Source organism: Bos taurus, chromosome 5, assembly GCF_002263795.3.
Source record: "Bos taurus isolate L1 Dominette 01449 registration number 42190680 breed Hereford chromosome 5, ARS-UCD2.0, whole genome shotgun sequence".
Taxonomy (NCBI): domain Eukaryota; kingdom Metazoa; phylum Chordata; class Mammalia; order Artiodactyla; family Bovidae; genus Bos; species Bos taurus.
Window position 1 is genome coordinate 56,744,198 of NC_037332.1, and position 544,656 is coordinate 57,288,853.

General features: G+C 45.1%; 28 protein-coding genes, 4 long non-coding RNA genes, 7 other non-coding genes and 1 pseudogene across 114 annotated transcripts; 21 read left to right on the forward strand and 19 right to left on the reverse strand.

Annotated features, from left to right (window-relative positions):
- Nucleotides 1-11,843: 11,843 nt before the first annotated feature.
- On the reverse strand, nucleotides 11,844-16,522 carry LOC784846 (cytohesin-2-like; annotated as a pseudogene).
- Nucleotides 16,523-16,615: 93 nt separating this feature from the next.
- Nucleotides 16,616-37,998, forward strand: PTGES3 (prostaglandin E synthase 3). 2 transcript variants are annotated; one of them, NM_001007806.2, is given in 8 exon segments: nucleotides 16,736-16,932; nucleotides 31,735-31,848; nucleotides 31,996-32,065; nucleotides 32,617-32,715; nucleotides 34,182-34,271; nucleotides 35,657-35,719; nucleotides 36,582-36,606; nucleotides 36,838-37,998. In NM_001007806.2, coding segments are annotated over 8 exon segments (483 nt in total). In that variant the 5' UTR covers nucleotides 16,736-16,930; the 3' UTR covers nucleotides 36,858-37,998.
- Nucleotides 37,999-45,443: 7,445 nt separating this feature from the next.
- Nucleotides 45,444-50,817, forward strand: ATP5F1B (ATP synthase F1 subunit beta). Its single transcript, NM_175796.3, has 10 exons — nucleotides 45,444-45,589; nucleotides 46,055-46,237; nucleotides 46,480-46,654; nucleotides 47,171-47,292; nucleotides 47,538-47,722; nucleotides 48,225-48,383; nucleotides 48,474-48,596; nucleotides 49,212-49,424; nucleotides 49,805-50,006; nucleotides 50,555-50,817. Exons 1-10 carry the CDS (start codon nucleotides 45,463-45,465, stop codon nucleotides 50,650-50,652), a joined length of 1,587 nt encoding a protein of 528 aa, NP_786990.1. The 5' UTR covers nucleotides 45,444-45,462; the 3' UTR covers nucleotides 50,653-50,817.
- Nucleotides 46,304-46,378, forward strand: LOC112446861 (small nucleolar RNA SNORD59). Its single transcript, XR_003034947.1, has one exon. It is a non-coding gene; the product is annotated as a small nucleolar RNA SNORD59 (small nucleolar RNA).
- Nucleotides 47,106-57,437, reverse strand: LOC112446708 (uncharacterized). 3 transcript variants are annotated; one of them, XR_009494537.1, is made up of 4 exons: nucleotides 55,392-57,437; nucleotides 53,710-54,967; nucleotides 52,007-52,115; nucleotides 47,106-47,440 (listed from the first exon to the last, which is right to left on the reverse strand). It is a non-coding gene; the product is annotated as an uncharacterized lncRNA (long non-coding RNA). The 3 variants fall into 3 exon arrangements; XR_009494538.1 differs by having other exon boundaries at nucleotides 54,879-54,967; nucleotides 55,392-56,145; XR_009494536.1 differs by having other exon boundaries at nucleotides 52,007-54,967.
- On the forward strand, nucleotides 47,380-47,445 carry MIR677 (microRNA mir-677). Its single transcript, NR_030902.1, has one exon. It is a non-coding gene; the product is annotated as a microRNA mir-677 (primary transcript).
- On the forward strand, nucleotides 52,563-87,551 carry BAZ2A (bromodomain adjacent to zinc finger domain 2A). Of its 7 annotated transcripts, none has more exons than XM_059886249.1 (30): nucleotides 52,563-52,729; nucleotides 57,434-57,517; nucleotides 68,430-68,567; nucleotides 70,160-70,753; nucleotides 71,619-71,804; nucleotides 72,283-72,501; nucleotides 72,947-73,396; nucleotides 73,542-73,602; nucleotides 74,861-74,969; nucleotides 75,140-75,241; nucleotides 75,407-75,617; nucleotides 76,895-76,995; nucleotides 77,271-77,336; nucleotides 77,517-77,750; nucleotides 77,886-78,140; nucleotides 79,070-79,284; nucleotides 79,573-79,647; nucleotides 79,796-80,021; nucleotides 80,122-80,181; nucleotides 80,379-80,523; nucleotides 81,050-81,702; nucleotides 81,864-82,086; nucleotides 82,189-82,344; nucleotides 82,457-82,608; nucleotides 82,796-83,085; nucleotides 83,181-83,313; nucleotides 83,419-83,565; nucleotides 84,190-84,416; nucleotides 84,531-84,674; nucleotides 84,762-87,544. In XM_059886249.1, the coding sequence occupies exons 3-30, from the start codon at nucleotides 68,432-68,434 to the stop codon at nucleotides 84,925-84,927; spliced, it is 5,736 nt and encodes a 1,911-aa protein (XP_059742232.1). In that variant the 5' UTR covers nucleotides 52,563-52,729; nucleotides 57,434-57,517; nucleotides 68,430-68,431; the 3' UTR covers nucleotides 84,928-87,544. The 7 variants fall into 7 exon arrangements, with proteins under 7 accessions (XP_059742232.1, XP_059742231.1, XP_024847341.2 ...); XM_059886250.1 differs by lacking the exons at nucleotides 52,563-52,729; nucleotides 57,434-57,517 and adding exons at nucleotides 57,954-58,145; nucleotides 63,733-64,159; XM_059886248.1 differs by lacking the exon at nucleotides 57,434-57,517.
- Nucleotides 87,552-87,943: 392 nt separating this feature from the next.
- Nucleotides 87,944-166,150, reverse strand: RBMS2 (RNA binding motif single stranded interacting protein 2). Of its 10 annotated transcripts, none has more exons than XM_059886243.1 (18): nucleotides 165,879-166,150; nucleotides 161,985-162,089; nucleotides 149,797-149,864; nucleotides 146,252-149,026; nucleotides 145,360-145,446; nucleotides 113,882-114,048; nucleotides 109,225-109,283; nucleotides 108,294-108,385; nucleotides 106,717-106,874; nucleotides 100,730-100,809; nucleotides 100,489-100,598; nucleotides 99,993-100,039; nucleotides 99,743-99,836; nucleotides 94,725-94,802; nucleotides 94,274-94,384; nucleotides 93,595-93,675; nucleotides 93,096-93,181; nucleotides 87,944-92,987 (listed from the first exon to the last, which is right to left on the reverse strand). In XM_059886243.1, exons 5-17 carry the CDS (start codon nucleotides 145,423-145,425, stop codon nucleotides 93,101-93,103), a joined length of 1,224 nt encoding a protein of 407 aa, XP_059742226.1. In that variant the 5' UTR covers nucleotides 145,426-145,446; nucleotides 146,252-149,026; nucleotides 149,797-149,864; nucleotides 161,985-162,089; nucleotides 165,879-166,150; the 3' UTR covers nucleotides 87,944-92,987; nucleotides 93,096-93,100. The 10 variants fall into 10 exon arrangements, with proteins under 10 accessions (XP_059742226.1, XP_059742225.1, XP_059742228.1 ...); XM_059886242.1 differs by having other exon boundaries at nucleotides 161,985-164,743; XM_059886245.1 differs by lacking the exon at nucleotides 161,985-162,089.
- Nucleotides 166,151-166,552: 402 nt separating this feature from the next.
- Nucleotides 166,553-179,114, forward strand: GLS2 (glutaminase 2). 8 transcript variants are annotated; one of them, XM_005206656.5, is made up of 18 exons: nucleotides 166,553-167,023; nucleotides 170,463-170,562; nucleotides 170,988-171,109; nucleotides 171,673-171,802; nucleotides 172,333-172,412; nucleotides 172,497-172,660; nucleotides 173,182-173,240; nucleotides 174,518-174,550; nucleotides 174,837-174,895; nucleotides 175,444-175,510; nucleotides 175,636-175,686; nucleotides 175,894-176,070; nucleotides 176,757-176,888; nucleotides 177,003-177,095; nucleotides 177,287-177,348; nucleotides 177,866-177,942; nucleotides 178,235-178,298; nucleotides 178,450-179,112. In XM_005206656.5, exons 1-18 carry the CDS (start codon nucleotides 166,911-166,913, stop codon nucleotides 178,604-178,606), a joined length of 1,740 nt encoding a protein of 579 aa, XP_005206713.1. In that variant the 5' UTR covers nucleotides 166,553-166,910; the 3' UTR covers nucleotides 178,607-179,112. The 8 variants fall into 8 exon arrangements, with proteins under 8 accessions (XP_005206713.1, XP_005206712.1, XP_005206714.1 ...); XM_005206655.5 differs by having other exon boundaries at nucleotides 166,553-166,778; NM_001192274.1 differs by having other exon boundaries at nucleotides 166,597-166,694; nucleotides 178,450-179,114.
- Nucleotides 179,081-181,158, reverse strand: SPRYD4 (SPRY domain containing 4). Its single transcript, NM_001076173.1, has 2 exons — nucleotides 181,043-181,158; nucleotides 179,081-180,706 (listed from the first exon to the last, which is right to left on the reverse strand). Exons 1-2 carry the CDS (start codon nucleotides 181,125-181,127, stop codon nucleotides 180,168-180,170), a joined length of 624 nt encoding a protein of 207 aa, NP_001069641.1. The 5' UTR covers nucleotides 181,128-181,158; the 3' UTR covers nucleotides 179,081-180,167.
- MIP (major intrinsic protein of lens fiber) lies at nucleotides 181,140-194,732 on the forward strand. Of its 3 annotated transcripts, none has more exons than XM_059886088.1 (5): nucleotides 181,140-181,259; nucleotides 190,067-190,297; nucleotides 190,761-190,925; nucleotides 191,328-191,408; nucleotides 192,942-194,732. In XM_059886088.1, exons 1-5 carry the CDS (start codon nucleotides 181,140-181,142, stop codon nucleotides 193,125-193,127), a joined length of 783 nt encoding a protein of 260 aa, XP_059742071.1. In that variant the 3' UTR covers nucleotides 193,128-194,732.
- Nucleotides 194,733-194,858: 126 nt separating this feature from the next.
- Nucleotides 194,859-220,156, forward strand: TIMELESS (timeless circadian regulator). 3 transcript variants are annotated; one of them, XM_024991788.2, is made up of 30 exons: nucleotides 194,859-194,957; nucleotides 195,178-195,315; nucleotides 206,334-206,470; nucleotides 206,624-206,777; nucleotides 207,085-207,199; nucleotides 207,294-207,356; nucleotides 207,663-207,764; nucleotides 207,936-208,091; nucleotides 208,337-208,470; nucleotides 208,679-208,766; nucleotides 209,057-209,233; nucleotides 209,597-209,814; nucleotides 210,062-210,165; nucleotides 210,308-210,477; nucleotides 212,221-212,355; nucleotides 212,463-212,614; nucleotides 213,541-213,638; nucleotides 213,730-213,850; nucleotides 213,959-214,160; nucleotides 214,430-214,575; nucleotides 215,194-215,279; nucleotides 215,372-215,489; nucleotides 215,578-215,660; nucleotides 216,790-216,932; nucleotides 217,144-217,318; nucleotides 217,400-217,468; nucleotides 217,589-217,707; nucleotides 218,884-219,145; nucleotides 219,275-219,367; nucleotides 219,520-220,156. In XM_024991788.2, the coding sequence occupies exons 3-30, from the start codon at nucleotides 206,386-206,388 to the stop codon at nucleotides 219,591-219,593; spliced, it is 3,642 nt and encodes a 1,213-aa protein (XP_024847556.1). In that variant the 5' UTR covers nucleotides 194,859-194,957; nucleotides 195,178-195,315; nucleotides 206,334-206,385; the 3' UTR covers nucleotides 219,594-220,156. The 3 variants fall into 3 exon arrangements, with proteins under 3 accessions (XP_024847556.1, XP_010803488.1, NP_001095541.2); XM_010805186.4 differs by lacking the exon at nucleotides 195,178-195,315; NM_001102071.2 differs by having other exon boundaries at nucleotides 194,871-195,315.
- Nucleotides 220,157-235,359: 15,203 nt separating this feature from the next.
- On the forward strand, nucleotides 235,360-250,377 carry APOF (apolipoprotein F). Of its 3 annotated transcripts, none has more exons than NM_001128502.2 (2): nucleotides 235,360-235,436; nucleotides 248,730-250,377. In NM_001128502.2, the coding sequence occupies exon 2, from the start codon at nucleotides 248,768-248,770 to the stop codon at nucleotides 249,689-249,691; it is 924 nt and encodes a 307-aa protein (NP_001121974.1). In that variant the 5' UTR covers nucleotides 235,360-235,436; nucleotides 248,730-248,767; the 3' UTR covers nucleotides 249,692-250,377. The 3 variants fall into 3 exon arrangements, with proteins under 3 accessions (NP_001121974.1, XP_015326608.1, XP_005206716.1); XM_015471122.3 differs by lacking the exon at nucleotides 235,360-235,436 and adding an exon at nucleotides 248,398-248,635; XM_005206659.5 differs by lacking the exon at nucleotides 235,360-235,436 and adding an exon at nucleotides 248,398-248,500.
- On the forward strand, nucleotides 235,437-236,678 carry APON (apolipoprotein N; the record flags this gene model as incomplete). Its single annotated transcript, NM_001003907.1, is given in 1 exon segment — nucleotides 235,437-236,678. A coding segment is annotated over 1 exon segment (765 nt). The 5' UTR covers nucleotides 235,437-235,607.
- A 294-nt stretch (nucleotides 250,378-250,671) lies between the features above and the next one.
- STAT2 (signal transducer and activator of transcription 2) lies at nucleotides 250,672-266,435 on the forward strand. 3 transcript variants are annotated; one of them, XM_059886296.1, is made up of 24 exons: nucleotides 250,672-250,900; nucleotides 253,714-253,857; nucleotides 254,007-254,160; nucleotides 254,506-254,601; nucleotides 254,776-254,865; nucleotides 254,957-255,032; nucleotides 255,452-255,537; nucleotides 255,701-255,849; nucleotides 258,711-258,869; nucleotides 258,975-259,067; nucleotides 259,284-259,343; nucleotides 259,702-259,722; nucleotides 259,941-260,034; nucleotides 260,416-260,463; nucleotides 260,544-260,627; nucleotides 260,774-260,872; nucleotides 260,974-261,109; nucleotides 261,231-261,283; nucleotides 261,409-261,503; nucleotides 262,119-262,255; nucleotides 262,428-262,610; nucleotides 262,851-262,908; nucleotides 263,714-264,042; nucleotides 264,326-266,435. In XM_059886296.1, exons 2-24 carry the CDS (start codon nucleotides 253,727-253,729, stop codon nucleotides 264,466-264,468), a joined length of 2,574 nt encoding a protein of 857 aa, XP_059742279.1. In that variant the 5' UTR covers nucleotides 250,672-250,900; nucleotides 253,714-253,726; the 3' UTR covers nucleotides 264,469-266,435. The 3 variants fall into 3 exon arrangements, with proteins under 3 accessions (XP_059742279.1, XP_059742281.1, NP_001192618.1); NM_001205689.1 differs by lacking the exon at nucleotides 250,672-250,900 and having other exon boundaries at nucleotides 253,727-253,857; nucleotides 264,326-265,651; XM_059886298.1 differs by lacking the exons at nucleotides 260,416-260,463; nucleotides 260,544-260,627.
- On the reverse strand, nucleotides 265,191-298,178 carry IL23A (interleukin 23 subunit alpha). 5 transcript variants are annotated; one of them, XM_059886293.1, is made up of 6 exons: nucleotides 297,434-298,178; nucleotides 296,218-296,280; nucleotides 266,885-272,114; nucleotides 266,564-266,665; nucleotides 265,775-265,921; nucleotides 265,198-265,661 (listed from the first exon to the last, which is right to left on the reverse strand). In XM_059886293.1, exons 3-6 carry the CDS (start codon nucleotides 267,050-267,052, stop codon nucleotides 265,500-265,502), a joined length of 579 nt encoding a protein of 192 aa, XP_059742276.1. In that variant the 5' UTR covers nucleotides 267,053-272,114; nucleotides 296,218-296,280; nucleotides 297,434-298,178; the 3' UTR covers nucleotides 265,198-265,499. The 5 variants fall into 5 exon arrangements, with proteins under 5 accessions (NP_001192617.1, XP_059742276.1, XP_059742277.1 ...); XM_059886294.1 differs by having other exon boundaries at nucleotides 266,885-270,813; nucleotides 272,042-272,114; nucleotides 296,218-298,178; XM_024991618.2 differs by having other exon boundaries at nucleotides 266,885-267,410; nucleotides 270,223-272,114; nucleotides 296,218-298,178.
- Nucleotides 269,568-269,638, reverse strand: MIR2432 (microRNA mir-2432). Its single transcript, NR_030900.1, has one exon. It is a non-coding gene; the product is annotated as a microRNA mir-2432 (primary transcript).
- PAN2 (poly(A) specific ribonuclease subunit PAN2) lies at nucleotides 270,785-284,687 on the forward strand. 6 transcript variants are annotated; one of them, XM_015471118.3, is made up of 26 exons: nucleotides 270,785-270,931; nucleotides 271,585-271,987; nucleotides 274,668-274,837; nucleotides 274,949-275,069; nucleotides 275,210-275,287; nucleotides 275,882-276,149; nucleotides 276,564-276,906; nucleotides 277,106-277,202; nucleotides 278,046-278,165; nucleotides 278,378-278,497; nucleotides 278,772-278,900; nucleotides 279,029-279,228; nucleotides 279,325-279,461; nucleotides 279,600-279,706; nucleotides 279,921-280,019; nucleotides 280,137-280,210; nucleotides 280,317-280,464; nucleotides 280,906-281,058; nucleotides 281,178-281,237; nucleotides 281,461-281,551; nucleotides 282,117-282,274; nucleotides 282,371-282,514; nucleotides 282,645-282,824; nucleotides 282,950-283,043; nucleotides 283,320-283,517; nucleotides 284,017-284,687. In XM_015471118.3, exons 2-26 carry the CDS (start codon nucleotides 271,706-271,708, stop codon nucleotides 284,049-284,051), a joined length of 3,606 nt encoding a protein of 1,201 aa, XP_015326604.1. In that variant the 5' UTR covers nucleotides 270,785-270,931; nucleotides 271,585-271,705; the 3' UTR covers nucleotides 284,052-284,687. The 6 variants fall into 6 exon arrangements, with proteins under 6 accessions (XP_015326604.1, XP_024847764.1, XP_005206705.1 ...); XM_024991996.2 differs by having other exon boundaries at nucleotides 279,328-279,461; XM_005206648.5 differs by having other exon boundaries at nucleotides 279,328-279,461; nucleotides 280,906-281,049.
- Nucleotides 280,519-280,592, forward strand: TRNAE-UUC (transfer RNA glutamic acid (anticodon UUC)). Its single transcript has one exon. It is a non-coding gene; the product is annotated as a tRNA-Glu (tRNA).
- CNPY2 (canopy FGF signaling regulator 2) lies at nucleotides 286,896-289,908 on the forward strand. Its single transcript, NM_001075267.2, has 6 exons — nucleotides 286,896-286,971; nucleotides 287,596-287,708; nucleotides 287,853-287,968; nucleotides 288,759-288,962; nucleotides 289,124-289,220; nucleotides 289,746-289,908. The coding sequence occupies exons 2-6, from the start codon at nucleotides 287,621-287,623 to the stop codon at nucleotides 289,787-289,789; spliced, it is 549 nt and encodes a 182-aa protein (NP_001068735.1). The 5' UTR covers nucleotides 286,896-286,971; nucleotides 287,596-287,620; the 3' UTR covers nucleotides 289,790-289,908.
- Nucleotides 287,030-287,095, forward strand: MIR12054 (microRNA mir-12054). Its single transcript, NR_162430.1, has one exon. It is a non-coding gene; the product is annotated as a microRNA mir-12054 (primary transcript).
- On the forward strand, nucleotides 297,974-320,811 carry CS (citrate synthase). Of its 2 annotated transcripts, none has more exon segments than NM_001044721.1 (11): nucleotides 297,974-298,126; nucleotides 308,760-308,810; nucleotides 309,439-309,546; nucleotides 310,254-310,319; nucleotides 310,636-310,767; nucleotides 311,399-311,587; nucleotides 317,249-317,448; nucleotides 318,140-318,269; nucleotides 318,387-318,488; nucleotides 318,689-318,898; nucleotides 319,203-320,809. In NM_001044721.1, coding segments are annotated over 11 exon segments (1,401 nt in total). In that variant the 5' UTR covers nucleotides 297,974-298,084; the 3' UTR covers nucleotides 319,374-320,809.
- A 722-nt stretch (nucleotides 320,812-321,533) lies between these two features.
- COQ10A (coenzyme Q10A) lies at nucleotides 321,534-324,916 on the reverse strand. The gene is made up of 5 exons (NM_001076130.2): nucleotides 324,620-324,916; nucleotides 323,912-324,058; nucleotides 322,938-323,130; nucleotides 322,606-322,707; nucleotides 321,534-322,334 (listed from the first exon to the last, which is right to left on the reverse strand). Exons 1-5 carry the CDS (start codon nucleotides 324,739-324,741, stop codon nucleotides 322,167-322,169), a joined length of 732 nt encoding a protein of 243 aa, NP_001069598.1. The 5' UTR covers nucleotides 324,742-324,916; the 3' UTR covers nucleotides 321,534-322,166.
- A 5,773-nt stretch (nucleotides 324,917-330,689) lies between these two features.
- ANKRD52 (ankyrin repeat domain 52) lies at nucleotides 330,690-342,534 on the forward strand. Of its 3 annotated transcripts, XM_005206618.5 has the most exons (29): nucleotides 330,690-330,824; nucleotides 331,144-331,227; nucleotides 331,682-331,760; nucleotides 331,952-332,022; nucleotides 333,054-333,254; nucleotides 333,760-333,847; nucleotides 333,963-334,105; nucleotides 334,405-334,617; nucleotides 334,869-334,947; nucleotides 335,202-335,316; nucleotides 335,425-335,507; nucleotides 335,616-335,733; nucleotides 335,962-336,030; nucleotides 336,228-336,368; nucleotides 336,449-336,529; nucleotides 337,642-337,753; nucleotides 337,959-338,030; nucleotides 338,279-338,480; nucleotides 338,728-338,815; nucleotides 338,892-339,009; nucleotides 339,730-339,949; nucleotides 340,127-340,214; nucleotides 340,323-340,406; nucleotides 340,510-340,655; nucleotides 340,873-340,955; nucleotides 341,156-341,238; nucleotides 341,438-341,529; nucleotides 341,614-341,681; nucleotides 341,936-342,025. In XM_005206618.5, the coding sequence occupies exons 1-28, from the start codon at nucleotides 330,798-330,800 to the stop codon at nucleotides 341,670-341,672; spliced, it is 3,039 nt and encodes a 1,012-aa protein (XP_005206675.1). In that variant the 5' UTR covers nucleotides 330,690-330,797; the 3' UTR covers nucleotides 341,673-341,681; nucleotides 341,936-342,025. The 3 variants fall into 3 exon arrangements, with proteins under 3 accessions (XP_005206675.1, XP_010803487.1, NP_001179459.1); XM_010805185.3 differs by having other exon boundaries at nucleotides 341,614-342,029; NM_001192530.1 differs by lacking the exon at nucleotides 341,614-341,681 and having other exon boundaries at nucleotides 330,798-330,824; nucleotides 341,936-342,534.
- Nucleotides 331,409-331,485, reverse strand: MIR2433 (microRNA mir-2433). The gene has a single exon (NR_030903.1). It is a non-coding gene; the product is annotated as a microRNA mir-2433 (primary transcript).
- A 4,972-nt stretch (nucleotides 342,535-347,506) lies between the features above and the next one.
- On the reverse strand, nucleotides 347,507-352,847 carry SLC39A5 (solute carrier family 39 member 5). Of its 7 annotated transcripts, XM_024991628.2 has the most exons (12): nucleotides 352,779-352,847; nucleotides 352,227-352,319; nucleotides 351,361-351,718; nucleotides 350,973-351,156; nucleotides 350,007-350,169; nucleotides 349,654-349,823; nucleotides 349,314-349,454; nucleotides 348,842-348,938; nucleotides 348,592-348,762; nucleotides 348,334-348,414; nucleotides 348,018-348,208; nucleotides 347,507-347,767 (listed from the first exon to the last, which is right to left on the reverse strand). In XM_024991628.2, the coding sequence occupies exons 3-12, from the start codon at nucleotides 351,642-351,644 to the stop codon at nucleotides 347,624-347,626; spliced, it is 1,626 nt and encodes a 541-aa protein (XP_024847396.1). In that variant the 5' UTR covers nucleotides 351,645-351,718; nucleotides 352,227-352,319; nucleotides 352,779-352,847; the 3' UTR covers nucleotides 347,507-347,623. The 7 variants fall into 7 exon arrangements, with proteins under 7 accessions (XP_024847396.1, NP_001030274.2, XP_059742291.1 ...); NM_001035102.2 differs by lacking the exon at nucleotides 352,227-352,319 and having other exon boundaries at nucleotides 352,779-352,841; XM_059886308.1 differs by lacking the exon at nucleotides 352,227-352,319 and having other exon boundaries at nucleotides 348,147-348,208; nucleotides 352,779-352,834.
- Nucleotides 352,848-353,013: 166 nt separating this feature from the next.
- Nucleotides 353,014-359,159, reverse strand: NABP2 (nucleic acid binding protein 2). 6 transcript variants are annotated; one of them, NM_001101151.1, is made up of 8 exons: nucleotides 358,932-359,143; nucleotides 358,583-358,669; nucleotides 356,859-356,960; nucleotides 356,347-356,485; nucleotides 356,200-356,271; nucleotides 355,960-356,041; nucleotides 355,802-355,865; nucleotides 353,016-353,532 (listed from the first exon to the last, which is right to left on the reverse strand). In NM_001101151.1, the coding sequence occupies exons 3-8, from the start codon at nucleotides 356,935-356,937 to the stop codon at nucleotides 353,333-353,335; spliced, it is 636 nt and encodes a 211-aa protein (NP_001094621.1). In that variant the 5' UTR covers nucleotides 356,938-356,960; nucleotides 358,583-358,669; nucleotides 358,932-359,143; the 3' UTR covers nucleotides 353,016-353,332. The 6 variants fall into 6 exon arrangements, with proteins under 6 accessions (XP_005206696.1, XP_005206698.1, XP_005206697.1 ...); XM_005206639.4 differs by lacking the exon at nucleotides 358,583-358,669 and having other exon boundaries at nucleotides 353,014-353,532; nucleotides 358,932-359,159; XM_005206641.4 differs by lacking the exons at nucleotides 358,583-358,669; nucleotides 358,932-359,143 and adding an exon at nucleotides 357,346-358,576 and having other exon boundaries at nucleotides 353,014-353,532.
- A 136-nt stretch (nucleotides 359,160-359,295) lies between these two features.
- Nucleotides 359,296-388,817, forward strand: RNF41 (ring finger protein 41). Of its 5 annotated transcripts, none has more exons than XM_059886697.1 (8): nucleotides 359,296-359,463; nucleotides 361,987-362,171; nucleotides 368,143-368,428; nucleotides 378,907-379,019; nucleotides 382,578-382,849; nucleotides 383,547-383,682; nucleotides 384,052-384,155; nucleotides 384,906-388,817. In XM_059886697.1, exons 4-8 carry the CDS (start codon nucleotides 378,930-378,932, stop codon nucleotides 385,255-385,257), a joined length of 954 nt encoding a protein of 317 aa, XP_059742680.1. In that variant the 5' UTR covers nucleotides 359,296-359,463; nucleotides 361,987-362,171; nucleotides 368,143-368,428; nucleotides 378,907-378,929; the 3' UTR covers nucleotides 385,258-388,817.
- A 6,844-nt stretch (nucleotides 388,818-395,661) lies between these two features.
- Nucleotides 395,662-396,807, reverse strand: LOC112446710 (uncharacterized). The gene is made up of 2 exons (XR_003034763.2): nucleotides 396,005-396,807; nucleotides 395,662-395,871 (listed from the first exon to the last, which is right to left on the reverse strand). It is a non-coding gene; the product is annotated as an uncharacterized lncRNA (long non-coding RNA).
- On the reverse strand, nucleotides 395,893-395,974 carry TRNAS-CGA (transfer RNA serine (anticodon CGA)). The gene has a single exon. It is a non-coding gene; the product is annotated as a tRNA-Ser (tRNA).
- A 28-nt stretch (nucleotides 396,808-396,835) lies between the features above and the next one.
- Nucleotides 396,836-417,589, forward strand: SMARCC2 (SWI/SNF related, matrix associated, actin dependent regulator of chromatin subfamily c member 2). 11 transcript variants are annotated; one of them, XM_024991551.2, is made up of 30 exons: nucleotides 396,837-396,972; nucleotides 398,995-399,114; nucleotides 399,741-399,826; nucleotides 400,285-400,366; nucleotides 400,467-400,559; nucleotides 401,156-401,225; nucleotides 401,456-401,525; nucleotides 402,253-402,328; nucleotides 402,495-402,626; nucleotides 402,730-402,845; nucleotides 404,098-404,222; nucleotides 405,430-405,489; nucleotides 405,647-405,684; nucleotides 405,948-406,078; nucleotides 406,361-406,432; nucleotides 408,217-408,330; nucleotides 408,746-408,899; nucleotides 409,561-409,653; nucleotides 409,882-410,001; nucleotides 410,092-410,154; nucleotides 410,498-410,756; nucleotides 410,995-411,156; nucleotides 411,425-411,489; nucleotides 411,719-411,854; nucleotides 411,929-412,095; nucleotides 412,770-412,904; nucleotides 413,921-414,302; nucleotides 414,633-414,716; nucleotides 414,990-415,055; nucleotides 415,608-416,980. In XM_024991551.2, exons 1-30 carry the CDS (start codon nucleotides 396,862-396,864, stop codon nucleotides 415,682-415,684), a joined length of 3,459 nt encoding a protein of 1,152 aa, XP_024847319.1. In that variant the 5' UTR covers nucleotides 396,837-396,861; the 3' UTR covers nucleotides 415,685-416,980. The 11 variants fall into 11 exon arrangements, with proteins under 11 accessions (NP_001165695.2, XP_024847319.1, XP_024847314.1 ...); XM_024991546.2 differs by having other exon boundaries at nucleotides 409,885-410,001; NM_001172224.2 differs by lacking the exon at nucleotides 414,990-415,055 and having other exon boundaries at nucleotides 396,836-396,972; nucleotides 415,608-417,589.
- Nucleotides 417,590-417,670: 81 nt separating this feature from the next.
- On the reverse strand, nucleotides 417,671-420,803 carry MYL6 (myosin light chain 6). Of its 2 annotated transcripts, NM_175780.1 has the most exons (7): nucleotides 420,756-420,788; nucleotides 420,459-420,486; nucleotides 419,454-419,597; nucleotides 419,082-419,255; nucleotides 418,913-418,990; nucleotides 418,564-418,608; nucleotides 417,672-417,860 (listed from the first exon to the last, which is right to left on the reverse strand). In NM_175780.1, the coding sequence occupies exons 1-6, from the start codon at nucleotides 420,756-420,758 to the stop codon at nucleotides 418,580-418,582; spliced, it is 456 nt and encodes a 151-aa protein (NP_786974.1). In that variant the 5' UTR covers nucleotides 420,759-420,788; the 3' UTR covers nucleotides 417,672-417,860; nucleotides 418,564-418,579. The 2 variants fall into 2 exon arrangements, with proteins under 2 accessions (XP_005206559.1, NP_786974.1); XM_005206502.5 differs by lacking the exon at nucleotides 418,564-418,608 and having other exon boundaries at nucleotides 417,671-417,860; nucleotides 420,756-420,803.
- Nucleotides 420,804-421,122: 319 nt separating this feature from the next.
- On the reverse strand, nucleotides 421,123-425,264 carry MYL6B (myosin light chain 6B). 2 transcript variants are annotated; one of them, XM_005206579.5, is made up of 8 exons: nucleotides 425,159-425,264; nucleotides 423,637-423,865; nucleotides 422,895-422,922; nucleotides 422,537-422,680; nucleotides 422,151-422,324; nucleotides 421,548-421,625; nucleotides 421,357-421,394; nucleotides 421,123-421,219 (listed from the first exon to the last, which is right to left on the reverse strand). In XM_005206579.5, exons 2-7 carry the CDS (start codon nucleotides 423,817-423,819, stop codon nucleotides 421,366-421,368), a joined length of 636 nt encoding a protein of 211 aa, XP_005206636.1. In that variant the 5' UTR covers nucleotides 423,820-423,865; nucleotides 425,159-425,264; the 3' UTR covers nucleotides 421,123-421,219; nucleotides 421,357-421,365. The 2 variants fall into 2 exon arrangements, with proteins under 2 accessions (XP_005206636.1, NP_001069181.1); NM_001075713.1 differs by lacking the exon at nucleotides 425,159-425,264 and having other exon boundaries at nucleotides 423,637-423,828.
- Nucleotides 425,265-435,746: 10,482 nt separating this feature from the next.
- Nucleotides 435,747-449,807, reverse strand: ESYT1 (extended synaptotagmin 1). The gene is made up of 31 exons (NM_001077943.1): nucleotides 449,305-449,807; nucleotides 447,655-447,696; nucleotides 447,349-447,483; nucleotides 447,168-447,241; nucleotides 446,979-447,051; nucleotides 446,734-446,823; nucleotides 446,474-446,529; nucleotides 445,753-445,876; nucleotides 445,489-445,665; nucleotides 445,287-445,369; nucleotides 444,947-444,995; nucleotides 444,731-444,817; nucleotides 444,536-444,628; nucleotides 444,236-444,307; nucleotides 443,972-444,058; nucleotides 442,685-442,834; nucleotides 442,040-442,192; nucleotides 441,728-441,904; nucleotides 441,490-441,572; nucleotides 441,317-441,365; nucleotides 440,890-440,979; nucleotides 440,663-440,758; nucleotides 440,339-440,410; nucleotides 440,154-440,240; nucleotides 438,142-438,282; nucleotides 437,912-438,063; nucleotides 437,707-437,805; nucleotides 437,491-437,622; nucleotides 437,308-437,413; nucleotides 436,901-436,950; nucleotides 435,747-436,727 (listed from the first exon to the last, which is right to left on the reverse strand). Exons 1-31 carry the CDS (start codon nucleotides 449,704-449,706, stop codon nucleotides 436,688-436,690), a joined length of 3,321 nt encoding a protein of 1,106 aa, NP_001071411.1. The 5' UTR covers nucleotides 449,707-449,807; the 3' UTR covers nucleotides 435,747-436,687.
- Nucleotides 449,481-457,066, forward strand: LOC101903253 (uncharacterized). 2 transcript variants are annotated; one of them, XR_003034765.2, is made up of 3 exons: nucleotides 449,481-449,570; nucleotides 451,475-455,142; nucleotides 456,150-457,066. It is a non-coding gene; the product is annotated as an uncharacterized lncRNA (long non-coding RNA). The 2 variants fall into 2 exon arrangements; XR_009494540.1 differs by lacking the exon at nucleotides 449,481-449,570 and adding an exon at nucleotides 449,858-450,000.
- Nucleotides 453,716-461,004, reverse strand: ZC3H10 (zinc finger CCCH-type containing 10). Of its 2 annotated transcripts, XM_024991513.2 has the most exons (6): nucleotides 460,978-461,004; nucleotides 460,839-460,863; nucleotides 460,095-460,117; nucleotides 458,983-459,829; nucleotides 458,136-458,199; nucleotides 453,716-456,678 (listed from the first exon to the last, which is right to left on the reverse strand). In XM_024991513.2, exon 6 carries the CDS (start codon nucleotides 456,621-456,623, stop codon nucleotides 455,316-455,318), a length of 1,308 nt encoding a protein of 435 aa, XP_024847281.1. In that variant the 5' UTR covers nucleotides 456,624-456,678; nucleotides 458,136-458,199; nucleotides 458,983-459,829; nucleotides 460,095-460,117; nucleotides 460,839-460,863; nucleotides 460,978-461,004; the 3' UTR covers nucleotides 453,716-455,315. The 2 variants fall into 2 exon arrangements, with proteins under 2 accessions (XP_024847281.1, NP_001091462.1); NM_001097993.1 differs by lacking the exons at nucleotides 460,095-460,117; nucleotides 460,839-460,863; nucleotides 460,978-461,004 and having other exon boundaries at nucleotides 458,983-459,051.
- PA2G4 (proliferation-associated 2G4) lies at nucleotides 459,488-470,604 on the reverse strand. 2 transcript variants are annotated; one of them, XM_059886650.1, is made up of 15 exons: nucleotides 470,356-470,568; nucleotides 468,440-468,568; nucleotides 468,082-468,187; nucleotides 467,920-467,989; nucleotides 467,573-467,665; nucleotides 466,066-466,129; nucleotides 465,743-465,821; nucleotides 465,483-465,561; nucleotides 465,265-465,398; nucleotides 464,885-464,979; nucleotides 464,654-464,781; nucleotides 464,445-464,498; nucleotides 460,839-464,231; nucleotides 460,095-460,117; nucleotides 459,488-459,829 (listed from the first exon to the last, which is right to left on the reverse strand). In XM_059886650.1, the coding sequence occupies exons 1-13, from the start codon at nucleotides 470,441-470,443 to the stop codon at nucleotides 464,166-464,168; spliced, it is 1,185 nt and encodes a 394-aa protein (XP_059742633.1). In that variant the 5' UTR covers nucleotides 470,444-470,568; the 3' UTR covers nucleotides 459,488-459,829; nucleotides 460,095-460,117; nucleotides 460,839-464,165. The 2 variants fall into 2 exon arrangements, with proteins under 2 accessions (XP_059742633.1, NP_001029871.1); NM_001034699.1 differs by lacking the exons at nucleotides 459,488-459,829; nucleotides 460,095-460,117 and having other exon boundaries at nucleotides 463,899-464,231; nucleotides 470,356-470,604.
- A 981-nt stretch (nucleotides 470,605-471,585) lies between these two features.
- On the reverse strand, nucleotides 471,586-492,540 carry ERBB3 (erb-b2 receptor tyrosine kinase 3). Its single transcript, NM_001103105.1, has 28 exons — nucleotides 492,332-492,540; nucleotides 488,761-488,912; nucleotides 488,056-488,242; nucleotides 487,228-487,353; nucleotides 486,552-486,617; nucleotides 486,266-486,384; nucleotides 486,016-486,157; nucleotides 483,967-484,080; nucleotides 483,754-483,874; nucleotides 481,512-481,585; nucleotides 481,246-481,336; nucleotides 480,607-480,812; nucleotides 480,152-480,281; nucleotides 479,855-479,945; nucleotides 479,477-479,631; nucleotides 479,025-479,078; nucleotides 478,542-478,683; nucleotides 477,726-477,845; nucleotides 476,567-476,665; nucleotides 476,188-476,373; nucleotides 475,866-476,021; nucleotides 475,541-475,616; nucleotides 475,223-475,369; nucleotides 474,802-474,899; nucleotides 474,523-474,711; nucleotides 474,297-474,368; nucleotides 473,578-473,872; nucleotides 471,586-473,392 (listed from the first exon to the last, which is right to left on the reverse strand). Exons 1-28 carry the CDS (start codon nucleotides 492,411-492,413, stop codon nucleotides 472,872-472,874), a joined length of 4,011 nt encoding a protein of 1,336 aa, NP_001096575.1. The 5' UTR covers nucleotides 492,414-492,540; the 3' UTR covers nucleotides 471,586-472,871.
- Nucleotides 474,894-478,788, forward strand: LOC132345300 (uncharacterized). The gene is made up of 2 exons (XR_009494541.1): nucleotides 474,894-475,213; nucleotides 475,742-478,788. It is a non-coding gene; the product is annotated as an uncharacterized lncRNA (long non-coding RNA).
- Nucleotides 492,541-535,597: 43,057 nt separating the features above from the next.
- Nucleotides 535,598-538,657, reverse strand: RPS26 (ribosomal protein S26). Its single transcript, NM_001015561.2, has 4 exons — nucleotides 538,650-538,657; nucleotides 538,209-538,386; nucleotides 537,302-537,432; nucleotides 535,598-536,551 (listed from the first exon to the last, which is right to left on the reverse strand). Exons 1-4 carry the CDS (start codon nucleotides 538,650-538,652, stop codon nucleotides 536,516-536,518), a joined length of 348 nt encoding a protein of 115 aa, NP_001015561.1. The 5' UTR covers nucleotides 538,653-538,657; the 3' UTR covers nucleotides 535,598-536,515.
- Between the last annotated feature and the right edge of the window lie 5,999 nt (nucleotides 538,658-544,656).

The window sequence follows — 544,656 nt, forward strand, 5'->3', positions numbered from 1 at the left end:
ACACAATACAGATAACTAGAAGTCATAAGAACAGTGAAGGTTCTGAGTTGCTCAGTTGTTTAAAACTCTGTGACCCCATGGACTGCAACATGCCAAGCTTCCCTGTCCACCCAACTCCCAGAGCTTGCTCAAACTCATGTCTATTGAATTGATGCCATTCATCCATCACGTCCTCTGTCATCCACTTCTGCCTTCAATCTTTTTAAGCATCAGGGTGTTTTCTAATGAATCAGTTCTTCCTATCAGGTGGCCAAAGTGTTGAAGCTTCAGCATCAAATCAGTCTTTTTAATGAATATTCAAGACTGATTTCCTTTAGGATTGACTGATTTGATCTTGCAGTCCAAGAAACTCAAGAGCCTTTTCCAATACCACAGTTCAAAAGCATCAATTTTTCGACACTCAGCTTTCTTTATGGTCCAACTCTGAACGTCCATACATGACTGACTACTGGGAAAGCCATAGCTTTGACGAGATAGACCTTTGTCGGCAAAGTAATGTCTTTGCTTTTTAATATGCTGTCTAGGTTTGTCATAGCTTTTCTTTCAAACAGCAAGCATCTTTTCCATTTCCTGGCTGCCGTCACCATCTGCAATGATTTTGTAGCCTAAGAAAAAGTCATGTGTTTCCAGTGTTTCCCCATCTTTTTGCCATGAAATAATGGGACCGGATGCCATGATCTTAGTTTTTTGAATGTTGAGTTTTAAGCCAGCTTTTGCACTCGGCTCTCTCACTTTCATCTAGAAGCTCTTTAGTTATTAGGAAGTGGTTTGGGGGAGAGCAGAGGGCTAAAATTTGAAAATAGGAAGGCTACATTTTTTAAAAAATTAGATGCTGTGGTATGTTTTGGGAACTAAAGTTTAAATCCGTTTACTAGTCTCAGTTCCTTTGAGAAAGTAGGCATTATTTTAGGAGTTGGGATTAAGGACCAAAAGAGGTTAAATGACTTCCCCAAAGACTGTGGTAGGCTATCCTAGAGAAGCACAGATTGACTTTCTGGCTGAGAATAATGATCTGCTTCTATTTCTCTGGAGTAAAACAATCATTAAATGAACAGAAGTCTCAAGAGGCTGAATTCTGCCAAGTCTGAGTCAGGTAATAATTATTTCAGGAAGAAATTAGGGATATTAACTCCCATTTCCTCACCCTTCCCTCTCTACAGAGAACAAACTGCCAGTTCTTGGTTATATTTTTAGAGAAGTATCTTATTCAAGGCTATTACTGCCACTGATAACTGTAGTGTATTCCCATTTCAAACTATTGCTACCCTTTATATCATGTATTACAGGCATTTGTTGTTTAGTTGCAAGTCGTGTCTGACTTTTGTGACCCTGTGGACTTCACCCACCAGATTCCTCAGTTCATAGGATTTCCCAGGCAAGAATACCAGAACAGGTTGCCATTTCCTACTCAAGGGAATCTTGCCAACCCAGGGATCAAACCCATGTCTGTTGCTTTGCAGATGGATTTTTTTTTACCACTGAGTTACCAGGGAAGCATTACTTTACTAGCATGTGAGATGAGTGCAATTGTGCAGTAGTTTGAGCATTCTTTGGCATTGCCTTTCTTTGGGATTGGAATGAAAACTGACCTTTTCCAGTCCTGTGGCCATTGCTGAGTTTTCCAAATTTGCTGACATATTGAGTACTTTCACAGCATTATCTTTCAGGATTTGAAATAGCTCAACTGGAATTCGATCACCTCCACTAGCTTTGTTCATAGTGATGCTTCCTAAGGCCCACTTTACTTCACATACCAGGATATCTGGAATATGATCACTGGTGAGTGATCACACCATTGTGATTATCTGGGTCATGAAGCTGATTTTAGAAAAGGCAGAGGAACCAGAGATCAAATTTCCAACATTCGCTGGTTCATTGAAAAAGCAAGAGAGTTCCAGAAAAACATCTATTTCTGCTATATTGACTATGCCAACACCTTTGACTGTGTGGATCACAATAAACTGTGGAAAATTCTTAGAGATGGGAATACCAGACCACCTGACCTGCCTCCTGAGAAATCTGTATGCAGGTCAGGAAGCAACAGTTATAACTGGGCCTGGAACAACAGACTGGTTCCAAATAGGGAAAGGAGTATGTCAAGGCTGTATATTGTCACCCTACTTACTTAACATATGCAGAGTACATCATGAGAAACGCTGGGCTGGAAGAAGCACAAGCTGGAATCAAGATTGCCAAGAGAAATATCAATAACCTCAAATATGCAGATGACACCACCTTTTTGGCAGAAAGTGAAGAACTAAAGAGCCTCTTGATGAAAGTGAAAGAGGAGAGTGAAAAAGTTGGCTTAAAGCCCAGCATTCAGAAAACCAAGATCATGGCATCTCGTCCCATCACTTCATGGCAAATAGATGGGGAAACTGGAAACAGTGGCTGACTTTATTTTTCTGGGCTCCAAAATCACTGCAGATGGTGACTGCAGCCATGAAATTAAAAGATGCTTACTTCTTGGAAGGGAAGCTATGACCAACCTAGATAGCATATTCAAAAGCAGAGACATTACTTTGCCAGCAAAGGTCTGTCTAGTCAAGGCTATGGTTTTTCCAGTGGTCATGTATGGATGTGAGAGTTGGACTATAAAGAAAGCTGAGTGCTGAAGAATTGATGCTTTTGAACTGTGGTGTTGGAGAAGACTTGAGAGTCCCTTGAACTGCAAGGACATCCAACCAGTCTGTCCTAAAGGAGATCAGTCCTGGGAGTTCATTGGAAGGACTGATGTTGAAGCTGAAACTCCCAATACTTTGGCCACCTGATGCAAAGAGCTGACTCACTGGAAAAGACCCTGATGCTGGGAAAGATTGACGGCAGGAGGAGAAGGGGACAACGGAGGATGAGATGGTTGGATGGCATCCCTGACTCAATGGACATGCGTTGGGGTGGACTCCAGGACTTGGTGATGGACAGGGAGACTTGGTGTACTGTAGTTTATGGAGTCGCAGAGTCAGACACGACTGCTCGACTGAACTGACTGAACTGAACTACCAGCGAAACCCAGAAAAGAAGAAGGGGTAGTAAGGCAAAAAGGCTGATCTCTGGCATACCTCAAAGATATTGTGGGTTCAGTTCCATACTACCACACAATACAGTAAGTCATGATTTTTTTTTTCTAGTGCATATAAAAGTTATGTAGGACTTACCAGGTTTTTTTTTTTTTTTAACTGGTGGAAGTCTTGATGGCTACCGACTGATCAGGTGGGAGTTTCTGAAGATTGAGAGTAACTTTTTTTTTTTTTTTAATGGCCATGCCATTTGGTTCAAAGTCAGTGTGTAGGATCTTAATTCTGGACCAGGGGTAGAACCCTGGGTCTTAGCAGTGAGAGCTTGGTATCCCAACCACTAGACCACCAAGGAATTTAAGACAATAGTGAAGTTTGCCATATCGATTGACTTTTCCTTTCAAGAACAATTTCTGCAATGCTGGTTTTTTTAAGTTGTTGTTTTGTTTTGTTTTGTTTTTAACATTTATTTTACTATTTATTTGGTTGTGCCAGCAACTTGGGATCTTGAATCTTTGTTGCTGCCAGCAAACTCAGTTGTGGCATATAGGATCTAGTTACCCAACCAGGGATCAAACCTTGGCCACCTGCATTGGGAGCATGGAGTCCCAGCCACTGGACCACCAGGGAAGTCCCTGCAATGCTGTTTGATAGTGTTTTTACCCACAGAAGAACTTCTGTCAAAATTGAAGTCACTCTTAACAAACCCTGCTACTGCCATATCAACTAAGTTTATGTAATATTCTAAATTCTTTGTCATCATACCAATAATCTTCACAGCATCTTCACCAAGAGTAGATTCCATTTCAAGAAACTACTTTGTTCATCCATAAAAATCAACTCATCCATTCAAGTTTTATCATGAGATTGCAGCAATTCAGTTATATCTTTTTTTTTTTAATTCAGTTATATCTTAAGGTTCCACTTCTAATTTCTAGTTCTCTTCCTATTTCCACATCAGCAGTTACTTCCTCCACTGAAATCTTGAACCCCCTAAGTTATTCGGGAGTGCTAGAATGAACTTCTTCCAAACTCTTAATACTGATGTTTTGATCCCTTGAATCACTAATGTTCATGGCTTCTAGAATGGTGCATCTTATCCAGAAGGTTTTCAATTTACTTTGCCTAGATTTATCAGAGAAATCATCATGGCAGCCTTACGAAATATATTTCTTTCTTAAGTCATAGGACTTGAAATTACTTCTTGATTGCTGAACTGCATCAGGGATATGTTCAAAAACAACATTAATTTCACTGTACATCTTTCAGGGCTCTTGGATGACCAGGTGCATTGTTGATGAGCCATAATATTTTGAAAGGAATCCTTATTTCTAACAGTTAAGTCTCAACAGTGGGCTTAAAATATTCAGTAAACCCTGTTGTAAGCAGATATGCTATTATTACCCAGACTGTATTGTCCCAATTACAGAGCAAAGGCAGCATAGACTTAGCATTTTTAAAAGCCCTACGATTTTCAGAATGGTTGATAAATGAGCACTGGCTTCAATTTAGAGTCACCAGCTGCACTATCCCCTAATGAGAAAGTCAGCTTGTCCACTGAAGCTTTTCAGCCAGGTATTGACCTTTCTACCTATGAAAGTCCTGAATAGTCTCTTTACTGAAATCTGTTGTGTAGTGTAGCCATTTTTATTAATTATATAAGCTAGATTTTCCGGATAACTTGCTGCAGCTTCTACACAACACTTGTTTGATCTTGCAGTTTTATGTCATGGCTTACTTCCTTGTATCTCATGAACCAACTTTACCAGCTTTTCCTTCTGCAGCTTTTACCAGATTTTCCTTCTGCAGCTTCCTCACCTCTCTACTGTCATCAAATCTAAGACAGCTGGGGCCTTGTTCCGGATTAGGCTTCTGTTTAAGGGAATGTTGTGACTGGCTTGATCTTCTATACAAACCACTAGAAATTCTCTTTATCAGCAATAAGACTGTTTCGCTTTCCCTTGTGTGTTGCTGAAGTAGCACTTTTAATTTACTTCAAGAAATTTTTTGTTGCATTCACAACTTGGTCAATTGTTTGGTGTAATTTAGACCTAGTTTCAGCCTATCTCTGCTTTTGACATGGCTTCCTCACTAAGTTTAATCATTTCTAGCTCTTGTTTTAAAATGAGAGATGTGAGTCTCTTCCTTTCACTTGAACACTTAGAGGCCATTGTTTGGTTATTAATTAGTCCTAATTTCAGTATCCTTGTGTCTCAGGAAATAGAGAAGCTTGAGGGGAGAGAAGAGAGAGAGATGGCTGGTCAGTGGTCGAGTTCACCATCTTATACAGGCATGGTTAATGATGTCCTAAAACAATTACAGTGGTAACATCAAAGATCACAGATCACCATAAAAAACATAGTAATTTTAAAGTTTGAAATATTGTGAGAGTTACCAAAATGTGAGATAGACATGAAGGGAGCAAGTGCTGTTGGCAAAATGGCACTCATAGACACTCGACGCAGGGTTGCCACAAACCTTCAACTTGTAAAAAACACGGTGTCTGCAAAGCAAATAAAATTAGGAATGCCTATAATTCCTTCGATCATTTTTTATCTACTACCCTTAAAATGTACAACTAACCTCCTCTGCTACCGAATGATTAAATTTTTAGTTCTCAAATTAGGGGATGTATAGTTTCGATAAACCTTTTAAAGAGGAATTGTTCCTTCCTATTCTCAAACTGATTAAATACTTATGTTCAAATACTCAATAGGCCACATATCAGTGAAATCTCAAGTAATATCTGCTTCCATCTGTAACAGTAGACCTAATACTCCCAAAACATATTTAGGATGGTTAGAAGCATTTGATAAGGATTTGAAATTGGCACAGGTTATTTACTAAATCACCCTTCTGATTTAAAATAAAAAGTAAAAGTATTTTCCTGGTGTTACAGTGGATAAGAACCTGCCTGCCAGTGCAGGGGACAGGGGTTTGATCCCTGGTCCAGGAAGATTCCACATGCCATGGAGCAACTAAGTCCATGTGCTGCAACTACTGAGCCCACACACAGCAATAAGAGAAGCCACTGCAATGAGAAGCCCACACCATTGCAAAAAAAAGTAGCCCCTACTCACTGAAGCTAGAGAAAGTCTGTGCTCAGCAACAAAGACCCAGCACAATCAAAAATACATATAATAAAAATAAAAAATGAGGACCTTCCTGGTGGCACAGTGGATGAGAGTCCTCCTGCCAATGCAGGGGACACAGGTTCAATCCCTGGTCCTGGAGGGTTCCACGCACCCCATGTGCCACAGCTACTGAGCCCACATGCTATAGCAACTGAAGACTACATGCCTAGAGCCTGTGCTCTGCAGCAAGAGGCCACTGCAATGAGAAGCCCAGGCACTACAACTAGAGAAAGCCTGAACGTAGCAACGAAGACCCAATGCAATCAAAGGTAAAAATAAACATTTTTTTTTTAATGAAAAATGAAAAGCTTCCTAATGGGCCAGTTTATTTACTTAGCTAGGATTCACATTACAGCCATTCACTTAAATTTTTTTCTTTATTTTTGACTGCGCTGGGTCTTCACTTCTACACGGGCTTTTCTCTAGTTGCCAGAGCAGGAGCTACTCTAGCTGCGGTTCGCAGGCAGAAGCCATTGCAGTGGCTTCTCATGATGCAGAGCACTGGCTCTAGGGTATATGGGCTCAGTAGTTGTGGCTCAGGGGCTTAGTGGGATCTTCCCTGATCAAGGATTGAACCTGTGTCTCCTGCACTGGCAGGCCAATTCTTCACCACTGAGCCACAAGGGAAGCCCCATTCACTTAAAAATTGATTCTTTTATTTTGCTTTTTTAGGCCATGCTGTGCAGCATTTGGGCTCTTTGTTCCCCAATCTGGGATCAAACTCATGACCCCCTGCATTGGGAGATACACTCTTAACCACTGGGCCGATAGGGAAATCCCCAAAATTGATTTTTTAAATTCCTATACATGAGTTCCTATTCTTAACATACATTTATAATATGCCAAAAAAGTTAGTGTTCTGCAAATTTAAAACTTTAAATAAAATTGTATTGTATATTACATATCTTCATGTAAATTGCTTTTCAACTTACTTTCCAAGATTTATCTATGATGATAGATGTATTCATTCCCTTCCCAGTCCCCTGTTGTCTTCCTTTTATCTCTACTTCTCCAGGAACTGTTTCTCATCCAGGGCTGCTGCTGCTGCTGCTAAGTCGCTTCAGTCGTGTCCAATTCTGTGCAACCACATAGACGGAAGCCCACCAGGCTCCCCCGTCCCTGGGATTCTCCAGGCAAGAACACTGGAGTGGGTTGCCATTTCCTTCTCCAACTCATCCAGGGCACCTAGTTGCTAAGTCCAGTGGACGGACACTTCATGCATGGCTGCATTTGTCTTTCTTCAAATTAGCTTTCTTAACATTATCTAGCCTGTCAAAATTTTCCCTTATGTATTTCCTGCTAATACAGTTAATGAATGACACAGCTATTCATTCAGTCATGTTTAAAAAAAACAGGAATTCCCAGGTGGTCCAGTAGTTAGGACACTACATCCTCACTGCCGAGGGCATGGGCTCAATTCCTGGTTGGGGAACTAACATCCTGCAAGCCACGCAATGCAGCCAAAAAGTAATTTTAAAAAAGCAACTTGGTCTTTGCAACAAATTGTGTCAGGAAAACTAGATATCCACATGCAAAAGAATGAAGCTGGACCCTTATTTTACCCCATATACAAAAATTAACTACAAGGAATTCCCTGGCAGTCTCGTGGTTAAGAGTCAGCACTCTCACTGCTCTGAGCCTAGGTTCGGTCCCCTGGTCAGGGAACTAAGATCCCACAAGCCTCATGGTGTGGCCAAAAATATATATAAAAAATAAACAATAACTACAAATGGATCAAAGACCTAAATGTAAGACCTAAAATGATAGAACTCTCAGATTTTAAAATGGGGAAATCTTCATGGTCTTGGATTTGGCAATGATTTATTAGACAACAAAAGCACAAGCAACAAAAGAAGGAATTAGATAAATTAGATTTCACAAAAATTTAAAATTTCTATCAAAGGACATAAATCAACAGGGTAAAAAGACAACTCAGAAGTTGGGGAAAAGTACCTGCAAATGACAATTTTGCGGTTATAATAGGTTAATATCTACAATGTACAAATAACTACAACTTAGTGGGCAAAGGACTTGAATAGACATTTCTCCAAAGAGGTTATTCAAATAGCCAATAAGCACATGAAAAGATGCTCAACATCACAAATCATTAGGGAAATGCAAATCAAAACTGCAGTGAGATACCACCTCACAAGCATTAGAATGGCTACCATCAAAAAATAAAATAGATGACAAGTGTTGGTGAGGATGTGAAGAATGGAAACACCTGTAATCTGTTCATGGTACTATATAGTACTTCAACTGCTACAGAAAATGGTATGGCAATTCTCAAAAAATCAAAAATAGAATTACTATGTGATCTAGCAGGTCCACTCTGGGTATATACTCCAGTCAATGCAAGGGTAATAATACACCCATGCAGCATTATTCACAATAGTCAAAATGAAGAAACAACCTAAATGTCCCTTGGAGATGAAGGAAAAAGCAAAATGTAGCATATACGTATAATGGAATATTATTCTGCCTTAAAAGGAAGAAAGTCTGATACATGCTATAAGAGTAAACCTCGACATTAAGCTAAGTGAAATAAGCCAGTCAAAAAAGACAAATATTAATGCATATGATTTCACTTATATGAAATACCTAGATTAGTCAAACTCACAAAAACAGAAAACAAAACGGTGGTTGCCAGAGGTTGGGGGAGAAACGAAGGGAGAATTCGTGTTTAATGGGTACAGAAGTTCAGGTGGGGAATATGAAAAAGTTCTGGAGATGGATGGTGGTAATGTTGCAAAATGACAAGAGCATAATCCCACTGAACTGTACATTTTAAAAAATGATTAAAAAAGTAAATTTTATCTTGGGTTATTTTTTTTAAAGAAAAGCCTTGTCATCCTAACCTTGTCACAGTTTCCTGTTGATGTAGGTTGCTTACATGTCTTGGCTACTGTAAACAGTGCTGCTATGAACACTAGGGTGCGTGTATTTTTTTTAAACAATCATTCTTCTAAAAATTTTATTATTTTTGGCTGTGCTGATCTTCATTGCTACATGTGGGCTTTCTCTAGTTGGAGCAAGTGGGAGCTACTCTTTGCTGTGGTGCATGAGCTTCTCTCGCTGCAGAGCACAGGCTCTAGAGTGCATGGGCTCAGTAGCTGTAGCACACAGGCTTAGCACATGTGGCCTGTGGGATCTTCCCAGACTAGGGAATTAGATAACTAGGGATGAACCCATGTCCCCTACATTGGCAGTCATTTTTTTAAAATAATACTTTTGTTATTTATGGCTGTGCTGGGTCTTCATTACTGCACATGGGCTTTCTCTATTGTGAGGTGACAATTAGCAATACTGAGCATCTTTCCATGTGCCTGTGGACCATCTGTATGTCTTCTTTGGGGAATGTCTGTTTAGTTTTCTGCCCATTGTTTTGACTGGGTTGTTTTTTTGATACTGAGTTGTATGAGCTGTTTGTGTATTTTGGAATTTAACCCCTTGTTGGCAGCATAATTTGTAATATTACAGTTGTGGTGAGTGGAACTCTTTGTTGTGTATGAGCTTCTCATTGCAGTGGCTTCTCTTTTGAGGAGAACAGGCTCTAGGCACAAGGATTTCAATAGTTGCCACACACAGGCTCAGAGGTTGCAGCTCATAATCTCAGTAGTTGTGGCGCTTGGGCTTAGTTGCTCTGCGGCATGTGGAATCTTCCCCAACCAGGGTTTGAAATTGTCTCTTGCATTGGCAGGCAGATTCTTTACTACTGAGCCGCCAAGGAGGCCCTTAGGTTAATTTTTGATTGAGTACTCTGACATGAATATTACTTTGTTGGATTCTGGATATTTTTGTATTTCTATAAACATTCTTGAGATTTTTTTCTGAGGTGCAGTTAAATTACTTGCAAACAGTTTGATTCTTTCAGGTCTTACTTTTAACTTTGTTAGATGAGGCCAGGGCAGAGTTTGGTCTAGGGCTAATTTTTTCCCAGTACTGAGCCAAACTCTTCTAAGTACACTTACTCAATCATTTATGAGGTTTTCAACTAGTAGGAATAAGCATTATTCCTGATCTTATCTTACATTCAAAGATTGCTCTCTTTGTTTCAGGTGGTTCTTTCCCCACTCTAAAGGTTCTTTCCTCACGTATATGCACTAAACAATACTAAGGAAAAGACCTAAGAGGGAACCCTTAAAGATTTCTAGAAATCTCTCAGTGTGTATCTCTCTCTTTTCTGATACTTTATCCCATGATACCTTGGCCTCCATCTCCTTTCAGTTCAATTCAGTCACTCAGTGTGTCCTACTCTTTGTGACCCCCTATACTGCAGCACTCCAGGCTTCCCTGTCCATCACTATCTCCCAGAGCTTGCTCAAACTCATGTCCATCAAGGCGGTGATGCCATCCAACCATCTCATCCTCTGTCGTCCCCTTCTGCTCATGCCTTCAATCTTTCCCAACATGAGGGTCTTTTCCAATAAGTCAGTTCTTTGCATCAGGTGGGCAAAGTATTGGAGCTTCAGCTTCAGCATCAGTCCTTCCAATGAATATCCAGGACCGGTTTCCTTTAGGATGGACTGGTTTGATCTCCTTGCAGTCCAAGGGACTCTCAAGAGTCTTTTCCAACACCATAGTTCAAAAGCATCAGTTCTCAAAAGCATCAATTTACTCATTCACCTCCTTTACTCAAGGTAATGGCCAGGCTCCTCCTAGATTCTTCCTCCTTGTGCCATGACCTGGAACTTCTCTCTAGGCATTAAACGGAGACAATCTTAGGGTTCACTTCATTGGTCTGTCATTTTTAAGTAATCACTAGCCTTTGTTACCTGATGTTCAATGTCTTGAAAACAATCGTTTCATATATAGTCTAGTATGATTAGATTAGATCCCTGTTACTTTATGTTGGCCAGAGCAGTAGTCCTAGCACTTTTATGGCATAGCTCCTTCCTCATCAGCAGTCTATGGTGGTTTCCCAGGTGCCTATTGCTAAAACAGAGAAAAGATATTGATTTCTATATGTTTCTACACCTTTATAAGATATGTCTTTGAGTGGAAATGGGGAGTAAGGCTGTTGGGGCTGGTTATTTTTTCATAACATACAGGATTGAATGACTCTTTAAACCACATTCTTCTGTAATTTTGATTAAAATTACACAATAAATGGTAATGGGGCATCCCAACTAGTTTATGATTTAAACATTGCTGTAGTGTTTTACCATTTAAGATAATATTTGCAATTTGTTTGGATATAACATAGCTTTTGTTTAAATTGTTTCCTTGAATTTTTATTTACTTAGATTTATTATTTATATTGTTATGCATAAACACTGACTTGTGAAAAGTTTTTCAGCTTTCATTAATAATAATCCTAATACAATCATAATAAATTATAGTAATTGGTTTCCTTAATATTAAACCACTCCTGCATTCCAAAAATAATCTTGAGTTAGTTGTAGAGTATTATTCTTTTGCACACTGATGGATTCTCTTTGCTAATGTGTTATTTAGAATAACCACCCCACCAAGTAGGAACTCTCCTACTTTTTTGTTTATTGTTTGATGTTTAAATAATTAATGATTACTAACTGCATGTTGATTACAAATCAGAGCAAGGTGCTAGGATGAACAGTTTTCTAAATAGGGCACCAGGATCCACAGTTGCAGGGCCCAGTCAGCCACTGGGTTAGGCAGTTCTGTACTAAATAATGGAGTGGGTACAAAGGGGCAGGGCTCTTAATGGTTTTTGTTAACAGAAATCCACTTCTAAAAAAAAAAAAAAAAAAGAAATCCACTTCTTCCTTGCCGCCAACAACTCTGGAAGGGGCCCATGTTCACAGCTGCCTGGATGGACTGGATCCACTGGTCCATTCCTGCACAGGGCCAAGATCAAGCACACCACGTGGCTTCCCTCAGCCATCCAACCATCTGCCTCTGTTTCACAGGCTTTGATGAACTGCTTCTTGTTATTGCGAATATAAAGCTCAAAGTAGTTACATTTCTGGCTGTCACCTATCTTTCTGATGCTCAGATTCTTCAGGGGCATGACTCCTCTGGACTCCTTATTCATCATATACTCAAAATAGTAGAGGCAATTGTCTCTGAGGATTAACCAGTGCTGCTTCCACATTTTCACCTGGCCCACTTCCCCCACCCCAGTTTAAGGAGTCAGCGTCAGGGCACTGGTTGAAGAATTTCAGATTATCATTCCTGATCATCCTCAGGCTCTTGAAGGGCTCATTTTGGGTGTGGTCCTAGAAGTTCCAGATCAGCTCCTTAGGCAGGTCCCACCCTACTTGTGCTGGTTCATAGCCACAAAGTGCTCCAGGCCTGGCTTGTTCCAGATGTTGGGACTGTAAAGGCTGGTGTTCAGTATTATCTCTGGTGAAGGACAGTACATAGCAGGCATCTGTGGACTGGATAATCCCAGGGTGGCATCTGCAGTATCCACAGGCAAAGGCTTCCATCATCTGATCAATCCTCTAGCCCTCTCTGGGGACACAGTAAGCTCCATAGAAATTGCCTGAGGGCCTCACCAGTCATGCAGATCCATGAAGGTATGGAGCATTGGTAGGTTCAGGTCTTCCCTCTCCCCTAAGTAGTCCCCGTGACTGTCTTGTTCAGGCCCTTGCCCTTGAACAGGAAACAGAAATTGACCCCTTGGGGGTGTGTACTGGAGAAGTTTGTTCTCCACCAAGAACTTAATCCCCCTTCTTGGGGTCCTTGTTGAAGTTCTTTCTAACTATTGCCATGTTCTGATCCTATTGCAAGGACTCACTGCCCTCAGTGGCCTCCAGGCACCCTTGCTCATGGCTTCATTGAGCTCCTACCACAGGTGGTGGATCTCCAGCAGCAGCTTCTGCGTCAACAATGAGACATTCTCCAGCTCCATCTGCTCCTTAGGACTTTGGTCTGGGTGCTCATAGACACTGTCCTCCATGGCTGCCAAGTCCCCTCAGGCAGGGCTGGATCCAACTTCACCTGTGGGCTCAGATCAGCCAGTCAAATATCTTGAGGGCTGCTGTCACTGTCTAAACAAGAAGAAAGTAAACAAAAAACAAAAGGAGTAGCAGGATAGTAGAGAAACTGGAATAGCTGCCTCCTAATAAAAAGAACAGGTTCCTGACATTGTTTAGGAGGTGGTGATCAAAACCATCCCCAAGGAAAAGAAATGCAAAAAGGCAAAGGGGTTGTCTGAGGAAGCCTCACAAATATCTGAGAAAAGAAAAGAAGCAAAGGCAAAGGAGAAAAGGAAAGATATACCCATCTGAATGCAGAGTTCTAAAGTAGCAAGGACAGACAAGAAAGTCTTCCTCAGTGATCAATGCAAAGAAATAGAGGAAAACAATAGAACAGGAAAGATTAGAAGTCTCTTCAAGAAAATTAGAGACACGAAGGGAACACTTCATGCAAAGATGGGCACAATAAAGGACACAAATGGTATGGACCTAACAGAAGCAGAAGATATTAAGAAGAGGTGGCAATAATACACAGAAGAACTATACAAAAAAATCCTAATAACCCAGATAACTATGATGGTGTGATCACTCACTTAGAGCCAGACATCCTGGAATGAGAAGTCAAGTGCATCTTAGGAAGCATCTCTATGAACAAAGCTAGTGGAGGTGATGGAATTCCAGTTGAGCTATTTCAAATCCTAAAAGATGATACTGTGGAAGTGCTGAACTCACTATGCCAGCAAATTTGGAAAACTCAGCAGTGGCCACAGGACTGGAAAAGGTCAGTTTTCAGTCCAATCCCAAAGAAAGGCAATGCCAAAGAATGCTCAAACTACAGCACAGTTGCACTCATCTCACATGCTAGTAAAGTAATGCTCAAAATTCTCCAAGCTTCAACAGTACATGAATTGAGAACTTCCAGATATTCAGGCTGGATTTAGAAAAGGCAGTGGAACCAGAGATCAAATTGCCAACATCCACTGGATCATGGAAAAAGCAAGAGAGTTCCAGAAAAACATCTATTTCTGCTTTATTGACTACACTAAGGCCTTTGACTGTGTGGATCACAATAAACTGTGGAAAATTCTGAAAGAGATGGGAATACCAGACCACCTGACCTGCCTCTTGAGAAATCTGTATGCAGGTCAGGAAGCAACAGGTAGAACTGGACATGGAACAACAGACTGGTTCCAAATAGGAAAAGGAGTTCGTCAAGGCTGTATATTGTCACCCTGCTTATTTAACTTATATGCAGAGTACATCATGAGAAACGCTGGACTGGAAGAAACACAAGCTGGAATCAAGATTGCTGGGAGAAATATCAATATCCTCAGATATGCAGATGACACCACCCTTATGGCAGAAAGTGAAGAGGAACTCAAAAGCCTCTTGATGAAAGTCAAAGGGGAGAGTGAAAAAGTTGACTTAAAGCTCAACATTCAGAAAACAAAGATCATGGCATCCGGTCCCATCACTTCATGGGAAATAGATGGGGAAACAGTGGAAACAGTGTCAGACTTTATTTTGGGGGGCTCCAAAATCACTGCAGATGGTGAGTACAGCCATGAAATTAAAAGACGCTTACTCCTTGGAAGGAAAGTTATGACCAACTTGGATAGCATATTCAAAAGCAGAGACATTACTTTGCCAACAAAGGTCCATCTAGTCAAGGTTATGGTTTTTCCTGTGGTCATGTATGGATGTGACATTTGGACTGTGAAGAAGGCTGAGCGCCAAAGAATTGATGCTTTTGAACTGTGGTGTTGGAGAAGACTCTTGAGAGTCCCTTGCACTGCAAGGACATCCAACCAGTTCATTCTGGAGATCAGCCCAGGGATTTCTTTGGAGGGAATGATGCTGAAGCTGAAACTCCAGTACTTTGGCCACTTCATGCGAAGAGTTGACTCATTGGAAAAGACTCTGATGCTGGGAGGGATTGGGGGCAGGAGGAGAAGGGGACAACAGAGGATGAGATGGCTGGATGGCATCACTGTCTCGATGGAGGTGAGTCTGAGTGAACTCCAGGAGTTGGTGATGGACAGGGAGGCCTGGCGTGCTGTGATTCATGGGATCGGAGAGAGTCGGACACGACTGAGCGACTGAACTGAACTGAAGGGGATTTGAGGGACTATTTATTTGTGGGCATAAAAGAATTCAAATAAGGTGGCATGTTAAAACTGGACAGTGTCCCACAGAGCAATAAAACTCTAAACTTTGGGGTTACCTTCTCATCAGTCAGAAATTTGCAACTCAAGTAACTTCACAATATTTGAGTTCTAATTACATAACAAGTAGCAAAGTTAAACACAGGTACCTTCTCTTAGAGATTCATCCTTGGGCAGAGGTTAAACCATGTGCCGGAGTCAACTGAAAGGTCATTCATGCCTCCATTCATTTCCATGTTTTAGATCATCTTTTTTCATAAGGCCTCTCCTAACCCTTCCAGTCAATATCGTCCTCTCCTTTTATGCATCCATTGTATTTTGTACTTCCATTATAGGACTCAAATATCTTGACTTGCGCGCGTACTCCGTTTTCCCCAACAAGTACTAGGCTCCGTAGAATCATAGTATATGAGAGCTGGCGTTTAACTTCCCCTTTTACCGAGATTCGAGCATTGGATCCAATCTCTGTAGCTCCCAACATCTGCCTTGCACAGAATAGACACTAAGTCCTCAATGCTAAACATGCAAGCCCCCAAACACTTAAGTCGATTGCACTTTCCTTAAATTTTATCTGCTAATGAGCGGTGCACTGGTGTATGTCTCCCCTTGCTCCAGGGTTAAGTGACCTTCTAGAGTAGACAAAACGAACTGTGTTGATTGTTCACCAATGCTCTAGATCCTAAACCAGTGCCTTATACAAACCCGCAGTTCCACAAAAAACTGTTGGAAAAAGATGGGAGGGGGGCCTATCCCCCAACTGATGCACCTGCAGACAGGAGTGTCCTAATCTCTCCATTCCTACAAACTTAAACGGCTAATAACCTTCCTGTCTCACCTACAGCACTAATTTCTCAAACAAGGTGCAAATGCCGGGCCCAAAGGGTAAAAAAATGTTCCCCCTCAAAAGACCTCAAATTTTCTCTGCCTCTTTACAGGATCTCCAACCCTCAGAAAGATGGCGAGGTGGACCCAGGCCCTTAATTCAGAAGTTAGCCCTTCTCCGCAAATATGAACAGCAGAGGCTTCTGCGGTGCAGTCTCCTCAGCGGACTGGTTTACTCTCTTTAAGGGTAACCGAACCTCCACTTCACTTTCCGAGACTCTGGGCTCCGCACCCTTCGCCTCGGCCTTTCTCCCGCGGTCAACGCGGCCGTTTTTCTGGGAGAGAGTCCGAGGCGCGTGGCGCGGCGGTTAGACTGCCAACGGTTTTCCACCGCTAGGGTGGAGCGCGGGAGGAGCGGCGGGAACCAGTCCGGCCAGAGGCTGCGGACGTAGGGCGGAGCCAGCGCCGGGAAGGATCGCGAAGGAGCTGGGAGGCCCCGCCCTTTCCGTAGATATCTCTAGAAAGCCGCGCAGGACCCCGAAAACAAAGAGTGCGCACGCGCGGCGGCTAGGCCCGGGCATTTTGCTGCGTCACCAGCCGCCGCCCGGCCTCACCACCCCTCGCTCGCACGCACGCACGTTCATTCTCCGTCCTCGCGCCCCTTTTCCTACACTTTCCTCTTCTCTCCGACCGGAGGAGTCGCTCTCCCCGCGCGGTGCATTCTGGGGAGCCAGGTCGAGCCCGCCGCCGCCGTCGCTTGAGGAAAGCGAGAAGAGGCCGCGACTGGGGAGAAGACGCCGGAGTCGCCACCGGAGAGGAGTCGCCTGCCCAGGAGCTGCCGCCGGAGAGGCCCGCCAACCCGTTCGCCCGTCCCCCTGCCCCGTTTCACGATGTGAGTGCGATACCCCGCCGAGAGAAGGTCGTCCGGGAGGGAGGCCGAGGCCGCGCGGGGGGCTGCCGGGAAGCCGTCCCTTCCCCTCCCCCTCTTTCGGCACCCTCGGCTTTCGTCCTCGGTGGAAATCGTTCTTGCCTGGGGGTGGGAGGTTCATTATCCTAGTTCCGGTTACCGTTGGCTGGTGGAGGACATTTTTCCTCCGATGTCCGCTTTCCCCACCTCTAAACTGGCCTTTGGCTTGCTTGTGCCGGAAATCCCACTTACCCCCCATCGGCCGGGCGGGCCGCTCCTAACTCTCGGTAACTTAGCCGTAGGCCTTAATCTCCCGTGAGCTTTTGACCACGCGGGCGCCCTGGAGGCGTGGACCCTCGTGGGCCTCTGCTCCGCTCCAGGGGCAGTTTGCCCCTGTCGCTCTGTGATGCTGGGACTAGGCCCGGGGCCAAGTGCACCTGCGGTGGGTGCTACCACGAGGCTGCTGGAGCTCGTCGTAGAGCACCACGCGGCCCTCCCCCGCGAGCGACAGGTACTTCTAGGCGACTGGAGGGAGGCCATACCTTCTTCGCAACTTAATTTCCCTCTCGGGTGTCGTGATTGCTTGAGTATGGTCTTTCCAGACTTCCTCCTGACTCCAGTCTCGCTAAGGGAGTGAAGGTTGCCAAAACTCAATCGTGTCCCTGGCAGCGAGGAATTACCATTGAGCGGGGAGTTCTGCACGTGTTGGAGTCGAGAAATACTTGTGGACATTTTCTGTGTTCTATGTTAAACTTTAGGCGAGCTTTCGTTATCCTAGCTTAATTTAAGGATGAAACAGGTATGTCACTACTTTGGCTCAAATTTGTTTATGTGAGGTGACTAGATACTTTAGAAATTTTATGATACAGGGAAACCTTGATGATTTTAACCAAATGAGAATTCTTGGCACCGCCACTTTCAGCCTGTAAATTTTTCTCAGGGAAAGCTTTACCTTTTCAGATGTGAGAGTTTTTTGGCACTAAATGCTTCCTAAAAATTGCATATGGAGAGCAATTGAGGGCAACAGTTTTTATTCCTGGAAAAAATAATGCACTTTCAAGGGTTTTCTTAATAATGATTTTGAGGTGAGTATAGTTAGACATCTAAATGGATATGGAAAAAAACACCAGAGCTAGTTAACGATGGAAAATAAGCCTTGAGAAGAACGCGTGTATTATTGTAAATGTTAGAATTTGAAAGGATTCCTCCACCCCCAAAAGTATATAATAGATTTTAATCTACGTAGTTTGTGCTTTTACTCTTAAGAAATCCGTATTCCAGATAATGTACAAGGATTGTCAATTTTTAAAACTGTGAGAACATGAATCCTCACGTAAGGCATTACCAACTTTTAATAGGTTAAATGTAGCCAAGCAAATCTTTTCACGAAGAAATAGTACGTTGAATATGGTTTGAAATAGAAGCACTCTGGGAGGTCACATGAAATAGTTAAATAGGTAAGAGATATTAAGTATTTGTATTATAAATAAAGAACTCGGGAAAAGTGTAACAATCACTATTTCTAAAAGCAGTCTGTCTATAGTTAAGAATGCTACTTTCAAAATGAGTGTTTTGAAGAGTCCAGGTAAATCTCATTCGTTGTAAGATAACTCCATATATACCCTCTAGCAAGTTCTCTAGGAGATCTTATTAATGACTGAATGAATTTACAAGATGAGTATTATGAGTCAGTTACTTGAGTTGGAAACGACTTTTTAGTAAGAGTCCTAGGAAGAATCTTGGCTGATGAGGGTTCATTTTGTTGATGTCTGCTGGAAACATTGTTTTAGTTGTGGAGAAAGACGTTTTTGCCGGACATCTCAAGGGTTTAGGGTCTGCTTTTTATCACTTCTTAGCTCTTCAGTCGTCATTCCCTAGATAAATTTCTTTCAAGTTTTTAAACTTTTGTCTAGTAGTTTATATAGAAGTGAAGTCGCTCAGTCGTGTCCGACTCTCGGACTGTAGCCTACCAGGATTCTCCAGAACGGGAGTGGGTTGCTCTTTCCTTCTCCAAGGGATCTTCCCGACCCAGAGATCGAATCCAAGTCTCCCGCGTTGTAGGCAGACGCTTTACCGTCTGAGCCACCAGGGAAGTCATTCTCCTACCTTAGAGAATGCTGAAATTGAGGACCTCTCCTCTGTTTAAGACCCACACAAATCCCCCGCAGAGGGTGCTACTTTACTTTTTCTTTTTTAAGCTATTGTAGTTGGTTTTAAGTTGAACCTGTTAAGAGATGGCGTAAAATGTTTAGATTTGAGCTATTTGAAGTCATTCTTTCCAGTGTCTTTTACTTAAATTGTTACACTGTCCAGAAACTTACTGTTACTATTGTTACCGTTGGTTAACATCGTACTTACTTTGCCATCATTCAGCTTTGTAAGATTATTCCCAAAATAAAATCCATCTGTTTTCAATCTCCAAAACAAATGGTAATAATGACCATACAGCATATGGTTAATGTCTATAAGCTAAGAGTAACTGATGATGGCTTTTGTTCAGTGTTGATTTCCTAACCACTGTAACCTGGCAACTGGATTTTCTTTTCGTTTTTTTTTTCTGTGTTTGCACTAGAAGGCAGTAGAAGCAAAGTGACAGGTGACTTGAGTGCAGACCAGTATGTATTGTTAAGATTTTCCTGTTGAATTGTGTTTAAAGATCTTCTAGAAGCTGTATCATTGTGGAGTCATAGGTGGTTAGTGATAATTGCATCCCAGGAAAAAATACCTTTGTAATATCAACTGTTTAGAATCAGTCTAGTTCTGAAACACTAAATTGAAAATTGCTGTATCTAGTGTATTTTAAAGTGTTATTATTTGCTGTGTAGATTGGCAGTGATAGATTTTACATTTACAAGCTGACTTCCCCAGAACACCTTTGAACTTCTGGTTTTCCAGGAAGATGCCAATTCACCTGTGTTCTATTCCAGAGCCAAATAAAACGTTTTTTTTGTGGATTGTCTATGCAATAGTTGATCTTCTCATGTACCCATAGTTGATTGCTAGAAAGGGTTTATGTCAGGGCTCTTTCCACCTCACTATGCTTAATTGTCTTTGTTTACTGAAAGGATGTAAGTCACAGAGGTGTTTTTTTAAATTTTGAGTATTATTACAAGGTTTAGTTCTTCAACTATGATTTGAACCTAGAATTTCTGACAGAAATTTTTTTTCCCCTACCTTATGAAAAGGGAGAATAATTGTCCAAGTGGTCCTTGTATTTCCAATAAGGAAATGGCAACCCACTCCATTATTCTTGCCTGGAGAATCCCATGGACAGAGGAGCCTGCTGGGCTACAGTCCATGGGGTCGCAAAGAGTCGGACACGACTGAGCGACTTCACGATCACTAAACATGTCTGTAGCTCAGTTTTATTATCTAATATAACTGCTTCTATTAAAACCTTGCCACTTCCTGAGATATGAGGCTCTGAAATCTGTAATGGACGCAATGAGAGAGTGACCCTGCTTCAGTTTTATTTATATGAAGGAAAATTAAACATTGTACCTGGTTTGACAATGTTAAAAGGGTATGTGCACAAAAGTGGGAAAGTCATAGAGTTGCTTGGAAGTAAGGCACTAAGTTGGGGCGGGAATAGTGTATTTAAGAACATATTCACTTTTATATTTTAAAGTAGTAATTACCAAAGAAAGGAACTAGCACAAAGGTTCATTGACCCCTTGGTGTCTTGGTAGTGTTTCTGTTTTTGTTGTTAACTGTTCTGGGTTGGTTAGTTTTTTAATGGTGCTGCTAGACAGCCAAATGGCGTAACCTAGCAGTTCTATTTATTAGGTAGTTGGATCCAAACAACTTAAATGCTTTGTCCTAACAACCTCCTAACTCTTTGGAAAACTAATACACATAAATTGCAAGAAAAATGTAGTTTCTTGAATAACTATGGTTATTAATGGAAGGTGTCTGCTTTTTGGGCACTCTATCACTTGTTATACCTTGAAATCAGATTGGATACTTCCATCTCAATTCCGCATTGATTTTTTTGTTTGTTTGTGTTTGGTTTGTTGTGTTATTTTGTTAGTTTTAAATTAGAACAGCCTCCAGAAATCCAGCTTTGCAAAGATGAAACTTAGTGGAGAAGAAGGATATAGTGCAATAATCTACTGTTGAAACTGAGCTGCTTGGTATCTTGACTGAAGCTGAGTATCGCTGAATTCCTTTTAAATTTGAAATCTCCTGTGACAGCTCTGTAAATTCTCCCATAGAGCTGTGATCCACCTTGGCACCCAGTTTGGAAATCATTGGACTTACATGTATATTCAGATCACTTTTCCAGAAAGTTTTACATAGTAGTGCAACTGACATACAGAAGATCTGAAAATATGAGAAGGATATCTGGGTTTCTGTGAGCAAAGAATATGTGAAAGAGAGTTTGGTTTTAGATGTTTACAGGCAGGACTTTTGATAATACTTAACTAACTGGAACTGCTTTTTTTATTTTTTAGCAGAATATTCATGTTTCCATATCATTCCTCACTTGATACAAACTGAAATAGATTACCAGTTTCTTTTTTTGTAAATGATAGGCCAGTTTCCAGACTTAAAGTGTCAGTTATTCTGAACTTCTGTGACATCGTTTTTAAACTTTTTTTCTGTTTTCTCCTTAAAAAAAAATTTTTTTTCCTTTAAAAATTTTTTTTATTTTTAATGTTTGTTTATTTGTTTGGCTGTGCCTGGTCTTAGTTCCAGCATGTGGGATCTAGTTCCCTGATCAGGGATGATAGAACCTGGGCCCCTTTGATTGGGAGCGTGGAGTCTTAGCCTCTGGACCACAGGGAAGTCCCTATAATTTTTCTAGATGTTTAAAAATAGTCTAGGTATATTAAAAATGAGTGATTCTAGTCTTTAAGAAGCTTTCCATTTACTAGAAATGTTTAGTTTATCCTCTAAACATAGAGTATATTTACTCCATTAAGTTCTACTTTAAAAAAATTTTAGTCTTCTGATTACTATTGTTGTATCTTAGAATTCAAAGTGATCTTTTAATTCAAACATCATGTTCCATTAAAAATGAACTCATAGAGGACTGTCATTACTTCTGAATAAAGTATGTGAGGCTGTATGTCATAATGTATCTTACAGTTAAATACACAGATGAGTTACCTTTCAAAGTGCTACCCAACACAAGTATCTTATGGTGTATCACATATTTATGCTTTAAGAAAGATAAACCATAACTAGTAATGGATCTGAACCATCTACACCCATGTTTCATAGAAGACTTTTGGGCTAAATGTCATCCAACTTGAATGTGAGTTTCTTAAAGGCACAGGATTTTATCTCTGGACAGTTGTATCTAGACAGTTCCTGGTATTGTGCTCAATAAATACTTGTTTATTGAATAATATTCAAATTCTAGTCAGAATGGCTGCGATCCAAAAGTCTACAAATAATAAATGCTGGAGAGGGTGTGGAGAAAAGGGAACCCTCTTACACTGTTGGTGGGAATGCAAACTAGTACAGCCACTATGGAGAACAGTGTGGAGATTCCTTAAAAAACTGGAAATAGAACTGCTTTATGATCCAGCAATCCCACTGCTGGGCATACACACTGAGGAAACCAGAAGGGAAAGAGACACGTGTACCCCAATGTTCATCGCAGCACTGTTTATAATAGCCAGGACATGGAAGCAACCTAGATGTCCATCAGCAGATGAATGGATAAGAAAGCTGTGGTACATATACACAATGGAGTATTACTCAGCCATTCAAAAGAATACATTTGAATCAGTTCTAATGAGGTGGATGAAACTGGAGCCTATTATACAGAGTGAAGTAAGCCAGAAGGAAAAACATAAATACAGTATACTAACGCATATATATGGAATTTAGAAAGATGGTAACAATAACCTGGTGTACAAGACAGCAAAAGAGACTGATGTATGGAACAGTCTTATGGACTCTGTGGGAGAGGGAGAGGGTAGGAAGTTTTGGGAGAGTGACATTGAAACATGTAGAATATTATGTAAGAAACGAGTTGCCAGTCCAGGTTCGATGCGCGATACTGGATGCTTGGGGCTGGTGCACTGGGACGACCCAGAGGGATGGTGTGGGGAGGGAGGAGGGAGGAGGGTTCAGGATGGGGAACACATGTATGCCTGTGGCGGATTCATTTTGATATTTGGCAAAACTAATACAATTATGTAAAGTTTAAAAATAAAATTTAAAAAAAAATAAAATAAATCTCTTAGCTGTAAGGCTTGACTATGAGGTTCTTGACAGTGAAGGTTGGGACTAACTCAGATCTTCTACAGCTGGTCCTGTGTTCTGCTATATCACATCTTTGGTCAAATTCAGCTATATATCATATAGATTGAAAAGTAGATTGCTGGTCAGTAGTTGAAAGGTAAAGTTGGTGAGAGTCATCTATAGCTTTAGATTCTGTTAACTGAGACTTTGCTGTATTTGGGGAAATCTGGAAAAGAAGTACCACCAAATGAGTATATATCCTCAAATTACATTTGACTTGTTTGTGAGCCCTTTATTAGGGAAATGTTTATTTTGGGAATATTTATTAGTTATAATTTGATCAGACTGATCTTTCTCTTAATTAATTGAGTGGTATTACCATAGATTCTCTTTTAAGAGATTCTGCCCTTTTCTTCTCCCCTCCAATTTTTTTTTACATCCAAAGAAATTGGCCTTTCGGTAAAAAAGTAATACTTTAACTTTTTATGCTTGATTAATTTCTATATGTGCCCATCAGTTGAAGATAAAACCTAATACATTTTTTAATTTCTTATTTATTTTTATCTGTGCTGGGTCTTTGTTGCTGCATGGGTTTTTGTCTAGTTGCTACCAGTGGGAGGGTTGCTACCTAGTTGCAGTGCCCGAGGTTTTCCTTGCAGTGGCTTCACTTGTTGGGGAGCTTGGGCTCTAGGACACGTGGGCTTCATTAGTGGCACAAGGGCTCAGTAGTTGCGACTCTCAAGCTCTGGAGCACAGACTCAATAGAGTCTGCACAGGCTTAGTTGCTCTGTGGCACATGGGATCTTCCCAGACCAGGGATCGAACCCATTGGCAGGCAGATTCTTTACCACTGAGCCACAAGGGAAGCCCAGATTTATCTTTTCAAAATGTACTTACTACTTTGGCTGTGCCAGGTTTCAGTTGTGGCCACTTTGTGTCTTCAGTTTTCGTTGTGGCATGCAGGATCTTTAGTTGAGATGTGCGGTATCTAGTTCCCTGACTGGGAATTGAACCTGGGTCCCCTGCATTGGGAGCATGGACCACCAGGGAAGTCCCAAAACACATTTAACAATATTTGTTTTATCACAAAGATTCTTGTCATTTAGCATGTGCTCATATCACATTTTTCAAGCCCTTTAAGTACTTTTACAAAAGTAGAACATTTTTTGTTTTGTTTTTTGGCCAATCTGTACCGCATGCAGGATCCTGACCAAGGAAAGAACCCATGACCCCTGCATTGGGAAAATGGCATCTTAACCACTGGACCACTAGGGGAAGTCAGTGGTGCGTCCATTTTTTTTAAAGGGAGAAGTGCCCTTGCCTCAGAGCTCAGTGGTAAGAATTCGCCTGCAATGCAGGAGATGTGAGTTCTATCTCTAGGTTGGGAAGATCTTCTGAAGTAGAAAATGGCAACCCACTCTGATATTCTTGAATGGAAAATCATGAACAGAGGAGCCTGGTGGGCTGCAGTCTGTGGGGTTGCTAAAAAGTCTAGACATGATTGAGCAGCTAAGCAACATATGAATACTTAACAGCTGATTCATGTTGTAAGATAGAAACCAACACAACATTGTAAAGAATCATTCTCCAATTTAAAATAAGGAGAGAAGTGCTTATTGTTTTCATACAAACCATAGTTAAGATGCACCAGATTCTAGTATGTTAAAAGTAGTATTTGGGAACAAATGTGGTTTCCACTCTGTCATTCATTCTAAGACAAACTAAGAAATTTTAGTCAAAACTACAGAGGAGAATTTTAGGTAATGCAAATTTTAATTGCTCGAATTGACATAGCCCTAAATATTGAACTTGAAAATACTTGTCAGAAGAACTTGGAATGTCCCACTTCAGGGATTTTGGGTGGTGTTGTAATTAGTGACTTATTCACATAATGTATAGAGAGATGAAAAAAGTTTTGCATCTATGTTAGTATTAAAAAATGGATTAACAGACCTGAACGGTAGTGCGGGATTTTGCCAGGGTTTGTATAAGACTAGAGATAAATCCAACATAATTTAGATGGTAGAGTTTAAAATCAGCCTTTCTCTGGGTTAATAGGAAAAAGGGTGATGTGATATGATCCTCACAGAAGACAAAAAGGAATTTCATAAACACTTGGTTTGCCTTTCAAGTGAGTGAGTATGTGTGTCTGTTACTATTTAGGTTAAGGGTAGGATTTCCTCTCGTATTTTCTGATGGTTTAGATCGGGGTCACTTGGTAACTATTAGACTTTACAGGCCATAAGCATGAGTATCCCTGTCTCACATTCTTATTTTTGGAACTCTTAAATATTACAAAAGTTAGAACTTCCCTGGTGGCACAGTGGATAAGAATCCACCTGCCAGTGCAGGGGACATAGGTTCAGTCCCTGGTCCAGGAAGAATCCACATGCTGTGGAACAACTAAGCCTGTGCACCACAACTGCTGAGCCCATGCTCTGCAACAAAGAGTAGTCTCGCTCACCACAACTAGAGAAAGCCTGCACAAAGCAATGAAGACCCAGCACAACCAAAAATAAATAATAATTTATTCACATATATATGCATATGTATATATACATACACCAAATGGCTCCTGGGCCAACCTCTGATTTGGATCATTTGAGTTTGCTTGTATTATCTGGTAAATGATCGTATTAGTTTGTTAGGGCTGCCATAGCAAAGTACTAGAGGATGTGTGATTTAAACAGTAAAAATTTTTTCCTTACAATTCCGGAGGGTGGTTAGTTCAAGATCAAGGCGTCAGAAAGGTTGGTTTCTTTTGAAGCCTCTGCTGGGCTTGCAGATGGCCTTGATCTGTCTTCACAGGGTCTTCCCTTAAATGGTTCTAATCTTTTGTAAAAAATTAATTTATTTTTAAAATTAATTTTATTGAAGTACAGTGCGGTGTTTGTTTCTGCTGTACAGCACAGTGAATCAGTTACGTATACATATATCCTCTCTTTAGATTTCCTTTCCATTTAGGTCACCACAGTTCCCTGTGCTATTCAAAAGGTTCTCATTAGTTGTCAGTTTTATATATAGTAGTGTGTATATGTCAGTCCTAATCTCTCACTTCTTCCCACTCTTCCCTTCCCTGCTTGGTAACCATAAATTTGTTCTCTACATCTGACTCTCTCTGTGTTGTAAATAAGTTCTTGTGTACCATTTTTCTAGATTCCATATATAAGCGATATTATATGATACTTGTCTTTCTCTTTCTGACTTCCCTCTGTATGACAAACTCTAGGTCCATTCATGTCTCTACAAATGGTGTTATTCATTCCTTTCTACAACTGAGAGTAATATTTCATTGTATATACCTATCATATTTTCTTCACCCGTTCCTCTATGTATGGACATTTAGGTTGCTTCATTGTAGCTATTCTGATCTCTTATAAGGACATGAGTCATACTGCATTATGGCCCACTCTAAGACCTCATTTTATGTTAAAGACCCCGTCTCCAAATACAGTCACATGAGGTTTAGGACTTAACATAGGAATTTGGGGGTTTAGGACTTAAACATAGGAATTTGGGACACAATTCAGGCCATAACAATGATGTAAATCTAGATTACTGAATGTGAATTCAAGGAAAGAAGAAAGATCCTCCCAGATTCCATTGTCCTTGATATGAACAGAAACCGAAGAGTTTATGCACTTGGTTTTTGATAGAGCCGCCAGGTCACCAGTGGTGCTCCTCCTCCATTACTATAGGTTCTTAATGCATAACTCCACTTGAAGAAGGTACTGCTAAGTCACTTCAGTCATGTCCAACTCTGTGACCCCATAGACGCAGCCCAACAGGCTCCCCCATCCCTGGGATTTTCCAGGCAAGAACACAGGAGTGGGTTGCCATTTCCTTCTCCAATGCATGAAAGTGAAAAGTGAAAGTGAAGTCGCTCAGTCCGACTCTTAGCAACTTCATGGACTGCAGCCTACCAGGCTCCTCTGTCCATGGGATTTTCCAGGCAAGAGTACTGGAGTGGGGTTCCATTGCCTTCTCCGTGAAGAAGGTAAACACTCTACTTTAACATGGTAAACGGTGCTGTTAACTATTTCAGATTACGTTGTTCAATTGGCTGGAAAAGCGTGTTTACCAGTATTGAAATAGCCATTGGTAAACATGCTGGGAGAAGAATTCTCGTTAATCAGGTTAATTCAACATTGTAAGTCAACTTGGGCCAATAAAAATTCATTTTTTTTAAAAAATCTGGGTATTTGTTTTTAGCGATACTACTCCCCCCTCACCCCCCAAAACAGGAAAGAGAGAATACTACAATGAATTCTTCAGAAACCCATTATTCAGTCTCAACCTTTATCAGTACAGGGTTATTCTTATTTTATCTACCCCCCTCCCTTTTCCCCAGTGGATTTTATATTGAAGAAAATCCCAGACATGTTCCTTTAAATAAGGAATATCTGCAGTTTAGGTACCTTTGACAACAGGCAATTCTGTTTACCAAAACAACGATTACTAAAACTTGAGAATAAGTGACAATTGGACAATAAATCCTAGACACATTTTCTGGGCTGTAGCTATTGCAGTCTTTGTTGTTTTGTGTCTTAATTGAATGGAAAAGATTGATTTTTCTTTTTAAATAACACAGTTTCACAATTAGACTATGTTGCTCTAAAGAAACAAACCATTCTGTGTCAAAACCATTTAATATCATTTTTCTAAAGTGTGAAAATAATAAACCCATCTACCCATAGCAGTTTGAACGTTTAGCAGGTCATTGCCACGTAGCTTTCTCTCTCCTCCTTTCCTTTCCTTAATTAATTTAAAGCAAGCCTCACGTACTTCTCTTTTAATCGAGTGGAGTTTTTTTTTTTTCCTTTTGTAAAGCAGTGCCTTTCACACCTAACAAAACGAGCTTTCACGTTTTCTAATACTCTGTCCATATCTAGGACAGGTTTCCGTGGTTTTGGGAATCTTTTTTATATTCAGTTTGAATTGAGATGCATACCAGATTTACAAATTGTGCTTGTTCAATAGTTCTTAGGTCTCTTTTAATCTAGAACAGTTAGGTTCTAGATTGGAATGAATCATGTTGATCAAATCAGAAGGTAAATGTCTGGTTGTCCCACTTTTGGTGATGCTGAGATCATAAATTCTTTATCTGCTCTTCATCTAATCATTACTCATGGTCCTATTTATTGATGAATACTGCCAAATCAGTATAAAAATTGAAAAATGGTGATTTTATTTTATTTTTTGTTTTTGCTCCTCACGTTTTATTCCATACCAGAGCTAGAATTCTGTAAGGAAGCTTCCTTCAGGAAATGGTCCTATTCAGGTATCATGAATAAAGATTCATAAAGGGGACTTCCCTGGTGGTCCAGTGGTAAAGAATCTCTGCCAATGCAGAGGACGTAGGTTCTATTGCTGATCTGGAAAGAGTCCACATGCCACAGGGCAGCTAAGCTTGTGTGTCAGAACTGCTGAGCCTGCATTCCACTAGAGCCAGAAGTGGAGCCTGCACACCCTAGAACTTGCACTCTGCAACAAGAGAAGTCTGAGCACTGCAACTAGAGAAAGCCTGAGAGCAACAGTGAAGACCCAGTGCAGCCAAAAATAAAATGTAAATGGATAAACAAAATTTAAACATTCATAAAGGGAAAACAGGATAGATGCCTGTTCTTTCTTCTTAGTTGCCTTTTTGTAAAGAATTGGAGCTGTATCTCATCTTCTGGTGATCTAGAATTGTGGATAGTTTTTTAATATAAATTTGGAGTATTTATAGTCAGTGTATTTGGATCAATTTGCAATCATTCTTTCAAATTGTCACTGGCCAAGGAGAGAAACTTTTTTTGCCTCCAGTGGGCAAAACATTGTTTTTATTTTTATTTATTTAAATTTTGGCTGTGCTGGGTCTTCGTTGTAGCATGTGGCCTCTTTGCTGTATGCAGGCTTCTTATTGGCAGAGCCCTGGGCTCAGTAATTGCAGTTAGTGGGCTTAGTTTCCCTGAGTCATATGGGATCTTAGTTTTCCAGCCAGGGCTCAACCCAAGTCCCCTTCAAAGGGAGATTCTCAACCACTGGATCATAGAGAAGTTCCAACATAATATTGACCAAAGAGGTATTAATTTGTTTAATTGTTTAGTTCCTAAGTCATGTTTGACTCTTTGGACCACCATGGATTGTAGCCTGCCAGGCTCTGTCCATGGGATTTCCCAGGCAAGAATACTAAAGTGGGTTGTCAATTCCCTATTCAGGGCATCTTCCTAGCCCTGGGATCGAACCTGTGTCTCCTGCATTGGCAGGCAGGTTCGTTACCACTGAGCCATCTGGGAAGCCCAAACATTTGTTACCCAAACATTATTGACCAGAGATGTTAAATATTCACTTATATAACAAATTTCCAGCCACTGGTGTTTTTGCAAAAATTCCCTAGGCAATAATGAGTTAACAAGTACTAAATATTTTCCTTTAAAGAGCAAACATGGGGGGAATTCCTTCTCAGTCCAGGGATTAGGACTGCTGGTGCTTTCATTGTTGGAGGCCCATTTGATCTCTGGTTGGGAAACTAAGATCCCACAAGCTGCATAGAAAAGGCCAAACATATTACCACATATTGAGAAAGCTGTTTTGCCAAGGAAATGAACTAGAGGTAATGTGTGGCCTATTGGAACCTATTAATAAACTCCTAAATCATTTATTTTATGTACATTGACATGGTAACATTAGAAGTTGTGATTTTTATTTTTTTTAGTCCACAGAAGTTTGGTTCTTTTTCAAAGTGAAGTCGCTTAGTCGTGTCCGACTGTTTGCAACCCCACGGACTGTAGTCTACCAGGATTCTTCGTCCGTGGGATTTTCCAGGCAAGAGTACTGGAGTGGGTTGCCATTGTCTTCTCCAGGGGGTCTTCCTGACCCAGGGATCGAACCTAGGTCTCCCACCTTGTAGGCAGACGCTTTACTGTCAGACCCACCAGGGAAGTCATAGACATTTTTCAAAGACGTTTTTAAATCCCACCCCAGTCTGCCAGTAGATGCCTAAAGAAATGATTTGTTGGTATTTCGGCTTTGGAAATCGCTCTTTATAATTTTTTTTTTTTTTAATATTTATTTGCCTGTGCTGGGTCTTAGTTGTGGCATGTGGGCTCCCTAGTTGCGGCTTGTGGAATCTAGTTCCCTGACCAGGGATCGGACCTGATCTCCTGCATGGGGAGCTTGGAGTCTCAGCCAGTGGACCACCAGGGAAGTCCCACCATTTATAACTTTTAATTTCAGAGCTGATACCAGTGTTCCAGAGTAGTGTGTGGCAACTAGTTTAACCATTACACAAGTGTAACCATTGTGTAAAAATATTAATGAGCTGTGGCTGTAACATTTTAGAACTTGAAACGGTTACACCTTAGGATTGGGAATTTTGGAAGCAAACAATTCGTTTGTGTTGAGTTGATTAATGAGTACTGTTTGACAATATAACTAATTTGTTTAAAAGTTCTGATTTGAAGTTTTGGGTTTATAGAAAAGTTTAAAAAATACAAATAATTCCTGTAACTTTGATTTTTAGGTGATCAAAGTGGGACATACTTATTGTTAAAAAGTAATTGCACCCAAAATGCAAAATAAATGGTTTTTTAAATAATTGTAACAGTTGAGATTGATATGGCTCTATTTCCTTTCTTTTCTCTTTCTGGCTCATGCTTTAGAGGCAAGTGCTGTTAATCTACCTGTTCTTCGTGTGCGCATGCCTGTGTGTGTGTGTGTGTGTGTGTGTGAGAATTCTTGGAATTTTATGAGTGTGTATTTATCGAAGTAACCTGTCTTGGTCTTGAAGATAACAAAGAAAAATTTTATTTATCACATGTAATCTTGTGTGTGTGTGCACTCAGTATTGTCTGACTCTCTGTGACCCCATGGACTGTAGCCCACCAGGATTCTCTGTCCATGGGATTTTCCAGGCAGGAATACCGATTAGGTTGCCATTTCCTGTTTTAGGGGATCGTCCCTACCAAGGGATCAAACTCATGTCTCTTGCATCTCCTGCATTGGCAGGTGGATTCTTCACCATTAGCACCACCTGGGAAGCGCTTATAATCTTTACTGCCTGTTAATTAACCATATTTGACTGTATTTGCTTCTAGCAGATTTTTAGCTACATTCTAAAACATAATTTTTGATGGATGAGTAGAGCTTTAGGCAGAACTTTGAAATACTGTTATTTCTCATACTTCTAAAAAATTCCTCCCCCAGTGTCTTGAATTGTAAGTAGAAATGTTGCATACTGTATTTCATATGACAATGGATTAGTTCTTTTAAATCATGTGAAGTTGAATTTTTAAGAGCAGGGCTATAAAGAAGTAGCACACAAATTTTAACAGGGCTACCTAAATGGTTAACTCCATTGAACATTTTGGTCTTACGTTTTAAAATCCCTTCCTATGAGGGAACGGTATCATTGCATTTTAACCTGAAATGCACCTGTTAGGGGAAAAACATATTAATAGTTCACATTTGAAATTGTAATATACTCCCTCAAAATAATGCTCTGATGGAGAATAGAAGTATGTTACTTATATGCTAAATTTCGGAGGTTATGTAAATACCCACTTAGTGAACTTCAGCTTAACTTTGTCTAATTTTATCTCATTATAGGCAACCTGCTTCTGCAAAGTGGTACGATCGGAGGGACTATGTCTTCATTGAATTTTGTGTTGAAGACAGTAAAGATGTTAATGTAAATTTTGAAAAATCGAAACTTACATTCAGGTAAATTACCATTTTTATATCATTGGATGAAATACTTGTTTCAGACAGCTTGAATAGCTTTGGTTTGCTTGTTTTGTGTTTTCTCTGAAGTTATTACTAATCTTTACCTCTTTGAAGAAACTCATTTTCCCCCTTTTTTTTGTACAGTTGTCTTGGAGGAAGTGATAATTTTAAACATTTAAATGAAATTGATCTTTTTCACTGTATTGATCCAAATGTAAGTAGTTTTGAAACTTTAATCCCGAAAAAAATTTAAATTTAAATTGTGAGGAAATGGACATAATTTAAATACTCATTTTAGAGATAAATAATAATTCTTAACAGTTCAGAGGCTAAAATATAATTGTATGGTTTGCATTGTTTTCCATCTTGTAACTGCTTCTTTGCATATTATTTTTGTTGTTATCAATGTTTGGACTCAGGACAGTACTGTATTTTTTAACCTTTTTAAAATTGCAGTGTAGTTAATATAAGGATGGTACTCTTGATGCTTGTCTTATTTAAGCATAGATGTAGCTAAGTATGTCCTATGCTTACACCATGTTTACTAATTTTTTTTAAACTTTTTATGCTATTCACCTTGTTCAGGGGAGGCAAAGAAAATGATATTTTTGCTATTGGATAGCTTATGAAATCTTCAGTAGCCTAGGGGATGTTTCAGGGTGTAGGGAAAGAAATAAGGAGGAAAGAAATGACAACAAGCAACTTTGTATCCTATATTGATACTAGAGAGTTATAACAGTATGAAAACACTTATTTTTGTTATAGGATTCCAAGCATAAAAGAACAGACAGATCGATTTTATGTTGTTTACGAAAAGGAGAATCTGGCCAGTCATGGCCAAGGTTAACAAAAGAAAGGGCAAAGGTAGGTTTCTTTTCCTTGTTTTGAAAGTTAGGTATTTTTAAATAATTAAAGATAAGTGACATCAAACTCAAAAGTTTCTGCCCAGCAAAGAAAATCACTAAGATGAAAAGACAACCTACTTAATGGGAAAATATATTTACAAATCATGTATCTGATAAAAGGTTAATATCTAATGTATATGAGGAACTCCTACAATTCGGCAACAACAATCCAGTTAAAAAAGGGGCAGACATCTGCTATACTCCAATATAAAATAAAAATTAAACAACAGAGGAACAGGTAGAGCAGTTCCCTGGTGACCTAGTGATTAGGATTCCAGGCTTTCATTGCCTTGGCCCAGGTTCATCACTAATTATTAGAGAAATGCAAATTAAAACCACAATGAGATATCATCTTCTGTTAGAATGGCTGATGTCAAGAAGGCCAATAAGAAATGCTGTTGTTGCGATTATAAACTGGTTTAGCCACTATGGAAAATAGTATGGAGATTCTCAAAAAATTAATAAGAGTAGAACTACCATATGATCTAGGCATTCCAGTTCTGGGTATTTATCTGAAGAATATGAAAACACTACCTGGAAAAAATGTGTGCCATCTCTATTCATTGCAGCAGTATTTAAAATAACCAAAATATGGAAGCAGCCAAAATATCCATTGATGAATGAATGATAAACCGGTGTGTGTGTGTCTGTTCAGTGGATTAGTAGTTAGCCATTTTAAAAGAATGAAATCTTGCCATTTGCAGCAACATGGATGGACCTTGAGGGTAATAAGTAAAATGAGTCAGAAGGAAAAAGACAAACCTAATTTTAAAAAATACAACAAAACTAAAAGACACATACAGAGAACAGATTGATGATTACCAGCAGGGGAGGGGGAGTTGAAGGGGTAGGTAAGGGGTACAAGGAGTCAATTTTATAGTGACAGACAATAAGTGGACTTGGAAGGTAATCACTTTGTACTTGGAGATGTTGAGTGACAATGTTATACCCCTGGAACTGGTATTTTTAAAAATTGGTATGAGGAATCATAGTGTGTTTATTTCATGGCGTATTACTATTAAGGCCCTGTGTTCTATACGCTTTTCTCTACTTTGAAATGTATTAGTGTCAATACCGAGGGTGGTCAGAATAAGGTCAGTCACTAATTGATGCAGGCTCTTTTGCACTCAAGAGAAAGACTTAAAGGTATAAATTACTCAAATATCAGATGAGAGTATATCATGGTGGCATTTAAAAAATAGTAAGTTAATTATCTGAATTTGAATAGTTTCTATTAGTGAATTTTTTTAAAAAGGTTTCTGACAACTGAGACTTCATGAAACTATATTTACTAATATATATTGCATTTAACTTCTGATTTTTCTAGTCTATTCTTTTTTTGTGCTGATTCCATGCCTTGCTAGTGAGTATGAACCCCATAATTCAATAATCTAATCAGAGGGTGATATTTGTATTGATCTATAGCTTAATTGGCTTAGTGTGGACTTTAATAATTGGAAAGACTGGGAAGATGATTCCGATGAAGACATGTCTAATTTTGATCGTTTCTCTGAGGTAAGTTCTTTTAAATGCATTCTTCCACCTCCCTCTCAGTACACTTATTTCTAGTCAGTTTAATTTGGTTTTAAAGGCCTAGTGATATGTAAGGACCTGCATTACTTTAGTTTCAAGACTGGTTTTTTATGAGTTTATAAAAACTAGTATCAAGTTCTAAAGTTGATGTGTAAGGGAAAAAAATAAACTCTATGGTCAGTACAACACAGCTAATTTTTACTGTTTCTTTGGGGGGGGGGGAAAGAGTTAAAAAGTAAGTACCCAATTTCATGTATGCAGTTTCTTATTTACACATCTCTCACATGGCTCTGGTACCTTGATTTCAAAGGAGAGAAGGGAGAAATGATATTCATTGTCCTAAACTGTGCTACTCCTTACCTGTAGTAATTGGTCCCACCATTTACCCAGATGTGCACGTCACAACTTTTACCAATCTCCTAAGTAAACTCTTAAATGTATTCAGTTCTGCATCTGTTGCCATTGCATCTTGACATCTAGTATTGCACTTGGAGCCTTCTCAGTATTTTTCCTGCTCAAAGAAACTTAACCAGTATTTAATGTCTTCAGATGTAGGAAAACTCTTCACTAGTTACTCATATTATTTGAGAGTAGATGCTTAGGATTTTTATACTGAAAGGTTTTTGAGTCAGTATCTTTTTAAGACCCCTTCGAACTCTGAAGTTCAGGTAAGCATGTGTTTTTGAAGTTTCTTTTTTTTTTTTGAAGTTTCATATGAATTATTTAGTCTGCTTATTTATACCTCTTTACGTAATGCAGTTCTTATTATTGGGCCCAGTTTATTTTAAGTATGTAAGAGTATTTTACACAGCCTATATGTTTTCTTTCAAGGATTATGTTTATTTTCTGTTTTCAACTTAGTTACTGTTGTTTAGCTGAATTCAGTATTCAGGCCTTTTATACAAACTAATAAGCCCAAAGGACTTTTTTTTTTAAGTTACCATTGATTCTTCACAATATTTAAAACTACAATGAGAATACCATAATACACACGCCACTTAGTTGAACATACAAAACTTTACAACTAAAAATAATCCCATTTTTAGTCACCAGAGGTACCTGCTATTCAGGATTATGGTATTTAGTTTCTGCATCATACATATGTATCTTGTTGGCTGAATTTTAAAAATTTCACTTTTCTTCAATGAGAACTTACTCTTAACTTCCTACTATAGTTTCAGGATTTTATGTAATTACATAAAATCTACTTTTTCCAGAAAGGAAAGTACCTAACTAATCTATAGTTGAATTTTTTTTTAATTGGTGGAAATCTATGGCAGAGCTAAGGTTTATTCTGGAGTGTGCAACCTAATAATTAGGGCTTAATTTAACATCATTTTTAAAACTAATTTTTACACTTCGAATAGATGATGAACAACATGGGTGGTGATGAGGATGTAGATTTACCAGAAGTAGATGGAGCAGATGATGTAAGTCTATAAATTCTTTTCTATGTTTAATAAAATAGTAAGAAACAATGTATTTACAGGTTGTTTTATATAAATCAAGACTGCTTTTTTTTTTTGCCATTGGTTGGTTTTTTTCCTAAAAAATACTACAAGGAAAACCAATTCTTTTAGAAGTGTTCATTTTAGAGGGATGGATACTTACTAGGAAACAGGTGTCCCATGGATCATTATTAAAGGGACCAGATTTATAGTTCAGAATAATTATTGTACAGAGACATATGCCTTATTCAATTAACAGTTTAGGGAATATTTTGACAAAGTTAAACAGGTTTTAACAGCAGAATGGTCAGAGAGACATATAGTATACAGATGGATGTTGTGAATCTGTAAGGAGGATATAATGGTCCACTCTTCTCAACATTTTCCCACCTGGCATTCTGTTAACATCTTTAAGAAAGTTTTTCGATCTAGTTTGGAAAATATTTATTTAAATAGTTCAACAGTTAGGATTAGAGTTCATGGTCTTGTGTCATTCCAGTGGTCTTCATATTGAGCCATTTTTTTTTCTCTTGCATTAAATGCCAAGAGAGAAACCAATTTATAGAAAAATTCATTTTGATTAGTAGAAAGGAATTCAAAGGATGGGCTCAATTCCCTCCAAAAGGCACACATCTTATAGGAAGATATATCCTCAGCTGTACATACTGTTCATCTTAAATAAACCTGTTTTTAAGTCCATTGATAAGTTCATGAGATTAATGTAACCACATGTCTCTGCTACTTTGGTCAAAAGTATCGTGCTTCAACTTTAAGGCAGACTGTTCAGTTAGCAGAGAAACATTTTATCACAATTTGGTTGAAATTTTTATTTCTCTTTCTGCAGGATTCACAAGACAGTGATGATGAAAGTAAGTATCTTTGTAAAAATAGATCTACACAGAGACATTTCACATCAAAAACCAAATTCTCAAAATAGAGAAGTTACTTGTTTAAAATTCTTAGATCCGTGATTATGGAAGATATGTGATTATTTCTTTATGGCCTCTTAACAAATAGCTAAAGCAAAAATTTGAATGATTCAAAGTTGTTGGGTTATTATCCTCTTGTAATTTATACTTATCTTTAAAAATTCTTTTCAGAAATGCCAGATCTGGAGTAAGGAATGTTGTCATCGCTGGATTTTGAGAAAGAAAAATAACTTCTCTGCAAGATTTCGTAATTGAGAGAATTCCTGAGTTGATAGCTCTAAAGGCAGATGCTGTATTTGCCTCCTTTAACCCATTTTTCAACCTGTTTGTTTTTTTTAAGGCTTCACTAAGGGTTGATATGTACCATTGTATGGGGCAGTTTTAAGTCAGCTAAGGCAATAACCTTGTGCATGAACATTTCCCAGATTTCCATGATGCTGTTGAGGTCCTAAGCAATTGACACAGCAGTTGTGATAAATAAAAATCTCACCTAAGTCTCCTTTACTCATAACTTAGATACTGACATGATAGGAAGCTCTCTGGCTTAGGGAAAGTAACTAAATTTTAGATTTTAGAACATGGACTCAAAGTGGCTGAAAGAATTGGTTGATACTTTAAACTGGTAACATGTTATTCCTCTGGCATATCCTTCAGGATTGTTCCACTAAAGTTTTATTTTTCAAAAAATTTACTTCACATTATTGTATGTAAGTGATCACTTGTCAGTGTTCCAGATGTATCTTAGCTAAAACTAGTGAATGCCCTAACTTAGATGGTTTTGAAGCCTGTACATTTGGTATTGTTTGACCCTTAAACTTTTACATCTCTTAGCATGGAGGACGAAGAAAGGCTGTACATTGTTGCTTGAGAGTCTGTACATTTAGACCAAATTTGTATTTGCACTGTCAGTATGGCAAATGAGTGGAAAAAAATGTTAATACACTATTGGATTTTTTTATTCCTTTTTTTTTTTTTTGGATTCAGCTTGTACCTGGGCTGAAAACCTCAATTTATGTTCATGACAGTGAGGATTTTTTTTTAATGTCTACATTCTTTCTAATAAACTGTTGGAAGACTTCTTGGCTATCCTTTCAAGTGTCTGGTTTACTGTAATTTCATGTATTGCCATTTACTGGAATGGAGTTTTTATTTTTACTTGAGGAAGAATTTGGGAATATTCCTCTGGGGGAAACAAAGGCTTGCTATAATGTCACAGAAAACCTTTTAAAAGTGGATCTGTAATAGAAAATTGTAGATGCACTTTGCAACAGTTGGAAAAGAAAGTGTTGTGATTTGATTGAAATAAAACTAAATGTGTTGTCCTCCTCTAAATCTTTGAGCTTTCGCATTTTGGCACTTTTTATTCCTTCCAGCTTCTGTGTATTTGTCATAGCATAGAAATGCTTCATATTTCAGCACTTTCTCATGTCAGACACTAAGGACCTTTGTTACAGGCAGTGTTAAAGTGCTGGGGGCAGGGAATACAAAGATAAATCCTTTAGGTAACTGTATACTCGGGGAGCACATATCACAAGCTAAGCCTTGGGACAAATAGTGAAAAGAAACTTGGGAAATGGCAAATGTAGTAATAGGTATGGATAGAGTATTGTGGGGATTTAGAAGGAAAAACACAACCTTTTTTCTTTCCTTGTTAAGTATATAATTGTTCCAAATGATACTCAAAGCCATTTTCTTGAAATGGTACAAATAGAAAATCTTACTACTTAGAAAATCTTACTACTTAGAGACTGGGCAATCAACTCTTTTGTTACATTGGTCTTAGGAGACTGCAATTTTTCTTCAAAGCCTTAGTTTTTTCCACATTAGGTATATTTGGACTTCTGTCCTTCTAGAAGGTCTCCTTTCTCTGGAGCATGCCAGAGGTATCAGTATGATTAATAATATACTGCTTCATAGAAAAACTTTAAATTTTCAAAAAAAAAAAACCCTCTAGTTATATTCTCGCAAAGAATTCTTTCTGTATGTTCTGGAAGTTAGAGTCATTAATGATTTATTGACTTAATGCCAGCCATTGGGCTACAGCATTAAAATATAGCATGATGGATTTCTAATTTCATCCTATTAAGATTTTTTCAAACCTGCTTTGTACTCAAATAGTATAGTGGGATTTCAGTAATCCTTATTGCTGTCAGGTATGAAGGCCTCTCAGTGGTATCTGACCCCTCTTTAAGTTAGAAGGATATCATGCCAAAAGGTGAATTCACAGGCCAAAACTTAAGGACTATTTGGCCTTGCATTGCAAATCTGAACCGTGGCTACTTTTGCCTTAAAAGAGTCACTGGGGAGAGGATCATTTGGTGAATTTAAGCTTGGATGAGGGAGATGGCATCTCTTTATTACCATTTGGCTATTGTGACATGTGATAAAGATGGCTCTCTTCAACTTCCTGAACTGTGAAGTTAACTTTCTTCAAGGAAGAAAGGAAAGTGATTAGTTGCTACAGCTTATGTTTTATTTAGCCATTCAGTTCTGTGCAGGTTTTTTTTTCTATTTAGCAGGAGTTCTTTTGACGTGTGATAATGAACTTCACGTGTATGTGAATATCAGCTGCTGTTCCCCTTCGCTCTCCCAGTATTGTACTACCCTTGAGAACATAAAGGCTGGGGAGGATAGGGTAGACAGGTTTGTGTAAGGCCTACTCTTAACTCCCAAATTATTTTACTCTGATAGGCTTCCATACTTGATGATAGTCGGTAATCTCTTCAGGAACAGTGAAGGATGTATGTCACCACTAAGTATCCCACCCTGAGGACAGCCACCTGCTAAAGTGAAAACAAAATGTCAATTGCTTACAGCTTTTAGTGTCAGCCTGGATAATTTCATTGTTGATGTGAAGAACCTATCCAGACCTCTAGCTCAAATTTCTTTGCCTCAAGTCCAGTGACCTTGACTTCTCTACTTAGCAGCCCATTCCCATATCTCGTGATCACAGGTTTAGGAGGGATTGCTGTAAAGCTGTTTTCAGTACAATTAACAGCCTCTTGAGTTTACCTCCCTCCCTCAACCATATTTTTGTATTCTCACAAGTTTCATCTTGAAGCTCTAGTTCCTGTCCTGTACCTGTAGCCCTGTAGCTATAGACCCACTTCGGGTCTATGTGGATTCAGAAGTCCCAACTGGAAGATACGCCTTAGGATAGTAGGTGCATGTGGGGCCCAGAAAATTGCAATTTGATACTTAGACATGTGTGACCCCAGTGGTCCAGTGGCTAAAACACCATGCTTTGGATACACGGGGGGCAGTGGATTGATCCCTAGTCAAGGAACGAAGATGCCACATGCCACAAGGTGCAACCAAAATAGAGATGTAGTTTTTGGTTTTTTTTAAGTGTCCTGGCTACCAGCATCAGTTTCACCTAGGAGCTTGTTAGATATATAAATCCTGGGCCCCCAAATCTTCCAAATCAGAAACAGCTGTAGGGTCTTAGGCCCTCTAGCTGGTTCTGATGTGTGGTAAAGCTTGACAACTTCCTTTAGATCTAAAACAGATTCTGAATAAGTTGGTTCTGCTAAGATGGCAACCCCATCCAGTATGACTGATGAAATTGTTCTGTGTCTGTCCATTGTCTGATAGAGTCAGTGCCAGCTGCAAAGAACTATTGGAAATGTGGCTAGTGTGACTAAAAACTGAATTAATTTAATTTTAACATGTAATCCCATATAGCTAGTGATTACCATAGTAGATAATGTAGATTTAGATGATTCTGGGGCTGGTGGTTCCTGGCCCACTCACTGCAAAAAGTTCAAATTCTTACTAACGATACGGGGAAATTCTTCCAAGAATGATGCAAAATCTACAAGGTACAAAGGAGAGATCTAGAAAAACATAGGTAATCCCTGCTGGTCCAGTGGTTAGGATCCTGTGTTCTCACTGCCAGGCACCTGGGTTCACTCCCTAGTGGAGGAACTAAGGTTTCCCATCCCACAAGTCCTGTGGCACAATCAAAAATAAAATTTTTTAAATTAAATGAACATAACTTTAAACCAACATTTTGTTTCTTGTAATTTTAAAGAAGCAATAGATGGTATACTCATGTTTATAAGATTTCCTTTTTTTCCTTCAATACTGCATGTAATAGCCATTTAAAACAATCCAAATAACCATTAATGGAGTAAGTTATTACACATTTCTGTGCCATAAGGTGTAGCTACAACCAAAAAGGTAAACTGACACAAAGTTCTCAAAAACATAAAGATCAGAAACCTTATGTTTTCTGAAGTGTGCCTCCACTGAAGTTTTTTTAAAAGACAAGAATATATGTTTTATGGACATGGGATGGAATGAAAGTGAATGCATAGATGCAAAATATTTTTTAATGCTTATTTCTGGGAATGAGATTTGGGTAGTGATGAAAGGATTTATCCTGATCCTGTGTGCTTACAATTTGTTCATGTATTAACTTGCATTAAAAAAAAAAAAAAATTGTGGTCTGACAAGAGAATATTAGATTTTTGAGGTACAACTTGAGTAGGATACTTAAGTGGAATGTCAGTTCAAAACTAATTGGAATTGAAAAGATTAAAAAACTCTGAAGCCAGGGAATTGATTGGATTATTTTTGAAATCACCCAACATGATCGTCAAAAAATATGGTAGAGACAAAGTACTGAATGAATATGGGACTTGGCCACTATGAATGGCAGTTGAAATGAGTTTGTAAGGAATTCCCTGGCAGTCCAGTGTTTGGGACTATCCTTTCACTGCTCTGCGTTCAATCCCTAGTTAGGGAACTAAGATTCTGAAAGCTGCTGCTCAGCCAAAAGAAAAGTTCATGGTAAACACAATTTTCACCTTAAGATGAAATTCGTAAGGTTTCCAGTCATAAATTGAGAGGTTAGTTAATTTGAAATTAACTTCAGGTTCAGTCTTTGTGATCTCTCTCATCCCATGGAAAGTAACTTGTATTTTACATGAAATACTACCTGGGCTATCTAGAAATCAAGAAAGTAACAAGACCAAAATATGTCAAAACTCTAAAATGTGCTGTGTTTAGTTGTATCTGACTCTTTGTGACCCCATGGGCTGTAGCCTGCCAGGCTCCTCTGTCCATGGGGATTCTCCAGGCACGAATACTGGAGTGGGCTGCCATGCCCTCCTCCAGGGGATCATACCAACCCAGGGATTGAACCCAGGTCGCCCACGTTGCAGGCAGATTCTTTACTGTTTGAGCCACCAGGGAAGCCAAAGAATACTGGCTGCTGCTGCTAAGTTGCTTCAGTCGTTTCCGACTCTGTGCGACCCCATAGATGGCAGCCCACCAGGCTCCCCTGTCCCTGGGATTCTCCAGGCAAGAACACCGGAGTGGGTTGCCATTTCCTTCTCCAATGCATGAAAGTGAAAAGTGAAAGTGAAGTCGCTCAATCGTGTCCAACTCTTCGGGACCCCATGGACTGCAGCCTACCAGGCTCCTCTGTCCATGGGATTTTCCAGGCAAGAGTACTGGAGTGGGGTGCCATGGCCTTCTCCAGAAGATTACTGGAGTGAGTAGCATATCCCTTCTCCAGCAGAACTTCACCCAGGAATCAAATGGGTCTCCTGCATTGCAGGCGGATTTTAGACAGTATTATAAATTGAGCAGGTTATCTAATTTCAGACAGCAAAGGAGTTAGAAAAACTAAAAATTTACGAACGAGCATAGTGGAGAAATAGCTTTATATATCCACCTCGGTAACATTAAGAGCATTTAGCGTTGCATTGTGATACAAAGATTTGTTTAATGTAACCCAACTGCCCAAGGGAGAAGACAATGGAATGGCAACCCACTCCAGTACTCTTGCCTGGAAAATCCCATGGACGGAGGAGCCTGGTGGGCTGCAATCCATGGGGTCGCGAAGGGTCAGACATGACTGAGTGACTTCACTTTCACTTTTCACTTTCATGCATTGGAGAAAGAAATGGCAACCCACTCCAGTGTTCTTGCCTGGAGAATCCCAGGGATGGCAGAGCCTGGTGGGCTGCCGTCTATGGGATCACACAGAGTTGGACACGACTTAAGTGACTTAGCAGCAGCAGCAGCAGCAGCAACTGCCCAAAGAATAAAGTTTCCTGATAATATCCTAAATATGTAAAAACATTTCAAAAAGTGATGAGCCTCAGTTACCTGGAATTTTATGTTGAAATCTTTCCTTGGACACCTGGATTAAGTGAAGTGTCAGGTTAAATGTTTGATGGTTAATAAAAATTTTGGCCACAACCAAAAGTGATACAGAACCAAAGGATCTTAACACTAAGTCAATAGTAAGTAAAAATACTAGTCAACACAAATATGGTGCTGATTATGTGCCAGACATTTTTCTAAATGCTTCTTTCACATTTTAATCTATTTGATTTTTGAGACAACTCTATGAGATAATTCTCATCTCTTATAATGAGGAAGATGATATACAGAGATTTTAAACTTGCTCAATGATGTCTAGTAAGTGTAAAAAGATTTTAAACCCAGTCTGGTTCCAGGGGCAATACACTTTAAGTATCTTATCCTTTCTATAGAAACTTCAACTCTAATAGTTGAGAAAAGCAAGTGAAATGTATAGGTTCCTATTAAATGGGATGCTGCCCCGAGTAATCGGAAGAGCACAAGTTGCAAAACAAAACTGTATATCCTGCATGCAGCCCACTGAAATTCTTGACCCTGTATCACTGCAGAATGAATTCCTAGTTGCCAAACCCAACAAGTTCTTTTGAGCCCTTATTTTATAGCATAGTTATGTCATTGATAATATTGACCACTTTCTCCTTAATATTCTACTTGATTCTTGCATAGTGTATGTTCTTCAGTCTTCTCCTTATTCCTCTGCTATTTCCCAAGATGGTTTATTTTTTTCTACCTGCTCCATACACATTGCTGTTTTCTTGGGTTCTTTCCCTCTTACTAGGCAAGAGTACCTGTGTGGATGCTAAGTTGCTTTAGACGTGAACTTTTGGGACGCTATGGACTGTAATCCACCAGGTTCCTCTTTCCATGGGATTCTCCAGGCAAGAATACTGGAGTGGGTTGCCATGCCCTTCTTCAAGGAATCTTCCTGACCTAGGGATGCTACCCAGGTCTCTGGTCTGCTGCACTGGCAGGCAGGTTCTTTACTACTACTAGCGCCACCTGGGAAACCACAGGCACTTCAAATTAAACTTTCTCTAGTTCTCTTATGTTCCTGCTTTCTCCTTTTAAGTTCTTTGTAGTTCTTGCTACCAAACAGTAGAAAACCCAACTATCATGCAGAAAAATAAGAACTAATGTGTGCTGGTTGGAGAAAGTCTGGGGAAGTAGCTTCATGCTGACCTGCAGCCATGTTTGTCATTAGCCATGTTTGTTCTAATAGATTAGCAGCCATGTTTGTCATTAGCCATGTTTGTTCTAATAGATTAAGGGTTTCCTCCATCCAGCTCCCAAATACCTTAAAGTCAATACTACATTAAAGGATGTCCTATTTATTTTATGATTTTTCATAAATCATAAATGTGTTTTCATAAATGTGTTTTCATAAATCATAAATGTGTTCAAGGACCACACACTTACCTCTGCCCTGCTTCCACTCCCATCCAAGGCCCTGAGAACTGGTTCTTCTCTCTGTATTCATCTCTTTGCTAAGTCGCTTCAGTCCTGTCCGACTCTGTGCGACCCCAGAGATGACAGCCCACCAGGCTCCCCGGTCCCTGGGATTCTCCAGGCAAGAACACTGGAGTGGGTTGCCATTTCCTTCTCCAATGCATGAAAGTGAAAAGTGAAAGTGAAGTCGCTCAGTCGTGTCCAACTCTTCGGGACCCCATGGACTGCAGCCTACCAGGTTCCTCTGTCCATGGGATTTTCCAGGCAAGAGTACTGGAGTGGGGTGCCATTGCCTTCTCCATTCATCTCTTTACTCGCCTCTTTTTTCCCTTCCTCACCTGAAACCTTCCTCACCTGCAGTACCACAAAAGAAACATGCTGTGTAATACAAATATATAATGGAATAGTCTTCCTACTTTACCCTAGGAATTCTACGGATGTTTCCCAACAGGTCTGTCAACCTCTTCCACTTTAAAGGCAATTCCACCTACATTTCACATTTCTAGATGACCTAAATTTATCCCTTCCTCCATCTGTTTTACCCTGTACTAACCAAGACCTATCACACTTTATTGTATTTTTTGCTCATCTGTTTTTAAGTCTTATTTATCTTTGCCTCCTCAATGCCCAGCACACATTTTTTAAAAGACTGGTTTATATGAGTGTCTTTCATTGTAGCTTTAATTCTGTCCAGATTCCTGACCTGCTGAATTGTCTAAAAAATTCCAATCTCCCTGCTGCGGAAGAAAAACCGTTTGACTCTAGAGAAGACTCCTAACTAGCCCAGGTCAGTCAATGTTGCCTCATGAGGCTACCACTTCCATAAAACCGCCCTTGAGACTGTCACCTAGCTCAAGGTCCTATCTAAGGAGAGAGCCCAAGGACAGCCAAAGACAGCCCACCTGCTTCCGCACAGGAACTCGGCCCCTTTCCCAAACGCAGTTCCTCCAAGAGCTCTCTCCGACTGACATCCCTGTTGTCCAATTATGTTTCAAAGTTCTGAGGGTTGCACCGAGCCAGTCATTGTCCAATAAGAAAAGGAATTCAGATTAGCACGAATTTTGGCCAATGATTGAGAAGATGAGAGACTATTGGCCTATAGCAGCAGCGCCCAGAGTGATAAGCAGAAAAATTACCCAATGGCCGTGCCTACTGCAGAGTGGGTCTCGCCTCCAACTGCTGGCAGTTGGAGGCCAGACCGCTGCAGCGCTCAGTCTCCACCCGGGCTCCGCCATGTTGGGACTTGTGGGTCGTGTGGTTGCTGCCTCGGCCTCCGGGGCCTTGCGGGGACTCAGCCCTTCAGCGCCGCTACCGCAAGCCCAGCTTTTACTGCGGGCCGCTCCTGCAGCGCTCCAGCCTGGTAAGTGCCTTGCTCTAGCAGCTGGGTTCGCTTCTGTCGTCCCATGACCTTGAGCCTGGGGCCAATAGTTGCTCCGGCCTGAGGGATCTGTGGTGCTAGAAGGACGCCAGGGCTAGCGCCCTGCCCTCTAACGGCGGAAGAACAAGAACAGGGACAATGTAATTCCGTCTTATTTTGGAAGAGGGGCGCTGTGTGACGTAATAGTGCGAGCAGGTGCATTGACCTTCCCGTGAAATGGGGGCACTGCTCGCGCTCTCGAATAATGGAGTTTTGTGCATGAGGATGGGAAGATGGTGCAGGCTCGCGCTCCGTTTCCAGCGCGGCCCTCCCTCTGGACCCGCCTTCCGTGCAAGCGGAAGGGGGCCGGGCCTGGGCTGCGTTCACTAGTCCTTGTGAGTTAAGTCCGGGCGTCCGATGACCTTTAACTGTCCTAACCTCAACTTAAACATCTTTTTTGTCGGTTAGCCAGAGACTATGCCGCTCAAGCATCTCCATCGCCAAAGGCCGGCGCCACCACTGGGCGCATCGTGGCGGTCATTGGTGCAGTGGTGGACGTCCAGTTTGATGAGGGACTGCCTCCCATCCTAAATGCCCTGGAGGTGCAAGGCAGGGAGACCAGGCTGGTTTTGGAGGTGGCCCAGCATTTGGGTAAGTAGAATTTGTTAGGAATAGTAAAGATCTTGTTCGACCCAAATATCCCTCAAAACCAGGCTGTCTTCTATGATGATTTTATCAAAATGACTTTCGTTCTTCTGAGTTTGCTGAAGCCACATTTAGGTACTGAGAAGAAGTCTTGGTTGACTTAGTGTTTAATGCCAGCTACAACTTAATTAAATACCACGAAGCCAGTTTGTCCTTCTGTGTAATCCTGCAATGCTTATATCTGACAGGTGAGAGCACAGTAAGGACCATTGCTATGGATGGTACAGAAGGCTTGGTTAGAGGTCAGAAAGTCCTGGATTCTGGTGCACCAATCAGAATTCCTGTTGGCCCTGAGACCTTGGGTAGAATCATGAACGTCATTGGAGAACCTATTGATGAGAGGGGTCCCATCAAAACCAAGCAGTAAGTATTCCTGTTGTTGTATCTACACACAAAGGAACTTTTTCCTAGCAGTTTTATACATTAAGGTGGCACCATCTACTATAGCAGACTTTTTCTGCAGAGAATCCCTAAAATGCTGCTCTAGTCATTTCTTTAAACCACACAATGCAATTTCTTATGAAGAAAATGAATGATGCAGAAAATCTGATTATAAAAAAGAAAACTGAACTCCATAGGTTGATTATTTCAGTTCATCTTAATACCAGTGGTGTTTGTATTTCATATTGGTATGTGAAGAAGTGCTGTTTAGATTCTGTAAAAGGAAAACTTCATGACAGAGTTGTCAGGGAATGGGATTATTGCTTCCTGAGATAATGAAATTCCTTTTATTGGCAGAGTATTTGGGCTCGATGGTGGGTGGTAATTTGTCTAGAGTGTTATATAAAAGATGAGACTGAGTAAAGGGTTAGGCTTGAGAACTGAGAAGAACTTTTTAATAAGATGAATAGACACTGATCTTCTCATCTGCCTTTACAGATTTGCTGCTATTCATGCTGAGGCTCCTGAATTCGTGGAGATGAGTGTTGAACAAGAAATTCTGGTTACTGGTATTAAGGTTGTAGATCTGCTGGCTCCATATGCCAAGGGTGGCAAAATTGGTATGTTAAATGACAGGTAGATATTTTCCAAACCTAATGTGGGAAACAAATCCTACCATGTTATGAGTGGGTACTGAGATAACGTCCCTCACTGATGAGCAGCTTCTGACTTTCGTTCTTCTGAGTTTGCTGAAGCCAGATGCCATTTCTGAGAAGGGAAAAGATGGAAAGAAACAAAATTTTTTTTTGGAGTTTGCTTTTATGGAAATGAAATTCTTAATTTGTTTTTTCTCAACCTCATGTAGGGCTTTTTGGTGGTGCTGGAGTCGGCAAGACAGTACTGATCATGGAGTTAATCAACAATGTTGCCAAAGCCCATGGTGGTTACTCTGTGTTTGCTGGTGTTGGTGAAAGGACCCGTGAGGGCAATGACTTATACCATGAAATGATTGAGTCTGGTGTTATCAACTTAAAAGATGCTACCTCTAAGGTGAGCACTGAGCTGATGTCCGTGTAAGTAGTGTCAGGAAACTGTTGAAGTTGACTTGTTTTGTATTTTCATTTTATTGTCCTAGGACCTACAAAGGAAAGTTCTATCAGTATTTTCCCCTGTTTCTAATACACTCATGTACATTGCGTTTTCCTTTTTAATATTAGAAAACATTTCTTGGGTTTTTGTTTTTTTGATATATAGACCCATCATTTGAAAGCTAATTCTGGGGACATTAAACATGGTTCTTAATGTCTCAACCCTATTTTGTGCCTTTCACATATTTACAGTTTATTTCCTTCCTGCCAGAAGAATGCCTCAGTAGTAAAAGAACTTATCTTTTGTTTTGAACTGCAGCTCTAAAAGGAAAAGGAAATTTATGAACAAAAATCTAGACACCTGAGGAGGAGGGTTTTCTGGTAGTTTCTCTGATTTGGTGACCTTGGATAGATGACTTTCACACTCCTCTGCCAGGATTTCTGATTGTTTATAATTGCTGCAGGTAGCGCTGGTGTACGGTCAAATGAATGAACCACCTGGTGCTCGGGCCCGGGTTGCTCTGACTGGGCTGACTGTAGCTGAGTACTTCAGAGACCAAGAAGGTCAAGATGTGTTGCTGTTTATTGATAACATCTTTCGCTTCACCCAGGCTGGCTCAGAGGTAGGCTTGGGAGAATTTGGTTCATTTGACCTTTCTACGGAATGATGCGGATAAGGCTAGGGATATGGTTTTTCTTTTTTTTTTCCCCAGGTGTCTGCTTTATTGGGCAGAATCCCTTCTGCTGTGGGTTATCAGCCTACCCTGGCCACTGACATGGGTACCATGCAGGAAAGAATCACCACCACCAAAAAGGGATCTATCACCTCTGTACAGGTGAGAACAGTTAAATGGATGAAGGTCTAATTTGTGTAAAGGCATGTACAGAGGTATAAAATCTTGTTACTTTTTTAAGTAAGTACTGGAGCTTAATATTTAAAATTCTGTGTGTGCATGTTAAAGACGCTAAAAGATTAAGAAACCACTCATCTGAACTAATTGAAGGTGTATATGTAAATGTAGATCACAAAATAGTGGTTTCCAACCTGAAGAGAACTTTGAAGTGAGCTTTAAATATGTACTACACTGGCTACTACAATTTTCAAATATATGTAGATGGTATATATAGTAAAATGATCAAAAACTTTGTCTAAATTTTTTTAACTTTCATGATTCATTTTCCTGATATAGTAGGGCGAGTGTTTTGGTTTAGAGTTAAAAAGTGGGATGAAGAACAAAAGGAGTAACAATGAAAATTCTTCCATCACAGCTTGGAGGAACCAGATAATATGTAACCACTAATACTCTGCATTAGGAATGTAAGAGTCTCCTTTGGACTCTTGAATATTGAGAAGATAGAGTAACATAATGAGGAGGGGTCAGAAAGGGGGATGGTTTAAGTAGAATTACTTGGCTTCCTGCTGCTCTTAATGGGTTCTTGATTCACTTTAGGCTATCTATGTGCCTGCTGATGACTTGACGGATCCTGCCCCGGCCACTACCTTTGCCCATTTGGATGCTACCACTGTGTTGTCCCGTGCTATTGCTGAGCTGGGCATCTATCCAGCTGTGGATCCTTTGGACTCCACGTCTCGCATCATGGATCCCAACATTGTTGGCAGTGAGCATTATGATGTTGCCCGTGGGGTGCAAAAGATTCTGCAGGTGAGATCAGTGGCCATAAAGTCATAGAGGGAATTTGGGGACTATATTAGGACAAGATCTTCCTGGAAATTTGTGTGATTTGCTTTAGAGCAAGGAAAGAAGAGACTAGAATTCCTAGTGAGTGTTAATGAGGTCTCCTGAGTTTTCAGGTTTGGAGTTTTTTATAACAGCACCGGATAGATTCAGAGTAGGGGAAACAAGATACCAATCTTAGCTGAGGGCCCTCATGTAACTGATTTGTTTCAGTTAAGTGCAGTAAAGTGCTAAAATGCTCTATACAAAGCTCATTGTGAATATAAAGTTGTATTAACCCTTAAGTTTTGTCCAGATTTGAGGAATGTAAATATTTACTTGGCCTCTCTAATCTTGTTTTTTCATAGGACTACAAATCCCTCCAGGACATCATTGCTATCCTGGGTATGGATGAACTTTCTGAAGAAGATAAGTTAACTGTGTCTCGTGCACGGAAAATCCAGCGTTTCTTGTCTCAGCCATTCCAGGTGGCTGAGGTCTTTACTGGTCATTTGGGGAAGCTGGTACCCCTCAAGGAGACCATCAAAGGATTCCAGCAGATTTTGGCAGGTGAGATTTCCAGTATAAGGCTGAACATAAAGTGGCATAGAAGCTGAACTCCCTTAAATGCTGTGCTGTGTTCCTGTTCAAGGAACCATCAAGCAATATATATTGTGCCTAATTACATAATTTATATATGAAAATAAGTTATTCTCCGTCAATTTTCTTTGAAAATACCATCTGAGAGTGAGCCTTAGATTTAGTGAGTCTTAGTTTTCAGTGCCAGCTACTCTTCTAAGTGAATTATAACATCCTTATAAAGAAGGCATTATTATCCTATTTTACACATTAGGAAGCTTGAAGCGTGGAAAGTTTAACTGGCCCCATTATCATACAGCCAGAAAGAATTTGAACCTGAGTTATGTGACTCCAGACCATATATTCTTAATCTGTACTGTAGCATTTCTTGTAAATTGTGAGGCGAGTTTAAGAAAAGAACCTAAGATGACAGGATTTCATCACGTTCTGACTGGTGGCCTCAAGTGGTGAGGTATGTAACCACTGTAGAAGTTAATATCCTTCACTTCTCACCAGTTGGATTTTTTTTTTCCATATAGGTGAATATGACCATCTCCCAGAACAGGCCTTCTATATGGTGGGACCCATTGAAGAAGCTGTGGCAAAAGCTGATAAGTTGGCTGAAGAGCACTCATGAGGGGGTCCTTTTGGCAAATTAAGCACTCATCCTCCATGGTGTCCCTCTCCTCGCCCCTAATCCGGAAATCGCAGTTTTCTCTGTAGGCCACGTGAGGGCCTTGATTGAAGACATTGTGTTCTGTCTGAAGAATATTTAAGGTTTCCAATAAAATGTATATCCCTCAACATCTGTCTGTTTTTCTTGGTCCTGACAACACAGCCAGTACTGAAGTTTTTAATAGTATTTTAGAAAATGGGGTCATCCAAAAAGAAAAGCCATTGTCTTGCATTGTTGAATAGTTGAGTCTTGTGAAGGGGTTTCCTGGGAATGATGGGATCCTAATAGGGCCTCATTTTTGGCCCTTTTATGTCATTTTTCAAGTTGAGTTTTGCTTCTTAAATATGTAGTGCAGTCCTACTTTTTTAAAAAGCAAAAGAATTTTTAGAACATTTTGGGGAAAATGGGTTTAGAAATCACTGCTATTCTAAGAGAAGGCACAGATCAGTCAGTGAATTAAATTTTTTGGAAATGATGCATGTTCTGAGGGATTAAGACTGAGTCAAAAGGGCTGTCTTCTATTACCACCATTTTTTTCAGAAGGTGTCCCTGACTACTACCTCCTAACATATTCTGGGCAAGACTTGTATGTCTGATTCCTTGCGGCAATGCAGAATATAAAGTTCCTTAAGGCCTATTTTGAGGTTTGCTAAAATTCCTTAAGAAAATTGGGGAAAAAATGTTACAGGAAGAGTAATTTTCAGAGACTTCCCTGGTGGTCCAGCAGTTGACCCCTACCACTGTAGGGGGTGCAAGTTCTGTCCCAGGTTGGGGAACTAAGGTCCACATACCCTGTGGTGTGGCCAAAATAAATTGTTTTAAGAGGTAATTTTCAGGGTTGTTGGGCTTGAGTTTCTGAGCTAAATAATGGAATGTAGACAATCTTCCCTTCATTTTAGGCTTCATTTAGGCAAGGATTACAAGAACAGCCACCTAACAAGTGCCTGTTAAAGTGCAAGGTTGGATTTGGTGCCCCTTAGGTGTTCCCTTCGATATTTTTTTGTAGGCCCAGACCCAGACCCATCTGCCCTCTGGTGGTAGGACTGAAGGCTCTGCAAGAACTGATCTCACCATTTTGAAATCCATGAAGGCCATTTGCTGGGATATGGTTCTTTGCTAATGACTGTTTACATACCAGCTGGGGGTTTTGTCCTAAGGAGGAGGCTGAATCTATAAGCTCCACCCTGAGGCTTTCAAGTTGGGTAAAAGCAGGGCAGGATAAACTGAGATCCCAATTCAGAGGCCCCTGGGGGCTGAAGGTTGGGGAGGGGCCCTGGGAGAGGTGCCAGGGGTGGAGTAGGGGCCTTTAAGTTACCTCCCATCTGCCTCTGACGTCCTTGGCACCAGCCTGTCCTGTGTCGCGGTTTGGCCGGAAGGTGGAGCCCATGAGCCGCCTGTGCTCAGTAGTTTGCCTCTAGGAAAGCCTGGATTTGGGGAAATGCTGAGTTATGGGGGTGTGGGCACATCCTCTAGGTTTTGACTCTGGAATGGGTAAGAAGCTGACACAGAAGTCCCCGAGCTACGGGTCCACCCTCTCTGCTCTGTTTTCCCATGTTATCTAGATGCAGAAAGACCTAGGAACTGTGATTCTAAAGGTGGTTTCTCCCATACTTCTACCCCTCCCCCCACACATTTCTGTCTCTTAGCATTCATCGAGAACCTTCTCCTCACTAGCTGCAACTATTTATTTCCTTCCCCCTTCACCACTCCTGGTACCACGCCACTAGGGTGTCAACACAGATCTAACCTTCCTCCATATTTCTCCTGGTTCGGCCCTGTCCTCACCGCCTCCTCCCTCTCCACCCAGAGAAAGCCCCGCCCCTCCCTCCTCCCTCCCCACCCCAGTCTGTCACACAGGGACATCACCCTACAGCAGTTCAGGCTGTGGTTCGCAGGAAGCATACATTGGCTTTTTGATTCGTGCTAGTTCCCAGCTCATAGTTTGGGAGGATCTAACACCAGCCTGCACGTGAAGGGGGAACCAAGGACAGTGAGGAGCTGGTGGTCCCAGCCCTGGAGCCCTGCCAGCCTGACATGAGTAAGTATGAGGACCAGCCCCCGGGAAGGCCTGAGGGATGCCTACCTTCCTCCCTGGCTGACTCAGCAGGGGTGGGGCCTAACCTTTGCTCTTCTGGGGGGAGAAGGAGGGGAAACCAGACTATAGGGGCACAGGACTCAGCTGGTGAGGCTGCTGACCAAGGGATCGTCAGCGTTGGCAAGCACCAGCCTCAGGGAAGAGCCTGGACTGCCCCTTAAGTGGGGGCTTCCTCCCCGCCCCACTCCCGCCCCTTCAACCCCCCAGTCCCTTGTGCCTCCCCATTAAGCTGCTGGGATTCAAGAAATATTTTACAGCACTCATTGGTGGCCTCCCCTTTAAAGTAAAGCCCACTTCTGGTCACGTTGGAGAATTTTTAAGGTGCCTCTCCCTCTATTTTTTCCCAGGCCTTTTTAAGTCCCTGTCTTCTTTCCTCCCCCACCCCGACCCACCACCAGGTGGGGGCTGCACTGAGCAGCTGCTTCCTGTTGCCCCAGAGGTTGCTGCAAGGGTGGCGGTGGTTGGGGGAAAACTGAACTAGAATAAAGCCGATTCTCACGGTCCCACATCAGCTTCATCAGCGCAGCTACTGGCGGCCCCCCACGCTCCAGTCACTGAGAGACAGGGAGAGGCAAGACTGAGATTGAAAGGCCTAGGAGGTCTTTGCCCTCGTGGCTTCCTGATTCCAGAAGCTTTTACACTTGGGTAGTGCCGGGGGAAGGAGGCTGCGTCTCCCCGCAGCGGTAGGGCTTGAGCTTCCGAGGAGTTGAACCTGTTCACCTAGTAGGGCCGCTGTGCGTTACCCGCAGCAGGCTCGGCCGTGAGTTTCCTCTCGGACACCTCTCTATTCCTCCGGAGTCCTTGTGACTCTCACTGCCTTCCTGGCCCTCCTTTGTGAAGAGATCTCGGCCGGTGTCTCCCGGAGCGCGGGTAGAGCTATCCCAGGTCCTCCAGTTCTAACCCACCACCATCCCCCACTTCACCGCAGAAGTTTCTGTCTCTTCTTCCTGGGGATCTGTTCTCTTCCTCCATCTGGGATTCTTCCTGGTTCTGGCCCCTAGGAGACGCCAGCGGCTTCCCCCTCCCCCAGCGGATTCTTCGCGACAGCCCTACCCGAGCGCTTGTCCCTACCCCAGTAGCTCCTGCCCCTTTAAGTGCTACCTCCCCCCCCCCCGCCCCCCGCCCCGCCGGCGGCCCAGGGCTGGGGGAGGAGGCGCCGCCGCCGCCCGGCTCGGCCACCTGCGCTGCCGCTACCGCCCGGCCCTGCTCCAGGTGAGGCCTGGCACCTACGTCCGGTCCCGGAGTCCCCCGGCGGGCCGCCCCTGCAGTCTTCTACCCGGGATCCGCGCTGCCCGGGACTCAGGATCTGATCCTCCCGCTGCGGGAGCTGCCCTTCCTCTCTCCCCCGCACTATCTACTCGCGCATTTCTCCCCTGTCCTCTGCGACCGGAATCCGGAGGCGTCTCACGCCTTTCGGCCAACCTCTCCCGGGTACCCCTCCTATTCTGGACCCAGGATCTCCCCCTCCCCCGCGCCTTCCTCGCCAGAAAAATCTCCCTTGGTCTGGATATCGCTTCCTCCCCTGTGGAACCATCGCTTTCCCACGCCATCCTAACCTCCAATGGGAGGGGGAATAACCGTCACCCCAACTCCTCTCCTTCCCCGTAGTAAGGAGGGTAGGGGTTATCATAGCCTAGAGTCACTTTCAGGCCCTGCTCCGTTTAGCCATTCAAGTTCAACTAACTCTCATCTAAAGCTTTCCTGAAGCCCTCACCATACGTCATTTCTCCGAGACTTAGGGGGTGCGATCTCAGCACCAACCCAGGTGGGAAGGGCCCTTCTAAGCTTGGGGTGGGCCAGTGGTGCCTAAGACAGCTCTTACCCCAGAGCCAGGGAATGGTGGGGGGTGGCCACCCAGAATCTTGTGATTCTGGGCTTAAGGGGCTGTTGGAGAACAGTGGATGAAGGGCTAGGACTAAGTCTCTAAGGGTGTTGGGGGTGGTGAGGAAGGCCTGGGAAGCCCGGCCTTTTCTATTCAGATGCAAAAGAAGTCCTGAGGAAATTAGGTCTTTCCCCATCCTCTTCTGAGACCAGTTTGGATAAGCTCCTTGGAGAGTTTGAAAGAAGACTGCTGAATCTGAGGGGACCATACCAATTTGGAGAGAAGAGGGATGAGGTCCTTTTGATGGCGAGAATCTGGCCTCCCCAAAATGCGGGGGGAGAAGACTGTTTTCCATTAACCTGGAGAGGAGAGTGGGACAGGTTGGAATGGTTAACAGGTTGAAGGCTATCTCCCCACTAGACCCTATTAACATATGAACCCTTCAGCCAGTGAGAGCGAGGGAGGTCTTTAATATTGATAATTATCCTATCTCCATTAGAGAATTCCCCTCTGTCCAAATCCAGCTGGGACCTTAGCTCTGCCCCTTTTCTTCTTGCCCTCCCCATTCCCCGCTGTCCCCAACACACTCCAGAATGAAGGGACAGGGTATCTGGATTTGAGTCATGTTTCACAGGCTGAGAGGGAGCTGGGTGGGGATGGGAGATGAAGGAGAGGGTGGTCAGCAGTGGTGGTTGGGGTTGAATTCCAGGAGTGCCTGGACGGGGAGAGGGAGAGGTAGAGGGATGTAAACGAATCCGCCGTCTCTTGCTTTCTGTCTCTTACCCCTCTGAGCTCCAGCCCTCTGGCTCCTCAGTGGAGCCATGCACTATGGCAGCTGACCCCAGTCAGGGTGGTACAGCAGGAACACAGGGAGGGTGAGAAAGGGAGAGCAGGTGCTAATTTCTCCCTCCCCATTCTCTTTATTACCCGCCCACTGGCCTGGCTTGTTAGAGATTCAGAATATTCTCTAGCTACTCTTCTCACAAGTTGCTGAAAAAAATGACCATTTGCCCCTTCCTGTTTCTAGTAGCTTCCTAAAGAGAGATGGGGTAGGAATCGTCCACATCTGATAGGACTGAGGAATGTCTGGGGATCTAAAGGGTCAGTCTGCCCTCTGTCATCTGGATGTGGGGGAGAAGCACAGCTGCTCTTTGGGGTGGCTTCTGGCAAGAAGGAAACACCCAGCTGTTGGCATATTGACACCCCAGCCTCATCCTTACTCAAAGAGCAAGGAAGACCTCTGATTAGAAGGGACGAGGAGGGGTCTCATTCAAGGAGGAGGGTGATTGTAGTCTTTCTGAATCAGATGGGAAAGAATGGATCCTGCCTCACTTTCTTTTCTAATCCCGAGTAGCCCTTTCCTATCCAACACCCTTCTTCCCAACGGCTCCTGGCTGGGATAGTCCTAGGGGTTGCCCTGGAGACTAGGCCTGAGGCTCGGAAGGGGTGGGGGCAGTCAGTGGGGCACAAGAGTAACCGGCTCTTCCGGAGAGGAGTGGAGCCAGCGGGTGGGTGTGTGTGGGTGGGGGGGGGGAGGGGGCGTGGCTACACCCGTCTGACTGGAGCAGGCTCCTCCCCTGCCGCCCGCCTCCTACTGTCCTGCCCACTGATTGGGGGCGGGAGGTAGGAAGTTCGCCCTCATCTGCCCTGGAAAAGGAACAAGAGAAAAAGAAAAAGGATACCTAGCTCTCTCTCTTGTCCCTTTAGGAAGCCAGTTCCATGCCCTGAGCTCTCTTCTTCACTTGTCTTTATTTGGGGGATGGCGGAGGCATTCCTAGGCAGAAGTTTGCTGGGTCCTTCCTTTCACCAGAAGGGACCCTCCCTCTACCCTGAGTGTGATCCCTATTTACCCAGAGACTTGAAGTTAGTAGGCTTTTAGGGGTCTTGATTTTTTATTCAAGGTGACCCTATAAATTTGTTATTGAGTCGTGGAGGAGAAAAGGATTTTGATTTCTGTCTGCTCCTTCCTGCTGACAACCTATTTTTTTCAGGAGGAGAGACATCCTCCTAACCTCCTCAACCTGTCTCTGGCCTACACACTTTGAGCTTTGCTGAAGTTCACTTCCTTCTTAGCTTTTCTGAGCCATTTATTTGTTGTGGTGAATGAAGTCTGTCAAAACACAGGAAGAACTCACTTCTCTGTGGAGTAAGAAAATCCAATCTAGACTGATGGATTTGGTCCTGCCTTACTCTGGTCCCACCCAGTTTTCAGATCTTCTTCCTCCCCAGACTCCCAGAGGAAAAAAGTATTTGTTGACCCCCGCAACCTGCCAGAGTTTCATCATCCCCACTCTGAAACTGTTCCTCTTCCAGAGAATTCAGCCTGAGTTTTGCACAGTTAGGCAGTTGTTTGTAGAACTGCATTGCAATGAATTGAATAGGAATTATCTTGATGCCTGCAAAGTCTGTTGAGTTGCAAGGAAAAAAAAACCTGGTTTCTGGTCACATTTTATCCACTGTTTGACCTTGAATGAGTTGGTTACTCCCTTCAGGCCATAATTTCTTCATCTAACAAGAGAAGATTGAACTAGAAATTCTCTAAATTCTAACATCACATATGACATTGTTCTCCATTCTGGGCCTCTGCAATAGACGTTTTAGGTGATAGCTAATCTCTAGTGCTCTACTAGATTTTTCCTTCCTTCTCTCAGAAGTTTTCACATATAGCGCTATCAGAAAAAGTACTGGAACTATATAAAAAGTGGTGATTTGGGGCACCTTATTTGCTGGTCAGTTTTCCTGTTACTCCCCTGTCCCTCTGACCAGATTTAGGCTAGACTCTGGCCTTCCCTTTCTCGTCTCAAGTTTCCTTTTCTTACCCACAGGAATCTTCCTGACCCTCAGGGTCCTGCTGATGTCGCCGGGAAATTGGTGATACAGGCAGGACCGGGCTGCCATCCACGGGGCAGGTGAGTGGGCAGCAGATGGAGCTTGCCTTCTTCCACCTCTTTACCAGGATTGCATTTTTTCTAACCTTTCCGCTTCTGCACTTCCACTTTTCCACTACTTATCATGGGAAATAGCTGCCCCCGAAATGATCTCCCTCTCCTATCTCCCGCCCCGCCCCCCCTTAGGGGACTGGCACATGTCTTCGTCCTAGAAATTTGGTGTAGTCTTTGAGGTTAACCTTGGGTTCAGGGCACGCCTTTCAGTATGCTCAACGTGATGCGGGACTACCGCCCACAATGAAACAGTGCAGAGGTAGCTTACGGGTAAGCTAGGGTGACGCCGCGGCGCTAGGACCCAGATCCGGGTCAGGGAGCCGGGATGCCCGGCGCTAGGACCCGGCGGCGAAAGGCGGCTCTCTTGCGACCGCAGCTTCCCCGCCCCCTCCGGCTTCGGCTCACTCCTCCCCCGCCGGCCATGTTGGCTCCGCTCGGGCCCCGCGGTTGAGCCGCGTCCCCCTCCCCCTTCCCGGACCCCAGACCCCCTCCCCCGCGTTCCCCTCCCCTCCTGGCGCCCGGAGCGCGGCCATGTGAACCGCCCGTCCCCCGGGGAGAGACAAGCCCCGAGCCTGGCTGGACGCCGCCGCCTCAGGTCTGTTGGGAATGTGGCTGGGGGCCTGAGGGGAGGGAGCCCCGCTTTCATCCCAGGTTTCCCTCAGGGAACGGAGGCTCTGGAACCGCCTACAGCCTTGCGGGGAAGTCGTGGGGAGAGACGCCGACTTTCTAGTTAGGACCCAGCCCTGGGCGGGGGTCTTTCCGCCCAGGGGGCTGGAAGGAAAAGGGGGCTGGCCGGCCTGATGTAGACCCGGGATGGGGCGGCGGGGGCGGGAGCGAGAGGAGCTGTGGAGGCTCCCGGCGACGGCGGAGGCTGCGAGGAGGAGGCGGAGAAGCCTCCTGGCTGGTGGAGATGACTCCTGTGGGGGACTCAGGGTGGAATCCCCGGGAGGGGCTCCACCTCTTCAGAAGGGGTGGGGATTACCCGAGTGCGAAGGGTAGGTGAGGGGGTTCCCTGGACGGGTTACACACTCCGTTTGTGGGGGTTGGGGCGTTTTGGCAACGGTGAGTGGAGGTTAAGGGCTTTCCAGGGGTCTCGGGGTGTCTCCTTGGCGGAGTGGAGGGGTGGGTGCACGTTCTCTTGAGCTTGGCGAGCAGGAGCGAGCCCTGCTGGAGTGAAGCTGTGCTTGGCTTGGGGCCCTCGAGTCCAGGGAGAATCCCCCACTCCAAGGATGGGGGTTGGTAGGGCCGGTGCTGAGGCGTCCGGATTTGAGCTGGGCTTAGGGGCCGGAGGGAAGAATAAAGAGGGAACCCTTAACAAGCGGGATCCCTCTCTAAGGGGATCCCCATTTCCGTGGCAGAAAAGATGATCCCGCATTATCCCTTTCTTTCCTGAGGTCCCCAGTTTTCAGGGGAAGGCAGTGCCATCAGCAGTCATCCTTTGTAGGATTTGTTGGAGTGAGAGATTTGCATCCTTCGGGGGGCGATGCGGGGGGATAGCTTCCACCTCCATCTGTACACAAACAGCCCCTCCCCCAAGCCTCCCGCAGGAAGTGGCCGGGAAATGGCAGCTGTGCGTTTGCTGCTGCGTCTCTTGTTGTTTTGAAATGTCCATTTTAATCAGATTTGGTTTCAATTTCTGAGGCCTTCAGGCAAGCTTGGATCCTGCCAACCATGTGGTCTGAGAGTCCTTTCTTTCGACTTTTTTTTTTTTTTTCCTTTTTAGTAAACTTAATTTGTCAACTGAAAGTAGTCACTGCGGTTGCCTCACTGATCCCAATCCCCCCTCCAAAGCATCTCTGTCTCCTTGTGTGGATTTTTTTCTCCTGAGCTAGAGGTCATAGAAAATCAAACTCACTCATTCACCAGCAGGGCTACACTTTCAGTACAAGTGATGCAAATTCCCTGAGTGTAAAGAGCAGCCAGGAAGACTTGGGATCTTTTGTGGCATGAGAGTGGCTTTTGGAGATGTGTATATGAATATTAAATATATTCTTACATATGACAGTTGCTGTATTGCAGACCACTTGAGCAAGTGAGCTTGTGAAGAAGTTAATTCTGAGATGTGGAAGAAGAGGAGGGAAGGGGGAAGATTTAATTGAGTGGGATTTATGTGTTGGGGTAGGACTGATTTGCAGAGTGAGGGTGGTGGGCTTGTTCCTCAGTGGTGATTCTAGCCTAAGAATAAGTCCCTGTTGGAAGCCTGCTAGTTAACATCAGGGATGGTTTACCTTCTGCAGAAACAACTCATTAGGAGAGTTAGTTATCATATGACTTACGCCTCAGTTCATAAAAGACATTCTCTCTTATTACCCTTCATGGAGAGCGGTAACCTTTTCCCCTGTTCTATGCAAAGTCATGTGTCTGTGCGAAGATTTTCTTTTTCTCCCACCTGATAATCCCAGGAGATTTTTATTGCAGCGGACAGTGATGGACTCTGTACTATGCCCCCAGGCACTTAGTTAGACCCTGGATTTGGTTTGAGGTGAGTTGGCCACAGGATTTTATTTATATTTTGAGAGATGGAAGTATTGAGATCATTTGAACTACCCTGAAGATGGCTTAAGCCTAACATTTAAATAATCTTTTCAGTATTTTCCACCTGAATTGTAGATTCTTATATTAAAGGTCCAGGATAGGACCTGGTAGACATATATGATGATGTGACAGCGGCATCATCACTGTTAGGATAGCAGCATTGCTCTTTTTACTGGGGCTGTTGGAGTTGATATTCTGGAAACAGTAAAAACAAGTTCAGTGTCATTGTCCTTTTTTTTTGCCCCTCTGCTTGACTGGTTGGCTCCTTTGAGTTGCTTTCTGACAGGGTTGACTTGACACTGATTTTTAAGTTCCCGTTTCTTCAACCTTTGTTTACCTAGATTCGGGCCTGACAGAACAGTAAATTGGTTTTCCCTGTTGGAAATTAAAACAATAAAGGAAGGAGAAAGACTACTCCTGTTTCTTTGGACTCTTTAAGAGAAGTTGATTTTTGAGATAGCTGTGGCTTCATTCGATGTGATTGATCAGAAAACTGAATGAAGTAAAGCTTTCATGTCCTTTTTGTAAAATGGATGTATTTTTCTCTCAGAAGTGGATTTCTGAATATTGACTTTGTTGGTTTTTTTTTTTTTTTTTAAGTCTCTCTGTAGAGGAGAAAATTTGAGATGTAGAGAGAACTATGTGGGCCGACCTCAGAGTCAGTCAGAAATCTAGAATGCCCTGCGAGGCTCATCTTGCAGTCTTGTGGTTCTGGAATTGGGTGTTGCCAAGGGAGAAGCAAAGCTTGTTAGGGTTACTGTGTCTTGCTCCTGTTGACCTTTCTTCTCACCTCTGAAGAGGTCTGCTATATTCTTTTACTAAAATAATAAAATAGTTAAAATAATGTGGAAGTTATTCCAATAACTGGTATGCTGCTCAGTCTTGTGTGAGATGTGTACAGTAAGGCAGTAATGTCAGAAATTTTATTTCCTATGACATAGAGTGACTTATAAAACTCTTGAGGATTTTGTGGGGCAAGTAATCTTCTGGATTTGTTTCTTAGGATATGAATGTTCTCATATACCTCATAGCCCAAGATTATACTTTCTCAGCATTGTTGCACATGGGTCAGAGGGACCATTTTTCACCATCTTGTTGTTTTTCATAATTCTGATCTATAAAATTATAAATTTATAAAACCTGCTTCACTAAACGGGATCTTTACCCTGCCTTCCCAGCTCAGGTGTTTTTTTGTTTGTTTGTTTGTTTTTTGAAGAAAGGGGTGAAGTCTGACTGTTAGAGCTGAAATTGAGAAACAGAGCTTGAAAGGGAAATAACCTTGTTACAGCCTCTGGAGTGTGGCTTTTAATGTCCTGCAATTTTAAAGGCATTTCCAGTTCTCTGGTGAAGTGACCAGAGCAGTGGCAGAAACCTAGCCTAGATTGTTGGTATGTGGTTCCTTTATTCAGTCACCAAAGATTTTAAAACCTGCTGTATACCTTGAGTGTTCAGTTAAATCATTCTTCCCTGTTTCTAGGCCTTATTTTCTGCATGAGACATCTGTCTAAAATATGTCAAGATTTGGGGCCTTTCTTCCCTCTAGAAGAGTTACCTCTATGAACAATGAAACTGAATTTTTTGTGTTCCTACTATTCTCTGAGAATGGTAGGAGCAAAAAACCTATTCTATATTGGATGAGTAAATTGATAGTAACACGAAAAGATAGGTTTATTCATTCATTTGCTTAATCTACAGGTTCAACAAATATTTCCTTTCATTTTTTTATGTACTCAGCACTAAATTAAGTGCTGGAGATATAATGGTAGAACTAATACCTGGTTGATGCTGTAGAACCTACATGTGTGCTCAGTCGTCAGTCTTGTCTGATTCTTTGTGACCCCGTGGACTGTAGCCCGCCGGGCTCTCGAAGTTCATGGGGTTTTCCATGCAATACTGGAGTGGGTTGCCATTTCCTACTCCAGGGGATCTTCCCAACCCAGAGATTGAACCCATGACGAACTCTTGAACTGGCAGGTGGATTCTTTACCACTGCGCCACCTGGGCCCCCTAGACCCTACATGGTATAGAAGAAATAAGAACAGAGAACAATCATCTTTGTGTTCTGTGCAGCTTGGACATGGCAATTGTCTTTGAATAGCTTTCCTTAGTATAATAACCTTCCTTCTTTCATCTTCCTTCTGCCTCGCTGTCCTGACTAGAAAAGGGAGGTTAAGGAAAGGACATTATAAGAGAATGATCCTCAGTCAGTATGGCTATAGTCTGAGTCAGCATTCCAAGGGAAGTCAGTTACCAGTGCTGTCAAAATGGACTATCCTGACAGGAGAAGAAGGCATGTTGATTTTGTGGCTTGACACTTGTAACTCTATTGGTGGAGGAAGACAGCCTAGCCAGGGAAGGGGTTTTTAGATTTGAAAGGCAAGTCATCCTTGTTTGCAGCATCAGGCATTGGGAATAGTGAGAACTTTTGGATCTTCCCCAGAGAATAGGATAGGAATGGGAAATGAGGCTGCTTTTGTATTAGAGCAGAGTTTTTCAACCTTGAGCAAGAGCTAAATAATCCTTTGTTGTGGTGGGTTGTCTTGTGTATTACATGATCATTAGGAGCATCCCCAATGTCGATTTCTTAGATACCAATAGCATATACCTTTCTCCATAACTAAATGTCCCCTGGTTGGGAACCACTGTATTAGAGTATGGTGGGTGAATCCAGAGATATTCAGTGTTCAGAAATATCATAACATGCACCATTACAAATCTAAAATGTAGTCATATGATTTATTTACTATACTGCAAGATTTACATTCACCGTTTAGTAAAGACAGGTGTTTGAAATCTCTTCCTAGGCCCCCATATTAGAAATCTCTCTGGAATTTTAGCATTCTGTATGGGAAGAATGAAGCAAAAAGGTGCAGGCATTGCTCAAGGGTCCAGCTGGGTGGTGTTGATGTGTCTTGTTTGGGGGTAGGTAGCCTCAGAGGTCTGAGTGTTGGTGTTGGTCAGGGCACCTGCAACAGTGTTGAAATTTGCAATGTTTATTTCAATACTTTGTGCATTGTCAGCCTTTTTCTGTTAAAGCCGTGTCACAGGTCCACAGAGTAGTACCTCTTCAGTTGCAACTGAGAGAAAGAGCAGGCTGTTTGGCCATGTGGCAAGAGCTTTACTGCCTCAAGCTTAAGGGGCAGTGTCCCTCCTTTAACTCTTATAAATGAAGCTTAAAGGCTCTTAAGAGATCCATTTACATAGTACTGGGACTGGGCTGGGTGCTGGCCTGATTGTACTTCCTGGTCAGGAGAGATGTCTACTATTCTGGGAGTTGGGCACTAACTGATTTCCTTTTTTTATTTGGCCAAAATCCTGTTAGTTCAAAGGGAGACACTCTCCTTTGCTTTACTGTTCTCATTAGCTCTAGATGGGAAGACATGATTTACCTTCAGGCCTCATCGTGAAAATCATCTTGGGTAGAAAGGTTAAAATAAAATACCTCTGATTTTATTGCTGAGAGTACCTGCCCACATTTTCTTTGCATTCCTGTACTGTGGTGCCATATTTAAGTGACGTCTGAAATTAAAAGGCGCTTGCTCCTTGGAAGAAAAGCTATGACAAACCTAGACAGCATATTAAAAAGCAGAGACATCACTTTGCTGACACAAAGGCCCATATAGTCAAAGCTCTGGTTTTTCCAGTAGTTGTGTACGGATGTGAGAGTTGGACCGTAAAGAAGGCTGAGCAGCGAAGAATTGATGCTTTCGAGTTGTGGTACTGGAGAAGACTCTTGAGAGTCCTTTGGATAGCAGAGATCAAACCAGTCAATCCTAAAGGAAATCAACTCTGAATATTCATTGGAAGGACTGATGCTGAGGCTGAAGCTCCAAAACTTTGGCCACCTGATGCAAAGAGCCAACTCATTGGAAAAGACCCTGATGCTGGGAAAGATTGAAGGCAGGAGGAGAAGCAGGTGACAGAGGATGAGATGGTTGGATGGCGTCACTGACTCAATGGACATGAATTTGAACAAACTGGGAGATAGTGAAGGACAGGGAAGCCTGGCATGCTGCAGTCCATGGGGTTGCAAAGAGTTGGACACGATTGCGCGCTGAACCACAAAAGTATACAGTGAGTCTGGCTGGCAGGATCATCCCTGCTTTTGTAATATCTCTCATAGTAGTAAAATAGTAATGGTTTTAAAGTAACTTGTCAAGGTCACACAGCTAGTGGTAGTAGAGCTGGAATTAGTACCTAAAGCCCACTGTTGTTCCACTGATCTCACTGCACAGCACAGAGTATTTTATGTTTCTTTCTAGGAAGTTTCTTATAAATGAAGTGATTGTGGTACTGGTGACCCCTCAGTAGAGGCTGCTGGGGAAATAGACCTCAGGCACTAGATCACTTCTCATTCCTTTTACTTATCTGATTTCTATAAGCCATCCATTTATGCTTGCTGCTGCTGCTAAGTCGCTTCAGTAGTGTCCAACTCTGTGCGACCCTATAGACGGCAGCCCACCAGGCTCCTCTGTCCCTGGGATTCTCCAGGCAAGAATACTGGAGTGGGTTGCCATTTCCTTCTCCAATGCATGCATTCATGCTAAGTCACTTCAGTCATGTTCCACTTTGTGTGACCCTATGGACAGCAGCCCACTAGGTTCCTCTGTCCACAGGATTCTCTAGGCAAGAATACTGGAGTGGGTTGGCATTTCTTTCTCCCTGTTTATGCTTATTAGTATATAATTTGTGAGACAGGAAATGGTATACTGTCCCAGACTAGCAGAGATGAAAAAGTCACTAGTTTCCTCATGGATTCAAACAGAAAAAGGACAACTAACTGGCCTATCATTGAGTGGGAGAATATAGTCCAGCAGATATAGGAGAGAAGATGTGTGTCTCACACACCCCAGCAGATATGTGGCTGTGCATAAAACTGGAGGAGTGGAGAGGTGGGGATCAGATGAGATTGGCTGTCATCTGATTATCAAGCATAGCATTTCTAGACTTGTATAATGAATTACTGAATATCCTCTCTGTGATGTAAGTTTGTTTATAGCTTTGTTTATTATTATTTTGGCTGTACTACCTGGCTGGAGGGATCTTAGTTCCCCGACCAGGGATTGAACCCAGGCCCCAGTAGTGAAAGTACCGAGTCCTAACCACTAGACAAGCAGGGAATTCCCTGTGATGTACGCTTTCCCAGGTGGCTCAGAACCTGCCTGCCAATGCAGGAGATGTGGGTTTGATCCCTGGGAAAATCCCTGGAGAAGGAAATGGTAATCTACTCCAGTATTTCTGCCTGGGAAATCCCCTGATGAACCGAGGAGCCTGGTGCTATAGTCTACGGGATCGACAATCCATGGGGTCCCAAAGAGTTGGACATGACTTAGTGACTGAGCATGCATGCAACCTAGGAGATAGAGGATGAACTTTTCTTCCTTAATGTCTTTCATTTTGGAAGGATCACTATTCTCACAATGCTTATTTATCAGACTGTTAGTGCTAAGGAGTGGCCTTTAACTATAGGGAAATCTTGGAGGGCCCTGAGGTCTTCTCTGTAGGGACCCAGTTTCTTCATTGATGCCTAGCAAGTTTGGATCTGCTGCTTATTTTAGAATGAAGATGGAAATCCTGTATGGAAAATAAGTTTATCCTAAAAACTTTTCGTTCCTTAAATTGACAAAATACATTGGCTTTTATTTTTCAAATTCTAGTTAAAATTGATGAAGGTGGAGACAATTACAGTATTAAGCATGGAAAATCTTATAGCTATCATACCATATGCTATATTGGGTTTTTGTTTCATGCTCAGGTTCTTAGGTTCACCTAATGGTGGCCGATTTGTATTATCTAGCATGTTCAAGAATATGGTTCTTACAAACCTTGGGCAGTGGTCTTAAATATTCTTAACTAATTTATTCATTCTTTAAAAAGCTTTACTTCTGGTTATTTTATTTTTTTAAGAAGTTATTAAAAAAAAAACCTCACCTAGGGGACTTCACCCTGGTGGTCCAGTGGTTAAGACTCTGTGCTCCCAGATTTGACCCCTAGTCAGGGACCTAGATCCCACATGCACAACCGAATAAAAACAAAACAAAAACTGTAACCTAGGACTTCCCAGGTGGCACAGTGGATAAGATTCCATCTGCCTGTGCAGAGGACATGGGTTCAATCCTGGTCCAGGAAGATTGCACATGCTGCAGAGCAACTAAGCCCGTATGCCACAACTGTTGAAATCTGCGTGCTCTAGGGCCTGCAACAAAGAGTAGCCCCCACTCTCCGCAACTAGGGAAAGCCTTCTCGCACCAATGAAGACCCAGCACAGCCATAAATAAATAAAATTATATATTAAAAAACACACATAACCTAGGTCTGCTTATTATTTCATCTTGGGAGCTTGATAAATCTTTCTACCTGAATTCTTCTGTCCTTTTTCAAAATGTAGTAACCAGAGGAGTTGCTTTTTCTGTATCACAACAGATCATGTCTCTCACAGGTCAAATTAGTATGTGCTAGTATATCCTAAGAATCTGATTGATGTGTCAGACTTTGCCAATAATCCTAGCTTCTGTTTCCTATCTTTCTTCCTTTTTCTCTTTGCTCTATCAAAGGTAAATTTACTCTTTAAAAAAAAATTGTTTGTTTAATTTTTATGAAGATCTATTTATTTTCGGCTATACTGGGTCTTAGTTGCCACACACTGACTTTGTTCAGTTGCAGCGAGCGGTGGCTAGTCCTTGTTGTAGTGTGTGGGCTTCTCATGCGGTGGCTTCTCTTGTGGAGCACAGACTCTGGGGCGGTCACGCTCAGTAGTTATGGGGCACGGGCCAAGTTGCTCCACTGCATGTGGGTTCTTCCTAGACCAGGGGCCAAACCCATGTCCCCTGCATTGGCAGGCAGATTCTTAACCACTAAAGTTCCTCAAAATAATTTTATTTATTTATTTATTTATTTTTGGCTATGCTGGGTCTTTGTTGCTTCAAGGGCTTTTCTGTAGTTTTGTACAGAGGGGGCTACTCTGTAGTTGCAGTGTGCGGGCTTCTCATTTTGGTGCACAGGCTCTAGGGTTCATGGGTTTCAGTAATTTTGGCTCCCTGGCTCCAGAGCACAGGCTCAATAGTTGTGGCGCATGAGCTTAGTTGCTGTGTGGCATGTGAGTTCTTCCTGGACCCAGGATCGAACCCATGTCTCCTACAGTGACAGGCGGCTTCCTTACCACTGAGCCACCAGGGAAGCGCTAAAGATAAATTTATTCTAATCAGCATTCCTACTAGTATATCACCTCATATTCAGTAGAGGGTAAAGAACTTTTTAACCATATTTCTCCCCAATGAGCCACTGCATTTTACAGTTTAAGTACCTAGCAGTTCTCTCAGTGACCCTTTACATTTAAGCCACAAAACCAAAACATGGGGAAGTAGTCATAACAAAATACTGTTCTTTAGTTTTCCAGCTCTGACACTTTTCAGAGCTATGTTCTTGAGAGCGTAGGATTTCCCATGAAAAAGGAGTAGAAGTGTTACTTGATGATTTGAATTTTGCCATTATGATCAGCTTTCCTGAAATGTGTGCTTTTCAAATTCCTTTACTCAGGTAACTATACTGTCTTCTGATGTCTGAGGCTATAGATAGGATAACATGAAAATTAACTCAACTATAATAATACAACATGATATGTATTAAATATACGTTTTCTGCCAACATGTCCATGCTTTCCTGTCAAAAGATGGCTTTGGGAACCTTCTGTAGACCTTGAGAATGGGACTCTGACCTTAATTGAGGGGGAGAAAAAAGGATGGAGAATGTTTGATTGAGGGCTAATATCTTAACACAGAGGGGTAGCCTGGGCTGGGGGTTAAAAGGGTGGAGCTTATACTGGGGAAAGACTCCTCCAGGCAGCTATTTTGGTTTTTCTCCCTAACTCTTTGTATCTCTACAAGGCTGATTTTTAAAAAAATACTTTCTATAGGGTCATTGCCCAGATTGAACGTGAACGTGAAGTCACTCAGTCGTGTCCAACTCTTTGCGACCCGATGGACTGTAGCCAACCAGGCTCCTCTGTCCATGGGATTTTCCAGGCATTAGTACTCGAGTGGATTGCAATTTCCTTCTCCAAGGGATCTTCCTAACCCAGAAATCAAACCCGGGTCTCCCGCATTGTAGACAGACGCTTTACCGTCTGAGCCACCAGGGAAGTCTAGATTAGGAGTATATTTCCTCTTCCTCTTCTCTTTTTCTTCAACCCCTTTTCTCCCCACCACTCTGCCCTGTCCAGTACTTATATAGGAGAAGGGTAAGTAAAGTAGATGGAAGGGTGGGGGCATTACTTCTAGAATATTTCAGGTGACATAACCTTGTTTAACCGCTAGTATTTTTTTCCCCTTTCTCTCCCCTCCTACAGAAATGGAGGCAAACGACCATTTTAACTTTACTGGCCTTCCCCCTGCACCTGCTGCCTCAGGACTGAAACCCTCTCCCTCCTCAGGGGAGGGGCTCTACACTAACGGGTCTCCCATGAACTTCCCCCAGCAAGGGAAAAGTGAGTGTGAGGGCCATGTGGCCTGGGAGGGAGTGGGCTTCATTTCTTTATAGTAGATTGATGGGATCAGTGGGCTCGCCTCTGGGTTGGCTATTTCACAACAGCTCTCTTTTATGTCAGGTAGGAAGGGAGGAAGTGAATCCTCAGAACTCCAGCTGCTGGAGAGAAATCAAGCTTCTTAGAGCAAGTTCTAGGGGGTTTTGGAAGAAACACTGTTAGTTTTAAGGTTGGAAGAGATTAGAAGAATATACTGGCCTTTTCTTATTAGCTTGTTCTTCTGTTAGCCCTGTTCCCTGGCTACTGCCCCAAAGTGGTGAGGTGGCTACTGCTTCTGATAACCAGGTTGCACCCGTGAGAAAGAGATAAAGGGCCAGTCCTCTGAGAAACTGTTTTTAGAGGTTGGAGTAGCCGCCCCTAGGACTGGAGGTAGAGGGGTTGGGTGAGGGTTGGGATGTGTTTGCTTTTTAGTTTGTGCAGCGGAGAAGAGGGCGGATGCTTGAAGTGCCTGTATCACTTCCTGTCCTTGTGGATAGAAGAGAGGGACAGGGAGAGTTTTAAGTTTACCTACTTCCCCAGAGAGAAACATCTGTAATTCCAGACGGAAGTGCTGCTGCCAGGATCAGGTCTTTCCCTGGATTTGGCTTATCAGTTGCTCTCAGCAGTGGCTCTGCCAAGTACCTCTCTACTCTTGCCTTGGTTTCAGTCAGGTACTTTATGCTTGGAAGCAGGGGGAGCTCAAATGCGTCCCTGCTTCCTTGCAGCAGAAAAATACTGCCCCAGGCTTATGCTTAACCACCACTCCCTCCTCTCTTCAACCAGAGGGTTGCAGATAGAAACTCCCCCACCTCCCCTGAAGCTTCCTTAGTATTTTGGTTTCTTTTATTCGGTTGCCCTCCAGTCCAGAGGCTGCCATGGGTGTTGAAAGCTGAAGTCTGCAGTACTGGTCATGCAGAGATTCCCCTCGGTGCCTATTACCCTGTGGGGTACAGTGCCTATGGGGAGGGGCCAAGTCCAGTCTCTTCTGAGCTGGGATCTTGCTGCTGTGGTGACTGCAGATTCTATTCTTAGCCCAGCACAAAGTGCTGGATCTGCATGTGCCAGTGAGGTGGAGGCTGTCCCTTCTGGTGCCACCGTGGGGCCAAACAGGCACTGGGAAAGGCAGGGGGGCGGGGGAAGGGAAATGGAGAATTCAGTCATGCCACTCCAAGGGAAGAATTCCTCCAGGGAATGAGGGTGGGGAAGAATGCAAGTCACTGTAGGGATTCTGCAAACAGTTTCATTTAGAAAAGAAAAAAAAATTAAAAAGCCCTGAGCGTCAGCAGCAGCCATCTCCCTGCTGGTCGTTTCTGTAGTAGGCCGGGAGAGTTCCCCAACCCCCTACTCAGCAGCCTCAGCCGCAGTTGCTAAGCTTACATCCAGGAGCATCTGGGTTTGGTGTTCCCTGGAGACCAAAAAACTGTAAATATAGTAGAGGGGGAATCCCCCACCCCTTCACCTTTACTTTTTCTAGTCAGTGCTGTTCCTTTAGAAGAATTGGTATTGTTACTTGCATACATATCTGAAACTGACCCTTTTCCCTCCTTCTCTGCCAGGTTTGAATGGGGATGTGAATGTTAATGGCTTATCTACTGTATCTCACACTACTACTTCAGGGATTTTGAACTCTGCTCCCCACTCCTCCAGCACCTCACACCTCCATCACCCCAACGTGGCCTACGACTGTCTCTGGAACTACTCACAGTACCCATCTGCCAATCCTGGCAGCAACCTCAAGGACCCACCCCTTCTCTCCCAGTTCTCGGGGGGACAGTACCCACTCAACGGCATCCTTGGGGGCAGCCGGCAACCTTCATCCCCAAGTCACAACACTAACCTTCGGGCTGGGAGCCAAGAGTTCTGGGCCAACGGTACCCAGAGTCCCATGGGGCTTAACTTCGATTCACAGGAACTCTATGATTCCTTTCCCGACCAGAATTTTGAGGTGATGCCCAATGGACCCCCTAGTTTTTTCACCTCCCCACAGACTTCTCCTATGTTGGGATCCAGCATCCAGACCTTTGCACCCTCCCAGGAGGTAGGCAGCGGTATCCATCCTGATGAGGCAGCAGAAAAGGAACTTACTTCCGTCGTGACAGAGAATGGTGCTGGCTTAGTAGGCAGCCTGGAGCTGGAAGAAGAGCAGCCAGGTATAACTCATGTGGGTCCATGAGCTGGGTTGGGAGAGGGAAAATGGGGCTGTCGGGGGCAGTGGCTTTTTGAGGTGAGGAAAACTTGTCTTTCCAGCTCTCTGCAGTGGAGGCTGATTTGCATGTTGGTGATTAGCAGAGCCAAGTGGCTGGTGTTTTTGTGGCAGCAGCACCAGCTCGAGAGTGGGAGTGCAAATTATTTCAAGCTCATGCAGAGCTGCTGGCCTGGAGAGGGCAGGTGGGCGAGCCCGAAACAGCCCCAACAGACACCCTGCATCAAGAAAGGCTTCTTCTAAGATATAGGAAGGGGTTGGAGCATCAGCAAGAGGCAAAGAGGCCAATTTGATTTGACTGTGGCAGAGCCAGACTGGCTGCTAAAGTGGGCTGAGCCCTAAGTAGTGATTGGCACATGAAGGAGGGAAGGAATAGGCAGAGCATACCATTCTTGTCTACTCAGTCTCCTTTCTTTTTTGTTGTTCTTAGCATTGGTGCATGTGCAGTCCCTCTCATCTTTTCCCTCAGAATATAATTTGCTATTGATTGCAAGTACAAGGGATGACCACCCTGTAAAGTCACAGGATGTTTTCTCTAACACCTGTTCCCACTGAATGGGGGAAAATAGCTGAAAACATGATGGGTTCTTGTCTCAGACCCCACTCTTCTTTTCCCTTTTTATCTGCTGTAAGATCTTACACATCTTTGTTTAATCAAAGTTCTTGGTATTTTCGGTACCCAACATAGAACTGGCACCCATAAATGTTGAAAGAATGATCATCTGTCCCTCTAGCAAAGATTGCCTACTATAGCTGACTGAACCCATTGAAGGTACTGACTTTGACTTTTGCCTTCTCCTGGGGTATCCTAGAACTAAAGATGTGTGGCTACAACGGCTCCGTCCCTTCTGTGGAATCATTACACCAGGAGGTCTCAGTCTTGGTCCCTGATCCCACAGTGAGCTGCTTAGATGATCCTTCACATCTTCCTGATCAACTGGAAGACACTCCAATCCTCAGTGAAGTCTCTCTCGAGCCCTTCAACACTCTGGCACCGGGTAGGCTTGGAGATTGACTCCCTTCAACGTATCCATGCAGAGGGTAACTGACTTATACCACCTAGAAGAGATAGTAAGCCAGGGAAAGTATTTGGGAATTTGGCCCCTGGGGCCCCCAGATGATCCTGGCAGATCACAGTTTCATGCCACTGGCCTGACTGTGCCAATTGCACTCTGAGCTGAATTGGATCATTTCCCACGTTCTCTCCCAGTGTTCCTTTTGGCCAGGATCCCTGGATAGGGACTTCTTACAACACAGTTGGGCTATTTGGGTTCTCACTAACTGGAAAGAAAACATTACCTTTTACCACACTGTTTTATGATAGATACTAGAATTTGGTGTTGGTCTATGGGTTAATAGAACCATTGCCTTTCCTTCCCTAATACTAGAAAGAACCTTCACCCTGTAGGAACTAGAATTGGATATTTTCACACTAATATTTCTTAAATCTCACTTGCTGATTTTCTACCCCTAAAGAGCCAGTGAGTGGAGGACTCTACGGTATAGATGACACGGAGCTGATGGGTGCAGAGGACAAGCTGCCTCTGGAGGACAGCCCTGTGATATCTGCCCTTGATTGCCCTTCCCTCAATAATGCCACTGCCTTCAGTCTCCTGGCAGATGACAGTCAAACTTCAGCCTCTATTTTTGCCAGCCCCACCTCTCCACCTGTCCTCGGGGAGTCTGTTCTGCAAGGTGAGTGAGAAAAGCTAGACAAAGTCCTTGACCTAGGAAAAGGTGAAAGTACAGGCCTTAGGGCTGGGAGATCTATGAGAACACTTTGCTGGGAGCTAAGGGGTCATGGGATGGTGTATGGTGGGACTGAAAAAAGGCATTCTGACTTCTTCTCTGTGCCCAAAAGAACTTGTGGGGTAAGACTTGGAGTTTGCAGGAGAAAGGAACCCAGAGGCCTTTATTGGCTCCAGGTGAAAGGTATTCACACAGTGAGAGCAGCAGCAGTTTTGCCCTTTAACCTTCATGAATGATAGGGGAGGACAGCCAAAGGCTGCTTCTCTTTTTCCTATCCTAGGGGAAAGCCCTTGAAGTAACCTTGCTTAACTTAGTCCAGGTTTGTCTAAGTAGATTCTCTTATTTTATAGGGTCATTTTTCCTTTATCCATCCTGTCCCTTTGGATTCTAGATAATAGCTTTGACCTGAATAATGGTAGTGATGCAGAACAGGAAGAAATGGAGACTCAGGCTTCAGACTTCCCACCTCTGACCCAGCCAGCCCCTGACCAGTCATCCACTATTCAGCTACATCCAGCAACCTCGCCAGCAGTCTCACCAACAGCCTCCTCAGCAGTCTCCCTGCCAGTGTCTCCAGCAGCCTCTCCAGAAATTTCCCCAGCCATCTCCCCAGCAGCCTTCCCAGAGGTCTCTCCAGCTTCCTCAGCAGCCCTCCCACCAGTCTCCTCCGAAGTCTCCTTGACAGCCTCCCCAGTGACCTCCCCAAAAGCCTCCCCTGCAGCTTCCCCGGCAGCTGTCTTTCCGACAGTCTCCCCAGCAGACAAGGATATCAGCAGCGTACCTGAAACAATTGCTGACCTGGAAGACACCACTGTAGAAGGAGTCCCTCCCTCTGGTAGCGGTGAGTCTCTAGATTCTGTTCCACCCCTGACTGGTTCCAGGGAAATGTATCTGTCTCATTTAGCATTTAGCTCCTTCTCACTGACCTGTTGTTTCAGTATTTTGCTTGACCTCTTAACTTGGGTATCCCTGTCTTCCTCCCCCAGGTGATGTCCTGAGGAGACGTATTGCTACCCCAGAAGAAGTTCGTCTTCCCCTCCAACATGGGTAAATGCTCTAATTTGTTACATGCGTTGACCTTTGACACATTTAATGAATAATTCTAGGAAGAAGGGAAGGGAACTCTCATCTGAGATGGGGGAGGAATGGACTAGACAAGAATAGGTTAAAGGATAGTTATCTGCAATGATAATGTTTCTGGGCATGAGATTCTTAGGCTTTCTTTCTTCCTTTGTCGCGGTCTTCCTTCCCTCACCCATTCTTTCCTCATTTTGTGGCCACTTAGTTTTTTCCTCGAGGGGCTAGTGCTGTTATCTTTTCCAAATTCAGCTGGTGGGTCTGGGGTTCAGGTGTCCAAATGAGTTAATTTGTCCTATATGTTTGGAGAAGGAATAGCAGTGAATGGGGAGTGGCTTCATCCCCATGAATCAGGATTTTTTTTTTTTTTTAATGCACTCTAAGGGCAGGAACAGTATGTGACCAGAATGAACAAGCTAGCTAACACCAAGGGCTTTGTAGGAATAACTGCCTTCCTGATCTTCCCCACCCCCGCCCCTCTAGGCTACTTGTGGTCACCAAGTCTGAGTTCTGCTTTAAGTTTTGAGAGAAAGATAAGGCTTAGTCTTAGAATAATCTGTTGCTCAGAACACAGAGTTCCTTACTAAACCCTGGCCTCTACGGAGTCATTTCATGGAGTCGGCAGTGAGTGTGTTCTTCTGCTTGCCTCCCTACCCTCTGTCATTTCTGCCTTTATTCTGTTAGGTCTCTGCTGGAATCCCAGTAATTTGTCCTGAATGGCATTAGGGAGGGGGTTTCTGGCTGCTCCTCTGGCTGACTTTGGAAGGGGACGGGTGGAGGTCTTCCTGGGCTTGTGCAGTGTGGTGTGTTGCTTTCCCCTGAGGCACTGAGGGGCTTGAGGCTCAGGCCTGCCTTCTGGCCAAGCTTGTGTCTCAGAAAAAGTGAAAGTGAAGTCACTCAGTTGTGTCTGACTCTTTGCCACCCCATGGACTGCAGCCTACCAGGCTCCTCCATCCATGGGATTTTCCAGGCAAGAGTACTGGAGTGGGGTGCCATTTCCTTCTCCAGAGGATCTTCTTGACCCAGGGATTGAACCTGGGTCTCCTGCACTGTAGGCAGACACTTTACCGTCTGAGCCACCAGGGAAGTCTTGTGCCTCTGCATCCACATGCAGTTCCAGTGAGATAGGTGTGGGGAGGGCTATCTGCTTAGTGGGGTTGGCTTCTGGGTGGCTTAAGAGTGGGTAGGGGTGTGACCTGGCGGCAGGGCCCGTGTGTTTCTCTGGCAGATGGCGGAGAGAGGTGCGCATCAAGAAGGGCAGTCACCGATGGCAGGGGGAGACCTGGTATTACGGCCCTTGTGGGAAGAGGATGAAACAGTTCCCGGAAGTGATCAAGGTAATGGAGCTTTCGTGGACTCTTGTAGGAAAGCACAGACTCCTTTTTTGGGCCCAGTGGCAACAGTCTGGCATTGTCTGCTCTGAGGCTTGTTCTGCTTGTGTTATTGCTGGCCAGAGGGCATGGTAGGACTGTAACTTCACTGACGCCACTTTACCTCCTCCTTGTAGTACCTGAGCCGCAACGTGGTACACAATGTCCGTCGGGAGCACTTCAGCTTCAGTCCCCGTATGCCTGTTGGTGATTTCTTTGAAGAGAGAGACACACCAGAGGTGCACACCCAAGGGTTAAATACACTTTTTTAAATAGGAGGAGGGGTTGGTGTACAAGCTGCAGCTTCCTCATGGGATTTGGAGATTCTCAGGCATCCAATGGTTCAGAGGTTCTGGTGACTTGCATGAACTTCAATTGTAACAATGTCTTCCTTCTTACCTCAGGGCTTGCAGTGGGTACAGCTCTCAGCAGAGGAGATCCCATCCAGGATTCAGGCAATTACTGGGAAACGGGGCCGACCTCGAAACACTGAGAAGGCCAAGACCAAGGAAGTCCCCAAGGTGAAACGGGGCCGAGGTCGGCCACCCAAGGTCAAAATCACTGAGCTGTTGAATAAGACAGACACCCGCCTCCTAAAGAAACTGGAGGCCCAAGGTACCGTGATGTTTCTTAACTTGGGAATTCTTCTCAATCTCTGAGGTATCTGAAATGTTGATGAATTGGTTAATGCCTGGGTTTCCCAGGAGTGTGACTGACATCTGGATGGAATGAATCTGAATTACCTTCCCCTCTCTGGAAAGCAGCATCAGGGTCCTAGCACTTTTGTGGTGGTTTTTTTTTTTTTTTTTTAAAACAACCAGTTCCTTTCTTGAGTTTCTCTTTAGTGGAGTCTTGTGCGGGGAGGTGGGGGTGGTGTCCCAGGAATAATTATGAGAGGAGAAGGCTTTTCGTGTCCTTTCTTACCATCTTTTAGCTTCTTACTTATCTTACTGGTCTTGCTTGTCTTGTGTAAACATTCATTTGCCACCATCATAGAGGTTCAGAATTCATATCTGAATCCAAAAGATAATTGGTACTGCTTTAGTGGGATGGATAGGTAGGAAATGTCTATAATTTTTCAGTAAATATTGCACTTACCTTATATAGTATGAAGAATGTGAAAGAATTTGGAATCAAGTATCTCTTATTCAGAATTCCAGCTCTGCCAGATTCTGACTGTATGACCTGGAGCAAGTAAAGCCTCATAGTGGTTCATCTGCAGATAGTATCTAAACTTAGAGGGTTGCTGCACAGATGTAGTAGTGGTAGTATTTCTATGCCAGAATAGGATAGGTACTATCGTATCAAAAACATCAGTTCTAAAACACTGTTGTCTGCAGAATCACATCTCAATATAGTCTTCCAAAGGAGAAGAAATTCAGATATCTTAATGGAGCAAGACATAGGAGCTGAACATAGGCAATAACTGTGTCAGATTTGATAGGATTCTACTAAAGTGTCCATTATCTGGTCCCTTCCTTTCTGGCACATTTTTCCTTAATTGGTGCTTCCAACTCAAGACCACCTGCTTTCTCTGGCAGTTTTTCTGTTTCCTTGCTTAGTTCTAAAATCAGCCTGTCAGGCAGCCTGGGGGAGGGACAGTCTCTGAGGCTACTTTGCTGTTCTGGCCTCCAGGACCCTTTCTAAAGCCATCTAAATTCCAGAGGCTGGTGCTTCTGGGCACAAGATGCCATTTGTGTTACCTCCACAGGAGGTTCCTCTCGTACATTTTTTTCTCCCAGCGTTTTATGTATACTTTAAAAAAAAAAGACAGGCATCTAGTTTCTTCAGGGAGCTGTTTGGAGGCCAGCTTTGTGACCAGCGTGTGCTGGTCTGGATGCTGGAGATTGGTCTGCCTGCCTCACTCTTCATTTTTCTTTTTGCTCTCACAGAAACACTGAATGAGGAGGATAAAGCAAAGATGTGTAAAATCAAGAAGAAGATAAAGCAGAAGGTGCAGCGGGGAGAGTGTCAGACTACTAACCAAGGGCAGGTGAGGGACATCAGCAAGATTCCACAGCAGGTTCACTTCTCCTACAGCTGCTCTGTCTTCTTTTCTATCTCCCATGCCTGCCACCTGCCATTTAGAGAATTTGGCTTGTTCAAAAATAATGTGGACATCTCCAGGGTGAAAGAATTGATCCATTGCCAGCCTCTCATCCCATGTCTCAGCTCTTCTCCCCAGCATCCTTGTTTGTTTTTGAATCCTAGCCCAAGCAGTGATGCTTTCAGAGTTTGAGAAGAAATGACTTCCTTTATGGTTTACAGGCCAAAAACAAGAGGAAACAAGAGACCAAGAGCTTAAAGCAGAAGGAAGCCAAGAAGAAATCCAAGGTAGGTACTTATATGCACAGGCATAACTTTGAAGTCACCAAACTGATTTTGCAAGACATGTGAGTTGGTCATGTTTTATAGTCATGTTTCTGGGTATAAGGTGGGGAGGAGGGGACCAGGGAAGGGTGGTGATTTGAATCTTCATGGCACTCTTGATTCCTCTCTCTCTTGGGTGGGTAGGCTGAGAAGGAGAAGGTAAAAACAAAGCAGGAAAAACTGAAGGAAAAAGTCAAGAGGGAGAAGAAGGAGAAGGTAAAAATGAAGGAAAAGGAGGAGGTGGCCAAGACCAAGCCAACGGGTAAAGCAGATAAAGTGCTGGCCACACAGAGGCGCTTGGAGGAGCGGCAGAGGCAGCAGATGATCTTGGAGGAGATGAAGAAGCCCACAGAGGACATGTGTCTGACTGACCACCAGGTAGTGAGGGGAGAACAGCAGGTCCTGGAGGGGCCGCCCGTGAAGACACTTCTGTTACAGGAGGAGCCTCCTAGATACCCAGACTGTTGCCTTCCCATGTGTTTGACAGAACACCTACCACTTTTATCCCTACAGCCGCTGCCTGACTTCTCACGCATCCCTGGTCTGATCCTGCCTAGTGGGGCCTTCTCAGACTGCTTGACCATTGTGGAGTTCCTGCACAGCTTCGGCAAGGTGCTGGGCTTTGACCCTGCCAAAGATGTCCCTAGTCTGGGGGTCCTGCAGGAGGGGCTCCTGTGTCAAGGCGACAGCTTGGGCGAGGTGCAGGATCTCCTGGTGCGACTCCTGAGAGCAGCTCTCTGTGACCCTGGCCTGCCCTCCTATTGTCAGGTGAGGCCCTTCCTGGGGTCAGGGGCTTGGGATCCGTGCTTTTCTCAGTTTGGCTTTCTCTTTTGAGTTGAGCACATGAAAGCCCCTTCCAAAGTGATCAGGACAAGTAAAGGGAGATACACAAATGGTCCCCAAATAAGAGTGGTTTAACTTACAATTTTTCAACTCTACAGTGGTTCAAGAGTGATAGGCCTTCAGTAGAGGTACTTAAGGTTTTGATTTTGATCTTTTCCTGGACTGGAGAAATGCAATAGTACACTCTCAAGGTGCTGGGCAGCGAGTCAGCCATGCATGTCACTTTTGCAGCCATTCTGTTCCTCACTTTCAATACAGTATGCAGTAGATTGTGTGAGATATTCAGCATTTTATTAAGTGGATTTGTGTTAAATGATGATTTTGCCTTCCTCTAGGCTAATTTAAATGTTCTGAGCATGTTTAAAGTAGGGTTGGCTAAGCGGTCATGTTCTGTAGATTAGGTGTATTAAATGCATTTTCACAATATTTTCAGTTTATGATGGATTTTTTGGGACATGATCCCATCATAAATTGAGGAAGATATGCATACTACATGCTATGCCTGGTAATTTACTGCCTTTTTTCTTAGGTTATTTCTCATTGCTTTATGATTTTAGGTCCTGATTCTCCATTATTCTCTCTAGGGACAAGTGGAGGAAGATCTGTAGTTTCTTCCTATTTTTGTTTTCCTCTATTTTTTATTTTTCTTTCTGACCTCCCTCTGCTTTATTTTATTCATTTTCCTTTAATATACTTCTTTTCTTTTGTACCTGTCCTTTTTCTTCTCTCATCTTACCCTAGCAACTTTCCTTTTTCTATCTTAACTCTATAGTTCTCTCCTACTTTCCTACTCCAGATTGACTTGAGTTGCTCCTCTTTCTCTCTTAACTCCTATTATGTTCTCCTCCAAACAGTCCTTAAAGATCTTGGGGGAGAAGGTGTCCGAGATCCCACTAACAAGAGACAATGTGTCTGAGATCCTGCGCTGCTTCCTCATGGCATATGGAGTGGAGCCAGCCCTCTGTGACAGCCTGCGCACCCAGCCTTTTCAAGCCCAGCCACCCCAACAGAAGGCTGCTGTTCTGGCCTTCCTTGTGCATGAGCTCAATGGCTCCACCCTCATCATCAAGTGAGGGGCTGGGGTGGGGATGGTTATTATGTGCCTTGGTCAGACTGGGATAAGGGAGGGTTTAGCCATCTAGAAATCCTGGGTGATGTGTGTGTACTGCCATGCTCTGGGCATGCTGGGATGACCTGGGACTGAATCTGATTTTCCTTCCCTGGCGAGTCCGAGCCTTACTCTGCCATTCATCCAGTCTAGGTTCTAGGATGAAACTCCTTTTACCCTTGAACCTCCCTTCTTTTGTGTGTGTGTTGCCACTTCTCCCTCAAAATACTATTCCCTGTTTCCCTGCAGTGAGATTGACAAGACTCTAGAGAGTATGTCCAGCTACAGGAAAAACAAGTGGATTGTTGAAGGCAGGCTGCGGAGGTAAGGACAGGACAGAGGAGAGAAGGGGACAGGGTGAAGCATGCCCAGGACTTGTGTTTGGAACTTGGTGTCCTTAGCCCCTCTCCTGGGGTTGAGACCAGTCCAGGGCCCAGGATGGCTTAGATTAAAGGTGATCCTTTTGTGGCAGTATCATGTTCCTCACCACAGTTTCCCTTAAACTGTGTGTGTCAAGATTGAAAACTGCTTTGGCCAAGCGAACGGGGCGACCTGAGGTAGAGCTACAGGGGCCAGAGGAAGGCCTGGGGCGGAGGCGCAGTTCTCGGATCATGGAGGAGACCAGTGGCATGGAAGAGGAGGAAGAGGAAGAGACTGCAGCTGCTGTCCATGGCCGTAGGGGTCGAAGGGATGGAGAGGTACTAGCCCAGACCAAGGAAAGTGGGAGGTGGAAAACATTCTTTCTTTCTCTTGAATCTGATGATTTCCCTTTTTCTCGGTGTCTCGTTTCTTCTCCAGGTTGATATCACAGCATCTAGCATCCCAGAGCTAGAGCGCCAGATAGAAAAACTGAGCAAGGTACTGTGCTTCTAGCCTCCCAGGAGCTGGAGATAGGGGCTGGGTGGGAATTGGTTACCTTATGAGTTAGGCCTAGATGGTATCAATTTTATAGGGAAGCTGAGAGCCATGCCCTTCTCCCATATACTGGACGAAGTCACCAGTGTCACCCTGGAAGTGTGTTTTTCATTCATCTTCCTTTTCCACTGCCTACCCAGCGTCAGCTCTTCTTTCGAAAAAAGCTGCTTCACTCATCCCAGATGCTTCGAGCAGTCTCCTTGGGTCAGGACCGCTACAGACGCCGCTACTGGGTGTTGCCCTACTTGACTGGTATCTTTGTGGAAGGAACAGAGGGAAGCTTAGGTAGGTGTGTCGTAGGACCCTGGGTTGAGACCCAGCTCACAAAAGTTAAGCAATTCCTTTTCTCTACCTAGCATCTTGGGCTTTTTTGATTGTATGACAGTCAGTTTAGCATACTGTGGTTAAGAGCACAGTATGCTCTGGAGTAAGACTGCCTACCTTCTGCTCTGCCATTTACCAGCGATATGCTTCAGTTTTCATTTGTGAGATGGAATTAATAATAGAATGTATATGTCATAGGGCTATTGAGGGGATTAAAGTAACTTAATAGAATAATAACTTAGAATAACGTGTAACATAGCTGGTTCTCAATAAATGTTAGCTTATGTTTATGCTGATAATTACTTGGGAACATAGTTTTTCTTTTGCAGATACTATGCTGGTTGCCATATAAGAATTTTCCAGTGCAATCTCAAAAAGTGGGGGATTAAGTCCAAGAGAAAAAGAAAGTATATGTCCTGTGTTTGTACACCCTCTTTCTTTCCCATTATGTATCAGTGTGTCTTATGCTCTTCCCTTTGCTTTACAGTTCCTGAGGATGTGATAAAACAGGAAACTGACTCCTTAAAAGTGGCAACCCATTCAACAACCAGCCCAACCTCCTTCTCTCTGAAGAGGGAGTTAGCTGGCTCCAGCACCTCTGCCAGTTCTCCTGCCCGGGCCCGAGGCCGACCTCGGAAAACTAAGCCTGGCTCTATGCAGCCTAGGCACTTGAAATCTCATTCCAAGGGTCAAGGTTCAGAAGAGCCTCAGACCCAGCTTCAGCCTGAGACTCAGTCCCATCCTCAGCTTCAGGCTCATGCCCAGCCCCAGCTTCAGTCCCATCCTCACACTCATAATGGGTTCCTGGAGCCAGAAGGCTCCCCATTGTCTCTGGGTCAGAGCCAGCATGACCTCAGCCAGTCAGCCTTCCTGTCTTGGCTGAGCCAGACTCAGAACCATGGCTCCCTGCTGAGCAGCTCAGTCCTCACGCCTGATAGCAGTCCCGGAAAACTGGACCCAGCCCCATCACATGCCCCAGAGGAGCCAGAACCTGACGAGACAGAAGCCAGCCCTGATTCTCAAGCTCCCTGGTTTAATTTCTCAGCCCAGATGCCCTGCAATGCTGCCCCTACACCACCCCCTGCAGTTTCTGAGGACCAGCCCACTCTTTCCCCTCAGCTACCTGCTTCTTCCAAGCCAGTAAGTAGCCAGAATTAGTGGTATGCACTTATATTCATCTGGCCACAGGCTAGATTGCCTGGCTGTGGGCTGTTGCCATGGTTGTGGGGAAGGGATGAGGCCACTGGGATCCTGTCAACATGAAAACACCCTCATCACCTTATGTTTCATCTCATTCATAGGTGAGTAGAGCCAGTGCTGCCAACGCCTATTCTCCAGGGCCATTCTCTTCTACTCCTTTGCTGGGCATGGCTCATAAAAGGCAAGCAGGAGATCCTGGAGAAACACCACAGAGCCCCACAGGGCAAGGACAGCCAAAACGAAGAGGGAGACCTCCCAGTAAGTTCTTCAAACAGATGGAGCAGCGCTATCTAACCCAGCTGACAGCCCAGCCTGTCCCACCTGGTGAGTGACCCTGGGGTGGGATGGAACGAGAGTACAGGTAGGAGTGGCATCAGATGCGGACCACGTAGTTCCCGTTGCCCACATTACACAAACTGTTCACAGAGATGCGCTCTGGCTGGTGGTGGATCCGAGATCCTGAGACATTGGATGCCACGCTCAAGGCCTTGCACCCCCGAGGCATCCGAGAGAAAGCACTTCACAAACACCTAAACAAGCACAGGGACTTCTTACAGGAAGTCTGCCTACGGCCCTCAACAGGTAAAATAAATACTTAACCAGCCTCAGCTGAAGAGCCCAGGTCAATTTTGAGCTGCTGCTGTGGATGGTGAACAGTCTGATGGGCTTTTCCCTCTGCCTTCTGTCTTCTCAGACCCCATCTTTGAGCCCAGTCAGCTACCTGCCTTTGAAGAAGGGATCGTGAGCTGGACCCCCAAAGAGAAGACATATGAGACAGACCTGGCTGTCCTTCAGTGGGTGGAGGAGCTGGAACAGCGGGTGATCCTGTCTGATCTGCAGATTCGGGTACCCTGGGCTGGCACTGGGTAGGGGGTTGTTGAGGAGAGGGTGTTAATCTCTAATACCCTGTTAGGAAAAACCTAGGGTTCCCATTTTGCAAAGTGACCTCCCATGACCCTAAATGGGTCATATCTTTTTCTGTGCTTAATGTCCTTCTTTTATAATGAGTTTTATTTCTCTCTCCCACCTGCAGGGCTGGACATGTCCCAGCCCAGACTCTACTCGTGAAGACTTGGCCTACTGTGAGCACCTAGCTGATTCCCAGGAGGATATCACCTGGCGGGGTCGAGGCAAGGAAGGTCTGGCACCCCAGCGTAAAACTACCAACCCCCTGGACCTGGCAGTGATGCGACTTGCTGCCCTGGAGCAGAATGTGGAGCGGCGGTACCTGCGGGAGCCCCTGTGGCCAGCTCATGAGGTTGTGCTGGAGAAGGCCCTGCTCAGCACGCCCAGTAGTGCCCCACAGTGTACGCCTACAGAGATGTGAGTGCCCACCCTCCAGTTCTTGGTCTTGGGGAGAAGGAATCAATTTAATAAATCCTGCTTCTCATCCCCAAATCACCACTTTCTCCAATCAGATCATACGAGATCACCCCTCGAGTTCGGGCCTGGCGCCAAACGCTAGAGCGATGCCGGAGCGCAGCCCAAGTCTGCTTGTGCCTGGGCCAGCTGGAGAGGTCCATTGCCTGGGAGAAGTCTGTCAACAAAGTGGTGAGAAGCCTGGGGAGCTGAAGAGATGGCAGCTGGGATGAGTGGGGTGAGTGGCAGGCAGGGAGGCTTGAGGGCTCACCCTAACTCCTTACAACCCTGGTCCAGACCTGTCTAGTCTGCCGGAAGGGTGACAACGATGAGTTTCTTCTACTTTGTGATGGGTGTGACCGTGGCTGCCATATTTACTGCCTTCGGCCCAAGATGGAGGCTGTCCCAGAAGGAGACTGGTTCTGTGCTGTCTGTCTGGCCCAGGTACGTCTTCTGCTCTCTGAGTCCACTCCCGAGCAAGTCAGAGGTTTTCTTTCTCATCCCATTTACCACCAGTCTTAAAAATATCATTCTTCCCATGCCTTCCATCTCTCCTGGGAAAAGGTTCCAGATGACGTGCTAGGCGACCTGGGTTCCAGTCCTTTTTTGCACAAGTCACTTAAATTTTACCACCTTACTTGTTTTCCTTGTAAAATGGGAGTGATTATACTTTCCTTTTTCACATAACCCAAAACGGTGAGTAATAAATTCACAGACTGACTTACGCATGAAAGTATTTTGAAACCTCAGTCACACTCAGACAAGTAGTACTATGTTAAGTCACTTTAGTCGTGTCCAACTCTTTGCAATCCTGTGGACTATAGCCTGCCAGGCTCCTCTGTCCATGGGATTCTCCAGGCAAGAATACTGGAGTGGGTTGCCATGCCCTCCTCCAGGGCATCTTCCTGACCCAGAGATCAAACCCACGTCTCCTGCATTGGCAGGTGAGTTCTTTACCACTTGTGCCACTTGGGAGGCCCCCAGACAAGTAGGGATTGTGATAAAGTAGAGAGCAAGCAGAGTATGTATTTCCAGCTGTGGCTGATTTCACCTTTTTCTTATCCTCAGCAGGTAGAAGGAGAATTGACTCAGAAATCTGGTTTCCCAAAACGAGGCCAGAAGCGGAAAAGCGGTTATGTGCTGACCTTCCCAGAGGGTGACAACCGCCGGCGCCGGCTGCTACCAAGGGGCCGAGAGAGCCCAGCAGTGCCCCGGTACTCAGAGGAAGGGCTGTCCCCCTCGAAGCGGCGGCGCGTCTCCATGCGGAACCATCACAGTGATCTCACATTCTGCGAGTGAGTTGAGTGAATTCTGGGGACAACCAGCTCTACGTTTTCCAGAGGAGAGGGCTAGGAGGGGTCCGTGGTTTGCTTCCTGAGAGTGTATCATCACTGTCTGTTTCATAATAGGATTATCTTGATGGAGATGGAGTCCCATGATGCAGCTTGGCCTTTCCTGGAGCCTGTGAACCCACGATTGGTGAGTGGGTACCGGCGGATCATCAAAAACCCTATGGATTTTTCCACCATGCGGGAGCGACTGCTCCGGGGAGGGTAAGTAGACGTCATTGACTCTCCTGGCTCTTCTGTTACTGCCATTGCTGGTACCCCGCTGACAGCTCTGTCTCCACCCCTGCCCAGGTACACCAGCTCAGAGGAGTTTGCGGCTGATGCACTGCTGGTCTTTGACAATTGCCAGACTTTCAATGAAGATGATTCTGAAGTGGGCAAGGCTGGACACATCATGCGCCGCTTCTTTGAGAGCCGCTGGGAGGAGTTTTATCAGGGAAAACAGGCCAATCTGTGAGGCATGGGAGGTGGGGAGTCACCCTGTGGCATTGCCCCCTGCCCTCCACACAAACCCTGCCATTCTCACCTGCTGATGCTGCCCTGGGTCCAGACTCAAGTCAGAGGGAGAACCCTGATTTTTGACTCAGCCCTTGGCAGCGCCCTACATCTTCTTATCCTTACACCCTTTCTCCCTTTCCTCCTCTTGTTCCTCAGATAAGAGGGGCAGAGATGAGGTCCTTCTGGACCGAAAGCCAAAAAAGAAAAAATAATTTTTCCTTTCTGTTTTATTTCCTAATTAAATAAGAGGAGGAGGAAAGAAGCCCCTACTTCCTCCTCCCAGCTTCCTCACCTTCCTTGTACGTGCCCCAGCATTCTGGGGCTATTTAACAATAGCAATAGTTCTAGTGAATGTGTGAAACCGAGAAACACTCTGTACTGTGTGTGGACCCGCAGTGACGGCCAGTAAAGTGGACTTAACTCCCAAGTGTGTCGAGCCGGACACCGGGCCCTGAACATGCTGCTTCCATGTTCAGTCCCTCCCCTGCTTCTCACTTTCTCTCTCCCCTCTCCCCTTCAGATTTGTCTCTCATCCAATAATGTAAAACTATGTGTACGGGTTCCTCCCTTCTCTTCCCCCAAATTTTTCCCTTCAAAGGAAAAAGAAGTTCAGAGGTCCCTGTCTTTCTCTCTGTCCTCATCTTCCTGCCAGTAGCTAGCCCCTCTATAATGTTGGATACTCCTCAAATGCTGAGTTTCTAGCCTTTTTTGAAACTCAGTAAACTGGGGAGAGGGCAGGGAGGCACCCTGGACCCTGGGCCTTCCAGCCTCCTTCCCCACCTCTTACCCAAACCTCCCTCTTGGGAACTCCTCAGGGACAACTACTGCTGAGTTCGGGCACACCCCAAGATGGAGGCCAGGTAGCAATCGACTGGCCTGAGACAGAGAGAGAGGTGTGTATGGGTGTGTGAGTGAGTGAGAGAGGATGTGATTGTGCCCCTGTTTTTGGTGGCATCCATTCAGTTTTTTCCCCAAGTATCTGTTCCCCATTGTTTCAAACCATTGAGACACCTTTCTCATTGTTTTAAACTATCACTTTGTCTTTGGGAAACCACAGGAACAGTTTTTCTGGGTCAAAGCTGTGTCTCTTCCCTCTCTCCCAGTCATTTCTGTTCCAGCCTCTTCAAACTGTGCAATCTTTTAGCAGGAACAACTTCTCCTTTCAGTAGCTCTGAGTCCTAAGCTTTTGCAGGGAGAGGGGTAGAACTGGATCTTTTCCTAATCCCATGAGCTTCTGTGGGTTTAGTTGTGCTCTTTCCCTTATCTCCTTTACATCCTGGGACCCCTTCCCCAGTAGCAGAGACCCCAGAGCACAAATGAGTAGGGAGGAGAGGCTCTGGGTCCACCACTGCCCTACATGTGACTATGCCCAAGTTAAGCCCCAACAGAGGAAAGCTGCTAACTCCCAGCTATAGCCATGGGCCCCTGGCCCCCTGCTTTCCTGCTCAGCAGAGCCCCTCCCATCAGAGATTACGGGTACTTGCACTGGGGAGGTGGCTGCTGGCTGGCCCAAGCAGAGAGCTGAGGCACCCAAGAAATGTTCCATTGGTGGGAGAGGGGGTGCCGGGTGAGGGGGAGCATTCCTGTACTTCTAGCAGCACTGAATTGCCACTGAAGGGGGTGGGGGCAGTGTAGGTCCTGGGGCAACCCCTTTCTTTCTTTATGCCCCTTCTACCCCTAGCCTATTTCTAAAGTCGCCTTTTCTGTCATATAAACCTCAGAACTTTTAATTTTATTTGAGATTTTTTTTTTTTTTTTTTGCTTTTAAATAAGAGGTGGATTGAAGAATATTTGAATTGACTTTATATTATGCATAAATATTTATATTTTATCTAAATAACTGCTCTGTAACAAACTTTGTGTTAGTCAAGCATTTGGAACTGTTATAGTTGGGGGCTCTTCTTTTTCCCCACGGCAGTTTTCCCCAGTATAAAATGTTCTAGATTAATTTTACTGTTGGAGGTTAGATGGACGGGGGAGTGAAGTTTCAATTGTTCCTGCTGTGTTCCTCTCCCAGCTCCATCTCTTTCCCTAGGGACCAGGCACTCTGAAGGTGGGGTGGAGTCCTAGCCTCAGTTTGGAATGGGGGTTGATGGGGGGGTGGGACAGGGCATGATCAAAGGGGCCATTTCTCACTTTTCTTTCTCATCTTCACTGCCCCTTGAGCTAGGTGGATTTTCTCTTCTTGACGAGAGTATTTGATAGGGAAGGCAAGTTTTAAAAGTAAATAAAACCCACCCCTACCCCTCTGTTTCCCTTCTCCCATCAGTCTGGTAACAGGAAGAAACCACACCATCAACACCAACAAATTTCCACGTTCCTTTTACAACAAAAGGGACTTGACTTTTTATATAACCAAATGTGGTGTTTTAGTGACTTTTTGATAATGTACAGTTTTTTGTGAATTTAAATTTATTTCTTTCTATATTTTTAGGACCAATCTCATTTTTAATAAGGTAAAAAAAGGAAAAAAAGTCTAGAGATAAAAAAAACTCCTGTTTTTGCCATGTGATGTTCCACAAGTGCAGCTGTAGAAAAGTGCTTGTCAGTTGAATAAAAACCACATTTGATAGAGACTCAAAAGACTCCGTGTATTTATCTTCCTTCAACAAAGGTTCTTGTAATTGCCTAAAGGGGAAAACTGGGTCGTGTCAGGGTGAGTATATGACTGGTTTGATGGAGAAGACAGCAAGCAGGAGAGCAGTGTGCCCCTAAGTGTCAACATTTCTCTCTGAACCTCCAGGCTTGGCCCTTCCTTTTCCAGGGGGCATCCAAGGCAGAATTTCTGTTTATGTGAATGAAACGGGTGCTTCTGGCTGAGGTGCTGTAACAAAGGATTCAAGTGTGCCGAGTTCCTACCTTGTGAGGCATGGCCTTGGCTTTCTAAGGCTGCCACCTGTGTTCCTGATACAGGAAAAGTATGTGCTCATCACCACCTTCCCCAGCTTCCCACCCATGGATAAGACACCACGAGGTAGATTTTGTGTTTTATTCCACAAGTTGAAATAAGAGAAAGTTCTACCAAATTATAGGGAAGAAACATGAGAATACCAAGGGTCAGAAAATTAGAGTGGGCAGCACTGGCACAAACATGGCAAAAGTATAAAATGAGAAACCTCTGGATAAAGAAAAACTGTACAAAATGTGTTTTGAGAATAATTAAACTTATTTCCTGTCCAAGGTGGTAAGTGCATGTAGGAGTGCACTCACCACCCCCGAAATTGTATGTGTTGGGGGATGCAAACACCAGTAAATGCTGTGAGAACTTTTTACAAGCTGGGAAAGCTTATCACACTGAAGGCTGGAAGTTTTGTTTTGGTGACCCTCTAACTTGGAATAGGAGGAGAAGGAATATCTCTGTTTTCAACCCTCCAAAAACCTCAGATGGCCACTTTGGTGCATGCTTACCTTCTCAGCTAGTGGCAGCCACTGGCAAACTTAAACAAGTCATAAGTTCTGCTTCAGTGCTGGTGTTCTGGGGGTGGCTCCCAAGCATTACTTAATATCCTAAGCAGTCATCATTTGGCCTACCACAGCAATATCTAACTGAAGAGTTCACACTATTCTAGGGTGAATAAAGGAGGTAAAAATCTCAAAGACATTCCAGAAATAGAAATAACGAATTCTTGCATTTGATTGTGAGCCCTTTCTAGCCCCCAGTTTCCTAACCCTTGTGAAGGGAAGGACAGACAGTAAAGGGGAAACACGTGTAAACCAGGTGCTTGTGCCCGTGCTGAACTGTGGAACTGTGAGGTAGATCTGTAACAAGGACAAGGAAGTTGTGGGCCATACCCGGGAGAATGGAGGTTCATTTGAAATGGAAGTGGACAGGCCAGGGAGAAGCAGCAGTGGTAGCTGGGCTGAGAGAGCACCTACCTCTCTCATTACTAGTCTCGTGGGGAGCACCTCTAGGGAGGTGCCGCAGAATTCAGCAAAGAGGAGAAGGGGGATAGAGCTCACAGGCCTGGCTCAGCTGTTGAAAGAAGACCCTCCTACAAAAGGAAAGGGTAAAAGCGAGGGTGAAGGCGAGATCTGCTAATGCCTGGAAGGAGTTAAAAGCAGGTAGCACAGAAATGGCATAGTTGGTTTAGGAGGGAATCAGGCAGGGGTTAATGTGGCAAGGCACAAGGTTAGACCTAGCCCTTACAGACTGGCTGTCATAATACCACCCTCTTTGAAGTTGGTCTAGCAGAGCCTGGGGACAAGTTTAGACCTGATCACTGACCCAAGTTTATTGCCCTAGGCCAAGAAGGTCGAGGTAAACTGCTAATAAGTGCAATGCTGCTGCTCTCCCAGAAGGTGGGGCACGTGCACGAAAGAACTTTTAGATGTTTACACTCCATTCCAGCAAGCCCTCACACTGCACCTTTGTGGAGCAAAATAACAACCCACAAGTAGGCACCCCAAACGGCAGACACTGAAGCAGCAGGGGATAAGCAATGCAGGCACCAAGGGGCTAAATGAGCTCACTGATCAGTAAGTCAGGAAAAGAAGAATGGAACTGGGCTGAGGTGGCCTGATCCAGGGCGGGTCAGTAAAGCAACAAAGTCTAGTCCTCACACTCAGTGCAAGTAATGTCCCCCTACTACACCATCTATTCCTGACACGGGGTATTTATTTACTCTTTAGAGCCACTAGGCTTCCTAGTCCTGGGCAGCTCTTCCAATCCTTTGGTTAAAAATACTCTAAAAATAACCTCTCTCCCCAATGTCATTTCTACATCTTCCCTAACCTCGACCCAAACCCTCCTCCAAAAAGCCTCGGGTCTGAGTATCCAGAGTGAGACAGGAGCAGTAATAATATTGGCATGAGGTGGGACAGGCAGGCACTAAGCCTAATAAAGGATTATATCATCTGAGAAAGTGATTCTAGTATGTTCTATTTGACTGAAAAGAGAAAAATACCAAGTAGTAAAATATTTTAAGAATGTTAACGAGCACTGTAATGATCAAGGGTGAGATGTGAAGTACAGGGAGAGTACGACCTGGGTTCCATGAAGACAGGATTCGGAAAACACTAGCATAGTTTAAAGAGCCCAGCGCAGGGCTATGAGCCTGCAGACGCCCCTGTAATTCCTCAGCAGCTCCACTGCCACCAGTGGGCCATTCTGAGAGAGAAAAACTGGCCCTTATTCCTTCTCCTTTTCCCACTCAATCATGTTATGAACTGTCAGAAATGAACTAACAATTAGGGGGAAAGTATCATGAGTGTAACCCAAAAGGGTCCAAACAAAATTCCACGATGCCATTAACCACTACAAAAATAACCTCAGGCTCTCACTCCATCGCTTCCCATGCCCAAACCAGAAACATTCATTAATAAAATCCATTAAGCAGATTCACATGAGGAAAACGGACAAAAGGTAACTTCATAATTTTAAAACAAAACAATGCAAAATAAGAGCCATTTAAACATTTAAATACAGAGAAAGTAGAACCAAGAATTCTGAGAGGCAGAGAAGGGGCAGCACTAATGTCAACAGCTTCTGTATATGAAAGGCCCTCCTTTCACTAAACCTCCAAGCAAAGCAAGGTTCCCCCAAACTACTATTAATTAACTGAACTAGACTCTTCTCTTTTTCTTCAAGGCCCCTGAAGAGACCTATGGTGTACTTTTCTGACTAAGGACTAGAGACTCGGAAACAAGAGCTACCTGCCCAGGCAAACCCTCCCAGAAGGTTACTGGACTTGGGGCTGTTTTACATCAGATAAAGCCTTCCTGAGGTTGGAAGTTACCCATGAGAAAACTGTAGCAATTTCATCTTTTATATTTTCCATCTTACCTATTATCCCCTACCTGCTGTCTGCTGCCTCTACTTCCTCACCCTCAGGATGCACAAGAGGACTTGGGGGTGGGGAGCATCAGGACTCTCAACTCTGGGATGGGCAAAGGGAAGGGCGAGCTGGGCCCAAGCTCTGTGTACAACTGACATCACAGCTTCTTCCCGCCCTGGAGCATCTCCTTCCTCTCCCTACAGCCAGCCTACTGAACACCTGTTTCCCCATTCTCCATCATCGGGCTTTCCATCTGTCTGGGGGAAACATACCTGACCTGGAAGTGAAGGAGAGCAGCACTCTCCTTTCAGTGTAGAAGGGAGTGACTGGGAAGAGAAGGTGCAGGACCGATGGGCAAAGGCTTCCTCCAATCTGTCTCCAGGTACGTAGCCAGGTTTTGCAGAAGGAGATGGGGTTGAAGAGCAAAACAGAGCCTTGTTGTGAAGGGCTCCTGACCTTGGGAATACTGAGATGGGATTTATTGCTCTTTTCTCTCCTAGCTCCCTGCTGTCCTTCCACAAGGAAAATTATTTTTGACATCCTGGTTCCCTGGGAAAGGGGCCCAAATGCTCTGGACAGTTACAAAGAACTTTGTCCTTTCCCACCCCAGCATAGCACACACACACACAGAGACCAGCCCCCACCTCGATCCCTCTCAATGTGTGTGTGCACGTGGCCTGAACCCTTCAAGGGCAGCCCTTGCTGTATACATAGAGGTGCCAAAGGTCAAAGCCTGGGAAAAATTCAAGAACCTCAGTTCTCTCTCAACTAGTTGCCTGGGGCTCAAAAGGCACTGTGTGTCCAGGGCTGGGAATTTACCAAGTCCTCTGGTACACAGGCAGGCTTGACACTGTCTTCATCAAGGTTTCCTAACCGTGGCACTACTGACATTTTGAGTCAGAGTTCTTTGGTCTGGGGAGCCAGGTCTCTCCTGTGCACTACAGGGTATTCAGCAGCATCGCTCGTCTTCAGCCACTAGATGGCAGCAGCACACAGCCTCACGCCCAGACATGACCACGAAAAAATGTCTCCAGAGACTGCCTAATGGCCTCTCTGAGAATCACTGGTCTAAAGGTGAAGCCGCTGATGGTCCACGGTGGGGAAGGAACCTAAGTGGATTCAGCAAGGTCACAAATGCAAAGGCTCTGAGCATGGCAATGACATGCAACAGGGAAGAGAGGGGCCCTGAGACCCAGGGCAGAAAAGATCCTCCGGGAAGCAAAAAGCAGGTATTCCTGAAAAGCTGTAGCTGGAGAAGACATTTTCTCAGAAGGTGTGGTTCTGGCCTCGGCAGTGAGAAGAATTAGTTAGAAGTCAGTAGGTCTGTTCCTCTGGAACTTGCCAGGGAAAACCTAGTCTTCATCCCAATTTGGATCAAAGATGGCTACCAAAGGCTGTGGAACTGTCTCCTTAGCCAAGGTCAAGGCTCAAGGCTCCGCTTCCGGAAGGGCAGAGGGAGGAAAAGCCGCTTCCACTGCCTGCTTAGTCTCCTTGTTCCTTGCCCCGCCCCTCCAAATTCCATAGGAAATTTCATTCAAAAAAGAAATAACAAAATTAAAAGCTGTAAAGAGGTTAAAGTAAGCAGGTTCTGCTGTATGGAAAAGAGAAAAAGAACAATCTGGATGAGGAAAAGAAGGCATAAAATGTATGTGAAGAAGCGATGGGATGTGTGATCTAAGAGCTTTATAAAACAAAACATTGAAAGTCTGTGTATTCTTACACACACCTCCCCACAAAAAAAGTCCATTGCTAAACTCAGTAAGAAGGGCCCACAAAGGACTCCATCAATGTTCTAGCACCACATCTTTTTTTTTTAAGAAATAATGTTTATAAAAAAAAAAGCCTTCCCAAAAAAGTCCAACACATCAAAAATGGTTTTTCACAAAGAAGGGAAGAAGTTCCAGGCACCATGTCTCTTTGGAGTAGGATAAGAGTATATTGCAGTTAAAAGCAAAACAGCAAACTTTCTTCACAAAAGAAAAGAAGTTTTGTTGATGTCCTTGACTGCAGCACACACAAACGGTGACAGCCAACACCCGCCCAGGCTCCACCAGGAGTGGAGGAAGAGCAGAAGGCGGGGGTGCAGATTTCTCTTTCCAGGCCCAGGCCTGTGAAAACCGATGACCAAGTGTTAGTCCTCAGCTGGGCCCACAGAAGGGCTGTACTCCTGGTCAGCCCTCTGGAGTCTGGAGCATCAGCATATCCAAGAATTCTTTTATATTCAACAAAGACGGGGAGGGAAACCCTAAAAGAGGCATAAGCCAGAGAGAGTGGGGAGGCGGAGCGACAAGCATGAGAACCAGTCTGATTTCAGGCTGTTCAGCCCACCCCGCCCTCGGTGTGTGTTTCTTACCACTGTTACTTGTTGAATTGGAAAGAGTAGACGCCATGCTCTGAGGGTGCATCCACCGGCACTTGACTTTGCTGGCTGCCACTCTCCTGTACCACAGGCAAGGCAGGCGAGTCAACTTGCACATCCTTCCCTCACCTCCCACTGAAGCAGCCTCACTACACTGAGTGCCCTCCCCGACCTACCCCCTGCCACACACCTGTGCGCGTGCACACACACACATGCACACTCACAGCATCACTTTCCCAACTTTAGAGCAACCTATCCTCATCCCAGAGCACAATGGTCAACGCAAGCCAGCACCCTGGGGTTAACTGCTGTCCGGCTAAACGAGAGGAAGGGCCTCAGTCAAAGGCACTAAGTCTCTCTCCTTCCTGTATTCTTCACACACCCACCAGCTATTTATGAACACAGAATCGGCATCACTGCGAGAGGAAGATTTTGATCAGTGGAAAACCTGCCTCTGTTCCTTTTCAACCCCAAGAGACTATAAAGTTCTTACCTCAACTGAAACACTGGAAGAAGGCACTGGGGTGTACTGGGAGAGGTAAGCTCCCTGCATAGCTGCAGCTGTTGGCACATACTGGAATGAGATGCATTGACAGGCTCAGAGCAGTGATTCTTGGCTACAATTAAAACACCTGGGGAGCTTTAAAAACTGTAAGTGCCTATGTCCCCTCTCCAGAGATTCTAATTTAATTGTGCTTTTTAAAAGCACTTCCGATGACTCTGAAGTACACTGGCTTAGAGAGACTTCTACCTACATGACTGCTTTTCCTCCTCTTTCCCATCTTCTGCTTTTTCTCAACGCACTGCCCTCTCTGTTTTAAGCACTCCTCCACAAACCAGAATGCACCTGAGCTTCGAGAAACCTATCAGGCTTCACCCATTCTTCCTATTACTATTCTGATAAGGCTTTCAAGAGATGTGTGTGAACCCCTACTAGATAACACGTAGACAGGAGCACTGATCCTTTAGTTACATGAAGAGGAATCAGTTAAAACGAATGAGTTTCAGAGTAGAAGGCTGTATTCCTCGCTCACAGTCCATCTCCTTTTCTGAGTGTGTCCTCGATGACAGTGAAGTCATTCCCATCCTTATCCAAGAGTATTTAAACCTAAGAGTCTTACACAGGTGTTCCTTGTGTGGCAGGAGTTTATAAGAGGAATATCTTGCTTTACCGTGCCCGTGCTGCTGAGAGAGAGGTGGCCCAACTGCTGGGTAAGAGGTCCCACCATGGAGGCAGGCTGGAGAGAAATGGGATGGTCCATTCCTGGTGTCAGAACTGAACCCTAGAAGCAGCAGCAAAGGGCAAAGTTAGTTGGCAGCATCCTGTGAGGCTGCAGGAAGCAGAGGTTCATGGCTACCAGAACCACTGCTGACAGACATTTAAAAATCCTGGAAAATGACAGGCAAGCAACCACCTGGCCCTGCAGCAGGAACATGCACTCTGCCTACCAGGCTGGAGGCGTTCTTGTCTAAGAATAGTAAACTCACAGAATGTAAGGTCAGACACCTGGTCACACGAGAGACTGAGCCAGGACTCACACCCACACCTCCTTTCATCAAATCCCACTGTTTTCTTTTACATCAAATTGGCACTTTGGCTTTTGCCCACTTCTGAACACTCACTGAAGGCTGCATGAGGTATGACTGGTGGTGCATCCAAGACGGGCTAGGTGCTTGTAGAGGAGATGTCTGAGTTACTCTCTAATGGAAGCGAAAATAAACAAAACAAAAATGTTAACTTCCTGAAGACTGTTATTTCACCCAATGATCTGATATTTTTCAGCAAAACACAAGTAAGTTTGGAGTGTGGGGCTTCCCTGGTGGCTCAGATGGTAAAGAATCTGCCTGCAATGCAGGAGACCCGGGTTTGATCCCTGGGTGGGAAAAGTCCCCTGGAGAAAGGAATGGCTACCCACTCCAGTGTTCTTGCTGAGAGAATTCTATGGACAGAGGAGCCTGGCAGGCTACAGTCCATGGGGCCGCAGAGTCAGACATGACTGAGCAACTAACAATTTCAATTTCAGTGCCCCCTTAGAAAATAGAAATATTTAAGAATATTTTAAAAATATTAACAACTCTTACACTTCAAGTAACCCAATTTTAAAATGGGCTAAGAATCTGAGTAGATATTTCTCTAAGAAGATACACAAATGGCCAACAAGCACATTCAACAGGCTCAACATCGTTAGTCACCGCTGCGCTGTGCTTAGTCACTCAGCTGTGTCCGACTCTGTGCGACCCCATGGACTGTAGCCCATCATGCTCTTCTGTCCCTGGGATTCTCCAGGCAAGAATACCAGAGTGGATTGCCATTACCTCCTCCAAGGGATCTTCCTGACTCAGGAATCGAACCCGCATCTCTCGTATTGTAGGCAAATTCTTTACCGCTGATCCACCAGGGAAGCCCCTAGTCACTAGGGAGATATAAATCAAAGTCACAACGAGTTACCACTTTATACCCACTTAGATGGCTACAATTTTAAAAGGACTGAATAACAAATGTTATACACTGCAGGTGGGGATGTAAAATGGTACAGTGACCTTGGAAAACAGTTTGGCAGTTCCTCAAAAAGTTAAATGTAGAGTTAATAGGTACTGAGTAATTGTATGTACCCTAGAGAAATGAAAACATATGTCCACACAAAAACTGTGCACAAAAGTTCATAGCAGTATTACCCAATAATACTATGACTATTATTATTCATAATGGCCAAAAGGTAGAAACAACTCACACGACCATCAACTGATAAACAGATAACAAAATGGGGCATGTCCATACAATGGAATATGATTCAGTCATAAAAAAGAATCAAGTTCTGCTACATGCTACACATGAATAAACTTTGAAAATATGCTAAGTGAAAGAAGTCCAGCCACAAAAGACATTTACTATATGCTTCCACTTTTACAGTATGTCCAGAAGAGGCAAATCTGTAGATACAGAAAGTGTATCAGTGGTTGCCAGGGGCTAGGGTGAAGGAAGAATAGGGAACGGCTACCAATGGGCACAGAGTTTCTTTCTGAGGTAATGAAAACATTCTGGAATCAGATAATAGTGATGGTTGCATAATCCTATAAATATACACTACTGACTAGCATACTCTAAAACTTTTATAGTCTGTAATTTATATCTCAATTTTAAAAGAAAAAAAGCAATGAGAAGCTAGAAATGCATCTTGATAAACAAGTAGATCTATTCCACAAATGTAGGGATTGTTCAAAATCAGAAACTCTACAAACATAAGTCAAAATTGAAGGAAAAAGTCAGTGTAATATTAGATGCTGAAAAGACATTTTATAAAATCCAACAGCCATTTACTTTAAAAAAAAAAAAAAAAATTCATGAAGTAGGGAATTCCTTGGAGGTCCAGTGGATGTGACTCAGAGCTTTCACTGCCATGGCCTGGGTTCAATCCCTGGTTGGGGAACTAAGATTCTGAGAGCCGAGAGTTACAACCAAAAAATAAATTTTAAAAAATATCACAAAGTAAAACAGAGACTAAAAAGAAACTACTTACATATATTAAAGGCTATTACCAAAAACTTAGCTGCAAGCATTAACCCACATTAAAAACACTGCAATTATAGTAACCTATTAGGTAGTGGAGTCAAAGAAATACAATTGGGATACCACTGGCATAAAATTGAAATGGAAAAGACAGCTATTATTTTGCATCAGTGATATAACTATACCTAGAAAACCTAAGAGATTTAAATTAAACAATTACTAATAGTAATAAGAGGATTCACTAAGTGAGCTGTATACAAAATAGATGAACATAAATCAATAACCTCTCTTTGGTGTATCAAGAAGCACCTGAAGATGACGACAAAAAGTACAGACCTACATAAACAAAATTAAAATCCTACTGAAGGACATAACAAAGATCTGAGAACATGAAAAGAAATACATCTTAAGTGAAAAGACTGTACGTTTTAAGTAGTCAATTCTCTTAAATATATAGGTATAACGTAATTTCAATTAAAGCCCTCCCTCACAGATTTTTAAAAATTAGATAAAATGATCATAAACTTACACAGAATAACAGATGCCAAAAAAAAAAAAACAAAAAAAAGTATGAAAAAGAGAGTGAAGAAGGTTTTATCTTATTAAATATTAGAACATACTATGAAAGCCACTGTAATCAAATTAACAAATTATTGAAATAGGAACAGATACAATGATCACTGGAAGAGTATAAAGGATACAGAAAAAAATTCCAGTGTTTATTATATGACAAAGGTAGCATCTCAATTCAGTGGGAAAAGGATGTGCTTAGTCGCTCAGTCATGTCTGACTCTCTGCGACCCCATGGACTATAGCCTGCCAGGCTCCTCTGTCCATGGGGATTCTCCAGGCAAGAATACTGGAGTGGGTTGCCATGCCATCCTCCAGGGGATCTTCCCAACCCAGGGATCAAACCCAGGTCTCTGGCATTCCAGGCAGATTTTTTACTGGCAGAGCCACCAGGGAAGCCCAGGAAAAGGATGGATTATTTAATAATTTGGTGCTAGGACAACTGGTGAATACTTTGAAGGGAATACAATAGGACCCCTATCTTACGTCATATACAAACATAAATTCCTGGTAACTATACATTTAAATGTAAAACAATGAAATAAATCCTGGGGACCACATGAACAATGTACAGACTGGGAAGACCTCTTGAATTAAGACAAGAAATTCGAAAGCTGTAAGTAAAAAAAAAAAAAGCAGACATATTTAACTATATACAAACGTTAAACTTTTGTATATAGCAAAAACTAGTGATTCCCAAAGTATGATCTCTGGACCAGCAGTAGGAGCAACACCTGGGAACTTGTTAGAAATACACATTCTTGCCTCTCACCCTAGACTTGCTGAATCAGAAATTCTTAGCGTGGTGCCCAGTACGTTTAATAAGCTCTCTGACCTAGGTTTAATGACATCAACGACTCGATGGACATGAGTTTGAGCAAGCTCGGGGAGTTGGTGATGAACAGGGAAGTCTGGCGTGCTGCAGTCTATGGAGTCTCAAAGAGTGGGACATGACTGAGCAACTGAACTGAATAAAGCTCTCCAACTGATTCTGATGCACAGCCTAAGTTTGAGGACCACAAAGGCAGCGGGAAAAAAATTTGGAAAAAAACTTGTAACAAAGATAACATTCAGAAGATTAGCACTTATAATAGCTTTTTTTTTTTTGGCCAGGTATGCAGGATCTTACTTCCCTGATCAGGGACTGAAACTGTGCCCCCTGCATTGGGAACTCAGAGTCTTAACCACAGGAACACCAGGGAAATTCCAATAATATTGATAGTTTTCTTTTTTAAATCACGTGATAAAAAACCATAGCTGAGCCTGCTTCCTTGCCCAGAAGCAAGCCAGGAAAGTCTGACACGTGTATGTGGGTAACTTAGAAATAAATCCCTCCAGCCTTCAGAATGTCCCAGAGGGTGCACTGTTGAGGTTTTTAACTTAGCTGGGCCAGGTCTTATGTGTGGTATGCTGCAGCATGCAGGAACTTTACTTGTGGCAAGTGGGATCTTGTTCCCTACCCAGGGATAGAACCTTGGCCCCTGCACTGGAAGCACAAAGTCTTAGCCACTGGACCAACAGAGACGTCCCAATAATATTGATGGTTTTTATAAGCTGATGGGAAAAGAACAAATGAATAGGAAAATGGGCCAAGTATATGAAGAGTAATCAGGAAAGAACAAATCAAAATATGACCCAAAAATGCTTAAACTCAGCTTCAGTCAGGGAAGTGCAAATTAAAGCAACACTGTACTTTACACCTACCAAGATAGGAAAAACTTTACAAGAGCAATGCCACCTCTGGCTGGAGGGAAATAGGTCCTCTCATATGTTGCCAGTGGGAACATGAATTTGGCAGCCTTTGTGGAAATAAATCTGTAACATCTATAAAGCCAAAAGTCTGTGTATCATTCAACCTTACAACCTCACCCCTTGGACTCTAGCCCCTAGAAACAAAAGCACTCATCTGTGAGGACACAGGCAAAAGCATGTTTACCAGAGCATCATTTGTACCAGAAAAAAACTGAAATCCAAAGAATGCCCTTCACGGTGGTCTAGTGAAAGAATGCTGGTATTTGTGCAGCATGAACTATAATGTGACTATTAAAAAGAAATAATTAGAACAGAGCTGCATAGAACCACCTGGAGGGCTTGTTAAACCTCAGGCTAGTAGGACTCATCCCCCAGAGTTCCTCTGGATCTAGGGTGGAGTCCAAGAATTTGTTTCTAAAAATACCCAGGTAGGGCTGATACTGCAGGTACAGGGACCACGCTTTGAGAATCACTGGTTTATGTGGGAAAAGTATAAAAAAGACATTTAATATGGCAAATTTTTATAACATAAACAATGACTTCCAAAACCATATATTTATACGTATATGAAAATGACCAAAAAAAGGCGGAAACTGACATGGGTTTGCTTGTGGGAAGGGTGGATACAGAGCACAAAGTACATGCACACAACAGCCTGTATGCATGTGAGGGGATCATGTGTTACACTTTTATGTGAAACTGTTTGCATATAATCTGTGTAAAGGAAACAATGGGAAAAACAGCAAGTTGTTTCCAGCCTAAAACACAATGGCAGGGCAAACCCCGAGCCCTTTTCTGGGCATGAACGTACCTGATATGACGTCATAGGAGATGGAAGATACGGGGACAGTGCAGACTGAGTGAGCATCCTGTTGGGGGCGAGGTTGTAAGGAGCTGGGTAAAACCTGTAGGAAGGGACCACATCAGTAAGGAGTCAGGAAACTGCAAAGCAAGGGCCCCCACTGACAGATACAGCCATGAACATCAAGGCAATCCATGCGAGGGCCTGGACACACGACTATGGCATTTTCAGGCAGGCTGTTTACATACGACACCCTTACCCATTCTGAAGAGCCGTGGAGGGGTCATAGGTCAAAGCCATGCCACCCTAGAAAGAAAGAACACAGTGCGCACACTGTGAGCGCTTAGGTGAGAACAGGAGCAGGCCCAGAATTTCAAGGCTGGGGAAGCGTTTGGTTCAACTGATTAAAAGCCAAGTCTGGACTAGTCCCCACAGTAACTGTTCCAGGGTTTTCCTGCTTGTGAAGGGTGCACAATCCCATTTACACTAAAGAGTGTGTGAAGTAGCCAGCATTGCTCATTTACATACTGGAGCTCTCAAGCCTACCCCAGGAATCAAGCCATGGAAATTTCCATTCCTTCTTTTTTTTTGCCTTGGCATCCCCATTCGGCATGCAGGATCTTAGTTCCCTGGCCAGGGATCGAACCCACCTTCCCTGCAGTGGAAGCCAAGTCCCAACCACTAAACTGCCATGGAAGTCCCATCCATTCCATTTTAATGTCATTAGTATTCTTGTCTCTGAGAGGGCCTCTTACCATGTCTCCATTTCTTGGCCAGGCCCGTCCGTTCTGTACAAATTTTCCTTGGTTCTGTCGTTTCTTTGGACCCCCATCAGCAAATTTGCAAAGCAAGGGATCGGATGGGGCTGCCGAGAGAGAAAACAGACAGGCAGCTGAGTCCCACCTCACTTAGCCCATTCACTCATGCAAAAAGCCTCCAGAATCTTCACAGAAGTCATAACCTGTGGCCTCTCAGCCTGATTCCCAGATGCCTCACCTGGTACTCCAGGGGGTGTCTTAATATATTTTCCATTAAAGTGGGTGATGATGGCTTCACACTTCTCTGTGGACTCCATCCTAAGGAGCACAAGAGGAGTTAGGGTCTAGCTTCTCCAGGATCTATACCCTCCCTACATTTAAAGAGAAAGCTCTTAAGTTCCCAGCCCCACAAATGCTCCAAAAATTGTCAACTACAGAAACAGAGCTTCCTCCACACAAATTCAAGGCATCTTAGAGAAGAAACCCCAGCTTCTGATGAAGGTTTTTCTCAACTGGTTCCTCTAGGGATCCTGAAAGGAATAATGGGGGTCTGCAAGCTATGAATATTCCAAAGAAGATACTGATTGATGGATCTAGTATTCAGTATTGTGCCTGGTTCCTAAATAAGAATACAATAAACAGTGGCTGTTACCATTATTTTTTATTACAAAATTCCTAATGGAAACTTTCCTAGGTTTTTTCGCTCTGTTTGCATAATCTTACTTTCCTGACCAGGGATTGAACCCAAGTCACAACAATGAAAAGACTGAGTCCTAACCACTGCACCACCAGGGAATTTCCCTGTTCCTTCACTCTGATAAAACTGTACAAGCTAAGAATTTGCCAATATTTATTTTTTTGCTCTGGCCATACTTATAAAGGTCTATTAGCTACCAATAACTTCCTTAAGATTTCATGAGTCAGGGGAGGGAGGCTTATTAGGAGTGTGAGGTAAGCACATACAAATTACTATATGTAAAACAGATAAACAGTGTCGTACTGTAGAACACAGGAAACTATGTTCAGTATCCTGTAATAAACCATAATGGAAAGGAATATGAAAAAGATACACATGTGTATATGCACACATATCACAATAAACTGTGGAAAATTCTGAAAGAGATGGGAATACCAGACCAGCTGATCTGCCTCTTGAGAAATTTGTATATAGGTCAGGAAGCAACAGTTAGAACTGGACATGGAATAACAGACTGGTTCCAAATAGGAAAAGGAGTACGTCAAGGCTGTATATTGTCACCCTGCTTATTTAACTTATATGCAGAGTACATCATGAGAAATGCTGGACTGGAAGAAACACAAGCTGGAATCAAGATTGCCGGGAGAAATAGCAATAACCTCAGATATGCAGATGACACCACCCTTATGGCAGAAAGTGAAGAGGAACTCAAAAGCCTCTTGATGAAAAGGGAGAGTGAAAAAGTTGGCTTAAAGCTCAACATTCAGAAAACGAAGATCATGGCATCCGGTCCCATCACTTCATGGGAAGTAGACGGGGAAACAGTGGAAACAGTGTCAGACTTTATTTTTTTGGGCTCCAAGATCACTGCAGATGGTGAGTGCAGCCATGAAATTAAAAGACGCTTACTCCTTGGAAGGAAGGTTATGACCAACCTAGATACCATATTCAAAAGCAGAGACATTACTTTGCCAACAAAGGTTCGTCTAGTCAAGGCTATGATTTTTCCTGTGGTCATGTATGGATGTGAGAGTTGGACTGTGAAGAAGGCTGAGAGCCGAAGAATTGATGCTTCTGAACTGTGGTGTTGGAGAAGACTCTTGAGAGTCCCTTGGACTGCAAGGGGATCCAACCAGTCCATTCTGAAGGAGATCAGCCCTGGGATTTCTTTGGAGGGAATGATGCTAAAGCTGAAACTCCAGTACTTTGGCCACCTCATGCGAAGAGTTGACTCACTGGAAAAGACTCTGATGCTGGGAGGGATTGCGGGCAGGAGGAGAAGGGGACGACAGAGAATGAGATGGCTGGATGGCATCACTGACTCAATGGACGTGAGTCTGAGTGAACTCCAGGAGGTGGTGATGGACGGGGAGGCCTGGCATGTTGCGATTCATGGGATCGCAAAGAGTCGGACACGACTGAGCGACTGATCTGATCTGATCTGATATGAAAAATACATAAACCACTTTGCTGTACACCTGAAACTAACACCACGTTGTAATTCAACTATACTTCAATTATTTTTTAAATGCGGAAAAAAGATTTCCTGAGTCTGTAGGAAGAAAGAGTATTAAGACAGGGTTTATGGTGACAGAACAATGTTAGAAGCTACGCAGCTAAAGTGTCTTGTTGGGAAAAGAGAAAATGAGGAAGGAATTAGTGGTGCCTGTTCACCACTCACAGGCTCTGTGAGTCAGAACATGCACCAAAGTCCTCCGGACTCATTCCTCATTTCTGCTTCAAATCTCCATCTACCTTACCATACAGCGCTCAAATGAGATAATGTGTATAAACATGTTCTATAAATTATATGAAGATCTACATAAGACAGGGTACAGTATTTTCCCCCTTTTCCACAGTTAAAGTAAGTCAGTATATTTTCTATGCCAGTAACCACTAAAGATCTGAACAATCTCCATGTTGGCAGTTACTAGAAAAAGACCTTAAATGGAACCTTCTAGTGAAAAGCATGCTGAGCATTCTAGAGCAAACAGTGTTTAGTTGGGTTACTCCTATTCTTGAGTCTTTCAAAAGGGTGACAGGCATGTAGGGTTTTAAAAGAATCACTTTCAGGAATTCAACTTCCTCATAAACTCTTTCCTGAATGATCAAGGCTGAGGTCCCCTTTCACAACTACTCCACTCAGCTTACTTTAGACTCATCCCAAAGCTCAACAGGAAGCACAGAGGACTGAGTTACAAAAATTGTTTTTTTAAGTTACATGTTTCCAATTCTTCCTTCCCACAAAGCTAAAGGACTCAACAAGTTGTCAATTGACAATTAAAAATGTCAGTTTTGATGACAGATCACCCTGGTTCTTGGCATATAATTCAGAAAGAACTCAAAGAATTCCTATTTTAGCAAAACTCTTTCCATTCCCATTTACTTATTTATGTGAACAAGGAAATAAAACACAAATAGAACTGACACTAAATTTTGTCTTGTTACAGTAATAAACAATGTTCACTGATGGCTACATGATTTAATTATAAAAATCTAAAAGAAGCACTTCCAATAAAATTTATTTCATATAAAACAATTTTGTATCAACATTTTAAAATATTTATGTTGTTTGGGGCAACTGTGAACTATTTATAAAGATAATTTCCATATGGATTAATGCATAATGATTCAGAGCCACAATAAAAAAATTAATTTATGTTCTTGTTGCAGAGAAGTATAGCAGAATGATCCAAACAAAGACTTTCAACTATAAAAATATTTTAAAAACTAAAATACAATTCTGTAGGGAAATAAGATGGCAATACAAAATCAAGAGAAAAAGGAATACTATAAGAATCATTTAAGAGTTGTAACTTAAAGAAATGCCCCATGTATTTTTGAAATGATTTTGTGTATTAAATTGCTACATTTAGATTTCATTTGGATATATTTTAGAATAGTATGACAGTTTTATTTAGACTAACATAGTCTAAATTATTATTATTAACATTATGTAAATATTGTTAACATAATATTTATAATTTGCAGGAAAATATACTTTGCAAAAATCTAAATGTATGAAGAAAATCTGAAGTTATTAATGTAGAAACATACAAGAGATTTCATGGCTTTTCAAGACTTCAAAGCCATAGTTCCTAAACTGGGCTTTGAGGCACCCTGGGTCATTGTGATGAGCTCACAGAGGCAAAGCAAGGGATACTTTAACTTTCTGAATAAAATACAGCAACACTAATTGGCTATTTATCGTAAAGACTACTAACTCTAAATAGTTCAATATTTCTACAATCTGGTTTTTCAGTAGTTGCTATGACAAAAGCAAGTACCATAAGAAAACCAACATGTAACAGAAAATGAGGGTGTCCTTGTTCAGTAGGATTCCAAGGTTTGAGAACTGTGCAGTGTCCAACAGGCCACATCCATTGAAAGGATAGTTATTTAAGAATGAGATAAAAATATTTTTTCAATGTATTTTTCAAATAACTACAAAGTTGTTAAAATATTAAACATTTTTTGAATGTTTAGAATAGTTACTTGATACATTAAACTGTTAAGTATTTCTTTTGGTCTAGGGCAAAAAAAAATTATCTGGACGAAATGGAGCTTCTGCTTTAAGAGAGTATGGGAGCAAAAAAGTTTGATTACAAGCTTTAGAAATTCCCCTTTAGTTATACATGGGGTCACCAGCAGGTGGCGCCATCAAGATTGAGTAGGCTAGGGAAGAGGTCTTACTCCACGTTCCCAAGGTCTGAACCCTGCAGAGTAAAGCAGTGTTCTTGGACCAGAGAAGATATTAAAAAAGAAAAAAGGACTTTCAGATTACTTAGTCCAGGTCTTTTCAAACTTTTTAGAAAGGCATCAGAATCTCCTTTCAAGCAAAATCTTAAAATAAATAAAAGCCACTTCCTAGGCGGGCTAGGGAAAGCTGAAGCCCTACAACAGTGACACTAAGCTCCAAAGAAGGTGCCCTGGAAAACTCTACAGCTCGAGCAAACACCTTCGAAAGATGGTACCGATGATCCCACCTGCAGGGCAGCAGAGATGACACAGAGGTAAATAAGACTTTTGGACTCAGTGGGAGGGTGGGATGATTTCAGAAAAAAGCACTGAAACATTGGAGAAGGCGATGGCACCCCACTCCAGTACTCTTGCCTGGAAAATCCCATGGACAGAGGAGCCTGGTTGGCTATAGTCCATGGGGTCACTAAGAGTTGGACACGACTGAGCGATTTCACCTTCCCTTTTCACTTTCATGCACTGGAGAAGGAAATGGCAACCCACTCCAGTGTTCTTGCCTGGAGAATCCCAGGGACGGAGGAGCCTGGTGGGCTGCCGTCTATGGGGTCGCACAGAGTTGGACACGACTGAAGCGACTTAGCAGCAGTGGCAGCACTGAAACATACACATTACCATATGAAAACTAGGTGACCAGTGCTGGTTAGATGCATGAAGCAGGGCGCCCAAAGCCAGTGCTCTGGGACAACCTGGAGAGGATAGGGTGGGGACGGAGGTGGGAGGGGGGTTCAGGATGGGGGGGACACATGTATACCTATGGCTGATTCATGTTGATGTATGGCAAAAACCATCACAATACTGTAATTATCCTCCAATTAAAATAAATTAATTTTTTTTAAAAAAGAAAATCACTCATCTAAACCTCTGCTTCACAGGGTAACCAAGGCTCATAAAGGTCTGATATCACACGGGCAGTTAGTGGTAGAGCTGGATGGAGAATTTAAGGCTCTCAACAGATCTGGAAAGGTAGACCAGATCTTCCATCTAATCCTGCCTATCTTGAAGCCACAAGGGCAATGGCTCTCTTCTATCACCTACTCCTGAGACCTTGGGCAAATCACTTCATATTGAGAACTTTGGTTTTCTTTTCCATAAATAGAGAATTAATATTTATTTCAACAACATTATAAGGAACTATACTCCAACTTTTTTAATTAAAAAACTACATAAGTAAAAACTCAAACTGTATAGTTAAAATTGAATTTCATTTCATTTACTGTCAATAAAATTTATTTTAATAAAAAAAAATATATTTCATAGAGTAAATGAGATAAGACAGACAGAGGTTCGCTCAGTCATGTCTGACTCTTTGCAACTCCATAGACTGTAGCCTGACAGGCTCTTCCGTCCATGGAATTCTCCAAGCAATACTGGAATCGGTTGCCATTCCCTTCTCCAGGGGAGAAGGGATTGAACCTGGGTCTCCTGCATTGCAGGCAGATTCTGAGTCACCAGGGAAGCCCAAATGAGATAACAGGATGAGAAATACTCAGGAAACTAGAACAGGATACAGAATTATAATCTTTTATTCTGCTTAGTTCTAGATCAAAGGAACAAAGGCTAAAGTAACAGGAAATAGTGGCAAAAGCACAAAGATTTGAGAGCAAACAGTTTTTTGAGTATTGTGACCTATAATTAAGTGAACTTTTGATTGACTGTCAAGAATTTTTGGCCAGTATTTTGGTCCTGGGGGCAGGACACAGACTTTTTGATGACCTTCTGTGTGACATTCTTTATTAACGTCATCATCTGCCACTCTTGGCATCCCTCACCTGGCAAAGCCAACCCCTCTGCTGGTCCCACTGGTGTCTCGAAGGATTCTAGTGGAGATAACCTGGCCAAAGGGCTTCAGCATTCCCTCCAGTTCTTGCTCATCCATTGACAGCGGGAGGTTTGAGATGTACAAATTCGTGGGGTCCTGCTCCTGTTGCTATGGAAATAAAAGTGAAAAAATGAATTTCATATCTCTTAACCCTCTCCCACCCTTAGCCGTTATTTGCAAAATGACATTTCAGAAAAGAGAGAGGAAGAAGGGATAACTGAACAAAGAGAATCTTAGCAACTATTTGTAACACCTAGTCCCAATACCATGGGTTATGCATCATATATTGAGTCTAGGCCAAAAACCCCACAGATCTACTATTTCTAGCACTGTACGAGCCCGAGCCCGTAAGACAAGTCAGGGACGAAGTTCTGGGCTGTCGCTTTAAGAACCAGGCAGAGCAGTACTCCTCTCTCCCAGCCGGCAGCCTGTCCCAGAGGCTGGATTCTCCTGGACTGCCTCGCTTCCAGGGTTGGATTGTTTTGAGTAATCTCCCTTCCCCCTCTTCCGGCCACAGCAGACTCCTCTTAGTAGCAGGAATGTCTGTACACTCCCTGATGGAGGGCTAGCTGGAAGAAGAGAGAAGGGAAGTGCTGGGGGCTACACCAAGAGCCAGATGTACAGCACACGGGGTCACCCCAGAAGTTCCAGTCTCACAGGAAGTCTGAAGTCACTCCAATGTCAGAGGGGTTTTCTCCACAAAGAAGAGGTGGGAGAGCACCTCCAGGGGGCAGACTCTGTAAAATGGCAACAACTTCCCAGGGCGGTGCTGCTAAGAATTTAAGCAGTCACTCTGCCCCAGACAGCAGGTCAGCTGCAACCTTACTCCCTCTCCTGCCTTTCCTTTCAGGGCTTTCTTTTTCTTCAACCATTACAGGAAAGGATGGCTGGCAGGCAGGCCTGCTGCATCAGCCCCTCTCAGGTATTCACAATGACCTTAGAAAGGCAAGAGGGTAACTCCACCTAAGAGAAGAGGGAAAAGTCTCTAGCTTTCTAGTAGCCTAAATGACAGACGGGAGAAAGGAAGGGATAATTTCCTTTCTCTCTGTGGCGTCTATACCCCCAACACCCTACATATCACCCACCCCACCCCAGCCCGTTCCTACAGGGAACAGTGCTGGGAGGTGGAAAGCATTGTTCTGAACTTTGGAGTTGCACAACTGGCTTCTTCAGAGAATGCTGCAGAAATACCACGAGCTGTTTGGTAGGGAAGTGGGACGAGGGTGGAGATAGGGAAACAACTGGAGGAAGGGAAGACGCCTCTGGACCCTCTTGCCTGCTTATAATACTTGATAAGAGGAAGAGAGTTAACAGAGCTACCTGCCATGGGTTCTGAACACCACCTTCCTCTAGCAGCAGAGGCACTCAGTGGGGCCCTGGTTGAGACTAGATATAGTCAAAACGCACTGCAGAAAGCCCTTGCCCTTCAACCACGTGGCTCTTAAGTCCTCTGGACACCTTGGAGTCCTTCAATCTAACTACCTAACTACCACCTCTAGAGGAACAGACGTGGGGTAGTACCCTTACCTTTGCCATCTGCGCTTGTACACCACTGGCCTTCAGTGCTGTAACTGCTTTCTGTGCTGCTGAAGGACTGTCGAAGTCCACAAAGCCATAGCCTGGAACAGGGAAACAGAGTCACTGGGAGGCAGGAGGTGTAAGGGAGGTAGGAGACCCCGGCTTTTCAGGAAACAGAGGAAGAGTTTCGACCCACATAATAGAAGTGGCAGGGAGGAAGAGAGATTAAGAGGCTTCAGGTGGTTTTCCATGGGCTCCCCAAACCCTGTGAGATTTGGTCTACTTTATAGCTAAGAATGCCAAGGGCCATGAGGTCTTTGTGGTATCCTTGCCTTCCTCCCTCTCGCCTAAGAAAAACCCAAGGTTTCAACAACTAGGCTCCTCTAGTAACTCACGGCCCCCCTCTATTTCCAAAAGAACTCCCTCCTCTTTTCTAGTCACATCCCAGAAATGCTAGGCATGTAGGAAATACAGCCTCTCCACTGCAGATAGCCAGCCACCTGCTGTAAGAAGCCCCTCCTCACCCCAGCGTCCAGCCCCTTCCCTCTTTCCCTCTCCACCTAGAGCTGCTCAAAACCCCAACAAAATTAAGCTGCCCTATGTACACCAACACAAGACATTTACAGTGCTCTGCTAAGTAGAAATAGTCTCACGTGCTCGTATCTACCATCCAATCCAGGGGAGCATGACACAAAGGCGCGGTCAAAGGACTCAAAGGCGCTCTGTGCAGGATTCTAGCCTTGGGTCCCCCAAACAGCACTTTTAGCTCAAACTCTCTGGTCACCAAAGAATTTACATACCTACCTGACTTTCAAGCCTGAACCCCTGAGAGACGCCACCCTGGTAGTGGAAACCAGGGGCCTGAAGCAGGGAGGGATGGAGGCAAGCGAGGGCCTCACCTGCAGCTCTTCTCCACCAGCAGGAATAGCTGTACTCTCACCTTTGCACTTGTTTGTGGTCTTGTCCAGGATGGCCTTAGTGGAGACAATCTTGCCGTATCTAAGGGAGAAGAATATGCAAAGTGATAATCTGGGGGCAGGGGTTTAGACAAGGACAGAGACTGCGACATCTAGAGGAATCCATGCCCTGTCTTCACTCCCACTAGGAAAAACTGTCGTGCTCAATCCTTAGCAATAAGAACAAATGAATTTAAAATGTCACACTTCTCATATAAACCTATTCCCCAAAGGCATCTACAAGAAGTAAGGTAACTGTAGTCCCTACACTGTCAACGCATTTCTCTCTTCTCCCCCAAATAAGACTCAGATACCAGTTAGAAAGAGACTACTGTCTTTTTGGGGGGAAAGAAGCTTGGTGACATCCATTCATCAGTGTGCAAGGGCAGAGCTCTGGCAAGAATTCCCTGAAGACTAAAAGTAATCCTTGATATTACTTATCTTCCTTTGGACAAACAGCATTTCTCCCATGAAAATCTATTTCTCTTCTCTAATGTCCCACTCCTCACTCTTCGACTGGCCCCCTGACTGAAGGTCAACTTAAGCCAAACTGCATTTATTCAAATCCTGATTCTGCCACTTAGCTATGTGTGATCTTGGACAAGTCATTTAATCTTTCTGTGCCTCAGACTCACCATCTGTAAAATGGAGAAAAGATTGTTGGGAATATGAAATGAGATCATGAATACAAAGCACCAATGTCTACCAAAAAACACCTGAATACTGTTAATTGCTATTATTATAACATTATATCCAAAGGACCTCAACATTTAACCAAATGGCTCTCTTTTGGGCTTTAGTGTCTAAGACTTCTTTCTCTTTTCGGCTGTGCCATGTGGCTTATGGAATTTTAGTTCCCCAACTAGGGACTGATTCCAGGGCCCTGGCAGTGAGAATGCCAAGTCCTAATCACTGGACTGACAAGGAATTCCCTGATTTCTACCTGTCAAGATTTCAGTGTGTTAGGGAGTGGGACTGGGCATTAGATTAAATGCAATAGCTGTGTTAAGAAAATTACCCAAAACTTGATAAGGCAGAATAAGGATTTCACCTTCTTTCAATGTCACTCTGGAACATTGTTTACAAGGCCCATTCAAGGTATATTCTATTATCTAGAAGGATGTTTCTTTAGGTTGCTATTTATTACTGATGAGGCTCAGATTTTATGAAGATACATATTAACTTGTAGATTTTTATCTAGTAGAGATACAAGTAATTTTTGTCCATTAGAAAAGATAATCCCAAAGGTTACTGTTTTACTGTCCTAAAGGGTATGAAGCACTTTTCTCTGTAACCTAGTAATCTTATTTACTTTCTTCCTTCAGTACCTATCGATACTCAGTCTCTCAAATGCTCTTTGAACTCATTTTACCATTCTGCTAGTTCCCTCATTAATGAGTAAAGTAAATATTGGCATAGGCTCACCTATATTTGTAGGAGAGTTATATTCTTCAACCTTTTAAAATTATACTTTAGCCATGTGGGGTCCTGTGGAGTTCCCCAAACTTGTGAACAGTGGAGTACCACTGTTCCGGGATATATTAGAAGTGTTCTACTAGAAAGAAATCTCTACATTCTACTCCAGGAGGGTGAACCATATTAGAGAGACAGAAAAGAAAATCACTAACAAAGTCAGGAGTATAAAATTTAACTGGAAAACAGTTGGCAGGGACTGAATTACCTGAAACAAGGATTTTTTTCTACTTTTCCTCCCATTCCATCCCTAAAGAACAGATGATGATTGATGTAGTTGCTTTGCTCCTTGACAACCCCTGACTGTTCTAGTGGGGCTCTGTGACCCTCGGATTAGACAGAATAAGCCAAGTAGGGCCCTGGAGGCTAGAATAGATGTGATCCTAACCCTCTGGGCTGCATACTTGGATTCTTCCCCAAATTTAGGCAAGAGAAGGGATGAGGGAGACTGCGAGCTTGAGAACACACATGCTGCTATCTCCACCCAGGCCCTAGGGTGGGGCTCGCTGTGGTCTGAGCAGCCTGAGACTCTGAGCTCAGAGTTTCCACTGCAGCTGGCAACAGCTGGATCGTGCTGCTTCCTCCGTGGAAGGAGCCCTCCAAGAGAGAACCGGGAGTTCCAGTTCCAGACTCCACGCCTCTCTTTCCTGCCCACCAGGGCTTAGGATCCAGCGTACTTCCCCTACAACCTAGAGAGATAGCTGGGACAAAGGCAGGAAGTCCTTCTATGCATGGGAAACACCATTCACAGAGAGGTTTATCTCCCAGCTCACATGCCTGTGAGGGTTCCACCCACCTGCTCTTCTCAGCTTCCCTTTCGTCATAACTCATCTAGCACCTATTTTTTTTCTGCCGCACTCCTACGTATGGTCCCCTCCTGGGCTCCTTACTCCCATCCTATATGCTCCCATCCTTATTATTCTCATCCCTCAGACACAACAGAAGGTAAGGCAACTATCGGTAAGGACCAAATGAGCCTTAAAGTAGAGTAAAGCAGAACTGAGCTTTTCCTCTGTCTTGTGGAGTCACAGAATTGATTTTTGTAGCACACTATATTTAGTCCAAGAAACAAAGGATAGAGAAATCAAGGAACTAGATTGATACAGTACTCTCTTCCTTCATATGCTAAGTCACTTTAGTCATGTCCGACTCTTTGCAACCCCATGGACTGTAGCCTGCCAGGCTCCTCTGTCCATAGGGATTCTCCAGGCAAGAAGACTGGAGTGGGTTGCCATGCTCTCCTCCAGGGTATCTTCCCAACCCAGGGATCAAACCCACGTCTCTTATGTCTCCTAAAGATATTCTGGCCACTTTCTATTCCCTCAAAAAATTACTAGTCCTAGACTAAGTCCCCTAAGTTCATTTAAATATCTTTCTAACAAGGTAAGCTGAGGTAAAGGATCCAGTGTTATACACATATCCAGCCTTTAGAGACTGATTCTGTGCAGCCTGGTGCAAAGAGAATTCCAAAACCACAACTTCAGAAGACTAAGGGATTTACAGAGTACCTCTGAGGCCTCATACATTCTGGGGGAAGGATGTTCAGCCTCTCCAGGATTTGGGACAGCTGGCACACGCATATACTGTTATGGGAGTTTGTGTCAGTTTGACCACTTCAGAAAATTGTTTACTAGTATCTACAAAAGCTGAACAAATGTATACCTATAATTTAGCAATTTTACTCCTAGTAACATACATGTATATACACATGCAACAAAAGTCTTGCTCAAATTCACAGCAGCACTATTCATATCTATAACAGTCACATACTGGAAACCAACCCCATATCTAGCAACAGTAGAACAAGTAAATAAACTGTGCTATATTCCTATGATGGAATTCTAGAGAGCAAGAAGAATGGACAAAGTTTTGCTACAAGCAACAATGTAGATGCATTTCACAAACAACACTGAGAAAAAGAAACTAGACATAAAATGGTATGTGCTATATCATTATAAGAAGTTCAAACAAGCCACATTAATCATTCAGAGGTCAAACAGTAGATACCTTTGAGGGTAGGAGAGAGATTGTCACAGGGACGTGGGCTTCTGAAGAGCTGATAATGTTCCATTGATCTGCGTTACAAGGGACTCTTACAAGGATGTGTTCACTTTATGAAAATTCACTGTTCTGTAAGCACTTATGATTTGTACACTTTTCTGTATGCTTGTTATACTTCAACAGTTTTAAACAATGGTAAATTTAGGAACTTCCCTGGTGGCCCAGAAGTTAAGAATCCACCTTCCAATGCAGGTGACGTGGCTTTGATCCCTAGTAGGGGAACTAAGATCCCACATGCCTCACAGCAACTAAGCCTGAGTGCTGCAACCACTGAACCCACAGGCCACAACTAGAGAACCCGTGCTGCAACTAAAGACCCCGTGCGCTGCAATGAAGATCCTGCTTGCCGCAACTAAGACCTGGCACACCCAAATAAACAAACTCGAAATAAATTTCTCCTTCTCTGTTAGTACTCCCATCCTACCAGCCTCCAATCACTCCCCCATATAAATGATCTGAAACACATATTTTTCTGCTACATAGAATTGAGCTGGCATCTCTGCATGCGTGCAATTTTTCCGGCTTTCCTAACTGGGCTAATTCCATGGTAGTTATCTCTACCTCATGACTCAAGTCTATGCAAAAGGACCCCTAAGATCTTTAGGGAGTAAATACCAGTTGACAACTCTTTCTTCATATTCTTCTTTATCCACTAGCTTGAGGGCCCCTCTGGGTCCCTGGAAATATCTCTAGCAGCAGAAACTCTCCTAAGAGCATAATTCAATTTAGTCCCACTTTCTTCTATCCTCACTGCCAACTCTATCTTCTGATCAATATCTTCAGAGATATTGAGCATTTCTATTCAAGGTGTAAGGACAGAAATCTTTCCACTAAGACCATCAGCTCTGGATACATGCCGGAAACAAACTCATATGCTAACTAGGCTTTCCAAGTCAGCCTGATCTGGCTTTTTTCCGAGAAACACATGAAAGTTTTATATATTGGCAGTACATAGAATTTCTTTCAGAGGGGTTGCTGAGAAACCTTGTGAAAATAGGGGTAGAAGCAAAATAATACTGCATTTCAGGATAAGAGTATCTGGTAAGAAGCCAGCATCACCAAATCTGTACTGTCCCTGGAAACCTATCCACGTGTGCCCCAACTTACGACTGACACAACTTCACTAGGTCCTGGTCAGTAGTGCTTGGCTGCAATCCCCGGATGTAGAGGTTGGTCTTACTCAGCTGGTCATGTGCAGTGCTCCCACTGCTGCTGTTAGGGGTACTGCTGCTTGGACTAGGTGGTGCCATTTGCTGAGACAACGACACATATGGCTGCGGGGAGACACGAAGAGCAAAAGGTCAGAAAAATCACACACTTAGATGCTCAGGAGTGAGGAAGATCTTGGCCCTTGGAAAGAATGATTCCAAACCCGAACAGCAATGAAGTCATAGAAGAGTTTTTTAAAAAATGAAGAAAAAAAAAAAAAAACACCTAGAAGAATTCTTCTCTGAATAAGAAAATATTTAACTGTCCTTTCACGGAAAATGAGAGGTCAAAATATGTTTGCTAAAGGTTTAGAAAAAAGATACTTTGTGATAGAGAAGTGTTCTTTCTTACTATATAGATGCTGGAAATACAAGTGATGTATGCCTCTTAAGTAAACTGTGTAATGAGACAAGATTAATAAAAATCTAAGTTCTATTCAAAAATGACAGGGAGGAGCTAGTAATTTATCAAATCAAGAAGGTATAGAAACGCTGAACACAGATTATTCATATAGCTGTAGAACAGGAAAACTGCAAAATACTTGCAAGAGTTTGAAAATTATTATACACTTGGACAAATAAAATGAAATACTAATTATCGTGCCAGGTAGTAAAAAATGACATTTTTCACTCTGCTAATAGGGGTTTAGTCGTAAGTTCTTTACTTATTTAAACCTTTATTTTAAAGGTTTAAATATGAATGAATACTAAAGTATGGGTAAGGAAATCCAACATTTGGGATGAAACATCTGTAATCTTTCACTATTGATACCAGGACAGGCAACCTGACTCTGCTACGCTTTGGGGGTCCTTCTGTTAGAGAAAAACTACCAGGTTGACTAGAACATGGATTCATTCTTTCCAGGCATATTTTATATCCTAATGCTCTAATCAAGCTTCTAGCGTATACAAATATATGTTTCATAATACTCTAAATTTGCATTTGTTAGTTACTAAGTCATGTCCGACTCTTTTGCAATCCTATGGACTGTAGCCTGCCAGGCTTCTCTCTCCATGGGATTTTCCAGGCAAGAATACTGGAGTGGGCTGCCATTTCCTCCTCCAGCGGACCTTCCCAACCCCAGGGATCAAACCCTAGTCTCCTGCATTGCAGGCAGATTCTTTACTGTTGAGCCACTGAGGAAGCCCCCAAATTTGCATAACTACCTATAATGTGGTACACTTTACTATATCATACTCAAATTCCAGTTCTCCCTTGGCTTAAAGCACTTTACAGTACAAATCTATTTGGAATTACTTTCCTATAAAATGCCAGCTTCATCTCCAGGGTTTCCCCCACCTGCTTTTCTTTGGTGGCAGTGGCAGTAAGAGACTGGAGTGGTAACAAGAAAAAGAGATACATAAATATAAAAGAGGGGAAACCTTCCCCCAAATAATCTTAATGTAATATGTGCCTCTTATATTTCATGCCTCTGATCTTTAGAAAACTCTTAAAAATCTTTGCTCAGGCTAAATATGTTGAAGCAAGTATTTCCCTATTTCTGTCATTAAAAAATGTGCAAATACACATTTGTATCCACTTGCAAATACACTGTTCACTCCTTAGCTCCATACTACAGCGAAGAAGAAACTCAATACCACATTCTGGAATGGCCCAAAGACTCATGACCTACTGCACCTCCTGATATACCCTATCTATTTCCTATCCCTGTTCCCCTCTCTTTGCCAGCACTCATACTAGGATTTTCCATACAAAACAATCCACATGCTGGCAGAATATGAATTATGATTCCTCTGTGGTGGCAGTGACAGTCAGCAAGTGCAGGGCAAAGCATGTGTATTTTTTAAGCAATTTTCAGACAAGACAAAAACAGGGCAAATAAACCTAAAAGTCATACATCCAGTACTAGAAATGGCAGTACTTAAGAACAATGTTGAAATCGCCAGTAAATTAGTAGATATGTAATAATAATCAAATACTAGGTGTCAAGACCTCCCCCATTGTCACTACTATGGTAAGTGCACCGTCTGATTTAGAGGCAAGAAGATTATGACCTATATTCTAATCATGAGTGCTTCTGAGTTCAGAATAAGAAGATCACTGCTAGAGGTCATTTGCTAAGACATCCTTTCCTCTTAGCTCAGAAAGCCAAGCTGATGCTTCTAAATACAAGATTCTAGGGAACTCCCTGGAGGTCTAGCGATTAGGGCTCAGTGTTTTCACTGCTGGGGCTGGGTTCAATCTCTGGTTGGGGAACTAAGATCCTGCAAGCTGACGGTGTGCAGCACCCTCACGCCCCGGCAACCAACCAGGATGAGAGTCTGGGCCTGGGGATGACGGTGGTGCCGGCAGTACAGTGGCAGCAGAAGCAACTCTAGTAGCATTGTATCAGGTACCAAGCACAAGCCCATGAGATCACCCATCTCAGTCAGAGTTCATCTGTGCCCTTTCCCAATGTGAGAGAACATTCCTAAGAGGAACTATCAATGATACTAGGACTGTCCAAAGAAGAACCAAGGGTTACTGAGGAAAGAAAGAAATCGAAAACAAGTTACTGGTTTGCTACCATGGGTATAATCTTGGTTTTAACAGTAAGGTCTTAGGCATAATCTAAAAATATGACTTAGTCATTAATTTAAAAAAAAAAAAAAGGCCAGAAAAACTCCTAGGAAAAAAATGTAGTTCAGAAAAAAAATTTTTTTTTCTCTCTTGCTGTTCCCAAATAGCTTCTGAAACTGCTATGCAGGTTTGGCTCCAAAGAGAAAAAAGAAAAATACTCTCTTTTCAAGAGAATTTATGAAATAAAATTGAGCAAGCCTCTTAAGTAAAGCTTATTTGGCTTCCCAAAAGAAACTATTTGGAGAGAGAATACTAACTAAAGTAAACTAATGATCCACGTTTACCTATATATGTAAAAGAGAAAAGGGTGATACATATGAGAGTCCAGAGGACTGAGATATTTTTACTGGGGGTGGGAAGGGTAGGGTAGAACTGTCTTCTTTGTCTCCTCCTTGTCTGAAATAGTCCTCTGAGGCCACTGGTCCTCTGTCACGGCCTAAGCTAGAAAATGAAGAGCAAGATTTGAACTCTTTAAAGCAAGGACCCTCACATTTGGCCTAGGATCTTAAGACAACTGGGATGGTATTAAACTTGCCTTTAGAAATAAAGGGTGTAGCAAAGAAATATGTAAAGTTATTCCATAGAAGAGGGGAGGCATGAGCCATGTTATGAAGGAGATTTAATTCCGAAAGTGACTGGGAAACATTACTAAGTTTATTATAAGCTGAGAAATGACATGATATCATATATTTAAGAAAGTTGACACTGGCTGTATAATCCCAGCTGGTTCAGAGGGGTAGGAGATCAAAGGTAGTGAGACTAATTAGGAGACATTAGACACGAAGGGAGGTCAGGAAAAAAATAGAAGTTAAATTCAAACTTGCAGGGGTGGGCCTGTGCGGCGCGGGGCTGGAACCTGTGGGATATCCACGCGGCCTGAGCCATGGCTGACAGGGGCAAACACCTCAGGCCGGGATCTCCTGCAGCAGTGCCTGCACGCCGGGCTGCAAGTACGCCAGGCCGAGTGGGTGGAGGTTCAGAGAGGATTAGTGATCTAGTGTGCTTTTTCAAGGGCGCTGATAAAGAACTTCTTCCCAAAATGTTTAATACACTGTTAAACTTGAAATTAAGTGAAACAGAAAATGGCAAGCACGTCTCTATACTGGATCTACCTGGCAACATTCTTATCATCCTCAAGCCACCGCTGGTGGGAGAGAGAAAGGAAGAAGCATGCAGCATCACTGTAACTCTGGAAAAGAAGAGGGGTTAGAACTTGATTCCCATTTGTGAATCTCTGTAAAAAGAATCAGCTGCTAATAGCAAGTGTGCTGAAGCTGGGGTTGTGGCGGACATGGCACTTACGGCAACAGGCAGGCGTTACTGTACACACACCTAACTGAGTTTTGAAGTTTCTACAGTCGTAATTAGATTCCCTAGCCCCTTCTTCTTGAGCACACTAATCTGAAGCATTTTTAGTTAAGAAAATCCTGGGTCCCATCCATAACTCTGCAGCCTCCTAATTGGATGAGCTTGCCAGTCACCTAAACTCTGGATCTCAGTCACCTTCCATCCCACTTTCCTCTACACTGACACTCAAAAATTCCTTCTCTTCACTTTATGGTCACTGATAAGAACATGGAAATATTCCTAGAGAGCTGTATTTAAGCATTTTGCAATGAATCATTTTGTACAATCAAGAAAAATATATTTCTTATGCCCTCAAATGTATGTAGTATGTAATAAAAATAACTGTGTTAAAACTAGGTAAAACCCAGCACAAACCAATTACAATTTTGTAAAATGTTTTAATATTTCATATTTCCATATTTTGAATGAAAGAATATGCAATTTACTATTCCTTCTAATACTATGAAAATGTAATGCAGAAATACTGTACATTTTAATATTACTTTCCAAGGATATCCAAGTGCTTTAAATTATTTTAAGAATCTTTAGTTGATATAGGAACAGGGAATGGGGGACTAAAAGTTGTTTTGTTTAATATTCTGGGTTAATATTCTGTTTCTCAGTTTTTTACCAAGAGTGTATGTCACATTATCTGTCTTTCGTTTTTAAAAGTTACTGTTTCATTAAACTAGTGTTCATAAATGGAATTACTTGGAAAAAAATTCAAACTTGCAGAATTTGAAGTGATCTGCTTGATGCATATATGTGAATGCTTTTAGAATAAATACTGGTTAATTTTATTCATTTAATAAACATTTAAATACCTTAGAAATACTACACAGGGAAGGCCTGAAAATCGTAGTCGTTAAGTGTTGGAGAGACTTAAAATTTGATTTTTTAGCTAAAAGTGAACACAGCACCTTAGAGATGCAGGCTTACGGAGTAGGTATTAATGCTTTTAGAAAGTTCTAATATTGCACTAATTCCTGGGAAATGGAATAAATTCAGTTGCGATCCCTAAAGATGGGAGACAATCTCAGGGCAGGGACTTTATGGCTTTGGATCTTCCCAGTGAAACTCAGATACCTATGGGCAACGGGTTACCAAGGCAAAATAGAGAACACTGGCTGGACTGCAAAGGTGAACTGACGGAATGCAAATGCCAGAGAACAGCAAATTTAAGGTTGGCAGGAGACCAGAATCTCTCAGTAAAACGTGTGTGGGAACACCAGCATGGGAAGGACTTGGTTGCTTCCAAGAGAGACCACTCCCCTTGCAGAGTGAATGGCCACACGTGGGAGCTGAAAGAAGGCAGAGAAGGGAGGACAAATGAGCTAATGGATACAGAGTACTGAATACAGGGCTAGGCACACAGCAAGCACAAACTCAGTTACAGTTATGCTTTTAGAAGTTGGAATTGTTTTAAAAAATGAAGTTGTTCTATAATTAAAGGATAAAATCCTTCCTTTCAGAATATAGATAACTCACCCAAATTGAGCTATTATCTGTCTTCAGAGACTTGATGCTTCCCCTAGCAGTTCTTAAGGATCCAGGAAAACTCTGGAGAGATGTTTTTATGGAAAGCGCATGAAGACATATGAGGTTAGGAGGCAGGCAGTGAGTGGGTCCTAACCATCTTGAGAACTACCTCTCTCTGACCACCTTGATAGTTACTTATGTCTAGATTATAAAACAATTCCTTCTGTTTTGTTCTTCTTTTACTAAGCCTGAGACCTTTAAGATAAAATATTGAAAAGACTTTAATTTCTTAAAGACTGGTGGGATTAAAGATTGGTGGGGTGGTATTTAAAGGATGATTAGAGAACTATGTTGTAAAAATATCCTGTAAGAATCTCTGGGGCATGATAATCTGGGGAAGGGCTTATAGCATGGGGATAAAGAAATATATAACTCCTTCATCTTCATCCAGAAAAAGAAAAAGCAAACTCCCCTCTTCCTGTAGCAGGAACTTTATGTTTCCTGTCTTGCTGAGTTACAGGAAACCAGGAGACAAGAGTGTGTCTTCCTTCTGCTCTCTTGCAAGAGATCACAATGGTAGCAGAGATTCAAAGCCTACTTCCCAATCACTAAGTTTTCATCAGATCTTTAAGAGAATGATCCACTCAGATGAGTTACTTGCTAATTAAAATCTAATGCAAGTAAAACACTGTCTTTATTCTGAAAATAAGGTTCTCAGATCAACTGTTCACTTTGCCTGGTTTAAGAAAATTCACAAACCCTGTATCCATTCATTTGCTATCAAAGTCATCCCCATCCTGAGCCCTTAACTTTATTATCACCAGAGCCAGAGAAAACTCCACCCCAAGTCTAGTGCCCAGCTAAGTTCCAGGCACAGAATATATGCATGGATATTTACTAAAAGGAGTAAAACAAATTTAGGGGGTTTGCTAATAGTAACTGTGTATCACCTTAATAAGATAAGTCTCACAGATACAAAATTCAGTGGCCTGACATCAAAATTCCTATTACAATATGGATATTGATGTTCCACAAGACAAGTTTCTGGAACCAGTGGTCTCTGGGACATGTAACACATCTGATCATTTTTATCTAAAAATACATTATTTCCTGAGTTCTCTCATTTCTCCTAATAAAGTCCACTTTCCCTACAAAGTATCAATCTTCCTAATATTCACTCATGAGGCCCTTTGCATTATTTGAATCATTCAATAAATATATGAATGCCGAATATGTGTAAGCTCTGCTTGATGCAGTGGGGACTCACAGGTGAATAAGTGTATAAGTGAAATATTTCATAATAAATTTAAACACATACCCATAAGAAGCCATTGGGATTCCCTGGTGGCTCAGAGGTTAAAGGGTCTGCCTACAATGCAGGAGACCTGAGTTCGATCCCTGGGTCGGGAAGATGCCCTGGAGAAGAAAATGGCAACCCACTCCACTATTTTTACCTGGAAAATCCCATGGACAGAGGAGCCTGGAAGGCTACAGTCCATAGGGTCACAAAGAGTCAGACACGAGTGAGTGACTTCACTTTCACAAGAAGCCACTAAGTAATTCACAAACCAGAGCATACAGCCTAGATAACTAGCAGAACAAAATGTGTGTGCTTTTTATGGGGATCCAAGAAAAATGGTATGAGAACATGAAAGAAAAAACAATTCCTGAGGGAAAAGTTTCTCAAAGAAAATGTTTTGGGTTTTACCTTGAAAAATGAGTAGGAGGGTAAACTTTTAAAAGGGAGCCATAGGGAAAATCAAACCAAAATCATAATGAGATACAACTTCATATCCACTAGAATGGCTATAATAAAAAGATTATGGCTTTAATCAAAAGTAACTTTGATGGCTACAATAAAAAATAACAAGTGTTGGTGAGGCTGTGAAGAAACTGGAACCCTTGTACACTACCGGTGGGGATGTAAAATGATGCAGCTGCTCTGGAAGACAGTTTGGCCATTCCTAAAATAATTAAACACAGAGTTATCACATGACTCATCAATTCCATTCCTACGTATGTACCCAAGAGAACTGAAAACATGTGTCCAACACAAAACCTGTACAAGAATTTCGTAGCAGCATCATCATAGCCCAAAGTGAACACAAATGTCTATCAACTGATAAATGGGTGAATAAAATGTGGTACATCCACATATGAGCCTATTAGTCATTAAGAAGGAAAGAAATACAGATACATGCTATGATGTGAACCTTGAAAACATGCTAAGTGAAAGAAGGCAATCACAAAATACCACCAATTATATGATTCCATTTATATGAAGTGTGTAGAACAGATAGTCTTTAGAAACAGAAAGTAGATGAGTGATTACCTATGGCTAGGAGAGGGCGATAATGAAAGCACTGGGAAGTGATGGCCGTGTGAGTGAGGTTTCTTTGGGGGGTTGGTACCGAAAATGCCCTAAAAGTATGGTAATGGATGAATGATTCTGCAAATATACAAAAAGCCACTGAATTGTACCATTTAAATGGGTGAATTGCACACCATGGGAATTTTATCTCAACAAAGCTGTTATAAAAATTTCACAGAGAGACGTCCCCAGTGGTCCAGTGGTTAAGAATCTGCCTGCCAATGCAGGGGACACGAGTTCGATCCCGTCTGGTAAGATCCCACATGCCTTGAAGCAGCTAAGCCCGTGCACTCGAGCCTGTACGCTGGAGTCTGGGAGCCACAACTACTGAAAGCCCACACTCCACAACAAGAGAACCCACTGCAATGAGAAGCCTGCGCACCGCACCTGGAGAGCAGCCCCTGCTCACCACAACCAGAGAAAGCCCATGCACAGCAACAAAGTTCCAGCACAGTCAAACAAAGAAGTGAATAATTAAAAAAAAAATTTCATAGAGATGGGTGGAGAGGAGAGGACATTCCAACCACTGAAAACATCCTACAGGCTAGCATGACCTAGCACAGGACTCAGCTTAAGTTGGCATCACCCTACTTCATTTACAGGTAGAGAAGTCTTAAAATTAACATACTTTATTGAAATTCAAGTAAAAATATGAATTAGACATTATATCATATCAGAACAAAAAAGGAGTATTTTCAATAATCCTTCCTTCTGGAAAAAAAGAAAACAGTAACATTAAAAACAAAATGAGGGGCTTCCCTGTTGGCTCAGTGGCAGAGAATCCACTTGACAATGCAGGAGACACAGGTTCGATCCCTGATTCAGGAGGACCCCAAATGCCAAGAAGCAACTAAGGCTGTGCACCACAACTACTGAGCCTGTGCTCCAGAGCCCAGGAGCCACAGCTGCTGAGGCCACATGCTGCAACTAACAAGCCCATTGGCCCTAGAGACCGTGCCGGTGCCCCTCAACAAGAGAGGCCAAACTACGAGAAGCCCGTGCAGAACAACTAGAGGGTAGCCCCTGGCCGCCACATCGAGAGAAAGCCCTTGCAGCAACGAAGAACCAGCACAGCCAAAAATGAATAAATAAAATTATCAAAAGACAATAACAACAGAAAGGTTGCTCTGCAACATGCAGAGCCTAAGCCAGAGAACCCACACCACAGATCTGCGCAACATACCTGGTCTTAAAACATGACTCTCAGCACTTCCACTACTTCCTCTCAGCTCAAGTAAGCCTGACACCTCCAGCTCATCTCTTCCCCACTTCTCTTTCACGGCTCTTACCGCTATAACAGTAATCTGTTTTCCACATTCCTTTAATGCCAGGGGGAGTTACTCACATTCATACCAGGTGATACTCAAACGAGATCTTAGGTATAAAATCGACATTTTCAAACCCTAAGTCAAAATAACTAAAGAATCCTCAGTTAATAAAACAATCAAACTTATTGCCCAGAGATCCATCCATTCGCCCTTCCAGATCTGCCTGCCACTCCTGTCCACCTTGCTTTGTGGCTAGGAAGCTGACCATAAAGAGTGTATGAACAGGCTCCCTTGTCCTGTGGATTCCAGTTGGGTTTGGTGAACCAGATACACACCAGCAGGATATCAAAGGGCAGGAGGAGGAGGAGATCAGAATATTTCTTTTCCTAGCTCCTTCCCCTGCCAGAATACCATGATTTGACTGCATACTGCTACTGGCGCCCAAAGTTCTCTCCATACAGCTACTCTTAGATTCTGGCAATCTCCCTCAGTTCCTTCCCCCTTTAGATCTAGAGTAACACAGGCTCTGTAATTGCTGGCCATAGGGTACTCTGCTCGCTCTCACTGGTTTCCCTAAGTCTCTTTGTAAATAGTCCCTTTATTACATCTTTCTCAAATTATTCTGCTTGGGTATGCCATCTGTTTCCTTTTGGGACCCTGAATGATGAACAAACCATTCTACCTTAAAGACTCAGGTGCAAGGGGATACGTACGTACTCAGAAACTCTTAAGAAAAACTCTGCTTTCAAGACGGAAAAAGAACCTCCTCACTCCTCTAGGCACATGATGCAGAATTTTGTACTATATCTTTTTGTCTGACAATTAAACAGTATCTTAAGTCCTATAACATTTATGATTTCATTTGCTCTTCCCAACAACTCTGTGAAGTAGAGCAGGGAATATGTTATTAGTTTCCTTCTAAAACTTAGAAACTGAGTCTTAATTTTATTTCAACATTCCCTTTGGTATGTCACTTCACTTTTTATTAAGCAGAACCAAGTAATGGAAACCCTAAGACTGACAGTATCCAAACCGGTGCAGAGAGCTGAGTAAAACAGTTCTTACATGACCCTACCTCCTTTCGTCTCCCTTCTGGGAAGAGGACAGTTCTAAGTTCCCTGGGAATAGGTAATGTCGAGTCCAAAGTAGAACATTTAAGAAACAGAGCATTTGAACTGTGACCCAAATAAGTTAAGAGTAAAACCTACATAAGACTGGTGCTTACATAGACTGACCAGAGCAAGAGCCCTCAACTGAAATATGTGGACAGTTCTATGGGGGCACAGCCCTTTCTGGCAGCAAAAGCCCATGCCTGTATCCCAAGGAATAACTAACTGTGCCATCAGTGTGTAGGTACATGTCAGTGCGGCAACATCTCATATGAACCAGGAAACACAGACAAAAAGTTTCATTTCCAGGACAGGAAAATGAGCTTTGAAGGTTAAGCAGCTTGTCTGAACATGACAACCAACTGCTTAGGCAGAACATGGCTGGGACACAACTGAGTCCCCATGGAGTGTGACTCTGCATAACAAAATCCCTCCACTATTCAGCCTAGCTAGTGGGTCAGCTGTTCAGGAGGAGATATGGCCGAAGAAGGAACTACAAAGTGGAAAAGGGTAACAGAGCTTGCAGAGAGGTGTATGTGGCTCTCTTCCACAAAACGGTTGCCTTAGAGAAGATGAAGGAAAAGATAATGTCTGCCTAGAGTTTATTCTGTCCTCCCTTGTCTTTTATCCTATTTTCATCACTTGACACAATTTCATTTTGGTAAGACGTACAGAGATCACAAACCCTTAGAAGTTAGGAAACACCAGCATCCTCTTCTTCACCCTTATACTACCCACAGAAAGAATTCTTAGATTGGTAGATTAAGGTTCTGGTTTCATCAAGGCCTAAAATCTCAAAGTCATGAAAATATTCTGTTCCTGTGGTCATTAGAGAAATATTTTTGTTTCACCAAACAATAAATACTGGCAACACTACACATTTGAAGGAAGTAGCCTAGCCCGAGAATATGAAAGGTATACGTGCCTAGTCTATCTTCAGATCAAAATAAAACGTATATATGCAACCACCTAGCCCCCCATGAACTATATCAAGTTTAATCTTTATCTATGCTTATTTTTAAAAATCACAAAGGACTTTGGAAATAATTTTTCAAAGTTTGATATAATATACATAGAACTATCTCTAGAAAGATACACAAGCAGCAGTTAATAATGATGGCCACTAGAAAGACAAACTAGGTATATGGAGGATGGATTGAAAACAGACTTTTTATTTGTTTCCTTTATACTTGTTTGAATCTTTTATAACAAGTCCATACATTTATTATCTATTTAAAAACAAAGTCTCTTAAAGTCTGACATACTTTTTTTTAAAAAACTAGGGTAGAATGTTAAAACACTTGAGTCCACACAGCCTGACCACTGGACCCACACTCTCATAGTTTCTAACATACCTTGAATCTCAAAAAAGACAGTGATCTGAGTAGAACTCGTCCTCAGGAAAGTGTTAACCTAGTTTATCCAATTCATGGTTTAAATCACAATTGGGAATGAGGCAGAAGTTGGAGGTAAGGGGTGGAAGTAAAGACTGGTTGCCAAAGTAAGAACTGAAAACCAAAAGCCAATTATAAACAAAGGGATAAGGTCTCCAAAAGAAGAAGAGAAACTTCTGTAAGTTCTATCTAGTTCCTGGATAGTAATGTGGAGGTTCTGTAAGAATTTTTGTAAGATCTAGTACCCATATCCACGTACAGACTTTATTTACAGAATAGCCACAGTATGCTTAATCCATTAACAATATAGAAAAAGGGGAAATCCCTATTCTTTTAGGGTGATTTACTAAAACAAAACAGCTATTTTCCTCTCTCCTTATTACAAAATAGTTTTGATAGAACTTACAGAGCAGAATCTCAGGTTCCTGCTTACTTTTGTTATCCTTTAGAGGTGAAACTGAAAGAAAATTTAGAATGAGAATAACAGACTTATAGTTTAGAGGCAATCCTCTACTGCCCCTCACTTCTTCTCTTTTTCTAGTCTCCATCTTCTCTTATCTTACTCCTCTCCATTCTTCTTCCATTTTTTTTCCCTTCCTCTGTATCTTTGCTTAGGCTTACTCCTGACAGTTGCATTCAGTGGTGTCCTTAATTAACAACTAGCCGGTTATTAATACAATATCAGCATTCCTCTTCTTCACCCTTGTACTACCCATGATCCCACTACTAGGCATATACCCTGAGGAAGCCAACACTGAAAAAGACACAAGTACCCCTATGTTCACTGCAACACTATTTACAATATGGAAGCAAGCTAGATGTCTATCTACAGATGAATGGATAAAGAAGCTGTTGTGTATACATGCAATGGAATATTACTCAGCCATAAAAAGGAATGCATTTGAGTCAGTTCTGATGAGGTGGATGAACCTAGACCCTATTATACAGAATGAAGTATCTCAGAAAGAAAAACAAATATCATATACTAACACATATATGTGGAATCTAGAAAGATGGTACTGATGAAATTATTTGCAGGGGAACAATGGAGACACGACACAAAGAACAGACTTATGGACATGAGGGTGGGAGAGGGAGGGAGGAAAGAGTGGAAAAGTATGGAGAGAGTAACGTGGAAACAAATATTACCATATGAAAGATAGACAGCCAATGGGAATTTGCTGTACGACTCAGGGAACTCAAACTGGGGCTCTGTAACAACCTAGAGGGGTGGTATGGGGAGGGAGGAGGAAAGGAGGGTCAAGAAAGAGGGGACATATGTATACCTATGGCTGATTCATGTTGATGTTTGGCAGAAACCGACACCATACTGTAAAGCAATTATCCTTCCATTTAAAATAAATAAAAAAAATTTAAAAATCATCAAAAATTCTACTAGATTAGGGATTTCCCTGGTAGTCCAGTGATTCAGAATCTGCCTTGCAATGCAGGAGACATGGTTCGATCCCTGGCTGGGGAACTAATATTTCACATGCCGTGGGACAACTAAGCCTTTGAACCTTAAGACCGTGCTTTGTAACAAGAGAAGAAACCATAATGAGAAGCCTGCATGCTACAACAAAGCAGCTTCTGCTCCTCACGACTAGAGAAAGCCTGTGTGCAGCAATGAAGACCCAATGGAGCCCAAGACAAACAAATACACAGTGTTTAAAAAGTCTACTAGATTTAAGCACTGGTCTGGTACGTGAAAACGGAACTAAACTGAGGAATCTGATCAGCACCCTCACTGGGGGATCACTTACTGCCCACTGCACTGTGCCCTTCCATGTGAATAGACAGACATCAGCACACCATCCCTGGTGGGCAGGCAGCTCCACTCTGGGGGTACAGTTGCCTGAAGGGAGCATGCATTCAGCTTTGCTACCTTACACACTGGTGAGGTTTCACACGGGTTGCCTCACAAGGGAGGACCATAGCTTTCTGTTTGGTTTGGTTCTGATCACTGCTTGCACCTAGGTGGAAAAATCTGCCTAATTCTGGCAGTATTAGAAAATTCACTGGCCCACAGATAGGAGGTACCATCTTGAATATCAGTTTTATCAGTAATAAAGGTGTTGGTTTTATTTCCATTTGTCAAACGTTTTTCTTATTTCTCAACTGGAGTGGAGAAGAAGGATGCTTCAAACTGAAACTCTCAAACCCCACCAGTCTTTAAGGGTTAGGCAAGTATTTGATAGCTGAAGTGGAGGCCCAGGTACAATGTTAGCATGCCTAGCCATACCAATCTACAAATTCTGTAAATGTAAAATAATGGTTTAGTATTAATTAAATTTGGAACAACAAAGAAAATAATTTTCATTTGTAATGTAAGATCTTTATGTTACAAATAAGAAAAAAAAATAAGATTCAGTTTTGATATAAGCACTCAATTATTTCACTATTCAGTTAGCAATTGAGTAAGGAATGAATCAACGTTCACTAAACGTTTCCTCAAAAAGTGTTATTTCTTGTCTATAGAGCCCATTAACTAGCAGAAAGTAGTTAAAACACAGGCTCAAAAATTAAAAGACTGAGGTTTAATTCTACTATTGCCATGTGTGAGCTGTGTGACTTTGGTAAGTTGCTTAACCTTACCTGCAAAATGCAGACAGTAACAGCAACTGTATAATATGATTAGTGTGAGAATTAAAATACATACAAATAAAATATGCAATGCCAAAGAATGTTCAAACTACTGCACAATTGCACTCATTTCACATGCAGCAAGGTCATGCTCAAAATCCTTCAAGCTAGGCTTCAACAGTATGTGAACCAAGAACTTCCAGATGTACAAGCTGGACATAGAAAAGGCAGAGGAACCAGAGATCAAATTGCCAACATCTGCTGGACCTTAGAGAAAACAAGGGAATTCCAGAAAAACATCTACTTCTGCTTCATTGACTATGCTAAAGCCTTTGACTATGTGGACCACAAAAAACTGTGGAAAATTCTTAAAGAGAAGGGAATATCAGACCACCTTATCTGCCTCCTGAGAAACCTGTATGCAGGTCAAAAGGCAATACTTAGAATTCCACAACAAACTGGTTCAAAATTGAGAAGAGAGTACATCAAGGCTGTATACTGTCACCCTGCTTATTCAAGTTATATGCAGAGTACATCATGCGAAATGCCAGGCTGGATAAAGCCAAGCTGGAATCAAGATTACTGGGATAAATATCAATAACCTCAGATACTGATATGAAGTAACACCTCAGATGACACCATTCTAATGGCAGAAAGCAAAGAGGAACTAAAGAGCCTCTTGATGAAACTGAAAGAGGACAGTGGAAAAAGCTGGCTTAAAACCCAACATTCAAAAAACTAAGATCATGGCATCTGGTCCCATCACTTCATGACAAACAGATGGAGAAAAAATGGAAACAGTGACAGACTTCATTTTCTTGGGCCCCAAAATCACTGCAGACAGGGACTGCAGCCATGAAATTAAAAGACACTTGCTCCTTGGAAGAAAAGCTGTGACAAACCTAGACAGTGTATTAAAAAGCAGAGACATCACTTTGCCAACAAAGGTCCATCTAGTCAAAGCTATGGTTTTTCCAGTAGTCATGTATGCATATGAGAGTTGGACTATAAAGAAGGCTGAGTGCCAAAAAATTGATGCTTTCAAACTGTGGTGTTGGAGACGACTCAAGAGTCTCATGGACTGCAAGGAGATCAAACCAGTCAATCCTAAAGGAAATCGACCCCGAATATTCATTAGAAGGACTGATGGTGAAGCTGACACTCCAATACTCTGGCCACCTGATGCGAAGAGCCGACTCATTAGAAAAGGCCCTGATGCTGAGAAAGATAGAAGGCAGGAGGAGAAGGGGACGACAGAGAACAAGATGGTTGGATGCCATTACCAACTCAATGGACATGAGTTTGAGCAAGCTCTGGGAGATGCTGAAGGACAGGGAAGCCTGGCGTGCTGCAGTCCATGGGGTCACAAAGAGCCACAACTGAGAGACTGAACAACAGAAGCTCTCATAGTGCTTGAAATATGAAAGGAGCTCACATCCATTCATTCAACGAATACTTAATGCCCACTTTAGAGTACCAGGCACTATGTCAGGTACCAAGAGCAAAACCCTGACTTAAAGATGATCTAGAGACAAAGATGTGAGATGGTCTTGGTCCTAACGGAATTCAGCATATAGCAGAGATACAGCCATTAATCAAATAATCGCAAAGTAACTGTATAATTACCGAGTGTGATAAATGGGCTGGGAAAAAAAAAGATCAGAAGGCTGTGACCTACTTTAGTTATTATAGTTGGAAAGGTGACATTTAAGTGAGACTTCAAGGATAAGCAGAAACCAGTCATTCAGAGAATGAAATAAAAGATCATTCCAGAAAGAAGAACGCGCAAAAGACACAAAGTGAGATTTTCAACTGAATCTGAAAGAAACAGAAGGCCAGTGACACTTGTGTGTAGAAGGATGAAGGTGTAGGTACAAATTTTCAGGCTGTCTTAAACTGTCTGGATTTCATTCAACCCTACAGACAGTGAATAATTTTATGTAAGAGAGAAGTTATAAGATCTGATCTAGGTTTTCAAAATACTACTCTGGCTACTATGGAAAGAATAAACAAGAGTAAGCCAGGAGTTGAAGTGGCAAGCTCAATTAGGAGGTCACTGTAATAGTCCAAACCAGAGACAATATAGCCTATAATTGGAGAGATGGCTATAAAGATGGACAGTTAGCTTGTATAATAAATTAGACATGGGAAAGTATAGTGTCTAGCTTTAGTAACTGGATGGATGGCGGTATCATTCACTACTACTACAGAGATGGGGGGCAGAGCCAATCTGAGGACTACAAAGCAATCATCACATTTTGAATACATTAATTTTAATAATTTGTGAGACTTCTAGGAAAAAATACCAATTAAGAAGTTGGATACACAGAGGAGAAGTCTGATCTAGTAATTATCAGTAAACCTATTAGCATAGTAATAAGTGAAATTTAGGAAGAAGGTATATTTAGAGAGAGGGCAACAAAGCCTAAGGAACTAAAAATACTCAGAAACTGAGTAGGGTAATTGACAAGAAGGTCAAAAGAGGAGGAGGAAAGGGCAAGACCCAAGAAGGTGGTGTTACCAGAAGCAACAAAAGATAGCGATTCAAGAAATGGGGAATGGTCACCTCTAGCAACTCCACTAAGAGGTTACGTAAGATAAAAGACAACAAACAAACAAGATACTAATTGGATTTGTCAACTTTAAAGTACCATGGACTAGACCAAGCAGAAGAAAGAATCAGTGAGCCTGAAGAGAGATCATTTGAAATTATCCAGCCAGAAGGAAACAAAACAAAGCCAGAAGGAAGAGGAATGAAGAAAGCCTATGGGACTTACAGGGCACATTAACAGAAACAATCCACATACCACTGGAGTCACAGAAGAAGAGAGGGAGAAAGGGGTAGAAAGCTTATTCAAAAAGTAATGGCTGAGAACTTCTCAAATGTGGGGAGAGGTGTGGACATCCAGGTTCATTAAGCTAAAAGTTCATTTCAAAATGTCAATCCAAAGGTCCAAAATGACCTTCTCCAAGATGTATTACAGTAAAACCATCCCACATACCACAGAGCAACTAAGCCCGGCACCGTAACTACTGAAACCTGCACACCCTGGAGCCCATGCTCTGCAACCAGACAAGCCACTGCAATTAAAAGCCCACGCACCACAACTAGAGTAACTAACCTCTACTCGCAGCAACAATGAATGACCCACTGCAGTCAAAAAAATAAACACAAACAAAAAAACTTTTTTTTTTAAGTCAGAAAAAAAAAATGTCTCTCATACAGGAGAGTCTCCATAAGGCTACGAGTTGATTTCTCATCAGAAATATTGCACGCCAAGAGGGAATGGGACGATATATTCAAAATGCTGAAAGAAAAAAAAATGCAAAACAAGAAATACTTTACCTAACAAAGTTGTCCTTCAGAGGTGAAGGTGAAATACTTTCCCTAACAAAAGTTGAGAGTTCACCACCACTTAACCTGCCTTAACAACAAATGCTGAAAAGAATTCTTCAATCTGAAAAGAAAGGATACTAACTAATAACATGAAAATACACAACACACTGATAAAGGTAAACATAGATTCAGAATACTAGTCCTCTTGCCTGGAAAATCCCATGGATGGAGGAGCCTGGTAGGCTGCAGTCCATGGGGTGGCAAAGAGTCGGACACGACTGAGCGACTTCACTTTCACTTTTCACTTTCATGCACTGGAGAAGGCAATGGCAACCCACTCCAGTGTTCTTGCCTGGAGAGTCCCCGGGACGGGGGAGCCTGGTGGGCTGCCGTCTATGGGGTCACACAGAGTCGGAAACGACTGAAGCAACTTAGCAGCAGCTACAATAGTTTGTTAACGGATACACAATATAAAAGGATGTAAACTGTGATATGAAAAACATAAAATGGGGGGAGGTAAAAGGGTAGATTTTGTATGCGATCAAACTTGTTATCAGCTTAAAAATAGATTGTCACACCTGTAACATGTTTCAGGTGAGCTTGACGGTAACAACAAAACAAAAACCTATAATAGATATACGTAAGATAAAGAGAAGGGAATCAAAGTACATCATATCAGAAATTACCAATTTCAAAATAAGACAGTAAGAGAGGAGAGGAAGAAAGGAACTACAAGATGGCCAGAAAACCATTACCAAGATGGCAGTAGTAAGTCCTTAGTGTGTGTTAGCCGCTCAAGTCATGTCCAACTGTTTGCAACCTCATGGACTGTAACCCACCAGGCTGCTCTATCCATGGGATTTCCCAGGTGAGTATACTGGAGTGGGTTGCCATAATAAGTCCTTACTGAGTTATAATTACTTTAAATGTAAACAGATTAAACTCTCTAGTCAAAAGGCAAGAGTGAAGAGTGGCTGAATGCATTAAAAAAAAGGCCTGATGTTCATGCTGCCTACAAAGACTCACTTTGCTACAAGGACACACATAAGAACAAAATGAAGGCCTGGAAAAAGATATTCCATACAAATGGAAACCAAAATAAAGCAAGGATGACTATACTTATATCAGGGGGAAAAAAGTCAAAAACTGTAACAAGAGACAAAGAAAGTCATTATATGATTTTAAGAGAGTCAATTCATCAAGAGGATTCACAGCACTGGAAGGATTGATGCTGAAGCTGAAACTCCAATACTTTGGCCACCTGATGCAAAGAACTGACTCACTGGAAAAGATCTTGATGCTGGGAAAGATTGAAGACAGGAGGAGAAGGGAACGACAAAGGATAAGATGGTTGGATGGCATCACTGACTTGATGGACATTAGTGTGAGCAAGCTCTGGGAATTGGTGATGGACAGGGAAGCCTGGCATGCTACAGTCCATGGAGTCGCAAAGAGTCAGACATGACTGAGCAACTGGACTAAACTGAAAATATTAAGAGGACCTAAACATCAGAGCACCTAAAATATTAAGAATACCTAAAATATTAAGCAAATATTAACAGATCTGAGGGGAGAAACAGACAATACAATAATAGCAGAGGATTTCAATATCCCACTTTCAATAATGAACAGATCACCCAGACAGAAAATCAATGTAGAAACAATGGACTTGAACTATACTTTAGATCAAATAACTTAACAGACATATATAGTCTTCCATCTAAAAATAATAGATTACATCTTCAAGTGCACCTGGAACATTCTCCAGGATAGAGCACATGAGGTCACAAAAAGTCTCAGTAAATTTAAAAATATCGTAACTATACCAAGTATCTTTTCTGACCAATACGGTATAAACTAGAAATAAATAACAGATGGAAAACTGGAAAATTCACGAATGTGTGGAAATTAAACACACCCCTGAACAACCAATGGGTCAGAGATGAAGTAAAAAAAAATCTTGAAACAAAAATGGAAACACAACGGACAAAAACTCATGGGATGCAGCAAAAATAGAGCACAGAGGGAAGTTAATGCCCATGTTAAAAAGAAAAAAAAATCTCAAACTACCTCAAGAAAAAGAAGGACATATTAAGCCCAAAGTTAGAAGAAAGAGGGAGATAACAAAGATCAGAGCAAAAATAAATAAAATCAGGAATAGAAAGACAATGGGAAACTAAGCGTTAGTTTTTTAAAAAAGATAAAATTGACAAGCCTTGAGCTAGACTTACAAAGAAAAGAGGACTCAAAGAAATACAATTTAAAATGAAAGAGGAGATATCACAAAAACACAGAGGATCATAAGACACAATCATATGCCATCAAATTGGACAACCTAGAAGCAATGAATAAGTTCCTAGAAATGTATGATCTACCAAGTCTTAGTAATAAAAAATATAGAAAACCTGAACAGACTAATAAGACCGACAACCTCCAGAACTAGATGACTTCACAAGTGAATTCTACGAAACATTCAAAGAATTAACACCAATTCTCAAACTCTCCCAAAAAACTCAATAGAAGGGAACACTCCCAAACTCAGTTCATGAGACCAACATTACCCTGATACCAAAGCCAAATGAGGATACTACAAGAAAACAACAGGCCAACATCCATGACGAGGATAAATGCAAAAATTCTTAATAAATACTACCAAAACAAATTCAACAGCACGTTAAAAGGATCATATACCAAGATCAAGTCTTTTTTAATACTTATTTATTTTTGGCTGTGTGGGGTCTTCGTTGCTGCAAGCCGGCCTTCTCTAGTTGCCATGCACAGGCTTCTCATCATGGTGGCTTCTCTTGTTTCAGAGCATGGGCTCCAAGATGTGGGCTTCCGTAGTTGTGGCGGATGGGCTCGTTTGCCCCACAGCATGTGATATCTTCCGGGACCAGGGATCCAAACACTGTTCCTTGCATTGCAAAGTAGATTCTCAACCACTGGACCACTAGGGAAGCCCCAAGGACACATTTTATTATTGAGATTGAATAGGTTGCTTTTCATTTTGTTTGAACATTTGAAAGAATTTAGTCTTAAATGGGGCTTCCCAGGTGGCACTAATGGTAAAGAACCCAATGAAGGAGATGTAAAGAGATGTGGATTCAATCCTGGATGGGAAATATCTCCTGGAGAAGGGCATGGCAACCCACTCCAGTATTCATGCCTGGAGAATCCCATGGACAGAGGAGCCTGAAAGGCTACAGTTGGTCCACAGGGTCACAAAGAGTCAGACATGATTGATGCAACTTAGCACCCATGCAGTCTTAAACACTTTCTGATTTAAAAATTTTAGGACCTCCCTGGTGGCTCAATGGTAAAGAATCTGCCTGCCAATGGAGGAGACACAGATTTGATCCCCGGGCCAGGAAGATCCCACATGCCAAGGAGCAACTAAGCCCATTACCCACAACTACTGAGCCTGTGCTATAGAGCCGGGAAGCCACAACTGCTGACGCCTGCATGTCTAGAGCCCGTGCTCTGCGACAAGAGAAGTCACTGCAATGAGAAGCTTGTGTGCTGCAACTAGAGAGTAGCCCCCACTCACCACAACTAGAGAAAAGCCTGAGCAGCAACAAAGACCCAGCACAGCCAAAAATAAATAAAATTAAATTTCAAAAGCCTTTACAAATTTTTTAAAACTTTTATATATCAAGATGCTTTTTTCTTTTCATTGTAGAACTTGTTTATAAAAATTCACTTCCTGAAAGAGAAATATTTGCAAATCATATACCTGACAGGGTATTAATATCCAAAATATATACAGAACCCCTAAAACTCAATAACAACAAAAAAAACCCACTTTAAAAATGGGCAAAGGGCTTCAGTATTTCTCCAAAGAAAATATACAAATGCCCGATTAGCACTTGAAAAGATGATCAACATCACTAATCATTAAATAAATACAAATCAAAATTATAATGAAGTACCTCTCACAACCATTAGGATTGCTACTATCAAAAAAATAGAATATAAGTGTTGGCAAGGATTCGGAGAAATCAGAACTTGTGCACTACTGGTAGGAACATAAAATGGTATAGCCACTAAGGAAAATAATATGGTAATTCCTCAAAAAATTAAAAATAGAATTACCATATAATCCAGCAAGTCGAATTCTGGGACTATACCCAAAAGAACTGAAAGCAGAGTCTGAAGAGCTATTTATACACCCAAGTCCACAGAAACACTATTTACAATAACCAAAAGAAGGAAGTAACTCAAGTATCTCTCACAGATGAATGGATACACAAAATGTGGTATGTACATTCAATGTAATATTATTCAGCCTTAAAAAGCAAGGAAATCTTGATATATGTTACAACATAGATGAACTTTGAAAACATTATGCTAAGTTATATAAGTCAATCACAAAAAGACAAATACTGTATGACTACATTTATATGAAGTACTTACAGAACTCATAAAAGATAGAAAGTAGGAGTAGTTGCCAATAGTTTGGGGGGAGGGGAGAATGGGGGAGTCATTTAATGGGGTAGTTTCAGTTCTGCAAGATGAAGAGTTCTACTAGAGACTGGCTGCACAATGTAAATGTATCATACTTAACACCATTACAATGGATACTTAAAAATGTATGGCAAAGTTTGTTATATATATTTTACAATTAAAAAATAAAAAGCAAATATTGAGAAAAAGAGTGGAATGTAATGAAGCAGAGATTTTAGAGGAACTACTTTTTCAAGAAGGTGGATTGTAAAAGGGATCAGAAAAATGGGACAGTAACTTGGCAGAAGAAATGGGATCAAGCAGGATTTCCATTGTTCTGTTTTAAGATGAGAGAAACTATAAGCTTGTTTATATGCATACAGGAAGAAAAAGAGACCCCACTCCTACGTATAAACTCCAAAGAAATTTTTACACAACTGTGCCACATATATGATAATATTCTGAGCAGCTATGTTAGGAACAGCAAAAACAAACAAGCCTGGAATAGTCCAAAAGCTCACTGGTGGAACAATGGATAAATTATGGTATATTTACAAAATGAAATATTATACAGGAAAAAATGAATAAAATATACAACATGAATGAATCATGAAGATGTAATACTGAATGGAAACAAACAGAAGACTGTGTTGCAATAAGACAATAAAGCAGTGGTTGACAGCACAGATTAGGAGCCAACGATCTGAGTTCAAATCCCAGCTGGGCCATTCACCAGTAACGTGATTATTAAGCTCTCTGTAGTTCATTTTTTCTCATCTGTGAAACAGGCAAAATAATCATGAAACTGTCATGAGGATTAAATTATATATGTAAAGCACTTAGAACAATGTAAAAAAGCAAATTAAACATGATTTTAAACTGTATTTTTAAAAAGCAATAGAATGATAAATATAAAATTTAAGAGCAGTGACCTTTAGAAGGGAGGCAGGCAGTGGGATGAGAAAAACTCTTAAGTATACGTAATTTACAGGCAATGATTCTAGTTCTTAAGCTGGAAGATGGGTTTACAGGTGTTCTTCTTTCTTAATTATTGTATTTATTTCTGGCTGTGCTGGGTCTTTGCCGCTGCGAGGGCTTTTCTCCAGCTGTGGCGAGCAGGGTCTACTCTCTCGTAGTAGTAGCACGTGAGCTCTCATTGTGGTGGTTTCTCTAGTTGTGGAGCACAGGTTCTAGGGTGTGTGGACTTAAGCAGCTGCAGCTCGTGGGCTCAGGTGTTGTATCTCCTGGGCTCAAGAGCACAGGCTTAGTAGTTGTGGCAAATGGGATCTTCCTGGATTAGGAATCAAACCCACGTCTCCTGCATTGGCAGGCGGATTCCTTACCATTGAGCCACCAGGGAAGCCCACAGGTGTTCCTCTTATTATTACGCTTTATCAGTTCAGTTCAGGGAAACTGATGGACAGTTTCCCTGTGATGGACAGTTTCCCTGTCCATCACCAACTCCCAGAGCTTACTCAAACTGATGTCCATCGTGTCAGTGATATCATCCAACTATCTCATCCTCTGTCATCCCCTTCTCCTCCCACCTTCAATCTTACCCAGCATCAGGGTCTTTTCCAATGAGTCAGTTCTTCGCATCAGGTGGCCAAAGTACTGGAGTTTCAGCTTCAGCATCAGTCCTTCCAAAGAATATTCAGGAATGATTTCCTTTAGGATGGACTGGTTGGATCTCCTTGCAGTCCAAGGGACTCTCAAGAGTCTTCTCCAACACAGTACAAAAGCATCAGTTCGGTGCTCAGCTTTCTTTATAGTCCAACTCTCATATCCGTACATGATACACTTTATAGTTACATGTAATCTTTTGTGTTATTAAATAATATATTAAATATAATAAAAGAGAAGTAATGGAAGGAAATAAATTGGAGACAGCTAGTATATATAACTCTTAAAAAAACAATTCTTTCAAGATAGTTTATATACAGGGAAGAAGAGAAATGGAACAGCAGCTGAAGAAAGAAATGGCACCAAGAGAAAGGGTTTTTTTTGGTTGTTGTTGTTGTTTTTGTTTTTTTTTAATAAAAGAAATAACAGTCTATTTACATAGGTCCTAGCACATTCTGGAGCTATTTAATGAATGTGAGTCCGATGAACAAATAAATAGTAAGGCCATTCCAAAAGGAAGGAACAACAACAAAAAAGTATCGGAGGCTGAATACTACATGAAGCACAAAGACAACAGAATCAGAGAATAGGAGGGGTTATGAAGAAACACATACATTCGGAAAGTATCAAGTAACTGATCATGAACCTTTTCACATTTTGGCTTCTGTATCTCCCATCTTTAAGAAAATTCTCCCCACACTACCACTATCTTCTTTCAGCCTTTATCTCATTTCTCTGCTCCCCATCTTTTTAAAATAACTTGGGACTTCTCTGGTGGTCCAGTGGCTAAGATTTCATGCTCCTACTGCAGGGGGCCCGGGTTTGATCCCTAGTCAGGGAACTAGATCCCACATGTCACAACTAAGACCCAGCACAACCAAATTAAAAAAATAAAGAAAATATTAAAAAATAAAAACAACTTTATTGAGATGTAATTCACATACCACGCAATTAACCCATTTAAAATATAATTTCAATGGTATTTGGATCACTATAATCAATTTTAGAACATTTTCATTACCCCAAAAAGAAACCCAATACCCCATTGCTGCTGCTGCTAAGTCGCTTCAGTCGTTTCTGACTCTGTACGACCCCACAGACGGCAGCCCACTAGGTTCTGCTGTCCCTGTGATTCTCCAGGCAAGAATACTGGAGTGGGCTGCCATTTCCTTCTCCAATGCATAAAAGTGTAAAATGAAAGTGAAGTCGCTCAGTCGTGTCCTACTCCTAGCGACCCCATGGACTGCAGCCTACCAGGCTCCTCCATCCATGGGATTTTCCAGGCAAGAGGACTGGAGTGGGGTGCCATTACCTTCTCCCAATACCCATTACCAGTCACTTTTCTTTCCCTCTGAACTCTCCTACTCCATCTCTAGGGAGCTGCTAATCTCCTTTCTATCTCTGATTCTGGACATTTCATACAAATGGAAGCATCAAATACAGCTGATCCTTGAACAACACAGATTTTAACTTCACGGGTCCACTTACATGTGGATTTTCTGCTATTGGTTTAATCTGAGGATGCAGAACTATGGATATGGAGGAGTCATGGATACAGAGGATCAAATATAGCTTATATGTGGATTTTCAACTGAACAGGGCTGGTGTTACAAGCCCCGCAATGTTCAAGGGTCAAATGTATGTGGTCTTTCGTGACTGGCTTCTTTCACTAACATAATTTTTTCAAGGTTCTTCCATTTTGTAGACTGTATCAGTACCCTATTACTTTTTCTTTTTTTGGCCACATCACACGGCAGGTAGGATCTTAGTTCCCCAAGCAGAGATCAATTCCATGCTCTTGAGTCCTAACCAGTGGACTTCCAGGGAAGTCCCAGTACTCTTACTACTTTTTAATCACTGAATAAAATCCAAAATTCCATTGTATGGGTAAATATAGTATTTTACTTATCCATTCATCAGTTGATGGATATATGGATTGTTTCTACTTTTTGGCTATAATGAATAATGCTGTTATGAACATGATGTACAGGCTTTCTGTGTGGACATTGTTTTAATTTCCCTTGGGTATATACCTAGGAGTGTGTTTAACCTTTTAAGGAACTGCCAAAATGTTTTTCAAAGCAGCTGCACCATTTTACATTCCTATCAGCAGGTTATAAGGGTACAATCACATCACGCTATTATCTGTGTTTTTGATTACAACCATCCTTGTGGGTGTGAAGTGTTATCTCACTGTGGTTTTTATTTCCTTGATGGCTAATGACGCTGGACATCTTTTCATGGCTATTTGTAGATCTTCTTTGATGAAATATCTATTCAGACATTTTGCCTGTTTTTTAAATTTTTTTCCTGCATTTTCATCTTAATCCAAATTCTTAAAAGATCAGTCTATATTTACCATCTATACTTCCTTACTTTCATTCACTCAACAACCCACTCCAACCCTGCTTTTACTCCCCAATCTGAAATTGCTTGTTAAAGTCACCAACCACCTCTCCACTATTCATCAGCCTTCATCTTCCAGGATTAACTCTTATGGTTTGCACATCTGCATTTTAATTCTATTCATCATGACTATTCATCAGTCTTCATCTTCCAAGATTAACTCTTATGGTTTGCACATCTGCATTTTAATTCTAGCTGACTTTTTTTTGGCCACATTGAACACCCACAGCATGTGGGATCTTAGTTCTCTCACCAGGGACTGAAACCAGGTGCCCTGCATTGGAGATGTACCATCTTAACCACTGGTCCACCAGGGAAGTACCTGACTTCTTATTCTGATTTATATTTTCTTCTGTCTTATTTCTTTTCTATATTTTCCTGTCTTACAGCATATTTCCTTAGGCGATTAGAAATGTAAACCACCAACCAAAGAGTATCGCCAGAGAACTGCAGATAACACAACTGGTTCAAGTAGAGTCAGTGTAATGACAGCGTGCAGGGGAGGTGGGGGAGATAAGGTAAGCTGAACCAACAGTGGGCACTAGGCTAAGGATTTGGATTTTGTTTAGCAGGTAATATACACCCATCCAGCAATGCAGGAGACCCAGGTTTGATCCCTGGGTCAGGAAGATCCCCTGGAGAAGAAAATGGCAACGCACTCCAGGATTCTTGCATGGAAAATCACACGGACGGAGGAGCCTGGCGGGCAACACCCCATGGGGTCGCAGAGTCAGACATGACTGAGCAACTAACACACATATGCCCATCAAAGGTTTTTACACAAGAAATGCTCAGCACTATACTGTTGGAATGTTGGAAGATTATTCTGGTAGCGGGTATAAAATTACTTGGGGACAAGGGGTAGGGAGTGGAGAAACAGGAGACGAGGAGATCCTGTGGGATGTTTATTACTGTAGTAATACAGGTCTAAGTTAGTGTAGTAGAGCTAAAAAAGGGGGAATCAATGGAGAGACATTACCAGTAAACTTTAACCAACTGAGTTCCCTTTATTACCGATAACCAGAACTATTAGCTGCCACTGGTCATGAGACGTTGGACTTTAAAAGTTCCACCAGGGAATTCTCTGGCAGTCCAGTGGTTAGGACTCCGTGCTTCTACTACAAGGGGCACAGGTTCAATCCTCGGTGGGGAAACTAAGATCCCACATGCCACACATTGTGGCCAAAAAACAAATTAAATAAAAGTTCTACTAAATTTGATTCAGTGGAAACTAGATGAAAATGTAGCTAACACACAAAAATTCTCTCTCCCTGTTAGAAGTATAAACAATTCTAGTATTGCTTCCCACTTTCTGCTCTCCTGAGTTAACTCTTCCAAAGACTTCAGGTAACTCAAACTTCTTAAAGGGTGAAAATCTGGCAATGCCTACCAGCCAGTTCTGCTCTCATCACGGCCTCTGCTCCTCCACCCCACCCAACTCCCCACAACTCCACACCCCAATATGGCCTTCAATATGTTAAGATCAAGAAGAAATAGAAACTTATGCAAAATAGGTCAGGGAAGGCAAATTATCCCAAGTTAAACAAAGTCTCTTTTCTTTTTTTCCAAAGGGAATGGTTGTTGATGCTCCGAGGAGTTAACTTATAATAACACATGCCAGAAAGATGATGTCAGGGAAGGTGTGGTTAGGCTCTTTACAAGTCTGAAATTCCTTTACTCACAAACACTTCCTCTTTCAGTCTCACCTATACACAAATCTCTCTACTGAGGCAACTCTTTCCAAAGTTGAAGGAAGTGTTGAGACCTTAGAACTCTGATCTTTTTAACCTTTAGTCTTTTCTTTTTTTTAAGAACTAAGAATAATTAAGATAGATTTTTTTTTTAAATACCATAATTTTTCAGAATCTCTCTTTGAAATTCACATTTTCTCCTTTCTATGATTTAGAATTCTCTAGGCAAGAATACTGGAGTGGGTTGCCATTTCCTTCTCCAGGGGATCTTCCCGACCCAGGGATCAAACCAGTGTGTCCTGAATTAGCAGGCAGATACTTTACCACTGAGCCACCAGGGAAGCCCTTGTGATTATTTAATTCCATTAAAAAGAATGGATATTCAACAGTACATCCTGAGAAAGAATGTGTGTGCCTTTATCAGGCATTATACATTTGTTGATTGTATACCTATATTTACAACAGCCAAGAAAGAGTAAGAAAACTGTAATTGTCCTTGGCTCGTCAGGAAACAAATTCTCTGATAAAATATACAAATATGTTTCAAAATAAAACAATCCTTTTTTTTTTTTTGCCAAATTGCAGGACTTACACGATGTGAGTTCCCTGACCAGGGATTGAACCCCAGCCATGGCAGTAAAAGCACTGAGTCCTCACCACTGGACTGCCAGGAAAGTCCCCAAACAATTCTACTTTTAAAAGACATTAAATAAAAATTAATCAAGTTACAAAAATGCTGTACAAATAAATCTTTTCACACTGAGCTCACTCAAGAAATTATTTTTATTCCACTAACCAGAAGTGACAACTACAGTAAATTATGATATAAAAATACTCCTTAAAGAAAATGGATCTCTACAAATCTGTTACTTACAGATTTTGGTACAACAAAATGATGGAAAAGAAAAGCAGATATTTATAATGTATACCTTTTCAAAAATTTAAAATTTTATTTCAGTTTTTCAAATGTTCCAGAGATCTCCAAAACTTTTCACATTGACTTGTTCTACCTGACAAACTTAGGTATTAATAGAAACGGCAAATAAGCCAATGTCAAAATTAAAACTTTGAAAAAAGTCTGGTAGAATAGACAAAGCAAGCTGCTACTAATTACTTCCCTTACCAGGTGGGATTTAGGTAAGTAACTTCAGGACATGAAGGGAAGATTTTTTGTTTTATATACCTCTTTATGCTTAAATTTTAAAAATAAATATGTCTTACGTTTATTACTAAAAACTAACAACTTATTTTAAAAACTAACCTTCAGTATATAAACAGCCAGATTACATGATCAGATTCACTCCAAACATTCTTCTCAAAAAATGAACACATTAAGCTGTACATATCAACAAAAAGACAAATAGTAACGTAGCAATCACTTCATTTAAATAGGGCCAACACCTACAAACCTATATATACACACAAGGTGTCATAGTCACAAAGTGATGTCATCATAATGCTGACCTATAAGAACCCAAAGAACATTTGACAAATACCCTGAATAATTACGATCTACCCCATCCCAGGTTTCTTAATGCGCTTCTCAAACCTTACAAGTTATCAGAAAGAGATATATTTGAATCCCAGTCCACAATAATAACCCTCATCCCCTAAACCAGTGGTCCCCAACCATTTTGGCACCAGGGCCTGGTTTCGTGAAAGACAATTTTTCCACAGATTGGCGTGAGAGATGGTTTTTGGATGATTCAAGAGCATTACATTCATTGTGCACTTTCTTTCTATTATTCCTACATCAGCTCCACCTCAGGGCATCAGGCATTAGATCCCAGAGGTTAGGGACCCCTGCCCTACAATATCCTAGATTTAGAAGCTGGTTAAATGTTTCCTATACAACAAGCGGAAAAGGAAGTACAGAGCTAAGAAACAAGAATATTTTAGATATCATCAAATACATGGGTACTAATAGGAAAAAAACAATTTCTGGAATTCATTTTACTGTATTTTAATGGGTAATCTGAGAGACTTGGAGGGAAAAAATTAGGAAGGAAACTTTTACACGGTACTATACAAGATTTGACGGAGAAGGCAATGGCACCCCACTCCAGTACTCTTGCCTGGAAAATCCAATGGATGGAGGAGCCTGGTGGGCTGCAGTCCATGGGGTCGCTAAGAGTTGGACACGACTGAGCGACTTCACTTTCACTTTTCACTTTCATGCATTGGAGAAGGAAATGGCAACCCACTCCAGTGTTCTTGCCTGGAGAATCCCAGGGACGGGGGAGCCTGGTGGGCTGCCGTCTATGGGGTCGCACAGAGTCAGACACGACTGAAGCGACTTAGCAGCAGCATACAAGATTTGAAGAGAATAAAGACAGATGAGCTACCCCTCTGTCAAAATCATATTGATTTATGTGTGTACATAAAATTGATAACATATGAACCCATATTTCTTAAGGATATAATAGTGTGTGTGTGTGTGTGTGTGTGTGTGCGCGCGCGCACGCGCGCAGGGTGTGTTAGTTACTCAGTTATGTCCGACTCTTTGCCACCCCATGGACTGTAGTCCACCAGGCTCCTCTGTCCATGGAATTCTCCAAGCAAGAATACTGGAGTGGATTGTCATTCCCTTCTCGAGGGGATCTTCCCAATCCAAGGATCAAACTCTGGTCTCCTGCATTGCAGGCAGATTCTTCACTGTCTGAGCCCCCAGGGAAGCAATGACAGAATGAATACCATATAAACTAACACCAGGTGTCTCGGTTCCAAACATTTACCCACTGCCTTGATCAGATACTTTGTTCACCTATATCAGACTCCTTAGGTATATAAGAAAGTGTCAAGAATCCCTTCCCACGCCCCAACAATCCATCAAATGAGCAAAATATCCTAAAATATATATGGCACCTTTTTCTACAAAGAACAGCTAGAGAATCAAGACAGAGGGTAAAGGGTCTTTCTGCTATAGCATAAAGTTCCTCCTAGTCAATACTGTGTGCACTGAAATGCCAAGAAACTGCCCAAGATATTCCTTGGCAACTGTGGGCACGACTGTACACCTCTCCCCAGACTGCCCCTGTGCCCAAGCATAGCACAACTCTCTGGCAGCTGTGGGTTAATCAAAAAGACTTCAAAGATGCCTGCTGAGCCTGGCTATCTGCAGAGCAGGAAGCCCCAGCTTAGCAGCAGACCCCAAAGAATCCTACTTTCTTTCTTAATTTCTTTCTTAAACTTTCTGCCTTAATTCCCAAGGTCTTCTCTTAAAAACTCCTTGCCTACAGGCTGGGTGGAGTAGGGTCTCTATCTAAGCTCCAAGAGTAGACTCAGTCCTCAGATGAAGCTGTGATTTCACTGACTGTATTCAAGCTACCCGATAACGCTGATGGAATGGTAGGAAGGAAGGTGGGCTGGAGGAGAACGCAGTTAATCAAAACAACGAAATAACCTTGGAGTGAGCGGGCTGGGGGCCAGGGTTTGAGGTGACATATTTTCCCTGTGAAAACTGGATACATCAGCAGGAAGTCAAACTAACTTCACAAAGCTCCGAACTTGCAAAGCTTGATTTGTTTTTAATTTCACTGCCTTCTCAGGCCTCAGGTAAGGGACTGTAAATTCCTGGAACTTCAGAACCAGGTAAGAAAAGATGACAAAAAAAAGTGGTGGAAAAAGAGAGGAGCTGAGAGGAGAGGAAGCCTCTTCCCCTCTTAAGGAGAATGTTAAAGCCAAGGGCACTCCCCGATCCCCAGAAAAGGAAGTAGCTGAATTCCAAAAAAGCACTTTTCCCTACCTTCTTGTTGTTCTTGTTATAGCCAAAAGTCGAAATCCCAGGCCTGGACGTCACTGATAGCAGCATTTTCTCTTTAATGTCAGGAAGCTAAGAGAGAAAGAGGGAGAGGGAAAGGGAGAGGAAAGAAGGGAGAGAAGGAGGGAGGGAGGGAGGAAGAGAAGGGAGAGGGGAAAGGGAGGAGGAGGAGGGGGGGAGGGAGGGGGAGTAAAGAATGAGCTAGGGCTGCTTGTTTACGTCACTGATAGAAGTTAACCCCGAGTGTGAGTGAGGCTCTTCCACTGGGTCCTAATGCCCAAGATGTTATTTTTTAATTTTTCATAGGCTTAGCAGTTAGACCAAAAAGAAGTTTTTAGGTCTACCTCTTTCAACTCTATCCCCTTTCTTATTTATTTTGTACAAGTTCAGATTCTCATGGAAAAAATGAGGACATTTTCTCCTTAGATCTCAGCTATAAGATTCCAAGCTTGATTTTAAAGGGACACTGCTTTGGAGAACATGTGAAGAAAATAAGCTCAGTACTTCCCCCCACACACACACTGTATATTTACAGTGAGCTTAACACACAGAATAACAAACAAAAGAGCTCACCGAAGAGCAGAGACAAGCAAAACAGAGGATGGGAGTAACTAGTTTCAGATCTTTGGACAGTTTTATTTCTCTCGGGTTACGCTGATGCTTCTTAATCCTTTCAGATTCCCCCAGGTATGACTTCAAAAATGATTTTTCAAACTGGACTAAGTCATGAAACTTGATGCTTAGTGCTTTTTTTTCCCCCAGCTTGACTGAGACGTAATTGCCTAGTGATTTCTTTGACAATTGTAAGCTATCTTATATGAATCTTCATCCCACTATTCCGAGCTTCAAGGTCCATGAAACTGAAACGATTACTCACCCTATCTGAAGTTTATGCCCAAGCTGAAGTTCACAGAGTTGGGATGTTTGCTTCAAGCTGTCTCTAAACTGCAGAAAAATAAACAAATAACTATTTTAAAAACAGGCTTCACAGAGAAGAAAAATACAAAGATCTTAGGAGGAAAGGAACATTAACTTTAGAGTCAAAAATTTAACACAATTGCAACACTTACCTCTAATATTACTAAAGGAATGTGCTGTAGAAGGTACCTTAACAATAAAATAAACTTGTAGGAAACCAAAAATTTAAAAACACTATCCAGTAATTTACCAATCTAGTCCAAGTATATAGGATGAAAGCCTTCAAATCCCTTCTTAAGGCCCCCTCACTGTCATAGTGGATATTCTAAGAAATAAATTAACCTGTCTGCTTTGCCACAACAAACATTAAGGCCAAACCCTCCCTTAAATGAAGTCCCAGTCTCTATTCTAGTTCTCCTGTCAGCTTTTTGCTATCATAAAGGGACAAAGAGTACCAACATTCTGCAGAGTAAATACATACATACCACACCCCCAATCTCTAACTTTCATTTCTAATAGGACAGGAAGTGCCTGCTAAGCTCAAGGGACACAGGAAGGGTGGGAACAGCCTCGATGTGGGAATTGCAACTGAGACTGGAAGCACAGCAGCCAAATGCAGTCAATAAATCAATAAAGGCATCTCCCACCGATGCCATATTTTTTTAAGTCCCCTTTCTGCCCTCAGAGGTTCTCATTCACTATATGCCAAGTTATCACTGCCATTTAGGTCCTTCTCCCTTAGCCTAACAATATGGCACAAAACCTTAGTCTTTAAGACTTGATTTATAATGGGGTTTATCTTTCAGTGGTTAAGACTCTGCGTTCCCAATGCAGGGGCCCTGGGTTCAATTCCTGGTCAGGGAACTAATTACTATACAGAGCTGAAGTGAAGTGGGGGTCAAAAAGAGTCGAAAACGACTGAGTGACTAACATTTCACTTCAACTCTATATTAGAGCACAATTCTCATGCTGCAACTAAAAAGATTCTGTGTGCTACAACTAAGACCCAGCAGAGATAAATAAATATAATGAGGTTTATAACAACACTCAACCTAATTTCTTAAAAATCCTAATATTCTCAATGTGTTGTGTTCTCTTACTGCATTCCTTAATGCTCAACGATATCTTAGAATTTAAGATAGTCAAAACCATAAGTTTTAGAGAAAAGCAGACATGCATTCAGATCCTGACACCACTGTTAGTTACTGTTTATGTAACTTTAGGCCAAGTTACTTAACATCTCTGATGCACTCATTTCCAAAACGGAGATAATAGCTCCTTCATTAGCCTTTAGGGTCAAATCTAAGTTCTGTTCAGTCCTCTCACCCACAAGCTGAGTGACACTGGGAGAACTACCTCACATGTCTGAACCTCACTTCGCTCATCTGTAAAATACAGTAAATAGTCTCTACTTCCTAAAATTGTAATGAAGTGAAATAAGGCAACGCATATAAAGCCCTTAGGAAGGTATGTGGCACACTTGGTAAACACTTGGTAAAAAGCTAACAGATGTTCAGTTCAGTTCAGTCGCTCAGTCGTGTCTGACTCTTTGCGACCCCATGAATCGCAACACGCCAGGCCTCCCTGTCCATCACCAACTCCCAGAGCTCACTGAGACTCACGTCCATCGAGTCAGTGATGCCATCCAGCCATCTCATCCTCTGTCGTCCCCCTCTCCTCCTGCCCCCAATCCCTCCCAGCATCAGAGTCTTTTCCAATGAGTCAACTCTTCGCATGAGGTGGCCAAAGTACTGGAGTTTCAGCTTTAGCATCATTCCCTCCAAAGAAATCCCAGGGCTGATCTCCTTCAGAATGGACTGGTTGGATCTCCTTGCAGTCCAAGGGACTCTCAAGAGTCTTCTCCAACACCACAGTTCAAAAGCATCAATTCTTCAGCTCTCAGCCTTCTTCACAGTCCAACTCTCACATCCATACATGACCACAGGAAAAACCATAGCCTTTAGACGAACCTTTGTTGGCAAAGTAATGTCTCTGCTTTTGAATATGGTATCTAGGTTGGTCATAACTTTCCTTCCAAGAAGTAAGCGTCTTTTCATTTCATGGCTGCACTCACCATCTGCAGTGATCTTGGAGCCCAGAAAAATAAAGTCTGACACTGTTTCCACTGTTTCCCCATCTATTTCCCATGAAGTGATGGGACCGGATGCCATGATCTTCGTTTTCTGAATGTTGAGCTTTAAGCCAACTTTTTCACTCTCCACTTTCACTTTCATCAAGAGGCTTTTGAGTTCCTCCTCACTTTCTGCCATAAGGATGGTGTCATCTGCATATCTGAGGTTATTGCTATTTCTCCCGGCAATCTTGATTCCAGCTTGTGTTTCTTCCAGTCCAGCGTTTCTCACGATGTACTCTGCATATAAGTTAAATAAGCAGGGTGACAATATACAGCCTTGACGTACTCCTTTTCCTATTTGGATGTTAGCTCCATTTAGATTAATTGCTCTGTCTCCCAGTGTGTATCCCTCTGGGTATTATATAACCCAGATTTTATGATCTGTGTGAACATTTCCAAAAACTAGTAGTTTAGTTACATTCAAAAGATCATACTAGGACTAGATAGGTTGAACTATATAAGTGGAAATACTGAATAAGAAATTTCAGGAATCATCCAACCCAATTTCTTTTCTCTATCTTCCAGAAGCAAACGATCTGATTGTTTGAAAATTCTTTTCATAACTCCAGTCTCCTGAAATTGGTGGAATATATCTTATCTCTAGGGAAAAAAAAAAGGAAACAAAATAATACAGAATCAAAGCACATTAGACAAGACATCCCAGCTCCCATTTCTCTAGAGTCCTGGTACTTTAAGAAACTGAAATAGATTTTTAAAAAAAGTAGATCTTCATATACCCTAAAATTTAACACGTTTTTGCCATTCTAAAAGTAGATAAAGAAGGATCCAATTATAAATTCTATTATTTATATATATATATATATATATATATATATGTTTTTATTTGTTAGGCTGTGTTGGGTCTTAGTTGCCGCTCACAGGATTTTTTGCTGTGGCCCATGGAATCGCTAGTTGTGGCTCAAGACCTTAGTTGCTCACAGCATGTGGGATCTAGTTCCCAGGCAGGGATGGAACCCAGGCCCCTGCATTGAGGCTGCAGAGTCTTAGCCACTGGACTACCAGGGAAGTCCCTGGTAAGTATATTTTTAAAGCAAGTAGGGACTCCCCTGGTGGTCCAGTGGCTAAGACTTTGTGCTCCCAACGCAGGGGGCCTGGGTTTGATCCCTGGCCAGGGAACTAGAATCCACACACTGCCAACTAAGACCCAGTGCAGCTAAATAAATAAATAAATAAATATTTTAAAAATAAATAAAGGAAGTTATAGAATCTTATGGAAGCGATAGTGAAGGTGATGGAGTTCTGTGATTAGATTCAGAAAGTGTATGAGAAGAGGAAGAATCCTATTTCTTCCAGTGTGTTTACTTTGATACCCAACCCCCTCATCTGCTTTGCCGATTATGACTGCTTACATTTTTCTAGATTTAGTCAAAGCTTCTCAAATTCTTGGTTCTTTTGGGCCCAGCACCCAGGAGTTTTTCTGAGGGGGAAAAAGTAAAATAGTTATTTGGAACATCTCTTAGAAACAGATATCTATACCTCAGATTCTATATAGACTAGTATGTGATTTCTCCAGAAAAACTGTAATAGGGAAGAACAAATCTGACTCCATATTGGATCTGTTTTCTTTACTTTAACCTTTGTATTCTATTGCTTTTGCTACAAGTTAAGAATACTGCCTATAGCCTGAAATATAAAGAACAGCCCGTTTTCAAGGTTCTGACTTTTAAGGTGTAACACTTTTCCATTCATGTAACATTTATCATGTTGGAGGTACACAGAAACAATATAACCTGACCTACATGGACAGATGCAAGAACAAAGGATTCTGACCCCAAGAAGTTTGTAACAACCAACCACACCCCCTCTCCCCTTTTAGTATAAAAGAAGCCTGAATTCTAACTTGGGTAAGATGGTTCTTTGGGACAATAGTCCACCATCTTCTCAGTCTGCTGGCTTTCCAAATGAAGTCACTATTCCCTGCCTCAACAACTTGTCTCTCGATTTATTGGCCTGTTCTGTAACAAGCAGTACAAGCATGAACTCAGTAACAAAACAACAGTTTTAAGTGTCTCAGGTAGAGAAGTCAGAGGTCTTGGGACTTCTCTGGTGGTCTGCACTGCCACTGCAGGGGCATGGGTTTTATCCTGGGTGGGGAACTAAAAAAAAATCCTCTGTGGGTTATCTTTCCTCTCACTGATTAACTTCTGCGACCAAAAGTCTAAGTAATGACAAAAGACCCAAAAGTTCAATTTATTTAATGGTAAAGAGATGAATAATGCCTCAAGAAGGGGGGAAAAAAAAAGTTTAGCACATCAGCTTACTCAAGCAGAAATATTTAACGATCTGCATCAAACAACTAGAAAAACTTAGCCCTGTTCCCTTCAGATGTAGGATGGAATGACAAAATGACAAAATTGGTCTAAAGCTAGAAATTGAGAAAGTTTGCCCTTTCAACTCCTTGACATAACTCATAGAAAAGAGAGGGAAAAGACAGGTAACTCTGAAGAATTATTTAATTAATCATACTCTGGATATCAGTGCTAATAGTATATTCTCCTCTTCCATAAGAAGATACTTCTGGCCAAAACTTATTACAAAGAAAACCCTAACAAAACTTTCAAGTAACTCTTCCTTTGCCAGACACTAAAGAAATACAGCAATCAAATCATCTTAGCATCCAGGGACCAGAAAATTAGCATAATGTAGAAAGAAAAGATTAGACTGGATTCTATGCACACCCAGAATGGACTGCATTGATAGGCAATATTATAGTCTCCAAATGCACGTTTCCTTCACACTTGAGACATTAATTTTGTTTAGCTTCAGCTATCCCTAAAATAGGACTGATGCTAAAGCTGAAACTCCAATACTTTGGCCACCTCATGTGAAGAGTTGACTCATTGGAAAAGACTCTGATGCTGGGAGGGATTGGGGGCAGGAGGAGAAGGGGACGACAGAGGATGAGATGGCTGGATGGCATCACTGACTCAATGGACGTGAATTTGAGTGAACTTCGGGAGTTGGTGATGGACAGGGAGGCCTGGCATGCTGCGATTCGTGGGGTCGCAAAGAGTCAGACTCGACTAAGCGACTGAACTGAACTGATCCCTAAAATAAATAACTCAGATAATCACAATAAAAGCCCACAAATGAATTCAACAATTAGACTGAACCAAATGAAATGGCTGGTTATGTAGGTTAAACACAGAATCTTTTCAAATAGTCAAATACTGGTAATTTCATGTGATTAAATCCTACATTGCAAAAAGTGTGAGGCAGTGAGGATGATAATGAGTTATAACACTGGTGAATTGGATACCTCCTTTCCTTTGTCCTGTCTCATTTTCAGATTAAAAAAAAAAACAAAAACCCAGAGAGGTAAACTCACTTCCATAAGGTCCTGGGAGTCAAATAATATCTGACACCGGAATCCAGACTTTCTGTCATAATTCAGCATTGTTCTTGTATCACTGTGATTTGATTGTGTGATTTAAAATTCTTATAAATATATATTTAGGGGTCATAAATAATAAAGGAATAATCCTAAGATTCCAAAGGTGAAAGTTCAACTGTTTTCCTGAAATCAACTCTATCTCAAGTAGCAGAGATATCTAACATTTCAGTCTGTTCCTAAATTGCACAATGGAGGATATTTCTAGGGATAAACCTATAATACAAACAAGAAGATTTATGGAAAACTACAGTTGTTGGGAAGTACTGCTAATTAAGTATTTAAGATTCTACCTGAGGTTTGATTCATTATATATTTAGAAGGTAATTTGCTTGAATTCTGCTTTCCTCTCAGGGATAATTTGTACCATAACCTGAAACTCTCAGATGAAACACAAGAAGATTTGAATATAAGAAGTGGCTTCTAAAACATCAATATACATTATTTATGAGGTTACTAGTCACCAGTAGGTTTTGCCAGAATCACAGACTTGATGAGGACAGGGACTGTGACTATTTTGTGTACCCTATTATATCCCCAGTATTTAACAGCATCTGGCTAAACTAACATTTAAAAATATTTGTCAGCAGTGACAACCTCCCCATGAGAGCTTGCTTCTTGAAAAGGATCTCCTTCATCCCTTTCTAGAAGAAGAGAAGAAAGGAAACTCCAGCTAGAGCGGAACCCTAATTTCTACTTAGTGGATGTAAAACGCCCAGATGCTCTAAGATCAACACTCTCTGTAGTCATGCACAAATGCTAGGTTTGTGCTCTACCGTCCTCTGGCAGTCGCAGGAGAAAAAGCAACACTTACAGAAACATGCTCCTTTAGACAGAAGCAGTAAAAACACCCTGGGACTTTCCTGGTGGGTGCAGTGGTTAAGAAACCACCCGCCAATGTAGGGAACACAGGTTCGATGCCTGGTCCGGGAAGATCCAACATGCCACGTAACAACTAAGCCAGTGCACCACAACTCCTGAGACTGCTCGAGAGCTCAAGAGCCGCAATTCCTGAAGCCGGCTCACCCTGGAGCCCACGCTCTTCAAAAAGAGAAGCCCTCATACTCAGCTAGAGTAACCTTGCTCACAGCAACTAGAGAAAGGCCTCTCGTGAAGCAATGGAGACTCAGCACAGCCAAAAATAAAAAACTAATTAACTTGAAAAAATAAAAGCACCCTAAATCAGGATGAACTAGAAACCACTTCAACACACACATTTTGGATACACATGTGAAAACACACACACCACTTAAAAAAATATATTTGGTTAATGAACAAATGGAATAAACTTCAACACTAAATTTACATCTGAAAAAATATTAAAAATACTGAATATAGTGTTGATAGTGATGGAATGGCACATTAGGACATGTAGGAGCTTTTTCCTTTACATTTACAATGCATATGATTTTCCTTTTGTGGGTTTTTTTTTTTTTTTTGTCATTAGGAGATCAGAAAGCTAGAATTTACCTGCGTCTCTCATCTGTGTATTAGATATAACTATACCATCATCACATATAAGACACCACCCAAAAGGCCCACTATAAATTTGTATTCCTACAGCATTTTGTACACAATTTTGTAGGCTTTTAACTCTTACTTACTGCCCCAACTCTTGTACCTACATAGTGACTTTCTAGGAAGCAGACACCAACTTTTATTCATCCTTTTATCTTTAACACCTAAATTTAACTTACACTCAAGAATACCAGCTGGAAGAATACAATTTTCAATTCAAGTGTCTCCAGTGTGAAAGTGAAGCTCAATGAACATTAAGAGAACACTGCCACCTCCTGGGTAATATAGGTCGTGCATTCTTTAGCAAATACCAGGAAGAGAAAGCACAGAATTTGTATATAGGTAGATCAGAAATTCGAAATTTAAACCCAGCTCTATCATTTGCTGTGTTAAACTGGAAAATCTCAATCAGTTTTCCCTTCTACAAAATGAGCATAGCACCTGTCCTATTTCTCAGGAATAATCATGACAGTCAAATTATAATGACTGTAAAAGTACTTTGTTGGTTATAAAATGTTTTCCAAGTATGAGACCATAGTTGATTATTTACTCTGCCGTGTTGAGGATAATAAATCCATCTTTTTTTAATTGAATATTTCATTAACATAATAGTTGTTTTAACAAATCCATCTTACTTCTTACCACAAATCTAACTAAATAATCTGCAGGTTGAGGATCAGAGCCAACTCATTAAATTTTAGATGTCTAATGGCAAATTTCTTTATATGTTAATGTAGACTGTCATTAACTTATTAAAATGTGTTGTTGAGCATAAAATTAAAATTACTTGGCGACACCACTTCTCACCCACCAGACTGGCAAAAATCCAAAAGCTTGACAAAAGACTGGTGGAGAGAGTGTGGTAAAAAGGCTATCATATATTGTGTGTGGAAATGCAAAATAGCATATCTCCTTTTGCACTATTAAGCAAAAGGACATATACTTTTACCCTCTGTCAACTTAAAAATTGAGTAATGTTTTATTCGGAGGGAATTTGTAGGACGTCAAGCCCAGGAGACAGCCATTTCAAGTGACTGACAGAACTGCTCAGAGGCGGCGGAGGAAGGAGTCAGGGTTACACAGAAGTTTGCAATAAGGGGCAAGTAGTCTGAATATCAAAAGATTATTGTTAATTAGGAAAAACTAGGTTAAAGAATTTATTAACTTGAATTTATTAATTCAAGTTAAGGACTTTATTGCTTATTTTAGGGAAGATGCAGGAGTCTGGGCTTGCTGAAGTAATTTCTTTCATATGCATCTCAGCTATTTGGGGCCAGTATTCCAAGTATTTCACCTCTTTGAAAAGGCAACATCAAAATCATAAAATTGACATGTGTTATGAACCATATCTAAAACTAAGTATAATAGAAATTTTATTTCAGGAGAATTAATGTTTAGGAAATCTATTACGTGAATCTTCTATAAATTACTGTTTCTAATTTTCGGTCATACTCTTAATGATTGCAGCAAGCTAGTCCTAAGATATACATCAAACCTAGTATGCATTAAAAGTCCTGTAAGGTCCTAGGTAATTTTCATTTAATTATTCATTAAAGAAACACTTACTCTATCATAAACAGTGTGAAGCTCTTGCTGTTGTTGTTGTTTTGAAATTATTAATTAATTTTGGGCCACACCCTGAGGCATGTGGAACTTCCCCAACCAGGGATCAAACCCACATTCCCTGCACTGGAAAGGGTCTTAAAAACCGGACCACCAGAGAAGTCCACAAGTGTGAAGCTTTTTTTTTACTGTTAAGATCTGTCAACCATAAAAAAAAAAAAAAACTACTGGGGTTGTGTCAAAGGATTCGAGAGTCAACTTTGAGGGGACTCCCACTATCCAGAGATGGGATATTTGAGCATCAGAAATAAAAATTGCAAAGAATGTAAACATATTTTAGTTGTTCAAATTCATAGTAATTTTTAAAACTGACTGATCACCTTTGATATTATGGAACCAACTTATTATTCTATAAATTGGCAAGTAAAGAGAAACAAATCAAATATACAGCCTACCTTTTCTATATGAACTGTATCCGTGAATGACTAAATACTTGATGAAGCAAAGTCCTTATTTATACAAGAATTCAAAATAATAAATAAGGAATGATAGAACAAACCCTAGTGAAACAGTTGGTCTGGGCAATGATTATCAAAGGATATGAAAAAATCATTAAATTAAAAACTGATTGGGATCATAAGGAAAAAACTATATACAAATATTCCTTATGAATGCAGATATAAAAAAACCTCAATGAAATATTAGCAAACTGAATTCAGAAACATATAAAAAAAGGTTTAAACACCATGACCAACTGCAGTTAGTTCCAGGAACCCAAGGCTGGTTAAATATCTAAAAATCAAGTAATGTAATATGACATACTAATAGAATAATGGAAAATCCCCATGAACTTCCAGATGTTCAAGCTGGATTTGGAAAAGGCAGAGGAACCAGATATCAAAAATCCACTGGATCATGAAAAAAGCAACAGAGCTCCAGAAAAACATCTACTTTTCCTTTACTGACTACACCAAAGCCTTTTACTGTGTGGATCACAACAAACTGTGGAAAATTCTTCAGTTCAGTTCAGTTGCTCAGTCATGTCTGACTCTTTGCGACCCCATGGACTGCAGCACCCCAGGCCTCCCAACCATTGCCAACTCTCAGAGCTTACTCAAAATCATGTCCATTGAGTCCGACATGCCATCCAGCCATCTCGTCATCTGTCGTCCCCTTCTCCCCCTGCCTTCAATCTCTCCCAGCATCAGGGTCTTTTCCAATGAGTCAGTTCTTTGTTGAGTGTATAGAACTTCTCCATCTTTGGCTTCAAAGAATATAATCAATCTGATTTCGGTATTGATCATCTGGTGATGTCCACGTGTAGAGTATTCTCTTGTGTTTTTGGAAGAGGGTGTTTGCTATGACCCAGTGTGTTCTCTTGGCAAAACTCTATTAGTCTTTGCCCTGCTTCACTCTGTACTCCAAGCCCAAATTTGCCTGTTACTCCAGGTATTTCTTGACTTCCTACTTTTGCATTCCAGTCCCCTATAATAAAAAGGACATCTTTTTTGGATGTTAGTTCTAGAAGGTCTTGTAGGTCTTCATAGAACCATTCACCTTCAGCTTCGTCAGTATTACTGGTTGGGGCATAGACTTGGAATACTGTGATATTGAATGGTTTGCCTTTGAAACAAACAGAGATCATTCTGTTGTTTTTGAGATTGCATCCAAGTACCGCATTTTGCACTCTTTTGTTGACTATGATGGCTACTCCATTTCAAGAGATGGGAATACCAGATCACCTGACGTGCCTCCTGAGACATCTGTATGCAGGTCAGGAAGCAATAGTTAGAACTGGACACAGAACAACAGACTGGTTCCAAATCGGGAAAAGAGTACGTCAAGGCTGTGTATTGTCACCCTGCTTATTTAACTTATACGCAGAGTACATCATGAGAAAGGCTGGGCTGGTTGAAGCACAAGCTGGAATCAAGATTGCTGGGAAAAAATATCAATAACCTCAGATACGCAGATGACATCATCCTTATGGAAGGCAGTGAAGAGGAACTAAAGAGCCTCTTGACGGAAATGAAAGAAGAAAAGAGTGAAAAAGTTGGCTTAAAACTCAACATTCAGAAAACTAAGATCATGGCATCAAGTCCCATCACTTCATGGCAAATAGATGGCGAAACAGCGGCAAGAGTGACAGACTTCATTTTCTTGGGCTCCAAAATCACTGCAGATGGTGACTGCAGCCATGAAATTAAAAGATGCTTGCTCCTTGGAAGAAAGGCTATGACCAACCTAGACAGCATATTAAAAAGCAGAGACATTATTTTGCCAACAAAGGTCCATCCAGTCAAAGCTATGGTTTTTCCAGTAGTCATGTGTGGATGTGAGAGCTGGACTAAAGAAAGCTGAGTGCCGAAGAACTGATGCTTTTGAACTGTGGTGTTGAAGAAGACTCTTGAGAGAACCTTGGACTTCAAGGAGATCAAACCAGTCCGTCCTAAAGTAAATAAGTCCTGAATATTCATTGGAAAGATCAATGCTGAAGCCAAAACTACAATACTCTGGCCACTCGATGGGAAGAACCAACTCATTGGAAAAGACCCTGATGCTGGCAAAGATTGAAAGCAGGAGAAGGGGACGTTAGAGGATGAGATGGTTGGATGGCATCACCGACTCAATGGACATGAGTTTGAGTAACCTCTGGGAGTTGGTGATGGACAGGAAATCCTGGTGTGCTGCAGTCCGTGGGGTTGCAAAGAGTGGGACACGACTGAGTGACTGAACTGAAATCCCCACGATCATCTCTGTAAACGCAGAAATAACATTTGACAATATCCAATACTCATTCATGATATAACTAATTCATGATCTCCTAATAATAGAAATTTTCATTTTAATAGACAAAGAATAAATACAAAAACCCTACAGCTAACTTCACGTATGCATGCATGCTAAGTCACTTCAGTGTGTCTGACTATGTGTGACGCTATGGACTGTAGCCCACCACGCTCCTCTGTCTATGGATTCTCCAGGCAAGAATACAGGAGTGTGTTGCCATGACCTCCTCAGCTAACTTCAACTTAATGCTAAAAAACTGAATGCATTCCCCCTAAAATCAGGAACAAGGCAAAGGTGACTGCTCTCACCATTTCTGTTCAACACTATGCTGGAAGTTCTAGACAATATCCTAAGAAAAAGCAAGCAAACAACAACAACAAAACCAAATAGCTTAAAGGCATCCAGATTGGAATGGAAGAAATAAAGCTATCCTTATTCATAAACACAATTGTCTGTGCAGAAAATCCTAAGGAACCTACAATAAAACTGCTAGAATTAATAAATGAGTCCAGTGAGGTCACAGAATACAAGATCAATATACAAAAATCAACTATATTCCTACACACTAGCAATAAACAGACTCAAATGAAATTAAGAAAATTCTATTCATAATAACATCAAAAGGAATTAAATGGAAATAAATTTAATCAAACAAATGTAAAATTTATACACTGAAAAGTATAAAACATTGCTGAGAAAAATTAAAGAAGTAATTGTTAAGATGATAATTTCTACTAAATTAATATATAGTTTCAATGTCAAAATCCTAGTAGGCTTCTTTGCAGAAGTTGATAAGCTGGTGAAGCTGCAAAGGACCTAGGATAACCAAAATAATTTTGAAAAAGAAAGAAGTTTAAAGATTTACACTGAATTCAAAACTTACAAGAAAGTTAAAATACTCAAGAGAATGTGGTATTGTTATAAGGATAGGAATGTAGATCAATGGAACAGAATTGAGAGACCAGAAGGAAACCCTTATATTAGTGGTCAACTAATTCTCAAAAAAGGTTTCCACAAACAGTGCTGGAATAATCGGATATCCACATGCAAAAAGAAAACTGAGATCCTTAAATCACACTATTCACAAATATTAATTCGAAATGGATCACAGAATTAAATGAAAAAGCTAAAACTATAGTCTCCTAGAAGAAAACAGGAGAACATCTTCATGACTCTGGACTAAAATTCTCAGACACAACACCAAAAGCACATGGCATAAAAGAAAAATATGATAAATTGGACTTCATTAAAATTTTAAACTTTTGACTTTAAAAAGATACTATTTTAAAAATGGAAGAAAAAAAAAAAGTCACTAGCTGCAAGAAAATATTGCAAATCACATATCTGATAAAAGACTTGTGTCTAGAATATACAAAGAACTCTTAAAACTGAATAATAAGACAACAATCCAATTTTTAAATGTACAAAAGACTAGTGGTGCCCAAAGACATTTCATCAAAGACATCTAAAAGACTAACAAGTACATAAAAAATCAGAATCATTGGCTTTTAGGGATATGCAAATTAAAACCACAATGAGAAACTACCATATGCCCATTAGAATGGCTCAGGACTAAAGAATCCGCCTGCAATGCAGGAGACGCAGGTTCGATCCCTGGGTTGGGAAGATCCCTTGGAGAACAAAACGGCAACCCACTCCTGTATTTCTTGCCTGAAAAATCCCAAGGACAGAGGAGCCTGGTGGCTACAGTCCATGGGGTTGCAAACAGCTGGACAAGATTTAGCGACTAAACAACAACAATCAAAAAGACATTAAGTGCTGATGAGGATGTAGAGAAATCAAAGCTCTCATACACTGGTTGTGGGAATGTAAAATGGTACAGCCACTTTAGAAAACTGGCAATTTTCTTTAAAAGTTAATCGCATTATTACCATATAGCTTTATAAAAGTTTTGATATCCGGTGGAGAAGTCCAGACACTTCTTCACTCTTTTTCAGAATTATCTTGGCTTCTCTCTTTTGTTTTCTACTAAGATTTTAGGATTCATGAAAATTCTGTGCAAAACCCTGTTGAGATTTTGATTGGAATTGTGTTAAGATTATGTTACTTTGGGGACAGCCTCCATCTTTTTGATTCTGTTTCCCTCCATTTAACACTCTATGTGTTCCATTACTCGCTCAGTCATGTTCTACTCTTTGCAACCCCATGGACTGTAGCCCGCCAGGCTCCTCTGTCCATGGAATTCTCCAAGCAAGAATACTATAGTGAGTAGCCATTCCCTTCTCCAGGGGATTTCCCCAACCCAGGACTCGAACGCAGGTCTCCTGCATTGCAGGCAGATTCTTTACTATCTGAGCCACCAGGAAAGCCTCTTTAGTTGTCTACTACCACGTAAGATATTACTGTAAACTTAGTGGTATATAACAACACATATTTATTATCTCACAGTTTCTATGTGTCAGTTGTCTGGGCATGGCTTAGCTAAGCTACAATCAGTGTTGGCCAGGGCTGAGTTCTCATCTGAGGCTCAAAGCAGGAAGGATCCACTCTGTCACATGATACTTGGCAACATTCAGTTCCTTCCAGGCTTTTGGATGAGGGCCTCACTTTCTTGCTAGGTGTTGGCTGAGAGCTGCCTTCAGTTTCTTAGCATGTGGCTTTCTCCTTAGGACAGCTCACATGGCAGCTTGCTTCTTGAAAGCCAACAGGGAAAGTAACGATTGCTGTATTCTGTTTATTAGGAGCAAACCAGAGGTCCCATTCATACTTAAGGGGAAAGGTATACACAGGCATGAAAATCAGGAGGTAGGTATCATGGGAGCCAGCTTAATATATATAGTATACCTTTCCATTAACTAATTTCTCCCTAAAATTCTTTTATTAGGTTTATTAATTCTATATTAAGTTTATTTATATGTACTTCTCAGCGTGTAACACCATCATAAAAAATAGGCATAATTATTACTTCAACATAGCAATGCTACTGATTTCTGGATACTGATCTTTTTATCTAGCAACTTGCTGACCTCTTATTAGTCCCAATAATTTACCTGTTACTTGGATTTCCTTATAAATATTATTTGTGAATAATGACAATTTTGCTTTCTCATAATCTTTATACCATTTATTTTTCTTGTTTTACTGGACAATAAGACGACTTTCAATAAAATATTTAACAGAAGTAGTAAACCCAGGCCTGTTCCCTGATAAACCTTTTGTCAGGTTTATCAGGATATTCCTTTCCTTGCCTAGTAGACTAAGAACTTTCAAGATGAACAGATATTTAATTTTACCAAATATTTCTTCTGCAATGATCTGGAGGATCAAATAGATTTTCTATCTTAATCTACTGATTTGATAATTATGCACATTTGCTAGTATTAAACCATTCTAGCATTCCTGGGATAAAAATTTCTTGATTACAAAAATGTATGATTTTTGCATCTATGTCTTTAAAAGTAGTTTTCCTAAACTGTTCTTGTCTGGTTTGGGTTTTAAAGTATATGGTAATTTAACAAAGCAGGTTGTAAAGTTTTTCTTCCTTTTCTCTTTTGTGGAACAAAGCAAATTAAGATTGGGATTATCTGTCCTCTGAAAGTTTCACAGCACTCCCACATAAACTGTCTATATATTTTTTCTGTATAAAATGTTTAAACTGCAAACTTCTCATCTCAACATGCTCTTAGATATTTCCCAACACTCCAGAAGATTCTAGTTAGTGCCTTCCCTTAGCTCTACAATAGCTGTTCTAAGTACTTACCGGTCAAGCTTTCTACCTCACTTCTTCCTATAATCTCAGCATATAATATTTACCTCCTATCTGCAACCTTTTCATCTCTACTGCCTTTCCTCCTCTGCATACTGAGATGATAGTTTTCTTAAAAAGACAAAACGAAAATACAAACATTCAAAACAAACAAAAGCCCCTTCCCTGAACTGTACATTCTTCTCTAGCTATTCTTATTCTTATTTTCCCCACAATTAAGAGCTCGCTACATTTGCTAAGTGTCCACATCTCTCATGAGAAAACATTCTTCCCCCCCCCCTTTTTTTTTTTTTTACTATACTTTAATTTATGCTAGATTTGGGAAACCAGCAGTGGGTTCTATAAAAACAAAACACAATCAGATTTGCATTTCTCAAAGGTCACTTGTGGCTATGCTGTAAAGAACAGATTGGAAGTGAGTGAAACTGATGGGAGGGAGACCAAAATTAAGAAACTTAACTAGAATAGTGGCAATGGGAATGGGGAGAAGTAACAGTTTTGAGACTTATTATGGAGAAGGAAATGGCAACCCATTCCAGTATTCTTACCTGGAGAATTTCACAGACAGAGGAGCCTGCCAGGCTACACAGTCCACGAGGTCACAAAGAGTCCGACACGACTAAGCGACTAACACATACACACACACAGAGGATCTGAAGGATGAGGAAATCAAAGATTACATATTTATTGATGAATAATAAGTCATTGAGTAGAAGATACAAATGGAGCAATCTGACTACATAAAGATTAAAAATTCCCATATGGGAAACTACAAATGGAAAACCAAAAGTCAAATGATTTGGGAGGTAGAGGGATGTATGGAACTCATTTCACAAAAGGCTAAACACCAAAACTCTAATAATCAACAAAAACATGGAAAAACATGTAATTCATAAAAAAGGAAACACAAAATGCTCTTAAACACATAAAGATGCTCAACCTCATTTGTAATTTTTAAAAAGTAAAATAAAAACAACACTGAGATACCATTTTACACCTATTGGAAAGAAACATTTTTTTTTTAAGTGATAATGAACTGAAGTAAAAGTGGAAAAACAAGTACTCTCCTGATTACTGGTGAGACTGTGTTACCAATATGGAAGGCAACAGGGCAACATCTATCAAAATTGCAAATGTATATACCTTTTGACTCAGCAATTCTACCTCTAGGATTTAACTCAGTTATATTTGCAAACCTGCAAAATAAAAAGGTATTCATTCGTATTCACTGCAGCATTGTAATAGCTACTGCTGCTGCTGCTGCTAAGTCGCTTCAGTCGTGTCCCACTCTGTGCGACCCCATAGACGGAAGCCCACCAGGCTCCCCCGTCCCTGGGATTCTCCAGGCAAGAACACTGGAGTAGGTTGCCATTTCCTTCTCCAATGCATGAAAGTGAAAAGTGAAAGTGAAGTCGCTCAGTAGCATCCGACTCTTAGCGACCCCATGGACTGCAGCCTACCAGGCTTCACCATCCATAGGATTTTTCCAGGCAAGAGAACTAGAGTGGGGTGCCATTGCCTTCTCCCTGTAATAGCTAACGTAACCATAAAACATATTGTTTCGTCCCAATCAGGACCCTTTAAAAAAACGAGGGCACTGTTAATATTTAAACTGGGACAAATGGCATAGATGAGACTGTCCCAAACAAACCAGGAAATGAAGTCCTTCTAATAATAATAGAAAAGGGAAAACACAAAAATTCACCAATAAGGGACTTTCAAAATAATAATGATATATCTAGACAATGGAATACTACATAGCCATAAAAGAGAGCACAGTATATACTGATTTGGAAGGTTCTCCAAGATGTACAGTAAAAAAGATACATAATCATTTTCAATTCATTCCATGAATATGTCAGAGTTCCCAGTACTTGTATTTTATCCAGTAAAAGACAATATTATGTTACAAATGGAGAAACTAAGTCAGGAAGGGATGTACACCAATAGCAACATTAGCAGCCATGAAATTAAAAGATGTTTGCTCCTTGGAAGAAACGCTATGACCAACCTAGACAGCATATTAAAAAGCAGAGACATTACTTTGCCAACAAAGATCCGTCCAGTCAAAGCTATGGTTCTTCCAGTAGTCATGTATGGATGTGAGAGTTGGACTATAAAGAAAGTTGAGTGCCAAATAACTGATGCTTTTTAACTGTCGTGTTGGAGAAGACCCTTGGGAGTCCCCTGGATGCAAGGAGATCAAACCAGTCAATCCTATAGGAAATCAGTCCTGAATATTCATTGGAAGGACTGATGTGGAAGCTGAAACTCCAATCCTTGGTCACCTCATGCAAAGAACTGACTCATTGGAAAAGACCCTGATGCTGGGAAAAATTGAAGCGGGAGGAGAAGGGGACGACAGAGGATGAGATGGTTGGATGGCATCACCGACTGGATGGACATGAATTTGAGTAAGCTCCAGGAGTTGGTGATGGACAGGGAAGACTTGGGTGCTGCAGTCCATGGGGTCGAAAAGAGTCAGACACAACTGAGCGACTGAACTGAACGCAACATTAGCAAAACAAACACTAATGATAAAATAACTTATATGAAATAATCTTTCACTTGGACTGAGATTCTAACTACAGTCTAAGAGTAGAACAAATGTGAGCCTCTAAATCATAACAAATAAACATCCTCCAAACATAAGCATCAAGTTTCTAATTTTGTACCACAGAAGATGCAGCTTTTCTGATTTTAAAAACTCGAAATCCTCCTCCATATACCACAAAACTTTAGCACAACCAGGGACTGACCTAAAAATCTACTATTAGAGATAGCTGAAAGAGTTTTCCTTCACTTGTGAAAAGTCAGATCTAGCTGGCCATGTCACAGTTGGCGAGTACTTCTGCAAAGATTCAACTAGATAGGACCTTTTCCAATCAGAAACAGAAAAAGAACTTGACACTGCTAAACTCTAACCACCTAGGATGACAAACTTGTATCTTCTTAAATGCTGTAGGCTTCTCAAGTCACCGGTCATCCTCATGCAAAAGCAGCTATGCTATAATGGAAGAATCAGTCCAAAAGTCAAACAACTCTATGCAGAGTCCAAAGTCTCTATGAAAAGAACCTCCCCTTCTACCCATAGATTTTTTTCACTGCCCAACCAGTTCCCACTATCTGAGAGAACTGGGGGAAAAGAGAGTGAGGAACTTATTACTGATTATAATTAAAGCTAATTCAAAAGAGCAGGGGCTAGGAAATAAAAAGAAGCAAATACCTTCTGGGTAATGCTTAGAAATGCCCTGATACATGTCATCTGTTTCTTGACAGCTCAAAAAGCTTCAGAGAAATAACATTCCTGTGAAATAAGGATACGATTAGCCTACTACATTTGGAAAAATCAATGCTGGCTCAAGTTTACACCAAGTATTAAGTCCCAGAACTTTCTTAAAGAATCAATAGGCAACACTGTAAAGCAATTATCCTCCAATTAAAAATAATAATAAAAAAAGAAGTAATGGGCAAATCCATTAATAAGGCAGCCAGGGTATGCTGGAGTCCCTGAATTAGAGTCCTACCTACAGAAGAAGGGATAGGGCAGTTAAGGGATGACTACAGCAGAGAAAAACAAACCAAAACAAAAGAAAGGTCACTCTACTTGGTTTTAAACTAAATAACATTCCAACCTTAACCAAGCCAAAGGAGAACTGCCTTTCCACAGAACATACCAGTGTATGGTTTTGATATTTCTTTTCCCACAGTTATCCTTGTTGCTCATTTTAATCCAAAAACAAAAAGGAAAGCTAGTGACATTCTGTGATACAGTAAGCCTCTAGCCAACTCTTAGTATTGTATCATACTGTCCCCACACAAATCTTCCTTCAGGAAAGAGGTCATTTCCTGGGATAATTCAATGGTTAATTTTGGTAAGGGCTGCATGGTGGAGAGGGCCTTGAGGTCAGAGACTGGAACCTATTAGAGGGGTTATCTGAGTCAAAGAAAATCTTAATTTCTGAGTCTTAGTTTCCTCATCTTCAAAATGGGACTAGTAACAGCTATTCTTTAGGTCTCTGGTAAGAAGGAGGGAGATTATATAAAGCGGTTGACACACCATAAGTTATTATTTCCATGAGCTTCTACTAAACGCTGTGAAGATACAGGCGAATGCTCTTCTTGTTGCAAATGATAAAATTTCTGAATGTGCTTAGTTTTCAAAATCCTTTTTGTACATCTTTTCTAACCGTGAGGAATACAGAGGCAAGCAATTAAAAAATAAGATAAAATTTCAGGAGCACCTAACGGTTTATAAAATGTTTAAGGGCTCAGAATTAAGGACACCTAAGTCTTAAACGGCCACTAAGTAGTAGAAATAAAACGAAAACCCAGGCACCCTAGCAACCTAGGGTGACCTTTCCTCCACCCACGGATCTCACTTAAGTGCTGCAGGCTGTTTCCAGCCGGGGTAATTTCCGGCCGTCTGACTCCTCACTCACCAACACCACGTGCTGGAGACTCGGCGTTCCGCCTCGATGCCGTACTACGAGGGAGGGTACTGAGGGCTGGTTCTGGCCTTCGAATGTCGAAGGTCACCTAAGAGGCCTCTTGAACATGGCTCACTTTTATCCGAGTGAAAAGGGGTACCGCTCTCCTCTCTCTCCGAGGCTTCCATCGTTCTGACCGCCACCGCGTCCTTGGCCCTCGCCACTGCCCCAACTTTAGCTTTCCCGCCCTCAGCGCCTTCATGTACCGCTAGCCGCAGCGGGCCAGAGCGCAGAGGAATCGGTCCGCTTTTATGGACGGCCCACCGCCTTGCTTTCATTGGATAGCCTCATCTTATCTCCGCCCCCAAGTTTTTTTTTTTTTTTAACTTTCTCAATGATTGGACCTGGGCGTTGTCCATCCCAACTCTCAAACACCGCCCCCTTCTCACCAGCTGCTAGACCCCCCCGCTCCCCACCCCCAGCCTCTGCTCCATCGCGTGCGCGTCTCCGCGATGCCCTGTCTAGGGGGAATTGGGTACACCTGGCAGTGTCCCGAGCCCTGTAGAGACCGGCCCCTCCTCCTGCACCAACCCCACCCACCGGGCCTCTCCTCTCCACTGCACCCCATCACTGAGCTCTCCCCACCTGGTCGGCGATTCTTCCGGCCCTCCCTCCAACCACCTCTCAGACGCCCTGGGCGCTCGGGCCGAGCAGGCGGCGAGCTGGGGGGATGCGCTCCTTCAAGGCTCTACAGAATTCGCTGAGCAGGGCTGGCAGTCACTGCCGGCGGGGAGGCTGGGGTCACCTGAGCCAGAACCCTCTCCTTACGTGGGGCGTCCGGCACCACCTCAGTGAGGCCGCGGCGCAAGGCAAGGAGACGCCGCACAGCCACCAGACGCAGCATCAGGATCAGTAAGACTCGCGGGACAGGGGCAAGGGACAGGCTCGCTCCCACTCCCACTGCGGTTCCCGCTAGCTTCCGAGTCCTATTCCCTCAGGAACGCATCCCATCTTCCTTCTCCTCTCCTAGCTTACTGTCCTGCGATGCCTTTTCCTTTAGATTTGGGGCTTTGGGTACGCCACGCTCGGGCGGTAAAGTGCCGTCCGCCCGGGAGGGCTTTTGGGCAAGTCGGTGCTCGGGATGGTGCCTATCCAAGGTGCGTACTTAATTGGGAATGCTGGTGGGCGCGGAGTGTTGCTTGGTGCACGTCTCTGAGTGCAGGGCAGTGTGAGCACTGCCCATCCTCACCCTCCTTTTCTCCCTGATCCTCGTGTGTATTTTCGAGGATGCGTGGGTGTGGAACAGCCTGCCTTGTGTCCTGGTATACTTGGATCTGTGTGTGACCTGTCTGTGTTTCGGCATGTAATGTGTGATGTTCGAGTGTTATCTGTACGCAGATACGTGCGTATGTCATCTGCGTATGTGTTGTGTTCGTAATCAGGACTCCCTAATCTAGAATAAGGGTGGTTCTCCTATTGGTTTTTGAAGGAGGAAAATCTATAATGGAGGGGAAGATCATAAGACGCAGATCTCCCAAACCAGAACCAGTCAAGAGCCATTAAACGTGCTGCGCAGGCGGCTCCCTGATTTAAGGTGTTTTCTTCCTTTGGTCTCAGTCAGCCTTAGAGGCTGAACCTCTCTCCCCCACCACCCAGGAACACTTGGTGGGTGAGCCTCTTGTCTTCCACACGCAGAAACAGACTGAGCAGGAAATTTTGTCGTCCCCAGAAGCCAACACAGACACTATGCAGGTAGCCCCTGCTTTTTTATAGCAAGAATAAGAAATGAACCAACTCCCCTGTCATTGACATCTATTGAGGACAATCAGAAAGACATGCACACTATAATTAAAATAACCAGACAGACCACTCTGTCTTCTACCTCACCACCACCGGATTTCCTGTCTCCAGGCCAGAATACTGGAGTGGGTAGCCATTCCCTTCTCCATGGGGTCTTCCCAACCCAAAGATCGAACTCAGGTCTCCCACATTGCAGGCAGATTCTTTACTGTCTGATCCACCCAGGAAGCCCCCTGTCCTGGCCAGGTAACATTCAATAAGCTTTATCTATTTATCCTTGATGGCTCAGTTGTAAAGAATCCACCTGCCAATGCAGGAGACTCCGGTTCTGTCCCTGGGTGGGGAAGATGCCCTGGAGAAGGAAATGCAACCCACTGTTGCCTGGGAAATTCCATGGACAGAGGAGCCTAGCGGACTACAGTCCATGGAGTCGCAAAAGAGTCGGACAAGAGTTAGCAACTAAACAATTTATTATTGGTAAGAATTGTTACTATGCTATACATCAGCCTCTTTTCAAGGAGACACAGAATGTTTAAACTTTAAAGAATAAACCTTCTGTCTCCCAGTCAACTTTCCATCCAAACTTTTCCCAAATAATCACCTTGAGAGAAATAATGGTGGGATAGAGAAAAGGTTTAATCTCCCTCACCCTCACATCTTCTGTGGGATGGGGAGCAAGAGACATCCCTGATTCCTGTACACACACACCTCCTTCCTTATCCTGTGGCTCAGGTAATAGAAGTGTGTGTGTGTGTGTGTGTTTAACTAGAGTATTTGATTTACAGTTGGAAGTGTTCTCAGGAAACTTGATCCTCCTACCTCTTGCTGCCTGTGCTCCCAGAGACTTCTTGGTTAAAGGCCTTGGACTGATACTCCTTTGGGCAGAAGGAGTTGAGGGCATGGAGGGGGATGGGCTCTGGGAATGTGGCACCATCCATGAGGGGAAAGTGTTCTTGGTGGAGGAGGGTAGCAAAGAGAAAAAGCCCTTTAATTCAGGTTATTGTTTTGTTTTTTTAACATTTAGCTTTATTTCTAATTATTAAAGAAAAACAAGGTAAATAGAGTATCAAGGAAAAAATTAAGGTCCCAATATTAGAGGCAACCATATATCTGTATTCAATATAAATCCATGATTTATATCCACATATATACTATATGCTATATATGGATATATAAAAATTTAACAAAAGTAGGATAATATTACTATTCTTTGATCGCCTATCTTTTCCATTTATAAACAGCTTTTAATATGATTTAATGTGTGCATGCATGATATTGTCCTTTTAATGGCTGCTGTTTTGTCATTGTAAGATTCCATTATATTGAGATATCCTAATTTATTTAACCAATCTTCAGTTTGGTTACTACATATTCTTATGCAGTTGTTCAATTGTGTCTTAAATTCTTAGGAAATTTTTCTCCGCAGAGACATCTGTCATTGATATCTTGTACAACCTTCTAGAGATATTTTATGCAAATATCAACAATTACATGTTGATATCTGTGGTAGAGGAACTAAGATCCCAATGCTGCCTGGCCCAGCCCTGCCTCCAAAAAAAACCAAGAAGACACGACAGTAGAGCAGGGAAGACTGTTTTCTGTCAATAAGGTGGTATGTTGTGTCATACCAGCAGCATAAGCAAAATCTAGGAGTTTGGGGAAGCCTTTACAGAGTTAATAACATTTGATATGGACTTTGTAGGATGAGCAGGACTGTACAGGTGAAGGAGGAAAAGGTCTTTCCATGCAGAAGTTTCAGTATACACAACAAAGGCCAGGAAGCCTGACAGTGCCTTAGCCCATTTGGGGAGCCACCTATTTATTACGTGTACCGTACTATAGTACCACAGTATAAACAGTGTTCTTCAGCTTGCTTCTCTTATTTACTTCTTTTGTTTACTCCTGGCATAACTGGAGTGTGAGGGCATGGTAGAAAGTAGGAAAGGAATGTTGGCAGATTTTAAAGAGCCTTTAATGCCATACCAAGAAATAGAACTTATTTTGTAGGTACTAGGGAACTATCAAAGGTCTGATTAGAGAAATGATATTTGAGTTTTAGAAAGATAACTGTCACATTGTGAACAATGGATTGCAAGTCAAGAGAATGTGTAATCGACAAACAAGGAGCCACTGAGCATCTACTTTGTGAAAGATAGTTTTTCATGGAATGTCGTTGAAATTAAACCTCACATTACCCATGTGAAGCAGATATTAAACCCTTATTTTAGAGATGAGGAAGCAGGTTCAGCTGTATTAAATAACTTGACTTACTATCCATATTAAGATCACACAGCTATTATGGGGCAAACTCTGTACTTTCTACTACCCCATTCCAACAGAGGGGGAGAGAAGAAAAGCACATGGATTTGATAAATTCATCCAGGTTTGGTTATGGGTGTAGGGTATGGGGATTGTCCAAATGATTCCATGTTTCCAGCTTGGCTTGTGGGTAAGTGGTAACACTATTAATCCAAATGGGAACAACAAGAGGAGCAGAGGGAGGGAGGCAGGCAAGATGACCTCAGACTTGGACATGGTGAGTTTGCAGTGCTATGGTACACCTAGAAATGCAGTTATTTAAGAGGCACCTAGAAACAAATGTCTGAAGTTTAGGAACAAAAGAAAGCTGGAGAACAGGACAGATGTGAAGGTTAGAATTATAGGGATAGATCAGAAGGTTCAGGGAGGACGTGTAGACCGAGGACACCTCCCTACTGATCAGCCTTGTTCTAACAGGAGGAGCAGGGAGCAGTTCTCAGGTTCCTGTCCTTCTCCCCTGTCTCTGCCTCCAAACAGTGACTCTTCAGAGAGTGGCATGCTGTCCCGTCTGGGTGACCTGCTCTTCTACACTATTGGTGAGGGACAGGAACGAATACCTATCCACAAGTTCACTACTGTAAGTTCCTCTCCACCTGCTCGGGATACTTATCCCTTAGGATCTCTGGAAACTGGGAAAAGGAAGGTAGGACAGGTACAAGGCAGCTAACGGGCGGCTTCATTATGAGGATGAAAAACAGCTGATGGTAGCAGATAGCCTAGGCTGTCCCAGAAAGGGTAATTCAACCCTCTGACTCTGCCTATCTTCCTGGTTTGGCACATACATCCAAGGGGGTCAGAAACCAGCTGCCTTGATGAAAAAGGGCAAGGAAACCCATGTTAGCCTTCAAAATTGTTATACTGCATCCTTTCTTAGTCTGCAAACCCATTTGTTCCACCTATTGTAGTAGTTGGGGTTGAGTTCATTGTGATCCACTGGGGAAAATGATTAGGATTGGATTATTGTCCTTGTAGTTGACCTTACCAGGCTTCTTTCCCCGGAAGGCGCTGAAGGCCACCGGACTGCAGACGTCAGATCCCCGGCTCCGGGACTGCATGAGCCAGATGCGCCGCATGGTTCGACAGTCCAACAGTGGTGGCCTCTTGGACCGAGATCTTTTCCGAAAGTGAGGGCCCGGGAAACAAGGGCACCCCCTCTCAAAACTGTTCTGGGGACACAGACTTGAACAGCCAGGAGGGATCCTAGGGATTCAAGTCAACCCCTCACTTAATTTTATTATTTACTGGTTACACAAGCAACACGTGAATATGCCTATACTTATTATAAAAATTCAAACAACAGAGAAATACATGTTCTCTTTTCCCTCTCTCCCCAATCCCAGTCCCTTTTTCCAGAAGTGAACAGATTAGTAAGTATCTTCTAGGTAATGTCCATATACATATGTAAACATTTAAGATTTAAAATATAAAACCTACTATACAGATTATTCAGGGTTTTTTTCCTCCTAGATAGTGTCTTGGAATATCTTTCCATATCATTACAACCCTTCATTTTAGAGGCATAGAAACAAGACCCAGAAAAATCCAGCGATAGACCCAAGGTTACATACACAGCTGTTGGTCCCAAACCCAACGACCACTCACACTTTTTATTCCCAACCCCCATGCCTCCACATGAGTCACAGCTGTGTCTCTCCAACCCTCTAACCCAATTGTGTCCGGGATCCAGGTGTGTGAGCAGCAACATTGTGCTACTGACTCAGGCCTTCCGAAAGAAGTTTGTTATTCCTGATTTTGAGGAGTTCACGAGCCACGTGGACCGCATCTTTGAGGATGCCAAAGAGCTCACTGGAGGCAAGGTGAGGGCCAGGGGATGGAGGGGCAAGGGCTCTGGGCCAGGTATACCTTGCTTCTCGGAGATTTCCTGGCGCTGGAAATCCAACTGACGAGAGATGAGAAGCAGAACCTCTAAAGTGGGGGACAAGAGCTTTATGTATTTTTACCTGTGATTTCTAGAGCAAGTGAGGGAATCTGATGTTTTTATGGAGACAACTGACATAAGGATTCAATAGAACTTTGAAAGAGACTATAGGGTTATTGAGCCTAAGGAGAGAAAGGAAAGCTAACCCAGTATTCTCTTTGTATTAATACCTTCTATGCACTTTACTGCTATCTCTATAGGAGTGTGTCTGCAGAAGGGTAAGGCCTAGGACTTAAGGCTTCAGTGTCTCTAGGAACACCAGGCAGGAGGGAACCCTGTTGTCCTGCACAAGTCAGAATTTTAGCTTTTATCTAAAAGATTCTCCTGATCCTGAACCTCAACTCTGTTCCCCCTCTCCATGTCCATTTCTCCATTCTGTCTCTGTTTTCTCTACCCACTCCTACGCAGGTGGCAGCCTACATCCCTCAGCTGGCCAAGTCAAATCCAGACCTGTGGGGTGTCTCGCTGTGCACTGTGGATGGTCAACGGTGAGATGCTGGGTGAGGAAGGGAAGACAGGGCACAGGTGCAGAGCATAGTCCAACCCCTTTCATGGCCCCCGTTTGCCTCCAGACACTCCGTGGGCCACACAAAGATCCCCTTCTGCCTGCAGTCCTGCGTGAAGCCCCTCACGTATGCCATCTCCATAAGCACCCTAGGCACAGACTACGTGCACAAGTTCGTGGGCAAGGAGCCCAGCGGCCTGCGCTACAACACGCTCTCCCTCAATGAGGAAGGTGAGCACTCCCTGGGCCCGGACCAGACTCACAGATGTCCCTTTCTTATCCCACCCCTCTCCCAAGGGTATGTGTTTCTTTGCCCTTTTTTTTAATCTTTGACTGCACTAGGTCCTCATTGCTGTACAGACTTTCCCTAGCTGTGGCGAGTGGGGCTACTCTCTAGCTGCGGAGCACTGTCTTCTCACTGCAGTGGCTTCCCTTGTTGTGGAGCACGGGCTCTTGGGCACTCAGTCTTCAGTAGTAGCAGCACTCAGGCTCAGTAATTGCAGTGCACAGGCTTAGTTACCTTGTGACATGTGGAATCTTCCTGGACCAGGGATCAAAGCCGTGTCCCCTGCATAGGCAGGGGGGATTCTTTACCACTGGACCACCAGGGAAGTCCTCTGCCCTTCCTGATCAGCTCTGTCACTCCATCCTCCCCAGCAAAGAAACCTTTCCCATCTACCCTGCAGAGTGGGCAGGCTGTAAAGGTTTTACTAAGTGGCTGATAAGACTCTGGGTGGTTTGTATTTCCCCAGGAATCCCCCATAACCCCATGGTCAATGCTGGTGCTATTGTCGTGAGCTCCCTGATCAAGGTCAGTGCTACCTAGGCTTCTGGAAGGTACTGCTTTCTATTCACCTTGTTCTTCTATCCTTCATATCTGCCTGTCTCTCCAGGGAGATTGGTGGGGCCTTGATTCCTTTGAGGGTGCCTAGGAGGCAATGAAGACACAGAAGGGACTCATAAATTATGCTGAGGACATTAGTAAGAGGAACTGTATCCCTGCCCCCACCCATGAGTCTGGAGCCCAGAGCTTCCTGGCCCAGAGAGAAGACAGCAGGTCCTGACCCCAGCCTAGAACCAAGGGCCAAATGCCAGACACAAGGGGAGGACAGCTCTTTTAGGTACTGATTGGCCACTTCTGGGTGAGGGACACATGGAAAGAAGGGTGAATGGCCAGACCGGGGCAGCTATTCACGTCACCCGGAGCTGTGAGTTGGCCTTGAGCAAGGAAGTCAGGCCAGCCTGTCAGCTGTAGGTCTCCCAGGGCTTGAGCAAGAACCTGAGAGCAGTGTGGGCAGCAACAATCCAGAGCCAATCACAGGCCCTCCTGAGGAAGGTGGTGTTAGGAACCCTCCCCCTAGGGACTCAGGTGTCAGAGTTCCTACAGTGTTGACACTATAGTTGACACAGAGAGGAAGCAATTGAAGGTTTGGGAGGGACCAGGCTCTCCCCTTGCTCTAGGATCACTCTGTCTACAACCCTGTATCTGGGACCTGCCTCATCCCATTCCCATCTAAACAGGCCCTACTGACGTGACCCTCAGCTAAAATCTTTAACTTTACTTCAATTATCAATATAGTTTATATAGTTGAGCATTACAGTGTATACAACACAAACCCTCCTCCCATTCCCATCACTCACTCCAGTCTTGAGATGGCTGTGGGCGTCAGGAATAGCACAGAGTAAGACTCCAGCAGGGGAATAAGCAATGAGGATGGGGAGCAGGAATAGGGGCGGGGCTTGGGGACAGGACTGGAACCAGGAACACGGAAGTGGGAGTGGGGGATGAGGATTGGCATTGAGGATGGAGATGGGAGTGAAACCCAGGGATGGGTGAGGCTCACAGATAGGGTGAAATTATCTGTACTCATTACTTGATCATAAACTCTAAATGGTTTTTAAGATCACTACATAGGCATGGATACAAAAAGTCTCAGTTTAAAAAAAAAAAAAAAAAAGTCACTGTAAAACGCAACACACGCCCAGTAGCAAAACCAATCTAACAGTCTGTCTCCACTAGGTCCTTCTGGCCCTCCCTGTCAGCCTCCTAGGCTTAGAATACTGACAGCTCTTTTTGTTGCCTTGCAGATGGACTGTAACAAAGCAGAAAAGTTTGATTTTGTAAGTTCCCTCGCTGCTCAGCCCCTGGCTGCTTTTCTCTATGGCAAAGTGTCCATTCCAGCTGCCCCGGTGCCTGGCTTTAACCCCACTTTGATGGTGCACCAGCCCATACTAGAAGCCTTATTTTCAGAAGTGTGGGGATCTGGTGTCAGGGAGGAAGACCTTCAGAAGTCCCTGCTGGGATAAGGACTGAGGAGTGCAGAGGGTTAGGAGTGCAGAAGCCTGTGTGTGTTCACTAGGGGTCTTCACGCATGGGGTGCCTCCCATGCTTCCTTTTCTCTTCCAGGTCTTGCAATATCTGAACAAAATGGCTGGGAATGAATACATGGGTTTCAGCAATGCCACGTAAGGCCCTGTTCACAGGACTGGCTAAATGTGTGTGTGGGGGGCGGTGTTTTGAGGGTGTGTACACACATGCTGAGGGGCGCTGTGGGGTGGGGGGGCTTGTTGAATCAAGGAGGAGGATAGAATGTTAGGAGGAAGGAATCCCAGGGGAACTTTGACCTCCCAGCTTCCTCCCTGCCCCATCCTCCACATTTGTTTGCTTTGTAAAAGAATTTGTTCCATTTCTGTTTAGTACTTAACGTGAAAAACAGCTTGAGAGTCTGCACCTGGGCCCTTTCTTGCCAAGCTTTGCAAAGCCAAAAATGTCATTTTCCTAGGCTAGATGACCACACCATTGGGGTTTGGTTGTTTTTCACGCTACCATAAAGCTGGGCCCAGTGCTGGCTGAGGTTCAGACATTTCCTCCAGTATCACTGGGAGAATTTATAAAAGGGCTGATTTACTTTGACATGTGCGATCTAGTTTTCTGTCTGAGGGAAGGTATTTTTCCCCCTTCTCCTCACACCCATCTTTCCAATGTCAACTACTAAATTGGGTGTCTGCTTCAGATTCCAGTCAGAGAAGGAAACGGGGGATCGGAATTATGCCATCGGTTATTATCTAAAGGAAAAGAAGGTAACCGGGAGAGGCGGTAGAGAAAGTCCCTGGGATTCTGCGGCTGGTGTAAGGGCAGAGGGGGTTGGGGACTTCTGGCAGTGCGACAGGGACTGCTGATGGCTCTCTCCTCTTCTTCCTTGCAGTGCTTTCCTAAAGGGGTGGACATGATGGCTGCCCTTGATCTCTACTTCCAGGTAAGCAAACGCCGCCATTCAGGGTCAAGGGTATAACAGACTGCCTTCCTTCCTGTGACCCACAAGATGGTCACCAGGGGTCCCGGGGTCCTTCAGAAACACCAGGGCAATTTGTTGAAGAGTCAAGGTGTCAAGAACATTGCTTTACACCTCAGAGCACAGCATTCAGGTCCACTCCGCACCCTCACCTCTGCCTCGTCTCCACAGCTGTGCTCTGTGGAGGTGACCTGTGAATCGGGCAGTGTCATGGCAGCCACCCTGGCCAATGGTGGGATCTGCCCCATCACTGGAGAGAGCGTGCTGAGCGCGGAAGCCGTGCGCAACACCCTCAGCCTCATGCACTCCTGCGGCATGTACGACTTCTCGGGCCAGTTTGCCTTCCATGTGAGTGCGTCTGGCCCTGCCATCCATTCGTCACGAGCCCAGAGCTAAGAAGAGAGGACACTGACTCTCTGAAGGTGGAGAGGTGGACGTGTGTTCCTGCCTCTCACTCACTAACCTCCAGCCGGGCAATTTAGACCAAGAATCCTTAGGGGAGTTTGCCAAACACAGCAAGCCCCTCAAACACATAAACGCAGGAGGGTACAATTTCAGAACCACTCTGCTGCCGCCCTTCACACGGCTGGAGACTCTTCAGGTCTCATACAGGCGGTCACTTCCAAAGAGAGGCTTTTCTGACCACCCACTTCTCCACTGAGCACCTCCCTCCCTCCCTCCCACTTCATCCTCAATCACGGCACCCTGCTCTTTTTCTAGTGTGTTATCCTAAGTTGATTATTTTTGTCTTTGTCTACCTGTTTATTGTCTACCTCCTACCACCTGAATGTAAATTAACTGACAGACTTTGTCCTAGCTCTAGGACAGCGTCAGGCACAGAGTAGATAGGTTCCTTACTGAAGCCACAAATTTAAAAGAGGGTAGGGGCGGACAGGAATAAGAAAAGCTAATTTACAAGCCAACAGTTTGAGATGGGCGTGGCCTTGCCCATGCAGTCATTTGGGGTTGGCTAACTTGTTAACCCAGAGTTGGGGCATCTCTGGCTCATCCTCAGTTCCAACTTTGTCCCCAAGGTGGGCCTGCCGGCCAAATCAGCTGTGTCAGGAGCCATCCTCCTGGTGGTACCCAACATCATGGGGATGATGTGTCTATCACCTCCACTGGACAAGCTGGGGAACAGCTATAGAGGGGTCAACTTCTGCCAAGTAAGTTACTTTGCATATAGTACTTCGTATTTTTGAATGAGAAAATAAATGCAATTTTGAGCTCCTACTAAGTGCAGGGAGGAAGTAAACAATCTCTTTGCCTTACAATTCTAGAAGTTGGTGTCTCTCTTCAATTTCCACAACTATGATAACCTGAGGCACTGTGCTCGGAAATTAGACCCACGGCGTGAAGGGGGAGAAGTCCGGGTAAGGAGAACCCTTGGGGCGAGGGGACTCATAAGACTATTTCAGAAAAGAACATTACATAACACTTCAGTAAAACCCTAGGCTAAGTTAACCCCTAAGGCTAACCCATGAGGGAGGGGGATAGGGAAGAGCTGGGCATGGGTGGGTTCAAAGTCACAGTTCATCTCAGGCGGGTCTGATTTGTTTTCCAGAACAAGACTGTGGTGAACCTCTTATTTGCTGCCTCTAGTGGAGATGTCTCAGCTCTTCGAAGGTACCCTACTCTGACCAAATACACACAATAAAATACTCCTAGTCAGAGATCTCATTAGCCGTCAACATAGCCAAATAGTTAAGTGCTTCAGCCTTACAGTCAGACTGAATGGTCAGAGACTGTATTTAAATGAGTTTTTTTCTTTAAAGTACACTGACTGCCATGTGATAAGAACTTAATTAATGGTAGCCACTGTTGTGATTAATCTGGGTGTTAAAAGCAGAGTCCTAGGAGGTCGGTAAGACCTTGCCTCAAATGGACTACCAACATCAACGAATCTGTACTGGGCACCTACTACAGGCAGGCAGTGATGTTCCTGGAACCATCAGACTCCCCCCGACACAGGAGTTGACAGCCTCATCAGATAGAGAACACAGACTGTACAGAGTCCGCAGATCTCGTCATAAGCTCTGTCTTGCTTTTTCTGGAACTCATCCAGTCTGACCCCACTTCAGAAAGGCTACCAGTGACTTTAGGCTGATCTGGGCAACTCCAGCTACTTTCTACTCCCCTTTAGGTTTGCCTTGTCAGCCATGGACATGGAACAGAAAGACTATGACTCCCGCACCGCCCTGCACGTTGCTGCCGCTGAAGGTATCTGAAGGTTAAAAATAAAGAGGGGAGGCAGATCCCAAGACCTTTCTTTTCTACCAAGAGTGCCCCCCATTATGTGTGCCCTCAAGGTTACAGAGGAAACAACTAGTTTTTGTCTGGATGGCCTTCAGTGCTCAGGCTATTAACTGGGTGCTGCAGGGAGCAAAACTGGGAAGAAGCCTTCCCCCACCCCTTTTAGTTCAGACTCCAGCTGCCAAGTGTCTGTACTCATGTTACCACCACAAGCCTTAGAATCTGTACCCTCTCATTTTCCTTGTGCCCATGTTCCTAGGACACATTGAAGTTGTTAAATTCCTGATTGAGGCCTGCAAAGTGAATCCTTTTGTCAAGGACAGGTGAGTAGGATTAAGCTAAAGTGGGGGGGGGCGGGGACTGAAAATAGGCAACAACCTCTCTACTTCTGCGCTCCAGCCACCAGGTAGGTGTATAACCAGGGCACTCTTGATGTCTTCTTTGTCTGCTCATGGTCTCTGTTCCTCCTCTCAGGTGGGGCAACATCCCCCTGGATGATGCTGTGCAGTTCAACCACCTGGAGGTGGTGAAACTGCTCCAAGACTACCAGGACTCATACACACCATCTGAGACTTGGGCTGAAGCTGCAGCTGAGGCCCTGTCCAAAGAGAACTTAGAGAGCATGGTGTGAGCATGGGGCATGCATGGTCCCTGCCCAAGAAAAAGCACAAGCTGGCCACACACTTAACATATAACCACCAAACATGCTACGGAGGGCCGCACTGCTTCAGTGGGGACCAGGACTAAGGCCAGTGCTTTTTGTGAAAGAGTCAAAATACCCCCATTCCCTTGGCAGAAAGAGTATAGAGAAGTGCCTTTGTGGACACCTGCAGTAGAGCTATCTGCAAAGATTGTGGGCTTCTTAAAAGTACAGACTAATGGCTTAGCCCACTCCAGATCATCCCAGGTCTTCAGGCAGGTCCCCTCTTCTCTCCGAAGAAGCCATTCTGAGAGACAGTCTGGCGGAGGGGCTCTAGCCACATCACACGTGTATATATACACAGAAGAGGGAGCTATGTACCAGGCTTTAGTAGTCTGGAGACTTCCCCCTTGGCCAGAAGTGCTGCTGCTACTGCTAATAGCAATTTTATAGACAGAGAAAGTATTTTGTGCTCAAATAAACTTTAATTACACAAATTATTTTTGCCAGACCCAGTCCTTCTCTTTCTCCCCTAGGGCCACCCAGCTGCATTACCATCATAAAGGTATTGTAGAGTAAGATGGAACCACAGGGGCAGACAGAGCCCAAAGAATACATATTTCACACACATACTCACCCCACTAGGTTTTCCTCAATCCCAAATACTGCTTTAGATTAAGTGTATTCTGCTGCCAAGTGGGGGCAACTGCTCGGGTCTGAACAAACCCCCAAGTGAATTGTGTAAGACCTTAGGCCTCCTTCCTTGCTCTGGAAGTCAAAACTGTAGCTGAAATGAAGATGGACCGCCTGGAGAATAAAATTTCTAGCACTAATTCCCTCAATATCCCCCATGTGTCTCTTCCCCTTTGGTCATGATTGTAACTGGTCCAGTGATTGCAACAGATGACCAGGTATCAGAGGTGTGCAATTAAGGCAGATGGACTCAGGGTGAGGAGACCTGCAGCTGTGTGGGGCTGAGAGTCTTAACACTGAGGCATTAGGAAAGGAGGGCTCTGTTCTCATCCTGACACAGTCAGTAAAGCACTTCCCGAGGGAACCAGAGCCCAAACTCTGTATGTGCTGTACAGAAAGGGCCAAGTCATTCACGGCACCACTCCTCCAGCCAGAGGTAGAAAGGATTTACTCTGGAGAGATTAGGTAGAGCCCCCAAAACAAACGAGTTACATGTGGGCAAACGGAGGGAGAGGTAGCACAGTGATGAAATTCAAACAAAGCTGAAGGGTAAGACCCCCAGGACTGAATACAGTCTGAGAAAGGCCTGGACATAGGGAGGCAGAGAGATTGAAGGATTCAAGTCAGAAAGTACATTCATAGTAGCCTAGGAAATTGGCAGTAGTTTGGGGGAGGGGAGAGCGTGGCCGTATGCCTAGCTTTCACAAGGTAGGAGAAAGGAAGATAACAAATATTGCACAGAGGACCCATCTCTGAATTTTGGGAGCCAGCAGTTTCTTCGGGCACAGTTAAAAGGTTTCAGACACTTGGAGCAGGAGGCAGGCCAAGAGAGTGATTAGGGACTCCAGTCATGGACATACTAGAGCCCTTCAGGTACCTCAAGCCCTGAATGGGTCAGCAGCTCTCCATCCCAAAGGGCAAAGGCAGGCACCACTGGACCCCGGAAATCTGTCTGTAGTATGTGGACCACAGCAATCCGGCTCACATCCACCAGGCTCAGCTTCTGGGCCTCATACTCCAGCAGCAGCCCCACCTTCTCTGGCTGCCCCATGCCCTCAACTGGGGCTTTCTCGTTGGCCAACATGGTGTGCCACTTGCGCTGAGCATAGGTGAACACCCAGGAACGATCGTCAACACCGATGCAGCTATCGCGAGACATGTCCACATCTGCCACTCCTATCCGGAACTGCTGAGAGCGCTTCACTGTCACCTCCCAGTAATGCCTGCCACTGGTGACAGCTGTGTCTGCCAGCACAACTGCCCACTCCCGGAAGCGCTCCACATTAAGGGCTAATTTTGTGGGCTCCAATCCCACCATGCCGTATTTGACACCTGTGTCACCTTTGAAGAGTAACAGGCTGCTGTGGGCTGTCTTTTCTTCCAATTTGAAACTGATGCCTGCGGGCAGAGCAAAAAAACTGGATAATGACGTGAGCTAGAACCCTACAACATATACAAGCCGATGTAAAACAGACAAATCACGAGGAAACACGGAAGAGTCAGAATGTCGAGCGGACAAGAGAGTGGGGGCGCTTTAGTACGGGCAGCCCAAGGAGCCGAAAAACTCGGACTGGAGAAGCCGTGTAATTTAAAGAAACCAGTGTCCCGAGTTTGGAACGCAGGTGGAGGACGGGAATGAGTCGAAGGGGCTGGGAATGTTTCTCCCGCGGGCTCCAGGAATATTAGACGGAAACTATTTTGGACGTAAAAGAGAGTAAACGCATAGAATCCTACCTCTGCGGGCTTCCGCGGCGGCAGCCCCCAATCGTTTGGCTCCCCGGCGGCACAGACACAACGAACGTGCAAAGGGGAGCGCCATCTTGCGCCACGGATGAACAGGGCACGCCCCCAGCTGAGACCGCTGCCCCCGCCCATCTGCCCGCCTGCTCCTCTTGCACGTGGCGTTCGAGAGCGCGCGGCGCAGTGTGATGACGTAAGAGCCGCCATTTTAGTGAGTTCTGTTTCTGTTCCCTCGGGGGTTGGTTAATCGGTTATTTTGCGGAGAGGAATGCTGTTCTTATTTTAACTAAATAGGACGTTTAGGAAGTGTAGCAAGATGGTTATAAGTATAGATTCTAGAATTAAACAATGATTGGATTCGAGCCCACCACCTGTGTTGTTGTTGTTCAGTGGCTCAGTCATTTCCGACTGCGACCCCATGGACTGCAGCACGCCAGGCTTCCCTCCATCACCAATTCCTGGAGCTTGCTCAAACTCATGTTCATCGAGTATGTGATGCCATCCAACCATCTCATCCTCTGTCGTCCCCTTCTCCTCTTGCCTTCAATCTTTCCCAACATCAGGGTCTTTTCCAATGAGTCAGTTCTTCATATCAGGTGGCCAAAGTATTGGAGCTTCAGCATCAGTCCTTCCAATGAATATTCAAGACTGATTTCCTTTAGGATTGGTTGGATCTCCTTGCAGTCCACGGGACTCTCAAGAGTCTTCTCCAACACCACAGTTCAAAACCACTTAATTTTTCTGTGCCATAATAGTCTCATTGAAAAAAAGGTGTCTAGCTGTCAGCCATAGTAAAAGTTAAATGAGAGAATACCCTAGAGTACATCTTGACAAATAACAACCACTGGGTAAGTGGCGGTTGTTAACAATAAATATTAATAAATGTTGGTTTTGTGTTTTCAGAGCTGGTAAGGGAAGGTTTAACTCAATATTTGGTTTTCTCAGCTTACCCCAAAATATCACTATTTTGGTTCAGAATGGATCAGTTAAGTGGGTGATTATTGAGGGCCTACATTTTGAACGTTTTTATTTGCTTGAGTCTCTATATCCCTGCTTTCTAGAATTATAAAGCCTCTTCTCAACACTCTACTGGCCACCCAAATAACATCCCATTGATGCTAACCAGGGTTCTGTGGGGCTCCCAGGCACAGAGGCCTTTTTGTCTCCCATTTCTTGTAAACAGGACTCCAGCTTCCATGACTTGAGTTCCAAAGGGCAGATCAGCCACAAAACCACCTGAGGCAAGATTAAAGCTCATCAAGATTAGGAGACAGGTTGTTAAGACCAGCACACATCCTATTATTGTCAACAACCCCACTCTTGAAACTTTGCAAAGAAAGAAGCATGTGTGACTTACTGCCTTGATTCTTATCACATACACTTGCCTGACTATATAACCTCTTCCTACACACTGGAGGGGTAGGAGGAAAGGGGAGTGGGACAGTTCTTGAGGCATTAACCTACTGCAGTCCCCCTTTGCCTGGCAAAGAAATAAAACCGCTCTTTCCTTCTCCTCCATAACTCCGGCTCCCTATTTTTGTTTGGCATTAGCACATAGACAGCCAAGATTCTGGCATCACCATCTTCCTCCTATTCCCCCGAAAAAGGGATTTCAAGTCTTTCAGCGCCTAATTTACCAAAAATTATTCTCTTATTCCAGAGTTCCAACTACTGGGCCTGTGGCAATGTCCCTAGTTCAGGGACTGTCATCCTTGACCTGAACGGGGACTTTCTTGTTTTAAATGTGGTAATGTGGTCGCCTCTAAATTGGTCTCCCAACTTCCACCTGTCTTCCAGTGTTCACACTACAGTCAGAGTGATTTTTTTTAAGTTTTATTTTTGGCTGTGCTGGGTTTTCATTGCTGTATGGGCTTTTATCTAGTTGCTGTGAGCAGGGGCTACCCTATGGTCACCGTGCCCGGGTTTCTCACTGCGGTGGCTTCTCCTGTGGAGCACAGGGGGTTTCAGTTATTGCGGCTCAAGGGCTCTGGAGCACAGAGTCGGTAGTTGTGGTGCTCAGGCTTAGTTGCTCCGCGACATGTGGATCTTCCCAGATCAGGGATCAAACCTGCGTCTCCTACACTGGCAGGTGGATTCTTTATAACCGAGCCAGCAGGGAAGCCTCAGAATGATATTTTTAAATCACAAATCTGTTCACGCCACGCTACTTTTATCTTTTGGGGTTTTTTTGTTTGTTTTTCTCTACTTAAATGTTTTACTATGCCTGCATCAAATTCCCTTGCACTGTTACAAGGTTTTACATGATATGACTGCTGCTTAACATCTTTTTCCCACAAAGCACAGTTCTTCTTTCAAAAGTCTATGAATCTAGTGGGAAGGTTGATGAGAATATTGGCAGCTGCATTATCATGGACTATGTGCTGTGATTGAAGTGGTTATAGGATGCTCAGGAAGCAAAGGAGAAGCCTCTGATTGAGTAGTACATGAGGGATTGTTGGGAAGAGCCTTCCCAGAAGCCATATCTATGGCTTGCAAAACAAAGGTAGTTAAGCTAATTTTGCTTTCCTACACACTTTCTCTTCCTCTATCCCTTGACTTGGTGAACTGTAACCCACAATTGTGCCCAGGCCAGAAAGCTGGAAGTCCTTGACTTCTTTGTCTCTCTCACTTAACATATCTCAGTTCAGTTCAGTCGCTTAGTCGTCTCTGACTCTTTGCCACCCCATGGACTGCAGCACGCCAGGCTTCCCTGTCCATCAGCAACTCCCGGAGCTTGCTCAAACTCATGGCCATTGAGTTGGTGATGCCATCCAACCATCTCATCCTCTGTCGTCCCCTTCCCCTCCTGCCTTCAATCTTTCCCAGCATCAGGGTCTTTTCCAATGAGTCAGTTCTTCACAGGTGGCCAAAGTATTGGAGTTTCAGCTTCAACATCAGTCTTTCAAATGAATATTCAGGACTGATTTCCTTTAGGATTGACTGGTTGGATCTCCTTGCAGTCCAAGGGACTCGCAAGAGTCTTCTCCAACACCACAGTTCAAAAGCGTCAATTCTTCAGCACTCAGCTTTCTTTGTAGCCTAATTCTCACATCCATACATGACTACTGGAAAAATGATAGCTTTGACTAGATGGATCTTTGTTGGCAAAGTAATGTCTCTGCTTTTTAATATGCTGTCTAGGTTGGTCATAGCTTTTTTTCCAAGGAGCAAACATCTTTTAATTTCATGAGTGCAATCACCATCAGCAGTGATTTTGGAGCCCAAGAAAATAAAGTCTGTCACTGTTTCCATTGTTTCCCCATCTATTTGCCATGAAGTAATGGGACCAGATGCCATGATCTTAGTTTTCTGAATGTTGAGTTTCAAGCCAACTTTTTCACCCTCATCAAGAAGCTCTTTAGTTCTTTGCTTTCCACCATAAAGGTGGTGTCACTGCGTATCTGAGATTATTGATATTTCTCCCAGAAATCTTGATTCCAGCTTCTCACATATCTGATTGTTATTATTATTTCTCCCCTGGTCTGCTGCATTGGCTTTTCACCTGGTCTTCCATTCTCCTCAGTGAGGCTGAGGGAACATTTAAAGAGGCTAGCCCACCCATTCGGTTGTGAACTCATAAGGGGCATTAAGTCCCTTGTACTCTGTGCTCCTGCGTCTCAATATTCCCCTTAGTATAGAGTAAGTGTTCACTGTTTTTGAATAAAGGAATACATAAGGGAGTTTTGTGCCAACGTTCTTGCACGCACTAGCTCATTCCTTCCACCAGGCGTCAGCCTGGCTCAGCCTTTCCATCCCTATTAGGGTGTGAGAAGAGAGGTTTCCATTCTCTTCAAGACTAGAAGCACACGTGTGAAGGTGACTTTTCCTTCAGTAGAGTCATCCTCTCCCAGGTGACTCTAGTGGTAAAGAACTCACCTGCCAATGCAGGAGACAAGAGATGCAGGTTTGATCCCTAGGTCAGGAAGATCCCCTGGAAGAGGCCATTACAACCCACTCCAGTATTCTTAACCGGAGAATCCCATTAAGCTAGGAGCCTGGCAGGCTACCATCTATAGACTCACCAAGAATCGGACAGGACTGAATCAACTTAACACAGCACTCAGTAATGAGAAATTTCCAAGGTTGTATTTCTGTAGGACTTCTTCTGTTCCTCCTGGTCCTAAGAGCTAAAGTGATCATTCCATGTTCCTCACGCTGTCAGACCACACCTGTATTACTTTATTCCCTGCTCAGGGAATAGTTTCTTACCTGTTATCTCTTGGATTATTTCACTTTCACAGACTATCTATCTGATAAACTCACCCTCATTCTGTTGATCTATCTGCCTCATTGCTAATGAACAAGTAATTAATTCTTAAACATTTCCATGCATAATAAATAATTAGGAAGAGAGAGAATTTTACTTGACAAAGAAGGAAAAGACATTTAAGCTAGAGGGAACAGCTTAGGGTAAAGCACTGGCTTATGAAATAGAGTGGATGTTAGACGAACAACAAGAAGCACAGTATTCCCAGAGTCACACGCTAGGGAGATAAGGAGTAGTTAGAAAAGTTGAGGCCGAATGATGAAGAGTCATGTATGCCTTGATAAGAATGTTTTTCAGGCATATAAGAGTTGTTAAAGGGAGCACAGGGTAATGACAAATTACAGGTCCTTTTACAAACAGAGAGCTGACAGCAACATGGAAAGTGAACTGGAGGGGATGAGACTAGAAACAGAGTTAAGCAGAGTCCAAAGACTCTGGGAGTCTTTGGTGTGGGCTCAGCTATCCAAAAAGTAGAACTGATGGAATTGTGGTTATTGTTAGATGGGATTGAGAGTCAGGAGAAGGAAACTTGATTCATAGGTTTCTGACTTAATGAGAGGATACAGCCAGGGAAGGCGGGGGCGAGGCAAACCCACGAGGGAGGGGATATATGTATACATATAGCTGATTCACTTCATTGTACAGCAGAAACTAGCACAACATTATAAAGCAACTATAATAAAAAAAATTTTGAATGGGATACAGAAGGAAAAACATGTTTGGATGGGGAAAGATAATTAATTAATTTCAGTTTTGAACAGGCTGAATTTGTGGTCTGTGGGACACCCAAGTAGGTGAAGACATTCTGTAGGTATCTGGATATAAATTTCAAAGGAGGGGATGACTTAGATGAAGTCATCCAAGGAGAGGATGTAAACTAGAGTAAGTAGGGAATAAGCTGAAGGTGTGATCCTAGGGAATACCAGTATATGAGATATAAAAGTGCTTAGAACAGGACCTGACCCATAGCAAACATTGGTCTGCCTGGCTTGGGTTACATCTGACTCCACAGGAAAGAAAGTTGAGAAGGAGGCAAGGACAGGGTCAGTTCAGTTCAGTCACTCAGTCGTTTCCGACTCTGTGACCTCATGAACTGCAACACGCCAGGATTCCCTGTCCATCCCAACTCCCCAAGCTTGCTCAAACTCATGTCCTTCTAGTCGATGATGCCATCCAACCATCTCATCCTCTGTCGTCCCCTTCTCCTCCCGCCTTCAATCTTTCCCAGCATCAGGGTCTTTTCCAGTGAGTCAGTTCTTTGCATCAGGTGGCCAAACTATTGGAGTTTCAGCTTCAGCATCAATCCTTCCAAGGACAGGGTAGACTAGACTATTTACTCTATTTCTTGGATTACCCCGTTTCTAACACGCAGGGGCCCTGGCCTGATACAAGTGCTAATTGGAGCCCTTAAATATGAGTGGGAGAGGGATGATGCCCTCAGAGCTTGGTGATTGTTCTGGACTTTGCCAGGAGTCAGCAGTCAGCAAAGCATTACCAGAGAAAGAGAGAGAAGGGGGGCCCTCAGGAGCTAGCCAAAGGGGCTGCTAGGCTAGCTTGTGCTGTGCTGGGGCCTTTGTCCTACTGAAACTGTCCACACAATGGAGCTGGGTTAAATGCTGACCTGGCATTCTAAGTACAGGGCTGGAATGGAGATTCCACGTGGTGGAAGCAGAGACGGATGGTCACCCAGCCCCTCAGTACCGTATCACTATTCACCCACACTGTAATTGCTAGAGAGGATGGTCCATACTTGATAAGCATGAAATTGTGTTTATATCTGATTAATGCATGAGTCAGTTCATTTATATTTCAAGGCAGTCAACTTAACATGGATGTATTGCTCAGGTGTATATCATCTTATCCTCATACAATCCTGTATGATCAACAAAGTGGATTTTTTGTGTTTCTTTTTTTAAAATTTCTTTCTAATTGAAGGATAAATGCTTTACAATATCGTGCTGGTTTCTGCCGTACATTAACATGCATCAGCCATAGGTATACATACATACCCTCCTCCTTGAATCTCCCTCCCACCTCCCACCTCCCACCACCCCTCTCTGTTGTCATAGAACACTGACTTGAGCTCCCTGAGTCACACATCAAATTCCCACCATCTATCCATACTACATATGGTAGTGTGTATATTCCCATGCTACTCCCTCCAGGAGACAGTGGACAGGGAGGCCAGGCATGCTGCAGTCCACGGGGTCACAAGAGTCAGATACGACTGAGTGACTGAACAACAACTCTCTCCATTTGTCAGCAAAGTAGATTTTTTATGGAACTCAAACTTGGGTTATTCTTTGGGTCCAGGGGATACAGGGTGGCTAGGGAGTAGCTTCAGAAAGGTAGAGAGTCGGTCCTAGGCAACCTCAGAGGAAACTGTAGTCATCATACGGGACCACTGTACAGAAATGCAGCAAGGCAAATTGCTCTGCCTGAAGATTCCCTACACTTTACAGACTCACTTGCTCCTTGGTGGTATGGATTATGCTTCCACGGCACCTCTATGGGACAGAAATGGGATCTTCTGACATGGGGAGTAAACAGGCTCACTAGCCCCAGGAACAGAAATAAGTTGAAAGGCTGATGGTTAGTAACCAAAAATAACTGAATCAACTGTAGAGATAGAGGAGACTCTAGAATGGATTACTATTACAAGCCATGAAGACTTGAAATAACTTTGTAACTACCCCAGGTTTGTTATTTTACAAGTTCCTTTTCTCCATTTCCATAGTTCCTAGTGGAAAAAACTTCAAAAATGTTTGCAAGAGGCTTCCCTGGTGGCTCAGTGGTAAAGAATCCGCCTGCCAACGCAGGAGACACAGTCTTCTCTGGTCCAGGAAGATCCCACATGCCACACCCTTGCATAGTGTGTGTCAAGCACGGGGTTTGCAGAGATGAGCAAATTGACAAGTCCCTGCCCTCCTTGAGTTTATATCTAGTGGAGATAACTTCCCTACCTAGAAAGTGGTAAAGCCAGGGTTTTTGTTGCTCCTGCTGTTATATATGGATTTCAAGTACACAGAATAGTCATTTGTCCATGACATCCCGTTCTCATTGGCCTACATGTGACTCCCAATTCCTGTACTTCATACGGGAACAGCTTGTGGCCTCTGTGACTAGCCACCATGTGGAGATGGTGAAAGCTAACAGTGTGTTCCCTTCTGCCTTCTCCACCACACAGCCCCCACCACTAGACTGCCAACTTCCTCACTAAGCCTGGCCACAACTGAATTTCTTTCTCCAAGCTTTTCTTCCCCATCTTGTCCTTTTCTCTCTCCTTGACCACCCTGCTGCCCCAGATACCCACATCCCCAGACCCTTCTCTAAGGGTCAAGATTTAAGACTTTAATGTCCTGATCATAGCCAGTTTAGGGGGTATTAGACGCTCCTGTTGCTTCATAGGCAAGACTCAATTTCCTTCCTTCAGTACTTCCTGCTAGGACCTTATGAATTAGGAAAGATGAAGTACAAGCCGATTCTGAGATTTAATTACTAACCTCTCTTCTCCTCTCCCTGGTGGCTCAGATGGTAAAGAATTAGCCTGTAATGTGGGAGACCTGGGTTTGGTCCTTGGGTAGGGAAGATCCCCTGGAGAAAGGAATGGCAACCCATTCCAGTATTCTGGCCTGGAAAATTCCATGGACAGAGGAGCTTGGCCGGGTACAGTCCATGGGGTTGCAAAGAGTCGGACATGACTGAGTGATCAACACTTTCACACTTTCATTTCCTCTCCCAGCTCCCCAACACCTCTCCCAACCTATCCATGGAAAATAGGTTTTTCCCTGTGGTTTAAAAGGCCAGGCTGGGACTTTCCTGGTGGTCCAGGGGTTAGAACTCCGTGCTGCCACTGGTCGGGGAAGTAAAACCCCGCAAGCCATGTGATATAGCAAATAAATAAATAATAAAAGTAAAAGGCCAGGCTGAGGGCTTGGAAAGAGAGGTGCTGGCATGCGTCAGGGGTAGGGAGCCCGGGCTCAGAGAAAGCCAGACGCAGCAGAACTATTCTGTCCCAGGGCTGCAGGGTCCACAGATTCCAGCCCAAACCAGCCAATGGGAGAAGGCCCCCTAATCCCAGAGAACTAAAGAATTCTCTTCAGTTATCCAGCTTCCCTGCCAGACTCCACTCCTGACCCCCACCCCCACCCTTACCCCTGGCCAGTTCAGAGGCGCCTAGAGGCCCCCAGGAGCATAGCCTCATGCTCTGTGAAGTGAACTCAGCTTCACTAACCTTCCCAGCAGAGTTGAGGAAAGCTCTAATACAGATGTCAGTCAGGACTATGAACCCCAACTTTGACGTGAAGAGAAAGGCAGACTCCTCAGGCCCCCTGTTCTCGGTCCTTTCTTCTTGGAGCCTCACACTAGCCCTGACCCCATTCCCACCCTCACACCCGTGGCTCTGCTCATCTCCCAGTTGAGGAGGAGGGGGAAATGCTGCAGCTTTATCTGAGGCACGAGAGCAGGCCTGCCCGCTGCAGCTGTGAAGGGGTTAAGAGGCTGGGCCAGTCACCTCAGCCTGCCCCTCCCAGGGATTAAAAGTCCTCTATAAAGGGGACTGTCCACCCAGATCAGGCCAGGGGGGTGTCAGGGACCCAGGCGTTGTGCCCATCCCCCCTGCCATGTGGGAACTGCGGTCAGCCTCCTTCTGGAGGGCCATATGTGCTGAGTTCTTTGCCAGCCTCTTCTATGTCTTCTTTGGACTGGGGGCCTCGCTGCGCTGGGCCCCTGGACCTCTGCATGTCTTGCAGGTGGCTCTGGCCTTTGGCCTGGCCCTGGCTACACTGGTGCAGGCTGTGGGCCACATCAGTGGAGCCCATGTCAACCCTGCAGTCACTTTCGCCTTCCTTGTGGGCTCCCAGATGTCCCTGCTTCGTGCCATCTGCTACATGGTCGCCCAACTCCTGGGAGCCGTGGCTGGGGCCGCCGTGCTCTACAGTGTTACCCCACCTGCCGTCCGAGGAAACCTAGCACTTAACACGGTAATGGTTGGCTGAGTGGGGCTGGGGGACTTGGTGCCTTGACTTCCTCCTGTGCAGGTAAATCAATTCCTCGGGGGTCTGGGACATTGTGTGTGTGTGGTGTGTGGATGTTTAGGATGGGAAGGATCAACACGTACTGTGGAGGGGTATGGAAGTCATCAAGCCCTGGACCTGAGTTTGGGTCCCAGCTTTTCTTCTGGCACCTAGCAGGTTCTTGAGGAAACTTATTTTACTCTATGGGGTCTCAGTTTCCTCATCCACGTAAATGGGTACATTTATTTCTACTATGCAGGAATATTAGTAGGAGCAATTAAGGAGCAAATACAATTACTGTGAAGGAGGTGCTAATATCGTTCCTCTCCAGGGAACGGATGCCATAATGGGGTTCCTACCTGGGAAGCTGTGAGGAGGTAAGGCTGTGGCAGCCCTGAGACACTGCCTCTCTTCTTCTTCCTTTGCCCAGTTGCACCCTGGGGTGAGTGTGGGCCAGGCCACCATAGTGGAGATCTTCCTGACGCTCCAGTTCGTGCTCTGCATCTTTGCCACATACGACGAGAGGCGGAATGGCCGCCTGGGCTCCGTGGCCCTGGCCGTTGGCTTCTCCCTCACCCTGGGGCACCTCTTTGGGGTAAGCAGGAGAAGGGAGCAACTTCTAGTTTTAAAATTCCAGGGCCCCCAAACCTTTGCCAACTTCTAAGCATTCTTCCTGCTCACTTCACTGTCAAACATGAACATGATCCACCTCCCTCTGTATCAGACAGCACAGAGCAACGAACCCTGCTGCGTTCCCCTCTCTCGTGACAGCTGTAGCTAGTCCTTCTTGACCCCACTGTAGAAAGGCATGCCTTCTGGGAAGACATGTCCTCCGATGAGCATTAGTGACCCCACTGTGGGACTTCCATGCACATTGTCATCCCTACTTGCTGCTGGCTACAAAGTGCCAACCCTTGGAGGGCAGGTGGGTGGTGGGATAGAAGCTGGGCTGGAGTAGGGGGGAAAAGTGTGTCAGTTACAACTGTGTCTTTTTCAGATGTATTATACTGGTGCAGGCATGAACCCTGCCCGCTCCTTTGCTCCTGCCATTCTTACCAGAAACTTCACCAACCACTGGGTGAGTGAGAGGAGGAGGGCCAGATCCTGAAGCCCTCCTGGACGGGTGTGGACTGCAGGTTCTAGGTTTGGTTCCTGCTTCCTATCTGGATGTGCTGACTGTTCTACCAGCCCTCAGCTAAGGGGGCTGTCACAGAGCTTGCCTGCCTGTGTGAGCAGGATTCATTATTTTGCTAGAAAGATGGACTCTTGCTCATATTGTTCCTTCACTAGTTAGTCAGGGCTTTTTTTTTTTTTTTTTACTAAATATTTGCTGGATTCCAAAACTAGGAGCTATGAGGACAGACTACTAAACAGGAAGACAAAAGCTTCTACTCTCAAGAGGCTGGGATGTGTACAAGCACGAATGGCCTCAGCCTCGTCCCTGTTCTGCACGTCACTAGCCTCATGTGTGACCATGACAAATAACTCAATCCTTCTGCACCTTGGTTTCCTTAAGTACAAAACGGGATATTATGAGAAATAAATGTGAAAATCATATGTATGGAATATTTAGCACAGAATCTGATACAGAGTAAGTCCTCAATAAAAATTGGCTATTCTTGTATTGTCTGGCCCTATGCCAGTCAAGCATATGTAAATAATTCAAAAAATTTTTCAAAGCTGGTACACTCATTTTCAAGGTAGCATTATTCACAATAGCCAAAAGGTGGAAGCAATCCAAGTGCCCCACACAGATGAAAAGATAAACGAAATGTAGTATATACATACAATGAAATAGTATTCAGTCTTAAAAAAGAAGGAAATTCTATACATGGTAAATAAAACATGGAGGAACCTTCAGGACATTATGCTCAAATAAGCCAATCAGAAAAAGACTCATATAATTCTACCTATATGAGGTATTTAGAATGGTCACATTCATTGAAACAAGCAAAATGGTAGGTAACAGGGGCTAGGGAGTGGGGGATATGGGAAGTTGTTTAATAGGTGTTGAGTTTCAGTTTTGTAAGATAAAAAAGTTTCTGGAGATGGGTTATACAACAACATGAATATATGAACACTACTGAACTGTACAATTAGAAATGGTTAAGATGGTAAATTTTATGTTATGTGTAATTTACTACAGTTAAAAAGAAATTTTAAAAGCAATATGGAGGGACTTCCCTGGCGGCCCAGTGGCTAAGACTCTGAGCTCCCAATGCAGGGGTCCAGGTTTGGTCCCATGTCAGGGAACTAGATCCTCCACGCTGCAACAAAGACCTTGGGCAGCCAAATAAATACATATTAAAAGACAAAACAAAAAGCAATATGGAAACTAGTACAAATTGATAGCAAAAAAATAGAATATACATGTGCTAAGAAGGTATGGGATAAAGGAATAACTTAATAAGTCAGAAAAGAAATGAATTCTGAAGTGCAGGCTATGGAGCAATCTAGGAGTTTTAAAACGAACACTGACTTCTGCTTAAATAGCACCCAATTGTATGTGCTAAGTGCAAGATGTCTGTTTTACAACAACGGGATTGGAAAAAGAGCAACCTTACTCTTCATCTGCTGCCCAAACCTGATTGTTTTTTTCCTCTTCCTACAGGTGTACTGGGTGGGCCCGGTCATTGGAGCAGGCCTGGGCAGTCTCCTTTATGACTTTCTCCTCTTCCCTCGGCTCAAGAGTGTTTCTGAGAGACTGTCTATTCTCAAGGGTTCCAGGCCCAGTGAGTCCAATGGACAACCAGAGGTCACAGGGGAACCTGTTGAACTGAAGACCCAGGCCCTGTAAAAGCTCCAGCCGGATAGAGGGAGTAGGAAGCTTCTGGGTTTACATGGAGGGGCTGAGCCAGCCCCCGGATGAAGAAAGAGACTGTGGGGAGGGGCATGTACTTCTTTATTTTTAAATTTATGTGTGTTTTTTTTTTTTGCCTTTTGCCGTGTGAAATCTTTCAAGTTGCATTCATGAGCTGTTTGGTGCAAACTTCCCTTCCTCCCCATCCCCCTTCTCTTCGCCGCTGTGTGTGGCTGTGTGTGCATGATTGTGCGTATGACTGTGAGTGAATGTGACTGTGTCTTGAGTTTGGGGGCTTGGCATGAGAGGTATGGAACGGAAAAGAGCTGTCACCCTATACCTTCCTCTCCCTACCCAGTGCGGTAAGTACAGGGAATGAAGACCTTAAGTTTCTGGCCTTTACCCTGCTGCCAGTCAAGTGTATACTCTGGGTTTCTGAGGGAGCAGGGAAGCATTTTGTTACTCCTCAGAGGAGGCAGATGGAGGGAAGTGGAGGTGACAAGGCATTCCAAGAGTTGGGAGAAGCAGCTGGGCGTGGTGTAGATATCAGCCCCAGATTAGAAGGCAACTATACCAAGAAGTTCTGAAGAAGTTAACAGGAGAGTGTAGCCCACTTATCTCAGGGATGCTTGCCCCACGGACTTGGGTGGCAAAATAGCTCTGAGAAAAATAAATACTGGGGTTGGGACCCTTCTGTAATTCCACATCAACCTCTCTACATCCACTGGCTGGGTCTGAGATTATTCTAGCATGATGGATCTCTTTGGAGGCCCTGGGTGACTGAGCTCCCAACCCAAGCAATGGATGAGCCTAGAGCCTAGAAAAATGAAGCAGCTTAACTGTTCTGCCTGACAAACCCCAGTGTGACCTCCAAACAGAAGGTACTTAAGTCCAGAAGTGCTCCCTAAGGCCAAAACAGGAAATCTGATGCCTAGAGCAAATGCAGTGGTAGGGGTGGGGGGCATAGAAGAAAGAGGATTTGACACTCAGAATTGTAATTTAGAGCAGCCCAAAATAATCTTCAAATGGCATCTTTCTGCCTTTATCACTAGTTCTATAGTCTTTATTTTCCATTTTTTTGTGTCTTTTCACTTTCCGCTCATCTGTCTTTTCATCTTCAGCCAATTTCTTCTGACGCCTGATGTCCCAGAAATTGATTCCTTATATTCAAATTTTAATAATTAACGAGATATTATTTGTTTGATCCCTATCTTCCTTCGTTGTTGGGAAAATACACTCATCTCAACAGAAGCCAGAGGAGCCCCTGACTTGACGATGAATACTTACGTTGACCTTTTCCTTTTAGAAGCCAACTGCACACTTCGCAAGCTTTAAACCTATACCTATAGTAAGATAGGCACCCTGGCCCCAATGAGACCACTATTGCGCATAGCCGTACGCTCCATTTCCTCACAAATAAAGCCTAACTTTTCTAACTAACCTTGGTAAGACTTTGGAATAATCCACTTGACTAGGAGAAGGGGAAGAATATTTGTAAATTCACCTCTATTCGCACTTAGATCCAAATGATCATAAGTCAGCAGGAAATCCATTGCACTGTGAGCTCGGGCTCAATATAAGGGATCGACTCAGATAAAACAATACTTGTACTCGCTTCTTTTTTTTTAACTTCATCACCAACTCCCCCGGCCGCTAAGGGTCACATGGACCAGCCTGGCTCGCCCCGCCCTCGCTCCCGACGTAGGCAGGGTCTGGTCCGACGTAGGCAGGGTCTGGTCCGACCCACACTGGTGGCGGGAAAAGCAGCGGAACTGTGCTTAACAGCTGCTGGCTCCGCGGGGATCTTGAGGAGCGGCGGGGGAGCGGGTGAGTGAGTGTGTGGGCAAGAAGGCTCTAAGTGGACTGCGTCCCTTCGTAGCCACGGGGGCTCTCCTGGGAAGCGCGGAGTCCCCTTTCCCGCCGCCTGGTTTAAAGGCAGGGGGCGGGGCGCGCGCCTTAGGTGCGCACGCGCAATTCCCAGTCGGGTCTCCTCTGTGGGTGTCCGGGCGTTTCCAACTCGCCTGGGACTCCCCCTTGTTCTCCCGAGGTCACTCCGCACGGCCTGGTCCGCCCGCGGGGGTGCGGCTGTGATGGAAAGGGGCTTGGAACCTTTACTATAAGACAGAAGCTTCCCAGGAATTTCCGCTTCTGAACTTCCCATCCAACTCAGACCCGAAAAAAACAGGTATGCAACTTGGTGGTCAGCAGGAGCCGGGATCCAGTGGTCACTTGACTTAAATCTTGAGTTTTTATAAAATGTATTTCTCATTCCCTTCTGACCTTTCCCTTGGTAGACTTATGGAGGTTACAGTCTCTGCTTGGGTTTGTTAGCTGGACCATCAGCCGTTAATTAAGCTCCTTCGCTTGAGTATCTCAATTCTTGGCCCTTCGTGCTGCCACTCATAATTACCTTTATAAAAAGTCAATCTGGTCATTTCAGATTACTTTTAAAACTCCTCTTTGGCTGCCCACTGTCAAGTTTAATTCCTTAGGTGGTGGGTGTCCAGGCCTTTGGCAGTCTGACTCTGACTCAACTTGTTTTCTAAAGGTTCTTATCATTTTTTTTTCCATCTCATGCAGTTGAATCCCAGCCCTGTGGAAAGCGTGTCTGTATTGTGTCTTTCATGCTTTGATACTTGTGCTCCAGCTGTTCCCTGAACTTGTTCTTACCACTTCTCTGCCAAGTGAGCTTCTCTTTCAGAAGCGAACTCAACTGTCCCTTTGAAAACCTCTCTTTCCAGCCCTCCTAGGCCAAAGTAGTCACTTTTTCCTTTGTGTTCCTGAAGTATTTTACCTCCTTCTGTATAGGACGGGCTTCCCTGGTTACTCAGTGGTAAAGAATCCATCTGCCAGTGCAGGAGACACGGGTCCTATCCCTAGGTCCGGAAGATTGCCTGGAGAAGGAAATGGCAACCCACTCCAGTATTTTTGCCTGGGAAATCCAATGGACGAAGGAGCCTAGCAGGCTACAGTCTATAGGGTCCAAAAAGAATCAAACACAACTTCGCGACTAAACATTTTCTATGGCACTTATACAATTGAGTAAAGGGTTACTCACCTCCAACTGTGCACTGTGTTCAGTACCAGATGGACAGAGATGAATAGAACAGAGTTCCTGCCTTTAAGGAACTAGAAGGAACAGATGTGAGCCCTCTGCAGTTACAGGGTGCCAGAGAATTCCACCCTGGCTTCCTTACTCTGCTCACTTGGAATTGTCTTGAGTAAACTTCTCTACTTTCACAGCTTGACAGGCCACCTAACAACCTGATGCCTCCAAATCTCCAGCCCCACCCTCTACTCCCTCAACTTCAAAACTTGTTTTAGAAAGCATGTATTGACACTTATGTTGTGCTGGTCACAAAGATTTCTAGTCTCAAAGAGTTTATATTTTAGTGCAGGTAACAGGAGCTTGAATTAGAGTCACCCAAAGAGTGTTTTCAGAACACTCTTGTCCAAGCCCCACTCCCTGTAGATTCTGACTCACTAGACTCTGAAATTCAAAGGTGAATATGAAACAATTCCTGCCTTCAGGGAATCTAAGGCTAATTCAGGGAGATAGATGTTTTAAACAATCTATTTAAGTATTATGTACAACATGAACTACAAATGCCATGATGAAAGTCTGTTTATGGCACAAAGTAAACACAAAAGAGAGATACTTTTGTATGGAGAAACCAGGAGGAAGTGCCAGTTGGGCAGAGTTCTAAAAGGTGAGTGGATAGACTCTAGGTAGATGACAGAAGGGTGTTCCTGACAGAGGAGTGTCCTAGGAGAGAAGGTTAACTAACAGACAGATCATGAAGGACTTTGTATTGTACGCATTAGCGAATGCTGAAGGCAAACAATTCAAATAGTACTGAAGAGAAAGATAACTATTTATCCTGACCTAGGTCCCCCAGTTCTCCCCAGAGACAACTACTATAAATTTCTTATGTAGTCATTGAAAGGTTTTAAGCAGTGTGGTTAAATGGCCAGACCTGGTAACCGCATTATAGATAGATTTAAGAGAATGAGACTGGACACAGGGAAAGAGGCTAGGTAGCAGTTGAGTAATCTAAGCAAGAGATACTCAGGACCTGAAGCGAGGCAGTGGCAATGGGGATAGACAAGGGCCAGACAGAAGAGCATAAGGAAGTAAAATTAGCTTGAGTGAGTGACTCAAGGTATTTAGAATGACTTCTAGGTTTCTTGTGTGAATAACTGAGTAGATTGTGTCAGTTCCTGAGAAATCCAACAGAGAAGTAAAGACAACCAAGGGAAAAGATGTTCCATGTTGGACATATTAAGTGTGAGGATTTGAGAAGATGGAGATGGCTATTCATTTGTGGGACTGGCACCAGCAAGTTCAAAGTGGCAGGAGATAACGGATTTGCTGGCTAATGGCTCAGAAATGGTAGTTGAAGATGTGGGAGTGGATGAGTTTGCCCAAGGAGCTGTGTAGAGTGAGACAGGAAGAGGACTAAAGGTGTAGGCTTAGGAGTCCCCAGTGGCCTAGTAGTTAGGATTCCAGGCTTTCACTACCATGTCCAGGGTTCAAGCCCCGACTGAGATCCCACAAGCCTTGCAGCCATACATACATAAAAAGGTGCAGGCCTAAGGACCATCATCACTTGAGGAGAGGGGGAACAGCCAGTATGGGTTTGAGGAAAGTTTTGGTTTTTTGATTTTCACTTTATCGGATTTTCCCTCCTCCTAAGATGAAAGAGCTTTGAGCAACTTACACGAGAATGGAGCCAGTATAAAGAGAATGTTGGAAACAAATGAGGAAGAACCAACTGAGGGATAAGAAGTGATTGATCAAGGATTTCCCTGGCGGTCCAGTGGTTAAGACTCTGAGCTTCCAGTGCAGGGGGTGCAGGTTCAATCCCTGGTCGAGGAACTAAGAGCCCACATGGCATGGCCAAACAGTTAAAAAAGGAAGAAGTGAGAAGTGATTGAGCTGTTACAAATGGAGAGCTTAGATTCGAAGCAAAAAAGTCACTGAGGGCATTTGAAATATGTTTGTTTTTCAGCTTGGTTGGAGAGAATTGAGAGAGTTCATTTCTGATTTCTGTTGTTCTGAGAGGAAAGGACCAGAGACACCAGCTGAGAGGTGTGGGAAGCAGTGGAGTAAAAGGATTTAAGGGTAATGGGTGAAAGTTAGAAACAGCTGTTCTCCAGAAGGAGAAGAGGGAGAGGACCAGGAATACTAAGGATGCTGGGTCAGGCTGAAGGCCTGTTCAGGTTGAAGCCCACATTTGTTGTGTATCATTGTGTGGGGTGGTTTGGTTTCCTCCAGCAAATCGTAGTCTAGATTTGAATCTAAGAGCCTGGAAAGTAAATGGTTGCATTGATCTGAGGCTGGGATCTTTTGTAGAGTGAATGCAATAAAAGGAAAAAAGATTGAGACTTTACAAGAGTTATGTGTAGTGATACAATAGTAGGATATATGCTCCTGCGTGTTCTACCCCAGTCTGATCATTTTATTTTTCAGCTTAGAAATCTTCAATTAGTCCCAGGCTTCTATTCTAAATCCTTAAATTGATTGTCAATAAGTTTTCCCATAAAGCCAGTTCCAACCCTCTTTTTCGTTGCTCTCCTGTTAAGCTCCTTTATTCATAGTGGTTCCCTCTCTGCTTTTGCTCTGGAAGATTCTCTGCTTAAATTCCCCTCCTCCCAGCTGCCTAAATTCTAAGGCAGCCTTCAAAGGCCCAGTTCTAATCACCCTTCTCTGACAAAACCTCCTTGACAAAACCTCGGTCTACTTCAGCCTGAAAAGAGCCCTAGTTTTTCAGAATTTTTTTTCAATATCACTTATTTAGAGCTTGTACTAACTTGCCTTTTATAGTGTTTTCTCTATATTAGATGAGTTTTATTTGTGCAACTAAATTCCTTAAATATCTTCAACACCTCAGCCACTGCACCTGCACAGCCGTGACTTTTGCCTAAGGCTCTTTGTAAGCACTTAATGACTAACTATAGAGTCCAGTAGATGGAGAGGAAATTAATATTTTGAGAAGTCTTTGTACTCAGCACTCAGTAAATATCAGTTTGATATCAGTGCTTCTCAGACTTTTTTGGTCAAGGACCAGGATTTTTCCTCTCCCAAGCTATTGCAGATCAATGCTTTCTCCCCCTCCCACTACCAACTTTATCGTGATATAATTGATATATAAAGAACTGTTTTAAAATAGTGGGACTAGGAACTTATATGGCAGTCCAGTGGTTAAGACTATGTGCTTCCAATGCAGGGGACATGGGTTCAATCCCTGGTCAGGTAACTAAAATGCCACATGCTGCGTGGCGCTGTACCCCACCCCCTACACATACAAATGTAACTTTAAAATTAATTAATGAATTTAAAAAGTAAAATAGTAAAACTTGAATAGTGTTATTAGAAAAATTAAATTACTAGAGAAGTAACATAAAAAAAGATGTACAGAATAGAGACATTTTTACTATTAGCCCATGGGATCACAAAGAGTCAGACACGGTTGAATGACTAGCACTTTCACGTTTTTCACTATTAGATTCAACATACATCAGCTCTGTCAGATTGCTATAAGACGTCCTAAATGCTTATGCTTTGTTTTCGTACTAATCTTGATGCAGACAGCTAACAGTTTGGACCGCCAATGGTCCACTGCTGCACAGATGACTTGAGTTCCATGACCTCATTTGAACCACCCCCTACTTGTTTTTCTTAGTGTACCAATAAGAAAACTGAGGTTTAGGTTAAGTCACATGCTGAAGATCACCACTTTAGTCCTGGACAGAACTGGAATTCAAATGCCAAGTGTCATTTTGTTCATACTGCTGCTGCTGCTAAGTCGCTTCAGTCGTGTCCGACTCTGTGCAACCCGACAGGTGGCAGCCCACCAGGCTCCGCCGTTCATACTAGTGCTACTCAAAGCTGCTTCTTGGAGCAGAGTGGGTTTGGGGCCAAAGTTTTTGTTTGGTTTTGTTTTCAAGAAGTGTGTTAATTTTCTATTTTGAATTACAAGCATTTTTAATCTTTTATCCTTTGTTTTCCTTTGGGTCTTGCATTTTGAGGCCTGCAAGTATTAATTTCAGATGATTATTGCCTCATCTCAACTGCTTAGTACTCAGCTGAGTGGGAAACTTAACTAACATTCCTTTTAAATGTCCAGGTCTGCTTTGTCTAAGGTGTTTGATAAAGTTCTCATCTGTCTATGATGAAATGTGAAAATACAGCATAATGAGTTTTTTTAATAAAATCAAATATATTAAAAAAAATAAATAAAATCAAATATATTAAATTCAAAGGACTATTTTATCCTGGGATTTTTGTCCTTGTTAGGTGTTCATGGAGGGGTTTTTTTTGGTGTTTAAATACTGAAAACAGAATGTGTAGTAATTGTGTGAGTGTTTTTATAATAGCTGTTTGGAGACACAATTCACATACCATAAAATTCACCCTTTTAAAATGTACAATTCACAGAGATGTGCAACAGTTACTGCTGTCTAAGTTTAGAACATTTTCATCACTCAAAAAAGAAGCCATGAACATGACTCCTAGCAATCGGCCCCATTCCCCCCTCTCCCCCAGTCCCTGGCAACCAGGGACTTTATAATACTTATAATATTATATTATAATAATAATATATATTATAATAATATTATAATACTCTATAATACTTTATATGTGTATGGATTTACCTATTCTGAGTATTTCACATAGATGGAATCGTACAATATGTGACCTTTTGCATCTGACTTCTTCACAGAACATAATGTTTTCAAATTTCATCCACATTGTGGTATGTATCAGTACTTCATTCCTTTTTATTGTCAAATAGTATTCCATTGTATAGATATACCACTTTTCGTTTATTCATTCATCAGTTGATGGACACTGGGGTTTTTAACATTTTGGCTGTTACAAATAATGCTGCTTGAACAGTTGTGTGCATTTTTTGGGTGGACATACATTTCATTTCTCTCAAATGTATACCTATGAATCGGAGAATGCAAAGGCAACCCACTCCAGTACTCTTGCCTGGAAAATCCCATGGACAGAGGAGCCTGGTAGGCTGCAGCCCATGGGGTCGCTAGGACTCGACTGAGTAACTTCACTTTCACTTTTCACTTTCCACTTTCATGCATTGGAGAAGGAAATGGCAACCCATTCCAGTGTTCTTGCCTGGAGAATCCCAGGGACGGGAGAGCTGGGTGGGCTGCTGTCTATGGGGTCGCACAGAGTCGGACAGGACTGAAGCAACTTAGCAGCAGCAGCAGCAGCATACCTACAAATGGAATTCCTGGGTCCTATGTTAACTCTGTGTTTAACATTTTGAGGAATTGCTAAACCAATTTCCACAGCAACTGCACTGTTTTATAGTCCTCTACCAGCAAAAATGAGGTTTGTGTGCCTGTATTTTTTTTTTTTAATGTCCTTAAGTTACAAAATTTAAAGACTGAAACCTTGGGTTCAGATCAGATCAGATCAGTCGCTCAGTCGTGTCCAACTCTTTGCGACCCCATGAATCACAGCACGCCAGGCCTCCCTATCCATCACCATCTCCTGGAGTTCACTCAAACTCACGTCCACTGAGTCAGTGATGCCATCCAGCCATCTCATCCACTGTTGTCCCCTTCTCCTCCTGCCCCCAAGTCCTCCCAGCATCAGAGTCTTTTCCAATGAGTCAACTGTTCGCATGAGGTGGCCAAAGTACTGGAGTTTCAGCTTTAGCATCATTCCTTCCAATGAACACCCACGGCTGATCTCCTTCAGAATGGACTGGTTGGATCTCCTTGCAGTCCAAGGGACTCTCAAGAGTCTTCTCCAACACCACAGTTCAGAAGCATCAGTTCTTTGGCGCTCAGCTTTCTTCACAGTCCAACTCTCGCGTCCATACATGACCACTGGAAAAACCATAGCCTTGACTAGACGGACCTTTGTTGGCAAAGTAATGTCTCTGCTTTTGAATATGCTATCTAGGTTGGTCATAACTTTTCTTCCAAGGAGTAAGCGTCTTTTAATTTCATGGCTGCAGTCACCATCTGCAGTGATCTTGGAGCCCAAAAAAATAAAGTCTGACACTGTTTCCACTGTTTCCCCATCTATTTCCCATGAAGTGATGGGACCAGATGCCATGATCTTCGTTTTCTGAATGTTGAGCTTTAAGCCAACCTTTTCACTCTCCACTTTCACTTTCATCAAGAGGCTTTTGAGTTCCTCTTCACTTTCTGCCATTAGGGTGGTGTCATCTGCATATCTGAGGTTATTGATATTTCTCTCGGCAGTCTTGATTCCAGCTTGTGTTTCTTCCAGTCCAGCATTTCTCATGATGTACTCTGCATATAAGTTAAATAAGCAGGGTGACAGTATACAGCCTTGACATACTCCTTTTCCTATTTGGAACCAGTCTGTTGTTCCATGTCCAGTTCTAACTGTTGCTTCCTGACCTGCATACAGATTTCTCAAGAGGCAGGTCAGGTGGTCTGGTATTCCCATCTCTTTCAGAATTTTCCACAGTTTATTGTGATCCACACAGTCAAAGGCTTTGGCATAGTCAATAAAGCAGAAATAGATGTTTTTCTGGAACTCTCTTGCTTTTTTCGATGATCCAGCGGATGTTGGCAATTTGATCTCTGGTTCCTCTGCCTTTTCTAAAACCAGCTTGAACATCTGGAAGTTCACAGTTCACGTGTTGCTGAAGCCTGGCTTGGAGAATTTTGAGCATTACTTTACTAGCATGTGAGATGAGTGCAATTGTGCGGTAGTTTGAGCATTCTTTGTCATTGCCTTTCTTTGGGATTGGGATGAAAACTGACCTTTTCCAGTCCTGTGGCCACTGCTGAGTTTTCCAAATTTGCTGGCATATTGAGTGCAGTACTTTCACAGCATCATCTTTCAGAATTTGAAAGAGCTCAACTGGAATTCCATCACCTCCACTAGCTTTGTTCGTAGTGATGCTTTCTAAGGCCCACTTGACTTCACATTCCAGGATGTCTGGCTCTAGGTGAGTGATCACACCATTGTGATTATCTTGGTCGTGAAGATCTTTTTTGTACAGTTCTTCTGTGTATTCATGCCACTTCTTCTTAATATCTTCTGCTTCTGTTAGATCCCTACCATTTCTGTCCTTTATCGAGCCCATCTTTGCATGAAATGTTACACCCTTGGTATCTCTGATTTTCTTGAAGAGATCTCTAGTCTTTCCCATTCTGTTGTTTTTGTGTCTTTCTTTGCATTGATCCATTAGTCTCCCTGAATTTAAAAAAAAAAAAAAAACAAAAAACTTAAAGACTCATCCATGAAATCCAAAAGTTTGGGAACTACTGCCTTATACCAGTCTGTATTTTAAAACAAAGCAAACGAAAACCACCAAAAAACCCTATCCAGAAGGTCATCAATAAAAAGAAATGATGAGAACTAACTGCTGACTGTTGAATAAAGTTATAGAACTGCCTTTGCATGTTGATTTTTCTCCAGCATAAAAGGCTTGTGTATCTTAAAGCAGTTTGCAATTACAGGGTCATTTGGCAGACATTTCCTAAATACTGTGCCTGGGCCCGTTTTCCTCAGCCCCTGGAGTTTCTGAATATTTGGATTGGGCCTAAGCAGACGTTCTAAGATGGTTTGGATTTTTTGTGTTTGTGCCTCATGTGGTGGCATGCAGGATCTTAGTTCCCCAACCAGGTATCAAACTCAGACCCCCTGCTTTGATCAGAGTCCTAACCACTGGACAACCAGAGGGGTCCCTCTAAGGTGGCTTTGAAGTGCAACCTGGTTCAAATGACTGCAGTCATTCTGGGTATATGTTAATTGGGTATAATACCAATTGAGGGTATAATGTTAATGCTTTTACTTGCATACTTGCATGTTTTGTTATTTCTAAGATATCTTTTTCAAGGGAAAAAAAAGAATTTCCTGTCTTCTTTTCTATTGATTCTTGGCAATCGTTTCAAGAAAAAAAAGAGAATTTCCTTTCTTCTTTTCTATTGGTTCTTTAGCAAGCCAGAATGCTGGTTTTACTGTTTTGCCTTTATTGTGGGTCAAAGAGGGAGCATTGGGAAAATTATTTTCAAAGTAGAAAACACGAAGGAGAATAAAGGACTCAGATTGAAACAAAGATAAATTAAAGGCTTGTATGGGGACTTCCCTGGTGGTCCATTGGTTAAGAATCCGGAACTCGGTCCCTGGTCTGGGAACTAAGATCCCACCTGCCCAGACAACTAAGCCTGCACACCTCAACAAAAGATCCTATGTGCTGCAACTAAGACCTGCTGCAGCCAAATAAATAAAAATGTTTAAAAAAGAACATTTAATAGAGAAGAAAAGAGATATTCTAGATAATTATAACATAAAGAAGTGTTCAGTGCTGGAGGAGGCAGTCCATTTAGAATGACATGTGCTGTCAGAACCTGCCCTGCTGTAGATGCCTGTCCTTGTGAGGAGTTGGGTGGCATTGAGCTGGACTGTGAATGTCAGATAGGCTTAGAACTTTTGGAGTTAAGGGAGATAGACTTTCCAGAAGGTGGGAGCAAGGTTTGGAGAGTGCAAGGCGGGGCTCTATGTCTAAGAATGTGTATGTTTATGTTCCTGAGCTGGAGGGTTAGAGAGCCAGAGAGGCAGCTAAGGCATGGATCTAGGAAGTGGTGGGTTGGGCAGGTGTGTGTGATGTAGATCACATAAGACAGATAATCAGATTCTAAGTGGTCTAGGAGAGAAAGAACAGGCCACACAGACTAGGTGATAAGTAGCTTCTATTTAATCAAATGAAAAGAGAGTGAACTATAAGTTTTCTGTCCCTGGCTGATTTTTTAATGGTATGTTTCCACCAGTGGGGGCTTCCCTGGTGGCTCAGACAGTAAAGAAACTGTCTGCAAGGCAGGAGACCTGAGTTCAGTCCCTGGGTTGGGAACATCCCCTGGAGAAGGGAATGACTACCCACTCCAGTATTCTTGCCTGGAGAATTCCGTGGACAGAGGAGCCTGGCGGGCTACAGTCCATGGGGTTGCAAAAGAACTGGACACGACTGAGTGACTAACACACCAGGGAAGGGAAAGCAGCAGCCTAGAGAAATAACCCAGTTACATAAACGCAGGGATACAGCACCAGGCATCAAACTTTGGTCCTTTGGACATGCCCATTTCCTGTGGGGGATCAGGGGTGGAGTTGGGCTAGAGGTACATATGGAACCTCTGTGGGACATATGGGAAAGGTCTTTTTAGAGGAAGCTGAGAGTATGGCTGAATGTGATAAGGGGACAAGATTGATGGATATTCCCGTGTATGTGTTTGTGTGTTACTAGTGTCAGGTTCTGAAACATCCAGGACCTGTACCTACTTGATTATCTGATGCAGATTTAAAGACTTTTGTAAAGCAGGGCATGCTTCTGAAAAGGAAGATGGTCCTTCTGTGCAGAGGGACAAGAAGTTTAACTAGTTCCTATTTACTTCTTTTCTTGTCCACCCTGTTAGGTGCTGGCTTCTACTGAGATCATCAAAACTTATGAGTAACTTTGGGGAGGAGAGTGAAGGAACTTTCTCTGCACAGCCCTAAGGTCTTAGAAGCCTTCGGGCTCCTGGGATATATCAGATCCTCAGTGGGATCACCTCACAGTCACAGCTGGGTTTTCTCAGTTCTTGTACAGAAGAGCCATAACTGTGTGTGGAAGGGGACTGGGGCTGGCAATTTTAAGGGAGAGGAAAGCTCGTTCCCCTCATAGAGCTGCAGAGCTTTCTCAGGGTGAGAGTCTCGGTGATGATGCCCTTCACTAACCAGCCTTTCTTTCTACTTCATCATCTAGACTCTGAAACATACAGTTTCAGACCCAGGTTGAGGATGCATGCATGCTAAGTTGCTTCAGTCATGTCTAACTGTTTGCGACCCCATGGACTGTAGCCCACCAGGCTCCTTTGTCCATGGGATTCTCCAAGCAAGAATACTGGGGCCCAGGGATCAAACCTGTCTCTCTCATGTCTCCTGCACTGCTAGGCAGGTTCTTTACCATTAGCCCCATCTGGGAAGCCGCAGTTTAGAGGATGGGATGGTTTAATTCTTAGGCTTGGAGCCTCCTTGGTTGAAGCCTTAACTTAAAGCTTTCCCTGAGACTGGGAAAAACACTGTTGGTGCTGATGGAAGTGAAGCATTTGAGGATTTTGTTCAGAATACCCAAAGCATCGGGGCCTGCGCGCTCCCCTCTCCCTTTTATGGGGAGGAGCCACATTTGTTATCTTTCCTTGTCTCTGTAGGCCTCGTCATTTCTGTGTCCCTTGGTTCATCCACTGATGTGTGGACTTGAGCATGATGAATTGTGAACTTCTTGCCACATGTAGTGCCCTTGGGTACTTGGAGGGAGACACTTACCACAAGGAGCCAGATTGCTTAGGTGAGTCCTTTTTTGAGGAAACAGATTAAAAAAGAAAAAAACTTACTTGAACCGAGATCTTTTGAATTTCTCAAGCCATGGGTATGAAGGGCACATGGACCTGGGTGGAGCTTCTTCCCTGGATCCATGTAAGTGTTTATTCTGTCCCTGAAGAGAGTGTGAAGGACTTGATCCGCTACTTGAGGCACGAGGATGAGACACGGGACGTGCGGCAGCAGCTGGGATCGGCTCAGATCCTGCAGAGTGACCTCCTGCCCATCCTCACCCAGCATCGCCAGGACAAGCCTCTTTTTGATGCTGTTATCAGGTTGATTCCCCAGCTTTTTTTTTTAATTGAAGTATGTTTGATTTATAATACTGTGTTAATTTCTGCTGTACAGCAAAGTGACTTAGTTATACACACGTATATATATGTGTATATATATACACACATTGTTTTTTATATTTTCTCTCATTATGGCTTATCATAGGATGTTGAATCTAGTTCCCTGGGCTATGCAGCAGGATCTCATTGTTGCTTCCTCCGATTTTTAAGGTTTATCATGTGCTAGCCTTTGGTGTTGGTGCCTGGTGAGGAAACTTAACAGCTTCTCCCTCCTTCATGATCTCCCTAGGCTGATGGTGAACTTGACACAACCAGCCTTGCTCTGTTTCGGCAGCGTGCCCAAGGAGCCCAGCTTCCGGCACCACTTTCTGCAGGTGCTGGCATACTTGCAGGCTTACAAAGAGGTGAGGTTTTACCCCAGAGTCCCTGGGGCAGAATTGGGGGCAGTGGGGATGGATAAAGTGGAGGCTACTTAAGGTCTACTCCCCTATTTCATAGGCCTTTGCCAGTGAGAAGGCATTTGGGGTCCTCAGTGAAACTTTGTATGAGCTGCTGCAGCTGGTGAGTCTCCGCTTCCCAAGATGCCAGGCTGAGGGGTGGGGGGGTGGGGGTGAGGGGTACAGTTAGCGCCATGCTCCTCCTCCGCACAGAGCCCCAGGCAGGGCATTATCATGGAGATATGGCCCCAATCCCTGGGGTACAAGTCCAATCCACCGCACTGAGTCTGCTGCCTCAGGACTGCTTGAACACTTCCTTTCCTTTCTTTTTAATCCTGACCCTTCTCTGTGCCTCTGTCCCTCTGTCAGGGTAGGGCCCTCCCGCTTTCCCCAGGGAGTCTCTTCCTCTATCTCTCCTTCTTCTGACCAGGGCTGGGAGGAACGCCAGGAGGAAGACAACTTGCTGATTGAGCGGATCCTGCTGCTGGTCAGAAACGTCCTCCATGTCCCCGCCGACCTTGAGCAGGAGAAGGTGATCTGGGGTTGTCTGAGTTCTCATGCTTGGTTAGGGTGAGCAGCCCCCTTTTCCACTGTTCTGTCCTCTGACCTTGGTGGGGGGCACTTTGGTCAAGGAAGGAGTTGAAGAACCTCAAGGCAGGGCAGGAGAACTGACTGAGTGCCCCCTTTCCACCTCACTGCTCAGCGGATTGACGATGACGCCAGTGTGCACGACCGGCTTCTCTGGGCAATCCACCTCAGTGGCCTGGATGACCTGCTCCTCTTCCTGGCCAGCTCACCTGCGGAGCAGCAGTGGAGCCTCCATGTGCTGGAGATCATCTCCCTTATGTTTCGTGACCAGGTGAGACCCTGACCTGTTGCCGCCAACCCTTCCCTCGTGTCCTTTTCTGCTGTGCGGCCAGAATTGCTCTTGAGTCATGACTGAAATGTCTGGGGAAGGCAGGAGACTTGTGGAGTGGCCATGTCTTAGGTACAGGGTCCCACCAACAGCCGTATTTTCGTTCACTCTTTCTGTCCCCCCAGGAGGTAAACTCAGAATAGGGAATGACTACCCTCCTGACTCGTCCCTTCTTGTTCTAAATTCAGAACCCTGAGCAACTGGCAGGAGTAGGGCAGGGACGCTTGGCTCAGGAGCGGAGGACAGATGTGGCAGAGCTGGAGGTCTTGCGCCAGCGAGAGATGGCAGAAAAGAAGACTCGAGCCCTGCAGCGAGGCAACAGGTGAGTGGCAGAGAGCCGCTCTACCCGTGTTCCTGTTCCTGCACCGCAGAATGTCAGGGCTCGGGCCAGACACTGGGTCACAGTGGTGACCAGAGAGCACTTTGCGGTTACAGCACGCTCTGATGTGCTGCTGAAAGAGTGAGGACGGAGCTTCCACAGAATTGAGGAGTCACCCTGGAGGTTTTTTGTTTTTTTTTTTCTTCTGCAGGCATTCTCGGTTTGGGGGTTCCTACATCATCCAGGGCTTGAAATCCATTGGGGAGAGGGACCTTGTATTTCATAAAGGTCTCCACAATGTGAGTATGGTCCTGTCGGGGCGGTTGGGGGTACATTGTAGAGTAGGGGGCCTACAAAGGGTAAACATCTCTGGAGGTAAAGCTGTCTCTGTTCTTGGGCTTAGAAAGTTAGAGACGTAGGAGGCATAGAGTTTTGGCAGTGTCTTTACAGGCATCTTCACTTAGTACTAGCGGGAGAGAACCTTCTATAAGTTTCTTCTGAGAAAACTAAAGTACCAAGGATGTGGAAAGAGCTGCCAGGGAAGGAGGTGTTCAGAAGTAATTCTGGTCCCCTCAACCTCTACCCCCAGCTCCAAAACTATACTTCTGATTTGGGAAAGCAGCCCCGACGGGTGCCTAAACGTCGCCAGGCTGCCCGGGAGCTGTCCATCCAGCGCCGCTCTGCCCTCAACGTGAGACTCTTTCTTCGGGACTTCTGCTCGGAGTTCCTGGAAAACTGTTACAACCGGCTCATGGGCTCGGTGAAGGTGAGAGCCTAGGAAGGATGGAGCACAGAGTGACTCCGGCCGCAGTGAGGAGAAGAGCAGGCTGGTGAGAAGCCCATGGGAAGCTAGCCAAAGACCATGGACTAGTAGGTGGGAAGGGTGTAGGGTGCTCCTGAGACATGGTGATGAAGTCAAGAGGGAGTGGGTTATTGATGGACAAAAAAGACTCTATAGAGTAGTTGCCCCAGAGGAAAGGGAAGGGAATGTGGAGAGGATAAGAGAAGGATGGAAATTAGGGTCCTAATATATTGTTACAGTGATGTCCAGGATCCACCCGGTCGCAGTAGGACAGGAGGAAGTGGGAAGCCCTGAGGTCACGGAGTGATCTGTTTTTCCTGGACATAGGACCACCTGCTTCGGGAGAAGGCTCAACAGCATGACGAGACCTACTACATGTGGTCCCTGGCTTTCTTCATGGCCTTCAACCGAGCTGCCTCCTTCCGGCCAGGCCTGGTTTCTGAGACGCTCAGTGTCCGCACCTTCCACTTCATTGAGCAGAACCTCACCAACTACTATGAGATGATGCTGACCGACCGCAAGGAAGCCGTCTCCTGGGCACGCCGGTGAGCGGGAGGAGAACTGCGGTCAAAGTGGGCATCTTGGCCAGGTTGGGAATCGGAACGCCTGAATTCGGGATGATGCTTTCTTCCCTATTTCAGGCTTCAAGTGGTCAGGCTGGGGGCAAGGATGGGCTGGGTCATTCAGTTTTTGATGGAACTATTTTGGGAGGTGGGGGTGCAAAGGAGTGATACTGTTTCCATGAACCAAGGTCCTAAGCTGTCCTCCCTTTCACCTCTTTTCTTCTTGCAGGATGCACCTGGCTCTGAAGGCGTATCAGGAGCTGCTAGCCACAGTGAATGAGATGGATGTGTGCCCAGACGAGGCTGTGAGGGAGAGCAGCCGCATCATCAAGAGTGAGGCCTGGCCTGGCTGCTGGTCCCGCCTTCCCTGCCTCTCAACCCAAACCTCACCCTTCCCATCCCAGCTCCACCTGTCTCCCCCATCCCCAAGCTTTCCAGACCAATCCTTCCATCCCCTTCTCTTCTCTGTTTGCAGACAACATTTTCTATGTGATGGAGTACCGGGAGCTCTTCCTGGCTCTCTTTCGGAAGTTTGATGAGAGATGCCAGCCCCGCTCTTTCCTTCGTGACCTGGTGGAAACCACCCACCTCTTCCTCAAGATGTTGGAGCGGTTCTGTCGGACCCGTGGGAACCTGATGGTGCAGGTATGGGGTGGCCCAGGGGTGTAGAAAGAGCTGGAGGGAAAGGAGGAAGGGGAAAGCTGATCTGTTAGAAATACTCTCAGCTAAGGCCAAGAGTTTTGTTGGTGTTGCCATTGTGAGTTGGCCTTGTAAATTTCCTCTCATTCAGTTAATTCTTGATCTACCATAAATATCTTCATTCAGGAACCATTTATTAAACACCTGCTCTTTGCTAAAAGCACATAGACTCTGGCGGTCCATAATTTTAGGATTTAGTAATTATGCGGTGCTATTTCCTGGTTATTCTTCAGAAGCACTGTCGTGAGATAGAAAGGGCCTTACCTTACAGTAAAAATCAGATCTGGGGACTTGCCCAGTAGTCCAATGATTGAGACTCTGCACTCCCACTGCAGGGGGCCAGGGTTTGATCCCTGGTCTGGGAATTAAGATCCTGCATGCCATCTAGAGAACCCAAACATAGAAAAAGTCAGAGATCTGGGATTTCGTCCTGTATTAGTTACTGTTAGAATAACTCAAGCTGCTTGTGTGCGTCTCCAGGTCTTTAAAGTTGATTATAATATCTACCCATATGAGCCTGAAATGAAATAATAAATGAAAAATCTGGGACAAGAAGAAAACCTCAAGGAGTTTCTATCCTGAAGACACAAGGACTCTGCTTTATAAAAATTTTCCTATACTTCTATTTGCTGCAGCTTAAAACTTGGTCAGAAGTGAACTTGAAAGGGGCTGTGGTACCAGTGTACTCAGTCACTCAGTTGTATCCATTGCAACTCTTTGTAACCCCATGGACTGCAGCCCACCAGGCTCCTCTGTTCATGAGATTTCCCAGGCAAGAATACTGGAGAGGGTTGCCATTTCCTACTCTGAGGATCAAACCCAAGTCTCTTGCGTCTCCTGCATTGGCAGGTGGATTCTTTACCACTGCTCCACCTAGGACACTTGTAGTACCAATGAGACTTTTCTAAAAGGCCTTTTTACACTCAGAACTCTGTTGTATTCTCAGTACTGTATTGAGCGTTTGGTGTTTACTATGTCTCAGATGTTGTGCTAAGATTTTCCCATAATCCTCACAACACTAGGACACAGGCACAGAGTGGTTAAGCAACTTGTCCAAGGTCTTGCTAGTAAATGACCAGCATCCATACTTAAATCCTGACCTGCTGGAATCCAGGCTTATGCTCCTGACCTTTGGTGTGTTTTAAGTTCCTTGAATATAGCATGAATCTCATTAAGGACCTCATAACCCATCTTATTTACTCACAGCCATGACTTGGCGAGACAGGGTCAGGGTATTGACTTTCATTCTCCTGCTTTTCAGGAGGAAGAAAATCATGGTGTACTTTTGCAGAATGCTTTCCTTTTCACAAAGCCTTTTCATATAGAAGTTTTTGTCCTTATAGCAAATCTGTTTATTCTATAGACTTCTGCTTAAGGTGTCACTGCCCCAAGAAATGAGTCACGTGCTGTTCCTGTGTTTTGCCATGGCATTTTATGCTCAGCCACATTCTAGGTTTTATCCATGCTGTAGTGTTGTTTACCTACTTACCTGTTTCCCCCAAACTAGTGCCTCAAGGAGAAGGCAATGTGCTGGTCACTGCTGCTTACCCATTGCCATCAAGTAGCACATAGTGGTCACTCCATGAATGTCTAATTAATTCAGACCTCTGACTAATTAGTTCTCAGAGGACATTAATGGGAAAAGGCGTCTCTGGCTCTCCTGCTGTCCTCACAGTTCTTTCTCCATAGAACAAACGAAAGAAAAGAAAGAAGAAAAAGAAGGCCTTAGATCAGTCTGTTGCTTCTGGTAATGCCCCCTACAGCCCAGAGGAACTGGAGGCCATGTGGCCCTCCCTGGCCGAGCAGCTGCAGTGCCGTGCCCAGGTAAGTAGCTGCAGAAACCTTCTCCTGAGTCTAGTGCCCTGGACAGGCTGTCTTGGCATCCCCTCACCCCCACCACTGTTTCCATAGCTTTAATCATCCCTCTCTAGGATTCTGAGCTCAGTTTGGACTCTGTGGTTCCCTTTGATGCGGCCTCAGAGGTGCCAGTGGAAGAGCAGCGGGCAGAAGCCATGGTGCGGATCCAGGACTGCCTCCTGGCTGGCCAGGCCCCGCAGGCCCTGAGCCTCCTGAGGTCTGCCCGGTAAGAGCGCTGCATGCGCATCCTCCTGCATCCAGCCCCTGGGCTTTTGGGGGCAGAGAGTGGCTTTCACTGGGGCACAGGGTTCTCAGTCTTTCAAAGAGAGCAGTCCCCTCAAAAGTGCAAGAGCTCTGCATGGAACACTTGAGTCCTGGGAAGTTTTGGTTGGTTTATTAGGGAAGTTTGTTGTTTGTTTTGTTTCACTTTTGAAAAATATTAGCACAGTTAGTTGGGGGAAAAAATAGAGATAATTCTATGAGCCAAAGATAGCCATCATTAACATTTTGATGAGTTATCTTCCAGAGTATTCTCCCCCTCTGTGTTATATATAGACATATGCACCTTCTTTTACAAAATCAAAATATTATGATACTGATTTGTAGTATTTTTTTCAATTCTCAATATATTGTGAGCATCATTTCACATCAGATATATTTCTGCAATTGTTAATGGCTTTAAAACCCCATCATGTATATTTGTCCAACTAAATGTCATGCATTTAGATTACTTGCATTTTGTTCCTTTGATTTTCATTGCAGTGAGGCTTATGAGGGAAAATTTCCCTAGAGTCTTTGTTTCATCTTTGAGATGACAGTTTGCATTCTCTTTCCAGTTGGAAAATAAGTCTAAATTCCTTCTACTACTTCAAATTATAATTCAGATTCCCTCTGGTGAAAGTGTTAGTCACTCAGTTATATCTGACTCTTTGGAGCCCCATGGACTGTACCCCACCATACTCCTCTATCCATGGAATTCTCCAGGCAAGAATACTGGAGTGGGTACCCATTCCCTTCTCCAGGGAATCTTCCCAACCCAGGGATTGAACTGAGATCTCCCACATTGCAGGCAGATTCTTTACCATCTGAGCCACCAGAGAAGCCCAAATTCCCTCTGGCAAAAAGCCTTTTTTTTTTCTTTCTGTGTTCCAGGGAGGTGTGGCCAGAAAGAGATGTGTTTGGTGCTCAGGACATCTCCCCAGAGGAGGAGATCCAGCTACTGAAGCAAATCCTCTTGGCCCCGCTTCCCCGTGAGTCTCCATTTCCTTCTCATCACTCTCCTTCCCATGCTTCTCTAGTGCCAACGTCACAGATACCCGGTAATCCTCACTCTTTCTGTAGGCCAGCAGGGTCTGGAGGAACAAGGGGCGGAGGAAGAAGACGAAGAAGAGGAGGAGGAGGAAGAGTTAGAAGTGGTCCAGGTGTCGGAGAGAGAATTTAACTTTTTGGACTACCTGAAACGGTGCGCGCCCAGAGGATGGAGTTGGTGTCAGGGTGCAGACCGGGGTGCCATGCGGATGAGCTATATCTTTCTCATGCCTGCATCCTCTCGCTCCTTGTCTCGGTGCAGCTTCGCAAACTCAACCGTCCTCCGAGCCTACCTGCTGCTGCTGCGGAGCTACAAGCAGAACAGCGCCCACACCAACCACTGTGTGGTCAAGATGCTGCACCGGCTGGCCCATGATCTCAAAATGGAAGCCCTGCTTTTCCAGCTTTCCCTCTTCTACCTCTTCAATCGTCTGCTCAGCGATCCTGCTGCCGGGGCCTACAAAGTGAGGAAATACCAAAGAATGGGGGTCTGGAGGCCTAGGGACGTCCTGGGGTAAAAGGTTGAGAGGTGAAGTGCCCTGAGGGGTGTCAGGGCTGAGCCATGAGAGAACAGTGTGGATGTAGGCAGGCAGGTTGAGGGAGTTGCATGGGGAAGGATAGAAGAGGCCAAGCAAGGAGGGCCAGCTGGGGAACAGGTCTAGAGACGATACCTAGAGGCCCGTGTTGATGTACGTGTGGCCACGGGCCTGACAGCAGCCTCCCTCTCCCACAGGAGCTGGTGACTTTTGCCAAGTATATCCTGGGCAAGTTCTTTGCTTTGGCTGCTGTCAACCAGAAAGCCTTTGTGGAGCTGCTGTTCTGGAAGAACACTGCTGTGGTTCGAGAGATGACCGAGGGCTACGGCACCCTGGATGGCGGGTGAGCTTGAGGACAGCATGGTGGGCCTGATGGTGGGTGGTGGGGGCAACCCAGTACAGTGTGCCAGAGCTGGAGGACCTGGCAGATCAGGTGGCGTTGCCTTTTCCCTTTCATAGGCGAGAAAACAAGCCCCGAAGGTGAAGCTAATTTCACCTGTTAGCTAATTTCACCCAAGAGAGAAACTGGGATCGAGCCTAAATGTCCTGTCTACTCTAGTTTCCTTCTCCTTCACCGGCGTTCGAGGGGCGCTCAAAGTTGGGGGTCCACAGAGACTCTGTATGTGCCTTATACCAGGAAGTGCTGGGAAGCCATAAGGAAGCCCAGAAATGCCTGTCCTCTTTCTGAGTAGCTCAGCTCCTCTCCTTTCACTCTTCTCTCTCCTCCTAATACCCTCAGCCCCTGCAGTGTCAGGTTCCAGGGGCCCAACCTGGAAACTCTTAGTTTGATTTTGGGATTCTTAAGTAGAAGGAGAGTAAAAGGAAGGAGACACACCTTAGGCCTCCGCTGGCTGGCTGCTCTGAGGTACCTGGGTCACCCTTGCTCCTGTTAGAAGAGAAGGCCCTTGGTCTCCTCTTTCGGACCCAGCAGCCTCCCCAATCCCCTTCTTTCCCCACTCAGATCTTCTAGCCGCAGACTCCCTGGATGGAGCCCAGAGGAGGAGGCCCAGCTTCGGGAACTGTATCTTGCCCATAAGGATGTGGAAGGTATGAGGCCTTGAGGTCTGAAGAGCTTGAGGGAGGAAGGCAGCCAGAGCCCCGGGAGCCCCCTTCCCAGCGTCACCCCTCCTCCACCTCAGGTCAGGATGTGGTGGACACCATCTTGGCACACCTGAAAACTGCTCCTCGGACACGCAGGCAGGTCATCCACCATCTGGTGCGGCTGGGACTGGCTGACAGCGTCAAGGACTTCCAGAGGTAGCAGCACATGCTCTGGAGGGAACTGATTTGGGAATCCACCACACAGCCCCTGAGCGCCCCCTTCCACTGACACCTCCCTCAATAGGAAAGGAACCCAGATTGTGCTGTGGACGGAGGATCAGGAGCTGGAGCTGCAGCGGCTTTTTGAGGAGTTTCAGGACTCCGATGGTGAGTGAGGGGGAAGCTCAGGGAGCCTCTGAGAGGAGAGCCAAGCTGTCCATTTCTTTTCCTGCCGCTTCCTCTTCCCAACGAAGGCTTATTTTCTCCTTTCTGTCCACCTGCTCTATTTGTGGTGACGCGTTTGCTTGTTTTAAAGGTATTTTTTTTTTTTTAATTACATAAGTTACAGGTGTACAATTCACTATAGTATGGTTCACTGTAGTCACTAGTTTTTTTTATAGTCACTAATTCTTAAATTTTATGCTCCATTTATCATTGTTAAAAAAATATTGGCTATACTCCCCATGTTGTACAATACGTCCCTGCAGCTTATTTTATACCTAAGCTTGCAACTCTTAATCCCCTACCCCCGTATGGCTCCTCCCCCTTTCCCACTGGTAACCACTAATTTGTTCTCTATATCTGTGAGTCTGCTTCTTTTTTGTTATATTCATTCTTTTTTTTTTTTAGAATCCACATATAAGTGATACCATATTTCTCTGTCTTAATTATTTCACTTAGCATCCTTATTGCCTCAAATGGCAAAAATTCATTCTTTTTTATGGCTGAGTAGTATTCCTGTATATGTTTATATTATTATTGTTGTTTAGTTACTAATTTGTACCTGACTTTGCAACCCTGTGGACTGTAGCCTGCCAGGCTCCTCTGTCCATGGGATTTCCCAGGCAAGAATACTGGAGTGGGTTGCCATTTCCTTCTCCAGGGGATCTTCCCTACCCAGGGATTGAACTCGAGTCTCCTGCGTGGCAGGTGGATTCTTTACTGTCTGAGCCACCTGGGAAGCTCTGTGTGTGTATTACATCTTCTTTATTCATTCGTCTGTTTATGGACACTTAGCTTGCTTTTATACCTTGGCAATTGTAAATAATTCTGCCAAGAACATTGGAGTATATGTATCTTCGAAGTAGTGTTTTTATTTTTTCTGGATATATACTCAAGAGTGGAATTGCTGGGTTATATGATAATTCTATTTGTAGTTTTTTGAAAGACCTCCATACTTTTTTTTTTTGTGGTGTCATTTTTGAGTGAATTGAGTTATCCCCTTTCCAAAGACTGCTCTCTGTTTCCTTTACTAGTCCCTTTACCCTGTTGCTCTTCACACTTTCTCTCTCTATAGATGTCCTGGGTAATATCATGAAGAACATTACAGCCAAACGCTCACGGGCCCGAATAGTGGATAAACTGCTGGCTCTGGGGCTGGTGGCTGAGCGGCGGGAGCTGTACAAGAAACGCCGGAAGAAGCTGGCACCCTTGAGCTTGGTAACAGTCTTACCCTGGCTCTGCCAGCTGGGCATGCCTCCCTCTCACCCCTCTCCCCCTGCAGTGCTCCTTAGAAGTAGCCCACCCAGATTCTTCCTGCTTCAGGCCCTTCTGAATAGGCCCCCCCAGTGGGGTAGTCAGGAACCAGAGGACTCCACACAGTTCCTTATCTTGTCTCCTTTGGTCCGTTTCTCACCCCAATGAATTGTAGCCTAATGAAGAGGAATCCTTGCACGATTTTTGCCAGGAAGATCTAGAAGAAGAGGAAAATGTGCCAGAGAAAGATAATGAAGAGGATGAAGAGAAAGAAGGCTCAGAAGCAGAGCAACCCCAGGGTGGCTCCATCATTTCAGCTGAATACCTTGGGCAAAGTCTGCACCAGGAAGGTGAGGGCTTGGTTGGGAGAGATGTCTCAGATGGCGGGGTTGGTTGTATGGACCAGTTGTGAGTTTCCCACATTCCTTCAGGCTTTTCTGCTCCCCTCCTCTGGCTCCAGAACTGCCTCATCCGAGCAGCAGATGATCGGGAAGAGGCCGGTGAGTGAATAAGTGACGGATTCGGGAGGACTGGGGTCTGGAGGCTGCTGGGGACCTGCCATGGGATGGAGGGCCAGTTCTTTCTTCACATCTTCACCATGTGACTGGGTCGTATCCTAGGCTGCTCCCAGGCAGTTCCGTTGGTGCCACTGACAGAAGAAAATGAAGAAGCGATGGAAAATGAACAGTTTCAACAGCTGTTGCGAAAGCTAGGGGTTCGGCCTCCTGCCTCTGGACAGGTAAATACATCAGTTACGGCATCAGCCAAGCATGTTGTTGCCTCTTTAAGATACATCTCCTCGCTCCCTGTCATCTCTGACCATGACTCCTACAGGAGCTGTCCTGCTAATCTTCTCCTCGCCTATCTTCTCTTCTCCTAAGTCCATCTTCCACACTGCTTCCAAGTTATCTTTCTAAAATATAGTTTTGATTATATCACTCTCCTGATCAGAGCCCTTGGTGTTCCCCACTGTTTGCAGGACAAAGTCCACAGCCTTTGAGTGATGTATCTGGCCTTGGCCAAGCTTTGCAGCCTCACAATTGTGCCACCCAACACCTGCCTCACACTGTAGTCATCCTGAGCTACTTTCCATCCTCCAAACAGACTTTTTCATACCTGTAAACAGTCAATCATGCCAGTTCCCCCTACTGGAAGGTTCCAACCACATACACAGGTGGCCGATCACCCATCTTCCTGATGAACCATCCACCCGACGTTCAAGAGTTTTAATTTAGCTGTCACTTCCTCAGGAAAACAGTCTCTTTCACTCCTTCAACCACACTCCCTACCAAAATTCACCAGATGCTCAAGTCTCTAATATAAAATGGCATAGTATTTGTGTATAATCTTTGCATATAGTCTCTATAGATTACTTGTCATAACTAATACAATATAAATGCTATGTACATAGTTGTCAGTGTGCAGCAAGTTCAAGTTTTGCTTTTGGAACTTTCTGGAATTTTTCATTTCTTTCCCCAATGTTTTTGATCTGTAGTTGGTTAAATCCATGGATATGAAACCCGCAGATGCAGAGGGCCAACTGTAATCATTTTGGTGGCTGTGATTTGTTCGTTCCGTTAGTATAGCCCCAGTCCTGTGGTGTTACAGTACATTGTTATAGTAGATTGGTTCTTTATCCTGTTTAATTGTGAGATCCTTGAAAGCATGGATCATATCTGACTCACTTTTAGATCCCCAGAATCTATTCATTTACTTATGTAATTAGCAACTATATTCTCTGGCACTGTGCTAGACACTGGGCATAGGCTGGATTAATAAGCAGTGAGAGTTCACAACCCTTGTGGCGCGTCACCAATGTAGGCTCATATGTATTCAGTGATTAATGTCAAAATCTGGTGAGCTAGAGGCTTCTCCTTTCCCATTGCTCCTGCTTTCAACTCCTTTGCCCCTGTAGGAAACCTTCTGGCGAATTCCAGCCAAACTGAATCCCACCCAGCTCCGGAGGATGTCAGCTTCCTTGAGCCAAGCAGAAGAGGAGGAAAAGCTTCAGTTAGGATTAGAATCTAAGGTCCCTGGGGAGCCAGGCCTAGAGGAGGAGCACCAACAGGAAGAGGAGCATCAACAAGAGGAGGAGCATCAAAAGGAGCACCGAGCACATGCCCTGAGGACCCTCATGTTAGCCCGGAAAAAGGAAGCAGGCCTGGTGTCGCCAGAGGGTAATACCAGGACCACTTACCTATTGTATACTTCCTACGTGCTGGCCATATCAATCAAGAGGGTCTACAAGACTTCTGAGACTACAAGAACCTAGTTCCCTAATTTCATGCCTCTTGTGGTTGTTTCAGAGGAAGGGACCAGTGGTGGGAAAGAGCAGCTGATAATGGCACCCAAGAAGCGACAACTGCTGGACAGCGATGAGGAGCAGGAGGAAGATAAAGGTGGGAGCAGAAGTGGGGGAGTCCGGTCGGGACCTGCTTTTTCTTCTAACCTCTAGCACTCTTCTCTCCAGTCTAGAAGATAAATGCTACCATCCTCCTTCTCCATACATACTTAGATCTCCTCTCTCTTTTTATCCTTGTCATTCCCATAGCACCAGAGTTGGGAGTTCCAGGAATCCGGAAGAAGAAACGGTTTCAGATAGAGGATGATGATGAGAGCGACTGAAGATGCAGATGCCCAGGGCAGATAAACCCCATTTTTAGGTGGTGAATTTGAATCCGAGTTTGGAGGGGCATACAGGACCTGGAAACCCCTCTTACTGGACAGCAGCTGTGGAGCCCCGGACTTCCCCATGGATTTAGAGTCCAGGAAGTCCAGGCAACAGTGTTGGCCTCCTGTTATTTCTTCCTTCTCCCAGTTTTATCAGGGTGCCTCAGTAGCTCTCTGGAGACTTATTCCTCTTCTTTGGTTTTAATAGCACTCCCTGGTAAAGGAGAGGTGTGAATGAAATATAGAAGGCACCTTGGACCCCCCTTAGTGGTCTGTTGTTTTGGCTTTCTGCTGGAGGTGGGTCCCAGCACTAGATGGGGAGTCTTGTGACATGAAGAGTGTGGGTGTTGCAGCATTTTAAAAAGGCTCCCATTCTCATATTCTTTCCTGTAATCATCTTCGAAACACCAGATTGAGCCCAGTTCTTGCCACTGAAGTAAGGCTGAGATGCAGTATTCTTCAGATGATGAATACATTTGGTTGGTGTTTGGCAGCGAATTAAACATGTAAAATGTAAAGTTGCCAGTGTTGATCTGACTTACCAATCTAAATACCCTAACCCTCCACCTGCATCTTTGTGAAAGAACTTTTAACTGTTAGGTTTAAAAGAAACCATCAGCCTTCCTTTTTCTCTTGCTTTCCCTACAAAAGATGCAAAAATATTCTTACCTCAAGATCAAAGGATAAATAGGATAAATCTTTAGGGTTAAAACAATATGCATCAGAACAGGCACATGAAAAAATGCTCAATGTTGTTAATCATCAGAGAAGTGCAAATTGAAACCACAATGAGATATCACCTGATACCTACCAGAGTGGCTGTCATCAAAAGGACCATGGATAATAAATGTTAGTTATAGAAAAAAGGGAACCCTTGTACAGTGTTGATAGGAACATACTGGGCTGGCACAACTCAAATGAACTTTTCTGTCAACCCCATAAACTGGTGTAGCCACTGTAGAAAATAGTATGGAGGTTCCTAAAAAAAAACCCTAAAAATAGAACTGCCATATGACCAAGCAATTCCACTCCTGGGTATATATCTGAAAAACGTGAGAACACTAATTCACAAAGATATATGCACTCCAGTGTTCATAATTATTTACCATAGCCAAAATATAGAAGTAACCTAAGTGTCCATCAACAGAAAAATAGATAAAGAAGATGTGGCAAATATGTAATGGAGTACTTGGCCATGAAAAGGGATGAAATTCTGCCATTTGCAATAACATGGAGGGACTGGAAGAGTATTATGTTTAGTGAAATAAGACAAAAACCGTATCACATGTATATGGAATCTGAAAAATACAGTAAACTTGTGAATATATGTTTAAAAAAAAAAACAGACTCGGTCTATAGAGAATAAACTAGTTTCTAGCTGGGAAACAGAAGGGGGAGGGGCAGTTTAGAAATAGAGAGTTAAGAGGTACAAACTGCTATGTATGAAATAAGCCACGAGGATATATTGTATAGAACAGGGATTATAAGTAATTTTATAATAACTAAATGGAGAATAACCTTCAAAATGTGAATTCAAATTCAAAATGTGAATTGCTGTGTCACATTTTATATTGTATATCAACTGTACCTCGAATTATTTTTTAAAAAAATGCATCGAGGACTTCCCTAGTGGCCCAGTGGTTAAGAATCCACCTTGAAGTCAGGTAGGTTGATTCCTCCAGTTCCATTCTTCTTTCTCAAGATCGCTTTGGCTATTCGAGGTTTTTTGTATTTCCATACAAATTGTGAAATTATTTGTTCTAGCTCTGTGAAGAATACTGTTGGTAGCCTGATAGGGATTGCGTTGAATCTATAAATTGCTTTGGGTAGTATACTCATTTTCACTATATTGATTCTTCCAATCCATGAACATGGTATATTTCTCCATCTATTAGTGTCCTCTTTGATTTCTTTCACCAGTGTTTTATAGTTTTCTATATATAGGTCTTTAGTTTCTTTAGGTAGATATATTCCTAAGTATTTTATTCTTTCCGTTGTAATGGTGAATGGAATTGTTTCCTAAATTTCTCTTTCTGTTTTCTCATTATTAGTGTATAGGAATGCAAGGGATTTCTGTGTGTTGATTTTATATCCTGCAACTTTACTATAGTCATTGATTATTTCTAGTAATTTTCTGGTGGAATCTTTAGGGTTTTCTATGTAGAGGCTCTACTACAAAGCCACAGTTATCAAGACAGTATGGTACTGGCACAAAGACAGAAATATTGATCAATGGAATAAAATAGAAAGCCCAGAGATAAATCCACGCACATATGGACACCTTATCTTTGACAAGGGAGGCAAGAATATACAATGGATTAAAGACAATCTCTTTAACAAGTGGTGCTGGGAAATCTGGTCAACCACTTGTAAAAGAATGAAACTGGACCACTTTCTAACACCATACACAAAAATAAACTCAAAATGGATTAAAGATCTAAACGTAAGACCAGAAACTATAAAACTCCTAGAGGAGAACATAGGCAAAACACTCTCCGACATACATCACAGCAGGATCCTCTATGACCCACCTCCCAGAATATTGGAAATAAAAGCAAAAATAAACAAATGGTGTTGGGGGCCAGAGTGAGGTACTCCGCCCGTGACAAAGGTCATGAGGAAGGAGGCTCGACATACGCAAAGGCGGGATCGAGCCTCAGGAGTCCCCCTGGAACTCCTCGAGCATCTACCCCCATAACCAGAGCCTGCCTACTTTACTACTTTGTGCTCACCTACACCTCTGACTTTACGGGGGGCTGTCCCCCACCACCTCTTTTGGAGAAGGAGTTAATTTAGAGCTCCAGTTTATAATAATTCCTGGGCGTGATAAGAGTGTTTTAACCTACAAACTCCTCTGAAGGTTCTCTAGCCTGCCTGACAGGCTCGTCCGGCCACATGTGATTGCTCACAGCCTCCCAACCGTGAGAGGCACAAGATGCTTTAAACCCTCTAAAAACGGGTTCTTTAGAGAAGTTAGAAAACTATTAGTATAAGTATAACGGGCTGATTAGAAATTGTATTGGTGAAGGGTTTTTCATTTGTTGAGCCAATGTTTGTTGCTAAGTCTCCACATCCCCTGCCCTTACACACATTAATGAATATATAGAAGAAATAAGTATTAACCTTTGATATTAATCACGTTAGACCTTAGGCTAAGTAAATTCTTTCCTTAGCTAAAACCCACTACACCCTCACCCTGTAGGAATGTAACTTTACTTGGGTGGCGTCTGTTTTGAGAATAATCAGCCCTGGAGAAATAAGTGTCCTGATTGACTGACCGCTGTCACAAGGAGAGGGTCGTAAATTGTCAGCAGGCCCCCCTGGCCAGAAGATGATGTAACACCCCTAAGACCTCTGTATACATTTGTGTGAAGCACCTGACTTTAATAAAAGTCAGGACTGCTGTCCCCACGTGACTTTTGTATAACATCTCAGTGTATAAAAACAGACTCTGGAAAATAAAGAATTGGGATCAGTTTCTCGAAATACTGGTCTCCCCATGTCGCTCTCTCTCTCACTCTGGTTGAGTCTCCATCTGGAGCGCGGAACCCACCATGCTTACTAATTATGCCTGGGCTTCTAAGATCCGACCGGGGAGGCCTCAGTGTCTCCTCTCCTTCGGGAGAACGGAAGGACGCCTGCGGCCTACGTAAGTGGTGCAAACTTCTTGTCTTGAAGTTTTATTGGTCTCCCGCGTAAACCAAGCTACTCAGCCTCTTTTCTCCACTGAATTTTCCTACTGAGCTATCCTCATCCTATTACTCTTTATATCTTTGATAAAATATTTAAATAAATAGGTCGCCGACGCCGTCCCCGCTTCGAATACCCTGGATCAGCCGGGGCAGGTCCCCGGCAGGTGGCGCCCGATACAGGGACGATTCGAAGGTAGGTCCCCAACCCTTTCCCCAGTGTTGAATTTTAGGGACGGATAGGACCCCACTCAGGGTGCCGCGGACCCCCCTGTAGGATAGACAGGGCGAGTAGGAGTGGGAAGTGTTGAAAGTGTTAAAGAGTTAGAGTTAGAGAGAAAAAATGGTTTCTGAAGTTAAAAGGCCAAAGAAAAGCCTGATCTTTTGAAAGCTAAAAGCTTTATCTTCTATTATATTTAACTTTCTGACATGGATAACACTGAAACTAAGAATGGCAACTCTTTATACAAGTAATCTGAAACTGTTAAAGAGGCTACTGTTAATTTAGATATTTGGGTGAAGGTGAAAAAACAACTGAACACTTATCCTATAAATATGATTAAAAATGTTCTGGACCCTCATCATGAGGCTGTGGGATGACCTATGGGAGAGGCTATAGCGGTGGATGGTAGTGGGTCTCCACCTTCTGCGCAGATCATATTTTCTGCCATTGACAAGGAAGAGGAGGGACACTGTGCTCTACCTCCCGAGGAGTGAGAGGGCTTACAGGACGCTGCGGCCGGGCGCCCTGGCGAGCCCCCTCTCCCTCTACACAAACCTTTAAAAATTTATCCAACAATTTCTGATTTAAGGCGACTACTCCACCTCCGCTTGCACCTCCCAGGGCCTAAAAATTCCCCAGTTTACATCCAAAGCCTCCCAGAGCATTGCCTAAGGTTGAAAAAGATTAAAAAGTTTTATTTTTAAAGAAAGGAGCTTTTAAAAAATACACAATATACAGAGCCTACTCCTTGCAGAAAAACCCCCTCAGGGGGGTTTCACCCAAGCAAAAAAAAAAAAAAAAAAGAGAGAGAAAAATAAAAAGAAAAAAGGAAAAAGTGAAAAAGAAAAAAGGAAAGAATATAGAGAAAGATCTAAAGATAGAAAAAGAACTAAAGAGTGAAAAGGAGAGAGGAACGGAGGAGGAAGAAATCAGGGAATGCAGCAAGATAGAAAAAGGAAAAAAGGAAGTTAGAAAAAGAAATACAGAGAGAAAGAGAGGGAGGAGGAAAGAAAAAGTTAGAGAGAAAGATGGTAAAGGAAAGAAATGAAAGAAAGAGAAGACAGTGAGAAGGAAGAAGGGAGAATGAAAGAGGGAAACAAGAAGGAAATGATAGAAAGTAAAAGAGAAGAGAAGAGGAAGGAAAAAAGAGAGTGAGGGAAAGAAAACTTGAGAAAGATTTAAAGAGAAGAAGGAAGAAAAAATCAGCAGAGGAGAGAGGAGAGGACTTACAGGACACTGTGGCCAGACGCCCTGGCGAGCTACCTCCCCCTCTGCACAAACTTTTAAAAAAAACTTATCCACCACTTTCTGATTTGGGGCGATAGCCGCCGCCTCCGTTTGCGCCTTCCAGGGCCCAAGAGTTCCCCACTTTGCCCCCAAAGCCTCTCAAAGTGTTGCCTAAGCCTGAAAAAGATAAAAAGTTTTTTAAACAGTGGAGCTTTTAAAACAGACTGCATGCACAATATGCAGAGCCTGCTCCTTGGAGAAAACCCCCTCAGGGGGGTCTCACCCAGGCTAAGAGAAAAGCCCAATGGTAAGGGGATTTAGCAACAATATTAACCCTTGACGAGGTTACTCCAATTCCAACGGGAGTGGCTGGCCCCCTACCTGAGGGCATTGTAGGACTTGTGCTAGGGCGTAGCTCGCTTTCTTAAAATAAATAAATAAATAAATAAATGAAAGAAGAAAGAAAAAAAAGAAAAAGAAAATTTCGGTGGTGCATGGTGTAGTAGATTCTGATTATATTGAGAAATTAAAGTTTTGTTCTCACCGCCTACTAAAACTGTGCAAATTAATAAAGGTCAAAGAGTAACACAGCTATCAGACAGGAAAAAACCTTGACTTCTCAGGCTAGGAGCCACAGAGCATTTAGATTTAGTGATCTAGCTTTTTGGGTGCAGGGAATTACAGCTCCAAGGCCTTTAAAAGATCTTTTAATTCAAGAAAATAAAATGTCAGGGCTATTAGACACAGGAACAGACATCTCTTAACATTGCTGGGAAAGACTGGCCTAGTTCCTGGCCCACGTATAATACTAAAAATGAGTTGGTGGGATTAGAGAAAGTGATATGCGGGGTGAGAATGCTGTAAAAAAAAAAAAAAAAAAAAAAAAAAAAAAAAAAAGGTGAGGGAGAGTTTAAAACCTTGAAGAGTAGTGAGTTTCCTGTTGTTGGACGTATTCAAGCAAAGATTAGATGGTTACTTGTCATCTAAAAAGCTATAGACCAGATTTGGTTTACAAAACTAACTGGAGAAGCTTATAAACATGTTGTGCAACACCTCTTTACTTGCTTCTCATATTTAGGTGTGCCAAAAGTTTTAAAAACTGATAATGCCCCTTTGAAGCTGCGGAGAGATTGTTTACTAACTTTAAATGGTTTCCAAAAATTATTAGGGGACATTAATTGGATATGCCCTCATTTAAAACTGACTACTGCAGATTTAAAGCCTTTATTTGATTGCTTAAAAATTGATCCTAATTCCAGTTCTAAGAGAAAGTTGACTAATGAGACAGAGTTAGCTTTTGTTAAAGTAGATGAGACTTTAAATGGTCAGTTAATTAGGATTAATATTACCAAAAGATGAGATTAAATTATTCTTGCCATAAAACATACACCTACAGGATGCTTGTGACAAAAAGGCCCATTGGTTCCATCTACCAGTGACCCCAAGAAAAGTAGTTTTATCTTATCCCAGCTTGGTGGCACAATTAATTATAAAAGGAGGAAAAAAGGAAGTGTGGAACTTTTTAGAAAATAAGTAGCAAATATAATAATTTCACTCAATAAGGATCAACTGCAAGTCTTTTACAAAATAGTGATGATTGGCAAGTTGCCCTGATAGATTTCAGGGGTCAAATTTTGTTTCATTTGCCCTCAAGCCCCCACAGTAGTTAAAAGTTCAAAAATGTTAGATTGGCAGTTTGAAGATACCTGTGGAACTTTCCAACCCTACGTAGTTCCTACGCTCCCCTTTACCCTATGGGGGAGGGACATGCTGTCTCAAATAGGAGATACTCAGAGAAGGGTTTTCTCAATTTCTTAGTTATCAACAGGCGGTACAATTAATAATACTATATATATTATTATAAATACATAATATAAATATATTTGCCTAATTGCAGTTCGCCTAATTAGGTATGGGTATAAATAAAATATAATAGAGGTATACCTAATTCTATTTATAGATCTATACTTAATTAATTTGTATATAATTAATATGTATAGTATATATGCATATTATATATATACTGTATAATCAAATATATATTGCAGTAGTATAATGTGTGTGGCTGATATTAATTGGTATGGTTTGATGTGCTGTGATGATATATGTTCTATATACTGTATAATTGTATATGTGTGACATGTATTATTGCAGTACATTGGTTTGTGTTGGCTGGTATTAGCTGTGTACGTGTTGTATTGCTGTAATATATATTAATTAACATATTAATTATAAAGATTAATTCAAGTATATTGATTATGTCAATAAGTTTATACTTGTTGCCATGTATAAATACATATATAAATACATTTTGCATTTAGATATATCTGTATACCAAAATGAGATAAGGAGATTATGCATTTATTATTTAAATTTATATAGAGACTTAAACTAAACATTAGACCTAAATTAACATATCCCAAAATTTATGCTGTTAAAATGTAAATTTTAAAAATTTTAAAAATTAAATTGACAACTGCTTGACAATTCTTTTACCATAAAACCCCCATAGGTGTAATTGTGGTAGCCAGACAAAAAATTGGTTTTATAGCAAAACGGCCCCCTAGAGTGGGTCCATCTTCCCGCTCAAACTAAAAATGTAGTGGCTTCTTATCCAGGATTGATAGCTACGTTGATATTAAAAGGAAAAAAGTGGAGCATTGAATTATTTGGTTAAAGAGCCATCAGAAATTGTAATTCCATATAATGAGGAACAACTTGGTGCTCTTCTAATGTTTGACAATCTCCTATTCCAAATGCTCAAATAGTTTTTACTGATGGGTCAGCAGACGGTAAAGCCTCCATAGTTACTAAAAATCACCAAAAGGTTTTAGAAACATGGGAAACTTCAAACAGCATAGAGGCTTTTGCTATGTTTGCAGATGAAGAATTTAACCTTTATTCTGATTCTCAGTATATTGTCAGGTTGTTTCCACACATTGAAACTGTGGTTTTTGTCTAAAAATAAAACTACCATATTTCATTTGTTAACTAAATTACAGCAACAAATTTGGAAAAGAAATAAAATATTTTTCATTGGACACATTCGGGCTCATTCCGGATTGCCTGGCCCTTTAAATGCCTTTAATGACTTGGCTGACTTGTTAACCAGAAATGCAGTGGCTACTGTGATTGAGGAGGCCAGAGCCTCTCACTCACTTCATCATCAATATGCTACTGCCTTAAGATATCAATTCCAAATTCCCAGAGAAACTGCTAGGGAGATTGTGCGCTCTTGCTTACACTGCCCCACTGTTTATAATATAGTCTACCTACGGGAGTTAATCCTCATGGTCTCAAACCTAACGTACTCTGGCAGACGGATGTAACTCATGTCTCTTCATTTGGAAAACTTTCCTTTGTTCATGTAACTGTAGATACCTTTTCTCATGTTATTATTGCAACTTCTCGTACCGGAGAGGCAGTTAAAGGTGTTATACAACATCTCTTTACTTGTTTTTCATATTTGGGCCTACCAAAAGCTCTGAAAACTGACAATGCTCCTGCTTACATTTCTAAGTCTTTTCAGGAATTTTGTTTACAGTTTCAAATTAAACACAATACAGGCATCCCTTATAATCCCCGGGGACAAGCCATTGTGGAAAGAGCACATCAAACATTAAAGCTTCAAATTCAAAAATTAAAAGAAGGGGAGTTTAAGTATAGCTCTCCCCATCAAATCTTGCAACTTGCTCTTTTTGTAATAAATATTTTAAATGCCGTTTAGGCTGGAACTACTGCAATGCTTCGTCATTGGTGCCTGGAGCAATTAAATGCAAAACCGTTAGTCAAATGGAAGGACCTCCTCTCAGGACAGTGAAAGGGTCCTGACCCATTATTAACTAGCGGTCGAGGATGTGCTTGTATTTTTCCACAGGATGCAAATTCTCCAATTTAGATCCGGGACAGGTTGATTCTCCATGTTGCAGACCCCCAGCCCCCATTGCTTCGATCACAAAAGAGGAGCCCGCCGGCAGGGGAGACAAGATAAACATCGAGATCCCGGCGAGACTGACAGGGCAGCTGCAGCGTGAACTCCAACCAGAAAATAATTCTACTTATTCTGTTTTAGCTTATCCACCCTTGCCTTATGTTTTCCTTTTTACTAATGACTCCAACAAACTTAATGTAGGCATGAATTATTCAGGTGGACCTAACGTAGTGACTTGTGAACAATGTATGCTTTCATCTTATTTAAACCCTCAATGTAATGTTTGCTCCTTTGTGGTGTTAACAATGCCCATCCTATCTTATGGTGCCTATATGATAGCTATGGTCTTACTGTGTTACAACAACTGCAGGATTTAATGCGATCGCGATGGTTTGTGGTCTTGCTTATCCTAGGAATATCAGCTTTGATAGCAACAATTACTTCTGTTACTGCGGCAGCAATATCATTGACTCAACAAGTGCATACTGCCCAATATGTTGATACCATGTCTAAAATTGTTTCTTTAACTCTAGCAACACAGGAAGCTATAGATAGGAAATTAGAGATGAGAGTAGACGCCTTAGAAGAAGCAATTATGCATATTGGGATTGAGTTACAGGCTTTAAAGGTGAAGATGGTTTTGACGTGCCACGCTGATTACAGGTGGATATGCGTGACATCTTTGAAGGTAAACGAGACAGATTATGAATGGGAAAAGATTAAAAATCATATCTCAGGTGTTTGGAACAGTTCTGATATTGGCCTGGACTTAGGGAAACTTCATAATCAAATACAGACCTTGGAACACTCTCGACTGGATTTTACCGCCACTGGAGCAGCTAATGACTTTTTTCACACCTTCTCTAACTTTATTTCTGGAAAAAATATTCTGTCTAATATCCCTAGTCTCTAATTCTACTTCTCATAATCACTCTTCCTTGTATTGTCAGGATTCTTCGGCAGAGCATTCGGAAGCTCGCGACTGAGCTGCATCTGGTTGTTTTAAGAAATAAAAAAGGGGGAGATGTTGGGGGCCAGAGTGAGGTACTCCGCCCGTGACAAAGGTCATGAGGAAGGAGGCTCGACATACGCAAAGGCGGGATCGAGCCTCAGGAGTCCCCCTGGAACTCCTCGAGCATCTACCCCCATAACCAGAGCCTGCCTACTTTACTACTTTGTGCTCACCTACACCTCTGACTTTACGGGGGGCTGTCCCCCACCACCTCTTTTGGAGAAGGAGTTAATTTAGAGCTCCAGTTTATAATAATTCCTGGGCGTGATAAGAGTGTTTTAACCTACAAACTCCTCTGAAGGTTCTCTAGCCTGCCTGACAGGCTCGTCCGGCCACATGTGATTGCTCACAGCCTCCCAACCGTGAGAGGCACAAGATGCTTTAAACCCTCTAAAAACGGGTTCTTTAGAGAAGTTAGAAAACTATTAGTATAAGTATAACGGGCTGATTAGAAATTGTATTGGTGAAGGGTTTTTCATTTGTTGAGCCAATGTTTGTTGCTAAGTCTCCACATCCCCTGCCCTTACACACATTAATGAATATATAGAAGAAATAAGTATTAACCTTTGATATTAATCACGTTAGACCTTAGGCTAAGTAAATTCTTTCCTTAGCTAAAACCCACTACACCCTCACCCTGTAGGAATGTAACTTTACTTGGGTGGCGTCTGTTTTGAGAATAATCAGCCCTGGAGAAATAAGTGTCCTGATTGACTGACCGCTGTCACAAGGAGAGGGTCGTAAATTGTCAGCAGGCCCCCCTGGCCAGAAGATGATGTAACACCCCTAAGACCTCTGTATACATTTGTGTGAAGCACCTGACTTTAATAAAAGTCAGGACTGCTGTCCCCACGTGACTTTTGTATAACATCTCAGTGTATAAAAACAGACTCTGGAAAATAAAGAATTGGGATCAGTTTCTCGAAATACTGGTCTCCCCATGTCGCTCTCTCTCTCACTCTGGTTGAGTCTCCATCTGGAGCGCGGAACCCACCATGCTTACTAATTATGCCTGGGCTTCTAAGATCCGACCGGGGAGGCCTCAGTGTCTCCTCTCCTTCGGGAGAACGGAAGGACGCCTGCGGCCTACGTAAGTGGTGCAAACTTCTTGTCTTGAAGTTTTATTGGTCTCCCGCGTAAACCAAGCTACTCAGCCTCTTTTCTCCACTGAATTTTCCTACTGAGCTATCCTCATCCTATTACTCTTTATATCTTTGATAAAATATTTAAATAAATAGGTCGCCGACGCCGTCCCCGCTTCGAATACCCTGGATCAGCAGTTTCTGCACATCAAAGGAAACTATTAGCAAGGTGAAAAGACAGCCTTCAGAATGGGAGAAAATAATAGCAAATGAAGCAACCGACAAACAACTAATCTCAAAAATATACAAGCAACTCCTACAGCTCAACTCCAGAAAAATAAACGACCCAATCAAAAAATGGGCCAAAGAACTAAATAGACATTTCTCCAAAGAAGACATACAGATGGCTAACAAACACATGAAAAGATGCTCAACATCACTCATCAGAGAAATGCAAATCAAAACCACTATGAGGTACCATTTCACACCAGTCAGAATGGCTGCGATCCAAAAGTCTACAAATAATAAATGCTGGAGAGGGTGTGGAGAAAAGGGAACCCTCTTACACTGTTGGTGGGAATGCAAACTAGTACAGCCACTATGGAGAACAGTGTGGAGATTCCTTGAAAAACTGGAAATAGAACTGCCTTATGATCCAGCAATCCCACTGCTGGGCATACACACCGAGGAAACCAGAAGGGAAAGAGACACGTGTACCCCAATGTTTATCACAGCACTGTTTATAATAGCCAAGACATGGAAGCAACCTAGATGTCCATCAGCAGATGAATGGATAAGAAAGCTGTGGTACATATACACAATGGAGTATTATTCAGCCATTAAAAAGAATACATTTGAATCAGTTCTAATGAGGTGGATGAAACTGGAGCCTATTATACAGAGTGAAGTAAGCCAGAAGGAAAAACATAAATACAGTGTACTAACGCATATATATGGAATTTAGAAAGATGGTAACAATAACTCTGTATACAAGACAGCAAAAGAGACACTGATGTATAGAACAGTCTTATGGACTCTGTGGGAGAGGGAGAGGGTGGGAAGATTTGGGAGAATGGCAATGAAACATGTAAAATATCATGTAGGAAATGAGTTGCCAGTCCAGGTTCGATGCACGATGCTGGATGCTTGGGGCTGGTGCAGTGGGACGGCCCAGAGGGATGGTGTGGGGAAGGAGGAGGGAGGAGGGTTCGGGATGGGGAACACATGTATACCTGTGGCGGATTCATTTTGATATTTGGCAAAACTAATACAATTATGTAAAGTTTAAAAATAAAATTAGAAAAAAAAAAAAAAAAGAATCCACCTTGAAACTTGGGGAACACAGGTTCAATCCCTGGTCAGAGAACTAAGATCCCTCAGGCCACTGAGCAACTAAGCCTGAGCACAACTGGAGGATTCGTGCACCACAACAAAAGATCTCACATGCTGCAACTAAGACCCTACACAGCCAAACAAACAAAAAAAAAGGCCTCAGGAGGAAGCAGGAGACACAAAGGGAGGAAAAGTCAGTCTGTCGGCATGGGGCATAGGGTAAGACAGTCTGGGCAAGAAAGATGAGTAAACGTTGCAAATGTCATGTCCTTCCCTTTTCTTGGAAGCCATTAGCTTTCTGGGCCTCTTCTGTTTCCAGCTGAGGTAGAGTAGAAGTGAGATTCAGGAAATAACTATTCAGATTAGGGAGAGGCCTAGGTAAACAATTCCCTGGTGGCTCAGACGGTAAAGCGTCTGTCTACAATGCATGAGTCCTGGGTTTGATCCCTGGGTTGGGAAGATTCCCTGGAGAAGGAAATGGCAACCCACTCCAGTACTCTTGCCTAGAAAATCCCATGGACAGAGGAGCCTAGTGTCCATAGGGTCGCAAAGAATTGGACACGACTGAGCGACTTCACTTTCACTTAGGTAAACAATGAGCTTCCCTTGTGGCTCAGCTGGTAAAGAATCCACCTGCAATACAGGAGACCTGGGTTCGATCCTTGGGTTGGGAAGATCTGGAGAAGGGAAAGGCTACCCACTCCAGTATTCTGGCCTGGAGAATTGCATGGTCTGTATAGTCCATAGGGTGGCAAAAAGTTGGACACGACTGAGTGACTTTCACTTCACATATGAGTCACCATGCTTACTGATCTTCACCCATGCAGAATTAAGCATAAAATAGTCCTTAATACTAACAATCTGGTGATCTAGAAAGAACAAGCTGGTTCTTTCACTCTACTGCATTTTCAACTTCTCTGACCCTATAGGAAAACTTCCTGTGGAGTCCACATATGCTGAACCCTGAGTATTTTAGATGCTTCTTTGAGTCACCCAGAGGAGGAAGAAAGCTTCAGCCAGTGTGGAACCCGAAGTCTCTTTAGGGCAAGGCCCTAGGGCCTTCCTGTTAGCCAGCAAAAAGAGAGCAGGTCCGGGGTCCCCAAGGGATAATAGCAAGACCGCTACTGATTACTTAGGTCCCAGCCATGCTGGTCTAGGGGGCTGGTGAAGTTACTCTGATGGGAGACCAGTGTGATAGGGATTGGCAACTGAAAACAGCACCCAAGATTTTTAGGACAGTGTAAGTATTCTGTATGATACTGTAAAGTTTTATGACATACATTTGGTATGATAGAACTGTGCAAATGCAAAGAACTGAACCATAATGTAAACTATGGACGTAGGTAATAATACATAACGTTTTAAATAATATAACTATCAAATGTAGCTAAGGTACCATACCAGTAGAAGATGTTAAAAATAGGGAAACTTGGGGGCTGGGGAAGAGGGAATATTTGGAAATTCTGTAGTTCTTGCTCAATTTTTCTACTAAAATAAACTTTTTTTTACTCAATTTCTTGAGCCATTTTATTTTATTTTACTGACCACGTTATGTGATGTGCAGGATCTTAGTTCCCCAACTAGGGATTGAACCCGTGCTCTCTTCAGTGGAAGTCTGGAGTTCTAACCACTGGACAGCCAGAGAATTCCCCAAAATAAACTTAATTAAAACAACAAAAAAACCCATCACTCAAGGAGTGATAGCTAATGGGAACTGATGAGGAACAGGTAGCAGATGAGGACAGGAGCATAGGTAGGGAGTCTGATTGGAGGGACCAGACTTTGTCTTCCTCTATCATTGCTCTCCTCAGTCCTGGAGACAAATGAACCACCACTCTCCATCCCCTACACATTTACACATTCTGTCTCCCCTGTCATTCCCAAGACACCAGAGTTGGAAAGGCAAGCAATTTCAAGGAACAGTAATTGTCATATTGAGGATGACCTGATTGTAGTACTGGAGGTCCAGTCACAGATGGGGAACTCAAGCCAGAAATGGGAGAATTTGGCAGGATCCAAAGATCTAACAGCTGTACAGAAGAAGTAGATTCTTGAGGTTCCCTGTGGACTTAGGGTCCAAGAATTTCAGGCAACAGTGTTGGATATCTCTACATCTGGTTCTCCCAGTTTTAGGAATGTGTCCCTGTAGCTCCCCGACTTCTCTTATTCTAGGATTGATTTCTTCTCACTTATTAGGGGGCCCTCCTGGGACTGAGAGGAGTAAATAAGATAGGAGGGGGGACCTGGGATCCCTTCATTGATCGGTTCCCTTTAGCTGTGTGCCATGGTGGGTTATGGAACCAGAGAGAAACCTTGATGCCATGATCACACGTGGGCTTTGTACCAGTTTTAGGAGGCACCATATGCCATCATTCCTTATTGTTCAGACTGCAGTTTCTCTCCTAGACCCCTGGATGAGAAATGAAGCCCAATTCCTTATATTTTTATATTGACTTAGAAAGGGATATTAAGGTAACACACGTTTAATTAAGGAACTACACTGGAATTAATGTAAAAACTAAGAAGTTGCTCTTATTTGGTCTGACTTGCTGGTGGATTCTATTGTTCTATTTCTCTACCTATTAAGTCCATTGAATAAGAAGTATTTTGGGGCAAACTTACAGTTACCAAAAGGGAAACTGTAAGGTAGGAGTGGATAAATTAGGAGTTTAGGATTAACAGATACACGCTACTCTATGTTAAAATAGATAAACAAGTACCTACTGTATAGCAGAGAGAACTGTATTCAATATCTTGTAATAATCCATAATGGAAAGGAATCTGAAAAATATATATATAATTCAGATATATATATCTGAATCACTTTGCTATACACCTGAAACTAACACAACATTGTAAATCAACTATACTTCAAATAGAAAATAAAAAATAAAAGAACTATTTTGGTGTCTCCTATCCAGAAATCACTGGCATTGCTGCCTTTCACCTCCCTCTTCCCCAGAAGACACAGAGGAAATTTTCCTGATCTAAGTTTGGGTCTAGAGAAGTCCTAAGGTGAGAGGGAGATGGGGCAGTATTCACAGAGGGAGAAACCTGATTTCAACTTCGGGGCAAAGGTAAGGGCAAAGCCTGAACTAAGAAGAGGCAGATAAATATTTGTGAAGGTTGTGTCCTTCACTGTTTTCTGTGAGGTCAACTGAGGTTTTCAGAGGGGTCAACTGTTTTCACTGAGATAAAGAGGTCAGATCTAGAAAGCGGTCATTCAGATCAAGAGAGGCACGGAGGCAAAGGACGTGTTCAGATCATCTCATTCCTCTGGCTTCTTTTTTTTCCAAGAGCAGGTAAGTATTTCCTACAGCCCATAAGTTCTGACGTCCAGGGTGACTGAAGTTTCCAAGGGCTGAGACACTTCCGATGTCTGACCAGTCCTGGAGTCTCTTCATCCCAAGCCTTTGCCCACTTTCCAGTCTGAGCACTGCTTCTTTCCAGCAGGGCTGTTCTGCTGTCCCACCATGATGCGGGCTGTGCTGCTCCTTTGCTGTGTCTTGATGTCCCCAGTGGCTGCCTTCCCAAGAAATGCCCAGGAAGGGGTCCTGACCTTCCAGCCATCTATCTCAGAAATTGGGCATCCTTTGAACCTGCTCTCCAACCAGATCCTTCTACCAGACCCTAAAACTTGCCAAGATCTCTTGCATGTGGCCCCCTCCTTAGCCCCTCTGCCTGAGTACCTATCCAACTTAGCTCTGGAGGTGGTCTTGGAAGAGATTGGTTGCACAACTGAGGCTCACATTCTGCAGCTCCAGCTTGTTAAGATAGGAGGAAAGGACACCACTGAAACCCTCATCCGTGAGAGCAAAAAGCACAATGAAGGAGAAGGGACTGGCCAAGTTAAGGTCATTCTGAAGGATCTGGGCAGATCTCCAGGGGAGCTTAGGCGGGCGCAGCGCTCAGTTACCCTTCCGGAGGCATGTAGGCAGGAAGATAGGTGGGTGCTCTATGAGACAGCAAAAATGATAGCTGAATTTGCTGAGAAGCTCCCTAACACTGAGCTGGTAAAAGAGTTTAAGGCTGCTGCCACTGACGTCACCCAGAAATGCACGGATGAGTCCTGGGAGTATTTGCAAGCAGTAAGCAACCAGCTAGTGAAGAGCCCTGAGATGAAAGACTTCACAATGCCTATGCAAGATCAGCTGTACTTTATCAAGCGTTCCATGACCATTCTGATGCACATTGTAGTGGAATTCATAAAGACGCAAGTCCAGAATATTTTCGGATAAGGAAGGCCTCCAAGGCACCCTATTTCCTTTCTCAAATGTCTCTGATAGGATCATGTACGAGGACTGGGCACAACAGGTAGTTAGAAATGTTGAGACAGCTTAGGGCAGAAGCATCTATTCGTGTGATCCCAATGCTAAAAGCCATGTGACCAGAGTCAGTTTTGCCCCCTCTCTTAATAAGTCCTAGTCTCTATTTTTTCCCCCAATTACTCTTTGTCAGGTACTGGGGATGTATTACGTACTAGACATGAAGGATATTGTAATCTTTCCCCATTTATCTACCCTTTACTTTCTAATTCCCAACTGGATGCTGTAACTTGTTTGTGTTCATTTTTAAACTGAAGAGCGAAATTAAATGTTGCTTCTAGATCAGAATCACAGTTATTTGATCTCTTTTAACTCTGTGTCTCCACAGCTTTTTTTTTTTTTTTTTTGGTGTTGCATCACACGGGATCTTGTTTTCCTGACTTAACCACTGGACCACCAGGGAATTCCTTCCATAGCTTCTTTTGTGAGCTGGAGGTAGAATGTGGCAGGACCCACAGGAAGTGCCAATGCATTTTGAGACTGAGTATGTAACAGAGGGACAAGGTTTGAGCAGTCAATACAAATGGGCAAATATTTGTAGAGGGCATGTCCCTTGCTGATTGTTGGGAAAAGCAACCAACTTTCCTCCTCATGGGATGGAGAACTGGGCAGAGTGAGTTTAGACCTACCAGAGTGGTTTCACTTCTTGGTGACTGGATTGTGCGGTAGTTTGGGGCCCTATACCTTTATGGAATGAGCCCACATAAAGCAGAAAAAGCCCCTGGTAATCTGGATGGGGAGACCAAAAAGAGCAACTGAGTCCCATTCTCTACTCCCTGGCCCCAAACTGAAAAGGAAGGGAGGCTGTGAATTGATGGGCAAGATGTCTTCCAACTGAACCCTGGGCTCCTTCGGACCACAGCCTAGAGGAAACAGTGTGAATGCTGTCTTCCACTCTAGTGTGGTCTGATCTGGCTAAGCACCACTGAGACCCATCGTGACCTGCTCCTTGAGTGCCTCCTGCTCTACCCTGTGGTTCTCACTTCATGTAGAGCCCAGAAAAGACCCTGGTATCTTTTTCCTCATCTCTGGGGATCCAGCCACCCTCTGGAGACTCCTAGCTCTGCCAGGCTCTACTCCCAAAGTCCCTGCCTGACCTTACCCCTTTTGTCCTCTGCCAAGAATGTCCTTGGAGCAAGCTGATCACCAGGCTGATCCCTAGCCCCTGCAGTTTCACCTTTATAACCTGGATGACATGAAAGCCAAGTAAGTTTTTTTCCAACCAAAAACAAGGTGCCAGATGGACAGTAGCTCAGGGAGAGGCCTCCCAGGGAGTGCTCTGGTCTCTGTACTGCAGTTGTTAGGCAGGGTTCAGCCTTATCCAGGAGAGAAAGATGTGCCTTCTCTACTCTAGAAAGTTAATAAGAGCAAGAGCAGCATATGTACAATGTACTCCAGCTGTCACCAGGAGTGGGAATCTACAAAGTCAAACATAGCTTTGTACTCTGCTGCTCAGAACTACAACAGACCCGAAGAGTGAGGCTGAGATGGGGCCATAGACCTGGGGCCATAGATCATGCCCAGGTTGTTGGGGGACTAGGGGCTATTGGTGAGCTCTGTGCTTAAATCTGCAGTGAAATCTGGGATTCAGTAGCTGATCTAGTATTACTATGAAAAAGAGACAAATACCCCTCTATTAGAGACTAGGGAGGAGGGCTTGGGAGGCAGCACAGATGTGAATCACCCAGAAGTGACAAACGACAATTAAGGCCTCAGAGGACAAGACTCTTGAAGAAGTGATCTCAACTCCTACTCATTTGGGGCCTTATTCATGGGCCATGACTTAGATACTTTTCCTAGTAACCTTATGCTTTACATAAATACAGAGGTTATGCACAGAAGGAATTAAACTGAATTTAAAATTGTCACTGACTCCCTTATCCTAATCCTCAGGTATGGAATGGAATGAGTCAACTATGATTATGTCAGTCTATCAGTATTCGTGCTAAGTAAAGAGAATCCTCTTACCTTAAACAAACAAAAAGTTTTTCCTTTCATCATAAAATCATATGACTCCGTAAGACATATACATGTTTGCTTTATTACTTCAGACTCTGGGTATTGCAATAAATTGAGATTTCCCAACGATCAGGTGGCCCCAGGAGCAAGAATGCTGCCAGGCCGGCAAGTCTTTCATCAATGTGCTAATCCACACATTGAAAATCAGAGGTGACATAAATCTTACCAGTCCTTGTTGAAATTTCAGATAGTTGGGACCAGGATGATCTGTCTGATTAAGGTAGGGAAGAGGAACCGAGGGATATATTAAAATGCAGTCTTAGGGGTTTTATGAATTCTTCCACAATTTTCAGACCACTGCTACCCAACAGAAACTTGAGGGAAGATAGAAATATTCTCTATCTGTGCTGTCTAATATGGTGGACACAAGCCCGATGTGTCTACTGGGTGCTTGAAATGTGGGTGGTATAACTGAGAAACTGAATTTTCTTTCCATGTTTTAAATTCTTATTCATAGTTTTTATTCTTGGTATTACATGATAATGTCTCTAAGTGTTATAAACTGAACCATTTATAACAAAATTTATAGATTGAAGTCCTAACCCAAAATGTGACTGTATTTGCTCAGAGGGTCTTTAAGGAGAGGGCAGAGGGCCATTAACCATTAAGGTTAAGTGAGATTATAAGAGTGGGACTGTAACCCAATGGGACTGGTGTCATAAGAAGTGGAAGAGACACCAAAAATGCATATACATAGAGGAAAGGCCATGTGTGGGACAGCAAGACAGCAGCCATCTGCAAGCCAAGGAGAGAGGTTTCAGAATTAACCAAACCTGCCAACATCTTGACCTTGGACTTTTAGCCTCCAGGTCATGAGAAAGAGAAATAAATTCCTTTTGTTTAAATCATCCCGTCTATGGTATTTTGTTATGGTGGCCCTGGAACACTCATATATTAAGTATGGGTCTTTTTTCACCTATTTTCTGGTATCCTGTGAGTCTACTCAATTTGAAAAAAAAATGTCCTCTTCATTATAAAAAAGGAACTTAAAACTAAAGAAAATAATTTTCTTGCTTCCTCTTTTTTTAGTTTACTTTTTTTTTTAAGCCACGCTACGCAGCTTGTGGGATTTTAATTCCCTGACCAGCAATTGAACCTGAGCCCATGGCAGTGAAAGTACCCAGTCTTAACCATTGGACTACCAAGAAATTCCCAGTTTAGGTTTTTTTTTTTTCAATTGTGGTAAAAAAAAAAAAAAAAAAAACACATATCATAAAATTTGCCATCTTAACCATTTCTAAGTGAACAGTTCAATAGCTGGCCTGTAACTATGAACTGTGTTCACGTTGCTGTGCATTCCATCTCCAGAACTTTCTCATCTTGCAAAACTGCAAATCTACCCATTAAACATTAACTCCCCATTTCCTCCTCCCCTCAGCCCCCAACCACCACCCTTATATAGAAACCATCCAAAGTTTCTATAACTTTGACTCCTCTAGATCTCTTCCTGGTCATTGCTGTTTGTCATCTCTGATTGAGATTCCTGTGGCAGCTGTCCTGCTTGTTTTCCTCTCTTCTATCTCCCCTTCTCCTAAGTTCATCTTTCACACTCCCTCTTGAGTGATCTGGGCTTCCCAAGTGGCTCAGTGGTAAAGAATCTTCCTGCAATGCTGGAGCCCCAGGGTTCAATCCCTGGGTTGAGAATATACCTGGAGAAGGGAATGGCAACCCACTCCAATATTCTCGCCTGGGAAATCCTGTGGACAGAGGAGCCGGGTGGGATAAAGTCCAGAGGGTGGCAAAGAGGTGGACATGACTGAGTACCCTTGCACATTTATCTTTCTAAAACATAGGTTTGATCCTTTCACTTTCCTGTCCAGAGCACTTGATAGTTCCCCCACTGCTTTTAAGACAGAGTCCAGAGCCTCTGAGTGTGTCTGGTCTTTAACCTTGGCAGCCTTGGGACCATGCCACCCACATACCTACTTTATATTGGAGTTATCTTCATCTTGGACTACTTTTCATTCTTCAAAAGCAGGCTTTTTCTCTAAATGCTTTGTCATGTCCTCTACCTGCCCTCCAGATTAAACTTCCGCCTTCAAGACTCAGCTCAGGGACTTCCCTGGTGGTTCATTGGTAAAGAATGCACCTGCCAAGGCAGGAGACTCAAGAGATGTGGGTTCGATCCCTGAGTTGGGAAGATCCCCTGGAGTAGGAACTAGCAACCCACTCCAGTATTTTTGCTTGGAAAATCCCATGGACGGAGCAGCCTGGGGTCCATGGGGTCCTGGGGTCCATGGACCCCTACAGTCCATGGGGTCACAAAGAGTTGGATGCAACTGAGCACACAGACCTCAAGGTTCATCAATGTTACAAATTTCCTACTTTTTATCCCATTGTACATATGTACCACATTTTGTTCACCCGTTTGTGACAGACTTTTAGATTGAGTGAAATAGTCTTTCACTGTGGTTTTGATTAGCATTTTCCTAATGATTAATAATGTTGAACATATTTAATGTGCTTACTGGCCATTTGTATGTCTTTTCTGGAGAAATGTCTATTCAAGTCCCTTCCCCTTATTTTTGGCCGCACCACTCATCTTGCAGGACCTTAGTTCCTCCACCAGAGATCCAACCACTGGACCTCCAAAGAATTCTCCTTCGCACATTATTTTTTTTTAATGCTAGAAGCAATCTTATGGTGTGATATGTGTGTGCTCCGTCATGTCCGACTCTTTGTGATCGCATGTACTGCAGCCTTCCAGGCTCCTCCATCCATGGCATTTTTCAGGCAAGAATATTGGAGTGGGTTGCCATTTCCTGTTCCAGGGGATCTTCCTGACACAGGGATCGAAACTGCATCTCCTGTGTCCCTGTATTGGCAGGCAGATTCTTTACCACCGAACCACTTGGGAATCCTCACTTTGCACATTTTTAAATTGAATTATTCGTTGTTAAGTTGTAGGAGATCTTTATATATTCTGAATATTAACCCCTCATCAGCTAAACTTTATGCGAATAGTTTCTCCCATCCTGTGGGTTACTTTTTCACTCTGTTGTTAGTGTCTTTGGATGCACAAAAGTTTTAAAAGTTTATTACTTTTAAGTTGTTATGAAGTTTAATTTATCTATTTTTCTTTTTTTACCTGTGCTTTTAGTGTCACACCCAAGAAATCATTACCAAATATGATGTCATGAAGATTTTTTTTCCAATGTTTTCTTCTAAGAATTGTGCGGTTTTAGTTATGTTTAAGTCTTTAATCCATTCTTTTTTAAAATATTTTTATTTCTTTAGGCTGGGCCAGATTTTAGTTGCAGCACACTGACTGGATCTTCAATCTTCCTTGTAGCATGCAAGGGCTTTAGATGCAGGATGTGGGACCAGGGATCAAACCCAGACACCCTTTGTTGGGAGCGCAGAGTCTTAGCCTCTGGACCACCAGGGAAGTGCCTTTAAACCATCCTGAGTTAATTTTTGTATATAATATAAGGGAAGGGTCAAACTTCATTCTTTTGCATGTGAATATTCAGTTGTCTCAGCACCATATATCTCATTCAATGCTTTCAATGCACTTGTAAAAAATTATTTAACTACATAAGCAAAGATTTACTTCTGGGTTCTCTGTTCTATTCCATTAGTCTATATCTCTATTTCTATACCTATACCATACCGGTTTTTGTGTGTTTTTGCAAGTTTTGTTCCTAGTTTATTTTTTAAACTGAAACTTTCTTTTGTTTTTCTCATTTATTTTTATAAGTTTCCAATACGTTAAGCAAAGTCTCTCATTCAGTTATCTGTTAGGGCTAACCTAGAATTATTTTCAAGAAATGCTTTCACTTGCCCAAGCATATTCTCTTAGGAGGCAAGCCGTGTTGAGTCGTGTATCCTAGTTGGTATCTTCATTTTTAAGAAGAGGATTATTCTCTACCTGCAGCTCAGCTGCTTATGAAAGCACACAAATGTGACTTTGATTGGCCTGGAAGAATGGCTCCTGTGTGGTACCTGTCATTATGTAGTACCACACTGTTTTGAGTACTATAGCTTTTTTAAAATTTTCAGGAACCACTTCATTTTTATTTTACTGACTTCTTTTTGATCACCAAATTTGCTTTCTTCTTTGTAGTGATGTAGCTTTGTAATACGGAGAGGGCAATGGCACCCCACTCTAGTACTCTTGCCTGGAAAATCCCATGGATGGAGGAGCCTGGTGGGCTGCAGTCCATGGGGTCGAGAAGAGTCAGACACAACTGAACGACTTCACTTTCACTTTTCACTTTCATGCCTTGGAGAAGGAAATGGCAACCTGATCCAGTGTTCTTGCCTGTAGAATCCCAGGGACGGGGGAGCCTGGTGGGTTGCCCTCTACGGGGTCGCAGAGTCGGACACGACTGAAGTGACTTAGCAGCAGCAGCAGCAGCTTTGTAATAAGTTCTGAAATCAGGAAACAAGTTCTCCAAGTTTATTTTCTTTTTCAAGATTGTTTTGGCTATTCAATGTCTCTTGAAATTCCATGTGAATATTAGGATGGTTTCTCTACTTTACAAAAAACATCACTAGGATTTTGGTAGAGATTGCATCAGATTTGTTAGTCTCTTTGGGTAGTATTGATATCTTAACAGTATTAAGTCTTCCAGTCCATGGGTGTGATAGCTTTCTGTTTATTTATGCCTATTTAATTTCTGTCAGCAATGTTTTGTAGTTTTCAGTGTATAAGTTTTTTTTTTGCCTCCTTTGTTTACTCCTAATTATTTTATTCTTTTTGATGATGTTGTAAAAAAAAGTTTGGTGTAAAAAATTGTTTTCTCTCTTAATTTCATTTTTCCATGTTTTTCATTGTTAGGGTATAGAAATGCAACTAATTTGAGGTGTTGATTTTGTATCCTGTAATTTTGCTTAATTTGCTTATTAATTCTAATAAGTTTGTGTGTGTGTGTGGTGCAACTATTTAGGGTTTTCTACATATATGATCATGTCTTCTGCAAACAGATAATTTTGCTTTTTTCTTTCCAATTTGGATGTCTTGTTTTCTTTTCCTTGCATAATTGCACTGGATAGAATATCTGACACTATGTTGAGTAAAAATGGCATAAACAAACATCTTTGTCTGTTCCTGATCTTAGAGGAAAAACTTTCAGTCTTTTTACCATTGAATATGATGTTAGCTGTGGGTTTTTCATATATAGCCTTTGTTATTGAGCAAGCTTTTTCCTATTTATATTTTATTGATGTAAGACGCTTCTCTACATCAATTGATATGATCATGTCATTTTTCTCCTTCATTCTGTTAATGTAGTGAATTATACTGATTGATTTTTACATATTGACCCACTCTTACATTCTAGAAATAAATCCTGCCTGATAATGTTGTATAACGCTCTTAATATGCTGCCAAATTCAACATGCTAGAATTTTGCATTCATAGTCTTATGAAATATGTTTTCTGTAGTTTTCGCTCCTTGTAGGGTCTTGGTCTAGCTCAGATATCAGGGTAATACTGGTGACCTAGAATTAGTTTGAAATGTCTCTCCTCTTTGATATACTGAAAGAGTCTGAAAAGGAGTGGTGTTAATTCTTCTTCAAATGTTTAGCAGGAAAAAAAGGAATGAAAAAGAAAACCCGCAAATGTTTGGTAGAATTCACCTATAAAGCCATTTTGTCTGGGGCTTTTCCATATTAGGAAAATTTTGGTTACTGAGTCAATCTCCCTACTAATTAAAGATATATTCAAATTTTCTATTACTTCATGATTCAGTCGTGGTACATTGTGTGTTTCTAGCAACTTATCCATTTTCTCTAGATTATACAACTCATTAGCATATACTTATTCATGCATCCACATATGCTAAGTCTGACTCTGCAACACTATGGACTGTAGCCCTCCAGGCTCCTGTCTATGGGATTCTCCAGGCAAGAATACTGGAGTGGGTTGCCATGCCTTACTCCAGTGAACCTACCTGACCCAGGGATCAAACCCAAGTCTCTTGCATCTCCTGCATTGGCACCTGGGTTCTCTACCACTAGTGCCACCTGGGAAGCCCACACCTATTCATGATATTCTCTTAAAGTCCTTTTTGTTTCTGTAAAACAAGTATTAATATCCCCATTTTTGTTTCTTCTTTTTATTGAGATGTAATTGACATATTAGTTGCAGATGTACAACATAATGATTTGATATTTGTATATATTGCAAAGCAATCACCACAATAAATCTATTTAACATCCATCACCAAGTATAGTTATGACTTTTTTCTTGTGATGAGAATTTTTAAGGTCTATTCTTTTAGCAACTTTCAAATATACAATACAGTATTATTAACTATACTCACCATGTTGTACATCACATCCCTAGGACTTTTCTAACTGGAAGTTTGTGCCTTTTGACTTCCTCTACCCATTTTGCTCAGTCCCCACCTCCTGGCAACTACCAATCTGTTCTTTGTATCTGTGAGTTCAATTTTTCTTAAAAGATTTCACACATAAGTGACATCATGAGGTACATGTCTTTCTGAGTCTGACATTTCATTTAGCAAATTGCTCTCAAGGTCTATCTAGTGGTAAAGAACCTGCATGCCAATGCAGGAGATGTAAGAAATGCAGGTTCAATCCCTGGGTTAGGAAGACCCGTTGGGAGATGGAATGGCAACCCACTCCAGTATTCTTGGCTGGAGAATTCCAGGGGCAAAGGAGCCTGGCGGGCTATGGTCCATAGGGTCGTAAAGAGTTGGACACGACTGAATTGACTTAGCATGCTCACATGCAAATTCAGGTAACTGGACTTTCCTGGTGGCTCAGTGATAAAGAATCCACCTACCAAGGCAGGAGATGTGGCATCAATGATCCCCAGGTCAGGAAGATTCCCTGGAGAAGGAAATGGCAACCAACTCCAGTATTCTTGCCTGGGAAATCCCATTGACAGAAGGAGCCTGGCAGGCTACAGTCCATGGGGTTGCAAAGAGTCAGACACAACTTAGTGACTAAACAACAACAACAACTTCAGGTAGCGCTGGATCCCTCCCTTTGCACCTCGTTCTTGCTTCCTACAGTTTTGGTAGTGTATCTGTACAGACCAGCCCCTCTTCTTTCTTCTATCTGCTCTTAGTCGTCAGGGGCCACTTTTGGGAACTAAGAGAAATAAAATAAATAGAGGGAAGGACCCTGAGCCCCTCCCTCTGGCCTGTTCCTTTTGGTTATCTATCAGAAGTGAGTGACAACACCAAGGAAACTTTTTACCGCAACCATATGTAGAAACCTGTACTAGTTTCAGAAGGCATCAGATACCATCTTTACTGCTAAACCCTAGAGGAAACTGCTTAAACCTAAACTCCCAATTTTTGGAGTATTGGTTAGATATGGAAAGAGTTACTACCCAGATGATGAATAGATTTTTTTTATGTTTCCCATTAAAATTAGAAAAGTGAGAAGTGAAAGTTGTACTGATTTCATTCAACTTACCAATATTTTCAGTTTCCCAGAACTTCACCCAGTGTATCCTGTTAATGAGAACTTATTAAATGTTTTGGGGAGTCTTGCCAGAGATCATCAGTCTTTTTACCTTACCTCTTCTCCCTTTCAGAATCTACAGAGGAAATTTCCCTCATCTCATGTATAGGTCCAGGGTAAAACCTTAGGACGATAGGGATATGGGGCCGGAGTAGCAGGGTCAAAAACAGAAAAGGCCCTATATTTGTCAGCATAGGACAAAGGTGAGAAGGACAAAGTCTGGGCTGGAAAGAGATGAATAAATATTTGCACATGCTACGTCCTTCACTGTTTTGGATGCTATCAGCATTCTGGTCCTTGTGATTTGGGCTAGGCTAAAGAGGAAAGTGGGATACAACCAAAAAATCAAAATAGTCATTCCAGCCATGAAGATATCAAAGCAAAGATGTTTGGACTTTCTTGTTCCTCTGGTTTGTTTCTTCCTCAAAACAGTGAGGACCTCCCATAGCCTTTATGGGTGTGAGGTATGTTCAGGGTAACTGAAGTTTCTAAGGGCCAAGGCACTTCCAAGCTCTGACTAGTCCTGGAGTCTCTTCATCCCAAGCCTTTCCCCACTTCTCACTCTGAGTCCTGTTTCTTTCCAGCAGGGCTGTTCTGTCGACCTACCATGATCCAGGCTGCGCTGTTCCTTTTCTTTGTCTTGCTGTCCCCAGTGGCTTCCTTCCCAAAAAATGCCCAGGGAGGGGCCCCGACCTTCCAGCAGTCTATCTCAGAAATTGGGCATCCTCTTAACCTGCTTTCCAACCAAATCCCTCTCCCAGATCCTAAAACCTGCCAGCATCTCCTGCATGTGGCCCCCTCCTTAGCCCCTCTGCTTGAGCCCCTATCCAACTTAGCTTTGGAGGTGGTTCTGGAAGAGGCTGGTTGCACAACCTGAGGCTCACATTCTGCAGCTTCAGCTTGTTAAGATGGAAGAAAAGGACTAAACCCCTTATCCATGAGAGCAAAAAGCACAATGAAGGAAAAGGCACTGGCAATGCTAAAGTAATTCTGAGGAATCTTGGGGGACCACCAGGGAGGCCTGGATAAATAAAAAACTCAGCTACTTACCTTGAGAGGTTTATTAATGATGGTGAATAAAACCCTCTGGGCTGGCTAGTCTGCCAGTTAACTTGGATGGTGATTGAATTCGCTGAGAAGCCATCTCCCATGTTGCTGGTAACACAATTCAGAGCTTTTGCTATCACCATCTTCTAGAAATGCCAGTATGAGTCTTGGGAACTAGTTGGAAAATTAGGTAAAAAGCTTAAAACATCCCCAAGTTAAGAGCCTCTCAATGTCTATGGGTGACAACAATATAATTTATAAAATGTTCTACAGCTATTCTGAAGTGCTTTATGGAGAAACTGATTCAGGAACTTGTCCAGATTCTTTACTTCAGATATTCAATGCCACATTGTAGACAGGTCTGCTCTTCCAGGACTGTGTTCAAAGATGGGACAGGGACTTCCCTGATGGTTCAGTGGTTAAGAATCTGCCTTCCAATGCAGGGGAAGCACGTTTGATCCCTGGTCTGGGCACTAAGATCCCACATGCCACAGGTTAACTAAGCCCATACACCTTCAACTATGCACCACAACTAGAGAGAAGCCCACACAACGTAACAAACATCCTGAGTGCTGGAACAAATACCAAACACAGACAAATAAATAAATAAGATGGGACACAGTAAGTAGGCAGAAATGTTGGACACTACTTAGGATGCTGCTGCTGCTGCTGCTGCTGCTGCTGCTGCTGCTGCGTTGCTTCAGTCGTGTCTGACTCTGTGCGACCCCATAGATGGCAGCCCACCAGGCTCCCCTGTCCCCGGGATTCTCCGGGCAAGAACACTGGAGTGGGTTGCCATTTCCTTCTCCAATGCATGAAAGTGAAAAATGAACAGTTAACGTGAAGTCACTCAGTCGTGTCCGACTCTTAGCGACCCCATGGACTGCAGCCTACCAGGCTCCTCCATCCATGGGATTTTCCAGGCAAGGGTACTGGAGTGGGGTGCCATTGCCTTCTCCCTACTTAGGATAGATATACTCTATTTCATCCCAGTGCTGGTGTTAACCTTGCCCTTCTCCACTTAGTAGCTCTCAGTCCTTATTTCACATTACATTTTTCATTTTTTCTTTCAGTTAGCATATACTGTGCCTGTAATACATCTCAGCATGAGAAGCATTTGAACTTTTTTCCTCATCCATCTACCTGTACTAAATCCCCAATGAGACACTGTAGCTTGCTAATTTAATTTTTAAACTGAAAAGAGAAATAAAAGGGAATCATAGACATCCCATCTCTTCTGATTCTTAATCTCCCAGCTTCTATCATGAGCTAAAGTGGGAACGTGACAGGGACTGGTTGTAAATGCCAAATACCAAAGTTTTTAGATACTGAGGCCAAGTGTGTGACAAGCGCACAAAGTTTGAGAAGCCAGAAAAGATGAATAAATATTTGCAGAGATTACATCTCTTACTGATACTAGGGGAAAGCCAGTATATCTGCTCTCTTCATGGGGCACAGGAATCAGCAGAACAGGATCGAGGGGCTACCAAATCCATCAAGGCAGTCTCACTTCTTAATCACTGGACTGTTTGGTAATTTGGAGCTCCTTGTAAATGGGTGGAAATCATGCTGAGGAAGACCTGAAGATGGAGAAGGTCAAGTGGGAACAATTGGGTTGAGTTTCCTGTTTCTCAGTCCTTTAGCTAAAAAAGAACAGAAGTTTGGAGGTAACAGATGAGGTTCGCCCTGAGTCCTGGGCTCCTTTTGGACCACAGCCCTTAATGAAACGGTTTGTATGTTTCTGGTTTCTCCCCTCTCCAGTGCACTCTGTTACGAACCTGCATGGTCTCAGACTCATCATGTTACCAGTTGAGCTACTTCTTTGCTGCTTCCTGCTGCACGCTGCAGATGCCATTTCATCTGGAAACCAGATGGATGTCTTACTACATCTTCCTTCACCCTTGGAATCCTCGTTAACTTCCTCATACCCCTTGTCTTGCCAGACCCTTCTTCCCAAATCCCTCCCTGGCTTCACTCAGATGGCCCCTCTCCCCAGGTTTCTGGTAAGCCTGGCACTGATGATCGCCCTGGACAAAGCTGGTTGTCAAGGTGATGTACAGGTCCTGCAGCTTCAGCTGTACCGTCAGGGGGGTGTAAATGCTACACAGACCCTCATCAGACATCTTCAAGAGCTGGAGAAAAGCAGAAGCACAGGGAGGAGAGTGTCAGTAGATGCCCTGGCCTCTGCTCTGCAGCTGTGGGCTAGAGAGAACCCAGGCCCACAGAGAGCCCGACGATCACCCTCCATCAAAGACTGTGAGCAGGAGCAGGAGCAGAGTGTGCACAAGATAGCCCAGATGTTGCCGGGAGTGGGAACCTTCTACAATCTGGGCACAGCAATATATTATGCTGTTCAGAACTGCTCGGACGTGGCCAAGGAACGAGGCCGAGATGGGGTTATAGATCTGGGTTATGACCTTCTGATGGCCATGGCTGGAGGGTCAAGGGGATCCACAGGACTAATAATCGGTACTGCACTTAAACCTGCACTGAAGGCTGGGGTTCAGCGGTTGATCCAGTATTACTATGAGAGAGAGGCAAACACCCCTCCACCAGAGACCAGCAAGGAGGTCTTGCGGAGCACCTCAGATATGAGTGAAGTGGAAGAAACAACTACCATGGCCCCTTTCGTGTCAAAAGTAGTAAGTTCAAATCCATGCTGGGGGTGGACCTTATTCAACAACTGTGGCTTAGATCCTAGGTATTGGAATATTGAGATATAAAAGAAGGTGGTAGGATCCAACCGTTAGGACTCCACCCTTTCACTGACAGAGGGCCTAGGTTCAACCCCCAGTCAGGGAACTAAGATCATGCAAGCCGTGCAGCACAGCCAAAATAAAAAATAAAAAGATGGTTACCTCTGAGTAAAGAGAATTCAATCCAGTCCTCTTAATCCAGCAGAACTCTACTCTGATTCCTTCCCTTCTATAAACTACCATCCATAACCAGATCAGGATTAAGTGTTTCGAGATTACAAAAAGGCAAAGAAAGAGGGGAATGAGAAGAGCTAACCTTTTTCTGCTCACCTTTTGGCGGTCTGCCAAAAATAAGTACATAATAAAAGAAGGTGGTAAACACGATGACTAGATCTAGTATTCTGATAAGTTGTAATGTGTGTGTTCAAAATCCAAATCTCTGATTTCTTATCAAGGAGAAAAGCAGTACTGTAACGTATAAGAGTTTTAAAGTTTGTGGTTTGGAATCAGAGGATTTGGCTTTGAATCCAGGCTCCACTTGTTAGAGCTTCAGTGATCACTGACTAGTAACTTATTTCTCCAAACTCAGTTTTTTTAAAATTTGTAAAGTGAGGGTAATGATTTGCATCTCAATAGGTTTCGTGGAAATTAAAAACGATATGCTGTACTAATGCTTAGCACCGTACCAACAGTAAAGAAGCTTTTGTCATTGTTATTGTTGTTGTTACTTAAGCCCTCCCCTTCCCGTCCCAAAGTGTCGCAATTCCGCTTCGTATATCAACGCCTACAAGGTCTTGTCTAGTCTCGGTTCCACCGAGTGGGTTCTGATTCTCGGAAATCAGCTGTTTCAGTCCTGAACAATTCTGCTAATTGGACTCCTCCCTTCGCACACACGGGGCGGGGCTTACTTGAGCTCGCCTACCATTTGCTGCTGCTGGAGGTGTGGTTTCGGCTCCTCTTGCCCCGCCCCTTGGGGAAGGAGGAGTTGTGGTGGCGCCAATGAGCTCACTGCCTGGGGAAGCGTTTGGCTGAATGGCCGCCAGTGCCGAAGTGCTCCTCTGGAAGTGACGAACTCTGAGATTCAGCCTCTTTCTCAAGCCTGCGGAAAGGGGGCGGGTCCGAGACGCCGGCAGAAGCAGAGGGCGTCTCTGGAGGCCCTGGTGCCGGAACGCTTTCTGGAGACCGGAAGCTTGGACCGGAGCTACTGCAGGGAACTGGGCCTGAGACCCTAACCAGGTACTGGCCTTGTGAGGGCGCGCGGGGGTGTAGGTGGAGGCGCGAATTTTTTCCTCAGATGGAAGGTAGGCCCGGGCGGGTACACCCATGAGGGGTTAGACTGTTTCCAGGTAGAAATAGGAGCTGTCGCTTGCTGCCCCTCCTGTCCAACCTAGGGGTCCATTCGTAATGCCCCACTCCAGAAACACCCCTACCTCCAAGACTCGAAACCTGGCATTGTTGCATTGGTTCAGCGTCTTGGCCAACACTTTTACTTTTTGGTCTGTGTGTGTTTGTTTTGTTTGTTTTATTGGAGGACAATTGCGTTACAGTATTGTGTTGGTTTCTGCTATATATCTGCATGAATCAGCTGTAGGTATATATGTGTCCCCTCCCTCTTGAACCTCCCTCCCACCTCCCACCCCATCCCACCTTCTAGGTTCAGTTCAGTTCAGTTCAGTCACTCAGTCGTGTCCAACTTTTTGCAACCCCATGAACCTCAGCAAGCCAGGCCTCCCTGTCCATCACCAACTCCCGGAGTCCACCCAAACCCATGTCCATCAAGTCGGTGATGCCATCCAACCATCTCATCCTCTGTCGTCCCCTTCTCCTCCTGCCCTCAATCTTTCCCAGCATCAGGGTCTTTTCCAGTGAGTCAGCTCTTCGCATCAGGTGGCCAAAGTATTGGAGTTTCAGCTTCAACATCAGTCCTTCCAATGAATACCCAGGACTGATCTCCTTTAGGATGGACTGGTTGGATCTCTTTGCAGTCCAAGGGATTCTCAAGAGTCTTCTCCAACACCACAGCTCAAAAGCATCAATTCTTCGGCGCTCAGCTTTCTTTATAGTCCAACTCTCACATCCATACATGACCACTGGAAAAACCATAGCCTTGACTAGACGGACCTTTGTTGGCAAAGTAATGTCTCTGCTTTTTAATATGCTATCTAGGTTGGTCATAACTTTCCTTCCAAGGAGTAAGCGTCTTTTAATTTCATGGCTGCAGTCACCATCTGCAGTGATTTTGGAGCCCAGAAAAATAAAGTCACCCACTGTTTCCACTGTTTCCCCATTTGCTTGCCATGAAGTGATGGGACTGGACTGGATGCCATGATCTTAGTTTTCTGAATGTTGAGCTTTAAGCCAACTTTTTCAGTCTCCTCTTTCACTTTAATCAAGAGGCTCATTAGTTCTTCACTTTCTGCCATAAGGGTGGTGTCATCTGCATATCTGAGGTTATTGATATATTTCTCCCAGCAATCTTGATTCCAGCTTGTGCTTCTTCCAGCCCAGCATTTCTTATGATGTACTCTGCATATAAGTTAAATAAGCAGGGTGACAATATACAGCCTTAACGTACTCCTTTCCCGATTTGGAACCAGTCTGTTGTTCCATGTCCAGTTCTAACTGTTGCTTCCTGACCTGCATATGGTCTGTGTTATTTCTGATCCTCAGCAAAAGAAAAAAAAATACAGTTCAATTCAGAAAAGCTTACAGAGAACAAAATGTGCACCTGAAAGAGTAATAGATAACTGGAGAAAGAAGAGTTTATAGCCCTTAACCTCCATGTTTGCAATGTATTTAAGAAGGCCAGGTTTCTTGTTTTTTTCATATTTAAACCTCAGGGTTTACTTGCCACTTTGCTTTATTAATACCAGCTGATTAGTTCCTTAGGTACTGAGGCCTGGTCATTTGGTTTTTTAAAAGCAATACAAATACATAGTTTAAAAAGTCAAGCTCTATTAAAAGGGTTAAAATGGTGGAGCCCCTACCCAGTTCTTTCCTTCCCCTGTTTCTACTTCCCAGAGGAAGAAATGATTACTATACTGGTGGAAAAGAATCTTTCCCACCCTAAGCATTTGATTTGTAATTAAATCATGTGACCTTTTCTTAGACTACAGAAGGGGGTGTTTATTCTTTTCTGTTAGGCTCAGGCTGCAAGAAGTTTAGATTTCCTAAACAGACAGATGGCAGTGGGCAGGGAGAGGTAAGGGGAACAGTTTTTCACCCAGCCTGTTTGGTGACCGGCAAAAACCAGTTTTGAGTGAAATTGGTTTCACTCAATTGAAATTGGGTATTGATTATCTCACAAAGTTGATAATCCACATGAAGAATTAGAAATTGACAGAGGTCATACAAGTGTCATAGTCCTAGGGATTGAGTGACCCCTTGCACAGTGTTTAGGCATCTGAAGCATCTGCTAAAGAGTGGAGCTCCTCCTTCCAACTGGGAGAGCAGTTTATCTCCACGGAGGTTTCAGCCTCTGATAAAAGGTTTGGGGCCAGCAGGGATAATGCTGAAATAAAAACTCAAGGCTGACTTCTAAATGGTCCAGCATAAGTGTATACAAAACCAAACAAATGCATGTATAAGTTCACTGGGGGAGATAAAGATTGAGGAAATACCATTACTGCTTATTGAAGTTGGGTGACAGTTGGTGATGGACAGGAGGCCTGGCGTGCTGCGATTCATGGGGTCGCAAAGAGTCGGACATGATTGAGCGACTGATCTGATCTGATCTGACAGGTACATGGATGATCCTTGTACTACTCACTCAATTTTGTTGTGTGTTTGAAAATTACCACTGAAACAAAAAAAGCCTACACATTGGAGCTCTTAAATAATACTCCATAGAAAAATATGCACCAAACTGGTAATACTGGTTACTTCTGGAGAGGAGGAAAAGGGACCAAGATTGGAAGTGGGATCAATCTAGAATTTAATTTTTTTCTTGCTGGTATGATTTAATTTTTAAATTTGTAATAATAAATAATCATGAGACTGTGGATGATTTAGTCCAGCAAAATTTCCAATTGGGAATCTACATCCTTCAGGCTCAGACCCCAAATGGCGCAGTGGGAGATGCTGCAGAACCTTGACAGCCCGTTTCAGGATCAGCTGCATGAGCTCTACTCAAATAGCCTCCTGCCGATGGATGTTCGACAGCACTTGGCTGTCTGGATTGAAGATCAGAACTGGTGAGGCCTTCTGGGAATTGGGGGGATGAAGAGAGTGATTTCTTTCTCCTGAGCCCCCAGGATCCTGGAGACAGCCAGAAGGGGTTGAATGGCCTCAAAATAGTACCAGTCCTGCAGACACACACATCCTTGTTCTTCCTGGTCCACAGGCAGAAAGCTGCACTGGGAAATGATGCTGCCATGGCTAATATGCTATTCTTGCACTTCTTGGACCAACTCAACTCTGAGTGTGGCCGATGCAGCCAAGACTCTGAGTATTTTTTGCTACAGCACAACTTGCGAAAATTCTATCGAGATATTCAGGTATTCAGAGGAGCAGGGGATAACGTAGGAATGGGAGCTGAGTGAAGAGGAGGACTTTCTGGATATGGAACGTGGAATAGAACCTGGAGGTTCAAAGGGACAGGAGAAGATTTGGGGGGAAAAGGACAGAGTCTGGATTTAGGGGATCCCTGGAAGAGAGAAGGGCAGAGTCTAGATGATCCTATTAGAAAGAGGCTAGGGTTTGGAGAACCAGTGGTGAAACGGGGTAGGGCTTGGGATCCTGAGGAAGGGGAGAATACCGAGGCCACCAGTGTGGAGGGTCTGAGGTGGTAGTTTATTGATGGCAGTTGAGTTCTATCAATCCTTCCTCTTTTCCTACTGCAGGCCCTTCCCACTGGCTCTACCCAGTTGGCTGAGATGATCTTTAATCTCCTTCTGGAAGAAAAAAGAATTCTGACCTGGGCTCAGAGGGCTCAGCTGGTGAGAACAATTTGGTGGTGTGTTGAAAAGCTCCTGGAGTAGAGAGGGACCATGGAAAGGACTCAGGAAATTTGCCTCAGAACAAGATCTTCCACATCCTGTGGTTTAATTTCAGGTCTGGATTTTAGGGGTGACAGGTCAGAGGTGAAATGTGCTCATAGCCTTTTATTTCAGGAGCAACGAGAGCCAGCCCCTGAAGCACCTGGGGAGAGCCAGCAGCATGAACTTGATTCCCGGATCCTGAAATTACAGGCTATGAAGGAGGTTGGTAGACGTGGCAAGAGCCAAGGTGGGCAGGACTCAACCTGCCTCCTCTCACAGAGGCAGCCTCACTGGGGTCTCATCTCTTCTGCAGAAGCTGGTGAAATCCATCAGCCAACTGAAAGATCAGCAGGATGTCTTCTGTTTCCGATATAATATTGAGAAATCAGGTAGAAAGCACTTTGAGGGGTGGGGTGCCTACCGGGAGGCTGAGGGTAGAGTAGAGCAGAAGGGAAAAGTCCCAGTAAGTGGTAATCAACTTGTGGCTGCATCTTGCTGGTTATAGTCCTGCTGCCATGCAATGCTGGAGGTGCCAGGGTATGTTGTATAGGTCAGGGTAGTGATATAAACCAAGGAATAGCTGGTGAAGATTGGAGGAGGTGTTTGGGAACCTGCCTTGGCCGATTGAGTGGGCTTCTAGTTCTAGCAAGACGATGCAGAATTTGCCTGAGGGCCCAGGGGTGCCTGTGCTTTGCTTGGTTCCCTTTCTTCTCCCTTTCAAACTCCCTTCTCCTGACTCTAACTGAGGTCTGGGTCAGGAGGAGCCCTAGGTCTGAGCACTTGTCTCCCTCCCTCTCCTGCCGTCCAGTGAGGACACCTTCTTTGGACCCCCGTCAGACCAGACAGATGGACATTCTTCAGGAAACACTCAATGAACTGGACAGACAGAGAAAGGTGGGAGTCAGAGGACAGAAGGAGTGGGCAGCAGGGAACTGGGGAAAATGAGGCATTGGGAGCCCTGGCTTCCTGGCCTTGGTTTCTTTGTCTCTTTATGCCTAGTTGGATGGTGGAGGGTAATGGTAAGAGGCTCTCAGTACTTACTTTATGTCTTTCATAGGAGGTGCTGGATGCCTCCAAAGCACTGCTAGGCCAATTAACTACCTTAATTGAGCTATTGCTGCCCAAGTTGGAGGAATGGAAAGTCCAGCAGCAGAAAGCCTGCATTGGAGCGCCCCCTGTCGGAGGGTTGGAACAGCTGGAGAAGTGGTGAGAGACACCTCCCCAACTTCATGCTCACCTGTCCATAGTCCTAACTACCACCTGTGCTTTGTAGATTATAATGCCCTGAATGAGCTTCGCCAGTTGCTCAGTGGTAAGGAATCCACCTGCAATGCAGGAGACCTGCATTCAGTCCCTGGGTTGGGAAGATCCCCTGGAGGAGGAAATGGCAATCCACTCCAGTTTTCTTGCCTGAGAAATCCCATGGACAGAGGAGCCTGGCAGGCTACAGCCTGTGGGGTCACAAAGAGTCAGGCACGGTTGACTGAGCACACACACAATGGCCTGTATATGACTAGAGACACCGCCCTCCTTAGTCTCTACTCCCCAGAATGACCTCAGCTCCCTTGTCTGACTGCAGCTACACGCTGCTCTTCATTCTCACCACTCAGCAAGCCCAGAGCCCAGTCTTTGCTTTGGTGAAAGACTCTGATCCACAGTCCAATTTTTCCTGCCTCTTTAATCACCAGAGAAATATCTTTTTACCTTTTTTTAGTGCAATGAATATAATGCCACCAAAAAAAGGAAAAGAAAATTACCTGTTAACCTTAATATCAGGTTGTAGCTACTATAATATTAAACAAAAATTGAAACGTACTGTTCAAACTACTTTGAGACCTGTGAGTTTGTTTTTTTAACTTAGCATTATATAATATTTACTTGTGATATGTTTTTTTTGGCCATTCCACACGTCATGTGGGATCCTAGTTCCCCAAGCAGGGATCAAACCCATGCCCCTTGCAGTAGAAGCCTGGAGTCTTAACCAGCAGGGAAGTCCCTACCCATGATACTTTTAATAGATGCATCATAGTTCCCTTTATGGGAGTAATATAATTTAATTAATAAACTCCTATATTTGGATATTCAGGTTGCTTTTAATTTCTTGCTATTGTTTTCTAGTAAACTATCTTATATTATCTATTGTGATGTTAAAAAAATAACTAATGTGTCCTTCAATATATTTGATTTGAAAGATACCTATTATTTAAATATCTTATGAGAAAATTTATTATAATTTAATCTATTAAAAATACCCCACAGGGAACTTCCCTGGCGGTCCAGTGGTAAGACTGTGCCCTTCCACTGCAGAGGGCATGGGTTCGATCACTGGTCAGGGAACTAAGGTCGTGCATGCTGTGTAGTACAGCTGAAAGTTAATAAATAAATAAATAAAAAATATCACAACTTTCAGGTAAATTGAAAACAGGTGTATAGGGCTTAGGGTACAGGATAAGTATTTAAATTACAGTTGCAGGATTGGCAAACTATGGCCTGTGAGTGATTTCTTGCTTTTTTTATTTTTGGCTGTGCTGTGCTGGCTTGTGGGATCTTAGTTCCGTGACCAAGGACAAACTCATTCCCTTTACAGTGGAAGTGCTAACCATTGGACTGCCAGGGAATTCTCGATTTCTCACTGTTTTAAACAGTGCTGCAGTAAATAACCTCTTGTGCATTTGCATGCGTGTTGAGTCATGTCCAATTCTTTGTGACCCCATGGACGGTAGCCTGTTAGGCTCCTCTGTCCGTGGAATTTTCCAGGCAAGAATACTGGAGTGTGTTGCCTTTTCCTCCTCCAGAAATAACCTCATAGTTACATCTTTATTTACAACCCTAATTTATTTCTGTAAGTTATTGGAAGTGATATTCCCAGGTTAGAAAATATATCTTTTCTTGGTGGTGGTGCTGTTATTGTGTTGTTCTTTTGTTTCATTGTTTTTATATACAAAGAGCTTTATTGCTTTCTCTGATTGTAAATATATGCCAGTTGAAAAAATTTCAGACTACTGAAGAGAGGGAAAAAAAGTAAAAATTATCCATCTGCATAATCTGATCATGCAGAGGTACCCACTGTTAATGCTTTTGAATACATTTTTCCAGATTTTCCCTGTGCATATACACAAATATACATCTGTTTTAAACAGAAATCAGATTATATCATATATGTATACTATCTTATATTTTTTAATTTAATATTTTTGGACATTTTCCATATTAAAATTTTCCACCTATTTTATCATTATTTTTAATGGTTGCATAGTATTCCACGATGTAACTATAACATAATTTATACTGTGGGATCTCAAAAGAGTCAAACATGACTTAGCGACTAAATTACCACCACGTATACCCAGTGCCAAGTGTTTCTAATTTTTCTATTACAGATAACAAAGCCATGAACTGTGACCATCTGTCTGTCCATTTGTTTGATTATTTCCTTAGGGTGTATCTTAGAAATGGAATACTATAAAGCATATATACATTTTTGAGGCTTTTTAAAAAATAGTTCCAAACTGCTATCCCAGTCTGTTTGCTTTTATGTAGTGGACGATTGTTTTCCTGTTACCACATTGTCTATTGTTCTTATATCTTATTATAAAAACAGTAAAATATAGAAGTTAAAAGTATGGATTGTACAGCCAGACTGCCTGGGACCACATACAACTTCCTTCTTTACTAGTTTTATGACCTTGAGCAAGTCACTTCACTCTTTCTGTGCCTTAGCTTTATCCTCCGTAAAATAGGGATAAAATAGTACCTACCTCATAGGGTTGTTTTAAGAATTAAATGCATGAAGATGTGTAAAGCACTTTAAAAAAAAGTAGAGATGAAGCATCATATGTTATCTTTATTATGTTAATGAATTACTGGTTTTATATGTGAAAGTGGCTTTCATTTTCATTCCTTGCATTATGAACAATGTTGAATAATCTTTCATACACTTCCTGGATTCTTTTTTTGTCCCAATCAGTTTATGACTTTCCACATAGTTAAAGGGGAGCTTTTGGAGCCTGTTTGGGGGTTCCAGGAAACTCATGATTCTTTCTTCCTTGGATTATGTCATTACCCAGGTTCACAGATGGAGCGAAGCTGCTGTTTCACCTGCGGCAGCTGCTGAAGGAGCTGAAGGAGTTGAGTCACATGGTCTCCTATGATGGGGACCCTCTGAACAAAGGGGTGGACCTGCGGGAGGCCCAGGTCACAGAGCTGCTGCAGCGCCTGCTCCACAGGTCTGGAGGCCAAGAAAGGACCCCTCAGGGAGGCCAGAGGGAAAGGACCAAGGGAGCCATTCTTACAGATACTGACCTCTATATATTCTCTCCACATCTCTCCAGAGCCTTTGTAGTAGAAAATCAGCCCTGCATGCCCCAAACTCTTCATCGACCCCTCATCCTCAAGACAGGGAGCAAGTTCACCGTCCGAACAAGGTTGGCATCTCAGAACTCATTCCTGCTTTCTTTTTCCAGCCCTGACACTGCGTGCTCTTTGGCTTTTCAGATCTTCTCACTCTGAGCTGTTTCTTCTCTCATTTCCCCTTGGTCCACTTACCCCTTCTCATCTCTTCCCTTATCTTTTTTAAACATCTGTTCTATCCAGGAGATTGAGGTTGACCACTTTCCCCCATCTACCTCCCTCTCCTCCAGGCTGCTAGTGAGACTCCAGGAAGGCAATGAATCACTGACTGCAGAAGTCTCCGTTGACAGGTAAGTTGGGGCAGGTGAAGGGTGGGACCCAGAGGCGCCCAGGACACGGGATGATGGAGTGGAGGAGACAGCTACCATTCACAACCAGGCCCTAGGGCTGTGTTCTTTCCTCTTCCATTACTACCTCATAGAAATAGTTCATCCCTTTTGAGTCCTTACTATGTGACATGTAGCTTGTCAAGTACCCAATTTAAAATTGTCACAGGAACCCCAGGAGTTAGATATTATCAATGCACTTTATATCTCTAGTGCAAGCCACATAACTGGTGAGCTATTTGAACTTAGGTCTGTCTGACCCCAAAGACTGAAACACTTCTACATTATTTTGCTTCCTAATGATTTTTTTTTTTCTTTTTAGGGATTCTCCCAAATCACAAGGGTAGGTACCTAACAAGGATGCTGCAGACTCTGTGCACTGCATGAGCTACACAGTCACATGTGACAGCCCTGATGGGGACACAGACAAGGAGGAGGTTGATTTGTGTGGTGCATAGACAGAGAAAGGAGGGGGGAGGTCTGAAATGAAGTGAAACTTTTGTTGTTTTCCTACCGGACTCTGCTCCTGACCTCCATATATCTTCTTTTTCCTCGAAACAGCTTCCGGAAGTTCAACATTCTGACCTCAAACCAGAAAACTTTGACTCCCGAGAAAGGCCAGACTCAGGGCTTAATTTGGGACTTTGGCTACCTGGTAAGGTGGTTAAGAAGGAATGCTTTTTTTTTTTTAATATTTATTTTTGTTTATTTGGCTGGATTGGATCTTTGTTGCAGTACATGACATCTTTGTTGTGACATGCGGGATCTCTAGTTGTGGTACATGGGCTTAGTTGCCCTGTGGCATGTGGGATCTTAATTCCCAGACAAAGTATCAAACCCATGTCGACTGGAAGGCGGATTTTTAGCCACTGGACCATCAGGGAAGTCCCAGAGGGATGCTGTTTTAAGCCTGTAGTGCAATGGAACAGGCTGGGGGAAGTTCCCAGGCCCTGGGAAGTCCTGAGGACAAAGCCGGGGTTCCATGGGCCCTGGGGTCTCTTCTCTGGCATTTTTTCTCCCTCCCTTCCATTCACAGACTCTGGTGGAGCAGCGTTCAGGGGGTTCAGGAAAAGGCAACAATAAGGTGAGGCCTGGACAGAGGGTTACGGGGCAGGAGGAACTTGCCAGAGGGCACTCTGATTACTGAGTCTTCTGTTGTCCCAGGGGCTGCTGTCCGTTACAGAGGAATTGCACATCATTAGCTTCACAGTCAAATACACCTACCAGGGTCTGAAGCAGGAGCTGACAGTGAGTGAAAATGAAGTGCATTTATGGGGAGACATAAGGAGGGGTTAAGCAGAAACCATTCAGGGTAGGCTGTGATCAGGCCCTTACCAAACGTCTACAGTTGGAAACCTCACATCCCTCGCTGGTGATTTCTGTCTCCTCCTCAGACGGACAGCCTCCCTGTGGTGATTATTTCTAACATGAACCAACTCTCAATTGCCTGGGCCTCTGTTCTCTGGTTCAATCTGCTCAGCTCAAACCCCCAGGTAGGAGGTGGGGCCAACAGGTGAAGGGAGGCCAGGAGGGGCGTGGAGCTTGGTGTGAGGGCACTGCTTCTGAGCCACCCTGTCCCCTCCCACCTCTGCAGGATCAGCAGTTCTTCTCCAACCCCCCGAAGGCCCCATGGAACTTGCTGGGCCCTGCTCTCAGTTGGCAATTCTCCTCCTATGTTAATCGAGGCCTTGACTCAGACCAGCTAGGCATGCTGAGGGACAAGCTGTTTGGTATCGATACTTCTCTTCTGTCAGCCTTTCCCTAGCCTCTGTCTGCCCCAGCCCTCCGTCCTTGCTGTCCCAGGACCTTTGGCCTTGCCTCCTTCCGTCATCTTGAACTGTCCTTCCACAGGGCACAACTCCAGGACTGAGGGTGCATCGTTGTCCTGGGTTGACTTCATTAAGGTAATTCCCTGCATTCCTTGCAGCTGGCCCCTGGCCCCATCCAGTTACTAGCCCTTCCCCCACCCCTCGCTTTCCACTCCCGGGGCAGCTCTGCACCTCTTCCTGCCTTGCCGTTCCTCCTTCAGCGAGAGAGTCCCCCTGGCAAGCTACCGTTTTGGACATGGCTCGACAAGATTCTGGACCTGATACATGACCACCTGAAGGATCTCTGGAAGGATGGGTAAGGCCTTAGTCTCCCTCTTTCCACTCCCTCAGGCCCAGCTGCCTTTCTGGGCTTGAGAGTGGACTCTGTGCGCCCTCGTGTGGCAAGTAGAGGGAGTGTGCAAAACCCGCTGCAGGGTCACACCCCCTCAAGTTCGCAGTAGTAGTCTCCTAGCCTGTATTTGTCAAGCATCCACTGTGTTCCAGAGCCTACTAGGTGCTCTTGATGAATTCTCTCATGTAATCCTTTCAGCCCAGCTGCGTGGTGGGTGTTGCCACCCTCAAGTGAGGAAGTGAGGGCTCAGGGAGATTAAGGGAGTTACACCAGGGGGACAGTCGGGATTCGAACCCAGGGCTGTCTGACCCCACCCCTGTGCACTTTCCACCACACTGCCTGCCCATTTAGGCAGCACTTTTTGCCTTTTACAAGGTGCTTTTCACCTGTGTGATCTCACTGAAGCTTCACACCTCTTCCAGCCCTGGGAGGTGGATACTGTCAGTCAAGTGAAATGACTTGGCCAACACAGAACAGTCTGTAACAGGTTGGCAGGGCTGGGGCCCAGCCCTGGCACTCTGTCCTTCTACAAGGGGAGTAGGAAGCAGCAGGGCCTCACAGCTGCTCTCCATGCTGCAGACGTATCATGGGCTTTGTGAGCCGGAACCAGGTGCGCCGGCTGCTGAAGAAGACTGTCTCCGGCACCTTCCTGCTGCGCTTTAGTGAAACGTTGGAGGGGGGCATTACCTGCTCCTGGGTGGAACACCAAGATGATGGTCAGCAGCTCTGCCGTTCCCTCAGCCTCTCCTTTCCTCCCTTCTACTGCCCTTGGCTTCTCTGGCTCTGTCCCAAATCCCTTGGCAGATTTGGGGTTGGGCAGTCAGGGTGGGAAGCCCTCGGGCCCAGCCTCTCCTCTCAAGCCTGCCTGTTCCTACTTCCGCTGTCTAGACGAGGTGCTCATCAACTCTGTGCAGCCCTTCACCAAGGAGGTGCTGCAGTCACTCCCACTGACCAAGATCATCAGCCAGTACCAGATGCTCACGGAGGAGAACATACCTGAGAACCCACTGCGCTTCCTCTACCCGCGAATCCCCCGGGATGAGGCTTTTGGTTGCTACTCCCAGGAGAAAAGTGAGAACCATTGATATATTTCACTGGTAGAATGCAGGGGTCCACAGGCATCCATAAATGCAGCTCTTCCGTTTCAAGATGGGAAAACTAACATCCACAGAGGGGAAGGGATTTGTCTGTGGGACGCTGCTAGTCAGTCAGTAGGGAGACATGGCAGTTAGGACCACCTGCACTAGAGGACCCTGGGGCGATGTGTCCAGTCCACTGACCTCCCCTGCCTCCTGTGTCTGTCCCCCATAGTTAATCCTGAGGAGCGGAAGAAATACCTGAAACATAAGCTCATTTTTGTCTCTAACAGGTGAGATATGAACTCTTTGCCCACCTTCCTTAACCCTTCTTGGCTAATATAGTTACCCAGACCTGCCCAGTTCCGGTCTCCTCAGCCTTCTCTCCTACCAACCCAGGCTCCCCAGCCCTCTGGGGTTTTTTTCCTACTCTTTTAGTGTCTCTCTATTTTCCTGCTGCCATCCTTAGGTTGTCTCCATGGGGGTTCCCTGATAATAATCGTCATCATCACTAATGTTAATGGACATCTACTTGATGCAAAGGATAGTACTAGATTCTTTTAGAACTTTTTTTTTTTTTTTCATTTAATCCTTATGAGAACCCAGCCAAGCCAGAAATGGTAATAGCCACAGTTAATGAAAGTTCATTATGTGCCAGGCACTGGGCTAAAAGCTTTGTGTTCGTTTTCTTTAGTGATTTCATAACAGTCCTGTGAGGCAGAAAAAAAAACTGTTATTACTGTTTTCAGCTGAGGAACCTGAGGTATAATGTGGTGAAGTGTCATGCCTCGGGTACATGGCTGATCAGCAATTCAGGTCTCTCAAATTCCAGAGCCCTGATTTTAACCATCCTACTCCTCTCAAGTATTCTGAAGTATGCTTGTTTAGGCTCAGAGTGGTTGGGTCACTTTGCCTAAGGTCCCCCAACTAGTAAATGATAAGATTTAAACTCTAGTAAGCCTAATTCCAGAGCCTATGGTCTTAAGCCCTCTGCTCTGTTGCCTTTTTAGACTAGAAAGATAGCCTCTGCTTTCTCTGCCATTCCCCACTTCACCTAAACAACTGAGCCCTGCTCTTTTGTCTGTATTGGGTATCCAGACAGGTGGATGAACTGCAGCAACTGCCGGAGCTCAAGTTGGAGCCAGAGCTGGAGTCATTAGAGCTGGGTCTGGGGTTCACATCAGGGCCTGAGCACGGGCCAGGCCTGGACTTAGAGCCACTGCTGGAGGCAGGATTGGATCTGAGCATGGAGCCCATGCTGGAGCCCACGCTGGAGCCCACACTAGGCGAGGTGTCACAGGGAGTCCTAGAACCACACCCGGGACCACAACTGCAGCTGGAGCCTATTCCAGAGCTCGAACTACAGCCCATGCCAGAACCAGATTTGCCCTATGATCTGAGACACTTGAACACTGAGGACATGGAAAGTAAGTGATGATGTGCAACCAGGGAAGAGAGGACGCATTGCCTTTCCCAACTCCCCTCCCTCACTCGCTACAGAAAAAGCCTGTGTTCTAAGCTCCTCATTGGAGAAAGGCTGATTTCGCTGCAATTCATTTCATTAGGAAATACACATGCCTCCCCCACCTCACCTAATGCCCCCCTCAGGCCCTATCTAGGCCTCTGCTGCCATCCTCTCTCACTTTGCCTGCTGGTTTGGGAACTCCTAGTCTGAGATCAGGGCCTGACTTCTTTCTCTGGATGATCTAGTCTTTAGGAACAGCATGAGGATTGAAGAAATCATGCCAAACGGTGATCCAGTGTTGCCTTGCCAGAACACCATGGATGAAGCTGACATCTTCAACCCCAGCCACTTCTATGCAGATGGGCCCTTGAGCCCTTCTGACTACTAGGAGCTACATTGCCTCAGATTTTTCTGTGCATTTGCCCCTCGTACCCCTCACATCATGACACTGCTCTCCAAGGATGGGACATGAGGCATGTGCCCCTTCTAAACTGGGTTAACTCTGGGGGAATGTGAGGGAGAAGCATAATATGGGTAAGGGAGAGGCAGCAGTGAATCAGCAGAGATGTTACCCATGGCTCCGACTAGGAGCCTGGAGGCTGCCTGCTGTGCTGGGAGGTACAGGCATTCAAGGGCAGACCAGGACAGTTAGGAGGTTCCTGTATGGCTCAGAGAAGTGGCTTCTTTCCAGTATGGAAGGCTTTCAACATTTTAGTGACTGATAAGACTAACCTGGTGCTCATTTCATCTTTCTGGAATGCCCTTTCTGCTCATAACAGCTCTAACTTCTGATCCTGCAGTACCTGGGGACTCCTGTCATTGGCCAAATACACTGTTGGCCAAGAAAGAAGGGAAGGAAGCCCTGGGTCAAGGAGCAAGAGAGGGCTATGCTTAGGAGCGATACTTCCCAATTGCAGTCCCTTGTAACCTCATTCAGCTTGCTCAGCCTTAGCAGGGATTATGGCCAAAAAGATCCTAGTTACTCTATATACCAAGGGGTCACGAGGTAAGACCCCTTTCCACCGTAGCCCTGCAGAGCAGAAGGATACATTTTGTAGTGCTTTGGCCCTATTTTTTCCATTCTGTTTCTTTTTACTGACAAGCCTAGACTTAGAGATCCACATAAATAAGTCTTTATTGAAAAAGGTACATAATTCAGTATAAATATAATAAATAATCCTCATCCCCAAGCTCCTGCCACTATAAATAATCCCAAAATTTCCCTTCCCATGTAATAAATATTCAGCCTCTCCTAGGTCAACATCGTCAGTCAGTCAGTTTTGGTAATTTTTCAACAGAATAAGTCTCATTAAAATTAATGGACCAATGAACTTGTTGGCTCACAGGTGTCTAGTTGATAGATTGATCTTAGCATTACTGAGCCACGGAGGTCTGGGTGTCATCCTTAAGCTACTGGCTTTAGGGGCTCAGAGTTGCTGCTCCGTGGGCAAAGACCCGGGCAGCTACAGCCACAAAGGCCTGGAGGCTTCGAAGGATCTTGAGACGGAGAAGGAGGCGCTGCCATGGCTGGCTGGGAATAGGGCTTGGAGTCTGCTCAGTTTCCCAGTGGTGACCCTTGGGCTGAAAGGACACAGGACACAATCAGAGAAGACTAAATCATTCACCCCACCCCCACCCCCAGGCCCTGTCTCTGACACCTGCAAGCTCCTCTCCTCCAGGTCCCTAGTTCATACCTGCAAGAGTTCCCTGAGGCCCAGTATGGAGGCGTGAAGCTGGTCCACAGGGCCATTTGGGAGTAGAGAAGGCTCCCCTGTGAAAATATCTGAGCCCAGCAGCTTCTCGTAAAAAACCAGGCCTCGATGAATTCTTTGCAAGCAGGACTGGGGAGAAAAGAAAGCCATGAAAGAAAACAGATATGGGGACTTCCCAGGCGGTCCAGTGGTTAAGATGCCACGCTTCCACTGCAGGGGCCATGGGTTTGATCCTTGGTTGGGCACAGCACAGCTCAGCCAAAATCAAAATGAAAGAAAGAAAACAGATCCCTTCTAATTACTCCACCAAAGACTCACCTGATATTTGCCATTCTTAAGACATGGCTGTGATCTGAATGTTTGCGCCCCTGTGAAATTCATATGTTGAAATCCTGACCCTCAGTGTGGTGGTGGTAGGAAGTGGGACTTTTGGGAAGTTACTAGGTCATGAGGATGCAGCCCTCATGAATGGAATTATTGGTCTTATAAAAGAGACCCACAGAACTCCTTACTCCTTCCCACAATGTGAGGAGACAAGAAGTCTGATCTGGAAGAGGGCCCTCACTTAACCACACTGGCACCTTGACCTCAGACTTCCAGCCTCCGGAGCTGTGAGAAATAAATGTCTGTTGTTTATAAACTACTGAGTCTATGGTTTATTATTACAGCAGGCTGAATGGACAAGGACAGATACAACTTTTACTAATTCACCATGGTATCCAGCTCTATCTCCAGTCCCCTCTTCCTTGGGGGCCAGCCTCATCTTTGTACCTGACTGTTGTCCCTGAGTCCTTGTGGATCACAGCCATCCTCACACTGGATACGGGGGACATCATCTGTAGTCTTATCACCTCCTTCTTCTCTTGGTAGATCCTGAAATGGAAGGGTGGAAAGAGTAAAGAAATAAGTACCCTCAAATCCTACCTGGACCTTTCGGCCCTTACTCTCCCTGGATCCCTTCTTCAGGGGTTCTCTCAACCACTGTTCTCTCTTACCCTGATGGCTTTCAACCCTCCAGCTTCCACCCCAGGCCACAGCATCTTCCACTATAGCCTTGGAGAGCTCAGATGGGCTCTAGGGGCCGCCACTCACCACATGTCCCATTGGTAGGTGTGCACTCCAGGCCAGCATGCAGAGTTGCTGTGAGAGCTGTTGGCCCCGAGTCCAAGCAGGGCTGCTGTCCTCTGACACAGCCCGGCCCTGAGCTGTCCAGGGCAGCAGTAGCAGCAGCAGCAGCATCACAGCTCTGTTCCCCAGCATCTCGTTGCCTGCCTCTCCAATCTGGCTGGCTCCGTGCCTTGCAGTCCCTGTGGAACCTCTGTCCACTTCCCCTTGCTCTGAATCTGATTCTCTCTGTTCTGTGCGTCTGGTTCTCTCTTGCTCACCGTGGTTCTGAGCTGCTTCCTGTAGATTTTCTCCCCTTGTCTCAGTCTCTTTTTAAGGTCCTTGCATTGTGAGACCCGCCCTTTATACTAGCAGGTGACTCACAGCAGGTGGGATTCCCCTCCTGCATCATCCCCCTCCGTGGGGAGCCCAGGTAAGTAGCCTCAGTTCCAGGGGAAATGAGTCGTGTGGTGGCTGTGGCTGGAGGCCTGGGATGAGACTTCTGTGTAATGCTCTCCAGGAATCAAAGTGGCCGAAGACAGGGGGAGGGGTGGGAACAGCAAATATTTAAATGAATCTAGTCTCAAGTTCCTTCCTGTTTAACCTTTCACTCATCTTTTTGTGTCTCTAAGCTATATTAGCCCTCCCTTTAAACCTAATTTCCTCACCTCCTGCTTAAGTAAAAACCAAAACAGAAGCATTCATTTATCTCCCAATAGGATGGCAAGATCAGTTTGGAATGAAGCTGGGTTCCCACCTGATGTCCTCAATCCAAGAATAAGGGGGCTTCTTTTTCTCTGTTGGGAAGTGTTATTTTCACTAGGAGAGGATGGACATGAAACATTTTGTGAACTGGGAAGCCACATCTGTTCAGTATAAGGTATTACTGCTCCCTCACTTCAGGCCTCATGCTGGAGGCTAGGGGGACTGTTGGGAGGAGAAAACTGTTGCTAAGAACCATCTGATTCCTCAACCTTAGTGGCCCAAGTTTCTTGGGCTCTGTGGGATTCAGGTGATTTGGGGGTAGGGGACATCAGTGTGTAAGTGAGGTCTAGAAATCCAACTGGAGATATTCCAGCACCGAGCCCTTCACCGTGGCTAGAAAGTCCAGGGTTCTGGATAGTTGAAGGTGCACTGTGTCAGCGACCCTGGCTGGTCCTTCAGCCTGTTGCATCCATGGGTAAAATCCGCTGATACTGATTTCATCACCATCCCTGATGCAACATTCAGTGAAACAGCTGAGACTGTGAGGCTGGGCGTGGGAGTGGAGGGTGGCCCAAACCTGGGACTGTCCCCACCCCAGTGGAGGGTCCCAGGACAATCTGGACGTCAGAATGAGGCCATGGATGACCACACAGATGGCTCCCAAAGCCTTTCCAAGAGGTTGACCCTTTTTCTCTGAGAAACTTACCCTCGAGAGAGGTCTCCGTTCCCTTAGTACTATTCAAAACTGCCCAGTGAAATTTCTGATTCAAATGTGATCCTGTGGTAAATCCACCCTTGGGATAAAATATTTCCAGCCTCAGAGAAGTTATCTCAGTTTGAGTGAGAAATGGTTTGCCTTCTGAGAAAGATGGATATGCATGAAATAAGGAAATTGGGAGTAGGGTAGGGGAGCTCACCTCACTTTTGTATGTCTTCCACGCTTTTCCCACCTCTAGTTCCCATTCTGGGAGCCGTTTAGGATAAGAGATCGAAGGTGAAAAGGAGGAAGAGGAGGAAGTGGAACTCTGGGGGATGGGATGAGAGGGACAAGGGTGAGCTGGAAGCACGGGGCTTTGTTTCACTTCCTGGTGCTTTGGGAGTTGGGTAGGAAGCAAGGTTGGTGGGGTGACTGTGGGACTGTTGTGTGACAGGAACTACTTCCAGGACTATATCTGACCTGGAGCTGCAAGGAGACCATGACGTCAGCAAGACCTCAACCGTTATGCAAATTAAATTGACAAGATACTCCCAAGCAGGCCTTTCCAGCTGGATGCCTGGACACCAAATCCAGTTGAAGTTTCCCCAGGTGGTTAGTAATGATGGCTTCTATCCAACTCTCACTTTATACCAAATACTTGGTTTAAGCACTTTTCATGTATTAACCCATTTAATTTTCACAACAGCCCAATGAGATGGGTACAAATGAGGAAACTGAGGTGCAAAGATAAGTAACTTACCTAAGATCACTATTAAATGGCCAGAATTACCACATAGACCAGATTCTGCATTCTCATTCTATTATATTGGATGCTGTGAGGGGACACCACGCATCTTAATAAAGTAGCTCTTTTAGCCTGATGTTGCTGGTATCTCAGGCCTTGTAATTCTCACTGTTAAGTCTTAAAAAATTTTTTTTGGCTACACTGGGTCTTAGTTCTGGCAAGGATCTTTGATCCTTGAGGCATGCAAATTCTTAAGTTGCAGCATTAGGGATCTTGGGATTCCCTGACCAGGGAACAAACCCAGGCCCCTGCATTGGGAGCGAAGAGTCTTGGCCACTGGATCACCAGGGAAATCCCTGTTAAGTCTTTCTTAATTTGAGACCTAAATATGGAAATTTCTCAAAGTGTAGGAACTGTCCCTATTACTCAGCACACATTTTTTTACAAGATTTTAAATCTAGGGACCTCTGAAGTCAGATCAGTTTGAGAAACCCTCTTGAGTTAAATGTGCTTTTCTCTTGGTCTATGACCTCTAAGCCTAGAATCCTGACTCAGAGAATCCTGAATCAGAGGGGTTCTAGACTTAGAGGTCATAGACCGAGAGAAAAACATGTTTAACTCAGAGGGTCTCTCAAACTGATCTGATTTCAGAGGTCCATAGATGGTGACTTCCCTTGTAGCTCAGTCGGTAAACAATCTGCCTGCAACGCAGGAGACTGGGTTCGATTCCTGGGCTGGGAAGATCCCCTGGAGAAGGAAATGGCAACCCACTCCAGTATTCTTGCCCGGAGAATTCCATGGACAGAGAAACCTGGAGGGCTATAGTCAATGAGGTCGCAAGAGTCGTACAGGACTTAGCGACTAACCACCACCACCACATTGAGATGCTTTAAAACTGTATTCTCTATCAGGAATCCCATCAACGCTGCCCTTTATGTGGCCTTTACAAACTGAACTAAAATACCCTACAGACATCTAACATTCTGGATCTATTCCAAAGCAGTTCAAGCTCAGAGTTATACCCCAAGAATCCCTGAGTAAGTGTTGACACTAAATCTGTTAAGTCTGGGGAAGGCAAACGTCTCAATTTGCCATGTCCTGCCCCCTGAGGAATAATGTCCTGCTCCACGAGCTAGGGGAATTTTATAGCTGAGGGGTCCTGTTCCCTGGAAATATTACCGGTGACTCTGGGGAGGCAATAATCACAGATGGGAGTTTCAGATGGTTGCCTTTAGAATCGTAGAAGATGCAGCTACTTGAGCCATGTTAGGAGGCTGCCTCCCGCTTCCTTTTTTCTCTCCCATGCCTGAAAATGATAGGAAATGCCGGCAAGTTTCAGGAGTAACAAGTCGGAGTTGGCGAAGTGCTCACAAGAGTACCACGGGGAAAGGGGGTGGACTGGGCCATAATGGGAATATCCAGCAATCGATTCCCAGTGCTTTGCTTTTGGGTTCCCCTTACTCTAGTCTGGAGATATACAGAGCTTGAAAGTTCGGGCTCCAAGCCTGGGGCTTTCTAATTTCTTTTAAAGAAGGCTTAAATAAGACAACGGTTACTCTACCACCACCGAACTGGGACAAGGTTCTGACTCCGTTTGTCCCTATCCGCGCCCCGTAGGTCTTGTTTTGCTCAGCTCGCGCGTCACACGTCTTCTCGCGGGTCCGGCTGTACCTGGCTGCTCCCGATTGGCTAAGGTAAGCCTCTCGCCCTTCCTAATTGGAAGCTGAGACTGGGAGTGCACGCCGTTTCCGTCGTAGAGTTTGGTTGAACCTGAGGCGCGGGGGAGAAGTGGGGAAACTGGAATTTCCCGCGGAGCTGACGGCGCTTGCTCTCCCCCTACTCGTTTTAATTCCACGCGCTCCAAAATATCCGCCATGGAGAAATCTTGGTAATGACCTAATCCCCGTAAGCATCCCAGGAACACATCTGACCCCTGCCCTAATCCCTCCCCTCCCCGCCGCCGAGGGAGAATTATGGGTAATTGATTTTTCTGGTTCCCCCAGAGAATTCTGGGTAACTAGTTATTTCCTTCACGTCCCCCTACCCCCCGCCCCAACTGTGGGTAACTGGCCAGTCTTATTTTCCCCTAGCGAATCCTGGGTAGCATTGCAGAGGATTCTGGGAAACTGACTTACCTTGTTCTGCCCTTTCAACCGTCTACCCCTATCCCTAATTCTGGGAAACAAGCACTTTACCCACCTCTACCTAACCCCTACCCCCACAGTTGCTGCTCCTGACATTGATGGTTCAGGGATGAACCAGGCAAGTGAGCAGCCCTGAAGGAGGGTGAAAAGGAAGTCAGGGATTAAGTTAACTAGTGGGGTCCTGGGAGTTCAGAGTACCTTAGAGGAGAAGAGCAAGGGACAACACCTTCTCCCACCTCTACCCCAGTGCCGATTACCTTCCTGCCTGTTTCATCCCCTGCCTTGTATTCTTACATCTTCTGCCTGCCTTGTCTCCGTCCTGCCAGTAAAACCTAGAACACACTCAATACAAGTACCTGGGCCTACCCGTGACTTAGCTCCCTCTTTCCCTTTGCAGGTCAGGATGTCCATTCTAGGTCCAGTGATGTCCTGCTGATTGGGTCAGGCATCCAAAGGGGCTGTGGCAAGGGAGGGTGTGTGACACGGGTCAGTCTGCTGCTATCGTCATCATCACCATCATGAACTTCGAGGGTCTGGACCCTGGACTTGCAGAGTATGCCCCGGCCATGCATTCTGCCCTGGATCCTGTCCTGGATGCCCACCTGAACCCGAGTCTGCTACAGAACGTGGAGCTGGACCCGGAGGGAGTGGCCCTAGAGGCTCTTCCAGTCCAGGAGTCAGTGCACATAATGGAAGGTGTCTACTCTGAGTTGCACAGTGTGGTGGCTGAAGTGGGTGTGCCTGTCTCCGTCTCCCACTTTGACTTGCACGAGGAGATGCTGTGGGTGGGAAGCCATGGGGTAAGAACTGTACCCCTTTGAAAGGGCTGAAAGGAGATATTGGGGGTCTCTTACCTGGTTTTAGCCCAAGAACAACTGCTTTGCAGGGAGCCAGAACTGAGTTGAGGTGATGGAGTTAGCTGGGTTTCTAAATCAAGCCAAGAGGAAGGGAGGGGAGGGAGAAGGAGGGAGTCATAGAATGTAGAGATGGATTACATCGGTGTTCTTATTCAGAAGGTATCCCACTTCTTCCACAATTTGTCCATTCCATGCTTTGATTAATCTTGATAACTACGCATTCAGTTAGTCTATAGCCATCTGAATACAGTCTCTAATGCTCTTCCTCTGTTTTCCATTTTTATAATTATAGGATGTTTTCTTTTTGACCATGCCAGCCGCTTTGGGGATCTTAGTACCCCTGACCAGAGATCAAACCCGGGCCTGGGCAGTGAAAGCATGGAGTCCTAACCACTGGACAGGCAGGGAATTCCCTAATTACAGAATGTTTAACTACTGTTTCTGCACATATTACATGGAATCATTTTGTCTTTGGCTGACTTTAATCTCTCCAGGAGCAGTTATCATTGTTCATTTTTAAAAATGTATCCATATTGCCAGTATACTCGGGAGCCCAAAGATTTTGGAAGAAATAACATGGTGTCCATGGTTTATTTACTTTCCATAGGATGTGAATTGTTTTTCTGTTGGAAAGAGTGAATTTTTTGGTAATACATTCATTTCAGTAGGCACTGTCTACTGCTAGACTAGGCTCAGGGAATAAAGCTTAATAAAACATAATCTTTGCCCTCAAGGAGGTCACAGGACAATGAAGGAAAAAACCCAAGTATATGAATGTAATTTTATGGCATTTTATTTTATTTTTTATTTTTTTTAAATTTTATGGCATTTTAAAAGAAACTAAAAAGTGTTTAACTTAATAATTATGAATTTGGGATATGAACTTAATAAATGCCAGTGTGAAAATACGTACTGGATGTTGGTGAGCAAAGAAGAGAATTAGAGGATCTCCAGAAGGAAGTGACACCTGAGCTCAGTCTTGAGAGATGCGTAGGAGCCAGATGAAAAAGGGGGAAATTCCGTTTTGGGAAAAGCAATGGAATAAACAATGATTCCCAAGCTAGTACACAGCTTGGTGATTGCACAGTGCAGGAACTACAAGCAGGTAGGGTTTACTGGAATGGAAGATGAAGCTGAAGAGTTAAAGACTTCTCTTCAGCCAATGTTTTTGAGCACCTTTTAGGTGCCAGACCTTGTTCTGAAGTCTCAGTTTTGAATAAGCATTTTAAAAGGCAACAGAAATATATTTATGACATATCCTTAAGAAAAATAGAATCCATAAGAAAAGTACCGTGGAGTTAGGGGGTTGAGGTATTGAAAGATGTGAGGTATTGCTGTTTTAGATATATGGTCAAGGGAAGGGCTTTCCGATAAAGGCACACTTGAGTGGAGACCTGGATGCAGGCCAGGATGTCCATTCTAATCTCCCTGGAAGGAAGGGAAGGAACCATGCAGTTGTCTGTGGGAGGACAGTCTGGAAAGCCTTATAAGCTCTGTTAAAAGAGCTTGGACTTGATTCTTTAGTTCACTAAAGGTTTTTATCCAGAATGACAAGGTCCAGTTTGCATCTTAGGTGGAGTGCTTAAGTAGCAGTATAGAGTTTGATTTAAGGAGGATGGGATAGGACTCCATGAGGTGAGTGCACAGAATTTTGTAGTAGTTCACCTAAAATGTGATGAAGCCCTGAATGAAGCACTATAGAGATTTATATGTCAGAACAGATTTGGCAAGTATTTAGGAAGTTAAATTTAAGTCGACTACCAGTGACTTACTCCACTGGGTAGATCATGGTACCATAGGGAATACAGTTAAGAAGAATTGAAATGGGGGAAAATGGTGAGTTTTCTTTAGGATGTAATGAGTTTGTGTTCTCATGGAATAGCTAAAGAGAGGCATGTGGTAGGTATTTGGATGTACAAGTCTGAAACTTGAGGCAATGGTCTGGGCTAGGGGAAAAAATCCGGTTTAAGCTGAATGTTTAAACCTTAAGAGTGGGTAAAATTAGGAAGACAAGTAGGGTGAGAAGATGGTGGGCTTGGAATAGTCACGTTTCAAGAGTGGTCATAAGGGTTGCACATAAGGAGAAGATATGAGCTAAGAGTCAGGAGAGAAACCAGGAGTGGATGATGTCATAGGAGCCAAGGGTGGCATGAGTTTCAGTCTCTCTGTTCTAGCCTGTGACCCACAGTACACATTTCCCAGATGGCTTGTGGAGATGAGGACTTGACTGTGGGACACAAGACTGCCACCTGGCCAGTGGAGGATTGGACCTGTGTCCCTAACCTTCTGAGTACTGTTCTAACAAACTGAGGCATTACCTTTTCAGCAGGGTCATTGTGAGGATAAAATGAGGTAGAGTTTATAAAAGTACTTTGTGAAGTATTAAATGAACATAAGATAGTATTCTCAGTGTTTTTATCATAACATATAAATATCTTTATATTTAAAGATACTGTATCATATTATATAAGATTGGTGCCCAGCTTTATGCCTTAGTCACTGCCAGCCAGAAAGGCCAGGCAAGAATGGAGGAAAAACTGAGCAATGTCTAGTTCTCTGATTTGTATCTGGGATAGCCTTGCCGCTCCAGTCAGGGTGTCTCTCATCTTCTCATCCACTACAGGGCCATGCCACATCATTTTTCGGCCCAACTTTGGAGCGCTACTCATCATTTCAGGTCAATGGCAGTGACGACATCCGCCAGATCCAGAGCCTGGAGAATGGCATCCTTTTTCTTACCAAGAACAACCTCAAGTATATGGCCCGAGGGGGCCTCATTATATTTGATTACCTGTAAGTGGCTTCTTACCTCTGGACTGGGGAAGGGGATCCCTTACAGAGTGGGAAGGGTAAAGGATTGGAAACTTTGGAAACCCTGGCCCCTGAGCTTTTCATCTCCCACAGGCTGGATGAGAGTGAAGATATGCACAGCCTGTTGCTGACTGACAGCAGCACTCTGCTCATTGGTGGGCTGCAGAACCACATATTAGAGATTGACCTGAACACTGTCCAGGAGACTCAGAAGGTACAAGTGGGACGCAGGCAGGGCCTGAGGTTATTGGGGGCAGTATAAACTGGAAATGCCTATGATGCTCATATGACCTTTCTGTTCCTTTGGTCTGTGGGAAGAATCATTCTCACCGGTTTCTCCCGCTTCCCTCACAGTACACAGTTGAGACACCTGGAGTCACTATCATGAGACAGACGAATCGCTTCTTCTTCTGTGGCCACACATCTGGCAAGGTGAATGACTAAGTTCCATTTTTCCTCCCACCTTGGGGCTCTGTTTCACCAGATATGTGATTGGGCTCTGTTTTTTACTCAATTCTGGGGCTCAGTAGTTGAGGAGGTGGGAGGAGTGAATTGAGTTCCTACTCAGCCATGTTATACTATGAGATTATCTTTGAGCCTGATATTTTCTGTGGTAAGTGGGGTATCTTAGAGGCAAAAGGGTAAACAAGTTCTCTTTGGGGTCCCTTCCAGATCTTGGCTTCTCTTTTTGCTTTTTTTTTGTGCTTTAATTGCCTGTATTGTGGTGCTAGTGGTATAGAACCTGCCTGCCAGTGCAGGAGACATAAGAGATGTGGGTTCGATCCCTGGGTCAGAAAGATCCCCTGGAGGAGGGCATGGCACCCCACTCCAGCATTCTTGCCTGGAGAATCCCATGGACAGAGGAGCCTGGCAGGGCTCACATAGAGTTGGGCTGACTGCAGCGACTTGGCACACACACATTGTAGAGCCTTAGTTCTTTTGGCAGGGGCCTCACAGGGTTAGGCAGATGGTGGGTCCTATTCCTGATAACAGTGCTGGCAGATAACGAAGATCTCTCTTCTTCAGGTTTCTCTGCGAGATCTCCGTACTTTTAAGGTGGAACATGAGTTTGATGCCTTCTCAGGGAGCCTGTCAGATTTTGACGTGCATGGCAACCTGCTGGCCACCTGTGGCTTCTCCAGCCGCCTTACTGGTCTGGCCTGTGACCGTTTCCTCAAAGTTTATGATCTACGCATGATGCGTGCCATCACACCACTTCAAGTTCACGTGGATCCTGCCTTCTTACGCTTCATCCCTACATATACTTCTCGTCTTGCTATCATCTCCCAGTCAGGTATGAAGGGGACATAGGATGGGATAAGAGTCGATGAATGAAAGAGGGGATCTAGGAGCAAGAAGGAGTGTACTCCCTGAAATTTTTTTGCTGTGAAAAAAGTAACCTTTCTAAGGGGTCTCAGGGTCTCACTTAGGTTTGGTAAGAGATTAGAGCTTTTATTTTCTCCCTGGATGTGAAGAGCACATATGCAAAAAATACAGGTAGAGCAGGCAGACAACTAGAGAACTGGTCTCCAGTGGGTAGCAAACCTCCTTGTGATTTATGGGAGGCACCAGATGGTATTTCCTCTTATCTCTAGGCATGGATTTGGGGCCCATCTTTTCTTGAACCAGGGGAAGAGAGTAGGAAGGGCATAACAAGATGGCTCCCTTTCACCTTCCAGGGCTCAGTGGGCTTCCTCCTCCCTCCTAGGGCAGTGCCAGTTTTGTGAGCCCACAGGCCTGGCCAACCCAGCAGACATCTTTCATGTGAATCCTGTGGGACCTCTGCTAATGACGTTTGATGTGTCAGCCAGCAAGCAGGCCCTCGCTTTTGGGGATTCTGAGGGCTGTGTGCACCTCTGGACTGATTCCCCTGAGCCTTCCTTCAACCCGTACTCCCGTGAGACCGAGTTTGCTTTGCCCTGTCTCGTGGACTCACTGCCGCCTCTGGACTGGAGCCAGGACCTACTGCCTCTTTCCCTCATCCCTGTCCCGCTCACCACTGACACGCTTCTCTCTGACTGGCCTGCTGCCAACTCTGCTCCAGCTCCCAGGTTGTACCTCCCATCTGGGCCAAAAGGAGGGAGGGGGAAAGGGCCAAGATACCAGGAGTCTCGGCAAGCCCTGTTATTATTCTCCTTCTTTCCTGATTGTTGTCTACTCTTAGTATTTTTTTTTCTGGTCCCTTGGGGATTGGGAATTGGATGGGCAGACACCACAGTCTTCAAGCCCTAGAACTATACTACATTATAGGCGAGCACCGCCTGTGGATGCAGAGATTCTGCGCACCATGAAGAAGGTGGGCTTCATCGGCTATGCACCCAATCCCCGCACCAGGCTGCGAAATCAGGTTTGTTCAGAGGGGAGAGGGTCAGCCCCCGCCCCAGCCCATTGGTGTTTCTCCTTTGTCTTTAGTAATTCTCCCTAGTTTTTGTTTTTAGTCAGTCAACAAAGGTTTTTGAAGCCTACTAAATTGGAAGTATTATACTAGGTGTTAGGGTTCAGATACATAAGAGATAGGGTCCTTGCTCTTTAGAGCTTTAGTGTTTGGTTGTTGAAGATAAGACCTATCCATGGCAGAAGTTATTTATGCTTTATCATTAAATGCTAAAGGAATGTTAGAAGCAGTCAGTGTTAGAGCTGTTTAGAGAGAAAAGGGTACTCTGGTCAGAGGCTAGACTGGTCAGAAAGGGCATACTCCACGAGGTGGGTGTTGAGCTGGAAGGATGAAAGACGGGTAAGTAGATAGTAAGGGGAGCCTTTCAGGATGAGAGAACAGTGTTAGTAGAGGTCTCAGGAGGTCTAACTGACAGGGACCATGTTGGACCGGCTGTTAGTGTTGGGAATCAATGAGAAATGAAGTTTTGAACGGGCCTGGTTGTGAAACCTTGTGCGTACCAGTGTACAGCGGAAGCAGTGCACCAAAAAGGCCATGCTGTGGGGGTTAGCTCGGTGGCGGTGTGCTGGACTGAGTGGATTGGGGTGGGGGACCCACTGTGGAAGCATCGGTATCGTCCAGCTGTGATGAGGTAGGGTGATGGCAGTGGGAATGAAAAGGCAGCGGTGGATGCCGAAAACCCCATGAAATTATTAGGTTCGGGACTTGGTGATTGCTTCAGTGTTGGAGTAAAAGGTAGGCGGGACCAAAGATCATTATACATCCAACAAGGGTACCTCTTTTTAAAAACCCTAGATTCCTTACCGACTCAAGGAGTCTGACAGTGAATTTGACAGCTTCAGCCAGGTCACTGAGTCACCAATAGGGCGGGAAGAGGAGCCACATCTCCACATGGTCTCTAAGAAGTACCGCAAGGTGCTGGGGGATACCAAGGAAGGGGCCCTCTGGGATGTGGGGGCAGGTTCCTGGGAAAGGTGGTCATCGGAGAAAGGATTGAAGGGCTCATTCAAGAAGCCTTTGCCTATCCCTCTGGACTTGGGAAGGGTCTGGGGGAAGGTTATGGTTACTGCAGAGATTTAGGGGGCTCTGAGGACATCTTCATCTTGCTCAGACTATTTCTGCCTCAGGTGACCATCAAATACTCCAAGCTAGGGCTGGAGGACTTTGACTTCAAGCACTACAATAAGACGCTGTTTGCTGGATTGGAGCCCCACATCCCCAATGCCTACTGTAACTGCATGATCCAGGTAAGGCTGGGTATTCCCACGACTGGAAGATGGCTACTGCTTTTCTTCTCTCTGGGCCCCTCAACCCCTCTTTTTCCAGGTCTCCCTAACCAAGTGGCCAAGTCCACTATAGTCTCCTCTGCCATTCTTTCTTGCCCCACAGCCTGCAAGTCCCCCATGAGCTCCTCTTCTTCAGTGGACTCAAGCTTTGTGTTCTCCACCATCTCTTAGCCTTCCCACCGCTCCTTCTCCCTGTGCCAGTTGTCCGCATCAGATCTCCTGCTCTTCCCTCCAGGTGCTCTATTTCCTGGAGCCTGTGCGCTGTCTAATCCAGAACCACCTTTGCCAGAAGGAGTTCTGCCTGGCCTGCGAGCTGGGCTTCCTCTTCCACATGTTGGACCTCTCCCGAGGCGACCCCTGTCAGGTCAGTGCCTGGAGACCTGGGACAATAAAAGGGGAAAGGAGGGGGATAGTAAGCAGGGTCATCACTCTTGCCAGTAATCACAGAAGAGGAAATAACCCTTTTCCACCGACACACTTCCTGGATTCCAGGGCAGTAATTTTCTTCGAGCATTCCGCACCATTCCTGAGGCCTCAGCCCTTGGTCTGATTTTGGCTGACTCAGATGAGGCTTCGGGCAAGGGCAACCTGGCCAGGCTCATTCAGAGGTGGAACCGTTTCATTCTCACGCAACTTCATCAAGATTTGCAGGAGCTGGAAGTACCCCAGGCTTACCGAGGTGCTGGAGGCAGGTATGGAATAGTTAAAGTCACCACGGCAGGCCCCTCTGTGACTAAAAGGGTGTCCTGACTCCCTCAGTGTGCATATCTTGCCCTGTCCACTCTTAGCAGCTTTTGCTCATCGGGGGACTCTGTCATTGGGCAGCTGTTCAGCTGTGAGATGGAAAATTGCAGCCTCTGCCGCTGTGGCAGTGAGACCGTGCGAGCCTCATCCACACTGCTCTTCACGCTCTCTTACCCTGAGGGTAGCAACAGTGGTATACCCTGCAGCCGGGGTGGGGGGGTGCTCCCCCAGGTGTCCTGAAACATCAAGGAGAAGGGTGTTGGGGGGTTCATGGTGGGGATAGGGAGGACCTGGAGTGAAGCATCCAGTTTCCCCTCAGATAAAACCGGGAAGAACTGTGACTTTGCTCAGGTGTTGAAGCGAAGCATCTGCCTGGAGCAGAATACACAGGCCTGGTGTGACAACTGTGAAAAGTACCAGCCCACGGTGAGTGGCGCTTGCCCTGGGCCAGAGTCCTGCCACATGGGGGACTCAGCTGTGGTCTCATCTGGGACAGACTAGGTCAGCACCACCATCCAGAGATCTCTAGTGGGTGGGAAGAACCCCAGTTGGAGGAAGCAGATCCAGGCCTAAACTGTTCCCGTCCAGGTTTCTTTCCCAGTGGGCCTCCTGCCATTCCTTGTTTGTTTCATTCTCTCAGATCCAGACCCGCAACATCCGCCATCTGCCAGATATTCTTGTCATCAACTGTGAGGTGAACAGTTTGAAAGAAGCTGATTTCTGGAGGATGCAGGCTGAGGTCAGGACTTAGGTTGGAAATAGGGTGCTAGGAGTACTTTTTAGTTTTCTTCCTCTTTTAACCTCCATATATGATTCATGTTCTCCGAGGAACTGGATGTTTTCTCCTTGTGTGCAGGTTGCCTTCAAGATGGCAATAAAGAAGCATAGTGGGGAAATCTCCAAGAATAAGGAGTTTGCTTTGGCTGATTGGTAGGTATTGTCTGTAGAGTGGTCAAAGGATTGAACTACCCAGTGGCCCCTCTTGTCACTGGTCAGATCTCCTTAGAACAAATTTCCAATTCTCCTGTCCTGATAGGAAGGAACTAGGCAGTCCAGAGGGCATGCTGATGTGTCCCTCCATTGAGGAGTTGAAGAATGTCTGGCTTCCTTTCTCCATTCAAATGAAGATGACCAAGAACAAAGGGCTGGATGTTTGCAATTGGACTGATGGGGATGAGATGCAGGTTGTTGAAAAACTGGGAAGAGGAGGGGGAATAAGGGAAAGAAGGTTGGGAAATTCCCTGGTGGTCCAGTGGTTAGGACTCGGTGCTTTCACTGCCGGGGCCCTGGGTTCAATTCCCTGGTCAGGAAACTAAAATCCCATAAGCCTTGTGGCATGACCAAAAAACAAAAGGGAGAGATGGGGCAGAAGCAGGGCAAGGGAAAGGTGGAACTTTTAGTTTCCCTTAGTATAGGGGGAAAAAGAGAATAAGGCCTAGTATTCACCAGCTATGGGCTTTTGTAGAGTGACTCAGTTCAGTGCTGGGAGTCATAGTTGGGCTAGGATGGAAAGAACCCAACCTGGTCCCCTATCCCCATCCCCCAAGCTCCCTGTCCTCTATCCCCATTCCCCTTCCTTCCCCACCCTTAAACTTAGCTTAGCAGCCTGGGTACCCCCCTCACAGTGGGGCCCAGCCAGGGCAGAGGAAGAGCATGGTGTCTATGTGTATGACCTGATGGCAACTGTGGTACACATCCTGGACTCACGCACAGGGGGCAGCCTGGTGGCTCACATCAAAGTTGGAGAGACCTACCACCAGCGCAAGGAGGTGAGTGAGGTAATACAGGGCAGGAATATTCCTGGTGGTAGCCACAGTGGAATCCCAGTTCTGTCCTTATCTTGAGTCTGAGCCAGAATGCTCTAGCCATCACTTTGGCATCCTCTGTATCTCCACAGGGTGTTACCCACCAGCAGTGGTATCTCTTCAACGACTTTCTCATTGAACCTATCGATAAGGTTAGTTGTAACACATTCCATTCCCCCTTGCATCTCCCCTTTCCCTGGCATCCTCATCCTCAGTACCCAAGAGAATGCCAGGCAGATTCAGGAGGAGGGATGGGTCCTCAGTAGTAAAAAGCATTAGCAAAGCTAAATATAGCACCTGAGTCCTTCTCTCTGACTTGGGATAAAGGGGAAGAAAGGCGTATATGTCGACCATTAGGTGCTTTTTCTTTTATAGCATGAAGCTGTGCAGTTTGACATGAATTGGAAAGTGCCTGCTATCCTTTATTACATCAAAAGGAATCTTAATTCCAAATACAACCTGAACAGTAAGTAGTATAGCATAGACCCAAGGGTGTGAGCAATAAGATTCATCTTCAGGAAGAGATCTGGAAAACAGCTTATTAGGATTGGCAACCAGTGTTAGTATTTCCAGGGACAGTAGAGTGATTCTGCTCATCAGGCCTTAAATTTAGAAGCTGGGGATCCTGAGGGTGTAATGGGAACAGGTGATGAGGGGTGATATCTGAAAATGGCTAAGGTTATGATTTTGAGCTTATCTCCAAGTAAGGATCTCTTCTTTTGTGTGTGTGTGGTAATAAACTATATTATTCTAGACTTTCTTTTTTTTTAATTCTGGATTTTCTAAGGTAAAGTCCAAAGTGAAAATCTCACTCCTTTCTGTTTTTTTTTTTTTCTTAGCATATTTCTTGATAATTTTCTGATTTGACCTGTTTGTTGGCCTGTTCTGTTCATCAGACATGATCTTTTTAGTCACATGCTTCGATTACTGGGATCACAGTGTAGACCCAGTCTGTAGTCAGCCACTCTGGTTTCCCTCCCCTGGTCACTTCCCTCTCCGCAGCCATCTGTCTTCTGGATTCTCCCCTCCAGTTAAGAATCCTATTGAGGCAAGTGTTCTGCTGGCTGAAGCCTCATTAGCACGGAAGCAGCGGAAAACACATACTACTTTTATTCCCCTGATGCTGAATGAGATGCCACAGGTTGGGGACTTGGTGGGCCTGGACGCTGAGTTTGTCACCCTTAATGAGGTAACCAAGACCAAAAGAGTGGGATGTTAGAACATAACTCTGGGGATATCAGGAGTCACAAGCATTTTTCTGGTTTCCTTATGAACTCTTATATAGGAAGAAGCAGAGCTGCGCAGTGATGGCACCAAGTCTACCATCAAGCCAAGCCAGATGTCAGTGGCGAGGATTACCTGCGTTAGGGGCCAGGGACCCAATGAGGGTATCCCCTTCATTGATGACTACATCTCTACCCAGGAGCAGGTATTAGGATGTGGATGTGCAAATGTGACAGACCTGTGCTTCTACAGAAGGTCCTAGAACCTGGGGACGAATGGCAGGGGGAACTGTGCATTTCGCTTCTTGTGTGACTTGACCTTTTCTGTATCCCTAGGTGGTGGATTACTTGACTCAGTACTCAGGGATAAAGCCAGGAGACCTTGATGCCAAGATTTCCTCTAAGCACCTCACAACTCTAAAGTCTACCTACTTAAAGCTTCGTTTTCTCATAGACATTGGAGTCAAGTTTGTGGGTCACGGTCTGCAAAAGGACTTCCGGGTCATCAACCTCATGGTTTGGGCAGGGCTCTTTTAAGAGTCTTTCTTTGTGTGGGCCCCCCAGGGTATACATTGTGTTTTGGGAAAATGGGAAATTATGGATCCCCTGCACTCAGTATCCCACTGTTTTATCCCTGGCAGGTGCCCAAGGACCAAGTCCTTGACACTGTTTATCTATTTCACATGCCCCGGAAACGAATGATTTCCCTGCGATTCCTTGCTTGGTACTTTCTAGGTGAGTTCCTCTGCCTTGTACATCCTTGTGTGGAACAACAGCATGAAAATGTGTGAGAGGCCAAGGGGAATAGGGATAACCCTAAATTACTGGTGAGAGTTACAGGTGGATTTAATTAGCTTCAGTATCCCTTTTGTGCACTAGGGATGGTGTTTGGCTCTTTCCCTTAACGGCAGTCAGGGATTTTTTGTTTATTGAGAGTGGGGATGTGAGTAGAGGACATATTCTTACCTTCCTTTACTAGGTCCCAAACTATTCCACCTCTGCTTCCCCTAGACCTGAAGATTCAAGGGGAGACCCATGACAGTATTGAGGATGCCCGCACAGCCCTTCAGCTTTACCGAAAGTATCTGGAACTAAGCAAAAATGGCACTGAGCCTGAGTCCTTCCACAAAGTTCTCAAGAGCCTTTACGAGAAAGGTCGAAAGATGGACTGGAAGGTGCCTGAGCCTGAGGGCCAGACAAGTCCCAAGAGTAAGGCCTGGGACGGGACAGGGGAAACTGGCCTGGGTGGGTTGTGAAGATTATAGCCACCATAATAAGAACAATGAAAGTGAAAGTGAAGTCGCTCAGTCATGTCCGAGTCTTTTCAACCCCATGGACTGTAGCCTGCCAGGCTCCTCTGTCCATGGGATTCTCAGGCAAGAATACTAGAGTGGGTTGCTGTTTTTTTCCTTTGCCAAATAAGAACAATGGTGATGTTAAAACAGTACCACGCCAGCCTTCTGTTTGTAATAGAAAGCACTTAACGGTTTACAAAGCACTTATTCCTTCCAATATTCAGTGAAATCAGAAATCAGTTTTATTATTGAAGCTCTCTATTGGTCCTAACCTTCTCTTTCCCAATTCTAAAAAGTTTGGGGGAGGTCCATGCCTTTTTTTCTCCTGCATTTTTCCTTCATAAGAAATGTCCCAGGTGCTTTTTCTCCTGACTCACCTTAGGAGTCAATGCTCTTGGTTTTGTCTCTGACAGATGCAGCTGTCTTCTCTTCAGTGCTGGCACTCTGACCTCATGCTCTCCCAATGAACAGCTCCCTCCCTTTAGTGTTCTGTGGCCCAGAACTGGGAGATGAGTTCTCAAGTTGGCTATACCCTGTATACTCCCAGAATTGGACTTGCTCAGGGTCTACAGATGGTGCTATTAATAGAACTGGAATGCAGCAGGATTGTTGCAGAAGGTCTAGGAGCCAGATTACTTTTTCATCCTTTGCAAAATAGTGGGCCAGAAACAGCCTGGAATTGACCCAGATAGAAAGTAATTCGTGTTCTTAATAATTATCCTGGGTAATTAATATACAGGTAAAGAAGCTCCTGGAACCAAAACGCTCAGTTCCTACTGAAGTCCCAGACACTGATAGGATACAACAGAAACTCAAGACCTAGCCTAAGTCTGGCTGCTTGAGGGTTGCCCAGAGGGGCCAGCATTTAGAGTCTGGTGGTCCCAGCAAACCAGTGTTGCCAACATCATCATTGCCAAAAGGGCCTTTGAGTCCTAGACAAAGCTTGGCTGCTGGCTTCACTCCTGCTGACAGCTGAGAAACCTGTCTTCCATCCACTCTCCTGTCCCAAGTTTTGTTTTCTTGCTATTTTTTTAAAATTCTTGTTTTAAACTGCATGTTTTGTAAAATAAAAACAAAAATATTATTGAGTGTCATCTATTTCATTAGAAATATCTGCACGTGGGGTTCTCTGACTTCAGCCTCCTCTCCTTTGTGTTGGCTTTTTATTGGGTTGGCCAAGAAATTCCTTCAGCTTTTGAGTAAAAATAAAGGACACATTTTTCATTTTCACCAATAACTTGGTTGAACAGCCATTTTGTTTCACTACCTTCTGCCATTTTTCAAGCAACTCCATAATTCCATTTTCCCAAAACTTTTCTTTTTGAACAAAGGACTGTTCCAGGTGCCTTGTACAGTCTTCCAGAGAATTGAAATTTCTTCACTAAGAGAATTTTGTAAAGACCAAAATTAATGGAAATCCAAAGGTGCAATGTCTGGTGAATATAACAGATGCATCGGAACTTCCCAGCCAAGCTGGAACAGTTTTTGCCTGGTCATCAAAGCCTTGCGTTATCCTAATGGAAGACTATGTTTTTTCTGTTAATTCAGGACACTTTTCATTGAGTGCTGGTGTCAGCTGGTCTAACTGGGAGCAGTACTTGGAATTGTTTGGTTTTCTGGAAGGAGCTCATAATAGAGAACTCCCCATCCCACACAACTTCACCTTCTTTGTATAAGGACCAGCCTTTGGTGTAGTTGGTGGTGATTCATTTTGCTTGTGCTATGATCTTTTTTGTGTCACGTTATTGTACAGTATTCACTTTTCATTGCTCATCACAATTTGTTTTAAAAACAAGGTTTTGGAACTTCCCTGGTTGTCCATTGGGTAAGACTGCGCTTCCACTGCAAGGGGCACAGGTTTGATCCCTGGCCAGGGAAGTTCTGCATGCCTCCAAGTGTGGCCAAAAAAGAATACGGAACGTTTTCATTAGGGTTAGTAGAGAATTGCATGTGGAAATATAGCCAAGAAGGTAATGTTTTGGGTTTTTTTTTTCCACTTAACATATGTGGAACCCAAACAACAAAACAACCAAGCTGGTGCAAATTATTTTCAATGTCTGATTTGGATTCTTTTAAAAAATCTCTTCACTGATTTGGATATTTTGAGTATGTCAGCTGTCTTCCCTCGTGGTATAACATTGATTGTTCTCAATGTCTTGATTGATTGCTATCAACCTCAACTGGCCTACCCAACCGTGGAGCATCCTCCAGCAAGAAATCTCCAGCCGAGATCTTTGCAACCCACTTTTGACACATTTCATCGATCACAGCGCCTTCTCCACACACAACACACATCTTTTTGCGTTTCAGTTGCATTTTTTTTTCTCTCGAAACAAGCAATATGCCAAAAATGTTGCTTTCTTCTTTCATCTTAAATAGTAAAATGGCTACACAAAAATTAACCAATTTTGCTAAGTATTTTTAGTGCATGCTGATATGACAACTGTCACACTACAATCTAACAAAATTGCTTCAAATGAAGTTAAAGAAAACTAAGCACTACTACAGACATCTTACATGAAACAAACCAAAGGAACTCTTTTGGAAACCCAATATTACAAGTGGAAAAAACTAAGTCAAAGTCTCACCCATGAAGATAAAATTCTCAAGTCCAAAATTCAGGATATTGGAGAAGTATGTCATTCCTGGGCAGTTAGGCCTTTGGTGTGCCTGCCTAGAACCCGAGGGTCGGATTCTTTTAAGAGGTGCAGTATGGTTTCCCCGTTTTGTGCAAAATGTGAGTTGGAGAAACTGACAAACTACAGGTCCCAAGAATCTTAAAACCTGTAGCTACTAACAAAGTATCAGTGTGGTGATGTGGTGCTTCCTGGGAGATGTAGTTTCCCGGGTATTAAAACCAGGGATTCTCACTGGCTAGCCGCATTACCTTTCTCTTAGAAGGTCCGAGCCCACCTAGATTGGCGTGTGTGAGCCTGACCGCCTCCGCGCACGACGTCAGGCTCTGACCCTGCTTCAAGCCACTCCTATTCTTCGGCTGACCTCTGATGGTCACGTGGAGCTCCTCGCCACGCAAGTCTGGGTCCTGCGATCCACCGGGGTCCTTGCTGTCTGGGAGCCGCTCCTAAGCTGCCTGTTCGCGCGAGAGTTTGGAGGGGCGGGTTTGGGGTCGGTCTCCGGTGTGCGACGCGTACTGTAGTGCCTCTGAGCCCTGCTTAGGAATCCACTTAGGACTCGAGGAGCTGGCTCAGGCAGTCACCGGGGCACCCCGTGTCTGGAGCGCGCAGCAACGCTCTGGAGAAGCCTGGACAGCCCCGCTCCCCCGCAGCCAGGTGCTAGGGTCGAGAGCTAAAGTGAGAGGTCGGCTGTCTTCCAGTGCCTGGGCCACGGCGGCGGCCCTGGGAGCAGAGGTGGGATGGATCCGAGTGGCACTGAGGGTCGGGGTTGGACTGGAGCGAAGGCAGTGGTGGGGTCTTTACAAAGGGGGCTGGTCCGCACGGAGGAATAGCTTATAGGCTGGAGGTGGGGATGCACCAGTCTTCGGTGCTGGGTCCAAATAGGCCCTAGTTATTTTGTGCTCTTCTCGCCAGTCAGCCACCTCGCTACCTCTTAGCCAGAATCAGCTACTCTCCTTGCCAGCAGCCCTTCTGTGCCTGTCATCCTTGCTTAATCCCAGCCACCAACCCATGACTGCCACATAGCCCTGTGATCCTAGGCAGCCACCGCTTAAGTACCAACATCTGAGGGCTCACCTGTCGACGTAGTATCTGGAACTAAGACCCAAGTCCCAAGCCTGCTCTCTCACCCACTGCCCCGGGGCCTCCGGGACATCGAGCGCCGGAACAGAGGAGCCCCTTTGTGTCCAGGCCATTTCCTGGAAAGTAGAGCCAGATCACACTGAGGCCTTTGTAGGCTTGGGATGAGGGATGAGGAGGGGTGGTGGTGGCGGGGATTAGAGGCTGACTGGGTGTCGTGGCGGGCGGGGCGGGGCGGGGGAATGGAGTAGGCTTCTCACATCTATGCTTTAAACCCAGGTGGAGCATCCCCATTGCGTCAAAGATGAAAGGCTGGGGTTGGCTGGCCCTGCTTCTGGGAGCCCTCTTGGGAACTACCTGGGCCCGGAGGAGCCAGGATCTACACTGTGGAGGTAAAGGCACAGAAGAAGAAATGGGAGGAAGCAGGGTGGGATGGGGAAGATAGAGCCTTGGAGAGGATGGGATCCAAGGCCTGGGAGAAGGATGAGTGGAAGCCCCTAGGTTGATTCCTTTCTCCCCTTACCCCCTTGCATCAGCTTGCAGGGCTCTGGTGGATGAACTTGAGTGGGAAATTGCCCAGGTGGATCCCAAGAAGACCATTCAGATGGGCTCTTTCCGAATCAATCCAGATGGCAGCCAGTCAGTGGTGGAGGTAATTTGACTGTTCCCCCAAATAGCTCACTCTAACTTTGAATGAGAACTCAACTAATGAGATATCTAAAAGATTGGGCTGTTTCATTTGGAAGAGGCTGGAGGCTTGTATCCCATACATTTGCTTCCCTGGCTCCCTAATACAGCAGAAATCCTAATACTTTGTAGAAGTTGTAGAAGTTGTTACAACTTAGCGTGCATGCAACTGTCTGATGCTCTCCTTTTAAGGGCAGGTATTAGCCTCATTTTAATACCAAATAAATAAATAAATAAATAACCTTACAGCCATAAGAATTAAAGAAATTCAAAGGAAGAGAACACATAGTGACCAGGGTTAATCAAAGAGGTCATTTATCTATAATTTGGAAAGACACCTATTTTATTTTTTCCACTTGTATAATGAGGTAAAATAAGATCACATATTTGAATGGACTTTGTTGTTGTTTAGTAGCTAAGTTGTATCTGACTCTTTGCGACCCCATGGACAGTGGCCCTCCAGGCTCCTCTGTCCATGGGATTTCCCAGGCAAGAATACTGGAGTAGGTTGCCATTTCCTTCTCCAGGGAATCTTCCCCGACCCAGGGATTGAACCCAGGTCTCCTGCATTGGCAGGTAGATTCTTTACTGCTGAGCCACTAGGACTTCAGAATTACACAAATCATAATGGTTTTAAATTGGAGAAGGCTTTTTAGAGTAGGTTGTTCAAGATAGATTTGGAAGGAAAAGTAAGGGTATAAATTATTAATGTACAGAGGTAGAAGAATATGACCCAAGGCTGAGGACATTTCTAGGTGCCTTATGCTCGCTCAGAGGCCCACCTCACAGAGCTGCTAGAGGAAGTATGCGACCGGATGAAGGAGTATGGGGAACAGATCGACCCTTCCACGCACCGCAAGAACTATGTACGTGTCGTGGGCCGAAATGGAGAATCCAGTGAACTGGACCTACAGGGCATTCGAATTGATTCAGACATCAGTGGCACCCTCAAGTTCGCGGTGAGCTATGGGAATGGGTAGCTGATTCTTGAAAATTAGGGGAGTTATTGGAGAGCCCAAGTGGAAATTTGAGTTCATATCCTTCTCCTCCTCTCTGGAGGTGGAGACCAGAGGCTTCCCCTTGCTGGCTTCTCTCACTCCTTTCTCCCTTGGGTTGACAGTGTGAGAGCATTGTGGAGGAGTACGAGGATGAACTCATTGAATTCTTTTCCCGAGAGGCTGACAATGTTAAAGACAAACTTTGTAGTAAGCGAACAGGTAAGCTACGGTCACTTTACCTCCTGTCCTCACATCTCTGTGGAACCTGGCGCATTTTCTAGTGTGTGTCCCACTCCCTGTCCTCCAGCACCCCCCAACACCTCCTCCTCCAGCCTACTCTATGAAGTTAACTTAAGAGTTACTTATGGCTTAGGGACTTGGGTTGATCCTCTGCATTCTCTTCCTATCAGCTTTCAGAATTTGTGGCTCCCTCACCTGAGATACATAGAGGGGAGAGGATGATGGGAGAGTTTTATCATTTTAAAGTCTATGCGGGGGGGTGGGGGACTTCCCTGGTGGGCCAATGGTTAGGACTCTGCACTTCCACTGCCGGGGGCATGGATTGGATCCCTGGTCAGGAATTAAGACCCCACATGCCTTGAGATGTGGAAAAAAAAAAAAAAGCATATGATCCGAAAAATGGTGGTCGGTGTGTGTCAATTTGTTTTGGGGTATTTTCTTGATAGTGGCATATATCAGCGTGAGAGTGGCATTTTCTTTGAAACTGTCATGTGCTATTTGCAGATCTATGTGACCATGCCCTGCACATATCCCATGATGAGCTATGAACCACTGGAGCGGCTCAGACTGACAAGCTTGATGGATCACCCCCAGGAGGGGAAGAGGGTAGCGATGCCTTTTATATTATGTTTTTACTGAAATGAACTGAAAAAATATGAAACCAAAAGTATGAACTGTGTTGTCTTTTCATGCCCAGAATTGGCCCTTACATTATGCTTGAAAATAGGAGATTCCAGACAGGAAGAAAAAAAAGGGAAGGAAAGGAAAAGCTTTGGGAATTGTATAGAGCTAAGGTAGAAGGGCAGGAGGAGAAGGGGACGACAGAGGATGAGATGGCTGGATAGCATCACAGACTCAATGGACATGGGTTTGGGTGAACTCCGGGAGTTGGTGATGGACAGGGAGGCCTGGTGTGCTGCGGTTTATGGGGTCACAAAGAGTTGGACACGACTGAGTGACTGAACTGAACTGAAGGTAGAAGGAGCCTGAACCATAATTCTTTTGTCATCTGAAATTCCTGATGGACTAACAAACTGGATAAGCATTTATTCAGTGCTTACTCAATATAATGTGTTTAGAGTCTAATTATTGTGAGAAGAGGAACCTCTGTGTTTAAGCTAGGGAACATGAATAAGTGTATAGTAGTATAGGGCTTCCCTGGTGGCTCAGTGGTAAAGAATCCACCTACAGTGCAGGAGCTGCAGGAGATGTGGGTTCAATCCCTGAGTTGGGAAGATCGCCTGGAGAAGGGAATGGCAACCCACTCCAGTATTCTTGCCTGGAGAATCCCATGGACAGAGGAGCCTGGTGGGCTACAGTCCATAGGGTCGCAAAGAGTTGGACATGACTGAAGGGACTTAGCATGCATGCATGCATTCATGGTAGTATAGGATTCTAGAAATTAGTTGTATTCATACTGATGAAACATAAGATAGAGCGCAGTCCTAAAGGAAATGGATTATTTTATCCTCTGTACCCTTCCAGATGGAGGGATCAGCAAGAGCAGACAGGAAAGGGCAAATGGATGTGATCATCTCAGCTGACAAGTAAGGGCTTTGTCAGATAGGGAGAGATGAGGTAAGAAATGTTATTGAAGGAAAGGTCTTGCTTTCAGATTTCATGCCAACAGCAACATGTCATCTCCATCCCTAGCTATGGCCAATGTGGACTATAAGTACACTACAGTGTGGACTACACACACTTTCTGTGCGTAGAGATTCTGTCCTGGGACACAGGATGAAAATGTAAAGGATACTTCTTTGAGGAGCTTCTAAAACACCCTGATCCTAAAGTGGCTGTCTCAGGGTTTGGAATGGAACATCTGTCCCAGGGAGAAACACCTGTTACTAAGGTTTATTACATTTCAAAGACTTTTTAAAAATTATTTGGCTGTGCAGGGTCTTAGTTGTGGGAACTTTTACCTGCAGCATATGGGATCTAGTTCCCTGACCAGGGATTGAATGGGGTACCTAGCATTGGGATCGCAGAGTCTTAGCCACTGGACCACCAGGGAAAGCCCCATTTCAAAGACTTTTTAAACTAAGCACTTTAGAATCTAAGGGCCCTTGGAGGTCATAGATACCCCCAAGGTCATCTTGCAGGTTCACTTCTGCAGATGAAGTAACTGATTTTACCGATAAAGAAACTGAGGCCCACAGAAACCACAGGTCCTCAAGTTCTGTATTTAGTGGCAAAACCAAATCTATAAGCTAATGTTCCCAAATGTCAACTGATCTAATATAGCTGTGAAGTAGCTTCTGTATTAAGTCTTTTTTTCCCCTCTTCATACCTTGCACTAAGCCTGGCACATGTTCAGCAAAGCTTTCTTGTACCAGAAATCCCTATGAAATCTAACTAGCTCAGAGCAAGCACCCTGATACTAGTTGACAACTAAATTCAGGGTCAAGTGCTAACTCTTTCTCTCATCAGTCATAAGAAATGTATCCTGTCAAATCACTTTTCTAGCTGTTACTACTAAGCATTATGTCTTCTGTGATGCAGGTGAATAATGTTCACATGCTTCATTCCCCTATGAGTATCCCCAGGATTCTGTCCATTGTCTGCTTGCAGTCTGAAAAGTTCTTCCTCTTCCACCAGAAAGTTTCTCAGAAACATAAGTGAGAGTACTCTTATGGGGAACTCAAAACTCTTCTAATTTACACACCAAAAAGATATTTACAAATTTAAATAAATAAAACAAGTTACTTGTGATGTGCCTCATTAGTTTGTCAAGGTACAGCTGTTAAGAATGTTCCAGACCAAGAGTTTTTGCCACTGGGACACAGGCATGTGTCTCATATGGGAAAGAGTGGATCTTATCATCCTTGACTTGATCCTCAGAAGGTCAGGAGGATATATTTTGCTTATCTCTCAATTCGTACCACAGGTTAGCACAAGGAACCCATGAATTTTTCTGAACCTTTCTGGAGGCTACTAAAACTATTCTAGCCTAGTATTTGGTAGAGCATATACTCAACCCTGGCCTTCCCTGGTGGCTTAGACAGTAAACAATCTGCCTGCAATGTAGAAGACTGGGGTTTGATCCCTGGGTTGGGAAGATCCCCTGGAGAAAGAAATGGCAACCCATTCCAGTATTCTTGCCTGGAGAATTCCATGGACAGAGGAACCTGGTAGGCTACAGTCCAGGGGGTCGCAAAAAGAGCTGGACACAACTGAGTGACTCACACTTTGACTTTTCACTTTCATACTCAACCTCATATTATATGGTTACACCCTAAATTTTACATGCCTTCTAAATGAGTTTATCAGAAAAATGTTAGCATTTAATGCAACATTCCCAAAGACAATGTGATAGCCTTGTTTCTTTTGTTTTTGGTTTGGTGAAGCTTACAGGATTTTAAGAAGACTCTTGAGAGCCCCTTGGACAGCAAGGAGATCTAACCAGTCCATCCTAAAGGAAATCAGTCCTGAATATTCATTGTAAGGACTGATGCTGAAGCTGAAACTCCAATACTTTGACCACCTGATGCGAAGAGCTGACTTATTTGAAAAGACCCTGATGCTGGGAAAGATTGAAGGTGAGAGGAGAAGAGGATGACAGAGAATGCTATGGTTAGATGGCATAACGAACTCAATGGACATGAGTTTGAGTAAGCTCTGGGAGTTGGTGATGGACAGGGAAGTCTGGCATACTGCAGTCCATGGGGTCGTAAAGACTGAACTGAACTGATAATAGTTTTAGCTCCCCAAACAAACTCAGGTACTTGGCAGTGACTGGACTGCCAGGGAATTCCCAAAGACAGTGTTAAATGAGATCCAGGGTGACTAGGAAAATGTATTGTGTGAAAATCTAGTCTATGTTTTAGAGGATTTTTTTTTTTTGCTGTAAAAGGATTCTAAGCAGGAACAAAAATCCTTTAAATATAAGACAAAAATGAATAATAAGGGAAAAATAAATATTTTACTTATATAACACACTTATTTAATCTTTATAACTCTAAGAAATACTAGATATTACTCCCATTTTGCAGATGCAGAAAACAAGCTCAAAGAGGGTTGCGGTAGCCAAGGCTTCATCCCCAGTGATCACCTCATGCCTAGGCCAGTGGAGTCTTCATATAGTCCCTAGTGGCTCTGTAAAGTAGTACTTCTTTTATTTGTTTGAAAACTACCTTCAAGTTTGAATGCAAGCCCTCTGAATCTAATAATGTACAGTGAAAAAGCACTGTATCCACTTTTCAGCCTTTTTCCAGCCTGATTATTCCTTGTAAGAAGTCCATTCTATCCCCCTAGTCTTCTTAGGTGCTAAATGTTTGTCTCTCCTACCTTTATTACCTGTATACTGGGAAGGTCATCATTTATCATGTATTTCAGGTATGAGTGTACAAAGGTTTTACAGGATGAATGAGACTATAGTTCTTTATCTTTTTGTTTGTTTAGTTCCCCAACCAGGGATCAAACCCCTGCCCCCTGCATTGGAAGTGTGGAGTCCTAATTACTGAACCCCAGGGAATTCCCTATAGTTCTTATCTTTTAAAATATCTTTAAACATACCACTGAGCTAATGTGCCCAAGAGACAGTTAACAATGACTCAAAGTCCCCTTCCTGAGTTGCAGCTGATAATATACAGTCATCATCATATAAACAATACAGCTTAGTAGTTACAATACAGCTTCTGGAGTGAGGCCAACCTAGGTCTGAATTCCAGCAATGCCAATTATAAGCTATGATCCTGAGTGGGATACTTTATCTAAACCTTGGGTTCCTCCTATGTAAAGATACTACTATTACCTACATCCCTTAGAGTTGTGAGGATCAGTTAAGGTAATGCATGTGCCACATTTACACAGTATCTGGAAATAGTAAGCACTCAACAAATTTTAGTTATTACCTATTTAAGTAAAGGAGTTTGGTTTCAGTTCAGTTCAGTTGTTGATTCGTGTCCAACTCTTTGCGACCCCATGCACTGTAGTACACCAGGCTTCCCTGTCCATCACCAATTCCTGGAGCTTGCTCAAACTCGTCCATTGAGTCAGTGATGCCATCCAACCATCTCATCATCTGTTGTCCCTTCTCCTGCCTTCAATCTTTCCCAGCATCAGGGTCTTTTCCAATGAGTCAGTTCTTCCCGTCAAGTGGCCAAAGTATTGGAGTTTCAGCTTTAGCATCAATCCTACCAATGAATATTCAGGCCTGATTTCCTTTAGGATGGACTGGTTGGATCTCCTTGCAGACTCTTGAGGGACTTTCAAGAGTCTTCTTCAACACCACAGTTCAAAAGCATCAATTCTTCAGCACTTAGATTTCTTTATGGTCCACCTCTCACATCCATAAGTGACTACTGGAAAAACCATAGCTTTGACTATACAGACCTTTGTCGATAAAGTAATGTCTCTGCTTTTTAATATGCTGTCTAGGTTTGTCACAGCTTTTCTTCCAAGGAGGAAACATCTTTTAATTTCATGGCTGCAGTCACCATCTGCAATGATTTTTGGAGCCCAAGAAAATAAAGTCTGTCACTGTTTTCATTGTTTCTCATCTATTTTCCATGAAGTGATGGGACCAGATGCCATGATCTTAGTTTTTTGAAAGTTGAGTTTTAAGCCAACTTTTTTACTCCCCTTTTTCCCTTTCATCAAGAGGCTCTTTAGATCCTCTTTGCGTTCTGCCATAAGGGTGGTGTCATCTTCATATCTGAGGTTGTTGATATTTCTCCCTGCAATCTTGATTCCAGCTTATGCTTTATCCAGTCCAGCGTTTTTCATGATGTACTCTGTATATAAGTTAAATAAGCAGAGTGACGATATACAGCCTTGACGTAGTCCTTTCCCAATTTGGAACCAGTCTGTTGTTCTGTCTGGTCCTAACTGTTTCTTCTTAACCTGCATACAGATTTCTCAGGAGGCAGGTAATGTGTTCTGGTATTCCCATATCTTTAAGAATTTTCCACAGTTTGTCGTGATCCATACAGTCAAAGGCTTTAGCATAGTCAATGAAGCAGAAGTAGATGTTTTTCTGCAGTTTGGTTTACTGATGAATTTTTAGGGTGTATTTTTCTACTTATCCTTGGCCACCAGAGGGCACTATTGCCCTTGTCCATTTTAAAGAGGTCATTCCCAAGGTCAAGATGACCTCAATTCTGTCTTCTCTCCCTTGTCCCCTCCAGTTTTTCAGACATGTAGCTGTATTTGGACCTATAATTCACTTGGCTGCTTTATTCATGCTAATCCTTCTCCTTTAACTTTTTTCCCCACCTCCCCAGATCCCAGATAGCTTCAGAGAAAAGACTCTAAGCCAGTTACTGAAAAATACCATTCAGTCCCTTTGATCCCTGGGTTTTCCCATTGATCTTATAGCAATGGATGTCAGGACTGAACAACCTTAAAATAAGTCGGTTGCAGGAAGGTGGACTGTTTCCAGGGCCCAAAAAGTGTCTCTTGTCTAATATTCAGAAATGAATTGTCTGAGGAGACACACATGCTGACAAAGCAAGAGACTTTATTGGGATTGGGTACCTGGGTGGAGAACAGTAGGGTAAGGGGACCCAGGAGAATTACTCTGCCACGTGGCTCAAAGTCTCAGGTTTTATGGTGATGGGGTTAGTTTCTGGCTTGTCTTTGGACAATCATTCTGACTCAGGGTTCATCTTGGTGGCACACGCATTGCTCAGCCAAGATGGATGCCAGCAAGAAGGATTCTGGGAGGTGGTAGGACATGTGGTGTCTCCTCTTAATCTTTCCTGAACTCTTCTGGTTGGTGATGGGCTTATTAGTTCCGTGTTCCTTAGTAGGACCTCCTGTCATAAAATAACTCACGCAAATAGTTACTATGGTGCCTGGCCAGGGTGGGCAGTTTCAGTCAGTGTGTTTCCCCTAACAAGTCCATAAAGGCCTCATGACACTAGGCTCCAGGACACTGTAAGTATTATTATTCCCCACCCTTCCTCTCATCATTAGAGTTCCAGAACAGGTTACCCTCATGGCCACTCAGTAATTATCCTTTTGGTAGACTCACCCTAAGAATGCCTTCTGTCTGTCCGGGCACTAGAGTTCAGTCCTCTGGTCTGCAGGCTAGTCTCTGTGGATGATTAACCAGAGAGAAGAAACTAGGTCAAACTATTCTAGGGTTAGGAGGAAATCCTCTGTGAGATGCTAAATTGGGAGCAAGTATTGATCAGTGGAGCTTTGAAGTCACTGAGGAGATAGCTAAGTTCAGTGCTCCTCTGGGGCACTATTTATGAAGTTCTTTCCTAGGATCTGATCCCCAAGCCAAAGAAGCATTGCTTGGTAGGTGTAAAGCTAAGTATAAAGAAATCTGGCAAGAGAAAATGACTTTTCTTTCTCTCTTTCCAAGTTCAAGCTATAAACTAGGTTCTTTATAAATGAGATCTAGCTAAACCTGGCTTAGATGGTACTGAGACCTCTGAACTTTGTTACTTCTATGTAAGGAGATAAAAGGACTGTTCATCTGGGTGTAGGTCAGTTCCTCTCTGCCCTTGGGTCAATGACAGTGATAGTTTATAGAGGTAGAAAGGTTCTAAGTTCTTGTCTACCCAGAATAATTAGTCAAGAATGATATAGAAGATCACTTCAGTGCCATGGTTCATTTAACGGTCTCTGGGGAGCACAGGATAAGAGTATATAGAAGACAGACAAATACGTGTAAAGGCCCAGAGGCCCTATGAGAGTAACAGGAGTGATGTAACAAAAAAGGAGGTGATTTTGGGTGAAGGGTTGTTCTGCAGCTCCTGATCTTTTGGTTATATGTGGTATGGACTGGTTGTGTGGGATTATGTGACTGGAGTGGCAATGAGACTAACGCCCAGGACCCAGAGGCTCTGGACCGCTCTGGAAGCCCTCACATTAAGGGGGCCTTTGTAGGAGTTGCTTTGTCTGATACTCGGATGGTAAGGAATCGGCCTGTGACGCAGGAGACCTGGGTTCTGATCCCCGGGTCAGGAGGATCCCCTGGAGGAGGGAATGCCAACCCACTCCATAATTCTTGCCTGGAGAATTCCATGGACAGAGGAGCCTGGCGGGCTATAGTCCATAGAGTCACAAAGAATAGGACACGACTAAGCAAATAATACTTCGTAAGACTTGGGTTTCCTAGCACTAATCACAGAACTGACAGCTGGCGAAGACCACCCGATATTCAGGTTCCTGCCTTTGCTTTCCTTCTCCACATTTTGGGATCTGTTGGTATCTGTAATACCACGCCTTCTGCTTACCTCAAATGATTTCCAAGTAGCTAATTCTGGCATCATAGCCTGTGTCCACATGATGTCACCTCTATGGCCATTAAGTCATTAACCAATGACATTGATCAAGAAAGCATGCCAATGGAGTAGGATCAGTTGCCGTGATATTAAGGGGTTGGCTTCGGAGGACCTTTCAAAGGTCAAAGGCCTTGGAGCTTTTTTTTCTAACAGCCACCTTACAGTTAACCCTAAACGTGTTAAGGGCAAGGGGAAAAGCCTAAGAAGGAAGTTAACTGAGTTCTCAGGCACATACTTAACCACCTACACGCTTCTCCCCGCCCATCCACCCTCAATTAGCCCACCTGGAACGGTCCAATCCTCCCCGCCACAACTGCTGTCAATGGCTTAGGACCCGCCCCCCCACGCACACTGGACCAATGGCCGAGCTCGAGGCGTGTCCCCTGAGAGGGGGCGGGAGCGGGTTCCGGGCGGTAGGCGGGGCCTCACCGAGGACCCCGGGCTGGGCGCCGCCGCCGGCTCATCTACTCTTTCCCTCAGCCTCCTCCTTTCAACCTTGTTCCCCTCGTCCCCGCGGCCTCTGGTGCAGCAGCGGCGCCTCCCGTTCCTGCCGCAGCTCTCTTCCCTTCTTCCCTCCCTGACAGATCCCCGAGTTCGCCCGCCATGGCTTTACTCACTGCGGCCGCCCGGCTATTCGGAGCTAAGGTGAGCATCTAGGAAGGACCGCGCGGTTCCAGGGTGGGGCTGAGGCGACTGCAGGCCCTCAAGCCCGGGGTCTCCCTCCCCTACCCAGGCGCACCCCAGCGCGTCTTAAAGGGGCCCTGCGCTTGGCTGGCCGCCTGCTCTGCTTGGAGCTCCCAGGGCTATGTGCCTTCCGGCCCACTGCGGGTGAAGTGAGTACTGCCCGCCCTGGCCTGAGGTCTTGGGCCGGTGGGGAGGCCGTACCGAGCTGTCACCCCGCGTGTCAAGGGTAGAAGAGGCGGGGGTGCTTGGCCTTGGAAAAAGGAGTGAAGAACATAGATGTATTCCACTGGGATTAGGGAAAGAGCCTGTTTGGAAGAAAGGGCTGGCTAAGAGAAGTGGCAAGGGTGAGCAGACGTGCTCACTCTATCCTGGGCCGGAGCTGGAGCCGTGGCTAATTTCAGCTTCGACTGGGTAGAGAGGTCCTTGTCAGTTTCAGAACTGCCGGCTTCCATTTCTCCAGCCCAGTGATTTAAGCCTTTAGTGACCAAGCATAGCAGTTCCTTCTGGAGGAATGCGACTCGGGTCCTCTTTGTCCTTGGGACTTTTGCAGTTACTCTATGTAGGAGGAGCTTGGGTGGGGTGGAGGGCTTGTGTAGAACCTTCTGCATGATTATCGCATGTGATTGAGGAAAACTTGTTCCTATAAACTGCAGGCTGATAAGTGAAGATAACTGGGCGGGAGATAGTAATTCCAAGGTTACGTCCTACTACTTGCTCACTTAAGTTTTACTATTGCTTTTAAATATGTTCTACCCAAGAAAGGTTCCTCTTTTGGGGGGCCCTTTTACTTTTTAAAAATTTATTTGGCTGCAGCACACGGAATCTAGTTCTCTGACCAGGGATGGAATCCAGGCCCTCTGCATTGGGAGCGTGGAGTCTAAGCCACCAGGGAAGTCCCATGGGGGGCCCTTTATTTGACTTTTGTTGTTGTTGGGATCATAAGGAATATTGTTGCTTACACAATGTCTTCAATTTCATATTGCCAAAATTACTTTTGTCTCTGGGTAACTGGGTCCTTTAAACAGAAAGACTGGTGTGCTGAGGGGTCCCAGCCTTCTAATCCAAGCAGGGACAGTCCCACAAGTGACCTTGACTCTTGCAAAGAACTTACACTTTTTTCTTCTGCAGACAAATTAAAGCTGCCAGCACCTAAGGGGAGGAAAGGAAAAGCCTAGAAAGGTTTTGGCTTACAGTGTGTTATCTTGAATGGTTGGCAGATAAAGTAAAGCCTGTAGCATTTACAGGTTTTTCCAGGTACTCAGCAGCAGCAGCAGCAGCAAGGTGGAGGCTGGCCATTTAGGAGATACTTGTCTTACTTGATGGTAGTTCCTTCCACTACCAGGGAACAGGGAAAGGAAACCTCTTGGGAAATGAAGCAAGTTCTGGATAGTGTTTTGGCAGAATAGGAGATACTATAATTAGCTCATTCCAGAGCTGCTAACTCTACAGTTTGAAACTGCCTTTGGAATTTACATTTGAATTTAGTTTTTCTCTTAAACCTCTGGGGAAAGAAACTCAGAAAGTTTTTGAATTGACAAGGCAACCTAATTGTAGTGATCATTATTGTTTTGTTTACTTTCCTGTTGGACCTGAGGATCCTAGAAACCTGTATATTGGAAGCCCTTAGAAGGCTTTCAACCTTTATAACAAAGCTCAACAGACCAAGCAGTGGAAACTTCCTGAGATGTAAGCAGTATAGCCAGAATACCAAGAAGTCTTTCAATCTGACAGCATTGCTAGCACCTGCCTGAACTTTCCAGATTAGCCTACAGCTTAATGGTGCTGTTTTTCCTTCGCTATTAAGGTAGACTTTAGAAGGCAAAAATAGTGCCTACTACTTTGATTCTCAAAGTCAGGTGTAATTCACTTTTCTGAGAAAACTTTTTAACCTTGCTGCTGCTAGTGCTGCTAAGTCGCTTCAGTGTGTCCGACTCTGTGCCATCCCATAGATGGCAGCCCACCAGGCTCCCCCATCCCTGGGATTCTCCAGGTAAGAACACTGGAGTGGGTTGCCATTTCCTTCTCCAACGTATGAAAGTGAAAAGTGAAAGGGAAGTCGCTCAGTCGTGTCTGACTCTATCGACCCCATGGACTGCAGCTTACCAAGCTTCTCCGTCCATGGGATTTTCTAGGCAAAAGTACTGGAGTGGAGTGCCATTGCCTTCTCTGTTTAACCTTGCTAGGAGACACAAATGCTAATCATTGTTCTGTTGTTCCACCCTGCCCACTGTCAGGTAATTTAGCACCTGAGTTGAAGAGACCACCTCATTCAGAGCCTTAAGGTTATTTGACTTCTTGTTTATCTGAACGAATTTCTAGTAAGCAATGGCTTTAGTATTAGCTGTGGGTGCCTTCGCTTTGTGCTGTCTTTTCATAGGTGATCTGAGTTGGGAATTAGAGTAGATCCACCAATTAACTTCTGCATTCTTAATACCAAAGTGACAGACAGCCCTACTTCTTATATCTTTGAGAATTATTCCTCTAAGCTGTTTGATAACTTTAGTTAAGTCAATCCAAAAGTGTTTCTAGATTATTTCTAGACTTTTTCAAGACACTTTACAGCAAGCCCACACCCCTACACATCTCTTCTGTAAATTCAAGCCTGAAAATGGGTTCTACACAATTGAGTCAGTTTTGTCCTTTGAAATATTAGTTAAGCTTAAAGCCCAAAGCGTGTTAAGGGCAAACTCTCGAACTTCTTTGATTCTCTGCTACCCAAAGTGATGGCAACTGCCTGATGGCTTACAAGATGAATCAAAGATGAACAGTGAAGAGTGATGCCTCATCCTGTGCTAGTGGTGGAGTGATTGTATTTGTTCTTCCTGGTGGTCTTTAGATTGATAGCCCTTGAATACATGGGTGTGGGGAGGCATTGAGATAAGCAGGGATTAAGCAGGTGATCAGAAGGGAAGGCTGACACTCCAAGTGGGCAGAAGGCGGGAAACCAGACTTGGTGGAGCTTCCTAAAGCCACAGAGTAATTCCTTCTGCCCTGTTTTTGGTGCCTTATGTAATAGAGTTGAATAGGATTTGAGTGAAATTAAAACCAGTAGAGAGACAACTTTAGCAGCAGATCTTAGGATCTGTTTTTCAGTTCTTTCCTGAAATTGCCTGAATTCCTGTTTCTTTTAACATGTTATCATTTTAAAAGATCTGTAAGTAAGTTCACAGTGAGCATCATCGCCTGGGGTGGCTTGTTTACCTTGCACGTTTATGAATCCTATATGCAGATTCTGGTTCAGCAGAGGTGGGGTGGATCTGGAAATTTGTATTTTTTTCAAGTGTCTCAGTTGACTGCTTGGTGATCCCCTCCTGTTGGGCCAATAAAGCCACATGCAGTCCTTTTTGCTTGTAACTATATTTAATATATATGTGTGTGTGTGTTGAGCTTTTTTTTTTTAATTAGTGATTTTTTAAATATGTATTTAGTTGATTGCATCGGGTCTTAATTGCACTACACAGAATCTAGCACAGATTCTCTAGCTGTGTCACATGAGCTTAGTTGCTCCTTGACAAATGGGATCTTAGTTCCTCAACCAGGGATTGAACTTGCGTCCTCTGTATTGCAAGGCAAATTCTTAACCACTGGACCACCAAGGTAGTCCCTAACTAGTGATTATTTTTAAATGACTTCAAAAGTAGCTGTAGTCTGTTTTAGACTATTTTCTCTAGATAGGTGTTTAGCAACTATTAAAGAACAGTAAGAATTTCTCTAAAAGAAAAATTAGGACTCAATTCTTTCCTGAGGCTGAATTGGTGTCCTTTGCAGTCTTCTTCATTGAATAATCAGCGAACCTTTAGAGAAGGGTCTGTTAGACAATGGGAGTTGGGCAGAATTATTAAGGAAATTCTTATGAGTATGAAGGGCATCAGAGTACGAAATCTAAAGATTTCTCTGCTCAGGCTATTAAGTGGCCTGACCAAGTAGTGCGGATAGACTTCCAGTATTACCCTTGTGAAACACAGATGTTAAATGGCTTTAGTTCTCTGACCTGGTTCTGGGGAGAGAGGAGTCTTTGTCCTGCGTGTGTTCGTTTTTACTTAATGTAAGTTGTTTCTTCTGCACTGGAAGCCTTCATAGCACAAGCTTTTTCTTGCAGTTATTAGAGAATTGTGTTGTTTCATCAACTAAGCCAGTTCTGCTGGCTTGGCAAGCTCTGATCTTTTGTTACTGGACAAGGGTGCTAATAAAATCAGGAGCATCTCTCACAAGTTTTTTTTTTAATTAATTTTTAAATTGAGGTGTAGATTATTTACAGTATTTCAGGTGTACAACATGGTGATTCACAATTTTGTAGATTATAATCCACTTATAAATATTATTATGTATTGGCTATGTTCCCTATACTATACAACATATCCTTGTAGCCTATTTATTTTATACACAGTAGTTTGTAGGCTCACAAATTTGATGTTGGAGCTCCTGGATATGTGCCAGGACATGTTCTGAATGTGTTTGATGGAGTATTGAAGGAAATTTGGCTTTTCCCTTGTAGAGTAAGGGTCCTAGATATAGATCAATGATGATAATAGGCTAAGAGGAATAAGAGAGAAGTAACTACATTATTAAGTAAGTGCTTATCCAAATGGGATTCTACTGTTTGCAGAATCTGGGGGAGAAGGGAGTAGTTTTAATTGATTTTTGTTAAGGGACTTGGCCAATACCCTAAAGTATTATAAGCAAATCTTTGGCAGAATTTCCTGCATGTTTTATTTGTCCTTTTCCTCCCTTGGCCTTTTAAGATAGAGGTTCCCTTAATTGTATTTTTCCATCCTAGCATAGCACATTTGACAGCTGCAGCCCATTTCTATCAGTAATAACCAGCTCACTAAAAGTTATTGGCATGGGATGGCAGCATGTGGGATTTGAAAAAGCCTTTTAGTGATGGTAATTCCCACCACCCTGTAGAGAATTCTGGCAGACAGAAGCTGTAAGCCTGGCCCTTGTCTTTGGAAGTAGCTCTTACTGTCTCTCCCCATGAAGCAGCTGACCTACTGAGGCAGATGATTCCGATTCACCTGACAGCCGCCTTTCCTGTAGAATGACTCCACACGTGGCATGTAACCAGAAGCCGAAGCTCAGTTGCCACACCTCCAGAATTGGGGGGAGGGGCTAGGAGTTGAAAGTTCGGGGATGACTCAGAGATTTGTAAGCTGGCCTGTTCTATCTGTGAGTATAGCCTGAATGCACTGTACAAAGCCATTTAGCAGCTTTCACTGGCAGCCAGGAGGTAGAAGAGATGAGGTATGTAGCCTAAGGTATGACAGCCCTCTAACACCTCCTGCTGGTAGATTAGATTATAGTTAGTTAAATTTGTTTCCTCTCCCTGAGACTCTTCGCTTGGTCAGGAAGCCCTTCAGAAAGTTGGGGCTTTATTTCCTGTTCTTCAACTACAGGGAATTATTCACTCACCCCTTCCTCAGACTTGACTGTCTCTTTCCTGGGATCCAGCTCCATAAGAGAGTTGTGACACAAGTTGGTAGGTAATAAGCCAACACATAACTAAGAAACATGTTTACTGATCTCAGCTATGCAGAAGGCTTTGTTCTAGATGCTTTCATGCAAATTATTTCATGTAGTCCACTTGTCTACCCTGAAATTGGCTTTATTACCAATTTTGAGATGTCAAAATTGAAACTAGAAGTTAGGTCTTAGAGCCATGGTAACACAGCAGGATAGTAGCGGGACCTGAATTTAGGACTTGACTCTTAATAACACCACATCCTAGACTCTTGGTGTTCTCCCCTCTGCTTCCTTGCTTAACACTTTAAATCATGGATGTTTCTCAAACTTTACTGTCGATAGGAATCAACCTAGTGAGTTTGTTAAACTACAGATTTGGATTCAGTAGGTCTGAGGTGAAACCCAAGATTCTGCATTTCTGACAAGCTCCAGGTAATGGTAATATTGCTGGCCAGGCAGTCATGTTTTTTAAATAGCAAGGTTTTTATGTACCTTTATATATATGTCCTTGTTGGAACCTTAGGATCAGACTTTGGAGCCAAGTAGCTTGAGTGTTATCCTAGAAGTGGAGAGGGCAAGGGAAACAGTAGTAGTTTTGCTTTAGATGTCTCAGTTATTTAGTAATGGAGCTGGGACTGGAACCCAGATTTCCTTTCCTAATTCCAAGCCATGTGCTCTGTCTTCTACATCATTAGGTAGTTATCCTAACCTGAATTTTTTCCAATATTCTATCCATATTGATTGTTTTTAAAATCCTTTATATTTCTTTAGTTTTTTTCCCCCCCCTAGGCTGCAGGGTGAGCTAAAATATGACTAAACTTGACATTGAAGAGTGCTGGAAAGTAGCCATACTATTTAATTTTCTATATTTATTAAATAACAAATATACAGCACTTGGTGCTGTGTGCCAGGCATGATTGTAAGTGCTTCATAAATATTGACTTAATTCATCCTCCTAGCAGTGCTTTGAGGTGGGTTCAGTTATTTCCATTTTACAAATATTTTCTCAGGTCCTCTCTCTCTCCTCCTTCTGGGACCTGTGTAATGTGGATGTTTGTGCATTTAATATTGTCTCAGAGGCCTCAGACTGTCCTCATTTCTTTTTTTTTCATTCATGTCTTCAGGCTCACTTATCTGTTTCTTCTGTGTCACTTATTCTGCTATTGATTCCTTCTAGTGTATTTTTTATTTAAGTTATTGTATTGTTTATCTGTTTAACTTTCCTGGTGGCTCAGATGGTAAACGTCTGCCTACAATGTGGGAGACCCGGGTTTGATCCCTGGGTAGGGAAGATCCTCTGGAGAAGGAAATGGCAACCCACTCCAGTATTCTTGCCTGGAAAATCCCATGGACAGAGGAGCCTGGTAGGCTATAGTCCAGGAGTCGCAGAGAGTTGAACACAACTAAACTTAAACTTTATTGTTTATCTGTTTGTTCTTTAGTTTGTTGTTAAACATTTATAGTGTGTTGGTCAGTGCCTCTATTCTTTTTCCAAGATCTTGGATCATCTTTACTATCTTTACTCTGAATTCTTTTTCAGGTAGATTGTTTACATTTTAGAGATAAGGAAATTAAAGCACAGAAAGATTAAATGACTTGGCTAGGCTCACACAACCAGAAGTATAGTAGGAACAGAATATTCTACCTTCACTTTGGAGCTACCTAGCCATGCTGTTCACACACTAGCATTTTTGCAAATTGGAGATCTGGCTAAGAAGTGTTGCAGATGGAGATTAGGGACAGTTGAGATCAGCTCTCCTCAAGTTACATTGAGGTGCCTCATTAAATGGCAAAGACACGCTCTACAAAGGAAATTAAGACTTTGCTGGTGGTGCAAGTATGGTAATACTTTCCATCTGATGCCTTTAAATGATGTTGCATTCTTATAGCCTTGTTAGTTGACCTTCCACTCTTCTCTTTCTGATTTCCTTTTTTTTTTTTAACCTTAAGTGAAGTAAAAGGAGAAGGAAGCTCATTGATTCTAGTAGTTCTCTCTTATAAGGGGAAAAAACTGTTTTTGTTTTATGTTCATACAGGCATATTGCTGGAAGAGAGACCTCCATTCTGAGAGGATTTCATTTTCATCTTAAGATCAGGCTTTCATTCTGTCAGCTTAGCTTGGATACATTTTTTTTCTTATGCCTAAGATTTAACCTTAGACTATTCTTATAATGTCTTCCTCTTGCCAGTGAAGTAGCCAGCCATTATAGAAACTTAAAGATGTTTTAAAAGTGAAAAAATTATCATTATGGAGAGATTTCAACTTCTTTTTTCTCTCAGATGGTATGTTCCCCTACAGCCTCTTTAAAAGCAAACCCACATAACCAACTACCCACAATTAAAGGGTCTGCTGAGTGCTGATGTGGTCTCCAGGAGATAGGGCTTCTATAATAGGGGATCTATGGGACCGTGGAGCATGAAATAGCTTGAACATGGAAAGTGCTGTAGAAGAGTAGTTTGAACCCACTCAAGGTTTTCCCTTGTTCACTTTTGGATGACTAGTAAGATAAAGGAAATAGTTATTTCTTGAGTGCTGGGTGCACTCCCATTCACCCCATGTAGGATGAACAGCCTAAATAGCTATTTGTGCTGTGTACATTCTGCCCAAATGGTCCTCAGTGAGCTAGAGGAGATTCTTTAGAAAGTTAATGAGAGGAGTCGAAATCAGCCCTCATTAACAATCTGAGGCCTTCCCCCTTTGTTTTAAGGCCACATTAGCTTGCCTTGTGTTCTCTGAATTTAGCTTTGGATATTCTTGGCCTGGGAAATCCCATGGATGGAGGAGCCTGGCAGGGGTCACAAAGAGTCAGACACAACTGAGTGACTTCTCTTTCTTTCTTTTGATTCTTCTTAAAATAAAGTTTTCTGAAGGGTCTCTTCCCTTTCCATTTCTTCCTCCTGCCCCAACAGAAAGAGGGGTATGAAATTCTAAAAGCCTCAGGCACTACTCAGTCTCACCTTAAGCATGTGGTGTTTTGGAATTTATACACCACCACTAGTTCAAACGATTTCCAGCACAATCAGACAGCAACACAGTACAGTCGGCCCTTTGTATCCATGGGTTTTGCACCTGTGGGTACAACCAACTGTGGATCAAACACATTTTTTTAATTCCAGAAAGTTTCAAAAAGCAAAACTTGCACTTGCCATGTGCTGACTACTGGCATAGCATTTACTTTGTACTTCCAACTATATAGCATTTACATTGCTTTAGGTATTATAACAGAGAAGGCAGTGGCCCCCACTCCAGTACTCTTGCCTGGAAAATCCCATGGACAGAGGAACCTGGTAGGCTGCAGTCCATGGGGTATCGAAGAGTTGGACACGACTGAGCGACTTCACTTTCACTTTTTACTTTCGTGCATTGGAGAAGGAAGTGGCAACCCACTCCAGTGTTCTTGCCTGGAGAATCCCGGGGACGGGGGAGCCTGGTGGGCTGCCGTTTATGGGGTCGCACAGAGTCGGACACGACTGAAGTGACTTAGCAGTAGCAGGTATTATAAGTAATTTAGAGATACCTTAAAGTATATGGGAAAATATGCATAGGTTATATACAAATACTACACCAGTTTATGTAAGAAACTCGAGCTTCCTCAGATTGTGGTATCTGTTGAGGGTGGGGAGGTCCTGGAACCAATTCCCCCTTGAATACCGAGGGATGACTGTAGTTACTTAAAAAAGTATGTCTGACTTTTTGGCAAAAGGAGAGGTATAGACTTGCATGGTGTGTGTGTGTGTGTGTGTGTGATCTTTAGTTTGCAAAGTGCTCCCACGTCCATTGTAATTTAATCATCACAAGACAGCCCTGTGGGATCTAGTGGGTATCAGCACCATTTTATAGATGAGGACCCTGGGGCTTATTTTTTACTATCTAATCTTATCTTCAGAATAATCTGAAGAAAAGTCAGCCTCCTTGGCTAAATCCTTAAAACTTGGTAGTACAACTGGTTGTCTTTTTCAAAGGCAGTGTTGAACTTTCTCTTGCAACTCAGCAATCTTCATAGAAAGTTGTGTTTCTTGGGGGGAAAAAACTATCTCTAAATATAGAAAAATATAGCCTAGCTACAAAATACAGAAGCAATCTAAGTGTCCATCAAGAGATGAATGGATAAAGATGTGTGTGTTATATACACAACAGAATACTACTAAGCCATAAAAAAGAATGACATTTTACCATTTTCAGCAACATGTATGGACCTGGAGTGTACCATGTGAAGTGAAGGAAGTCAGAAAGACAGATGCTGTTTATCACTTACATGGAATTTAAAAAGAAAACTAGTGAATATAACAAAGAAAAGTACAGATATGAGAATAAACTAATGGGTGCCAATGGGGAGAGTGAAGTGGGGCAATAACTATAAATGGAATATAACCTTAAAAAATTATGAATCATGTTGTACACCTGAGACTGACAGAATACTGTACAAGAATTATACCTCAATTAAAAAAAAATTTGTTTGGTACAGGTGTGTGAGTGATAAACTCTCAGCTTTTGTTTGCCTGAAATGTCTTTATTTCACCTCCTTTAAGAGTTTTTTCTTTCTCACCTGGGTACACAAGTCTAGTAATTTCTCTCAGTATGTTAAAGCTAACTTAGCAGTTTTCTAGTTTCCATTGCTGTCGTTGAGCAGTCTGGTTGTTACTTTGTAGATATCCTGTCTTCTCCATGCTTTTTCCAGGAGCATTTCAGGTAGTGTTGTAAAAGGTTGCTTTCCCCTCTGGACTCTTCTAGAATGGAGAGGTTGAAGTGCTGCCAAAGGACTAGGTGCTGAAGAGAGATTACCAGCCTGGTTAAGGGATTGATCAGTTTCCTCGTTGCTTTTCTCAGGGCTCCTCAGAGCTACGGAAAGCTAGATTTTTGAAGGACTGGGTACTTTAACAACTGCCTCTCTGCCGTTTCCTTCATGCCTAACAAAGCCCAGCCCTTAGAACCCAGGTGATGGGAGAGGCTCTTCGGGGAGTGCTGATGAAGCTGCTGCCTCCAGACTGGAAATTCTTTCCAGGTTGCTCAAGGCCTTATACAGCTTTCATATGTCAAACTGTCCACAGAGGCTAAAATAAAGAGAGAGGTTGAGGCATTGTAATCACAGGAAGGAGGATGGTTGTATAAGGTTTTGTGTTTTTTTTGCAGAATGCATCCTGTCTTGTTCTTGCTGCCAGGCATGCCAGTGCTTCTTCCACGGTAAGATTTGGAAAGAGGACTGAGGATCATTGAGGCAGCTGGACACTGGGGTGGGCTACCATCCAGGCTTTTATCATTATCCCAAGTGTCTCCTGGAGGTGACCAAGACTCTTGTTATAGCCATTATTACTACTGCTATTTTAAGATAGCTAAATCACTGTGGACATGATAAGGGCTGTGGGATTTTGGCTGGAAAAAAGTAGTTCTGTAATGTACTTCAACCAAAGTACCATTCTCTTCACCGACTATTCAAAGCATTCTGTCCCATAAAAGGAAATGCTGGAGCTTATGGTATTCATTAGAAAATAGACTGTTCTCAAGTTTATAGTTTAGGGGTAGTTAAGTAATTCACATTATTGTGCAAATATCATCACTATTCATCTCCAAAACTTTTTTTTTTTTTCATCTCCAAAATTTTTGTCTTCCCAAATTGAAACTGTACCCATTAAACAACTCCCCATTCCCTTCTTCGTCTGCCTAATTCTTTTACCCTCATCTGTACAGAGCAGTTGACCAGGCTTCCCTGACAGAGAAAGCCAAATTCTAAAAAGCAGTCTTAACATATCAACTTGGCAGAAATATAATCAATATTTTGATCATCACTTAGCCTCTCTACTTCTCTTTTTAGAATTTGAAAGACATATTGGCTGATCTGATACCTAAGGAGCAGACCAGAGTGAAGGCCTTCAGGCAGCAACATGGCAAGACGGTGGTGGGCCAGATCACTGTGGACATGGTGAGGGCTGTGGGGTTTTGCCTGGAAAAGGAGCTCGGCACCACGCTGGGGCAGAAGCACCACCCTCCTCACTGACCATTCAGAGCATTCTGCCCCACATAGGGAAATGTTGAAACTAATGGTGTCTGTTAGAAATTAGACTGTTCTCTTCCACAGATTTCATAGTTGAGGCTAACCTAATTCATGTATGGGAAAGGATGAATGAAGTTTCTATTACTTTTCCCAACCCCTCAGCTTTTGGGCCCAAGGTTCTCTGTCTCTGAGTTGATCATCCAGTTAGACCATAGCTCTAGCTGGCCTTATAGAACAGCTTTAGGATGGTTTTTCTTCAGTTCTGAGAATCTCAGCAGCTCAGATGATAATTTCCTAACACTGTTTAGCCATTGGTCTCCATCTTCTTTCCATATAGTCAATCCCATTCTGTTTACTTTGGTTGGTGGGAATGAGGGGAGAAGAGCAGGCAGGAGAAAAAAATAACAAAAGGGAGCACAGGCAGAAACATTAACTAAAGATAGTGATTTCTCAACTTAAAAAATTCATTTCCAGCGTTAGCAGTCTTTCAAAATTACATTCTGTAGAAAGTTAACTCAGAAATCTCCCAAAGTTTTGCAAGTCAGAGACTAAATTTCCTCCCCCAGATCCCATGAAGCTCTAACAAGCTCTTGCCTGAATTACTTGGACAACTTGTTACATCCTCTTTTCTTTAGATGTATGGTGGCATGCGAGGCATGAAGGGATTGGTATATGAAACATCAGTTCTTGATCCTGATGAGGTAAGAGACTTCCTGTCGATTACTAGTAATCACTGACTTTACTTAGTTGTGCACACCATGGATTAAATCACTAAGGGTGAGGAGAACAAAATAGGGCACATACCTATATATTTTGGAAGGTGAAAATAGGTACATATGGAATAGCTGAAAAATAACTTTACCTTTTAAATATATCAACTAGTAAAAGTACAAAGCAAGAGTAAGTTACCTAAAGATTTACATTTTGAAAGTTGTAACTTGTTGACAGGTCTGAAGAAAGTGAGATCAGTCAATTTATGTGATTTTTGAGTTGTAATCCTTACTCCTCTCCCTCAAGGGCATCCGTTTTAGAGGCTACAGCATCCCTGAATGCCAGAAACTGCTGCCAAAGGCTAAAGGGGGCGAAGAACCCTTGCCAGAGGGCTTATTTTGGCTGCTGGTAACTGGACAAATCCCAACAGAGGAACAGGTAAGCAGAAGGACATTAGCCCTTCTCATTCCCCTCCTTTGCCTTTTTCTAATCTCAAGCACTTAATATTATTCTGGTTATGGGTGGTAGTTTATAGAGGGGAAGGAAATCAGAGCAGAGTTCTGTTTTGTAAGTGGACTGGATTGAAATCTCTTGGATTTTATTTACTTGAGGTCAATCTTTTCATTTTCTTTAAATTTTTTATTTTGGTCACACCAGGCAGCTTGCAAGATCTTTGTTACCATTTTGCAAGTTACTCACAGCCAGAGATTCAACCCAGGCTCCCAGCAGTGAAAGCGCCAAGTCCTAACCACTGGACCACCAGGGAATACTCATTGTCTTTTTTTTTTTTCCTCATTTTCTTCCATTTTGGCTGTGCTGTGCTGTGCCATGCGCAGGCTTTCTCTAGTTGTGGCACACAGGCTCTAGAGCACATGAGCTTCTCTATTCTCCAGTTGCAGCACGTGGGTTTTGTTGCCCAGTAACATGTCGGATCATAGTTCCCTTCCATGTCCCCTGCATTGGAAGGCAAATTCTTAACCACTGGACCACCAGGGAAGTCCCCTGTTGTCTTTTTATTTGTCTTCTTTTTCCTTGTCTAGTGTTATAAGCAATGTCTTCCTTTTCACAGGTATCTTGGCTCTCACAGGAGTGGGCAAAGAGGGCAGCTCTGCCTTCCCACGTGGTCACCATGCTGGACAACTTTCCCACTAATCTACACCCCATGTCTCAGCTCAGTGCAGCTGTTACAGCTCTCAACAGTGAAAGTACCTTTGCCCGAGCATATTCAGAGGGTATCAACCGAACCAAGTACTGGGAGGTAGGAAACTTTGCTGTGATGATTGATGTTTGATAGAGATTCAAAGGACCTGAGTGCAAAGAAAGAAAAAGGAATGAAGAATTCTTAGGAAAATTACTACCCTGAGTTACGCCACAGATTCATTTAACAAAATTTTATTGTAGGGTTGCTTTTTATGGGTTATTGAAATTACAAAGATAAATGAAGCATGCTTTGTATCACCAAGGTTATTGACTTTAGTAAGGGTGATATACACGTAAAAAAGGAATTACAGTTCAGTAATCTTGCTATAATAGAGGTATGTACACAGCACTGTTGGAATATTGAAAAAGGTGTGACTTTAATTGCAGGGTCCCTGAGGAAGGTTTCGCAGAGTAGACATACCCTGGCCCCAAAAGATCCTTTCTCCTCTTCTTCAAATGAGAACCTTTTTAAGTTGGAAGAATGGCACCTAAGGCAATTCTGGAGTCTAGGAAGGACCGATTGCAGTCAGCCACTGTTTGGGCTAAGCCACTCCAGATACCTGTCAGGAGTGGAAGGGTAGTTAGTATCCTGGAATGAGGATGCAAAAAGCAAATGAGCTTTATTCTCTGAAAACAGTGTGACTTTCACAGTTTGAACTCTGTAGTGAGAGTATGAGAAGATTGTTGGGCCTTGTCCTAGTACACAGGACACACTTCCTTCTCTCCTCTTTCCAATACATCACAAATACTGGGTAAAGTACAATTTATCTGGCTAGGTCTACAGAAGGACATCTCTTTTTGTTTGTTTGTTTCTTATTTAGAGACAGGTAGTATAGGAATGGAAAAGTCCCTTTTGGCAAAGCAGATGCACTAAATGATTTTTGACCAGAAGGCCCCTAAAGAGTTCACTGTGAGTTCATACTATTCATAGAATAGTATGGCCCACTTGTCTGATGAAATCTCCTTGGGGTTTTGGCAAGTCCCACTCCATTTGATTGGTCAGTGTTTACTCAGTGCCAGCTCTGTGTACAGAATTGAGTGCTATTGAGGGAAAGAAGGAGAGAAAGTTTGCAATTGATACTAGTCTGGTTGGCTTTGAGGAGAAAGGTATAGGAATGATGCAAACTAAACATATCCACAAGCATTTATGAAATCACAAATCAGCAGATTCAGAAGGTTGTATAATCTGAATATATTGCTTTTCATTTTTTTTTTAAATGCTCTTTCAAGTCATTGTTATCTGTGTGGGTCACCATAACAGAAAAAGTTAAATCAAGCCCAACATTTCTTTTAAAACTTGTTTGTTAGAAATTGACCACTCAGGAGTGCCTGTTACTACTTACGATGCTGTTGTGTTGACTATTGTAGAGTTCTTCCTCAGATCAGATCAGATCAGATCAGTCGCTCAGTCGTGTCCGACTCTTTGCGACCCCATGAATCGCAGCATACCAGGCCTCCCTGTCCATCACCAACTCCCAGAGTTCACTCAGACTCATGTCCATCCAGTCAGTGATGCCATCCAGCCATCTCATCCTCTGTCGTCCTCTTGTCCTCTTGCCCCCATTCCCTCCCAGCATCAGGGTCTTTTCCAATGAATCAACTCTTCGCATGAGGTGGCCAAAGTACTGGAGTTTCAGCTTTAGCATCATTCCTTCCAAAGAAATCCCAGGGCTGATCTCCTTCAGAATGGACTGGTTGGATCTCCTTGCAGTCCAAGGGACTCTCAAGAGTCTTCTCCAATACCACAGTTCAAAAGCATCAATTCTTCGGCGCTCAGCCTTCTTCACAGTCCAACTCTCACTCCATACATGACCACAGGAAAAACCATAGCCTTGACTAGATGAACCTTTGTGGGCAAAGTAATGTCTCTGCTTTTGAATATGCTATCTAGGTTGGTCATAACTTTCCTTCCAAGGAGTAAGCGTCTTTTAATTTCATGGCTGCAGTCACCACCTGGAGTGATTTTGGAGCCCAGAAAAATAAAGTCTGACACTGTTTCCCCATCTATTTCCCATGAAGTGGTGGGACCGGATGCCATGATCTTCTTCATACTTTGCAGTAAATACCTACAAGGTATTTCCCAGGTATCCAAACAGGCTGCACTGCTTCACACTGTCCTTTATTGAATCAGGAAGATGAATCTTGTTCTCTGCTTGCTCTTGCCTCCGATTCAGTGTACAGGTATTGGTTGGTTGTTCTGTTACCTCTTGGGAGATGTCATTTGAGGGTGGTTGTCTTGAGGTAAAGATTGTATTTCAAGACTTTACCAACCTTGAGAGTATTTGTAAGCATTACTGATAAATCTGTCAGCCTCAGGATGTGTGTCTAATAAAGTTCATACTGAACAAAAGTTAGCTCCAGTAATTGCTCTAGTGGAACTTGGTGCTATTTTGCTGCCATGTCTTGTATCTCTCTCAAAGGTCACTGAAGCACTATTCTACTATTCTGCTTAAGTAGAATTACATGACAGCATTCAACTGGTTATTTCTGTTTAAAAATTTATGTTAAAGAGTACATGTGATCTAAGTCTCTTCTACAATTATCCGTTCATGCTGTTTTACATATATCTCAATGGATGATCTGCCTACAGCTTTCCTTCCATAGCAGTTTACATGACTTTAGATAACTGTGTAGTCTCTTGAGGTGAAAGAGTTAGGTCTTTTTATAATTGACTTAACTTCACTTGTGACTAGGAGATTACTCTGATGCACAAGCTGTTTAACTGTGAGGTAGCCTTAAGATACTGTTGGATTGGGTAAAATTGGCAAAGTAGCTGACAGATCAAGTTTTTCTAGTAAGGCCTATGAACAGTATGTGTAGGGTTTGAAGCTGTCATTCCAACACCTAACAAACAACTCTTGAAAGCATCAGCTTGAATGCTTATACTCATCTGATTTAATCATCAGAACTACCCCATGAGGTAGACCTTACTGTTTATTCTCATTTTACTGAATGGCAAAGTTGAAGATGAGAGAAATAAAGTAGCACGCCCAGGGTCATGCAGCTAGTAGCTGGTGGAGACCAGGTTGAGACTTGAGTTTGTTTCACTCTAGGGTCTCTTCACCATTAATACTGACTCTTCATTTTCTGTGTCTTCTTAATAATGATTGATAGCTATTAGTAGTACAACACTGTAAATCAACTATACTCCAATAAAAATTTTTTTAAATGATTACTTGCTAAGTACTTGGCCAGAATTTCTCTAGCCCTAGAGATGCTGGATCACAGTGATGATTGTGGCCAGTTTTGTTACCTTTATTCCAGGCAGATGCAGTGGTGGCATATTTTGTCCTTTTTTCTTCTGAGGGTTTAAAGATGAAGAATGAGTTAGTACCAGTAGCTAAGTAGCACCTCAGTCTTATTAGCTTATTAAAGAAGAAATAAGGAGTTCTCTGTCCATGTGTTTATCTATTGAATCTCTTGACAGTACAGCTTTCCCACTACAAAAAGCAGGGTAAAGATCCCACAGTGTCAGACCTGGTCTGATACTAGCTGCTTCATAAACTTCATCCTCAGTGGTAGAGGTTGAAACAATCTTTTTGTAGTTTCTTTATGAATCGGTCATTCATACTTCACAAACAATTGTGAAAATTAGTACATAGTCCACAGATGCCAGTTGGCCTAGCCCAGGATCTTGTTGTTCTTGGCATTCTGCTAATCGATCCAGGTCCCTTAGATCTGCATATCCTTTAGGCATACTTCTGGAAAACATCTACTTCCTTGGGGGATGTAAATCTGCAAGGAGGTGTGTTTAATAGTATGATTATCATGTAAGTAATCTCCTGAGAACTTGTGTTAGCTAAGTACTTCTTGCTTCAAGTAGCTTTTTAATTTTGGCAGTGTTCTCATTGACTCTTGGTGGCACTGACAAAATTCAATGCTGAGTACTTGAGTAATAGATGACTTCACATAGATTATCTCATTTAAGATACTTATTATAGATTTTGTTCTTTGTTCCAGCAGAACTACTAAAACCTCATGACTTCTTACAGGAACATCTAGCCAGTTAACTTGATAGGACAGCACTATATAATATCAGCAAGTATTTTCTCCATGGTTCCTATGTACTGTGACTGAAAGTAGAAATTTCTTTGTTTTTTCTTTGGCTGCACCTCATGGCTTGCAGGAACTGAAGCCAACCAGGAACTGAACCCAGGCCTTGGCAGTGAAAACACCGAGTCCTAACCACTGGACCACCAAGGAATTCCCAAATTTTTTTGTTACTAACAGAAAAAATAGGAATTCCCTAGCAATCCAGTGGTTAGGACTCTGCTTCCACTGCAGAGGACGCAGGTTCAGTCCTTGGTCAGTCAGCTAAGATCCCATAAGCTGTGCAGCATGGCCAAAAAAAACCACAAACTACTAAGTTCCTCCCTAGAGGAACTTAAAATCCCTATGAGAAGATAAAATTGAGACATAAAAGTTGAGCAAACCATTAACATCACAAAAAGACAACCAGATGTTATATGTTTCTCTTAATCAATGAACATAGCACTATTTATCAAAAAGTCTTGCTAAAAAAAAAATTGAACCTGAATCTGCTCAAGCCTCCATCTCTTATCAATTTGTCAGAAATAAAATGGACAGAAGGACATGTTAAATGACATCACAGGTATATAACCAGCAAAATCTAAACTAAGGGAAATTCTCCAGAACAAATGAGGCTGATTTTCCACAAGTAAATTGCAAAGTAAAAAAAGGACAGCATAAGAGGGAACTTAAATTGATTAAAAACTATTTCAGAGACATCAGACAATTGTAATGTGGGCTATTTTTCAGTAAAACAAACAAATGAGGGGGAGCTTTAATCAATGAATGAGGTGTGGAGGGGATTTCAATACTGATTAGTTAATGATATTGAAGATTTGTTAAATTTTTTTCAGTGGGATAATGGTTTTGTGATTTTGATTATGAAGGATCTTTATCTTTTAGAGATACATGCCTAAATATTTACATGTTATATATGATATCTGGGATTCACTCAATAATTTGGGAGATGAGAGGGGAAAGTAAGGGTATAGATGAAACAAGCATGGCCATGAGTTAATAATTTAAGCTAGATGATGCTTATTAGCTGAGTGGGTAACTTTGTGCCCCAATTTTTACAAATGAGGGATATGTTATCTTACAGGACTATTGTAAGAAAAGAAAAAACTGAAAATAATCGATATTATAATTACTAGTAAATGCTTTAAAAATGGAAGCCTTTGTTAATAACTAATGATTGAATGTCACTGTTTGACCCTTAGCATATATAGTAAATTTTCTTTGAAAGATGGAACATAGAATTATTAAATAACCTAAAGTCTTAGCATATTGTTTGAGTGCAAAGTCATATAGTGGAAAAGATCATGTTTAAATGTGTAAGGGTTGGAAATCTGACTTTGGCATTGACTGAATGCTCTGAGGTTTGGTTCCCTTTTCTGTAAAGTGAAGGTCATTATATATTTTGTAGAGTGGAGAAAAATTGGGAATAATATTTTAATATACATGGGATACCATGTGTAACTCCCTTGATGCAGTACCTGGGTCATAACAGTTACTCAGTTACATGGTCATTGTTGTTATTTACTCCATATATAACCACCCAGCATATAATCCAAATATCCATATCAATCCAAAAAGCCCAGTCCATGGAGAAGAGACACGATCCCTGCCTAACTCTTCTTTGCTGATGATTCCTCTTCTTTTTTCTCCATTTTCCTTTTCTCCCCATCAGTTGATTTATGAAGACTCTATGGATCTGATCGCAAAGCTTCCTTGTGTTGCAGCAAAGATCTACCGGAACCTGTACCGAGAGGGCAGCAGTATTGGGGCCATTGACCCTAAGCTGGACTGGTCCCACAATTTCACCAACATGTTAGGCTATACTGACGCTCAGTTCACAGAGCTCATGCGCTTGTACCTCACCATCCACAGGTGAGGGAGACCCAGCCACCAGGTTGCTGGATTGGTGGTGAATATTAAGAGAAACTCCTTGGGACTTCCCTGTTAGTCCAGTGGTTAAGACTCCGCACGTCCACTGCAGAGGGTGTGGGTTCAATCCCTGGTCAGGGAATTGAGATCCTGCATGCTACACAGTGCACCAAGAGAAAAAAAAGAAAAAGCTCCTTAACATTCTCGTCTTTTGGGAACAGGTGGTAGGCAGCAAGGAGATGGAAGCACAGAGTATGGAATGATACAAAGCATGAAAGGGGTCTGGTAAAGGCACAAGAGGTCTAGTGAAATTACTATAACCACACAGAGTAAGCTAGTGCTTCTAGCTAGGAAAAGGAACTAGCTGTTCGCGTTAGGTGAGCCCTTTGGCTTTCCAGGAGCTCCCTCTTCTGGCCATTGCTATTAAAGCTTGAGTGAAAGTCAGGGAGCATGGCACACAGGCTGGGCATCATCAACCAGTAACCTTTCCAGTTCTGTGGATTAGTGAACAAAGGCTGATGATACATTGGGACATCTCTTACAAGAGCTTATGTATAAATGACTGGCTCTAGGCTGGTGTGAACCCATAGCTAGGCAAGTATGTGACAGTAAGAGAACAGCAAGGTCCCTGTTAGCATAGTCTCCTCCTTTTTTCCCCTTTCTCTGGGCCTTTATTCTCCTTTCTTCCCCACAGTGACCATGAAGGTGGCAACGTAAGTGCCCACACCAGCCACTTGGTGGGCAGTGCCCTTTCAGACCCCTATTTGTCCTTTGCAGCAGCCATGAATGGGCTGGCAGGGCCCCTGCATGGACTGGCAAATCAGGTAAGACTCTTCTTCTCCTGCTCCATGTTTTTCTCACTGGCATGCTTTTGTTTCTGATCCTGGCATTCTCTCCTGGCATATACATTGACACTCTTATTCTCTAAACCTTCCCCATAGGAAGTGCTTGTTTGGCTGACACAACTTCAGAAGGAAGTTGGCAAAGATGTGTCAGATGAGAAGTTACGAGACTACATCTGGAACACACTCAACTCAGGACGGGTGAGCAGAGATACTTAGCAACTAAGAAAGAAGCCAAGACTAAAGTTCAATAAATTGAAAGAATGAAGGAGAAAACAATGAGATAACTTCCTAAATTAGAGGAGATTTCTTTTCCATTTGTCTGCCCTGAAGAATTTAGAAAAGACAAAAATTTCTGCCTGAGAATACAACTGGTTTTCCCCCAACCCCATCCTTTGCAGGTTGTCCCGGGCTATGGCCATGCAGTACTAAGGAAGACTGATCCACGATATACCTGTCAACGAGAGTTTGCTCTGAAACACCTGCCTCAGGACCCCATGTTTAAGCTGGTTGCTCAGCTGTACAAGATTGTGCCCAATATCCTCCTAGAGCAGGGCAAGGCAAAGAATCCGTGGCCCAATGTAGATGCTCACAGCGGGGTGCTGCTCCAGGTGAGTCCTGCTTTCCTCTAATTTATACCATACCCTACTGTTCTCTGCCATGCACAAAATCAACTCCCTAGTCAGAGCCAGGGCTCTCACCTCCTTCCTTAACCCTGTTGATAAAGTTGCCTGTGGTGTAGAACATGTGGGCTGGAGGGAAGGGATGATGATTTCCTTTCAGAATGCAGTTGCTATACTTTTCCCAGTCATTTCTATTTAAGGCTAATTGGGTTAAGGCTTTTAATCACCCTGGACTTGTACATGCAACTACCTGTGGGCCTTTAACACAACTTTTTTCTCTTTTACCTTACAGTACTACGGCATGACGGAGATGAATTACTACACAGTCCTGTTTGGGGTATCACGGGCACTAGGTGTATTAGCACAGCTCATTTGGAGCCGAGCCCTAGGCTTCCCTCTAGAAAGACCCAAGTCCATGAGCACAGATGGTCTGATGAAGTTTGTGGACTCTAAGTCAGGGTGAAACTGAAGATGGGGAGGAAACTATCCACCAGAGAGTGAGGGATCTTTAAAAAAAAAAAGTATACCTTTGTTTCGGGGCTTTTAAAGACTTAAGATTAAATTGTATTGAGGTACTGATGATAAGTCTGAGGTTAAAATATAAATTAAGATTTTTAAAAGAAGAAAAGTAACCCGTTCTTCCCTGACCAGCTCCTTTCCCCTGCCTGGTGTGAGTTGCCCACCAACTGTAGGATGACCAGGACTAATGCATGTAGTGTGGGTTAGGTTTCACCTCACCCCCATCTTCAGAGTGGGAATCTGGCTCTTCTTTCCCTAGGTCATTGCAGAGAATTTGCTGGTTGCAGAGAATTTGCCATCACTTCAGAACTTTTGGTTCTACTCTGTCCACCCTTTAATAGGCCAGCAAACCAGGACTCTACCCCTTCTGTTTCCATAGGAATCATGTTGGATTGTCAGCTGTACTAAGCCCCATTAACTTCTCCCATGCACACAGACACTTCCTAGCAAGATCTATTGGGTGATGCTGTGGCCTTTTTTTTTTTTTTTTTTTTTGGTTAAGCTACCAGATGATCATAAAGGCCATGGTATTTGTTGTTGACTGGCAACCAATATTTGGTTTTTATTTTTCTTTTTTAAAATTATCCTATTAAAATTAAGATCTAGGAGTGTTCTATTCCCCATTACTTGAATACTCACCTCTTTCCAGATTTTCTATACCTGCTGCACCTCAAGCCAAGGTTGCTGTGGACCTTCCTGTCTTGGTCCTTCCTAGAGACCTCTTTTCAGCAGGTATATACAGCACTGTCTACTATGTGGTCTTTCCTAGTTATTTGGCTTTATCAGTGCTTAATGTGAACTAAGTTTTTACTTCCTTGGAACACAAACCACTACCCTGTGACCTTTTTTTTTTCCCCTTTAATATGCTATGGGCTATAGAACAGGGACTTAGGAAAGACCAGCATGATATCTTCATGGCCTGATCCCAGGAGTACTAGTACCTCTTTCTGAACAGGGAAATGATTTTTAAGATTGGACATGGTCTCCTTTGACTATCAGGTGCTGGGGCTGAGGACATTAAAAATAGTAAACCTCCCTCCTCATCCCCTGCCACAAGCCAATATCCCTTTATTTATCAAGGTTCTTATCCTGTCCCTTCCCCAAGAGCTCACAGTACACTGTTTGTTTTAGAATCCCCATATGCACAGGTTTCAAGTGACTCAGAAGGTTCTACTGCCTTTTTAAGAAAGGATTAAAAATACACTCCTGCTGTGCCCCCCTTCCTCCCTTGCAACTCCTGCCTGTGTTTGTGTGGATCCCTAATCCCCAGAACCATGCTGTTGAGATGGATAATACTGTCTGTAAACCCTTGGGTAACTGTCATGATGCAGACTTCAGGTTGTTCTGTATAAAATGCAAAATAAATGTTTTTATTAACAATGTTTGAGCCTATTAAATGAGGCCTGGAAGAGTCTCCATTCTGAGGTAAGCAGTCTGGCTAGCAAGATCCTACACTTAGTAGGTTATACGTTATCCTGTGCATCTCTTTTTAGGCATGTTTGGCACTCACTTACCCTAATCAGAAGACAGGTTCCCTGTGAGATTTCCAAAGAAGATTGCTGCTGTCTTAATGGTTAGAAGTCCTTGACCTTTAGCCTCCATCCTTCCTAAATCTGTTGTAAAGTAGAACACTCAAGGACTAGAGACCTCACAACTGCTTAGGTGACTAATCCAAGGAAGCTGGTCCAGCCCAGTGGGTGAAAGGAAACTATACCAAGGGCAGTTAGGGTAGGACAGCTGACTCCAGATCTGACCCTCCAGAGGGCTCTGGAGCTTTGTGGAATGCCGATCCTTCTTTGCTGCCTCCCTTACAGATCCCCCAGAATAAGAGGTGGTCTGGAGGGCATCAGTTATATGGGAGGTCTGAGACCAGATTACTCTGTCCTGAGACTCCTGCTGCAACTGACCTTCTGAAAAAGTCTATAAATAGGCAAGGGAGTGGGTACTAGGTCCTGGCTTGTAGAATGTGCTACTATAGTTAGCAGGGACGCTATGTCCAAGAGCCCTTCTTGCACCTTTGCTCCCCTAGGAAAGGAAGCCATAACTTTCTTCTGCTCTGCTATATCTACATTATTCCCCCAAGAAGCAATATGAAAAAGCCAGATTCACACTGTCACAATTAATTTATTGAAATTTTATAAAAACTCAGGCCAAGTAGAAGACAGCCCAGGAGTACAACTGTTCAGTGCTCTTTTGCTCCTTGCCCCTGTGGCACTGATGGCTGAGAAAGTCCCTTGCTCTCCACTAGCCAGGCAGCATGGAAGTAAGGTCATAGGGATTTCAAGCTGGGGCCAGATCTCAGGCATCTCCTGAGGCATTTCAGGTAGGCAAGGTTATTGACCACCCAGTAGCTCTGTGTCAGAACAAAGAGTTCAATTTCTTCAGTCCTAAGAAAAGCTTTCTTCCCCTGGTCAGACACTAAGGCACCTTGACAAGAGCTCAGAGATGACCGCACAGCCCCGACTATAATTCAGTGTGAGAAGGTGGCAGGCTTCAGGCATATGGTGCTCTCAGGATAACCCTGACCCTTTCCTGAGCATATCTCCTTTCCATGCCTCCTTGCCTTTTCTTTCCCCCAGCATTTCTAGCCAGCTCAGAGCCCAATTTTGGGGGATTTCAGAGGGAGAACAGTAATACGAACATGGACTCTTCTCTCAGATTGGAACAGGAGCCAAATAAATAAGAAAATTGGGTGAGGAGTGGGGGGAGAAGCGAGGCTAGGGAATAATCCTTTGCCTCAAGCCTGGTGCACCTCATGAAACATCAGTTCACGGGGGACGGCTGTTTCTGGACCAAACTTGGTTGCTGCCCGGCGCTCGAAGGCAGCGACATTCTTTTTGACAACCTCATCAAAAAAGATGGTGGCCAGCTGGGAGTGCAGCAGAGAGCGAAATTCAAAGGAAATCTGGGAATGGGTAAGAGACAGTCAGAAACTCTTCAAAACCATGTTGGATAGTCCCTGACCAAATGCAAGGGTACTTACTATTCAGTGCCTTTTCCTCCCCCCAACTCCTATTCCTTAGATCTCCTCAAAAGCCCTAGGACTGAGTACAAAGTACAAGTGTGATACAAGCTGACCCCTGTGGAGAGTGTAATTGACTTGGGAAGTAACTGTCATAGTACCTCGGCTCAGCCCCTACAACCCAGTTGTAGCCCTATGTAGCCTCCTGACTCACCGAAAAGTCCACAGTGCAAGTTCGAGGATAGGCAGGAATTCCAGGGCTGAATCGCCAAATGGTCTCTAAGTGGTTGAAGAGCTTGCCATCAGTGCAAACAGCCTAGAACAAGACAGGTAGTTAAAGAATATTACAATGGAATGAGACCTACATCAGATGTAGGAAGCTGTACGAAGGAATTGAAAGCCATTTTCCTTTCCTTCAAATATTGGAAATATCTGACACATGGAGATAGAAAAATCATAAGGAAAGCCAAAATAGCCCTTAAATGTAAAAATGCCACAGAACACAGAAAAAAAGATCCTGATCAATCACTCCCAACCAGGCCTCACCTTGACCATATGAGGTTTGACCATGGAAACAGCAGAAGTGTAACGTTCCACAACAGGTGGAAAGCCAACCTCCAACTGGGCCTTCAAGTGACCTTTGCGGCTGGATACCACCAAAGACTTCTTACACCAGGGCACAAACTCACGATACTCCTGGACATTGGCTACCACCTCGTACATCTCCTGCATTGAGTACCTAGGGGAAGGAGTCACAGAGGCCAAGAAGATGCCAGTTGGCTCAGGTTCCTCCTTGCCGTAGGCACCCTCCCCTCATACCTTTGCCCACCAATCATGTACCTTCAGGAACTAGAGATCCCAAATAAGCCCCCATGAATGATTTTGCAAAAGCAAATGTCCAGATTTCCATGATGTTAATGCATCTCAAGTCTTGCCATTTAGAGAGTGTTTTTGCATTTACTATCTATTTTGATCCTTAAAAGGGTCATGTCTGGAGAACTGGGATGACTGGTGATTCACACAGGGACGCAGATCCTAGCTCTGTAACTTTTTGACAAAGCGGCCCTAGGAAAATTATTGTCTCCATTTATCTTCTCTGCAAATCATAATAGTAGTAACTGATTCATAAGTTTGTTTAGAGGATCAAATGGGAAAATCTGTGATAAAACACCTAAACAGCCTAACTGCTAGCAGTAGTTAAGTGTTCAATAAGTGTTAACTCATATTTGCTCAGAATACCTAAAGTCAGGTCAGTAAAGAAATAATACCCTATTGTCTTATGTTATTGTCCAACTCTAGTCACGTTTCACAATGTACCTGCACAGCAACCAAGAAGAGGGGGACTGAGGTTGGGAGGCTGCCAAAGGAGGGTAAAGGATCAGTAATACCACTGGGGACAGTGGGATGGCCAGGGATGAATCTTGCCCACTATGGCTACTCTTACATTCTACCCTGGACATGGTGTTTTGTTTGTCGGGAAAAGGAATGTGGAGGGATACCGGACAGGAGAGCATGCTCACCCCATGATCCGACGCTCAGAGTAAGCCTTTCGCTTGTTGGTGAAGGGGGCAGCAAAGCCCATGAAGGAACGGCTGGGAGGTAAGCCAGACTCAGTCGCCAAGACCTGGGGAGCCCGGGGCAAGAAGAAGCTGCAGGAGATCGGAAATCTAAGGCCAAAAGGAAAGGAGAGACAGTGTCAAGATTCTTTCCTTGTGGTCCTCAATCATTCTCAGGTGCAGAAGAAGAGGGGCGCATCCCAGAAGGAAGGTCGTCCAAACAAGCTTTTCCCCTAGCACCTGCTGCAGCCCGCCAGGCTCCCCGGCCAGGCAGTCACGAGTGCGAAAGGTCGAGGGCGGCTGAGGACAGTGCCGAGGGAGGAGATGGGAAAAAGAGGGGTGCGTGCGAAGCTCCAGTTGCCTTTGACTGGAGGCTACGCTACTGCTGAAAGCAAGGACTCTCGGGATGCCTCACAGCCCCCGGGGCCTCGCAAGCCGGCGGATGCCAAGGCACCCGCGACCGGCAAGATGTGGTTGGGCACTCACCTCGGGGACTGCCTCGCCAATAATTTGCAAAAGCATTTCCCCAAAGCAACACATTATACCCCAGGGTATGACCACCGCCGCCCTCCCACCGCGCTTGCAGCCAGAGTTGCAACTCTCCACCGCGGAACTTCGGGGTCCTGGGTGACCCCCTCAGCTCCAGCGCGGACGCCCGCACCTCCCTCTCACCTCATTGGTCCCAGCGGTCGCGGAGGGCCCGGGGGCGGAGCCGGGCGCAAGGAGAGGCCGCAGCAGCCCCGGGCCGCGGCGCGCGTCCCGGCAGGGAGTCGCCGCGCGCCCGCTGAGGCCATGCGCGCGACCCTCCCTTGCCCTCTCTGCTCTGATAGCGGCCGCGCCCTCCTCACTCCAGAGGGAGAGCGGAGGGTTAGCAGTCGGGCGGATTCAGGGCCGGCGAGGGCAGGGGCGGCGCGGGGCGATGGCTGTTCTCGCCCAGCTCCCGCCCGGGCGGCTGGATAGCTTAGAACTGAAGCCGCTCCCGCAGCTCCCAGTACCCTCACGTCACGCCGTTGCCATGGCTCGGGACCGGGAGAGGGGGGAAGGAAGGGGACCACGCGGCCTGTCGGGAGATGTAGTTTCACACCTCTGGCGAGAAAGGGCGAGGGCGCTGGAGTGGGTATTTGAGAAGCTGCAGACATGGCCCGGTGGGGCGAGGTCAACAGGCAAACTACTTGCGGGGTCTGATCACGGGCCTGATACATAAGCACAGAGGTGGCTTAGTGGCCGTATCAACAGCAGATACCCTCGGTCTTCTGCACGTCTCTTAGAGCCTGTACTATATTTTGCCTTGTTTATAGTTAGAAGTTCCATTCATCTTTAGAGCCAGCATAGCGCATAGTGCAGTGCTTTGAGACAGAAAATTAATGTTCCAAGATCTGGGCTAAGACTTTGCATCATTTTCTCTTAATAATTATAGAAAGCAGTGGAAGTGAGAAGAACCAGACTTATTTTTATGGTAGATAGAGAACCATCTTTGCCTGGAAAAGTGTGCATTTGATAGAAGTGAGACCTCATGGGCCAGGAAATGTCACTACACTGCTTTCAGTCATACTACAAGGGTAGAAAAAGTGTCGATAAAAGTGGGGAGAACAGATGAAAAAGAGAGAGAAATCAACAATTAGAGACTAGATCTAGGTGGGTACAAGAGCCCTTGCAATTCTCCCACAGTGGAGTAAAGGAAGGACACTTTAAGAACAGTGGTATCTGCTATTGCACTTAAAGATGTTTACACTAAAAAAAAAAAAAAAAAGATGTTTACACTATTACAGTGCAACCCCCCTCTCTGCTTTAGTCTTGAGAGCATAAATCTTTAGTCATGTTCTCCACATTCAGGAAATCTTTATCTGAGTAGTGTGGTGTGGTTGGTGCTTCCCAGATGGTGCAGTGGTAAAGAATCCACCTGCCATTGCAGGAGACGGAAGAGACATGGGTTTGATCCCTGGGCTGGGCAGATCGCCTGGAGGAGGAAAATGGCAACCCACTCCAGTATTCTTGCTTGGAAAATTCCATGGACAGAGGAGCCTGGTGGGCTACAATACATGGGGTCACAAAGAGTCGGACATGACTGAGCGACTGAGCACACACCATACGGTCCTGGGGTTGAGGGTGGAAGAATGAAATGATTAATGATGGTGTTGCCCTTAGGATCTGCAGTGAGTCCACTACATACAAACCTTCAGGTTGTGAACTTTCAAAGATGCAGATGTGCGTGCACACTTCCAATAACATCAGGTAGTTCGTGTGTCTGGTGTACGCGGTCATGTGCATGCATCCTCTATAAGTGGTTGTGCTTTTGTGTACTCGACAGTACTGCAAAGAGGACAACAGTAGAGTATCTTTATTTCAAGCCCAGGATGTCCATAACCAACTGCGAAAGTGGTGGTGATGTAGCTGGTACTGCTAAGAAGCACCAAGGGATTGCGATGGAAACAAAAGTGAAAATAATTGAGAGAATGGAGTGACAAGGGGAAGGAGTAACTGAAGAACCAGAGATTCACAATGCAGGAAGCAGCAAGGGGATTTTCTTTATCTGAGGAGGCACTGTTAGTTTTGAGGTGCAGGACCTGAATGTAGAATGGTACACGAAGGTTGCAGCAGCCATTCAGAATGCAGTCCAGTGCTACTGAGTCATGTATGATGAGAAAAAAAAAAAAAAACGAGCTACTACCTGGTCATCACTGGATCATTTTTTCCTGAAGGTAGATAGAATTGACTTCAGCAAGGAACCAGAACTTGTACCACCAATGTCAGGCAGGAGTGAAATTGCAGCTTGCCCTCATCTCCAGTTGCTGATGACCATTCAGCTCTACCATCTCTCACCTCCTCTGCCTCCTCCAGTCAGTAACTCTTCTTGCTTGTTCACTCGATGATGCCAGCCCTGGTATGCCAGCTGTTGTATTGTACTACTTTACTTTTCAAGATATTTTACTGTAAGATTAAAAATCTTTTATTTTTTGTTTGTTTTTTGTTTTATTTGTGTGAAAAGTATTATAAACCTGTTTCCATACAGTACTATATAGCTGGTTGTGTTAGTTGAGTACCTAGACTAACTTTGTTGGATTTACAAACAAGTTGGACTTACAAACATGCTCTCAAAACGGAACTCATTTTTATGTAGGGGACTTGCTGTAACTGGAAGGGAAGAGAGACAGCTTGTCCAGAAACAAGGCCCTGAAAACAGATACAAACCTTCCAACTTTCCCCACGGTTTGAGATTGGCATTTATTTGGGAGATTTCGGTGGATATGGATTGATTTTTTAAAGTTTGGGCCATTTTGTCTGGATTTCATGAAGTGGGGTCCTCCCTTGAACTGTGGCTTACATTTGCCATTTTTCAAGGAAGGCATTTCAATCCTTACTTTGTATTATATACACATGAAGTCCCAATTGTGGAATGATCTCATTTCTTTTTCTTTTTTAACATTTCTTCTTTCCCCCTCAGAACCCTCCCTGCCAACAAGACACAATATGTTCTTCCAGTTTGAAGATGGTCATGGGGAGCCATTCTCAAAAGGGTATGTGATCTTGAGGAACAAATTTACTTACTCTTTCCAACCCAACTCTCTTGTCCACCCCCTCTGACTAAGGGCTTACACATGTGAGACAGCTGTGTAGAGTGGCGGGTAAGGATCTGGTCAGATAAAAGACAAATTAACTGGGATACATAAGTAAACTGTGACCTCATTAACACTATGCCTTAACCGAGTTAACTGCTACAGAATCCCCAAGGAGGTATAACAGGCCTGCCAAGCCAATTTGCTTGCTGTCCCCCCTACTAATTAGATTAGGTAATTATTGCCATTTAAACTCTTCCTAGTTCATCCCTTGTACTTGAAACAACCAGTTTCCTTCCATTTCCCTGTCATTCTACATCAATAACTTCCTTCAAGTACTGACAAAACACACTTCCTCCAGGAAGACCCTCTTGACTGAATCCATCTCTCAACATTATTGTGAACACATAATGCCACATAAAGTAGATTGAATTCTATATTCTCTAATTGTTTCATGTTCATGTATATGTTTTTCTAACTTATAAACACAAAAATAGACACTGTTACTTAAAAAAAAAAAAACCCTACTATTACATATATTTTTCTGTTTTTTGGCAGCACCTCAAGGCTTGTGGGATCTTAGTTCTCGCCCTTGGTAGTAAAAGCATGGAGTCCCAACCACTGCCCACCAGGGAAATCCTGAAACCATTACTTCTAAGTTTCTACCTCCAAACCAGTTAGTACAGGGCTGAATTCAATGGTGAAGCCTCAGCAAACGTTTGTTAGAATGAAAATTGAGGCTTAAAGACAGGCAGGCATCTGCTTAGTTATCCAAATATGAATACAGTAGTGTACTCCAGAGGGAGAAGGCAATGGTACCCCACTCCAGTACTCTTGCCTGGAAAATCCCATGGATGGAGGAGCTTGGTAGGCTGCAGTCTGCAGGCTAAGAGTCGGACAGGACTGAGCAACTTCACTTTCATTCATTGGATAAGGAAATGGCAACCCACTCCAGTGTTCTTTGCCCGGAGAATCCCAGGGACAGCGGAGCCTGGTGGGCTGCCGTCTATGGGGTCGCACAGAGTCAGACACTACTGAAGCGACTTAGCAGCAGTAGTAGCATCAGTGTACTCCAGAAGGACAGTTTGTGTAAGAGGACTTTAGGACCACTTCCGGCCTCCTTATCCCCACGCCTTGCATCTCCTTGAGCCCTGGAAGTAACTGTGTTACCTACATCATATCCTTTTTTCCCTATTGGGAAATCCTCTTTCTGTGCTCTGAATAATATTAAAAATAACTCTTCTAGCCCTTCCTCCTCCTTCCAGCTGCCCAGAGGACCTGGCTGGCGTAAACTCCCTTGTTCACTTCCACTCAGGAGCCAGAACCAGGCACGTGACCCCAGTTCAACCTCTGACTCCAATTCCTCAGGTTACCAAAAGCTATTTTGGGCAATGGAGGCCATGTAGTCCCCTCCTCCCCATCCTCTGGGCCATAGCTTAGCCCTTCCTGGAAGGTCTGTCAAAGCTAATAGATAAATCAACATGTCCCAACACCCCTATCCATCAGATTCCAAGCTACCTTCAGTTTCTACTTCTTCAGCCTCATCTTCATCATCATCAAGCATTAAGTGTCTGTTCCTATTACTTCTCTCCTTGAACATCCTTTTTTCATAGAAAAGAAAACCAATATACAGTCCAATGTTGGAAGACTCTGGCTAAGAAGGAGCTTAAAATCCCTTCTGAAACACTGGATTCCTGTATGTCAAAGATGTAAGGTGAAATAAAACAATAAAGATGTGCAATTTAAACTTGATTGTGACTGCAATATAGAGAATATAGCCAGTATTTTATAATAACTATAAATGAAGTATAACCTTAAAAATGTGAATCACTGTGTTGTACATCTGCAACATATAATATTGTGCATCAACTATATCTCAATTTTTACAAGTGGAAAAAAAAAACCCCGCCTGAAACAACAACCTGATTGTGACAGTGTAAACTAAGTATAGAAGTGTTAAGGAGACCTGTCAAAACTAAAAGAAACTGTTAACCAGGGAAGACTTCCTGGAAGAGGTAAGTTTTCAGTAAAACTGTGAATTTTGTTTTCAAAATGGTAAAAATTTTTTAAAATTAAAGGTATATACTGATAGGTAAATTTCTCTCTCACTCCTTATTCCCTGTTCCCCAGTTTTTCTCTCCAAGAAAAACCACTGGCACTTGTGTATTTTTCAAGGGATCAAGATAATGAAAATGATGAGGGTCATAGATTGTCGGAAGGCAAAGGAGGGCTTTTATGCCTCTGTCTTGACAGGGTGGGCAACGTGCTATGCTTCTTTTTTCTAAGTGTGTTCCTCAGATTGCATATATTGAGTTGCTGAGCTCTGCACAGGACACTGAATCATGTTTTATAAATTGTATATAAATTCTTCAATATCTACTTTTCTTCTCTCTTTTTGCCTTTTTGGTAAGTCAACCTCCATCTAGATCTTGCCTGATTAGCCTGGTCTCTCCAGTGGAGAAGTACCTCGACCCTTTTTTTGGGGAGAAACTGATGAGTCTTTTAAAATGTAGCCACCCTACCACCTTAACCTAGCAATAGAGTAGGCAATGGAAAAGCCCCCTTCTGTTGGGCTTGGAGTCCTTCAGTTGCCAGCTAGCTATCTTATCCTCTCTGTGGGGTTTTTCTGCAGCTAAATTGAGGGTGGTTTTTTTTTCCCCCTCCTCTGCAGTTTGGGCACTTGTGCTCTTTCCTTTCTACCCAACTCTTGTCACCGCCAGCGGAGATACGCGCCTTCCCTGCCTCTGGGACTATTGCCATATATAACCCCCAGATCTCCACGCCCTGCTTCCCCAAGTCAGTGGGGAATGTTGAGTTGTGTGATCGCGGACTGGAGGCGTTCGCTCAGAGGAGGCATTGTGGGCTGAGTGAGATCTGGCCCGCCATTTGGTCCTCAGTTTGGAAGGCAACGCAGGAGGGCCGAGGCTCGAATTGCCGCTAGGATTTTGTGGAGCATCCCCCGTGAGCTTCAGAGTGGAGCTAAGAGCCCGGCGCGGCCGGCCTGAGGAGCTGGGGAACCAGGGCGCGAGATGGGGGGTGCCCAGGGCGCTGGGACCGCTGGAGAAGGGCGGAGGGCGCCGCGGCCTGGGGCAGCCTGCGCGGCAAGCGCCCTGAGGCCGGGCCCCCGACGGCCGCCAGGGAGCGCTGCGGGCTCCCGCTCGCCCGCCCCCCGGTAGGCGGGGCTGCGCTCTCCCCGCAGCCGCCGCCGCAGCCGCCGCCTGGGCCGCCCCGTGTCCCCGGTGGAGCCGCCGCCGCCGCCGCCGGGAGCTCGATGCGGACGGAGCCCGGGCCGGGCCATGGGGATCCTCAGCATCACGGACCAGGTCAGCCCTCCTGCCCTTGCTCGCTTCCCCCTTCCAGGGCCCGACACCGCCGCCACGCGAGCCCGGGGATGTGCGGCCTAGGCTGGGCCCGAGCCCGGGGCTCCCGCCCCGCCCCACGCCACGCTCCCCTCAACCGAGCCGGTGTCCTTGGGGGCCTGGCGACCGGCGGAGACACCGTGGAAGCCCCCTGCAGCCAGGACCCCAGAGCGAAGCCCCTCCGGCGTCGCCCCCCCCCCCCCCCCATCTCAAACCCGGTGTCCCCCGCCCCCCTCCCCGGTTCCGCTCCGGCCCGCTCCCTGAACGCCGGTTCTCCCTGCAGCCGCCCCTGGTCCAGGCCATCTTTAGCCGAGATGTGGAGGAAGTGCGTTCTCTCCTCTCGCAGAAGGAGAACATCAATGTGCTGGTGAGTTGAGATCAGGGAGGATGGCGAACCGGTAATCTGGGCCCTGGCGTTCAGGACCCCTCCCCACGCGTGGGGCGGCTCCGTGTCTGTTCGGCTCGGGGGAGGCCGCAGCTCTTTCCACCCTGGGATGGGCGACTGCTGTACATTGGGGATGAAGAGCAGGGCAGGCTTGGAGCACAGACCAGTAGGGCTGAGGATGCCCAGAAACGGTGTTCTCTTCTGAACCATCCGTGTCTGCAGCGCCCCCACCCCTCCTGGAAGAAGGAGGTTGCTTCGCTGCCGGTGGCCCCGACCCCCTGACTCCACCCTCCTAGGTCCTGGCTTTGACCTAGGATTGGGGTTTAAGAGGCCACAGAACCTGTGCGAAGAGGTTGTGGGGAAAGGCCTGGAGCATTAAGACTTGGGGTCCTGGGTAGTTCACCCCCATAGCCGCTCCTCTTCTCTGCCTTACCAGGACCAAGAGAGGCGAACCCCACTGCATGCTGCTGCCTACGTAGGCGATGTCCCCATCCTCCAGTTGCTACTGATGTCAGGTGAAAGTGGGGAGCTGGAAGGTGTGGTGCCCAGGGAGGGACCGAGGGAGGAGCCTATTTGTTGTATCCAAGGATGGTCCAGCTGGGTCCAGGCGAGGTTCTGTCTCCATCTAGATTTCCTGGCCTGATTCTGGCTTTTCTTCCCCACCTGCTCTCCAACTCCCACCAAAAGAATGTATTGCGTCCCACAGGTGCTAATGTCAACGCTAAGGACACACTGTGGCTGACCCCTCTTCATCGTGCTGCTGCCTCCCGAAATGAGGTACTGGCCTCCCCGCTCCTTTCTCCCTTCCGAAGGGGATGAGTTGGTTAAAGGAGGATGACAAGGGTTGGAGAGCCTTAGTCCGCTGCCCCACAGGTTATAGTCTACCCCCAGGTTGGGAGGAGACCAGACCTTGGCCCCTCCCTCCTACCCCTGGAACTGGCTGGTAAGGCGGGGTGGGGGCTGAGTGTTGCCAGCTGATGTGACGTCAGGGGAGAGCTTAACACTGGGCTGGCAGACTGCAGGGGGCCCTGCTGCCAGGCCTGAGTGACTCATCCCTCCCAGGGGGGCCACCTTGGAGTCTGGCCCCCCTCTGGGCACTAAGATTTCTTTCCTTGTGCTTGAGGGGCGGGGGTTGGGAGGGAGTGGTTTGTGACATCCCTAGCCCTTAGGTAGCCTGGAAGTTGACAGTGCAAGGATCAAACATACCTCATCAGTTGGGCCCCTCAACCCTGAAGAGCGGGAAAAGATGACCTTCCTCTTGGCTTGGCAGTCACTCCCCCTGGCTCCAGCTACTAGGGAATGGGAATGGGGTGGGTGGTGAACAGGAGGGGCATTTTAGCTCCTCTCCTAGAGGAGCCAGTATCTGCTTACCTAGGTAATGGAGATGATTTTGATGTCTATGGAAGGATAGAAGGGGGTATTCAGGGCATTAATGTAGTGGGAGCATTTATCTTTCCTAAAAGTGGTGGGAGGTCAGGAGCCTCTGTGTGGGGATCTGCTCGGTAGTGGCTGTATGTGTGGGTGAAGATTTTCAGGGTATGGGTTGGGAAACGATACCAGTTGACTTGAGGAAGAGTTCTGTGTTTTCCTCAGCAAGTTAGGGAAGATTTTAAGCTCGAAGAAAATCCAGAAGATGGAAAGTGGGTATTGAAAAGCTCACTGTGTTGGAAAAATGAGAGTAACTCTGTGCTGGGGTAGTGGGGAGAGGGGAACATGTGTTCTGTGCTGACCAGTTCTCCCCTCCATCTCCTATTGGTTTACCTCCTGCTCCCCCTCTGTCTTCTCTTTTATCCTCCACCCCTCCACAGAAGGTGCTGGGACTGCTGCTGGCACATTCAGCAGATGTGAATGCCCGGGACAAGCTGTGGCAGACACCATTGCACGTGGCTGCTGCCAACCGGGCCACCAAGTGTGCTGAGGCTCTGGCACCCCTACTGAGTAGCCTCAACGTGGCTGACAGGAGCGGGCGCAGTGCCCTGCACCATGCAGTGCATAGCGGGCATCTGGAGGTGAGGACCACTGCAGGCCATGCCCAGCTTCCTGCCTTTTTCCTTCCCTTCCCGCTCCCCTTCCCCTGCTTCCAGGCCATTAGGCCTGGGGAACAGCAGCCCAGATGATTATATAAATACCTGGGCTCAAGCATCAAATGAATGGTTGGGTTAGAGGGGAATTCTTGACTTGGACCTCAAGAGGGTGATAAAACCTCTGAAGCTGCATGGAAAATGTTTGCCTGCGTGCCTTTTTCTGAAGGGAGAGTCCATGTCCTTCAGCACATTTAGAAGACTTCGAATGAATTCAAAAACCACCAGATCACCTGAAGAGACTCTCTTGAGTTTACCTCAGATTTCCACTTCTATCTGGGTTCTCCTTAGTGTCTGCTTTCTCCATTCCCCCTAGTTCTCTGTTCTGCCCAAGAACAGAAACATTGGGCTGCCTCAGCCTTTTCAGGTGCTCTTAGGTACACTGAAGACAGGAAGCTGGCTCTGAATAGGTGTCTTTGCTGTCCTGCTACAGACGGTGAACCTGCTCCTCAATAAGGGAGCCAGCTTGAATGTTTGTGACAAAAAGGAGCGGCAGCCTCTGCACTGGGCAGCTTTTCTAGGTGAGAGGAGAATCGGGATGAGCAGGATTTGGGGTTCCTCGGGCAGGGATGTAGGGTTGCAGCCTTTGGAGGTACTCACCCTCCATGTCCTTGAGAGCATGCACTCCCTTCCCAGGGCATTTGGAGGTCCTGAAACTGCTGGTGGCACGGGGCGCAGACCTCGGCTGCAAGGACCGCAAGGGCTATGGGCTGCTCCATACAGCTGCTGCCAGTGGCCAGATTGAAGTGGTGAAGTACCTGCTCCGGATGGGGGCTGAGGTCAGGGTGCAGAGCATGGCGGGGATTCGGGGTGAGGCCAGGGGGCTGGAGTTCAGAATCTCTTCGGGAGATGGGAGGGTGCTGGGGTTCCTGTTGTGGTTTGGGGAGTTGGGGGGATGTGGTGAGAGGATCTGAATAATGCTTGTCTTAAGCAGAAGTGCCTTCAGTCTCTGGGTTGGGAACCTTAGGAGTCTGAGGCCATTGTTGGATTTCTGGGACTCTTTAGGCTCTGTGCCGGCTTCCACTTTGTTTAAACTGATACCTCCCTTATCCCCTGACCCTCACCCCTGGAAATCCAGATTGATGAGCCCAACGCTTTTGGAAACACAGCTTTGCACATCGCCTGCTACCTGGGCCAGGATGCTGTGGCTATCGAGCTGGTGAATGCAGGAGCCAATGTCAACCAGCCGAACGACAAGGGCTTCACGCCGCTGCACGTGGCTGCAGTCTCCACCAATGGCGCGCTGTGTTTGGAGCTGCTGGTCAATAACGGGGCGGATGTCAACTACCAGGTGCCTGAAGGGAAGAGTCGGGGACTAGGGGGAGAGGACCCTGGCTCGGGGTGCTGACTGTATCTGCCCCTCTGGATAATTCTCTGGGGAGTCATCTGCTTGTGTCCTGAATTGACCAGACCTTCCCAGGAGAAAGTGGGTTGAGAAGATGTCCCTATGGTCGGCCTATCTTCAAAGATGTGTCCTTTCGAAAGGGGACTAGGGCATGCTCCATGCTTCGCACTAGGGGAAAAAATGCTGTGTTTCCACAGAGCAAAGAAGGGAAGAGTCCTCTGCACATGGCTGCCATTCACGGCCGTTTCACCCGCTCCCAGATCCTCATCCAGAACGGTATGGACTTGGGAGGCTTTGTGACCTCTTCTTCTCCTTCCTCAGAGAACTCATCTCTAGAGACCCCTCTTCTTCCTTTTACCTCCCACCCCATCTTCAGTCAGGACAGGCATCTGGCACTCTGGAGCAAGGCGCTTGTGGAAATGGCCCTGCTCCACCTGCCCAGCCCCCCTCAGATGGTGGCTCACTAATTAGTGGGAGTGGCCTGAAGCCTAAGGGTTAGTTCAGTGTGTGCATGCGCTGCCCCCTTTCAGGCAGCGAGATTGATTGCGCCGACAAATTTGGGAACACGCCACTGCATGTGGCCGCTCGCTACGGACACGAGCTGCTCATTAGCACCCTCATGACCAACGGCGCGGATACCGCCCGGTGAGTGCAGAGACCCCCGGCCCCACTCCTAGGCTGCCTCAGACCCCAGGCTGGTGGTGGGGCTGCAGCTGGTCCCCACTGAGGACTGAGTCCCTCCCCTTCTCTCAGGCGCGGCATCCACGACATGTTTCCCCTGCACTTAGCTGTTCTCTTTGGATTCTCTGACTGTTGTCGTAAGCTTCTTTCCTCAGGTATGAGCTGACTGGTTTGGGTGTGGGAAGGAGGGCAGGAGAGCAGGGGCCATGTCCTGCTCTGGCCCATGCCCTCAGGTGGGACCTGCGGCTGTTCTGGCCCCTCAGGTCAGCTGTACAGCATCGTATCCTCACTCAGCAACGAGCACGTGCTTTCAGCTGGGTTCGACATCAACACACCTGACAACCTTGGCCGTACCTGTCTTCATGCTGCTGCTTCCGGAGGGTGAGTTCTCATCCCCCTCTTTCTCCCCCAGGCCTAGCGAAGGAGTCTGGGCAGCAGTCTGGACCCTTCCTTCTCTCCTGCCCAGAGCTCCCCACCTCTCGCGGTGAGAACAGTGGCAGCAGAAAGGGCTGTCCAGTTCTGTCCCCCTTCAGCCTCTCCCTGGGGAGAAGCCTGTGGCTTCTCCTTGAAGCGCTTTCTCTCATTAACCCGTACCCTCCTTCCTTTCAGGAATGTTGAATGTCTTAACTTGCTGTTGAGCAGTGGAGCTGACTTGAGGAGGAGAGACAAATTTGGAAGGTGTGTTATTGTGCAGGAGTGTATATATACAGAGAGGGTGCCCAATCAGAGACAAGTGATGGAGGAAGTGATGGAGGCAGGGTGGGGAGTTGGAGACTGAGGGAGGAGAACATTACAAAGCAGCTTATGGCTGCACCTCTGGTTGCATTTGGACCTGCCCCTGATTCTTTTCTCCACCCTCCTCTGCTTCTCCCCAGGACCCCACTGCACTATGCAGCCGCCAACGGCAGCTACCAGTGCGCCGTCACGCTGGTGACTGCCGGGGCCGGCGTCAACGAGGCTGACTGTAAAGGCTGCTCTCCCCTCCACTATGCTGCCGCCTCCGACACCTACAGGAGGTGAGGCGCCCTCTTGGTTCTTCTCAGCCCCACTCTCCTCCCCGAGCACCCTACCAGACTTCCTCACTCTCCTCTACCAGGGCAGAGCCCCACTCACCTTCCAGCCATGATGCTGAAGAGGATGAGCCCCTGAAGGAGTCCCGCAGAAAGGAGGCCTTCTTGTGAGTAGCAGAGAAGACCCCTGGGCTGCACCTCCCCAGCAGGGCAGATTCCCGTCCTGTTATTCTCCACCACTGTCTTCTGCTGCCTTACACCCTGAGTTTAATCCTGGACCAAGCACCATGGGTACAGGCAGAAGTGGGAGAGATACTTCCTTCAAGAAATGGATGGTCTTCTTGAGAGGATCAGAAAAGCTAAACACAAATTCATTTATTCCTCAAGCATTAAATGAGTATTTACTTAATAGGTACACCAAGTACTGTTGTAGGTGGTAAGGATAAAAGATGAATTACCCCGAGATTCTTATTCTTGGGGTAATACCCCAAGATTACACCTTCTAGTGTAAGATGTTAATAATAGAGGAAATTGGGTGACTAATATATGGGAACTCTATTATCCTTGTAATTTTTCTTTATGACTGTTTTAAAGGGTTTATTTATCTAACAACAACAACAAAAAGATATTTAAAATCTGGGAGGCCTAACTTGTAACTGTGTGACTTCTGGCAAGTAACTTAATCTCTGGGCCTCAGTTTCCTCAGACACAGTTGGGATAAGAACAGTATCTACCTCAAAGGATCATTGTGAGGATTAAGTGATTTACCACACACTTACTACACAAAACGGTGTTTGACACGTTGTAAATGTTAAATGCAGTATTACTATTACTACTAGTAGAGTTGCTACTGATCTGTGAGAGTGGTGCCAGGGAAGGAGGCACCTGTTGGGAAGGCTGGGGAGGGCCTCCCACAGAAGAGGGTGCTGGGAGTGAGTGTGAGACAAGCAGGCCTTTTCCCAATGGGCTAGGAGGAGAAGGCAGGGTCAGTGTGCCTGGAGGTGGGGAAGAGTGTTTCAATCAGCAGATTGGTAACTGTGGTTGTGCTCCAGGGTCTCTAGGAGCACATTCAAAGGGTCGAGGAGCTAGAGTGGTTCAGGGCAGACCTGGAGGTGGTGGGTCTGGGTCAAACGGGCCGGAGTTAGCCTCCTAAGAGTGAGGGGTGAGCGTGGGCCACCTCAGCCTGGAGGGGCTCCTTTGCCCTATCCTCTGCTCCTCCCAAACTGTACCCTCCCTGGCTAGGCCTGTCCCTTCCTCACCATCTGCTCCTGTCCCACAGCTGTTTGGAATTCTTACTGGATAACGGTGCAGACCCCTCCCTGCGGGACAGGCAGGGCTACACAGCTGTGCACTATGCAGCCGCCTATGGCAATAGACAGAACCTCGAACTGGTACGTGTGGGACCTGGTTTGGGGAATGGGAGCAGGGCAGGGCCCAGCACGCAGTCTGCTTCTGTGTCTGGATTCTCAGGCCAAGGGGTGGTTGAATCCAGTGTGGTCTCTAGATCCAGGGACTTCGGGGATTGCTGTGGGTGGAGTCAAGGGTGATGTCTTGGGAATACCAGAACCTCAGCACCTCCTGTTCTGTCCATTGCAGCTCTTAGAAATGTCCTTTAACTGCCTGGAGGATGTAGAGAGCACCATTCCAGTCAGCCCTTTGCACTTAGCTGTGAGTCCCAGGTCTTTTCCTCTTGCCTTCCCTGTCCCCACCCGCCCCAGGCCGGCTCACAGGTACCAGCACGTGTGAATCCGTCCTTGCTTCTGCCTTCTCGTGGGGATGTGGCAAGCAGGCAGTGGTCTGAGAGGGGCCCAAGGAGCTCACGGGGAGGCCTGCTGCCCAGAGTCTCCCCGTGGGCCCCAAGAGCAGAGTGGGGCCATGTCTGGAGCTTTATCCATGGATTTCCCACACCCCTCCAGGCCTACAACGGTCACTGTGAAGCCCTGAAGACACTGGCTGAGACGCTGGTGAACCTGGACGTGAGGGACCACAAGGGCCGGACCGCGCTCTTCCTGGCCACTGAGCGAGGCTCTACTGAGTGTGTGGAGGTGCTAACGACCCACGGCGCCTCTGCCCTCATCAAGGAGCGCAAACGCAAGTGGACACCCCTGCATGCTGCTGGTAAGGGTGCCCTGTGGGCTGCTTCCTCCCCTTGCCACCCCAGGCCTCCTCTGGGACTGGTCCCCAGCTCCCTCCAGAACCCTGAAGGGACTGGGGTTGAGATAGGGTAGGGCAAGGAGGATGCAAACCTCAAGTGCTGACTCTCCCCCAAGACTTCTCCCTACCCCGTGTCCTCCCATGACCTCCACCCTCCACCTGGTCTTCTTCCCCGACCATGCCTGACACTGAAGGCCCCCTCTTCACCTAGCTGCCTCTGGCCACACTGATTCCCTGCACTTGCTGATCGACAGTGGGGAACGCGCTGACATCACGGATGTCATGGATGCCTATGGACAGTGAGTGTGGGCTGGGGGTGGGGTGCAGGGTTCCCAGCCCTGCCAGGCCCTCACCCTTTCCCTGCCCCCTCGGTAGAACCCCGCTGATGCTGGCCATCATGAATGGCCACGTGGACTGCGTACATCTGCTGCTAGAGAAAGGATCCACGGCTGACGCTGCTGACCTCCGGGGCCGCACCGCCCTCCACCGCGGGGTGAGTGGGCTTCAGGGTGGGGTTGCTCACAGAAGGGCTCAGACACAGGAGCACACAGTAGGATATCAGATTGTCTAGTAGGTGGGCCGGAGTCTTAGTGGGCCTTAGCATGCTTGTTCCAGGATGAAGATCTGATGCCCACAGTTCATCTTCCTGATTACCCTGCTCTGTGATCCTGTGTAGTCACCTGCTCACCGCCCAGACTCTGCCCAGGGTCCCCAGCTGGCCCTCTCCTGTTTGATAATGATGCCACTTGCCCGATCCTTCTCCACCATCACCTGCCCTAAAGCTGTCTCCTCCTCATCCCATGGGGTTGTTTGACTCCTTAGTCTCCCACTGCAGAGGGCCAGTGTTAACTCTCACTATCCTGCTTGTCTGATGGCATAGAGTCAGGGAAGGAGATGCCGATCCTTAATACTTAGAATTATTAGAAAAGACCCTGATGCTGGGAAAGATTGAGGGCAGGAGGAGAAGGGGGCAACAGAGGATGAGATGATTGGATGGTGTCACTAACCCAATGGACCTGAGTTTGAAGATAGTGAGATAGTGAAGGACAGGGAAGCCTGGCATGCTGCAGTCCATGGGGTCACAGAGAGTGGGACATGACTTAGCAACTAAACAATACTTAGAATCATGGTTGCAAAGACAAGGATTGGAGCCCGGGAAGTGATTCTTACTCCTGGGTCAGCCTCAGGACTGACACCCCCGCGTCACCCACAGGCAGTGACCGGCTGTGAGGACTGCCTGGCTGCCCTGCTGGACCACGATGCATTTGTGCTGTGCCGAGACTTCAAGGGCCGCACGCCCATTCACCTGGCCTCAGCCTGTGGCCACACCGCAGTGCTGCGGACCCTGCTGCAGGCCGCCCTGTCTACAGACCCCCTGGATACCGGGGTGGATTACAGCGGATACTCGCCCATGCACTGGGCCTCCTACACTGGTGTGGCTCTGGGGCCTTTGTGGGGACAGCTGAGATGGGGGTGGAGGGAGGCAGACAAGGACTCGTGGGTTGCTCTGGATCTGGAAGTAGAATGGGGTGTCAAGAGATGGGACAGACCAATGAAAGGGGTCGTGGTGTTATTTCTCTCCATCACCACTCTTCCCTCCTCGTCCTCAGGACACGAAGATTGTCTGGAGTTGTTACTTGAACACAGCCCGTTTTCATATCTGGAAGGAAACCCCTTCACTCCTTTGCACTGTGCAGTGTAAGTCCCTTCCTCAGCCCCAGCTCCACCCAAGGGTCTGTGATGTGGGCATAGGACAGACCGTCTGTTTCCCCATGCCCCTCCTGCTGACCCTTCCTCTTCCTCCAGTATTAATAACCAGGACAGCACCACAGAGATGCTGCTGGGAGCTCTGGGTGCCAAGATTGTGAACAGCCGAGATGCCAAAGGACGGTGAGTGGCAGGAGCCTTGGGAGACGCCTCCGCTGCCCCTGGCTTCCTCTCTGCTCAGGAGAAAGGGTCTCCCGGTTCACTCTGCCCTGACTCCTCCCCACAGGACCCCTCTTCACGCCGCTGCCTTCGCAGACAACGTCTCTGGGCTCCGGATGCTGCTGCAGCACCAAGCCGAGGTGAACGCCACGGACCACACTGGCCGCACCGCGCTCATGACAGCAGCTGAGAACGGGCAGACTGCAGCTGTGGGTGTGTAGGGGCCCCATGTGGATGGGAGGTACTCCCCCTGGGTTTTCATGAGATGAGTCAACCCTGCCGGTGGGGGTTAGGAGGCAGGAGGCTTGTCTTTGGATGTTTCACTCTCTGCAGAGGGGATGCAAAACATGTGCAGACAAGAGCAAGGAGAGCCAGACTAGCCCAGCTCTGGAAGGGAGCATCACCCCTCTCTGCCTCCCTTCCCTTGTAGAATTTCTGCTGTATCGAGGGAAGGCAGACCTTACTGTGCTAGATGAGAACAAGAACACTGCCCTCCACTTGGCCTGTAGCAAGGTACCGTCTGTGGTGCTGGTGGGGGTCTCTGTATGGGGCAGGGCCTGATGAAAGACCTGGGTCTGGTGAGAGGGCTCAGGGGAAGTCAGGATTGTCCTGTCTGCTTGGTGGGACAGCTTTGTGTACCCCTGCCACCCTCCTCAGCTCCTGTGGTCAGGCTTCCATTTCTCCAGCCCTCACTCTCTGCCCCCCTCCCTCAGGGCCATGAGAAGTGTGCCCTCATGATCCTGGCAGAAACCCAAGACCTTGGCCTTATCAATGCTACAAACAGCGCGCTGCAGATGTGAGTGCCTGGGGTAGGGGGCTCTTGGCTGAGGGGTGGGGGCTGGGGAGGTGGAAAGGAGGCTGCTGCCCATTCCAGGGGCTCCAGCTGTCTGGAACTCACAGTATTCGCCCGGCAGTGTGGCTGCTCTGGCTGAGGGTGGAAGGGCAGCTTGCCACCCCCTTGACTTCACACTCCCCTTTTCTTCCTTTCTTCCAAGGCCACTACACATTGCTGCCCGGAATGGCCTAGCCTCTGTGGTGCAGGCCCTGCTGAGTCGTGGGGCCACCGTGCTGGCTGTGGATGAAGAAGGTGGGTGGGGTCTGGGGTCAGGGACGTTCTTCAGGAGGTGACTTCTTAACCTGGCTGGTTAATAAACTGGATTTTTTTCCCAAGGGAACTCTTCAGAGCAGGGACCCAACACCGATACGCTAGAGTCTCTGAGGGGAGTCTGACGGAACTAGGTGGAGCCTGCAGGGTCCTCAGGACGACCTCCCGCACACCTCAGCCTCCTGTCCCCCAGGCTCTGCTCTTTGCCCCTCACTTGGACAGCCTGCCTGTCAGCCTCCCGGGGCCCTTATAGCCCCCGATTGTGACCCTATGGGGTGCTTGCCTGCCTCAACTCCCCTCTACAGAGAAGAGCACTCAGGGCCCGGGGCGGGTGGAGGGGGCCCGGGAATACAGGACTCTGGGCTCAGTTTTCCCCTTTGCCCCGCAGGTCACACCCCAGCATTGGCCTGCGCCCCCAACAAAGATGTGGCAGACTGTCTGGCCTTGATCCTTTCCACCATGAAGCCTTTCCCACCCAAGGACGCTGTCAGTCCTTTCAGCTTCAGCCTGCTCAAGAACTGCGGCATCGCGGCAGCCAAGACGGTGGGTGGCTGCGGTGCCCTGCCCCATGGGGCCTCCTGTCCCTACAGCCAGGAGCGGCATGGCGCCATTGGGTTAGATGGCTGCTACTCCGAGTAGCCCCCTCCAGTGTCCCTCCCCCTGCCGGTGGCTTGATATCTTATTCTATTTATTTAGAAAAAGTCTATACATTTAGGGCACTTTAAAGGAGAACACGACTGGGTTGGGGGGGGTGGAGTGGGGAAAAAGCACTGGGGAGCAGCTGCTCACCCCTTTGCCACACCATCCTGGCCTGGCAGGGGTCTGGGACCAACAGGGAGCACCCCAGGCCCTTGGTACCCCCAGGGCAACCCCTTCTGCCAAGTGTCCCAAAATGATTGCTTGCTGCCTGGCGCCCTCTCTTCTGTCCGCTCTCTCAGTTCCCCTTCTGCTGCCAGCTGCCCCTTACTCTTCCTTCTGACTCGCCCCAGTTCCCTTCCCCCTGCCCCTGCCAGGCAGATCTCCGCCTCCTCTTCCATACCCATCACTGCCTCCCTGCTCGGCCGGCCCCTCCATCCCCGCAGCAGTGAGAAGCCTTAATTTCTGGTACTGTGTGAGCACTCTGGGGGTGTCCCCCTCCCCCTTCAGGGGCAGCTAGCGGACGAGGGGGGAGGGTATTTAGCACTGGGGCCTGGAGCTTTTCCCCTACTTCTGTATCCCATCACCCCTAAAGTTCAAATGCAAAACACTTGAAGCAGCAACTACTGTACCTGGGCCCCAATCCTGCACTCTCCCGGCTCCTCGTATGCAAATCAAGGGCTGGCATTGCCCCCATAGCCTGCCCCTCCCCTCCTTCCGCCCCCTCCTGGCCTGGCCTCCTAACCACGCACTTTAACACCCACCCCCCACCCCGCTTCTTTCTTTTAACTTCTTTTGGGAGGGTGGAGCCTGTGGCCATTCCCTCTCTGGCTCTCCCCTCCCTTGACTTTGAGGCTTGTCATGAATTTTTAAGTAAGCATTTTATCCTTTAGGGGAAGAAACAAATTAATTTCCTGTCCATTTCAAAACCACAGCCCTAGTCTGTCCTCTGTGTTTCAGGCATGTGTTTGCATGTGTGTGGAGGGAGAGACTGTTCTTCCTCCTGTGTCCCCCAGTCCCACAGTTGCTCTCTGCCCTGACCCCACCCCACCTGCTGCCGCCTTCTGTGATGTCCAAGAGTACCCACTGCCCCCAGTCACTCCTGATCTGAAGCCAAAGATGGAGGGGCAGGGCAGACTAGGGACCGTGGCTGCTCGGGGGCCCAGGCGTCTCCTCCAGTGAGAGGAGGAAGGTCTGCGTCTACTGGGGCTTGGTTCCTGCCTTCCCAGCAGCTGGGAGAGAAGGGATCAAGCTAAGGGCTGCGCTGAGATTTCCTGATGTTGCACCCTATAAGCCAAACTGGGCTGGAGTGAGGAGGGGGCAGTTTTCTCTCTAAATGTAGCATTGAATTTGGCCCTGGTCCCTTCAGACGCCCTGTCCATCCATCTCCTAGCTCAGCCTCCTGGACAGTGGGACCCGCTTCCTTAGCCCAGCGTTCCCTTCCTTAAACTCAATACCTCAGCCAGGGGCCAAGACACAGAACTTGAATAGAGGTCCTGCCCTCCCCCCAACCCCAGTGCATCCTCGCCCAGTCTGGCTGCCATCAGTATTGTCCCTGGAGGACTGGACAGGCTTCGTTTACACAGTACAGGGCCTCCCCCCGGGGTGGGGTGGGGGAGTCCCCTCCGTCTCCTTCCCCCACCCGTGCTTGCTTTATTCATAATCTTACACCCTTTTCAGTTGTGTCCCCCACAGGTCTGGCCACCCTTGCTGGGGTGGGCTGAGGGGAGAGTAGGGACATCCCAGGGACTCCCCGCTCCCTCGCAGACACCCTTCACCATACCTCATGCTGGTTTCCCGAAGCCTGGGGTGTTCATCCCAGTCCTTACTCTTTTTGTCTGGCTCCCTTTCCCTCCCACCCCTCCTCTCTGTGTCTTGCTTCCCCCAACCCTCAGTTCCTAAACCATTTCAAAGCTTCCAAATGACCATTATTGGTGAGAAAGAGTGTGCAGCTTTTAGTTTTAATCTTTATTTTCTAAGCCAAAGGGCCTTGCAATGCCCCTCTTGCCCACCTCCCTGCGCACCCTGTCCTCCCCTAGACGACAATCAACGTGACCTCTCTTAAGGGCTGCAGCCCCCACCCTGCCCCCGTCCTGCTGGTTCTGCAGAGCTTGCCCCTGACTTCACTTCTCTCTCCTCCTTCCTGTTCCACCCCCACCCCCTCATTTTGGTGCTGGGAATTAGGTGGCGGGGGGGGGGCAGGGGGCGCAGGGAGATGGGTCCTCTGGAGAAGACTCTCGGGATTGCAGTCGTGTTCTCCTTCATCAGTGTCTGGTGACGACAGGAAGACGCGAGTGTTTGTCAGGAGCCCCTTGGTTTTGCTAGATGAGATTTCTGGTGACTGCCTGGTCCCTGCAGTGCCTTTGGCACACCATCAGCAGTGCTGGGGCAGGCCATGGGGCGTCCTCTGTCCTCCTCGTGTGGCTGTGAGGAGGCCGGGAGGCCGGGCAGCCTCCTCCCTTATGCCAAAGGAAATCCCACACCCCACCCCAGGCTCCCCAGCCCCTAGTGTCTTTTGAAGCATTTTGACCATTCTCATGGCCACTGCATATTTATTTTAATGTTAAGTTTTTGATTTTTGTTTTAAACCTCTTTGACATAAACGGGTGCGGAGAAATCAACCAGGCAGAATGCCCCCCCCAATCTTAAGGAGGTAGGGCGGGGAGGAATCTTCTCCTTCCCTTCGCCCTCCCTCTCCCTGTCCCCCTCTCCCCACCGCAGCTCTAAAGCACTTGCTTCAAGTAATAAGCACTTTTGAGAAAAGGCCTATTTTAAGTGAGGACCCTGGGAGCCGCCCCAGGTCCCAGCAAAGGGGACAGAGCGAGGGCTACGTAGGAGACAGGGAAACAGATGTGTGAATCAGAGGGCGAAATGGAAAGAGCCAGTTTTTAGTTTCTGATTTTTGGGGAGATGTTTCTGATTGGGCGGTGGCTTTGGTAGGGTTGTGTACTATCCTTCAGAAAAACAAATGGCACAAACTGTGGGTCCCTGGATGGACCAACAGACCCGGGTCACTGCCACTGTCCAGCCGAGACTGATGGGCCACCTCCCCCGCCCCGTGGCCCCCTGAGCCATAGGACTGCTGAAAACCACTGAATGTACAGCCCAGGTTGGGGTGGGGAGCAGCCCCTGGGGGAGGGGGCTTCTCCTTTCGTTTGGTGCTGTGGGGGGTGGGAGAGATGAGACGGAGGGACTGCCACCCCACTTCGACATGTGTTCCTTGGGGTGGAGGGGCTGAGGAGGGCCTGCCTCCCTCTCCAACCCCAGCCATGGCCCCTCTTCCTTCCTCACCCCTATCCGTTTTGACTGTAAGTCCAGCTCACCTTTGCCTTCAATATGTAACCAAAGGAAAACTCAATACTGTTTCCACCGCTGTCTGCCCACCCGAGCACCTTCTTACTCCCCGGACCTAGGAGGGGAGAAGAGGCGGGGTGGGGCGGGAGGCGTGGGGCCAGAGTGAACGGTTCTGCAGCTGTGTACCCCCCCAAACCTCCGTTGGGGTCTTGGGAGGGGGCATTGGGGCCAGACTGGAGGCACTGGGAGCAGGCACGCTCGGGATCTTGTGTATGTGAGTGTGACTTGGTCTGAGTGGCTCTGGGGACTGTGCTCCGGAGGGTGGCCCCTTCCTCCTTCCCTCTCTGCCATTTCTCACCCTCTCCCCACACCCAGTGTTCATTCCCCCACCTCCCCTTCCTGCCGCAAAGGAAAATAGCCTTACAGACCCTAGCCCAGAACCCCTCCTCTCGGGGCAAACCAGTACGGGGCCCCAACCCACCTAGTTTGAACCCTACCTTTGAAGGAGGGATAAGGAGTAAAGCAGCCCCTTCCCATCTAATTGTGGCTCCAGCCCTCAGCCTTGACCCAGATCGGGCAAGAGCTGAGGGGAGGGATCTTTGAGGACCAAGCCCAGTGGTCTGGGAAGAGGGAGGTAGAGAGGGAAGGGTCTGACTTGGGGACCCCCTCCTGCCGACCCAACCCCTAGAGAAGCGACCAAATCCCAGAGATGGGAGGAAGCTGGGGTGGGGAGGGTCTGCTCTATGAATTACTTGAAGGTACTGACTGAGGCTGCTGTTGCCCACTTGGGTGTGAGGGGGACACTGTCACTGCGTTTGGGAGGGCCGAGGGTGGCGGGGTTGAGAGGGTCTGCCCTGGGCCCTCGCTCACTCCCGCCAGGCCCTTTCCCTGGGGAGCCTGGCTTCGCCCCTCCCACCTCCATCCCTCACTCTGGGCACCCTCTCCAATTGCACTAAAGTAGCTGTGTGCCAGTGTTACCCCACACCAGGGCGGGGTCTCTGCTTCCAGTCCTTTCTCCCCTACCCCGCCTCTGCTCCTGTCCCAGACAATCTCCTTGTTCCTCTGTATTCCTGGGTAGCTCAGCTTTGTGTGTGTGTGTTTTGGGGGGTGGGGTGGGTTCTGGCTGGAGTGGGTTTGCTAGGGGTTTGGGAAGGGCTAGGGGAAAGATGGCGGATGAAATCTCCTGCCCCCTTCCTCAACTCCCGGCCACATAAGCCTGGGAGGGAGGGTGCCTACTCTCGCTGCCGCGTGTCTTGCAGATGTGCCAAAATGGGGGTGGGTGGGGGGGAGGGTGCCTGGCAGAGCAGCCCCCAGGGTGGCTCTCTCAAAGCAATACAGTTCCTCCTGCCTGGGGGACGGCAAGACAGGGGAGAGGGTTGGGTTGGGGACCTGGGGGTTCCCTGTGTACAGCTGTGTATATTCAGGGGTGTTCTCCGTCTGGTACCCGCTGTGGGCGTCTCTGTGTGTGTGAACCTCCCCTTCCCCGTGCCCTGCATGACCTGTGATGCTGCAGACACCACCATCCTGTGTGCAGGGGTGTGTTGGGGGCACCGAGGGGCACGCCCCATGTCCTGTTGCGCCCGCCGCCCTGTGACCCATGTACTCGGTTGTAGGAAGTAAAGAGAACTGAGCACAATTCACTGGATTCTAGTTGAATCTTTCTCTAAGCAATGTTCCCCGCCTGCCCTTCTTCCTGTCCTGGATTCACCTGTGGTGCTAGCATTGGGGTCGGGGGTGGGGGGCGGGGTGTTAAATGCTGGTGGGCAGCAATAAAGGGCAGCCCTGCCCGGATGCCTGCATCCCCAGGGTGCTGAGGGCAGCAGGGAGAAGTGGGGACCTTGGTGCATCGTCCCGACCCAACTCGCCCCTTCCTCTCTGGGCTGAAGCACAAAGCTCTCCCCCGCAGACCAGATCCAAGCGTCCTGCACCCTCCAGGCCCTCCCTCCCCCTACCTGCTTTGAGCCCTCCTCCTGCCACATCCCTGTTTTCTATGCTGTTTTGGTGCAAGTACAACTGTCGTAGTCATGGCTTGGGGATGGGTTCTGTTTATTAAAATCCTATTGATCCTACTGGCCCTGTGTCCCGCCTCCATTCCTCTGGCCGGGGGGAAGGCAGGGCAGCCTGGATGCCTTTCCACCAGCCCCCCTCAGTCATCAGAGACAAGGGGCCACAACTGCTCCTCCAGCAGGGCTATGGTGAGCATGAGGGCACCCCCCAGCAGCAGCCCCAACCCCTGCAGCAGCACGTGGAGCGGGGGGAGAGGCTCAGGAGGACGAAGCAGGGCTGGGAGCTGAAAGGAAAGAACATCAGGGGGTCAGAAAAGCCCCCTGCTTCCCACCCCCGCCCCCCCCACCCCACCCCTGCCAACCCTGTGCTAGCTCTTCCACACTCCCGCATCTCAGATGCTGGTGAGGCAGTGGTTCCCCCCAACCCCGACCCTGCCACCCTTCTGGTGGCTCCCAGTGGAGGCAGAGGGGCTGAGACTCCCCTCTCCACACCTGCCCGCTTCCCTTGGTTTCTCTGCACCCCCCACCCCTCACCATGTCCACAAGGGCCACATAGAGGAAGACCCCGGCAGTGACCCCAAACACCCAGGGAGTGAGGGGGACAGGGCCCAGGCTGAGCCCCACCCCCAGGGCTGCACCCCCCAGCCCCAGGACTCCAGACACCAGGCTCAGCAGGAGCAGCTGCCGGAAGGGCAGCCCAGCCTGGAGCAGCATGGCGAAGTCACCTGTGCAGAGAGGGGACAGGGCAGCAGGGAGTTAAGCCCGGGCCACCCCTCACCCATGTCACCCCCCAGCCTCCATGTTCCACTGCTTTCTAGAGTCAACCTCACTCCACTCCGGCCATTCCTACCCAGTTCGTGGGGCAGCTCGTGGCAGAAAACTGCTACAGTGGTGCTGAGGCCACTGGAGAAGCCATCAGAGAAGGCAGCCCCTGGGTGGGCAAGATGGGAGGTGGATAGTCTGGAAGAGGGGTCTTCCCAGAGGCAGTAGCACAGGGGCCCAGAGCTCCGCGCCCCCACCTTCCTGGTAGCCCTCTCCCAGCCCCACCCAGTAACTAGAGGCCCACCCTCTCCCTGACCTCCCACCCTCCATCCCCTTTCCCACACACCTATGGCCAGCCCATCAGTGAGGTTGTGCAGACCGTCTCCCAGGAGGACCATCCACGTGATGTTGGTGCCACCACCACCCTCGTACCCGTGACTGTGGCCTTGGTGCCCAGGAGGGGCTGGGACTGCTGGGGGCTGGCTGTCCTGCTCCCTTGGGCTCTGAGCCCCTGGCTCTGCAGGAAGGACAAGAGCCATGTTGGCGGCTGCAAGTGAGCTGGGAGCCAGGGCCCGCTCCTCATGTTCTCTGGTCACCTGGAGCTGCCTGCAGTGGCTGAAGGGCCACCCCACTGCCATCCTCCAGGTCTAGGTGTGGAGTTCTGAGGTCCTTTCTTTTCTGCCCGCAGCATCTCTGAAATGGGAGGGCATCCTTCCTGATGGAGGAAGCAGCAGAGCCAGGGGGCAGGGAGAGCCCGGGCTGCCGGCTGCGAAAATGACACTGGTTCCACCTCTGGCACTTGGGGATGTTCCCTGGCCTCTGCTCTCTTCCCAGGTTGGCACCCCTCTGTTTCTCGTTGCCCCAAACTCAGGAGAGGAGCCCGTTTGGCCAGAAGTCCTGGGTCTGTGCTGAGGAGCCCAAACCCGCTCCCTGCTGGCCATCAGGCCCCGCACAGTCAGGCAGACGTCAGAGCCAGGAGCGCTCGGCCCCTCACCTCCTGGCTCCAGTGGCCAGTTCTCGGCTAGGACTCTGGGCTCGGCAGGAAGAGGACATCAGGGTGTCACTCACTGGCTTGCGCCCTCGACGCCGCAAGAGCCCTAGCACATTCTCCAGGATGAAGAGCAGGAAGAGACCTCCAAGCACCGAAAGTCCTGGGCCCAGGTCCTCCTCTGGCTGCCCACCAGCTCCAGTGTGCTGCCCTCCTTGTGCCTGATGGAGAGGCGGTCAAGGGCAGACTCCAAAAGCCCCCTGCGCCCGACAACACCCCTCTCCTGAGGTGGTGGAGGGGGCTGGCAAGCCTTCACCCACACTCCCTACCAGAAGGCAAATGTGGGCTGAGGCTGGGGTGGAGAGAGGATGTCCTGTGACTGCGGACACGGGCAGGGGGCAGGGAAGGGGCTTCACGTACGTGCGGCAGCAGGTGCAGCAGCGCATCCCCACAAAGAGTGCCCACAGCCACGGCCCCCAGGAAGCCCAGCAGGGGCCGCAGCAGACGAGGTCCCAGGAGCCGCAGCAGCAGCAGGGAGAGGGGCGCAGGCAGGCTGAGCAGCAGGACTGCCAGGGTGCTATGAATCAGGGCTGCACAAAATCAGGGGCTGGAGTCAGGCGGAGCTGGAGGGACACCTTAAAGGTGGGATGGGGCAGAGAAATGCTGCAAGGGGAGGCAGGACCCCAGTGAAATGAACCCCCTTCCTTGGCTTGAGACCCACTTCCCCCAGCATTCACGTGTCCCACCCCCAACTCCCGCTCTCACCCACTGACCAGATAGTAGATCCCCTGAGGGGGTCGGAGCTGGGGCCCGGATGCAGACACGGCTGTCAATCTGATAAAGCAGGGCTGGACACAGCAGAGCAAACTGACGAGGAGTGAGAGGAGCAGCAGGGCTCAAGCCAAAATTGACCAGCAGCTGGGAGCCATTCAGACACTGGGGAGGTAGAATTGGAGGTTAGGCACCAGGGAATTGCTGAGACCTGTGACTCAGATCTTAAATGTCGGCCCTTCCATTGCATGAACTCCTGGGTCTCTTCCAGGGTCCCCTTCACTCACATTGCCAGGTGCATCAGGGACTCAGGACAGTTATAATCAGCATTTAATTATCAGTAAATATTCAAACCAAAGCTAATAATTCAATTCAGTGCAAATTGGGTGCTAGTGAGCACTGCCACCATCTCCCTCCCTCTGGAGCTCTGGTGTCTCATTAATTTGGTGATGATGGTCAGATAACTAGAGCCCTCCCTTCCAGAATCTTAGAAGGGAGAAGAACCCTAAAATGCCATGCAAACCTCCTCTCAACAGCCCTGACACTTATTCCACCAGCCTTGGATCGAGTGCTTCCCATGATGGGGCGCTCAGCCTCACCAGGTCTGTTTCAGGGCTGGGTTTGGCTGCCCTCCGGTGTACATGGAACATGTTCACTGACTTTCTAGGTGATGATAGCCATCTACCCGCTGCAAGCCTCCTCTCCAGGTAACCAGCCCCAGATCCCACCCTGGGCTGCTCCTCTGGATTCTCTGCTTTGCCAAGTGTGGCCCCTAAACCCAGTCTTAGAGCTTGGGCCATGGGTTTACCTACTGTGAGCACAGGGGAACATATTTCTCTACTGGAATAATGTACCCTAAGATCACACCTGGAATTTTTTTAAGTAGCCATTTTAAATTACTGACTCTTCAAACATTTCAGACCATCTAAATCCCGTGGCTCCTATTCCCTTGAGGGATCATCACTCACATCCTCATTCAGATGGTCAGCCAGTGAATGGTCCAGCAGCAGAAGCCTGTGAAAGAGGCCCAGGCCCGAGGGGCCTGGCCCATGGGGTGGTCCTGGGGCCTCTGTCTCCGCCAGGTCACCCCACCCCGAGGGGTCCAGAGGCAGCCCTGTCCAGACATCCACACTCAGCTCGGGGTCCTGTGGCCTAGAGTGGATGGGATGGCAAGTCAGGCTCCCTTGTGTTCTCTTACAAAGGGGCCTTGAAAGGATACAACAAATCAGGGTCTGGAAAACGTGTAACTCCAGGAATCTAATGTTAGGAAGGCAGAGCTAGGCAGCCAGAGGAGACTTTTCTCAGTAGGGAAGAGCTGGGGTGTGACACTTTAGGTGGGGGGAGATGGGTTAGTACCTGTGTGTGGAATTGTCTCCCGCTGGGGGCGCACCCCGACCAGCAGGAGGCCCGTGGTGTCCCAGGCGAAGGGCCTGAACTCGGCCTAGTCCCAGGCTGTGGAGGAGCCTGGCTAGGCCCGCTGCAGTCAGCGTCCCATTTTCCCCATACAGACCAAACAGCTGGGCGAGGTAATGGTTCTGTTCCTGCTCAGCAGGGCCCAGGTAGGGGGCTGAGCCCTCCACCTGGCCCAAGGCCACCCACACACACAGGCCAGCCAGCAGATGACTCATTGGGGGCCCCATCACTGGGGGGACAGGCTTAGAGGCTCTGGTTCCGGCTTCTATTCCCCCTGGTGGAACATCCTGAGGACTGTGCCCTGGAAGAACAAGGAGGAAGGGGCTGGGGCTCCTGCCATGAGCCTGCACTCCTCATACCAACCCCCCAAGCCAATACAGCGGCAGCCCCACTTGCTCACCCTTCCTCTGCTTTGCCTCCTGAGCAGCCTCTTGTTTACCAGTTTCTAGAGCAAGCACTTTTCCTGACCCAGAACAATCCCTTCACCTGATCCAGAGCCGCCCAGCCCCTGTCCCTCCCATGTCCCCCAGAGCCCAACCCTCAACCTCACCCCACCTCTCTTATACTCGCTCAATCCCCAGGACCTCACCCCCACTGGCAGTGTGAGAGCCGTCACCTCAGGTCCCCATGAGGCCTGGCTGTGGGCACTGAGAGGTTCCTGACTTATGGAGGGGAGCCAGGCTCAGTCTCTAGCTGCCCAGGTAAATTGAAGGCCACGTCAGATAGAAAGCCAGGATGGCCAAGCCCCCGCCCCTAGCCCACCTGCCTGGGGGTGGGGCCAGGGGAGGTGCCAAAGTGGGAAGACTCACATCAGAGGAGTTAATGGTTCACTGGTCTCTGGGGTGGGGGTCAAAGGTCAGTCTCGGCTGGGCCCCCGAGTAGGGAGGGGCCACTCTCTTCCCCTGGAAAAGCCACATGGCCAAGGAGAGCCTGGGCCTGGCCTTTTCTTCTAAATAATTTACACACACCCCCAAGCCAGTCGGTACCATCTTAGCCTCTTGCTGTCTAAACTGCCACCCCACCTACCTTACATATGGCATTGGGCTTCATTCAGCTCCAACCCCCATGCCCCATGCCCACATTCCCTGGAAAGTTGGCCCCAGATGTCCCCTAAGCTGGAGAGGAGGGTAAAAAGGCAGATGAGTGCAACACCAGATGCATGGGGAAGAAATTGTTTTTAGCAATTTCTCATTCCAGAAGAGAAAGGGCCAGAACTCAGGGAATCATGACCAAGAAAGGGGACACTCTGGTGGGAGGAGGAAAGGAGCGTCCAGGCCCTCTGCAAATGTCTGACCTGGCTTTAAGTTGGGGAGCACAGTCTGAGCGGGGTGATTGGTCCAGGGGGTCGAGGTTGGCATTACCTGACAGCAGCAAACAGGGACACCCAGAGGAAGGGGGACGCCGTCTTCTTGGTTCCAGCTGTGGGGGGTAGGCAGGCGGGTGGACAAGGGTCACCGGTAGGGAGGGGGCGGGGGAGGGGCACTACCTTAAAGGGGCAGGCGCTGCCTCTCCCCTCCACCTCCTAGGGACACCCCACCTTTCGGAAGGCCCAGCTGCCGATCTCTTCATTTTCCCATGGAAAGCAAAGGAGTCCAGTACAGAGTGGTAACATTTATTAGGAGATTCAATTAGACTTCCACATCACACACTCAAGAAACAGACTAACCGTCGTTTCTAAGCAGGAAGGAGGGGAGGCAGAGGGCCCCGAACCCCAGGAGACAGGCAGCTTCAGCTGGACAAGGAGGGGAGAATGGGCTGAGGGTGGAGAAAAGCCACTGCTCACCCACCCTCCAGTGAAGTTTAGTGGCTAAAACACATCCACCCCCTGGCCCCCCAGAGACGGCAGCCCAGGAGAAAGCTGTGTTCTCTAGCAGATGTCTGGCTTATGGCTGGTGGCGGGAAGGGGAAAGTATCGCTATCTCTTGCTGCTCCTCCGGGTTTCTTTGCCGTTACTGACGGGGTTGTTGGAGGGGCCGGGGGGGCCGGCAGCTGTGTGGTTGGGCTGGCTTCGGGTAATTCGGGTGCTGGGGGGGTGGGAGGGAGTGTGAGGCGGGTGCGGGCCACCACCAGAACCTGGTGGGGCGCTCAGTCCATTCCCGTTCTGGCTCTCAGAGGCTAGTTGTGGGAGAAAGAGGAGAAACACAGGAATCAGAAAACTAAGGCAGGCAGGCATCCATCCCCAAGACCTCCCTGCAGCTCCAGCAGACAGAACAGTCTTTACCAAGTACAACTGCACATTTAAGGCTGTGTGACCAAGTGCAAAGAATGTGAGTTTTAGGAAGGGGCCCCAGAGAAGACGCAATCATTGTGACAGTTGCTACATGAACCATTGTATATTTTCTTCTTTTTTTTTGTATATTTTCTTTAAAAAAAAAATGGCTGCACCTCACAGCTTGTGGTATCTTACTTAGTTCCCTGACCAGGGATTGAACCTGGGCCCTCAGCAGTGAGAGCAAGGAGTCCTAACCAGTGGACTGCCAGGGAATTCCTATTTTTTCTTTTTTATTCATCTCTATCATTAGGAGTCACACCTAGCTGTTTAGTTCTAGGCTCAAGGACCACCAACAAAATAGCTCTTGACCAAAACTGACTGTAAAACTGGAGAATCACTGGGAAGGGAAGTTTGTGTTAAAGTGTAAGAAGGATCTTGAAGAAAAAAGTGTGGTGTGTATCACAATGAATCACATTCACTTGAGAAAATATAAACAAGAATAAGCAAAAACAAAAAACAAAAAAACTATTATACATACTCACACCCCCAAAATAATAGACAACACTTTTGTGTATATTTTTAGTGTTTAATCCTTGAACTACCTTAGCTGTGAAAACCACCATCACCACACTTACCACAGTGTATTATTAACATAACCATCATCTGTGGGACTATTTCCTGCATGGACTTCGAGCTCCTAAAGACAAGTGCTGTGTTTTTTCCCTTGTATTCCTCATCTATAAATGCTTGTTAAATGAAGATAGATGCCTGCCTCTCATATACACAAGGCACCATGAACTCTAACCATACCCCTGCTGATCCATCAAAGATATCTGCAGCCAAAACTGAAGAATAAAGCTCCTTCCTTAATTCACAGAAATAATTAGGAGAGTATGTAGAAAGTAACTGTTTTGATGCCATACATTTTTTTCTTTAAAACCTTCTGTACCTATTAGCAGAGGACAAAGCAAATAAACATATAGCAAATGAATACGAGGGGGCAAACAGGCTTAAATGTATCTTATTTAAAATATTTTTGTAAATGATGGAGTTATAGAGACCAGAGAATATGTAACTGTCATATTTTCAGTTGGAAATATGGATGCTTACTTTTTATGGTGGAATTAAATGTTGTTATTTCATGGTGTTTCCAAAAAAAACACCATGACCTCGAGTGGTTCTAATGCAGGTTAGGAAACCATGGTAACTGAGGATGCAGACACAGACTGAGGAATGCCAGAGGCAGCCCAAAGCCTAGTGTCACGGGAGAAACGCAAGGTGTGGACCCAAGGCAAGAGAGCCAAACATCCAGGAGAGGAGCGTCAGCTGGGAGATGACCCAGGAGAAAAGAACAGTAAAAAAACAGGTTTCTAAGGAAAAGCCAAGGGAAGAAGAGAGTGATGTTGGTGAGTGATTCTCATTAAAAGTTGATGATCTACAGGAAGGCAAATTCTCAAGAGACCAAAAGCAAGGGCTTCTGAGTTGGAAGAACCATAATCCTGAGGGCCAAGGCCTAGGAGCGGGGCCTTAAATTTCAAGAGTGGCAACCCTAAACAGAAACTATGGGCTTAAAGTGGTGCCGTATGGACTCCATGTGGAGTCATATAAGTAACAGTGTATCAGAACTGATACTGAATCAGAATAGGCAAGGGTGGAAAATGCCAAGTTTCTGCCAAAGGAGAAGCAGAGAGGAATGAGCTAGAAAGAAAGAGGGCAGTCTGCAGAGAAACTGCTCTCATTTTTGGTTCTGAGTGTTAGTGGCAAAAGGGAGCTCTATCAGTCAGTGATAGAAACATATCCCCAAATGTTTTCACCTGAGGGACTTGCAAAAGAACTGGGAGAGGGACTTCCCTGGTGGTCCAGTGGTTAAGAATTCGCCTGCCAATGCAGGGGATGTAGGTTTGATTCCTGGTCATGGTACTAACATCTCACATGCTGTGGGGGCAACTGAGCCCACGCACCACAAGGAAGATCCTGTGTGATGCAACTAAGATCTGACACAACCAAGTAAATAAATATACAAACATTTATTAAAAAAAAAAAAGAACTGGGGAGGAAAAGGCTATAATCACAGAAAAGAGATTTGAAAAAGGGATGAAGGCAATGTATCTCTCCAGGCTGGGGAGATTAGGGAAACTAGGAGGACTAGTGAATGGAAGAGAACACGTTTACCTGGAGAAGTAGCAGGGGGTCCAGTGGGAGGCTGGGGAGCTGCAGGGCCACTGTCGTTCTGCACCTGAATGCACAGATGACATATGCAGACCTTACTCTCTGCCAGGCTTCTTGGCCTGACCTGCCCTCCTTCCCCACATCACAGTCATGGGACCCACCGTCTTGTTGGGTGCCTGCTGGGCGCTGTATTCGGGGTTTGGCTCACTGAAGTTAGGAACCTCAGAATAAACCATACAGAATCTGCAAGGGGAGAAAGCAGCAAAGCCTCAGACCCATCCCCTGGAAACCTCAGAAAGGTCCAGGCTCCGAACATGGAATGCACACCCTCACGCTGCCTCCTGCAAAACACAAACTGCTTTCCTTCGCCTGTGCTTCTACCTTCCCAAGATAGCACTTACTCTCCAATCTTCTGAAGATCACCCCCACGGCCAGTGTACAATGTCAGACAACCTTTGAACACTGACGCGTACCTGTGGGGGCAAAAAAGCAGGATTCAGAGTTACAGAGAAGGCCCTTGAATAACCAGAAGTCATCTGATGGCTTACCCTTTGGTGAGCCGGATAATATCCCCAGGCTGGATCAGGTTGCCCACGTCATCCCAGACAGAGATATTGATGCTGCCAGTTTTGTCCGCCACTTTGCAGGTCCGAACCTCGTGCCCGTCCTTTGTCTTGGTCACTCGGCCTGGAGGAAATAGACCAATGGGTGGGGGTGGTCAAATAAATAGGGGTGGTGATGATCAGAGGGATGAAGTCTAGATATTGGCGGAGTGAGGTGTACAAACAGGGCAAAGCCAAATCCCTGGGGCAGGGAGGAGCCAGCACCATGGAGAGGGCCCTGAGTGGGAAAAGGCCCGGAGGCACTGGAGGCTTGGATCTGGCAAGAGTTCCCTCCATCTACCCTACACTCGACTACAACTCTCCGGGCGGGGGCTAGGAGAGAGATTGGACGTAAGCAGTGTCTTGGGGTGCGCCCTGCCATTCTGGGTGCCAGTTAAGAATGGTTCTCCCCAACCCCGAGAGCCTACGCAGGGGGCCCGCCGCCCCAGCAGAGCCACCTGTCTCCAGCACAATGAAGATGAGGTTCAGATTCTTGAGCCCGGGCTTGATATCCTTCACGAAGGTCTCCGTCGTCATGCTGCCCAAGCCTCAGCACCCCACTAGAAGGGGGGAAAGGGGATGAAGGTTCAATGCATGGACCTTCCCATGTCCACTTCGCAAGGCCTATCTACCACACTAGGCTGGTCAGGCAGCCCTAAACCATCTAACTCTTCTGAAAGGGTAGAAACGAACTTCCCCGTGGGCCTCCAACTTCAAGATCAGAATTTGGGTCTCTGGATAGGCTGCTTCGGGGCTGGAAGTCCCCCCTCCCCCGATGCTCTTTCAGTCTCAAGTCCCGAAGTGGGGAAGCCGACGGAAACCGGGGCAGAGAACCTGATGCAGAGCCAAGGAATGGAATCTCACTCGCCACACCTTCCCGAACCCTCATCTGGACAATCCGGGACTCAGTCCATCCTCTCCCCCAGCTCACAGCCTACCACCCACCCAGCCAGCCCGCCGGACTGTGCACGCCGCCGAGTCGCCCGCAGGGGGAGCCAAAGGTCCCCAGGCCGCCGGATGCGGACCAATGGACCGCAGGAGTAAGAACATTCCCGGAAGTTTTCCCCGGCCGGCCTCCTCTAGCCAATCAGCACTGCCCCGGCTCGGCCCCTGCGTCCCGCCGCGGGTCCCCACCCGGCCAATGGGGATTCGAGATTCACGCGCCGCGAAAGGGGTGGGATTTTAGGTATTAAAGGAGCTTCAGAGGGTTGACTGCGCAAAGAATAACGAAGACCACCAGGGGGAGCCTCAGGTCCCAATTTTCCTCCACTTGACTAGGCGCTGCTAAGTCGCTTCAGTCGTGTCCGACTCTGTGCGACCCCATAGACTGAAGCCCACCAGGCTCCCCCGTCCCTGGGATTCTCCAGGCAAGAACACTGGAGTGGGTTGCCATTTCTAGGCGCAAGAACTAAGATTTTCTTTCTCCAAGATTTTCTCCTAGTCGTGAGACAGTGGAAATAGGACCAAAGGTTTTTTGGAATCCAGTGGACAAAAGCATAAAAACAAGCTCATCACTTCACTTTTTTACTCGACAGTTCTTAAATATGTGATTCCATTTTGCAGACGAGAAAAGGCAGTGTCTCAGTTCAATTCAGTCGCTCAGTCGTGTCCGACTCTTTGCGACCCCCTGAATCGCAATACGCCAGGCCTCCCCTAGCACATGTTAAAAGCAGTATCTAGCACACAACAGGCAGTTTCCTCCTCTTCTCCAACTGCTCTAACCCTCATCTTTATTTCTGATTTGGGGCCCTCAAGTTTAATGCAGTAACCAGCTTGGTCAAGATCTCTGGAAAAAGTAGCATTCACACCAGAGACAGACAATTGGCAGCCTCACTCCTTACCCCTTGGAAATAATGGAATCTGGGGCTCAGAGAGCCCCAGTTCCTCTCACAGTCCGAAAGGCAACTGTTCCTGAAGTACTCAATCCCTAGACCTCAGGATCCTCAGAGGACTAAAAAGAAGAGGCCGGAACCTTTAGTTCCCTTTGAGACTTGATACATAGTCAACAAAATGTAGCCAGCTCTGTAGTATTGCGTATAAACCAATTATATATATAAACAATGTACATACATGTGCGTTACCATTTGCCTAGCGAACATCGGTAAAAAATACTGCTTATTATCAGATTAGCCTAAGAGGCCATGCAATTGTAATACCTTGGTTTGCTTAATCAATCCCTTACCTTCTTCTAGAGGGCTTTAGGCTCCACCTTGACTTTCCTCGGAGCTCAGGTTCTCTCCCACCCACACCCCCAGCCACGGTGTTGTACCTTAAGGAAAGCAAACCACAACCCGGGAAGAGGGACATTTTTATCTCCCTTCTGTCCCCTGATGTGTTTCAGGCAACTATACGAGTGCTCCGAAGGCCGACGTAAATACGGCGGGAGTGAGACTGGGAGGGAAGCGGGCAACCATAGATCAAAGTTTTCCGGTCAGACACTCCCCCATTCCCCACCCAGTGGTCGCCTCGTTGACTACATATCCACTCCCATGACTATGAGTCATAAGATCAGGAGGCTCCGGGATGCTGACCACGGCTCTGGAAACGGGAGAGGGGCCGGGGAGACGGCAGGTCACTGCAGGCCAGCCTACTAGCGACGATCTCGCACCAAGTCGCATCAGCTTTAGAGCACGAACACGTGCACCCCTCCAAAGCGAAGTCTCGCGCTCCTGGAGAATCGGCCTCCTGCTCAGCCCCTGATGTTCACGCTGGGAAGAACATAGAGTCCTCCCTACCAAATGGCTATCTAGTTCTCCCTGGAACCATAAAGACTTCCGGTCTAGAGCGGAGGCCTGGCTAGCCTTCACTCTCCTCGTTGGCTGCTCGTGGTTTCTAGACCAGGACGGAGTTAAACAAAGAGGCGGAGTTTGGTGACGGGCTTCCGCCGGGTTGCGTAGCAGCGGTGGGCGGGGCAAAGGTTCCGTCCCACACGGCGGAGAGTGGTCGGAACCCTCTCACGTCTTCTTCCCCTTCCCCTTCCCCTCCCAGAAAAGGCTGGGACCCGGCACCCGAGCTATCTCTCGGCCGCTGCGGGTACAGAGAGTCCAGACCGCTTCCAGGGCGGTGCGTACGGCGCCTGCGCGCGATCCCACTTAAAGAAGGGTGTGGGAGGGAGGGGGCGATGTCCCAGGGGGGATTGAGGCGGGGGTTCGAGATATTGGAGGTCAGGAGAAGGGATGAGAGTAGAGATGAAAAATGGAGGAAGGGAGCAGCAGTAGGGAGGAGTCCAGAGGTGATAAAGGGGCGCTGGTGGGTGGGTTGTTGGGGTGATCCATTGGAATGGGGGAGCCTTAAAAAGTGCAGGAGGGGGCCTGGGCTGGCTGGAGGACAGGGAGGAGAGGACTTGAGGGAACAGCGTGGTGTTTAAATAGGCAATGATTGACAGGCCGGGAGCGGAGGAAGGGAACATTCTGAGGGCCAGCCTGGGTAGGGGCCGCGGAACCTGAACCCCCGCCCTCGAAGCGCCATAGCTTGGCTCCTCTCCCATGCCTTGTCTTTGGCAGCCTTGTCTTCCTCCTCCATTCCTTCCCCTCTCTCCCTCCCACCCCTCTATGTAGGAATCTCACATTCCTTACATCCCTGCCCTGGGTTTGCAGCCGGTCCCTCTTCACAGGCTTCACACACCGGAAAGCCTTCTCCAAGCCAGAACGCAGAGGAAATTGAGGACTGGGAAGGAGGGAGCTGGAGAAGGAGCAGAAAGCTGAGAGGGGTGAGAGTGTTTCGCTTGAGGGACTGACAAGGCATCTTCATTCAGAAACTGACTTCTTTCCATCTAGTAGCAAATGCAGCTGTTAATGAGACCACTAAACCACTGTTCTTGGGGACTGGACTGTGATAAAGTCTAATCCCTTCCTGTACAGGTGGTTTTAGTCTGACAGTAGAGCAAGAAGCTGATATTGTTGCAGGCTGCTAGTTTTCCCCAGATAGGGATGGTAGGGAATCTGAGTGATGCAATAATGTTACTGCCCTGTGTGTCCAGCTGACTTTGTGTCTACACCTGGATAGAAAAGAACAAGCTTCTTTCAAGTATTTCCTCATGGACCCTCAGAACTCTAAATTTATTTTGCATTCTATTGCTACAAATACCTCATGGTGTTTGTACGAATAGTGGTATGAATAGCAGTATTCAGTATGCTTTCATATTTATTATGTCATTTGATTTTCCTGGATAATATGTAAGATAGATAAGTCAGTTATCATTTTCCCTGCTTGACAGGTGAAGAAACTGAAAGCTGCAGAAGGGATACATGGCTTGCTACAAGTCATACAGCTGGTAGAGCAGGGACCAGAATCCAGGTCTCCTGACTCCAGGTGCCCCTTTGTGTTGAAAAATCCTGTTTTGTTCTGGTCAAGACAGCTGTGAGGGGGGATATTTTTTCCCAGGATGGACAACTGGTAGTCTGGAACTTGTCTCTAAGAGACTGAACATAGCACTGATTCCTGGAAGCTTTTCTTGAGGTTCGGGGTGGACGCCAGGCTGTTGGGAAATACAGTATTGTCAAAATGGAAGAAGCATTGTACACTCCTCTGTATTATGGATGGGAGAGACCTATCAACTCCCCACCACTGCCCCCAACTACCTGGCCTTCTACCTTTATCCTCTGATTAGTTTTTAAATACTGCACTAACATGTTATCGGAGAAGGCAGTGGCACCCCACTCCAGTACTCTTGCCTGGAAAATCCCATGGACGGAGGAGCCTGGTGGGCTGCAGTCCATGGGGTCGCACAGACGCAGCAACAGCAGCAGCAGCAGCAACATGTTATGGCTGCTGAGCATAATAAACTAATGAGCCCATGTACCAGACTCAGGATGAGGTGGTCTCTGTTTTATGGATAAAAATTGTCATCCTTCCTAACATAGTCCTTAATATTGATCAATGTGAAGGTGAGGAAAGGAATTTGAGTAGTTTCTGTTCTGCATCTGAAGCTTTGTCTCCCTCTACTTGGTTTCATCCTTTTAGTAATGAGAGTTTGGTCTTCCCAGTTGTCTGTCCTGGAGTAATTTCCTGATTGACTGCCTCTTCATTTTTTTAAAAAAAGCCTGATCTCTTCAGGAATATTTCCGGACTTGAAAGTAGAATTACACCTATACCAATATTCTTGAGTATCTTCTCCTTGTGAAACAGTATTTTCTGAGTGGAGAGTAGGACAGAATTCTTTTTATATGAAATAATTTATGCGAAAGCACTTTGGAAACATTAAAGCACCATACTGTGCATGTAAGGCATCATGGCTCTCTGTGTTACGTAGCCACAGATTTGGATTCTCTGGCATTCTTTGCAATTGTATGCACTGAATAAAAGAATCTTTTCTGTCTCAAACAGCTCCTCTTCCCTGCCTTGCTTCTTGCCCTTTCTGTCCCCACCTCAGCTGTGTTTGAATCACTTGGCCCGGGTGTGTGATTCCTTAGCAGATGACCTCACTCCTTACAGAGTAGCCTGTGTACCTAACCCTGAAACCTGTAGCTCTCAGTGGAGTTGTCTTGTCCTCCTCAACCGACCGTCAGATCCAAGTCTGTCTAGTTTCACTGCCAAGTGCAGGTAGTGCTCCTGACTCACCTTTTTCTTCCTTGTTCCTATTAATAGAGTGCTCCCGATTGTGACATCACATCCATCCCCTTGGCGATGGAGCTTGTTACTAGGAAGGAAGACTCAGTCGGAGAATAGCCAACAAGATGGGTTACTGGGAGCGTCTCCTGAGTGGCACTGAGTGGAGGCATCAGGGGGTCGGAGCCTTGTGAACAGGGAACCTGCCCCCCAACACTTGGAAGGTAAAAAGCATTGATTCAGAACCCCCTTCTGGGCTTCAACCCTCTTCTCTGCTAGTCTGGATTCCTTCTGCTCTTGAAAACCTGATTCTCAAAACTCTTTTATGCATAAACTTTTCTGTGATTAACCCACGTCAGTCTGTTCTTCAATGTACACTTAAGTCTTACATGAACTATTAACTTTCACTTGTTGATAAATTGTTAAATTTTACTATTTTTGTGTGTTTTATAGCCTGCGTACTCACTCGTTGAACTCAAGCCTGCACATTTGTTTGAGGACAAGGATTGTGCTTGCTGTTTCTTTTACATGTCTTTTACACGAAGATTAGATTGGGGGTAGCCACACAAATAGTGATTGGTGCTGATGACCAGGTGGTGGTGGAGGGTGGGGTCCTTGCTGATCTTTGAGGCCTGGGAGGCCTCACTCGAGGTGTTAGAGTTGTTTTTGAAGGATTGTGTGTCCTCTGGATGCTTATTTATTTATTTATTTTTAAAAAATATTTATTTATTTGGGTGCACCGAATCTTAGTTGCAGTATGTGGGATCTAGTCCCCAGACCAGGTATTGAACTCAGGGTCCCTGCATTGGGAGCATGGAGTCTTAGCCACTGGACCACCAAGGAAGTCCCCCTCTGGCTTGTCTTTCAAATTTAACCAATTAAAGTGTGTGCTGAAGAAGCCCGACTTTAAAAATCCCCTGTGCTAAATCTAGTCTGGATCACAGAATTCTGGAATTAAGTGGAACCTTAGAGACAACGAGGAAACTGAGTTCTAAGAGCTCAGTTCTGTAAGAGAGGGAATGACTTCACTCTAAGGATTCTATTGCTTAGATGAAAAAGACCACTTTCTTTCATTTAGAAAGTCAGGAGAGTTGCCTAAAGAGAGCAAGGTCAAACTTGGCTCTCATAAAGCCAGGGCACCTTTTATAATATAATTACCCCTAATTTAGCCTGTTTTTGTACTTATGTAGAACTTGTATTGTCTTGGCTGCTTCGTTTCATGTGGAGTAAAGGGAACTGAGGCCCGGAGAGGTGAAGTCAGTTGCCCAAGGTTACATACTGCGCGGTAATAGAGCTAGAGTGCCACTCAGGTTTCTAGATTGTCAACTCAGTTTTCTTTTTCCACATCTATTTGTTTATTGGGAGACAGGGAGATAAGATGAAATGTTTTAGGGACTCCCGTGAGGCACCCTTCACCAGCTACTTTCTTCACTAGGTTGAAATTCCTGGGAGTCACCTGTTTCATTACAGTGGGGCAGGTTATGGGGCCCTTTGCCTTAATGTCTGGTGACTTGTGGTAATTGGTGCTGGAGAATTCTCAGCCCTCTGTACCTGTATTGTATTCAGGGCATGGATGAGAGAGAAGGAGTAGAAGGAGGTTATAGCACATATGCTTGGATTTTACCAGTATGTTTTTGCCAAGCATTGGTGACAGCATACCCAGTTACTCTAAAATGGGAATGGTCGCACTAACGTTTGTGCATGTGAATGTGCATGGTTTGCACATCGGTACATGGGTTCAAGAAACCCTGAATAAGGGAGGGTAAATGTTCAGGCTCTTTTAGAAACAATCCGTTTTGAATTCCTAGCTCTCTCTGGGAGTAGACCAGTGAAAACAATCGCAACAGTAAGTTACAAGGGTGTAGGGAGTGGCCTAGTAAAGTTCTCAAGTTTTTATTTATTTATTTGAAATTAATTAAGTAGTTTACTTATTATTTTTGGCTGCACTGCGTCTTCGTTCCTGTACGTGGGCTGTCTCCAGTTGTGGGAAGTGGGGCTACTCTAGTTGTGGTGCACAGGCTTCTCCTTGCAGTGGCTTCTCTTGTTGCGGAGCACAGGCTTTGGCCCATGGGCTCAGTGGTTGTCGCATACAAGCTTAGTTGCGCTGAGGCCTGTGGAATTTTCCTGGACCAGGGATCATCAAACCTGTGTCCCCTGCATTACAAGGAGGATTCTCGACCATTGGACCACCAGGGAAGTCGTCACATTTTTATAATAATGCTGACCAGAAAAGTAGAGACATCCCAGTGTAACAGTGAGGAAGTACAGCCTCATAATTACCTGCTTTGGTTCTGGCCTGCTGGGAATGCAGTTTTCAGTTTGGGTTCAGACTGTTCAAATTGGGTAAGTTGGCAGAACTCCTATAAGCCTGAAGGGACACTTCAGTGCTAATTTAGTTCAACTCCCCAACTTACGTGAAACCTTCCAAGGCCTTTTCCTGTTCTACAGCTCAACGAGGAGATCTAGGAAACTGTGCTTCCAGTGGCTGTGGTCACTGGCTGTGATTCTTGTGGTCTCTGTGGTTTCAGTTTTATTAAGGCTTCTGTCACTAGGGCAGTAAGCAATTGAGTTCTTGTGAGGCACCCCCCATGAAATGAGAACCTACCCCTGTGATAGTCCCACAGTAATACTGAGAGTCCTAGAGAGAGAAGGACTAGTCACAGAGTCTAGCCTATCAGCTTGACTGTCTACCCAGGGGCCAGGCGAGACAGGGCAAGGAGCTGGCTTCCAAGGCTGTGTATAACCACTTCCTTCAGCATGTTTCCCATAGACGACACATCGGAAATACCCTAGTCAGAACGAAATCTAAATTTCCCCTTAATTCTTAAGGTCACACTTCTGAAAGAATAGAGTTAGAGGAAGGTGGATAAAACAGGAGCATCTCCAAGCAGATAAAGTGGAGGTTTTGATTCAGAAAGAACAAGGCCCAGCATCTTTGCAGAGTTCTGTAAACCTTGACTTTATGGTGGGAACCTTGTAACTCCTAAGCCTGGCTGGTGGCTTCTTACACCCTCTGACCATCCCTGTACCAACTGAGGCAAGTTCTCTGCTGTTTCTTTTGGGGATGTGGGATCCCATGAGACCCCACTAAGATCAGTTTTCAGAATTTGTAGTCTTCCTTAAGATAGCATTTTATTTTAAATATTTATTTGGCTGTACCAGGTCTCAGTTGTGGCATCCATAATCTTCTAGTTGATCTTTAGTTGTGGCCTGTGAGATCTAGTTCCCCGACCAGGAATCGAACACAGGTCCCCTGCATTGGGAGCATGAAGTCTTAGCCACTGGACCACCAGGGAAGTCCCAGGACTGTTTTGAAATTAAAACACAAGTGAAGCATACTACAGACTCTCATCCTGCTTTGAACATTTCGCCATAGCAACAAGAGAGAGAAGGGTATTGTTTTCATTTTTGCCCCTTGCTCTAAGGTAACTGATTTTTTTAAAATTAAGTCGCAGAAATACATTCTGTAGATCAAAATTATAATCTCAGTAGATTTTTAAAATGTGTACACAATATATTACACTTAAAAAAAGAAGTTTTTATATAAATGGGACCACCACTATATGTACTGTTTTTGCAGCTTGCATTTTTCAGTTTGAGAGGCAGTTTAACATAGCAGTTAAAGGCTTGAGCCCTGGGGCCAGTCTGCCTGGTTTGGGATCTGGCTCCACCACCTGTTAGCTGTGCGATTTTGGGAAAGCTTTTTTTTTTTTTTTTTAATGTTTATGTATTTATTTGGCTGTGCTGTGTCGTAGTTGTGGCACACAGGATCTTTTATTAATAGTTGCGGCATGCAAACTCTTAGTTTTACCATGGTGATCTAGTTTTCTGACCAGGGATCGAACCCCAGCCCACTGCATTGGGAGCAGGAGGTCTTAGCCACTGGACCACCAGAGAGGTCCCTAGAGAAGCTTTTTAACCTTTGTGCATCTCTTTCCCATCTGTAAAAGGTCATGCTGACCTCACAGAGTAACTCATAGTTATTGTAAAAATCAGTTGAGTTAATATGCCAGAAATGCTTAGAATTGTGCCTACGACGTAGAAATACTTAATAAATAATGATTTAATTATTATTTGGTTGTGTAAGTAAAACATCATTGTAAAAAAAGAGGAGGAAAAAACTAATAAAGCAAAACTCTGAGTGAAATTAAAAGTACTAATAACATGCAGAATATAGTCAATATCTTATAACTCTAAATGGAGTAGAACCTTCAGAAATTGTGAATCACTGTATTGTACACGTGTCACTTATACTGAACACCAACTATACTTCAATTTAAAAAGTATGGAGGGAAAAAAGTAAAAGTACTAAGTGTGTGTACTTAGGGGCAGCTTCTCATGTGCTTTTAGATGCTCTCCAGCATAAGTGTGGACACACATAAAATTTTTTAATGAAAATGGCACTGTAGAATATATGCTATGAATAAATGTTATTTTACTTATATAAATAATGAATAAATTTGAATAACCTAAATAAACAAATATTAATAAAAATATCTAAGTCATATTAATGCTACATTGTATCCCATTTTAAGGATGTAAGGAATTCTACTGGATGTTTGTGTCACTTCTGATTTTTTTGTACTATTATAAACAATACTTAGATAAACAACCTGGTATATTGTTTTGCTCACTTGTGTAATTATTTCCTTAGGCTAAGTTATTGAAATTAGGATTGCTAGACGAAAAGTATATATTATTTTAGGATATTGACTGACTCTTTTGTTATGATTCACCTTGATTAACTTTTTCTTGCAAGAGAACATTTTTTCCAGACCTTGCTGTAGTATACAGCATGTTATATATGTGTGTTGTATATGTTACATGATATAAATGACACATATAGTATATGTGACATTGAGTGTTTTGGACATGTTTTTTCATTTAACCTTAATACTTTCACAGTTTAGGATAACTAATAAAAGTATTTCTTTATGTGACTATTGAGTACACACACACAGAAAATCTTTTTCAAAGATTCAAAGGGATAACTGAGGAAATTAAAAATTTCCCCCATTCCTGTTCCTTAATGACCCTTCTTCAGCAGCAGCCACTATTGGCCATTTCTGGAGAGTTTTGTGTATATGAAAGCATATTCATATGCATTCATAATACATATGCACACATATGTATTATATTTTGCCCTTATTTTGGCACATTTCCATATACTATTATATACCTTAGTTTTTTTGTCTTAGCAGTATATCTTGGAAGACTTCATACCTGATACATTTTAAGGCAGTAATAATTTTTTTTCCTCTGATTAATATAGTAGCTATTATAGAGAAACCAGATTACGCTTTGTTTATTTAATTGAGGTAGATATTGTTAGAAGCTTCTCTGGTGGCTCAGATGGTGAAGAATCCGCCTGCAATGCAGGAGATCTGGGTTCGACCTCTGGGTCAGGAAGATAGATCCCCTGGAGAAAGAAATGGCTATCCACTCTAGTATTCTTACCTAGAGAATTCCCTGGACAGAGGAGCTTGGTGGGCCATAGTCCATGGGGTTGCAAAGAGTTGGACACGACTGAGCAACTAACACTTTCACTTCATTTTCAAATATTGTAAAGTCAGGGGTTCAACAGCTGAATTATGGGTGTTGGGTGATATTTCTGCTATCATGTAGAGGCTGTCTCAGGTAGCACCTAGCCATTATTCAGAATAGCACAAACCAGTGTCAGGTTGTATTAACTGAAGTGGAGAGGAAATGCGATAATAGTTCCATTGTGTCCTTAGAGGTCGTCCGCAGGTAAAGCTCCCAATACCTGTTTTAGAAGGACATAGGTACTCTAGATGCTGTGGGAGAGTTGAGTCTAGGGGAGATACTCCTTTTCTGTGCTCCTGCTGCTCTCTATCTTGACCTTTCCCAGGACTGTCTAAGCTCAGAGTGACTGACTCTTGGATACCATGGAGAGGATTCCAGCCCTGGTGTGTTAAACCAGATGGTCTCTTACGGTCCATTCCAACTCTAAAGGCAAAAATAAGACGTCTTAACCAGGTCAATGGGGAAAACTGTGTTTCAACAGATCTATATTCAAGTTTGTGTCCTACTTTTTAAATCTATTATTGGGTTGACCAAAAGTTTGAGTTTTTCCATAAGATATTACAAAAAAACCTGAACAAACTTTTTGGCCAACCCAATATACTATGTTATTGTATATTCCTCATAAGCATCATTTAAAATACATATCCTCAGGCTTCCCTGGTGGTCCAGTGGTTAAGAATCTGCCTGCCAGTGTAGGGGACATGTGTTTGATCTGCTGAAGCTGAAGCTCTGATACTTTGGCCACCTTATGCAAAGAGCTGACTCATTGGAAAAGACCCTGATGCTGGAGCTGACTCTTTGGAAAAGACCCTGATGCTGGAGCTGATTCATTAGAAAAGAGCCTGATGCTGGGAAGATTGAAGGCAGAAGATTGAGGAGAAGGGGACGACAGAGGATGTGATGGCTGAATGGCATCACCAATTCAACGGACATGAGTGTGAGCAAGCTCTGGGAGATGGTGAGGGGCAGGGAAGCCTGGTGTGGGTCACAGAATCAGACACGACTGAGTGACTGAACAATAGCAGCTGGGAAGATCCCGAAGACCCTGAGGCTACTCCTGAGCCAGGGCTCCAGAGCCCACAAGGTGCAACCACGGAAGCCCTCGTGCCTAGAGACTGCTCTGCAACAAGAGAAGCCACCACAGTGAGAAGCCTGTGCTCTGAAACCAAGAGTAGCCCACGCCCAGTGCAGCTAGAGAAAGCCTGTGCACAGCAGCAAAGACCCAGCACAGCCAACAATAAACAAATAGATGTTTAAAAAAAAAAATAGATGTGCTAGATATGCTCTTCCATCAGGTTGGCTTATATTACCATAAGTAAGTGTAGCTATACTTTACTGTTCACTTAAATGAGTGTGATTATCTGATTTTTAAAAGTTCATTAGTGTGATTTTTGAAAACCTGTCTGGACCTCTTTCAGTACCATTCTTCTTTCCTGCTTTTTTTTAAAGCCTTAATTAAAAAAAAAAAATTTATTTATTTGGCTGCACTTGGTCTTCATTGCTGCACTCAGGCTTTCTCTGATTGCAGTGAGTGAAGACAAGTGTTCATTGCATTGCACAGACCTCTCATTGCAATGGCTTGTCTCAGAACACGGGCTCTAGGGCATTTGGGCTTTAGTAGTTACGGGGCACTGGCTTAGTTGCCTCACGGCATGTGGGAGCTTCTCACGGGAATCAAACCTGTGTCCCCTGCATTGTCAGGCGATTCCTAACCACTGGACCACCAGGGAAGTCTGTCTGCTTTCCTGCTTTAAAGGTGTCCCTCTTCCTATTTAACATATTTCCTGGTTTCCATCCTACCTTTCCCTCAGTGACCAGATTCTCATCTTTACTTTTCCTTCTTCACTAGAGCTTTCCTTTTGGTAAATACACATCCTCAAACCTTCCTTAGCATAAGGAAAAAGCACCCCTACCCAACCCCCTTCCTCAGCCTCCTGTGCTCCTCTCTCCTTTCTTCCTTGGGAATCAGGCTTTTGACAATTTTCTTCAGTCCCCATCTCTCTGTCTCACCTGCTCACTGTGAGCCACTGCAGTCTGGCTCCCACTCTCAATGCTGCGTTGGCCACAGTGCCACCCAGCGCCATGCAGCCCCCCTCTGCTGTGGGCGTCCACAGTCCCATGTCTTGGCAGTTTCTACTTTTTTTAGTCCAACTTGTGTTTGCAGTTTTTGACACTTCTTTTTCCTCTAAACATTCCACTTCCTTAATTTGTGTGTGTGTGGTAAAAACACGTAACACAAAATTTCCATCTTCACTATTTTTGAGCATACAATATAGTTCAATAATGTAAGCATATTCACATTGTTGTGAAACAGACCTCTGGAACATTCTCATCTTGCAAAACGGAAACTCTACTCATGAAACAAGAATTCCTCTTTCCTTCCTCCTCACCACACCCCCAACTCCCTTAACTTCTGTGACTCTCTTCTCTCCAGGATTTTCTTTTATCTGGGGCCAATCTTTCTCAATCTCTCTCTTTTTTTTTTCTTTTTTTTTTCTCTCCTTCCCTGCCCCCCTTTTAAATGTCATCATTAAAGTATTTTCACACACTGTTGGTGGTGGTGTAAATTGAAAGGGCCTTTCCAGAGTATGGTATGGAAGTGTCTAGAAAACAAATAGCAAGCCCACCATTCAGCCCAGCAATTCCAGCTCTCGGTATCTGTCCTAGGAGAGAGATTTGTTCTCGTGCTCCAAAAAAATCATGTTACAGGGGTATTAATTGCAACATGATTTGTTTCAGGGGAAAAATTGGCAATCAGGCAAACCTCAGTCTGAAGGGAATGACAAAACACATTGTAATCAAGGCTTAGACTGGTGGCTTGAAAATTCTCAACCACTAGAATATAAACTGCCTGGGAGCAAGGCTTCCTTCAAACATGATTCTATGGGACTTCTCTGGTCCAGTGGTTCAGACTCTGAGCTTCCACTGCAGGAGGCATGGGTTGATCCCTGGTTGGGGAAATTAAGATTCTGCATGCTGTACAGTGTGGGCAAAAAAAAAAAAAAAAATATATATATATATATATATATATATCTATATATATATATATCTATATCTATATCTATCTATCTATGTATAGCAAAGGAGGGCAGGGCAATTGAAAGAAGGAGTGTTCACCAAGCAATGGATGGCGAGAGGAAGGTGGGAAGAGTGGCTTTATTCTTTTAAAATGAACATAAAGTCATATATACTACTTGTGAAAAAAGGAAAACTGAAAAATAAAGCAAAAAATCAGTGCTCCCTAGTGTTCCATAGACTTCAGAACCATCCTCATTGTCTGGTTTCATTCTGTGTACTTTCCCTTGTGGCCTTTCAAAACCCATCAGCTATTACCTTCAGGATTTCTGCTTGGAATCTGAAACTCTACACGTCCAAGACTAGGATCATTATTACTTTTTACCCCATCCTGATCTTTTTCAAAGTTTCTTATTTTGGTAAATAAGAATTCACCACTAATTATCCAAGGCAGAAACAAAAGAGTAATCTTTTTATTACTTCCTGAACTAATATAAATTCCCTTTTTTAAAATTTTTGTTTATTCATTTTATTATTGTTATTTTTGGCTACACCATGCAGCTTGCAGGATCCTAGTTCTCCGAAGTGGAAGCGTGGGAAAGTCCCAACAACCACTGGCCTGCTTGATTCCTGATTCCTTCTCTTAAATGCCTTGGTTTGAACCTTTATACTTTTTTTAATCTTAATTTTTACAGTAAACTCCTACAAAGATCTTACTGTCTCTAATATTCCCTATCCCCTATATTTTTTGCATGGCTGCCAGAATCTGCCAGTCTAAAATAGAAAGCTGATCATGTCAATTTCTTAAAGTTCCTTCAGGTGTACACACACTTAAGAATCTCCCTCACAACATTCTTACTTACATAGGAAAAAGTAATAACTCTTAGAGTAGAAAAACCTGACAGATAGCACTTAACCAAAGGGTCAAAGCTGGTACCACCAGGAACAGTACAGATCAACATTATGTGCTCCTGATATGATGCATTGAGAACACAGTGCTAGTTTGTGGTATTTTTGCCTAAAATGAAACCTGAATTTACTTACTTATTTTTAATATTTATCTATTTATTTGGCTGTGCCAGGTCTTAGTTGCAGTATGCAGAATCTTCAGTTGTGGCATTCAGAGTCTTAGTTGCTGCATCTGGGATCTAGTTCCCTGATCATGGATAGAACCTGGGCCCCCTGAATCAGGAGCTTGGAATCTTAGCCATTGGACTGCCAAAGAAGTCCCAAAACCTGAATTTAATCATGAGGAAACATCAGACAAATAAGAGACATTCTCATATAACTGGTGTGTCTTCTTATTTAGTCATTGGCTGTGCTGGGCTTTCTCTGGTTGCAGTGGTTGGGGGCTGCTTTCCAATTGCGGTGCGTGGGCTTTGTCACTGTGGTGGCTTCTCTTGTCGTGGAGCACAGGCTCTTGGCATGTGGGCTCCAGTAGTTGCAGCACGCAGGCTCAGTAGTTGTGGCACACGGGCCTAGTTGCTCTGTGGCATGTGGGGTCTTTCTGACCAGGGGATTGGACCCGTGTCCCCTGCATTGGCAGATGGGTTCTTACGCACTGTACCACCAGGGAGGTCCAGTGCGTATTCTTAAAAAAATGTCAAATTTATAAAAAACGAAAAGGATTTAGTAACTTTTTCAGTCATAGGATTAAAGAAGTTTGACAACTCAGTGCATAATATAATTCAACATAATCTTGAATGTTCTTTTGCTCAAGTAGATTATTGGGACAACTGGCAAAACTGGAAAAATGGTTTGTAAATATAATATTACATCAATGTTAATTTCCTGATTTTTATAATTTTACTATCAATATAAAAAATGTTCTTTTTAGGAAATACAGTACACAGTATTTATTTAGGGTTAAAAGCATCAAGTCTACAGTTTACTTTTAAAAGTTCAAAAAATTTTGATATATATATATAAATGTGGTTAAAAATATGCAGTTATAAATGTGGTTAAATGTAAACATTTAAGGAGTCTGGATATATGGGATCTTTGGAAGTCTGAAATTGTCAAAGTAAAAAAAACCTGTAAATTTATGCCAACAAAAATCCTTCAGGCACTCCCATAACTTTCAGGTTTATTCTAACCCTACTATAGTATCCTAGGGTCTTCATTACTCTTAATTTAAACCATCCCTCTTTAAGCTTCTAATGCTATATGCTGTCTCTTTGCTGTTGTTTGAACCAGGATTCTTTTGGTTGGAAGATACAGAAGCCCAACTCAAAGTAGCTTAAATAAAAAGAGGATACACAGGGTGTCTCACAGAAACCAAAGTTAGGAAGACAGCTGGATCTTGGGAACACACCTGCACTCTGATCTCAGGACTTGCTGCTCTCTTCCAGGCCTTTCTCACTGTGTTCATCTCAGTCTTTTCTTTCCCTCTGTAGATTTGTCTTCTTCAGTGAACATGGCACACAGAGAAAGAGCAACTCATCTTGCTTGATGTCAAATTCAAATTCTCAGAGATACGATATGTTGGCCCTGATTGGGTTGCATGCTCACCCTTGGCCCAGTCAGGTGCAGCCTAGGGTAAGGTCTCTGTACTAGTGGGGCAGCTTCTCTGGGAGCCATGTGGATGAGAGAGAGGGAGTAGAATTCCTGGAGCCAACAGTGCCATGGTGTGCACTACAGCTGTCAGTAATGAAGGGCCACAGAACAGGGACCCTGCACTGCTCTCTGTCGGCTCTCTCACCACCATCCTCATTGTTCAGTGAGTCACAATAAGGAGAATCACAAAGGGCCTTTGTTCTGGGTTTTACATTTCACTTTATGATGTCTTTAATATCACCTTTCATGTACTCACTCTGATCCATTACTGTTGATAGATTATTCAAAAGAATGTTGACATAGGAACAGAAGGTCAGAGGTCTGAGGAGAGACAAATATATGGCTATCCCCACTTTTTTTTTAAACTTTTTATTTATATTTAGAGTACTCTTGAGAGTCCCTTGGACTGCAAGGAGATCCAACCAGTCCATTCTGAAGGAGATCAGCCCTGGGATTTCTTTGGAAGGAATGATGCTAAAGCTGAAACTCCAGTACTTTGGCCACCTCATGTGAAGAGTTGACTCATTGGAAAAGACTCTGATGCTGGGAGGGATTGGGGGCAGGAGGAGAAGGGGATGACAGAGGATGAGATGGCTGGATGGCATCACCGACTCGATGGACATGAGTTTGGGTGAACTCCGGGAGTTGGTGATGGACAGGGAGGCCTGGCGTGCTGTGATTCATGGGGTCGCAAAGATTCGGACACGACTGAGCGACTGATCTGAACTGAACTGGTAGTTGATTAATGATGTTGTGATAGTTTCAGGTGCACAGCAAAGGTACTCAGTCACATGTATACATGTATCCAATCTCCCGCAAAACTCCCCTCCCATCCAGCCTGCCATATAACATTGAGCAGTGTTTCCTGTGCTATACAGGTCCTTATTGGTTATCCTTCTTAAATATAGCAGTATGTACATGTTGATTCCAAACTCCCTAGCTTTCCCTTCCTTCCATTGTTTCCCCTGACAACCGTAAGTTCGTTCTTTAAGTCTGTGAGTCTATTTCTGTTTTGTAAATAAGTTCATTTGTATCATTTCTTTTTAGATTCCACATATAAGGAATAGTCACGTGGTATTTCTTCCTCTCTGACTTCACTCAGTATGACAGTCTCTAGTTCACCCATGTTGCTGCAAATGGCATTGTTTCCCTTTTTATGGCTGAGTAATATTCCATTGAATACATGTATCACATCTTCTTTACCTATTCCTCTGTCAGTGGGTATTTAGGTTGCTTCCATGGGTCGGCTATTGTAAACAGTGCTGCAGTGAACATTGAGGTGCATGTATCCTTTCGGACCATGTTTTTCTCTGGGTATATGCCCAGGAGTGGGACTGCAGGGTCATATAGTAGCTCTGTTTTTAGTGGAATTTTTTTAATACTCTTCTTTAAAAACTTTTATTTATTTACTTACTTTTGGCTGTGCTAGGTCTTTGTTGCTGTGAGAGCTTTTCTCTAGTTGCATCGAGCAGGGGCTACTGTCCAGTTGAGGTGCCAGGCTTCTCCTTGCAGTGGTTTCTCTCGTTGCAAAACATGGGCTCCAGGGGCACAAGCTTCAGTAGTTTTGGCGCGTGGGCTCAGTGGTTGCAGCTCACAGGCTTTAGAGCGCAGGCTCAGTAGTTGTGGCACATGGGCTTATTTGCTCTAGGGCATGTGGGATCTTCCTGGATCAGGGATCAAACCCGTGTCTCCTGCATAGGCAAGGCAGGTGTATTCTTTACCACTGAGCCACCGTGGAAGCCCTATTTTTAGTTTTTAAGGAGCCTTTATATACTGTTCTCCACAGTGGCTGTACCAATTTACCTTCCCACCAACAGTGTGGGAGGGTTCCCTTCTCTCCATGGATATCCCCGTCTTAGAGGAAGATAGCCAGACCAAGGTAGTTTAGAGTGACAATTTCAGAGGCATTGTTAGTATATAGATCCTAGAAGTGGAGGAACAGGAATGCAGAGAAATGGTGGTGATAGAGGTCAGTGTAATTGTACCAATGTCATGGGGTATCATTGTTCCTATATAAAATGGGTAAAGGAAGCTGAGTGGTTCCAAAGTGAGCCTTGTGATTTATCTCCATTAGCCTACTATATTAGTTAGGATCTTGTCTGATTAAAGAGACAAAAACCCAGCTCAAACCAGCCTACACATAATAGGGAATTTACTGGCTCATGTAACTTATGTTCAGAAAGTGACTGTGGCTTCAAACATGGCTGAATCTAGGCCCTCAAATGATTTCATTTAATTTTATTTCTCAGCTCTGCTTTCTTTATTGTGGTGTCATTTTTGTTTTTTTGGCTGAGCTCTGTAGCATGTGGGATTTTAGTTTCACAACCAGGGATTGAACCTGTGCCCCCTGCAGTGGAAGTGCAGAGCCCTAACCACTGGACCACCAGGAAATTCCCAATTATGGTGTCATTCTATAAGTAGGCTCTCCTCATTAATGGCAGGGCTGGTCACTGACCACTCTGAGTTGTACATCCTACCAGCTATACAAACTCCTTGAGAGTCCCAGGCATTTCTCTTATTGTCCTGGGTTGGGTCACATGTCCATTAAGAACCAGGATATGATTCCTAAAGGAAACCTGTGATGCTGTTTACAGAAAATGGGATGGTAGGTAGGCAGAAATACATGTCCACTATACTCTGTTTGCTGGGAAGCTCCTAGTTAAAGCAACATTAAGTCACACCAATATTTTATGTTTTGTTAAGAACTGTAGCTTGGTATTAAATTGGATGTAACTTACGAGTTCCTACTCTCAAGGAATTTTTAATCAAGTAGTAGAAATTAAATGTGTACGTAAATAGGGAATTAAACTACCACACAGTTGCACTCATCTCACACGCTAGCAAAGTAATGCTCAAAATTCTCCAAGCCAGGTGTCAACAGTATGTGAACCGTCAACTTCCAGATGTTCAAGCTGGATTTAGAAAAGGCAGAGGAACCAGAGATCAAATTGCCAACATCCGTTGGATCATCGAAAAAGCAAGAGAGTTCCAGAAAAACATCTACTTCTGCTTTCTTGACTATGCCAAAGCCTTTGACTGTGTGGATCACATCACAACAAACTGGAAAATTCTTAAAGAGATGGGAATACCAGACCGCTTGACCTGCCTCCTGAGAAATCTGTATGCAGGTCAAGAAGCAACAGTTAGGACTGGACACGGAACAAAATACTGGTTCCAAATCGGGAAAGGAGTATGTCAAGGCTGTTATATTGTCACCCTGCTTATTTAGATTATATGCAGAGTACATCATGAGAAATGCTGGACTGGATGAAGCACAAGCTGGAATCAAGATTGCCAGGAGAAGTATCAATAACCTCAGATATGCAGATGACACCACCCTTATGGCAGAAAGTGAAGAAAAACTAAAAAGCCTCCTGATGAAAGTGAAAGAGGAGAGTGAAGAAGTTGGCTTAAAGCTCAACATTCAGAAAACTAAGATCATGGCATCTGGTCCCATCACTTCATGGCAAATAGATGGGGAAACAGTGGAAACAGTGACAGACTTTATCTTTGGGGGCTCCAAAATCACTGCAGATGGTGACTGCAGCCATGAAACTAAAAGATGCTTGCTCCTTGGAAGAAAAATTATGACCAACCTAGACAGCATATTAAAAAGCAGAGACATTACTTTGCCAGTCAAAGCTATGGTTTTTCCAGTAGTCACGTATGGATGTGAGAGTTGGACTGTGAAGAAAGCTGAGTGCCGAAGAATTGAAGCTTTTGAGCTGTGGTGTTGGAGAAGACGCTTGAGAGTCCCTTGGACTGCAAGGAGATCTAACCAGTCCATCCTAAAGGAAATCAGTCCTGAATATTCATTGGACGGACTGATGTTAAAGCTGAAACTCCAATACTTTGGCCACCTGATGTGAAGAACTGACTCATTTGAAAAGACCCTAATGCTGGGAAAGATTGAAGGTGGGAGGAGAAGGGGATGACAGGATGAGATGGTTGAATGGCATCACCGACTCAATGGACATGAGTTTGAGTAAACTCTGGGAGTTGGTGATGGACAGGAAGGCCTGGCGTGCTGCAGTCCATGGGGTTGCAAAGAGTCAGACATGATTGAGTGACTGAACTGTACTGAACTCCCTGGCCGTCCAGTGGTTAGGGCCCCTGGTGAGGAACTAAGATGCCGCATGGCACAGTCAAAAAGAAAAAAAAGATGTGTATATAAATAATGGTTACTCTTGTGTATTGAGTGCCTCGTATGTGCCAGCAAACACCATGCTAAATGTTTTTCATGCATTGTTTCTTACTTATACCCATTTCATCTATTTAAAAAGCAATTTAGGCTTAGGAAGTGTACATGGCCTGCCCAAGGTCACCCAGCTAATGAGTAGTAGAACTAGGGATATAAATCCAGTCAGTCTTAACTCAATCCAGTGCTGTACTTTAGCTTGTACTTGACCTAGCAAGGCCTCTCTGTGTCCATTTCATTCCCCATCCTTTTAATTTCAATTTTTATTTGTTTATCTTTGAGCCACACAGCTTCAGGGATCTTGGTTCCCCGACCTGGGATCAAACCTGGGCCACCACAGTGAAAATGCCAAGTCCTACCACTGGATGCCAGGGAAATCCCCCATTCCACACTCTTGTAAATTGAACAGCATAATTCTAAATTTCTGAGAACTTCATGATTGACGTAGCTCATCTTTTTCAGGACATCACAGTTTGATGGGGTCTGTAGATTATCTACCCTTATATCAGGTGCCCATCCTTGCTCCAAGTAGCCCACTGGTTGGATGTCCACAGGGGAGTTTCAGTTACTGTTCAGTGACGTCTTATTTGGGGCTTCCCCAGTGGCTCAGTGGTAAAGAATCTGCCTGCAATGCAGGAGACACAGTTTTGATCCCTGGGTCAGGAAGATCCCCTAGGAGAAGGAAATGGCAACCCACTCCAGTATTCTTGCCTGGGAAAAAAAATCCCATGAACTGAGGAGCCTCGTGGGCTACAGTCCATGACCTAGCAACTAAGCATGCACACACAGTCTTATTTAGGTTGGATCTTTAGGAGCCCAAGGAAGGGGTGTGGCAGCCTAGCTGCTCTTTGAGTGTTCTCTTTCTTGAACTTCCCTCCCATTACCATCACCTAAATTCAGACTCTCACCGTTTGTCTCCTGCCTAGATGTTCTTCCTGTCTCTAATCTCAGCCCGGTTTACAGAGTGATTCTAAAAGAGAACTTTTATCATCGTTCCTTTTAAAGTCTTTCATTGGTTCCCTGTAGCCTTCAAGGTGAAGTCCCAATTCCTTATGTAAGACTCCCCATGGCCTGGCCCTTGCTTGCCTTTCCAGCCTTGTATTTTGACACTCCCTCTCTTGCACCCTTCAAATCAGCTTTTTTCTGAATCACTTATAGTTCCCTGAACTCATCATATATCTCCTCCTACTTCTGGGCCTTTAAATACACTATCTCGTATGCCTAAAACCCTAATGTCCCACCCTGCTCAGGCTCCCCCACTCTCCCCCACCCCCACCCCACCCCCCACCCCTGCAACCTAGCTAACTACTTGTTTGTCCTGCTAGTGTCCTGGAAAACTTCTCAGCCTCCCTCTCCTTTCAGCCTGGGTTAGGTATCCAAATTTATTGCCATCGTAATGCCATGTTTAACCTGAGAGCATTTATCATTTCATATTTTAAGTGTATGTTTATATAAAATCCTTTGATTCTCCCATTAGAATTAAATTTCTTGAGTCAGCTTCCCCTACTGCCCCACAAATGACTGGCATGTAGTAAGCTCTCAATAAATATTTATTGGACAAATGAATGGGTCTTGGCAGTGAGATAAAGTTGGAAATACCTGTATTCTTCTGACCTGGCCTCTCTTTCCTCTGTTGTTCCTTCCAGGACCTGGGTTTCAGTGATGAGACATGGGGTATGATGTAACCCGTTTCCAGGGGGATGTTGACGAAGACCTTATCTGTCCTATTTGCAGTGGAGTCTTGGAGGAGCCAGTCCAGGTGAGTCGGGTTGATGGCAGGTTTGGTGAGGCAACAGATGGCAGTGGAGCTAATTAGAAAACATTCATAGGAAATGGGGCCAACGGGGAAGTCACTGTTCAGGCTCCCACTCCCCACATTCCTGACACTCGCAGACTAGAGGTTTGGGGCACAGGAGCGGTGGTGGCGACAAGACCCTGATTTGAAGGGTGCAAGAGAAGGAGTGTCAAAATACAAAATACAATACTCTGGAATAGGGCCTTCCAGAGTCTGTCTAGAGGCGGACACCGCAGAAGTGTAGCTTGTTCAGATTTTCTTCGGAGGTGAGGTTTTCATGCTGTAAAATGGTCAGCTATTTGTTTCTGTCCTCTTGACAATAGCTTGGTAGCTTCTTTTTCTCTTCAGGGGCTCTAACTAGGTTCCATCTTCCTTTCCATGACTGAACTTCTGGATTCTCCTAGTAAGTTCTCTCTGCCTTTTCATGACGGAGTGTCTCAGGTTATCAGCCTGCTGCTGCTAAGTCGCTTCAGTCATGTCCGACCCTGTGCGACCCCATAGACGGCAGCCCACCAGGCTCCCCCGTCCCTGGGATTCTCCAGGCAAGAACACTGGAGTGGGTTGCCATTTCCTTCTCCAATGCGTGAAAGTGAAAAGTGACAGTGAAGTGACTCAGTCGTGTCCGACTCTTAGCGACCCCATGGACTGCAGCCCACCAGGCTCCTCCGTCCATGGCAAGAGTACTGGAGTGGGGTGCCATTGCCTTCTTCTATCAGCCTGAGGGCCTGCCTACTGTTTAACAGATAGGAAGTGGGGAGCTGTATGAACTGATCTAGTTTCTTCCTAGGATTTATTGGGGGGGGGGAAATTTTTAATGCAGCCATGTACTCTGGATTGTGATATGAAAGCTGCCACCTTCACTAGGTCATTTCTTTACCAGCCTTGAGAGACCAAAGATAATTGTGTCTTCCTGGGGCAAGTATGAGGAGAAGCTCATGATTACCAGGCAAGTATAATGAACGAGGTGAATTCTTAACAGTTGTATTCATGGGACATCATTCTGTATGGTCCTTATTGCCTGTACTCTGTAAATACCAATTAATCCTCTGCCGCTCCTCTGGCTAGGTGGAGATAATTCCATGTTCCAAACCCAAACACCAGTCAATGAGGGCTTTCGGCCCTTCCCCCACTCACTGCTTATACAACTCCCTGAGGCTCCCCTTGATTCTTGGAGTTTATTCTTACTCTCCAATTGTCAGCTACCCAAAGGAACACAGATGACTGAACTGAATGAAAATCAGAATGCATTCCAGTGGCAGCAAGCCCTGGCCCTATCCTCTGCCTTTGCAGTGTGCTGCCAGGTGGCACTAGTGGTAAAGAACCTACCTGCCAGTGCAGGAGACGTAAGAGATGTAGGTTCGATCCCTGGGTCGGGAAGATCCCTTGGAAAGGGAAATGGTAACCCACTCCAGTATTCTTGCCTGGGAAATCCCATGGACGCAGAGGAGCCTGGTGGACTACAGTCCATAGGGTTGCAGAGTCAGACATGGCTGAAGCGACTTAGCACGCATGCATGCCATTAGAAGCGGATTGGCTGGGTGTGGAGCAGGCTCTCCTGGTGGTGTCAAGAGGTCATGGGGTGTGTCAGTTCCCTCTCCACCCTGGCAGGGCCTTGTCTGTTTTCTGGCACTGTCATTTGAGGTGAGTCACATGTGGAGAAATCAGTGGCAGTTAGTGACTATCTGAGACAGAACATCCTCCCCCACCCACTCAGGCTTTACCATCTTAGGAGCAAGCCAGGTTAATAGACCCATTTCCAAGGACAGAAAGCTTCTGCTAGGGCTGCTCATTTCCCTACATCATTTTTTAAAAATAGATAATAAATTCATATGGTTTAGAAATCAAAACAGTAGAAAAAGATGTATGGTGAAAAGTCTTAATTCATCTTTGTCCCAGTCCACCTAATCCCCTCATCAATAGCCATTTCTATTAATTTGGTATCCTTCCAGTGTGTATGGGGGCAGATACAAGCAAGTGTGAATGTACACATATCTTTGCCTACCTTTCTTACACAAAGGTAGCACCTTCTATATACTTCTGCAGGGGTGGCAGGTTTAGATAGAAGGGTCATGAAAGAGGTTCAACTGAGCTGAGATCAGAATGATAAGGGGCCAGCAAAGAGGAGCAGCAAAAGCAAGAGACAGGAATGAGCAGGGTGGGACGAGGAACAGAGAGAAAGCCAGAAGGGCCTGAAGTCACACCATGCTGGGAGCATGGTGTGAAGAGAGGCACAGGGCCAGATCAAACAGAATTTTTAAGTCCTGGGCAGGACTTTGGATTTATTTTAGGTGTAATGGGAAACCATTGTAAAATTTTAAACAGGTGAGGAATATGATCCAGTTTGCATTTCTAAACGATCACTCCAGGTGCTGAATATAGGCTGGATTATAAAGGGGCAAGGTGGAAGTAGGAAGGCCAGTTAGAAGACATGATAATTTAGATGAGAGGTGATCGCTTGAACTGGGTTAGTGGTAGTACAGACGGAGAAAAGTGGACACACTTAGGATTTTTTTAGAGATAGGGTCTAAGATTTTAAAAAGAATCAAATATTATGTCTTTCAGTGAAAAATAAAAATGTAGTGACAGTTGGATTAATGATATTGATAATGACTTAATTTCTTATGAAGCCTTTGTATGTTACAATCTGTGAACATTTTGAAGGCAGAAACTGTCTTACCTTTTTTTAACTTAACCATGTAGCAAAATGTTTGGCTCATAAAAAGCACTCGGCGTCATTCATCCATTCATCAATATCTAGTAAGTTCCTGCTCTGTCCCATGCTGGAGGCCAGAGAATCCTCTCACTTTGCATTATCAAGGACGTAGGCTGAAATGTGATCTTTATGAAACTGAAGAGAATGTGATTCTACAAAAATCTAGACCTGTTTTGGAGCATAGGCATTGCTCCTTGGGACTCAGGGCAACACCTCAGGTTGGGCCTCATAACATAAGAACTTGGGGGAGCTCCCTGGTGGTCTAGTGGTTAAGGATTTGGCACTTTCACCATTGTGGCCCAAGTTCAATCCTTTTTGGGGAACTGAGGTCTCGCAGCCAAAAAAAATGAACTTCTGCCAGTGAGTCTCTGCCCCCCTCCCCCCAACGCATCCCTCAGGACCCATATCAGATTCTGTCCTGTCCATAAATACCTGCCCTGATTGACCTAGACTGGAAAGATCTCACCCTCCTCTGGATTTCTTTGGCCAATTATTGTCTATTTGTAATCCAGTTGGCATTTAATAATTGACCACCTTATGTCTCTCGCTCACTGTCCTGGAATGTTATTTATAGTTCTTATTGTTATATAACTTTTTACTTGTCTTATGTCACAATCCATTTGGAATCTTGAGCACAGGAAACATATCTGAAGCCTTACCCATCGTAGATCTCACCGTTGCTGTGACCCCAGGGACCTCTGGCCCTGGAAGCTGCGCAGCGGCTTGATAGGCTTTGCAGAGTTATCGTCCCCAGGCTCTTAGCTCTGGCTAATTCTTTTGTGTCCCTTCTGCCCTGCTTTCGCTTCCAGGCGCCTCACTGTGAGCATGCTTTCTGCAATGCCTGCATCACCCAGTGGTTCTCTCAGCAGCAGACGTGTCCGGTGGACCGGAGCGTTGTGACGGTCGCCCACCTGCGCCCAGTACCTCGGATCATGCGGAACATGCTGTCAAAGCTGCAGATTGCCTGCGACAACGCTGTGTTTGGCTGCAGTGCTATCGTCCGGCTTGACAACCTCATGTCTCACCTCAGTGACTGTGAGCACAACCCCAAACGGCCTGTGACCTGTGAACAGGGCTGCGGGTAAGAGTCCTGCCTTTCTTCTACCCACAGAGAGGGGCCTTCCCATTTATACCTGTCTGTGGACCTCCCACTCCCTGCTGAAGAGGTCTCCTGTGTGCATAGGCAAGGAGCGCTCTTGGCCTCCCTGGCTCCCTGCTCTAGGATCTGTTTCGTGCTGCTTTCCGAGCTACGATCTTTGTCCTCTTGCTTTAGTAAGAGAAGGGAGACAGTGATTCAGCAATCTGTGTGATACCACTAAAGACTGATTTACTTTATTCCTCCCTTTTGTCCAGTACTGCTTCTCTTTGTCAGATTCACTGCTCTAATTTCCAGGCCTCTCATATTACCTCTGGTCCTATTTTGTCTTTCTTTGGGGTGTAAAATATTTGGTTAATTCCTGATAGCTGGGGCTTTGAATCTAGGGCTTCTCAGAAGGAATGAGTCCACAGGCAGAATCTGCAGGAGGAACGCAGAGCCACGTGGGAGATAAAACACTGTCTCGAAGAAGGAAAGAGGCCCAGAGGAAGAAGACAGCAAAGGGATATGGTGGGTGGGGGAGCTGGGGAGAAGGAAGTGAAGGCAATAAACAAGAGAATGTTAGAAATGAATGAATGTTAGTAATTTCCGGTAGAAAAAAGCCTTCTCAGCAGATACCTGCCTGTGCCCACTTATCTCATTGAACGCTCCTGTCATGTTCTTTTCCCACCCTGGGTGGCAGCCTGGAGATGCCCAAAGATGAGCTGCCAAACCACAACTGTATTAAGCACCTGCGCTCAGTGGTACAGCAGCAGCAGACACGGATTGCAGAGCTGGAAAAAACCTCAGCGGAACACAAACACCAGCTGGCGGAGCAGGTAGGGCCTGGAGAACACAGAGTGTGTGCCTATGGGTGACAGGCATGGATGTGAGCAGCGGATCTGTGCCTGTGCTTGTGAGCCTGGTCAGTGGATACTCTGCCTGTGAATAGCAGCAAATCAGACTGGAGCTCTTCTTGTTCCTCATTATCCCATCAGTGGCATTCATTTATTTACCATTTATCAAATGCCTTCCCTTGAAGGCACTTTGCTAAGAACTGAGGGTACAGCTGGGATTAATACCGTCGTATCCCTGTCTTTATGAAGCTTCCAGTCTGGTTGTTCCTCAGACCTCTTGATTTCCTTCATTTTGTCTTTCATCTATTGTCTGTCTTAACCATTATCCCTTGTTCTCCTTCTCTCCGACAGAAGCGAGACATTCAGCTGCTCAAGGCATACATGCGTGCAATTCGCAGTGTCAATCCCAACCTTCAGAACCTGGAAGAGACCATTGAGTACAATGAGATTCTAGAGTGAGTGTTATTCGGGATGTGGAATCACTCATTCCATGTCCTGGTACTGAGCCCTGAGGAGAGAAGAGCAGGGAAGTGGCAAAGTAAGAAGAGGGCTGGGCTGGGGCCGCTGCTCCTCAGATGCTGGGATGAAGAACAAGAGGCAGAGGAGAAGGGGATCACCTTCAGCCCCAGTAGAGGGTAGATGGAAGGGAAAGCTTAGCCAAGAGTTAGGTGGGTACCCACATGCACAAAACGCTGTGTTAAAATATTGTCCCTGTCTTCAGGGAGTTTACAATTCAGAGAAGAGAGTGCAAAAATCCAGGAAAGTGATCTAAAGTGTGGCAAAAACAAGTGAAGTCTAAGATCCCTTTCAGTTCTGGAGTTCTACATAGTTCATAGACTAAACTGAGTGAGTCAGTCTATACAGTGCTGCATGGGACACAGAATAGAGGAATAATTGCTTCATTCGGTATTCATTTTTGTTGAATACTTACCACTTCCCAGGCACCATGTGCTAAGTATTGGAATTTTCAGGAGAAACAACAGGAACCTTACACTTGTGGGGTTTAATCTGGTGAGGAACACGTGGTGACACTCAGATGGGACCACCTAGGGAAAGATCTGGAGTTTCTGAACCAATGATGGAAGGAAAAAAGGAGGAATTGGGTTAGGCTGAGCGCAGAGCAGGCAGTCGTTACTATTAGGAGGAAAGCCAGTGCAGAGAAAGGGGCTGACCTTCACTGACCCCCTCCAACTCCCTCCACACAGGTGGGTGAACTCCCTGCAGCCTGCACGAGTGACCCGCTGGGGCGGCATGATCTCCACCCCTGACGCTGTGCTCCAGGCTGTCATCAAGCGCTCCCTGGTGGAGAGTGGCTGTCCTGCCTCTATTGTCAATGAGCTGATCGAAAACGCCCACGAGCGGAGCTGGCCCCAGGGTCTGGCCACGTTAGAGACAAGACAGATGAACCGGCGTTACTATGAGAACTACGTGGCCAAGCGCATCCCTGGCAAGCAGGCTGTTGTTGTGATGGCCTGTGAGAACCAGCACATGGGTGACGACATGGTGCAGGAACCTGGGCTCGTCATGATCTTTGCGCATGGCGTGGAAGAGATATAGGAGATCTTGATGGGCTCTCTGGAAGAGATGAAGATCTGAAGATCCAGTTACTCCAGCAGCAGGGCCCCAAGTCCTCCCCACTTTTCTTAATACCGTGGCTTACCCTGGAGCCACACGTGTCCCAGCTGTGCCACCACTGAGGGGGACCACAGAGCACTCTGCTCAGCCTTTTAGGTGGGAAACCCAGATTCCCTCCTTTTGTCTAATTTTTTCCCCCAAGATGTCTGTAAATTTTCCACCTGATTGGGAAAGTCCCCATCTCTATTTCTGTTTTCCTGCCTAGGGTCCCTGGTTCCAGATATTTTCAGAAAGCACAAAGATACTCATTTTAGATAGAGGATCAGGATGGAGTGAGGAATCTCTAACTGTTCCCCTCCTCCAAAACCTGGGACTCCAGATGAGGCAGGTCTGTTGACTCTGAACAGCATTTAGAGGGCAGCTGTGGGGAGCAGACATCCTGAAGAAATGGTAGAGTGGAACAAAAGCCTAGAAATAAATAATGAGGCCAGTAGGCCATCGCTGGTGGCCCTTAAGGGAAGACTGGACCTCGGTGCCAAGCAATACCCACCAGGCCACTTAAAGGTGTGGGCTCCTGCCGGGCCTGCGGGTGTACAGTTGGGGATGCCGAATACTTTCAGATGAGCTCTCCTTTCCTACACTTTATCATGGCTAGGCAATGACAGGGTTGGGGGTGAGGGGTTAGTCTCCTGGGGTGAATGCTCAGCAAGAAGCAGGTTGCTGGCTTCTGCTGCAGTCGGGTGGGTGCTGCCTTTGTGGCACGGGCCATAATAGCCCCCTAGACCCCTCGCCAGCCCTGTGATTGTAACTAGTTATTTTGGTAACTTTCTTTCACTCTTTCCCTCCCACTTTTTTTTTTTTTTTTAAAGAAAGGCCTGATTATGGCTACCCCACTTTTCTAGCCCAGCCACGTTGTTGGCAATTTAATTTATTTACCTTTTTTTTTTTTTTAAGAAAGGAAAAAGAAAAAAAAAGTTAACAAAACAGAAAACTTTTCTTTTGCTGTTCCTGTTGTGGGGATTTTTGGATAGGGTGGGACAGGGCTGGGGTCTTTTATATTTTTCCTTTTCAGCACAACCTTTGGCTTTAATATAGGAAGGGCCATGGGAGCCCCTGGCTGAACTGAAGCCTACCCCAAGCCTCCATAACCCGTCTAGGATGAGGCGCTTCCTCTATTCCAGTGATGGATGTGACCGTCCAGCATCACTGACTATGCCCTAGAGAACTGTGCTCCCAGCCTCACCAGGGTCTCATGGTAAAACTCTGGATTTAATTTTGAAGAAATCCTACCCGCCACCAGCCCTACCCTAACACCCAGTTTCCTTGGAGATATATAGCTGGGTTCTAAGCTTCACCAGGCAAGACGGGATGGAAATCCTGTCACTGAGTACAGGCTGTGTTGTCTCACCCATACCCGCCATGGGCTTCAGCTCCATTTCAAGCTGCCCAGGGCATTCCTTCATCCCTGGGGTGGCCAGCAGAGTAAGAGAAGGGGAGGGGTAGTGGGTGTGATTATCTTAATATGCAGGTGAGAGAGGGGCTAGAGGAAGATGGCCATAGGACAGCTTGGAGTTTTATCCCAGGCCAGCTTGCTGTGGGTCTGGTAGTTGGGTCATGGCTCCACTGGGACTGTGGGGAGGAGAGGGACACAGCTTGAAGGCGGTGAGGAACAGTCATATGTTCCAGCTCCGGGACGTTGTGCTCAGGAATTTGAAAACGCTGCTATACTTAGTCTGGTTACTACATTTCTTCCACTCCCCTCTGCCCCTGCCTGCCTTACCCAGGCCCACACCCTCCTGTTATCACCTTCAGATGGAGCCAGGAAGCTCAGTCAAGGCTTCCCTACCCTTTGCACTAGTGTCTCTGCAGGTCGCTGGTTGTGTTATACATGTGCTGTTTCATGGTATTGACTGCACTAATAATAAATCTTTTACTCAGCTCTCTCAATTCTTAATTCATATCACTCCCCTCCTGGAGGTTCTCCTCTGCTTTGGCCTTTCTCTACCTTAATTCCCTGACTTCTTCCTTGCTCTGTAACCAACTCTTGTCTTTGGGCTGACCTCTGTTTTAGGAGGTCTGTGTGGAAGGAGTGTACCCTCCTACGCCCTTCCCTCCTGTCTCCTGTTCTGTAGAGCTGAAGCGCTCTTGCTAGTGATCTGGACTGTGTTATTTTCAGAGTTTTCCTTTGCTGCAAATCCATGTCTTCCCAAGGTGCTCTGGGATTTGGGGACACTTTCTGTAGACCATATGCAAATACCTTTCCCCTTGTCCCACAAACACCTTTGCTTTGGAATCTGGGATTCCATGGCAGGCAGAGAAACCTCCACCTAACCAAAAAAGTAAACATGAGGAAAGGAACCTGGAACGACTGCCTGCTGTGATTGTCAAACCCGATAAACCCTTCTGTAGGCGTTTACTGCCACTTTCCCTATCATGAGAAAAAAAATCTTTTACCACAGTACTGTATTTTAAATTTGTTGAGCATTTACTGTGCACCTAATATAAATCTAATAGTACTCTAGACACTTTAGAGGGGCAAAAAAAAGCATAAGAACACTCCTGTGCACATGGAATCTACTACACTTTCATATACACAAGATCTGATTAGAAGATGCTGATAAACACATCATGGTATAGACCAAGAGTGGCAACATATATGCTCTAGTGACAGCAGTGCTTTTTTTAAGTTTCTTTAAAATAATGTTTGGAGAAGGCAATGGCACCCGAAAATTATGTTTAGAACCTGCTGCTCATTCTTTTGAATGTTATGAATGATGCCAAATCTTTTAGGGTAGGCCTGGTTTTTGGAAACAATACTCACTGAATGTCTATTTTGCAAGAACTCAACTAGGGTGGGGCTGGGGCTGGTGGTTCATATAGCAAAATGGCACCTACCTTCACAGAAGTTACTCCCCGATGGAGATAAATGTTCAATCAGTTCAGTTCAGTTGCTCAGTCATGTCCAACTCTGCAACCCCATGGACTGCAGCATGCCAGGCTTCCCCATCCATCACCAACTCCTGGAGCTTGTTCAAATTCATGTCCATCGAGTTGGTGGTGCCATCCAACCATCTCATCTTCTGTCGTCCTCTACTCCTCCTGCCTTCAATCTTTCCCAGCATCAGAGTATATAATAAGACATCATAAATGTGGGAAGTGGATCTTGCCACAAGCAGTATGTGAGCAGAGTGAAGATAAAGCCCTGGGTTCCAGGAAAGACTTTTCCGGGAGACATGGTATCTTGTTCTACATCAGAGGTTAGGACGTGGTATATTGTTCTAGATCAGAGGTTGGCAAACTACAACTTGTATCTTGCTGCCTGATTTTGGAAAAAAAAGTTGTACTGGAACACAGCCATGCCCATTTGTATTTATGTATATTGTCTCTGGCTGCTTTCAGATTACAGCAGTAGAGCTGAGTACCTGCCATAGAACTATGGCAAAACCTAAAATGTGTGCTACTTTGTCCTTTATAGAAAATGTGCCAACCTATTTTAAGGTCAGGAGAACGGGCAGGGAAGTAAAGAGCGTTGCTTGTTTTAATTTTTTGTTTTTGTTTTGTTTTTTTTTAGTATATGCCTTTGAAAAATCAGAATTTTTCTGCATTGTCAAAATAACAAATGCTTAAAATTAACAATGTATCCTTAATCTAATACAAACTTATATTCGCAGTTCCCCAATTGTCCTAAGAAAAATACTTTTAGAGCTGATTACTCTCCAACCTGGATCCAATCCAGGAACCATGTGGTTATACCAGGTTATGTGTTTTAACTCTGTCTGGATTCCTTAAACAACCTCTTTTTGGTAACATTAATTTGTTGAAGAGAATAGGGTCAGTTGTCCAGAGAGTGGTCTTTTGAATTTGACTCCTTCTTGACAATGTCCTTTAACTTATTCTTCAAACCGCTATTTTTCCTAAACAAGATTAGATCTAGAGTCAGAGAGATTCTTTTTTTTTTTTTTTTGTCATGCCATGTGGCTTGTGGGATCTTAGTTCCCCAACCTGAGATTGAACCCAGGCCCTCAGCTGTGAAAGTGTGGAGTCAGAGCCCTACCAGGGAATTCCCTGGAGTCAGACAGAGGGAAGTTAACCAGTTCTGGGAATAAAAGACATCTCAGGGGAGATGTTCTTTATGTTGTGTAACATTAGAACATAGGCCCAGTTGTCCCACTATTACCCTGATCTCTTCACTGTACACTTTCATCATTGAGAGGTTTTTGAAGCTGGCTAGGTGACAAATATGTGCCCTGAGAGAAGGGGCAGCTGGCAGTACAGATCTGATTGGTTACTGCTATACAAGAATAGAGACCCAACACTGCTCCTGACTTTTTTCAAAAACTTGTGGACATCCTAATGTTTATGCTAAATATCACAACTTTTAAATGTTGGCTCAATTTTTAAAATGTGGGCCAAAAAAAACATGGTTCACCAGTTTTCAACCTCTGTTTTAGGCTGAAATAATAGCATGAATAAAAACAATTGGAAGTGAAGGATATATTGAAGAAGGAGGAACGTGATCTGAAGCATAGAGTTTGTTGAAAGAAGTAATGGAAGACTAAAAATAATTTGGGGCTGATTCCTGGAAAGCATTGATATGGCAGGGAATTTGGACATTAGTTTTACAGATAAGTTCTTGAGAAGAGACGTGACTTGTAATTCATGGTTCTAGTGATGATAGAAAAACAATGAAAATTGGATGATAACATTAGTAAGCTTTGCACTAATTCACATGAGAGGATTAGAGCTTGAAATGACCAGGAAAGAGGACAGAGGAGGGGAGAAAAATCAACAGGTTAACTGACCTTGGTAACTGACTGGATTCACTCAGCCAAAATTTATAGCATAAGTATCAAGTGCTAGACTGGGTTCTGGGCATTTGAGATATACAAATAATTGTATATTCCTTGAAAGGAATTTGAAGCTTGGGTGACATACACTTGAACAAATAATGGGAAATACAGAATAGCATACTGCTAATATGTATGTTTAATGCAGTGGGACAATGAGGAGGAAAGGGGTCAACTCCCTACCCTACCCTGGTGGGATGCAGGAGGGAAGTCTTTCCAGGAATCACTAGAGCTGAGTTCCAAATAGGATCAGATATTGGCAGTGAGGAAAGGGACTAACAGTCAGATTGAGCATGTATTGTGAGTCATGAGCTAAATATTAAGCATCTAGTCATCCCAGCAGTTTTATAAAAAGATTATTATCATCATCACTTTCTATGTGGGGAAACTGAGACAAAGGACAAAGTTCATGTAGCTAATAATCAGAACTGGGGGACTTCCCGGGCAGTCCAGTGGTTAAGAATCAGCCTTCCAATGCAGGGGGCATGGGTTCAATCCCTGGTCAGGGAACTAAGATCCCACATGCTGTGGGTTGTGGCCAAATTTATTTTTTAAAAATCAGAACTAGGATTTGAACCCAGAATTCATTCCAGAGCCTGAGTTGCTAACCAGTGCACATAAAAAGGGACACTTAATTAAAGGTGAGTCACAGATAAAGACTGAGGTTTCTAGTCTGTGAGTGAGAGGACATGTCATTAACCTGAATAGCGAGGAGAAGATGATGAGCAGGTTTGAAGAATGAAGTAATGAGCTCATTTGGGGAAAAATGGGTTGGAAGTGCTTCCCCATAGAGGGGGTTGGCTAGAAAACAGAAATGTGGGTCTACAGCTTAAGAGCAAGAAGTTAGGGTTAAAGATGTGGATTTGGGAATTATCAAGAAATTCCAGGAATGATAGCAGCCACTAAAGGAGAGAACAGAAGGCTAAGAATTCTTTTTGTGTGTGTGTGTGTGTGTCTAATCCTTATACTTTATTCCTAAATGAGCCAAATATGACTTTAGACAATTGAGAGGATTCTTGAGCATTACAAGCTATTGCTGCATTTGGACTCCAAGTTATGGGAAATTTGCCCAGCCTTTATATAAACTTTTAACTGAGACTCAGTAGGCCCAAACCGACAAGCTGGTTTGGTCCCCAGAGACACAAACGGCTTTTAAGGCTCTTCACAGTGCTCTCTTACAGGCTCCAACTTTGAGCTTGTCCACAGGATCAGAGTTTAGTTTGTTACTGAAAAAAGGCTATGGCCACATTGCTTAAGGGTAATTGTTGCTATTGTTTTACTAATGCCTATAGCTCATAAGTTTACTAATGGGTGAAATTTTACTGTACTGACTTCTCATGATGTAAGTGGGATCTTAAACTCTAAAGTTCAGAGTGACAATGGCTCCATCTTTAAAGCTGCTATAACTCAAGGGATGTCAAAAGCTCTAGGAATAGAGTATCACACTGTTGCTTGAGACGCCAATCTTTCGAAAAAGTTGAAAAGGCTAATGACATTATTAAAAGACATCCATGTAAGCTAACTCAGGAAACACAAGACAGTTGGTTTACAGTTCTACCTGTAGCTTTAATGAGGGCTCGAACTACCCACTCCTCAAAAGAAGGGACTGTCTCTATGACAGACTGTTTTTGTGCACAGATATTGTCATAGATTCTGAAGCCTTAAAATTAACTATGTGACTCAGCGTTTAGTTTTTCAACAGACATTGCTGCTGCTGCTGCTGCTGCTGCTAAGTCACTTCAGTCGTGTCGGACTCTGCAACCCCATAGACGGCAGCCTCCCAGGCTCCTCCACCCATGGAATTTTCCAGGCAAGAGTACTGGAGTGGGTTGCCATTGCCTTCTCCATAAGGCTAAGAATTCGACCTTAGGGAATTCCAGAAGTAATCTGGAACAAAATCTGGAAAATAAGATGCATGATAAAGGTGGCTAATGCTTCAGCTTTTTTTTTTTTTAAGTAATTTTGAAGTAATCAATCATTTAAATGTGGCCCATAACCTAGCCATGAAGGAGCTCCAGAAATGTTGTGTGCAATGATAGCATTCCTGAAATAAGTGTAGGTTGAGATCATTTGGGCTCGGGTCCTCTAATTATTTGCTTTACTGGATAAACTACAGAGATCCAAGCCTTGTAACATCTGGAACAAGTTGACAAATTGGAAGGAGATAAGTTCCTGCATGTTCGATTTCCCCACATTAGCTTTTTAGTCACATAAAAGCAAATTTGATTAAGATCTAAGAATCTGCAGCTTAAAAAAAAAATCAGTATAGGGTAGAATTAGCTAGTCATTGGTTTTAAGGTGAGGAGACAGAAGGAACTTCACAAGAGAAAGAAGGAATGAGGCGGTGACTTAGACGTCCAACCCATTTAGATTGGGGCTATCTTACTGGAAGGACACAAGGATTAAAAAAATGGGTGGTTTAGGCAGGGCATACTGATAATAGGAGAATGTGTTTGAACAGATGGGGCACTGAAATTCCTAGATGAGATTAATTTGATGAAAGCAGTGTTTCAGAGATGTTTAAGTGGCGAAACTGGGGCACCTGGAAGGCCACTGTAACAGCGTGAAATAGGTGATATGATGGAGGAAGCAATGATTGATGAATGATGGATATGGCAGAAAAGAAAATGTCTGATGATTCTTAAGGTTGGAAACTAGATAGAATTGAGAGAAAGTATTAACAAATGAAAAAAGTTGAAAATGTGATTCAGGGAAGGAAGAAGTTTTGTGTTTTAGGTGACATTAGGTCAGCTATGCAGACATATAGGCAGCTAGAGATATGGGGCTTTCCTGGTGACTCAGCAGTAAAGAATCTGCCTGTCAAGCAAGAGATGCAGGTTCCAACCAGAAACCTCAGGTTGGAAAGACCCCTAGAGAAGGAAATGGCAACCCACTCCAGTACTCTTGCCTGGGAAATCCCATGGACAGAGGAGCCTGGCAGGCTACAGTCCTTGGGGTCACAAAAGAGTCAGACATAACTTAGCGACTAAACACCAAGGCAGCTTGAGATATAGGACCATGGTGTGGCTGAAAGTTCATGCTTGGAATAGTAGTTTGGGGTTTGTGGCTTGGGAGGAGAAGAGCAAAGCTTTTGTAGAACTTCACAGAAGAAGGGAGAAAATAGACGAGATGGAGAAATAGTGTTCTAAGAGAAAAGCAAGAATGTACAGTGTCTCTCAAGCCCAGTAAGAAATCAATGGCTTCAAACATAGCAAAGTTTTCTACCACAGGGTATTAAAGATAGCATGGAGCTAGAGGCAGAAGGTATAGATTTTAAAACAAAAAAAAGTAGAAAACAACATGGCGATTTGGAAGTGTCAAGTGAAGTCATTGTTTTGTTTGTCCTGAATTAATGAAGGATTGAATGAGTAGAGTAGGAGAATTTTAATCTGTTATGAAAGGCTATTCACGGAAGGTTCTTTAGGAGGTTGAAATGAGTGGGGCTTGCAAGCCAAGGTGCAGAAGTAACTTCAGGGCAGAAGAGCAAGGCCAAATATTGAATCAGAAACTAAAGAATTCCAGGGGGTAGAATATAATAAATATGTAAGAATAGTGAGAAAGGGATTATGAAACACAAAACAGAAGGATAGAAAGATAAGATTTGTTGGGATGGAAGGGTGAAGAAATTGTGATGGGCAATGGGGATGGTAAAATTTTGAAATTCTCTCTTGTGCATGACAGTTCAAAGTCTTGGCCTCTCACCTCCAACACTACAAGGGAAGCATTTGAGAATGGAAAGTAGTATCTGAGGTACCAAACAACCTCAACCAGCTTATTCTGGATCCAGATCCTCCATTTTGTAAACCATGAGGCCTCTTCTCCTCACAACATAGTTGTCTGCTGCCCTCTGCTGGTCAATTTTGATCTTGGCTCTTCAGATAATTAAATTTGAGAGCATGCGCAAAACCAGGACTTGGTAGGAAGCCCAGTACAGAACCTATTAGATTATATTCATTCAGTACATTTTTTTTTTTAAAATCACATCCATGTCTAAGGCCTAATAGAGGAGGTGCAAAAAAGAATAAAATACACAGTCCTAACTCTCAAGAAGCTCTCATGCAGTCCAGTCTGAGTGAAGATTAAAATATGTACACGTTAAAAAAAAATCCACATACTCAAAACGATTTTTTTGGAGTGGCTTAAATGTGCCAAGAGTGTATATTCTACAAGGGAAGAAAGATTTCACATAGTAAGATAAGGGAATAGGATATGTGAGTGACGAGTGGTTAGAGAAGACTTCCCAGGAGAACCAATATTTAATGGAGACTGAGAAGAAAGTGAGGATGAGAGATGATTTCAGGCAGAGAAAAGCATGAACACAGACAAATATTATACCAGGAACTAAAAGAATACCAGTGGATGAAATGTAGTGAATATGAAAGAATGGGGAGAAGAAAAAAAAAGGGACCATGATAGGGTTTAAGGTCCCTGGCCAGTGTGGATGCTTTAGATAATATCAGTGTGGATAGATCACAATGTAGATGCATTACATACATCAACACATGCAGTCCTCACATGAAGGCTCCAGCAAGGGGTGGGGGTCCAGCCTGCACTCACTTCTGAGAAAAGTAGACACAGTTGAGACTATTTAGGAGGTAGAATAAATATAACTTATTTTATTTTAATTAAAATTTGCAGAAGCACATAAAAGGAGATGCCTTGAATACAACCTAATGGATGGTAGTAGTAGACTGATAGGTTCTAGCTGTTGTAATCAAGAACCTCAAAGAGCAGGTAAAGAGACATGCTGGATGGAAAGTATGGGGGGATAGTGGTCTGGTGGGGGGAGGCAGTGGCAAGGAAAAAACAGCATAAATGGAAAGAGCAGCATGAGATAGATATGAGATATCTCATATGCAAACAGAGTTTGCATACAGAGTTTGAAACTCTGCTTGCATATCTCATGAGACAGCATAAGAATGACAGAAAGGTGGGAAACTCCAAAAAATAAATGTGTAAAAAACTCTATGAATTACCTTTGGATCCCTGCCCTCTGGGGAATCTTCTTGGGAATGTGGCTGTGCAAGAAATCAAATACAAAGAGAACATCCTCAACAAGAATCCTAGATATTCCCCACAGTGAGAAACTGGCAAGAGGAAGAACCGGCTGAGGTTGAGTACAGGACGGTTGGAGAAGGATCAATTCCCTAGCTAGGAACTTGGAACACGGAGAATTTAGAACACTACCTGGCACATAATAAGCACATGATAAAAAGTGAGTTATCTTCGTACACTCTGGCTCCAGCCAGATTGGCAGTGTTGATGTTTCAATAGATTATTCCCCACAAGCTCTGTGATCCCTGAGACGTAGCACCTCAGGGAAATCCTTGTGAGAGAACGCCTTGTTTCCAGGATCTTCACGGTACAGAGACCTACAAGATGTGACGTCTGGTCATTAAATTCAGAGGTGCCCTTTTTATCTGGAGTTTGACTATTAAAAGCACAACTAGCATTCACATTCCCGAACAAAACTTAACCCTTCTTGAACCAAATCTTTTGCTACGCCCTCCCGAAAGAATGAAACAAGGCATGTCGAAACTGCTTGCAAACCTGAAGTTACAGAATTCTCTAAGTGCTTTGTATCCTAGCAGCCAATACAGTTGTACATAATTAAACGCTTCTTGTGGTCATCCTCAGCCCCTTTCTTCCCCCAAATCCAGGGGTGAGACCTTCTGGCTTCTGTTTCCGATACAGAAAGGGAATGGCACGAAAGACACGTGGAAGCCAAGAGGTTTCCTTCACACACACCCTGAAGGGGAAAAAAAGCGCCCGTCACGAACAGGATTCGAACCTGTGCGGGGAAACCCCATTGGATTTCGAGTCCAACGCCTTAACCACTCGGCCACCGTGACTTCCAAGACCGCCCTTCACCGAGCACTTACAGAAAGGGTCCGTACAACGACCCGGAGCGACTGCTGGCAACGGGAAGTTGGGCCAAGCCCAAACACACAGCCTGTGACCTCCTCACATTCCGCTCCTTACCTCTGCCTCCACGCCGCTCAAAGGAAGAGAGTCGGGTGGATCGGGTGACCCAAGGAGGAAGGGTCTCCCGCCCCACAAAGATGAGGGTCTCAAGGAGCGCAAAGCTGTTTAGGAGGCATTGGCGAGGCCTGCAGAGGAAAGCAGTTGGAGAGGAGGGGCTGGGTCCCCAGGGTGGTGGCTAGGGGACCCCTGGGGTTAGGCCTGGGACAAGGCGTTAGGGGCGAGGGAGGCTCAGAAGGAGTTTAAACGGGGCACTTCTGGGGATGGATGAAAGGAAGAAACTTCTTGCGGAAACGGGTCCAGGGCTCCTCGGGATTAGGGGCTTTGTGGGGTTAAGAAATATGTAAGGTGAGGACCACTGAGATCTGGGCTGGGGGCTCCTCAGGCGACCGGCATCCCCCTAGGGTAGGATAGAGAGGTACCCCACTCCCTCGGCTGAGAGGCAAGAAAAGACTTCAGGTCAGGTAAAGGGCGATCTCAGGGGAGTGTGCGCCCCCTCCAGGAAGCCGCTTCCTCCCTAGAGCTCCAGCCGCGGCCGCCGCCGCCGCCGCCAGGGAGGCCGCCAGGGTCGGCCCCGCGCCAGGCTCTTCGCCGCCACCGCGTCCGGCCGACCGGCAGGGGGCGCTGCGCGGGCCGGGGCCGGCCTAGGCGGCGGGAGGCGGCGGCCGCGGCGGCGGGAGGCGGGCGGAGGAGGAGGCGGAGGAGGCGGGAGCTGAGCTGAGCGGGGCGGGCGGCGGCGGGGCCCGAGCCCGAGAAGATGGCGGTGCGGAAGAAGGACGGCGGCCCCAACGTGAAGTACTACGAGGCCGCGGACACCGTGACCCAGTTCGACAACGTGCGGCTGTGGCTCGGCAAGAACTACAAGAAGGTACGCGGGCAGGGCCGCGCGGGGGCCGGGGGCGGGACAAAGGGACCGAGGCCCCGCGGCTCCCCCCACCCTCAGCCCCTGCCCACCCTCCCGCGGCCCGCGGCCCCTCCCCCGCGGCCCCCGGAGCGGCCCCAGCGCGCCCTCCGCCGCCCCGCGCCCCTCCCCCAGCCTCTTTTAACAACCACCCCCCTCACCCCCGCCTCTGGTTCCAGCCCCCGCCCCCAGTACTGCGCCCTCTGCCCCTTGTTTTTCTCCACTGGCCTGGCGGGTCCCGGTGCCAGCTGCCCACCCTCCATAAGCCATCGCCTTCCGGGCTTTTCCGGGAGAGACGGTCGGGGGTGGACGGGTGCCGAATGTACCCCCCACACACACCCGAGCGTGCCCGCCACGGTGCCCGCCAGAGCTCCCCACGGAGCCAGGTACCAGCAGGGCTGAGGCCTCGCCGGTGCTTTGTGTATGTTCAGAGAAAGATGATGAAAGCCGGAGGATAAACAGCCCCAGAGCAGGCCCTCGATTGCTCACCAGCCTGAAAAAGGCCCCCGCCCCGGGATCACCTGTCTACCGCCCGCCCCCCATCTCCGTACAAGGGATAACAGAACCTCTTTGGGAGTCAGGGTATAGGAGTTCCTGGGCAGCTACCCCTTCTAAAACCATTGCTCAACTTCACAATGAAATCACCCCACCACCTGGCCTTGCATTGCCTTGGGTTTGGGGTTCAGAGACTAGGATGCAGTTTGTGTCTGGAGTCCCCCATCCCATAACAGGAGATAATAAGGTAGTGAACAAAGGGTTCAAACCTTACCTGTCTTATACCAGACCTCTTCCTGGTGATGTCTTTGTCTTTAGGCCTGGTTGAAAGGAACATCTCTGCGTAGGGCTTTTCTCTGGAGTCTCTTTTCTCTGCGTCTCTTCCTTCTCATTGCCCCCAATAAGAGGTTCTCAGACTTTCCTTCAGCTCCCCAGTTCTTCCTGCTCAGCCCTGCAACCTGTCAGAAGTGTGATGGGCCGGTGGAGAACGCCCCTCTGATCCTGGTTATGAGTCTGGCTCTGTTCTCAGAGGTCTCTCTGGGTTTCAGAGCTTGACCAACAGCTGCTGGGTCTGTGGCTTGTCTCTACACCAGCGTGAGGCTCTGGCTCCCAGGCATCTACCTTTGACCTTTTGGACAGGAGATCAGTCTAGGGGCTTAGTGTCTGGCCCTGGGGGGATTGACAGCCTGTGACCTAGTTCAGCTGTCAAGCTCTTAGCTCTTTGTCATTTATCTTTTCTTTCAAGGATCTCTTTACACCTCCCACCAAAAGGTGCACTTTTTTCTATGGTCGGGGTTGAGGAAGGGGATCAAAAGGTAAAGTTAGCCTCTTCGCACAGTTTTACATGAGAACTGAAGGCCAGGATGCTAGGTCGCATAATATGGAAATATTTAAGAAGGCCCAGGCTTGCCTGCATTCAATACAGTTTCCTCAAGAAGGGTAGATACTGGCTTGCTATTTCCCACCTGGCTGGGCAGTAGCTGTCTTTTTTCCCTTCTAGGAGGGCATGTGAAGACATGCGCCCTATATTGCTTCTTTGCACCTTTCTTATCAGGCTGTATTATAGGGGGAATCTTGACCTTCCACACCATTACTCAAAGAAGTAGACTGCTGTCTCCCTTAGAGCATTCCAGATGTTGCTTCTGTGACCTGATCCCTATGAATCTTCACAGTTTTACAACTCGGTGCCATTGGCTAAAGATTGGGATCCTGCAACTCCATTTTTAGGGTGTAGTTGAGGGAGAGTAGGAAGCTGCCTATACCGCCAGCACCCAAGACTGGTACTGGTAGTAGGCAGCTGCTGAATGTCATCTTCTTGGTGAGGGGCACCTCAGGGCTTCCTTCTGCCATTTTCTTTCTAAGAGATTAGGCATGTGGGGGAAGAAGACACTATTTCTATCCCAGATGCTTCCAGAGCTCCTGGGGAAGAAATAAGGGAGATGGTGGAAAATTGATTTGGGGTCTGTTTTGCTCTCCTTTTCCCTGTTTCCCCAGTATATACAAGCCGAACCACCCACCAACAAGTCCCTGTCTAGCCTGGTTGTACAGTTGCTACAATTTCAGGAAGAAGTTTTTGGCAAACATGTCAGCAATGCACCGCTCACTAAACTGCCGGTGAGTGCGAAAAAGCAAGGGGGCAAATCTGAGAAGGAGTTGTCTTTTGTGTTTTTATAAATCTTCTAGTTTTTGAGGTTTGGGTGACTTCCTACCATCCCTTTCCCTGGTTGGGGTGTTACTGGCTTGGCAGAGCCCTCAGTTTACCATCCCCTTTGTCCTAGTAATAGTTCTTGCAACAGGTTATCTCAGAGTATCGAAACTCAGTCATGAAACTAATGGCATGGTGAAAACATGTGAGATTTGGATTTGCACACTCTTGTGTTCAAATCCTGGCTCTGCCACTTGGTGTCTCTGTCATCTTGGACAAGCCATTTATGCCTTTTGAGTCTTGGTTCCTTTATCTCTCGATGGGATTAATATACCTACCTTGTAGGTATAACCTGTAATGATTAACGAGGTAACCCAGTAAAGGGAATCCAGCAAGGGACAGAGTGGGGCTTTGTGAATATTGGTTTCTTTCTCTCCCCTCTTCTAGGCTACAAGATAGAATGGCACAGGGGTTAAAGAATTCCAGCTTTGAGAGGGAGATCAGTTCAGCATAAGATTTTGTGAAAGGATTGTTAAATCATAAGAGAATTTAGGATGTAACTGTCACATACTTCTTCCCTGTCTCAATTTTGTAGATCAAATGTTTCCTAGATTTCAAAGCAGGAGGCTCCCTGTGCCACATACTTGCAGCTGCCTACAAATTCAAGAGTGACCAGGGATGGTGAGATGCCTTTTCTTCTCTCTGTACTTCTTACATTTAGTTTAAAGGAAATCCCCCTTTATGATTCCCTGGGGTCTTTGTGGGGTGGGAGAGGGTAGACATTCTTGCAAGTCTTTTATTTTGCTAGATCAGCAGACCTGACCTGCTAGGTCAGAAAAGTGGCTGGGAGTCAGAGCCAAGAGTCTCTAAGAATGAGTGAATATGAGTATGTGTGTCAGTGTGTGTATTGTAGAGGAAAAGGGATTCTTAGGTTGACATCTCAAGCCTTTCTTTGTCCTTTCAGACTAAGTACAAAGTGATTTGTGAAGTTGAGATCAGTGAACCCCAGATCCCAGGCGATTTTGGCACAGCTGAAGGCAAAATTGCCTCCTAATCTCCCATGTTAAAATAATCATATATGCTAACCTTGTCCCCAGACTTGAACTATACCACTCACTAGATTATTGCTTCTTTATAAGGCGGCGTTACGATTTCCAGAATCCATCACGCATGGACCGCAACGTGGAAATGTTCATGACCATTGAGAAGTCCTTGGTGCAGGTAATAGTCAAGAACTCCCCCACTTATCTCCCTTCCCTGGATGAGAATCCCAAACACCCTTTCCCTGTAATCTCATCCCACTTATTTCTTCTCCCCACAGAATAATTGCCTGTCTCGACCTAACATTTTTCTGTGCCCAGAAATTGAACCCAAACTGCTAGGGAAATTAAAAGACATTATCAAGAGACATCAGGTGAGTGGGTGGGTCAGGAGAGGTTTTAGAAACTCCATGACTCTTTTTCTGATGTTTTGCATACAATAAGCAGCCCCACGGTAGCCCTACCTATTTGGAAGAATATTAGAATTAAAGCTTTAAGCCTCTGTTTCTGTTTCTCCCATTCCCATTCTTGGCAGGTTTAGATCACTGTTCCTAGAGACTGCATAGGCCTGAGGGGAAAAGCATCTATTCCCCTGAGCTAGAGATTGCCTGATTTGAGATCAATGAGATCTTTGCTCTCTGGAACTCTGTAATAACAAGCAGCTGTCATTGGGACATACAGGGACATAAACTTGACTGTTCATTTCCCATGTGTAACAGATTATCTATTCAGAGGTTTATCTGTAGCAATTTAAAATTCTTTGATTTTTCGCCATTATTAGCAAAGTCCCAGCCGTTTCTCTCTGCCACTCAGCCGATGTGTATTTAGAGAATGCAAACCAACTTTCTTACCATTCTGATACCATATGATTATGAAGGCAGATCTGTGGTTAAATCTTACTTTGGTTTATTTACATTCATGACTAATTCAAAGAGGACCACACTTCCCTGCTTCTCTTTATGTCATCCAGGGAACGGTCACTGAGGATAAGAACAGTGCCTCCCACGTTGTGTATCCCGTTCCAGGGAACCTGGAGGAAGGTGAGACCTGGGTTTTCTTGGTCACTGCAGTGGATGGCTTGGACTGGGAGATGGAGGACCACTCAATAGCTGTGCAGTGCCTGGGCTCCTCCCTCCTTAGAACCCTGAATCTTCTTACCACCCTTGTTCGTATTCCCAAGTGCCCTGCTGCAGCAGGTGTTGTATACAGAGTTCTTTTGTATATATACCCTTTTAGCTCATGTCTCACCCTGCTCTGTCTCTGTCCTCAGAGGAATGGGTACGGCCAGTCATGAAGAGAGACAAGCAGGTTCTTCTGCACTGGGGCTACTATCCTGACAGGTGAGAATGGGATCTGGGGACAAGTTTAAGTACAAGAGCCAGACTGAAAAGCCCTAGAACATCTAGTAAAGCAAGAAGGCACTTTTTGAGGGTTGTTTTTCGCTCTGTTAGTTTGTTCTCCCACCTATTATGGGAACCCTCTTGTCTGTCCTGTGGGAAGTTTGGGCTTACTGGACAAAGCTTAGGCCAAAAGGATTGGGGCTTTGTGTGTGAGATGGTTATCCTAGTATGAGTTTTGGTAAGTAAACATTAGAAATAATCTATACATCTAACAGTGGGGAAATGTTTCAGCAAATTTATGCATCTAGTCAGTGGGCTATTTTACTTTATTTAAAGTGATAGAAATACCAAACATAATTTATAAGTAGGTATTGCAAAAAGTAGGGTGTAAAATGACATGTAGTATCATTGCCATTATGTAAAAACAAAATAATAGGGGAAAAAATTGTAGAAAAAAGTTACTGGAGAAAACATATATTGAATGTCACAGTGCTTGTGTTAGGATGATTTCTTTATGTTTTTGAAACGTTTTATAATCATTTTTATTACTATATAGTGAAAAGAATCCCAATATTAATTGGAAAAAACAATCATACCCAACAAACCATACAAAAATTAACCCAACAACCCGATTTTTTTTGTAAATGGAAAAAGTAAAAGGTTTGCCCTTTATTTTTCCACAACTCTATCCCATTGATTGTGCTTCACGCTCAATTTCCCATGGCAGTTATGACACATGGATCCCAGCCAGTGAAATTGAAGCGTCTGTGGAAGACGCTCCAACTCCTGAGAAACCTAGGAAGGTGAGCTTTCCTTGTCCGCCCTCCCTCCCCCAAGAATACTGGGGCCAGACCGCTCTTGGAGGTGAACAGAGAGGCTCCTGGGCCCTTGGGTTCCTCTGTTAAGGGTCCCCAGACAGAACGAAGGCTTCCAGGCCTCTCCCCAGGACAGTCTGCCTTTGTACTTCAGGTTCATGCAAAATGGATTCTGGACACAGACACCTTCAATGAGTGGATGAATGAGGAAGACTACGAAGTAAATGATGACAAAAACCCTGTCTCCCGCCGAAAGAAGATTTCAGCCAAGACGCTGACAGATGAGGTGAAAACTCTTTTTCGTTTCTCCTGAGCCCTTAGTACAAGTCTCAGAACAATCTTCGCTGGAGATTGTTGGCTGACATCTGCCCCAATTGTTCAACGGGCAGGTGAACAGCCCAGATTCAGACCGACGGGACAAGAAGGGGGGGAACTATAAGAAGAGGAAGCGCTCCCCCTCACCTTCACCAACCCCAGAAGCCAAGAAGAAGAATGCTAAGAAAGGGTAGGCCAGCCCCTAACCGGCCCCTGCCTTCACTGCTCTGTCCATTCCCTGGTTAAGGAAGGAAGGACTAATCCCCTCCCATAACTACCAGGCGCTGGCCTACAAGGGAAGAGGAGATCTTTAGCTATCCAGTGTCTACTTCCGGTCCTGGCCACTCAAAGAGAGCTTAATCTGCAGATGAAAGGTCTTCGCCTCTTCCACTTACTTTGTAGTGATCAGTTTCTTCTTTGCTCCGTTCTGCTGTCGGGTTTTCTCTCCCTTTTTTCTTCCTTGCAGTTGTTTTTCTTAATTAATTTATTTTTGGCTGCATCTGGTCTTGGTTGCAGTGCTCGAGGTTGCTCAAGATCTTCCTTGCAGCTCGTGGGCTCTCTAGTTACAGCACACGAGCTCTAGGGCATTCAGGCTTAGTATTTGTGGCATGGGCTTAGTTGCCCTGCCACATGTGGGATCTTAGTTCCTGGAGCAGGGATCGAGCCCACTTCCCTGCATTGGAAGGTGGATTCTTAACCACTGGACCACCAGGGAAGTCCCTTCCTTGCAGTTTTATTGCAGTGTAGCTGACATACAGCCCTGTAGAAGTTTAAGGAATACATCATGATTTGGTTTACGTACATTGTGAAGTGATTATCAAAGTGCATTTGGTAAACGTCTTTTGTCTCATGTAGATAGTAAATTAAAGAAATAGAAAAATAAGTAAAAAAATTCTTTTTCCTTGTTCTGAGAACCCTCAGGATTTACTCTTTTTTTTAATTTTTATTTATTTTTTTATTTTTTTCGCTGTGTTGGGTCTTCATTGTTGCATGGGCTTTTTTCTAGTTGTGACCAGCAGGAGCTACTCTGAACTGTGATGAGCACGCTTCTCACTGAGGTGGCTTCTCTTGTTGCAGAGCATGGACTCTAGAGCACAGAGACTTCAGTAGTTGAGGCTCCCAGGCTCTAGAGCACAGGCTTAGTAGTTGGGTTGCAGGAGTTTAGTTGCTCCGTGTCATGTGGGATCTTCCCGGCCCAAGGATTAAACCTGTGTCTCCTGCATTGGCAGGTGGATTCTTAAACCATTGGACCAGCAGGGAAGCCCAGGATTTACTCTGCTAACAACTGTTGTGTGCACCATACACAGTGTTACTTACGTTTATCACATGGTACCTCACAGTCCCTTTGGGAGTTTTTCTTGCTTCCTTTCTATTGAACTCACCTTCCAGGCATTCCTTGTCCAAGGATGCCTGGATTCACTTTCAGTCTCTTTCCTATGCAGTCCTTCAACACCTTACACCAAGTCAAAGCGAGGCCACAGAGAGGAGGAGCAAGAAGACCTGACAAAGGACATGGATGAGCCCTCACCGGTCCCCAATGTGGAAGAGGTGACATTGCCCAAGACAGGTATGGGCCAGGCCCAGCTCCAGGTATAGAGACTCTTACCCTTCACCTTAGCTGGTTATTGAAGTCATTGTCATCACCACAGACAGTCCTCTAACTTCATTTCCATGTCTGAGTTGTGGACCATGCTGTCTCCAAACTTTTTTTTATTACACACCTGATAGCTCAGTTGGTAAAGAATCTGCCTGCAATGCAGGAGACCCTGGTTTGATTCCTGGGTCGGGAAGATCCACTGGCGAAGGGATAGGCTACCCTCTCCAGTATTTTTGGGCTTCCCTGTGGCTCAGCTGGTAAAGAATCCACCTGCAATGCAACAGACCTTGGTTCAGTCCCTGGGTTGGGAAGATTCCCCTGGAGAAGGGAAAGGCTATCCAGTCTAGTATTCTGGCCTAGAGAATTTCATGGACTACAGTCCATGGGGTTGAAAAGAGTCAGACATGACTGAGCAACTTTCACTTTCAATGTCAGTAAGATACACTTGAGCACAAATTATACACATGTAGTGTTCACCACTACTTTTAGGAACATTATAAAACACATACGTTATGTAAAATTAGGAAAATGTAGAGGATAAGATTAAAAAATAAAGGTTCTCATATTCTCGGCCTATATTCCAGTGAACCCCCTTTTGCATCCCCACTTTGGAGACTACTGTTCTGCAGTACTGCTTTATGTCTGTATTCCACAGACATCCAGGAGTGGGTTTCAGGAGTAGGGTGGGAAGGCCACTGAGAGAGGAGTTCCAGCTTTCACCCCTTCTTCCATCAGAGCAGCTCTCCTCTCTGTGTTTTCTCGGGTGAGCTTCTGTGTATGAATTCAGTGGAGGAAAATGTCCTCTGCTTTCAAAAATGTTTAAGATCCAGCCACTCCTCTACAGAATGATTTGGTCAGACTGTGTCAGTCCAGAAGAAACTTATAGACTTCTAGATGGAGATAAGGGGCAATTAAAGACAAGAGTGATTGATGAATGTTCGTAGAGTAGAAGATGCTTCTTTATAAGAAAAAGGTTGAGTAAAATGAATCTTTGATGGGGGAAGGGGAAAAAGTTTCAAGCTCTAGAATGATTGTGACTGGAGCAAGCTATTACATTTTGTAATCAGATGGAGCAAGCTTTGGGAGAAAGTGAGCTCTCTGGAACTGTTCACAGTGAAGAGGCGAGGGCTTGATTTAGACAGAACCTGTCTGTTAAAATGACTCTCTCCCCTGGCAGTCAACACTAAGAAGGACTCGGAGTCAGCCCCAGTCAAAGGAGGCACCATGACTGACCTGGGTAAGATGGGGCGCTCGGGGCAAGGCAATCAGAGCCTAGAGGCGGGGGCGGGAGGCCGACCCCTGCCCCTGGCCTGCCAGGGCCTTTCCAAAAGCGCACTTGTTCTCCGGACCCTCAGGCAGCACCAACCTTCTATCTTGCTGTCTCTCTCTTTCAGATGAACAAGAGGACGAAAGCATGGAGACCACAGGCAAGGTAGAGCCAGTTTAGAGGGCCCCTACCTCTCCCTGTGATTCTGCCCTGTGCTTTCACCCAGAACTTTCCAGTGCCCAGACTCTTCCCACCCTAGAACTCATTCTCACTGTTGCTCAAAACTCTGAGCCTTTTGAATCCCAGGGCCCATAACTGTTCTGTTCCATCCCATCTTTAGTGCCCACATTCCCAGGGTAGGGGAGAAGCAGAGGGTTGCTAAGGGCTAAACGAGAATGCTGAGAGTCCAGTAGCCTCCATACTCATAGGATGAGGACGAGAGCAGCACGGGCAACAAGGGGGAGCAGACCAAGAACCCAGACCTGCATGAGGACAACGTGACTGAGCAGACCCACCACATCATCATCCCGAGCTATGCTGCCTGGTTTGACTACAACAGGTATCGATCCTCCAGCTCCTCACTAAAGCGTTATTTTCCTGGACCATGGGTCAGCATATTCCGTCTCCCACCTCCAAATAAGTTCCCTCTTCCTCAGCCAGCAAACCTGGGGTACAGTTCAGCTGTAGGGGAGCTCCTGGTCTAGTTCTCAGACCCAGGCCTCCCGTTCCTTCTTGCTGCCCCTTCTTCCAGACGTTTCCTCTCTTTGGGGTCCCATCTCTCATCTTTGGGGTCCCATCTCTCCACTTGAGCCTTCTCATTGCACCCTGGCTTCTCTTGCAGTGTTCACGCCATCGAACGGAGGGCTCTCCCTGAGTTCTTCAATGGCAAGAACAAGTCCAAGACTCCAGAAATGTAAGCTACTCTAGCTTGTGGTTCTCTTCCTCCTGTCTGCATTGGCTCCTCCTGATCCAATTGGGCAGACACTTCTTGAGCTCCCTACATGAGCCAGGCACTGTGCTAGGCTCACAGAGACATGCTGTCTGCCCACAGGCAGCTCCAGCCCAGCACTGTGACCACTGCCCTCTGGGATCTGCTGGGGGCTGTGTGAAACTTGCTCTTCTGTTCAAAACAAGTATCTGCTTCCCCCTGCGCTCAGCTGTGTTTCCTCCCTCTGTTTCTTTTAACAGGGTTTAGAGCTTTCCATCCATACTTACCTATGCTGTCTAAAATGCAAATATCTCCAGCATAAGTAATCTCTTTGGCTAAAGTGTAACTGACTATTACTGGTGCCATAGAGTAGGTTTTGACAGAAAAAAAACGGGAAGAGGAACTATTAAGACCCAGTCTGTGAATTAAAGGATAGAGAGATGTGTTTTGTAAAGTCTGGGCCTGGGGCTCAGACATCTTCCTGTCCTTCGAGGCTCCTCCTCAGACCAAACCTGCCTGGCTTTAGTTTGGTGATTTTATGTGGTTAGGAGTGTTCCAGGATAGATATGGGTGGGCAGGTGGGAGGTAGTGCTGAGCCCAGGCACCCTGAGGACTAAACTCATTGGCTTCCCAGCTATTCCTCAGCTCCCCATCTCCCTGCTCCAGGGTCCCTTTCCCTTCCACCATGTTTCTTTCCCCACGGCCTGGTATGGTTCTCTTCTCCTTCTCTTGCTGGGGAAAGCAGTGTATGAAGAAGCCTTGCTGTCTCCAGAGGCAGTAGTGACAGATGACATGAGTTCAACTTGATCTGCAGGCAGAGTTAGAACTAGAACTCTTTACGCTTTGCACTCTGGGTGTAAAATACCAGACGATATATGTATTGAGTGCCCTTTATTTCCCAGGCATTACCCTAAGTATCCTACATACCTTGACTAATTTAATCTTCACATCAGCTTTAGCTGTAGGTCTTATTATCTTCAATTTACTGACAAGGAAACTGAGGCGTGGAGGGCGTCAGTCACTTGCTTAAAGTTACACAGCTCGTGAGTAATAAAGCTGGGGTCTGAGTCCTGTAGTCTGCCTCATGTTCTCAAACTTTACATTACGCCACACAATAGCTGCCATTTTTGGAGCTTGTACAGCGTGCCCAGCGCTACTCTGTATCTCTACAGACCTTTCTATTCTCAACAGACACTTCATTTTACAGTTAAGGTAACTAAGTTTCCAAAATTTAAGGCCATCATAGTAGAACTAGGATTTGAACTTAGTTCAAATCCTAGTTTTGATTTTCCACCTTCAAAACATGTATTCTTAAGGCTATGCCCTGCTAACTAGGTGGAGGCACCTCTAAGGACTTCCCTTTAACATCTGCCTTTGGAATTAAGAGCACTTTCTCTTTTTGATTTCTTTCCCAAATGTTGGATGAGGGAGTGCCCTGTTAGCCTAATGGTTAGGCTTCTGGGTTTTCACTGCCAGGGCCTGGGTTCAGTTCCTGGTCAGGGAACTGAGATCCTGCAAGCCATGTGGAATGGCCAAAAAAAAAAAAAAGTTGGATGAAACATCCCCAAGCACACACAGCCAAGGAGATAACTCATTTAACGAAAAATCCCGTCAAGGGTCTGAACCCCTCAGGTCTAGCACACAGGAGACCCGCAGTGTGTACTGAGTTGGATGAGGCATTCTTCTCTGTCACACATGAAGGTTGTTCTTCTCTTAGCAATTTTCCCTACCCCTCAGCCCTCTCAGCGTTCATATCTCTCTCTTTTAAGCTACCTGGCCTATCGGAACTTCATGATTGATACTTACCGGCTGAACCCCCAGGAGTATCTCACCTCCACTGCCTGTCGCAGGAACCTGGCGGGTGATGTCTGTGCCATCATGAGGTGGGTCTGCAGCTGAGGGGTGGCAGATGCCCAAGGACAATGCTCACAGATGCCTCTTGGCTGAAGTAGAGAGGCTGCTGGCAAGGAGCATAGGGGATGAGCAGGAAAGACACTGCTAGAGAAAGGCCAAGTTCAGGCTTAGGTCAGGGTGACTTAGGGGGTGGCAGGGCGCTCTCTGCAGTGTGGCGGGAGGAAGAAGGAGCACGTCTGTAGTGAAGGAGCCTATCTGGTGAGAGATGCAGGAAGCTGATGGGTGGATATGGAGAGAGGCCCTGGTGCAGGTGGAGACTTGGCTGTCTCTGGTGTGTAGGAGCTGGGAGGAGGCCGTATTTCCTAGGGAGTAGAAGGAGCAGAGAAGAGTGTGCCCCCAGCCCTCTCCTCGTGTGTGACCCAGTCTCTGCCTCTCTCCTCACAGGGTCCATGCCTTCCTAGAACAGTGGGGTCTCATTAACTACCAGGTGGATGCCGAGAGTCGACCAACTCCCATGGGGCCTCCGCCCACCTCTCACTTCCATGTCTTGGCGGACACACCATCCGGGCTGGTGCCGCTGCAGCCCAAGACCCCGCAGGTAGAGTGAGGGGCTGCGGGGACGGGGTGGAACTGAGCAAACTGGGGCTTCTTTGGACTTTTCTTTTTCTGGTTTTTTAGGGTAATGTTTCAGGAGTGTTTGAGGCTTCTTCCTTTTCCATGGGATGCAGAGGGCCACAGGAATCAGTCCCATGTATTTAGCACCCTCTCTCAGCCTTTGTACCTAAGACTGCAAGGACTTGCTGAGGGAGAAGAGATCCTTGTTATCCTCGGGGAGCAGACAGGCTAATGCAGGGGATGGAGCAGATAGAGAAAAATGGCTTACAATTCAGTTGCATGAGATTTTTTAACCTTGTCACATTTCCAGCATTTTTTTCATATTTGCTTCATTATTTTTATCACTTCCATTTTTTTCCATTTCCATTTCATACATTACAAAAATTGTTATGTGGCTTGCCCAGGGTCAGACATGTAGGATTAGAACCTACTTGTCCAGCTCCTAAGAGAACCTATAAAGATACACGTGAATACAAATGGATATCATGCCAATTCCAGATCTAATTAATCATTCAGGGAATATGGAACTGTGGCATGAGTGCCCCCCGAGCTTCGGGCTGCCCAGCATTTGGTCTTGAGGCCTCCAGGGCCTCAGCCTGGTCATTTTGTGCCCAGCCTGCATGACACCAAGCTCTGTCCCCCAGGGCCGCCAGGTTGATGCTGATACCAAGGCTGGGCGAAAGGGCAAAGAGCTGGATGACCTGGTGCCAGAGACGGCTAAGGGCAAGCCAGAGCTGGTAGGTGGGGTGTAGACCCCGCTGGGCTGCTTCTTTGCCCCTTTATTGGGGGGCCCCTGCCCGGGAAGAAGAGCCATGAGAGCAGAGGAGCTACAGCAGTGAGGAAGTCCACGCAGGGGTGTCCCTGGCTGTGGGAAGGGAGCCCCTTCTGTCTGTCCTCTATCTCTGTCTGCCCCTGGCTCCTGGCAGTCACTCGGAGTCACCTCTCTCTTTCCCTTCCACAAATAGCAGAACTCTGCTTCCCAGCAAATGCTCAACTTCCCTGACAAAGGCAAGGAGAAACCGACAGACATGCAGAACTTTGGGCTGCGCACAGACATGTACACGAAGAAAAACGTCCCCTCCAAGGTACAGGGCCGCGGGCACCTGGGGTTGGTGCTCCTTTGCTCCTCAAGGCTGCAGGCTCTTCCCGCTGACCCACCCGTGTTTCCCCTGCAGAGCAAAGCTGCAGCCAGTGCCACTCGAGAGTGGACAGAACAGGAGACCCTGCTGCTCCTGGAGGTAACCTGGGCCAGGGAAGGACAGTCCTGTGAAAGGGAAGTGGCCACAGTGCCGGCCACACTTGGGAGTGGGGAGGGCGTGATCTTGCCCTGTCTCTCTCCTTCCCAGCTCCTATCGCATACTCCCCCAGGGGCCAGCTGCCAGGCAGGGACTGAGACCATTTTGTCAGCCCCTTGTCCTTTCCAAGTGCTACTTGGAGATTCCCCTTGGGCCTGGCAGAGTATATAAATATCACAACTCGGAGAGCTCTGAAGCAGCTCTGCTTAGCAGGGTGGGGGATGCTCACCTTTGAGGGAGGTGGTTACTGGAGTAAGTGAGGTTGTGTCTCCACCACCACCACCAGGCACTGGAAATGTACAAAGATGACTGGAACAAAGTGTCAGAGCACGTGGGAAGCCGCACACAGGATGAATGCATCTTGCATTTTCTCCGGCTTCCCATCGAAGACCCATACCTGGAGGACTCAGAGGCCTCCCTGGGCCCCCTGGCCTACCAGCCTATCCCCTTCAGCCAGTCAGGCAACCCTGTGATGAGCACCGTTGCCTTCCTGGCCTCTGTCGTCGACCCTCGAGTGGCCTCAGCTGCTGCGAAGTCAGCCCTAGGTAACGCGCAGGGCTCCCAGCCCTCTTGGTTTGCATTTGAAAGGCTGGGTACTCTGACCTTGCAACCCCCTCAAGTTCACTGCCCTACTGGCCTTGTCTGCGGCTGGCATCAGCCCAGGCGATGGTCCAGCTCCACGCAGGCGGAAATGAAGAGCCGGGCTTGTGAGGGAGCTCTCACAGAGAGTGCCAGAACTGCCTACCTGCCTGCTCCCAGCCTCCCCCTCTCTGGGTCTTACAGAAGAGTTCTCCAAAATGAAGGAAGAGGTACCCACAGCTTTGGTGGAGGCCCACGTTAGGAAAGTGGAAGAAGCCGCCAAAGTGACAGGCAAGGCAGACCCAGCCTTTGGTCTGGAAAGCAGTGGCATCGCAGGGACCACCTCTGATGAGCCGGAGAGGATCGGTAAGGCCTGCCGTGTTCCCCAGTTCCTCCCTTTTTACCAGCAGCCTCAGCCACCTGGCCTCCCCACACCATCCCTGCCTCCACCCGACCTCAGAGCATGAGACGAATGGGGTGAGTTGGTGGGGTGTTCATTTTCCTCAGGGCTTTACGTTAGGTACCATGGCTCCCCACTAGTCCTGTCAGTAAGATCTTGGCTAGAAGGGGCAGTTGGAAGAGTGTTGTAGACCAACTGTCAGACATTTCCTGTTTCCTCTTCCCCTGGACCCAGAGGAGAGTGGGACTGACGAGGCGCGGGCAGAGGGCCAGGCCACAGAGGATAAGAAGGAACCCAAGGTACAGCGGGATTGACACGGGCTGGGAAGGCAGAGGGGTCCAGCGTGGACCGGGGAAGGGGAGCTGGCTCCACTTAGCTTGGGCAGGTGAGGGCTGTGCTTGGATGGGGCTGCGTCCTGGATCCAGGCCCCCTCCCGAGTAAGAGGTGTAAACTCAGCTCCTGGTCTGGGCCCTCTCTGTGCGAACCAGCACCCTGACACTCCCCTTTTTCCTTTCTCTGGGACTCCAGGAACCTCGAGAAGGAGTTGGGACTGTGGAGGAAGAAGCAAAGGAGAAGACCAGTGAGGCACCCAAGAAGGACGATGAGAAAGGGAAGGATGGCGATAGCGAGAAGGAGTCAGAAAAGAGTGATGGAGACCCGACAGGTGAGCCTCACATGGTGGTTGGGGTTCAGAAAGGAAGCCAGGCTCTAGGGCTCACGACCCTTTTCCTGGCCCAGCGGATCCTGAGAAGGAGAAGGAGCCCAAGGAAGGGCAGGAGGAGGTGCTGAAAGAAGTGGTGGAGTCAGAGGGGGAAAGGAAGACGAAGGTGGAGCGTGACATTGGCGAGGGCAACCTCTCCACCGCCGCCGCCGCTGCCCTGGCTGCTGCCGCTGTGAAGGCCAAGGTAAGGCCTCAGACCCAGGGAAGGAGGTGCTGCTCCTCATCACACAGCACCTGGAGGAAAGCCTGCCTTGTCATCCTTACACAATGCTGGCCTGCCTCCTGTCCCCTTTGGATCCTAAGAGGGACACTTGGTCATCTCTTCTCTTATCTTTTTTAAGCCTTTATCATTAGGCCTGTTTTTTTTTTTTTTGTAAAACATTTAATTTATTTATTTGGCTGCACTGGGTCTTCATTGCAGCATGTGGGCTTCTCTCGTTGCAGAGCACAGGCTCTAGAGCGAGAGGGCTTCAGTAATTGCAGCTCATGGGCTCTGGTTATGGCAGTTGGGGCATGTGGGCTTAGTTGCCCCATGACCTACGGGATCTCAACTCCCTGACCAAGGATCGAACCCACTTTCTCTGCATTGGAAGGTGGATTCTTAACCACCAGACCACCAGGGAAGTCCTGATTGGGCCTGTTTTCACCCTCTCAATTATTTGACCTCTTCTTATCCTTTGATATCCTCTCTTTCTTCATGTTCTTTAAAAAATACCACTCATGCCTGTGCTACTTTCTGGGTTGTGACCACAGCAAGTTCTGTCTTAAAGCCTGTCAGCCCCCACACCACCTTCTCTGTTGCCCAACATCTTCAGCTGGGTCCTCCCACTGATGGCCACCCCACCCCTCCTTCCTTAGCACTTGGCTGCTGTTGAGGAGAGGAAGATCAAATCGCTGGTGGCCCTGCTGGTGGAGACCCAGATGAAAAAGTTGGAAATCAAACTCCGGCACTTTGAGGAGCTAGAGACGATCATGGACCGGGAGCGAGAAGCAGTGAGTCGAGTGCCCTGGGGGTTGGCAGGGCCCCACCTTGGCACTGGGCTGGGCCGCAGTTTAGGGCGAGGGGAGCAGTACAGAGAACCTGAGGCTGATGGCATCACAGTGGAGCAGACTAGCCCAGACCAGGGAAGGAGGAGCCAGCCTGGGCGGTTAGGGACAAGTGACCCACAGGTACAGCCTAGAGACTGAGGTCCCACAGAATGTCAGCCCCAGGGTCAAGTTCTTATTGGTTCTTTGCTGCATCTCCAGGTCCTTGAAGGGTGCTTAGTCCACGGTAGACTTGCTGTGGAGTGACTGTTGAGTGATTGAACAGGTTTAAGGCATGATGAGAGGGTAAGGGCTTCAGATCCAGGGGTTAAAGTTGGAAAGGAAATAGGATGGACATGGTGTCGAATCTTTTTGATTCTTAGAAGATATAAAAGAAGTAGAAGACAAGGACTCTGATCCTGAACTCCTCAATTGAAGATATCATATATCCAATATGGAGACAGCAAAGTTGGCTAATGCTTCAAGTATCTGACAAATGAAAATTAAGAGATTTCCAATCAAGTATAAAAGCCCTGAGTGAGAGCAGAATAGAGGCCAAAGCTCAGAAGCTAGTGAGGTGATTTGGGAGGGCTTCCTAGGAATTGTGAGTTTTTCTTCAGTTTTGAAGGAGGGAAAGAACATGATTTGACTAGAGGAACTTGGTTGGGGGTGGGTGGTCAGTTTCCAGATGAAAGTAATGACAAATTCAAAGCTTTGGAGCTGAAAATGAACAAGGGCTGCCACCAGATTAAGTCTACTTGTCCACTGCAGTGAGAAGCCATGCAGGCAGCCAGAAGACCTGGTGGGGGGAACTGGAGAGGGGAGGGGAGGCGAGAACAGCAGAAGCCAAGCACAAGGCTGAGGTTTGGTGTGGGGATCACCAGAATGGGAGGCTGGGCTTGTCAGAAGACAAAGCAGGGGGCAAGGTGTGTGCCTTTGGGGTTTCCTGCCCCCGGGTGACAGCTCTCCATTGGCCCTGGCAGCTGGAGTACCAGAGGCAGCAGCTCTTGGCCGACAGACAAGCCTTCCACATGGAGCAGCTGAAGTACGCAGAGATGCGGGCCCGGCAGCAGCACTTCCAGCAGATGCACCAACAGCAGCAGCAGCCACCACCAGCCCTGCCCCCGGGCTCCCAGCCTATCCCACCACCAGGCGCTGCTGGGCCACCCACTGTCCATGGCTTGGCCATGGCTCCAGCCTCTGTGGCCCCGGCTCCTGCAGGCAGTGGGGCCCCTCCTGGAAGCTTGGGGCCCTCCGAACAGCTTGGGCAGGCAGGGTCAACTGTGGGGCCACAGCAGCAGCCACCAGCTGGCGCCCCCCAGCCTGGGGCCGTCCCACCAGGGGTACCCCCCCCTGGACCCCATGGTGAGTGATGGCTTCTGGAACTCTGGCTGAGTGGAGGGTTCCGGGGGCACGTTCCAGTTCCCCTCAGAGGCAGTGTGTGATAGGACTGGAGATAAGGATTGACCTCAGTTTCTACAGATCCTCCTTCACCATGGCTATTCCCTAAGTCAGCAGGGCTCCCTCCCCAGAGCCAGATTTTTGGAATTTTGTTCCAAGGATTTATCACTCAGTTCTAGTATCAGGAAAAGGGAAGGTGGCCTAGGAGTGACTGGGTTATCCTCACTGTGAGAGTGAGTTGGTGAGTGAGATTGTATGCCTCCAACCTTCTCCATCTCTCCTCTTCATTCCCAGGCCCCTCACCGTTCCCCAACCAACAAACTCCTCCCTCAATGATGCCAGGGGCAGTGCCAGGCAGCGGGCACCCAGGCGTGGCGGGTAATGCTCCTTTGGGTTTGCCTTTTGGCATGCCGCCTCCCCCTCCTGCTCCATCCATCATCCCATTTGGTAGCCTAGCCGACTCCATCAGTATTAACCTCCCCCCTCCTCCTAACCTGCATGGGCATCACCACCATCTCCCGTTTGCCCCGGCCACTCTCCCCCCACCTAACCTGCCTGTGTCCATGGCGAACCCTCTACATCCTAACCTGCCGGCGACCACCACCATGCCATCTTCTTTGCCTCTTGGGCCGGGGCTCGGATCCGCCGCAGCCCAGAGCCCTGCCATTGTGGCAGCTGTTCAGGGCAACCTCCTGCCCAGTGCCAGCCCACTGCCAGGTGAGAAGGGTCCTGGAGGGGGCAAGGGGCGGGAGAGGGCTCCACGGGGTGGACTGGAGGGCAGGTGGGCGAGGGGCTCGGGTACTATGGCTTCCAGGATCGTTTTTTTGAACGCTGTGGTAAAATTAGAATACAGGAGGGAAGGGCCTCTCTGGCTGTCCTCCACCATTCCCCAGCCTGGCAGCTGCCCCCTGGGATGACGCTGGGGCCTTTCACTGGTGGGTCACGGAGGAGTCCTGTGACACAGAGCATCTCAGTTGTAAACTGGAAAAACGGCTACTTGTTTGCATGATGATTGCCGTCCCATTTGCTTGTTCCCATCACGCTCAAGTGCCCCATTTAGAGAGTTCCCTGGGGGGCAGGAGGACAGTTGGGGTGCAGCAGTTTTCCCAGCGTGTGGTGGGAGAGAACTCTGGGAAAAGGAAGTTGTCCATGGGGGTGCTCTCTCATCTCCCGTCCATTGCATGCCATGCCCAGTTGCGTATCTGGTGGCCTGGGTCTGGAACCTCTCCCCTGCTCACCTCAGCTGACGCAGCTTTCTTCTCTCCACAGACCCAGGCACCCCCCTGCCTCCAGACCCCACGGCCCCGAGCCCAGGCACAGTCACCCCCGTGCCACCCCCACAGTGAGGAGCCAGCCCGACATCTCTCTCCCTCCTCACCCCCAACGGAGATCAAGGTTCCAGGAACAGCCCCGTCCCCACCACTGGGACCCTTCCCCAGCCTGGAGAGTTCATCACTACGTAAGGAAAGTCCTCCTGCCCCTCCAAAGCCCCCACCGTGCCTGTCAGGGGCAGGCATTTTTACATTGGATGATTCAAGGACTTCTGTGGAAAAGATGTTTCTAATGTCTGGGAGAGAAGATAGGATGGGGACACTGCCCTCAAAGGAAGGGCTGGGCGAAGGTGTTTCTACAAGGTCCTAATTAACCACTGTTAAGGGTACATCCCCACAAAACTACTGCATTTTTTATGGATTGAAAAAAAAAAAGCCCTTTAAAAGGAAGTAGAGATTTTAAAAAGCCCTCCAACCAGTGAGAAAAATCCAAGTTTTACATATTTTGGAGGAGGGAGGTGAGTTTTAGGAAAGGGGTATCTAGGTTCTGGGGAGAGCTCTGATAGAATAGGGTGCAGGCTCTGTCTCCTCCGGCCCCTCGTTAGTGACTGAGTCAGCTCCCCACACCCCTCGGCTGCCCCATTTATTCCCACTCCTCTCTCCCACTGCTTCCTCAGTGTTGCTGTTTAGGCCACCCAAGCTCAGCCAATGACCCCCTTCCCTCTGAATGTCAGTTTTGTGTTTTTAAAAGTCTCCTGCGTAGTTGATGTCAGCGTATGTCTATTTGGTGGGGAAATGTCTTGGGGACTCCTGTGGTAGGTAGTGGAGGAAGAAAGGGCACGTGGGGCTTTGTGGCCTCCTCCCCGGGCTCTGGCTCCCAGAAGATGCGGAGAGGGGAGCACTAAAAGAATGGGAAGTTTTAAAAACGTGGAATTGTCAAAAAAGCACTTAAGCACCTCCTTCTTATGACGTGGTGGGTCACTCTGTCCCCTCTTCCTCCCACCATGCCCATCATGGCTGGTAGCGGGGAATTCCCTGGGATTTGGGGCAGCAGCTGGGTAGGGGTGCCTAACCTAGGGGCATGCCGACCCCCTGATGGCAGCTCGTGGCTCAGCTCTGCTCCCCAGATTCCAGTGCCCCCAGTACCAGCTCTCCTCTCTTCAGCCCTGATGTGAAGACAACAGTGATTCCAAGGCTTTCCACCAATTCTTGGTCCCTCCCACCAGGCCCTTTGTTCCTCGTGTCCCCGTGTTTCTCTTCCTCTGCGTCTTGGCACCTTTCTTTTGTTCAAAATTTTCTGTAAATTTTTTCTTTTTTCTTTCTTTTCCCTTTTTTTTTTTTTTTTTATAAATTAATTTGCTTTCAGTTCCATTTGTGGATGCCTTCTGTGTTCTCTTACCCGTGGCTCTGAGGCAGGGGGATCGGGCTGGAGCAGCACCCCGGGAGTCCTTCCAGCAGCAATAGGCAGGGCTGGAGAGACGCTCGGCCAACACCGGGCCTCTCTCCACTGCGGGCCAAAGGCAGCACAGCTGTCAGGCTGAACAACTGTGCAGGAGCTGGGGAGAGGCTCTCACCTGCTCTAAAAATAGCCATTTAAGACTTGGAAGGACAACTCACAACCTGGAAATTTTGTCTATTTATCCTTTCAGAAGTGGTGGCTTCACGTCTTCCCTTATTAGGCGGGAGAAGGCAGGCATCTCAGCTGCTTGTTATTGTTGGCCCTGGGCCTCGCTGAAGTGACAGGCCCAGGCAGTACTAATATGGCCTGACTTTCGCTCCAATAAACAGTTCCTGGGCTCCCTGACAAAAGGCCTTCCATGCCAGGGAGGGCTAGGAGAGGACTCAGCCCACATGGGATGAACAAGGGTGGCCAACCTTAGTCCTACAGGCATTTCTGGCCTCAAGGTAGCCTTTGTAGCACCGATGAGTGAAGCCAGCATCTCTTAAATGAGGCAAAAGTGGCTCCTGCAGGCCCTTGGCTGGCTTCCCCCAACCTCTGGTCCACTGACCCCAGACTGCCTTCCTTTTCACCCTGCTCAGGAAGAACAGCAGAACCGCACATAGAGCAGAGAACAAGTTTATTTGGTGAATGCTGATGGCAGACATCATCCAAGAAAGAGAATCTGGGGAAAATACTGTGACAAGAGAACCTAGAAGCGTCCGGGCTACATACACAATCTCCCACAAGGAAGGTGCAGTGTCCACGCACACTGGGAATATCCTCAGCCATTCAGCACCATGCGGACGAGCTCTGTGGAAAGGAGAGGGGGGTGAACAGGAAGCAGGGCGAAGGGGAGGGGTCCGCCAGGGGCCAGGAGACCACAAGACCACAAAGGCAGCGTAAGAAGGAATGTGCCCACAACAACCAACCTTGGGGTCAGTTTGCAGAGGGGCCACCTTGAGTCTAACCAGTACTCTCGACCCCCAGCTCCCCTCCCACCAGCTGTTAGTTCCCTCTGCCCCACCCTGAGCAGCAAGAACACAGCAGAGGCGGAAGAGTTCCCAACTAAACCTACAGCTACTGTCAGCCACTGGGGGAGGAGGAGACAGAGTTTTGGGTTAGGGTACCTCCAAGCTGCCCAGCGGAAAGAAGAGAAGACCTACAGCAGCACGATGGGGCAGGCAACCCACCCCCCCCTGCCAACCACGTGATCCCGGGCTAAAGGATCACCATGAAGCCAGACAGGGGTAGGTAGGCTGGTGTGAGTTCCCAGACACCAGTACCCCAGAAGCCAACCAAACCTCAGAGCCCGTTCTAGGAGAGGAGGAGGTGCCACACCCCCAGGCTGTCTGCCTCTTTGAGGAACCCCTCCCCTCCCCAGTCAGCTCCATGCAGAGGCATGCCGGGAGGAAGTCAGATGGTAGTAGGGGAAGGGCAGGGGCTAGAGAGCAAAGGCTGGGGAGGAAAACACTGGGGAGGTCAACTAGAGAAGGGGGGCTGGGAGGAGCCGTACCCGCCCCATGGGCCCGTCACCCCGACAGGATATGCCTCACAAACGCTGCAGGAAGGAAGAGACATTCATGGTGAAGACAAGACATAGACGTGGGGTGAAGGGGTCAGGCAGTGAGGGACTGGACATCCATTTATTTTTACTTCCCATCCCTTCCCCACCCTTCAGGCCACATGAGCCCTTCCTTTCCTGTCACACCCCTCTGGCCTCCCATTCCTGGGCTGGGCTGGGCCCTGCCCCTTGCCTCCTGGCACTTTTAGGAGCCTGAATCCAGGGACAGGGAAAGCCCTCAGTGCTGTGCATGACCTGCCCCGTATGGCTGCTTCCTCCGAGACCCTGGTTCGTCCCTCACCTTCATAGTTGATACAGCCATTGCTGTCCTCATGCCCTGCCACCAGCATCTCTACTTCTTCCTCTGTCATCTTCTCACCTTCAGAGGGGAAGGAAGAGCGAGTGTTCTGGAGTTGAGTGACACTGAGGTCTATCAAGTGGCATCTCAAGAAGGAAGGGCAGAGCCTCACCCAGTGTGACGAGAACGTGCCGGATCTCAGCACCCATGACAGTGCCGTTCCCTTCCTTGTCAAACACCCGAAGGCCTTCGACATAGTCCTCGTAGGTGCCCTGGTCCTTGTTCTTGGCCACAGTCTGCAGCATGGGTAGGAAGTGCTCAAAGTCCAGTACCTTCACGTTCATCTCTGCCGAAAAGGAGGTGGAAGCTAAGTCATATGTGTTCTTAGGACTAGGGTTAAGGGGCTCCCACTCCAGGCAGGAGAAATCTGTGGGATTTGCCAGACAAGACCCGCTTGTGTTTGGGGCCTAGGAAGATAAAAGGAAGCTATTTGAAGACTGCAGGCCCACCACCACACTGCGGAGTTGTTCTTAAGGACCCTCACCATCACTCTTGGGGTTCCCCAGGACTTTGAGCACCTCGGCGTTGGTGGGATTCTGGCCCAGGGCCCTCATCACATCCCCACACTGACTGTACAGGATCTTGCCATCCCCCGTTCGGTCAAACAGCTGGAAGGCCTCCTTGAACTCTGAGGATCCAGATAAACATCAGTATGGGACACACAGGTGTTAACCCAAACCCTCCTCCACAGTCCCCACTGCCCATTCAACTTTGATCATGCTGAGGAAATCAGATATTTACAACACTGTAAACCCAAGCCCTCTAAGAGGGATCCAGTGTCCCTTCCTCCCAACTCAGGTGTCTCACATAAAGACCTGGCCTTCCTCAACCCTTAGCAGAGTGGTAACGGCCATTTACATACCCTCTCCGCCTGCAGCAAGCCTGCCCAGCCTCCTCATTACACGACTCAGGGCAGGAATTCGCCACCGCCCTGTCTGGGCCCTGTCCTTATAAGGAAGTGGGAGCAGCGGCCTGGGACTGGGGTCATCCCAGCCTGCCACTTCTCACCTCTCCAGTACAGGGTCATTTCAGAGGGTACTGCTACAAAGAAGTATCCTCAGCAAACTCCCCTGTTGCACTTTCACAAAAAAACGTCACTGCTGTTTACAGCCTTCACAATTACAAGCTGAGGGAGAGGGTAGTTATCACAGGAGGAAAAGAGGCAGAAGTGGCTGATTAAGGAACAGAGGAGCACAAACAGCTTAATACACCGTCCCCAAGCCCCACACACAGCAGGCATTAGTGATCAAGTTGTTTAACACACCCACGTCACCTAAAACTCACCCAGTGCTTGGGGCTCAGATCTAGAGTAGAAGGGAAGGGAGGAAGAAAGAGTGAGGAAAGAAAATGGAAGATCCAGAAGGAAGGAGAAGGGAACCCACCAGGTATTCCCCTGGGGGTGCTAAAGAGATGACAGGTGAGGGGGAAGGAGGTAGAGGGAGTGTCCCTCTCCCTAACATGACCTCAACAGAGGTCAGAGATTACCTACCTGCGGTCTGATCCTCGGTGAAGTCACACTGCCCAGAGAAGACGAGAGTGGTCAGCATCATAACTCCAATCCCCCCAGCTTCCGTCCCAGTCCCAAAACTCTGAATCACAAACTCCTATTCCATGCTGGGGACTCGCTTCCCAGCAGGGTAGGATCCCAAACACTCCAACCCCACCTCCAACCTTCGGGGGCCTCAGGTTCATTTACTCGCTACTCTCTGCCTTCTCCCCGCCCCTTCTCCCCGGCTTCCCGCTTCTCGCCCCAAATCCCGCTCATCCTCTCGGCCCCAGGCCCCACCATCTTGACGCTCAGCTCTGCGGGACCTTTTCCTGCAGTAATGGCTCCGGTTCCTGGCCCAACCCTAGTCTTAGTACGTCCTAATGACGTCACCCCAGCTGACCCAGCCAATGGGGATCCTGGCCCGGGTTTATGCAGATGATGCTACTATATTAGTAATAAGGTGGGCGGGGGCCAGCTGGTGTTCAAGTCTCCAGAATAGCCCTACCTGGGGCACAGAAACTGCAGAACAAGGTGGAATGGGGCGCAAGGAATCTGCTCCTCCGAGCAGCGAGAAAGTCAGAGGAGGTCGCATTGGTGGGTGCGGGTGGGAAGAGGAGCCCTCCCTTTCCCTCCCCCACCTCTAAAGAAAGCAAGAGTCGGAAGCTAAGGGAGGAAACGTCTCTTTATTTTGAAACAATAGCCTCCTAGTGGCAGGAACGTGCTTTTGCCTGGTGGGGGCCCAGCGTCCGACCCCCCTGCACCTGTGGAAAAAGATGAACGTTGCCAAATCCTGCCGCTGTCGCGCAGCAAGACACGGAAATGCACTTCCCTGCTTTTGTACGCAGGCAGAGGGACAGGAAGGAGGCTTGCCTCTCAAGGCGCAGTGAGAGTGCCCTACCTGCATTGCTCAGACGCTTAGGATGTGCTTCAGGAAGGCTGCAGAGAGAAGAGGCCAGAGGGGCTTCAGAAGCTGGCCTGATGATAACCCATCTACTTTAGATAATTCAGGCTCCAGGATGCCTCCACCCACATACCTCGGGCCTCCTGCCTCCCTCCTCCCTAGTCGTTTCTGCTCCTCTGGCCCCTCACCTTCGTAGTTGATGCAGCCACTGCTGTCCTCATGTCCTGCCAAAACAGACTCCACCTCCTCTTCAGTCATCCTCTCTCCTGGGCCCAGACACAGTGTTTTAGCCCCTGCCTTCCCTCCCTCATCAACCCACGCCTCTTTCTTCTGGTGGTACCTCCTCTTCTCCCAGCCTGGAGAGTTGCCCATAGCAACAGTCCCCCAAGAGAATTCCCTCTTTGTAGTGGGCATGCCTTGAGTGTGTCTCTGAATCTTGCTTTCCATTTCACCTCAGTTATAGGTGGTGAAAGCTTTGATAGACAAGGAAACTGAATTCCAGAGGGTTAAGAAACAGACCATATCATAGAGTACAGCCATCTCTTCCCAAGACTGAAACTCAGATTTCCCACCTCGTTCCCTTTCCTCTGCCCCTTTGGGAGGCAGCTGCAGCCCACTCACTAGACTGAAGGGGGAAGACCTTCAGATCCTGTCCCTAAGGCTCTGACCTTCTCAGTCTCCTTCCCATGACCCACAGGACAGTAATCCCTCATTGGCTCTGCCTACTTGGCTAACCTTCTTAGTTCATCCCCTCCTCTCAACACCCCCAGGAGTTCTGGTCCCTGCCTCACCCAGGGTGGTGAGGACATGTCTGAGCTCAGCTCCCATGACTTTGCCATTCTGCTCTTTGTCAAACACCCGAAGCCCCTCCAGGTAGTCCTGGTATGAGCCTCGGTCCGGCAACTTGGCGACTGCCTGGAGCATGGGCAGGAAAGTCTCAAAGTCCACACGGCGCGACTTCAGCTCTGGAGATAGAGAGGTGAAGGAAAGGTTACTACAGTGTCACCTAGGACCCAACTCCCATCCCCACCATGAAGGGTTTCATCTGTTCAACATTCAGATATTTTTTTGCCCTTATGTTTGACAGTTTTTAAAGTCCTGGGACCCACCTCAGGATCCTTGATCACCTTACCAACACTCCACCACCAAACCCGCATGGTCCCACAGGTGCCCTCACCATCACTCTTGGGGTATCCCAAGACCCTGAGCACCTCGGCGTTGGTGGGGTTCTGGCCCAGAGCCCTCATCACGTCCCCACACTGGCTGAACTGGATCTTGCCATCCCCCACTCGGTCATACAGCTCGAAGGCCTCCTTGAACTCTGAAGTGTAAGGAGAGGTCAGTGTTGACAAGGGGTTCCCATCACCACCAGGAGAAAGGAAATTCAGAAACAGTGTGCTTTGAGCTGGGCAGAAGAGAGGACACAAGGAGCACTAGTGTGGGAGGTTTCAAGGTCGGGAATAGAGGTAGGGGAATAGATAGAGGATCTGACTGGGGACTTGGGATGGACACTGGGCTCAGGGGCGTCTCCTCACCCTCCAGCTGGTCCTTGTTAAACTCGATCTGTGGAAGAGAACAGCATGTGAGGAGAGATGACAGGACTCACTCAATCCCTCTCCAGCACTCCTCCCGACCAACTGGCAGCCACTTCGGGGGAGGGGCCCATAGGGACCAGGCTGGGAACCCAGCCACCTCAGTCCCATTCCCAGCTCCAGAACTTGGGAGAATCCCAAGAGGAGGAATTATTGGGGGGAGGGTTTCCTGGGAACAGGGTTAATCCCATGCCACCTGTTCCCCTCCCTCTACTGCCCTGAGCCCTGCATCCCTCACATAACTGGGGGCTGAACAAAGGCTAAATTTACCCCTGGCCCCCAGCTGTGATTGTCTAACAAGTCTGTCCTCTTCAGCCTTCCCTCCTGGGGTTCAGAGCTGTGGCTTTTCATATTGAATAGTCAGACAGGCAGGCAGCAGCTCCCCCCTTTCACCTTGAAACTGTCCTCAGAACCCAGATGTTCCCCATCTTACAGGCTCTGCCTCCAGCAGGACAGTGAGAAAGTGATGTACATATACACACATGTTATCGGTTAGAGGCAGAGGGCAACAAAGACAATAGAGTCATTAAGCTTAGATGCTTCCGGGGCGGGGGGTACTAAGAAAACCCCCCACCATCATCCAGTGCTTACTGATTCCCTACCTTTTAGATACCCGTAGTCCCCTAGGCTATATCCCACTGTTGTACCCACTCCTCCATTCTTTTCTCACTTTTCAGGGACTTACCACCACTTTGGAGAGATCGATGGGGGGCTCCTGGATTTTCGCAGGTTTCTCAAGGATTACAGGGATAAGTGATGGTAGCTCAACCCTGGATGGAGGGGGCCCTACTGCAGGCTTAGCAGCAGGCTTGGGGGCAGCAGGGGGCCCCACTGGTTTCTTCACGGGAACATCCTTCTTGGGAGGCATGATGTCGGGTGGCCAAAGGACAGCGTGCCGATGGGGGCACCCATCTCTGTTTAAATAGCCAGGGAGTCTGGGATGTCAAGGGGCGGGGGCAGGGGCAGGGAGCCAGTTGGCTGGGGGGAGGGTGAGATAGAGGAGAGATATGCCGGCTGCCCTCACTCCCCTGGCCTCAGTGTGGTTCAGGACTCCTGCCCCAAGGTCTTCTCCCTTCTGTCCACCCCGCCCCAAACGCTGACCAGAACAATGGCCCTTTGGGGGCAGGGGGAGGAAGGTAGAGACAGCCCAGAAAGGGGGAGTTAACTTTCAGGGTGCAGATAGGAGGGTTGCCAGGGAGAAACTGAAACAGGGGTGAGGAAAAGAAGAGGACCCAGAAAATTCCGACCCCCTGACTCGGAATAGTCCTTTTTCCTAGCAACTTTAGACTCTTGAAGATGGAGGCAAAGATGGGGGCCTTATTAAAGTGGGGTCTGGGAGTAGTGAAAGGGGAAAAAAACAAGCAGCCCTTCCACTTCCCTCTTCCTATGGATGAGGAGCAGGGTAGTTCACCCCACAGCTTATAATACTCGGTACCTCAAGTCCCTAACCCCCTCCCTCCCAGCCCAGAACTGGAACTGTGCACTGCAGGGTACGGAGAAAGAACAGTAATAGAAGGGTGTGACTCCCACCCACTCTTCTAGCCCCAGTGTTGTTTTAGGAGTGGGGATGGAGGGAAGGATTGAATTTAATACCCATCACCCATACTCCGAAGAAAGGAACCCTGTCCACAAGCCTATGGTCATTCAAGTCAGACAAAGATGGGGTGCCTGCTGAACCTGCAGGGACTCCATGGTGGCACCTGAGGGGAAAGGCAGGCTCTGAGAGGCAAAGGGCCTAATTTCTAAAATCTCTAATCCATAAAGATGTGCGAGGTCCTCTGGGCTCCATGAGTTTTCAACCCTCAACCAGAAGGATAATAAAACCCTGACTTGGCAGCCAGGTTGCAAACCTTGTTGTGAGGACTGGGGAAAGGTGGAAGTCAGGGGCCTATGAAAGAGGGGAGGGTTTACTGGTTATTTTTGTACTGGGGGTAAAGAAGGCGATGATTTAGATAGCATTCGGAGGAAGACAGTAGTGATTCAATTTAGGGGTTTAGAGAGTTGATGCTGGGTCTCCCACTCGCAAAAAAAAAAAACCCATCTGAACCTCATTACTGCAAATCGTCTCATTTTAGGAAAATCAGAATCTTTCCTCTAGCCAGGAGTACATCTCACACACATACACACACACACACACACCCCTACACACACACACCCCTAAGCCTTAAATAAAGGAAAGAGCCCCTCCCCAGCGCCCCAAAACTCACCCTGTGGGGTCCAGGTAAGGGGCGGAGGCGGGGCGCAGGGCAGCCGCGGGCCCTGAAGGGTTAATTTCTGCAGCCTCGAAGCATGCCGGGAGATGTAGTCCTCGCGCGCCCGCGGGCTCACGGGAAACACCGCGGTAAGGCTCAGGGAGGATGCTGGCGCAGTGACTTCCGGCCCGCGGCGGCGGTTGGTGACTCAGGTTTTGGGGGTGCGATTCTTGTCCCAGAACCGAAAGGCAGTGAGCACTTTACAGCCCCTATCCCTGACCGTAAAACCGCGCGTGGTCCCTCAAGATATCTCCTTTGCTTGGCTCTGAGTTCCCGGTTTAGTGTGGGTGGGGATTTATTTCTGAATCCACTGGTAAGAACGCAGAACGAGAGGGAAAGGCTGCAGCTGCAGCAGGCCGGATGGAGGTCAGATAGTGGGAAGCACTTACTCCCTCGGGCATAATGGTTCGGCCTTTTTAGCTTCCTCTTACTGTTTGGTAGAAAGAGAACAGAAGCCGTTGAGTTGCCTTGTGACTTGGAACAGTTAACTGAAGTTTTTCGTTTTTTTAAAAAATGAACTGGTAGTTGAAGTGTTAAACTTTGGAATTAAGCCGGTCACCTGCCCTAGTCGCTCTAAGTTGAAATTTCCGCTGAATGCGGCAGCGTATGTACCAGCCTCCCTGTCGTTTCTTCACAGGTCTTGGAATGCAGGGCTGGGTTGTCCAGCCTTTGGGAACTCTCTGCCCAGCACTGGACATCTCTTTCCCGCAGATGGTTGTTTTTTAGATTTTTTTAAAAATTGAAGTATAGTTGTACAAATATGTTTCAGGTGTACTACATAGTGATTCACAGTTTTTAAATATTATACTCTATTTTTAGTTATTGTAAATTTTGGCTGTATTCCCTGTGTTGTACATCCCCCAGATGATTATCAAAGTTCCTGTTTGTGCTTGGAGGGAGCCAGCCCGGGCAAGCCCGACTTCACTGGCTGGACCAGTAAATGCCCCGGTTGCTCACACAGTGCTGGACATTGGGGCTTGCCTGAATGGGCAAGCACTGGGTTGGAGAAGAAAACCTACCCACCGGAGGTCAGTAGTGTGAGGCATAAGTGAACTTTATGGGCAGTGCAGAAGTGATACGTGGTGGTTGGGGAAAGCTTCTTGGAAGACCAGAAATGGGTTGTGTAATAGAAACAGCAAAGATGAGGAGGGTGTTAGCAAGTATTCTGGAGGTCTCAGCAGAGCAGGTACTGCTGTGAACCATAGAGGGTGCTAAAGAATGTGGACTCAGACAAGCCTGCTTAGATTTTTTTTGGCGGGGAGGGGTTTCTGTATGTTTAAATTTGAATCTAGGTTCTGCCACATACAAGCAACTGTAGTTATCAATAATATGTAACCTTGTAGTTCTGTTGGGAGGATTCATGTGTTAATTTTTGTAAGACAGAATGGACCAAGCACAGAGTAAGTGATTTGTTAGCTAAACTTCCTTTATCCTTCCCAACATATGAAGTAGTTGGTATTTCCTCATTTTTCATCCATAAAATATTACTAGGCATGAACAGATGGACAGCAAGAAAGAATACGTTTGTCTTAAGTGTTTGGTTACAAGACTGTTTAGGGGAGGGCCACATCAAAGATGACTTTTTGTGTCTTTCATCACTTCCACAGAAGTTGGTTTTGAAGATGTTTATCTGATTTTTCTTCTCCTTCCCTTTCATAACTGCCTTTTGGCAGTTTGCCAAGGAGAAATGCTTATGGCATCATCTGACTCTCTAGCATTTTGTCTGATTTGTAGATAAGCAGTGCAAGAAGAAAAGATGAAGTCCCTTGGCAAATACAAGTTGAAGGACTATCCTTCATTTTCTGTATTATCTCTGTCTTTTAATCATAAATAACACAAACCAGACTGAACGTGGTCTTAACTGGGCATAGGTGATTTATGCATCATGTATGTGGGCTTTCTGTGACAAATGCCCAACTCTCCTCTTCCTGCACCACCTAGGATGTGACTTGTGTGTTCTTAAGGATTGCATATTCTAATATTAGTCAACATGAAATAATTAGGAAGAGCAGAGCTTTTTAAAATACAATTTTAAAGGTTACTTTCCAATTAGAGTCATTACAAAGTATTGGCTATATTCCCCATGTTTTAAAGTATATGCTTGAGCATGTCTTACACCCATTCTTTGTACCTCCAACTCCCCTACCCCAAGCTGCCCCTGCCCCTTCCCCACTGCTGCTGCTAAGTCGCTTCAGTCGTATCCGACTCTGTGCGACCCCATAGACGGCAGCCCACTAGGCTCCCCCGTCCCTGGGATTCTCCACGAAAGAATACTGAAGTGGGTTGCCATTTCCTTCTCTAATGCATGGAAGTGAAAAGTGAAAGTGACGTCGCTCAGTTGTGTCCGACTCTTAGCGACCCCATGGACTGCAGCCCACCAGGCTCCTCCATCCATGGGATTTTCCAGGCAGGAGTACTGGAGTGGGGTGCCATTGCCTTCTCCACCATTACCCACTAGTGACCACTAGTTTGTTCTCTATATCTGTGAGTCTGCTTCTTTTTTGTTATATTCACTGATTTGTTGTATTTTTTAGACTCCACATATAAGTGATATCATACAGTATTTCTTTCTCTGAGATGCTTCACTTAATATAATGCCCTCCAAGTCCATCCATGTTGCTACAGGTGACAAAATTTCATTCTTTTTTGTGACTGAGTAGTAGTCCATTTGTGTGTGTGTGTGTGTGTGTGTGTGTACACACCACATCTTGTTCCACTCATCTGTTAATGGACACTTAAGTTGCTTCTGTATTCTTGGCAATTTTAAATAATGCTGTTGTGAACACTGAGGTATTGGTTTGTTTTTTTTTTAATATATACCCAAGAGTGGAATTGCTCGGTCATATGGTAACTCTATTTTTAGCCTTTTGAGAAACTTCTGCACTGTTTTTCATAGTGGCTGCATCAATTTACGTTCCTGTCAATGGTATACAAGGGTTCTTTTCTCCACATCTTCGCCAGCATTTTTATTTGTGTTCTTTTTTGATGATAGCCACTCAGACAGTATGAGGTAAGGACGGGCACACCTTATGAAAGGTCTACCTTTTAATGTACATTAAAGCCTGATGGGACAGTTTCTGGAGTTACATGGCACTATGTAGATCTTTAGTAACTTGAATAATTTTGGTTTCACCCTATACATCTTACCTAGCTCTTTCACCAGTGACTAATGTGTTAAGATGGATAATAGTTTAGGTAGAGAGACCCCAGTTTCCTCAGTAAATAGGAAATATGTTTTCAGTCCTCTGGCATTTTGATCAGAAAGTGGTACTGGTGGTGATGCGTGATAGAAGAGGGAGGGTGAGGAGGATGTTTTATGATGCACGGGTCGTTGATGAAGTCCTCTCCAAGACCCGTTTTTATAGATGCATACTAGATGCCACATATAAACAGAAAGATAGGTTTTCTGGTAAGAAATGCTAATTTTATTTTTGTAATATTCTAAAACGGTGATACTCAGATTTAGCTGTTCTTCAGAATTTCCTGTAAGCAGACAAACTTCCAGATTCTCCTCCCAAAGACTCTGATTCTAGGTCTGTGTTAGGGCCTGGAAATCTATTTGAAATATTTTTAGCCTGCTGGAAAGCACAGAGAATAAACTAACAGACATAGGTAATAAAAGTGATCTTTTAAAAATGTGCATTTGATCATGTCATCTTCCTGCTTAAAATCCTTTCACATGCTTTGGTAAAAAAGAATCCTCACATTGACCCACAAAAGCCAGCATAGTTTTGAAACACTCCTTGCCTGAACCAACCATGCTGCTGCTGTTGCTTAATTGCTTCAGTCGTGTCCAACTCTGTGCAAACCCATAGACAGCAGCCCACCAGGCTCCCCCGTCCCTGGGACTCTCAAGGCAAGAACACTGGAGTGGGTTGCCATTTCCTTCTCCAAGGCATGAAAGTGAAGAGTGAAAGTGAAGTCGATCAGTCGTGTCTGACTCTTAGTGACCCCGTGGACTGCAGCCTACCAGGCTCCTGCGTCCATGGGATTTTCCAGGCAAGAGTACTGGAGTGGGGTGCTATTGCCTTCTCCGGAACCAACCATACCTACTAGCTTTTAGATCTTCAAAAGAAAGCTATTCTTCTCGGCTTAGGTTGTTACCTCTCTTATATTCCTGCCCCCTCTCCCCACCAACACACACTATTTCCAGGGCCAAGCAGAGCACAGCTCCTGGCATATGCTGGACACCCAAATATCTGTAGAGTGAATGGCTGTCTGGGTGAAAGGGAAGAGTGAAGAATGGACACTGATACTAGTTAGTCAATAGGGAGATAGGTTGGGGAGTCAAGAGACTGAGGGAGTTCCCATGTACTGAGCTCTTATTTTTATCAGTCCTCTTCTCCTCCTGCCCTCAGTCTTTCCCAGCATCAGGGTCTTTTCCAATGAGTCAGCTCTTCACATCAGGTGGCCAAAGTATTGGAGTTTCAGCTTCAACATCAGTCCTTCCAATGAACACCCAGGACTGATCTGCTTTAGGATGGACTGGTTGGATCTCCTTGCAATCCAAGGGACTCTCAAGAGTCTTCTCCAACACCACAGTTCAAAAGCATCAATTCTTCTGCACTCAGTATACACGTGGCTGATTCATTTTGTTGTACAGCAGAAACTAACAGAATATTGTAAAGCACCTACAATAATTTTTTTTTAAAGTGAGGTGATGCAGTTTGCAGAAAGAGGAAGTAGAAGCAGTTGGCTTGAGAAAGTAGTGAAGGTTTGAAATAGGTGCTTTGAAAGGTGACAGCTTACTGGGGACCCACTGACAAACACTCAGTTGACATTTATTGGGTGGCTACTCTGCTCCACATGAGCTTGCTGAATAGCTTGGAGGATGGTTGTAAAAGGAGATCATAAATTTGTAATGGCGCTGATCCACAGGTAGTTATTTTCTTCTTCCAGTATTAGCTACTTGGATAATTAAGCTAGAGAATAGAGGCAGCTGGAATGGTAGTGGCTTAAATTTTATGGAATAGGGATAATGGGTGAACTTGAGAACGAGGAAGTTGAGAGTCTAAAAGGTTTGTAGTCCAGGCCAAATAGAGAAGGAGTGAGTATGAAAGTGGCTGATTAAATTGAGAGAATGTGGGAGGTCACAAGGCTGGTGTTTCAAAGAGAATGAATAAGTGAAGTGTTTGGAGACCTCAGAGTTGTAGCTGGAGAAAATAGCACATTGGAGATTAGAATTTCAAAGAATATAGGAGAAGACAGGAACTAGGCGAGTTACCATGGGGTAAATGGTTGAAAGAGTAATGAGGTGAAGGTCACTGGGTTTAAGGAGAGTGTTCCTTAAAGTTCTTTCAATTGCAAATAGCAAAAAAATCTGACTGAAACTGGCTAAACAAGATTTATTGGCTTCAGTAATTGAAAAGAGGTAGGGTAGGTTTTCAGTTCATATTGATCCAGAAATTCATGACATCACCAAGGGATCTAATTCTCTTGCCACTGTCCCTGTGTTAGCTTCTTCCTTGGATCCTTTCCTGGAGCCAGATATGGCTTAACTGCACATCCTTATACCACAGAAGGAAGGGAGAGAGCTTCTCTTGATCATTGCAATCAGTTCCTGACTAGACCCACTTAGAAAAATGCACATCGACCCTTGAACTAATAACTATGGTCAGGGAAATAAATATGCCCTGGTAGGTTCAGACTGGGTTATTGCCTACCTTGTGGTAAGGAGGATGGTGTTACTTTGATTCTCTTAGGCCACCCAGGGTGGTGGATCCACCTGCCACTGGAGGTGAATTGGAGTTCATCCAGATGGGGAGGAAAGGGCACTGGGGAGGAAACCAGGTGTCCGCCAAATGAGGAACTATGATTCTAGTTACTGAATAACTTGCAGTGTACATTGAAGACTCCAGGGTGACAGCAATATTCAGGGCACCACACCCTTCTGTAAATACTGTGTGTGTGTATTTGGGGAGTGACAGCAATGGGAAAAGGTAGAGACAGTATATCAGATTGGCATCATCTCCAAAGGAGCTGAGATTTTTTTCACTGCCCTGAGAATAATGATGGGGATGCAGCATTGGGGTGCAAAGAGAAGGCAGAGCCTATCTCCCAGTACAAGTACATGGAGTTAAGGAGAAAGAATGGTCTCCTCTGGAGGGTGCTTCTGGTGAATGAGTTCTCTTGAGAGATGAGCCAGGTTTCAGGGGAGGCCAGAGTGAGCTTTGTGTAAATAAAGAATTGTAAGGAGTAGAGTGAGTGGGAAGTGCTATATGGAACTAGGTTTGCAGAGGGTGCAGTGGAAAGGTTTGAGAAGGCCCTTCAGCGGCTCTCTTACTCTTTGTACCTTTCTTATGTGCAGGGGTATTATAATTACTCTACTGCCCGATCACCCTGCTTGTTCCTAGGTTTTTAGTTCTTTTTTTTTTAACTGACATTTAACATTATTTTAGTTTCAGGTGTACAACATAATGATTTGATATTTGTATATGCTGTGAAATGATCATCACAATAAGTCTAGTTAACATGTTACCATATAAAAAATTGGTATATATGTTATGAGAACTTTTTAAAGATTTACTCTTAGCAACTTATAAACATGAAATACAGTATTGACTATAGTCACCATGCTGTACTGTACACCACATCCCCAGGGCTTTTAACAGCAATTTTATAGTTTTTGACTCCCTTCACCCATTTCACCCCCCCTCCCTCCCCTGCCACCAGCCACTGGCCACCAGTCTGTTCTCTGGGCTTGGTTTTGTTGCTGTTGTTACTGTCTTAGATTCCACCTACAAGTGGAATCATACAGTATTTGTTTTTCTCTGTCTGATTTATTTCCTTTGCCATAATGCCCTCAGCTTCCATCCTTGGAATGGAATGGCAAGATTCTCTTCATTTCTATGACTGAATAACATTTCATTGTATTGATATGCCACATCTTCTTTATCTGTTCACTTTCGGTGAACACTGAGGTTGTTTCCCTATCTTGGCTGCTGTCAGTAGTGCTGCAGTGAAACAGGAGTGCATATATCTTTTCTAGTCATTTTTTTAACATAATTTACTACAGTTCTCTGAAGTGTATATAAAACATTTTAGTGCAACATCTTACAAATTGTTTTCCTTTAAAAAAACAAAAACAAATCAACAGCTCTCTACATCATGCGTAAGTGGCGTGCCTACTCTGCTTTTTTTTTTCCTTCAACTATTAACAGAGAAACCTTTGTTTGAAAAGAATATGAAAACTTGCTACAGAAACCCCCTGGGGAAAGAGGGTGTGTCCTGCAATGGGCCTCTAACCAGTGGTTTTTTTTTTTTTTTTTTTCCTTTCAGAAAAATACCCAGAAGTGAAATTGCTGGATCATAGTTCTATTTTTAATTTCTTAGGAAACCTCCATACTGTTTTCCATAGTGTTTGTACTAACTTACATTCTCACCAACGGTGCACAAGGGTTCCCTTTTCTACACATCCTCGCCAACTCCTATTTCTTATCTTTGATAATAGCCATTCTGACATGTATGAAGCAGTATCTTATTGTGGCTTTGATTTGAATTTCCCCAGTGATTAGTGATGTTGAGCACCTTTTCACGTACCCGTTGGCCATCTGTATATCTTCTTTGGAAAAATGTCTATTTAGATCTTATGCCCATTAAAAAAAAAGATTATTTATGGGTTTTGTGTTGACTTGTATGAGTTCTTTATATATTTTGGATATCAATCTCTTATCAGATAAGTGATTTTAAAATATTTTCTCCCACTCAATAGGCTGATTGTTTCTTTTGCTCTACAGAAGTTTTTCAGTTTTATGCATTCCCACTTGTTTTTTTGCTTTTCTCGCCTTTGCTTTTGGTGTCAGATTGGTTTTTAGTTCTTTAGGGTAGTCTTACCTTTGCATTTCAGTAGCCTTCCCAGTGCAGTGCTTCACAAATGTTATCTGAATCCCAAGCCAGGAGTGGAAAATTGATAGGTAGGGGAATTGCTGCTGGAGAGAATGCCTACTGATTTCACCAAGAAATGACAATTGGTAATTTGACAGTGAGGGAGGAGACAGGAAAATCTGTAAAAGTAGGCAAAATTTTGCTCATCAGTTGGCAAAGATTTTTTTAAGTTGTAATATCTAAAAAAGAATATAGAAAAATATGTGTATTGCTGGTAGGAGTAGAAAACTCATAATTTCCTTTAGAATGCAGTTTGGAAGAATATATTGTCATCAGGGAATTCCTTGGTGGTCCAGTGGTTAGGACTGCACACTTTCACTGCTGTGGCATGAGTTCAGTCCCTGATGGGGGAACTGAGATCCCCCAAGCCACACCACGTGGCCAAAAATAAATTTTGTGTGTTCCCATAGTGAATAACAAAACAGAACTACCTTTATTTCTGACAATATAGAATCAGTTTAACTATGGGGCAGTCGTTCTTTAGAACTGTACATGTTGTAACGGTTACAAATTATATTTTCAAAGAATATTTACTGAAGTGTAAAAATGCTTATTATGTGTTAAGAGGAAAAAAAGCAAGTTATAATCCTACTTTAAAAACTATTCCTGTAATTGTGTTAGCTTTTCGTCCTCGTGTTAGTGACCTCAGGCTTTAAATCTGCTGCAGCTCCAGATAGCACATCTTTCCACTAAGAACTCAGCAGAAAGGGAGGGAGCAACAAGGGCTTTCTTCTGCTGACGCTCCATCCCCAGGTGACTTCCTCTTACATTTCATTGACCACAGCCTGGTCACAGAGCCACTCTTTAAGTTGCAGTGGAGTCTGGGAAAGTGAGTATCCAGCAAAAAGGATTGTGATTAATCCCTTGGGGCTGGCACACTGCCACCGAGAATGCTCTGGAGCAAATGGCTGTTAGGTAGACAGATGTGTTGCCACGTCCAGTTAACCGCAGCATGCTGTTTGGGCCAATGGAGCCATCTTCCAAAAGGGCAGTGTTTGTAAACATCAGTGACAGTGCCCATGTGCTGTCATCGCTGCCTTTTCTCTGGCAGAGGTAGTGCCTCGTGTGCCTGTCAACGGCCAGCTGTTTAAGAAATACCAAATTGGCATTTGTGTAATTGCTGTGATTAACAACCCTTAGCTCATTTTATATAAGCGCAACAGTGTACTAAATTGTGTCTCATCTTGTGTTTATTAATAGTATGTAGATCAATGACCCTTCTCTTACCTATCCTGAATTTGAAAAGGTTGGGCAAGAGTAGAGACCCTTCGGGGATGGGAGAATTTGTGCCATGTGCTTTAGTTTTCTGGAAATTTAATTACCTGGAAGTGATGAACTAGGTAAAGAGTGCTTCTTAAAAATCACACATTTCAAGATCCCAGAAGCTAGCTATAACGGCAGGCCTTGGGCTACATGCCCAGTATTGAATAATAAGATGAGAAACCTTAGAAATATAAGTTCCTCTGCCCTGTGTTTTGGGGTTTTCACCTGTTAAGTTTGTGGGTTTAGGGAAGGGCAACAGAGACTTTTTGCTCATGGCCAAGGCTCTTACGTTGATGGGAAGGAAGTAGAGATGGCATAAGAACCATCAGTGAATACCAGAGATTTATCGGAAAAAAAAAATTTGGAGCTGAGTGAGTTGATGGCATAGAGAGTTTAAATTTAGCTTTTGCTGATAAGGTGGATTCTGACAACTCCAAACTGAGTTCTTTCCCTGAGCCTTTCTTCTCCTCCCAGTGGACAGCATCCTAAGGTTTCAGAGAAGGATGATAAAGGCCCCCTGAAGCAGTTATGGAATCTCCAAGTTCCTATTTCAGTGACCCAGTTTTCAGTAATTCCTTCTTCTTCCACTTCACTTTCCCTTCACATGGTAGTTAGAGGGAATAGGGCACAGCTTCTGTACTTGCATTCCAGGAAGAGCCCCAAGGGTGAGCAGCTTTGAATGCGTATAAAATATTTCTCCTGTAGCTGCCCACCACGTGGGCCTTAAGCCCTTTTGGATGTGGCTGAACATCTTTGACTCTGTGCCGTGGCACAGAGCTCCCAGGTTCACCAGCCTTAGGAATCCTTTCCCTGGAAAGCTCAGAAGATTAGAATGTGTAATAGACATCATCACCGTGACTGGGAATGAATCTCACCAGAAATTCAGTGAATTCACACAGGTCACATGAGCACCCTCAGCACTACCAGCAATCTTGGCTGCAACCACAGTGGGTTCTGCCTTGATCTCCAAGGAAGACACAGTCTCAGCTGCAGGGAGCTCCGGCCCACCTGCCTACCTCCCCACTCCTCACTCTCACGGAGGAACATGTCAGTCAGAAGCTGCCCCACGGCCTGGATTTAGACTCCAGGAACCAGAGGTTCTAGGAATCTAACTCCGATTCTAAGCAGCTGCAGCGTAACGTCTTTGGAGAAAGTACATGCTGACTTGATCAGAGATGCAAAGGGAAACACTCTCAAAGCCTGGTTGGGAGGCCCCCCAAAACTCTGAGAGTAACTACAAGGAAAATAACTACAAGGTTCTACAACTTGGAATCGTTTTTCTGATGAGGATCCACAAGCAACTCATGGCCGTGCAGGGTCCTTTCTGAGACTGTTAATAAGACAGAGCCGCCAGTATTGAGCCAGGAGTCGAGGTTGATGTCACCACTGCAGATGCTTAAATCAGCTTTTTTAATAACTGATAATCAGTTAAAAATATAAACAAACAGACCTGATTTGTGAACTGAACAAAGGCTTTTGACACTTGGAATAAACACCTGATGGGTAGGTGGGATTCTCTGCCCTTAAGGAAAAGAGCCCCAGCTGGTTTGAGTATAAGGTTTAATGTAAGAGACGTTGGATTGGCAGAGTTGGGACAAAATTAGGAGATTCAGTTCTAGACAGTGACTGAATAGCCGAGGCGCCTGGACAAATATTGACCATGCTGTCCTGAGTCCTCCAGAGCCCTCTGTATGCCCCAGCTAGAGGCTCACACCGTGACCAACACTGGCCACCTGAAGGCTTTGATGAATCTCTTCCCAGAGCCATCCAGAGACTGGCTGGCCTGAGTCAACACAGCAGGTGTCATCTTTGGGACAGGCTGGAGGAAGTGGGTACGGAAGGGGATGTGGGGTTGGGTTGGTACACTTGCTGCATGAAGTGGTCCAGGAGGCGCTCAGCGTGCATGGTTAGCCTTTCCTCTCTCCCTGACTGCTCATGTTTGGGAAGAAGGAGACCATCCCATCAAAGAAAAAAGGTCTTTCCAAAAGCTATATTTGGCATAAGCTAATGCCACTGCTAGTGCTGCCAGTGGCCAGGCACAGACACAGAAGGCCCTGAGGAGCTGGGCAGAAAGGAGAATGTGTGGGCAGAGCAGCAAATAGCCAGCTCACGTCCCTGCCCCAGGAGCCCGGAAGGATAAAGGCCGTGCAGTAGAGGGTAACGTACGGTCCTGCTCTTTGGTTGCGCAAAGGCCCTAGCACAGGACCGGGAAGGGTGAGGGCTGAGCGGTGCAGGCTCTGCCCTCGGGCCCCAAGCTTTAGGCTCATCGCGTGGAGGCGGTGATGCAGCAAGAGGTGAGGCAAGGAGACAGAGCAGTCAGGCAGAAATCCCTGGCTCCTAGGAGCTGCCCTTGTCCTTGTCATCCATGAGGTCATACCTGTGGGAACGAGCAGAGAAGGCTCAGGTAAAAAGATGACTCTTGTGTTCTCTTATAAATGAGACAAGATCTTAGGGCTCTTTACTTCAGATCAGTGGTTCTCAGCTTGGCTTACATCCTTTTTCCTTCCTACTTAAGCATCCTGGGCCACTGCCAGCTCATCAGGTACTCACCACTGGGCCGCACCCTGGGAAAGGTCTATCTCAGCGAGGTCCAACTGCACCTGTGTTGGCGAGTAGCAGGGGTGACGTTACTTTTCATGTCTCCAAAAACCACGTCCCACCCTGTCACACTCCAGGTCCCAAACCAGTACAGAGGCAATTGGGTAGTGTTTGCTGTTGAGTCACTAAGTGCTGTCCAACTCTTTGTGACTCCATGGACTGTAGCCTGCCAGGCTCCTCTGTCCATGGGATTTCCTAGGCAAGAGTACTGGAGTGGGTTGCCACTTCCTTCTCCAAATTGGGTAGTAAAGTACCGTAAAGAACATCTGTAGAGTAGCGTCACCAGGGTGCCTCCTCCCTAACAGGGACTACAAGCCTTTCCACCAGCAACTTTTCTCACCTTTACCCTGCCCTCTTACCTTCCCCAGCAGGTCACGCTCTCTTGACATGAAGGAGGAACTAGACTTCACAGAGACATCCAGCTTTCGCTGGAGGGCCTCATCCAGGGGCAGTTCCCACTCAAACCTGAGGAAGGACTGGGCGTTAGAGGCAGGGCCCTTCCCAAGCCTGCCATCTCTTCACTGGAAAGCCCACTGACTGACCGCTCGTTGAATTCAGGATTTAGGGTCCTCTTCTTCTGTGAAGTCTTCCTCTTGGTGCCCCGGTTCTTATCTGGCAGTAGCAACAGTGACACGTAGGGATCGGGGGGATCCCGTCCATTTTGTCGAAGGGCCCTGTGACAGGAGGAAGGAGGTGACAAGGCCACCCAAGGTGGGGGGGACAGGTAGAACCTGGAGGGTGGACAGATGGGGTCTCACCGGCAACTGTGAATGAAGCCAACCAGCTTGCGTTCTTCACTGTGGTACCAAACAGTCAGTTTCACCTGGCCCAGCGGCCCGGCTGGAGCCTCAGGGGGACTATGGAGAGATGGAGACAGCGCTGGGAGCAGGCAGTGCCTCAGGAGTCGGTAGCCTGTCCTTTATATCCTCGACTGAGTCCCATCTTTCTGTCCCAGCACTTTACCTGTCACTGTGTGTTAGGCGCTGCCTGAGCTCTGGGGCTGAAGAGGTGACCTGAGGGAGTCCACTCCAGAGCTCTAGTTCACTCAGAGATGAGGAGCTGTGGCTGTAGCTGTGGCTGTGAGCTTCCACCCCGGAGTGCTGAGACACCAGGATCTAGACGGACAAGAAGGTCGTGAGCCACACAGCCCTCTGCTCCCGCCTCCCCACACCCACCACATCTCCCACACTCACCCCGAGCTGTGCTCTCAGTAGCACCTGCCCTTGACCGTTGATGAGCGTAAACCAGCGGTCCAGGCAGAGCCGATCAGCCACAAGGAGCTCGGAGAGGGGCAGGGATAATGAGCCCAGCGTGCCAGAGCCTTCCCCCCGAACCTGTGAAGCAATAGGACTGTCATCAAGAGAGAAGCAGGCTCCTTGGCAGTCCAGTGGTTAGGCCTGGGCGCTTTCACTGCTGGGGCCCAGGTTCGATCCCAGTGCAAGCCTCGCAGCATGGTCAATAAAGGGAGAGAGGTGATTTAATCCCGGCATTCCAGGTCCAAATGCTTGGACATTCGGGTGGTTTTGGTCAGAGATTCTCCTTCATGAAGACGCAGGGAAGCTGTGGTAATAGTTGCTGCTGGCCCATTTCCCTTTTTCAACCAGAATAGACTGTATGATCTTTACTTTCTCAGCTTTCATAAATTATCCCAGTAATAACTGCACAGGGTGGGAAAAGAACAGTAAAATGAAATTGCTTCCTGTCCTTCCTACCCGCATGTCCACACTCTACCAGAGCTCTTCCTGTTTTCCTTATACTGGCATAGTTCTAACTAAACTAATATGCCTATATCTCTATTTCATGTTTGCCAGCTTTATTATCTACTGAGTCTCTACTGTGCAAGATGATTAACTGAGCTCATTTACATCTCTTCTCTACCTCTGTCAGTGTTGTTAATAGCTACATTACTTTAAGTTCTATTGGTTTCTATCATGTAATTCTCTACTTACTGTTCTATCAACTTTGGAAGGTATTTCTTGACTCCTTACTCCAGAAAGAGCCCAGCACTCCTATATTAACTTCCCCCATCCTCTCTTCACCTCCTATACCTCATCACTTTTTGGTCACCCTTCAATCCACTGAAATCTAGTTTCTACTCCATTCTAGCTCCTGAAGTTGTTCCAATCATCGGTGCCTCCTGGTTTTCAAAGTCAGTGAATAGTTTTCAGTCATCTAAGTTTACCTCTCAATAACACTTGGTCACTTCCTGTGGCTTCTATAACCCACTCCTTCCTGGTAAGCATCCCACTGTACTTCAGGGCTCTTACTCTCCATCTGCCCTTCATCTGTTGCAGCGCCCAGCATATCCCACCTTTGTCTGTCTCCTTTTCACTCTACACACACCTTGAGAGATCATGCTCATGCTCGTGACTGCAGCTACTACCTGTTGCTTGCTCATGATGCTCAAACAAGAGGGACAGGAAGGAAGCCCACAATGGGCCAGAGATCTACCTTCCGAATGGCTGGCTCCCCTTGGGTGGTCCTCAGAGATCTCAGTTTTTAAAATTCCTGCTCTGTGCATTCCCTCTGTTGGCAATGGCACCTTTATCTGTCCGTCCACACTAAAAACCCAGGAGTTAACACCTAGACTGTTCTTTGCTCCTCCCCAACTTCTTCCCCTCCATGTCAAAATAACAGCCAAATATCATCTGGCCTTTGTCAATTCTTGCTTTAATTACTCTTAACAGTCTCTTTAACTGATCCACCTGCCTCCAGTGTTGCCTTCCTCCAGCTCATCTTTTACCCTGACATCAACAGTCTTCCTAATATATGAGTCTGGATGTCATCTCTCATTCTTTCTAGTGTTTTCCTATGCCTTTAGGATAAAATCTAAATTCTCAACATAATTTTTAAGAGCTCTTGTGATCTTGCTCCTGCCTATCTCCATAATATATTATTTGCCTCTATTCCCCTCTTAGCCTGAAAGGTTTTCCTTTCCTTTCCTTGGTCAGGGCCTATCTACCCTTAAGCTAAGGATGCCTTTCTTACTACCCACCCTCACCTTTCCCACCTCTTCTCCCCTCACTGCCTTTTACCTCAGCAGTTACCAGTCTGGAAGTATTCTCTGGTTATTTTTCTCCTAAAAGGAGTATGAGCTCCAAAAAGATTAGAACTTGCTCTTTTATCTCTGAATGCCCTGTGCCTGGTTCAGTGCCTGGACTGTGACAGCAATCTGGTAAATGTTTGTAGGATGAGTTTACAGTACCTGCAACTCCAGACTCTCAGTGTTTGGTTTCCTGATGAGAAAGGAGGCGCTCTCATTCCAGACGGGGGTGGCCGTTTGGGGAACAGTCTGGTGGAGGTGAGGAGGATCCTCAGTGATTGACATTTTCTCCTCTATTCCTCTCAGCCCTCCCATTCTTAGTCCTTCGGCATTTCCCAATACAGTACCTTAGTTTTATGAGACGTATCTCCCACAGCAAGAGTAGCATAAGGGCTGGGAGGCTTGGTACCTTTTCGGAGCTGGAAAGAAAATACTGGTCTTAAATGTGTCCCAGTTAAGGCAAATTCCCTGCCCCATAGCCAGCGGCCCACATCCCTATTGCCACTTGACAGCCACCACCCTCCTGGCCTTGGGCAGACAATTCTTCCCATCCCAGCACCACCCTGGGAGAGAGGAATTTGGAATTTACTATTCCAAATACACCAGGAGCATCCAAACCCAAGGGATATAGAAGGGCCTGGGAGCTATGGGGTGTGGGGAGCAGATCTCACCGGCAGGTCCTCAGCCCGCTCCAGGTAGACAGACAGCAGGGCCGCTGCAAGTTCTGCACTCTTCTGGGTCTGGATCAAGCTGTTCACCTGCAGCACCTAGGGGAGGACACGGGGACTGGGGGGTGGTAACTGATACTCTGGAGGGCTGGCATATGCCTTGAAAGCGGACAGAAGAGCTTACTTTGACCCACCCTGGGTCCTTTCCTTCTTCCAGTATCTTTCCTTACCTCCTCTAACTCAGCAGCAGTGGGGCGGGGGGTCAGACGCTCCAGACGCAAGTGTAGGCGGCCAGAAGGGACATCCTCCAGGGTCAGCCACTGTGGAAGTAGGCAGGGTTAAGACTGGAGTGTGTGGGACAGGGACCATAAGAATGAGATGTGCAGCTGGATCAGGAGGGACTGTTGATTCTTTGTTTTTAATATACCATCTGTGGACCATAATTGAAGCCTTTATTGAATTTGTTACAATATTGTTTCTTTTTTTTTTTTAATGTTTTTTGAGGTTTTTAATTTTTTTGGTTTTTTTGGCTGCAAGGCATATGGATCTTAGCTCCCACCAACAATCAAGCCCACACGCCCCACACCGGAAGGTGAAGTCAACCACTGGACCGCCAGGTAAGTCCCAAGGGATTGCTGATTCTCATTTCATGCTTACCTCATCAAGGAAGCCACTGTTTAAGACAGTGGTGAGACTCACTTTACACCTGTAGAGTAGAAAGATTAAAATTAAGGTCTATGGTCAAGAGCCAAGTCTCTTGTCCCCACAAGGCCAGACGTCCTGGTCTACAAGACCCAGCTTGTCTTCCTCATCAGACCTTACCCTCTCACCTGCCCAGAAAGTCATCCTTGTCCAGGTCCTTGTCAAAAACCTCAACCTCTAGCTCTTGACCTGGGATTGATGTGACGATCACCTAGTGGAAGAAAATAGTGGAATCATTTCCTTTTCTTCTCCGAATGACTGGATTCCCCCTCCAGTCAACTGAACCCCAGAAGTTTTCTGGACTACTTTCAGAGGTGGGGGAAAGATGGGGCAGAACTGGAAAGAGTTCTAGCCTTCCATTCTGACCTCAAAGATCTCGTTCCAACGGGGATTGAGATCTTCCCGAACAACACGGCTGTGGAAGCTTCGTCCTGCCAGCTTTAGTTTGACGTAGGGGTCTGACTTGCCCTTCACTAATCCCCCCAAGAAGCGGTCTTTGGCAATCAGGTCCTGGGCCTCTAATACATGGAGCCGAAGCACATTCTGCAAAAGGGACAGATGGGGACACCAGATGGCAGTCAAAGAGAGAAACCGGTCAGACCCAGTCTTGAAACAGGTTTTGCACACGTAGACCACAGTGGGCAAATAGAGCTTAGTCCTATCTGGATACAGACTTACCTCTGTCCCAAAGCTACTATCAGGAGTAGTGTGACAGGGTCGAGGTGGGACATCCACACTGCTGCCTGTCTGAGGGCTATCATCCAGGTCCCAAGCCCCAGGAATACCAGGCATAGCAGGGAACCGCACTTCTGATGTATCCAAGTATAAGAGCTGGGAAGGGCAGAGTGATTGTCAAATCAAAGCGGCTAATCAAAATTTAGCCATCAGCAGGCAAGATATGTGGGGCCTGGCAGGCAGAGCAGGCACTCTGACAGGGAAACTAGGTCCCTGCCTTGGCTGGGCTCATCTCTGGAGGGTTCCCTCCACACTCACCCTACTCAGACACCATCTCTTCCCCCAGTTAGATCAATAAACGTTTTGTGTGTCTGCTAGATGCTTCCACATATACTAGATCATTTCATTGCAGAGGATTCCCTTTTTTTTTTGGCTGCACGCTCCCAGACCAGGGATTGAACCTGCACCCCCTGCAATGGTAGTGCAGAGTCTAAGCGACTGGAGCGCCAGGGAAGTTCCCTTTCCTTACTTTTGTGTGTGTGTGTGTGTGTGCTGAAACCCAGGAACAAGTCACCTTTCCTTACTCTTAATGCCACAAAGAATCCACAAGGCCCTTCTCCGCCCATAGCACTTTATCCACCTCCATACCCTCATAACTAGTTTCATGTAGAGGCGGGAGTTTAGGCCAGAGCTGCTGAGCTGGAACCACTGGTCCAGGGTGAGTTCCGGGGCAGTCAGCAGGCGAGCCAGAGGCAGGGTCAGTGCCCCTAAAGTCAGGGCCCTGGAGTCATCCTTCACCTGTAGGCACAGGAAGAGGGGATGGAGAGAAAGATTAGGGAACAGGGAGGTACACTATGGAAATGTGACGTGGCTGCAGCTTCACTCTGTGCCAGTCACAAACCTGCTCCACTCCGGGCCATCCTTTTATAGTCCTCTGTCTACTCCACAGTCCCTTCCTCCTCTGCTCTTTCTGGTCTCGTTACCTGGCCAAGTTCTCATTCTCATTCTGCTCTTCTCTGCCTATTTAAATCCTACTGATACTTGCAGTCCCTCTGAAAATCCTACTTCTGTCACAAAGTCTCTCTAGTTACTCCAGCCTCTGTACTTTTCTCCAGCCATCCTAAGTACTATACTTTGGGTATCTGACTCCCACTGGTTGATGCTGAATCATCTTTCCTTATATATGTTTGTCTCTTCTATGAAACTAGCCAGTAAGTTTCATGACAGCAGATACTGTGTACATGCTTTTTCTATGACCTTAGAAGTGCTAGATGTCTGGGAGGTTGGGATTGGCATATGCACACTACCATATTGTGATAGAGATAATCAACAAGAACCTACTCTAAGCACAGGGAACCATACTCAATACTCTGTAATAACATGGGAATAAAATCTGAAAAATAAATATATGAATATGTATAACTGAATTACTTTGATGTACATCTGAAACACAATGTCGTTCTAACTCTATACTCCAATATAAAATAAAAAACTTTTAAAAATAAAAATATGCCAGAAAAAAAATGCTAGGTGTTTAGTGCTCCATATGTTCTTCTCTTTAAAAAAAATATTTTTTTTGAGGCATAATTTACAAAGCACAAAAATCACTCATTTGAAGTACACAGTTCTCAATAAGAATGAGCCTAGAGAGATGGGTGGGGAAACGTGGAGAGTGTAAGAGGTGGAGAGTCTCGGTAGATGGACTGAAAATAGAGATCATGGAATTCCCTGGCAGTCCAGTGGTTTAGGACTCCATACTCTCATTGCAGATGGCCCAGGTTTGATCCCTAGTCAGGGAACTATGACCTGGAAAGCCACACAGTCAAACAAACAAAAAACCCCAAGAAAATAAGAGATCAAAGGAGAAGATGCAGAGAAGAAATGGTGTAGACCTGGGAAGACAGAATAGCGCATCCAGGAGGACCTGTAACTCACCTGCACATCAAGCTCCTGGCTTTGAGGGTCTTGCAGGAAGAACCGGAAGGCCTGCTCCCACACTGGGCAGTTGGTGCTGTAGACAGCCTGGAGGTATGCAGGACTCGGTCAAGGGTACATGGCCCAGTACCAGTTCTGTTTCTCCAGAAAACCCTTGCCCTTATGGGCAGCCTAAAGGGAACACTTCATCCCAAGAATAGTCCCCCCTCCTCCTGTCCCCACACACAATGCCTCCCACAGTGGTATCCGTGTCCTGGCCCTCACCTTGCTCTCCTGGGTCACATCCTGGATTGACAGTTGTACCATGGGGTTGGGCTCCTTGTTCCCCTTCTTCAGCTGCGGGTGGGAGAATTCAGAAGTCACCATCTTGGTTGTTTTTGTGTTTCAGTGAAGGAAGGTGGGCTCTCATCAGAGTCTTTCCCCTGAGATGACTCTGATCCCGTCTGTGGAGTCCTCATGTTTACATGCTGTTGCTACTGGAGCACAGTGGTCAGGGGCAAGGGAGGGTGTGGGAGTGCTGACCCCACGGCTTCCTGTTCACCTGCCCTCAGAAGCCACACTCACAGGAAGATCCTGGGCCCGATCCAGATAAACAACTAAGATGGCGGCCGACGGGGGCTCTGGGCGGGAAGAGACTCCACGGTTCCACTGTAGAATCTGCGGAGGGGTGGTCGTGGTCAGACCTTCATCCACTCAGTCCCCCATACTTCTAGTTACCTATTTCTCCCCTGCTAGCTTACTGTTTTGCACATTAGTTACCTGCTCCAGTTTTTCGGCATCTGGCAAAAGCGAAAGCCATTCTAGCCTTAAGTGAACTTGGCCTTGCCCACCTTGAAGAGGGAACCACTGGAGGGAGAGGTAGAAGAGAGTGAGGTAGAGATCAGAAACCCACCCAACTTCTTCCCCACCAATGCAGTAACCACTGTCTACACAATGGGGGACACTACCCTCCACCTTCCTCTTCTCTCAACTTACTTCATCCATTACTCCAGCCTGCAATACTTTCCCTACATCCAGCTTCATTCTGTGGGGGAGGGGATGGTAGTGGTAATGATGGCAGTGAAAAGGAAAAAAGGAGAGAGTGTTATAATTAGCAGAAAGTCATTCACTGGCCCGCTTCTCACCCAGAAATAACTGGCAGATCTCAGACTCCCTTCTTACACTCAGGAGGTATTTAAGTATGTGTGCATGGTGGGGATGAAGGGTGAGAAGTTGGGAAAGAAAATGATTACTATTCCCCTGGCCTGGAAAAGGATTACGTCTGGGATGTCAGTGGCCCTGGGGATTTAGACTCCTAACGTAGGCAGAGTCTTACCTGCCCAAAAAGTCATCTTTGTCTGGATCCTTGTCAAACACCTCCACCTCAATTTCCTGTCCTGGGACCTCATGCACCATCACCTGAAGAACACAGAGGGATAAGGGTCTGCAGGTGAGCAGCATCCAATCATCATCTTCTCTTAACACCTCCTGGAACTTCCCCACCTGACCATGCTCCCCCCACTCCTTGGCTCTCCCACCTCATAAGTCTCTCCCCACTGGGGGTTGAGTTCCTCATTGATGACACGGCTGCAGAATGCCTGGGTGCCCACTCGCACAAGCGCATAGGGGTCTGACTTGCCCTCAATCAGGCCCTTAACGTATTTATCCTTGGAGCTCAGCCCTCGTGCAGCCAGCAAGTGAATCCGAATTATGCCCTGAAGGGTAGGAATCAGACTGTGAGAAATTAAAGACCCACCACAGGGTTCCTGAGCGAAGGCTCTATCTAGGGGGAGAGGCCGTACCCTGGGAAGAGGGGAACGCAACTGGGCCACATCTTGAAGGTCAGGCACAAGGGGCACCAACAATCGGTTGGGCAACACAAGGAAGGCAGCGATGGAATCCATGATCATGGTGTCAGAGAGGGAGCTGAATGGGGGAGTGGAAAAGGAGGTGAGTGTGAGGGTCCCTGTTTCCCCACCCCCAACTATGTTTCTCACCACCGAGAGAGATCTACAGCTAGAGGGAAGGTCTTTCTTGAGAATACCTTTTCGCTACTCTTCTACCCCCATTTCCCACCTCCTACTCAGTCCCTTCCTGGTTGCCATCCAGCTCTTCTTTCTCCCTTTGTCCCTACTGAGGATCCCGTAGCCCTCTTCATTCTCTACCAAAATGCAGTCTCCATAGGAGAAAAACCACAGTACGAAACTTCTCAGGAGTATTTGTCTTAGCTCCCCAACTAGGGTCAAGGCTCCTAGACGAAACCGGCTGCATTTTTTTTTTTTTTTAAATATTTATTTGGCTGTACTGGGTCTTAGTTGCGGCACAAAGGATCTTTAGTTGTGGTATGTGGGATCTAGTTCCCTGACCAGGGATGGAAGCCAGGCCCCCTATGTTGGGAGGTCGGAGTCTTAGCCACTGGACCACCAGGAAAGTCTCCCGGCTGCATCTTTCACTGCTCTGTACCCCTTAAACCTTCAAATCAGGTTTGGAACACTTAGCAGGTGCTCAGTAAGTCCTTGGTACCTGAGTCCTGGGATATCCAGCAGGTTGGTCATCCCCGTCCAGTTGATATCTAGGGTCTGGAAGCAAAGAGCAGGGGGATCAGGACACAGCACACGGGGGTATGGTCATTCCCATACAACTGTTGCCAGTTCCCTGCCAGTTCTCAGCCTGTGTGTCAGTTCCCTCCCCCATTCCCCACTGGGCAGATGAGGTGGCCATCCTCTACCTCCCAGTCCTCTGCTTCCTGCATTTCCCTGCTGCTCCTGGATGTCTTCTCTTACCGGGCGTCGGATGAAGAACATCGACACAGCCCCCACGATGGGAAGGTCCCCCATGAGTGGTTCGAGAATCACCCGTAAGACACCATGGAGCTGGGGAAGGAAGAAATGAATAAAGCCTTTCCTCAGAAAAGGTCTTTTTCCCCTCCCAGACCTCCCCAGCCTTGGTTTTCCTAACCTCCCACTTCCCCCATCTACTGAAACTCCAGGAAAAGGCTTCTTGTGGAGGCCCCAGGCATGTGCCCTACCTGCATGCCCTTGACTCCTGCTTTGCAGAAGTATTTCTTCACTTCCACATCAATCTGAAGGTCACCTACGTAGCTGGGTGTTGGGAAGAAAGAGAACAGAGGGTGAGTCCTAGGCTGAAGTGGGGTGAGGGGAGTAAAGCAGTCAGAGTGACCAGGAAGGGGACCCGGCAAAAGTGACAAGTGCAGTACCTGATGTTCAAGTCCAGCAGGATCTGTTTTTTGCTCTGACCAGTGTGAACCTTGACTCCAAGGATGCGCAGTGGCTGTAGAAAGATGAATGCTTGAGAGGGAAGGGAAAGACCCCTTTAGGCCACCTGCCTCCCCCGTCCTCATCTCTTCCCTTCCATTCCTTCCCCTCCTATACAAGTACCTTTTCACCCAGTTCCACTCGTGTAAATGTAAATGTCTGCAGGTGGGGGTTAGATCCTCGAACAGCTGGGGCCACAGTTTCAGCGAGAAGCTTCTCCATATACTGGCCCAGGAAGGGCCAGACCTGGGCCACAATCTGGGAGGAAAGGGAACTGGTCACAGAAGAGCCTTGCTTTCCCTCTAAAGGGAATTTCCTTTAGAATCCTCCCCGTGGAGAGGCTAGAATTGAAGTGTGGCAGGGTCTGGCAAGACAGACGAACCCTATTCCCCCTCATGAAAAACAAAAACCAGGACAATCAACCCTCACCTTATTGAGCCACTCAGCCTTTTCCACATCTGGGAAGCTGACCTGGAGGTGGAAAAAAAAATGGAGATAGTGATGAGCACTATCCTTTGCTTGTGGTTTCCTGCTAAGATGCCTACTGGCTGCCCTCTGAGAAAACCTAAGTGTGACAGGGCCTCCTCACACCCAGGGGTTGGGGGAGGAGCCGGATGTCCTGAGGATTCAGTCCTCCACTGGGCTTGGGGGCACTGAGGTTTCTTTAACAAAGGGAGCCAAAAGAGTTGGCCACACAAAGTTGCTTTGCAGATAGCTCCAGGGTATGAAATGATGTCAGCTGCAGAGGTGGAGAGGAGGAGGGGAAAGAAGAGCACAGTCTTTCTGGAGGGGAAGGTCCTGACAAATCAGAGTTTGAGGAGGAAATCCTGGGATCCTGGCTCCTTTTACCAGCCTTCCTTCTGCCCTGGGAACCACTACTTCTACACCAAGAGGTGAAGCAGGAAGCGGCTCCTGAGTTAGGGAGGGGCCAGAAGAGCTATTTGGGCCCAGGCTGGTGTCTTCTTTCTTTTTAATCTGTGTGACTCCTTTCATGGAAAGGAAGTGTACCTGTGCTTTATACTGGGGGAGGAGGAGGGGTAGTCGCTTTAGGAGGAAGATTAATTTCTCCTCGCTTTAGGGAGGAAGAGGAACAGAAACAGTTGCTGCTTGGGCTCCAAGTCCTGTGGGACCACTGCTCCCCCTTTCTCCTCCCCAGTTCAGAGTCTGGGAAGCATGGATATGTCTGCCAAGTGTCAACTTTAATTTTCCCTAGACGGGCAGCTCTGCTGGGAGGAGCGGGAAGGGAGGGGCCGGGAGGGGCTGGATAACGGGCTGGGCACCTGCAAGGCCTGAGAGAAGCCATCCGGGCCCCTCACCACAGCAGAGGGGGCGAAGAAAACGGGTCCTGACTTCAACCCAGCAAGCGCAGCCCGCAGTCCGGAAAAGGGTGGGGCCGGCCAGGGGCGGTGGAGTGTGGGCAGCGGGCACTGCAGCAGTCGCATGCGCCCCCCACCCCCCCAGCACCCCCGCCCTTTGTCCAGCAGCCGCCTCCGCTGCTCCGTGGCCCAGCCACCACAGGCGGAAAAGAAGAGGGTCGGAGGGTCTGTCCAGGTGCGGGGCCTCGACTGGGCAGTGCTCCCAAGGAGGGGCTCGGGGTACTCGAGGATAAGAGCGGGAAAAGGGAGAAAAACCTTATGGCCTTAAATGGATACTAAAAAAAAAAAAAAAAGTCTTGGGGAGGACAGGAAAGAGGAGGAAACCCTCTGAGCCGCCACCGGAACGGGGATGCCCAGGAGCTGCGTGAATGGCACCAGAAACAAGGAGGGGCATTGGAATGGTAGGTTGGAGGAAGAGCCACGCCTGAGACGGGCTTCCCAGATGTTATTACTGTTCTTGCCTAAGCGTGGAGGAAGAAGTCCTGATTTTGTGGAAGAATCGGGATCCGGGCGTGCGGAAGGGGGTGGATAGTCGCTCCCAAGAGTGGCGCGTCCCAGCAAGCAGGCGGCTAGCTGGCCAAAGGGGTAAGTCTGGGGCTCATCGTCCCAAGGTGGGGAGCTGACTTTAACGATAGGGAGAGCCCTCGAACTGAGGCGCTAAAAGGGGGCTATTCTGCACTGAGGATTGAAGGTGGTCGCTCACCCAGGCAGGTAGCTCTCGATGGCTCATGTAAAGAGTTTTCGCCGTAAGCCGTTCTTCATCGTCCAGCAGCTGCCGCGCGACTCGAAGGCTCCGTTCTTTCTCCTCGCGGACCCGACGCCAGCCCAGATAGAGGGCGAGGCCGAAGAGCACAAAACCCACGCTGAGTCCCATTGCCCCGGCCAGGTACACCGGCACTAGCACCAGCAACCGCCGCCCGAACGAAGTCAGCACCGCCAAGGCCTCACCCGCCGCTCCTGGGCCGGCAGGTTGGTCCCCAGAACTCTGCTCTGGCTTTGCGTGAGCAGTGGTGGGCTGGTCAGGGGGTTCGGAGGGAGGGTAGGGCTGGTCCACCGGGCTGGGGCTGGGGCTAGAGCTAGAGCTGTCTCCAAGAGAGGGCTCCATGCTGCCACCTCAGGGAGCACCCGCCCAACCCAGAGATCAGCTAGAGGTTGCTTAGTTTTGCGACTAGCTCCCCCGCTTACAAACCCTAAACCCCAGAATGGGGGAGGGGATTTCAAGCCACGCCCCCTCGTTCTGACTATTTGGGTTGGTCCGCACCGCATAGACGAAGGTGGAGTCAAAAGCTCGAAACCCCGCCCCCTTCCGCGAGGAGGGGGAAAGGGCTCGGGAGAAGCAGGACCTTCCTGATTGGACCTGAGTGCCAAGATGGGCGGCCCGGGATGGCGGGAAAAGGAGGTAAAAGGCTAAAGACTAGCTTGTGATTAGTTAAAAAGAGGAGGAGGCGTGGCTACCATTTAAAGCGGAGAGGCGGGACCAGGAGCTCCCCCACGTGGGATTGGCGTGCCTGTGGTATGACGTCATGCGGAGCCGCACCGCTAATTACTCGGTTTTAGAGGTAGATTGAGTAGCGAAGTTGAGGGGTTGCCGAGGGTTAGGATTTCCTTCCACTCTGTTCAGATGATTTGGCAGAACATGGTCTGGAATTCCTACGTGTTAATTTGTCTCCTTTCCCTTGTTTTCATTCTTTAAGCATATTCCTTATCCTTCCACTTTTTTCTGGCTGTCCTTACAAAAGGAAAGGAAATTACCCTATATGGAATGAAAGTGTTCAGTGACCTACTCTGTCTATCTTGTTCCCAGTCTTCTGCCTCATCTATGTAATGACAGCCTCTGGAAAACAAAAAACAAAAACCTGGAAAGTATGAAAATTACAGAGTTTAGATAATTCAGACTTAAGGAAAGGAGTTGGGGAGGGGGAAAGCAGGGTGAATAGGAAGTGAGGTTTTTTTATCTTTAGAAATCTCCAAGTATGTCCATTCTGCCTCCAAGAATTAGTCATCTCTATTTTAAAGAGATTAAAACTAAACTGGATCCAAAGGGAGGTGGGGGCTCAGCTGTAGCAGAAGTGATTATATTTTCCAAGAATTCCTGACTTTGAGGAACAGCTAGGACACTAAAATGGATAATCAAGAGTAATGAGACAATTGTTACTCATTTGCCTGTGTTACAAGGAAGGTTTAGAATATAGTCAGATGTGGAACTCAGTGCTACATTGCACTGTGTAGGTTTAGGAATGAAAAAACTCAGGGTACACTGAATGAGGACTCTTGTTACCAGTTAACTGGACTTAAAGTGTTGTCTAGGGACTTAGAAACTGGGCGATTGGAAGCCCAGGAGGGACAGATTGGCCATGATTACTTTTTAATGCAATATATGTGGGGCTTGCATTACTGTTTGACTTGCAGCTGTTAAAATTTTTATTTAGCTCTGCAGGGCATAGATTTCATCAGGCTATGTTTCATCAAAGCTGTTTAAAACTTATCCCTGCCCAGCCTTCCTCCCTTAAATTTTCTCACTTCCCTTTCTGTACTTCTCTGAAACAGTAACTAAACTGCTTCTTTCAGTTTGCAGAACTGTATAAAGAACAATTTTCTATGTTCTCCATAGCCTGAGATGAGCAGGTATAAAAGGAGTTCAAGGGGTTATTATTTCTGATTCCTTGGAGGAAGTAAGAATGATTTGTCTGCCCACCAGCTGATGAAACAGAACCAGAGCAGGAAAATGGATGAACATCCTTAGAGGAAAAACTTTCTAATAAAACTAAAATTTGCCAAATATGGAGTAGAGGGGAGTCCCTTAGGCTGGGGGTTGAAGAGGATGACTTATGGAAGTTCCTTTCCAAACTTTTCCCCTTTCTCATCCTATCCAGATCAGACCCTCCTACTGAAGACGGTGTGTGGAGAACAAAAGCTCATCCTCAGGAAGGTCTCTTCACAACTGGCACCCAGCAACCACAGAATCAGCAGCTGCAATGCAGGCACCAGAACAAAGTAAACAGGGTGGGTCCCCACCCATTGACAATTCTGCTGCCCAGGTGCCACCTGGTGGTGATAAGCAGTAAGTGGGTAACAGGAAAAAGGATGGCCATTTGTTAGAGGAAGTATCTAAGGGAGGAGAGCATTGAGACTTCCTGGTTTTGCATTCTGCCTTTATATGAAATTACAATTGCCTCCCAGGGTTGGAAATGGTAATCTGGTCCCTGACTACTCTTCAAGATGGCAGTGGCAACAAAATTTGAGGAAACTTCCTCTGTATTATTCCTTACAAGTTACTGGAAGGTAGTGGTCCCATTGTTGGATGGCTCTATTATTAGCACTTATCTTATGCCAAGCTGGAGTCAGACTGCCTGAAGAGATTCGTCAATCCATTCTTTACTAGTTGTGGAACCTTGGGTTGATTATCTTCTTTAAGTCTTTCTCCTCTGGTAAACAAGTACAATAATGATGCCCATTGTGTCAATGAAATACTGCATGTAAAGTGACAAGCACAGTGCCTTGGTTTATATTAAGTACTCACATGTTAGCTATTTTCTAGAACTCTCTGCTTGTGCAGCAAGACAGGAACTTTATTAGGTAGCCCGTCAAATATCTGAAGACATCTATGGGGTCTACCCACAGTCTTATCATTCTTTTTCCCAGATACCCCACTGGTTTGCCAATGGTCTTCTGTAAAAACTACTCAGAAGAACACAAAATACTTTAGAACTGACTCCTATCAGACAGACATGGTACAACTACGTTTACAATGCGCAACTATGATTCTTTTATCCTATGGAGATTCTAGGAAGGTGCTAGAACACAACAGGCTCATAATATTAACTGCCGTATTATGAAGAATAATATTTTAATTTTTTTGCAGCCAGTTGGAAGTCCCATGTCGTTCTCATGTGAATTATTGCTAATATGAAAGTGAAAGTGAAGTCGCTCAGTCGTGTCCAACTCTTTGCAACCCCATGGACACCAGGCTCCTCCATCCACGGGATTTTCTAGGCAAGAGTACTGGAGTGGGTTGCCTTTTCCTTCTCCATGGAACTTCCCAACCCAGGGATCGAACCCAGGTTTCCCACATTGTAGACAGATGCTTTACCGTCTGAGCCACCAGGCAAGTCTCTACATTTGTTTCTCAGGCAGGTTCTAGTATTTTTAGGGGCAGGGTCAATCGAAATTGACCCTTCAGATTAGTCAATCCAAGTTACTGACATTTCCAGTATTACTTAGTATTTTTTTGTGTTATGTTGGTGAGTAGGCTTTTCATATTTTTATACAATGAAAAAAATATAGCCCTTGGGTGTATCTCTAACATGAATGTGCTCATCGACATTTACTAGGCACAAACTTTCAGTTTTGATTTCATCAAACTCTACTATTAACTGACCCATAATTATTCTCTTATCTGCAATGACTTAGGTGAGAAAGAGGAAAGCAGTTTCTGACATCTGGGAAATGGCCTGACACAGCTGGCTTTTGGAATTATTAGGGGGCTGACCTGGTTCACAGGTACTGTTGGACACAATCTCACAGAACACCAACATGAGACAAGGGCACTCAGTGATTGTGATGAAGTGAGTCAAAAGAACAAAACAAAAACCTAGATCACAATTTTGTTTAAGGGCTAAACAAGGTCAATGTGCAAACCTTAAACTGCAAACATCCCCCTCTCCCAGCTAATGAGTGACTACTGCTTCATTACTTACTGCAGTTTCAGCTTCACTTTAGTCTGTTCTTTTTCTAGATAAGATACCCAATCATTGAATTTTCCCTGCTTCCCTAATAGCACCCAGTTTAGAGTGAAGCTCTATTTCCTTGAACCTTCTCCAAACTCAATGAAAGTCTAAGTCCTATAGGTCCTTTCTAACATCCTCTTGCAAGACACACTATAGTTGCACATGGTGTCCTCTCTCCATCATCACAAACTGTGTTAAATCCATCCAACTCACTCAACTGTAGGTATATTCTTGGTAGTCTTTAGCTGGAACACATTAAAAAATACATACAACATCTACAGTTTCCCAAATCTACCTCTTTAGAGATACTTGGCAAAAAAAATAAAAGTTAGCTCGTCAGAGTTTGGCTAGGACGAATTAATGCTGGTATCTATGATCACATTTGTCTAAATGCTCATAAACCATCTCTTTAATAATCCAGAATTGTATCAGAAAATCAACATTAAGCTTATCAATGTGTGGCTTCTAGAATCCACAAACAATATTTCAGTATTTGCCCATCTTCAGTCTTTTGCGCCCCCTCCCCTTTTTTAAAAATAACTGGTCTTGACTTAGTCCACCATCTCCAATCCCAGGTGTATACTGAATGATCAACCAAACAAGAGCAAGAGGTAGCACGAGATATGATGGGGGAAGAATAAACCAGGATCACTTTCTCTACCCCCAAATCCACTGTCCCATTAGACTGTTCCCCTGAGTTGTTTCCCCTACATCAGCCACGAGCTGAGGAGGAACTGAGGTTTGGCTACTGGGACCCTTGGCTTTACTGACTCTTAACTGGATTTAAAACCTCTGTGGTCCTATGTGGAAGCAGAGGAAAGTAAGGGATGAACCCCGAGGTTTGTGTCCCCAGAAGAACTCTCCTTTCCCCAGCACCTCTTAAGCCTTGAAGGCTTAAGGCACTGGGAACTGAGAAAAGGATGCGGTAGGAGGGATGTTGCTGTCAACAACTCAGAGAGAAACTGCCACCTGCCCTGCTGTGTTTGAATAAGGGAAGGCTCTGTCGACACATATCCCATTCCCATTTCCCAGCACATCCACCCTCCTTAGTACCTGCCCCCCTAAATGACCCTGGGAACCCTGGTTACTAAGGCAACCTGGGAATAGTACATGCAGATAGAAACCAGAATGGATGGGACTATTTTTAAACTAGACAAGGTGGCTCCAATGGTTTTACCCCACAAAGTACCTTCCCTGAAGCCCCATCTGATCTTTCTCTGGGCCCTTACCCTTCTACACTGGCCTTCATCCATCCTTACCCAAGCTATGTGAGAGTGGGGTCTTTATTCCATTTTGGCATGACATCTATTTACTGCTCCCATCTTCCACACAGAATATCTAAGCAAGTTTTCACTGCCTCCTTTGTCAAAAATAACTTTTTTTATTTCTTTGGAACGTGGTTGGCCCTGCCCTCTGGATGTCCAGGTCAAGCCAAGGTAATGAATGCCTCCCCTAGTCTTTGGGCTGGAGTACTATGGTCCCCATCTTCCCACGGGCCCAGGAGCAGTTCCTATATTGTCCAACTCAACTAGGCCCCAAACTGTATGAAGGCTCCTAACAGGCCTTCTCTCCTGGCCACCCACTTCCTATTCTTTCCTGGCTTCCCCTCTGGGCAGGGTATTTTTTCCTTCCAAAGCCAGTGCTGGAACCTGTGCTGTGCAGAAAAGAGGACAAGACCAAGGATGTCCCCCAAATTCCCATCAGAGGACACACGCCCCTCAGTCAGTCCTTCGTCTGTGGCTTTCAGTCTGCACTCCTACGCAAGCCCGTGAGGCTTGAAGGAAGATGGACAAGAGGAGCCTCATAAAAGGCAGGTGGGAGGAAACACACCAACCCAATCCCTTCTCAGAAGCAAACTCCTCGCAGTCTCTCATCCTAGTTCATGAGTGAGCCCTTTGGACAGGGCTCTGGAGGACTAGGTGTGTGGGTGAAGGCCCCTCAACTCCAGCCCTGGGAGACTATACCAGGGGAGTGTCCATTAGCCCCATCAGTGTGGCATAGCTGTGATTCGCATGCTCTGGGAAGCGATGGGATAAGTCACCATGGGGGTGGTGGTGTGGCTCATTGTGATTCCTGCCAAGGGTTGGGCCATCGATACAGCCACAGGGGCCACAGGAGCCACTGATACAGCCACAGGAGCCATGGATACAGGTGGGGGTGCCATTCCCTGGGCAATTGTTTGAGCCAGAGCAGCTGACAGTGGCGCGATCTCTGGGTTCAAGTGTGGGGGTGGGGGTGGTGGGGCAGCAGGAGGTGCAGCATTAGTTGGGGGAGCAGCCGGAGCTCCAGCAGGGGCCACCAGTTCTTGCTGGGACACAGGGCGAGGCTGCAGAGCCTGGCTGCTGAGAGTAGTGTGAGTCTGGGCAATGCCATGGTTAAAAGTGGCGACAGTACCCACGGTGGGGGCCAGAGTCTGTTCAGTTGCTGGTGCAGTGGAGCTCAGGGTCATGACCTTGGCCTGATTGCGGAACTGTGCATTTTGTTCCAGCAGTACTTCATTGGTAGCCAGAAGGTTGCTGACCTGCTTCTTGAGCTCCTCTACCCGCTTCCTGAGCATGGCATTCTCCTCCTCTAGCAGTCTGCACTCCACCCCTCGGGGTGGAGCCAGGCTGTAGTCATAGGATTCAAAATGGGGACCATCTTGGGGGCAGCATCCACCTCGCCGGCGCTTGGGGCCTGGTTCATGGTCCTCAAAGCCCCTGTCAGGGAGGTCATAAATATCATAGAGATCATGACGTCGTCCTGGGGGAATGGGGCCTGTTGAACCCCCACCACCAGTGCCGCCTCCACCCCGAGCATCAAACTCAAAATCCCGTTGCAGGTGACGGAACTTGCACTTGGCTCCTCTCTGGCAGTCACCCTTGAGAAAGTCACGGCAGATTGGGACCTCCTCCTTCCCATTTGGTAGATCAGCTGGTGACAGGCCTAGGCCAGCTGCCACTTTCTGCCTCAGCCGAGGAGGCAGCTCTCCTGTCTTTTTATAGCCATCCTCATCCTCCTTGGAGCCATGGATGAATCGGCAGTTAGGGCGGCTACACTCCTTGTTCTGGAAGTCATGGCAGAAGATGAACTCATTTTTGCTTACCCCCAAGTTGGACACCTCACTCATGTCTGGATGGCGATAGCGGCAACGCTTCCCTCGCTTGCACACATTCCTCAGGAAGTCTCTACAGATGGCATCTGAGCTGGCCCCGCCACTGCCTGCCCCTGTCCCACTGGCCTCCTCGCTGCCACCACCTCCAGGGCCTCCACTGCTGCTCCCAGTGCCGTTGGCATAGCTGTCCCGGTCAGGCATCCTGGTCCCTCCCAACTCAGGGCTTTCTTCCTTTTCTTGCCACTCTTGGTGACCACTAGGAAAGAGAAGAACTGTGTCAAACTGGAGTCCTCCAGAAAGGCCAAACTCTTCCTGACTATCAGGCAGGTAGTCCAGCAACAGGCAGGCCAGAGGGACAATGGTATTGGAGATGGAGAAGCTAACGGATGAGCACTCTGCCTGGACTGGCTGGCTTATCAGAAGTCCTGCCCAGGCCCTGTGCTCCTGGTCTGTGTCAGAATGATTCACACTTGCCTGGCTGATGGAGCAGGAAGAGTTGGGGTGAAGCCACCATATAACCCCAAGAGTTATATGGTGAAGCCATATAACCATGACATGCCAAAGAGGCAGAGGGAGAGATTAGTGTTGGATTTTATTTCACCTCCTGAACTGACCTTATTAAATTTGTGGAAACAAAATTAAAACTGCTGTCGGTGTCTGATCAGGCTAAGAGGAGACTAGGAACTCTGGCTAAGATAAGCTGGTGAGCTACTAACGGCAATGGATAATGGGATACTGGTGACATTGCTTCCCTGTTCCCCTCTTCCATGGGATGTGAGATGAGGACTGTGTGAAGAAATAGATCTCCAGACCCCAGGAAGTCCTGAGTAAAGAGACTGGTATCACCACCTTGAGGGCAATATCTAAATTTGTCATTTTTTGGAGTTCTCTCCCAGATTACCACTATTCTCAACTCTAGGATGGTCAGCCCCCTCCCCTCCATTTCAGGGGAAGAGTTCGACAGCTAGAATCTCCACTTATAGACCCCCAAAGGACAAAACCATTTGTGGCAAGATCAAGGCAATAGAAAGGTGTTAATTTCACAGGAACAAATAACCTGTCTTTCTTCACTCTATACCCCTCCTACCCTCCATGGAAGGATCTGACATCAAACCACACCATTCCTCACTCCAAGAAGATCCTCTTTATTTATAGACTCTATAAAAGCTTTTTAAGTCTCTTCTTTCCCAAGAGATCTCAGGAATGTCAGTCCACTGCCCTGGTTCTAGCCCTCTCCTTTCCCCACCCCCAACAAGACTAGGAGTCCCTGCTACCACGTGTCTGACCTCCTAAGCCTTTCCTAAGCAGTGTTCAGGCTCCCCCTGCTGTTCAAATAGGAAAACTTCATATTGTTTCCCCTTGAGTATAAGGAATCTTTACAACTTCTTTGGCCTTGATGGCCCCCAACCACCCAGTCTGTTATCTTGACTTTGCTTTCAAGGCAAAATGATCCCGAAAATATACCAACTGGATCACAGGCCAGAATTGCAAGAGAATCTGTAAAAAAGAGGTCCTCTTTCTCCAAAGGGAGGTAGTCCCAGAATAGTAAAAGCAATCAAGGAAAAGAGTGGGAAAAGAAAAGATACAAACTTTTACTAAAAGGGAACTGACCTGCTGAATAATAAATGGCATCTATCCAAGCCTGACCCATGTTACAAGTCCCACCAGAAGCAGATCTCTTCCCCACCCAACTTTCCCAGGATTGCGTGATACCTGAGGTAGCTCAGGTGAAGTCCGGGGCTCCTGTGGGTCTCCACCTCCACATCACTGCTGGGTTCTGAGCAGGAGAAAAACAGAGACTTGGGTGTGAGAAGGGGTAAGAATGGAGAACTACAGGGTGGTTGCTGCTGCAAGAATGAAGTCTGACAAAATGGAAAGAGCTCTAGGCACTCCAAGATTTCCTTCGGATTCAAATTGAACTTCCCCTGTCAAGGGGAGAAGCTGCCAGTAAGAAGAGTAGTATGGGACAGAACTAATTTGGAGAGCCTAGGAGAAAGAGTTGGAAAACTAGCTCTGAGTGAACAAAGGGTAAGGGACGCTTCTGGAGATGAAGGAGAATGTAGGGATCAAAGCCCGGAGTCGGGTTGGGGTTAGGAACTCCGAATAGGGGGCCGTGCAAGGGCTGCGACTGACAGTGCAATAGGATGGCGGGTTAGACTTAGGGGTGGTGATTATGACGCTTCTCAACACCCCAGAGTCTGGGGGGAAAAAAGTCCTAAGAGTTTCCCGGAGCAAGTCTTTGGCCTGGCAGGTTCTGTGCAGTGCCGCCGGAGCTCTGCCGGGGACCACATGAATAGGACACTAGGGAGCACGAAGTGAAGCGGGGAAGGGAACTCCAGGTGACATCAAGCAGAGGGGATGGGCAAGGGTGTGACGTCACGGAGCTGGCGTTTGCTCGCGAAGCGGGGTCAGTCAGAAAAGGGGTTCGGCCCTACGACGTGAGGAACAGCCAACTCGGTCCTGGGGGGCCTTGTGTAGCCCGGCCGAGCCCAGCCGCTGGGCCGGCCCCGACTCCTCCCCTCCGGGCGCGGCCTCCACCTAAGTCTCCCGCCTCCCTCACCTGCCGCCGCCGCCGTAGTTGCTGCTGCCGCCTGCCGGTCCTCTAGCTTCGACAAAGAGCCGCCTACCCTACCGCCCTTCCGCTTCCTGCGGAAGAAATGACGCTCTAGCTACCAGACCCGGAACCACACTCTGTGGTGTGCGAAATACTTGCGCGACTAGCAGCAGGAAGTTCCCAGCAAGCTTTGCGTGTCACCATGGCAACCCGACCCAATGGCAAAACGCCTTAAAGCGGAATTCTGTAACGTGAACCTAGATAAGAGCGGACCTGGTTACTCCTATGCCCGCGAAATCAACTTGAAAACCGTCCGTGGCGTTTACGCCCTTTCCAGGAAGTAAAGGCCACCCAATACTCTAGCAGCTCGTAAGACCGGAACCCACACCTCCCCGCCCCCCGACTTGTAGATATAAAGCTTGACTTTTTCTACAGCAGGGAGTAGAGACAGACTGTACTGATAGAGAATCCCCAGCTAGTGTAACCATAAAAAACCACATAACACACAAAATTTTTCTTCCGCTAAGACAGCAAAAGAGATGATTTATTGTACACGTTACATTCAGCCACAACTGAGAAGAGAACTAGTCCATAGTTATCACAGGTCCAGGGCAATGGACCAAAAGGGACGGCTTTGATATGAGCAAGGTAGGTCTCGCAAAGGTGGTCAAGGTGATCAGAATGGCCATAGATGTTCCAGATCCATTGATAAGTTCTAGATAGTAGGCATGCAGTCCACACTTTGTACCAGCGTCCCTGGCCTCTGGCTTCCCTTGTTTCTGCTTCTGTGGCTTCCATGGGTGTACAAGTTTACTTGGACCTCTGCCTCATCTTTCTTCTTTTGCGCTTCAGCCTGAAAACCAGACATAAGAATACACCTCGGGCCCACAAACCCGAGTTCAGTCTTTCCCTTCAATCTTAAATGTGCACCCAATACAAGGGACAGGTAAAATCAATCAACACTACGATTCTGTCGTCTTCTGCCCAATTCATGGCTTTGGCCAGTCAATGCTCATAAGTTGTTTTGGATTTCTAAACCAAATGTTCGTCCCAAGGTTTGTCCACTTTGCTCCACTCCCCCCGCGCCCCCCGCCAGTACTAACTACGTCCCAGCATACCTGCGCATTCGCTTCTTCCTCCACTGGCAACCAAGGACAGAGAATAAAACAAGATATCATTAGTTTCAGTAACAAGTTTAGATAGGGATATGAAGAACACTAGGGGAGGCTTCCTCGGTGGTTTAGACGGTAAAGAATCTGCCTGCAATGCAGGAGACTCAGGTTCAATCCCTGCGTAAGGGAGATTACCTGGAAAAGGGAATGGCAACCCACTCCAGTATTCTTGCCTGGAAAATTCCATGGGCAGAGCAGCCTGGCGGGCTACAGTTCACGGGATCGCAAGAGTCGGACACGACTGAGCGACTAACACTTTCACAACTTTCATGAAAAGCACTATTTAGAACCGGGTGGATTCTTGATCAAGTAGGAGGGCTTAGTCGCAGTAAACCACATCAACAATCTGGACTGCCACCTGGATCCCAGACGCAAAACCCCGAGTCCATCAGCAATCTGGACTGCCACCTGGATCCCAGACGTAAAACCCTGAATCCTGCCTGCATGCGCCCTCTCCCACTTTCAGCATCTCTCGCCACAGAACTTACCTACCACCTATTCTGCTTCTCCCCACACAACTTACCCACCACTTATTCTGCTTCTCCTCAAACTATCCTTCCTCTCCCACTAGCCCGTGAGCACAATCTGAGAACCCGGCGACACTGGAACGATGGCCGATTTCCCTTGCCAAGGTCTCCCCTACCAACAGCCAATTCTTACAGCTTTAGCTCACTGGCAGGGACTGCTTACCTTCGCTCTCATGGCGCAGAGGTTTCTACGGGTAAAGAAAAAAAGTCTGCGGTTAGTTTGCTGTAATGATGGTGAGTGCAGAGATCAGATGTTTATGGATTGTAGTCGGAACACGAACACAGCCATCACTAACACTCACCTCAAAAGATGGCGCTAAGGCCGAGAGATCGCCAGGGGCCCGCCTACGGATATTTAATGGAATACTCAGTGTCGTCACTTCCGCTTTCTCGCCCTGGCCATCCCGCCCCCCCCCCCGGGGGGCGGGGTAGCCCAAGGGGCGTAACGATAGCTTTTGGCAGTTTGCTGGTGTGTGAAAAGTGATTGAGCTAGGGAAATTCTGTTGGAAATTAGTATTTTGATGTACAAGATTCCTCTCACCTGTTTTATTATGAGGATACCATATTATGTAGATATGAGCACATATTTCCAATAAGAGACCTAGAAGTGCAAAACGAGCAAAGGGTAGCTACTTCCGCCTTCTCTCTCGTTGCTTCATGGGAGTTGCAGTTTTCTGGAGACATCCTCCATTTTACTGTGGATCGAGGCGGACTGTACAAAAAGTCCTGACTTGTTTTACTGGTTTACCTTATTTATTAAGCTAAATATCTGCAGGTTCGAGTTTGGAACTTTCAAAGGTCCTAAGATTGCAATTCAGCGGGGAATTGAGAAAGCTGTTTTACTACAAAAAGAGACCTTTTTTACTGTGGAAAATGAACTCTTTTTGTCCTAGGCAACTGTGGTCTTTCCCTGCAATGCCTGAGGCAGAATATCATAACATTCCTGGCCACAATGCATCTTGTTAGAAGATACTTCAGTGATTCTCCCTCTGCATAGTGTGTGTGGTAAATCGCTTCAGTCGTGTCAAATTAACAAATTAAAGACAGATCTAATTAATTGACAGAAGGAAAGCCCGATCAGCTACATGTATCTTTAGGCACGAATTGTATTTGGTGGTATGACAGCTTCCCAGTATCAAGATATGGTTAGGTCAGAAGCACCTAAAAACGTGTATTATGAAGGATGAAAGAAAACCCTTCATCATACAGACTTCACCTTATTCACTATAAGATGGATTGAGGCTTGTTATGATTCCTTTTTTTAGTGTTTTCTTTAGAACATTTAACCTTTGTAGTTCTGGAAAATTAGGTTTCTAAATTTCCGACCCTCGTTTCAAGTGCTTAAGTGGTTCTAGTATTGTCACCAATGGACTGTAATGTGTTTGAAAACAAAAATACCACGCCCCCCACCCACGCCAAGATATCAAACCCACTGGGATTTCACCTGTTGATTGCTATGAACTCTTACGAAAAGATCTGTGTTCAGTTTAATTCGTAATTATGTAATGTATCTTCAGGTCAGCAGTAACATAAAAAATGCTCTAATACATGCATTACCCATCAAACCTCAGGGTGGCCTGAAAAAAATGTGTTAACACTTAGGCATTCTTCCTGGCTTCCTAATCCAAGATAATCACTTTGCAGTTTATTTATTTTTTTTTTTTGCAATAAACATTCAGTTCAGTTCAGTTGCTCAGTCGTGTCCGACTCTGCAACCCCATCAATCGCAGCACGACAGGCCTCCCTGTCCATCAACTCCCAGAGTTCACTCAAACTCACGTCCATCAAGTCGGTGATGCCATCCAGCCATCTCATCCTCTGTCGTCCCCTTTTCCTCCTGCCCCCAATCCCTCCCAGCATCAGAGTCTTTTCCAATGAGTCAACTCTTCGCATGAGGTGGCCAAAGTACTGGAGTTTCAGCTCTAGCATCATTCCTTCCAAAGAACACCCAGGACTGATCTTTAGAATGGACTGGTTGGATCTCCTTGCAGTCGAAGGGACTCTCAAATGTCTTCAACACCACAGTTCAAAAGCATCAATTCTTTGGTGCTCAGCTTTCTTCACAGTCCAACTCTCACATCCATACATTAAGTGTTCTAAATAGTGTCAGCACTAAGGGCTATGTTTTTATTTCAGAAAACTAGACCAAACTCCCATAGAAAATAAACTGTTAAATCACAAAATCCAGGATTTTTATGTCTTCCCCCAACCCAAGGTATTCAGTATTTTAGAAAACTGGTTCCAGGGATTTCCCTGGCAGTCCAGTGGTTTCGATTCCATGCTTCCACTGCAGGGGGTACAGGTTTGATCCTTGGTTGGAAAACCAAGATCCTGCATGACATGAGGCAAGGCCAAAAAACCCCCCAAAACTGGTTCCAAATGATCACTTCAGCTCACTCTCCCACCACCATCAAATAAGAGCAGCATACAGACACATGATTATGAGCAAATCCAAATTTATTTTAATGCCATGTCATTTTCAATGTGTTTAAAAACCTCATAAGTTAGTGGGAGCCCTAGTTCCCTGGGACAGCATGCCAGAGGTACTGAAAGGTCACCTTTCTCTCCAAACCCCTAGCAATTAATCCAAGTCCACAGCTTCAGAAAGCCAGGAGTTTTGTCTCTTCAGTCTGCTCCTCTGGTTACACATCTTTCTTTCAAGGAAGGGAGGTCAAAATATTTCAAACAGGGAACAAAACCACAGTGGAGCTTCCAGCTCAGGTTTCTAAGATGGAGCAAGGGAAGAACCCCACTGACTTCAAAGAAATGGACAAGGTTGAGATGGATTACTTCTTTACAGCCTTGTGGAGGGAAGAAACACTGTCCTGTAGAACAAAACTGACTACAAAGATTTACAAATGAGGATCCAATTGACAGATGAGAATCCATTGGTAAATGCAGGCTCCAGCTCCTAAAAACGGGAGGGGCCTGGCTCGACAGCCTGGATCATAAAAGGAATCTGCCACATGTGAAGAAAAATAGTCTGAAGAATAGCTCCTCTCTATTTTGAGGCCTGATAAAAGACTTGGGGAAAGTGGGAACAGAGAGAGGAACAAGCCCCAACAGATGGGAAAATGCTGACACTGGAGTGGTATAAAAAAATTTCATCTGAGTTTTTAGTGGTGGTGGCTATGTTAGCCTCCTCCCGTTCTGTTGTAGGGCCATAAACCTTGACCAAGCAGATTAGTAGAAAAAGGCTAGAAAGAGGGGCTTGAAAACGATGGATTTTGACTCCTGATTTTATTATTCAATTTCTCTTTCCTATTTAAAGTAGTCTTCGGTGGCTGGGAAGCCTGGCCTCCCAAGACCAGAGTCAGTTGGAGCTGGTTGTTGTTGGAAGGGGGCTGGGATGGGGGACTGGGAGGAGGACAGGGAGACCCCGCTCTGCTCGCGGTCCTGGGTTGAGAAGTCGAACTGCACTTCACAGAGCCTGGGGTGTGGTGGGAAGGGGATGAGGCAGGAGTGACAAGCTGGGGGGATGGGACCCACCTCAGTCCCCAGCTTCATTCTCTTCTAAAGTTTCCCCACTGGTAGCATTCTCTGCAGTCTTAGAGGCCTACATTCATGGAAAGGAGAGAAGATGTGTCAGTTTTCAATAACTTAGGGTACTGTCTGGGGGACCAAAGACAAGAATATTCCTAATTCTCTAGGTCAGGGCTGAGATGGGGAGAAATAAGGACATATCGACACCTATATCCCCACCATGACCCAGGAAGGTGAATAAAGACGATCAGGTTCACCCCACCAGGGAGGGATGATCATAACAAACCTTCTTTTTTTTCTTTTTCTGGGTTTTCCGACTTGCAGAACTCTGGAGGAGTGCCTACGAAACAGAAGAAGGAAAACAAATTTTGAGGAACATGGAGCAAACGCCAAGTGCTACTCTTGGCACTGTAGCTCTTCTTGGGACTTCCCGTCACTCAGTCCTCACTCCCCAAAAAAGTGCCACGTCCCTGCTCCTTTCCATCACACACTAACCTTGAGCTCTGCATCCTGGACCTCCATCTCAGACTTGTAAAGGTCAGGCTCAAAAGGACCACTGGTTATCCGCATGGGGCCATTGGGCATAAGCAGAACTGTAAATTTAAACTGGGCAACAAATTCACCTATGAGAGAAACAAAGTGTTTTGATAGAATGTCCCCTTGACTTCAAGGAGAAGGGGACCATAATTGGGGGCTTCAAACTACAACTCTCTTCTCAGAACTCACCCTCCTTCTCATAGAGAACATTAAATGGTTGTAGCAGTTCATGTTTGGCGCACTCCACCACACCCATGCGGGCCTTCTTCTCATCTTCAAATGCTCTGGGGAGGGAAAGACAAATTCAGGTATCCTTAACTCCCTGTCATGTCTTACCACTTTGTTACTGTTTTTAAATAACTCCTACCCTCAGGCAGAAATAATGTGTAGGATTGTTTTTACACTACTTCCTATGAGAGGGAGAAAGAAGGCATGCATGCAGGCCAGAGCTACAAGTCTAGGTAGAAGAGGGAAGGAGGGCAAGCGGGGTAGGGGAAGGAAAGAGATCTGGTTGTATGGTCTACGGGTCAGACTATTCCAAGTCCTGTCCTCGCTAAGTGCAGTAGTACCTTAAAGTAAAGGGCATGGCATCAAAACGCCTTTCGACCTCACTGAAGAAGGCACGGGAAGTTTTCATTTTCAGGCCATACTGCTTAGAGGGGTCTCTCTTGTAAATGGTGGTTCTCTGTCCTGCATCCTTGGCCTATAAAAGATCACATCTGATCTAGTGCTCTTGGAACCCACCCGCAGCCTCCCCTCTCTGCCGGCTCTGGTAAACGTTCATCACCTTGCCCTCTCCTGAGCTGACGAGAACATCCACAGCATATACTTCATGTACCTCAAATTCAGCTTTTTCATGGTCCTTCCTAAAAGGAACAGAAAGGGAACAATAAGGAGCAATAAGTGGTTCCTGGAGCTTAGAAGAGAAGGTGGATAAGATTAGTCCAGGTTAGAGGAGACGGTGGATAAGATTAGCCTGGAGTATGGAAGAAGTTCATGACTAGTCTTATACGACAGAAGGTAGAAGATGGGATACAGGGCACCTACTTCTGCTGGTCTGTGGGATTCTGGATAATGGTTTTCTCTCCATCAATGACATGCTGCTTCAACTGGTGTGACAGCATACCTGTAGAGAGGACAAAGCCTGTGGTACCACTCATCTAGAATCCCCAAAGGTTTCCAACCCACCTACCCAAGTAGAACCACGGAGCAGGCAATGAGAGCAAAGTGCCCAGCTATGGAAACTCGGGGCACTGAGGTTTGGGGCTTGGACTATGCCAGAGCCAGGATGGATGCTCAAGGGAACAAAAGTCTTAATTCTGCTAAACCACTCATACTGAGACCCTCAACCCCACTATCTGAAGTCTCACCTTCTATTGGTGTGCAATTAAATGAGTGGGCAACTTTGTTCCAGGCTTCTGTCACTTGTGTGTTCTAGAAGTACAAGATCAAATAAAACGTAAAATACCAGGAGCTAGTAAGTTGTCTACTATGAGAAGCAGCAGCACAAAAGAACTGAGTTCTAATATCCTCCAGCAAATGCAATGATTCTCAGTAATTTTTCATTTCATAGCCCTAGCATCCTACAACCTAGAAATCAAATTTGCATACCATTTTACAAAGCGCTATCACAAAGATGGTCTACTTAGACAACAATTCTGCAAGGTGACTAGTGCCAACAATTCTGTATGGTAATCTACATCCTAATCTGGAGGAGGAAACTGAGGCTCAGAAGGGTTACATGATTTGCTCAAGGTTAAACCAGTTAACCAAAAGAACCTAGTATAAACCCAGGTTTTCTGATCACAGTGTTCAGTCCATGATACCTGGCATTCTAACCTGTTGAAAGGGTCCAGAAAGTTTTATTTTCCCCTCTACCTCTTTCAATCATGAGCTGATCCTCACCTAAATTATAGTTAAGAAAAAAAGGAAAGTGAATTTCCAATCATAGCTATTATTAAACTACATGTCAGGTACTGTGATAATCACTTTATATGGATCATCTCAATCTTCACAACCCTGTGAGAATGAGGCACAATTTAATTTTCCCCACTTTATAGATGAGGAAATTTTGAAGTTATTTCATTTTAAATCAGTAGTGGGTGGTAATGGGATGAGAATCCTGAAAGTCTCATGTCATAGTTAGACAACAGCCACTACATTAATAGTATCTTCCAACAATAGTAAGCATATAAATAATAAAAATAATCAATGTATAAAATAATAATAGCTAACAAAAGGGTTAACTATGTGCCAGGTACTGTTCAAAGTGCTTTATAATAGCTCTTTGATAGATACCACCGCAAGAAAACTACAACAGAGGCTGAAGTAAAAACGATGCAATTAAGTGATAATGGGGACAAATGGATGAAAAGGGTGAAGAGCACAGAGAAAGAGGATGCTTTACGTATTGAACAGGTTCTGAAATCTAAGTGTTAGACAAAGTCTCCACTAGTAGTCTAACATGTTATTGTATGAATTCATGAGAAATTTATGATCCCTGAACTTCCTAATATTGTCTTGCAAGGGTCTTTGGCCTTTCTTTGCCACCAATTTACTGGTACTATTATTATTTTTGTGTTATAAGCTTTTAAAACTTAGTTTTAATATCTGTGTTTTATTGAGCTATCTATCTTAAATTATTTCTGGGAACAATACACATCCAAAACATGGAGCCTCTATAGGCTCCATGAGAAAGGGACCACCCATCCCCTTACAGAGAGCATCACATCACCTAAGGTAGGCACTAAGATTTAACAGCTCTTCGGTTTAAACTCTTTAAACTCTTTAGTTCCTTCTCTTTCAGTATGGAATAGCAGTACATCCTGAATGCATCTTTGGCTCTATCAAACTCTGGACTTGGACTAAACAGCTCACCTGATTTCCAGGTTTGACCAGGCGGAGGGCAGCTTCAGCACAAAGGTGAGCTGCCTTAATGACGTCTGCTTTCCGCCCTGTTACTTGGGTCCCCTGTAGAGGAGGAAACGCAGTCAGTGCCTGCCCGAAAAGCTGATCAGTTAATATCTGTGTGTCCATTATGTATCCAGTGGTCAGGAGAGAAAACACCCTTTCCCCTTTTATTTCTCTAGAGACTCTCAAAACTTAATGTGGTGGTAGTAGGTGAGGATAAGAGGCAGCAGTGGGGGGAAAAAAAAAAAAACCAGCAGCAGTGGGCCCTCCCCAGCTCCCCACTGGCTGAATAGAGTTCAAAGCAGTCCACCTACCTGAGCTACATCAACCACAAAAGTGTGAGCCACATTAGCGATGAAGCCATCCACGTGGACCCCAAGGTCACTGAAAGGCAAGAGCAGAGTACAGCATTAGCAACTGGCACTACTGTGAATGCCGAGGAAAAAGACAAGTGCTCTAAAATGGTTTAAGCTTACATTTTTACCAAGTCACCTTCCTTGAGAATATAGTCCTGGTCGCTCTTCAAAGGGGAGAAGTGACATACACAGTTATTTACTGAAATGCTGGTGGGAAAGGCAATACCTGTAAAGAGACAATCAGCCTTACTGCCCTGCTCGCTCTCTCAGAACCCTCCTGCCCCTCTGAAAAATGAATGGATTTTCTTCAGGGTCTTGTTTAAGTTTGATCAGTCTGGACTGAGTGGGAAACTGAATTCCCCTTGCCATTCCAATTCCAAATATCTCAACCAGTGCTGGGGTAAAGGTTGCATCATTACAATAAAACAGGACTCAATAAGGGTGAAACTTAATTAGTAGGGGATTTTTTTTTTTTTACCTTTCTTCATTTCTTTTTCTTTTTTGAAAATCTTCCCCGTTTCTTCCATTATCATGGCATCACCTTTCTCACACAGGCTCAGTACCGACACACCTGAACAGGATGCTTCCACCAAAGACCGAAGTACCCCTGGGAACAGAATCCCATGTATCAGTCCTGAATGTGTTGTCTAAGTTAACGTCCAAGAAACACCTAGAAGTTGGACTTAGGCTTTCTGAGTCCAACTGAGAAATATTCCCTAGTACCACTGCTCTAAGGATAAAAAAAGGAATATGTTTTGCCTCTTAGAATGTACCTGTCATCTCTATAATCTCTACCTTCCTTTCCTTAACTTAAAAAATCCAACACTCCCTCCCCTCCTTTATATAGTGTGACAGCTAGGTATGCACCACCTGTCTCCTAAGGCAAGGGAGACTTTCCAAAGATGATACCTGTGGTATGGTAGGACAGATTTATGAACTTCAAGGGCATTCTCACCAAGATATCCAACACATGCAAAGCAGACTGGAAGAAATTTATAGGCATCAGGGACAACAAGAAGGTAGACATACAATTGCTGACTCTAAGCTGATGTGTTGTTAAATGCTACCTTCTTCCTTTCCAGACACCCCAATTAGGGGGTGTTAGTAATCTCAATTTATGCAGACTTATTTCTTCAAATAACAAGCCAAGAAGACTTAACCTAGGTCCCTGGGCTCAAAGAAGTACGTGACCCAAAAGAGTTTCAAACTGGTAATGGGATTCACAGGTGCCTCAGAAGTTATAAACTGCAAGAGGGAAAATTGTTTTTTCTGATTTAAACCACTACATATCCATTGTGTTACAAAGCATTTATTCTGTTCACCGATACCCTCTCCATGGTCCATCGTGGATTCAGATTTTATTTTTGTGATCCAAGTTTTGGTGATTCTTTGAAAGTTTGAAAAACTCAGATTTTCAGTCACAGGATCAAAAGCATCCTAAATGCCTATCTTTACTGTCAGAACCATTTAAAAGCCCAAAGACAAGCATTTTGTGTCCCCTAACTGGGTTTTTAATTGCAAAGAGAGAAAATAGAAAGCGAGACATCTGCAGAGAGTGCCAGGCAGCTGCTGAGAAAGTCAAGAGCACAATCTTAGTAAGGATGACTTCTGAGATTCTAACTTCAGACTCCCTTTAACAGCACTATTCATAGGTTTGACTGGCTGGGGTGAGGAGGACCTCAAAACACTCCTAAAGTTGTTAAACACCTAAGATCAAATTAGACGACTAACTAAAGCCAACTCCGCAGGTTGGAGGTACAATGAACAACTTCAAGAACAGTCAAACAAGAGTTATGGGGTGCTCTCTAAAGGTCCCTGAGTTGGCCCTAGAGTAGAAGGCGGCCCCCACCAGGGAAGGAGTTGAAGTAAAGAACGAGACTACAGCAAAGCACGTGGTAGGCAAGCTGGTGTCAGGGACATAGCGGAGGAAGGTAGCCGGCGAGCCGCAGGGGACTTGGCAACACGTGCCGGCCAGGTTCCTGACGGCGGGGAGCCGCGACAAAATAGAAGCGCTTCCTTTTCGAGGTGGTCTCGCTGCCACCAATATCAGAGACAGAAATCTGAACTGAAAGGTGAGGGGCAGGAGGTACACCTCGCCTCCTTACCAACGGCCTAGGGTCGGAGCTGGCCAGGGGCCCAGCTCTGATCTTCTCCCAGCCGCCCTGCCGACCGTCCGCCAGCATCTCCAGGGACTCCAGCCCAGGCCCAGACTCTCGGGTCCCAGGCGCGACACGGAGCCTCCCCACCACGCCACCTCCAGCAGACCTGAACTGGGCCCTCAGTAACCCACAGTGCGTGACCCCACCGCTCCAGCCCTCAGGAGCCAACCCATCACCGTCTCCTTTGACTCTCCCTTCCCAGCCTCGATATCCGGACCCCTGAGGCCGCACTCACGGTTAGCAATGTCGCCCCCCATCTTATACTTGGTCACGACCAGGTCCTCGGCGATAGTTTGCTCCTGTTGCTCGTCCTCGCCCGACATCTTCCCACCACCACTGCAGCCTCGTTTCTCTTGAGTCGCCGCCTCTGTCGCTCTTCTCAGCCACAAGCTGTGGTCAGAACCCCTTCGATCCGCGAGGAGACCGCGAGCAAAAGCGCGAGCAAGCTAGGGAGCGGGAGGGCGGGCGAGAGCGAGAAACTGCGAACGCGCGGGCTGAGGCGCAGGGCATGCTGGGACAACGAGTCCCTCCTACTGCCAGCCCCTAGCCGCCCTCGCGGACTACCGAACTACAATCCCCAGCATGCTTTTCGCGCCCCTAAGCCAGGCCCTGGGGCCTTGCTCTCCGAGAGCCTCGCACGCTGGAATCGCCGAGCACGCTGGGAAGGGTCAGGCTCCGGCGGGAAGGCGGAGCCGTTGGAAAGCACGAGGGGAAGCGTGGTTTCTCCCGGAAAAACCATATCCACCAGGAACGCCGAGCGATAACCCGTAATAGAGAGGGGCGGGGTAAGGGAGGAGGGGCGGAGCTACGGCAGGGAAATAGGTTTGGAGGCTGAGGGGCGGGGTGGAGCCGAAGCGAGTTTGGAGGATCGTAATAAGGGTGGGGAGGTAGGATACGCCCTTCCCTGAGTCCCTGGAGCTGCCGGCGAGACCTGCCGGACCAGTCCTCTAGTCCTCAGGTGCTGGGAGAACCGGGAGGGGCAGAGCGGGTGTGGAAAGAGATCGGGAATCCGGGAAGCAGGGGCTGCTTGGGCAGCCAGATTAGTGAGGGATTATCCCGATCTAGAGACCGGACTCTCACTGAAGATGGCACTGTTGTTCTAACAAGTTTTGATGGCCATCTGGGGGAAGTGTTCACAGAGACTTTTTTTTAAGAGAATGAGTTTTAAAACATGAATTTCAGTATTCTACCTCTTAGGACTTTTTCTAACTTCCCCGAACGCGTTATTTGTTTTGTTATTCCCAGTTGGTTGCCCTATAGAGATTTCATAGTAAAACCCTAAAATGAAAAGGACTGTGCTCTATGCTCGTCTTAAGGGAATAAGGAAAAGTAGGGATGGAGAAAGTGACATGGGGCCCAGTAGGATTGTCAAGAGACAGAAAGAAGCATCCACGGCTGAGGGACAGGGAAAAAGAGTGTTCTATCTCATACACTTTGACAGGTTTTCATTTGACAGACAGAAAGCTGCAAAACTTTGGCATTTTTATTCAGACGTATAAAAACAAAAAATTTGAGGGATAAAAACATACCCCAGTTTCCCATCCAAAGGGACAGAGGTCTGAAGCTGGGTCCTCTTTCTATCCCTACTGGAAGCTTCCCACAAGTAGATGAGAATAGCTCCTGAAAGTGGCTCTTGGGACCCCTGTGAATCTGTCCCTTGGGTGGAGCTCATATACAGCACATGTAGGCTACGGTTTACACAGAGATGTCCAGTTATTTTTCCTTCTGACCACCCCCTTCCACTTCTAGGATAAGAGGTCAGGGTGAAGGAGGAGGCTACAGTAGTTGTTGGAGTTAGACTTGATTCAGTGCAAAAACAAGAAGACAATGCCCCTTATCAGGGCTCTGGCTTACATCAGTTTTCCTTGATACCTTACAGTAAGAGCACATGCATTGGAAGATTTTGAATCATGGACCTGCTACTTGATTTACTTAATCTCTTTAAGGCTCCTCTATCCATGGGATTCTCCAGGCAAGAATACTGGAGTGGGTTGCCATTCCCTCCTCCAGGGGATCTACCCGACCCAGGGTTCGAACCCGTGTCTCCTGTGTCTCCGGAATTGCAGGCGGATTCTTAACCCACTGAGCCATCAGGGAAGTCCCTCTTTAAGGCTCAGTTTCCTTATTTGTAAAATAGGATAATACCTAGGTCACAGAGTTGGTGTAAATGATGAAATGAGATAAATATAGGTAAAGTTTAGCAGGATGCTTGGCACATAGTAAATGCTCAATTAATAGTAATCATTAATATCTACTCCCAACCTCTTTCTTCACAAGATTTCACTTCTCATTATTTCTGCGGGATTAAGGATCGTAAGCCAAAATTTTCCTTTCCCCTGCCGGGTTCCCCCCTTTCCTCTTCCTTTAAAGTCTAAAGGGAAATAAAGGCATACTTTAAAGCCTAGTGTCAACAAGTCAGAGTCTAAGAAAAAGGGACAAGAGTAATCCTTCATATCTCCAGGGAGTTCCCCTGAGGAAGCTGAGGAATGGGATTGGGAAAGCACACAAAATAGGGAAAACCTATTTTAAAATCTCCTTTCCTGGGATCAGGAAAGAGAAAAAGTGCACAGCTGGCTACATAACCACAAGAAATTTGTGTCTAAGTGTTTAAGGCCTCCAAAGTTTGAATGGAATTGTCTAGGACTAGGAAATGGGGCTGAGACCTGTGAGGGAGAGAGACCAAGAAGAGAGTTACTCTCCAGAGGCACTAGCTGCCATCAAATGCTCCCTGAGCACCTCAGTGAGCAGGGGTTATATTCTCTGGGCATTTGCTTTGGGGAAAAGCCTGCTATGCCAGTAATCAGGGTTATCAAAGGCAGAGTCAGTGGCTTCTAAACTACGTAAAGTTTTGAGGCGGGCATAGTGGACCTGGGGACCATGGAGTACAGGCCCCTGGAAAGCTCTCATTTCTTCATACCCTTGCTCAGAGGCTGGGCATGCATCCATGGCTGCATAGTCCCCCCCAGGACCTCCTCCACCACGTCGCCGATTCATATATTCATAGTCCTCATCTGGAGTTGTGCTGGCATTGGGCATGTTGGGCACAGGGTTGAGCGGGCAACTCTGTGTGCTGCCCAGGGAGGCACTGAGGTCTGATCCCACATCCATGTACTCATAACCCAGCTCCTCGAGGGAACTTGGCCTAGGAGGACGAGATGGACTGCACCTTCTCCTCCGGTTCATGTATTCATATTCCTCATCATCGTCGTCTTCTGTACCCAGAACAGAACTGAGACCCACTGAAGAAAGGGTGCCTTCCCGGGAGGAGGTACCTAGGGGTAGAGAAGAAAGGCTAGGTATGTGGTATTACTTCATGGTAATAGGCAGTGGGGAGTAGAAGGGTGTTAGGAAAAAATGAATAGGGAAGGATATGCTCAGAGAAGACCAAAGGATTAAGAGGAGCCTGCAAAAGGAGGATTAGAGAAGGATTTGAGGAAAGCACTGCAGAATCAGGCACCTTTGATGTGTGTATCTGGCATGACATAACCATTGACATCCTCTTCCTCTAACCCTGGTGGGGACTGTGGGGTGACAGGAGTAAGCAGGCTGTGGCGCTGGGAATGGTAGGCACTGTCTCCTCTTGGCCGTGGGCTCCGGCTCTGGCTTCTACACATAGACACCTTCTCCTGGAGCTCGGCCTCGGAGCCTGTCACATGGCCCTCCGATGATTCTGATGCCAGGCGTCCCCGTGGCATTGGGTGCAGAGAGGCTGGACGGGGGTACCGTTCATTGCCTCCAAAAACTGCAGACTCCTAAGGAGGAGAATAATACATGGTGAATTACACAGAAACGAGGGAAGAAGAGAAATTTGTCTAGAAAGAGATTGGGCTGTTCAGCGCCTTCTATTTTGTAGAACCCTGATCAAACCGGAGATTTCCAAAGTCTCCCCTGCTACTCCCTACCAATCCTAAGGCACTGCCACCCAACCTCTTGGTATCCTCTTTTTTAATTTTTTTAAAAAATGTTTTATTTTATATTGGAGCCTAGTTGATTAACAATGTTAGGTTAGTTTCAGGTGTACAACAAAGTTATATGTTCATCTATTCTTTTTCAAATTCTTTTCCCAACTAGGTTGTTACAGAATCTTGAAGCAGAGTTCTCTGCCCTATACAGTAGGTACTTGTTGGTTATCCATTTTAAATATAGCATCTTGGCCTCCTCCTAAACAGACCTTACCTGGCCAACCTCCCCAAGATTTCCCTGGTTCATAGGCATATATCCAGATGATGGACTTACAAGGCTCTGGCTCTAGGATGAAAAAAGTGAGGAAAAGGTTTAGATTAAGAAAGAAATCTGCTCACTACAGAGGCCTTTGAGTAATTAATATGGACATTGTGGGGTTCGTGAGGGTGCAGGTGTGCAGATGGCTTATAAAGTCTTAGGAAACTGGAAAGTGTCTTACCCCACGTGGTCTATTAAGTGTTCCAATTGGCAGGCTAAGGGCAGAGCCTAGTGTGGTTGCCAGATTCTCCTCCTCTGCCTCCAACTCCAGGTCCAGGTCTAGTTCTGGCTCCAGCTCTACTTCCTCCAGTTCCTTGTTTGTCAGAGGTGGGGGCTCTGCCCCAGGGGTAATTCCAGGCCCACTCTCTCTCTATGAGACCAGGTGATTGTTAAGATAGATCCTGGCTCCAGCCAAGTTCCCCCTTCTAGATCTCTTTGGCACCTCCAGGTCCCTACTCACCTTTATGACCAGATATCGTGGTGGGTCTCGGGCCATCCTGGTGAACTCATTGGCTAGTTCTTTAAAGGTCGGGCGAATGTTCTCATCAATCATCCAACCTGGGGATAAGATGTAGGAAGCAGAGCCATAAGAGGAGAGTGGAGTAGGGAGTAGGGAGGGAAGTCACTTAGAAAACAGCCAATGCTTTGTTCCCTTGTCTTTGTGTGGAGAGCCTGACATCCAACAGCATCACAATAATGTAGAAAGTGCTTAATGTTTATTGGGCAGAGACCATCTGGGGCATGCACTGCTGTTCTGGGTGTTCACTTTTCATCACTGAGCATTGTTTATCTGTGCCCTTATTTTTCTTTTTTCTTCAGTTCAATGAAGCAATAATGAAGTTTAAAAAAAAAAAAAAAGCTGAGATCAGCAGGTAACTCACACTTGACCATGACCATGTAGACATCAATGGTACAGATCTGGGGCTGTGCCAACCGCTCCCCCTTCTCCAGCAGGTCTGGTATTTCAGCCAGTCGCAGCCCTGCATAGGGCTCTGCCCCAAAGGTCATCAGCTCCCAAACTGTCACTCCTGGTATAGGAAGACATGACTAGTTGATGGCAAAATAGTAGACATGGGCATGCAGATTAAGGGAAATCTGACCCAGGATCTGAAGGGCTTAGAGACTCTAAGAAAGGGTCTCAAAAGGCAACTTTGGAATTTGGGCTATTAATCTTATGGTGGGCATCCAGATGGACTGACCATAGCTCCAGACGTCACTCTGGTGTGTGTATTTCCCAAAATGGATACTCTCCAGGGCCATCCATTTAATTGGAGTCTGAGGGATCAAAGACAAAAGCATTACCAGCTGATTTCTACACACTGTGTTAGCATTTCTAAACCCAGGTTCTCCATTGTTCTTTCCTTTTTTGTTCTCTAAACTTTTATTTCTGGCATCTCCAGGTTCCTCTCCTTGAACTGCCCCTGCAGCATCTGATGGCCTCTGAAGGACACCACAGAGCACTCGCTCCCTATTCCCATGCTTCAGTCCACGCCCACTCTTTACCCAGCCTTCCCATCACCTTACCTTGGCTTCATTGTACAGTAGCTGCTTATCATCAGGGGGCAGCAAGTCAGCAACCCCAAAATCTGCCACCTGAACCTGGCTGGGTGATTTTAGTAGCACATTTCGGGCAGCCAGGTTCCTGTGCACCATGCCATGTTCCTCAAGGTAGTACATTCCCTGTAGGGAAGGAAGTTTTCTCAAGGTGGAGAAATTGGTTCTCAATTGAGCCCCAGAATCACCTCAAACCCTTAGGTACCTCTCAACACTTCCAACCCCCTGGGCCCCTCCCTGCAGGCCCATAGGCAGTTCCATCTTAAAACTCCTCCAGGCTCCTCGCACTCACTTTGGCAATTTGTACTCCCCAGTTGAGCAGCAGCTGCGGCCCCAGCGCCCCACGGTGTTGTCTCACGTGATCCAGCAGGGAGCCCAGAGGCAAATACTGAGTGACAAGCTGCAGAGATGACCCTGGACACAGTCCCAGCAGCCGTACAATGTGGGCATGGTCAAGGCTGCCAATGGCCAGCATGTGCTGAAAGACACAACAAGAAAGGTCATCCTGGGAACAGACAGGTTCACATAAAACCAGACCAGGGCTCCCCAAACATTCAGGGACATCTCTGTGGCTAATATAGTACCTGCTAACACAAGACCGTGTTTCTACATAATTGTATCTAACAGCTATCCTCTCTTAGTGGCACACCGAACACCCTGCCTTCACTTACGTCTGTCACAGCTTGAAAACTTTGCCGTCCGCTCTTGTCCTCAATGACTTTAATGCAGACTGGAATCTTGATTGATTCACCCTCAGGAATCCACACGCCCTGGGAAGTTTTGGGCAGGAGTCAGCCTAAGGTCATTCTCCCCAGGCTACTCCTTTCCCTTGACCTTTTTTTTCTTTTTCCAGTTTTATTGAGGTATAATTGACATGTACCACTGTATATGTTTAAGATGTACAGCATAATGACTTGACTTACATGTATCATGAAAAGATTACCACAATAAGTTTAGTGAATATCCATCATCTGAGAGAGAAACAAAATTAAAGAAATAGAAGTTTTTTTCTTATGATGGGAAATCTTAACTTTTAAGAGGATTTACTTTCTTAACTACTTTCATATATAGCATACAGCAGTGTTAATTACATTTATCACATTTTACATCACTTTGTGGGCTTCCCTGGTGGCTCAGCGGTAAACAATTCGCCTGTAATATAGGAGCTGCAGGATATGCAGTTTCAGTCCCTGGGTCTGGAAGATCCCCTGGAGAAGGGCATGGCAACCCGCTCCAGTATTCTTGCCTGGAAAATGCCATGGACAGCGGAGCCTGGCAGGCTACAGTCCACAGGGTCGCAAAGAGTCGTACACAACTGAAGCAACTTAGCATGCACACACATCACTTAGTACATATTTATCTTATAACTAAGTTTATACATTTTGACTGCCTTCATCCAGTTCCTCCTCCTCCTACCCCAGTGGAGAACCTGGGCTTCCCTGGTAGCCCAGAGGTTAAGGCATCTGCCTGTAATGCAGAAGAGCTGGGTTCGATCCCTGGGTTGGGAAGATCCCCTGGATGAAGGAAATGGCAACTCCAGTATTCTTGCCTGGAAAATCCCATGGACAGAGGAGCCTGGTGGGCTATATACTCCATGGGGTAGCAAAGAGTCGGACACGACTGAGCGACTTCACTTTCTTTCTTTTCTACCCCACCTCTACTTCTGGTAACCTCCAATCTCTCCAATCTGATCTCTTTTTTCCTGAGTTTGCTAGTTTTTGGACCTAGAACACTATTAAAAGGTATGGAATGAAATGATCTTTCCCCAATCTCTCTCCTCTTTGCCCTAGATCCTTTCCCCACCTCCCCAAACTTCCTGTGGGCACTCACTTTGTGTACAGTTCCAAAGATGCCGGAGCCCAGCACTTTAAGCTTCCTCAGCTCTGTTTCTTTGAAGACTCGGGCCAAGACTTTGTTAGCCTTCTCACTGGGATCCAGAGGCTCTACGCTCTGCAGAACAGATGGGAAGGAGGTACTCAGGAAAGCCCACTCCCATATCCATCTCCAACCCCCTCGCCCCAGGTGCCTGCCAAGAGCAGCGAACCCTGAAGGGGTGGGAACAGGAGGAGAAATGTCTCTAGTCTTAGAAAACATTTCAGGCCTATTGGGGAATAACAGACCTTGAGGACTGAGGAAGTTGTGTTCATGAGATCAGGAATCAAGAGGGTTGGATTTTCACTTTGATAGGGGGGTAGGGGAGAGGGTTGGTAATACTATCACGTTGATTAATTTTTCAAACTTTGAATTTTTTATTTTATATTGGAGTATAGTCAATCAACAATGTTGTGATAGTTTCATGTGAACAGAGAAAGAACTCAGCCATGCCTTGAGTACTTTTACACATTTTCTGATTTTCAAAGCATTTTCACATATATCATCCCCTTTTACCCTTACAGCCATCTTGTAAGAATGAGTGTTATTGTTTCCTCTGTATATGTGCATAAACAGGCAGAGAAGGAAGGTAACTTCTTCAAAGTCACATGGCAAATTAGTGGCAAAATCGGGAGTCTCCCATTTCTCTGGGCAGAGTCCTTTCCGGTGGACCATACTACCTCCTTGAAGAAAGGGATCAAGGCTCTGGGGAAGGAAGAGGCTCTCCAAGGGTGATGGTATCGGGCACGTTTCCAGGGTAAGATAGACACTCACCTCCCCCCGTTCCAGGTAGCGCCTCATAGCCCTCTTATTCTGAATCTTGCGTCCACGCCAGTAGAGAAAAGTGCTGCCCAGGATCAGGAAAGTCACTGCCAACCCGACTACCACTGTTAAGGCCATTGCCAGGTGGGTTTTGCTGTAGGACAGAGAAGTCCAGAATTATCCTTGGTCTACGCTTCCTGTACAAATGTCATTTATACCTGTACTAAATGTATAAAATAGATCTTGGGCAAGAAGTTAACATGCACATTTGCATATATCCTTGAACAATGAAGGGGCTAACCTCAATCTCCACCCCAAGACTACTGCAAGTTAATTTTAGGAAGGGAAGGCCAGAAACCTGTATTCTTGTGTCCCTGAGTCCCATGATAGTAGCCTATATATAGAAGGCCAGAATGAATAGACTCAACTCTTTGCAGGAAGTAACTGCCCTTCCCCAAATATCCCCAGCTCCCTATACCTCTAAGCCCACCATACCTGATTAGTGGCAGCAGTTGGCCTAAACAGTCTTGTAGCTCTGGTCCCTTACACCTGGAGAAGAAAATCAGCTCCTTAAATGGGAGCTTGGGAGACTCCCACTGGAGGCTCAATTCCAACAGCCTCAACTTATAACATTGTTTCAGACCCTTTCATGGCATCCAGTCCCGGAGCCCAAAGCATATCCCAAGACATGGCCCCCATCTCTGGCTCAGCAACCCTCCCTGAGTCCCTCTCTTGCATGAAACTCCCCCGAGTTGAGGCTATTCCAGGTCTCAAATTGTGGTGTCATTTTGAGCAGCTACTGAGTTTCCCTTTCTCTAGTCCTTCACTACACAGCTGGGAGTGGTTCTTACATCATAGTTCCTTTCTGGTCTCCTCAGGCTCTACTTTCCCCCTAGTTCTGTGCTCCTACCCCTCCTCCAGTACCCTTTTATCATCCCATCACTGACCCCTGGGTGCAGTTCTCATGACAGGGCCGACATTCATTCTGAGCATCTGGGTACTTGTAGATGGGGCCCTTGGCACCGAGGACTCCAAAGGGGCAGCTGCTCACACAGTGGGGCCCATCTCGAAAATGGGCACACTGGGCACAAGCATCAGAGCCCTGAGTGGAAGAGAGATGGTCAGGAAGTATGGGATCCCAAGATCAACTCTATACTCCCAATAAGAACTCACCCAGTCATTCGGTTTCCTCCGGCCTCAGGCCCTAGCATCATCTGGCCTCCCTGTGCCTCTCTAAGGCCTTGAATTTTGGCCACAGCATTCCCTAGACCCTCCAGGGCAGCCCTGCCCTCTCTCCCATAGAGATCCTGGTGCTACTACTGTACCGAGCCATTGCACGTGACAGTGCCCTCCATGGGTTGGCATTCCTGGTGGCAGGAGAAACACTCAGCTTCATGGGCAAACTCACGAGGCTCCCTGGGGTGGGGTGGGGCAGGAGGTAAAGAGAGGGGAGTCACTTCCAAGGCCTGACCTGCCCTGATCCCCCAACCACAGGGCCTCCTACCTAATTCCCACCAAGGCACATGCAGAAAGTTATCTAAAGGCTTTCAGGTGCCACCTGAACATCTTCCTCCCAGGGCCCAATCCCCCTACCCCTTCTTGACTCTCTCCCCTCACTGTACCCGTTCAAGAAGTTGCAGTGGGTGACACAGACACCTCCTCGGCTGTAGTTCCGGCAAGATAGGCACTGGCCAGGGCCTGGGCCCCAGCATCCTCCAGAGCACAGTGGATCACACACTTTGCCCTCTGCCACTGGAAAGGAAGGGCTGAGTTAGGAGGAGCCTGAGGTCTCCTAACAAGCCTTTTCCTTACTCTTGCTCATTACTGCTGCTGCTGCTAAGTCGTTTCAGTCATGTCCAACTCTGTGCAACCCCATAGACAGTAACCCCATAGACCAGGCTCCCCTGTCCCTGGGATTCTCCAGGCAAGAACACTTTTGTTCATTACTGTTTCCAGCCTAATGTCCCCCTTTCCTTGGCTCCATCCCTCATTTGTTCTCCCACTTGAAGGGCAGAGCAGTCCTTACACCCCCCTCGCACCTGACCCCCACCCATCTGTCCTGGGCCCTTTCTCTCACCGCAGTCTCTGCGGGGCCGATTATGCTTGATGTCCAGCCTCTCTTCTGAAGGCCCCCGAAGCAGCCTGGTCCAGTTCAGGGAATGGTGGTAGCAGAGCTGCCTGTTGGCACTGATGTAGATACGCCCAGCACTAATTTCTTTCAGGGATCGGAAGCCCAGAGATGTTACATTCAAGTTCTTCATGATCAACAGTGAGAAGCCCCGGCTGAGAGCAAGGAGACCAGATGAGAGGGGAGACCACAGAGGAAAAACTGACCATGCTTTGGATTCATTTTCCTTCAACAAATTTGCTCTGAACTAGTCACTGAGAGGGACTTCCCCTCCTGTAGTCTTTGCCCCCATCAAACTCCCACTGTATAAGTCGCTCAGTCATGTCCGACTCTTTGTGACCCCATGGACTATACAGCCCACCAGGCTCCTCTGTCCATGGGATTCTCCAGGCAAGAAAGCTGGAGTGGTTTGCCATGCCCTCCCAGGGGATCTTCCCAACCCAGGGATCAAACCCACATGACATCTCTGTCTCCTGCAGGCAAGTTCTTTACCACTAGCGCCACCTGGGAAGCAGGTGTGAGACCAGGCCTTATATTTCACTCAAGATGCCTAAGAAACAATTCTTTGCCTCCACACCTCATACTCACTTGTAGAGGCTTCGGCCCCCAATGGTCGTCAGGTTGGAAAAGACACTGAAGTTGTGCATGTGAGGAGGCCAGGATTGGATGTTCAGGTAACCTGAGGGGACAGAGAAGGGTGTATGAGTGGGGAGTCTCTCCCCTTCCCTTCTCAGTTTCAGCTGGTCCTTCCCCTGCTGCTTGGGACACGATTTTCTCAAGTGGTTACACTGCAGTTTGTACCAGTGGTTCATCTAGCCCTCTTAGAAAGGGTAGCCTCTTCCCCTTCCACTCACCTGTGATCTCCCGCACTGTCCGAAAGACATTGAGCTTCTCAGGGTCCAGAGCAGGGATCTTGTGCCAGGGGTCCCTGGGGAGAACAGTGAAAACCAGTCAACAAAGTAGAAGCATAACCTAGTAGCAGTAAGCATGCCTAGTTTCCAAATACCATTCTTCACCAGAGCCAGCTTGAGCGAATCAAGAATAACTGAACTGGTTAACTGGAATAATGATTGTAAGAGACTATGAAACATTGACTAAAACAAGTATCCACACAGATTAAACACACCAACACATAAATAAATAGGAAGGAAAGGCTCTGCCTAATACCAGAATGCCAACAAATTGGCATTTATTTGTGAGGGACAGGAAGGCCTGGTGTGCTGCCGTCCATGGGGTCACAGAGAGTTGGACACAACTTAGCAAGTGATCAACACAACAACAATGGAGTTAGAAAATCATCATTTGGCAATTCTCATAAAAACTGGTTCGGGGGACTTCCCTAGTGGTCCACTGGCTAAGACTCCACACTTTCAATGCAGGGGGCCTGGGTTTGATCCCTGATCAGGGAGCTAGATTCCACATGCCACAGCTAAGACTTGGCATAGCCCAATAAATATTTAAAACACAAAAAACTGCTTCAAGCAAGTATCTCCCCAAAAGATATTTAATTGAAAAGGGAAAATAACTTTACTGTAGAAAAGCTGGCAGACACCACCTTAACCAAATGACCAGAGGCATCATCACCAGTAATGGGACAGATCAATATCATGTGCCTTCTTGATATGATGCACGGAGAATACGTCTGTAGTATTATCAAAAATGCCTAACTTGAGTGGGAGAGGACATAGGTAAACCTGTGGCTGATTCATGCTAATGTTTGGTAGAAACCAACATAATACTATAAAGCAATTATCCTTCACGTAAAAACAAATTTTAAAAAGAGGTACAGATTTACAATTACAAAATAAGTCACAGGGAGGTAATATACAGCATAAGGAATATGGTTAATAATAATGTAATGATTTTGTATGGGGACAGGTGGTTACTAGACTTGTGGTGGCATTATAGTGCATTTAAATGTCAAATCACTAGGCTGTACATCTGAAATTAATGTAATATTGCATATCATCTATATTTCAATAAAAAAGAATTATGTAAAAAAAAAAAATGCCTAACTTGAATCTAAGTGTGAGGAAAACATTAGACAAACCCAAACTGAAGAACATTCTACCAATCACCTGACCTGTACTCATCAACAATGTCAAGGGCATGAACTGTTACAGATTAAAGGAGACTGAAGAGACAATGGATGTACATGTATGATCTGGGACTTTAGTAAGACAATTAAGAGAAATCTGATTGACATCTGTAGATTAGATAACATTTTGTATCAGTGCTAGTTTCTTGATTTAAACAAACGTACTGTGGTTAAGTTAGACAATGTTCTTGTTTTCAAGGAATACACCCTTAAATGTCACTGGGGTGAGAGGACACCATGTCTGGAAATTTACCTTCAAGTGGTTCAGAAAAACAAGAGCATATATAATGAGTGTGTGTGTGTGCGCATGTGATGTGTAGAGAGAGAAATGATAAAGCATATGGTACACTGTTTAGAGAAGGAAATGGCACCCCATTCCAGTACCCTTGCCTGGAAAATGCCATGGGCAGAGAAGCCTGGTATGCTACAAGTCCATGGGGTCGCAAAGAGTCGGACACGACTAAGTGACTTCACTTTCCTTTCCTTTTTTTATGGTACACTATTAACACTTGAGGGATCTGAATAAAGAGCATATGGAAAATCTTTATACCATTTTTGCAACTTTAGATATAATATTGTCCAAAGACAGGTGGTCTAATGTTTCTCTCTCTCTCTCACACACACACTCACTGTAAATGCTGTCCTATGGACTGGAATGTCCCTTGCTCTTTGTGGCTCCATACCAAGGAGCAGAACTAGATGAAACAGCTGGAAGTCATGGGGAGACAGATTTTTATCCAATTTAAGAATATTTAGAAGCCTTTAAGAAGGAGGACACTCTGTCCCTGTCCCTTGCCATGCAGGTGGCTGGGTTGCTCCGGGGTGTCTGAGGGGATTCAAGCCCTGGGGGATTAAGCACTGCCAGGTCCTTTGTGACCTCTAAGATTTTCTAATCTAACCTCCTGATCAGCTCCCCATATGAAGGCTTGAACCAGTGCAATGAACTGTGAGGGGGCTGCTGGGGTGGGGGATCAGAGGATGAAAACAGGATCTCTAACCCATTGAGGCCAGTGATAAGAAAGTCCAGGTTGCCCAGGATCTTGGTGCAGTTCACGAATCCATCAATGTTGCTCGAGTCCACAGTCTGGAAGCGGCTCCCGGAGCCTGTCCCCTCACAGGCTGCAAACAGAAGAGGCTCAGTGTGGGGATGAGGGGTCGGGGCTGAGTCAGGGGAAAGGGTCTCTCATCATCAACTCCTTTCTTTTACTCACCTTTCGGGCACAGACCCCCACAAGGTTCACATATCTTGAGTCCATTTTTATCTACTTCCATCTTGTCAGGAGGACAGGCCCTGACACAAGACGTCTGATCCACCACAAAGTTATCTAGGAAAGAGGAAAGAGATGAGAGAGGAACACTGCCAACTACCAGCTGAACCGCCTCCCTCCTCATCTGCATGGATTTGCTCCAGTTGACCACCGGAGGTTCCTCAAGTGCCAGATTCTAAGCATGGATTAGAAAGGCCCTTTGCTCTTTGGATCCAAAAAGCAGAACTAGGAGCAATTGGCGGAAGTCATGGGGAAATAGATGGGGGGAACAGGACATAGGGGCCATTTGTTAAGGGTGATGATGATCACAACCCATTGCCCTTTACACTCTCAATTAACCTCCCAACTTGATCCATTTCACCTCCTAAAATTGCATCTAGGGAATTTCCTGGCAGTACAGTGATTAGGACTCGGTGCTTTCACTGCTGAAGGCTCGAGTTCGATCCCTAGTCAGGGACATGGCCAAAAAAAAAAGAAAAAATTTCATCTAAAACCCTGGTTCATATTGTGGGAAGAAGCACACCTTAAGGGGTAGGATGTGCTTACCCCTGGGGTAAGATGTATAGCAGGAACCAGCCTGGCAACATGGCCAGGACTGCCACTCAAAATAATCACCATTGATTTAACGTTTTATTTAGCCTTCATTTATACCCTTGAAGTCGATAAAGTCTTGCCACATTTTATTAGTGAAGTTGGAAGATGTATCATTTGTTTGTTGTTCTGTCCCCTCCCCCAATATTAAACTGTGAAATTTGATTTGTTTAAACTCTGGATGAATCATAGCTTAGTTTGCATGTCCAGCTAATTTGTTTCTATACATTTTCTTTGATTCTCTTTCTCCTTCTCTCAGGGTTTTTACCCAATATATATATGTGTGTGTATATATGTATAAATACATAGATAGATAGATGTTCCTAAAAGTTTCTTGAGGTGCAAGTTTCTCTGTTTTGTTTTTCTCTGTGATTTATGGACATGATGCTGAGATTCAGTCACTACATAAAACACCCGGCCGTGAAAACAAAACAAAAAACCCAAAGGACTGTTTTTTCCACCAGCTCCGGGGAAGCTATGTGTCAGTCGGAGGCTGGTTTCAGAAAGATTCACTGTTCCTTCCATTCTCTGTTCCTCTGTTTCCTCTAGAAAGAAGTTGATCCTAGTGATTTCAGCCCATGAATTAAACAGGACAAAATAACAAATGTGTGGAATTCATATTTTTCTAAAGGAAACTTAAAAACTGCTGCTACATGTTAAATATGAAATTGGTTTATACCACATGAACACAGAATCCCAAGTTCAGTTTTGGTACTTCCTCTTTGTTTTCAGTCACATAGTACTTCCAAAGTCAAAATGAGAAGAAAAGCTCTTCTGTATCAAACCATCTATGCAATAAATGTTATATTTTAAAAACAGCAGGTTGCTGGTCACACACACACACAAATAAAATAAGATAAAATAAATAAAATCCTGTCAGGGACTTCCTTTGTGGTCCAATGGTTAAGACTCCATGCTTCCAGTGTAAGGGGCATGGGTTCAATCGCTGTTTGGGGAATTAAGATCCCACATGCTGTGCAGTGCGGCAAAAACAATATTAAAAAAATAAAATGGATAGGAGTTCCCTTGTGGCACAGTGGAAGGGAACCTGCCTGCCAATCCAGGAGACACAGGTTCAATCCCTAGGAAGATCCCACATGCAGTGAAGCAACTAAGTCTATGTGCCACAACTACTGAGCCTGAGCTCTAGAGCCCACAAGCCGCAGCTACTGAAGCCTATATGCCTAGAGCCCGTGCTTCTCAACAAGAGAAGCCACCACTATGAGAAGCCCACACACTGAAACTAAGAGAAGCCTCCGATTCACTGCAAATAGAGAAAGCCCACGCAAAGCAATGAAGATCCAGTGCTACCATTCATAAATAAATAAATTTTTGTAAAAAATGGCTAAAAGACTAAAATCCTGGTTCTACTACCATTGTTCCTTCCCTTCAGACACTTACGGGGACAGCTGGCTACACACACTCCTCCATACTGATACTTGGTATGGGGATTGGGTTCCAACTGGAAGGTTAGCTTGTTGTAGACTAGAGGCTGTGGACACTGGCGTACACAGGCCCCACTGTCATTGAAGAGTCGGCAGGCCTAGGAACACAGAAGGCTTATAAGACTCATGTTACATATGTACCCTAACTTCCTCCCCAAAGCCCACATCCCATTTCAGAACAGTCAGGTGGTGGCAACAGTACGTACAAAGCAGTCTGTGTTCTGAGGGCCTGAGCAGCCCCCTGCACACTCGTCATGGCAGCACTGGTTGGGGTTGGGCCCAAAGCAGTGACCATTACACTGTGGGGCACAGATAGTCTTGGTTACTGTAGAAGGAGAGAAAGCACAGCTGTCAGGGTTTCTGGGACTGTGTTCTGAGGCTCTCCCTCACCCTCTTGCCCTCTAGGCTCATCCCCACCCCCCTGACACAGTTGGGGTGGAAAAGGATAAGAAAGTGTACATGGAGTAGATGAAGTAAATGAAGTAGACCCACATGTCTGACAGTCTTCTGGTCCAGGACCCCAGCATCGCCCCTTGCAGGCCTCATGACAGGGGGGACCTGTTTGGGAGAGAAAAAGGCCGTCAAAAAGGCTTGCTCAAATCAACAGGGTATGATGTCAGCACACAGGCACCCAGTCCCGGGAAGTGAGGAGCCAGGGTGGTGTCCCTCCTTGCCCTCGCAGAGCAGGGCTGGGCTCAAGTGAACCTGTCAGCAAGGGGTGGAGCCGCGCCTCCACACCACCCACAGGGCGGCCAAGGGGAGGGCCTGGGGCACATGCCCGGCTCAGCCCAGTCTCAAGCCAGGAATTTGGTTCTTCTTGGCAAACTGAACTCAGTAGGAATATGTGCAAGTGAGTGGACAGGGAGTGGCAGCCTGCAGTTGCGGGTAGGTGGGCTCCAAGAAGGGAGGATGCTGGAGTGGAAAGAGAAATGGATCTGGAGTCGAGACCTGGCTTCTCACTCAGCACAGAGCTCTTCTGCCCCTTTCCCTGGCACCCTGCGTCTGCAGTTCCGGTTCTAGGCAACCGACCTGCTTCCACCTGGCAAGCTCCTTGGGTTAGAGCCTGAGGTTTGTTCAAGGGAGACTGGGTTCAGATTAGGGACATACTGAGGAACAGAAGGGAGTCACTCTGGTTGGGTGAGGGGCAGTCTTGATCATAGCCACTCACAGGTCTTGCCATTGTTCTTCACTACTATCTCAGCATCTCGGTCCCGCACGATGTCCCTCCAGTCGATTGTGTCCATGTGACAAAGTTTCTCGTTCTTCTCAATGTAAACACCCCCTGACAGAATCTCTGAGGTAGGGAAGACCAGTAGGAGGGTCAGGAGCTAGTCAGGGGAGTCCCCCCTCTTCCCTCCCTCCCCACCAGTCTGAGAGGCCACCCCAGTCAGAAGCAGGAGATATGGGGCAGACAGGTACATCCAATTAAGTCCAAACTGCAGACGCCTTACAAGAGGAGGAGCCAGGCTGAAAGAAAGTCCTGCCTCCTCAGACACCTGTCCAGATCCGGTTGAGCCAGTGGGGGAGGGGAAGGGAAAGAAGGAGAGAAGATCCCTGACTCAAGCCCACACCCACACCCCCGCGTGCCCTACCTGCCTGTTTTTCAGCTGACTGGGACGGGGAGAATTTTAGTACCCAGCCTGTAGCCCTCTGGCTTGGGGGGCTGGCCCTTGGGGGTGGGGGAGGGATTCCCATTCCCAGAGAAGAAGGGACATTAAGGTACACTGTACTGAAGTTAGAGGAACGGGTAATAGCCCTGGCTCCACCTTCAGCCTCACCAAGACATGAGGGCCCTCCCCCGGAGCAAGATGCCCCAGCTCCCTGTTAGGGCTGTCTCTCTATTGTTCAAGGAGGAGTGGACCTTTACATCTTAGTGGTCAAGCTGGTGGGTGCCGTGAACGGGCCCTTAGAGGGAGCAGTCTGGGGCCTTGGTCAAGGAGGCACCTGTCAGCGGGTGGGCTGAGGGCAGGCCTGGAAGGAATCACCAGGAACTGACCAGTGAGCTGAGTAAGGCGGAGCTGGCGCAGAGCGTGGCTAGAGTTGGTGTTGTAGTTCAACATGACAAAGATGGCAAACTTCCCATCGTAGACCTGGGTCCCCCGCACCACTCGGAGGTTGGGCAGTGGCAGTGTAGAGAACTCGTTCATGGCCACAAGGACATAGCCGGTCACTTCTCGGATCCACTGTGACGGAGCAGATTGCGTCGGTGAGAGGGACAAGAAATGGGGCAAGAAGTCTCAGTCCCCTTTCCCTCCCTAACTCCTCTAATTCTTTCCAAGTCCTGTTTTGGAGTAAGGAATAGCAGGTGCCACATGACTTCTACAAGTGAAGATGGGCTGTGGAAATGGCTGAGAAATTCTAGGCTCCAAGCCTTTCCTTCCAAGGGCTCCTCATGCCAGGACAGTCTTTGCTTATCCCTGCCTCACCTCCCCAGGTGCCCCTCAGTCCCTGGTGTAGAATCTACCCCACCCCTGTCCCTTCTCGTGGCCAGCCCTTGTGTATCCCCAGCTACAGCCACCAGTCCACAGGCCCTAGATTCCAATCACTGCCCCATAAACACACAGGCTTGGATCTTAGAAACCACTGAGTTTTAGGAATGCTAAACTCCAGCTCCAGCACAGGGTAGCCCGGAGGACAGGAAACAGGCTTCAATAAGGAGGACAAGGGGAAAGAAGTTGAGGGAGAAGGTCAGCGCTCTAACCTGCAGAAAGGAGAGGTCAGCGTTGTGTCCTGTGAGCACAATCTCCAGGTTCCCCATCACCACCTCACACTTCTCATAGAGCTTGTGCAGTGTCTGGTATTGGTTCTCAGCATCGCCAGTCACACTCAGCCCATTCAGAGTCCCAGGGCACACTGTTCCAAGTGGAGGGGAGAGTGGCAGGGGGCTGGACATAAGTTTTCAGCCCCGTCCCCCCAAGACCACCCCCTTGGTCGCCCTCCTCTAGTAACACTCAACATGACCAGAAGGCAGCTGCCCCCAACCCTCAACCGTAGAGGCAGATATCAAGGCTGGACTGAGAGCTTTAACTTCCTCTTTTCCCAAAATCCCTTCACTATCCCCCTGAACAGGAAGGTGAAAAGATTTCCTTCTCCCACCTGGGCCTCCTCTGGGCCTCTTTTGGGTACTACTTTGGGCGCTAAGGAGTTAATCAAGGAGGATGTGGGGTTGTTTTCCTCTCCCTAAGAAGAAGTTAGAAATGGACCACAACTTGGTTACCCTCCTCTTCCCCGCCCCCACTCCAACTGGGCACTTCTCTACCCCCATCCTGCCTCTCTAGGTCCTGGAATAAATATCTCTTTGGGGCAGCACACAGCCCCTATTGTGTCTAGGGAGGGTGGGATGGGGGCAGAGGGTGGGGGCAGTGCCTGGGGCCACAGTCCGGCCCACAATGAGGCAATTCTATCTTGGAGGAGGGGGCTGCTCCACCCTGTCCCCAGACACCCTGTCCTCAGCAGCAACCCCCTTCCACCCTCAAGCCTTGGGTTCAGACCAGTGACCTCACTAGCGGGGGGCCTCTGGCGGTGGCGGTGATGGTGGTAGTGGGGGGTCAATGTAAGCTTTGTCTTTCAAGCTGGAAGACAGGGAGCTGGTTGCCTACCCCACACCCCCTCCCTAAACTCTGGCTTCCCTCTCACTCCTTTCCTCATCCCCACACATGCCAGCTCTCTCCACATCACACTTTCCAGCCCTAGAGTATTTTTCAGCAAATACAGAGAAGTTGGATGGAAACAGCAATCTACTGCCCCTAGTCTCAGCCTTCTACCCAATTTCATTGTCAGAGGAGATCCATTAAGAAGTCTTCCAACATCGCTCACTCACTCAATCCTCACTCGATGTCAGTCTTGGAGGTGCGCTTTACTTTGTAAGTGCGGAGGAGGACATGGGGGCTTATGGGCAATCTTGGACCCTGAAGCCCTACCCTGTCTCTCCTCTGGCTCGGTGAAAGGCTGCGGGGGAACGGGTAGATACCACCTGTTCCAGCCACCCTTCCCTGAGGCGGTGGCAGCTAGTGGGAGGCAGGAGTGGGAATGGAGGAAGGGAGATGGTGAGGCCCCAACCTCTCCTGGATGCACCCCTAGTCTGACCACTCGACCTTTGAGGGGCTCCCATTCCCTATCATTCCCCACGAAGGGAAAAGGGTGAGCTAGACCCAGCAGAGAAGTAAACAGACACGAGCTCCCAGAGGTGCCTGGGAACCCTAGGGTCCTTGGGTTGAAAAGAAAACCACTAGAAAGCTGGTCGTTTCTGCAACAGCCCCACCCCAACTCCCTTCTTGGCAGGACACCCCCTCTTCCAAGTCAAGGCGCCAACCTTTCTCCCCAGATAAAGGAGGAGCCAAGATTTCTGCACAGGGAAGCGGGGTGTGTGTGTGTACACACTCACACGCAGACAAACACGTACACAGCTCCCCTACTGGCCCAGAAGTCTCCACAGGTTCCGTCCTTGGGTTTCCTTGTTAGGAAGTATTGCAGGTGGCCCCATCCTTCCCACCTGCCCGCATGTGTTTGTGCAGACTTTGTGTCGAGCTGGGGAGACTACAGTGTTAGAGGTCCCAGTTCCCTGCCACCCTGAGGGTAAAGTCCATATTACACAAACAAGAGCAAAGGGCTGGGCGGGAAACTATGAACAACACCTCTGAGGAACCAGGCATCTAGGGGAGGAGGGGAGGGGGAGGGGAATTCAAAAGTCCCTGCTATAACCAGCGACCAGGGGCACCGGGAGGGCCAGTGTCACAGGCTCCTCTTTGGTAGAGAGCACTGGGGTGGGTCGCAACAAGAATCTTCAGCCCCTCCTCAACTAGAGGCCTTCTCCCCCAAGTCCCCCGCCCCCATCACCACCAGGACAAAGGGGCTATAGAAGGACTGAGACGGGGCCGGATGCCCAGAGGCTGCAGGAGCCAGATAAAGGGTAAAGAGACCCAACCATGCCTGCCTCCTGTCTCCCTCAGGGAAGGCGGCCAGGATCCGGGACTCCTGGGTTCCCGGCTGAAGATTCCAGGGGTCTGAGCGGAACAGTGAGACAGTCACTTTACTCCATCTCTCCCACTCCAATCCCCAGACCCCCGCCCTCTACCAGCTGGGAGTGTTCACATCCCAAGATCCCAGGGTCTAAATTTAGGCCCAGCAACTGTGAGGGAAGCACAGGTGTTTCTCCCACTCCCACCCTGGGGAAGGGGCCCTGACAGTGCCAAACCTCAAGCTGAGATCTGGGGGGGAGGGGAGGAAATCAACAGAACTCCTCCAGTGCCAGCATCCCCAGCACCCCTCAGGTGTCCACCGCCCCGGAGACACCCCAAAGAGGGGGGCTTAGCTGGCATGGGAGTGGGAGAAGGAACAGAGGGGTGATCTGACTCTTGTCTAGAGGACCGGAGACAGCCAGACAATAAACAGAATGGGAGTGGGGGTGAAGCTGGGTCTGAGAAGGACCCTCCCCAGGATAGGGGGCTCAGAAGACAGGACAGGTGCCCTGTCAGCCCTCAAGTTGGGGAGAGAAAAGGCAGAAATATAGCGGCTGGAAATTCTTCACCCTATAGCTCGTGGTCCAGGGCTCTGTACATAGTAGATGCTCAGTAAATATTGGTTAAATGGTCTGCGGCTTAACAAAAAAAGTTTGGTCAAGTTGGGGACCAGCCAACTTTATTATTTTGAGAGAACGAGGGCAGTCAGCCTCTGCGTGGCCTCTCCCCCTGCTGTCGCCTGGACTTAGCCCCCAGGTTATTCTCCACTCTCCCCAGGGCAGGCCCACTCACGGAAGAGGAGGTGCCACTCTTGTTTTCCAACACTAGAGAACAACAACCTCCCCCCCTTCCACAGCTCCGCCCTGTCGGCAAAACAACGAAACTGGAGCGCGCTGAGCCCCAGGGGCCAAGGACGTCTAGAGCAAACCGAGACCCTCACCTCCGTGTCCCTCTTCCTCCAAGATCTCCACCTCCAATCACCCCCTCACGTTTACAGAATGGAGGTCCTAGTTCCCATCCCTGCAGGGTCCCTCAGAAGTGTGAATGGTTTCAGCATCCGCCGGAGAGACAAATCTGAGGGTCTGCGATGCGCCCAGGAGGCGGTGGCCGGGGGGCAGGTCCCAGAATCGCGTCCCCGCCCGGACCACGCCGAGAACCCCATCCTGACGGTCCCGAGCCCAGGGGGTCCCAGCCGGCGGGGGCTTCGCGCCCCAGCTTCGCGCAGCCCAAGCTCCTGCCACTGGCCTCCGGCACCCCACGAATCCGGCTCGGAATCCCGGGTTCGGAGCCCGCCAGTGCTCCCGCGCCGCTTACCTGCCTGCGAGTTGCCCACCTCGGAGCCCCGGGCCAGGCTGAGGAGGAAACCCAGCACCTGCAGAGCCCGGTTCACCCTCATGACTCCAGCGTAGGGTGAGGGGAGCCCAGCCCAAGCCGGCCGGGAAGGGCCCTGGACTAGGACATCGAAGCGAAGCCACCTGAGCCGCCAGCGACCCGGTAGCGGCGGCAGAGGAGGCTGCGAAGTGCAACCGGAGCCGGAGTCCGGGGCGGGATGGCAGGGGAGGAGTGGAGTCTGCGAGGGAGCGCAGGACGGAGCGCAGGGGGAGGGGGTGAGTCTCGGCCGCGCCCCCTCGGGCGCGAGGCTGGAGTAGAGATTGCCGGAGCTTCGGCGGCCCGCCCCGAGCTAGCGCGCCCCACGCCCAGTGCCCGGCAGTTTGGCCGCGCAGATCCTAAACTGCTCTCGCCCTAATTATTCTCCCGGAGTCCAAGATTCCGAACGCCCCCAAATACTTCCAGAGGAGAAAGGTAATGGGGGTGGGGAGCGAACGCTCCAAAGCCCGACCCCCTGCGAGTTGGCCTCGCCCACTAACCAAATCACTCAACTCCCCTAGCCGGTTGGGTCACTTGGGGGAGTTTCTGTCTCAATGTGTTTGCCTGTGTGTGTGTGTGTTTTTGAGGGGGAGGGTGTTTTTGTCGCCCGCTCAGGCCACCTCAGTTTCCCCGGAAACCCCCTCCAAACCCCATAACTCATCCGCCCTGCCGAGGAACCCGAGCTCCAGAGGCCGCGTGAAATTGCACTGTCTCCGGCCGCTTCCTCCTCCAGACCCGGCGCCGGCCCGGCCTCTCCCGGGGATTTGGTAGGGGGGCGGGGGTGGCTTCCAGCCTGGGAACAGACCCCGAAGCCCGCCTTTTCACTTCCACCCCGGGAGGGGCTCCCGCACCTGTCGCCGTCCCCTCTGCTGCCCCCCACGGCCGCCTGGGAGAACAGCTGCCTCCCCTTGCACACTGGAGTTGGACCGCGCCGTCGGGGCGGCCGCCGTTCCCACCACAGGCGTTCACTTTCCCAGGCCTTCGGGGCCTGGGGTCTTCCTGGAAAGGAGGAGGAGGGGGACGCGGAGAGGGCCCTAGAGACTGCGTCCCCGAAAGGCATGAACCCAGGGCACCAGCTCCCGGATCCTAGCCAGAGGCGCTACTGACCACCACGAGGGGATGCCCCAAACCCAGGCCTACACCAAATGGATCGGATGGGCACTTCCTGGTGCCCAGCCGGCGGCAGTGACCTCACACGGTGTGGCATTCCGGATCTTGCCCTGAGAGCCTAATTATTTTCCCCAGAGTTTCAAGCCTGAAGACTTCAAGAACAGTTGAGCTTTGAATAAGAAAAATTCCACCTCTCACTCTGAGCCAAGAGTACTGGCTAAAATTCTTTAAACTTGCTTTGCACCCTGGAGGGCCCGTTCTGTGATTGGAGGCTACCTTTGCCCTCTGAGTGTTGACCTTGTCCTGACCACTTACTTAACAGTCATGATAGTAATAGCAACATTAACATATACATTAGTATACAAGATCGTTTGCAAGTACTTTCTCAAACTTAGAGAATGTTTCACTTAATATAAAAATTATGTGAATTAGGTGACATCACTCTCAGTTTTACAGAACTGGAAATGTGGGACTACTCCAAGATCATCCACCTGGTGACAGTGCTGAGATGATCAGGTGATCAGAAGGAGGGGATCAGGTCTTTGCATAGGACTTCTTGGGTTACAAGCTCTAGACTGGAGCTTCATCTGCTCAGAATTAAAATCCTATCAGATAATCGAGCTATTACCACTTACGGGGCCTTTCATTTGATCACTCATGCATTTTGACCTAGTGTTCAAGGCTCTCATTTCGAAGCAGGAACCCCTCCCTAGTTTCTTTGTTTGTAGAGCAGTCATATTTATAAAGGTTGTTGTCTGTATTTACTAAGAAAAGGCAGGGAGATCTTCATTACTGAATGCTAGCTGTATTTATCTTATTATTATATCTTATGTATCTTATGTATTATATATTCATATATCTTATGTATCTTATGTAGCTGTATGTATCTTATTATTATCAGCAACCCTAATCCTTCCCTCTGCAACCAGATATATCCAGGTGTGCTTGCTGGTATTCACTCTTCAATACGTTATGCTAAATATCAGGGATGTAAGCACTGGAAATATCTGACAAGTAAGGGGCCATCTCTGTTGGGTGCTGTGCTGACCCAGTAAATGAACCAATGGAGACTTTATTTACCAACACTCTCTGCAGTTAGCAGTTATCCTGCATCCCTTTATTTTTCCTTACTCTTAGCTGATAACTTCGGTTCTTATTTTACTGTGAAAGTAATCCAAAGAAATCCTTAGGACTTCCCCGGTGGTCCAGGGAAGAATCCACCTTCCAATACAGGGGACACAGGTTCAATTCCCTGGTCAGGGAACTAAGATCCCACATGCCACAATATTTTAAAAAATAGTAATAATAATAAAGGACTTCCTGGTGATCCAGTGGTTAAGAATCTGCTTGCCAATGCAGGGAACACAGGTTTGATCCCTGGTCCGGGAAGATTCCACATGACTCGAGGCAACTGAACCCTTGCACCACAACTGCTGTGAGCTTCCATGCTCTAAAACCTGTGCTCAAAAAAAGAAGCCACTGCAATGAGAAACCAGTGCACTACAACTAGAGTAGCCCACGCTCACCACAATTAGAGACAGCCTGCATGAAGCAACAAGACCCAGCACAGACAAAAGTAAATAAATTTTAAAAGGAAAAAAAAAGGAAAGCATCCTTATCTACCAGCAATCTGGCCAATTTACCTTCATCCTCGCTTAGGTACTCTGACTTCCATCACATTAAAGTGAATTGTCTTTGTTGCTAGTTAAGCCAGCTGTCCGGCTTCTATGGTGGCTCAGACGGTGAAGAATTCACCTGCAATGCAGGAGACCGGGGTTGGATCCCTGTGGTGGGAAGATCCCCTGGAGAAGGGAATAGCTACCCACTCCAGTATTCTTGCCTGGAGAATTCCATGGGCAGAGGAGCCTGGTGGGCTACAGTCCATGGGGTCACAAAGAGTCGGATACGACTGAGCAACTAAGCACACAGCACAAGCCAGCTGTCGGCCTCCCATTCCTGTCCCTCACCCTGCCCTCTTGTTCTATACCTCAGTCTTCTTGTCTTTCCCCTGTATTATCAATATTTCTCTCTACTGGATAATTTTTTATTTTTTCAATTTGGCTTCCTCCTGTCTTAGTTGCAGCATGCTAGGGCTGGAGGCACTCAGGCTTAGCTGTCCTGCCCTGAATCTTAGTTCCCCAACCAGGGATCTAGTCTGTGTCCCCTACATTGCAAGGTGGATTCTTAACCACAGGACCACCAGAAAAGTCCAAAATGGGCATTTTTTAAAAGCTATTTTTTAGGAGAGAAAACTTCAGAGGAGGTATTTTACATATAGAATCCTATGAACTGGACCTTGTCAAATAAATACTTAGTAGAGGTAAAAGCTATATGCCAAGTACGTTTCACTTAACGTAAAGCCTTGGCAAGAGTAATTAATGCAGAAAGAAACAAATAAAACCCCACATACACAATTACAACTAATAAGAACATTAAAAAGATTTCTGGGAGCTTCCCTGGGGGTCCAGTGGTTAAGAATCCACTTTCCAATACAAAGAACATGAGTTCAATCCCTGATTGGGGAACTAAGAGCCCATCGGATGTGGGGCAGCTAAGCTCACATGGCACAACTAAAGCCCAGGCTTCGAAGACCCAGTACAACCAAAAAAAAAAAAAAAACCTGCACAATTCTTTTTCTAGTTTCTGAAAAGCTTGCATAAAAGTAGCAAGAAACTGTTTTTGAAGGTCAGTAGAACATATCTGTAAAATCATCTGGGTCAAAAGTTTTGGTAGGAAAGTCCTTTAAAAATTTTCAAAAAATATTTCTTTATCTGGCTTTGATGGGTCTTAGTTGCCACAAGGGAGAAGGCAATGGCACCCCACTCCAGTACTCTTGCCTGGAAAATCCCATGGGCGGAGGAGCCTGATGGGCTGCAGTCCGTGGGGTCGCTAACAGTCAGACACGACTGAGCGACTTCACTTTCACTTTTTCACTTTTATGCATTGGAGAAGGAAATGGCAACCCACTCCAGTGTTCTTACCTGGAGAATCCCAGGGACAGGGGAGACTGGTGGGCTGCCGTCTACGGGGTCGCACAGAGTCGGACACGACTGAAGCGACTTAGCAGTAGTAGCAGCAGCAGTTGCCGCAAGGCAGGATCCTCGATCTTTGTACACCAGGCAAGATATTTGTTGTGGCTTGCAAACTCTTAGTAGCGACATGTGGGATCTAGTTCCCTGAACCAGGGATCGAACCTGGGGACCCTGTATTGGGAGCACCAAGTCTTAGCCCAGGCACCTCAGAGGAAGTCCCAGTGAAAGTCTTTGATTAACATTTTATGTATTTATTTATCTTTAAACTTCATTTGTTTATGGCCCCTTTGGGCCCTCCGCAGTGAAAGCATGGAGTCCTAACCACTGGATGGCCAGGGAAGTCCATTTTGCTATTTGTATTTTCCCAGAAATTTATACATTTCGTCTAGGCTTATAAATTCATTAGTGTACGGTTGTTAATACTATTGTACTGTTTTATTTCGTTTCTGGCCACATGGCACGTGGGACTTTACCCCAACCAGGGATGGAATTATCACCCCCTGCAGTGGAAGCACAGAGTCTTCAGCACTGGACCGCCAGGGAAGTCCAATATTGTTTTTTTTTTTTTTTTTTTAATCTGTTGAGGGAGCTTCTTAGTTGGGGAACATGTGGAGATGCAGGGACAATGGTACCTGAAAAGGGGATGGAAACTCCCACATACTTTGCCCTTTACATCTCTTCCATTAGACTGTTCCCTGAGTTGTATCCTTTTATAATAAACCAATAATCTAGTGAATAAAATTTTAAAAACCTGTTGTGTCAAAATAAATTCTTAATGGCTTAAAGACTTAAACATAAGATATAACACTATAAAACTCCTAGAAGAAAACATAGGCAAAGCATTCTCTGACATAAATTTACCAGTGTTTTCTTAGCTTAGTCTCCCAAGGGAATAGAAATAAAGCCAAAAATAAACAAATGGTACCTAATCAAACTTATAAGCTTTTGCATAGCAAAGGAAACCATAAAACAAAAAGACAACCTACGGACTGAGAGAAACATTTGCAAATGATGCTACCAACATGGGCTTAATTCCCAAAATATATCAACAGCTTGTTATATATATCAAAATATATCAACAGTTTGTTATAATTCAATAACAAACAACACAATCAGAAAATGGGCAGAAGATTTAATTTTTTTTGGCCACACCACATGGCTTGTAGTCCTAAACACTGGACTGCCAGGGAATTCCCCAGAAGACCCAAATAGACATGTCTCCAAAGAAAACATGTAGATGGCCAATAGGCACATGAAAAAATGCTCATCATTGCTAATTATTAGAGAAATGCAAATCAAAACAATGAGGTGCCATGTTCCACCAGACAGAATGACCATTTTTTTAAGAAATCTACAAACAATCTATGCTGGAAAGGGTGTGGAGAAAATGGAACCCTCCCAAACTGTTGGTGGGAATGTAAGACGATGCAGCCACTATGGTAAACAGTATGAAGATTCCTCAGAAAACTAGAGTTGCCATATGACCCAGCAATCCCACTCCTCTGGGCATTTACCTGGACAAAACTATAATTCAGAAAGATGGGTGCACTCCTATGTTCATAGCAACACTATTTACAATAGCCAAGACATGGAAATAAAAATGTCCATCGACAGATGAATGGATAAAGAAAATGTGGTCTATATATATATAGCGACCCCAGGGAGCCCACTAGGCTCCTCTGTCCATGGGATTTCCCAGCAAGAATACTGGAGTGGGTTGCCATTTTCTTCTTTTATTTATATATACACACACACACACACACACACATATGTATATATATATATACACACATATATATATATACACAAACACACAGACAATGGAATATAGGCCATTAAAAAGAATGAAATAATGCCATTTGCAGCTGCATGGATGGACCTAGAGATTATCATACTAAGCAATGTAAGTCAGAAAAAGACAAATACCATATGATATGACTTGTATGTGGAATCTAAAATACAACAAATGAACATATCTATGAAACAGAAAACAGACTTGTGGTTGCCAAGGGAAGGGGTATCTGGGAGGGAGGAATGGGAGTGTGGGACTAGCAGATGAAAACTATTATGTACAGAGAGGCTAAACTACAAGGTCCTACTGTATAGCACAGAGCACTATAGCACAATTCAATATCCTGTGATAAGCCATAATGGAGAACTGCATTTAAATTAACATAAAACAATCTGTTGTGTTTGTGTTGTGTCTGTGGAGTCTGTCCCATTTTCATTCTATATTTTGCTTATTTGCTGCAGCTGCTGCCGCTCTTTTGTCTTATTATTCTAGATACTGTTCTCTTGTTTCCTCTCTTGTTCACAGGTTATAGTTATTCTATTTCCTCATCATATATTTGACATTGGACTTCCCAAGTGGAGCAGTGGTAAAAAATCACCTACCAATGCAGAAATCCCAGAAGACAGGAGTTTAGTCCCTGGATCGGCAAGATCCCTTGGAGGAGGAAATGGCAACCCACTCCAGTATTCTTGTCTGGAGAATCCCATGGACAGAGGAACTCAGCAGGCTACAGCCCATGTGGTCACAAAGAGTCAGACACAACTGAGCATGCACATGATGGGATATTTCATAAATTTAGCTTCTTAATGCTATCCTTCAGATCTTCTGTACTTCACCCTATTGTTTGCCTGAGAGGGTATGTTAAAAACTACAGTTCTAATAGTTGATTCATTCTTGAGTTGAATGCTTTGTTCATTAGTTTCCAAAATTTTCTTGGTTTCTTTCAAGTATATTTAACATTCTCAGTTCAGTTCAGTCGCTCAGTCATGTCCGACTCTTTGCGACCCCATGAATCGCAGCACGACAGGCCTCCCTGTCCATCACCAACTCCCGGAGTTCACCCAGACTCACGTCCATCGAGTCAGTGATGCCATCCAGCCATCTCATCCTCTGTCGTCCCCTTCTCCTCCTGCCCTCAATCCCTCCCAGCATCAGAGTCTTTTCCAATGAGTCAACTCTTCGCATGAGGTGGCCAAAGTACTGGAGTTTCAGCTTTAGCATCATTCCTTCCAAAGAAATCCCAGAGCTGATCTCCTTCAGAATGGACTGGTTGGATCTCCTTGCAGTCCAAGGGACTCTCAAGAGTCTTCTCCAACACCACAGTTCAAAAGCATCAATTCTTCGGCACTCAGTCTTCTTCACAGTCCAACTCTCACATCCATACATGACTACAGGAAAAACCATAGCCTTGACTAGACAGACCTTTGTTGGCAAAGTAATGTCTCTGCTTCTGAATATGCTATCTAGGTTGGTCATAACTTTCCTTCCAAGGAGGAAACGTCTTTTAATGTCATGGCTACAGTCACCATCTGCAGTGATTTTGGAGCCCCCCAAAATAAAGTCTGACAATGTTTCCACTGTTTCCCCATCTATTTCCCATGAAGTGATGGGACCGGATGCCATGATCTTAGTTTTCTGAATGTTGAGCTTTAAGCCAACTTTTTCACTCTCCACTTTCACTTTCATCAAGAGGCTTTTTAGTTCCTCTTCACTTTCTGCCATAAGGGTAGTGTCATCTGCATATCTGAGGTTATTGCTATTTCTCCCGGCAATCTTGATTCCAGCTTGTGTTTCTTCCAGTCCAGTGTTTCTCATGATGTACTCTGCATATAAGTTAAATAAGCAGGGTGACAATATACAGCCTTGACGTACTCCTTTTCCTATTTGGAAGCAGTCTGTTGTTCCATGTCCAGTTCTAACTGTTGCTTCCTGACCTGCATACAGATTTCTCAAGAGGCAGGTCAGGTGGTCTGGTATTCCCATCTCTTTCAGAATTTTCCACAGTTTCTTGTGATCCACACAGTCAAAGGCTTTGGCATAGTCAATGAAGCAGAAATAGATGTTTTTCTGGAACTCTCTTGCTTTTTCCATGATCCAGTGGATGTTGACAATTTGATCTCTTGTTCCTCTGCTTTTTCTAAAAGCAGCTTGAACATCAGGAAGTTCACGGTTCACATATTGCTGAAGTCTGGCTTGGAGAATTTTGAGCATTACTTTACTAGCATGTGAGATGACTGCAATTGTGCAGTAGTTTGAGCATTCTTTGGCATTGCCTTTCTTTGGGATTGGAATGAAAACTGCCCTTTTCCAGTCCTGTGGCCACTGCTGAGTTTTCCAAATTTGCTGGCGTATTGAGTGCAACACTTTCACAGCATCATCTTTCAGGATTTGAAATAGCTCAACTGGAATTCCATCACCTCCACTAGCTTTGTTCGTAGTGATGCTTTCTAAGGCCCACTTGACTTACATTCCAGGATGTATGGCTCTAGATGAGTGATCACACCATCGTGATTATCTTGGTCGTGAAGCTCTTTTTGTACAGTTCTTCTGTGTATTCTTGCCACCTCTTCTTAATATCTTCTGCTTCTGTTAGGTCCATACCATTTCTGTTCTTTATCGAGCCCATCTTTGCATGAAATGTTCCCTTGGTATCTCTAGTTTTCTTGAAGAGATCTCTAGTCTTTCCCATTCTGCTGTTTTCCTCTATTTCTTTGCATTGATCACTCAGGAAGGCTTTCTTATCTCTTCTTGCTATTCTTTGGAACTCTGCATTCAGATGCTTATACATCTCTAATTAAAGCCTTAGTTGTAGCCTAGAAAGTCGGATAAACTTTTATTTAAAGTATTTCATCATTTCTCTGACTTTTTTTAACCCAAATTTCACTATTAGTGATATGTTTTTAGTCTCCAGACATTTGTCAACTTTAAAAAGTTATCCTTTGCTTAGTAATTTCTCATGTTATTGTATTACAGTCATAGAACATGGCTGTGTAAAACGTATTCTTTAAAACGTAATATTAAGGCTTCCTTTGTAATTTTGTACATGGTCATTTTTTGTAAATGTTTTACACGTGCTAAAAAAAAGTCTATTATCTGTTAGATGTAGAATTCTTCATATATAATATATTGAGCTTATTAATTGTATTATTCAGATATTTTATATCTCTGCTTATTGTCTTTCCTTATTTATTATTTTTGTTTTTTTGGCTGCTTCACATCTTAATTGCTATGAGGCTTATGGGATGTTACTTCCTCAACCAGGTATCAAACCCTCTTCCCATGCATTGCAAGGTGGATTCTTAACCACTGGACCATCGGAGAAGTCCCTGTTTGTCTTCTAGATCCATCTGTTTCTAAGAGACCTATGTAAATATTTCCAGTTCTAACAGTTGATTTATTTTTTTCTTTCCTAAATTTTTAAGTTGTTTTATAACTGCAAAATAGGGAGAATAATAGTATTTTTTTTTTTTGGCTGCACAGTGTGCAGGATCTTAGTTCCCAACCAGGGATCAAACCTGTGCCCCCTGCAGTGGAAGCACAGAGTTTTAACCACTGGACCATCAGGGAATTCTCAGTACTTTCTTATAGGATTGTAATAAAAAGTAAGAATTAATGCATGTAAAGCCTGTAGAGCATGCCCAACAGAAAGAAGGTACTCAATAAAGTTAACTATTAAAATGTGTATATTTTGAGCCTACATTGCTAAACATATTTATTATGATTATATTTTCTTGTTCTCTCTGTGGCAAGAATACACAGAAGAACTGTACAGAAAAGATCTTCACGACCCAGATAATCACGATGGTGTGATCACTCACCTAGAGCCAGATATCCTGAAATGTAAGTCAAGTGGGCCTTAGGAAGCATCACTACGAACAAAGCTAGTGGAGGTGATGGAATTCCAGTTGAGCTATTTCAAATCCTGAAAGATGATGGTGTGAAAGTGCTGCACTCAATATGCCAGCAAATTTGGAAAACTCAGCAATGGCCACAGGACTGGAAAAGGGCAGTTTTCATTCCAATCCCAAAGAAAGGCAATGCCAAAGAATGCTCAAACTACTGCACAGTTGTACTCATCTCACATGCTAGTAAAGTAATGCTCAAAATTCTTCAAGCCAGACTTCAGCAATATGTGAACCGTGAACTTCCTGATGTTCAAGCTGCTTTTAGAAAAGGCAGAGGAACAAGAGATCAAGTCGCCAACATCCACTGGATCATGGAAAAAGCAAGAGAGTTCCAGAAAAACATCTATTTCTGCTTCATTGACTATGCCAAAGCCTTTGACTGTGTGGATCACAAGAAACTGTGGAAAATTCTGAAAGAGATGGGAATACCAGACCACCTGACCTGCCTTTTAAGAAATCTGTATGCAGGTCAGGAAGCAACAGTTAGAACTGGACATGGAACAACAGACTGCTTCCAAATAGGAAAAGGAGTACGTCAAGGCTGTATATTGTCACCCTGCTTATTTAACTTATATGCAGAGTACATCATGAGAAACGCTGGACTGGAAGAAACACAAGCTGGAATCAAGATTGCCAGGAGAAATAGCAATAACCTCAGATATGCAGATGACACCACCCTTATGGCAGAAAGTGAAGAACTAAACAGCCTCTTGATGAAAGTGAAAGAGGAGAGTGAAAAAGTTGGCTTAAAGGTCAACATTCAGAAAACAAAATCATGGCATCCAGTGCCATCACTTCATGGGAAATAGATGGGAAAACAGTGGAAACAGTGTCACACTTTATTTTGGGGGCTCCAAAATCACTGCAGATGGTGACTGCAGCTGTGAAATTAAAAGGCACTTACTCCTTGGAAGGAAAGTTATGACCAACCTAGACAGCATATTAAAAAGCAGAGACATTACTTTGTCAACAAAGGTCCATCTAGTCAAGGCTATGGTTTTTCCAGTGGTCATGTATGGATGTGAGAGTTGGACTATAAAGAAAGCTGAGCACCAAAGAATTGATGCTTTTGAACTGTGGTGTTTGAGAAGACTCTTGAGAGTCCCTTGGATTGCAAGGAGATCTAACCAGTCCATCCTAAAGGAGATCAGTCCTGGGTGTTCTTTGGTAAGACTGATTTTGAAGCTGAAACTCCAGTACTTTGGTCACCTGAGGCGAAGAGCTAACTCACTTGAAAAGACCCTGATGCTGAGAGGGATTGGGGGTAGGAGGAGAAGGGGATGACAGAGGATGAGATGGTTGGATGACATCACAGACTCGATGGATGTGAGTTTGAGTGAACTCTGGGAGTTGGTGATGGACAGGGAGGCCTGGCGTGCTGCGATTCATGGGGTCACAAAGAGTCAGACTGAACTGAGCTGAACTGAACTATCTTCGCCTGGTAAACCTTTCCCTTGGTCACAGGTTGAGTTTCCAGGGAAGCCAATTCTAAGGTGGAGGTTAGAGTGCAGGCAGTTTATTAGTGAGTGCTCTTGGAATCAACACTTGCAAGAAAGGAGGGAAACAGGACTGGACAGAAGGAGAAGTTGGACTGCTGAGCAGTCACAATGCAATAGCTAATTCTGAAAGGAACTCTGAAAAAAGGTTAATACCTCTGTTGCAGGGGAAAGCCAATTCTGACTCCATGTTGGAACTGTTTCTTTGACTTGCTTTTTGTTGCTTTTGTTATGTTGTTGTTGTTCAGTCGCTAAGTTGTGTCATACTCTTTATGATCCCATGGACCGCAGCACACCAGGCTCCCCTGTCTTTCACTGTCTCCTGGAGTTTGCCCAGATTCATGTCCATTGAATCAGTGATGCTATCTAACCATCTCATCCTCTGCCACCCCCTTCTCCTTTTGTCTTCAATCTTTCCCAGCATCAGGGTCTTTTCCAATGAGTCGGCTGTTTGAATCAGGTGGCCAAAGTATTGGAGCTTCAGTTTAAGCATCAGTCCTAATGGACTGATGAATATTCTAATGAATATTCAGGGTTGATCTCCTTTAGGATTGATTGGTTTGATCTCCTTGCAGGCCCTCTCAAGAGTCTTCTCCAGCACCACAATTTGAAAGCATCAGTTCTTTTTTTTTTTTTTAATTTTATTTTATTTTTAAACTTTACATAATTGTATTAGTTTTGCCAAATATCAAAATGAATCCACCACAGGTATACATGTGTTCCCCATCCTGAACCCTCCTCCCTCCTCCCTCCCCATACCATCCCTCTGGGTCATCCCAGTGCACTAGCCCCAAGCATCCAGTATCGTGCATCGAACCTGGACTGGCATCTCGTTTCATACATGATATTTTACATGTTTCAATGCCATTCTCCCAAATCTTCCCACCCTCTCCCTCTCCCACAGAGTCCATAAGACTGTTCTATACATCAGTTCTTTAGTGCTTAGCCTTCTTTATGGTACAGCTCTCACATCCATACATGACTGCTGGAAAAACCGTAGCTTTGACTATAGGGACCTTTGTAAATAAAATGGTGTCTCTGCTTTTTAATATGCTGTCTAGGTTTGTCATAGCTTTTTTTGTCAAGCATCTTTTTTTGTTTGTGTATTTTTAGCTGTGCTGGGTCTTTGTTGCTTTGCAGGCTTTTCTCTAGTTGTAAGTTGGGGCTTCTCATTGTGGCTGCTTCTCTTGGTGCAGTTCCTGGGCTCTAGGGCACAAGCTCAATACTTGTGGTGCATAGGTTTTAGTTGCTCGGCAGCATGTAGGATCTTCTTGGACCAGGGACCTGTGTGTCTTGCATTGGCAGGCAGATTCTTTACCACTGAACCACCAGGGAAGTCCTAGCACGAGTCTTAATTTCATGGCTGCAGTCACCATCCACAGTGATTTTGGAGCCCAAGGAAATAAAATATTTTACTGCTTCCACTTTTTTCCCTTCTGTTTGCTTTGAAGTGTTGGGACCGATGCCATGATCTTAGCTTTTTAATGTTGAGGTTTAAGCCAGCTTTTTCACTCACTTCTTTCACTTCTTTTAGTTTCTCTTCACTTTCTGCCATTAGAGTGGTATCATCCACATATCTGAGGTTGTTGATATTTCTCCCAGCAATCTTGATTTCAGTTTGTGATTTATTCAGCCCAGCCTTTGGTATGATGTTCTCTGCATATAAGTTAAATAACCAAGGTGACTATATACAGCGTTGTCGTACTCCTTTCACAGTTTTGAACCAGTCAGTTGTTCCATGCCTGGTTCTAACAACCAGTCAGTTGTTTGTGTTGCTTCTTGAACCGCATACAGGTTTCTCAGGAGACAGGTAGGGTGGTCTGGTAGGTATTCTCTTCTTTTTAAGAATTTTCTACAGTTTGTAGAGATCCACACAGTCAAAGGCTTTAGCATAGTCAGTGAAGCTGGAGTAGATGTTTTTCTGGAATTCCCTTGCTTTCTCTATGATCCAACGAATGTTGGTAATTTGATCTCTGGTTCTTCTGTCTCTTCTAAACTTGCACATCTGGAAGTTCTTGGTTCATGTACTGTTGAAGCCTAGCTTAAAGGATTTTGAGAATAACTTTACTAGCATGTGAAATGAGCACAATCATATGCTTATTTGTTATTATAATCATAGATAATGGCCTGCCTCAGAGGACCCTGATCCTCTACCTGACTGTTAAACTAAAGTACCTTTGTTCGGAACCTTGTCTACCTGTGGATGGCAAGAAGGAAGAAATTAACACATCCCCTGCCTGAGGCCTGTCATTCTAGGAGATATTTGCAAGATTAATGGCCTTTTTACTTTGTTCTTCACCTCCCCGCATCTCTGATCTATAAACAACCTGGCCTCTAGACCTTGATAAAGTGGTTATTTTGAGACATTAGTCTGCCAAATTCTTATTCCTTGCCTCAACATCTCGTCTCTGATTCATTGGCCTTGGCCTGTCATGCAGCGAGCAGAGCAAGCTTAGACTTGGTAACATACTACCCTCTAGAAAACAAGTGTCTTATCAAAAGGCATCTGACATACTTGCCACTTTCTGCTCAACCAGTCCAATTTACATGATGTTATTAATATAGCAGATCAATATAGTGATGTTCTGAGAGATGTACAGCTGAAGCTGGTCAGGTCCCTTTAGACTCTTTTCTCTTTTTTAAATTTTTTCATTTTGGGGGATGTGCCGGGTGTTGCTGCTCGGGGGCTTTCTCTAGTTGCAGTGAGCGGAGGCCTACTCTCTAGATGCAGTGCAAGGGCTTCTCTTGCTGTGGAGCATGGGCTCCAGGTGCCTGGGATTCAGTAGCTGTGGCGCTTGGCCTTGTTCCCCTGTAGCAGGTGGGATCTTCCTTACCAGAGATCAAACCAGCATCCCCCGCACTGGCGGTGGATTCTCAACTACTGGACCACCAGGGAAGCCCCTAGACTACTTTCTGACAAAGGGTAGGAGATTTAACATAGCCTTGGGGCCAGACTGAAAATGTATATTGTTGCCTTTTCCAAGAGAATGTGAACTGTGTCTGTTCTACTTTCTGATAGGGATGGAAAAGAAAGTTTTCCAGAGCGGTGGTTGCATACCATGTGCTTGCTGCTGCTGCTGCTAAGTCGCTTCAGTCATGTCTGACTCTGTGCGACCCCATAGACGGCAGCCCACTAGGCTCCCCCGTCCCTGGGATTCTCCAGGCAAGAATACTGGAGTGGGTTGCCATTTCCTTCTCCAATGCATGAAAGTGAAAAGTGAAAGTGAAGTCGCTCAGTCATATCCGACTGTTAGCAACCCCATGGACTGCAGCCCACCAGGCTCCCCCGTCCCTGGGATTCTCCAGGCAAGAGCACTGGAGTGGGCTGCTATTGCCTTCTCCACCATGTGCTTAGTGGTGGTGGTTTAACTAAGTCATGTCCCACTCTATATGACCCCATGGATTGGAGCCTGCCAGGCTACCCTGTCCATGGAATTTCCCAGGCAAGAATACTAGAGTGGGTCGCCATTTCTTTCTCCAAGGGATTTTCCCAACCCAGGGATTGAACCTGTATCTCCTGCTTGGCAGGTGGATTCTTTATCAGTGAGCCACCTGGGAAGCCCATACCATATACTTAAGGCCTATTTATTTTTCCACTCTGCAATGATACCACATATGGAAAAGCATCTGCAACTATGGCTAGTAGTTGGTTTAGTTTGCAGTAGTTCACTGCAATCCTCCAGGATCTATTTGTTTTCTGCAGGGAGCAGATTGGTAAATTAAAGATAACAAGTGCAATCATTACCTTTGCATCCTTTAGGTCTTTGTTGTCCAACATGGTAGCCCTACCCATAAGCATCCATTTCGAGAAATCAGAAAAAGAGAACAAATTAAACTCAAAGCAAGTAGAAGAAAGTAAATAATAAAGGTAAGAACTGAAATTAATGAAATACAAAATAATTAAGCAATATTGAAGATCAACAAAACTAAGCTTGTTTCTGTATCAGGAATAAAAAAGGAGACTTCCTATAATTCTACAGATAACAAGAGAATATTATGAGTAACTTTATTAAAATAAGTTTTAAGATTTGGTTGAAAGAAAAATATTCTTAGGAAAACAAACTTACCTAAGCTGATCAAAGAAGTAACAGAAAATTCTGAGGACGTCCCTGGTGGTCCGGTGGCTAAAAGTTGGAGTTTCCAATTCAAGGGGCTTGGGTTCCATCTGTGGTCAGGGAACTAGATCCCACATGCCATAATTAAGAGCTTGCATGCCCCAGCTGAAAAATCCTGCATGCTGCAACTGAAAGATCCCACATAATACAATTAAGACCTGCTGCAGCCAAATAAATTAAAAAAGAAAAAAGAAAACCCTGAATGGTTTCATATTGCTTAAATAAATTGAATACATAATATAAAAACTTTCCCACAAGAAACTTCTAGACCCCAATAGATGTACTGGTCAATTATTCCATTTAAGGAAGATCTTACAAAAACTTTTCTAGATAATAGATAAAAAGAAACAATTTCCTGCAAGCCACAACTACTGAAGCCTGAGCACCCTAGAGCCCCTGCTCTGCAGCAAGAGAAGCCTCTGCAATGAGAGAGTAGCCCCTGTTCGCAGCAACTAGAGAATACCTACACACAGCAATGAAGACCTGGTAGAAGCCATAAATAAATAAACATTTTATTTTTTTTTTTCACTTTAAATAAACATTTTAAAAAGAAACAATTTCGTATTCATTTTATGAGACAATGCAACTTGAACAAATTTATTAAGAAACAGGAAAATTATAAGCCCATCTCTCATTAACTTTGATGCAAAATATTAGCTACACAAAATATTAGCAAACAGAATCCATTGATATGCTAAAATTATACAACATTGTAGTCAGGTAAGATTTATTTCAGGAATTCCAGTGAACGCTGGAAAACCAAGTAATATGATTTACTACATTAACAGTATAAAGGAGAAAAATCATATAAGCCTCTCAATGAATGTAGGAAAACTATTTGATAAAACTCAACACCCATTGATGATTTTTTAAAAAAACACGGGAATTCCCTGGCAGTTCAGTGGTTAGGATTCACTGCCAAGGCCCAGGTTTGATCTCTGGTTGGGGAACTAAGATCTTGCATGTGGCATGGCAGAAAAATAAAAAATAAATGTAAAATATTAAAAAATAAAAATATTGGACTTCCTTGATGGTCCAGCGGTTAGGAATCCTCCTGCCCACGCAGGGGACATGAGTTCCATCCCTGGTCTGGGAAGATTCCACATGTCTTGGAGCAACTAAGCCCATGGGCCACAACTACTGAAGCCCAAGTGCCTACAGCCAGTGCTCCATAATAAAAGAAGCCACTGCAACGAGAAGCTCTCAGACTGCAACTAGAGTAGCCTCCACTCACTGAAGCTACAGAAAGCGTAAGCAGCAACAAAGACCTAGCACAGCCAATATATATATATATATATATGTTAACTAACTAGGAATAGATAGGAACTTTGAAAAATTTGGTACGGAGTACTTAGCAAAATTACAGTCCATGGAGCTGCGAAAAGTCAGACACGACTGAAGCAACTCAGCAGTAGCAGCAAACCTGATTTAGACTGGATTGAAGAGAGAATGGGAGAAACTATCCAAGACTACTAAGGTTATGTCAGAAGAACTCAAGAGGACCTCCCTGGTGGCTCAGTGGTTACGAATCCACGTGCCAGTGCAGGGGACACGGGTTCAGACCCTGGTCAAGGTCAATCCCATGTGCCACATGGCAACAAAACCTGTTCGGTGCAACTAAACCCATGTAACAGCTACTGAAGCCCTAATGCCCTACAGCCCGTGCTCTGCGACTAGAGAAGCCACTGCGATGAGAAGCCCAGTAATTGAACTAGAGAGTGGCCACCACTCGCTGCAACAAGAGAAAGCTCACATGTAACAGTGAAGATCCAGCGCAGCCAAAAATGAATAAATAAATTAATAAAATTTTATAGTCAAATTATACCTAGAAGGACACATCAAATGATAAACTGCCTGTGATAATGAACTGACTTTGTTTTTTTTCTCTTCCTTTTTTTTTTTGCATTTTTATTTTATATTTTATTTTATTTTTTAACTTTACAATATGTTTTTTTTTTCTTGTAGTGTTTGGTTTCCTATTATGTACATGTTAACTTTTAAGAAATAAATAAAAACCTTTTAAAAATTAATTACTTGATTTAAAAAAATAAAATAATTGGAAAGGAAAGAAGGAGAGAGTAAGGAAAGAAGAAAGGAAGGGAGGAAAATCTTCAGACCAATTATGTTTCTCTGTGATTTCTACCAAGTAGGCCTCATTCTATCCTGTGGTTAATCCCTCTTCTATGTCACAACCCTTCAGATGTTTGAGGATGTCTCTTGTTTCCTCTTTAGTTTTCTTTTCTCCAGCTAAATGCCTCTAAATCCTCCCGCTGTTCTTCAAGCGACTCACTTAACAATCTCTTCCCTATCACCCTGTCTCTCTTGACTGTACATGGTCCAGTTTGTCAAAATGTGTAGCCCAAGACTATAAATCAGATGACAGATGGCACTATCCCTTAGCACATCCTGAACACTGTCTATTAATGGAGCCAAAGACCAAATTAAATGGCCCAGCAATTCCATTTCTGGTTATATACCCAAAAGAATGGAGAAGGGCATGGTAACCCACTCCAGTATCCTTGCCTGGAGAATCCCATGGACAGAGGAGCCTGCTGGGCTACAGTCCATAGGGTCCCAAAGAGTCGGACACACTCAAAAGAAATGAAAACACGTGTCCTCACCAAAACTTGTACATGAATGTTTATTACAGCATGATTCCTAATAGCCAAAATATGCTGAAGGAAACCAGAATATGTCATCTCAAAATATGTCTCTTTGACCAAAAAATATATATATATTTGAGCTTAAGGCAATTAAAAACAGCAAACAGAGAAAAAGCTCTCTCTCTACCCTCCTCCTTTTCTGCCTAAAGGCAGGCTATAAATTCTCCTTTACTAGAGACACTCCACAGTCTAGACTCTTATCAGCCCAGAGATGGCACCAGAAAAATCTGCAGACAAACCTTACTGCATTAGTTTCCTCCCATTTATTTATCTCCCCATAGTTGGCCACCCTTAGAGGCCTAAAACCCTTTTCTTTTGTCCTAGCATTTCTCCACAGATTTATTGTCTTTTTCTTGAAGATACCATGTTAGCTGGAGTTCTAAGTCACTGCTTTGAGTTACTCTTTGCTGAAGTTTCTCATGTGTGATATGCATTGCATGTGTTAATAAATTTATTTTTCTCCTGTTAATCTATCTTTTTGTTAAAGAGCTCCAGCTGAGGACTTGAGATGGGTAGAAGTAAAGTTCTGCCTGCCCTACAATGGAAACAACCCAAATGTCTATAAACAGAAAATGGAGAAACCAAATGTGGTGTATACATACAATTGAATATTATTTGCCCATAAAAAGAATGCTGCTGTTTAGTTGCTAAGTCGTATCTGACTCTTTGTGCCCCATGGACTGTAGCCCACCAGGCTCCTTCTGTCCATGGGATTCTCTAGGCAAGAATACTGGAGTTGGTTGCCATTTCCTTCTAGAGGGGATCTTCCCAACCCAGGGATCAAATCTGCATCTCCTGTTTGGCAGGTGGATTCTTTACCACTGAGCCACCTGGGAAGCCATAGAAAGAATGAAGCACTGATAGTTTTCAATTTCAATTTAATGTATCTTGAAAGCATTACGCTAAATGAAAGAAGCCAGTCAGAAAAGGCCACATAATATATAATTCCATTTTTATGGAAGTCCTGAAATGGATAACCTATAGAGACAAAAAGACAGAGAAGGCAATGGCAACCCACTCCAGTACTCTTGCCCAGAAAGTCCCATGGATGGAGGAGCCTGGTGGGCTGCAGTCCATGGGGTCGCACGGACACGACTGAAGCGACTTAGCAGTAGCAGTAGCAGAGACAAAAAGTAGATTAGTGGTTGCTTAGCGTGGAGAGAAGGGTAATTAGGGGTAGGAGGATGATATTGAATGGGTATGAGGTTTCTTTTTGAGGTGATGGAAATGTTCTAAAATTGATTATAGTAATGGTTGCACATATCTGTGAATATACTAAAAATACTGAATCATATATTTTACTGGATCAATAATGTCATACATGAATCATATCTCAATGTGATTTTTTTTTTTTTTTTGGCTGTGCTGGGTCTTCGTTGCTGCTCAGACTTTTCTCTAGTTGTAGAGAACAGGGCCACTCTCTAGTTGTGGTGCACAGGCTTCTCATGCAGTGGTTTCTCCTGTTGTGGAGTACACACATGGGCTCCAGTAGTTGTGGCTCCTGGGCTCTAGAGCACAGGCTCAGTAGCTGTGGTGAATGGGCTTAGTTGCCCCATGGCACATGGGATATTCCCAGACCGGGGTCAAACCTGTGTGCCCTGTGTTGACAGGCAGATTCTTTACCATTGTGACACCAGGGAAGCCCTCAATGTGAATTTTTAAAACAAGCTATTTTTGTTTTAAAAAAAAAAGCAAGTTAACATTTTTGTTCAACTTAACCATAGTGTCACTTCGTATATTGCTGTTACACAAGCTATTACTTTTCTTATTTGAACTATAGTTGATTTATAATATTGTGTTAATTTCAGATGTACAGGGACTTCATGGTGGTCCAGTGGTTAAGAATCTGCCTACCAATGCAGGGGACTCAGGCTTGATCCCTGGTCTGGGAACTAAGATCCTGCATGTCACAGGGCAAGTAAACCTGAGATCCCCAACTACTGAGGCCCATGTGCTCTAGGGCCCATGCTTCCCAACAAGAGAAGCCACTGCAGTGGGAAGTCCACCGACAGCAACAAAGACCAGCACAACCAAAAATAAAAATAAATCAATAAAGATAAATTTCAGGTGTATAGCAAAGTATTTCAGTTATATATATTCTTTTTGAGATTCTTTTCCATTATAGGTTATTATAAGATACTAAATATAGTTCTCTGTGCTCTGTCGCTCAGTCATGTCTGACTCTTGGTGGCTCCACAGTCTGTAGCCCACCAGGCTCCTCTGTCATGGGATTTCCCAGGCAAGAATACTGGAGTCGGGTGCCATTGCCTACTCCAGGGATCTTCCCCCTTCCCAGGGATTGAACTCACATCTCTTGCATCTCCTGCATTGGCAGTCGGATTCTTTACCACTAGCGCCACCTGTATTGGAGAAGGAAATGGCAACCCATTCCAGTGTTCTTGCCTGGAGAAGCCCAGGGACAGGGGAGCCTGGTGGGTTGCCGTCTATGGGGTCACACAGAGTTGGACACGACTGAAGCAACTTAGCAGCAGCAGCGCCACCTGGGAAGCCCCATGGTTTCTTGTGCTATACAGTAAATCCTTATTGCTTATCTATTTTATGTATAGCAGTGTATATCTGTTAATCCCATACTCCTAATTTATCCCTCCATCCCTTTAGAAATGTTTGTTTTCTAAGTCAGTGAGTCTGTTTCTGTTTTGTAAATATGTTCATTTGTATTAGTTTTCAGATTCCACATATGTGAAATCACATAATATTTATCTTCCACAAGCTATAATTAAACCAGCCTTACTTGTTCATCAGTTACGAATTAGAGGCCTGAATGAGTGAGCTTTCATTTATCTAGGCTAATTATCATCTTTTTGAGATTCAACCTTCTTCTGGTCATTCTATTGCCCTTTGGGTTCTAATTATGTTTTCCACTGTGTAAGCTATCTGAAAATCAGGTCACTTCAATTCAGTTTTTTTATTCATTATTTATACTCGAATGCTATATTATTCCGATGGAGTCTAATCTCCAGTTTTGCCTCCCACAATCCATTCTCTTTACTGCAGTTTCTGATGTTAAACAAAACAAAACAAAACAAAATAGATCATCAGATCACTCCCTTGTCTAAATCTTTTAAAGGATTTTCATTGCCTTCAGTATAAAGGACAACCTCCTTAACTGGCTTACAAGACCCTACACTGACCTGGCCCAGTCTTTCAGCTTTATTTCTTACCACTTCTATCCTCCTTTGTGTATCTGCCACAGACTGACTCTTTTCTCTCAACCTCCAAATAAGGAACATTTTTCTTTCACCAACTATTTTTTGAGCCCCAACTATATCTCCAGGTTCTGTTCCTGAGCTCCCATGGCATTTAGAGTCTATGGATAAAGAGATAATAGACAAGCACACATGTCACTACAACATGAAAAGAGAAGAAAGCATAAGCAGAGTCCCATACCAAAGTAAGAGAGAGGGGTATGTGTGGTGGGGGATATGGCAGCCCTACCTGGCTTTGGGATTTAGCAAATCCTCATCAAAACAAATATGAACACAAAATAGTAACTAGTAGGCAAAAACAAAAAAATCACGGGCAGCAACTACAATAAGGTATCCCCACAAACCCCAAATACAAGCAGTGAGAATGACCACCAGAAATCACTAGACCTGCTTGTTATGGGTGTCTATGGAGCAGAGGAAAGAACCGGAGTGTCAGAGAAATACGAGAACAGGAGGAGTTCCAAATGGAAAGCCTGGCAGGCCAGTCTTGACAACTGCAGTTGCAACTGAGAGAAGTTTTGCGCCCCCCAGTGGTGGATAAAGGCAAGGGCCCGCACATTTAGTAAGAACTGAAGTCAAGTGAAAGTCGCTCAGTCGTGTCTGACTCTGCGACCCCGTGGACTGTACAGTCCATGGAATTCTCCAGGCAGAATACTGGAGTGGATAGCCTTTCCGTTCTACAGGGAATCTTCCCAACCCAGGGATCAAACCCAGGTCTCCTGCATTGCGTGCGGTTTCTTTACCAGCTGAGCCACAAGGGAAGCCCAAGAATACTGGAGTGAGCAGCCTATCCCTTTTCCAGTGTATCTCCCTGACCCAGGAATCTGGAGTTCGGGGTAATTCTCATATTAAGTATTGTTATTCATGGGCTGCCCAGGTGGCCTAGAGGTAAAGAACCCACCTGCCAGTGCAGAAGACTAACAGATACATGTTCAATCCCTAGGTTGGGAAGATCCCCTGGAGGAGGGCATGGCAACCCACTCCAGAGTTCTTGCCTGGAGAATCCCATGGACAGAGGAGCCTGGTAGGCTGTAGTCCATAGGGTCGTGCAGAGTCGGACAACTGAAATGACTTAGCATCAGCATCCCTTTGAACTCTCCAAACTGACCATCAAGGCTTCCTTTTAGGGAAGGTCCTATACTGAAGAAAGACTGCTGAGAGAGGAATCAAAATTGAGAAGAACAGGGTCAACAGAGACAAAGGAAGAGAAGGTCTGGAGAAAAGAGTGGTGGGGATACAAAGCTGGAAAATCTGAGAGCAAGCCACTGTATATTTGCTGCTGCTGCTAAGTCGCTTCAGTCATGTCCAACTCTGTGCAACCCCATAGACCCCCCACCAGGCTCCCCCATCCCTGGGATTCTCCAGGCAAGAATACTGGAGTGGGTTGCCATTTCTTTCTCCAATGCATGAAAGGAAAAGTGAAAGTGAAGTCGCTCAGCCGTGTCCGACTGTTAGCAACCCCATGGACTGCAGCCTACCAGGCTCCCCCATCCCTGGGATTTTCCAGGCAAGAGTACTGGACTGGGGTACCACTGCCTTCTCCAACTGTATATTTGAATACTATTCAAAGCAACAAACAAAAAAGCATTGTCTAGATTGGAAAGCTATCTGAACAAATCCTTCAGAAAATTAAATTCTGCTAAAAATGAGCAGCAGAAAGTATCAACTTAAATGCTATACAAAATTACTAAAAGAATAAAGAGACTCAGGGACTTCCCTGGTTGTCCGGTGGTTAAGAATCTGCCTTCCAACATAGGGAACTCAGATTCAGTCCTGGTCAGGGAACTAAGATCCTACGAGCCTCACAGTGCGGCCAAAGAAAAAGTAAGGGGAAGGAAGTCAAGCAAATAAACACACAAATAATGTCTTTTAAAAAGAAGAAAAAGAGGTAAATTTTTAAAGTAAAAAGAAGTGAAGTAAAAGAATTCAAGAGAAAATGAAAAATCTTAAAACAGATAAGGAAAATATAAAATCCTTGGCTCATGTTTTCTTTTTCTTTCTTTGGCCATAACACTTGGCTTGTGGGAACCTAGTTCCCTGCATTTGGAGCGCAGAGTCTTTTTTTTAATATTTATTTATTTAATTTTATTTGGCTCCCCCAGGTCTTAGTTGTGGCACACAGAATCTTTAGTTGCAGCATGTGGGATCTAGTTTCTTGAGCAGGGACTGAACCCTGGCTCCTTGCGTTGGGAGCACAGAGTCTCAACCACTGGATCACCGGGGAAGTCCTGATAATGATTTATTTTTAAATAAACATTTCATTTGATTCCATTCATTGCTATTTTTAAACTTTATTGACGTATAACTGACATACAGTGAACTGCAAGTGTATAAGTTGATGCTGTGTGCTAAGTTGCTTCGGTATTGTCTGACTTCATGCAACCCTATGAACTGTAGCCCACCAGGCTCCTCTGTCCATGGGATTCTCCAGGCAAGAATACTTGAGTGGGTTGCCATTCCCTTCTCCAGGGATCTTCCCAACCCAGGGATTGAACCCTTCTCCTCCGTGTCTCCCGCACTGTAGGCAGATTCTTTACCACTGAACCACCAGAAAAGCCCCAAGTATAAGCTGATGTGTGTGTTAGTCACTCAGTTGTGTTCGAGTGTTTGTGACCCCATAGACTGTAGCCCACCAGGCTCCTCTGTCCATGGGATTCTCCAGGCAAGGATATCGGGGTAGGTAGCCTTTCCCTTCTCCAGGGGATCTTTTCGACCTAGGGATCGAACTCCAGTCTCCTGCATTGCAAGCGGATTCTTTACCCTCTGAGACACCAGGGAAGCCCGTATTAGTTGATAAGCTTTGACAAATGTATATGAGGACATAATCACAGTCAAGATAATGAATGTGTCTACGACTCCCACAGTTTCCTCAGCAGCACTTATTTCTAATGCATCACTTGAGTGTGGTGGCTTGGGGGGCACCTGCCCACTGTGTCTGGACTCAGTGGTGTGGGGTTCGCACTGGTGGCAGTGACACTGCCTCAGTAGTGGTTGGGGGGCTGCTCCCTCAGGTTGCACTCCTGGCTAATTCCTCCTCATCCCTGACCCTCAGCCAAGATCAGGTTACTCTTAGAAGCTTTCTCTGACACCGCTAAGTGAGAGGCTGCTTCTGTTCTGCTCTCCCATTGCACCTGCCCCATTGCTGGTCCTTTTTCACAGTTAGTGGTTTCACTGACTTCTTTTCCAAATAGATTATAAGCTTTTTCAGGGCACAGACCATCTCTGTGTTGGTAGCACTATATCCCCAGTACCTTGAGCATAGCAGGCCCTCAAGAAATATTTTTGAATGAATGAATGCTCACTCAGCATTTTAAGTGTTGAAGATGCAAAGGTGAATAAACATTGGATCCTGCCCCGCCCCATATAACCTAATGGAGGAACATATAGGTAAATAGATCCAGTGAAAGTGAAAGTGGCTCAGTCGTGTCTGACTCTTTGAGACCCCATGGACTATACAACCCATGGAATTCTCCAGGCCAGAACACTGGAGTGGGTAGCCTTTCCCTTCTCCAGGGGATCTTCCCAACCTAGGGATTGAACCCAGGCCTCCCACATTGCAGGTGTATTCTTTACCAACTGAACCACAAGAGAAACCCAAGAATACTGGAGTGGGTAGCCTGTCCCTTCTCCAGGGGATCTTCCTGACCCAGGAATTGAACCAGGGTCTCCTGCATTGCAGGCAGATTCTTTACCAACTGAGCTACCAGGGAAGCCTAATAGATCCATTACTTTCTATTAAGTTCTGTCAATGCTGATACAGAGTACAGAATCATGCAGGTAAAATAGGACTGGTTATCTGTTTCTGCAGGAGACAGGGTCTGAGAAGGTTTCAGGGTGGAACCCCATGAACAGTATGACAAGGCAAAAAGATATGACACTGAAAGATAAACTCCCCAGGTTGGTAGGTGCCCAATAAACTACTGAAGAAGAGCGGAGAAATAACTCTAGAAAGAATGAAGAGACAGAGCCAAAGTGAAAACAACACCCAGTTGTGGATGTGACTGGTGATGGAAGTAAAGTCTGATGCTATAAAGAAGAATATCACTTAGGAACCTGGAATGTTAGGTCCATGAATCAAGGTAAATTGGAAGTGATCAACAGGAGATGGCAAGAGTGAACATCAACATTTTAGGAATCAGTGAACTAAAATGGACTGGAATGGGTGAATTTAACTCAGATGACCATTTTATCTACTATTGTGGGCAAGAATCCCTTAGAGGAAATGAAGTAACCCTCACAGTCAACAAGAATCCAAAATGCAGTACTTGGGTGCAGTCTCAAAAATGGCAGAATGATCTCTGTTCATTTTCAAGGCAAACCATTCAGTATCACAGTAATCCAAGTCTATGCCCCAACCAGTAATGCTAAAGAAGCTGAATGGTTCTGTGAAGACCTACAAGACCTTCTAGAACTAACACCCAAAAAAGATGTCCTTTTCACCATAGGGGACTGGAATGCAAAAGCAGGAAGCCAAGAGATACGTGGAGTAACAGGCAAATTTGGCCTTGCTGTACAAAACGAAGCAGGGTAAAGGCTAATAGAGTTTTGCCAACAGAACACACTTGTCATAGCAAACACCCTCTTCCAACAACACAAGAGATGACTCTATACATGGACATCACCAGATGGTCAATACCAAAGTCAGATTGATAATATTCTTTTTTATATACATATATTCTTTGCAGCCAAAGATGGAGAAGCTCTATATAATCAGCAAAACAAGAGCTGGAGCTGACTGTGGCTCAGATCATGAACTCCTTATTGCCAAATTCAGACTAAAATTGAAGAAAGTAGGGAATACCATTAGACCATTCAGGTATGACCTAAATCAAATCCCTTATGATTATACAGTGGAAGTGACAAATAGATTCAAGGGATTAGATCTAATAGAGTGCCTGAAGAACTATGGATGGAGGTTCGTGACATCGTACAGGAGGCAGGGATCAAGACCATCCCCAAGAAAAATAAATGCAAAAAGGCAAAATGATTGTCTGAGGAAGCCTTACAAATAGCTGTGAAAAGACGAGAATCTAAAGGCAAAGAAGAAAAGGAAAGATATACCCATTTGAATGCAGAGTTCCAAAGAATAGCAAGGAGAGATAAGGAAGCCTTCCTCAGTGATCAATGCAAAGAAATAGAGGAAAAAAATAGAATGGGAAGACTAGAGATGTCTTCAAGAAAACTAGAGATACCAAGGAAACATTTCATGCAAAGGTGAACACAATAAAGGACAGAAATGGTATGGACCTAACAGAAGCAGAAGATATTAAGAAGAGATGGCAAGAATACACAGAAGAACTATACAAAAAAGATCTTCACGACCCAGATAATGATGATGGTGTGATCATTCACCTAGAGCCAGACATCCTGGAATGTGAAGTCAAGTGGTCCTTAGGAAGCATCACTACAAGCAAAGCTAGTGGAAGTGATGGAATTCCAGTTGAGCTATTTCAAATCCTAAACGATGATGCTGTGAAAGTGTTGCACTCAATATGCCAGCAAATTTGGAAAACTCAGCAGTGGCCACAGGACTGGAAAAGGTCAGTTTTCATTCCAATCCCAAAGAAAAGTGATGCCAAAGAATGTTCAAACTACCACACAATTACACTCATCTCACACGTTAGTAAAGTAATGCTAAAAATTTTCCAATCGAGGCTTCAACAGTACATGAACTGAGAACTTCCAGATGTTCAAGCTGGATTTAGAAAAGGCAGAGGAACAAGAGATCAAATTGCCAACATTCACTGGATCATCAAAAAAGCAAGAGAGTTCCAGAAAAACATCTACTTCTGCTTTATTGACTATGCCAAAGCTTTTGACTGTGAATCACAGCAAACTGTGGAAAATTCTTAAAGAGATGGGAATACCAGACCACCTGACCTGCCTCCTGAGAAATCTGTATGCAGCTCAAGAAGCAACAGTTAGAACTGGACATGGAACAACAGACTGGTTCCAAATTGGGAATGAAGTGTGTCAAGGCTGTATATTGTCACCTTGCTTATTTAACTTAATGCAGAATACATCATGTGAAATTCCAGGCTGGAAGAAGCAAAAGCTGGAATCAAGATTGCTGGGAGAAATATAATAACCTCAGATATGCAGATGACACCACTCCTATGGCAGAAAGAGAAGAACTAAAGAGCCTCCTGATAAAAGTGAAAAAGGAGAGTGAAAAAGTTGGCTTAAAACTCAACATTCAGACAACTAAGATCATGGCATCTGGTCCCATCACTTCATGGCAAACAGATGGGGAAACAGTGGAAACAGTGACAGACTTTATTCTGGGGGGCTCCAAAATCACTGCAGATGGTGACTGCAGCCATGAAATTAAAAGATGCTTGCTCCTTGGAAGAAAAGCTATGACCTACCTAGACAGCATATTACAAAGCAGAGACATTACTTTGCCAACAAAGGTCCATCTTAGTCAAAGGTATGATTTTTCCAATAGTCATATATGGATGTGAGAGTTGAACTATAAAGAAAGCTGAGCGCCAAAGAATTGATGCTTTTGAACTATGGTGTTGGAGAAGACTCTTGAGAGTCCCTTGGACTGCAAGGAGATCCAACCAGTCCATCCTAAAGGAAATCAATCCTGAATATTCATTGGAAGGACTGATGTTGAAGCTGAAACTCCAATACTTTGGCCACCTGATGGGAAGAACTGACTCATTGGAAAAGACCCTGATGCTGGGAAAGATTGAAGGCAGGAAGAGAAGGGGATGACAGAGTGTAAGATGGTTGGATGACATCACGGACTTGATGAACATGAGTTTGAGCAAGCCCCGGGAGTTGGTGATAGACAGAGAAGCCTGGCGTGCTGCAGTCCATGGAGTGGCAAAGAATTGGACACAACTGAGCAACTGAACTGACTGACTGCTCTGTTTCTGCAGGAGCAGGGTCTGAGAAGGTTTCAGGGTGGAAGCAATCCTTGAGTTAGGGTGACTAAACTAGGATAGATACTTTTGGTTGTTGTAGTCTGATTAATGACCCCCAAAGATGTCCAGATCCTAATCTATGAAGGCTGTGAATATGTTACCTGACATGGTAAAAGAGACTTTGAAGATGTGATGTAGTTAAGAATCTTGAGACTGGAAAATTACCCTGCTTTATCTGGGTTGGCCCATTGAGATTATAAGGATCTTTACAAGAGGGAGGTACAACTGTCAGGGAAATCTGAAGATGCTACGGTGCTGACCCTGAAGAGGGAAAGAGAGGCCACACAGCCAAGGAATGCAGATAGCCTGTCAAAACTGGAAGATGGAAGAAAGTGGATTCTCCATGAGCCTCTAGAAGGAACTCAGCTCTACTGCTGTCTTTTTCTTTTTTCCCTTTTTTATGGCCGCACCACGAAGCTTGTGGGATCTTAGATCTCTGACCAGGAGTCAAACCTGGGCTCCTGACAGTGAAAGTCTGGAATCCTAACCACTGGACCACCATGGAATTCCACTTTTACATATTTTTAATCAATTTTTTATTAGGGTATAATTGATTTACAATATTGCATTAGTTTTTGCTGTACAGCAAAGTGAATCTGTAATACATATATCCACTCTTTTTTAGAGTCTTTTTCCATATAGGCCATTGTACAGTATTGAGTAGAATTCCCTGTGCTGTACAGTAGGTCCTTATTAGTTATCTATTTTACATGTAATAGTGTGTATGTGTCAATCCCAGTCTCCCAATTTATCCCTCCTCCTCCATTCTCCGCAGTAACCATAAGCTTGTCTTTTACATCTGTGACTGCATTTCTGCTTTGTTAATAAGTTCATTTGTATCATTTCTTTAGATTCCACATGTGAGTGATATTATTCTGCTGCTGTCTTGATTTTAGCTCTGTATGACTCATATCAGCCTTCTGACATTTAGAACTGTAAGATAATAAAGCTATGCTGTTTTAAGCCACTGACTTTGTGGTAATTAGTTACAACCACCATGGGAACTAACAACAGTCGACAACCTGAAGCCTTCTTATGTGACTTCAAACGTTATCCCACTGCAATGTCGGTGAGAGGTGGTGATGGTTAGACCAGGGTCCACAGCCTGGAGGCAACCACAGCAGTTTCTTGAAAATCCTAGAACTGTTCCATGTACAAACACAGCAAGTGTATTTTAAAATTTTTTTTGCAAATTTGTTTTTGTTGATTTTTTTGGCTGCCCTGGGTCTTCACTGCTGGGAGAGTATTTTCTCTAGTTGCAGCGAGTGGGTGTTATTCTCTAGTTGTGGTGCAGGAACTTCTCATTGTGGGGGAGGGAGGGCTTCTCTTGTTGCAGAGCTCAGGCTCTAGAGCACGCAGACTCAATAGTTGTTCACAGGTTTAGTTGCCCCGTGACATGTGAAATCTTCCTAGAGCAGGGATTGAACTCATGTCCCTTGCATTGGCAGGTGGATTCTTAACCACTGAAAGTGAAAATTGCTTAGTCGTGTCCAGCTGTTTGCGACCCCATGGACTATATAGCCCATGGAATTCTCCAGACCAGAATACTGGAGTGGGTAGCCTTTCCCTTCTCCAGGGGTTCTTCCCAACCCAGGGATTGAACCCAGGTCTCCTGCATTGCAGGCAGATTTTTTACCAGCTGAGCCACCAGGGAAGCCCTTAACCACTGAACCAACATGGCAGTCCCATTTTTTTTTTTTTAATGACAATTTTAAAAGGTTAACAGGAATGCATCCTTCTTACAGAAGGAGGGTGTGTTGTGTTTATACTGAAATGATCTTCTCTAGATAAAATTGTCCCTAGAGGAGAGCGGGGCAATTTACTTCTTCAGCCCTGATCCTGTGCTGATTAAACAATCCTGTTTTTCACTTTGGTCTCCTGAGTTAACCCACTTGCCTGGAGGGACTGACTCACAGAAGTAACTGATGTTGATTCTTTTGTTAGGGATAGGTGTTATTAGAAATACATACATAGATTGGCACCTTCATTTTAGGAGACAGCTGAACAAAGAATAAATCTGGGCCTTTAAAAAAAAAAAATCTGGGCCTTTTTATTGTGTTTAATAATTAGAAAAAAAGAGAGCAGGAGTAAGCAGAAAACCACGCCCTTGGTACAGAAGGTGAGGTCCGTTTGGACTATGCCGAGTTGGAAGGCAACAGCACTAGGGGCTGGTGGCACCCAGGCTGCAGGCCGCACTGATGGAGCAGGGAGGCCTGGAGGGAAAGACCTCAGAGGATTTGGGCAGCAGGATTCTAAGCCCCTGTCTTCAGTGGCCACTGTAGATGGATAACATAAGGGTCCTCAGCTTTTCTACATTCAGCTTTTAATGCCAGCATTTTTGCATCTTATATTTGCACTCTCAATCTCCTTCTTAACATCAGTAGAGGAATTATTCCCATCATGTGGTTGCACGATGATGCTTCCTAGAAGCCAACAGTTTGGTTTCAACAGTGACACTTTCTTTACTTTTGGAGCTATTCTGCAATTATAGCACCTGTGTGGGGTGGTTTCCTTTGTTTTTTACTTTTTCTGAAATATTTTTCAAACTGTGTGCCTGGGATCCCTAGAGGTAGTGCCCTCAAAGAGCTAACAATCGGCCTGGAAAGGGAGACAAACCATCAGTAACCTTACAGGGAGACCAACGCTGGGGCAGGTGCAATGGGAGAACAGACAGGAGCAGTCACCTCTTTGGAGGTGTCAGAGACGGCTTCTAAGAGTATGTGGTCTTGGCTGAGGGTCAAGGATGAGAAGGCATTAACCAGGAGTGCAACCTGAGGGACCACTTACTATGAAGCCTCAGTGATCAAGATAATGTGATATTGGAATAGAGAGAGACAAGCAGATCAATGGAACAGAAAAGAGTCCAGAAATAGTCCTCCAAATATATAGTCAAGTGATTTTTGAGAAAAGTGCAAAGGGAATTCAAGAAAGGGTAGTCTTTTCAACAAATAGCACTGGAAGACTTCCCTGGTGGCTCAGTGGTAAAGAATCCACCTACAAATGATATTTAGTCCAGGAAGGGCCCACGTGCCTCGGGGCAACTAAGCGCACGCACCCCAATTTCTGAATCCTGTGAATCCTAGAGCCTGCACTCTGTAACAAGAGAAGCCACCACAGTGAGAAGTCTGAGCACCGCGACAAGGAGTCATCCCCAATAACCACAACTAGAGAAAGTTCACACACAGCGTGGGAGACCAAGCGCTGCCGAAAAGAAAGAAATCAATTTAACATGGGCTTCCCTGGTGGCTCAGTGGTAAAGAATCTGCCTGCCAGTGCAGGAGACACAGGCTCAATCCTCTGGTCCAGAAAGATCCCACATGTCTTGGAACAACTAAGCCTGTATGCCACAACTATTGAGCTTGTTCTCTAGAGCCCAGGAACTGCAATTACTTTGCCCACACTGCCGTAACTACTGAAGCCCACACCCTAGAGCTGGTGCTCCACGACAAGAGAAGTCACTGCAATGAGAAGGCTGAGCATCGCAATGAAGACCCATCAAAGCCAAAAATAAATATATAAAATTATTAACTAAATACATAAAAACAAAGTACTGGAACAATGGAATATCATTAAGCAAAAAAAAAAAAAATTCAATATTTACCTCATACTGGATACAAAAATTAATTTAAATGCATCACAAGGACTTCCCTGGTGGTCCAGTGGTTAAGACTTGAGGGGGCATGGGTTCAATCCCTAGGCAGGGAACTAAAGATCCCGCATCCCACATTCCACAGGGTATGGCCAAAATTTTTTAAATAATTAATTAAATGCGTCACAAACCTGATGTAAAACCTACATGTACAAAGCTTCCAGGAGAAAAGCTTTGTGACACTGAGTAAGGAACATATCTTAGTTTCAATACCAAAAGCAGGATCCATAAAAGAAAACAAACTTGATTAACAAAATTAATGACCTCTGCTTTCAGAAGACACTGTTCAAACAATGAAAGGGTAAGTGGAAGGAAAAATATGCACATTGTATATTTGATAAATGATTTGCATTCAGAATAAGGGACTTGAAAAACTCAGTAATAAAAAAAAAGCAATCTGTGATATAAAATATCAAATTATTACGTTATGCATTAAGAACTAATATCGTGTTGTAGGTCAGTTATACTTTAAAAACAAAGAAAAAAACTCAGAAAAAGATTAGATTTGTGTTACCAGCATGGGGGGTGGGAGGAATTGGAAAAAGGGGGTAAAAAGTTACAAATTTCAAGTTATAAGATAAATAAGTACTAGAAATGTAGTATGCAATATGTACCTCTATAGTTTTTTGTAATTCATTCATTAATTTACCTATTTTTGGCTGCCCTGGGTCTTCATCGTGGGCTCAGGCTCTTCATTGCTGCCCTAGGGCTTTCTCTAGGTAAGGTGCGTGGGCTTCTCGTTTCTGTGGTTTCTCTTGTTGCCCAGCACAGCTTTTGGGCCTGAGGGCTCAGTAGTTGTGGCTCTCCGGGTTAGTTACTCTGGGGCACATGGGATCTTATTTCCTGGACCAGAGATGGAATGTTCCTCCCCTCCCTTGGCAGGCCAATTCTTAACTGCTGACCACCAGGCAAGTCCCACCTAGAGTTTTTAATTGAGTGAACCAATACATTTCCTTTATTACAGAAAACAAAAAAAAAAGTTAAGAGTAAATCCTAAGAGTTCTCATCACAAGGAAAAAACATTTCTTTCTTTTATTTTGTATCTTTATGAGATGATACATGGTCACTAAACTGATACTGCTGCTGCTAAGTCACTTCAGTCGTGTCAGACTCTGTGCAACCCCATAGACGGCAGCCCATCAGGCTCCCCTGTCCCTGGGATTCTCCAGGCAAGAACACTGGAGTGGGTTGCCATTTCCTTCTCCAATGCATGCAAGTGAAAAGTGAAAGTGAAGTCGCTCAGTCGTGTCCGACTGTTAGCGACCCCTTGGACTGCAGCCCACCAGGCTCCTCTGTCCATGGGACTTTCCAGGCAAGAATACTGGAGTGGGGTGCCATCGCCTTCTCCGAAACTGACACATATAAGTCAAATCTTTATGTTGTACACTTTTAACTTATACAGTGCTGTATGCCAATTATATTTCAATAAAACTGGAAAAAAAAAAAAAGCAGCCTAATTTTAAAAATAGGAGAAAAAGATTCGAAAAGACATTTCACTAAGGAAGCTGTATATCTGTGGACTTCCCTGGCAGTCCAGGAATAAGACTCTTAACTTCCACTACAAGCAGCACATTTTGATCCCTGCTCAGGGAACTAAGATCCTGAATGCTGTGTGGCAGAGAAAAAAAAAAAAAGATATATATCTGGCAAATAAGCACATGAAAAGATGCTAGACGTCATTAGTTATTATGGAAAAACAAAAAAGTCTTTATGGAAAAACAGATTAAAACTACAATGAGACATCATTAAACATCTGTTAGAATTTCTAAAATTAAAAAGACAGACAAGTGTTGAAGAGAATGTCAGGAAACAGGGACTCTCATACACTGCTGGTAGGAATGTAAAATGATACAATCACTTTTGGAAAACAATTTGGCAGTTTTTTAAAAAGTTAAGTATATACCTACAGTGTGACTCATTCAGTGCTTCCATTCCTAGGCATTCATACCGAGAAATAAAAACATATGTCCACACAAACTGTACATAAATGTTTGTAACAGCTTTATTTATAATAGCCAAGATTAGAAACACACACAAATGCCCATCAGCAGGTGAATGGATAAACAAACTGGGATATTTATAAAATGAAATCCTACTCAGGAATAAAAATGAAACAACTACTGATATATGCAATAGTGAAGACTCTCAAAATAATTGAGTGAAAAAAAAGCCAAGGCAAAGAAGTATCTACTGTGGGATTTCATTGATATAAAATTCTAAAGAATGCAAACCAATATATAGTGACAAAAAGCAGAGTAGTGATTGTCTGGGTATGGGACTGGGAGTTACAGGATAGTGAGATTACAAAGGAGGAAGAAACTTTTGGGGTGACCTATATGTTCATTATCCTGAGTATTGTGATGGTTTCATAGGAACACATGTCAAAATTTTTCAAATAGTACACTTTAAATATCTACAATTTATTGTATATCAATTACCTTCAATAAAGCTTTTTTTTTGGCCATGCCACCTGCCTTGCGGGATTTTAGTTCCCAGACGAGGGATTGAACTTGTGGCCCCTGTAGGGGAATCACTGTACTGCCAGGGAAGTTCCTAATAAAGCTATTTTTTAAATTGAGTTTTTTGGGCTTCCTTGGCGGCTCAGTGGTAAAGAATCCGCCTGCCAATGCCAGGTATACAGGTTCAATCCCTGGTTCTGGGAAGATCCCACATGCCTCAGAACAACTAAGCCCTTGCACCACAATTATTAAGCCTATGCTCCAGAGCCTGGAAGCTGCAACAAGAGAAACCATGGCAACGAGGAGCCCCAACACCACAACTAGATAGTAGCCCCAACCTCCGAAACGAGAGAAAAGCCTGTGGAGCAATGAAGAACTAGCACAGCCAAAAATACATAAATAAATACATAAAGTTATTTTTTTTTAAAGTTGACTCAAAAAATAAATAAATAAAATCTGAGTTTGTAAAACATGCAAAGCTGAAGCCTGGGCCAGGAATAATAGGTACCACCATTTGTAATGCCAAATTACCTAGCAGGTTTTATGCAAAGTCCCTTGCATATATTATTTTATTCTCAAAACAGTCCCGTGGAATAACTACTACTACCATTTTTATTTTTTATTTATTTTTTAAAATTTTGTTGGAGTATAGTTTCTCTACAGTGTTGAGTCAGTTTCTCCTGTGCGTACAGTCAGTCGTGTCTGGCTCTTTTGCAACCCCAAGGACGATAGCTTGCCAGGCTTTCCTGTCCATGGGATTTTCCAAGCAAGAATACTGAAGTGGGTTGCCATGCCCTCCTCCAGAGTTTCTACTGCACAGCAAAGTGAATCAGCTATACATAAACATATATCCCTCTTTTTTGGATTGCCTTCCCATTTAGGTCACCACAGAGCATTGACTAGAGTTTCCTGTGCTATACAGCTACTACTATTTTTAAATGAATGTATGGAGGTTCAGGGGCTTCCCTGGTGGCTCAGTGGGTAAAGAATCCACCTGCGATGCAGGAGACAAAGCATTTGTCTGGGTGCCTGTAGACAGGTGAGCTGGGACTCAGTGCTCCACTGCACGTGGGGCTTGTGAGCCATAATGTCTGCCAGGAGTCATTGTACCAGGACTCATTGTACCTCGGCCCTCATCCTTGTTCATGTGCAGTGAGGTCACCATAAGGGGCCTAGGACTCCAGGTCACCCTTCAGGCATCTCCCAGGTTCAAATGCCCATGCAGTCATTTCTGATCCCATTTTTTTTCTCCATCTCCTGAAACATTTTCACGGCCCTCAGACCTCAGGGTTCATTATCAGTAAAAACCCCCAACTTTAACACTCCCTTCACCATCTGCTCTAAAGGAAACCTGGTTCTCCCAAAAGGACCCTTGACCAGTAACGAAAACTCTCTGCTTCCTGCCCCCACAGCCCCAACTGCAGGGTCTTTTTACATATTTATTTATTCAACTGTGCCAGGTCTCAGTTGTGGCGTGAGGGATCTTCGATCTTTGTTGCAGCATGAGAGATTTTTAGTTTTGGCACATGGGATCTAGTTAACTGTTGCTGTTGTTTAGTCACTATGTCCCCTCCAATTCTTTTGAGACCCCATGGGCTGTAACCTGCCAGGCTTCTCTGCCCATGGAATTCTCCAGGCAAGAATACTGGAGTGGGTTACCATTTCCTTCTCCAGGGGATCTTCCCAACCGGGGGATCAAACCCACGTCTCCTGTTTGGCAGGCGGATTCTTTACTGCTGAGCCACAATCCAGCCTCCTGCATTGGGAACATGGAGTCTTAGCCGCTGGACAACCAGGGAAGTCCCAGCTTGCACAATCTTAATTCCCTGATTAGGTTTGATTTCCTTGCAGTCCAATGGACTCTCAAGAATCTTCTCCAACATCACAGTTCAAAAGCATCATTTCAGAGAGTGGGATGTGGCATTCTACTGGTTAGGACTCAACACTTTCACTGCTGAGGGTTCAATGCCTAGTCAGGGACAAAAAAAAATCAATATTTTCAATATGTTTTATTTATTGCTGTGCTGCACAGCTTGCAGGATCTTAATTCCCTGACAAGGGAGGGAACCCATTCCCCTGCAGTGAAAGTGCAGAGCCTTAACTACTGGACCACCAGGGAAGTCCCAATTTTCTTCTCTTGCAGAGTATAGTGTGCCACCATGTGTCTGGGCTTTCCAGGTGGCTTTTGGTAAAAAACCCACCTGCCAATGAAGGAGATACAGAGGGGAGTTTGATCCCTGGGTCAGGCAGATCCCCTGGAGGAGGAAATGGCAACCCACTCTAGTATTCTTGCCTGGAGAATCCCATGGACAAAGGAGCCTGGAGGGATACAGTCCATAGGGTTGAAAAGAATCTGACATGACTGAGCAACTGAGCACACTCACACAATGTGTAAAATATATATGTATTTGCTTGTGTGCTGCATGCTAAGTCACTTTAGTCACACCTGACTCTTTGTGATCCTATGGACTGTAGCCCGCCAGGTTTCTCTGTCCATGAGATTCTCCAGGCAAGAATCCTGGAGTGGGTTGCCAGGTCTTCCTTCAGGGGATCTTCCCAATCCAGGGATCAAACCTGCGTCTCTTGCATCTCCTGCTTTGGCAGGCAGGTTCTTTACTGCTGGCGCCACTTGGGAAGCCCTGTATTTGCTTGTAGTATATATATTTATTCAGGAAACTAGTTATAAAAGTTTATCTCCTGTATAGCTGGGGGGATTTAAGTTATTTTCACCCTGTATGCTTTTGCACTTTTTGAATTCCTTACTTTCTGCATTATAACTAGTTGTGAAGGGGGATCAAGCCACTTCCCCCATACCATACCTTTTGAATTTGCCCTTTTGCTCAAGACTCTGAGTCCCTCAGTCACTCTTGTTTTTCCCAATCAGTTCCTTTTTGGCCTTCCTTTTCTCTCGGTTGATCTTGGACTCCTCCATCCACCAATCAGCCATGACTGAAAGAGCACCATGATTTCCATGTTTATATTCTCAAACCAGAGCAAACCAATCATGCTTAGTCTTCTTCTTTCCCTAGAACAATTCTTTAATATTTTTCAAAGTGTGGTCTGCAGACCAATTGTGTCAGAATTTTGGGGGTATGCTGTAAAATTGCAGATTTCCAGACCGAATCCCAGGCACTTTGAATCATGCTGTGCATTGTATTTAAATGGTAGGGGTGATTCTACAAGGGAAATTATTTCATTAACCCCTGACTTTTCCATTGGTCAAGCATATTTATTCATCCACCAATGTTGAGCTCCTGCTGTATGTCAGGCAATATAACTGACTATCTAGACACTGCCCCTGACCTTGTGAAGCACTTCCCAGGGACATTCTTGGGATGCTACCAGTTTTTTTTGTACCATTTTGGTGATAAAAAGTAGTGATGAACCCTTTTAAAAATTACTTATTTTTGACTGTGCTGTGTTGTGGTGCACAGGCTCTTTGTTGCTGTGAGTTGCAGTGGGTTCTCTTGTTGTGGAGCACAGGCTCTAGGGCTCTCAGCCTCAGTATACAATACTGAGGCTTAGTTGCCTGGTGGCATGTGGGATCCTATTTCTCGGACCATGGATTGAACCCATGTTCTGCATTGGCAGTCGGATTCTTGACCACTGGACCACCAGGGAAGTCCCCGGTGGACCCCAAATTTACACTGTAGAGTTTAAAAATTACCTTCTAAGAGTTGTTAGTTTTCCAGGAGGAATACTGATACAATTTTTTTCTTTGCTAATAAACATATGACCAAATGGAAACAATAAAGCTTTTTGCAGCAGATAATAAACATATGTGAAAAGTGAGTCAATTTAAAGAAAATGACTGCATATGTACACCAGAAATAGCAAGAGGTACAAAAATGCCTGACGTTTGGGAGATACTCATCTGGCCTCCAGAGGTACCTATGATATAAGAAAAAGAATCAGAGGGACTTCCATGTGGTCCAGTGGTTAAGACTCCGTGCTTCCACTGCAGGGTGCACACAGGTATGGTCCCTTGTGGGGGAACTATTAATAAGATCCCACATGCTGTGCAGCATGGCCCAAAACCAACCAAGCAAAAGTATCAGAAAAAGGATAGCTGGGCATGAGTGGAGGGGGGATTGGATGAAGGTGGTCACAGGCACAAATTTCCAGTTATAAGATAGATAAGTACTAGGGATTAATGTACATGATAAATCGCTGTATGTTATATATGAAAGATGTTACGAGTAAATCCTAAGAATTCTCATCACAAGGAAAAAAAATATTTCTTTAATTTTGTGTTTAAATGAGACAGTGTTCACTATTGTGGTAGTAATTTCTGATTTATGTTAAGTCAAATCGTTATGCTATACATCTTAAACTTATACAGTGTTGTATGTTAATTATATTTCAATAAAACTGGAAGAAAAAAAAGAAAAAGAAAAGCTAGTATTTTTTATGAACTGACTAGATCAGTCAGATTATGTCACTGCTCTGCTCAAAATTTTCCAATAGATTACTATCACATTTTTTGTGTGATATATTTTTGTAATAGGTTTATTGAGCTGTAAATTCACATACCACACTAATCACATCACCCACATAAAATGTGCAACTCAGTAGTTTTTAATAGCTTCACAGAACTGTGCAACTGTACTGCAATTTCAGAATATTTTCATTACCTCTAAAAGAAATCCCATACCATTTAACAACTGGTCCCCTTTCCCCCACCTTCCTATCCCTAATCTATTTTCTGTCTTTATTGATCTATTTATACAATCAGCAGTTGATGGACATTTTTTCCTATTTTTCAGCTATCATGCTGTTCTGAACATTCATGTACAAGTCTTTGTGTGGATATGTGTAAGTTTCATGTTCTTTTGGGTACATGGAATGCTGGGTGATATGGTAACTCCCTGTTGAATATTTTTAGGAAACTGCCAGATTGTTTTCCAAAGTGGTTACACCATTTTACATTTTTATCAGAAGTGTGTAAAGGTTCGTTTCACCACACTGTCACCAGCACTTTATTATTATAGCTGTCTTAGTAGTGTGAAGTGATATCTCATTGTTTACTATCAGACTTTGAGTAGAGTCCAGAGTCTGCCAGGGCCTAAAAGGCCCCATGTGATCTGGACATGTCTTTTGTTATATTTTTTAGTATCTGTCTATCTGCTGGCTGCTTTGGGTCTTTGTTGCAGCACACAATATCTTCATTGTGGCATGTGGACTGCAGAGCACTTGGGCTCAGAAGTCGTAGCTTTGGGGTTTAGTTGCCCCTCGGCACCGCCCATGGGATCTTAGTTCCTGGATCAGAAATTGAACTTGTGTCTCCTGCTCTGTAAGGTGGATTCTTTTTTTTTTTTGTAAGGTGGATTCTTAACCACTGGACCACCAGGGAAGTCCTCTGGACCTGTCTTCTCTAACTTTGTGTATCAGTTACACAATCCCTTGTTTGCAACTGAAAAAACAAAACAGCTCTAAAACTCAAGATTTTTTGAACTCATGGCAGCAAAACCTGACATGAAATATAGTCTTCCTTTTTTCTACTTAACATGACCATTTTTGTATTTTACTGCAGAAACCCTCGGAGAAGGCAATGGCACCCCACTCCAGTACTCTTGCCTGGAAAATCCCACGGACGGAGGAGCCTGGTAGGCTGCAGTCCATGGGGTTGCTAAGAGTTGGACACGACTGAGCGACTTCACTTTCACTTTTTACTTTCATGTATTGGAGAAGGAAATGGCAACCCACTCCAGTACTCTTGCCTGGAAAATCCCATGGACAGAGGAGCCTGGGGGCTACAGTCCATGGGGTTGCAGAGTTGGACACGACTGAGCGACTAACACTTTCATGTCACTTTGAGAATGTTATCTATTAAATAGTATATGGTCTGTATTACCGTTCTAAAATCAAAAAGTAATTCCAATGCAAATAAGTTTTCAAGGATTTCAAATAAAGGATTTTAGACCTGAACCACTTTCCCCCAGTCCACTGGAATTCAGCCAGTGACTGCTTTGCTTTTTGTGACATGCCAGGTGCTAATAAAGGTCCATCTAGTCAAAGCTATGGTTTTTCCAGTAGTCATGTATGCATGTGAGTTGGACCATAAAGAAAACTGAGCACTGAAGAACTGATGCTTTTGAACTGTGGTGTTGGAGAGGACTCTTGAATGTCCCTTGGACTGCAAGATCAAACCTGTCAATCCTAAAGGAAATCAGTCCTGAATATTCATTGGAAGGACTGATGCTGAAGCTGAAGTTCTAATACTTTGGCCACCTGATGCGAAGAGCTGACTTATTGGAAAAGACCCTGATGCTGGGAAATGAAGGTGGGAGAAGATTACGACAGAGGATGAGATGGTTAGCCTGCATCACCGACTTGATGGACGTGAGTTTGAGCAAGCTCCAGGAGTTGGTGATGGACAGGGAAGCCTGGTGCCCTGCAGTCCATGGGGTTGCAAAGGTCAGACACGACTGAGTGACTGAACTGAACCGAGGGATACTCTTGCCTCAGGGCATTTGTAGTTGTTATTATCTCTGCTGGAGAGCTATTTCTCCATTTATGTAAATGGCTTCTCTTTCACTTTTTCTAATTGTTATCTATCAATCTTACTAGACCATCTTTTATAAAACTGTAGCCCTTCCTCAGGCCTAACCACCCTCTCACACTCCTCCCCAAATAAAATGTAATGCTCTGAGACCAGAGTCTTGGTCACCACTTATGTCTTTAGCACTTAGAAATGTTGGCACCTAGTAGGTTCTCAATATTTCTTGAATAAAAGATCGTTTTGTATCACTTAAGCCACACCAAAATACTGATATAGGAATGACTTTCCTAAAGATTAGAAAATTGAAGGCAGAGGTTAGGTAACTCACCCACTGTGGTTGGAGAAGACTCTTGAGAGTCCCTTGGATTGCAAGATCCCCAGTCCATCCTAAAGGAGATCAGTCCTGGGTGTTCATTGGAAGGACTGATGTTGAAGCTGAAACTCCAATACTTTGGCCACTTCATGTGAAGAGTTGACTCATTGGAAAAGACCCTAATGCTGGGAAGGATTGGGGGCAGGAGAAGGGGTGACAGAGGATGAGATGGTTGGATGACATCACTGACTCGATGGACATGGGTTTGGGTAGACTCCGGAGTTGGTGATGGACAGGGAGGCCTGGAGTGCTGCAGTTCATGGGGTCAGAGTCAGACACGACTGAGCGACTGTACTGAACTTACCCAAGGTCGCATAGTTCCAAGTATGAGGTGAGATTTACATTTAGAAGTCAGGTCTCTTAAATCAACTAGCATTTTGTGTATTTATTTAGCTGTGCCAGGTCTTAACTGCACACACAGCATCTTTTTAGTTGCAACTTTCAAACTCTTAGCTGTCGCATGTGGGATCTAGTTCCCTGACCAGGGATTGAACCCAGGCCCCCTGCATTGGGAGCAGTCTTAGCCACTGATCACGAGACAGTCAGATGCTTGTTTTAATAGAGAACTTGTACTCAAACAAAGTACCCATACATGCTAAGTTATGGAGAGAGAGGCAAACAAATATGAAAAGCCAGGAATTGAGGTTGAAGGAAAGGATGGTCCAGGACCTCAATGAAACCTGGTTACCACAGGGAATTGACTTGAAATCCAATAACCTCACAGGTGGACATTGGACCAATGACTGAAAAGCCCTGAAGCTTCTACCTGGCTTGAATACTCTTCACCAGAAATGTTACAGAGGTGAGGTGGTGAGACTGCAATTCTCCCGTTTCTAATAGTCCATTAGAACAAGCTGAGGGTGAGGGGTAAGAGGTAAGGGCTCAAAGATCTGTTATCATCTTTTTTGTGACTAACTGTCTCAGAGAGTAAAGCTCCTGCCTGCAATCCCTGGGTCAGGAAGTTCCCCTGGAGAAGGAAATGGCAACCCACTCCAGTATTCTTGCCTGGAGAATCCCATGGATGGCAGAGCCTGGTGGGCTACAGTCCACGGGGTTGCAGAGTCGGACTCCGACTGAGAGAGCTCGCTTCACTTCACTAAAATTATCAGCCCACAAGAGCTTAAGAACAGACCACTGATCTTGCAGTGCAAACATCTGAAAATGATCTGTGGGCTACTTCTAAGTGGCATTCTTTCCTAAGACAAATTATGGATGTCTATATAGGGCTTAAACTTTTAACAGGTGGAACATTAGATATCCTGATTGCCCATTAGACACAACTTCGAAACTGGTGGTAGATTGGGAGGTGGGGTGGGGCTATTTTAAAGCCTGAAGCATGTGGAGTCCTTTTGTGAGTTTTTTCTGGCAGTCAAAAGTCAGAGATTATCTTCTAGTCGACAGCTACACCAATTCTTAGCCTTCAGGCTCTTGAATCCTTGGAGATAGGATTGTACTTTGCACATTAATCCATTTTTAAACCCATGGGAGAGCCAAGGATAGGTTGTGCCTACCTATAAACATCTCAAGAGATATCTCACAGCAGTTATATGGTTGATTTACTACTTGAACCTGGTTTTACTGAGCAAACTGGGATTTGGGACCACCAGGTTTACCATTTGTTTTCACCATGAACGGGACTTTCTTCTATCCAATGTTTTATCATTGGTGTTAACGGGGTCATAAATGTAGAGGAATGAAGGAGCACAGATATTGGCGGAAGTCTCCCCAAAGGATGGAAACCCACACCTACAGTGTTCTAACAAATCCAGGACTTGCCACAGCTGTTTCAGCACATGTATAAGTATGCAGACCATAAGCAAGACAGAGCAACAATTTCCAACTGGGTTTCTTTAGTTAAAGGTTCTCCCATTAACAGGACCACCATTCTGCTCCAAAACAATCCACCCCTTCTTTGCTATCATATCCTTTGAATACAAACATTTGCGAAAACTTGTTTCCCAGAACAATGCGTACTTTAATCAAAACTTCCAAGCTACTAGTTTAGCTTAAGGTAAAAAATTCATACAACCTAACCAGCAAAAGTCCTTAGCACACATTTACATATAATTTTGGACAAAGCATTGGTTAGGGGCACCATCTCTTCAAAAATCCGTATATAATTAATTTTAGAGTTAGCCTTTTGTATCTGTCTGTACTTTCACACTTGAGGATTCAACAACTGTGGATGGTGTATTATGTATTTACTGAAAACAAAACCACCCCCGCCCCCTGCAGTTAAACCCATGTTGTTAAAGGGTCAACTGTGTATTGCTAGCTGGGAACCCTCTAATTTCTGAATTCTGAAACAAATGAGCCATTGTCACACAGACTACAGCCTTTTCCCAGACTTTCTGCACAAAGTTCCCTCTTATGGGACTTCCACAAATTTCTACAAATGCCTGCCATTCAGGGCATTGTCACCTCACAGAGCAATGTACCACAGAAAGATGAAGGCTGGGTGATTAGCTTAGCAGCAGATCAAGGTAGGCAGGTAAACCTGACTTGAGGTTAAGGACCTGAATACAGATCCCCTTATGCTATTCAAGTTGTGGACTTTTATTAAAGTCTTCATGTTGCCACAAGAGGAATGCACACCTTAGTCTAAGTGACTTCCTGATGCACTCCTCCCTCTGCTAGTTTCCTCCCCATTTTTAAGACACCAACTTAAGCCATTTGCCAAGCTGAATTAATCAAACACAGATGCCCTAATTCCTCGCCCTCATCCCTAAGCTATGCAAACTGGGGAGACCAAATGTACACGACCCCCACTTCATCTGACAACATATATTCAACATGCAACATAAAGTATAATTTCCATTTTATTGTCTTTTCAGAGAAACCAATATTCTTCAGTCTTTAAGGACTTGGATCCTTACATGGGCTTTGGTGGAGGACGTGGGGCAGCACCCTGAAAGACAAAGTGAAAGAATTAAAAAACCATCCATGGAAGCGTCCCCTCAAAAAACCCAACCACTACCTCCCCATCACTAACAGTGTATTATTTGGTCCATAAAGGCATGGATAGATGTGGAAGGAGATGACATTACTCAATCTGAAACAGACTAACTTGAAAGCAAATGTTTCAGGTGTGGGTTTTACCAGACTTAGTTGACCCCACCCATAGGCAGAGATCTTAATTTGATTTTCCTTGTCCTCATTTATCTTTCCTCTATTACCCCAACAAAACAGATCTTCATGACCCAGATACTAAATCCCAGATCTGGTTTTGTCCCATTCATGGTGAAAACAAATGGTAAACCTGGTGGTCCCAAATCCCAGTTTGCTCAGTAAAACCAGGTTCAAGTAGTAAATCCGGACCATGTAACTGCTGTGGGATGTCTCCTGAGATGTTTATAGATAGGCACAGCCTATCCTTGGCTCTCCCATGGGTTTAAAAATGGATTAATGTGCAAAGTACAATCCTATCTCCAAGGATTCAAGAGCCTGAAGGCTAAGAATTGGTGCAGCTGTCTACTAGAAGATAATCTCTGACTTTTGACTGCCAAAAAAAACTCACAAAAAGGACTTTCTACTTGCTTTTCAAATGTGGTATTGGAGAAGTCTCGCTGCAGTCCATGGGGTTGCAAAGAGTCAGACACGACTGAGTGACTAAACTGAACTACCCCTCTCATTTCCATACCTCTTTTAAGGTACTCACCGCAGGTCTAAATCGGGGTGGAGGTGTTCGGTCCTTACGGGCTTCCCGAGAGCGATTCCTGACTACCTTGCTGTGAATGGCACAACTCACGCAGTAATGTAGTTTCACATACAGCTTGGGAAGTACATAGGCTAAGAAACAAAAATAATTAGAGCTGTGATATTAGATACAGTACCCACTTTGCCCTGTTCTTCTTTGTTCCTTCTAACCCTCAAAAATAAACTCACAAGTCAGGCATACCTACAAGATTTCACTCCCAAAGCCAACTGTTCGGTTTATACCTAAACACAGGCACAGAGTTCACAAATAAATGATCCCCTACCAGCCCATCCTGTCACCACAGGGACTAAATCCACACCAGATGCAATAGGATGGAATGCAGTTCCTTCAGTAATTGCACCAGCCCTAATGCCTACTTCTGTCCCCATTCCCAATTACCTAAGAAATCTAACAAGTCTTATAAAAAGAAAATGACAAGAAAACACATAGCTCTAAAAATTACCCTTGTCAACCCAACTAGACTCCTTCCAGTCTTAAAAAACTCCTTTCCACAAGTTTGCCAACTCAAACGTTTACCAACAATTCAAAACGTTTTTTTACATTTACCACGTTTACAGCCAGTGCTCCCCAAGTTTTCATACAGGATAAGCACTGAAAGTGCTTCTAGAATCTCATCCCCTATAAGACTCAAAGACTGTGCAAGACCACAAAAAAAACTCTCTGTCCAGACAGGGCTCAAAACGGCACATAACGCAGCAAAAACACCATTCTCCTCTACCGACAACAACCGTTAACAGTGCAAGGAAGTGCTGGGGATGCTCCAAAGAACGGAGCCCACGAATGGGGTGGCGGCGGGAGGTGGTTTTAGGTTATCAGGATACTCGCACATTTCGAGCTGCGGACTCACCATCGAAAACACTCGCTTCAGAAATGTCCCTGACGGCTGCGGCCTCTACGATGTTCCGAATGACAAACTTCTTAATGGCCTTATCCTTGGGCACACATCGGGCACAGTTGGTGCAGCGAATAGGCTGCACATGGCCGCGGCCCTTTTTGGCACGACCGTTGTTCCTTCTTTTCTTGGTCTGCGTCAGGATGAAGATTCCATTAAGAAGGAGCAACTTACCCGGCCTTAGCCCCCATCCGGCCACATTCCTTGCCGACCACCCCCAAGAAAGCGCGACTCACATCTCCAGTCCCTCCGCAGATCCCTCCAAGCCGGGAAGAAACATACCCTCTTTCCTTTCTTCCACCGCTGTCCAGGCTTTCAACCCTCCCCGCAATCTCAGAATCGGCTCCTCTCAGTCTCCACCCGGCCCCGAACTATTCCCCACGCGCTAGCACTCACCATCTTGGAAGCGCCGAGGCGAGAGAGGACCCAGCTACGGGGCCGGCTCTCTTATATAGAGTGAGATCCCTCCGCTCGCGCCCCCTAGATGTCTCCAGGCCGCACGCCAAAACAGGAATCCATTTTACTCAAATTTTCTTTATTATTCAGTGTTCCTACTTAAATCTAGAGTAGGAAGGTGCTCTTCGAGTTTATTTTCCGTTGCGCAAGGTGACTATGGGACTATTTAATCAACTGGCGGAAGAAAATTAGAGTTATATGTTTCCCAGCAACCCTTGCGACGCCCTGCTCCGGACGTAATTCTGGCCACTATAACTATCCGTTTTTGCGATGCTAGGCGCGGAAGTTGCCCCACGCAGAACGCAAGTTACAATACCTATTGAGAGGCCAGAGGGGAAGAGATGCATGGTGGGAGTTGTAGTGTGAGGTTGGCAGGCCATGGCCCCCAAGCACTTAGACCGAAGTCTGCACCACACCACTGGGAGACGCTGTTTCTCTGACATTCCAGTTGGTGCAAGATTGAGAAACCCAAGGTGGGGCGTGGTGGGAGGGGAATAAAACATTTTAATTCCTCCTTCCAATACAACATCCACTCAAGGGACCTGAGTCTGAACAAACTCTGGGAGATAGTGAAGGACAGGGAAGCCTGGCATGGTGCAGTACATGGGGTCGCAAAGAGTCGGACACAACTGAGCAACTGAACAACCACCGACCAATGAATATGGAGGAAAACCTACTGATGTGTTGATGCTAGGGCTGTTTCTCACTTTTAAAAAAATTTCTGGAACCTGCTACCACAATGCTAGGCGCTGTAGTAAGCATTATGTAAATACTAACTCATTTAAACCTCAACAAGCCTATAACCTATAAAGTAGGTTATGTTACTATCCTTAATTTACAGATTGAAGAACCGTGTAGACAAGTTGAAATTGAAATTGGCCAAAGTCACATAGTGCTAATAAGAGGTGTTCTGGCTTCACTATACTATGCTGCCTCTTAGCTAACAAATAAATGGATGCGGAAATAGCCTGGACTAGTGACTTAAGACGATTTGACTCAGAATGCTAGTAGAAATATATTTTACATTGGTACTCAGTACATATACAAATACACACACACAAAAGTGAAACACAAACTTCATGAAACCATGCCCTTACAACATAAGGTGCACTGTTATGCTTTATTTTCTTTTAATAAATGTTGATCAATCCACACCAAGGTGATTGCACCACTCTCTGATGAATCTGACCCCCTTCTGAAAATACTTTGTCTTTTCCAAGTTCTCGAACAAGAATGGCTATACATGGGTAGCCAACCACACAGTTCAGTTCAGTTGCTCAGTCATGTCTGATTCTTTGTGACCCCATGGACTGAAGCACGCCAGGCCTCCCTGTCCATCACCAACTCCCAGAGTTTACTCAAGCTCATGTCCATTGAGTCGGTGATGCCATCCAACCATCTCATCCTCTGTTGTCCCCTTCTCCTCCTGCCCTCAATCTTTCCCAGCATGCAGGTGTTTTCCAGTGAGTCAGTTCTTTATCAGGTGGCCAAAGTATTGGAGTTTCAGCTTCAACATCAGTCCTTCCAATGAATATTCAGGACTGATTTCCTTTAGGATGGACTGGTCAGATCTCCTTGCAGTTCAAGGGACTCTCAAGAGTCTTCTCCAACACCACAGTTCAAAAGCATCAATTCTTCGGTGCTCAGCTTTCTTTATAGTTCAACTCTCACATCTGTACATGACTACTGGAAAAACCATAGCTTTGACTAGATGGACCTTTGTTGGCAAAGTAATGTCGCTGCTTTTTAATATGCTGTCTAGGTAGGTCATAGCTTTTCTTCCAAGGGGCAAGTATATTTTAATTTCATGGCTGCAGTCACCATCTGCAGTGATTTTGGAACCCAAAAAAATAAAGTCTGTCACTGTTTCCACTGTATCCCCATCTATTTGCCATGAAGTGATGGGACCAGATGTCATGATCTTAGTTTTCTGAATGTTGAGTTTTAAGCCAACTTTTTCACTCTCCTTTTTCACTTTCATGAGGAGGCTCTTTAGTTTTTCTTTCTGCCATAAGGGTGGTGTCATCTGCATATCTGAGGTTATTATATTTCTCCCAGCAATCTTGATTCCAGCTTGTGCTTCATCCAGCCCAGAATTTCACATGATGTACTCTGTATATAAGCTAAATAAGCAGGGTGACAATATATAGCCTTGAAGTACTCCTTTCCCAATTTGGAACCAGTCTGTTCCATGTCCAGTTCTAACTGTTGCTTCCTGACGTGCATATAGATTTCTCAGGAGGCAGGTCAGGTGGTCTGGTATTCTCAGCTCTTTAAGAATTTTCCACGGTATGTGGTGATCCACACAGTCAAAGGCTTTGGCATAGTCAATAAAGCAGAAGTAGATGTTTTTCTGGAACTCTCTTGCTTTTTCGATGATCCAGCGGATGTTGGCAATTTGATATCCGGTTCCTCTGCCTTTTCTAAATCCAGCTTGAACATCTGGAAGTTCTCGGTTCATGTACTGTTGAAGTCTTGATTGGAGAATTTTGAGCATTACTTTGCTAGCGTGTGAGATGAGTGTAATTGTGTGGTAGTTTGAACATTCTTTGGCATTGCCTTTCTTTGGGATTGGAATGAAAACTGAGCTTTTCCAGTCCTGTGGCCACTGCTGACTTTTCCAAATTTGCTGACATATTGAGTGGAGCACTTTTACAGCATCATCTTCTAGGATTTGAAATAGCTCAACTGAAATTCCATCACTTCCACCAGCTTTGTTCGTAGTGATGCTTCCTAAGGGCCACTTGACTTCGCATTCCAGGATGTCTGGCTCTAGGTGAGTGATCACACCATCGTCATTATCTGGGTCATGAAGATCTTTTTTGTACAGTTCTTCTGTGTGTTCTTGCCACCTCTTCTTAGTATCTTCTGCTTCTGTTAGGTTCATACCATTTCTGTCCTTTATCGAGCCCATCTTTGCATGAAATGTTCCATTGGTATCTCTAATTTTCTTGAAGATATCTCTAGTCTTTCCCATTCTATTATTTTCCTCTATTTCTTTGCATTGATCGCTGAGGAAGGCTTTCTTATCTCTCCTTGCTATACTTTGGAACTCTGCATTCAAATGGATGTATCTTTCCTTTAGCCTTTGCTTTTCGTGTCTCTTCACAGCTATTTGTAAGGCCTCCTCAGACAGCCATTTTGCCTTTTTGCATTTTTTTTTCTTGGGGTACAATGTCACAAACCTCTGTCCATAGTTCTTCAGGCACTCTGTCTATCAGATCTAATCCCCTGAATCTATTTATCACTTCTACTGTATAATTGTAAGGGATTTGATTTCGGTCATACCTGAATGGTCTAGTGGTTTTCCCTACTTTCTTCAATTTCAATCTGAATTTGGCAATAAGGAGTTCATGATCTGAGCTACAGTCAGCCCTGGTTTTTGCTGACTGTATAGAGCTTCTCCATCTTTGGCTGCAAATAATATAATCAATCTGATTTTGGTATTGACCATCTCTTGATGTCTAATGTGTAGAGTCTTCTCTTGTGTTGTTGAAAGAGGGTGTTTGCTGTGACCAGTGCGTTCTCTTGGCAAAACTCTATTAGCCTTTGGCCTGCTTCATTCTCTACTCCAAGGCCAGATTTGCCTGTTACTCCAGGTATTTCTTGACTTCCTACTTTTGCATTCCAGTCCCCTATAATGAAAAGGACATCTTTTTAGGTATTAGTTCTAGAAGGTCTTGTAGGTCTGATAAAACGTGGTCCACTGGAGAAGGGAAAGGCAAACCACTTCAGTATTCTTGCCTTGAGAACCCCGTGAACAGTATGAAAAGACAAAAAGATAGGACACTGAAAGATGAACTCCCTAGGTTGGTAAGTGCCCAATATGCTACTGGAGATCAGTGGAGAAATAACTCCAGAAAGAATGAAGAGATGGAGCCAAAGCAAAAACAACATCCAGTTGTGGATGTGACTGATGATGGAAGTAAAGTCCGATGCTATAAAGAGCAGTATTGCATAGGAACCTGGAATGTTAGGTCCATGAATCAAGGCAGATTGAAAGTGGTCAAACAGGAGATGGCAAGATTGAACATCGACATTTTAGGAATCAGCGAACTAAAATGGACTGGAATGGGTGAATTTAACTCAGACGACCATTATATCTACTACTGTGGACAAGAATATCTTAGAAGAAATGGAGTAGCCATCATAGTCAACAGGAGTCCAAAATGCCTTACTTGGATGCAATCTCAAAAATGACAGAATTATCTCTGTTCATTTCCAAGGCAAACCATTCAATATTACAGTAAGCCAATTCTATGCATCCACCAGTAATGCTGAATGAAGAAGCTGAAGTTGAATGGTTCTTTGAAGACCTACAAGACCTTCTAGAACTAACCACACAATTGTCTCCAAAATTGAAGAAACTTTGGTATCAATGTGACCTCCCAGCATTCAGATCCAAGATAGTACAGATGGAGACGGACCCTTCATTTGTGAGTCATTCAGGAGTCTAAACACACCAGATTCACTGTCCATCTAACAACCCATTATGGTTTCTGCTAATTTGTAACCCATGTAATTGGAGTTAAAATTTATTTCTTAACTTTTGTTTTGGCTTCAAAACAATTATGTTTGTGGTCTTTTCTAGTTTCAATTTGCTAGTTTCAATGGGATATAGGAAATGATAGACTCTAGATGGAAGTGTCTCCAGTTTTCACTTCAACATAGTCTCATGGAAAACACAAAGCAGACAATATTGTATGGAATGGTAATAAGGTAGATAGGACCGATAAAAACTTCAGTGATGGGGACAGAAAATAGTTAATATTTAAGAACAAATAGGAAAAGGAGTATGTCAAGGCTGTATATTGTCACCCTGCTTAGTTAACTTATATGCAGAGTACATCATGAGAAACGCTGGGCTGGAGGAAGCACAAGCTGGAATCAAGATTGCCAGAAGAAATAGCAATAACCTCAGATATGCAGATGACACCACCCTTATGGCAGAAAGTGAAGAGGAACTAAAAACCCTCTTGATGAAAGTGAAAGAGGAAAGTGAAAAAGTTGGCTTAAAACTCAACATTCAGAAAGCTAAGATCATGGCATCTGGTCCCATCACTTCATGGGAAATAGATGGGGAAACAGTGGAAACAGTGTCAGACTTTATTTTTTTGGGTTCCAAAATCACTGCAGATGGTGATTGCAGCCATGAAATTAAAAGACGCTTACTCCTTGGAAGGAAAGTTATGACCAACCTAGATAGCATATTAAAAAGCAGAGACATTACTTTGCCAACAAAGGTCTGTCTAGTCAAGGCTATGGTTTTTCCAATGGTCATGTATGGATGTGAGAATTGGACTGTGAAGAAAGCTGAGTGCCAAAGAATTGATGCTTTTGAACTGTGGTATTGGAGAAGACTCTTGAGAGTCCCTTGGACTGCAAGGAGATCCAACCAGTCCATTCTAAAGGAGATCAGTCCTGGGTGTTCTTTGGAAGTAATGATGCTAAAGCTGAAACTCCAGTACTTTGGCCACCTCATGCGAAGAGTTGACTCATTGGAAAAGACTCTGATGCTGGGAGGGATTGGGGGCAGGAGGAGAAGGGGACAACAGAGGATGAGATGGCTGAATAGCATCACTGACTCGATGAACGTGAGTCTGAGTGAACTCCGGGAGTTGGACAGGGAGGCCTGGCATGCTGCAATTCATGGGGTCACAGAAAGTCGGACACAACTGAGTGACTGAACTGAACTGAATGTTCCTATGTTGATTTTTCTTTGGATTTTCATAGCCTGAGTTTTACTGGCTGGATTTCTGGGGTTTAAGGGAAAAACACAGACTTTGGAATAAGACTCCATGTCCTCGGGTTCAAATATGGGTTCTGTCACTTATTGATAAGTCTTAGACAAGTTATTTATTCTCTCTTGGTTTTTAATTCTTCACTAGTAATGAATTATTTTATAGGTTGTCTCTACCTATTCATTTCCCTAAGTTAAATGAATACT

Coding starts and splice junctions, on each gene's coding strand:
- PTGES3 (XM_010805123.2), top strand. Junction 32,066..32,616: donor TTCACTGTATTGATCCAAAT/GTAAGTAGTTTT, acceptor TTTTTGTTATAG/GATTCCAAGCATAAAAGAAC. Junction 34,272..36,581: donor ATTTTGATCGTTTCTCTGAG/GTAAGTTCTTTT, acceptor CTCTTTCTGCAG/GATTCACAAGACAGTGATGA.
- ATP5F1B (NM_175796.3), top strand. CDS start 45,463: ATGTTGGGACTTGTGGGTCGTGTGGTTGCTGCCTCGGCCTCCGGGGCC. Junction 47,293..47,537: donor TGCCAAGGGTGGCAAAATTG/GTATGTTAAATG, acceptor AACCTCATGTAG/GGCTTTTTGGTGGTGCTGGA. Junction 50,007..50,554: donor ATTCCAGCAGATTTTGGCAG/GTGAGATTTCCA, acceptor TTTTCCATATAG/GTGAATATGACCATCTCCCA.
- BAZ2A (XM_059886248.1), top strand. Junction 68,568..70,159: donor CTTCCCCCAGCAAGGGAAAA/GTGAGTGTGAGG, acceptor CTTCTCTGCCAG/GTTTGAATGGGGATGTGAAT. Junction 82,609..82,795: donor TGTCTGATCTGCAGATTCGG/GTACCCTGGGCT, acceptor TCCCACCTGCAG/GGCTGGACATGTCCCAGCCC.
- RBMS2 (XM_015471079.3), bottom strand. CDS start 145,425: ATGCTGCTATCAGTGACGTCCAGGCCTGGGATTTCGACTTTTGGCTAT. Junction 109,284..113,881: donor CTAGTGAAGTTGTGTCAGTC/GTAAGTTGGGGC, acceptor CTTCTCCCTTAG/ATACGGCAAGATTGTCTCCA. Junction 100,599..100,729: donor GACACCCCCTGGAGTACCAG/GTGAGGCATCTG, acceptor CTCTCTCGGCAG/CCCCATCCGATCCCTTGCTT.
- GLS2 (XM_005206655.5), top strand. CDS start 166,597: ATGCGCTCCTTCAAGGCTCTACAGAATTCGCTGAGCAGGGCTGGCAGT. Junction 170,563..170,987: donor CTATCCACAAGTTCACTACT/GTAAGTTCCTCT, acceptor TTTCCCCGGAAG/GCGCTGAAGGCCACCGGACT. Junction 171,110..171,672: donor GACCGAGATCTTTTCCGAAA/GTGAGGGCCCGG, acceptor TCCGGGATCCAG/GTGTGTGAGCAGCAACATTG.
- SPRYD4 (NM_001076173.1), bottom strand. CDS start 181,127: ATGGCGCTCCCCTTTGCACGTTCGTTGTGTCTGTGCCGCCGGGGAGCC. Junction 180,707..181,042: donor CGCCGCGGAAGCCCGCAGAG/GTAGGATTCTAT, acceptor CTCTGCCCGCAG/GCATCAGTTTCAAATTGGAA.
- MIP (XM_059886088.1), top strand. CDS start 181,140: ATGAACAGGGCACGCCCCCAGCTGAGACCGCTGCCCCCGCCCATCTGC. Junction 181,260..190,066: donor ACGTAAGAGCCGCCATTTTA/GTGAGTTCTGTT, acceptor CATGTCTTGCAG/GTGGCTCTGGCCTTTGGCCT. Junction 190,298..190,760: donor GAAACCTAGCACTTAACACG/GTAATGGTTGGC, acceptor TCCTTTGCCCAG/TTGCACCCTGGGGTGAGTGT.
- TIMELESS (XM_024991788.2), top strand. CDS start 206,386: ATGATGAATTGTGAACTTCTTGCCACATGTAGTGCCCTTGGGTACTTG. Junction 212,615..213,540: donor AGCCTCCTGAGGTCTGCCCG/GTAAGAGCGCTG, acceptor TCTGTGTTCCAG/GGAGGTGTGGCCAGAAAGAG. Junction 215,280..215,371: donor TGCCCATAAGGATGTGGAAG/GTATGAGGCCTT, acceptor CCTCCACCTCAG/GTCAGGATGTGGTGGACACC.
- APOF (XM_005206659.5), top strand. CDS start 248,416: ATGGGGCACAGGAATCAGCAGAACAGGATCGAGGGGCTACCAAATCCA. Junction 248,501..248,729: donor CTTAATCACTGGACTGTTTG/GTAATTTGGAGC, acceptor TCCCCTCTCCAG/TGCACTCTGTTACGAACCTG.
- STAT2 (XM_059886296.1), top strand. CDS start 253,727: ATGGCGCAGTGGGAGATGCTGCAGAACCTTGACAGCCCGTTTCAGGAT. Junction 254,161..254,505: donor AATTCTATCGAGATATTCAG/GTATTCAGAGGA, acceptor TTCCTACTGCAG/GCCCTTCCCACTGGCTCTAC. Junction 255,850..258,710: donor TTGGAACAGCTGGAGAAGTG/GTGAGAGACACC, acceptor GTCATTACCCAG/GTTCACAGATGGAGCGAAGC.
- IL23A (NM_001205688.1), bottom strand. CDS start 267,052: ATGCTGGGGAACAGAGCTGTGATGCTGCTGCTGCTGCTACTGCTGCCC. Junction 265,922..266,563: donor GACTCAGGGACAACAGTCAG/GTACAAAGATGA, acceptor TTTTCTCCCCAG/TCCTGCTTGCAAAGAATTCA. Junction 265,662..265,774: donor GCCTCAGGGAACTCTTGCAG/GTATGAACTAGG, acceptor GTGTCCTTTCAG/CCCAAGGGTCACCACTGGGA.
- PAN2 (XM_015471118.3), top strand. CDS start 271,706: ATGAACTTCGAGGGTCTGGACCCTGGACTTGCAGAGTATGCCCCGGCC. Junction 280,020..280,136: donor TCTGGAGGATGCAGGCTGAG/GTCAGGACTTAG, acceptor CCTTGTGTGCAG/GTTGCCTTCAAGATGGCAAT. Junction 282,825..282,949: donor TCCGGGTCATCAACCTCATG/GTTTGGGCAGGG, acceptor TATCCCTGGCAG/GTGCCCAAGGACCAAGTCCT.
- CNPY2 (NM_001075267.2), top strand. CDS start 287,621: ATGAAAGGCTGGGGTTGGCTGGCCCTGCTTCTGGGAGCCCTCTTGGGA. Junction 287,709..287,852: donor CCAGGATCTACACTGTGGAG/GTAAAGGCACAG, acceptor CCCTTGCATCAG/CTTGCAGGGCTCTGGTGGAT. Junction 288,963..289,123: donor GTGGCACCCTCAAGTTCGCG/GTGAGCTATGGG, acceptor TTGGGTTGACAG/TGTGAGAGCATTGTGGAGGA.
- CS (XM_010805115.3), top strand. CDS start 303,350: ATGCACTGTACAAAGCCATTTAGCAGCTTTCACTGGCAGCCAGGAGGT. Junction 308,811..309,438: donor ATGCCAGTGCTTCTTCCACG/GTAAGATTTGGA, acceptor TTCTCTTTTTAG/AATTTGAAAGACATATTGGC. Junction 310,320..310,635: donor CAGTTCTTGATCCTGATGAG/GTAAGAGACTTC, acceptor CTCTCCCTCAAG/GGCATCCGTTTTAGAGGCTA.
- COQ10A (NM_001076130.2), bottom strand. CDS start 324,741: ATGGCCTCAGCGGGCGCGCGGCGACTCCCTGCCGGGACGCGCGCCGCG. Junction 323,131..323,911: donor TCTGAGCGTCGGATCATGGG/GTGAGCATGCTC, acceptor TCCTTCCCCTAG/GTACTCAATGCAGGAGATGT. Junction 322,335..322,605: donor CTTGCACTGTGGACTTTTCG/GTGAGTCAGGAG, acceptor ACCCATTCCCAG/ATTTCCTTTGAATTTCGCTC.
- ANKRD52 (NM_001192530.1), top strand. CDS start 330,798: ATGGGGATCCTCAGCATCACGGACCAG. Junction 338,481..338,727: donor GACACCCCTGCATGCTGCTG/GTAAGGGTGCCC, acceptor CTCTTCACCTAG/CTGCCTCTGGCCACACTGAT. Junction 340,407..340,509: donor AGCCGAGATGCCAAAGGACG/GTGAGTGGCAGG, acceptor TCCTCCCCACAG/GACCCCTCTTCACGCCGCTG.
- SLC39A5 (XM_024991628.2), bottom strand. CDS start 351,644: ATGGGGCCCCCAATGAGTCATCTGCTGGCTGGCCTGTGTGTGTGGGTG. Junction 349,824..350,006: donor CTCAGGGGATCTACTATCTG/GTCAGTGGGTGA, acceptor GATTTTGTGCAG/CCCTGATTCATAGCACCCTG. Junction 348,209..348,333: donor CGAGCTGCCCCACGAACTGG/GTAGGAATGGCC, acceptor CTCTCTGCACAG/GTGACTTCGCCATGCTGCTC.
- NABP2 (XM_005206639.4), bottom strand. CDS start 356,937: ATGACGACGGAGACCTTCGTGAAGGATATCAAGCCCGGGCTCAAGAAT. Junction 356,042..356,199: donor GATCTTCAGAAGATTGGAGA/GTAAGTGCTATC, acceptor CTCCCCTTGCAG/ATTCTGTATGGTTTATTCTG. Junction 355,866..355,959: donor AGCAGGCACCCAACAAGACG/GTGGGTCCCATG, acceptor CTGTGCATTCAG/GTGCAGAACGACAGTGGCCC.
- RNF41 (XM_059886697.1), top strand. CDS start 378,930: ATGGGGTATGATGTAACCCGTTTCCAGGGGGATGTTGACGAAGACCTT. Junction 379,020..382,577: donor TCTTGGAGGAGCCAGTCCAG/GTGAGTCGGGTT, acceptor TTTCGCTTCCAG/GCGCCTCACTGTGAGCATGC. Junction 382,850..383,546: donor ACCTGTGAACAGGGCTGCGG/GTAAGAGTCCTG, acceptor CCTGGGTGGCAG/CCTGGAGATGCCCAAAGATG.
- SMARCC2 (XM_024991542.2), top strand. CDS start 396,862: ATGGCGGTGCGGAAGAAGGACGGCGGCCCCAACGTGAAGTACTACGAG. Junction 406,433..408,216: donor AAGTCCAAGACTCCAGAAAT/GTAAGCTACTCT, acceptor CTCTCTTTTAAG/CTACCTGGCCTATCGGAACT. Junction 409,654..409,881: donor CTAAGGGCAAGCCAGAGCTG/GTAGGTGGGGTG, acceptor TTCCACAAATAG/CAGAACTCTGCTTCCCAGCA.
- MYL6 (XM_005206502.5), bottom strand. Junction 419,598..420,458: donor CACCGAGGATCAGACCGCAG/GTAGGTAATCTC, acceptor CTGGATCCTCAG/AGTTCAAGGAGGCCTTCCAG. Junction 417,861..418,912: donor TGGCTGTATCAACTATGAAG/GTGAGGGACGAA, acceptor TCCTTTCCACAG/AGCTCGTCCGCATGGTGCTG.
- MYL6B (XM_005206579.5), bottom strand. CDS start 423,819: ATGCCTCCCAAGAAGGATGTTCCCGTGAAGAAACCAGTGGGGCCCCCT. Junction 422,681..422,894: donor TAACAAGGACCAGCTGGAGG/GTGAGGAGACGC, acceptor CTTACACTTCAG/AGTTCAAGGAGGCCTTCGAG. Junction 421,395..421,547: donor TGGCTGCATCAACTACGAAG/GTGAGGGGCCAG, acceptor TTCTCTCTGCAG/CCTTCCTGAAGCACATCCTA.
- ESYT1 (NM_001077943.1), bottom strand. CDS start 449,706: ATGGAGCCCTCTCTTGGAGACAGCTCTAGCTCTAGCCCCAGCCCCAGC. Junction 447,052..447,167: donor CTGCTGGACTTGAACATCAG/GTACTGCACTTG, acceptor CCCAACACCCAG/CTACGTAGGTGACCTTCAGA. Junction 444,629..444,730: donor ATGCCGAAAAACTGGAGCAG/GTAACTAATGTG, acceptor ACCCCTCCGCAG/ATTCTACAGTGGAACCGTGG.
- ZC3H10 (XM_024991513.2), bottom strand. CDS start 456,623: ATGCCTGACCGGGACAGCTATGCCAACGGCACTGGGAGCAGCAGTGGA.
- PA2G4 (XM_059886650.1), bottom strand. CDS start 470,443: ATGTCGGGCGAGGACGAGCAACAGGAGCAAACTATCGCCGAGGACCTG. Junction 465,562..465,742: donor AATCCCACAGACCAGCAGAA/GTAGGTGCCCTG, acceptor TGTTCCTTTTAG/GAAGGACCATGAAAAAGCTG. Junction 464,980..465,264: donor GCCATGCCCTTTACTTTAAG/GTACTACTGCAC, acceptor TTCCCTCCCCAG/AGCATTTGAAGATGAGAAGA.
- ERBB3 (NM_001103105.1), bottom strand. CDS start 492,413: ATGAGGGTGAACCGGGCTCTGCAGGTGCTGGGTTTCCTCCTCAGCCTG. Junction 488,243..488,760: donor CTGACCTCTCCTTTCTGCAG/GTTAGAGCGCTG, acceptor GCTCCGTCACAG/TGGATCCGAGAAGTGACCGG. Junction 486,158..486,265: donor CTCAGAACACAGACTGCTTT/GTACGTACTGTT, acceptor CTGTGTTCCTAG/GCCTGCCGACTCTTCAATGA.
- RPS26 (NM_001015561.2), bottom strand. Junction 537,433..538,208: donor TGAAGCGAGTGTTTTCGATG/GTGAGTCCGCAG, acceptor TTTGTTTCTTAG/CCTATGTACTTCCCAAGCTG. Junction 536,552..537,301: donor CACCCCGATTTAGACCTGCG/GTGAGTACCTTA, acceptor TTTGTCTTTCAG/GGTGCTGCCCCACGTCCTCC.